Source organism: Oncorhynchus mykiss, chromosome 5 (assembly GCF_057628025.1).
Source record: "Oncorhynchus mykiss isolate SJ-2025 chromosome 5, ASM5762802v1, whole genome shotgun sequence".
Classification (NCBI taxonomy): domain Eukaryota; kingdom Metazoa; phylum Chordata; class Actinopteri; order Salmoniformes; family Salmonidae; genus Oncorhynchus; species Oncorhynchus mykiss.
The window spans coordinates 51,156,451-51,705,000 of record NC_143026.1 but is presented as its reverse complement, the minus strand read 5'-3'; the positions used below and the strand labels follow the sequence as shown (position 1 = coordinate 51,705,000).

The 548,550-nt window shown below is 42.6% G+C and overlaps 4 protein-coding genes and 1 pseudogene across 32 annotated transcripts in view; 3 read left to right on the top strand and 2 right to left on the bottom strand.

Moving 5' to 3' along the window:
• camsap2a (calmodulin regulated spectrin-associated protein family, member 2a) overlaps positions 1-43,065 on the bottom strand; it is a 78,513-nt gene extending 35,448 nt beyond the window's left edge. For 3 of the 4 annotated variants that reach the window (XM_090235130.1, XM_090235131.1, XM_090235133.1), the window contains exons 1-3: positions 42,413-43,065; positions 32,542-32,801; positions 476-640 (exon numbers count right to left, since the gene is read on the bottom strand). In XM_090235130.1, coding sequence (XP_090091256.1) covers positions 476-640; positions 32,542-32,801; positions 42,413-42,551 — 564 coding nt within the window. In that variant the 5' untranslated portion in view covers positions 42,552-43,065. Of the gene's footprint in view, positions 1-475; positions 641-26,691; positions 26,764-32,541; positions 32,802-42,412 lie in introns of all 4 variants that reach the window. The other variant, XM_090235129.1, reaches the window with a different exon arrangement.
• LOC149983505 (uncharacterized) lies at positions 24,865-25,598 on the top strand (annotated as a pseudogene).
• A 20,596-nt stretch (positions 43,066-63,661) lies between the features above and the next one.
• On the top strand, positions 63,662-116,300 carry kif14 (kinesin family member 14). Of its 2 annotated transcripts, none has more exons than XM_021603253.3 (29): positions 63,662-63,750; positions 64,047-65,239; positions 65,435-65,689; positions 66,028-66,115; positions 66,226-66,324; positions 66,467-66,519; positions 66,616-66,646; positions 67,329-67,436; positions 68,198-68,314; positions 70,489-70,607; positions 71,012-71,184; positions 71,615-71,762; positions 71,905-71,968; positions 72,400-72,584; positions 73,585-73,687; positions 73,819-73,976; positions 74,160-74,307; positions 77,151-77,442; positions 77,767-77,860; positions 78,111-78,252; positions 78,607-78,713; positions 79,776-79,879; positions 81,375-81,605; positions 98,933-99,120; positions 103,485-103,637; positions 103,926-104,045; positions 110,480-110,554; positions 113,573-113,714; positions 114,009-116,300. In XM_021603253.3, the coding sequence occupies exons 2-29, from the start codon at positions 64,161-64,163 to the stop codon at positions 114,395-114,397; spliced, it is 4,965 nt and encodes a 1,654-aa protein (XP_021458928.2). In that variant the 5' UTR covers positions 63,662-63,750; positions 64,047-64,160; the 3' UTR covers positions 114,398-116,300. The 2 variants fall into 2 exon arrangements, with proteins under 2 accessions (XP_021458928.2, XP_021458927.2); XM_021603252.3 differs by having other exon boundaries at positions 103,923-104,045.
• A 94-nt stretch (positions 116,301-116,394) lies between these two features.
• On the top strand, positions 116,395-277,315 carry LOC110523998 (adhesion G protein-coupled receptor D2). 24 transcript variants are annotated; one of them, XM_090235109.1, is made up of 26 exons: positions 116,395-116,715; positions 116,901-116,937; positions 122,122-122,146; positions 122,908-123,141; positions 126,556-127,197; positions 134,399-134,590; positions 135,969-136,015; positions 142,221-142,526; positions 142,968-143,076; positions 151,125-151,268; positions 153,726-153,831; positions 154,184-154,295; positions 155,133-155,188; positions 155,337-155,463; positions 157,326-157,429; positions 158,598-158,700; positions 158,890-159,043; positions 159,968-160,101; positions 160,627-160,742; positions 162,153-162,273; positions 184,083-184,124; positions 198,305-198,358; positions 202,637-202,832; positions 236,072-236,151; positions 246,110-246,210; positions 276,735-277,315. In XM_090235109.1, exons 1-25 carry the CDS (start codon positions 116,699-116,701, stop codon positions 246,164-246,166), a joined length of 3,315 nt encoding a protein of 1,104 aa, XP_090091235.1. In that variant the 5' UTR covers positions 116,395-116,698; the 3' UTR covers positions 246,167-246,210; positions 276,735-277,315. The 24 variants fall into 24 exon arrangements, with proteins under 24 accessions (XP_090091235.1, XP_090091234.1, XP_090091238.1 ...); XM_090235108.1 differs by having other exon boundaries at positions 246,107-246,210; XM_090235112.1 differs by lacking the exon at positions 184,083-184,124 and having other exon boundaries at positions 246,107-246,210.
• Positions 277,316-278,657: 1,342 nt separating this feature from the next.
• nr5a2 (nuclear receptor subfamily 5, group A, member 2) lies at positions 278,658-373,780 on the bottom strand. 2 transcript variants are annotated; one of them, XM_021601246.3, is made up of 8 exons: positions 373,423-373,780; positions 364,662-364,793; positions 361,973-362,091; positions 359,581-359,722; positions 354,058-354,737; positions 328,390-328,509; positions 322,615-322,762; positions 278,658-281,134 (listed from the first exon to the last, which is right to left on the bottom strand). In XM_021601246.3, exons 1-8 carry the CDS (start codon positions 373,487-373,489, stop codon positions 280,887-280,889), a joined length of 1,656 nt encoding a protein of 551 aa, XP_021456921.2. In that variant the 5' UTR covers positions 373,490-373,780; the 3' UTR covers positions 278,658-280,886.
• Between the last annotated feature and the right edge of the window lie 174,770 nt (positions 373,781-548,550).

Here is a 548,550-nt window from a genome sequence, read left to right as displayed (position 1 = left end):
AATAATGCACTATACGTTCCATTTGGGACACAGACTAACACCCCCCCTACTATTGTCACACTGCAGAGCCAGCTGCATAGGGACGGGCCCAGGGCAAGACCGCCTCCTCACAGGACAACATGCGCAGGCGGTCCCGATTCACTCCCTAGCTCTTCTCTGTTGATTCATTGTATTTGTTTATACAGGAAAAAATTATGCCAAGTATACAGTTACTAATAATATTTTGGAATTTTCAAAAACTTGAACCCTTCTCAGTAGACCTACTGATTTTCAGTGGATTTCCTGTCCTACATAGGGGAAAGAGAGAGCAGAGTAATAAGAACCAGTGCAGCACAGATTGGCTTAGCTAAGCTCAGTTCGGCTCCGTAGTGGGAAAAGGGAGCAAATGTATGGTGTCCAGCTGGTCTAGACTGTAAATGGTCCTACTGTGTGTGTGTGTGTGTGTGTGTGCATTAAATGCCATGCAGATATCTACCTTGTTGATCCAGCTGGTCATGGCGTCCTCTGTGTCGTATGGGGTGTCGGTGCCTTCGTCGTTGTGGGAAGAGTACTGGAGGACGCACGCCACCAACTTCTCCAAGCTCACAGTCTCCACCGTGTACGCCGTCATTAGTGTGTCGATCACCGCCAGGTGGGCGCTCTGAAAGGGGACACAATAAACAGAAATTGAGCTCATTATGTACCGTGGAGTCATGGACCTCCTTCTAATCTGGTTACTCATGTAGCTTCCTTATTCCCTCTGCACTTGTCAAATTGGCTAACTGTTACCATGGCCCTAGACTTTTTTGGGGGGGCCAGGCACAGAAACACAAAGCAGCAAGGTAAAACCTACACAAAGCATCAGTGTAAAACCCCAACTACCAGTGTGAAACCCCATATTAGAAAAACCCTATAAGAGTTTGGAATATGGTGGAATCTATAGAAGACCAGGCCTATCAGAAGGGTGTGGCCATCTATTGCCATCTTGATAAGACCTATCCAGATCTATCCAATCTACGAGGGGGCACAACAAGGATAGAGGGAAGGGAGTAGGTTATGCGAATGGAATTGAACCATGGAGTGCTATTCCTCCTCCACATATTGCCTGGCATATCTGTCTCCAGTTGGCCGCTCCCCAGTGGCTGCTGCCCTGGAAACAGTTGGGTCCGTCCCTTGTTGTGCGACCCAATTAAATTTGTGTTCACGCACACTGACAGGGAGAGAGAGAGGGGCCTACACCAAGCCTACAGCCTGAGTCAGGAGTTTAGAGTGTGTCTCTGTCTCAACCACAGACTGAAATAGAACAGTAATATAATGTACCTCTAAGGTCTCAACATCCCACTATATAATATTAATATCATCATTCCTATTCATATTGGTTCTAGGAAATATAGGATGCTGGTGACACGTTTAGAGTACATAATAAAGCTGTTGAAGACTTAAAGAAAGATGAACTACTATAATAAACACAAATTAAGAGGCACTACTTGCCCTGAGACATGGCTGTGTAGACTCATTAGAAGCCATATGCTGCCATGTTTTAGGGCAATGGCTACAGCAGGAGAATGTGGCGTATAGTACCCCGTCCCTACAGGCACTCCAAATGTCCGTTCAGCTCAAGGGCTTGACTGGCTCTGATTATAGCCATGTGCAGAGGCCTTCAGTGGAGTACAAACCCGTCAGAAACACACACGCTAAAAGCAGAAGCCGCCCACGCCAAGCCAACAATGGATTCCCCAATGAATACACAGAGGCAATATGAAAAGTGACTCACCCCCCTCCTCCTCCCCGTCATACTGGTGTCCATGTGTACAGCTCTGGCTAAAAGTAGTGTACGTTCGGACTCTGTCATACAAGAGCAGTATCCTGAAAGCCCTATAATGACAAAGACACTGGCTACCCTGCAATTATGTTATTTTAAGTCCCTCTGCACTGTAGCCAGGTCATGGTAGCGTGCTAGGGATATGGGACCAAATACAACACTTTTGACAAATGTATTTTCAGAATCTTTAGGGGTGAGACATGTCAATAATTTTGACCCCTACCTTTTTGAGAATATTTTGTATTACTTGTTTTAAAAAAATCTCTTTCTCAGAGCAAATTTTCCTCTTTTTTTTGCACAAAATATAGCTCAGTACACAGTCATTATTTCTCATCTTTATCAAGTGTCAATATTTTCAAACCCCTCTGTATACTATCTGGGATGATGCATTACACCATGTGGAAGCCAAATGAAACCACTCAGCGGCAAAGAGACTTGAGTCATGGGTTAGGATTGTGTTCATTAGGCACCAAACAGAAGAAAATAGACTGAAATAGGGAGGGGCTACTTGAATTTGTCCAATAAGAAACACTCATTTTTGTTTCCCATTGCAAAACATTTTCCGTTGTGTGCCCTAATGGAGATGTGGCATACTCAATTCGGCTTCATTTCATGTTGGAAAAGTTTCTGTATAATGTATACCAGTGAATTTCCATATAAGGCCTAAATAGGGTTTGGGATAGTGGGGTAGGATTAGTCTGAGCCATATAGATTACGATTGAATCTAAACTGTTGGCTATGTAATCCCATTTCTCAGCGGCCATATGAAACACATCCCCCTAATGTTTAAGGTGAGTTTTGGGGGTAGGGTTACCTTATCCCATATCTATGATTAAGGGCAATTCCTGCTAACGCTAGCATTTCTATATACTAACCTGCAAGCATTTCTATACGCAATCAGCACATGCTAACGCTAGTAGCCTTGCGGTAGCCTGCGCTCGCATCTGTAGCAGTTTGTTACTGACTCTGACACCCAGTGAGTGTACTGGCTAGCTATATAATTACACACCACTCCAACCTAGCAAACCAAACACCATTGGAGGACTTTAACCCCAACAGCATTTAATAACATACAGTGAAGACACTTTGCAACGCCCTCAATTTAGCCATCTAAACAGAAGGGCAACAACACACTACTCTTCACACACACCCCTCATTACCTAAGAGAGCACAGCGCAGTGAGAAATGAATCTGGCATGTCAAAACAAATTAACATCCCAGACCGGCCTCATCTGGAAAGGCCAAAGGAGCAATGTCATTTTTCAAAGGGCTTTTTCCCTTTGGTGCATCCAGTGGAAGGATATTGATTTTGATCTGCTTTGTCCCCTGCTGCTGAGACAAAATGACAACAATAAAGATCTTATTATGTTGTAGAGAGTGTCTGGGATTGCTTGGGGGAATGTTGCTATCCGGTATGAATGGGATCATAAAAACACCTGCGGTACTACCAAGGGTGGTATTACTATGTGTGCATCCAAAATGGGACCCTATTCCCTATAGTGCACTCCTTTCCACTTAAAAGTAGTGCAATATGTAGGGGGGTAAGGTGCTATTTCAGACAGAGTCTATGACTCTTGCCCATTGAGATCAAGGGCAAGATTGTTTGAGTGACAGCCGAGCTGTTTACCTATGCTTTTAAGTGTTTACTTGGTAATACTGACACGTCACTACGAGCGTTACTGTTATGTGGACCCGTGACCCACAAGTCTCCTTGATCACAGCTGCTATGAAAACTGATATACAGTATATCCGGTAGTGATCTCATAGTAGGCTACATAAACCTATCTATCGTATTAAACAAACATACAGTGCCTTGCGAAAGTATTCGGCCCCCTTGAACTTTGCGACCTTTTGCCACATTTCAGGCTTCAAACATAAAGATATAAAACTATATTTTTGTGAAGAATCAACAACAAGTGGGACACAATCATGAATTGGAACGACATTTATTGGATATTTCAAACTTTTTTAACAAATCAAAAACTGAAAAATTGGGCGTGCAAAATTATTCAGCCCCTTTACTTTCAGTGCAGCAAACTCTCTCCAGAAGTTCAGTGAGGATCTCTGAATGATCCAATGTTGACCTAAATGACTAATGATGATAAATACAATCCACCTGTGTGTAATCAAGTCTCCGTATAAATGCACCTGCACTGTGATAGTCTCAGAGGTCCGTTAAAAGCGCAGAGAGCATCATGAAGAACAAGGAACACACCAGGCAGGTCCGAGATACTGTTGTGAAGAAGTTTAAAGCCGGATTTGGATACAAAAAGATTTCCCAAGCTTTAAACATCCCAAGGAGCACTGTGCAAGCGATAATATTGAAATGGAAGGAGTATCAGACCACTGCAAATCTACCAAGACCTGGCCGTCCCTCTAAACTTTCAGCTCATACAAGGAGAAGACTGATCAGAGATGCAGCCAAGAGGCCCATGATCACTGTGGATGAACTGCAGAGATCTACAGCTGAGGTGGGAGACTCTGTCCATAGGACAACAATCAGTCGTATATTGCACAAATCTGGCCTTTATGGAAGAGTGGCAAGAAGAAAGCCATTTCTTAAAGATATCCATAAAAAGTGTCGTTTAAAGTTTGCCACAAGCCACCTGGGAGACACACCAAACATGTGGAAGAAGGTGCTCTGGTCAGATGAAACCAAAATTGAACTTTTTGGCAACAATGCAAAATGTTATGTTTGGCGTAAAAGCAACACAGCTGAACACACCATCCCCACTGTCAAACATGGTGGTGGCAGCATCATGGTTTGGGCCTGCTTTTCTTCAGCGGGGACAGGGAAGATGGTTAAAATTGATGGGAAGATGAATGGAGCCAAATACAGGACCATTCTGGAAGAAAACCTGATGGAGTCTGCAAAAGACCTGAGACTGGGACGGAGATTTGTCTTCCAACAAGACAATGATCCAAAACATAAAGCAAAATCTACAATGGAATGGTTCAAAAATAAACATATCCAGGTGTTAGAATGGCCAAGTCAAAGTCCAGACCTGAATCCAATCGAGAATCTGTGGAAAGAACTGAAAACTGCTGTTCACAAATGCTCTCCATCCAACCTCACTGAGCTCGAGCTGTTTTGCAAGGAGGAATGGGAAAGAATTTCAGTCTCTCGATGTGCAAAACTGATAGAGACATACCCCAAGCGACTTACAGCTGTAATCGCAGCAAAAGGTGGCGCTACAAAGTATTAACTTAAGGGGGCTGAATAATTTTGCACGCCCAATGTTTCAGTTTTTTATTTGTTAGAAAAGTTTGAAATATCCAATAAATGTCGTTCCACTTCATGATTGTGTCCCACTTGTTGTTGATTCTTCACAAAAAAATACAGTTTTATATCTTTATGTTTGAAGCCTGAAATGTGGCAAAAGGTCGCAAAGTTCAAGGGGGCCGAATACTTTCGCAAGGCACTGTAATGGAAAGCATATTGGGTCGTTCCATTTGATTTCAATCACTTTTTGACCGCACCCCTTTTGATTTAAACAAAACTTTCAATACATATTTGCCAATGGTAGATGTGGTCAGAAAGTGACTTTTTTGACCTGAGTGCTATAACATTTAGGGAGATAGAAGTGCTCAAAGTTGACCCGTTTCGCATACCCCACCATACCATGAGACATCCATGTCTTCATCACTAGAAAATAGTTGATCACTAGTTGATTTTAATATAATTTAAAAGCTTACAAACAGGGTTGTCAAACTATTTTGTGTCTCAATCCACCGCATCCGCTTGTGTCGGTGGCCGAGCTACAAAATGTTTGTAGCGTCCGAATGGTTTGGCCTACAAACTTTTACACTCCATGGGAAGGGGAGACTCTCTGTTTTACTCTACGACCCTCACAAGTAATACAGGATTGATCTGAAGTCGGGTATGCTGATGTGCCAACTTCTGTCTATAGCTTCATAATCGCAGTTTTGCTCTACACACGGGACTCATCTGACACACGGGACTCATCTGAAAGTAGCCCATACAAACTAATGGAAGTATGGAGTTAGTTTTGTGCCAACAAAAATAAGGGGTTAAATATGTGTCCAAAAAACTACAATATTTCCTGAGCTGTCTTATATCTCCTAAACATTGGACAGACACTTTACAACCTTATTATTTTTTAATTTTATTTATGAATGTGTTATTCAATTAGTTTTTCTGAGCTATAGTAGTAAAGGCCAAATTCAATATTTTATCAATATAATTTTTTTTGATACCCAAAGGGGTCCTAAAATTCTAAATAAAATAGCTAAATGATCGTATGACTATCTTAAAACAATTCCAGATGTTAACTTAGCACTATCCCAATTTTGGAGGTATTAAGGCCCGCAACAAACTAAAATTGCAGTGGAAAATGAATGTTTCTTATTTGACCAAGTCTAGATTTTACATCCAAGTTTCAGTCCATTTTTCTATTGTTTGGTGTCTACTGAACATGACCCAGATGTGTACTTTTCTGCAGAGACAACCCTCTATTGAAATCAGCTTAAACTGAGCACAAATGAGGGACAAATATGTACAGTCTCAGTCTCTTATGTAATCTGGGTGATACACAACAATGTTTAATTGTTTGATCAAACATTTGTTGCGTAAGAGGCTTGACCTGATTGTAACCTCCATTGGGAGAGCTGTAACCTGCTTGTGGAACATTAAGCTAGGGCCTTACACATCAAGCACTGACTGGCTCTCAAAGCACACTGTACCAGGATGAGGAAACAGTATCACAGTATGTACTGTACATAATATTGTCATTTAGCAAACGCTTTATCTATGGTGCTTGCGGTGTTGCAAGCACCATGCTCCAACCAGAGCCAAATATATATTTATATATTGGCTTCAACCAATTGAGCCATTGGAACCCACATTGTGCCAGTGCTTTCCAAACAGCGGGTAGCAGCCTGTCCCCCTTGAGCTGCTCCTAAACACTGAGTGGTTACTTACTAGAAACATGGTTCAGTCTATTTGGGGACTCACCAGGAAATGTTAAAGTTTAGGTGATTCACGAGGCAAAAAAGTTTGGGCATCCTATGCAATGCGTGCAGAAAGCTGGCACTGACACTAAAACAGATCTATAATGCAGTGTGGGGATTCAATATTAACAACCAAAACTGATATAATATTGAAATAAGGACTGGTTTTAGAGCAGTCAAAAAATTACTTGTCCATGTCCAAAGGCTCTCTCTCTGCCTGACGGGTTCCTAAAAATGGAATCCGTCCCATTCCAGGTAACCGTGGCAATAGCCTCACGCCATCTCGACTCGACACAGAATAGCACTCAACGTTGGATGTCTGCAGGACATCAGTATGGTAGGAAAAAGCTGTGCTATAGAAGGGGTTGTTTGTTTAGCAACTTAACCGATGAGTGTGCAATTATGGGGCAAAACAGACAGGGTTGGCTTAGACTGCTGACATCGTGAACTATCTCTAATGTTTATTGAAAACATACAAATTGATTTGCACAATGAGCACTTGTTGTCTCAAATACATTGCTACAGTTGTTGGTTAGCTACAGCTAGTATATTTGAGCCATATTATCATAGACGTGACATCAGTAAAAGCACCTCAAAATGAGACATGGTATGAAGAACAAGATAAAACAAGCCACATATGATTCCCCACGTCAGCTTCTTGTCATCGTATCTAGATATCTGGACATCCAGAATCACAACAACAGTCAGCCTTCTGCCCCATTGAAGCGCGCATGATGTTGTCAACTAACCCGTCTATTGGAAGGATTGAAACTGCTAGTTTGAGAGTGGAAGAGGTTCGAACTGCTCAATACAATTTTATTTATAAATATATAGAGGAAAACAATATTATTCAATACAGCATCCCAATAATTAACTGTGAGAATCAAGAGTCTCACGAGTGGCAATACACTTCCCATAGAAAATATTATAAAGAGCACTGAACATCAATTTAATTTTGGAAGAATTCCAAATTACAAACTCCTTGTAGTATATAGATCTCTTTCGCTCTCTTTTTCCCTTTGAAATAGATGGAATGGATCCTTTGAGAGAGTGCCCAGATGCAGGCAGACACACATGCTCGTGTACACACACACACACACACACACACACACACACACACACACACACACACACACACACACACACACACACACACACACACACACACACACACACACACACACACACACACACACACACACACACACGCACACACGCACACTCTGCAGGAAATAGGCCCACTGTGAGAGACAGGAGAAGACCAGCGGGCAGGATTGTTCCTTTCTAGTGTATACGAGAAGACAAGGTCTTCAGTGAGGGTTTTATAACCATTTGGGTAACATGGTTCATCTGTGCATCTCAAGAACACATTTGGCTACTGAGCTAAAGCCTTTCAGCTTTGGGAACCAACATCACACAAGAATAGTTGACCAAACATCCTAAATTACAGTTGGAAGGTCCACAGTGCCAAAGTGAACCGAAAGGAGAACAGTGTGTGTTATCTAAAAGCATGCTGTTCAACGAGTCCCAACCTTTTCATGTCCATCCTTTGTAATAAGATACATTTGAGGAAATCTTCCCTGATCTAGCAAAAATCCTCTACTCTGATTTCAATAGAGTGACGTGAAAATTAGATTTTTCCATAATCTCCTCATTAGGTACTACAACCAGCTTAGCCTACTGCGGTATTACTATGAATCAAACAAAAGCTTTAACAATGAAAGACTATAGTTCTCTCTAGGTACCAACAGATCATGAAGGAAGAAATTGTCAGATACTACATTACAGTAACATGATGTTAGCTACTGGAATTCTGTCTTTGAAATTCCAGGTAATTATGCATTTTACCACTTCCTTCTTCAGCATGAGGATTTTTAGAGAGAGACAGTTAGGTATATCAAACAGCTACTATCAGGATTTTCCATTATGACAGCACAAGTCAAGTTCCATTCCGGTCTTGGTGCCACACTACAACCAAACCTTCATCTCCGGTGCCATACTCTTTATGTTATCTGGCTCTGAAACCTGGGCATCGTTCGTTAGCCATAAATGAAAATCTTGAAAAAGACAGGTTCTATTGAACAAGTTCAGGTATCCATGCTTCCCACTTGAAAACGTTTCCTTCCATTTGGTGTTTATTGTGACAAAAAAAGACTCCTTTCACTCAGGGGCGACGCCACGGCAGGGCCTGGCAGGACATTGGCCCTGACAGTTTTAATCCAGGCCCAGCCAATCAGCTATAGAAGCGACAGGTGCACTTGGTTTCTCTGCCATGTAGGCGAAGTGTTCCCATTTTGAACCATTTTATTTGTCTGAAGATACAAACTATGCCTACTCGGCCTACTCGGCGGGCCCAGAGCGCTAAATCAGGTGCACTTGTAGGCATACCACTGGTCAATATGATAGCTAGATCACCGTGTCTAAAGCAGCTTCCACAAGCCTACAGCAAAGTTGATACTGTCTGTAGACAGTATCATGGTTTTGAAATGGTAAGATTTCAAAACCATGCCTAGAGAGTAGCCATTAAAAAGTCCATGCAACTTCTTATGTGACTTGTTCAGTGGCGATTTTAGCATGTAAATCTTGGTGGGGTAAAACATTTATAAAAATGAGATGCATGCCTGCAACGCCACTACACAACAGAATACATTGATTGCACTATAACGGTGACAAACGGTGCCCTACATAATGTTGTCACAACAGCAGAGCTTTATTTCCAGCACCATGGAGTGAATCCTTACCACCGCTGCACCTGAATCCTGCACCACCGCTGTCTGTCAGTGAAACAATTCATTCAGTTAATTTACTGCCTTTAAACCATATGGCTGAATTGCTCAAACAGATGTGGTTTCTACTGACAATTGAGATGTACAGACTATGGCATAACGACAAACGGATTACGACAAGCGGATAAGAGTCAATCCGTAATTTCGATAGACATTCCTGACCGAGCTAGGACGGTCGTAGTCAACATACCTATTTGTTCAGCACTTTTGAAATGTACAGCAACAGAATTCTGAACATAGGCGTTCTTACAGTATTCTCCATGTACACCAAATCAGAACTGTAGGATAAATAAAAGGGACATATAAGCAGACAATGAAAGCTCTTACAATATTCAATGATTACTATTCTCTAAAACAGGCTATAGGCTACATGTGCGCCACCAAGTCGGAACAGGACGCTAAGTTATGAAGGGGAAAGTTATCAAATAATTAGGGTGAGTGTTGGGTGGTCCTTTGCTTGGGGTGATGTAAGTTTCCTTCAACAATCAGTCTTCCAGATAAATGACACAGACACAAGAACCTTGGTATAAAACTCTTTAGTAATAAAATGCAATTGCAGACAGAGATTCACATACATAATACCTGTAACGGTTTTCTGTGTGAGAAGGAGAGTCGGACCAAAATGCAGCGTGTAGATTGCGATCCATGTTTTAATAACCAAACATAAAACACGAATCAACACAAACACTACAAAATAAAGAACGTAATGAAAACCTAAACAGCCCTATCTGGTGAAAACACATAGACAGGAACAATCACCCACAAACACACAGTGAAACCCAGGCTACCTAAATATGGTTCCCAATCAGAGACAATGACGAACACCTGCCTCTGATTGAGAACCATATCAGGCCGAACATAGAACTGGACAAACTAGACATGTAACAGAATGCCCACTCAGATCACACCCTGACCAACCAAAACATAGAAACATACAAAGCAAACTATGGTCAGGGTGTGACAGTACCCCCCCCCCCCCCCAAGGTGCGGACTCCGGCCGCAAAACCTGAACCTATAGCGGAGGGTCTGGGTGGGCATCTGTCCGCAGTGGCGGCTCTGGCGCTGGACGTGGACCCCACTCCATAATAGTCTTAGTCCACCTCCTTAGCGTCCCTAGATAGGTTACCCTCCTTAATGACAGCTCGGGACAGAGGGGCAGCTCGGGACAGAGGGGCAGCTCGGGACAGAGGGGCAGCTCGGGACAGAGGGGCAGCTCAGCACTGAGAGGAAGCTCAGCACTGAGAGGAAGCCCGGGCAGGTAGTTGGATCTAGCAGATCCTGGCTGACTGGCAGATCCTGGCCGACTGGCGGATCCTGGCCGACTGGCAGTTCTGGCAGATCCCGGCTGACTGGCGGATCTGGAAGAGTCTGGTTGACTGGCAGATCTGGAAGAGTCTGGCTGACTGGCAGATCTGGAAGAGTCTGGCTGACTGGCAGATCTGGAAGAGTCTGGTTGACTGGCAGATCTGGAAGAGTCTGGTTGACTGGCAGATCTGGAAGAGTCTGGTTGACTGGCAGATCTGGAAGAGTCTGGTTGACTGGCAGATCTGGAAGAGTCTGGTTGACTGGCAGATCTGGCTGCTCCATGCTGACTGGCTGCTCCATGCTGACTGGCTGCTCCATGCTGACTGGCTGCTCCATGCTGACTGGCTGCTCCATGCTGACTGGCGGCCCTGGCTGCTCCATGCTGACTGGCGGCTCTGGCTGCTCCATGCTGACTGGCGGCTCTGGCTGCTCCATGCTAACTGGCGGCTCTGGCTGCTCCATGCTAACTGGCGGCTCTGGCTGCTCCATGCTAACTGGCGGCTCTGGCTGCTCCTTGCAGACTGGCAGCTCTGGCGGCTCCTTGCAGACTGGCAGCTCTATGCAGACTGGCAGCTCCTTGCAGACTGGCAGCTCCTTGCAGACTGGCAGCTCTGAACAGGCGGGAAACTCCGGCAGCGCTGTAGAGGAGGAAGGCTCTAACAGCGCTAGACAGGCGGGAGACTCCGGCAGCGCTGGAGAGGAGGAAGGCTCCGGCAGCGCTGGACAGGCGAGGCGCACTGTAGGCCTGATGCGTGGTGCTGGCACTGGTGGTACTGGGCCGAGGACACGCACAGGAAGCCTGGTGCGGGGAGCTGCTACCGGAGGGCTGGGGTGTGGAGGTGGTACTGGAAAGACCGGACCGTGCAGGCGCACTGGAGCTCTTGAGCACCGAGCCTGCCCAACCTTACCTGGTTGAATGCTCACGGTCGCCCTGCCAGTGCGGCGAGGTGGAATAGCCCGCACTGGGCTATGCAGGCGAACCGGAGACACCGAGCGCAAGGCTGGTGCCATGTAAGCCGGCCCAAGGAGACGCACTGGAGACCAGATGCGCAGAGCCAGCTTCATGGCATTAGGCTCGACGCTCAATCTAGCCCGGCCGACACACGGAGCTGGAATATACCGCACCGGGCTATGCACCGGCACTGGAGACACCGTGCGCACCACTGCATAACACGGTGCCTGTCCGGTCTCTCTAGCCCCCCGGTAAAGCACAGGGAGTTTGCGCAGGTCTCCTACCTGGCGTAGCCATACTCCCTGTTAGCCCCCCCCCCCCAAGAAATGTTTGGGGCTGCCTCTCAGGCTTCCATCCGCGTCGCCGTGCTGCCTCCTCATACCAGCGCCTCTCTGCTTTCGCCGCGTCCAGTTCCTCTTTGGGGCGGCGATATTCTCCAGGCTGTGCCCAGGGTCCTTTACCGTCCAAATCCATTTTTCTAAGTAATGCAGCCTCTCCCACTGCTGTACCTGCCTCTGTTCCTTCTCCTGCTGCTGCTGCCTGTTGACACGCCACTTGGTCCAGTTGTGGTGGGTGATTCTGTAACGGTTTTCTGTGTGAGAAGGAGAGTCGGACCAAAATGCAGCGTGTAGATTGCGATCCATGTTTTAATAACCAAACGTAAAACACGAATCAATACAAACACTACAAAATAAAGACCGTAATGAACGTAACGAAAACCTAAACAGCCCTATCTGGTGAAAACACATAGACAGGAACAATCACCCACAAACACACAGTGAAACCCAGGCTACCTAAATATGGTTCCCAATCAGAGACAATGACGAACACCTGCCTCTGATTGAGAACCATATCAGGCCGAACATAGAACTGGACAAACTAGACATGTAACATAGAATGCCCACTCAGATCACACCCTGACCAACCAAAACATAGAAACATACAAAGCAAACTATGGTCAGGGTGTGACAATACCTCAGTAGTCTATAGTAAAGATATGTGTGGCAAAACAGGAGACAACACTCTTTATACTAGTTGGTGTAGACAATCTACCATCAATCATACCCTAATATTCTTGCATTGGATTAGATACAAAGTATCTAAAATGAGAAAAACATGTCTAGACTGTGGTTTCTCACTTTACTATCTTGGCCTTGAGGCTGCGTGACTACACCTGACCCCCAGGGTAACCCCCAACACCCCCCCCCCCCCCCTTTGAGACTACCTAGTCTCATATAACCATGTACAGAAATCGACGTTAGACATCTGGAAATTTTAACCATTCGCATATAGGTAATATAGTAATCATCCTCTGGGTCAGTGGCATCATAGTATTCATCATAGGAGGCAGGTAAAGCCAATACCTTTAAACCAGGCATGGTCTGTCTCTGCCATTGGTCTACTCATTGAACCAAACAACTCTCTCATGGATTTGGGTTTAGACAAAACAACAACAAAATATTAACACTGCAGTCCCGTTTGGAGCCACTTTTCAACCTAAGTCTCGAACAAACTTTACCCATGTGTTGACAGGGCAGGCTTCACCCACACAAACAAGTAGTGTGGATAGAGCCAACATAGTCAACCACCAATGACCACTTGCTGTCGTCTTCCCTCTCTTATACCCCCTAAGGGTTTGTTTATTTACAACATAACCTTGCTGATCATGTAAAATAGTTGGTTCTTCAGGGATTTGTTATTGCCCTTCATCTTTTTCAAGTCTTTGGTCTCGACTTACATCTGCTTCTGCATTTAGCTTCAGGCTGCGTCTGGCTTCATCCTCTCCTGTGGGCTGAACACCTTCTGGCAATGGGACAGGTGGTGCCAGCCGGACCTTTCCTGAACTGCCGTTGATGTTGCCATGGTTACCTTGAATGGCCCCCTCCATCTTGGCTGGTTCCATTTTCTCTTGTGCACCCGGATTTTGACCCAGTCTCCAACCTCCACAGGCAGGCAGTTGGGGTCCTCAACTGGTACCTCCTCCTGAGCTTTCCTAGTGTGAGAGTGGAGAGATCTGACAATAGTAGTTAGCTCTTTCATGTACTCCAAGTGTTCTACTTCAGCTAGAGTGAGGTCTATTTGTGTGTCAGTCATGGGTCTGTGTGCGGGAACATTCATGGGTCTTCTTTTCAACATTTCATGTGGTGTAACACCCCAGGCCTTTATTAACACTACTGCACATTTTCATTAACACCAGCGGTAAACAATCCAACCAAGATTTCTTGGTGGAGTGGCATGCCTTAGCTAACCCTTGTTTAATGGATTGGTTAGCTCTCTCGGTAACCCCATTACTCTGGGGGTGGTAGATGGACAAAAACATCTGGTCCACTCCCATCATTATGGCTACCTGCTTCACTACATCACCAGTGAAGTGGGTACCATTGTCTGCAGATAAAACCTCTGGAACACCAAATCTAGGTATTATCTCCCACACTAGTGGCTTTGCTACTGTCTTAGCATCACAGTATGTGGTGGGAAATGCCTCCACTCACCTGGTGAACCTGTCAATAAGGACTAAACAGTACCTTGTCCTTTCTTTTCTTTCTGCAAGATCTATAAAATCCATGGCAAGATGGACAAATGGTTCTCTTGGCGTAGGGAAATTACCTAGTTTCAGAGGTGCTCCTTTGGCAATGTTAAATTGTATGCACGTAGCACATCGAAACAGAAACTGTTTCACATGCTGAGTCAAATTTGGACAAAACCAATCCTAAGAAATTGCCTCTATCATATCCCCCCTTCACAAATGGGCCATACCATGGGCCACTTGGTAAACAGAGGCGATAAGACAAGTGTGTCTCCAAATTTTTGAAACAGGGTCAAGCTGTTGCCATACCAAATGAAAACCAACATCCAAAGCCTGTTTAGACGCCAAATCATCAGTGTCTTTCCCAACAGTAGCAGAGAAGAACATGGAGTGGCTATGAGATTTGGAGGCAGCCAATTTAGCAGCCTCATCTGCCATGGCGTTACCCATACTCACAAAATCTTTCCCCCCAGTGTGAGCAGCAACCTTCACAATAGCTAAAGCAGAGGGCAGCACCATAGCCTCCAAATGATCTAAAACCATAGTTCTATTATGAATAGGAATTACACAAGCATTGTGAAAACCCCTACTCCTCCAGACAAAGGAGAGACAAATCCCTATCGCATAAGCAGAATCAGAAAAAATTGTACCCCTTTTCCCTTCTCCCATTTTACAGGCAGTTTTTGTGGCAAAAGTTCAGCCTGTTGAGCTGAGAAAGTATCTGGTAATGGTTGTTGTATGTGAGTGGTTCTATCAACTGTCACAATACCAAACCCTGCAAGTTTCTTCCCTGTATTTTGATCTATATATGCAGAAACGTCAACAAAAAGCTCCAAGTCAGCATCAGTCAGGCCAGTGTCAGAGAGGTCAGGCCCAGCCTTCATTGGTGTGGGATCCACTGTCTCTGCACTGTCTTTGGTTGAATCTGTCATGGTGTCCTGTGATTTTGTTTTAATCAGGTTCTATGTAATGTGGACTGAGTGACTTATCTGTATGGTACTGTATAAAAACCCAGTTCTATCCCCGTATACAGGTAGTAGAACGTAACATAGGATGATATACCCAACACAGTTCTATTTCCTCTAACCCCTCTTCTTTAGTTTCACTACATTTATTCACTAACCACGCTCCTGTAAATGGTTCCACATATGTGTGGTAAATAACCACAATTGGTTGCTGTTTTCTCAATGACATTCAATCCAGCATTGAAAAAAGGCGCTAGTTTAAGTTTGTTCTAGTCCTACCTGAAAGAGTCTGACCACAAGTCAGAAAACACTATGATGACACACCCAATGCGTTCAATGGATCCTTTGTAACTGAAAGTAATGATATTATATTACTGAGTTTGGGTAATCCAAACGTACGTTACTGATTACAATTTTGGACAGGTAACTAGTAACTGTAACAGATTACATTTAGAAAGTAAGCTGCCCAACCCTGACTGCTGTGTATTAGTAACCGTTACACTCACTGAACAAATATCCCCACAGCATTCCCCATTTATTCCAGTATGCACAAATATTTTATAAACCTGAATTTAAATGGAAGTTTCAATATACACATCGCAGATAAGGACAACAGCTGCATCTAAGAATGTAACACCACCATCTCAAAAACAGCACAATGTCACTAACTACTTTGTAATGATGTATGGCTAGCAGACAACATTCAAGTCTTAATAGAGAAGACCTACTTATACCTAACCGTACATACCCTGTCATACATATCCTAGCAGCACCCCTTATAGCACAGATAGAGCAACAGAGAAACCATATACAGTGGTTCCCCCTTTAAAAGTTGCGAGCTTACACCGCTTAGAAGTACCCAGCGTCACAGCTTCATTGCTCCAGACCACCACAAGGGGGAGTTAGAGCACTCATTATGCATTTGGGCCCCAAGGTTGACCAACCATATTGAGTGGTTCCAATGACGAATTTGACATGAGCCACACCTCCTTGGTGACTTTCCACAGCAAATATGGCTGACAAAACATTACGGGGAAGCAAATGTAAGTAGTTATAACGTCATATCGAGTCAAGCAAAACATTTACAATTGAGAGGAATATGTTAGTTAATGTAGAGACAAATGATTGTGCATATTTTTTGGTCATAAAGTCAATTTACGAAAATCGCTATTTAGCAAAAAACAATTCTGTCATATCCAATACCAGGTATTGGCCTGACGAGACGGCTGAGGGAGCCTGATGAGCCGGCCGAGTCTGATGAGGCGCTAATGCGCCTCAATAATGAGTAGTCTGATGACCTCAAGTGCCGGAGCGGGAGTATACGTGAAAAACTATGCCAAACACAGCTTAATTACCCGATCGGTTCATTACACAATGCTACTACTTAATATCTAAGTTATTCAATTCTTCCAAATACACACAAATAGCTTGCATTGATTATTCATAAGAAATACAGAATGACTTTACACCTAGATATAGTGGAGAGTTCTTCTCTCTGTAAATACAGCTTCACTAAGGTGTAGGGGTCTGGGTTGGCTGACCAAAGTTTAAAAGAGGAATTGCTAGCTAGTTCGCTGTGTACATGTGCTAGTAGCGTCCATTGTGCAGGTAGTGTCCACCCGCTCTGAGACCAAGAAGTAGTTGTATCCCTTGCTCTGTGAGGGCTATGGTTTTTGTGGAGCGATATTTGTAATGCAGGTTTGTGAGTGTGAAGTGTTGTTGTGCAGAGGGTCCCAGGTTCCTGCTAAGTGAGGGAGAGGGACGGAACCTACTCTGTTACAAATGTATATCCTTAGTTAAACTTTCACAAACAACCAAACTACAGCTATAATCACAGACCACCTAGGAAAATAAGGGTCTTCCTAACTAAACCAAAAAAAACTTTCCTTCCCATATCAGCAAAACCGTTAGGAATGGTTACAGTAGAGCTGCTAATTCATTATTATTCTTTGCAAACACAGCAAACCAAAAAGCCTTGACAGAGAGCAGAAAAACTTCTGGACCCAGCCTCAGCAACTTCTCCCATGTAGAGCTTAGCATCCATCCTTTCATCCCTAGACAGAATTGTCAAGCTCTGCCCCATTGTCTTTCCCACTGCTAACTCTCCTTCAACATGGCATGAGGAATGCTGAGTTACAATTCAAATAAAGTAAGCTCTTTCAAAATATTCTGAGTGCGGGCCTACTGTATCTTTGGTGTATCTAATTGTAGACTTGAGTCTGTCCTATGGACACCGTAGAACTGGTTTAACGCACAAAGTAAAAAACCCTTTCGGAGAGTCCAATGGTTTTGAAATCATACAAAGAGATATTGTGACAATATAAATAATGTACTAGAGTATGTCCAAAAGCAGAACACGTTGCTCAAATGTAGCAATGACCTTGATCTACAGCTGTTGGTCATCATATGACGTGTAGGCTATAATGCACGTCATTACAGTAACATGCTAGATTTAGACCGGACATGAGTGTGTTTGTGTATGTGTGTGTGTGTGTGTGTGTGTGTGTGTGTACCATAAGTGTGTGAGTGGCAGGAAATGTACAATATGTGTGTACCATAAGTGTGTATGAGCATCAGAGTACCGTTGAAGTTTACATACACCTTAGCCAAATACATTTAAACTCAGTTTTTCACAATTCCTGACAAAATTTAGGTCAGTCAGGATCACCACTTTATTTTAAGAATGTGAAATGTTAGAATAATAGTAGAGAGAAGTATTTATTTCAGTTTTTATTTCTTTCATTACATTCCCAGTGGGTCAGAAGTTTACATACACTCAATTATTATTTGGTAACATTGCCTTTAAATTGTTTAACTTCGGTCAAACGTTACAGGTAGCCTTCCACAAGCTTCCCACAATAAGTTGGGTGAATTTTGGCCCATTCCACCTGAGAGCTGGTGTAACTGAATCAGGTTTCTAGGCCTCCTTGCTCGCACACGCTTTTTCTATAGGATGATGTCAGGGCTTTGTGATGGCCACTCCAATACCTTGACTTTGTTGTCCTTAAGCCATTTTGCCACAACTTTGGAAGTTTGCTTGGGTTCATTGTCCATTTGGAAGACCCATTTGCGACCAAGCTTTAACTTCCTGACTGATGTCTTATGATGTTGCTTCAATATATCCACATAATTTTCCTCCCTCATGAAGCCATCTATTTTGTGAAGTGCACCAGTCCCTCCTGCAGCAAAGCACCCCCACAACATGATGCTGCCACCCCCGTGCTTCACGGTTGGGATGGTGTTCTTCGGCTTGCAAGCCTCCCCCTTTTCCCTCCAAACATAACGATGGTCATTATAGCCAAACAGTTCTATTTTCTTTCATCAGACCAGAGGACTTTTTCTCCAAAAAGTACTTTATTTGTGCCCATGTGCAGTTGCAAACCGTAGTCTGGCTTTTGTATGGCGGTTTTGGAGCAGTGGTTTCTTCCTTGCTGAGCGGCCTTTCAGGTGATGACGGTTTAGGACTTGTTTGACTGTGGATATAGATACTTTTGTACCTGTTTCCTCCAGCATCTTCACAAGATCCTTTGCTGTTGTTCTGGAATTGTTGATTTGCACTTAACGCACCGAAGTACGTTCATCTCTAGGAGACAGAACGCATCTCCTTCCTGAGCGGTATGATGGCTGTGTGGTCCCATGGTGTTTATACTTGCATACTATTGTTTGTACAGATGAACGTGGTACTTTCAGGCGTTTGGAAATTGCTCCCAAGGATGAACCAGACTTGTGGAGGTCTGCAACTTTTTTTCTGAGATCTTGGCTGATTTATTTTGATTTTCCCACGATGTCAAGCAAAGTGGCACGGAGTTCGAAAGTAGGCCTTGAAATACATCCACAGTTGCACCTCCAATTGACTCAAATTATGTCAATTAGCCTATCAGAAGATTCTAAAGCCATGACATAATTTTCTGTAATTGTTCAAGCTGTTTAAAGGCACAGTCAACTTAATCTATGTAAACTTCTGACCCACTGGAATTGTGATACAGTGAATTATAAGTGAAATAATCTGTCTGTAAACAATTGTTGGAAAAATTACTTGTGTCATGCACAAAGTAGATGTCCTAACTGACTTGCCAAAACTATAGTTTGTTAACAAGAAATTTGTGGAGTGGTTAAAAAATGAATTTTTATGACTCGAACCTAAGTGTATGGAAACTTCCGACTTCAACTGTATGTGTGTGTATACCATAAGTGAGTAACACAGCATGTGGGTGTGTGGGTGGGAGGCAGCTGCAATTTGTAGTGAGTGTCTTCAGATGTGTGAGTCCATCAGGGAATCAAAGAAAGGAGTGAGCGACAGAATCAAAGAAAGGAGGGAGCGACGGAGCGAGAGAGAGGAGGGAGAGAGAGAGCTGCATTGCAGAGAATTTCTGTTTGCCAGACGAGCAGAACATACAGTCAAATCTGTTTAACGTGCAATATCCCATTACATAAGAGATCACAGCATCACCCAGCAGATAAAGACAACAGCTGCATCTACAAATGTAACACCACCTCTCAGAAACAACACAATGTCACTAACTACTTTGTGATGTATGGGTATAGTACACAAAACACAAGTCCTACAAAGAACATCTATTTGATGCAATAACTAGCTGACACAATACACAACCAAGTAAACTGGATTACAAATATATTTGGCTCTTTCTTTATTCCTCTGTTGTATAAAAAAACTGTCCCCTGGGTAAAAAAATTGGAAAACTATCCCTTTAAAAATATTTTCACACTTGTGGTGACAGATCCTTGCCATCAGCTCTCCACACAGACAATCTTTAAATAGACTCTTACTTAAATAACAGATGCTGCTCAATCTCCTGAGTTGACATTTCAATGCTGCAGCCACACACCTTTGCAATCTATACACATTACAATGTCTCCACAGTACGCACCGGTAGACAACAATACAGGTCAGTCAGTCTTTCGGACTGCTGTGGATTGATGTGTTCCACTATTCAATCAGTAGAGATTGGGGATTTCCGCGTGACTACCATTTCAGAATTGCTTATTTGTTCTGAACAGTCTTGAGGCGTTGTGTCTTGGTCCCCTGAACTTTCTTGGGACGTTGTGTCACGGTCCCCTGAAGGTGTTGTCTAGTTGCCGGTTTCTCCCTGGGATGTCGCAGAGGACGTTTTAGCACGTTCTTGGGACGTTGTGTCATGGTCCCCTGGAAGTTTTTGTCTATTTCCCAGTTTGCCCCTGGGACATCCCTGAAGACGTTTTTAGGACGTTCCTGAGACGCTGTGTCATGGCCACCTGGACATTCTTGGGACGTTGTGTCATGGTCCCCTGTAGGTTTTTGTCACGTGATGGTTCCAGGTGTCCCAAACCCTTATACAGTACCTTCATAAAGTATTTACACCCCTTTACTTTTTCAAAATGTTGTTGTGTTATAAGGTGGGATTAAAATGGATTTAATTGTCATTTTCTAACAACAGTCTACACATAATACTCTGTAATGTCAAAGTAGAAGAAAAATTCTAAAATTTGTAAAAAGAAAGAAAAATAAAACACTAATATATATGTAAACATGTGTTTGAATCACCTTTGGCAGTGATTACAGCTACGAGTGCTTCTGGTAAGTCTAAGAGCTTTGCACACCTTTGCACAACAATATTTGTTAATTATTATTTTTTAAATTCTTCAAGCTCTGTCAAGTTGGTTGTTGATCATTGCTAGACAGCCATTTTCAAGTCTTGCCATAGATTTTCAAGCTGATTTAAGTCAAAACTGTACTAGGCCACTCAGGAACATTCAATGTCATCTTGGTAAGCTACTCCAATGTATATTTGGCATTGTGTTTTAGGTTATTGCCCTGCTGAAAGGTGAATTTGTCTCCCAGTGTCTGTTGGAAAGCAGACTGAACCAGGTTTTCCTATGCTTAGCTGTCACGATCGTCCTCCTCTTCGTCTGAAGAGGAGAGGCGAGAAGGATCAGAGGACCAATATGCGGCGTGGTAAGTGTCCATGGTGAATCTTTAATAAAGAAAGACTGAACACTATGCAAAAGAGTAACGAAAACAATAAACCAAATACGACCGTGAAGCTACAAAATGAGACCTGTGCTGACACAAGCCACTAACATAGACAATCACCCACAAACAAACAGTGCAACCCAGGCTACCTAAGTATGATTCTCAATCAGAGACAACTAATGACACCTGCCTCTGATTGAGAACCATACTAGGCCGAAAACATAGAACTGCCCCAAAACATAGAAAAACAAACATAGACTGCCCACCCAACTCACGCCCTGACCATACTACATAAATACAAAACAGAAATAAAGGTCAGAACGTGACAGTACCCCCCCCCAAAGGTGCGGACTCCGGCCGCAAAACCTTGACCTATAGGGGAGGGTCTGGGTGGGCGTCTGTCCGCGGTGGCGGCTCTGGCGCGGGACGCGGACCCCACCTCATCATTGTCTTAGTCCGCCTTATTGTCCGCCTCCGTGGCTTTCTCAGCATGACCACCCCTCTCAATGACCCCACTGGACAGAGGGGCAGCTCGGGACAGAGGGACAGCTGCTCGGGACAGAGAGGCAGCTGCTCGGACAGAGAGGCAGCTGCTCGGGACAGAGGGGCAGCTGCTCGGGACAGAGGGGCAGCTGCTCGGGACAGAGGGGCAGCTGCTCGGGACAGAGGGGCAGCTGCTCGGGACAGAGGGGCTCTGGGCAGAGGGGCTCCGGCAGCGGCGCCGGACAGGCGGGGGGCTCCGGCAGCGGCGCCGGGCAGGCGGGGGGCTCCGGCAGAGGCGCCGGGCAGGCGGGGGGCTCCGGCAGAGGCGCCGGACAGGCGGGAGGCTCCGGCAGAGGCGCCGGACAGGCGGGAGGCTCCGGCAGAGGCGCCGGACAGGCGGGAGGCTCCGGCAGAGGCGCCGGACAGGCGGGAGGCTCCGGCAGAGGCGCCGGACAGGCGGGAGGCTCCGGCAGAGGCGCCGGACAGGCGGGAGACTCCGGCAGAGGCGCCGGACAGGCGGGAGACTCCGGCAGAGGCGCCGGACAGGCGGGAGACTCCGGCAGAGTCGCCGGACAGGCGGGAGACTCCGGCAGCGGCGCCGGACAGACAGGACCACCTGCAGGGAGGAGACAGAGAGACAGCCTGGTGCGTGGGGCTGCCACAGGAACCACCAGGCTGGGAAGACCTTCAGGAGGCTTGGGGTTAAGAGGAGGCACCTGAAAGACCGGGCTGTGGGGGAGCACTGGAGCTCTGGTGCGCAACCTTGGCACCACTTCCCCAGGCTGGATAACCACTCTAGCCCGGACCGTCCAGAGTGCAGGCACAGGTTGAACCGGGCTGTGGGTAAGCACGGGAGATCTAGTGCTTACTACACGCACCTCTCCCTTCGGCTCCATTCCCACATTCGCCCGGCACGAGCGGAGCGCAGGCAGAGGACGCACTGCACCCTCCCAGCGCCCCGGAGACACAGCACGCAGAGCCGGCGCAGGATACCCTGGGCCAAAACTGCGTACCGGCTATGGACACGTACTGGCGACACCGTGCGCTTAACCGCATAACACGGTGCCTGCCCAGTATCTTGCTGCTTATAATAAGCACGAGGAGTGAGCGCAGGTCTGCTACCTGGCTTAGCTCCACCCCTCGTGTGCCCCCCCCCAAAAAAAATTTGGGGCTGTCTCTCGTACCTGTCGCACTGCCGTGCTGCCTTCGCCAACCTCATTCTCCTGTAACCTTCCTTGCACTGCTCCATCGAATCCCAGGCGGGTTCCGGCACTCTCCCTGGGTCGATGGCCCATCTGTCTATCTCCTCCCAAGTTGTGTAGTCCTGTGAAGCCGGCCGCTGTTGTTGTTGCTGCCGCTGCTGCTGCTGCTGTCGTCGCTGTTTTCTACCACGCCGCTTGGTCCTTGGTTGGTGGGTGATTCTGTCACGATCGTCCTCCTCTTCGTCTGAAGAGGAGAGGCGAGAAGGATCAGAGGACCAATATGCGGCGTGGTAAGTGTCCATGGTGAATCTTTAATAAAGAAAGACTGAACACTATGCAAAAGAGTAACGAAAACAATAAACCAAATACGACCGTGAAGCTACAAAATGAGACCTGTGCTGACACAAGCCACTAACATAGACAATCACCCACAAACAAACAGTGCAACCCAGGCTACCTAAGTATGATTCTCAATCAGAGACAACTAATGACACCTGCCTCTGATTGAGAACCATACTAGGCCGAAAACATAGAACTGCCCCAAAACATAGAAAAACAAACATAGACTGCCCACCCAACTCACGCCCTGACCATACTACATAAATACAAAACAGAAATAAAGGTCAGAACGTGACATTAGCTCTATTCCATTTATTCTTATCCTAAAAAACAATACCGAAACTAATTTCACATGTATAACAACAGATGAAATAAACAAAGTAAAGTATGATGGGGGGGAAAGGGGGAGAATGTTTGAGGTGGTGAGAGTGGGAAAGCGAATGATTCATCATTATGTAATCACCGATTGTGAATGAAGAACAGGGCCATTTTATTGTATTGGTGTATTCTAATTATAATCTCAAAATGGTATGTACCCTGTATCAGTCCACCAAATCCAAGCAGTCTTATCAGTCTGCTCTGGCCTACTTGGCGTACACAGTGAGAGAGTGCAAAATGTACAATGACAAGAAGACCAAGACGAATGGATGAACAGGAATGAAAACAACTCAGATGGTGGGGAAGAAATAAAAAATGAGGATTATTCTACTGATTCTGAACCTACAACTGAGGCCTAAGCGCAAAAAAGCCAGAACGGTAAGCATTGAGCAGGGGCTTGAGCCACCACCAAACGAAACAGTGACAGGAGAGTGGAAGGGACAGCACCGTATGGATCCGATAGAACAAACCGGTGCTAATGCTACAAAATGTCATCACTGAGAGAGCAGGCCCTACATCTCAAGCAAAAAACAACATCAGGATCATCAGCAACGCACTCACCAGCTTTTGTTGTTTATGTGACATGGACATCAGGGACTGTACTGTGGATGAGTCGCACAGGGAGCAAGGAGATACTGCCTGTTGATGAGATGGAAGCATTCATGTCAATCCTGTATGTCCGTAGAGCATTTGGTGGAAAGAGCATGTATATGGAGAGCTTCTGGTCAGACATGTAAGGGATACCTTTCTTTTTTTCTTTTTTTTGTGTGAATTTTACCTCCTTTTTTCTCCCCAATTTCGTGATATCCAATTGTTAGTAGCTACTATCTTGTCTCATCACTACAACTCCCGTACGGGCTCAAGAGAGACGAAGGTCGAAAGTCATGTGTCCTCCGAAACACAACCCAACCAAGCCACACTGCTTCTTAACACAGCACGCATTCAACCCGGAAGCCAGCCGCACCAATGTGTCGGAGGAAACACCGTGCACTGCGCCCGGCCCGCCACAGGAGTCGCTGGTGCGCGATGAGACAAGGATATCCCTACCGGCCAAACCCTCCCTAACCCGGACGATGCTAGGCCAATTGTGCGTCACCCCATGGACCTCCCGGTCGCGGCCGGTTGCGACAGAGCCTGGGTGCGAACCCAGAGTCTCTGCTGGCACAGCCCTTAACCACTGCGCCAACCAGGAGGCGGGGGATACCTTTCTTTGGAGAACCCATGTCACGGGATCACTTCAGAGAGATCATGTGTTACCGTTTTGATGACAAATAAACGAGAATGCGACGCCTGGAAACAGACACACTTGCCATGGTATCCGACATTTGGAACACGTTTGTACAGAACAGCATTGCATGTTACAAACCAGGAGAGAACATCACTGTTGATGAGCAATTGTTCCCAACATAAGCTTGTTGCGGAAATAATTGGAGACCCGACAAGCTTGGAATGAAGTTTTGGTTAGCCGCTGACGTCGACACCAAGTACATGCTGAACGGCATTCCATACTGTATCTGGGAAAAAAATCCACATCGGGCAGCAGGTGAGCGAGTGTCGTAGAATGTGGTGATGAGGCTTGTGTTGGAAAGGTGAGAAATGTCACCATGGACAATTTCTTTACTTCATCGTCATTGGCAAACAAGTAGCTTGCAAATAAAACAAGCCTATTCGACACCATGAACAAAGCCAGATGAGAGCTCCCTCTGCGCAAAATAAGGCACCTGCACAGCCGTTGTACTCCACAACGGTGCTGAAGAATAACAAGACAACACTCACACTACACCAATGCAAGGCAAGAAAGAGTGTTTCTGTCATGAACACCATAGATCCGGCAGTTGGCATCGACGGGGACACAATAAAGAGAAAACCGGATATTATTACCACTTCAAACAAACTGAGGTATGTCAATATTACATAATACGCATTACAAGCTTATACAATTCGTTATCAAATAAAATTTTATTGGTCACATACACGTGTTTATCTGATGTTATTGCGGGTGTAGTGAAATGCTTGTGCTTCTAGTTTCAACAGTGCAGCAATATCTAACAAGTAATATCTAACAATTTCACAACATATACCCAATACACACAAATCTAAGTAAAGGAATGGAATTAAGAATATATAAATATATGGACGAGCAATGTCAGAAAGGCATAGACTAAGATACAGTAGAATAGCATAGAATACAATATATACATATGAGATGTCGTGACGTGACTTTCATTAATGTGATGACAGTTATTTATCAAATCAACTAATTGTTACCCAATTAAATTAATAATGTAGGAATTTGGGGCACCACGGAAGAAGTTGTTTAACCTGTCTAGGACTGGGGTTCCGCTCGCCAACAGCCAATGAAATTGCAGGGCGCCAAATACAAATCAACAGAAATCTCATAAATCAAATGTCTCAAACATACAAGTATTAGGCACCATTTTCTCGTTAATCCAGCCACAGTGTCTGATTTCAAAAATGCTTTACAGCAAAAGCTTCACAAACGATTATGTTAGGTCACCACCAAGCCACAGAAAAACCCAGCCATTTTTCCAGCCAAAGAGAGGAGTCACAAAAAGCACAAATAGAGATAAAAATTAATCACTAACCTTTGATGATCTTCATCAGATGACACTCATAGGACTTCATGTTACACAATACATGTATGTTTTGTTCGCTAAAGTGCATATTTATATATTTTTTTAAATACATTTTACATACATTTCACATTGGCGCGTTACGTTCAGTAGTTCTAAAAACATGCGGTGATTGTGCAGAGAGCCACATGAATTCACAGAAATACTCATTATAAATGATGATGAAAATTCAAGTGTTATGCATGGAAATTCAGATACACTTCTCCTTAATGCAACCGCTGTGTCAGATTTCAAAACAACTTTACGGAAAAAGCATAATCTGAGTACAGCGCTCAGAGCCCAAACCAGACAAAATAAATATCTGCCATGTTGCGCAGTCAACATTAGTCAAAAATAGCATTATAAATATTCACTTACCTTTCTTTCACAGGTATTCCTCTTATCCAGATGGGATAGGGCAGTGTGATGGCGATTGCATCGTCTGTGGATCTATTGGGGCGGTAAGCAAATTGAAGTGGGTCTAGGGTGACAGGTAAGGTGCAAGAGATATGATCCTTGACTAGTCTCTCAAAGCACTTTGTGATGACAGAAGTGAGTGCTACAGGGCGATAGTATAACTATGATCTTCTGTATATAACACGTGTTGTTTTTGCTATGAGAAAATAATCATAATGGCCTGTTGCTTTGTTCTACAACATGCTTGATTTGGCTGCAATCAAAGCAAACGTGTTGTTCAAGAAATGCATGAACTACACCCTTGCCCATTAGAGACTTCATCATGAGTCTGGCATACATACGGGTTACGTGAGAGACATATTAGGGCCAAGGCAGCAGCAAAGATTCCACGCAAGCCTTTGTGCGAGCCAAATTGTGCACAGCTCCCGAGGAGGAGACAGTGCCAGGTGGCCAAATGCACAAAAAACCAAACCCAAGACACCGTTAAATGAAATCCAACTGATGCCATTATGTGAAAAACGCACACCATATAAGCACGAGCTGACAATTATTGACTGCTGTCATATCAACACTTACAGTATATTCATTATAATTCCATTATTGCTTTTGTGCTGATTTTCACTACATACTGTATCAAGCACACTTAGTGCTTATAATGATGTTTAGGTCACTGTTTTCATCATTTGACCACAGATTTTGCTGACAGTGCATCTTTGTACTTGGAGTATTTTTAAAAAAAAATAGCGTTATAAAAATAAGCTGTTACCATGTTCCAAAACATATGGTTTCTATTTCATAGTTGAATCAAAGGCACTCCACTAATAAAATTGATTGAACAGTTGATTTTATTTTATTTTACATATATCCTACAGCAACAAACTAATTTGATATTAAAGAAAGAAATGGTATTCTAATGCTACCTACTGCATAATACCTAACACCTTCATGAACACAACCAAATTATTATTTTAGCAATAGCATATATGAAATGTATACACTGTCAGAATGTTGTGGGGAAATCCTTCACGGAGCCTTCACCGTGCTATTCCACTTTAAGAGCGCGTCAGCAGTCAGAAAGGAGAAAATAAAGACAGCACTTCCGGCTCTCTGTGGGGGGTAGCTCTTGGTTGGTGTGGCAGTTTGATAGTGTGTGCAATGTTGCAGAAGTCTTGTTATTTTCAGTGTGCTTAGGTTGTAAAGTGTTTAATTCGATCATCGGTGTTACCGCTCTAGGTCGTGGTTGTTATATTTTGGGACCGCACCGGTTATTGATCGTATGGATTAGTAGCAACATTGTTGCAAATCCTCTAATGTTGATGACTAGGTTCTTTCTTGTAAATTGTTTATATGAAGTTGCTGTTAAATAGCTCTGCCATGTATTATTGTATGAGGTATTTTTGGTTGGGTTACCCCTGTGCTGTGACGTGTTTTATATGGTGTGTCTTGTCTTTTCTCTCCACTGGAAGAGGTGTCTCTGTGCTCACTGGACAAATGGAACAACAATGGACACACACCAACCATAGTTTGACAATGCAGGAGAATGCCATTCGCAGTGAAAGTGTGGAGGCTCATCAGAAAGATGCGCAGCTGAGGTTGGCTCACCTCCCCCGTCAAAGGAAAACCAACAACAAACTGTTCAGAGACAGAAATATTTACAAGATTCTCTGAAGCAGGATGTTCAAGGGAAAATGCTAAGTTTCAAAACATTCATAGAGGAGTCAGCCTCTGTTGTGAAGGGAGTGTGTTATCATCTCAAATAAGTTATGGAGGACATGAAGAACTCTCTCACAGGGAAACTACGATTTTTGATTGAACAGACTCAAAAGGAGATCTTATAATTAGATGGAAAAAGCACAGGCCACAGATCTTCAACAGGAGGAGCTGCACCAGGAGGTAATGCAGTGCTTTTCCCTTGTGGACAAATCATCTGCACCTCCCTCTGGGTTTACCTCTGCCACTGGCTCTGCCATTAAGGGAATAGGAACAGGTAGTACTACAAACCCCCCTTTGAAGATACTGTTAAACAGAACTCCCATTTCCCAAAGACCCCTTTCCACTGTCATGCCTCCTCTGGAGAGCTCTCTCTCTATCAAACTACTTTTACCCACTTTTGGCAGCCTAGAAGAGGATGTTGATCCACTGTCTCCCACCAGTGTAATGATTTCCTTTCTATCCGGCCCCTTACTGACTTGGAGATTCTTGACACACTCCGCAGTGTTCTCCATGGTACAGCAAGAGACTGGTGGGAGATAGCCCGTGAACATGTGTCAACCTGGGAGTAGTTAAAAATATATATTTCTCCTAGCCTTCCTCTCAGAGGACTATGAGGATGAACTGGCGGACCTGGTTTGTAACAGAGTCCAGGGTGAAGCAGAGCCAATACGGGACTTTGCCTTCTCCTATCGAGTTCTATGTAGGAAATGGAAGACTGACATTACCGAGCAGGAGATGGTCAAACTTAATCTTAAAAACATGGTTCCCAGCCTTGCCAGTCAACTTCGGGAATGTGTGCAGAATGTGGATGATCTGGTGCATCTTGGACTCAGTTTGAGAAGGACTGGGCACCACCTCCAAACTCCAAACTTTGTTCCCTTATCCCGGTAACCCAATAACTCTCCTGGGGCTAAAACGTCTCAGCCGTTTGTGCCCAAGATCCAAGACAAAAGTCCAGTGATGTGCTGGAGGTGTATAGTCCAACATCCTCCAGGTTCTTGCCTCCTCTATGGCCAGCGTCAGGATTCAGGAAAAGGTCAGAAGACTGACAGTCTAGACAGGCGTGTTGGCTAGCATACAATTGGGTCGGCCTTAATGCCCACCATGAAGCCTTCAGACCGCACAACTATCTATCTTTTTCCTATTCCGCAACTATTGGTTCCTCTGACTGTTAGGAACTGGAGAGGGAAGGCCATAATCGACTTACACCATGATGCAAGAGCCCCTGTGGCGAATCATGACATTACATCACGAGGAGCTTAGAACCTGGGAGGAAGGACCATTGTACTTGGCCAATGGAGAACCTACCACTCCCTTGGGTTGGATTGATATGAAAATACAGCTGCACGATGAGATTATTAACCTTCCTGTGGCTATACTTGCAGATCTGAGCCTTGCATTTACTGTAGTCCTTGGACTTCATGTTCTTCAGTGGACTGACCATCTCGATGTCCAAACCATCCTATCGGCTGAGTTCTGACCATTCCCTAAAAAAAAACAAGCCATGAGGTCGAAGGAATTGTCTGTAGAGCTCCAAGACAGGACTGTGGCGAGGCACAGACCTGGGGAAGGGTACCAAAAAATGTCTGCACCATTGAAGGTCCTCAAAAACACAGTGGCCTCCATAATTCTTAAAAGGAAGAAGTTTGGAACCACCAAGACTCTTCCTAGAGCTGGCCGACCGGACAAACTGAGCAATCGGGGGAGAAGGGCCTTGGTCGGGGAGGTGACCAAGAACCAGATGGTCACTCTGAAAGAGCTCTAGAGTTTCTCTGTGGAGATGGGAGAACCTTCCAGAAGGACAACCATCTCTACAGCACTCCACCAATCAGGCCTTTATGATAGAGTGGCCAGACGGAAGCCACTCCTCAGTAAAAGGCACATGACAACCCGCTTGAAGTTTGCCAAAATGTACCTAAAGACTCTCAGACCATGACAAACACATTTCTCTGGTCTGATGAAACCAGATTGATCTATTTTGCCTGAAACCAAGCGTCACGTCTGGAGGAAACCTAGCACGAGAAACTGTTTGAAAAACCCAGCAGTGTTGCAGTTCTTGACACAAGCCGGTGCGCCTGGCACCTACTACCATACCCCATTCAGTGACACTTAAATATTTTGTCTTGCCCATTCACACTCTAAAATGGCACACATACACAATCCATGTCTCAATTGTCTCAAGGCTTAAAAATCCTTCTTTAACCTGTCTTCTCCCCTTCATGTACGCTGATTGAAATGGATTTAACAAGTGACATCAATAAGGGATCATAGCTTTTACCTGGATTCACCTGGTCAGTCTGTGATGGAAAGAGCAGGTGTCCTCAATGTTTCAACGTCCCAAGAACCCATATTTGACATTTGTATCTAAAAGCATAATTGAGACATAATCTCATTCCATCTCAATAGGGCTGCCTGCCTAGCCTAGTCACTTCTGTAGTGCCTCGACAAAGCAGCCTAGCCTAGTCACTTCTGTAGTGCCTCAACAAAGCAGCCTCGCCTAGTCACTTCTGTAGTGCCTCGACAAAGCAGCCTAGCCTAGTCACTTCTGTAGTGCCTCGACAAAGCAGCCTAGCCTAGTCACTTCTGTAGTGCCTTGACAAAGCAGCCTAGCCTAGTCACTTCTGTAGTGCCTCACAAAGCAGCCTAGCCTAGTCACTTCTGTAGTGCCTCGACAAAGCAGCCTAGCCTAGTCACCTCTGTAGTGCCTCGACAAAGCAGCCTAGCCTAGTCACTTCTGTAGTACCTCGACAAAGCAGCCTAGCCTAGTCACTTCTGTAGTGCCTCGACAAAGCAGCCTAGCCTAGTCACTTCTGTAGTGCCTCGACAAAGCAGCCTAGCCTACTCACTTCTGTAGTGCCTCGACAAAGCAGCCTAGCCTAGTCACTTCTGTAGTGCCTCGACAAAGCATCACAATATGAAGCAACATAGAATCTGAATCACAAATGGCACCTTCCCAAAATAGTGCACTACTTTTGACCTGAACCTTAGAGAGAGAACTGAGGGAGAAAGTGGGAGAAAGATACCGAAAGATAAAACAGGGGAATACAGAGAAAGAGCATTAGAGAGAATATGGGTGGATGAACAAAAAGACAGCCACAGTACTGGTGACAGGGAGAAAAACACTGACAATCAGACAGGGTTAAAATTCCATATAGACTCTGGGGAGGACTGTAAAAATAGTGGGTCTGGATTTGAAATGATAAGGGGGATGCCCACATTCCCATTCTAATGATTATGATGGTGTACTGATTCATTATGGAAGGGAACCCCTGTCAATTAAACCCTGTAGATTGAGACAACACACTGAGAAAACAGAGGCTATAGAGATGTACAAAGAGACAAAAGGGAGAGTGGAAGATAGAAAAAGACGCGCGCGCACCCGTGCACACACTTTTCTTTCCCTTACATGCTGACCCCACCGAGTGAGTGCGCCATCGCACATGTTGATTTTTGTCCACCCACACCACATGATCAGGACATGCAGGTTGAAATATCAAAACGAACTCTGAACCAAATATATTAGTTTGGGGACAGGTCGAAAAGCATTAAACATTTATGGCAATTTAGCTAGCTAGCTAGCTAGCTTGCTGTTGCTAGCTAATATGTCCTGGGATATAAACATTGTGTTGTTATTTTACCGCCACCGACTGGACTGTGGACATCAGTTCCTCTTTCAATCACCCACATGGGTACATGCTCCTAAAATCCAATGAGGAGATGGGAGAGGCGTGACTTGCAGTGCGTCAAATGTCACAAATAGAACCAAGTTCTATTTTAGCGCATGGCTACGCAGACGGTTGTTGACGCGCGTGAGCAGTGTGGGCGCAACGCGGGCGGTGTGGTCAGCATGTTAGGGCGCTTTTTAGTCATTCAGTTCCTCTTATGTTTGTTGTGTAGTAAATCTTTTTATTTATTTTTTCCTGTAAAAGCACATTGTGTTGCATTCCATGTCTGAAATGTGCTGTATAAATAAAGCTTGATTTGATTTGATCTGATGTGAAAGAAATCCACAGTAGCTGTACCCACAACCAAAACAAAGGTGGCCACCTAGCCATTATCCCCCACCCCCAAACCATCAATCAAACCCCTCTTTCTTACCATCTGTATGGGCCTCTTGCGGAGGTCACGCTCTGTGACCAGCCTCTCCTGGTCTGTGATATAGAGGCCCTTCTGAGCCAGGGCCTGGATGACATCATCGTGGCCAACCAGGGGCTTGGCGGCGTCACTCTTCAGGATGAGGCTCCCGGCTCTACAGTAGAGATCAGCAGACAGCAGCAGGTTGGCCACTGGAGGCTTCAGGTGCTCCTGATCATACTGGTCTGTGTAGAAGGGCTCCTTCAGGTCGGCCGGCACACTGTCTGCATAGGAGAGAGAGGGAGAACGGTTCAAAACGATGAATATGAATACGCAGTTTGTACCAAAGTCAATTTTAATTCATTAACACTTAACAGTATGTGAGAGAGAAAGTAAGGAATGATAGAGGGGAGGAGCTTCAGTTTAAAAGCATGCAGGCCTAAACACAGTGGAAGGTCAGCCTACACCACCTCATATTACCTCCTACTGCATTTTTGTCACATTCCTGATATGATGAGAATCAATCAATTAGTGAATCTAGAAGATCAGCACGTTTGAAAGGGTTATTTGAAGGTTTGATATTTCACTACATGACTGATGGTAACTCAGTGTTTAACTCTGGCAAGTCTACTTCATTCTTTCCTCATCCAAAGACATGGGCGTGATCTCCATAGGATGGAGCACACGGTGCGTTACCATGGAAACTACAGTAGGAGAGGAACCCGATCGATTCATGTGCACTCCATATCTCTCTAGCTCCCAGGGAGCTTCCCTCAGTCTGCTTTATCAAAGAGAGAGAGACGGATAACATAAGAGAGTGTGTGCGCATTTGTGGGGGCGGGCGCACACGAGCTGACAGATACGAGTGGGCCTGATTTCAATAATTCAGCTCCTTATTGTCAGGCTTACAGGATGTTGAGAAAATGGGGAAGGTATAAAAACCAGAGAGACTGAGATTGCTCAAACAGCTACGAAATTAACCAGATTTTCACACCGCTCAAGTGGCTGCACATTAGAACAAACAAAGTGTGGTTAAAAGGAGATTGACCCCCACCCTGTAATGCTACATGGGGTAACGCTCCCACACACACAGACACATGCATACACACACAGACCGATCTCCGGATATGCAACACACCCATATCAGAAGGAGCAGATGGGTGTTCGTTATGACGAGGGTGTGTAAAGCCACGGTGACAGAGGCTTTCGCAGCTTCACACTGCTCATCCCACCCTCACACCACTCAGCGAATCATTTCAGACAGGCCAAGTCAGCAGCTAATAACAGAAACACGTTATCTGATCAAAGACAAGGTCACCAAAGGGTCCTAGAGGTATACATTTCTATTAACCGCAGATCTAGGATCAGATTACCCTATCAATAATCCTCACCTAAACCATTATGTGGATGAAGAATACATCTGAACTGGTATCAGTGGTTACATTTGGGGCAACTTTGACCTACGCCTTGAGGAGAACGCAACTGAACAAAGGAATAATTGGAGGGATGGTGGGCGTGGCTCCGACAGAGGTGAGGACAGGGCCATGTTCAGTACAAAAACGTTTTGGAACGTTGCAGATAGAAATGCTATGAATAGAGCCAACGTAATTCTTTATTCTAGATGTCAGAGGCATTTTTGTTGTTCTAGATAGCATATTTATGCTGAGCACACCCCAGGTTAGGTTTAGTGACTGGGCTAGAGCTCTTCGAGACGATTACACAATAATGCACCCCTTGATCAAAGACTCTACATTGACAAGGGATAACCTACTCCTCTCTCACTGGGCTTGCCCTTCAAAGAAGACCCAGATAAGATAGTAAACAGTAGCATTCACAAAGAGGCAAAGAAAAACACCAAAAGGAAATCCATACCTGTCAATAGGTCAATTTTAAGCAAGTCGGAATCAAGTATCAAGTCACTGAGGACGACTTCGAGTCGAGTCCCAAATCTAACAGGTTACGTTTGAGTCAAGTTCTCAGGTCTCTCGCCTCTCTAACCTTGGTTGGTACAATGCAATTAGTGAGGAGGAGAACTGCCTTATTATGTTCCACACAGGTTACCATTGCAATCAAACTAAGTACAACACCAAAATCTGAGAGAGAAAAAAATCCTATTCCAAACTCCAGATTAGTTTCAATATGTGTGTGTGTGTTCGTGTGTGTGTGTTAATGTGTTTAATTGCTTATGTGCCTGAAAGTATTCTGAGCCTTGAGCAGTGTTCCCTGGGATCTGAAGACCAGCTCTGCCTCTCTACCTCTGGGAACGAAAGAGACCGTATTTATGGAATCATCCCATTTCATTCAGACCTAATTGAAAATACATGGAGGATCTGGTTAGAAGTTCATGTACTGTATTCTCTAATATTAGAGCAGCAAAACATAATCTGCTCACTGGCAACTACAGTAGAATATTCTGTCTGCAGCTTGAATCAAATTGCATCACTCTTGGTCAGAACATTTGGGAAAACTAGTTAAAAGGATGTGCCACTAAAAATACATAATAAGGTTGTATATTAAGTGGTACATTCCTTTATGAGGAAATGTTTGACTGTTCTTTTATGCTAGATGTAGATCTTCAGATGTTGATCTTTATGAATACCAGCTAGATAATATTATCATTTGGTTAGTTAAAGACCCAGTGCAGTCCAAAACTAATTATATATAAATATATATACACACACACACACACACTACATGACATTCAAGTATGTGGAAACCTGCACTTCGAACATCTCATTCCAAAATCATGGGGATTAATATGGAGTTGGTCCCCCCTTTGCTGCGATAACAGCCTCCACTCTTCTGGAAAGGCTTTCCACTATATGTTGGAACATTGCCGCGGTGACTTGCTTCCATTCAGCCACAAGAGCATTAGTGAGGTCGGGCACTGATGTTGGGTGATTAGGCCCAGCTCGCAGTCGGCGTTCCAATTCACCCCAAAGGTGTTTGATGGGGTTGAGGTCAGGGCTCTGTTCAGGCCAGTCAAGTTCTTCCACACCGATCACAAAAAAACATTTCTTATGGACCTCGCCTTCTGCATGGGGGCATTGTCATGCTGAAACAGGAAAAGGCTATCCCCAAACTGTTGCCACAAAGTTGGAAGCACAGAATCGTCTTGAATGTCATTGTATGCTGTAGCGTTAAGATTTCCCTTCACTGGAACTAAGGGGACTAGCCTGAACCATGGAAAAACAGCCACAGACCATTATTCCTCCTCCACCAATCTTTACAGTTGGCACTATGCATTAGGGCAGGTAGTGTTCTACTAGCATCTGCCAAACCTAGATTCATCCGTCAGATTGCCAGATTGTGAAGCGTGATTCATCACTCCAGAGAACCCGTTTCCACTGCTCAAGAGTCCAATGGAGGCTAGTTTTACACCACTCCAGCCAACGCTTGGCATTGTGCATGGGAATCTTAGGCTTGTGTGCGGCTGCTTGGTCATGGAATGCCATTTCATGAAGCTCCTGACGAAAAATTATTGTGCTGATTTTGATTTATTGTGCTGATTTTGCTTCCAGAGGCAGTTTGTAACTCGGTAGTGAGTGTTGCAACTGAGGAAAGAGGATTTTTACACGCTACATGCTTCAGAACTCGGCAGTCCCGTTCTGTGAGCTTGTGTGGCTTACCACTTCATGGCTGAGCCGTTGTTGCTCCTAGACGTTTCCACTTCACAATAACACTTACAGTTGGCCGAGGCAGCTCTTACAGGGCAGAAATTTGACGAACTGACTTGTTGGAAAGGTGGCATCTTATGATGGTGCCACATTGAAAGTCACTGAGATCTTCAGTAAGTCCATTCTACTGCCAATGTTTGTGTATGGAGATTGCACGGCTGTGTGCTCGATTTTACATACAGTTGAAGTCGGAAGTTTACATACACCTTAGTCAAATACATTGAAAGTCAATTTTTCACAATTCCTGACATTTAATCCTAGTAAAAATTCCCTGTTTTAGGTCAGTTAGGATCACCACTTTATTTTAAGAATGTAAAATGTCAGAATAATAGTAGAGAGAATTATTTATTTCAGCTTTTATTTCTTTCATCACATTCCCAGTGGGTCAGAAGTTTACATACACTCAATTAGTATTTGGTAGCATTGCCTTTAAATTGTTTAACTTGGGTCAAACATTTTGGGTAGCCTTCCACAAGCTTCCCACAATAAGTTGGGTGAATTTTGGCCCATTCCTCCTCTCAGAGCTGGTGTAACTGAGTCAGGTTTCTAGGCCTCCGTGCTCGCACACGCTTTTTCAGTTCTACCCACAAATGTTCTATAGGATGAGGTCAGGGCTTTGTGATGGCCACTCCAATACCTTGACTTTGTTGTCCTTAAGACGTTTTGCCACAACTTTGGAAGTATGCTTGGGGTCAATGTCCATTTGGAAGACCCATTTGCGACCAAGCTGTAACTTGAGATGTTGCCTCAATATATCCACATAATTTTCCTTCCTCATGATGCCATCTATTTTGTGAAGTGCACCAGTCCCTCCTGCAGCAAAAGTACCCCCACAACATGATGCTGCCACCCCCATGCTTCATGGTTGGGATGGTGCTCATCGGCTTGCAAGCCTCCCCCTTTTTCCTCCAAACATAACGATGGTCATTATGGCCAAACAGTTCTATTTTCTTTCATCAGACCAGAGGACATACGATCTTTGTCCCCATGTGCAGTCGCAAACCGTAGTTTGGCTTTTTTATGTAGGTTTTGGAGCAGTGGCTTTTTCCTTGCTGAGTGGCCTTTCAGGTTATGTCGATATAGGACTTGTTTGACTGTGGATATAGATACTGGAGGAAACAGGTACAAAAGTATCTTCACAAGGTCCTTTGCTGTTGATTTGCACTTTTCGCCCCAAAGTACGTTCATCTCTAGGAGACAGAACATGTCTCCTTCCTGAGCGGTATGACGGCTGCGTGGTCCCATGGTGTTTATACTTGCGTACTATTGTTTGTACAGATGAACGTGGTACCTTCATGCATTTGGAAATTGCTCCCAAGGATGAACCAGACTTGTGGAGGTCTTCAATTGTTTTTCTGAGGTCTTGGCTGATTTCTTTTGATTTTCACATGAGGTCAAGCAAAGAGGCACTGAGTTTGAAGGTAGGCCTTGAAATACATCCACAGGTACACCTCCAATTGACTCAAATGATGTCAATTAGCCTATCAGAAGCTTCTAAAGCCATGACATCATTTTCTGGAATTTTCCAAGCTGTTTAAAGGCACAGTCAACTTAGTGTATGTAAACTTCTGACCCACTGGAATTGTGATACATTGAATTATAAGTGAAATAATCTGTCTGTAAACAATTGTTGGAAAAATTACCTGTGTCATGCACAAAGTAGATGTCCTATCCGACTTGCCAAAACTATAGTTTGTTAACAAGAAATTTGTGGAGTGGTTGAAAAACAAATTTTAATGACTCCAACCTAAGTGTATGTAAACTTCCGAATTCCAACTGTACCTGTCAGCAACGGGTATGGCTGAAATTGCTGAATCCACTCATTTGAACGGGTTCCACATACTTTTGTGTATATATAGTATATATTTCTAAACTGTGGTTGGAATAATACGGTGACATCACCAGGCATTAAATTAGTTAATAGACCAATAAGAAAGAGAGTTCCAAACCTCTCCGCCAATAAGAGCTGGTTTTCAGTTTTCCCTTCCCCACTCAGACCACTCCCAGACAGTCATAGCAAAATACTTGCTATAGAAATTACTCTTTGCTAAGAAGCTATTTTAGTCTATTTTTCATCATTTTAATTGAAAACAATCACAGTTAATTGTTACCCAGAAATTATTTGCTATTGAGATAAAAAAAATAAAAAAAAATGTCTGCATTGGACCTTTAAAGGAATACAAAACAGATGTCTTGTTGAGGTTCAGTGCTAGTTTCAAAGCACATTGGTTTTAGAAGGGCTTATACTCCACGCAAGTCTCCCAAAAGCAGACATCTGGATGTATTTGTTCCAGATTTCATGTCATGATTATTCTAAAGATCTAATTTAACTGTACTATATATAAGAATACGAATATGTATATAGTGTGTAAATAGTATTTTTGTTGTCGCTTGGTATCTTTCCTATTCATAACTATTATTGTATTTTTGATTTTGAGTATAATGTAATGTCTTAATGTTGTTCTTGTCTATTACTTTCTGTACTTTTTCATGTATTTGTACGTTGTATGTGGACCCCAGGAAGAGTAGCTGCTGCATGTGCAGTAGCTAATGGGGATCCTAATGAACTAAACCTTAAAGCTTTACACGCAACCTAGCAAGGCTCAAACCACGCCCACCTGAGAATACAGCTCTGTTCAGCTTTCATTTGGCCTAGAAGTGGATAATCCACATGTTAACTACTTGTCACTTCACTGATTGATTTCAAATAGAAACAGACTATATTCATACGATTAATTGTGCAAACCACCTTTTCTCTTGGACTTTACTATCGGGGAAAAGTGTGACACGATGTCTCAAAAGGATGGGGATATAATTGGAAATCGTAGACATGGGACTAAAAGGTTTTATCAAAGTTGATTTAAAGATGGGGATTAAATGCACTGACACGGCAACTACGTGAAAAGAGAGAAGATAAAACGGTCTAGTAAGTGTTCCCCTTCGTTGAATATAACATTCTCTTGTTTGATTAGATTAAAGTAAACAGTCACCACTCAGAAAAGAAAGCCAACACGAAAAATCCATATATCTAAATCAATTGAACAATTTTTTTTATCTTTCCCCTATTCTCAAATAAATATGCATTGGTTAATTCTAAAGTGATATATGTTTATGTTAATATGGTCATAACACTGACATGACCCATATATTTACACCTGTTGTGACATATATTGTGTTATTTTATGGCTGGTTATGACACCTACATGATACTATCAAAACCCACATTTATTCAAATGTGTTTTTTCCCTGCCAAGAAGTTTCCTTTCATTTGAAAGTTTGTTTTTCTTAAATCCTTTGTTGTTGTTGTAATTCATTATTTTACAGTCATGTTTTTTTCTATCATATTTTATAACTTGTAGAAAATGCACTTTCTGACACCACGAAGAAGCAAAATGACCACCATATAAGCCAGATAGGCCTATCACGTACATGCCCTTAAGTCAGTCATCAGTCAAAAGAGCATTGGGGTAGGTGCATGTCTGACATCAATGTGTAAGCAATTACAATGATAATTGAATTTGGAACATTTCAGAAAATGTTATATAACATAAACATACTGTTGAGAAGTAGGCTATGGTGTAATGGAATGTTTTGCCTTTGCTTGTGTGGTAGGTTTTTTGGGTGTTGACACTCTAATGTATCTGGGGCGGCAGGTAGCCTAGCGGTTAGAGCATTGGGCCAGTAACCGAAAGGTTGCTGGATCGACTCCCCGAGCTGACAAGGTAAAAATCTGTTGTTCTGCCCCTGAACAAGGCAGTTAATTGTAAATAAGAATTTGTTCTTAACTGACTTGCGTAAATAAAGGTTACATTTTTTTTTTAAATGTACATGTACATTTCAGAAAATGTTTTACAGAAATGAAAAAACATTTCTGTAAAACATTTTCTGAAATGTACATGTACATTTAAAAAAAAAATGTAACCTTTATTTACGCAAGTCAGTATAAGAAGGTTTTGTGGGTTTTGACACTTATGTAGGAGTCAAAATCTGACATAAAATACCGTAATATATCTCACAACAGGTCTAAATATGTGTCATGACAGTGTTATGACCAGGTTATATCAGGTGTTATGACATTATGACATGGTTATGACAGTGTGTTACCAATTAGTTGTTATTTTCAACCAGTCTCAACATCAACGAAGCGACTCCGGGATGCTGGCCTTCTAGGCAAAGTTGCAAAGAAAAAGCCATATCTCACTGGACAAAAAAAGAAAAGATTATGATGGGGAAAAGAACACAGACACTGGACAGAGGAACTCTGCCCAGCACCCGGAGTCGCCTCTTCACTGTTGACGTTGAGACTGGTGTTTTGCGGATACTATTTAATAAAGCTGCCAGTTGAGGACTTGTGAGGCATCTGTTTCTCAAACTAGACACTCTAATGCACTTGTCCTCTTGCTCAGTTGTGCACCGGGACCTCCCACTCCTCTTTCTATTCTTTCTGTTCTGTGAAGGAAGTAGTACACAGCATTGTACGAGAACTTCAGTTTCTTGGCAATTTCTCGCATGGAATAGCTTTCATTTCTCAGAACAAGAATAGACTGACGAGTTGCAGAAAGTTCTTTGTTTCTGGCCATTTTGAGCATGTAATCGAACCCACAAATGCTGATGCTCCAGATACTCTAATTGAGGTAAAACAGTAAATCTGGTCATAGATTATGCATGTATGAACTACACATTGAATCATCCAGCCTAAAACAGGAGGTTTAAATAAAATGTACTGTCACCAACGTACCAGAAGATGTCTTTAAAACACAATTATATAATTGTCTAGCATCAGTGAGCTGATGTGTACTGTACTACTTTGTTACCTCTATCGAAGTAATCTCTGCATCCGCTATATGCCCTTCAATTTAGTAAGCAGTCGGCTTGAGTACACTGAGTACAGCACAATCCTGAGCCTCTGGCAAACTGCTGGCTATTACCAAAAACAAAACAAAACAAAACCAAGGATCAAAACAGCTCAAATAAGTATACGATAGGAATTACTTTTATATCAGAACATGTGCTGTTATAACTTCTTTCAAAAGTCAGGTATTGTCCCCTAGACTACCAGGCTTATAGCAATACCACATGCCTTGGAATGAAACTCAAGGTGCAGTAACTAAAATGCATCGCAAAGACCCCTAGGGCCACTTTCCCAGACACAGATTAAGCCTTGCCTAAAATGCACTTTCAGTGCAGAATCTCCTACTATTGAACATGCCTTTTAGTCCAGGGCTACTCTCAATTTGTGTCCGGGATACCAGCCCCTAAGCAGGCTACAACTTGACCGGCTCAAAGCTACATTCCACATTATTGAGCTGGGCCTTGCCGCACAGATGAGTCAGAAGCTCTCTATTATTTTCTTCAGTGACCATTGGTTTAAATGGTTTAAAGCAACGTACTGAGGTGGAAAACATTTGGGCTGCGATGATTCACATCAGTCTGTCTGCCCCCCTAAAGATTGACAGAGGTTTGGGTTCTGGTTGGAGTTTATATAACAAATAACTTATTTGGGCATACCTACACATTAATAAAACTGTTGTCTTTATTGAAGAACCAATTGGTCATCCAAACGTGACTCATATTACTCTTCTAATACTTTGAACTATGTGAAACAGTACTATTTCATTACTATTATGTAATATGAGCCACATTTGCCAACTGTAAGCTTACTGATAACCATGGTACAACAATAACCATGTGATAATGAATGTAACTCCATTATCCCCATCTAGATTTGATTTTATGGAGTGGGCCTGTCATACTCAGGGTCACAGCTCTCAAGCAGGAGACATCCACAATCTGTTGAGATTGATGAGATCATTTGTGGCATCCCTTCACAACTTAATGTTTACAGTCCACTGCAACTGAACTAGATAGGAAATTATCATGCAACAGTTATTTTTCTTAGCATAGGTCTCTTTGGGAATTATATATGTGTGTTTGTTATGGAAGGATATTCTCCTCTTGGGTACTCTAAATAAAGTGATTCAACATATATTTATATAAATACTACATACACATCCATTGTACAACAATGTACATACACATATTGTAATATACATACAATAATTGTACAGTAATATATTGCAAGCTTGAATGGTCTGTGTGTGATGTTATGTATAGCTGAGCGATAATATCGCAGGGAAGAATAGCCAAATTGTTGACCAATGTGTTTGAAAAACAATTCAAAGGTAATTATTGACAAAATACATTTTTAAACCACCTACCTGTCACAAATGCTTTGGCCACCAGCCATGTGAGGCTACAGCAGATTTTTGCTCGTGAAAAATCATAACGATCAAAATACTTTATTGCGGGAACAATAAAGGTATTTTTTAATTCCTTTGCGTCCGTCACTTCACCCATTATAACACCCTGAGTGTCAATACCAGCCGTCGGAAACCCAAAGCTTACTATGTAGCAATATAAGTCGATGACATCCCACCAAAGGAATTTAATGCACCAAACTTGACTTGATTTGCAGCCTTCAATGCCTACGTCAATTTACAATTCGTTGGAGGAGACATGGATAATTGACTGCAAGCCATCGGTAAGGTATCGTCTAACTCCTTTGAGTCAATATGAATCGTGGAAGCAGTGCCTCTCCTTGTATTTTTCATCCATACCGCTGCTACCATTTGAAATGGAGCTCGCTGAATAGCTGTCAACCAATTTCTGAATCTCAAAGAGAAATACGCATATTTTCTTCAGATAGAGAGGAAAAAACATTCCCATTATTCAGTCTTTGTTCTTTCACCTTCCTTTACATGTTCCCCTTTGGATAGCTTTTTTTCTCCACTATTCAATCTCTGCTTTTCTTCGCTTGTTACGGTTTTCCTGCCGCACTGTGGCTATAAAAGAGCTGCACTATTGCGCGTGCGCATACCACTCAGCCACTTCTGCACCACATGCAAAAGAGGAAAGCATGCCTTTACTACAGAGTGTAAATAAAACAGAATGTACGCATGCATAGTTTGAATTGTTTGGATAAAATGCTGTGTCTGCGTATATGTAGAATGCACCCTTGGAATATAACAATTTTAACTTTCAGCAATGAGATGGATTATTTAAGTGTGTCTTAGTCAGGAGTTATTCTCATAAATAGATGGTTGTAGTCCTAATATTCACCATAGATAAGAGGCTTGTTGAATTCGACATTGACTAACTGAAATCATGTTGTACAGCTTTATGTCAACATGTCAATTTGCTTCGGACATGTTTGTAAATTCAATTTTTTTTTTTTTAAGCTACAAATCCAACATGCAGAAGCCTACTTGTTTCCTGTCATGAGAATATTTGGCATGAACTACATTACCCAGGATGCACTTAACTGGAGACGTCATCAACATTAGTCTGCGTTCTGAGTTGGTGGAGAGTGGACAAGATACAGTACATCAGGTATTCCCAAACTGGGTTACCGCAATACCGTCGGGGGTACGCCAAATAAAAATGTGGTTCACATTTATTTTTTTTTAGACCAGGAAATTATAGGGTTCATTTATTTTTATTTGTTCACATTTCAAACAGTCCATTTATATTTTCCAACGGGGCTATACATGTGGTTGAGTTTTTTTTGTCGCCTGAGTAGCCTCGTTTCAATGCCAAAATTAAACCATCTAACTTAAACTCACCCCATTCCGTACAAATGTGCCCATCCGCAACATTCAAACGAGGCTACAAAGAAAACTAATGGGACTCTAGAGACTGTGTTGACTTCAAAATCGGGGGTGTGAATTACGTTTCAATTTAAGCGTTGATCGACATGGTAATGGCTCTATAAGATTGGAGAAAAGTTGAAAAAAACAGACCCTCCGTTACATCGTGACGTGTCATGCCGTAACGTACAGCAAGCATAAAGCAACTATTTATGTCTTACAATCTCTCTCCACCAGGTGTAGCACTTCTCTCATCCTTTAAAAACAAGAAATGGACAGTGACGGGGGTAAGGGGGGAAAGCTAGTAATTTTTTGCATCATCATTGCAGGCGATCATCATTCTCAAAGCTGCTGTTAACTTCTAAGATCACTTTAGCACCGCCCTAAAAACCCGATTCAACTGCGACACAAACCTTTAAATAGGTATGCAATGACACATTATATAAACTCTTTATAGTGTTTTATTTACATTTTAGATGCGATAAGGTGATAAGTTGGACAGATCGAGTGAAAAAAAAAAGCTATTTTCCCACACAACATCTCTCCTTCTCACTATCACGCATTAGTTTTGCTTTCCCACCCGCCATTTTTAAAAAGACCCGACGGGGCTCATTGTCTTCTTGAATTATGCAGAAACGGGCAGCGTTTAGGTTTCAAAGGATTCTCTTTGAAAGGGGAGAGATTGTGCTTTACAATGGTATTGACATTACAGTTGATCTGGAAGTATTACGTTTTTGGGGCGCTAAAATAAGGGCAATTGTACGGACCAAGGCGATGTACAAGTTTACGTTAGTGTTCAGCGAAATAACAACACAATGTCAAATACAGGTAACCTAGTCAAATAATTAACAACCAATCACATTAACCGTTACTCTCTCGCAAGAATTCCACTAACGGTCCGAATGTAGCCAAACGTAGCTGCTGCTCATTCTGTTTGCTCGAAAATTGATAAATAGTTGGGTTTTTTTAAAGGTAAGGCCTGCGTCCATAGAGACACATGCCAGCTCTACTGGTAGAACTGCCACTACTAGCAGTACTACACCTGCACCTGTTGATGACACAAATTGTTCTGCTTCCATGAGCACATCCAATGCTAGAATCAGTAATTCTGCATTTGTTGTTAGCCCAGCTAGCATGGACACTTGATAGTTGGGAATATGATGCAGCTGAAGAGCTACTGCCCCCTTACCCGGGAAAGCACCAAACAACAGACACGGACATTGGACCATCGAAGAGGTGCAAGTATGATGAGAACTACTTTGATTTGGAGTTCACTTATATTGGGAGTAGTGCCTTTCCTCAGCCACAGTGTGTTATATGTGCAAAAGTACAATCTCACAACTCGATTAAACCTTCACTCTTGTGCAGACATTTAGAAACAAAACATTCCAATTTGAAAAATTAGCCACAGGAGTTTTTTGAGCGAGAATTAAGACGACTTTCAAGTAGTAAGACATGTATAAAAGCAACAGATACAATTAATAAGAACGGTCTAGAAGCATCTTATATGGTGAGTTAACGAGTGGCAAGGACAGGCAAGCCCCATACTATTGTGGAGGACTTAATTCTTCCTGCTTCCGTGGATATGGCTACGATAATGCTGGGGGAAATGGCCCAAAAACTCAGATAATGCCTTCATCAGACAACACTGTTTCATGACGCGTCAGTGACATGGCAGGAGATGTTTTGAAACAATTACTGCTTTGCATACAAGCCAGTAAATTCTATCCATTACAGATGGATGAGTCAACAAATGTGGCAGGCCTGGCACATCTCCTGATGTACAGTTGAAGTCAGAAGTTTACATATACCTTAGCCAAAAACATTTAAACTCAGTTTTTCACAATTCCTGACATTTAATCATTTAATCCTATCCACCACTTTATTTTAAGAATGTGAAATGTCGGAATAATAGTAGAGAGAATGATTTAGTTCAGCTTTTATTTATTTCATCACATTCCCAGTGGGTCAGAAGTTTGCATACACTCAATTATTATTTGGTAGCATTGCCTTTGGGTCAAACATTTTGGGTAGCCTTCCACAAGCTTCCCAAAATAAGTTGGGTGAATTTTGGCCCATTCCTCCTGACAGAGCTGGTGTAATTGAGTCAGGTTTGTTGGCCTCCTTGCTCGCACACGTTTTTTCAGTTCTGCCCAGAAGTTTTCTATAGGATGAGGTCAGGGCTTTGTGATGGCCACTCCAATACCTTGACTTTGTTGTCCATAAGCCGTTTTGCCACATCTTTGGAAGTATGCTTGGGGTCATTGTCCATTTGGCAAACCCATTTGCGACCAAGCTTTAACTGATGTCTTGAGATGTTGCTTCAATATATCCACATAATTTTCCTTCCTCATGATGCCATCTATTTTGTGAAGTGCACCAGTCCCTCCTTCAGCAAAGCACCCCTACAACATGATGTCGCCTCCCCCGTGCTTCACGGTTGGGATGGTGTTCTTCGGCTTGCAAGCCTCCCTCTTTTTCCTCCAAACATAAGGATGGTTATTATGGCCAAACAGTTCTATTTTTGCTCCACCAGATTATTCCAAAAAGTACGATCTTTGTCCCCATGTGCAGTTGCAAACCGTAGTCTGGCTTTTTTTATGGCGGTTTTGGAGCTGAGGCTTCTTCCTTGCTGAGCGGCCTTTCAGGTTATGTCAATATAGGACTTGTTTGACTGTGGATATAGATACTTTTGTACCTGTTTCCTCCAGCATCTTCACAAGGTCCTTTGCTGTTGTTCTGGGATTGATTTACACTTTTCGCACCAAAGTACGATCATCTCTAGGAGACAGAACGCATCTCCTTCCTGAGTATGATGGCTGCGTGGTCCCATGGTGTTTATACTTGCGTACTATTGTTTGTACAGATGAACGTGGTACTTTCAGGCATTTGGAAATTGTGGAGGTCTACAAAACAGCGATCAAATTACAGAAAATGTACATGACCAATTACCATCAGTAGCCTACAGAGTAATATGAGAAGAAGGCAATTGCTGAATTTATGTAGATATTCTAAACTAAGTGGTTTGATATCTTTTAAATGTAGTAGCAGGTCCATGTAGAATAATCTACCCTTTACCATAGAAGTTATGGTTATGCTAATATAACAATGTGCACAATGTGCACCTTTCATTGTTGTTATCAGCCGATGCAGATACTGTGCCTATCAGCATTTTGTCAGGTGGTAATGGGGCTACCTTGACAAACATGTCAGTGGTCATATCTTCCTGTGTCGTGTCCCATATACAACAGGAGTTCCCTGATCCTGTTTCAGAATACACAGGGTTTCTCCCTCCCCATATTGACTGCCAAAAAAGACAATAAAAGTAAACGTTATCTAGTAAAATGTTAATGCTGAGTGCCAGTTCTCTCTCCATTCAGAGTCATCAGTATCAAGCATGTCTGTCGGTCTAGACTTCATCACATCATCTAGAAAGTCTCCATGTGCTGGCTCCATACATGTTTTTGTGAACACATACAGTACCCACAGTCACTGTTCTATTACCAATAGCAGTTAGGATAGGTAATATCTGACACACAAACAAGTACTACGTTGAAGTTTGAAAAGGTCAGACTAAATCTACCTAATTCTGTTTTCCCCATCCACGACAGTTGATGAGAGGCAAGAGATGGTGAGGTAAGGGTCTTTGCCATAGCCCCATTTATGGGCATAGCAGCTGTAACGCTTGTCGTCTAGGGAAGGAGAGGAGGACCAAGGTGCAGCGTGGTAAGTGTTAATATTATTTAATGAAATATGCAACACTAGACAAAACAACACTAAACACTAAACAGGAAACAACCACTCACAAAACACAATGGAAAACAAGCTACCTAAATATGGTTCTCAATCAGGGACAACGATAGACAGCTGCCTCTGGTTGAGAACCATACCAGGCCAAACACAGAAATAGAAAATCATAGACAAACTAACATAGACAACCCACCCAACTCACGCCCTGACCATACTAAAACAAGCCACGGGTCCCGAATGGACGGGAGATTCCGGCAGCGCCAGACAGGCGGGAGACTCCGGCAGCGCCAGACAGGCGGGAGACTCCGGCAGCGCCAGACAGGTGGGAGACTCCGGCAGCTCTTGGCTGACTGACGGCTCTGGCAGCTCCTGGTTGACTGACGGCTCTGGCCGCTCCTGGCTGACTGACGGCTCTGGCAGCTCCTGGCTGACTGACGGCTCTGGCAGCTCCTGGCTGACTGATGGCTCAGGACAGACTGGCGGCTCTGGCAGCTCAGGACAGACTGGCGGCTCTGGCAGCTCAGGACAGACTGGCGGCTCTGGCAGCTCAGGACAGACTGGCGGCTCTGGCAGCTCAGGACAGACTGGCGGCTCTGGCAGCTCAGGACAGACTGGCGGCTCTGGCAGCTCAGGACAGACTGGCGGCTCTGGCAGCTCAGGACAGACGGGAGACTCTGGCAGCGCTGGGCAGGAGGAAGGCTCTGGCAGCGTTGGACAGGCGGGAGCACCTGTAGGGAGAAGACGGAGATGTACACCGGCCCTAGGAAACGCACTGGAGACCAGATGCGCTGAGCTGGCTTCATGGCACCTGGCTAGATGCCCACTCTAGCCCGACCGATACGAGGCGCTGCAATGTACCGCACCGGGCTATACACACGCACCAGGGACACCGTGCGCTTCACAGCAGAACACGGTGCCTGCCCGGTCCCTCTCGCTCTCCGGTAAGCACGGGGAGTTGGCTCAGGTCTCCTACCTGACTTAACCACACTCCCCGTGTGCCCCCGCCCAATAATTTTTGGGGGCTCTCGGGCTTCCAACCACGCCGCCGTGCTGCCTCCTCATACCACCGCCTCTAAGCTTTCGCTGCCTCCAGCTCAGCCTTGGGGCGGTGATATTCTCCAGCCTGTGCCCATAGTCCCTTGGCGTCCAGAATCTCCTCCCATGTCCAGGAGTCCTGCGATTCCGGCCGCTGCTGCTACTGCTCGTTACCACGCTGCTTGGTCCTTTCTTGGTGGGTGGTTCTGTAACGCTTGTCGTCTGGGGAAGGAGAGGAGGACCAAGGTGCAGCGTGGTAAGTGTTCATATTATTTAATGAAATATGCAACACTAGACAAAACAACAAACACGACAAACAAACAGTCCTGAAAGGTGAAACAAAAACACTAAACAGGAAACAACCACCCACAAAACACAATGGAAAACAGGCTATCTAAATATGGTTCTCAATCAGGGACAACGATAGACAGCTGCCTCTGATTTAGAACCATACCATCCTTCTCAGAGGCAGCTGTCAATCGTTGTCCCTGATTGAGAACCATATTTAGGTAGCCTGTTTTCTATTGTGTTTCGTGGGTGATTGTTTTCTGTTTTGTGTTGTGTGTCTGCACCAGCCAGAACTGTTTTCGGGTAATTTCTCTTTGTTATTTTTGTTATTTCCGTGTTCATTCTAATAAATATGGACACATACCACACTGCACCTTGGTCCTCACCTTCTTCCACCAACAATGGCGGTTACATGTATTTGGCGCCCTGCAATTTCATTGGCTGTTGGCGAGGTAACCCCAGTCCTACACAGGTTAAAAGGCCTTTGAACGCATTGTGGGAAATTAAACAATGGAGCCCCATTTCAATGAAGGGAAGCGAAGTGTGCGGAGCTTGGAAAAAAGGGGCATGATTTGTTTACATAATTGTAATCCAAACCAAATCTTCATATACTCATTGTGACGCACTGAGGTGACCAACATTATCGTATTTACACTTTGTAGTCACTTTTGATACTAGAATAAATGTTTGACTCATATCAATGCCACATAGGCCGTTTTTCAAAGGGATAAGTAGGTTTTTAGGGGCTCTTAAAAAAAGCTTTACAATTTTGTATCTGCAGCCAAGAATGGGGCAACGAAAACGTTTGGTCGGAGACCGAGTCATTGGCCAGGCCCACTACCAGCCCCCCCACACTAACTTTGCCAAACCGGCTGAAAAAAAGAAGTACTTCTGGAAAAAGCACCTAGGCTAAACTTTGAAAATCCAAAGGCACAGCTGTTAACTCAATTTGATCCACTCCCTCACTCTGTCCCCCTTGAAGCAACAGTAATGAGTAATTCATAAGCACAGGCCTATTTATGTTCTGTGGCTTAGCTACCATCTTAAATTATAGGCTACCGGTATGCTGCTACCCATGAGAAAGGAAGTCTACAGCCTTTCAAAAACTTAGGCAAAAGCTGAACTTTGTACAGTAAAAACATGATAATATTGTCTCGATTAAATCTACACGCAAAGTACATTTACCTCTTGAATTTATAATGCTTTATCTGTGAAAACAAGTAGAGAGTGATTCCATGCCAGTAAGGCCCAAAAATATTTTGGGTATCTCAGATTGTTCTAGCAATTGGGAGAAAGGATGTTAGATATGCTTTTTACATTTGTAACATATAGCTTTTTTTATCTTGGTGAAAGTGGCATTTTTTTGCCGTTTTTAGACCTATACAGTACATGCAAGTATATGCATTGAAGTTACGATAAATGTTATGAGCACAACCAACACAGTGAATGGGACAATGGATTCAAAGGCAACTCTCTCTGCTGGTGATTTGCTGAATGAGCAATCCTAAAATCCTGAATATGCAGACATTTGAATTCATAAATTCAACTGTTAAAATTGCATTGACCCCCAAACTGTGTACCAGTAATATTATATCAGCATTGTTTAGCTGAAGAAAAATAGGTATTCCTCTTACCAACATCATTCCGGCATACAGTATCAGTCAAAAGTTTGGACACACCTACTCATTCAAGGGTTTCTTTATTTTACTATTTTCTACATTGTAGAATAATAGTGAAGACATCAAAACTATGAAATAACACATATGGAATCATGTAGTAACCAAAAAAGTGTATTTTAGTATTTTAGTAACCAAAATTAGATTTTAGATTCTTTAAAGGAGCCACCCTTTGCCTTGATGACAGCTTTGCACACTCTTTGCATTCTCTCAACCAGCTTCACCTGGAATGCTTTTCCAACAGTCTTGAAGGAGTTCCAATATATGCTGAGCACTTGTTGGCTGCATTTCCTTCACTCTGCGGTCCAACTCATCCCAAACCATCTCAATTGGGTTGAGGTTGGGTAATTGTGGAGGCCAGGTCATCTGATGCAGCACTCCATCACCCTCATTGATCAAATAGCCCTTACACAGCCTGAAGGTGTGTTTTGGGCCATTGGGCCAAATGATAGCCCCACTAAGCGAGCGGTATTACTGCAGAATGCTGGGGTAGCCATGCTGGTTTAGTGTGCTTAGAAATCTAAACAAATCACTGACAGTGTCACCAGCAAAGCACCCCCACACATCACGCCTCCTCCTCCACGCATCACGGTGGGAACCACACATGCGGAGATCATCCGTTCACCTCATCTGCGTCTAACAAAGACACAGCGGTTGGAACCAAATATCTCAAATTTTGACTCATCAGACCAAAGGACAAATTTCCACTGGTCTAACCAATACTCTTCATAATTGTAATGCTTCTGGTATTTTTGCAAATGTCATAAGGGATCACTGTGCTATTGTGCCTGTGTGAGAGATGGTAAAATTCCTAAGCATTCACCACGTGTCATTACGAAAAGAAACTGGAAGCGGTTTCATATTCAAGGTTTTTGACATGATGTATCTAGCATAGAATGGAATTAATCCCTGATGTTGTAACTAGACTTTTCTTCCTTCCACATTGCATTCCAGGATGTATGCAATAGACATGTCCCTTTAAAAAAATCAGGATTAAGGGCAGAGAGAACCCTTTGTTTACTGAGCAACTTACTAAAATCATAAGGGAACGAAATGCTAAAGCAAGAGGGTCTGGTTCGGTTGATGATTGGATGGCTTTTAACCGTCTTCAAAATATAAGTGTGGCTATGATCCGTAAATTGAGAAAAAAGAAGAAACCCGCACACCGCTCTTGATAGTATCACTGCTCTCCAATAAGCTTTACGCATTGGCCTCACGGCCTTCGTCAAAGCTCTGACGAAGGCTGTGAGGCCGATGTGTAAAGCCTATTGGAGAGCGGTGATACTATCAAGAGCGGTGTGCGGGTTTCTTATTTTTTCTCATTTTATTCAACTGTTACCATGCACCTGCCAAAAAGATAGCTCAGATGTGTGAGAGCCTTTTGAATTAGGATCCGTGAATTGAAAGCAGACCACTACCCGAAATCTACTACGGATAATTTAAATTATCCATCAACATTATGGCAATTAGTGAAAGGTTGGGAGTGCAAAAAAGATACACAGCTTCCCAAACAATTGTTGGTAGACACACAGATTGTAACTGAGAAAACCTGCATTCTGAAAGCCTTAAATCAGCATTTTCTATATGCAGACAGTTTATTTGAAAAGGTCAAAAGGTATAATTGAGCCCCCTATAAATTTACCTGACACCCCTGTGCACTCCTTCGCCAGGTTCTCCTTTTCATCCTTCTCTGTTTCAGAATTGGGTAAAGCCCTGAAAGAAATTGATAGAAAAAATCCCCTGGCCTAGACCCCCGCTTCCTACGCCTAGCTGTAAACATCATTGCTCCACCCTTAACATGTATTTTGAACCTCAAGCTTAATATTAATTTCCCCAAGTTATGGAAATCTGCTTTTGTACTGCCTCTCCTGAAAGGTGGAGATCCTTCGCTACTTGACAACTATCGACCCATATCAAAATTGTCTGTACTGTCTAAGGTACTGGAGTCCTTAGTTAGTAGGGAGCTGAAGGCCTACCTCCAAGAAAACATCATCTTAAATGGAACGCAATCAGGTTTTAGATCTGGCCACAGCACTGTTTCAGCAACATTGAAGGTTTTTAATGACATCCATTGTGCTCTTGACAAGAAGTTACATTGTGTGTCTGTCTTTATTGATTTGTCGAAGGCATTTGACACTGTGGACCATGCTGTGTTAGTGCAAAGGTTAAAATGTTGTGGAATTACTGGTCATGCTCTAAATTGGTTTATAAATTACCTATCAAATCGTACACAATGTGTAATGGCAGATGGTTGTGAATCTGAGTCCATAGAGTTGTGCTAAGGTGTTCCGCAAGGTTCTATTTTGGGCCCATTGTTGTTCATTTTGTATATCAACAACATTGGGAATCATATTGAAACAGCGGATGTTCATTTTTATGCAGATGATACTGTTCTTTATTCAAGTGGTAGTAGTTTATCTTTAGGGAAAATTCCCAAAGAGCATTTAACATCATACAACATAATCTGTATGATTTAAAGCTGGTTCTGAATTTGGGTAAGAAAAAATGCATGGTATTTTCAAATACCTGTTTGAGAGAATGCCAAGAGTGTGCAAAGCTGTCATCAAGACAAAGTGTGGCTACTTTGAAGAATCTCAAATATAAAATATACACTTTTTTGGTTACTACATGATTTCATAGTTTTGATCTCATCACTGTTATTCTACAATGTAGAAAATAGTAAAAAGGAAAAAAAAGCCCTTGAATTGAGTTGATGTCCAAACTTTTGACTGGTACTGTATATCATGATAACTCTATTTTTTTTTTTTTATGAAGGAGTGGGCCTTTAATATTATTTAGGCTGGTATTATGATGACTCTTGTATTTAGTTTGCAGGCTGACACCACGCTGAAGATGGGCTTCCAGAAGCAGGTCCTGGAGGTTCTGGAGCATGTCCCAGAGGGGCAACAGACCCTGTTGATGTCTGCCACAATCCCCAAGGGCACAGAGGCGGCCCGACTGACCCAGTACCCGGTCTGCATCGCTACTGTGGACCAGAACCAGGCCTGCGCCAACATTTGCCAGATTGGCATTTGTTTACATCCTTGTTAGGGAGCTATTCTTCTTTGCCAAGATAATCCATCCACCTGAGAGGTGTGGCATATCAAGAAGCTGATTAAACAGCATGAATATTACACAGGTGCACCTTGTGCTGGAGTCAATAAAAGGCCACTAAAATGTGCAGTTTTGTCACACAATGTGTCAAGTTGTGTCAAGTTGTGTCACAGATGTGTCAAGTTGAGGGAGTGTGAAATTGGCATGTTGACTGCAGGAATGTCCAACAGAGCTGTTGCCAGAGAAATGGATGCTAAGTTCTCAACGTAAAACGTTGTTTTAGAGAATTTGGTAGTACGTACAACCGGCCTCACAACCGCAGACCACATGCATGGTGTCGTGTGGGCGAGTGGTTTGCTGATGTGAACATTTTCTTTTGTATTTTTTTTTTTTACCTTTATTTAACTAGGCAAGTCAGTTAAGAACAAATTCTTATTTTCAATGACGGCCAAGGAACAGTGGGTTAACTGCCTGTTCAGGGGCAGAACGACAGATTTGTACCTTGTCAGCTCAGGGATTTGAACTTGCAACCTTCCGGTTACTAGTCCAACGCTCTAACCATTAGGCTACCCTGCCGCCCCATTGTGAACAGTGTCCCATGGTGGGGTTATGCCTGCCCATAGTTGCTAGAGCGCGATGGGACAAGGATAACCTGGCGCAACAAACCCTCCTCTAAACAGAACGATGCTGGGCCAATAGTGCGCTGCCTCATGGGTTTCCCGGGCGCAATGGGACAAGGACAACCCGACCTGCCAAACCCTCCACTAAACCGGACGACGCTGGGCCAATTGTACGCCGCCTCATGGGTCTCCCGGTCGCAGCCGGCTGCGACACAGCCTAGGATTGAACCAGGATCTGTAGTGACGCAGCTAGCACTGCGATGCAGTGTCCTAGACCGCTGCGGCACTCGAGAGGTCCCCAGGCCTTGTACACAGATAATTGCTAACATTAGCCAAAGCAAGCTAGCTAGCACTGATTGTGCAACCCTTAGTAACAGTACAGATTAAGATGAAAAATGATCAGGCCTACTGTACCTCATACTGTAGAAACTAGTCTAGGTTGGAACTGTCATTGTTAAAATACAAGTAATAATTTATATTCTGAACTGGAATAAACTTATTGAAGCAAGATGCTTTTTGAGGCAAACACACTCACCCAGTTCTGGGTTGCTCATCTACAGCAGGAAGCAAACTCCTGCCTGGCTGAGAAAGCAGAAGATGTTCTGATCCAGTTTGGCACCACATACAGTGCCTTGCGAAAGTATTCGGCCCCCTTGAACTTTGCGACCTTTTGCCACATTTCAGGCTTCAAACATAAAGATATAAAACTGTATTTTTTTGTGAAGAATCAACAACAAGTGGGACACAATCATGAAGTGGAACGACATTTATTGGATATTTCAAACTTTTTTAACAAATCAAAATCTGAAAAATTGGGCGTGCAAAATTATTCAGCCCCTTTACTTTCAGTGCAGCAAACTCTCTCCAGAAGTTCAGTGAGGATCTCTGAATGATCCAATGTTGACCTAAATGACTAATGATGATAAATACAATCCACCTGTGTGTAATCAAGTCTCCGTATAAATGCACCTGCACTGTGATAGTCTCAGAGGTCCGTTAAAAGCGCAGAGAGCATCATGAAGAACAAGGAACACACCAGGCAGGTCCGAGATACTGTTGTGAAGAAGTTTAAAGCCGGATTTGGATACAAAAAGATTTCCCAAGCTTTAAACATCCCAAGGAGCACTGTGCAAGCGATAATATTGAAATGGAAGGAGTATCAGACCACTGCAAATCTACCAAGACCTGGCCGTCCCTCTAAACTTTCAGCTCATACAAGGAGAAGACTGATCAGAGATGCAGCCAAGAGGCCCATGATCACTGTGGATGAACTGCAGAGATCTACAGCTGAGGTGGGAGACTCTGTCCATAGGACAACAATCAGTCGTATATTGCACAAATCTGGCCTTTATGGAAGAGTGGCAAGAAGAAAGCCATTTCTTAAAGATATCCATAAAAAGTGTCGTTTAAAGTTTGCCACAAGCCACCTGGGAGACACACCAAACATGTGGAAGAAGGTGCTCTGGTCAGATGAAACCAAAATTGAACTTTTTGGCAACAATGCAAAATGTTATGTTTGGCGTAAAAGCAACACAGCTGAACACACCATCCCCACTGTCAAACATGGTGGTGGCAGCATCATGGGTTGGGCCTGCTTTTCTTCAGCAGGGACAGGGAAGATGGTTAAAATTGATGGGAAGATGGATGGAGCCAAATACAGGACCAGTCTGGAAGAAAACCTGATGGAGTCTGCAAAAGACCTGAGACTGGGACGGAGATTTGTCTTCCAACAAGACAATGATCCAAGACATAAAGCAAAATCTACAATGGAATGGTTCAAAAATAAACATATCCAGGTGTTAGAATGGCCAAGTCAAAGTCCAGACCTGAATCCAATCGAGAATCTGTGGAAAGAACTGAAAACTGCTGTTCACAAATGCTCTCAATCCAACCTCACTGAGCTTGAGCTGTTTTGCAAGGAGGAATGGGAAAATAATTCCATCTCTCGATGTGCAAAACTGATAGAGACATACCCCAAGCGACTTACAGCTGTAATCGCAGCAAAAGGTGGCGCTACAAAGTATTAACTTAAGGGGGCTGAATAATTTTGCACGCCCAATTTTTCAGTTTTTGATTTGTTAAAAAAGTTTGAAATATCCAATAAATGTCGTTCCACTTCATGATGTGTCCCACTTGTTGTTGATTCTTCACAAAAAAATACAGTTTTATATCTTTATGTTTGAAGCCTGAAATGTGGCAAAAGGTCGCAAAGTTCAAGGGGGCCGAATACTTTCGCAAGGCACTGTATCTAAGCGAGTCAGGGTTCTTAACTCTGACATACTTAAAAAACAAGTACAGAAGCAGTCTCAATGCTGAACCTGACCTCAATGTTGCACTGTCAAAAACTGTGCCCAAAATAGACATGCTTGTTGAAAACTTCAACCAGCCACACACCTCTCATTAGGACTATGTGTGTGTGTGTTTTCTGGTCTACATCTGTGTGATGTGATCAATCAGTTTATTCCAGTTCAGAATAAAACATATGTATTGTATTTTAACAGCAACAGTTCCAACCTAGACAGATATGTAAGAGTGTTTCTAATGGGGGAAAATAAACATGAATAGATATTTATACGGATATTTAATTACATTGTTATTTGGTTTTGTCTATATTGCATTTGTTTTAGGTATAAGGGCAATGAAATGTACCAATATTTACATATAGTTGCATGTTTTCCTAAGCTTGGGTCCCAGGAAAACACAGAATTTCTAATTTGGTCCCAGGCTGAAAAAGTTTAAGAACCACTGGATTAGGGCCTAATGAATTTATTTCAAATGAACTATTTATATGAACTGTAACTCAATAAAGTCTTTGAAATTGTTGCATGTTGTGTTTATATATTTGTTCAGTATATATGAAAACTGTTTGTTTTTTATTCAGTGTACTGGGTAATGTTCATTGGTCACTAAACAGAAGAAAATAGACTGAAACAGGGAGGTGCGTGTCTGCAAAATGATTTATAATGTTTTCCGTTGCGTGCCCTCATGAACCCAACCCTGGTGTAGATTTTTTTTAATGTTCATTTAAGTTTCCGGTTTGGTCAGTAATTTCTGTATATAGTCATAAAGCAGACACTCTCAGAATGGAGTGTTTTTAAGTCTGAAAAATGGTCATTCCTGCTGTGTGAGGACTGAGATGGCGCCGGAGGGGAGGGCTGCCGTCTTATCGGCTCTTCACCAACCATGCTATTTTGTATGTTTTTTTACATTGTTCGTAACTTGTTTTGTACATAATGTTGCTGCTACCGTCTCTTATGCCCGAAAAGAGCTTCTGGACATCAGAACTAAGATTACTCATCTCAAATTTGACGAGGAGTTCTTCTTCAATGAGTCGGACATGAGGGATATACTACAGACACCCAACCAGGCCCAGATCCCCGTAATTCTCTGGAAAAGGAAACGTAGGTTTCGTGGAAAGAGATCAGGATGCCTTGTGAGGATCAGCCGAAGAGTGGCTAATCTTCCCTTGCCTTTCGTTCTGCTAGCTAACGTTCAATTGCAGGAAAATAAATGGGATGAACTGAAAGCACGTATATACTACCAACAGGACATTAAAAACTGTAATATCTTATGTTTCACTGAGTCGTGGCTGAACTACGACATTAAGAACATACACCTGGTGGGTTATACACTCAATCGGCAGGACAGAACAGCAGCCTCTGGTAAGACACCTATGCATATTTGTAAACAATAGCTTGTGCACGATATCGAAGGACGTCTCAAGGTTTTGCTCGCCTGAGGTAGAGTATCTCATGATAAACTGTAGACCACACTATCTACCTAGAGAGTTTTCATCTGTATTTTTTGTTGATGTCTACATACCACCACAGACCTAGACTGGCACTAAAACTGTACTCAATGAGTTGTATTCCGCCATAAGCAAACAGGAAAACGCTCATCCAGAGGTGCACTCCTAGTGGCCGGGGACTTTAATGCAGGGAAACTTAAACAGTTTTAGCTAATTTCTATCAGCATGTTAAATGTGCAACCGGAGGGAAAACAATTCTAGACCACCTTTACTCCACACACTGAGACGCGTACAAAGCTCTTCCTCGCCCTCCATTTGGCAAATCTGACCATAACTCTATCCTCCTGATTCCTGCTTACTAGTAAAAGTGAAAGCAGGAAGCACTAGTGACTCAGTCTATTAAAAAGTGGTCAAATGAAGCAGATGCTAAACTACCGGACTGTTTTGCTAATACAGACTGGAATATGTTCTGGGATTCTTCCGATGGCATTGAGGAGTACACCACATCAGTCACTGGCTTTATCAATAAATGCATTGAGGACGTCGTCCCCACAGCGACTGTACGTACATACCCCAACCAGAATCCATGGATTACAGGCAACACTCGCACTGAGCTAAAGGGTAGAGCTGCCGCTTTCAAGGAGCGGGACTCTAACCCGGAAACGTACAAGAAATTCCGCTATGCCATCCGATGAACCATCAAACAAGCAAAGAGTCAATACAGGACTAAGATCGAATCGTACTACACCGGCTCCGACGCTCCTCGTATGTGGCAGAGCTTGCAAACTATTAAAGACTATAAAGGGAAGCACAGCCGAGAGCTGCCCAGTGACACAAGCCATCCAGACAAGCTAAATAACTTCTATGCTCGCTTCGAAGCAAGTAACACTGAAACATGCATGAGAGCATCAGCTGTTCCAGATGACTATGTGATCACACTCGCCGCAGTTGATGTAAGTAAGACCATTAAACAGGTCAACATTCACATGGCCGCTGGGCCAGACAGAATAGCAGGACGTGTACTCCGAGCATGTGCTGACCAACTGGCAAGTGTCTTCACTGATATTTTCAACCTCTCTCTGTCTACGTCTGTAATACCAGCATGTTTCAAGCAGACCACCATAGTCCCTGTGTCCAAGAACACTAAGGTAACCTGCCTAAATGACAACCGACCCATAGCATTCACGTCTGTAGCTATGAAATGCTTTGAAAGGCTGGTCATGGCTCACATCAACACCATTATCCCAGAAACTCTAGACCCACTCCAATTTGCATACCGCACCAACAGATCCACAGATGATGCAATCTCTATTGCACTCCACATTGCCCTTTCCCACCTGGACAAAAGGAACACCGATGTGAGAAAGCTATTCATTGAATACAGCTCAGCGTTCAACACCATAGTGCCCTCAAAGCTCATCACTAAGCTAAGGACCCTGGGACTAAACACCTCCCTCTGCAACTGGATCCTGGACTTCCTGACTGGACGTCCCCAGATATCAACACATCCACCACGCTGATCCTCAACACGGGGGCCCCTCAGGAGTGCGTGCTCAGTCCCCTCCTGTACTCCCTGTTCACTCATGACTGCTCGGCTAGGCACAACTCCAACACCATCATTTAGTTTGCTGATGACACAACAGTGGTAGGCCTGATCAAAGACAAGGATGAGACAGCATATAGGGAGGACCGTGTGGTGCAAGGACAACAACCTCTCCCTCAACGTGATCAAGACAAAGGAGATGATTGTGGACTACAGGAAAAGGAGGACCGAGCACACCCCCATTCTCATTGACGGGGCTGTAGTGGAGCAGGTTGGGCATGACAAAACCTATTCCCCCTCAGGAGACTGAAAAGATTTGGCACGGGTCCTCAGATCCTCAAAAGGTTTTACAGCTGCAACATCGAGAGCATTGGTAACACTGGTTGCGTTACTGCCTGGTATGGGCAATTGCTCGGCCTCCGACCGCAAGGAACTACAGAGGGTAGTGCGTACATCACCGGGGCCAAGTTTCCTGCCATCCAGGCCCTCTATACCAGGCGGTGTCAAAGGGAGGCCTTAAAAATTGTCAAAGAGTCCAGCCACTCTAGTCATAGAATGTTATCTCTGCTACCGCACGGCAAGTGGTAACGGAGCGCCAACTCTAGGTCCAAGAGGCTTTCAGCTTCTACACCCAAGCCATAAGACTAATTAAAAGCTAATCAAATGGCTACCGAGACTATTTTGAATTGCCCCCCCTGCTACTGCTGCTCTACTGCTGCTCTTTAATTATTTGTTAGTCTTATCTCTTACTTTTTTGGGAGGTATTTTCTTAAAACTGCATTGTTGGTTAAGGGCTTGTAAGTCAGAATTTCACTGTAAGGTCTACTGCACCTGTTATATTCGGCGCATTTGACAAAAATTTGATTTGATTTGTAGCTCTTAAAGACTTCTCTCACTGGCCCATATTTAGAAAGCCATCACTGCAGCCCCGCCCCCCTTTCCAGAGGAAATGGGTGGGGCCTTAGCCATGACCTCGCTCCAGGAAACTAAGCAACGGTTTATACCATCTATACAAGGCAGAGAGCAGGAAGAGGCTGTGCTTTCATAAACCCATTGGAGAAATTGCAATTACTGCCCAGTAATCAGACTTTTTTTTGTTATACAGGGGGATATTGACTTGCACTCCTGCATTTTACCTGTTGTCCAACAATTCTGAAATAAAATGTAATTATCATGTTATTTTATAGGTTTAGTTTTGTAGGTTTTAGCAGACTGTCTTATCCCAAGCCACTTACATTACTTATGATGGCTTATAATAAATGCACATAGGGGTGAAACATCAGCATAAAACATCAACAAGCATAATAAATCAACTCTTCCTTAGATGTAGGAAGAAATGTTTTTGTGACCGAGATGGCCATCATATTTTGTATAACACCACTGACCTGTGTGTTTATCTTGTAGGATGGGAAACTGTACCAGCCTCCGGTGATGGTGATTATAGACTGTAAGCTGGGGGCAGACCTGCTATGTGATCCGGGAAGTAGGTCATGGGCCTCAACACGGTGGCCATCCACTCCGACAAGACCCAGTGGGAACGCAACCGCATCCTCAAGGTGAGGCCAATGGCAGCCTTTGGTTCATTAGGCACCAAACAGAAGAAAACTGACTGAAACAGGGAGTGAGTGCCTGCACTGGTCCAATAAGAAACACACATTTTCATTTTCTTTTGCAAAACATTTTAAAACATTCTCTTTTGCGTGCCCTAATGAACAAGACCCAAGGGAGGGGTATTCAGTTGAATGATCAAAGGGTTTCCCTAGATATGTTTCCCTAGGTCAATACCACACACACTATGATCTAGGATCAGTTTAGCCTTTTACAGCATAATTAATAAGATTACATGGATAGTGGGGACCTGATCCTAGATCAGCGCTCCTACCATAAGATGCTTTATGAATACGGCCCAGGTCTGGCTACTATGGCTCAAAAAGCGAAGCAAGTCAAAGCTAGTGTACTTCCATAAAGAGTATGATACCTTTAATATGTTTTGTACTCTGTTCTCAGGGTCTACTTGAAGGGCACTTTGAAGTGATGGTCCACTGGCGTACTGGGCAGGATGCGGTTGCGTTCCCACTGGGTCTTGTCGGAGTGGATGGCCACCGTGTTGAGGCCCATGACCTACTTCCCGGATCACATAGCAGGTCTGCCCCCAGCTTACAGTCTATAATCACCATCACCGGAGGCTGGTACAGTTTCCCATCCTACAAGATAAACACACAGGACAAGTATGTTCATCAGGTAGGTGAATTTGCAACTGTTGTGCATGGGAAAATCTGATGTGTTTTTGTCTTATACATTTTTGAGACAATACCTTCTTGCATCTTGGCGGGAACATCTTGCACAGAATAATTTTTTGTATAGTATAGTCTACATACTCTATAGTCTAGTATAGTGTGTGTGTTTGTGTGTGTTGCCACTTATTCGGGGGTGACAAGCCATTTTAGGTGTCACTCCTTCCTCACAGCTGAGCAGAGCAGGCAGACTGGGCCACTGGGGCACTGCCTTCACGTTGGTCAACAACATCAACAAGTGTCTGTCCCTGAAGGTGGTAAACTGGGTGAAGCCCACAGGCTCCCAGCTGCCCCCCCCAGCTCCTCATCTCCCCTCACCTCCACGAGCAGCAGAGGAAGGGAAAGCAGAAAGCCACGTAAAGTAGAGAGGATGATGTCGTTGGTCACCAAGACCAACAAAACACAACAGGAGATTAAAAAGATAGAAACAGTTTGACAGATGCACTTGTTATAGTTACTTTGTGTTTATATCTGGGTAATTTTTAAAAATAAATGAATATGAAAACTTGATTGAGTTGTCATTTGGATTTGACCCTCTTTTACATTCAATATGGTAATATACACAATATACTGTATATATACAAAGTAGGTGGACACCCCTTCAAATTAGTGGATTCGGCTTATTTCATCCACACCCGTTGTTGACAAGTGTAGAAAATCGAGCACATAGCCAAGCATACACCATAGACAAACAGTAGAATGGCCTTACTGAAGAGCTCAGTGACTTCCAACAAGGCACCGTCTCATAGGATGCCACCTTTCCAACAAGTCAGTTCATCAAATTTCTGCCCTGCTAGAGCTGCCCCAGTCAACTGTAAGTGCTGTTTATGTGAAGTGAAAACGTCTAGGAGTAACAACGGCTCAGCCGCGAAGTGGTAGGCCAAACAGAACGGGACAGCTGAGTGTTGAAGCATTTAGCGAGTAAACATTGTCTGTCCTAGGTTGCAACACTCACTACTGAGTTCCAAATTGCCTCTGGAAGCAATGTCAGCACAAGAACTGTTCAGCGGGAGCTTAATGAAATGGGTTTCCATGGCCCGAGCAGCCGCACAAGCCTAAGATCACCATGCGCAATGCCAAGCGTTGACTGGAGTGGTGTAAAGCTCGCCAGTGGTGTAAAGCTCGCATTCTCTGGAGTGATGAATCACGTTTCACCTTGGCGAATGCCAGGGGAACGCTACCTGCCCCAATGCATAGTGCCAACTGTAAAGTTTGGTGGAGGATTAAAAGTGGTCTGGGGCTGTTTTTCATGGTTCAGGCTCCTTAGTTCCAGTGAAGGGAAATGTTAACACAACATCATACAATAAAATTCTATACAATTCTGTGCTTCCAACTTTGTGGCAACAGTTTGGAGAAGGCCCTTTCCTGTTTCAGCATAACAATGCCCCTGTGCACAAAAGGAGGTCCATACAGAAATGGTTTGTCGAGATCAGTGTGGAAAAACTTGACTGGCCTGCACAGAGCCCTGACCTCAACACCCCATTGAACACATTTGGGATGAATTGGAATGCTGACTGAGAGCCAGGCCTAATCGCCCAACATCAGTGCCCGACCTTCCGAATGCTCTTGTGGCTGAATGGACGCAAGTCCTTGCAGCAATGTTACAACTTTTAGTGAAGAGTGGTGGGGACCAGCTCCATATTAATGCACATGATTTTAGAATGAGATGTTCGACAAGCAGGTGTCCACATACTTTCGATCGTGTAGTGTAGTTGTGCATTTTGTTGAGACGATGGATCTAGTCTCAAGCGTGGAAATACTGCTATCTACCTTTCAAACACAGGCTCTGCATGTATTTTGTTCTGCTGTGGACGGTGACGTAATTTGTGTCTAGCCAATAGCACACCACTGATAGGAGTTTGAAATCGACGCGGGGCAGATGTCAACCACTACAGTGAAATGGTAAACAAACTCAGAAGAAATAGTTAAATTCTTCTGTTTTGAGAAGTAGCTGGCAAATATAATTGTGAATGTCCGAATTATATTAACCTTTACTTATTAAACTGATCAGATTATCATTTTCAGCTTTTCAATGTGTTATGGACAGTTAGCTAACGTTAGCTGGCTAATTTAGCTAGCTAAGCTAACGTCGTACACCAACTAAACGACCAAATAAAACCGCATGCATTGTCTAGTCAGCTCATGTCCGAATGATCAATTTCTTAATACAACTAACGTCAACTTTAAACTTTTTGCAGGGGAAGATGTGCACTTTCATTGATTTGTCTACAGATAACGTTGGTAACATTTTTCTTTTGGAATTGACGAAAGATTGTAATACATTTATTATTATTTTTTAAATAAACTCAGCCATGTCTTTATATTCGACATCAGCGAAAAAGCACACCGCCTTTTATGACAATTTCTTGACATCAAGGGTTCCTGACACGAAAGACCAAAAAGCTGCGCGAGGAATGATCAAAGGGGACGATACGAAATTATTGACATTGGATAAAACCAAGGAGATAAACACGACCTATTTGAACTCTGCACTCTCAAAAACCGGAGGTCAGAGGAATGGCACCCCCGGTCGAGGTCGTCTCACTCTACAGAGGAAAACCGGTACGAACGGCGACACTGTGATGAGTGAAAATACAATGGAAATCACTCAGAATAGGACACCGGTACCCGAGAAAAGACTCACGTTGCAACGCAGAACCAGGACAGGTTCAATTGACAAAAGCGCAAGTAATGACACCAGCAAAGCAACAGAGAGCTCGAGACAACACTGGGTCAGCGGCACCGACTCTCATCATTACAAAGTTCTCTCTGAATCAAACCCTAGAACGCCTGTTAGTGCAGTTGTATTGCGGTCATTCAGTCTGAGGGACAGCTCATCTAGAAGTAAATCAAGAGAAGCTGTTCATCTTTTAAACACTCCTTCTAAAGGAGTCAAACTATTTGCACCAAAACAGCCAGCAGCCCCGGGTAAAGTAGATGTGACAAAACCTGAGGATCATAGCAGAACTTTTTCAACACCCACAAAAATGACTCCATTCGAGAAAATCACAGCAAAGAAGGATGCCTTTGAGAGGTTGGCTGGGAAAGAGATCCCAAAAGTGGTGGCAGTAAAAACGGTAGGCCTAGAGAGGCCGAAGACACACGCACAGGTGACTGTGGAAGCTGCAAAGCCTGTTGCAACTCCCCATACTAACAAGTTTCTGGTCAGTAGTCAAAGAGCAAACGTGACCTCCAATTTGATGCCCGGGCAGGTGAGAAAGTACTCAACCCATGGCGACCTGACCATGGCTAGGTCCTCGACTCCTGCGCCTACCTTCTCCACCGAGCTTTTACTCCCACCCAGTGCGATGCTAAAGCACGAACAGGGTACCCTGAAAATGGAGAACAGTGCCGTGACAGTTGCGGTTAGAATGAGGCCATTCAACACCAGGTATAAATATGTAGCATCTGCTTGTGATGAATTGTTAATTGAAATTGCATTCAGCCAGCTCTTAATGACATTTCTATTGTTTGGAATGAATATTGCTGTCTTTGAACTTGTATTCTACTAATTTGTTTCTACAGTTATCCATAAATAGTGACTTAAATAATGACAATGAAATATCTGCCTTTCATTCATATTCAGGGAGAAGACTGAGAAAGCATTGCAGGTGATCTTCATGGATAACCAGGAGACTCTTGTCCAACATCCAGACACCAAGCAGAGCTACTCCTTCACGTATGACTTCTCCTTCTGTTCCGTCGACAAAAGCGACCCCGGCTTTGCCAGCCAGCAGACGGTGTATGAAAAACTAGCAAAGCCACTTCTGGAGAGGGCCTTTGAGGGCTTCAACACCTGTCTGTTTGCATATGGCCAAACTGGATCTGGGAAGTCTTACACGTAAGGCTCACTCCCACAACTTGAAGAAACACTCAAATCGTATAATGTATTGGTTCTAATGCAAGGTTTCCCAAATTCGGTCCTGGGCCCCCACCTGGGTGCATGTTTTGGTATTTGCCCTAGCACTACACAGCTGAATCAAATAATCAAAGCTTGCAGATGAGTTTGTTATTTGAATCGGCTGTGTAGTGCTAGGGCAAAAACCAAAACGTGCACCCAGGGCTAAGATTAGGAAACCCTGGTCTAATGTAATGTTCCTTTGTGACGCAAGCCATGTAAACTGTGGTTGCATCCATATGTTCAATTGGACTATATGTTCTTCTGTTACTCTCCTGCAGTATGATGGGTGTTGGGGAAGAAGCAGGTGTAACACCAAGATTCTGCGAGGAGCTCTTCTCTAGGCTGTCTGTGGTTGATAATCAGGAGGTACCCTATTAGCTATTAATTCAGATAATATTCATACCAAGTTGCACATATTGTTGACTCTGTTCAGTTATCATGCAATGCATTTTTATGTGGCTGTCGATGTATTACAGGTTACATGTCATCTGGAGATGAGCTACTTTGAGGTGTACAATGAGAAAATCCATGACCTGCTCATTGCCAGGAATGAACAAAACCAAAAGAGGTGGCCTGTGAGTAGGACAAACTCCCTAAAGATAACCGATATGAATTGAAACATGACATTTCTATTGAATGGCCCTATGATATGTGTTGTTTCTCAATGCCATTTTACATCAATGAGCTTAGTAATGACCAAATGCTCTGTTTTTGTAGTTAAGGGTGAGGGAACATCCAGTCAACGGGCCTTACGTTGCTGAGCTGACAACGTGAGCAAACTTACTCTTTCCATTCTTATCTTGTTAAATGTAATGATGGATTGCTAGTCTTATGGATTCACTCACTGACTATATGTTTGCTCACAGAAACGTGGTGAGCTCCTATGCAGACATTCAGGTAAGTTGCTTTGCAGACACAATTTCTTAACACTGGGCCACGTTCAGTTGCCAAACATTGTTGAACGTTGCAGATAGAAATGCCATTAATGGCCTCCCGAGTGGCGCAGTGGTTTAAGGCACTGGGTTTGAGTCCAGGCTCTGTCGCAGCCGGCCGCGACCGGGAGACCAATGGGGCGGCACACATTTGGCCCAGCTTTGTCCGGGCTAGGGGAGGGTTTGGCCGGCAGGGATGTCCATGTACAATCGCGCACTAGCGACTCCTGTGGCGGGCCGGGCGCAGTGCACGCTTACACTGTTGCCAGTGTAAGCGGCTGGCTGCGACAGTGTAAGCGGCTGGCTTCCGGGTTAAGTGAGCCTTGTGTTCGTTTGTGTTTTGGACGACACACCGCTCTCGACCTTTGCCTCTCCCGAGTCCATACGGGAGTTGCAGCGATGAGACATGACTGTAACTACCAATTGGATACCACGAAATTGGGGAGAAAAAAGGGGTTAAAAAAACACAATAAATGCCATTAATAGAGCTGACGTGATCCCTTACTCTACATGACAGAAAGGCATGGCATATTTCTATCTGAACGTTCCAAAACGTGTCCTGCTGAACCCGTCCATGATATGTAGCGAGCTCTTACCACTTTTGAACACTGCTCAATAAATGTGTGGTGAATACACACTCTTACCAGGGTTGGCTGGAGCTTGGGAACAAGCAGCGAGCCACTGCAGCCACGGGCATGAACGACAAGAGCTCCCGATCCCACTCCGTATTTACTCTGGTTATGACACAGACCAAGGTGAACTCCCCGCCCTGTCTCTTTGTGTGTGTATGCTGTTAGCGTTACTTTGTGCATCTAAATGCATATTATCCACCCACTGTGGATATCCACCCAATTATTTGTTTCTTCTGATGACGATCTGGGTCTGTTTGTCTTGTGTCCTTTGTGTTTGTGGTTCTTCGTGTTTCTGTTTTTATGCACATTTGTTTCATTTGTGTGTCGCTCATCTCCTTTTCTGTTTGAATACACACATACAGCTAACTGCCAAAATAAAGGAAACACAAACATAAAGGGTCTTAATAAGGCAACCACAATCCAAAACAGCTTCGATGCACCTTGGCATAGATTCTACAAGTGTCTGGAACTCTATTGGAAGGATACGACATCATTCTTCCACAAGAAATTCCATAATTTGATGTTTTGTGTTTGGAGGTGGAAAACACTCAGGCGTCGCTCCAGAGACTCCCATAAGTGTGCAATTGGGTTGAGATCTGGTGACTGAGACTTCCATGGCATATGGCTTACATAATTTTCACGCTCATCAAACCATTCAGAGACTGTTCTTGCCCTGTGGCTGGAAGCATGGTCATCCTATGGGACCTTAGTAGCTAAACTAATGGCATGCCCAGCATTTTTATATATCACCCTAAGCATGATGGAATGTTAATTGCTTAATTAACACCTACTTTGTATCCCTCATTTACTCAAGTGTTTCCATTATTTTGTCAGTTACTTGTATGTTTTGTGTGTGTGTGACTGTTCTCCCTTTGTCTGTGTAGACTGAGTTTGTGGAAGGGGAAGAACATGACCACAGGATCACCAGCAGGATCAACCTGGTGGACTTGGCCGGCAGCGAACGCTGTTCCTCAGCCCAGACCAGCGGAGACCGCCTCAGGGTAAGCACTGGTAGTTGGACTTGATTTCTTCATCTCGCTCTCGCTGACTTCTTGTCCGACTCCCACCCGCTCCTGCAAGAACTGGTTCTGAACCCGACGGCCTGAACCCGAAGGTTTGAGTGAAATAGAATAGGAGAGAGGACATTTGCACTTGACTCAATATACTTTTTGATTGACTTTTATGAGCGGGACGATTTGCACACAGTAAAATAAATGTGTAATAAATATTTATTTCCAGTCAATGTCGGAGCCTAATTATAGCCTAGCTATATGTTTAGGAAGTTAATTTCCTTGAATATACAGCCTTGGGCAAAAGTTTTGAGAATGACACACATATAAATGTTCACAAGGTTTGCTGCCTCAGTTTGTATAATGGCAGTTTTCATATACTCCAGAATGTTATGAAGAGTGATCAGATGAATTGCAATTAATTGCAAAGTCCCTCTTTGCCATGCAAATGAACTGAATCCCCCCAAAACATTTCCACTGCATTTCAGCCCTGCCACAAAAGGACCAGCTGACATCATGTCAGTGATTCTCTCGTTAACACAGGTGTGAGTGTTGACATGGCTAGAGATCACTCTGTCATGCTGATTGAGTTTGAATAACAGACTGGAAGCTTCAAAAGGAGTGTAGTGCTTGGAATCATTGTTCTTCCTCTGTCAACCGTGGTTACCTGCAAGGAAACACGTGCCGTCATCATTGCTTTGCACAAAAAGGGCCTCACAGGCAAGGATATTGCTGCCAGTAAGATTGCACCGTAAAATCAACCATTTATTGCATCATCAAGAACTTCAAGGAGAGCGGTTCAAATGTTGTGAAGAAGGCTTCAGGGCGCCCAAGAAAGTCCAGCAAGCACCAGGACCGTCTCCTAAAGTTGATTCCGCTGCGGGATCGGGGCACCACCAGGACAGAGCTTGCTCAGGAATGGCAGCAGGCAGGTGTGAGTGCATCTGCACGCACAGTGAGGCGAAGACCTTTGGAGGATGGCCTGGTGTCAAGAAGGGCAGCAAAGAAGCCACTTCTCTCCAGGAAAAACATCAGGGATAGACTGATATTCTGCAGAAGGTACAGGGATTGGACTGCTGAGGACTGGGGTAAAGTCATTTTCTTTGATGAATCCCCTTTCCCATTGTTTGGGGCATCCGGAAAAAAAGCTTGTCCGGAGAAGACAAGGTGAGCGCTACCATCAGTCCTGTGTCATGCCAACAGTAAAGCATCCTGAGACCATTCATGTGTGGGGTTGCTTCTCAGCCAAGGGAGTGGGCTCACTCAAAATTTTGCCTAAGAACACCGCCATGAATAAAGAATGGTACCAACACGTCCTCCGAGAGCAACTTCTCCCAACCATCCAGGAACAGTTTGGTGACGAATAAGGCCTTTTCCAGCATGATGGAGCACCTTGCCATAAGGCAAAAGTGATAACTAAGCGGCTCGGGGAACAAAACATCGATATTTTGGGTCCATGGCCAGGAAACTCCCCAGACCTTAATCCCATTGAGAACTTGTGGTCAATCCTCAAGAGGCGGGTGGACAAACAAAACTCCACAAATTCTGACAAACTCCAAGCATTGATTATGCAAGAATGGGCTGCCATCAGTCAGGATGTGGCCCAGAAGTTAATCCGCCAGGGCAGATTGCAGAGGTCTTGAAAAAGAAGGGTCAACACTGCAAATATCGACTCTTTGCATCAACTTCATGTAATTGTCAATAAAAGCCTTTGACACTTATGTAATGCTTGTAATTATACTTCAGTATTCCATAGTAACATCTGACAAAAATATCTAAAGACACTGAAGCAGCAAACTTTGTGGAAATTCATATTTGTGTCATTCTCAACTTTTGGCCACGACTGTACAACTAGGTTGTGCTTTTCCGCCTATGCATATAGCCTTCAGGCTATTTAATTGAGACGCACATGGGCCATAGGCGCAACAACGAGAGAAAGACGATTTGCAGGCATAGACAAATGTGTTATCAATATTTATTTCCAGTCAATGTCGAAGCGTAAAATATGGCCTATCCTATATTAGGAAGTGAATTTCCTCGGAAAGACATTTCCCACTATTTGTCATTTATTTTTTGCAAAGTTCAAAACCAGTCAAATTGGAGCCAATCTGTTCTCTCTATCAAATCCATCCAGCCTAACTGTATCATATTCCCCTGTATCCCAGGAGGGTGCCAGCATCAACAAGTCGCTGCTGACCCTGGGGAAGGTGATCTCTGCCTTGTCAGAGCAGGCCCAGACCAAGAGGAAGGTCTTCACTCCCTATAGGGACTCTGTGCTCACATGGTGAGTAAGAGAAACTTCACTGACAGGCTAAAGAGTTGAATGCTTGTTATACAAACAATTGGGATGGGCTGAAATCCATTATCAAGTTAGAGATTTAATTGAAATGGAATCGACCCTTACCTTGCCACACCACAGTATTGTAAACTACAAACTTATTTCATCAAGCTTTTGAAACTAATGAGAAGGAGGAGATATTGAGGTTTAGATTCCTCAATAGAAACATTGGTAATATTTAACATGGATTAACTATGTGGGGATAAGATCATGGTTTGTGTTGTTGGCAATGCCACTACCTGTACAAGATATCCTTATGAAATTGCGAGAGGTTGGTAAAGTCAGTTTGTGAAGTAAGTAGTTTTGTCGAGAGGTAAACTGAATGTTGTTTGTGTCGCCCGTGTGTCCAGGCTGCTGAAGGAGAGCCTGGGTGGAAACTCCAAGACTGCCATGATCGCCACCCTGAGCCCGGCGGGCAGCAATGTGGAGGAGAGTTTGAGCACGCTGCGGTACGCCAAGCAGGCCCGCATGATCATCAACGTGGCCAAGGTCAACGAGGACACCAACGCCAAGCTCATAAGAGGTCAGCCTCGCTCTCCCTCACCATGCCACCACCCAACTCTGTCTTTCTCGCTCTCTTTTTCCTATCTATCCACCAGATTGAATTAGGTAGCCCGGCTCTAACCTTGCCTTCGGGACATATTTATACACTGTCACTTTACACGGGGGCTAAGTCAACTGTCATGCAGGTATTATTGAAAGGAGATAGCTGCGCCACATTTGCAAATACTTTATTTGACCACGGAAGGGGAAACAGTGCAGAGATTGAGACCATCTACCTTCTGTGGTGTATCACCATATTATGTGTATTAAAGGGTAGGTTGCAAGAATAAGTTGTCTTTTGACATCATACATGTGATTGTTATGAACAAAAGCTCATACAAAATGGCTCCTCACTTTTCTGTTTTGGTGGCAATTTAACAAACAATGTCGTTTGTGTCTTTGTTTACTAGAGCTGAAAGCTGAGGTGGAGAAGCTGCGGGCTGCTCAAATGAGCTCTCAGGGCATCGAGCCGGAGAAAATGAACCTCTTCCAGCAGGAGATCTTAGCTCTGAAGAGCCAGCTAACCCAGCAGGAGAGGGAGATGGCCGAGGCCCACAGGTGACCACCATACAACCTCCACACGCCTTAGGCACTAGTACCAGAGAGGGTCTGATCTAGGTAGCAAAATATGAAAATGGGTCCGAACAACTGTTTTAGTCTTGGTTTGTTACTTTAATCTGATTCCTTTACCTCTTGTCAGAGCGTGGAGAGAGAAGCTGGAGCAGGCAGAGAAACGCAAACGTAAGGAAACCAAAGAATTACAGGTCAGTTTTAGTTGGTTGTAAGTGGAAAATGACATTAAGCTTCATTAATAGGGTTGCAAAGGGAGGGTATATTACTCAAAACTTTTTAAGTTAAAAGTAAAGTACCAGAAATTTGCTAACTTTCATGTTTTAATTTCATCAGATGACATCTTGTGGCCTTTTTGTGTACTTCAGATTATCACAGATGTCTGTAATTATCTCTGGCCCTCGGTTATCTCTGGCCCTTATCACGTAAAATAATCAAATAATAATGAAAAAGCTGTTATCCTATATATACCAACTTAGTGAATACCATTGGTGTTTAATATGAGGGTTTCAGCAAGAATTATCCTTAATATATTTTTAACACTTTTTATTAAAAACATTGTTTATTGTACATTTTTTCAAAGTCAATTCCTTCCTATATTTGTCTGCTTCCCTCTCCCTCTCAGAAAGAGGGCATCACGTTTAAGGTGGACAACCGGCTGCCCAACCTGGTAAACCTGAACGAGGACCCGCAGCTGTCAGAGATGCTGTTATACATGATTAAGGAGGGACAGACCAAGGTCGGCCAGCACAAGTCAGAGTCCGCCCACGACATCCAGCTGTCTGGGGCCCTTATCGCAGACGACCACTGGTGAGGAGAACCGACCCACCTCTTTGGTTTTAAATAGTGTCTTTTAAAAAGGGGAAGCACCATTTAAAACATGTATTTATCTTTATTTAACCAGGTAGGCCAGTTGAGAAGTTCTCATTTACAACTGCGACCTGGCCAAGATAAAGCAAAGCAGTGCGACAAAAACAACACCACAGAGTTACACATGGGATAAACAAACGTACAGTCAATAACACAATAGAAAATCTGTATACAGTGAGTGCAAATGAAGTAAGTAGGTAAGGCAATAAATAGGCCAATAGTGGCAAAGTAATTACAATTTAGCAATTTACACTGGAGTTATATGTGCAGGTGAGGATGTGCAAGTAGAAATACTGGTATGCAAAAGAGCAGAAAAACAAATATGGGGATGAGGTAGGTAGTTGGTTGGATGGGCTATTTACAGATGGGCTGTGTACAGCTGCAGCGATCGGTAAGGTGCTCTGACAGCTGACGCTTAAAGTTAGTGAGGGGGATATGTCTCCAACTACAGTGATTTTTTTTTGTTGTTGTTGCAATTCGTTCCAGTCATTGGCAGCAGAGAACTGGAAGGAAAGGCGGCCAAAGGGAGTGTTGGCTTTGGGGATGACCAGTGAAATGTTTTATTTCACCTTTTATTTAACTAGTTGAGAACAAGTTCTCATTTACAACTGCAACCTGGCCAAGGTAAAGCAAAGCAGTGTGACAAAAACAACGTCGAGTTACACATGGGAAAAACAATCGTACCATAGCCTCATATAGCCTACTAATGAGTCCCGTCTGTCACTTGCTTATATTTTAATGTTTGTTTGACATGAAATAACTTTATTCCAGTGTAATTTTGTTGTCGTTCTTGACCTGTTGGTCCTTCTGTCTGTAGATTTTTTCTTTCTTCTCCAGGTTATTTAATAGGAAACACCTCTATTCCAGTGTCCTTTTGTTGTCATTCTTGTATGGTTTCAGTTGCGTTATGGCTAGAATTGACTAAACTGTTCCTTTCCAGTGTAATTTCCAATGTGAATGGTGAAGTCAGCATCATCCCCATAGAAAACGCCAAGACCTTTGTCAACGGGAACCTGGTATCTGAGACCACTGTCCTGCATCATGTACGTATTGTGTACACACATACGATGAATAATAAAAAGCAAAAGGTACAATATTAGAAACCTGACTGTGAGCTCAATCATGAATCACTCACGTTTTAAAAATATTTTTTATATATCTCTGTGGTTTCTAGGGTGACAGGGTGATCCTGGGCGGCGACCATTACTTCCGCTTCAACCACCCGGCAGAGGTGCAGTCTGGGAAACGCGTGTCATGCTGGACGGGCGACGGCGATGGCCATAAGGACTTTGAGTTTGCCAAAAATGAGCTGCTCTCCGGGCAAAGAGCGCAGTGAGTCGACCACAAGATTCAGAAACGGTTGCGATATGATTCCTGTCACACGTCAATGTGAATAACGGAAAGTCCCATGCGTACTGGGTGAAAATATTTTTAGATGATCACATCGATGATGCAATACTGCACTTGTTCGAAAACTTGTTAATGCAACTAGGAGGCCATTTTGTTTCTATCTAGACTGGAAGAGGAGATCGAGGAGGCCAGGCTAAAGGCCAAAGAGGAGATGATGCAGGGGATCCAGGTGGCCAAAGAGATGGCCCAGAAGGAGCTGTCTGACCAGAAGACTCAGTATGAGAACAGGATCAAAGCCCTGGAGAGAGAACTGGTACGCCAACCATGGCTTTACGCACATGTAGGACTAATGTGTGAATGAAAACACTGACAAATCTCGGCCACTGCCTTCATGTTCACATCAAACCTTATGTAAAGTACCATGGTGTCTTCACTGTCTTGTATAAAGTGAGTCATTTAGTGTAACGGTGTAATGTCAGGGCTACTGAATTGACCAATGACCAGCTAAATCAGAGTGTTGGCTACTTATCCGGCATAGTCACTCGGTGTAACATTTTGTAGTCATAGGGATACCACGGCAGGGTTTTTTCTGCATAGAAAAGTATCAGGTGGGCCGCTTAAGTGTTTTCGCGGTCCAACTCTTAATCTTTACATTTTCAAGAGGAGCACCTCAGAATTTTCCGGTTTGCGACCGCGCCGTTGGCCACGCCCAGCGCCTAAGTCCCATTTTGATCCAGAAAAAACCCTGCAACGGTGTAACATTTTGTAGTCAGTCATTCAGTGTACTGTTTTGTGGTCATCTGCTCCAATTGCTGACAGATTTGAATGCGAATGTAAAAATAATCAGCAAAAACAATATACAATTTTATTGGTCACATACACATGGTTAGCAGATGTTAATGCGAGTGTTGCGAAATGCTTGTTTTTCTAGTTCTGACAATGCGGTAATATCTAACAAGTAATCTAACAAATTCACAACAACTACCTTATACACACAATGTAAAGGGATGAATAATAATATGTACATATAAATATATGGATGAGAGATGGCCGTGCAGCATAGGCGAGAGGCAGTAGATGGTATAGAATACAGTATATACATATGAGATGAGTAATATAATATGTAAACATTATTAAAGTGACTGGTGAAACCTTTATTAAGTCCATTAATTAAAGTGGCCAGAGATTTGAGTCAGTATGTTGGCAACAGCCTCTCTGTTAGTGATGGCTGTTGAACAGTCTGATGGCCTTGAGATAGAAGTTGTTTTTCAGTCTCTCGGTCCCATCTTTGATGCACCTGTACTGACCTCGCCTTCTGGATGATTGCGGGGTGAACAGGCAGTGGCTCGGGTGGTTGTTGTCCTTGATGATCTTTCTGGCCTTTCTGTGACATCTGGTGCTGTAGAGCAGGTAGTTTGCCCCCGGTGATGCGTTGTGCAGATGGCACTACCCTCTGGAGAGCCTTGCGGTTGAGGGCGGTGCAGTTGCCGTACCAGGCGGTGATACAGCCCGACAGGATGCTCTCGATTGTGCATCTGTAAAAGTTTGAGTGTTTTAGGTGACAAGCCAAATTTCTTCAGCCTCCTGAGGTTGAAGAGGCGCTGTTGCGTCTTTTTCACCACGCTGTCTGTGTGGGTGGACCTTTTCAGTTTGTCTCTGATGTGTACGCGGAGGAACTTAACTTTCCACCTTCTCCACTACTCTACCGTCGATGTGGATGGGGGGGTGCTCCCTCTGCTGTTTCCTGAAGTCCACGATCATCTCCTTTGTTTTGTTGAGTGAGAGGTTATTTTCCTGACACCACACTCCGAGGGCCCTCGCCACCTCCCTGTAGGCCTTGTCGTTGTTGGTAATCACTGTAGTGTCATCTGCAAACTTGATGATTGAGTTGGAAGTGTGCATGGCCACACAGTCATGGGTGAACAGGGAGTACAGGAGGGGGCTAAGAACGCACACTTGTGGGCCCCCAGTGTTGAGGATCAGTGGGGTGGAGTTGTTTCCTACCTTCACCTGGGTGCGGCCCGTCAGAAAGTCCAGGACCCAGTTGCACAGGGTGGGGTCGAGGTCTCGACCCTGGGTCTAGATACCCATTTTCGCGCCGGAGATGTTTCAATCTCTAGACAAAATGCTGTACGTGATGACGTTAATGCACACAATTACTTTTGTGCTTAAATTCCCATGTACTGAACAACAAATACAAGTTAATTGGGTTTCTATTGCATTTTCAACTGTAATGATGGTTTTCCCACATGTTGCGTTACATAGCGAACAGCTTGCAGATACAATTCGAGTAGGCTGCCTACATGATGAGATTATTAAGAGTGGGATCATTTTGTATTTGTCAAACAGCAGCCAAGCATCAATCATGTCACCAGAATAAGACCCTTGATATTTAATTGAAAGGAGCATCAAGCTCCTCGTGCACTTTCACCACCCTGTGAAGTTCATCTGTAGCTTAATAACCTACATGCTTTCCTGAGTCGTAGTGGGCGGACCACAGATCATATAATCACGTGACTCAAGTTTATTTCAATATGATGGTTATTATATCAATATTTGCGCATACATTACGCCATTTCTAGCATAATACATTTTACAGACCAAAAAAGATCCCACCTTGTCGACATTTGGAAAGTTTAGACAAATTTGGTGTTTCCATCTGGCCTTGTGATTTTTTTTTTTTACCTGACCATGTACTTTACTTGATTTTAAAGGTTAGGTGGTCCTACAATGGTGTAACATTTTGTAGTCCTACAACGGTGTAACCTGAGACGTTTGCTTTTTAACAACCAAATCTCTATGCGCTTTTCCATTTCTCAAAAACAAGTGAAATTGCAAAAAAAAGTATGCTGTTTTGAAAATACAATCTGCACAGGTTCCAGATTTCTGTGGTGACTTGGTTAATAGACTATTAACTTTCAACAAATAACAGCTAGTTTTCAGTTTCCCCTACTCAGACCACTCCCAGACAGCCCTAGCAAAATTCTTGCTTGAGAAATAGTTTTTTGATAAAAAGCTATTTTTGCCCTTTTTTCATGGAAATCTATTACAGTAATGTACTTAATTGTTACACAGAAATGATTTGATACATAAAACGACTGCATTAGGCCTGTAAGACCTTTTTACTCATTGACAATGGTGCTTTCCTTCCCCCAGGAGGAGGAGAGCGAAAGGAAGCGGTGTCAAGAGATGGACCAGCAGCGGGTGGTCTCCAAGATGGAGGAGCTGCAGTTTGCCAAGGTGGAGCTGGAGCAAGAAGTGGACACGCACAAGACACGTCTCCGCCTCCACATGGAGGCCCAGGCCACACGGCAGGCCATGGCCGATCACGGTGTCCGACAGGCCAAGGTGGTGGAGGCCCTCGAGGCAGAGAAGAGGAAGATCGGCAAAGACCTTGAGGAGATGCAAAGGAAAGTGGCACAGAAAGGAAGCCAGACTCTGAAAAACGGTAAACCATTGTTGGGAATTTTTATCTTTGGGTTGTATTCACGAGGAAACGGACCGAAACTAATAGCTAGCGCTGTGTTGTAAAGATAAGTGTCGTTTCCATTACGTCACAGCATGGTTCTAGTGTTGTAGCTAGTTACAGTTCTGATGACCTGGTGTGTATTCATTAGTCCACACCATAGCAAACTGTAGAAAAACGTTTTTTTGCAAATGAAACGAGAGTTTCTATTGGACAAACTCGGGTACATCCCTCCCAGTTTGGTTCTGTTTGTTTTCGTTTTGTCCCTAGGAAATACACTAATGCTCTGTGGTCTGTTGTCTTAAGTCCCTCCACAGTGGGACGCCATGAAGTTGTCTCTGATGATCGAGGAAGCCAACAAGATCAGTGGCAAACTCATGAAGAACACAGTTTTCAGCAGGTACGAGTGGAGAGAATCTATATGAAATATTTACATGAAATAGTCCTTTGCTGCATATTGAGATCTTACTGTAGATCCATCTATCATGAAATTATCTTGTTTTATTTAATTTATTTAACCTTTATTTGGGCAGGGTGGGGTCTCATTGAGTCCAAGGTCTCTTTCTTAGAAAGCCCTGCATTATATATCAATCCTTGTCATCACTTTCTCTTCCTTTTTCGATTAATTTCAATCTTCACTTTGTTTTTAGACACGAGGGGTCTGGGAAGGAGGGCGGAGGGGGAAAGGGAGAGCTGCAGGTCCAGGTGCAGAACACCAAACTGGGCATCTCCACCTTCTGGAGTCTGGAGAAATTCCAGAGCAACCTGGCTGCCATGAGGGAACTCGACCAGGTCAGTAACAGTCATTTGAGTTATTCCTTGCTACTAATGCATATGTTGTCCATCTGAATTTAAAGAGCTGTGTTGGGTGCATTTTTATTGAAATGTGGATACTCTCTGGTTAATCTAGTTGGTAGTTATCATACCACTATCAAGTCGATTTAGACTGCATTCTCCCACCCTGTTTGTCTCGCACTCAACCAGTGGAACAGTCAGTCCGCCCTTTGTAGATTTTGCCGGTGCACACCTAATTTACAAAACGCTTGTTTATGCATGAGGGGCATCCTCCGTTCCTGTAATTTCTCATTTAAGCTGAATAAATGAGTCTGGGGTTAAACTGAGCAGTCATTTATTCTCCTTCCCCAGGGGGACAGCAGCGCCTGTAAAGATGACGACGTGTTTTACGACCCCAATGATGAGTGGGAGCAAGATATATCGGCTTCCTCAACCGCCTCCTCCTTCTCACGCAGAAGGTAATTTCTAATGTGCATCCCAAAAGGCACCCTATTCTCTATATAGTACACTACTATTGACCAGGCCCTATGGGGCTGTGGTCAACAATAGTGCACTATGTACAGAATAGCGTGCCATTTTGGGACACAAACCTAGTCTCTACTCTTTCTCTCTATTCTCCTCAATTGAACTCACATGCAAAAATGTGTCAGAACTAAGTTGAATATGATGAATGTGGAAAACCGTGTTTTTGAGCTCACTTGAGTGAACATAGAAAACTATAATTCGTTGAACATATGGAACGTGTTGGGTATTTTTTTTCTTCTACAGCGCTCGTATTGATATTTCCACTCTGTTGATTTACTACTTGGCACATCCTGGTAGTTCAATGTATAATTTTTCTTCACCTCAGTGTGAAATAACCACACAGAAACATTTCCCTAATTTTTCCCCTCGCGGCAACTTTTTTCCCCCAAGCTATTTTTTTTGTTGGCTATGTTTATGGGCCTGGTGGTGCCTGCAGTGAAGGAGAGGAGGCTAAAGGAAACGTGGAAACCATCTCGGTCTCTCTCGCTACTCACTCTCACCTGAATCCTCTGGAGTCTACCCTGAATCACTGGCAGCCACAGCTAGTGCCCTGTTTATCTCTGTTGGTCTGGCTGTGTGTGTGTCTCGGTCTCCCGTAGCCCTGCTTTTCCCAAAGTGTTCACTCCCCGTCATGGATTTTAAAAGCTTTGGATTTTCTGAAAGCCTTAGCTGGAGGGAATTCACCATTGACGGGAGTGTACAAAGTGTGGGTAATCGGGACGCTGCCCGAGAGAACACTCACATTCTGCCAACCAATGTTTGACTCTCAATTATTTTAAATGGCCTCTCCTCCTCTGCTCCTGTCTCCTCTCCTTCATCTGCACTGATATGATAACAGGATAGGTGAATGAAATGTAGCTGGTGCGTGGTGCCTATCAGACATTAATTTGATTTCACATCAGTGAAAGTTGGGGCAATGCTGTGTTAGACTGTTGAGATCCTTTCCAAGACACATTAGTCGTGTGTTTTTTGTTTTTTGTTCCCCACCATTATAGGAGCAGAAGCCTGTTGAAGAGCAGGAGGATTTCAGGGCGTCTCTACGAAATCCGAGTGCACCCTATTCAAAGCCTTCATAACAGTAACACCTCACAGTCCTCTGGTATGTGTGTTGTGTTGTGCGGTCCTGTGTGTGTAAGACACTGAAGTACTTTTAGTTTCTTTTCCAGGCTACTGTATATAGAAATGAAAGAATGATATAACATTAGGTGTCAAATAAAAATACAGTGCCTTGCAAAAGTTTTCACCCCCCTTGGCATTTTTCCTATTTTGTTGCATTACAACCTGCAATTAAAATTGATTTTATGTCATGGACATACACAAAATAGTCCAAATGGGTGAAGTAAAATGCAAAAAATTACTTGTTTAAAAAAATTCTAAAATATCAAAAACGGAAAAGTGGTGCGTGCATATGTATTCACCCCCTTTGCTATGAAGCCCCTAGCTGGTGCAACCAATTACCTTCAGAAGTCACATAATTAGTTAGATTGCGCACAGGTGGACTTTATTTAAGTGTCACATGATCTGTCACATAATCTCAGTACCTGTTCCAAAAGGCCCCAGTCTCTGCAACACCACTAATCAAGGGCTACCACCAAGCAAGGGGCACCATGAAGCTCAAGGAGCTCTCCAAACAGGTCAGGGACAAAGTTGTGGAGAAGTACAGATCAGGGTTGGGTTATAAAAAAATATCTGAAACTTTGAACAATAAGGGGTGTTTGTCAAAAGGCATGTGGGAGGCTCCCCAAACATATGGAAGAAGGTACTCTGGTCAGATGAGACTAAAATTGAGCTTTTTGGCCATCAAGGAAAACACTGTCTGGGGCAAACCCAACACCTCTCATCACCCCACCATCTTCACCGTGAAGTATGGTGGTGGCAGCATCATGCTGTGGGGATGTTTTTCATCGGCAGGGACTGGGAAACTCGTCAGAATTGACGGAATGATGGATGGCGCTAAATACAGGGAAATTCTTGAGGGAAACCTGTTTCAGTCTTCGAGATTTGATACTGGTACAGAGGTTCACCTTCCAGCAGGACAATGACCCTAAGCATACTGCTAAAGCCACACTCGAGTGGTTTAAGGGGAAACATTTAAATGACTTGGAATGGCCTAGTCAAAGCCCAGACCTCAATCCAATTGAGAATCTGTGGTATGACTTAAAGATTGCTGTACACCAGCGGAACCCATCCAACTTGAAGGAGCTGGAGCAGTTTTTCCTTGAAGAATGGACAAAAATCCCAGTGGCTATATGTGCCAAGCTTATAGAGGCATACCCCAAGAGACTTGCAGCTGTAATTGCTGCAAAAGGTATTGACTTTGGGGGATGAACAGTTATGCACGCTCATGTTTTCTGTTTTTTTGTCTTATTTCTTGTTTGTTTCACAAAACATATTTTGCATCTTCAAAATGGTATGCGTGTTGTGTAAATCAAATGATACAAACTCCCAAATATAGATTTTATTTCCAGGTTGCCAAGGGGGTGAATAATTTCGCAAGCTACTGTAGGCTTACAGTTATAGCTCTCGTAGTCCACGTGGAGTTTCCTTCATATTCCATGTAATTATATTGGCCTACTTGTCTGTCTCTATTCCAGGTCTGATCGGTGTGGCCAAAACGCCCTCGCTGCACCCCAGCTCATTAGATTCCACCCTGCCGGGGATCTGCAAAGATTTGATTGGCCAGATGGTGGGGCAGCTGCGCGGGTGTCACAGCTACGAGGAGAGCATGGCAGACAGGCTGAGCTCTGACCTCTACTGTGTGTACACAGCCGTGACGACCATCTCCGGCCTGTACGATGGCCTGGACGATGACTGTCAGGAGAGTGGTAAGTCTGCATCTCAAAATTCACAATGTTCCATTCTTCAATGTTCCATTGCTCAGTAGGTTATGTGCTTGCAACACCATGAGGTGGTTGCACCAGTTGATTGTAAGTGGTTTGTAAATCTATGTCCAATGTAAAATGTGCTCTACGCTGGACCTAAAAATGATATCTGTTGCACCACCTGGGCGTTAACACTAATACAACCTATGCCTAGGCGTTGATTCTACACCTTGTAGGGAGCAGGCGCGTGGTGTTAAATGGGAATCTTCATGCACAGAAAATCATAGCAATCTATATTTTCGAAAGGATGTGAGTCTCGTGTTCATATTTCACAAACTCCGTGGGCTTTTTGAGTTGCCTAAGCACAAGTCATTAGCAAAATAATACACTTGATTTATGCTATATTATAGCATGCCGAATGTGTCTGCTCAGATATTAGCAAACTAATAGAGGAGCTGCCTCCACTTATTTGCCCAGCCAGAGATCAAATAACCAAACAGATTCGGTGAGTCAAAATGACTTTGATTAAAAGACAAGGGCTTTGAGTCTGGGATATAGCCTGGGGTACTATGTGAGTGAAGAGAAAAATAATCACACCTTATACACTAGCTTAGGCTATAACATTCTTGCAAAATGTCCTGATAACTGTGAGACGAACAAACTAGATGAGTCCACAGGCTTGTTTCAAAGCAGCGCTATAACGCTGTCCCAATCATAGCGGTGCTGAAATGATAGTTGACCACACACGGCTATTGCTTTAGTAGAATGGCGCCGGAGAGGATGGCTGATGTTTTATGTGCTCCTAACCGACTGTGCTATTTTGTTAGTTTTTTGCATTTTTTGTAACTTATTTTGTACATAATATTGCTGCTACCGTCTCTTATGACTGAAAATAACTTCTGGACATCAGAACAGTGATTACTCACCTCAAACTGGAAGAAGCTTTTTCCTTTAACGAGTCCGATGCAAAGGATATACTGCTTTCTCGGGAACATGCCCAAATCCCTGTAATTTGTGTGAAGAAAAGACAGATAAAAAGGAGGCGAAGGTCAGGCTACCTTTTGAGAATTCGTAGGCGAGCGCGTAAACCCCCACTGCCACCCGTTCTATTGGCCAAAGTGCACTCATTGGAAAATAAAATTGATGACCTACGATCAAGATTATCCTACCGACGGGACATTAAAAACTGTAATATCTTATGTTTCACTGAGTAGTGACTAAACGATGGCGGGGAAAATAGATCTGGCGCGATTTTCCATGCACCGGCAGGACAGAGAAGCTACGTCTGGCAAGACGAGGGGTGGGGGTGTGTCTACTTGTCAATAACAGCTGGTGCGCAATGTCTAATACTAAAGAAGTCTCGAGTACCTTATGATAAGCTGTAGACCACACTATCTACCAATCGTTCTCATCTATATTATTCGTAGCCATCTATTTACCATCACAAACCGATGCTGGCACTAAGACCGCACTCAACAAACTGTATAAGGCCATAAGCAGACAAGAAAATGCTCATCCAGAAGTGGTGCTCCTAGTGGCCGGGGACTTTAATGCAGGCAAACAAATCAGAGGAACCAGAGGGAAAAAAAACTCTAGACCACCTTTACTCCACACACAGAGATGCATACAAAGCTCTACCCCGCCCTCCATTTGGCAAGTCTGACCATAATTCTATCCTCCTGATTCCTGCTTACAAGCAAAAACTAAACCAGTGACTCGCTCAATACGAAAGTGGTCAGATGTCGTGGATGCTACGCTACAGAACTGGTTTACTAGCACAGACTGGAATATGTTATGGAATTCATCCAATGGCATTGAGGAGTATACCACCTCAGTCACCGGCTTCATCAATAAGTGCATCGACGACATCGTCCCCTCAGAGACCGTACCAGAAGCCATGGAGTACAGGTAACATCCGCATCGAGCTAAAGGCTAGAGCTGCCGCTTTCAAGGAGCGTGACACTAATCCGGACACTTATAAGAAATCTCGCTATGCCCTCAGGCGAACCATCAAACAAGGAAAGCGTCAATACAGGATTAAGATTGAATCCTACTACACCGGCTCTGGCACTCCACGGATGTGTCTAGGCTTGAAAACTCTCTTATGGACCACAAAGGGAAACCCAGGCACGAGCTGCCTAGTGATTCGAGCCTACCAGACAAGCTAAATGCTCGCTTCGAGGCAAGCATCACTGAAGCATGCATGAGAGCACCAGCTGTTCTGGATGACTGTGTGGTAATGCTCTCGGTAGCTGATGTGAGCAAGACCTTTAAACAGGTCAACATTTACAAAGCCGCTGGGCCAGACGGATTACCATGACATGTACTCAAAGCATACATGGACCAACTGGCAAGTGTCTTCACTGACATTTTCAAACCCTGCCTTAGACCCACTCCAATTTGTATATCACCCCAACAGATCCACAGATGATGCAATCTTAATCGCACTCCACACTGCCCTTTCCCACCTGGACAAAGGGAACACCTATGTGACAATGCTGCTCATCGACTACAGCTCAGCGTTCAAAACCATAGTGCCCACGAAGCTCATTACTAAGCTAAGGACCCTGGGTCTAAAAACCTCCCTCTGTAACTGGATCCTGGACTTCCTGACGGGCTGCCCCATGGTGATAAGGGTAGGCAACAAGACGTCTGCCACGCTGATCCTCAACACTGGGGCCCCCTCAGAGGTGTGTACTGATCACCGACAACGATGAGACAGCCTATAGGGAGGTCAGAGGTCTGGCAGTATGGTGCCAAGGACAATAACCTCTCCCCCTAGTGTGAGCAAGACAAAGGAGCTGATCGTGGACTACAGAAAAAGGCGGGGCGAACAGGCCCCCATTAACATCAACAGGGCTGTAGTGGAGCGGGTCGAGGGTTTCAAGTTTCTTGATGTCCACATCACCAACAAACTATTATGGTCCAAACACATCAAGACAGTCGTTAAGAGGGCACGACAACACTCCCCCTCAAGTTCTACAGCTGCACCATCGAGAGCATCCTGACTGGTTGCATCACTGCCTGGTATGGCAACTGCTCGGCGTCTGACCATAAGGCGCTACAGAGGGTAGTGCGTACGGCCCAGTACATCACTGGGGCCAAGCTTCCTTCCATCCAGGACCTATATACTAGGCAGTGTCAAAGGAAAGCCCAAAAAATGGTCAGCGACTCCAGTCACCCAAGTCATAGACTGCTTTCTCTGCTACCGCATGGCAAGCGGTACTGGAGTGCCAAGTCTAGGCTCCTTAACAGCTTCTACCCCCAAGCCATAAGACTGCTGAACAATTAATCAAATGGCCACCGGACTATTTACGTTGATCTCCCCCATTTGTTTTGTACACTGCTGCTACTCGCTGTTTATTATCTATGCATAGTTACTTCACCCCTAGCTCGACTAGCCTGTACCACCACACATTGACTCTACCGGCACTCCCTGGATATAGCCTTGATAGTTTATTGTTACTTTTTTATTCTTTTTTACTTTAGTTTATTTGGTAAATATTTTCATAAGTCTTTCTTGAACAGCACTGTTGGTTATGGGCTTGTAAGTAAGCATTTCACGGTAAGGTTGTGTACACTTGTTGTATTCGGCTCGTGACAAAGTTAGACTTGAAAGTATTTAAAATGTTTGGATGACTAAGAGTTTCATTAAGCAACGATATGATAAATTGCTTTAATTGCATTTGCGTACTTTATTGCAATATTTTTGGCATTCATTTCCACAGTAATTATTGATTGATTAATCCAGATGTGGTTAAGAAAACGTACATGCGTAGCGTTGGGCTTTGCAAAGTGATGGAACATTCCTTGCGAAGTTTATATGGTAAAGGATGGTAACAGCCTAGTAATGGCCGCTGCCTAGCAACCCTCATTATGAAGCATCAAATCTCATGAACGTGCATTGCTTACGCCGGAATCAGCTATGACTAGTCATATTTTTGGTTGGTTGGTGCAATAGATGTAAATTCTGATCCCAAAGTCGGAAGCTCAACGCCCGACCAAGCATGTAAGACCAACTTTTTTACGCCCAACTGGTGCAACCGTCCCCAGGGTTGTTGGTTAAAGTATATCTCACTGTCAATGTTGAGAATAGAGGTCGACCGATTAATCGTAATGGCAGATTAATTAGGGCCGATTTCAAGTTTTCATAACAATCGGAAATCTGTCTTTTTGTGCGCCGATTTTTATTTATTTATATATATATATTTTTAATACCTTTATTTAACTAGGCAAGTCAGTTAAGAACATTCTTATTTTCAATGACGGCCTAGGAACGGTGGGTTAACTGCCTCGTTCAGGGGCGGAACGACAGATTTTCACCTTGTCAGCTCGGGGGATCCAATCTTGCAACATTACAGTTAACTAGTCCAACACAATAACGACCTGCCTCTCTCTCGTTGCACTCCACAAGGAGACCTAACTGCCTGTTACACAAATGCAGTAAGCCAAGGTAAATTGCTAGCTAGCATTAAACTTATCTTATAAAAAACAATCAATCATAATCACTAGTTAACTACACATGGTTGATGATATTACTAGATATAATCTAGCATGTCCTGCATTGCATATAATCTGACTGAGCATTCAAGTATCTAAGTATCTGACTGTGCGGTGGTAGGCAGAAGCAGGCGCATAAACGTTCATTCAAACAGCACTTTTGTGCGTTTTGCCAGCAGCTCTTTGTTGTGCGTCAAGCATTGCGCTGTTTATAACTTCAAGCCTATCAACTCCCGAGATGAGGCTGGTGTAATCGAAGTGAAATGGCTAGCTAGTTAGCGCGATCTAATAGCGTTTCAAACGTCACTCGCTCTGAGCCTTCTAGTAGTTGTTCCCCTTGCTCTGCATGGGTAACGCTGCTTCGATGGTGGCTGTTGTGTTGCTGGTTCGAGTCCAGGGAGGAGCAAGGAGAGGGACGGAAGCTATACTGTTACACTGGCAATACTAAAGTGCCTATAAGAACATCTAATAGTCAAAGGTTAATGAAATACAAATGGTATAGAGGGAAATAGTCCTATAATTCCTATAATAACTACAATCTCAAACTTCTTACCTGGGAATATTGAAGACTCATGTTAAAAGGAACCACCAGTTTTCACATGTTCTCATATTCTGAGCAAGGAACTGAAACGTTAGCTTTCTTACATGGCACATATTGCACTTTTACTTTCTTCTCCAACACTTTGTTTTTGCATTATTTAAACCAAATTGAACATGTTTCATTATTTACTTGAGACTAAGTTGATTTTATTGATGTATCATATTAAGTTAAAATAAGTGTTAATTCAGTATTGTTGTAATTGTCATTATCACAAATAAAAAAATAAAAATTGGCTTCGGCTTTTTTGGTCCTCCAATAATCGGTATCGGCGTTGAAAAATCTTAATCGGTCGCCCTCTAGTTGAGAGTAATGTAAGTTTCTCTCCCATTAATCATGAATGTGACCCTGGTCTTATACACCTATAGTAAAGTCTTTGTCAGTGCTTGGCACTCCTGAAATAACAGGTTTAAGCCCACAGTGCCTTCAGAAAGTATTCACACCTCTTTGATTTTTTAAAACATTTTGTTGTTACAAAGTGGGATTAAAATGAATATTTTTTTTTTGTCAACGATCTACACAAAATACTCAGTCAAAGTGGAAGAGAAATTATAACAGTTTTATTTTTCACAAATATCTTCATTAGATAAGTATTCACACCCCTGAGTCAATACATGTTAGAATCATCTTTGGTAGCAATTACAGCTGTGAGTCTTTCTGGGTAAGTCTCTAAAAGCTTTGCACTCCTGGATTGTACAATATTTGCAGTCTTAAATAAATAATTATTCAAGCAGCATACCACCCTGCATCCAACTGCTGGCTTGCTTCTGAAGCTAAGCAGGGTTGGTCCTGGTCAGTCCCTGGATGGGAGACCAGATGCTGCTGGATGTGGTGTTGGAGGGCCAGTAGGAGGCACCCTTTCCTCTGGTCTAAAAACAAATATCCCAATGCCTCAGGGCAGTGATTGTGGACATTGCCCTGTGTAGGGTGACGTCTTTTGGGTGGGACATTAAACGGGTGTCCTGACTCTGTGGTCACTAAAGATCCCATGGCACTTATCGTAAGAGTAGGGATGTTAACCCCGGTGTCCTGGACATCATACCATCATGGCCACCTAATCATCCCCAGCTTACAATTAGCTCATTCATTCCTCCCCCCTCCATCCCCCCTTCTCAGACAACTTTCCTGGTAAAATAAGGCTACCGTCCTGGTAGCCATTTGATGTTCAGGAGTCTTATTGCTTGGGGGTAAAATCTGTTGAAGCCTTTTGGTCCTAGACTTGGCGCTCCGGTACCGCCTGCCATGCGGTAGCAGAGAGGACAGTCTATGACTGGGGTGGCTGAGGTCTTTGACAATTTTTAGGGCCTTCTTCTGACACGGTCGGAGGCCGAGCAGTTGCCGTACCAGGCAGTGACGCAACCAGTCAGGATGCTCTCGATGTTGCAGCTGTAGAACCTTCTGAGGATCTGAGCACCCATTCCAAATCTTTTCAGTCTCCTGAGGGGGAATAGGTTTTGTGGTGCCCTCTTCACGACTGTCTTGATGTGTTTGGACCGTTCTAGTTTGTTGATGTGGACACCAAGGAACTTGAAGCTCTCAACCTGCTCCACTACAGCCCCGTCGATGAAAATGGGGGCGTGCTCGGTCCTCCTTTTCCTGTAGTCCACAATCATCTCCTTTGTCTTGATTACGTTGAGGGATAGGCTGTTATTCTCCACCACCCGGCCAGCTCTCTGAACTCCTCCCTATAGGCTGTCTCGTTGTTGTCCGTGATCACTGTTGTCGTCTGCAAACTTAATGATGGTGTTGGAGTCGTGCCTGGCCATGCAGTCGTGGGTGAACAGGGAGTACAGGAGGGGACTGATGAGGCCCATGAGGCTCCAGTGTTGAGGATCAGCGTGGCAGATGTGTTGCTACTTACTCTCACCACCTGGGGGCAGCCCGTCAGGAATGCCAGGATCCAGTTGCATTTTGAGGTGTTTTAGTCCCAGGATCCTTAGCTTAATGATGAGTTTTGAGGGTACTATGGTATTGAATGCTGAGCTATAGTCAATTAATAGTATTCTCACGTAGGTGTTCCTTTTGTCCAGGTGGGAAAGGGCAGTGTGGAGTGCAATAGAGATTGCATCATCTGTGGATCTGCTGGTGCAGTATGCAACTTGGAGTGTGTCTAGGATAAAACAGGGAACACCCCCCTATCCACATCGATGGAACAGTAGTGGAGAGGGTAGCAAGTTTTAAGTTCCTCGGCATACACATCACAGACAAACTGAATTGGTCCACTCACACAGACAGCATTGTGAAGAAGGCGCAGCAGCGCCTCTTCAACCTCAGGAGGCTGAAGAAATTTGGCTTGTCACCAAAAGCACTCACAAACTTCTACAGATGCACAATCGAGAGCATCCTGGCGGGCTGTATCACCGCCTGGTACGGCAACTGCTCCGCCCTCAACCGTAAGGCTCTCCAGAGGGTGGTGAGGTCTGCACAACGCATCACCGGGGGCAAACTACCTGCCCTCCAGGACACCTACACCACCCGATGTCACAGGAAGGCCATAAAGATCATCAAGGACATCAACCACCCGAGCCACTGCCTGTTCACCCCGCTATCATCCAGAAGGCGAGGTCAGTACAGGTGCATCAAAGCTGGGACCGAGAGACTGAAAAACAGCTTCTATCTCAAGGCCATCAGACTGTTAAACAGCCACCACTAACATTGAGTGGCTGCTGCCAACACACTGACACTGACTCAACTCCAGCCACTTTAATAATGGGAATTGATGGGAAATGATGTAAATATATCACTAGCCACTTTAAACAATGCTACCTTATATAATGTTACTTACCCTACATTATTCATCTCATAGGCATACGTATATACTGTACTCTATCATCGACTGTATCCTTATGTAATACATGTATCACTAGCCACTTTAAACTATGCCACTTTGTTTACATACTCATCTCATATGTATATACTGTACTCGATACCATCTACTGTATCTTGCCTATGCTGCTCTGTACCATCACTCATTCATATATCCTTATGTACATATTCTTTATCCCCTTACACTGTGTACAAGACAGTAGTTTTGGAATTGTTAGTTAGATTACTTTTTGGTTACTACTGCATTGTCGGAACTAGAAGCACAAGCATTTCGCTACACTCGCATTAACATCTGCGAACCATGTGTATGTGACAAATAAAATTTGATTTTTGATTTGATTTAATGTGAGCCATTACCAGCCTTTCAAAGCACTTCATGGCTATGGACGTGAGTGCAGTCATTTAGGGAGGTTACAGGGACACAGGGACTATGGTGGTCTGCTTGAAACATGTTGGTATTACAGACTCAATCAGGGACATGTTGAAAATGTCAGTGAAGACACCTGCCAGTTGGTCAGCACATGTCCGGAGCACACGTCTTGGTAATCTGTCTAGGACAGCGGTCTTGTGAATGTTGCCCCATTTAAAGGTCTTACTCACGTTGGCTACGGAGAGTGTTATCACACAGTCGTCCTGAACAGCTGATTTTGTCATGCATGCATCAGTGTTGCTTGCCTCGAAGCGAGCATAGAAGCATGCATCCCTTTGTAGTCTTTAATAGTTTGCAAGCCCTGCCTCAACCGACGAGCTTCGGAGCCGATTCAACCGTAGTCCTGTATTGGCGCTTAGCCTGTTTGATGATTAGTCAGAGGGCATAGGGGGATTTCTTATAAGCTTCCGGGTTAGAGTCCTGCTCCTTGAAAGCGGCAGCTCTATCCTTTAGCTCAGTGCGGATGTTGCCTGTAATCTATGGCTTCTAGTTGGGGTATGTACGTACAGCCTCAATGCACTTATTGATAAACCCAGTGACTGATGTGGTGTACTCCTCAATGCCATCGGAAGAATCCCAGAACATATTCCAGTCTGTATTATCAAAACAGTCCTGTAGTTTAATATCTGCTTCATTTGACCACTTTTTTATAGCCTTATTCACTTGTGCTTTCTGCATGAATTTTTGTTTGTAAGCAGGAATCGGGTGCATAGAATTATGGTCAGATTTGCCAAATGGAGGGCGCGGGAGGGGTTTGTACGTGTCTCTGTGTGGAGTAAAGGTGAACCATAATTTTTTTTTGCTTGCGCATTTAACATGCTATTAGAAATTGGCGACAACTGTTTTAAGTTTCCCTGCATTTAAGTCCCCGGCCACTAGGAGCACCGCCTCTGGGTGAGCGGTTTCCTGTTTGCTTTTTTCCTTATACAGCTGACTCCGTGCGGTCTTAGTGCCAGCTTCCCTCTGTGGTGGTAAATAAACAGCCACTCATTTTTTTTAATAAACTCTCTTGGAAAATCTAGAGACTTCCTTAGATTATGTGCACCCCTTCTCCTGTGTGCTGTTTTATCTAGCCAGTGCAGCGTATACCCCGCCAGCTTAATGTTTTCCATGTTGTCATTCAGCCACAATTCGATGAAACATAAGATATTACAGTTTTTGATGTCCCGTTGGTAGGATATTTGTGATCATACTTTCATATCATAATTGTTCAATGATTGTACGTTGGCAAGTAATATTGATGGTAATGGCAGATTTCCTACTCGCCGTTGGGGATCTTTACGTGGCACCCCGCCCTGTGTCCTTTATACCTGCGTCTCTTTCTCTTGCCAATGACAGGGATTTCGGCCTTGTCGGGTGTCTGAAGTACATCCTGTGCGTCCTGCTTGTTGAAGAAAAAATCTTTGTCTAAACCGAGGTGAGTGATCACTGTCCTGAAATCCAGAAGCTCTTTTTTTTTGCCATAAGATATGGTGGCGGAAACATTGTGTAAAGTAAGTTGCGAAAAAAAAAACCACATGCCACAAATAGTTAGGTGCCCGTAACACGTCTGCCATGTCTTCCGGCGTAATCTTGGAAAGCTCAGGACATAAAGTTAATTTCTTTAACACATTTTTTGCAGCTGTACTTTAGTTCCTTATTATAAACAGGATACATGTTTTGGAATATTTTTTTGTTGTTGTACAGGCTTCCGTCTTTTTCACCACAATTTTAGGTTAATATTGTGGACTAACTACAATGTTGTTGATCCATCCTCAGTTTTCTCCTATCACAGGCATGAAACTAACAATTTTCTACAAATCAAATTGTATATTTCACATGCTTATTAAACAGGTGTAGACTAACAGTGAAATGCTTACTTATGGGCCCTTCCCAACATTAAAAAAAATAATAAATAACACAAGGAATAAATTGAAAAGCTCTTTTTCAGTTTTTGATTTGTTAAAAAAGTTTGAAATATCCAATAAATGTCGTTCCACTTCATGATTGTGTCCCACTTGTTGTTGATTCTTCACAAAAAAATACAGTTTTATATCTTTATGTTTGAAGCCTGAAATGTGGCAAAAGGTCGCAAAGTTCAAGGGGGCCGAATACTTTCGCAAGGCACTGTATCTGGCATGATGCCAAACCAGATAGCTGGTTGCTAGTCATATGGTAATTGGCTAACTCCTTCAATTACTCTAATGTGCAACCACCTCTGTACAATAACAAAGCATATTACACTAGAAACAGTAACAAAAGTTCAGTCAATAGCGCGCCGGACCTCGGCCTAGAAGGTCGAGAGTTCGAGGCCTGCTCCCTGCCTGTTTCATTACAGTATGTTTTACAATTTGTTTACATGACGCACGAGCAAAGTAATACAGCTGACGGCATACATGAAAGACGAGGCAATTTGTGTGAGTAAATGCAAACAACTAAGTAAGTAATTCTATCAATAACAAGATTATCATCACTAGCAATATGCTTTCATCGAACTTACAAACAAATATTTTCAGAGGCTGAAGCGTGACGAGAAATAACTGCACTGAAAGACCTGCACCGTAGCGTTGTTTTTAGCAGCTTTGCGTGCTGAACGACTACTCTACTTCCTGTTTACGTACAGTCTTTCTAAGTACCAGAAAGCTCCACTAGGGGGCGATAAACACTATGGAACACAATGAAAATCCATCTTAACCACTGTAATAAAATCATCTGTTACCTTCTAACAGGAAAACGGCACACCCACCTTTTTTTATGTGCCTGTTTTGCATGTTGCATTTTATTTTGGCATATCAGTTTGCTAACAATGTAAAACAAATATTAATTGAGTAAGGCAGTTCCAAAATGCAGGTGTTTCAGCCTAGCTCAGTGCTTTCTGTGGTGGTGGGGCAGCCAACTGAAAATTCGTGGTTGGTGGTGTTCTTTAGTTGCGCTGTGATTGGCTCAGTGTTCTGTCACTCAAGGGGACACTACGTCACTGCAAAGTTTAAGGGGAAATTCAAGCCCCTTAGGTGCTGCCATATAGTTTCATTAGAAGGGCCCATCCAAGAAGGCTCAAGGGCATTGGTCATAGATGACGTCAAATCACGTTATATGTACCGAAGCTTTGATTGGACTGATCGTGTCAACATCATACTTTCAAAATCTTAGCTAACAAGTTAGCAGTCATCATCATGAATCAAGTTGACATATACTGGAAAATCATTTTCAGTCCTTGTCATATGAAGAGAAAGTATAGATAAAATGTATTGGTGCTCATTGGCCATTGGACATAAACATTACAGAAGTTGGAAATCGCAAATTCAACAATGAGTGGTTTGGAAGGAATCAGTGGCTAACTGCAAGCTTTGCAAAGCAATCACCAGCCTGCTATTCAGTGGAGAGGGTGTGTGGTCCAAGTCTGGGTTTAAGGGTGTCCTTTTCCAAGCTTAAAAGGATAAACATTCAACATGGGCCAAGCTGTCAATACAGCATGACTTCTGCCGCGTTCGAAACAACTGGGAAATCTCAGACTTCAGTGAGTTCAAGTAAACTGGGAACTCGGGGGAACGAGCTCCGACTGGGAAAATAAGTTTTGAACGATCATCCAACTCAGAATTCCAAATCGGGAACTCTTTTTAGAGCTCCGACCTGAAGATCACTGACGTCATGATTCAACCTTGTTTTTTCCCCAAGTTCCCAGTTGTCTTGAAAGCACCATAAATCCAGAGAATGACAGAATTTGATTATACATTTTGATGACAAAATCTGTGCACAAGAAGGACTTTCGCGCCACCTTCCTGTTCAAGTGAGCACAGCACAAAAATGTATGTTGTGTAATGATGTAATATGCCAAGCAATACTAAATGTATGTTGTGTATTAAGCTGTTAGTATCCCATGTTCCTCACCCTAATAATTTGCTCCCTTTTCTCCTAAAAATGTAGCCTGCTGTTTGGACTTGGTGGTGCACATTTAGCCTATTTTATAGAAATGTCAATATCGAATATTGTAAGAGCTTTCATTGTCTGCGTTTATACCCCCTTTATTTATCCTACGGTTCTGACTTGGTGTACAGGGAGAATACTGTAAGAATGGCCCATGTTTTGAATTCAAAAGTGCTGAACAAGTAGATAAATTGACTTTGTCTGTCCTTGCTCGCTCTTTAATATCTTAATCGAAATTATATGTATCAGCTATGAACATTTTCATAAGTATTCAGACCCTTTACTCGGTACTTTGTTGTAGCATTTTGGCAGCGATTATTGTCTTGGTTATGACGCTACAAACTTGGCACACCTGTATTTGGGGATCTTCTCCCGTTGTTCTCTGCAGATCCTTTCATCGCTGCACAGCTATTTTCAGGTCTCTCCAGAGATGTTCGATTGGGTTCAAGTCCAGACTCTGGCTGTGCCACTCCAAGGACATTCAGACTTTTCCTGAAGCCACTTCTGTGTTGTCTTGGCTGTGTGCTTTAGGGTTTTTGTTCTGTTGGAAGGTGAACCTTTGCCTCAGTCTGAGGCCGTAACCTGCTCCAGAGCGATTTTCATCAAGGATCTTTCTTTACTTTACTCTGTTCATCTTTCCCTCGATCCTGACTAGTCTCCCAGTCCCTGCCGCTGAAAAACATGCCCTCAGCATGATGCTGCCACCACTCTGCTTCACTGTAGGGAAGGTTTCCTCCAGGCGTGATGCTTGGCATTTAGGCCTCTAGAGTTCAATCTTGTTTTCACCAGACAAGAGAACCTTGTTTCTCATGGTCTGAGTCCTTCAGGTGCTTTTTTGGCAAACTTCAAGCATGTCATGTGCATTTTACTGAGGAGCGGTTCTGTCTGGCCACTCTACCATAAAGGCCTCATTGGTGGAGTTCCGCAGAGATGGTTGTCCTTCTGGAAGGTTCCCCAATCTCCACAGAGGAACTCTGGAGTTTTGTCGTAGTGACCATTGGGTTCTTGGTCCCCTTCCTGACCAAGGCCCTTCTCCCCAAATATCTCAGTTTGGCCGGCAGGACAGCTCTAGAAAGAGTCTTGGTGGTTCCAAACTTCTTCCATTTAAGAATGATGGAGGCCACTGTGTTCTTGGGGACCTTAAATGCTGCAGACATTTTGTTGGTACCCTTCTCAAGATCTGTGCCTCAACACGATCCTGTCTCGGACAATTCCTTCAACATCATGGCTTTGGTTTTTGCAAACGTTCCAAAAAAACTGTTTTCACTTTTGTAATTATGTGGTATTGTGTGTAGATGTTTTAAAAAAAGTTTTTTTACATTTTTTTTTATCCACTTTAGAATAACGCTGTAACGTAACAATGTGGGAAAAGGGAAGGGATCTGAATACTTTCCGAATGCACTGTATGCATAGGCTTATTGACTCCGACTTTCATTCATGTTCTTTTTGGAAGTGGAAACTATTGGACCTTAGGCTTTTAGGGGGCGGCAGGTAGCCTGATGGTTAGGGCGTTGGGCCAGTAACCGAAAGGTTGCTAGCTCGAATTCTCGAGCTGGCAAGTTAAAAATCTGTCATTCTGCCCCTGAACAAGGCAGTTAACCCACTGTTCCTAGGCCCTAATTGTTAATAGGAATTTGTTCTTAACTGACTTGCCTAGTTAAAGGTAATAATATTAAAAATAGGACATTTGGAAATAGACTTCTGTTCGTAACTTTATTTTGACTTAAAGCTTTTATGGTAGGAGGATAGGTTATTGGAGGGATTCTTACTCCCCGCACAGATTATTTATTTCTTAAATAATCTTAAACTTGTCATTAGATTGTTTTATAGGCCATTGATATTGTTTGTCCTTACTCATTATTAGTCCCCTGGCTTCCTCATGTTTTTGGGCTGTTCAATCTACTTTTGAGATGGAACTGTTAATTATTCTAATTGTTTGATCGGGAGAGAAAGCATGCATAAAACAATGAAAGCCCAAAGTCGTATTCATATTGATTGGAGAGACAAGGGAATATAGCTGTTTTTTGTTGTTTTTTTACCGCTGGACACTATAGTTAGGGAGTGTCAGTTATAAAAAAAAAAAAATGTATAGGTTTAGGCTATTTTAAGGCCCATGCATCTTACAGAAGTCGAGAAACAATATTTTATGACGGGACATTTTGCGCTGCATTGGTGGAATTCTCTGGTCTTTCTAGCCTACACTGCTCTTGCGTTCTGTAGGCTTATATAACAGGCTATTTATTGAAATGTGATTACTTGGAATGCCACTTGTATGCTGCCCTGTCGTTTGCTGCCCAACTCCATTCTGTAGGCTACTACGTGGTGCCAGTCCAGTTCAAATAGGCTAAGCCATCGTCTGTCACATCACAATGTCCTCACCATCGACAATGGCCGCCAAACATCGTCGACAGAGGATACTGGCGTAATATTTCCCAACCCTAGTCACTATACTTAGTTCAGTCGAGGGCAGGCTAAACTGAATGAACAACAGAGGCAAGTATGAACATTTTATTAAGAGTTTTGGGGAATGACTTCGTCATTGATCATTGGAGCCAGATGCTGGTATGCAGGCAGCACTATGCGGGGCAGCTGGCATTGAAACCATCCCTCTGGGAGAGAAAGGTTCCGATGACGGACCTTCAGCTGCTGGAGGTGGAGGGTCGGCGGTGAAACTTTTGCTGTAAGACGTGAGGGAACAAGAGCAAGCCGTAATTTTAAATGCATCAAAATATGTATTCCCATTGGTGAGAAGAGAGCACGTTGATTATTGCACCAGTATGCAAATTCAAATCAAATGAATTCATAAAGCCCTTTTTTTACATCGGCAGACATCAAAAAAGTGCTTTTTCAGAAACTCAGCCTAAAACCCCAAATGGCAGGCGATGCAGCTGTAGAAGCACGGTGGCTAGAAAAAAAAGAAAGGCAGGAACCAGTCCTCTTCTGGCTGTGCCGAGTGGAGATTATAAGAGTACATGGTCATTTAAGCCCAGATCGTTCTTCAAGATGTTCAAATGTTCATAGATGACCAGCAGGGTCAAATAATAATCACGGTGGTTTTAGAGGCTGCTACAGGTCAGTACCTCAGGAGTAAATGACAGTTGGGTTTTCATAGCCAAGCATTCAGAGGTCGAGAGAGAGAGGGAGTCGGAAACGGCAGGTCCGGGACAAGGTAGCACGTCCGGTGAAAGGTGAGGTTTCCATAGCCGCAGGCAGAACAGTTGAAACTGGAGCAGCAGCACGGCCAGGTGGACTGGGGACAGCCAGGAGTCATCAGGCCAGTTAGTCCTGAGGCATGGTCCTAGGGCTCAGGTCCTCCGGGAGGGGGGGATGGAGAGAGCACACATACTTAGTCACCTAGGACACCAGATATAACAGACTGACCCTAGTCCCCCGGCACATAGACTATTGCAGCGTAGATACTATGCCTCTAGGTTATTTAGCAAGTGTGATAAAGTTGCATTATTCAGTTGTGCTGATTGGCCATAGGGTAATAGGGGACTGACATTCCGCACATGGCTAATTGATAGTAAAGGAGTAGGAGTGACATGATGCTGTGCTGTTGATGAGAACATTCTAAACATCAGATATAAATTCCTGCTGTGTCCATAGAAGAGGATTGCCTGGCTACCCAACCACATTGCTATGGCCAAACACCACGCCCACAATGAGTCTGGATATGATCTCCTCACAACGACTTCTCGAATGCGAACACATTCAAACCGTTCTGATTGGTTCCACAAACCGATGGGTTGGGCCAGAGCCTGAAAACACTTGGTCAAGTGGCGTTTTGGAGATGGTAATTGGCTTTGATAGAAGCGATCATTCGCTGTTGACTTGTTTTGTACAACGTCCCTCACTTTGAAAGCAAAAATGACTTCTACGATGGCATTCTGACTGAAGGTATATAGCGATAGATAGAGCAGCGGAATTAAATTCAGTATGAGTCTTCAGGCAAAGAGAAAACAATGTAAATTATATTGTGGTTACAGAATTAAGTAATGTGAGCTATCCATTTAGATCAGCCTTCGTGATTTGTACCTCCACTACCGGTCAAAAGTTTTAAACACCTACTCATTCAAGGGTTTTTCTTTATTTTACTATTTTCTACATTGTAGAATAATAGTGAAGACATCAGAACTATGAAATAACACATATGGAATCATGTAGTAACCCAAAAAGTGTTAAACAAGTATTTTATATTTGAGATTTCAAATAGCCACCCTTTCCCTTGATGACAGCTTTGCACACTCTTGGCATTCTCTCAAGCAGCTTCACCTGGAATGCTTTTCCAACAGTCTTGAAGGAGTTCCCACATATGCTGAGCACTTGTTGGCTGCATTTCCTTCACTCTGGGGTCTGACTAATCCAATAACCATCTCAATTTGGTTGAGGTCGGGGGATTGAGCAGGTAATCTGGCCTCAAGAATCTCAAATATAAAATATATTTGGATTTGTTTTAACACTTTTTTTGGTTACTACATGATTCCATGTGTTTCATAGTTTTGTTGTCTTCACTATTATTCTACAATGTATAAAATAGTAAAAATAAAGAAACCCTTGAATGAGTAGGTGTTTTAAAACTTTTGATCGGTAGTGTACATTATCTGAATAGTCATGGCAAGGTTAAACTAAAGAACATGAATCAGACTAAATGTCCTGAGGAAAACAATCCTAATATTGGAAACAAACAGCCTTATGTTGTCACCCAGTCACATTTGTTTATTTTCCATGCTATAGCACACCATGTTGTGCATGAAGCAGGTTCATAGTAAAGGACTGTTTTTCTTTTTTGCCATGGAATATTGTCAATTATCTTGGTAGTATTTTGATACAGATATTGTGAAAAATGTACCCTTTTGCCTTCTACTTGAAAATAATGAACTTTTAAACGTATATCCAGCGTATTCACTAGGAACCAAATGGGAAGAAACAGGGAACGACCCATCTGAATTCGTCCAATAAGAAACTCTTGTTTTTGTTGCGAAAAGTTTTGCTAAGTTGGGCACCACATGACATTTTGAAAATACTAAATTGACCTATTGTAATGTATTCTTTATTCTGTCTCTGTCCCAGTGTTTGTGTTAGAGGCTGAGGCTCCGACACAGCTGGTGAAGGCCACCTCGGCCATTGAGAGAGCCGTGTTTATCACCATGCAGTGGGTGGCCAGCGTCAAACCCAGAGCCGGACCCCTCTACACCGTCGCAGAGGAGCTCAAGACCCAAGTCAAGAGAATGGGTGGTTACTTTCAGCTTCTCATCCAGGTAGACATTTCTGTCAGCACTTTTAACTTAAAAAGATCAGACAATAGAATTAACAATGTATCGCACTAGGACTGTCTTGAAAAAGAGATGTTATCTTTATGAAATTGACCTGGATAAATATAGGTTGGCTAAAGTATTACATTCCAAAAGGGACACATTGGAGCATTGAAACTATTGAACACAGTATATTCAAAACAGTAGCCGCTGTATGTGAATGTACAACATACAGATAGAACTATGCACCAAAAACATTCAATCGCACCTACAGTGCATTCGGAAAGTACTCAGACCCCTTTACATTTTCCACATTTTATTACTATACAGCATTATTCTAAAATGTGTTAAATCATTTTACCCCATAATGACAAAAGTAAAAACAGGTTTTGTAGAATTTTTTTCAAATGTATTAAAAATATTAAACTGAAATTGTATATTTACATAAGTATTCAGATCGTTTACTCAGTACTTTGTTGAAGCACCTTTGGCAGCGATTACAGCCTCGAGTCTTCTTTGGTATAACGCTTGGCACCTTTATTTGGGGAGTTTCTCCTATTCTTCTCTGCAGATCCTCTCAAGCTCTCTCAGGTTGGATTGGGAGCATCGCTGCACAGCTATTTTCAGGTCTCTCCAGAGATGTTCGATCGGGTTCAAGTCCGGGCCACTCAAGGACATTCCTGAGACTTGTGCCAAAGCCACTCCTGCGTTGTCTTGGCTGTGTGCTTAATGTCGTTGTCCAGTCTGAGGTCCTGAGCAGGTTTTCATCAAGGATCTCTTTGTACTTTGCTCTGTTCATCTTTCCCTCGATCCTGACTAGTCTCCCTGCTACTGAAAACATCCTCATACCATGATGCTGCCAACACCATGCTTCACCGTAGGGATGGTGCCAGGTTTCCTCCAGATGTGACGATTGGCATTCAGGCCAAACAGTTCGATCTTGGTTTCATCAGACCAGAGAATCTTGTTCCTCATGGTCTGAGAGGATTTAGATGCCTTTTGGCAAACTCCAAGTGGACTGTCATGTGCCTTTTTTTTGAGGAGTGGCTTCCGTCTGGCCACTCTACCACAAAGGTCTGATTGGTGGAGTTCTGTAGAAATTGTTGTCCTTCTGGAAGGTTCTCCCATCTCCACAGAGGAACTCTGGAACTTTGTCAGTGACCATCAGGTTTCCTGGTCACCTCCCTGACCAAGGTCCTTCTCCCCTGATTTCTCAGTTTGGCCGGGCAGGCAGCTCTAGGAAGAGTCTTTGTGGATCCAAACTTCTTCCATTTAAGAATGATGAAGGCCACTATGTTCATGGGGAGCTTCCATGCTGCAGACATTTTTTGGTACCCTTCCCCAGATCTGTGTCTCGACACAATCCTGCATCGGAGCTCTACAGACAATTCCTTCGACCTCTTGGCTTGGTTTTTGCTCTGACATGCACGATCAACTGTGGGACTTTGTATAGATCATGTCCAATCAATTGAATTTCCCACAGGTGGATTCCAATCAAGTTATAGAAACATCTCAAGGATGACCAATGGAAAATAGGATCCACTCCGCTACAATTTCTAAAAACCTGTCTTCGCTTTGTCATTATGTGGTTTTGTGTGTAGATTGAGGGAAAAAAATCTATATTTAATCAATTGTAGAATAGAGCTGTAACAGAATGTGGAAAAGGGATCTGAATATTTTCTGAAGGCACTGTATGTACAGTACACATACATTGTTGACTAGTTTATTGTAAGTAATGGCATAGTGAATTACAGTAAAGATATTCTAGAAATATCAGTTTTTATCCCAATTCAACTGAAAAGACACAAACGCTGCAAAAGGAAAATCTTTTTCAATCGAGTTGGGTTGACACCTCACTGGCTCATCAAAATTCACCTCGCTGATTGACGGGTTTTAGCTTTGAGCTGTTTTGACTCCTCGTATGGAAATATCAGAGCGTAGGGGAATTCTCAACCTTCAGCCTCAAGTCCAACATGAATGAATGTATATTATACAGTGCCTAATGAATGTCTACACACGCCTTGCACGGTCTTTACATTTTGCTGCCTTAAAATTGTGTTAAAGAATGCAACCAATGTACACAACCTTCTCCAGCGTTGCACAAGTCTTAGGGCAACATATAATATCCATTGTTTTTGTCAAAATTGCTCAAGGTCAGTAAATTTGGTTGGGAGTCATTGATGGACAACAATATTCAAACCGTGTCTCTGATTTTCAAGCAGGTTTAAGTCAGGATTGAGACTGGACCTTTCAGGAACACTCAAAACATATTGGAAAGCCATTCTGGTGTGTCTTTGACATAAAAACATGTGTAATTGTAATTGTCCCACGGTTAGGTATTCAGAAGGCTGAGACAGGGTTTCCTCTTACTTTTTGTCTGAGCTTTGTTCCTTTCATATTTATTTAGATCCTGACAAACTCTCTAGTCCCAGTCTCTGCAATAACATTGCATTCACTCCACATTATTGGCCTGTATGACAATGTTAAATCCACTTCAAAACATCTTCACCTTGTCTTTAACTTTGAAAATTTGGACTAGGTTGTGTAGATGGTTGGGAAAATAATCAAATATATTCCCTTTTGAGATTACATTTTAAGGCAGCAAAATGTGAAGACTGCAAGGTGTGTGAAGACCTTCACTACATTTTAGGAATTTAGCAGACAATCTTATCCAGAACGACTTACTGGAGCAATTAGGGTTAAGTGCCTCAAGGGCATATTGACAAATTTCTCCTAGTCAGCAAGGGGATTCAAACCAGAAACATTTTGGTTACTGGCGCAACCTCTTAACCGCAAGGTTACCACCCAGCCCACACTAGTCACTAGTGACGGTATACGTAGCCTTCAAAATGTATTCATACCCCTTGACTCATTACACATTTTGTTGTTGCAGCCTGAATTCAAAATTGATTAAATATATGTTTTCTCTCACCTCATCTACTGTGCACACAACCCTATAATGACAAAGTGAAAATATATTTTTAGACATTAAATGAAATGCGTATCTCATTTACATAGGTATTCACAGCCCAGAGTCAATATTTTGTAGAAGCACCATTGGCAGCAATAACAGCTGTGAGTCTTTCTGGGTAAATCTCTGAGAGCTTTCCACACCTGGATTGTGGAACATTTGCTCATTTATTATTTTCAAAATGCTTCAAGCACTATACATTTGGTTGTTGATCATTGCTAGACAACCATTTTCAGGTTTTGCTATAGATTTTCAAGTAGACTTAAGTCAAAACTGTATCTCGGCCACTCCGGAACAGCCACTGTCTTCTTGGTAAGCAACTCCAGTGTAGATTTGGCCTTGTGTTTTAAGTTATTGTCCTGCTGAAAGGTTAATTCATCTCCCAGTGTCTGGTGGAAAGTAGATTGAACAATGTTTTCCTCTAAGATTTTGCCTGTGCTTAGCTCCATTCCATAATTGTTTTTTTCCTGAAAAACTCCCCAGTCCTTAACGATTACAAGCATACCCATAACACGATGCAGCCACCACTATGCTTGAAAATATGGAGAGTGGTACTCTGTAATGCGTTCTACTGGATTTGCCCCAAATTTGCCACATTTGTTTGTAGTATTACTTTAGTGCCTTGTGCAAACAGGATGCATGTTTTGGAATATTTGTATTCTGTACAGACTTCCTTCTTTTCTCTCTCAATTAGGTTAGTATTGTGGAGTAACTACAATGTTATGTGACTTGTTAAGCACATTTTTACTCCTGAACTTATTTAGGCTTGCCATAACACAGGTTGAATAGTTATTGACTCGAGACACATCAGCTTTTCATTTTGAATTCATTTGTAACATGTTCTAAAAACGTTTTGACATGGTGGGTCAGTGACAAAATATCTTTAATACATTATAAATTCAGGCTGTAACAACAATGTGGAAAAAATCAAGGGGTGTGAGTACTTTCTGAAGGCACTGTATGTACTGCACAATCTAACATTCCTAACCAGTGGCAGCAATAAAACAAATTAAACCACCTTTTCCACCCATCTCACCCTCCTTTCACACTACTGTATGTCTTTAAACTTTACATTTTTTTTTTTTTTTTTTAAACATTTGAAAGTCATTAAGTTTTAAGCTTTTTTCCCTAGTTCATTCATGTATGTATTCAAATACAATATAACTTTGCATTCACAATTAGTGTGAGTACATTTATTTTATTGAGCAAACTCTTATCCAGAGCGACTTGCAGTTAGTGCATTAATTTTACTTTGGCTAATTAAGACAACCACATTTAAATTATTAAAGTAGTTATCAGCAAAGTCAGTGGTAGTAGGAAAAGACAAGTGCAAGTGTTTTTTATTTTATTCAAATATTATTTTGTTATTTAACATCCAATTCCCATGGGCTGTGACCAGGGCTGTGACTCTGAGATCTCGTCCATGGTGACCGAGGCCCACAGGAAGAGTGGTCAGTGTCTGGACACGGCACTGCTGGTCATCAGTCACCTGGCCGCGCTTACCGCCACCCAGCTCCATTTGACCGAGCTGGGCTCTGAGGCCACAGGCAAGGTAAATGTTACCACACTGACTGTCTTTCTCCTACTCACACTCTCACCATATACTGCCTTTCATATTGATTGAGAATGGATAAGATACTGGGCATGAAGGCTTTGTGGTGCTTTGGTGGAAATAACGAAGCCATGATGCATCCTGCCTGGATGCTTCATCTCCACTCCCCTCCTCAATTCAGAATAATGATATAACTGGATCCAATGACACATGGCTAATCACGCTGGTTTGCGGAGGGTAAAGAAAGCGTCTCTCAAAAGTTGTCTGTCGTTTCTCTTTCCCCAGCAGTCTGTGGCCCTGTCTCTTTTGGAGGGGACTTGTAAAGGGGTGCACTCTCTCCTGGAAGAGGGTCTGGCAATCTCCAACAAGATGCTCAGCGATGCGCAGCTGGCCTATCCCAGGACTCCGGTACGTAGCCACCATTTTAGTATTCATTGTCTAAATGACTTCTATAGGAATTGTTTTGATATACACTGCCGTTCAACAGTTTGGCGTCAGTTAGAAATGTCCTTGTTTTTGAAAGTAACGTCATTAACATTAAAATAACATCACATTGATCAGAAATACAGTGTAGACGTTGAATTGAATTGTAGCTGGAAACGGGTGATTAAAAAAATTACAAAAAAAGAATAATAATATCTACGTCGGCGTACAGAGGCCCATTATCAGCAACCATCACTCCTGTGTTCCAATGGCACGTTGTGTTAGCTAATACAAGTTCATAATTTTAAAAGGCTAATTGATCATTAGAAAACCCTTTTTGCAGTTATGTTAGCACAGCTGAAAACTGTTGTTAGTTTTTTTCCCCCTCCACCTTTATTTAACACCAAGTAGGACAGTTGAAAACAAGTTCTCATTTACAAGTGCGACCTGGCCAAGATAAAGCAAAGCTGTGCGACAATAAACACAGAGTTACACATGGGATAAACAAAAGTACAGTCAATAACACAATAGAAAAATCTATATACAATGTGTGCAAATGGAGTAAGGAGGTAAGGCAATAAATAGGCCATAGTAGCGAAGTAATTACAATTACTGTGATAGACTGCATTCAGTTTTCTGAGTAGAGTGTTGGAGGCTATTTTGTAAATGACATCCCCGAAGTCGAGGATCGGTAGGATAGTCAGTTTTACGAGGGTATGTTTGGCAGCATGAGTGAAGGATGCTTTGTTGCGAAATAGGAAGCAGATTCTAGATTTAATTTTGGATTGGAGATACTTAATGTCTGGAAGGAGAGTTTATAGTCTAGCCAGACAATTAGAATATGTGGACAACTACAAATGCCTAAGTCAGAACCGTCCAGAGTAGTGATGTTAGTTGGGCGGGCGGGTGCAGGCAGCGATCGGTTGAAGATCATGCATTTAGTTTTAGTAGGGTTTAAGAGCAGTTGGAGGCCATGGAAGGAGTGTTGTATGGCATTGAAGCTCGTTTGGAGGTTTGTTAACAGTGTCCAAAGAAGGGCCAGATGTATACAGAATGGTGTCGTCTGCGTAGAGGTGGATCAAGGAATCACGCGCAGCAATAGCGAGATCATTGATATATACAGAGAAAAGAGTCACCCAAGAATTGAACCCCCATAGAAACTGTCAGAGGTCCGGACAACAGGGCCTCCCGATTTGACACACTGAATCTGAGAAGTAGTTGGTGAACCAGGCGAGGCAGTCATGTAAGAAATCAAGGCTGTTGAGTCTGCCGATAAGAATATGGTGATTGACAGAGTTGAAAGCCTTGGCCAGGTCGATGAAGACGGCTTCACAGTACTGTCTTTTATCGATGGCGGTTATGATAGGACCTTGAGCGGTTAGGACCTTGAGCGTGGCTAAGGTACACCAGTGACCAGCTCGGAAACCGGATTGCACAGCGGAGAAGGTACGGTGGGATTCGAAGTGGTTTGTTAACTTGGCTTTCGAAGACTTTAGAAAGGCAGGGCAAGATGGATATATGCCAATAACAGTTTGGGTCTAGAGTGTCACCCCCTGTGAAGCAGGAGATGACCGCTGCAGCTTTTCAACCTTTAGGAATCTCGGACGATTGTCTCTAACCAGAGTAGAAAGAGTGGGAGGCCCCAATGCAAAACAGAGCAAGAGGACATGTACATTAGTGTCCTCTTGCTCAGTTGCTGGCCTTCTTGGCAGAGTTGCAAAGAATAAGCCATATCTCAGACTGGCCAATAAAAATAAAAGATTAAGATGGGCAAAAGAACAGACACTGGACAGAGGAACTCTGCCTAGAAGGCCAGCATCCTGAAGTCGCCTCTTCACTGTTGATGTTGAGACTGGTGTTTTGCGGGTACTCTTCAATGAAGCTGCCAGTTGAGGACTTGTGAGGCGTCTGTTTTAGAGGTCGACCGATTAATCGGAATGGCCAATTTAATTAGGACCGATTTTCAAGTTTTCATAACAATCGAAAATCTGTATTTTTGGAGATTTTTTTTGTTACCTTGTCAGTTCAGGGATTCAATCTTGCAACCTTAATGTTAACTATTCCAACGCTCTAACAACCTGCCTCACGAGGAGCCTGCCTGTTACACGAATGCAGTAAGAAGCCAAGGTAAGTTGCTAGCTAGCATTAAACTTATCTAAGAACAATCAATCATAATCACTAGTTAACTACACATGGTTGATGATATTACTAGTTTATCTAGCGTGTCCTGCGTTGCATATAATCGATGCGGTGCGCATTCGCGAAAAAGGACTGTCGTTGCTCCAATATGTACCTAACCATAAACATCAATGCCTTTCTTAAAATCAATACACAGAAGTATATATTTTTAAACCTGCATATTTAGCATCCCTAAGTCTAAATATTGCTGTTACATTGCACAATCTTCAATGTTATGTCATAATTACGTAAAATTCTGGCAAATTAGTTCGCAATGAGCCAGGCGGCCCAAACTGTTGCATATACCCTGACTCTGCGTGCAATGAACGCAAGAGAAGTGACACAATTTCATCTGGTTAATTTTGCCTGCTAAAATGTCAGCCTCGAAACCTTAATGACTTGGAGAAGATCTGCAAAGAGGAGTGGGACAAAATCCCTCCTGAGATGTGTGCAAACCTGGTGGCCAACTACAAGAAACGTCTGACCTCTGATTGCCAACCAGGGTTTTGCCACCAAGTACTAAGTCATGTTTTGCAGAGGGGTCAAATACTTATTTCCCTCATTAAAATGCAAATCAATTTATAACATTTTTGACATGCGTTTTTCTGGATTTTTTGTTGTTGTTATTCTGTCTCTCACTGCCCAAATAAACCTACCATTAAAATTATAGACTGATAATTTCTTTGTCAGTGGACAAACGTACAAAATCAGCAGGGGTTCAAATACTTTTTTCCCTCACTGTATATACACATGTTTTGAAAGGCCCCTGAGTCTGCAACACCACTAAGCAAGTGGCACCATGAAGACCAAGGAGCTCTCCAAACAGGTCAGGGACTAAGTTGTGGAGAAGTACAGATCAGGGTTGGGTTTAAAAAAATATATCAGATCTTTGAACATCCCACTGCGCACCATTAAATCCATTATACAAAATTGAAAGAATATGGCACCACAACAAACCTGCCAAGAGCGGGCTGCCCACCAAAACTCACGGACCAGGCAAGAAGGGCATTAATCAGAGAGGCAACAAAGAGACCAAAGCAAACCCTGAAGGAGCTGCAAAGCTCCACAGCAGAGAGTGGAGTATATGGCCATTGTACTACTTTAAGCCATACACTCCACAGAGCTGGGCTTTACAGAAGAGTGGCCAGAAAAAAATCCATTGCTTAACCTTTCTGATCTCCCCATCCCGGATCCGGGATCGTGAATACAGACTCAAGCTCATTACCATAACGCAACGTTAACTATTCATGAAAATCGCAAATGAAATGAAATAAATATGCTAGCTCTCAAGCTTAGCCTTTTGTTAACACTGTCATCTCAGATTTTCAAAATATGCTTCTCAACCATTGCAAAACAAGCATTTGTGTAACAGTATTGATGGCTAACGTAGCATTTAGCATTAGCATTCAGCTGGCAACATTTACACAAAAAAACAGAAAAGCATTCAAATAAAATCATTTACCTTTGAAGAACTTCAGATGTTTTCAATGAGGAGACTCTCAGATAGCAAATGTTCAGTTTTTCCTGAAAGATTATTTGTTTAGGACAAATCGCTCCGTTTTCTGCGTCACGTTTAGCTATGAAAAAACCCCTGTATCCAGGATTGTGTAAATCTATCAGCAAGCTCATTAGCATAACACAACGTTAACTATTTATGAAAATCGCAAATGAAATGAAATAAATATGCCATCTCTCAAGCTTAGCCTTTTGTAAACAACACTGTCATCTCAGATTTTCAAAATATGCTTCTCAACCATAGGAAAACAATCATTTGTGTAAAAGTAGCTAGCTAGCGTTAGCATTTAGCGTTAGCATTTAGCGTTAGCATTAGCGTTAGCATCCAGCACGCAACATTAACAAAAACATAAAAGCCTTCAAATAAAATCATTTACCTTTGAAGAACTTCTGATGTTTTCAATGAGGATACTCTCAGTTAGATAGCAGATGCTCAGTTTTTCCAAAAAGATTCCTTGTGTATTAGAAATAGCTCCGTTTTATACATCACATTTGGCTACCAAAAAAAATCCGAAAATTCAGTCCTCAAAACGCGAACTTTTTTCCAAATTAACTCCATAATATCGACTGAAAACATGGCAAACGTTGTTTAGAATCAATCATCAAGGTGTTTTTCACATATCTCTTCATTGATACATCGTTCTTGGACACATGCTTTCTCCCCTGAATCAAATGGTAAAGTAGAAGCAGCTGGCAATTGCGCACCGAATTCGACGCAGGACACCAGGCGGACACTTGGAAAATGTAGTCTCTTATGGTCAATCTTCCAATGATATGCCTACAAATACGTCACAATGCTGCTAAGACCTTGGGCGAACGACAGAAAGTGTAGGCTCATTCCTTGCGCAATCACAGCCATATAAGGAGACAATGGAAAACAGAGCTTCAGAAATTCTGCTAATCCCTGGTTGATGCATCATCTTGGTTTCGCCTGTAGAATGAGTTCTGGGGCACTTACAGACAAAATCGTTGCAGATTCTGAAACTTCAGAGTGTTTTCTTTCCAAAACTGTCAAGAATATGCATAGTCGAGCATCTTTTCGTGACAAAATATCGCGCTTAAAACGGGAACGTTTTTTATCCAAAAATGAAATAGCGCCCCTAGAGCTCTAACAGGTTAAAGAAAAAAAACAGCATGTGGGAGACTCCCCAAACATATTGAAAAAGGTACTCTGGTCAGATGAGACTAAAATTTAGCTTTTTGGCCATCAAGGAAAACGCTATGTCTGGCACAAACCCAACACCTCTCATCACCCCGAGAACACCCATCCCCATGTTTTTCATCGGCAGGGACTGGGAAACTGGTCAGAATTGAACGAATGATGGATGGCGCTAAATACAGGGAATTTATTGAGGGGAACCTGTTTCAATCTTCCAGAGATTTGACACTGGTACAGAAGTTCACCTTCCAACAGGACAATGACCCTAAGCATACTGCTAAAGCAACACTCGAGTGGTTTAAGGTGAAACATTTAAATGTCTTGGAATGGCCAAGTCAAAGCCCAGACCTCAATTCAATTGAAAATCTGTGGTATAACTTAAAGATTGCTGTTTATTAGCGGAACCACTCCTACTTGAAGGAGCTGGAGCAGTTTTGCCTTGAAGAATGGGCAAAAATCCCAGTGGCTTGATGTGCCAAACTTATAGAGACATACCCCAAGAGACTTGCAGCTGTAATTGCTGAAAAAGTTGGCTCTACAAAGTATTGACTTTGGGAGGGTGCATAGTTATGTACGCTCAAGTTTGAATTTTTTTTTGTGTTATTTCTTGTTTGTTTCACAACTATCTTCAAAGTGGTAGGCATGTTGTGTAAATCAAATGATACAAACCCCCCAATTAATCTATTTTAATTCCAGGTTTTAAGGCAACAAAATAGGAAAAATGCCAAGGGGGTGAATTCTTTCCCAAGCCACTGTACTTGTCCCCTTGCTCAGTTGTGCACCGGTGCCTCCCACTCCTCTTTCTATTCTGGTTGAGCCAGTTTGTGCTGTTCTTTGAAGGGAGTAGTACATAATGTTGTACGAGATCTTTAGTTTCTTGGCAATTTCTCGCATGGAATAGCCTTCGTTTGTCAGAACAAGATTAGACTGACGAGTTTCAGAAGAAAGAACTTAGTTTCTGGCCATTTTGAGCCCGTAATTGAACCCACAGAAGCTGATACTCCAGATACTCAACTAGTCTAAATGACAGTTTTATTGCTTCTTTAATCAGAATAACAGTTTTCAACTGCGCTAACATAATTGCATAAGGGTTTTCTAATGAACAATTAGCCTTTTAAAATGATGAACTTGTATTAGCTAACACAACGTGCCATTGGAACACAGGGAGTGATGGTTGCTGATAATGGGACTATGTAGATATTCCATAAAATATCTTCTGTTTCCAGCTACAATAGTCATTTACAACATTAGCAATGTCTACACTCTGATCAATTTGATGTCCTTTTAATGGACATAAAATGTGCTTTTCTTTCAAAAACAAGGACATTTCTAACTGTTGAACGGTAGAAATCCTTGAGATGGATTCTTGAGGTTTTGGCATCAGAGAAATGTTATGTTAAAAAGTTAAGTCAAGAAATTACATTTTAAAGCCATGAATGGCATCAATGATTTGCATAGGATAAATAATTTTGCAATGTTATTCTGGATTGTTTCTTTCGATTGCCTCTGTCTCTATCAAGCATCAGTCTCCAAACAAGATACCATATGGTCTATATGTTTCTGGCAGGTTTTGCAGAGCCTCAAGTCGAAGATGCTGGACCTGTCCTGTGCTCTCCAGAGCTACATCCACTGCCACATGACGGTGAGCACTGGGCGAACAATAAGAAACCCAACCAGCCCATCTATCTTTCTTGACATGGGGTTAAACTCTCCAGATAAATAGCCCCTCCCACAGCCAGCACGTTAAAAGGTGCGAATCAGCTTTTATGGCTCTTGTAAAAAACCTTGCCACCCCTGTCAGCCTTATCGCCACAGTCTCACGTTGAGCACATCGTTCAGGTAATGGATGTGTTGAATGAAGTGCCATCAGTCACCGTTAACGTGCTTGTTTGCCATTATCTGCCACTCACAAACTAGCGTCTTTGTTAGTGTCGATCATCGGCTGCGCTAGGCGATTGGGACAAAGGAGAGGACATCTTTCCCCCGGACCTCCACCCTCATTGTCTTCAAACAAAGGGATTGGATGAGCAAAACCAGACACATGTTGAATCTCTGTGGGCCTCTGGGAGAGCCATGGTTTAATTTGTTGCTACTGTATTTTCATGATAGTGAAATGCAGATGTAGCCAGGTCCATAATTATTGGCACCCTTGTTACACATTTTTTTTAATACAAATACTGTGTATGCTCAAAGAAAATGTGAAATTATATTATTTTACGCTAATGCAATTGCGTAAATAACATTTTTGTTTAACCACTAGTAAAAAAAATAAAAAATCAAAAAAAGATGAGGGTGAAAATAATTGACACTAATTTTCAAAACTCTAGAACCCTCCCCTTGCGAGCATAACGACACTGAGATGTTTTCTTAAATGTTTTATGAGATTTGAGAACATGTTGGGAGGGATCTTAGACCATTGCTCCGTACATAATCGTTCCAGATTCTTGATATACTGCTGCCAAGTTTCAGCCCCCTGGCAGAGGCAACCTTGTTTGGCTGATGCCAGCTCTCAAAGTCTTGCTGACTTGAGAGTAGGGGTCTGAATGATAGAACATTAAGAAAAAATACCTAACTCGACAATGCTGTAATGTTAGTAGGAGGAGCTACTTTATTAGCAGAGCAGCAGCTCAAATGTGAGTGCTGATGGGAGCAGGGAGGTGGTGGCATGGCAACAGTCAACTCGCACTGGTAGACTAATTTATTGCTAGTTATTTGTCATCTCATCTGATTACATAGTACCTTTTCTTGATTGCATCAAACCGAGAGAAGCTAGTTAAGATGGCCAGATACCTAACATTAGCTAGGCTAATTTAGACTACATAATGCTATCTCCAAAGACAAACATTGGCAGTACAATGGCCTTACTGAAGAGCTCAGTGACATTCAACGTGGCACCATCATAGGATGCCACCTTTCCAACAAGTCAGTTCAACAAATTTCTGCCCTGCTAGAGCTGCCACGGTCAACTGTAAGTGCTGTTATTGTGAAGTGGAAACGTCTCGGAGCAACAACGGCTCAGCCGCGAAGTGGTAGGCCACACAAGCTCACAGAAAGGGACCGCCGAGTGCTGAAGCGCGTAGTGTGTACAAATCGTCTGTCCTTGGTTGCAACACTCACTACCGAGTTACAAACTGCCTCTGGAAGCATTGTTCGCACAAGAACTGTTCGTCGGCAGCTTCATAAAATGGGTTTCCATGGCAGCGGCACACAAGCCCAAGATAGCCATGCACAATGCCAAGCGTCGGCTGGAGTGGTGTAAAGCTTGCCGCCATTTCATTCTGGAGCAGTGGAAACTGCTCTCTGGAGTGAAATCACCCTTCACCATCTGGCAGTCCGATGAATGAATCTGGGTTTGGCGGACACCAGGAAGTACCTGTAAAGTTGGGTGGAGGAGGAATAATGGTCTGTTACTGTTTTTCATGCTTCTGGCTTGGCCCTATAGTTAAAATGAAGGAAATACATAACGCTACAGCATACGATGATTCTGTGCTTCCAACTTTGGCAACAGTATGGGGAAGGCCCTTTCCTGTTTCAGCATGACAATGCCCCCGTGCACAAATCGAGGTCCATACAGAAATATTTTTTCAAGATTGGTGTGGAAGACCTTGACTGGCCTGCACAGAGCCCTGACCAACTCCATCGAACACCTTTGGGAAGAATTGGCATATGTTTTGATTTGTTTAACACTTTTTCTTTGGTATGTTACCACATGATTCTGTGTTATTTCATAGTTTTGAAACTAGCCATAGCACCGGTGCCAACGTCGTTTATCATACTTCATGGTGCTATGGTCTGTTGATGTGAAAATGTAGCTCTTTGGCCACGCACACCAGTGGTGGGTTTGGCGTAGAAAAAATGGAAGCATGTGCAGAAGAGTACCTCATGCCTACGTTAAAATACGTAGGATTTTATGGGGTTATTTTGCTTCCACTGGTCTTGTGGCCTTTGTTTAGGACAACAGCATCATGAACTTAACCAGGACATTTTAGCCAAAAACCTTTTTGCCTTTGCCAGGAGGCTGAGACTTGGCCGCAAGTGGATCTTCCAGCATGACGATAACCCCAAGCACACACCCAGACTTGAACCACATTGAAAACCTGTGGTTTGAGTTGAAGAGAGCAAGTCCATAAGCGCAGATGAAGGATATCAAGGATCTGGAAAGATTCAGTGTGGTGGAATTGTAAGATCCCTCCCAATGTGTTCTCCAATCTCTTAAAACATTTTCAAAAAAGGCAGTGTCGTTATCCTCGCAAAGGTAGGGTGCTACTGAAAACAGGTCTCAAAATTATTGGCAGCCCTATCTTACATTATTATTTTTTTATTACTTGTTAAACAAAATCTCTTTCTCTGAGCAATTGTATTAGTATAATCATTTTCAACTTTTTTGGCGCCTGCGCAGTATTTATTTTATACATGCTTTTTTGCTCATCTTTGTCAAGGGTGGTAATGATTATTGGCCTGAAATTGTCACATGTTTTGTAATTGCACTGTTGTAGTGAGACAGTATTTGATTGGAATCAACAGTAGTTATGCACAACTAGTGTATGGAGGAAGGGCTTTATTAGGGTTAGCTACAGTATGTGAGGAAAAGGGTTCATCCCCTTGGAAAGGCACCATTTTCCAATGACATCAACTGTAACGTGTGTCTGTCTGTCTACAGGATAGGGAAGAAGGCTCCAAGAAGGGAGCTGAGGACCCTGATCCCTCACTGCTCCACAGAGTGAGGAACACAGCAGCCAAGCTTTTCCAGCTCAACCAGGCAATCAAGCAGCTTCACGCTGCTCTCTCTCTCGCCCTCCGAGGTACTGACTGTCTGGCCTGTGAGAAGCAAGGCCACAGCATTGCTACAAAAACAAAATGCCTGTCATTTAACTGACCAAAATGGCTTCCTTTTTGATTTCCTCTCATTTCCCTGTCCTATTGTGACTTCAACTTTGATTGATAGATTTGAGCGATATTGTGGAACTGTAAACATATGTGTTTCTATTATCTGCCCATCATTAGTCTAATCATCCAGGAAAGCTAGGTTCTAGCCACTATAGGGACCTAAATAAGTCAAACGAGAAGTTAAATGCATGTATTTAACTCTTTACCAGGTAAAAGCAGTGACTCCAGCCTCAGTACCTGCCGAGAGGCTGTCTCCTCCTCCTCCAAGACCATCGACAAAGTCATTAACGGCCTCCCCAGGGGCGGCACAGGGCTGGCTACCACATCATCTAGTCTACAGCTGCCCTGCCTGGAGACTGTCATAGCAGCCCGGGACGAGCTCCATTCTGCCCTGCAGTCCCTGAGTACCGCCTTCAACACGCAGGGCCTTGAAGAGAAGAGGGGATCTTCTGGCTCAGAGAAGAGCACACGGGAAAGGGGTCAGGGGAATGAGGGGACCCTGGTTGCTTCCGACATGGAAAGGAACAGAGGAGCCCCTACGATTGTTTCTCTCTCTTCAGGATTGTCTTCATCTAATGACGATGCACATTGGGTTTGATGCACAGGGGGTTGATCAGCTGATCAGGTACTTGTTCAGTAGGCATGAAACTGCCGGAAATGGGAAGGTAGTACAATCTGAGCTTGTCCAATGAGGAACAAATGTTTTCGGTTTCCGTTGCAATTTTTTTTGCTACAGTGTGCTCTAATGAACATGACCCAGATGATTGATGTTAAAGGTTACAGGCTCAATGCCATTAATAGAAAGACCCAACAGAGAGAATGAATGTGCATCAAAGGTCTTTCTGTCCAATTGCACTAAAACCCCAGATGAATACACTGAACAAAAATATAATGTAAACGCAACATACAACAATTTCAAAGATTTTACTCAGTTACAGTTCATATAAGGAAAGCCGTCAATTGAAATACATTCATTAGGCCCTAATCTATGGATTTCTCATGACTGGGAATAAAGATATGCATCAGTTGATCACATACCATAAAAAAGTAGGAACGTGGATCATAAACCCAGTTAGTATCTGGTGTGACCACCATTTGCCTCATGTCATACTCTTCAATGGCTGTGCGACATTGCTCGATATTGGCGGGAACTAGAACACTTGTACAGGTCGATCCAGAGCATCCCAAACATGCTCAATGGGTGACAAGTCTGGTGAGTATGCAGGCCATGGAAGAACACAGACATTTTCAGCTTCCAGTAATTGTGCTTAAATTCTTGCGACATGGGGCCAAACATTATCATGCTGAAAGATAAGGTGAATGCGGCGGATGAATGGCATGAAAATGGGCTTCAGGATCTCGTCACGGTATCTCTGCATTCAAATTGCCATCAATAAAAAGTAATTGGGTTCGTTGTCTGTATATTATGCCTGCCCATACCATAACCCCATTGCCACAATGTGGCACTGTTCACAACGTTGGCATCAGCAAACTGCAGTCAGGTCAAGACCCCGTTGAGGACTACGAGCACAGAGGTGAGCTTCCCTGAGACCATTTCTGACAGTTAATGCAGAAATTCTTCAATTGTGAAAACACACAGTTTCATCAGCTGTCCTGGTGACTGGTCTCAGATCAACCCGCAGGTGAAGAAGCCCGATGTGGAGGTCCTGGGCTGGCATGGTTACATGTGGTCTGCCCTTGTGAGGCCGGTTGGACGTATGGCGAAATTCTCTAAAATGACAACATAGGCGGCTTATGTTAGGGACATGAACATTCCCAGGCAACAAACAGCTCTGGTGGACATCCCTGCAGTCAGCATGCCAATTGCATGCTCCTCAACTTGAGACATCTGTGGTGTTGTGTGACAAAACAGCACATTTTAGAGTGGCCTTTTATTGTCCCCTGCAAAAGTACACCTCTGTAACGATTATGCTGTTTAAACAGCTTCTTTAATATGCCACACCTGTCAGGTGGATGGATTGTCTTTGCAAAGTGGAAATGTTCACTAACAGGGATTTAAACACATTTGTACACAAATGTGCGTAACATTTCTTAGATCTTTTATTTCTGCTCATGAAACTTGGGACCAACACTTTACATTTATATTTTTGTTCAGTATACTTTATTTTGTCAGACAGGGATTTCTTCAGATTGTAAAGTACTTTGATAAAATGTGTATACTAATTGAATTGTACTGCAGTGGATTGTAAACTATTTGGGCAATATCTTCTCATTTTGGCATTTATACATGTATACATGAAAGCGCAACAATTTTCTGTATTGTATGTAGCTCACTCAATGCTGTTAGAGGTGTCCCATATCACAACTTTTTCTGAGTGGTTTCATTCATTTGATCAACTATACTTTGCACTTAAACCTTGCACAAAGTACTTGTCTTTTTTTTTTGTCTCATGACACTTTTTGTATCTCTTGGTAAAGATTTGATACCTCACAATCATGTCACAATTTGAAAGTGAGCATAATAAATGAATATTTCTGGACTTTTTTGTTTAGCTTTTTCGTCTGGTCTCCATACATGCATATTTTGGTCTCGTTTTATGCATATTGTGCAACAGCTTGTGAGTAAGTTCGTTATTTTTCCCTCAGCAGAGCTTGAAACGGCTCCCTGCTTTTATACCCACCCTTCGCGCTCTCAGGCTCTGCATCACTTCATAAAATCTGATGTCACCTAGGAGGTTCCCTCAAACTCATGAAGAGTAAATCGAATCTACTACTTTTGGGTTGCAAACAACGACCAATTTGTTTTTGCTAATTACTTTTGTTGAGAAAATGTAGCACAGGAGGATTCATTGATGAAAGTATTTTAAATCACACGACGACTTCGAAATGTCGATGGAGGTGGACTAAAGAAAACGCACGAAAACTTGAGTATTAACGGATGGTGTCCGATCTCAGGTAGGTGTAAAGTACTGTTAGTCATTTTAGCTTAAATGTTAAAGTGAGAATTCAATAATTATATTTGGACATGTAGCTTTTGCCTTTTGGTGCAACCTTTAAATTAAGTTGATTTATATTGCCTTTATCGATGGATCATTTCCCAAAACCGTACTAACAATTTCACATTGGCTTCCATTTCAAAGGATGCAGTGGTTTTGGATATTATACCCCAATTTACTTGTAAGTGCACTGTTTTCATTATTTTAGGGCATGTTTTATATTTGAAGGAATGTGTTATTGAACTTTCACACTGAATGTATGAAGGATGTTCACTCAGCCCTATTCTCCCTTAAGCCAATGTTTCTTAATAAGACCTATGTTCACTCAGTACCCACTGAACAAATTTCCATCATAATTGGAATCAATATTGAGGAATATGGGCCCGATTCAGACTTAGGAAATGTACGCCTTTCCTATGCATGCCATTCCTACACACTTCTCAGTAGTTCAGATTTACCTTATGCAGGTGTGGTTACCTTGCACATTCTGAAAACAATTGAATTAAACTGCTGAAAACCCCCCCACTTGCAGGCCAACATATTTTATTGTGGGATATTTTCAAAATGGGATTCCGTACATGTATCTAAAGTCATCCCTTTAAATTTGGTGTACTTTTAAAAATATGTGTATCAGCAAACCCACTAGAATATATGGAGAGTACGGTTCAGGGCCTGGCTTCCAAAAACTTCTTAAGTCTAAGTTCATCGTTAGAACCTTTGTAGCAACATAGTCAAATCTCCTAGCTGTAGTCAAATCTCCTAGCTGTTTCGCAAAACCATCGTTCTTAACGTCGCACTTGAAAACGCTCGTAAACTAACACTTCCTCAGACCACTTGTAGAACAGCTAAGTGTCGTTGCATGCTGACTAGACTGGGCACGCGCATGCATGTTGATTTTTGTCCACCCACACGATCAGGACACGCAGGTTGAAATATCAAAACGAACTCTGAACCAACTATATTAATTTGGGGACAGGTCAAAACGCATGTAACATTCATGGACATTTATCTAGCTAGCTAGCGTGCTATTGCTAGCTAATTGCTAGCTAATTTGGGTTATTTTATTTGACCTAAATTGCACAATGATGTGCCAAATCGGTGATTAATGTATTTTTATTGGTCATTCGAATAAGCCGCCTTAATATTTGCTGCCGTAGGTGGTAATTTCACTAGGAGCTGACCCATCTTCATTATTGTGAATTTTTTTTAAATGTTAAGGTAAGACTTGACTGGAGAAAGCTGATCAGAGAGCAGCGCTCCCTTTCTTTCGAATCAGTATTGAAACCTACTCCAACGATGCATTTAGCGACCGTTCTCTCTGCCTGGTGTTTTGGGAAACGCATGCTACGTCTTTCGGCTGTTGTAGGAAAGATGCATCGTTGGGGAAACCGGGCCCAGAATATTAAGGATCAGTGAAAGAAAGCCATGTAAATACACACCTTCGTCTCCTTTCCAACACCAATTAGTAGATTTAAAAATAGTCTGATCTTGTATATTTTTTAGGGTTAGTAAGTTATTTATGAAAAAAAATAGAATTGGTTTGGAGATCCTTAAGGTGCAAAATATATTGGTGAAACAAAGATTGTGGTTTGATTCATCCTGAAAGTTACCTTATTCAATTGTTCAATCCATGAAATATTGGAAGGTGAGAAAAGTGTACAATAGGGGTTGAACAGTAGTCCTATAAATCTACCCTAGTAATCCTCACTAATCGTGGAACTATGATGGCAACGGTCCATTCATTAGAACTGCTCCAGGTTTTAAATGGCTATGTATGGTCTGCGTAGGATAATGGAATGGTGCAAAATGTAAGGACTCTAATAAGGAAGTCAGCGACAGTATGTGGGTATAACTGACGATTGATACCAATAGTGGCAAATATTTAACACAATACAAATTGTAAAAAGTACAATGACAAGTTGCTCGACCTTATTTCATCATGCACTAAGGTGGTGAAATTTTGAGGGAAGTAAGGTCAGAATATGACGCATCTGTAGACACACCTCTGCCACACCTTAATTTCTCGAATAGCGGGTGAATAGCATGCTCATGCAATTCTCATGCTTAAGATCAAGTTCAGAATACGCGTAGAGCGTAAAGTGCATAAAAAGGGAATCGTTCCATTTAAGCATGCTTAATTCGGGTCGTAATTACACTAAAATAGATTTGAAAGTCTATGTTTGAGACAAAATATGTCACCAATTACTGTTCCAAAATGATTTGTAAAAAAATCGTGGTGCTCTAAAACATGTGCAAATTCCCATAGGAACACAGCCATTTTAAAAACGCAATGTGTCATGCCTTAATTCCTTGTTTTACCGGAATGATATAGGGTACCAGTCAAAAGTTTGGACACACCTACTCATTCCAGGGTTTTTCTTTATTTTTACTATACTCTATATTGTAGAATAATAGTGAAGACATCCAAACTATTAAATAACACATGTAATCATGTAGTAACCAAAAAAGTGTTCAACAAATCAAAATATATTTTAAATGAGATTCTTCAAAGTAGCCACCCTTTGCCTTGATGACAGCTTTGCAAACTCTTGGCATTCTCTCAACCAGCTTCATGAGGTAGTCACCTGGAATGCATTTCAATTAACAGGTGTGCCTTGTTAATATGTGGAATTTCTTTCCTTAATGCATTTGAGCCATCATTTGTGTTGTGACATGGTAGGGTTGGCATACAGAATTAGAGGTCGACCAATTAAGATTTTTCAACGCCGATACCGATTATTGGAGGACCAAAAGAAGCCGATACCGATTTATCGGCCAATTTTTATATATATATTTGTAATAATGACAATTACAACAATACTGAATGAACACTTTTATTTTAACTTAATCTAATACATCAATAACATATATTTAGTCTCAAATAATGAAACATGTTCAATTTGGTTTAAATAATGCAAAAACAATGTGTTGGAGAAGAAAGTAAAAGTGCAATATTTGCCATGTAAAAAAGCTAACGTTTAAGTTTCTTGCTCAGAACATGAAAACATATGAAAGCTGGTGGTTCCTTTTAACATGAGTCAATATTCCCAGGTAAGAAGTTTTAGGTTGTAGTTATTATAGGACTATTTCTCTCTATACCATTTGTATTTCATATACCTTTGACTATTGGATGATCTAATAGGTACTTTAGTATTGCCAGCCTAATCTCGGGAGTTGATAGGCTTGAAGTCATCAACAGCGTAATGCTTTTACGCATTATGAAGAGCTGCTGGCAAATGCAGCCGAAACTGCTGCATATACCCTGACTCTGCTTGCACAGAACACAAGAGAAGTGACACAATTTCCCTAGTTATAAGAAATTAATGTTAGCAGGCAATATTAACCAAAAATGCAGGTTTACATTTTAAGTGTGTTTTTATTTTAAGAAAGGCATTGATGTTTATGGTTAGGTACACATTGGTGCAACAACAGTGCTTTTTTCGCGAATGATCTTGTTAATTCATTGTTAATTCATCAGCCTACTTCACCGTTTGGCGAAGTAGGCTGTGATTCGATGATAAATTAACAGGCACCTCATCGATTATATGCAACACAGGACAAGCTAGATAAACTAGTAATATCATCAACTATGTGTAGTTAACTATTGATTATGCTAAGATTGATTGTTTTTTATAAGATAAGTTTAATGCTAGCTAGCAACTTACCTCCTTGCTGCACTCACTGTGGTGGTCAGTCTGCCACGCAGTCTCCTCGTGGAGTGCAATGTAATCGGCCATAATCGTGTCCAAAAATGCAGATTACCGATTGTTATGAAAACTTGAAATCGGTCCTAATTAATCGGCCATTCCTATTAATCGGTCGACCTCTAGACAGAATACAGCCCTATTTTGTAAAAGACCAAGTCCATATTAGAGCAAGAACAGCTCAATTAAGAAAAGAGAAACGGCAGTCCATCATTACTTTAAGACATGAAGGCCAGTCTCTACATGAAAGCTGAAGTCTCTACCTATCCATTGTCCGTAGCTTATGCCTGCCCATACAATAACCCCATCGCCACCATGGGGCACTCTGTTCACAACATTGTGCACTCGCCCACACAATACCATACACGTGATCTGTTGTTGTGAGGCCGGTTGGAGGTACCGCCAAATTATCTAAAATGACTTTGGAGGCGGCTTATGGTAGAGAAATGGACATTCAATTCTCTGGCAATTGCTCTGGTGGACATTCCTGCAGTCCGCATGCCAATTTCACGGTCCCTCAAAACTTAAGACACCGGTGGCATTGTGTAGTGACAAAACAGCACATTTTAGAGTGGCCTTTTACTGTCCCCAGCACAAGTATGTCTGTTTAGTGATCATGCTGTTTAATAAGCTTCTTGAAATGCCACACCTGTCAGGTGGATGGATTATCTTGGCAAAGGACAAATTCTCACTAACAGGGATGTAAATACATTTCAGCACAATTTGAGAGAAATAAGCTTTTGTTCATATGTACAATTTCTGGGATCATTTATTTCAGCTCATGAAACAATGCAACATTCCAACATGTACAGTAGCTTACTGTGTTCTGCAGGTTAACATCTAACCAGTGATGTAAAAATATCTCCAGTTTTTGAGTTGTGGTAGTTTCAAAAGTGCAACCCCCCCACCCCCACCCCTTTAAAACTGTGTTTTGACATTGAGGTGTTTATCAAAATCTTGGCAACAGGAAGCAGCTACAGCATCATTTTCAACATTAACTTTCAATGGTATTGTACTTAATTGTGTAAAAACTAATGAATGAGTCCAAAAACATGCACTGATTGAATTATTTTGATTATATACCAGAAATCACCAAAATGTGTTTGTCCTGTCTAGTATTGAATCATTGGTGACTGGAAGTTGAAAAATATCTCTTCCTTTCATTTGGGTTGCCGACCCCAGGTTTAGAAGATATAACTAAGGGAACATGGGGCTGAGGGAACATGGGGCTGAGGGAACATGGGGCTGAGGGAACATAGGGCTGAGGGAACTGAGGGAGCATAGGGCTGTGGGAACTGAGGGAGCATAGGGCTGTGGGAACTGAGGGAGCATAGGGTTGTGGGAACTGAGGGAGCATAGGGCTGTGGGAACTGAGGGAGCATAGGGCTGTGGGAACGTAGACATGGTCAGGCTACTCAGACCATAAATACGCTAGTGTACACCATACGCTGTTTTAAAACAGCTAAATGGACATATTTTCATTATCATAGGCTACTTCACAAGCACAAATATTATTCTTACTACAACATGTGTTTATATACCTATTTATAGTAGGGGTCCCCAGTATTCCACTAGTTACACTTGATAGCGATTTAGATAAGACATCAAATGTCAGGAATCAAATGATAATACATTAACCTAGGTTTTGTTTTATTCCGTAGATTTGGTTTCACCACTGTACATCAGGTAAGTAGTCTTTAATCTGTTGACATGTAAGTGATATATTCTGAGTTAAAGCTGGTAGTAACATTACATAACAGCCACTATGAACTGTAACTTACAAGGCATGTATGACAAAGTTATATAACCTATAGTTATTATTTGAGTTCTCGTACAATTGTAAGAGCTCATGACTTCACCGCACTTAATCGGGGTTGAACCATATTGTTGGTTAAGGGCTTGTAAGTAAGCATTTCACGGTAAGGTCTACACCTGTTGTATTCGGTGCATGTGACAAATACAATTTGAGCATGTGGTCTCAGTTATAATGTACGTCCAGCAGTTGCCATTTTCCTGTCCTTAATCTCCCACTATGCTGAGATAATGTAAAATGGGTATTGTTGAACAGTGGCCCAACAAAGCCATAGTGCAACGACAGGCACTATAACTCCCTGTATTCCCTAGCAGTGCATACGATTTCCTAGATAGTGAGCTCCGTTGTTAACCAAAGTCATGTTCATTTGGGCACACTGTAACAAAATGTTAGAAAACCTATTGCAATGGGGGGGGGGTAGCTTTTTTTTTGGACAAGTTCAGATAGTGCCTCCTCGTTTCCGACAGCCTTCCATTTTGTGAAAACGGACTTGAACGGTAAGGGACTACCTGGACCTGTTCGATGAGAAAAGCTTATTTTCAGATTTTTTGGGCAAAAGGCTTCAAAACCTTTGGTACCCTAATGAACATGATCTCGCTCCTCTCCTCAACCACTCTTTGTGTTCTCTGGGCAGATACAGCTTTGACGTTGGAGAGCAGGACCCTGTTCACATACGACGAGTCCTACTACGAGTACGTACCTGACAGGCTACCGTGGAATGGGGCCGGACGCCTCTGTAGCCAGCGCTCGGGGGCCTTAGCCACAGTATCCAACACCTTCGAGAACCGAGAGCTCACCACCTTCTTAAAGTCCCTGAACATAACCCACCCCGTGTGGATTGGCAGGAAAGTCATGACACACTTAAAGAGTGAGTTCAGTCACTATGCCATTGCCATATTTGACAGCTTTAAGATTTCAGCACCTTATCTGTATTTTTTATTTATTTTTTATTTCACCTTTATTTCACCTTTATTTAACCAGGTAGGCTAGTTGAGAACAAGTTCTCATTTGCAAGATAAAGCATAGCAATTAGACACATACAACAACACAGAGTTACACATGGATTAAACAAAACATACAGTCAATAATACAGTATAAAAAAAGAAAACAAAAAGTCTACATACAGTGAGTGCAAATGAGGTAAGATAAGGGAGTTAAGGCAATAAATAGGCCATGGTGGCGAAGTAATTACAATATAGCAATTAAAAACTGGTATGGTAGATATGCAGAAGATGAATGTGCAAGTAGAGATACTGGGATGCAAAGGAGCAAGAAAAATAAATAAATACAGTATGGGGATGAGGTAGATAGATGGGCTGTTTACAGATGGGCTATGTACAGTATGCTACCCACGACTGCGTGGCCACGCACGCCTCCAACTCAATCATCAAGTTTGCGGACGACACAACAGTGGTAGGCTTGATTACCAACAACGGCGAGACGGCCTACAGGGAGGAGGTGAGGGCCCTCGGAGTGTGGTGTCAGGAAAATAACCTCACACTCAACGTCAACAAAACTAAGGAGATGATTGTGGACTTCAGGAAACAGCAGAGGGAACACCCCCTATCCACATCGATGGCACAGTAGTGGAGAGGGTAGTAAGTTTTAAGTTCCTCTGCGTACACATCACAGACAAACTGAATTGGTCCACCCACACAGACAGCATCATGAAGAAGGCGCAGCAAGGACAACAACCACCCGAGCCACTGCCTGTTCACCCCGCTATCATCCAGAAGGCGAGGTCAGTACAGGTGCATCAAAGCTGGGACCGAGAGACTGAAAAACAGCTTCTATCTCAAGGCCATCAGACCACTAACATTGAGTGGCTGCTGCCAACACACTGACTCAACTCCAGCCACTTTAATGATGGGAATTGATGTAAAATATATCACTAGCCACTTTAAACAATGCTACTTAATATAATGTTTACATACCCTACATTATTCATCTCATATGTATACGTATATACTGTACTCTATATCATCTACTGCATCTTTAGGTAATACATGTATCACTAGCCACTTTAAACTATGCCACTTTGTTTACATACTCATCTCATATGTATATACTGTACTCGATACCATCTACTGCATCTTGCCTATGCCGCTCTGTACCATCACTCATTCATATATCTTTATGTACATATTCTTTATCCCTTTACACTTGTGTGTATAAGGTAGTAGTTTTGGAATTGTTAGTCAGATTACTCGTTGGTTATTACTGCATTGTCGGAACTAGAAGCACAAGCATTTCGCTACACTCGCATTAACATCTGCTAACCATGTGTATGTGACAAATACATTTGATTTGATTTGATTGTCTCACAGTAGGGTCTTTGTTAGAGGTCGACCGATTATGATTTTTTAACGCCGATACCGATTATTAGAGGACCAAAAAAAGCGGATACCGGATAATCGATTTTTATATATATATTTGTAATAATGACAATTACAACAATACTGAATGAACAATGAACACTTTTATTTTAACTTAACATAATACATCAATAAAATCAATTTAGTCTCAAATAATTAATGAAACCTTCAATTTGGTTTAAATAATGCAAAAACAAAGTGTTGGAAAAAAATGAAAAGTGCAATATGTGCCATGTAAGAAAGCTAACGTTTAAGTTCCTTGCTCAGAACACGAGAACATATGAAAGCTGGTGGTTCCTTTTAACATGAGTCTTCAATATTCCCAGGTAAGAAGTTTTAGGTTGTAGTTATTATAGGACTATTTCTCTCTATACCATTTGTATTTCATGTACCCTTGACTATTGGATGATCTAATAGGTACCTTAGTATTGCCAGCCTAATCTCGGGAGTTGATAGGCTTGAAGTCATAAACAGCGTAATGCTTTTACGCATTGTGAAGAGCTGCTGGCAAACTCAGTAAAGTGCTGTTTGAATTAATGCTTACGAGCCTGCTGCTGCCTACCACCGCTCAGTCAGACTGCTCTATCGAATCATAGACTTAATTATAATATAATAACACACAGAAATACGAGCCTTCGGTCATTAATATGGTCAAATCCGGAAACTATAATTTCGAAAACTAAACGTTTATTCTTTCAGTGAAATACGGAACCGTTACGTATTTTATCTAATGGGTGGCATCCATAAGTCTAAATATTGCTGTTACATTTCACAACCTTCAATGTTATGTCATAATTACATACAATTCTGGCAAGTTAGTTCGCAACGAGCCAGGCGGCCCAAACTGTTGCATATACCCTGACTCTGCATGCAATGAACGCAAGAGAAGTGACAAAATTTCCCTAGTTTAATATTGCCTGCTAGCATGAATTTCTTTTAACTAAATATGCAGGTTTAAAAAAATACACTTCTGTCTATTGATTTTAAGAAAGGCATTGATGTTTATGGTTAGGTACAGTCGTGCAACGATTGTGCTTTTTTCGCAAATGCGCTTTTGTTAAATCATCCCCCGTTTGGTGAAGTTGGCTGTCTTTGTTAGGAAGAAATAGTCTTCACAGAGTTCGCAACGAGCCAGGCGGCCCAAACTGCTGCATATACCCTGACTCTGTTGCACAGAACGCAAGAGAAGTGACACATTTTCCCTAGTTAAAAGAAATTCATGTTAGCAGGCAATATTAACTAAATATGCAGGTTTAAAAATATATACTTGTGTATTGATTTTAAGAAAGGCGTTGATGTTAATGGTTAGTACACATTGGTGCAACGACAGCGCTTTTTTCGAGAGTGCGCTTGTTAATTCATCACCCGTTTGGCGAAGTAGCGTGTGATTCAATGTTAAATTAACAGGCACCGCAACGATTATTTGCAACGCAGGACAAGCTAGATAAACTAGTAATATCGTCAACCATGTGTAGTTAACTAGTGATTATGTTAAGATTGATTGTTTTTTATAAGATATGTTTAATGCTAGCTAGCACCTTACCTTGGCTCCTAGCTGCACTCGCATAACAGGTAGTCAGCCTGTCACGCAGTCACTTCGTGGAATGCAATGTAATCGGCCATAATCTGTGTCCAAAAATGCAGATTACCGATTGTTGTGACATTGAAATCGGCCCTAGTTAATTGGCCATTCTGATTAATCGGTCGACCTCTAGTCTTTGTGCAGACATTTTAAATTGGACTGACGGCAGCGCCGTTGGCCTTACTATCCTGCAGTCTAGTGAATAAGTTTTTGCAACCTAAATATGACTACAATTGGAGTTGCGTAATATCGTTCCGTCCCTTTTATGTCTGTGTCCAAGTTGTATAATGAACGTGACTGTTCTCTCTCTGTCCACCACTCAAAGGTTCCACCGAGACCCTTATCCTGGAGTTTGACGGGAGATCCGACGTGAAGAACGCGCGCCTCCTGCACAAGTTCCCCGCCATGTGCGAAGTGACCGTTTGCACCCGTGTCCGCTTCGATCCGGCCTGCTACGGATTTTCCACTGTCTTCTCTTATTCCATCCAGTCATTCATTAATGAGTTCCAGCTCCGCGCCAGGCTGATCCAGGGCCAGCCCGTCCAGCTGGCTCTGTTGGTCCATGGCATGCACGGGCCCTACCAGGAGGCCTTCCACCATGATGGCTCCTGGCACTCACTGTGCGTGAGCTGGTCGCGCCACGGTGGACGCTGGGCCCTGTTTGCCAACGGCCGCCCGGTCAACCGGGGCGACAGCCTGTACAGCGCAGGTGACGTGGGCCCTGATGGCCACTTCATCCTGGGCCAGGAGCAGGACTCGTTCGGGGGCTCGTTCAAGAGTGCAGAGTCCTTCTCGGGTAGTCTCACGCAGCTGCACATTTGGGAGCGGATGTTGAACGACAGCGAAATCCACACCATGGAAAAAGAGTGCTCTCCCGCCTCATCTGGGCTGGTATTCAAGTGGAGCGCCACAGTCCTGGAAGTGGAGTCCTCCCTGAAGAGGCTCTGGGGAGACTCGCCGTGCCAAGGTAAGAACCACGTGGGCGGACATGCTTGATTTAAAGCGGACTACCCCTGGAGCTAGGCTGGGCTGTCCCAGCATTTATTCTCTCATTCTCTCTCTCCCTCTCTCTCTCTCTCTCTCTCCCTCCCTCTCTCCCTCTCTCCCTCTCTCCCTCTCTCTCCCTCTCTCCTCTTACCTGTTATGAGTTCCAGAGCCTGCATGTCTCTGTCCGGCAGCTCCCTCTTCCTTCATGAATAGGGGAGCAGATTGGCAAGTTGTAATTGGCAAACTCAGCCCAGTACTGGTTGTAAATATTTCATGTGCGTGGTAATGAATCCCACCCTTCAAAACAAACTCTCCTTTCTGACATCGTTGTCTCAGCTGCCTGGGCTCTGGTTATGTAGACCGTAGGGAATAGTGTCCCAAATGGCACCCTATTCCATACATAGTGCACTACTTTTGACCAGAGCTGGTCAAAAGTAGTGCCCTATATAGGGAATAGGGTGCCATTTGGCATGCAACAAAGGAGAACACACAGGCAGATGTTATATCTCCATATATATCAGACCCAGACGGTACAACCTCCTTCCGTTCCTTATCGGACCATTTAAGAATGTTGACTCATTCTGACATCATGTGAAACCCAGCACATTAGGAGTGCACTTGCTTTCTCTTTCTATCAGCTTTTTTTACTTCCTAAAAGCATTGCATATCCATTGCACAGCCAGAAGAGGGTGGGGCCTCCCCTCTGAGCCTAGTTCCTCTCTAGGGGACTTTAACAAACCTAACGCAAATGGCCTTATGGTTAGGGTGTCCACCCTGAGTATGGAAGGTTGTGACTGAAAAATGAGACCTGATGCGTCTCTGCTTGGCACTCAGCATTTAGGAGATAGATTGGGGGTAAGGCCCTGCGATAGACTAGTGTCCTGTTCCACGGGGTGTACATCAAGCTGCCTCACGCTACAGAAACAGGAGATAGGCACCTTCCCTATGAGCCGTTTCGACTCGCACAAGCCAAGGCTCTTGCAAGACTACTTACTTACTAATTCAATGGTAAATCTAAGCGTTGGCGGTAGAGCTATAAGTCCGGGGGTGTGTCAAATATTTTAGCTATTTTCACAGCTGGAATTATGAGTGAAATAATTGATGATGGCGCGAAAGGGCTGGATTTTGATTAATAAACAAGTTGTAGGTGTGACAAGGGCTTGGCCACTGACTGGCCAATCAACGCATTCCATGGCTTTATACTGCATGCGATTGTCTCAAGTTCTGTATGTTATTGATTGTCTTTGCGTTTTCAGCGTTTTCAACTCCAATTCAGCTGGGGGCATGGACTATTCTCGTCCTGGTCCATTGTGGATTGATATTACACTTCATTAAATAGTATAGGCCACAGTAACGAGTAATAGCAACAGTAAAAAATTGTGCTGAAATTTTGCTCATTTACATTTTTTTAAACAACTAATTGAATGTTAGTTGTTTAAATATTTTCATTCCATTTAGTTTTTTTTGGGTTGTTGAGTGCAATGTGCAGTTTATCTAGCGATAAATCAGATCAAGCCTGAACTGTGAGATGTAGTAGGGAGGTGTAGTTTCCAACAGGCCAATATTCTACATAGTTTAGCAAAGAAAACATGGTAATTAACTACAATGACCATAATCCATTGCGCACCTACTTGTCTGTTCTGAGATGGAGAAGAGACAGAAAGAACTCGCAATTGAAAGTCATAAAGAGCAGTTGTTCATGAGGTATCTCTACCTGAAAATACATGATCTAAGATTGATAGTTGGTATTCAGCAGTTTTAAAAGTATGTGTTTTTTACTTTGAAGAACTATTAAAAAAGTGATTTGTGTCAGACGGCATAGGCAACAGTTCTATAGAGATGAGATGATGACTTGGAATTAAATAATAGTCTTCAAATAGGCCTAAAGCAAATGTAATATACAAAACAATTAAAATATTTGATTAAAGTAATGTGAATACATTATGGTTAATAAGTGATAAGCAGTAATGGCAGTCATTTTATTAAAAGTTTTTCTGTAGGGGGGTGAAACTGAAACAGCACTCCTAAAAGCTTAGTACTAGTAAAATAAAAATGAACATCCAGTGTTTGCTCAATAGCCTATGTTTGGAGTGTTGGCAGTCAATATTGTTGTAATTGGCTTTAAAAGCCTAGCATACATACAGTGCCTTGCGAAAGTATTCGGCCCCCTTGAACTTTGCGACCTTTTGCCACATTTCAGGCTTCAAACATAAAGATATAAAACTGTATTTTTTTGTGAAGAATCAACAACAAGTGGGACACAATCATGAAGTGGAACGACATTTATTGGATATTTCAAACATTTTTAACAAATCAAAAACTGAAAAATTGGGCGTGCAAAATTATTCAGCCCCCTTAAGTTAATACTTTGTAGCGCCACGTTTTGCTGCGATTACAGCTGTAAGTCGCTTGGGGTATGTCTCTATCAGTTTTGCACATCGAGAGACTGACATTTTTTCCCATTCCTCCTTGCAAAACAGCTCGAACTCAGTGAGGTTGGATGGAGAGCATTTGTGAACAGCAGTTTTCAGTTCTTTCCACAGATTCTCGATTGGATTCAGGTCTGGACTTTGACTTGGCCATTCTAACACCTGGATATGTTTATTTTTGAACCATTCCATTGTAGATTTTGCTTTATGTTTTGGATCATTGTCTTGTTGGAAGACAAATCTCCGTCCCAGTCTCAAGTCTTTTGCAGACTCCATCAGGTTTTCTTCCAGAAGGGTCCTGTAATTTGGCTCCATCCATCTTCCCATCAATTTTAACCATCTTCCCTGTCCCTGCTGAAGAAAAGCAGGCCCAAACCATGATGCTGCCACCACCATGTTTGACAGTGGGGATGGTGTGTTCAGCTGTGTTGCTTTTACGCCAAACATAATGTTTTGCATTGTTGCCAAAAAGTTCAATTTTGGTTTCATCTGACCAGAGCACCTTCTTCCACATGTTTGGTGTGTCTCCCAGGTGGTTTGTGGCAAACTTTAAACAACACTTGTTATGGATATCTTTAAGAAATGGCTTTCTTCTTGCCACTCTTCCATAAAGGCCAGATTTGTGCATGGACAGAGTCTCCCACCTCAGATGTAGATCTCTGCAGTTCATCCAGAGTGATCATGGGCCTCTTGGCTGCATCTCTGATCAGTCTTCTCCTTGTATGAGCTGAAAGTTTAGAGGGACGGCCAGGTCTTGGTAGATTTGCAGTGGTCTGATACTCCTTCCATTTCAATATTATTGCTTGCACAGTGCTCATTGGGATGTTTAAAGCTTGGGAAATCTTTTTGTATCCAAATCCGGCTTTAAACTTCTTCACAACAGTATCTCGGACCTGCCTGGTGTGTTCCTTGTTCTTCATGATGCTCTCTGCGCTTTTAACGGACCTCTGAGACTATCACAGTGCAGGTGCATTTATACGGAGACTTGATTACACACAGGTGGATTGTATTTATCATCATTAGTCATTTAGGTCAACATTGGATCATTCAGAGATCCTCACTGAACTTCTGGAGAGAATTTGCTGCACTGAAAGTAAAGGGGCTGAATAATTTTGCACGCCCAATCTTTCAGTTTTTGATTTGTTAAAAAAGTTTGAAATATCCAATAAATGTCGTTCCACTTCATGATTGTGTCCCACTTGTTGTTGATTCTTCACAAAAAAATTACAGTTTTATATCTTTATGTTTGAAGCCTGAAATGTGGCAAAAGGTCGCAAAGTTCAAGGGGGCCGAATACTTTCGCAAGGTACTGTATCTTTACTCATTGCACTTCTCCTAAAATAAAAATACTAGGCTCCCGTAAAATGTATTGTATGTGTGAGGCAGGTTCTCAATAAGCAAAATATAGCCTAGGCCTACCATTGATACTGCATTATAGCAATGAATCATTTAAATTAAGCGGAGCCAGTTCAGAAAATAAACCTGAGAGCCCCTCCTCAGGCTGACGCATCAGCTGAGATGGCATCTACTGTGTTAGAGGCTAGTATCAATCACGCCTACCTTAGTTGGCGGTCTATTTAAGCTGACCGGGTCTGCTCACTCATCCTGCTGCCACTTACTGTTACTATGTGCTGGCTTCTTGTTCCCACCATCACCCCAGCCTCTACCTGTTAGGTTCTGTGTTCCTGCCGGGGGGATTGGTATAGCTTACCGCACTCACTGCCTGTAGGCTATTTTATATTGATGCTTTGCTTGGACAGTGAGCTACCCTGATGGAGCAGAGCCTATATCGCCAAGACTTGCACTATCCATTGCTTAATAAATGATTAAACATATTTCTACCTGGCGTTTTCTTTCTGAAATAAGTTTGTATGAGTGCGTCTTTGGTAACCGGATGAGATGCTCTCTTTGGAGATGGGTATGGATACTTGAAGAAGCTAAATTAAGTATGCAGGTAGGCGCATACAGTGCATTCGGAAAGTATTTGACCTTTGACCTTTTCCACATTTTGTCAACATTACAATCTTATTCTAAAATGGATATCATTAAAAAAAAAATCTTCATCAATCTTCACACAATACCCAATAATGGCAAAGCGAAAACAGGTTTGTAGAAATGTTAGCAAATGTATTAAAAAAAAATAAAAAATAAAAAAATATATATATATATATATCTTAACGAAACTATTCAGACCCTTTGTTATGAGACTCGAAATGGAGCTCAGGTGCATCCTGTTTCAATTGATCATCCTTTCGATGTTTCTACAACTTGATTCGAGTCCACCTGTGGTAAATTCAATTGATTGGACATGATTTGGAAAGGCGCACACCTGTTTAATATAAGGCCCCACAGTTGACAGGGTATGTCGTGTCTGTTGACTTATATCTCCCTCACTAACTTTAAGCATCAAATCAAATGTTATTTGTCACATACACATGGTTAGCAGATTTGAATGTGAGTGTAGTGAAATGCTTGTCAGAGCAGCTTACTGATCACTGCACCTGTACACAGCCCATCTGTAAATAGCCCACCCAACTACCTCATCCCATATTGTTATTTTTTTTTGCTCTTTTGCACCCTAGTATCTCTACTTGCACATCATCATCTGTACATCTGTCACTCCGGTGTTAATGCTAAATTGTAATTATTTCACCACTATGGTATATTTATTACCTTACTTCCCTAATCTTACTACATTTGCACACACTGTATATAGATTGTTCTATTGTGTTTGTTTATCCTATGTGAAACTCTGTGTTGTTTTTGTCGCACTGCTTTGCTTTATCTTTGCCAGGTCGCAGTTGTAAATGAGAACTTGTTCTCAACTGGTTAAATAAAGGTGAAAAAAAATTAATGTCAGAGCAAAAACCAAGCCATGAGGTCGAAGGAGTTGTCCGTAGAGCTCCGAGACAGGATTGTTTCGAGGCACAGATCTGGGGAAGGGTACCAAAACATTTCTGCAGCATTGAAGGCCCCCAAGAACACAGTGGCCTCCATCATTCTTAATTGGGAGAAGTTTGGAACCACCTAGACTTCCAAGAGCTGGCCGCCCGGCCAAACTGGGCAATCAGGCGAGAAGGGACTTGGTCAGGAAGGGGACCAGTGCTCCAGAATTCCTCTGTGGAGATGGAGGAGGACCTACCAGAAGGACAACCAGTGGCAGGGACTGGGAGACTAGTCAGGATCGAGGGAAAGATGAACAGAGTAAAGTACAGAAATATCCTTGATGAAAACCTGCTCCAGAGCGCTTAGGACCTCAGACTGAGGCAAAGGTTCACCTTCCAACAGGACAACAACCCTAAGCACACAGCCAAGACAACACAGGAGCAGCTTTGAGACAAGTCTCTGCATGTCCTTGAGTGGCCCAGCCAGAGCTCGGATTTGAACCCAATCAAACATCTCTGGAGAGACCTGAAAATAGCTGTGCAGCAACGCTCCCTGTCCAACTTAACAGAGCTTGAGAGAATTTGCAAAGAAGAATGGGAGAAACTCCCCAAATACAGGTGTGCCAAGATTGTAGCGTTATACCCAAGAAGACTCAAGGCTGTAATCGCTGCCAAAGGTGTTTCAACAAAGTACTGAGTAAAGGGTCTAAAAATTTATGTAAATGTGATATTTCAGTTGTTTTTTTCCCGTAAATTTGCTCAAATGTATTAAAACCAGTTTTTATGCTTTGTCATTATGGGGTATTGTGTGTAGGTTGATGAGGGGAATAAAACAATTTAATCGTTTTTAGAATAAGGCTGTAACGTAACGAAATGTGTGGCAAGTAAAGGGGTCTGAATACTTTCCGAATACACCATATGTTTATATGTTTAAGGATGTGCAGTATATTTTCTGTTCAAGGCACATTGACTAAACAACTTTATGGATATGCTGCTTTGCAAGGCAAGGATAAAACAGAAAACACGTTGCTGTTTAACCAGCCTTAGTAGCCTAGGCCTAGGTTAAGGGTAGCGGAGGGCTTGATACGAAATGGGAAACAAGAAATCAGTTTTTTTTAAACAACAACCATATTTCTACACAGGGTGGGGTCAGAAGCATGATATCATATATCTCTTCTTGTTCCATGGCACTGTGTGCACACGTAGGCCTAAGAAGACTCACCTGTGCGATGCTGCTAAACCAGCCTTGATTAAGAGGACATGTCTTTTCCATGGGCACTGTGTGTCCACAGTGGATGGGTGGGTGGATTCCGCTCTCAAAATGCATGCCATTGTCAAATGCGTTACCATTAAGACCTGCTTTTTGTGGGTCTTATCTTCCCATTAGCGCTGGGAAGATTGTTACTTTTGCGCTTGTTTTTAAGGACATACCTAAAATATTGCCACACCTCCCACCTCAACGCAAGCAAGTTGATTTTAGACAGGTAAATTGCCCAGCCTGGAGTTAGACACTTGTCTTCCTTCTACTAAGTTTTTCCCGGACAATGTGCTACTGCTTTTGCTTGCTGTTTGGGGCTAAGGACAGGTTTTAGGGCTGTATTCCAGAATTCCCGGTTGGAGGATTTCGTATCTTGGTCAATCCTTCCTGATTCTAGGAATCCTCCAACCTGGATATCTGGAAAACCTGAGAATTTTTGGAAAGTTACTGTAAGTTTGCAACCCTCGACAATTTAATGTAAAGCACTTGTGACATATAATTATTCTAAAAGGTCTTTAAAAAATGCATTTGATTGATTGATGTACAATGGAATCAATGGATCTTATCTTTTTTGCTCCCTGTTTTTTTCTGTTATTTCTTCCTTACTAGCTAACAGCAGTGATTTGGCTGACGAGTTCCTGTACTCCCTGTTGGATTCAGATGTGGTGCCATATCACAACTTATCTGAGGTGGTGGATGCACCTCAGGCTGGAGAGTGTGTCACCTTTGACCCCTTGAGTGGAGGCTGGGGCTTAGACGTTTGTGTCAGTCAGAGAGGTGCCATCTGCCAGTTTGAGAAAGGTGATCGCGCACTGATAACAGTTAAATGTCATCGAAACATGATCTAATTATTTCTAAGCACACACAAATCAATCAAAGGGGGAGTGCATGTTTTTTTGGGGGGATTAAACAACAACATCCTATGTAAAATAAGATACAACTTTTAAAAGTTAAGCGTCACCTGTCTCAAATAGACTCTTGTTATGTTATGGTGCCAATGTAATAAAAAACTCAATGGCCCTGCTTGGGTACTTTCAAAATTAAACTTAGGATGTGTTCAGAAAGGTGATGTGTTTAGAACGTTATATAAATGGGATTAATAGAGCTAGCAGGATTCCCTATTCTACATGTCAAATATTTGTTTTACACATTACATTTATATCTGGACATTCGATAACGTTGCAGCCATTCAAACAGACCCAAGTCATTCCATCCTTTAGGTAATCACTAATCTATAATTGGTTAAGTTACGTCTACCTCCGTAGATACCTTGCTTTCACCTATCCAGTCACCTTAAAGGGGCAATCCAGGATTCGAACAACAAAGCGGTCAGCCCGCCACTTCTTTTGGTAAACAAGAGTGATGAGGCTGGAGAAATGTAATTGATAGACAGAGCTATGGACTGACCACCCATGAGATCAAAATTATAGTGTTAGCCATGTTTTGATTTCAAATTTTAGGACCTGTTTTGGTATCAAAAAAAGTACATAAAACAATTAATTGATGAAACATTAAATTCGGCCTTACTGCTATTAGCCCATAGAAACACATTGAATAAAAGATTCATACATGACAAAACAGATCAACAGTCAATAAAAGAAAGTGTCTGTCCTATATCTGAGAGATATAATAAATATCAGGATTTTAGGCATCCTAGAGCAAAATGTGTTCGTGAGAGTCTCACGTTTCAGTATTAGTGTGTAGCCCAATCTGTACAGACTTTAGAGACAGAAGTTGGCAGATGGGCGGAACCGACTTCAGATGAGTCCCGTGACTCTTGTGGGGGTAGTAGAGCAAAACGGAGAACACCATCGTGTTTGGGAGAGTCTCATCTGTCTATAGAGTAGTAATACATTCGGACGCTACAGATGTTTTTGTGAGAAGACCGATTTTCGGGATGTCACATGGTCTGACAAACACCACTGTAGACACGCCACCTTCCACCGTAGATGCGGAAGGCCGCCATTGGTGGATGAAGTGATTTGAGACGCTGCCCATGCAAAAAAAAACACTATATCTCTAGCTTAAACAAAATTATTTTGATGGGGATTTTTGTATTATGCTAATTATATTTCCACTGGGGCACGGACATCAACTCTGGGCGGTTGTGTATGTTTTATTCAGTATATCCCGAGATATCTCATACTAACATTGTTTTGTTTACTTTTTTTTATTCTAGAGGTGTTGGACATCTTCGGCTTTCCCAAGACAGCATTTTTCATTAAGGTGAGCAAAGATGCGCTCGACCAACCCTGTAAATTGGAAGGTTCACCCAGCTGTAGCCTATTAGTTTCACGCCATTCAAATGCAGCTTTATCAGTCTGGATTCTGCGTCCAACAACCGCAAGCCAATGGCAGAATTAATATGCATCTCCCCTGGGTCATTTAGGGTTGCGTCCCAAATGGCACCCAATTCCCTATGTAGTGCACTGCTTTTTACCAGGGTCCTTAGGGCTCTGCTTAAAAGTAGTGCACTATAAAGGGCATTTGGAACACAACCTTAAGCCTGTGTCACACCAAAGGTTTTCTGTTATATTGACAAGATAGTTGAGTGACTGCTCCAACAATGGAAATGCATGTCCTCAAAGATGGAAGGCAGGGGGGAGGTGGTGAGATCAGCTGTGTGGTGACCATTCTAGCCAGTGTGAACAACTATACTCCGATATAGTTGTTTATATGAGTGCATCCATTTATATCAATGCATTTATAACACAACCATTACGAAACTTATTTTCGATCAAATAAGCCTCACGTACCAAATTAGGAATGACATTTTTTGTTGTTGACCAAATTTGACACTCATTGACCTCCATTAAAAAAAATCCTCACTTATCCTCGTCTTATTTAGGTAGACAGATTTTGGATTGAGTAAACCCCCTTGCTTTGCAGCTTCCTCTGGTCACACAAAGCTATTTGGACACAATTTTTGTTTCAGATGCAAGTGACATCTTCTCTAGCAACTTTGCTGATACATGAAGCAATTCAAAGGCAATTGAAATTTTATGCAACATCCAATCCTGTCATACATTGAAGCTCCCGAGTGGCGCAGCGGTCTAAGGCACTGCGTCTCAGTGCTAGAGGCATCACTACAGACACCCTAGTTCGAATTCAGGCTGTATCACAACTGGCCGTGAAAAATAACCGGGACCTAAGATGCATATCGGGAGAGTGGAAGACGCGTAGTCGCATTTCATTCACCCACTTTCATTATGCGACCTAAGACGTCTTGGTCAGAGCATACGGCGTTAGAATTGATTTGCGATCCCAGAAATTTGTCGTGGATCTCAAATCGTGGCAAAATCGCAGTTAAAAATCATGTAATGTATTATACATTACACGATGGCGTCACACTGAGCAACCCAGATCCAACTTCGTTAGAAGCAACATACAGTGCCTCCAGAAAGTAGTCATACCATAGATCTACACACAAGACCCCATAATGACAAAGTGAAAACATGTTTTGAGAATTGTTTGCTAATTTATTGAAAATGAAGTATAGAAATATCCAATTTACTTAAGTATTCACACCCCTGAGTCAATACTTTGTAGAAGCAGCTTTGGCGGTTTATAGCTCTGAGTTGTCTTGGGTGTGTCTGTATCAGCTCTGCAAACCCGGATTTGAGGATTTCCTCCCATTCCTCCTTGCAGATTTTCTCAAGCTTTGTTAAACCATTACGTCTAAGCCGGGGAGGGTTCTACTAAGCCATGTGGAATTGTTTTAAGAAGGTACCAAAATGATCCATACCAAGGATCATTTTGCTATTTGATTTTGAATTGTAAGACCCCTTGAAGTATCAAAAAATATATAAACAAATTATTTAATGAACATTTTTATTTGACCTTTACCGCTATTAGCCCATACAAACACATTGAATAACAGATTCACTACATGGAACAACAGATAGTCCCCCCCCAAAAAAAGTGTGTTTACATGTGTTTAACCCCTTATTTTTGGAACTAAACAGTCTCCATAAATACTTCCATAAATGTTTTCATTTGGTACCAGGGGACCTTCAGACTAGTCTTGTGATGCCTGTGGGCATCCTAGAGCAAAACAACTGACATGTACGTGTTCTTTAGAGTATCACCTTTCTACAGATGGGTTATATTAGTGTAGCCCAAACTGTTCGAACACTACAGACAGAAGTTGGCAGATCGGCTGTACCGACTTCAGACGAGTTCGAAGACGTTTGTGGGGCTCGTAGACCAAAACATTCGGACACTACAGACAATTTAGTAAGAAGACCGATTTTCGGGATGTTTCATGGTCGGACAAACACCGCTCTAGCTCTATGCTAATTAGATTTCCACTGGGGCACGGACATCGATTCTAGGGGGTTAATTTAGATGGGGAGCGGTGGTGAACAGCAATCTTCAAGTCTATCCACAGATTTTCTATGGGATTCAAGTCTGGGCTTTGACTGGGCCACTCAAGGACTGTCACATTCTTGTTCTGAAGCCATTCCAGCATTCCTTTTAACAAACTCCAGGCGTGCGTGCGGTCATTATCGTGGAAAATACATAATTAGTCATTCTATCCCATGTTTTACTGTTTAAAGAATTATCTTGTTATATGCTGGTGTTTTTCTAACCTGATACAACCTTGTCTTTGTGGGACTTAGTCATAAGACTGGGCGTATAGCTAAGGTCAGCTTGGGTGCGGCCGCAGCATGTGACACCCCGTGGGTTTACTATCTACAGAAAGTCACATGTATGGAAACTTGCAGAAAGGAGCACATTAAAGTGTTTTGCAGTTGTGAATGTGCTAACTAATTACCTTTTACACACTATCTGTTGACTGCCACGTATACAGAAAGAGGTTGTATGTATTTCCTCTATAAAAGCAGAGACCGGGCTATGTTTGTTAAGCTTTCAACTCTGAACCGTTCTTGGTGATGTTGATTTTTGCAAATCTTATGATAGTGTTGTTTGAAAGAATCTGGTCTCTCTTCCCTTTGATTATATATTCCACAATATCACGTGCCTTTTTCTCAGGAGTGGCTTCAGTCTGGCCACTCCAATAAAGCCCAGATTGGTGAAGTGTTGTAGAGACTGTTGTCCTTCTGGCAGGTTCTCCCATATCAGCCAAGGAACTCTCTGTAGTTCTGTCAGAGTCCTTCTTGCCCGGTTGTTCAGTTTGGTCAGACAGCCAGCTCTAGGCAGAGTGTGGGTATTTCCATATTTTTTTCAATTTCACAATGCTGGAGACCACTGTGCACTTGGAAACGTTCAACACTCAAGAAATGTTTTTTTTTTACCATTCCCCAAATAAATGCCTCATAACAATTCTATCTCAGAGATCTGCAGACAGTTCCTTGGAGTAGCTGCTCTGACATGCACTGTCAACTGTGGAACCTTTCCACTGGGGCACGGACATCGATTCTAGGGGGTTAATTTAGATGGGGAGCGGTGGTGAACAGCAGGTGTGTTTCTTTTTAAATCATGTCCAAACAATTGAATTGGCCACAGGTGGACTCCAATCAAGTTGTAGCGACATCTCAAGGATGATCAAAGGAAATTGGATGCACCTGAGCTCAACTTGGAGCGTCATAGCAAAGGGGTGTGAATACGTACAGTACCAGTCAAAAGTTAGGACACACATACTCATTCAAGGGTTTTTCTTTATTTTTTACTATTTTCTACATTGTAGAATAATAGTGAAGACATCAAAATGGTGAAATATGGAATCATATAGTAACCAAAAAAAGTGTAAACAAATCAAAATATATTTTATAGTTGAGATTCTTCAAAGTAGCCACCCTTTGCCTTGATGACAGCTTTGCACACTCTTGGCATTCTCTCAACCAGCTTCATGAGAAATCACTCTTAAATGAAAGAAGTTTGTGGAGATGGAAGAACCTTCCAGAAGGACAACCATCTCTGCAGCACTCCACCAATCAGGCCTTTATGGTAGAGTGGCCAGACTGAAGCCACTCCTCAGGAAGTGACACATGACAACCCGCTTGGAGTTTGTTAAAAGGCACCTAAAGAACTCTCAGAACTTGACAAACAAGATTCTCTGGTCTGATGAAACCAAGATTGAACTCTTTGGCTTGAACGCCAAGCATCACGTCTGGAGGAAACCTGGCGCCATCCCTACGGTGGAGCGTTATGTTGTGGGGATGTTTTTCAGGGAGACTTGTCAGGATTGAGGGAAAGATGAACAGAGCAAAGTTCAGAGAGATCCTTGATGAAAACATGCTCCAATGCGCTAAGGACCTCAGACTGTTGCTAAGGTTCACCATTCAACAGGACATTGACCCTAAGCACACAGCCAAGACAACGCAGGAGTGGCTTCGGGTCTATGAAGCCGGGTCTTTATATTCATGAAGTCTATGAATATCATTGAGTGGCCCAGCCAGAGCCCGGACTTGAACCTGATCAAACATCCCTGGAGATACCTGAAAATAGCTGTGCAGCGACACTCCCCATCCAACCTGACAGAGCTTGAGAGAATCTGCAGAGAAGAATGTGCCAAGCTAGTAGCGTCATACCCAAGAAGACTTGAGGCTGTAATCGCTGCCGAAGGTGCTTCAACAAAGTACTGAGTAAAGGGTCTGAAAACTTGTGTAAATGTGATATTTAATTTTTGTCTTAAAATCTGTTTTTGCTTTGTCGTTATGGGTATTGAGTGTAGATTGATGAGGTGGAAAAAATATTTAATCTATTTTAGAATAAGGCTGTAACGTAACGAAAAAGTCAAAGGGTCTGAATTAGAGGTCGACCGATTATGATTTTTCAACGCCGATACCGATTATTGGAGGACCAAAAAACCCGATACCGATTAATCGGCCGATTCCTTTATTTTTTTATTTGTAATAATGACAATTACAACAATACTCAATGAACACTTATTCTAACTTAATATAATACATCAATACAATCAATTAAGCCTCAAAAAAATAATGAAACATGTTCGATTTGGTTTAAATAATGCAAAAACAAAGTGTTGGAGAAGAAAGTAATATGTGCCATGTAAAAATGTGTGCCATGTAAAATATGTGCCATGTAAAAAAGCTAACGTTTAAGTTCCTTGCTCAGAACATGAGAACATATGAAAGTTGGTGGTTCCTTTTAACTTGAGACTTCAATATTCCAAGATAAGAGGTTTTAGGTTGTAGTTAATATAGTATATATAGGACTATTTCTCTCTATACCATTTGTATTTCATATACCTTTGACTATTGGATGTTCTTATAGGCACTATAGTATTGCCAGTGTAACAGTATAGCTTCCGTCCCCCTCCTCGCCCCTACCTGGGCTCGAACCAGGAACACATCGACAACAGCCACACTCGAAGCATCGTTACCCATCGCTCCACAAAAGCCACGGCCCTTGCAGCGCAAGTGGAATAACTACTCCAAATCTAAAAGCAAGTGACGTTTGAAACAGTATTAGCGCACACCCAGCTAACTAGCTAGCCATTTCACATTGGTTACACCAGCCATTAGGCTGATAGGCTTGAAGTCATAAACAGCGCTGTGCTTGAGAAGAGCTGCTGGCAAAACGCACAAAAGTGCTGTTTGAATGAATGATTACGGGCCTGCTGCTGCTCAGTCAGACTGCTCTATCAACTCAGACTTAATTATAACATAATAACACACAGAAATACGAGCCTTTGGTCATTAATATGATCGAATCCGGGAAACTATCATTTCGAAAACAAAACCTTTATTATTTCAGTGAAATACGGAACAGTTCGGTATTTTATCTAACGGGTGGCATCCCTAAGTCTAAATATTCTTGTTACATTGCACAACCTTCAATGTATGTCATAATTACGTAACATTCTGGCAAATTAGTTCGCAATGAGCCAGGCAGCCCAAACTGTTGCATATACCCTGACTCTGCGTGCAATGAACGCAAGATAAATGACACAATTTCACCTGGTTAATATTGCCTGCTAAACTGGATTAGTAGTTATAACTAGTGATTATGATTGATTGTTTTTTATAAGATAAGTTTAATGCTAGCTAGCAATTTACCTTGGCTTCTACTGCATTCGTGTAACAGGCAGGCTACTCGTGGAGTGCAATGGTTAGAGCGTTGGACTAGTTAACTGTGCTGTTGCAAGATTGGAACCCCTGAGCTGAACAAGGCAGTTAACCCACAGTTCCTAGGCAGTCATTGAAAATAAGAATGTGTTCTTAACTGACTTGCCTAGTTAAATAAAAGGTATAAAAATACAAATAAAAAAAATGAATAATAATCGGAATTCGGCGCCCAAAAATACCGATTTCCGATTGTTATGAAAACTTGAAATCGGCCCTAATTAATCGGCCATTCCGATGAATCGGTCGACCTCTAGTCTGAATACTTTCCAAATGCACTGTAAATAATCCCAATAGACATTCCCATTCAAGTCAAAGTTCGCTAATGTTCTAATAGTTATTCTATTTCTATGGTTCAAACCACCATGTTTTTCACCAAGGTGATTGAGGACATGAGCATGAACGCGTCGTCTGAGAAAGACTTGGTGTCGCTGAGCGGACTGACTACCGTGCTGGTCAGGGTCCTGGAGGCCAGTCCGGACATCCTCACGTCCACTGATGTCCTCTACCTCACCGAGCTGATGAAATTGGAGGCCACCACCACCACCCAGGAGGTCAACCATGCCCAGGGGGGCCTAGACTCTGCCGAGGCCATGGTGTCCATTGCCACCAACTACCTGAAACTGGCCAGTCTCATCCTGGACTCTAAGAGGGCCACCCGGTGGCTAGGTCGGCCGGAGGACGTTGTACGTTTTCAGTGTTCACACGTTTATATAATGTATTACACCAGCAAACAGAACTGGTTGCAATTACGTATTTAATGATTTCATGGTCAGGTTGTATACTGGTCTTAATATTTTTTTTGTCACACTTTTGTCTTAACTCTACAATGAATGTGAAGTTTTGATTTATTGTGTAATTTTTATATGTTCTATAAGGAACTGGTTCTATAAGGAAGTTGTAATCTGACCACAAAACAACAGGAATATTATGTATTTTTCATGACTTCTTGATCTTGTCGTGAAAAAATATATCATTACCTGATTGTAACAGAGACCAGTCGTTGTATTCTGGTTACATGACCAGTTTTCAACCAGAAAATCCCATATCAGTAATATGTTGTTTTTTTCACACAAATGCAAAAAAAAAAAATAAAAAATTTTTTTTTTTTTTTTTTTTCCATACAGACTGTGGGACCATTCACTGTGGTGGAGAGCATTGATAAACTGACTGGAGCTTTAGCAGATGTGCTATCTGCCGAGTGGAAAAGCTTCACACTCTCCACGGAAAACATAGGTAAGGATATTGTTTGCATCCGTTTTTTTATAGTGTTGCTAAACATCTTTGAAATGAGGTCTTATTAAGAATAAAATTAACATAAGAACTGATAAGAACGGATAAGAACTGGAAATAGAACTGGGAACTTCAGATAGACGCGAACCAACTAGAGAATAGAGGTGAAATGACAAAGAAAAGGGAGTTCACTTTACAGTGGTATCTGATGGCTCAGTCTGGGAGTATAGTGTTTGAATCAAATCAAATTATATTCGTCACAGGCCGAGAGAAAGAAAATGAGAATTATTAGAAAAATTATAACATGTAATAATAAATACCCAATGAGTAATGATAACTTGGCTACGAGGTAATTGAGGTAGATATGTACATATAACTAGGAATGAAGTGAATAGGCAACAGGATAGTTAATAAACAGTAGCAGCAGTGTTTGTGAAGAATAAAAAAAAGTTTGTGCAAAAAGGGTCAATACAGATAGTCCCGGGTAGCTATAAGGTTAACTATTTAACTAACTATTTAACAGGTTTCTGCAAAAAAAGAAACGTCTTCTCACTGTCAACTGCGTTTATTTTCAGCAAACTTAACATGTGTAAATATTTGTATGAACACAACAAGATTCAACAACTGAGACATAAACTGAACAAGTTCTTCAGACATGTGACAAACAGAAATTGAATAATGTGTAGCTCAACAAAGGGGGGGGGGGGGGGTCAAAATCAAAGTCACTGTCAGTATCTGGTGTGGCCACCAGCTGCATTAAGTACTGCAGTGCATCTCCTCCTCATGGACTGCACCAGATTTGCCAGTTCTTGCTGTGAGATGTTACCCAACTCTTCCACCAAGGCACCTGCAAGTTCCCGGACATTTCTGGGGGGAATGGCCCTAGCCCTCACCCTCCGATCCAACAGGTCCCAGACGTTTGTTTAAATTATGTTTAATGTTTAAATTATGTATTTAATATAGACAAGAAAAATACAATAATGTGTGTGTTATTAGTTTAAGCACACTGTGTTTGTTTATTGTTGTGACTTAGATGAAGATCAGTTCAAATTGTATGTACAATATCTGCAGAAATCCAGGAAATTCCAAAGGGTTCACATGCTTTTTCTTGCCGCTGTACTGCACCAGGTAACTTTGATTATTAACCTCATCAAACCACGTCCCCTGCGCGCACGCCTGTTAGCTAAACTATGTGGAGATATGGCATCAGAGCATGACAATGTTCTATTGCACACTGAGGCTTGGTGGTTATTGAGGGAGAGTGTTGGAAAGATATTTCGCATTGAGAGAGGAACTGTTGTCATTCAAAATGGATGTAACCCCCCCCCAAAAAAAACAGACTTGGTTGACTTTTTGTGTAATGAAAAAAAAATGTGTTTCCTTGACTATGTAACAGACATATTTGGAGAACTGAACACAAGCATGCAGGGGAAATACAAAAACATTCTACTGACGAGTGACCGAATCAGTGGATTCAGAGGGAAGAATTCCTATTGGAGAGAGTATTTCCAAAGCGAACCATGCCCCCTTCCCTAGGCTGTGCATGTTTCTAACGAACAACAGCATCAGTAAGTGTCCCACACGAGTGATGACTGCTCACTTCCGATGCTTGGAAGAGAACTTTGGGACCTACTTCCCAATCCGTTTAACTGTGATCCTGGCTCAGTTGACATGCCGGTAAGTGAAAATGAACAGCTGATCGAGCTGTCATGTGACCGAATGCATTCACTGGTCACTGTGGAGGAGTTTTGGTTCCTGACTCAAAGGGAATACCCTGCCGTCTCCCTCTGAGCATTAATGCTGCGTTCAAAACAACTGGGAACTCCGACAGGGATATATATTTTTGAACAGTCATCCAACTCGAATTTCCAACTCGGGACCTTGGACCTCTTTCTAGAGCTCCGACATTCTGACCTAAACATCACTGGCATCATGATTTGACCTCGTATTTTTCAGAGCCTTCTGGGAAGGCTTTCCCCTAGATGTTGGAACATTGCTGCAGGGACTTGCTTCCATTCAGCCACGAGCATTAGTGAGGTCGAGCACAGATGTTGGGCAATTAGGCCTGGCTCGCAGTCGGCGTTCCAATTCATGCCAAAGGTGTTCGATGGGGTTGAGGTCAGGGCTCTGTGCAGGCCAGTCAAGTTCTTGCACACCGATCTCGACAAACCGTTTCTGTATGGACCTTGCTTTGTGCACCAAGGCATTGTCATGCTGAAACGGGAATGGGCCTTCCCCAATCTGTTCCCACAAAGTTGGAAGCACAGACTCTTCTAGAATGTCATTGTATGCTGTCGTGTTAAGATTTCCCTTCACTGGAACTAAGGGGCCTAGCCCGAACCATGAAAAACAGCCCCAGAAATTATTCCTCATCCACCAAACTTTACCGTTGGCACTATGCATTGGGGCAGGTAGCGTTCTCCTGGCATCCGCCAAACCCAGATTTGTCCGTTGGACTGCTAGATGGTGATGCATGATTCATCACTCCAGAGGACATGTTTCCACTGCTCCAGCGTGAATGTGTGCGAGATGCTCGGCCACGGAAAACCATTTCATGAAGCTCCCGACGAACAGTTATTGTGCTGATGTTGCTTCCAATGGCAGTTTGGAACTCGGTTGTAAGTGTTGCAGCTGAGGACAGACAATTTTTATATTTTTATGAGCTTCAGCACTCGGCGGTCTCGTTCTGTGGGATTGTGTGGCTTACCACTTTGCGGCTGAGCCGTTGTTATGGCTAGACATTTCCACTTCACAATAACAGCACTTACAGTTGACCAGGGCAGCTCAAGCATGGCAGAAATTTGACAAACTGACTTGTTGCAAAGGTGGGCTCTTCCGTAAGACCATTGTACTGCCAATGTTTGTCTATGGAGATTGCATGGCTGTGTGCTCGATTTTATACACATGTTAGCAACAGGTGAATTTGAAAGGGTGTCCACATACTTTTGGGCATGCTTGTTAATGAAGTTTGTGACTGGTGTGGTAAGTTCCTCAATGCCATCAAATGAATCCCGGAACATATTCCAGTCTGTGCTAGCAAAACAGTCCTGTAGCTTAGCATCCACTTCATCGGACCACTTCCACATTGGTACTTCCTGTTTGATTTTTTGCTTGTAAGCAGGAATCAGGATGATAGTATTATTTGGCAGATTTGCCAAATGGTGGGTGAGGGAGAGCTTTGCATGTGTTTCTGTGTGTGGAGTGATGGTGATCTAGAGTTTTTTTTATTCTAGTTGCACAGGTGACATGCTTGAAGAAATGAGATAAGATGGATATCAGTTTCCCTGCATTAAAATCACCAGTCACTAGGAGCGCCACTTCTGGATGAGCATTTTCCTATTTGCGTTTGGCCCTTTTACAGCTCATTTAGTGCGGTCTTTGTGCCAGCGTCAGTTTGTGTTGGTAAATAGACAGCTATGGAAAGTATAGATAAACTCTCTTGACACGTACCAACAAATGGGTGTGATCATTCTATTGTGGTCCCTAGGGTTGCAAAGTGTCGGAAACTTTCTGGTAAATTACCGGAATATTTCCATGGGAAGTTAAGCCCTGGAATTTGGGGAATTATTCTTAAATTCATCAAAAAGTTAGCTTATAACAGTGAACCTTTTTTGTGGGATACACATGAGGCAATTCTAGGTCTTGTGGCATATTTTGGTTAAACTATCCCCGATTCAATGGTATTGCAACCATCTGCATGCACAGTGCATTATTCCATCACATGTGCAGTGCACTCTTCCATCACATGTACAGCTGATTCTCAAGATATTGCACACTAACATGCTGGCCAGACCGGACACGTCATGTGCGCGAGCGAGCAAAATACATTTTAGAAATCCAGTTATTAAATTATTTCACCCACACTGCTCGCGCGCGACAACGAGCGTCTGTGATGCCAAGGGCTAAATAGAACTCCTTTCTATTTCTGACGCAGATCACGCTTGCAAGTCCTGTGCATTTCAGGTAAAATAACAACTCAATGTTTATATCCCAGGACATATTAGCTAGCAACAGAAAGCTAGCTAAATAGGACAAATTAGCTAGCAAGTGCAAGCTAACTAGCTAAATTGCCATACATGTTTAATGCTTTTCGACCTGTCCCCAAATGAATGTCATTGGTTCAGAGTTTGTTTTGATATTTTAACCTGCGTGTCGTGATCGCGTTTGGTGTAGGGGGACAAAATAAATGTATGCACGATAGAGCACGATGGCGCACGCGCGCATCCGGTTTGGGTTCCGTGTAATGAGATGCTATTGAGCCCACACTACTACACTGTCTGAGCCAAGGACTACATGCTTTCTGGTAAGTTTTGATTACAATACTGGGTGGGGTGAATATATTTTATATGACATTTTATATTTTTTTGTTTAAATCATTTCTAAAGTAACAATTTCTGCTAGTTAGTTTTTGTTACCATGTGGGTTTTAGCTTGCTTGAGCCTAACTGAGGAGTGTTAATTCACCTGTTTACATACATGTTTCATTTTAAAACATCTTATTGCTTAACTATTTATCTGTACATGGAATTGTATTTGTTTTTTTTACAATTTTTTTCTAATCTTTACAGGAATGTCACGGGCACTAACTGATGTGTGGAGACATTTCACTGCAGCTAATGTAGAAGGAAAAGCTGTGTACATTTGCAAATACTGTGCCAAATCATATGTGAAGAATGCATCAATGATGCAGAATCATCTGGCCAAGTGCATAAAGTTCCCTCAGCACTCACAACAAGCAACCTCTGACAAAAGTCCCTCTACTTCTATTCGAGGTGATAATGCTGAATCAGACACCTTATTGATAGCAACAGCTCATGGTCCTCCTGGAACCAGAAGTTATTTTGACTCAATGGAGGAACGTAATCAGAGAAATGCTGATGGATGTCTTGCTCGAGTTGTGTATGCAACTGGTTCACCTCTGATAAACTACATCATCTCCACCCCTCAAACCAGTATTCTACAAGAGCACAGACACAAGGGACAACAGACACACCGGTCTCTACATTGCAGATAAGCTGAAGGCAGCCATCAATGACCTTGGCCCACAGAAGGTATTTGCAGCGGTGACAGACAATCATGGAAACATGAAGGCTGCTTGGTCTAGTGGAGGAGTCCTTCGCTCACATCACACCCATTGTCTGTGCTGCTTATGCATTGAATATGCTCCTCAAGGACATCATGGCACTGAAAACAATAGATACACTCTACAAGAAAGCCAAGGAAATGGTTAGGTATGTGAAGGGTCATCAAGTTATAGCAGCAATCTACCTCACCAAGCGAAGTGAGAAGAATAAGAGCACCACATTGAAGCTGCCAAGCAACACTCATTGGGGTGGTGTTGTCATCATGTTTGACAGTCTCCTGGAGGGGAAGGAGTCTCTCAAAGAAATGGTCATGTACAGTGGGGCAAAAAAGTATTTAGTCATACACCAATTGTGCAAGTTCTCCCGCTTAAAAAGATGAGAGGCCTGTAATTTTCATCAAAGGTACACTTCAACAATGACAGACAAAATGAGAAATGAAAATCCAGAAAATCACATTGTAGGATTTTCCATTTATTTATTTGCAAATTATGGTGGAAAATAAGTATTTGGTCAATAACAAAAGTTTATCTCAATACTTTATTATATACCCTTTGTTGGCAATGACAGATGTCAAACGTTTTCTGTAAGTCTTCACAAGGTTTTCACACACTGTTGCTGGTATTTTGGCCCATTCCGCCATGCAGATCTCCTATAGAGCAGTGATGTTTTGGGGCTGTTGCTGGGCAACACGGACTTTCAACTCCCTCCAAAGATTTTCTATGGGGTTGAGATCTGGAGACTGGCTAGGCCACTCCAGGACCTTGAAATGCTTCTTACGAAGCCACTCCTTCGTTGCCCGGGCGGTGTGTTTGGGATCATTGTCATGCTGAAAGACCCAGCCACGTTTCATCTTCAATGTCCTTGCTGATGGAAGGAGGTTTTCACTCAAAATCTCACAATACATGGCCCCATTCATTCTTTCCTTTACACGGATCAGTCGTCCTCGTCCCTTTGCAGAAAAACACCCCCAAAGCATAATGTTTCCACCCCCATGCTTCACAGTAGGTATGGTCTTCTTTGGATGCAACTCAGCATTCTTTGTCCTCCAAACACGACGAGTTGAGTTTTTACCAAAAAGTTATATTTTGGTTTCATCTGACCATATGACATTCTCCCAATCTTCTTCTGGATAATCCAAATGCTCTCTAGCAAACTTCAGACGGGCCTGGACATGTACCGGCTTAAGCAGGGGGACACGTCTGGCACTGCAGGATTTGAGTCCCTGGCGGCGTAGCATGTTACTGATGGTAGGATTTGTTACTTTGGTCCCAGCTCTCTGCAGGTCATTCACTAGGTCCCCCTGTGTGGTTCTGGGATTTTTGCTCACCGTTCTTGTGATCATTTTGACCCCACGGGGTGAGATCTTGCGTGGAGCCCCAGATCGGGGGAGATTATCAGCGGTCTTGTATGTCTTCCATTTCCTAATAATTGCTCCCACAGTTGATTTCTTCAAACCAAGCTGCTTACCTATTGCAGATTCAGTCTTCCCAGCCTGGTGCAGGTCTACAATTTTGTTTCTGGTGTCCTTTGACAGCTCTTTGGTCTTGGCCATAGTGGAGTTTGGGGTGTGACTGTTTGAGGTTGTGGACAGGTGTCTTTTATACTGATAACAAGTTCAAACAGGTGCCATTAATACAGGTAACGAGTGGAGGACAGAGGAGCCTCTTAAAGAAGAAGATACAGGTCTGTGAGAGCCATAAATCTTGCTTGTTTGTAGGTGACCAAATACTTATTTTCCACCATAATTTGCAAATAAATTCATTAAAAATCCTACAATGTGATTTTCTGGATTTTTCCCCCCATCTTGTCTACAAGTGTTCATATTTAGCTAACTCTCGGCTGACAGAAACCCGAATATGAAATCAGCCAATAGCAATTACTATTTACAATTCATCATATCACGGGTGAGCTCAGAGTACTGATCGAAATAATTGAGTAAAACACTTTATAAAAATCAAAAGTAATCCGATGAAGGGTTGTGTGTGCGTGCCAACATGTTTTTTTTTTTTTTGCGTCAACCAAAGATAAGGTTTTTTATTTTTATTTAACCTTTATTTAACTAGGCAAGTCAGTTAAGAGCAAATTCTTATTTACAATGACTGCCTTCCCCGGCCAAACCCGGAGGACGCTGTGCCAATTGTGCGGTACCCTATTGGAATCCTAAATCCAGGCCGGATGTGATGTAGCCTGGATTCGAACCAGGGACTGCAGTGACGTCTCTCTTCTGAGATGCAATGCCTTCTGGAGACGAGATGAGTTTGGTCGTTTTTGAAGGGGGTGTGTCATCTACTTCACCTCATTATATAACATCTTTGGTCTAACAGACACCCAGAATGCATTGTATAATGTCAACAAACATTGCGCAACACATAGCTGGCAAATAGCTTAGCCTTATCTCATCGTAATCAGTACAACATTCAAAAAAGTTTTTTACACACATCATAGGTGTCCATTAAAATCTATGCAATTATCGGAAAGTATTATTTTTCACCAGTACTGTGAATAAAACTGTTAATACTTTATGCTCCATACATACATACTGTATGCTACAGTAGAAACGTCAAAACGATAGAATACCTCATGAAGCTGGTTGAGAGAATGCCAAAAGTTTGCAAAGCTGTCATGAAGGCAAAGGGTGGCTACTTTGAAGAATCTAAAATCTAAAATAGATTTTGAGTCGTTTTAACAGTTTTTTTTGGTTACTGCATGAGTCCATATGTGTTATTTCATAGTTTTCATATTTTCTTCAATGTAGAAAATAGTACAAATAAAGAAAAACCCTTGAACGAGTAGGTGTGTCCAAACTTTTGACTGGTACTGTATATTTTTGATACCTCAAATAGCTAAATTATCCTTGGTATGATCATCTTAAAACAATTCCATATTTTAGCACGAGTCCAATTTGTCTGTAATGTTCCTGTATTACTTTATAGGAGTCCAATTTCCCTGTATGTCCTTTTGTTCCCAGATGTGCACGTGGAGGCACGGACGCTGTCCCAGATGAGCTGCAGCTGTGTGTTTAAACCATCAGTGTTTGGCGGCCACAGTAGAGGTAGTGGCCAGGACGAGCTGCTCATCCCCGACACGGAGGTCCAGAGACTACATGACTTGGGTAACACTCATTCATGCGGATGAACACACACACGGACACTCACACTAAGGTTTAACTCTAGAACCACTAAAGAACGTTGCCTATAGCCTATTTTTGTTTCCCTTACAATAAAAACATTACAGTGTAAGCCATTTGATCAACTTTATTTGTAGATTCAATTAGTAATAGTTATAGTAATTAATAAAGTCCAGTTACAGCTTCTTTTGACAAAGTAGAAGTTAAAACTATAATAATAATATAACCAACCAGGTACACAGGTGAAATTATTTGCCATATTCCTAAACAAAAGCATCAGTACATGAACAATTGTGAAGGATGAATTGCATTAATTAATATTTGTGGAAATACTGTATATTCATGACAAGATATAAGAACACGCATTTTTTGATTGTATCGGACACTTGCGTGCCTTTACGCATTAATCAATCTCGTCTTCTCTTTATGCTTTGTTTCCAAAGTCAGCACAGAGCTTCGAGGCTTTGTGTGAGCAAGCCCCACAAACAAATCGGTTACACTGCACACAGTTTTCATGGGCCTTGTTTTGTGTGCCCCTGCTGCAGGTGTCGCATAACCTCTCTGTAGCGGTTGTGTGGCATGGTCTCTCCCAAAACAAGTCCACCCTAAAACTATCAGAACAAAATTCCTCTACATCCATGCTCTTTCCGCGTGCAATAAATGCTTACAGTTCATCATTAGACATGTCCCACGTACTGTTTCCTTTTTTGTGCACATGAGCAACAGTACAATCTCTGATGCACTGCGACATCTGCATGTCACATAAACTCATCACTCTTTTCTACCCAAACCGTGCCATCCCTCCCAGACTCCTGTCTCACCGTGGCAGTTGGGATCACTGTCTCAGTTGGCTCTGTTCTGGTTTTTCTGCGGCGAGACTCAAGATCAGAATCAGATGAAGACTCTTCATCAGCAAGGTTGATTTCAATCTCAATATCTGATCCTCCATCAGGCTCCAAATCTAAATTCTGCAGTATTTGCAGTGCTGTCAAAACGTGAAAGAGAATGGTAATCAAACCCGCAAGGCGTGCGGTCAAATTATTAACATGAGTGCCAACGCTGATAAATAGGCATAACACAAACTCGTTATTACACTATTGTTGTTCTAAATGAAACCAACCTCTTCACCCTCATCATTCAGTTAGGCCTAATTTAAATCAGATTGTGAAGTAACTTGCACAATGATTGCCCATTCCATCCATTGTCATTCATTCTGTGGGCTGGCATCGTTTGCTTCGCTGTATAGAGTCAAGGATATGTTTAGCGTTATTCTAAAGGCCTACTGCAACATGTAACATGTTCTCATTTCCCTTACAATACATTTGATTAGTAATAGAGTTATAGTAAATAAAAGAGTCCCATAACAGCTTATTTTTACAAAGTAAAATGTAAAGTTGAAGTCGGAAGTTTACATACAACTGCCCCAAAACATCACTGCTCTAGAGGAGATCTGCATGGAGGAATGGGCCAAAATACCAGCAACAGTGTGTGAAAACCTTGTGAAGACTTACAGAAAACGTTTGACCTCTGTCATTGCCAACAAAGGGTATATAACAAAGTATTGAGATAAACTTTTGTTATTGACCAAATACTTATTTTCCACCATAATTTGCAAATAAATTCATGAAAAATTCTACAATGTGATTTTCTGGATTTTTTTTCTCATTTTGTCTGTCATAGTTGAAGTGTACCTACGATGAAAATTACAGGCCTCTCTCATCTATTTAAGTGGGAGAACTTGCACAATTGGTGTATGACTAAATACTTTTTTGCCCCACTGTACTTTATTGCTAGAAAAGGCCTACCATAGATTTTTAGGCTAACGAATGATAATGAATGAATAATAAGTAAATTGTTAGCTTTTATGTAAAATATAGCCTACCTTAGAATGGCACATGATTCGCGGCGGGTTTAGATTTGCGGGCAATTGATCAACCGTAGTGCTATCCTCTACAGCAAATCTCTTTGATTAGCGGAAAATCAAATGTTCCCTCTGATAAAATCACCACAGTAAGCAAAGTAAAAACAGCCACAACCTTCCCAAATTCTCCCGATAGCAATGAACAAGGAGAGAGAAAAGGACCAAGGTGCATCGTTCAGTCAAAGCTAGGCTACAGCGAATGTCATTTTCACTAGACCGTATTAACCCCATAATATTTTACTAGTCGGCCAACAATGCTTCATAGGCCTGTTAAAACTAGGCTACATCATCAAAATAGTGTGGTGACTTCAAGAGCACTTTGAGTTGGTTAAATTGCGACAAATACAACAAGATATCGTTAGATTAATGTGTATATTTCTCCATTTATAGTGGTATAGTCAGATTTTTTTCCACTGGTCTTCCGGTTTGAACAAGAATAGCGGGAGACTCATTTAACTAACACTCGCATCAGTGTTGTATTTTATGATGACGTTTATTTTATCACCCATTTTGTTTGGCAGGTCACAAGGAAGTGATGTTCATCCATACGTACTACAGCCATCTCATGGAAATCCAGTCTAGGATGGAGCAGGACACTTCTCCAGAAGACCAGAGTGAAAACACAGGGTCTGGTTTCCTTACACCTCCAATTTGACCTAGTAGAGAATGTCATCCAATACAAGGAATGACCATATGACCTTTGGCTTTGACATAATTATGGTAAACGTTTCAGAACCTCCAGATCTTTTGGGGAATTAAAATGCTACACCAACATACAGCATGGAGAATTCAAAGGGAATACATTATTGGATTATATCTGAATACAATCTTTATCTACTAGAAAAATGTAAAAAGAAACTACACTTTATACTTCTAGTAGTCTGATCTTAATCGGATAAGATCTGATTTCGGTTGCCAACAAGCTCACATGAAAGGAAAGGCCTAAAGGTTACATCTACTCTATTATTGCTCTCCGCAGTGTCCTCCCTGGTCGCTTGGCCACTGCAGTCATCTCAGCCACGGTTCGAGACCCCTCCAAGGCCCAGAACATCCCAGTGGCCATCCACTATACTTTGTCCTCCTCGCACGTGGTAAGATCAATGGCTGCATTCCAAATGGCACTCTATTTATTTTATAGTGCACCCTATTACCTTTAGAGTCCTATGTGCCCATGTCAAAATTACTGCTCTATAGGGAATAGGGTGCCATTTGGGACATACACATTACTATATATGAAGGGGATAAAGCCCACTGCTACACACTAGATTACTGCCTGCATCCTGATTCACACTATAGTGCCAACCTGAACCATAGAGTACTTACTGGCTTGGATATTTTCATTTCACATTGTCCTTTCCAGCTCTGCTCCAGCAACTACGGTGATGAGTAATCAGGCCAGCCAGTGCGGCTTGGCTTGGTTCGGCTCAGTAGTGTGAAATGTTATGTCCTGCAACAACAACAAAAATATTTCCTGCAATTCTTATGATGAACCGAATTCCAATCCGTACAATATGTTACGATTTTGTAAGTATGGGTGTGTGGTGTAATGTTGATGTGTATATATTGTGTCTAGTGGGTGGTTCTCCTCCTACAATTTTTCTTAGGCGAGGTTGCCAGATTCTCAAGAACCCCAGAATCTTTGGGTTTCACTAACAAATGGTGCAATTCAAACCAATCTTGGTCATTTTTACAGTGGTTGGGAACAGGGTGAAGTAATGGTTGAGGGAAACATAACGTTGTTATAGAAACTCTACAATACAGTACATGTCATTGATTTGACATCTATTCACAAAGTAAAGAGTTGGCCCAGGTCTTTCTAGTAAGTTCCCTGGCCTGATTCCGTGTTGCTTTTGGCGTGTCCTGTCGAAGGGTGCGAGGAGAGAGACTGAGAGAGAAAGAGGGTGAGAAACATCTGTTTCTTGTTCTAGGTGGAGTATTCGCAGCGAGTCATGCCTGTTTGCGTGTTTTGGAATTTCACCCTAATGTAAGTATGACCACACAGTGCAGCTAAGTCAGACGTCCCTAGAGTACATGTCAGTAGCGATAAGTCATAACATAACGTTGCGTAGTGTTTGTATGTGTGCGTGCGTGCGTGTTTGTGTCATATTGATTTCTGGGTTTTTGTGCCACAGGACTGGGAATTCTAACGGCTGGTCCAGCGAAGGTTGCAGAGTGACTCACACGAGCTCTGATGTCACTTCCTGCTATTGTAACCACACCACCAACTTCGCTGTCCTGATGAATTACATGGAGTCCAAGGTATAGCATGGTCGTTCCACCAATTACATGCCATTTGAGTAGTGTAACTTGGTGAGGAAAAAAAACAAACATTTTAACATTCTGTCATAAAGAGTACGTTCAACTTTATAAAAAACATGTTTTACCATCTCAAGAGGTTAATTAAAAATTAAAAATAGTGCGTAACTGCCAAATAAAGTAACAGGGTTGACTGTAACAATATTGACCGTAACAGTGTTGAAGATGTAATCTTAAATCAGCCATAAATCACCTTTTGAAATGCAGAATGGAAGCTTGTTGTGTGAATCAGGGAAGGGGAATTGAATGCAAGCTTCACAGTATTTTTGTTATTGTTAAAACATTTCTAGCCTGTCGATCTATGGGTAATAGGGTTGATGTGTTACGCTCAACCCACTCAGTTTTCCACCACAAAACACCAGAAATTTGTCAAAAAGGGTAGATTTGACTATGAGATGTTCAATGTTTCTTTAGAAAAAATATAATTTAAAAGGAACAGTTTCAGTTCAATTTATGTAACAGGGTTGACTTTTTTTTGTTCTCTTGAAATTAATATTAATATTAATACACTGAACAAAAATGTAAACGTAACCTGTAAAGTGTTGGTTTCATATCCTTGTTAGTGAGCATTTCTCCTTAGCCAAAATAATCCATCCACCTGACAGGTGTGGTATATCAAGAGGCTGGTTAAACAGCATGATCATTACACAGTTGCACCTTGTGCTGGGTACAATAAAAGGCCTCTTTAAAATGTGCTGTTTTGTCGAACAACACAATGCCATAGATGTTAGACGTTTTGAGAGAGCATGCTGACTGCAGGAATGTCCACCAGAGCTGTTGCCAGATAATTGAATGTTAATTTTAATATCATAAACTGCCTCCAACGTAGTTTTAGTGAATTTGGCTGTACGTCCAAGCGGCCTCAAAACCACAAAACACGTGTAGCCACGCCAGCCCAGGACCTCCATATCCAGCTTCTTCACTTGTGGAATCGTGGGTGGAGAGGGGGTGCTGAGGAGTATTTCTCTCTGTAATAAAGCCCTTTTGTGGGGAAAAACTAATTCTGATTGGCTGGGCCTGGCTCCCCAGTTGGTGGGCCTGGCTGCCAAGTGGGTGGACCTATGCCCACCCATGGCTGCACCAATGCGTGTTGCATTTATATTTTTGTTCAGTATAAATAATAATCTGCAGAAATGACGTCAAAGCAACAACATACACTACAGTACCAGTCAAAAGTTTGGACACACCTACTCATTCAAGGGTTTTTCTTTATTTTTACTATTTTCTACATTGTAGAATAATAGTGAATACGTAAAAACTATGAAATAACACATATGGAATCATGTAGTAAAGAAAAAACTGTTAAACAAATCAAAACAGGTTTTATATTTGAGATTCTTCAAAGTAGCCACCCTTTTCCTTGATGAGAGCTTTGCACACTTTGTGGTAGTGGTATGTTTCAGTTCTGATATTGCATCAAATAATTTTATACACATGCACGCACAACTCCAGCAACTGGTGGATTTGTAGCCAGGTCAGCGTAGTTCAGCTCTGCTCTGCTTAGTAGGGTTATTTGTTGTGTTAAGTATTCCTCAAATCAAGCTCATCTAACGTCAGTCACTTGCACTTATTGCCATCAGACTGTTGCAAACTTGTATTGTGCCACATTGCCCAGTAGATGTCACTGTTAGTATGGAGAACCATAGGCCTCAGGCCATGTAGGAGTTAATCAGCTATAATATAGACTTGTTCCTAGTGATCAGTACTCAGTGGATGATAACAAGACTTATGTGTTGACTGTGTTTTGACTGGCTTGTCCTACTGTGTGTATGCGTGTGTGTGCTTTTCTCCCTTTCTCTCCCCAGTGGACTCAGGAGGAGGAGGATATTTTGACGAAGCTGACGTTTATCGGCTCTGGGGCCTCTCTGTGCGCGCTGGTGTTGACCTTGATGCTGTTCACCGTGCTGGAGTGAGTGTTTTATTAGCCAGTCGCCAAGCTGCTACTTTTGAAAAAACACCACCACTGTGAAACTGGGAAGAATTTGAACCAACATGGCCTCATTGGAGACATTTGGCCTCTCTAACTTAGCTTCACCCTCCAAAGCCAGCATGGCCCATTTCTTAGTCAGCACTCACTGGAATATGATATTTTAGCCATGCAAAAGCAAACAACAACATTTACTTAAAGACAGTAAGAGAAAACAAACATTGTAAGCAAGCCCCTTTAAAAGCAATAAATTAGTAGCTACATTCACAATTAAACCTGATTTAACAGCAGAACTCCTCAACAGTAAGTTGCCACATCCAGGGTTTGGGTTTCTAACTCCATTTGAATTGATTAAATTCAGGAGATTCATTGAAGACATTTCTCATTATTTCCAATGAAGAGTTGTCTGAGTTGAAATGGAATCGACCCCAACCCTGGTCAAACCAGTCATCAACATACCATTGGAATCATAGAGATACAATTACTAGAATTGGGTTTTCCCATTCAAGTCAATGTAATTTGTTTCAAGTAAAATTGTCATGATCTCAAGGACTTTGTCCCTTCTAGTAATTATATTTCTATGGTCGGAATCCTGCCTAGTCATCACTGATGCTCTGTTTTAGATGTTTTTAACAGTGCTAATGTAGTAATTAGTAGTGTATGGGTTTGAGCACACTGAAGGTTTATGGTGGCATTAAAGGACAGCAAATTAACTCATCAATGGAGATCCAAATCAGCATGGGAATTGGAATAGCCGATTGGTCAATCGGCTGGGGTTGGAAATAGCGGGAATAGGCGACTTGACAAGGAGATTTATGAGCCAGTTACACCTAAATCATCCCAGACACACCCGATGGCACACAGATGAAAACAAGAGATGGCTGGTTATTCGCCAATACTTCATTTGAATAACAACAAAATGACAGACCCACACTTGGTTTGCTATAAAGCTGAGGATGGGGTTGGATAAATCACAGAGTGAGCCTTTAAAGCCTTTCTATTTGCTGCTATTACTTTCTTTCTCAGACATTTTGAAAGTATACATGTGAAATGTGTAATTATTGCAAAGATACTTGATTGGGGTTTTATTGTTATGCCGTCCTGTTAAAATATAAATGTTTTCAACACTAAATCTTTTGATTCTGTCCAGCATTCCCAAATCGGACAGGACGTCTATCCACAAGAACCTGTTCATTGCGCTAACCTGTGCCCAGATAGTCCTTCTCTGCGGTGGCTCAGCTGTCAACAACAAGGTAGGCTAACAATCTTGGCTAACTGTGGGGCAAAAATAATTCACTTTACAGTTAGTTAGCTACGGCACCTCTCTTTGCTAGGAAACCGCTACCCCTGAAACGGATAGGGTGGCTCCACATTTTGTGACGTATCCTCTTACAAAGCGTATTGGTCTGGCGTGTTGTTTATCTGACCCTTGACCCTGTCAGGTGGCCTGCACCCTGGTGGCGGCCCTGCTGCACCTTTTCTTCATGGCTGCCTTCAGCTGGATGCTGGTGGAAGGACTGCTGCTCTGGAGCAAAGTGGTGGCGGTCAACCTGAGCGAGGACCAACACATGAAGTACTACTACCTCATTGGCTGGGGTATGACACAGAAGAACAAGATAGAAGAAGATTTCTCTTATTAGTCCATTGAGCAACAATGTCTTTTCCATATCCCATTCTCCCCAGTAGACATACTGTACACATACACTACATATACTGTACAGTCAGGTCCACAATTATTGGTACCCTTGATAAATATGAGCAAAAAAAGACTGTATAAAATACATTTTTCAAATACTGAGCTATATTGTATGGGGAAATTGTATTATTTTATACTAATACAATTTATTTATTTATATATATTTATTTTCAGATCCTTCCTATCCTTCATCTGCTGTTATGGACTGCCCTCTTCAGTTCAAACCACAGGTTTTCAGTGGGGTTCAAGTCCGGAGACTTAATGTTGATTTTGTGGTAAATTAACCATTTCCTTGTGGATTTTGATTAATACTTGGGCTAATTGTCTTGCTGGAAAATCCACTTGTGGCCATGTGTCAGCCTCCTGGCAGAGGCAACTAGGTGTTTGGCTAAAATGTCATTGAATTGAAGAGGGCAGCCCATAAGAGCAGACAAAGGATATCAAGGATCTGGAAAGATTCTGTATGGAGGAATAGTCTTAAGATCCCTCCCAACGTGTTCTCCAATCTCATGAAAACATTGGTGTCATTATCCTCGCAAGGGGAGGGTGCTGGAGTATTAAAAACGGGTGCAAATCATTTTGTCCCCCATCGTTTGAGATTTTACTTGTTAAACAAAATATCTTTCTCTGAGCAGTTGTAATAGTTTAAAATAATATAATTTCCCATTTGTTTTAGCATACAATATAGCTCAGTATTTGTATTATTTATTTTATAGAGAAAATAATTATGTACCTGACTGTACATACACACACATACAGTGCATATACACACACACTGAACTGATCTCTCTTGCTCTAGCTCTCATTCCCTCCCTCCCTACCAGGTCTGCCAGTGCTGATAGTCACCATCACCCTGGCCTCTGCCTCAGGGAAGTACTCTGCTGATGGCCACTGTTGGCTCAGTGTGCAGAACGGGGTCATCTGGGGCTTCGCAGGCCCTGTCATTTTCATAATTATGGTGAGAACACACGCAAATTTTTTTTGCTCGCATTGCATTGTCTGAAAGCATTGAAAATACACTGAAAACATCCCAAATACATAATATATACAGCTAAAATCTACAATGCCATGTAAAAACAAGTTGACATTAAGGTTAAATAAATTGTTCTTTCTCAATTTCCCAAATTTTGCTAACCGTTACGTTAGACAAAATCAAGAAGTCGTCATGAAAAATCTTGAATTACAGCTCACTTTGAGAAAATCCTGCGAGTTATTTAAAGTTGAAGATGTTTAAAGTTGAATATTTTTATTGTTTGCCAGCCCTAATTATTACCCCCCCCCCCCAAAAAATTCTACCAATTTAACTCTAACAGATGACAAAACAATGTCTTAGATACAGTAGGCCTTCTGAATACAAACAGTACCTCTCACATGACTTGCATGTTTTAACCAATTATGTACTGCATTTACCCTGTTGAAGTGTATGTGAATATATTGTATGTCTCTGTCTTACCGACAGTGTGTGTGTGTGTCGTCTCATCAGGTGAACATCATGGTTCTGATGCGGGTGGTGGTCATCACCATCTCCACAGCCAAGAGGAGGTCCATCATGCTGGCAATGGATAGCAGTCCTGTGGAGCAGGCCTACGAGCAGATCAGGTATGCACCACACAGGGGCGTAATTTCATTACAGTTACTGCCACTGGAATGGACTACTACTAGGTGGTAGACAATACTAATGTAGTTGTTCTATGTCTTTGCAGAAGTTCCATGGTTTGAGGTTGGTTTTGTAATCTAGTTAGAATTAGTTTTTAACATTGTGCATAAAGCCGGCAGGTATAATACTTTTATTTCTTGTTATAAGCATGTATGAGGCATTATAATCTCTTACACAAATAACTCTATGTATATAATGACTCTATGCATTTTTTGGTCTTACAAAACATTGTGGACATCCGCTCTTTCCATGTCATGGACTGACCAGGTGAATCCAGATGAAAGCTATAATCCCTTAGTGAGGTCACTTGTTAAATCCACTTCAATCAGTGTAGATAAAGGAGAGTAGACAATTGAAACATGGATTGTGTATGTGTGCCATTCAGAAGGTGAATGGCTAAGACAAAAGATCTAAGTGCCTTTGAACGGGGTATGGTAGTAGGTTCAAGGCGCTCAATAGTTTCCCGTGTATATCAAGAACAAGGACATCCAGCCAACTTGACACAATAGTGGGAAGCATTGGAGTCCAAATGGACCAGCATCCCTGTGAAACGCTTTCGACACCTTGTAGAGTCCAATTCCCCAACGAATTGAGGCTGTTCTGAGGGCAAAAGTGGGGCGGTGCAACTCAAAATTAGCAAGGTGTTCCTAATGTTTGATATACCCAGTGTACATATTAACTGAATTGCAAGATATTAACTACACTGCAAGAGGTGAGGTAAAGTGTGTTGGTATTTTTCCCTTTGTTGTTTCCTTTACCCTTTGTATTGGATACAGTGTGTGAAATTTGAGTGTAATTATTAATTCACTGAAGTGCTGTTTACAATCTATCAGTGGAAATCATTTGAACGTGTAAATGTTTTTCCTGCAACTCAGCTGCGCTGGTCACAATAACAACTCTGTGGAGGAGGAATATCAATGTTGGTGTTGAGCGTCAGCCGGCCTGCCCGATGGCAGCCAGAGTGGAAACTTAAACACATTCCTCCGCTAAATAAACTAGAGCCCTCTCCAGCCCCACAGCTGGTGCGGTTTAGCGGTCACCTGAACTGGAAGGTAATTTCATCCTAAACAGAATTAGGGAGCGATTTAGTGTGGAAATTGTCACAATATGAGACTAACCAGCCGCCCCTGTTGTGCTTGGGTCGACCCTCCTGCCAACCTGCCCTATTTGGCCCAGTAGGGAGCCAACCACGTCCAACCAAGCCCATAGCGTTGCGCACTGATCCGATCCAGAATGGACGGGGAGTTTCAGTGTGAGGTGCCTGGATTGGGTGGGTAATGGGGAAACTGTCTGCTAGCATGGTGCCCAGTCCTTCAATTTGTGTCGATTGGCTTGTGGTTGCTTTCTCTCAGGGCTGCAGTGAAAGCGGTGCTGGTGCTACTGCCAATCCTGGGCCTGACCTGGCTCTGTGGCGTCCTGGTGCCCTTCTCCATAGTCATGGCCTACATCTTCATCTTTCTCAACTCACTGCAGGTACTGGCCACATACTTTCACTTATCTAAAAAAAACATATCACTCTTTCTGTTGTTAAATTTTTTTTCACCCATTCTGTCTCTGTGTGTTCTCTCTCTTCCTCTCACTCTTTCATTCATTCTTTGTCTCTCTGTTGTCCTCTTTCTCTCTCTTCCTCTCCCTCAATTCGGTGTTATACACATATGACCGTATACGGATGTGTAGATTATTTGCTATAGGCCTATTTCATTGGAGGCCTACCCAGTAGAGGGACATACTGATTTGTAGATGTTGATTGGAGAATTAACAAGGATTGCAAGACCACTAACCACCAATAGAGATGGAAGTGGCTCAAGTTTCAGTTGAGACCGTTGTTCTTTGAAAGGCCTCTAGGTTTTGCTGTGAGTGAATGAGATGCTGTATTAGAACCAAGCTCAGAGATTAAAAAAGGGACACAATCAGTATTTGTGGCAAATAGGGACTCTCATTTTACCATAAAAAACATCCCCATCGTTTTTTAAATGTTTTTTTTTTTTTATCAGAAAGCATTTTACTATTATGCATTCTCGTGATTCTCTTATTCTGACTGAAAAAGAGCAACAAACTCTCAAGGTTTCAGTTTGTGTTTGTTGGAGACAAGGTTGACTTTGACAGGAAATGAGTAGCATTCTGCTTGTGTTAAACAGGTGCTTCTGTTTTTCAGTGAAAGTTACAAAATGGTTTCATGAGCTACTACAGAATTTACAGGCTGGCATCTTGATTGTCAATTGTGTTCATGTTTAAATTGTTTATTTTTTCAGCTACAAAAAAACATGTTTTTGTTATTTTATTTAAGTATTTTATTTACAGTGAACAATGTACATAATTTCAGTCAAATTCACCACTTCGTATCATGTTTTTGATATTGGATTCAGTAGTCATGTAAATAAAATATTTTTTTAAACAGTGAAATAAGGTATTTTTCTAATTACATTTCATAAATATGACACATACAACATTCTGAAAACATGAATACGTATTTTCTTATGTTTTATCTCAGCAGTGTACCCAGGAGTTAGCTTTCATTTTTACTTCCGACCCATAATTAACATCAACTTGAGAAATATCGGTTTTCACATGAAAACATTAATTCCAGTGTAACTTAATTATCTTGCTTGCCTGTGAAAATAGGACAGAGAGAGGGAGAATAATGTAACGCTCAGAATGCGGTCTACCCTGGTGTGCAGTACTCGCACTACTCACATCCTGCTTGGCAATTTGTAGTCATCTTTAATCAGTTGTATCTTTAATTGAGCCGTATATTTAACAAGAAATCAATAGAGATTTAGCCCGAGTCAGATCATTAAGAAAGCCCTCTCTCTTTCTAACTATAAATAGTTATGTTTCTCCCACATCTAATTACATTTTTTATCATAACAATAATTAATGCAGGCTATCTTAGTAGTCGGGGTGGAGTAACATAGATTTGATGGACGGCTTCCACTTTAACAGTAAAGTAGAAACATAGAAACAACTTTTCCTCATAGTTTTTCCTCTGAGCCCTGCTATAAGCAATAGAGCAAACTGAATGAAGAAATGATTTCGGGTCCTTAAAAGCTTCCGTTACCTCACTAACATACAACATGACTCATTTAACATCATATTATCCACGTGATCGCATAGCAGACTAGTTATAATATTTTTATGTCTATATTCGTGATGTAATTGGAGCATTACCAAGACAACATATACAGTTGAATTGCTCAGATACAGGTAACAAATGTACAACTTTCTGGTCAGGACAGTGCTTTTAACTGCCTGTGTAATGTTAAAATAGGCATGTTTGCGGTTTAGATTCAGTGTTAGCGGTCATCATGCCTTGAGGAAATCATCCTACACATAATCACTGTCTGTATTTATCGCACCAAAAGTCTCAGCCCATGTTTATCGTGTCAATCTTAAATAAGGCAACAAATAGCACTAACCTGCACCTTTTTGTAATTCACCAGTCAAGTACAGGTTTTTTTATGTGACCGTGTGAGTGAGTACCTTTTACTTCTATCAATGCTAAATAATGAAATGAAACTAAATAAATGAAATGGCCATCCAAATGGGACTATATACATTTTTCAAATGACTGCTTATTGTGTGGGGTCAGACTGGTCAACAACCCTCGCCTGAGGAGGAATTAATGAAGTGACGGGGCACTCCGTGTCAGTTGGTGTGGCGATTGGGGCCCTATAATAGCCAGCTGCTCCTGAATTCCGTAATCGGCCCTGCTTTAAAGGCTTTGACTGTAGAGAATAGGGCCAGACCACCCCTGCTATGCAGAAAACTAGTCCCCCGTTGCTAACCGTGACCTGGCATTCAGCATATTGTCCCTTATTAGATATACCTTGTTATTCGGTATACAGGCCTAATCACTTATTAGATTATTGCTCTTCAGCTAGAGTGTCACTCATGTATTGCATAATTTCTCAAGTATGTCTTTCAAGTATATTATTCAGTATTTTGGGAGTGTTAAAGCTGAAAATGTCAGATCACTATATACTAGATATTTGCTCCGCATGCTTTGAATTCTTATCAAAGAAATACAGCTTCAGAGGGTGGACATCCGGTGAAACAATAAGTATCACACACATTTTTGAAAGTATTAATTGCTTTGTTGGGAATTTGCGCATCCAGCTGGAATGCCAGCTATTGATGTAAGCTGTTTGGAATCCGAGGCTAGAGTTGAGTCTTTGATTCGATTGTCGCCATCGCTGTGTTTTTAGTCTTTTAGGAAGTATCGCATTTGTTTGATGGCGAGGAAGTCAACACAATTTCGGTGAGTCACAGAGACGGTTCTCAGCACTAGGCCCAGCGCAGAGGAAACATCCTGAGTGCTTTCTGTGATCTTCTAATTGTACTGAGAGTCTTTTCGGCCCGGTCTTTTCCACTGGAACATGAAGAAAATAGACGTCCCCTGTGTACAATTTAAAATGGATTCATCTGTTTTCCTGATGATTTCCAGGCCCATGTGGTGCCCCCTTTCCTCTCTTCTCTCTCTTGCATAGCTCTCTCTCTCTCGTAATGCAAGCAAGGCTCAGGCTTTGGAGCAAAATCTTGGGAGCCAAAACATTTATCTTGTTTTTGCAAGTTTCTCAATGTATCTTCCACGTTTTTTCACCCACTTTTTGTGATACATTTTAATTTGGTGTCATCTGTGACTTCTTGATGCATCACGTAGGCCTATACTGATCTCCAGTTCTGCTGGAGATGTATCTAACTACAGTATATCCTCGTTCAAATGACATTGATTTCTTGGCGAGGAAAAACCTACTTGAACATTCTGAAATTCTAATGGCCGCCCATAAAGATGATGAAATGCAGGAAATACATAATAATGCACGCAAAACCTCAAGTGATTCCGGCATGTGATAAAAAGGGGACGTTTTAAGGACGTTTTTTTTATTTGTGGCTATTGTATTTTCAGTGGGGTGGCCAAAGCAACGTAACGCTTAAGCTGCTTGCCTTTACTGTTAAATCAATAAAACAGATAATGTTGACAAGCCTTTTTCATCGCACTCCTCCCCCCTATTGGGTGCTTGACAAGATTGTTTGAGTATTTACAGTGTTGTTGTTCTCTTTTCTTCTTTTTTTTTGCAGACATTAACCGACCATGATAAACAAACGAGCAAACACGATCATGCATTTTCTTACACACCAAAAGCTCACAGACCTTTTTTCTTTTCTTTTTCCCACTGATACACACTGGGAGTGTGTGCGTGCGTTTGTGTGCATGCGCGCATATATGTGTGTATCTTTGTGTGGTTTTATACCCTAGCATTTCCTCATATATCATTTGTGTTGTTGTTTTTGACTCATTTGATGTTTTGCATTAAGAGCAACAGCACATGGTTTGGTAGATTCTAAATTTGCTCCATTTTGAGTAAGCACCCATTGGTTCCGATTGTATTTACTATACCATGTAATTGGTCCTTGGTATATATTATAATATACTGAACAAAAACATAAATGCAACATGCCACAATTTCAGATATTGTTTTTATTTTATCAGTTCATATAAGGAAATCAGTCAATTTAAATAAATGAATTACGCCCTAATCTATGGATTTCACATGACTGGGAATAAAGATATGCATCTGTTGGTCATTGATACCTTCAAAAAAGGAAGGCGCAGGGATCAGAAAACCAGTCAGTATCTGGTGTGACCACCATTTGCCTCATGCAGCAAGACACATCTCCTTCGCATAGAGTTGATCAGGCTGTTGATTGTGGCCTGTGGAATGTTGTCCCACTCCTCTTCAATGGCTGTGCGAAGTTGTTGGATATTGGTGGGAACTGGAACACGCTGTCATGCATGTCGATCCAGAGCATCCCAAACATGCTCAGTGGGTGACATGTCTGGTGAGTATGCAGGCCATGGAAGAACTGGGACATTTTCAGCTTATACGAATTGTGTACAGATCCTTGCGACATGCTAAAACATGAGGTGAATGCCGCGGATGAATGGCACAACAATGGGCCTGAGGATCTCATCACGGTATCTCTGCGCATTAAAATTGCCATCGATAAAATGCAATTGTGTTCATTGTCCGTAGCTTATGCCTGCCCATACCATAACCCCACCGCCACCATGGGGCAATCTATTCACAACGTTGACATCAGCAAACCACTCGCCCACACAACGCCATACACGTGGTCTGCGGTTGTGAGGCCGGTTGGACATACTGCCAAATTCTCTTAACCGACATTGGAGGTGTTTTATTGTAGAGAAATGAACATTCAGTTCTCTGGCAACAGCTTCCTCAAGACTTGAGACATCTGTGGCATTGTGAAGGGTGACAAAACTGTGCATTTTAAAGTGGCCTTTTATTGACCCCCAGCACAAGGTTCACCTGTGTAATGATCATGCTGTTTAATCAGCTTCTTGATATGCCACACTTGTCAGGTGGATGGATTATCTTGGCAAAGGAGAAATGCTCACTAACTGGGATGTGAACACATTTGTGGACAACATTTTAGAGAAATAAGCTTTTTGTGTGTATGGAACATTTCTAGGATATTTTATTTCAGCTCATGAAACATGGGACAAAATCTTTAAATGTTGCATTTGTATTTTTGTTCACTGTACATTTACATTTTAGAGTGATACATTATATCGAATAGTTTCATCGATATTTCATTATGTCCAATTCATCTGAATTAAGATGCCAGGAGAACGCTACCTGCCCGAATGCAGAGTGCCAATGATAACATTTGGTGGAGGAGTAATGGTCTGGGGCTGTTTTTCATGGTTCGAGCTAGGCCCCTTAGTTCCAGTGAAGAGAAATCTTAATGCTACAGCATACAATGACATTGTAGACAATTCTGTGCTTCCAACTTTGTTGGTTTGGGGAAGGCCCTTTCCTGTTTCAGCATGGCAATGCCCCTGTGCACAAAGCGAGGTCCATACAGAAATGGTTTGTCAAGATCGGTGCGGAAGAACTTGACTGGCCTGCACAGAGCCCTGACCTCAACCCCATTGAACACCTTTGGGATGAATTGGAACGCTGACTGCGAGCCAGGCCTAATCGCCTAACATCCGTTCCTGACCTCACTAATGCTCTTGTGGCTGAATGGAAGCAAGTCCCTGCAGCAATGTTACAACATTTAGTGTAAAGCCTTCCGAGAAGAGTGGAGGCTGTTATAGCAGCAAAGGGGGGACCAACTCCATATGAATGCCAAAGATTTTGGAATGAGATGTTTGGTGAGCAGGTGTCCACATACTTTTGGTCATGTTGTGTATATCCCTAGAATATGAGAGGATTTTAACTCCTTCCCGGCCGTCTTTATGAACTTGTGGACCATAAATACCACCATGCCTCATCTGTTCTCTTATCAAGCTGGAAATAAATAGCATGGAGGGGGGCTTCACTTGGCCATAAATCGCCGACCCTCCGTCATCCAATCTCCGTGCAATGTCATTCAATAGCTCCCTGCTATCCATTACCTGGGCATAATGGGCTCCTGGCCATGCATTGTCCGTTGTATTATTAGCCCATAACTTCTAACTATCAATAACTTTTGAGTGCAGTGGGAGCGAGAGATTGGGGGAGGAAGGGTGAGAGTGAGAAAACAAATGGGCTGGGGCTTGGAAGTTGGAACTTTGTGAGTTTGCTCATTGTTAATAAGTGTAGAGGAAGCTACAATATTAGTTATAGAATAGTTGCTTTTAAAGTTGTTGGTGTTTAAGGTTTTGTTTTTGTGCAGCAGAGGTTATAAGGCATTTAAAATGTCTGTTTTTGAACCACCAGAGGGCAGTGTAATTTCAGTCCTTCAAGTTCTTACTATTAAAGTGGGGAAAATATGATGAAATCAGTAACTGTTTTTACTTGTGCACTTTCTTGTCAAGCTTTTTAATTAGAAGTTGCTGATGATGACAATAGCTTTTACTTTTCCTTTGAAATTAATAGTCAGTGCCTGGATAGAAATGTAATTCCAAATGCATTCAACAGCACTTCAGAAACGGTTTACTTTTTTAATCATGTTTAATGCTGAAGGAATAGATTTGATAAGCTAATCTAATGATGAGATGCAATTGATTCGTTGTGAAATTAAGTTTTAGCATGTTTAAAGAGGCTACTTTCTGATATTTGAGATAATAGATATTTCCCAATCTTAACATCAGTGCCTAAACCTAACATCTTATTTTTCGGATTAAAATATGTTGTATTCCCTGGGCATTCTGTCAAAATTATATTTAATTTAATATGTGGTGTCATATATAATATATTGTCATTTGTCATGATGAGATTTCTGAATACCCATATGGTGTCGAAAGAACCAATATAATTTGTGCTTTACCATGACATGACTGTTGCTCAGTCAAAGATGACACCCAGTCAATTCATCAATACTGGTTCTATACACATTGGCTGTCCGAATGGCATTTTAGAAGCGAATGGAACAAATTACATTAAAAAAAAATAGGAATTTTAGCCAACAGGCAGTCCAATTCGGATAATTTTTTAACCAGTTGGTCTTTTGTCCAATCAGATCAGCTCTGAAAAAGATCTGATGTGACTAGACAAAAGACCAATTAGTGGAAAAAATATCAGAATTGGCTGCCTGCATAATCACAGTCTTAGTAGTCAGGAATCAGGGATTTGGGCTTTTTGGAAGGACTTTTAATTTTTTTTTGTGTGTGTGTGAGAGAGAGTGTCTACCTGGGCCAAAGACATAGTCATAAGAGCATAGCGTTTTTAGACACTCAAGATGTTCTAACTAAAACTCAGTTCAAGAATGTTTCTCTATTTGTTGAATGTGACTTTTTTCACGTTTTCCTTTGACGGGTTGTTTTGACATTATTTTGACTGATTGTTTGACTCATTGTGGCTGTTTTGCCAGGCCCTTTGAGCTAAGCCTTTGACTGGGGTAATTGTAGGCAGTGATGATAACTTTCCCTTCTGCCCGACTTCTAAGGCTGTCGAAAAAGACTTGACACTTTAAATAAGTGTTAAGGCTTTATGAACCCTTTAAAAGGCATATAATGATTTTTCAGAAATCATTCATAAGCAAATGTCATGATATAGTCTATTAAGTGAGGCAAAAGGGTCATAATGCCACAATTGGCAAAGCACCAGGTGGATTGAGCTTTTTTATCATCCCTTATGTAGTATAACTTTGCTTATTAATTATATTTAGTGCTTATGAAGCCTCTGAATGCCTCCTGAAAGAACTGGACATTTCTTGTGGCCTTGTTACTCAGTGGGCCCTAGGCCTGTATCTCTAGGAGTTACGCTTGTGCAGGATCGGGGTAAGTTCCGTCTTAAATTCTGCCCACTTTTCCGATATTAACTCAAAATGCATCATCACAATGGAACATTGCTCATGATTTTCTAGTCACGGACTGAATTTTGTGTCATCCTCTGAATTCTGCCCTTGACATGAACTTGAACTACAACTCATAAACAAGATATTTCTAATAATTTTCTAGTCATGAAGTGAATTTGGTGTCATGTCTCTGAATTGAGTGGATTCAAATGGATTCAATTGAGTTGACCCCCCAGTCCACTGGCTGGTGATTGTCTCTGATTAATGGTGGTTGTGGCCCAGGAGGAGATCAGGGGGCCGTTTACACTCCTTTCAGCTGTCGCAGCTGTGTGTCATGCTTCAGTTTCCCCCCCCACACTAGCAATCCCCGGCGGAATTTTTTGGCCATGCGTACGCTCACTCGTGTGGATGCCAAGATACCTCCATCGGGGGCGCCCTGGGAGTGGGCCTGGGTCATGTTCTCTGTGTGTGTGTGTGTGTGTGTGTGTGTGTGTGTGTGTGTCTCCAACTCCCGTCACCTCCCCGTTTCCCACCTCAGACAAAGGGGAGACTGGTTATTTTAAATCCCAGCGCACGACAGGGAACAAAAACAGGAGTCCAGCTTTCCAGGCAGTTGTCCAGTCAGTCAACTCACATGAACTCTCCAGCCTCTCCGGGGCAGTGTCTCACACACACACACACACACCTTTCCTCTGTCTCCCCTGCGTAGACACACACACAGGGTTGGGTAGGTTACTTTTTAAATGTGATCCGTTACAGTTACCGGTCCAAAAGTTTAGATGACCTAACCCAGTAACGTAATCTGATTACTTTCAGTTACTTTTGAATAACTTTCCCCTTAAGGGGCATTAGAATTCATGTGTCAAACCTATTCCACAGAGGGCCGAGTGTCCTTAATTGATGAATTAAGGTCACAAATTAGTAAGGAACTCCACTCACCTGGTTGTCTAGGTCTTAATTGAAAATTGAAAACCCGCAGACACTCGGCCCGCCGTGGAATGAGTTTGACACCCCTGCATTAGAAGAAGACAAAAATTATTAATCAAATGCCTTTGGTGTGTTATCACAGTGGTCTCTGACTTGTGGTCAGACTCGCTCAGGTGGAACAAACTTTAACTTGCGCCTTTTTTCAATGCTGAATTGAATGTCATTGAGAAAACAGAAAGGTATCATAATGTTTTTGTTTTTTTGCAAACATCCTTTCTGAATATAAAAGTAATTGTCTACGGTAATAAACTAGATCTACATCTAGTTAAATAAAGGTAAAATAAAAAAATAATTAAACACAGACACACACACACTCGCACTGTTCCCGAGTGGCGCAGCGGTCTAAGGCACTGCATCTCAGTGATAGAGGCATCACTACAGACAACCTGGTTCGATTCCAGGCAGTATCACAACCGGCTGTGATTAGGAGTCCCATAGGGCGGCGCACAATTTGCCCAGTGTCGTCCGGGTTCTGCTGATGTAGGCCGTCATTGTAAATAAGAATTTGTTCTTAACTGACTTGCCTAGTTAAACAAAGGATGAATTTAAAAACACACACACAGCCCAATGGTCAGATTACCAGGGAAATGTTTTTCATGTTGAATTGTTTGAGACGGCAGCAGGCAGGAACACTATCCCCCTAGGAATCCAGTGCCTTTGTAAAGTTCAAAGACACAGCCCCTACTCAGTGTGGCGATATCTCGCATCAAATGCTAACTTAAATAATGCTAATATTTTCTGTTTTCTCACAACTGTACTTTTTCAGGGTAAACTAAAACCTTTGGTAACACTTTTCATGATAGCTTTCATGAATAAGAATTAATAATGCATTTGATAAACTATTGATGAATATGTAGTTCTGGGCCCAGATGATAGTAATTTTTTTTATTTATAAGTAGTTGAATAGGTATACATTCATTAGACACTCTGTAGCAACAGGTGATAGGGTATCACTATGTAGCAACAAGTACTAGGGAACTTGTAGTGTCAAATACATAGAAGCACATTAATAACAGGGCATGCGTATATCAGTCCAATAAATGTATTCATAAATGTGTTCATAAATCCCCCAAAAAATACAGGGTGCCTGAGAGGACAGGGTAAAGGGCACGGAGGAAAAAGTCAATTGCTTGCTTTTTTATTTATCCAGGTGAGTCAGTTAATAACAAATTCTTATTTACCGGCACAAAACAATGTTAAACAAGATTTCAAGGTCAGTGTTGTCTCTTACTATGAATTCCTAAGAAGATGGCATTTTTAATTAGGTCATAGTGTGCTTTTTTAGGTAATATATTTTTGGGGCATTTGCCTCAAACTTGTTCTTGTTATTTTTTCATGTCTCATTTCATGTAACTTAACTTTGGAAGTAGATAAGTGTTGTACACTGTCTAAGGAGAACACTGACACATTTCATATTGCATTTCCGTAACTTCTTATGGAAATAAATGAATGTTTTATGAATGAATGTTAGCAATAAAATATCAACTCCTTAAAACCCTTGTCAAAGTCTCACAAATACAATTGAAAAATGATATTTGGGTTAATTCCATAAAAATATTTTTTAAGTCCAATAGACCAGCAGCGCATAAGTGAGCAATGTGTGGTATTTAAGAATAAAAGAAGGGCCTCATTTTGAACCAAACACCATCCGAGCGAAAACCCAAAAACCTGACTATATCGGTGCTGCTGGGAAAATAAGCCGGGAAGAATGATATGCTTCCTGTCAAAAGGAGAGAGAATTCTAAATTACTGCCGTTACTCACGACACCACCACCTCAAAAAATACCCTTTCTTGTATTAAGCCCACTAGCATTTATTTGCTTTAGAATTTACCTGCCAGCTCAATTTAGTAATAGCCTATGTCATATGAAAGCAAACCATAGTGCAAGCCCATGACCCGAAACACATGATCAGCTGACTCTCACTTCATGACCCTTTTTATAATAACACAACACCCCCCCTTCCCCCTTCCTCTGCCCTCCCCCTGCCAACCACCCACCTAGCAGTGTCAGGAACCACTCCGACGACTCCAACACTGAAATAACACATTCAGAACAATGACCATTCTATTTATAAGTTCAACCACTTCTTTGCCTTCTCCGACCTGTTGTGAGCTCACAGTTCACACAGACGTGCTCGTCTGGCTGTGACAGCAAGATGGGGTAGGTTTGGTGGATTAGTTAGTTAGAAAGGGGAGCCCTCAGCCCGACCACATCGCAGTCATATATTTTAAATGGGTTTGAATCTATCTAAGTGCTGCAGACTGTTTGGCCTGCTTTGATGCCTACTTTGCAGATAATTAGTGAGAACTGGGTCAGCATGGGGCAAGGCAGCAGCATCTTTTAAATATTTTGTAGGGCTGAGTGGGGTGGGGGGGGGTAAAGGCCGTCAAATACACATGCCAATTTGCAAGTGAGCTATTCGCTTATTTTCTCGCATGTGAATTAAACCAAAATAAACACCAATGTATTATTCAGGGGCCTTGACTTTGTAAATCATTATTCCTTTTCGAAAGAAAGCTTAATTGTATGTCACAGCTATTATTGAACAGAGAAAGGAAAATTCAGTCTGTCGGTTTATCTAAGAATTTACGCTGAAAAGGGATGCTATGCATTTAGATTTTTTTCCCGCATAAAGATTACCCAGGGAACTACCTGGCTATTTCAAACGTTACAGCATTGTTGTTTCAATGTTACAGCAGCATTGTGTAAAGCAAATATGGCATGGAGTCGCAGACAGAGAGAACAACGGCAGCCAAGGGGATGTCACTCAGCCTCAGCCCCTTTGGCCTTTTGCCCTTCCTCCCATGGCCGTGCTGTGCTTTCTCACACACACAGGACAGGGTGAGCCACACACACAACCCGGCATCTTGTGTCATTTCCTCCGCGCGCCGCCGAGCCTCCTGGCCCTAATGAGTGTTTACAACGACATGCTGATTCCTATTAATCTGGTTATTGTCGACTGGAGGGAGGGAAGAAGGGAGGGGTGGAAGGAGGTAGGGAAGGAAGGAGAAGGGAGGAGGTAGGGTTTGTGTTAGAATGGGCCCATGCCGCTGAAGGTGGGAAAAAGAGTGCGCTCTCTCTCTCTCTCTCTCTGACAGATCGGGGCACCACCACCTCCCTTTGCTCCGACGTTACACTGAGCAGATGTGGTTCCCCAGTTGTTATTCCTAGTAATTATCCTCATTAAGTGAAAGCATGTGCCAATCAAATGTCTTTGAGAAGGGCCCCGGCCGGGGCAGAAAATCGCCCTAACACCATCTCAAAAACGTCAAGCCTGTGTCATTTGGACTCATTAGTAGGCTAGATTAAAGAGGTTAGTTGACCAGGAGTTGAGAAAGTCGCGCGGAACGAGAGGCTGAGGCAGCGACGTTATTGCGGCTCGTTTCACTTTCCTGTGGTTGATAATTTTTATGATTATCACTTTTAACACTTTGCGATGCTCAATCACATGAAAAGGCCGAAAAGCCATATGGGCCTTTTTTAATCCCTTTTTTAAAATGTAAGACCTCTTAGATAACTACTCCTTAAAAGCAGAGAAATAAATATACACAAAAAAACAATTCCAAATTCAATTAGTTGTATTGTAATAAGTTCTAGTATAAATTATATTTTACGAAATTGTTGAATCATTTCTTCTACAGTAGGAAGAGGGGAATATTTTATGGCATCTTAAATAGGGACACAAAAACACAGAGCCATACAAATAGAAAGAGAAAAAAGACAAGACAAGTTCCCCTCCAAAAACAAGATATATGAAGTCTTCATGTCGATGAACTACCATTCGTTTTCACTTTGAAGTCCCGCGATCCGTAGTAAATTGTGATTGCATGTGACAGACTCCGGGTCCCCTGCTTTATCATGATGGATACTCCGGCAAAGTGCCTGAACTGCCGCTGGCTCCACACGTCACCGCAGTTGGCATATGCCATTAACCCCAGCTCGCCTCACCTCAGGTGGGGAAGAAGAAGAGAGGAAACACGTCCCTAGGATCCAGGAATTGGGATAATAATTCTCTCCCTCGCTAGTGCAACTTTCTCTGAGTTTGCATATCAGCGCGTTTTATTTATTTTTGTTAGTGTGATTTTGCTCCGGTGTGTTGTGTGGTGTTTCTAATGCACACAGAAGCTTGTTTGTGTGTATCCACCAGTTACTACACAGTCCTTTCCTTTCAGACTACCAAAAAAGTGGAGTTTTTGGGGAAGTTTTAAGTTTGCCATTAATGAATGGAATGACATGTAGTAAGAAGTAGCTTTAGCTGTTGCAAATAGTATCTGCTACAAAGGGTAGCTACCGTCTAGTCCAAATAGACACTGTTATTATGATTTTAATATAATAAGCCCAGCACAATGCCTGAAAAATACAGTCAATACACTGTGCTTACATAGGAGACTGACAAAGAGAAATAGTAAGTTGGCCTTCTTCGCTCCCCTTTTTTCATGCCGTGAAATTTAAGGTATCCTGCAAAGTATCACATTTTCTGCATTCAGTAGGTGTAAGTGTAGTGATGATGGTAGAAGCGTGCCTGATTCTATCCACAGTCAGTTGGACTATTCTCTCTCAGTTCAGAGCCGAGAGCGTGTGTTTGAGTGTTTGTGTATGAGGGAGATTCCCAGCCCAACCCAAACTCCAGCTGCTCACTGCTTCTCAGAGATGTAAGTTCGTTTTCCACCTCCACCCCACCCCCGTTAGTGGAAAATGTGTAATTAAAATATGCCCCAAGATTGACAGTGGGGTCTCATGCAATTTGACAGGGGGGCGCCCAAAAATGTCTGTTGGATATCTAAGTATTGTTAATTAAACAGCTTTCTGGCACTCAGGCTTCTCTTTCCTTTGCCAGTTCAAAGAGTTTGGTTTGACCCATGTGTTAAAAGTTTGTATCAGTTTTCTGCGCGTATGTTTTCCTTGGCGCTGGGAACATGCAATGCCAAATTGTCTTGTTTAAAAGTGTGTTTGTTTACAGTTCGTTCTTTCGCCCTTATTTTCTCCCACATGTGTACACTAGAATAAATCCGGGTATACGGTTACACACTCAGTTGGATTCGAATCGTATTGTAACAGGCAGATTGGTGTAAACGTTCCAGAATTAAGTTAACACACCAGACAAAATCAGTACATTAGTGAATGGAAAAGCTGCCACTCGAGTGGCTTCGGTCGGTGTACTTAAACAAGAACAAGTACAATAAGAAGTACAATAGTGCTCTCATCCGTTACCGAAGGAGGTTCATCAATAACATTTGGCCCTCTGATGTAAAATCAATACAACACACACCGACACAATGTTAGACCGATGGCAAATGTTGTGACATCTGTCATCGACTGGCTATAAAGATATGTCACCGGGATAGTTTTTTTTCACCTTTCCCTCCCTCTCTCTCGTAGTTGTTAGGGTGTAATGGAAAAAATAAATTAATGTTATTATGAATGAGGCATGGTCAGCCTTGCCAAACTCAATTAATATTAGAGAAACAATGTGAGAAAGAACATTGTGATTAGATCTTTCAATTTTCCACGGGATGCTTTGCTGGCAGTTTGAAAATGGGGTGGGATGCTCAGGGGGGGAAAGAGTTTTGTTCAGCGCTCGCTCAATACATGTTTTCCCTGACCTTCCAAAACTAGCCCTTCTGAATGGACAACTCTCTCCTGAAAACCAGAACATTATTTGGTGTTTTGGGTCCTCTGTGAAATGTTAAGTATTTTTTTAGGCTACTTTGAATTTTTCAACAACCTTGACATTTTGTTATGGATTCTTTAATTCGCGGGGTTCTCAAAGTGGGGTCCGCGGCCAGATACCAAAATAAAAAAGTGTATGGGTGGCTCACAGGGATATTCATCCTGCCATGTAGTGCCGAAGTCATAGAAACTCCTTGAAAAACTCCTTGTATGCTATTTTTTTTTATCTCACTTGAGTTGTGTTCATATATGAATTTGCTATTACAAAGTGGTCCCGGCCCCAAAAACTTTGAGAACCCTTGCTTTAAATCTTTAAATCTGCTAAGTGTTTTCATGTTGAAATGAGTAGAATTGCTTTAGTATACATTTTGTATTATGTGTGATCCATTTAATATGGTGCATTTATTCCAAATGTATTTTGAATTCATTGATAACTTATTCAATTTTGGCAAATATCAGTTTAGAATATTAATCCAATACCAAATGATCAATAGAGAAACAGATGAAGTTAGATAAGCGTACCATATGTTTAATACAAAAGGATGGTACTGTACATGATATACCTGTGATGTGTATGTGTGTGCACGAGTGTGTACAAAGCGCTTGTGCCTGTGTGTGTGTCACAATTTGCCATGGGTTTGTTTCTTGCTGTATACCTCGTCGTGCCAGTGGTAGCAAGCAACATCTGTTTCGGCTTGTTGTTCCTCTTGGCTGCTTTTCAATTGGATTTCCTCAAGCAGGTCCAAAAGCTGTCACCTCTGCTAGGCTCTGCTAGCTATCAGCACTGGCCCCTATATTAAGTAGGTGTTTCAGGGCTAAGCTAATAACTCTCCCTCCTCTCCTGAGTGATCACAGTCAGCACTGCCCCTCTCTGGGCTCAGTTTACCCCCTGCTCCACAGGGGTGGCTGGCCTGGGGGTCCCCCGTTCACTCTGACACTGTGTGTGTGGTGGTGGTGTGTGGGGGGGGGGATGACCACACGTGTGTGTGTGTGCGTGTACAACCTGTACGTTAGGGCTAGCAAAATTACAGTAGAACCGTGTAGCCCACGGTTATGGATGACAACATTCATGAAAATCAAATAACTGTTAAAACTGTTTAAAAAAATATATTTACAGCTGACTGAAGACGGGACGCATATTCATGCAGTTGAGTCCGTTTCTGCGGTGACATGGACTCTTTTTGCTCCTTGCTGAAACAAGCAAGGTGTTGTAGCAAACAAATCTTCGGTTGCCTGGACAATGCCCCCCTCCCTGCAGCAGAAGCACAGATAGAAATAGGATAAATAGAACGTACTTGAAGCCTAACCCTGGCAATTGACCCTTTACTAAGACCCACCCCCCTTGGTTACTGTTGCAACCTCAGAAAACATTCCCCATTCAACCACTTGCAATATCTTCTCTCAATGATTTCAAACTGTGTTTCTAATACACAATGAAATTAAACACAGACTACCGCTTGCTAATCAGGAAACTCTTGGGTAAATTGTGGTGGACTGTCATTACAATTGCTTCATGGGACCCTGATAAAATTATATTTGTAGTGTAGCTACAGTAGCCACAGAAAGGCTCAGAATTCACTCAGCATGCAGTTAAAGCTATAACCAAATTGCATCCTGCTGTCGTAACAGATAGGAGTTGTATTCATAACATTGCTAACTTAGCTAGCTAACATACATTTTGAAAAAACAAGTTAAATTAGGTGACTAGCTAGCGTTAGCAACATTTGGCAGATGATACTGGGAGCTAGCTAACCAGCTGAGCTATCAAACAATGTAACAATTTTGGATAAAAAGATACTCCCAACAGATATCAGGAATCACAGTAGCAAGTACTCCCGGTGCACTGTTAAATGATTTAGCCATTAACAACAACAAAAAATCGGAACAAAACTCTGCTTCTGCCATAGCCTTCACTTGCTTTCATGCGATTTAAACGTGAGCTTGTCCTAGTTGTCGGACTCGATGACAGTCCATTGGAGCGCTGCGATTGTTGCCCAAAAATCTGGAGCGAGGCTTACCGAAAGGTCAATTTTACTTGTAAACTCATGGGTACACCCACAATGGCTGGCTGGTATTGTGATACAATAATTTCCAAGGTAATGTAGAATGTTCATTCAAATGGTGTTAACAGCTGGCTCATGAAATGAAATATTTTTTGTTGTTTAATCAACAAATTGTTGTTTAATCACAGCACATATTGATGGGTACACTTCCTGCTTTTACTTGGCTACCAGTCCACCCATTATGCCATCATTGACTTGAATGGGGACACCCGTTCTATTCATTCTATTTCTATGGCTGCACATGCAGTCCTTAGCTTTTTTTGGTTGTTGCTATTCCATCGGTTATTTTGGTGACCGTGGTCATTTGGCTGGCCAATAACCGTCATCCAAAATTCCACGACAGTCACAGCCCTAGCATGAGTGCATTGTGTTGTTTTGCCCCCACTTGACTTCCTGTGAAAGCTTACCACTGTCCTCTCTCCTACATCAGATCTACAGCATGGTGCAGGCTCTGACACAATTTATTTCCTCGGGCCATTATCACTTAAATTGTTTTAAGTACATCACTTTTATACATATGGTATAAACAATATAAAGGCTTGCCCATTCAAATAAGGATTTCGTAGAATCAAGGCTTTAATCTGGAAATAGTTTTTTATGTCCTGTCCCTAGTGCAACCTGGCACTGTGTTGATGGCTGAATATGTTCCGCCATCATTATAAAAGCAACTGAGTGCATATTTAACATGGCTTTTGGCCCAGAATGAAATCCAACCAACATATGTGAGTGATGTGGAAATGCCTCACCCAAGGAATATTTTATTTGTTTTAGAATACTGTAGTTTATGTAATCCCTAAATGTCTGTTAGTGTGTGTGTGTGTGTGTGTGTGTGTGTGTGTGTGTGTGTGTGTGTGTGTGGGTGTGGGTGTGTGTGTCTCTGTGTGTGTGTGGACTAAGGATTGTTTTTTTTCTGAATGTAACAATCACCCTAGGCAAACCACTGTTAGTCTGCTGTTGTCATCCAAAATGTGACTGCAGAAATTCATCAAATAAAATGTTTGGTATGTCGTTGAGATCCATTTATTTTAGCCCAAACCTTAAAGCTTTTAAGTATTGTCTTAATTATATTATTTTCAGACTGTTGAAAAAGGGGTTCAAGTAGAAAAATATGGATTTTTTTGCAGTCGTTCATTTGGTTATATCCACAAAATTAATAATAGTATTGGATATGTAATATTTTTCCCGAATATGCTTAATGCGCTAGATTTGAACTCAAGTTTTATCTTCAAGCCTTTTTGATCAGGAGAGTTGGTAGTTGGCTCTCTTTCTGACAGAGCGGCTGCCTGCCTGCATCCCAGCTGGACGAAATACAGAGAAGTTTGATCTAAATGTGAGGACCTGCAAAGCATCAACTTCGAGGGCTCGGGGCTTTGACGGACAGCTTTATTTGACAGGCCGTGAGCGGTTAAAGTGAAAGTTATGTATACAAGTTAATTAAACTGTTTTTGTGTAGAGGGGTCATAGACATTAGCAGGTACCCTCCGCAAAAAGTGTGAACTTTTTTTTCACACCGTGTTTTAACCTCTTCTGTCTCTCATTTAACGTAATGACTGCCATGTGTGGTGGAATTTTCCAACCTCTGCCAAGCTACGGACAGGGCTGTCGCTTGTTTTTGAAAAGATTTCATGTACAAATTGTACTTTTGTAATGTATCATTTGTTGCTAAAGCATTGCTTTTTGACAGAGCACCAATGGTTGAAATGTTATGTTGGACTGACATTAACATTGTAGATGACTGAGTTTGTTTCGTTATTGAGCTATTTTGAGACTTGGATGATATCTCTGAGTTTCTGTAGCTCAGAATGTCTGCCCAAAGGACTTGTAAGTAGTCTAGCTTTTGTGAAGCTCTCGAGAGTGTTTTGCTCTGAAGTTGAACAATTTTATAAATCAAATTATGATCACTACATACAATACTAACAGCCAAAAGAAAGTTGTTTTGAAACCTATAGTTGGTTGTATTTAAATGGGAACTTTTGTTTCCTCACTTCATCTAGATCATTTGAATATAATTGTCAAACAACCCTGTGACAACTGTCCTTGATCAGTCTGATGGCACTTTCAATCAAAAAAGATATTTTCCAAGAGGCCACAAAAAAGAGGAGGTGGTCATCTGAAAATATTCACACAAAATAATCGGGAACAATAACATCATTAGAAGGACTTCACGATAACCTTAAGGGAACATTCCATAATGCCCAGGAAACTGTTTGAGCTCATCAGGCGGTGGCTTAAACCTGATGGAAGGGCTCCACACCTTGCTGACTTCTCTCCCATCGTCAGGCAGCTATGGTGGCCATGTCCATTTGGTACAGAAGTGGTGTCAGGAGCCGTTATATATATTTTGCTGCGGGAAGTAGAAAGCTACCCGCCACTCCCCTTGCCGAGACACTGGCTTCCCTTAATCATAGTTTTCATTTCAGTACATTTAGATTTCGGTTCCCAAGGACAATGTCATCAATAAAACAGCCTTTTGTGAGATTTTTACCTGCTGCTACCTAACTTTCCACATTAGGGAGGGGCCACTGTAAAAAGAGGAGGTGGTCATCTGTAAACATTTATAATAATTTGTTATGTAGGCTAGGGGCTTGAGCCCAGCAGGGAGGTAAGGGAGAAGCATGAAGGCACACATCCTTAAAGTGGGGCAGGAGGACTCCTAAATGAAAAGTCAAGTGAATTTCTGTATCTTGTCACAAAGTAATGAGGAGCTAGGGCCCTTCTTCATTGCGACGTACAAGACATTCACTCTCAATCTGAGGGGGAACTGTTAACTGATGTATGGCCTGAAATTGGAGAGGAATTTATCTGTGCTCAACGCAGGGCTGTCGTGACGGGAGGGTGAAGGGAAGGGAACATGCTTGGATGGACTCGACTCGTCACGAGGGTTTTTGCAGTAGTGCTGTTTCACTGTCTCTTCTAGCTGCCAGTGCAAGTATTTCTTACACAAGTTTGGTATCCCACTTTGCCGACTCAAAGTCCTAAGCCAGGGCACGTATTCAAATGCTGATATAAGATCAGGTCTTCCACCACCTCCATATAATCTTATATCTCATTGGGATCTAAAAGGCGAAAATTATCCTATATCAGCACATCTACTGAGCCTTTATGAATATGGGCCCAGGTGTGAGAGTCTACTTTGTTATCAAAGTTATCTATTTGTTCTGACTGCAGTGTTTGAGAGTAATTTATCTGGTTTTGACCCCTTCTAATGAGTTGTGTGCTGCTGTGATTTTGACTGCCTACTTCTCTAGCTAGCACACATAGTATTTCCCCACTGTTTATTCAAATTGCGTATTCTTTTTTGTCTTCCGATGCACCACATTACAGTTCTCAAGGGTGATATATGTTTTTGCAAACACAATGTTTGTTGGCTTTAACTTTTTAAACATACAATTGTTCCCTAATTAGTTTGGTCGTAATTAATTCAGCCATTTTGTTTGATGTATTTGTAGCAATACTTTGAAAGCAACTAAGCCAATCCTTTGCATACATTTGTACCATTTTACTGCAGAGTTCAAAAGAAACCGGGCTCTGTTTGGAAAAGCGCACAATGCATTTAAATATTACGCTCCAGTTTTACAATGTTTGTTTTTAACTGAAAAATTCATGAATTAACATTTTAAACAATCCATCATTATTGTTTTGATGCCACTTATTTTTAACTCAATTATATTCTAATTGATCATTTTTCGTAATGTGCGAGAGATGTTTTCCCACTTTGTTTGCTACACAACAAAATATTAATTGCAAATAAAAGAAATGATCAAAAACATGATAATTAATTTGTAACATTAAGGAGGAAATTGCAATTCTAATGCAATACAATGTGTTATGTGTTGCAAATTACCTCCTACTGTCTCTAGGTATTGTTTTTTTGGTGTGTGTGTTGGGTAAATTTTCAGCACTGCACTTCGATACAGAGTTTTAAGGGCAACCTTTTGTGTCTTAACTATAACCACACCGTTATAAAAACAAGCGTATGTAAAGGACAATATTGACAAGTACACCTTTCTTATAATATATTTTTTAATACTTTTGAGTTTTAGAGTCAGGTAATGAAATAGTTAGATTGACAGTGACACCTCCTGGTGCATCCATTTTGTTTTGTGTGGCCTTTGGAGTGGCTGGATAAAGAGGACATATGTCCTAAGATGGCACCAGACAGACAGAGGCCAGTTCCTTGGGGACATCAGCAGGACCAAAGGAGTTGGGCGATAAGCCCAGTTTGGAGGTGCCATCGTATAGGCCATCAAGCCTGTCACCGCGAATGGGGCCCCCAAATCATGTTGTCAATGGTGATGCATCGAGATCTTGCTCTGGCAAATTGGATGTTCCAAACTCGCACTTGATTGATGCCCCGACCACGTCGCCTATTCAAGAGGTGTCATCTAACCGCTGAAAGATCAGAAATGAGAAAAGAAGCAAGAAAGAAAAAAGGACAATATGTTATTTTGTTATGTAAATTGATAAAAGTTTGTACTGTGAAGAGTCTGCCCTCGTCTGACATTAGGCCCAAACTCGGGACAGCCTTGGAATTGATAGGAAATTTTTCCCTTTCATTTTTTAAAATCTTTTGGGTGGCGACTGCATTCCGCAGTCCTCCTTTGTGAATCATGTCTCTTCACTGTGCCTATTACGGTTGGAGGACTGCATTATGGGGTGAAGGTGAATTTACAGCTTGTATTTTCAATAAAGACAACAATGGGTTAATGAAAAATGTGCCCTTTATGTGCCCAAGGGCATTCCATTCTTGCGTGCCCAGTACTAGCCGCAGAGTTTTGTGAACCTGAAATATTTTCCTTTATTTGCCTTTTCTTTCATTCTTTTGCTCGCCTCCTCCACTGATTATTCTCGATAAACTCCTACATGTGTGTGTGCTTTTGTGTGGCTGTCTGTTTGTGTATGTGTTTGTCTGAGTGTGTCTGCGTGCCTCTATCTACCAGGGAACACAAATTGAACATGGCCACTTGAGGGTGAAATACTTCTGTTCCGTAAAAGCCAGAGGAAACCTTGGGTTTCAGGTTTTGATCGGCTCGAAGATGAACACCGCACAGCAGAGATGCTTGTCTCGCAGAAGTGCCCCAGTTTAAAGAAGATCTCCACTCCCTTAAGTCCTCCAAACCCACTCTGTAGGGCTCGCTAGAAACAAAACAGCCTTAAGCTCAGTCCACTTTTCCCTCCACAGAGAGAAATATGTGTAAATACGTTGAAATACTGTAGGTATAGAAATACATTATGTTATTCATGACGCAAGATAATAAAAGAGAAAGCAACTTTTTTCTCTCTTTTTTTCTCTCTTTGTGTGTGTGTGTAGGGCCTGTTCATCTTCCTGATATATGGGGTGTACAACACAGAGGTAAGTCTGCATTGTGTCTCAAGGCTGTCGCAGTGAATGAGAGAAATGACACGTTTCTGATGGGCTCGCTCGGTTTAAAAGGGGGGGGCGACGGATTGAAGGAAGGGGATTAGGGAGCAGGGGGAGGCTTTCCACATGAGCGTCCCACTGCCCTTCATGCTTGAGCTAACTTATATGCATCCAGCCACCGCCATTAAACACTGACACGGCCGGTACTCAGCGTAGTCATTCCTCACCCACATTGGCTAATATTTCACTGCCTCTTTAAGTTTTTAAACTCACGGTCCTCAATTTAGCATCCTGACAATAGGGCTACTCCGCCACTGGAGGACTAGAGGGACTGGAGGATCTAGCGCTTTGTCGATGGGGGAAAAACAATATGCAGCTTGAGGAATGGGAGGGAGTGGCGAGGTATCATATTGAGATGGTTGGTTATTACCATTTAGATTTACATTGGGATACAAAAAGGGGGATAAAAAAGGGGGGGAATCTGACTTTATGGAAGAGGTTCAATTGAATGAATCGCTCTTGGTCAAATAGTTCTTTTTTTTCTATTGCCATGTAAATAGGGCGGGAGTTGAATGTGCTTAAGCAAATAACACACATTATAGTCGAGCTGAAGTGGAGCGGGATTATTTCTGAAGTCCAATTGCTCATTTCAAGATGTTAACCTTGCTCTGCCTAGAGATGCTTTTACATTCAGCAAGACTGAATGGAAATTGATTTCTTCTCACTGAGGAGATTCAAATGTTTGAATTTAAGCTGACTTCTGATTTGCTTTTGACCAAAGTTAATGGCCTGCAATTACTTGGATATGCTATCACAATACAGTAAGTAGCCTGTTGTTGTCCTTCACAGTGACATATTTGTTTTCACAAGAAAAATACTTCCCGAAAGATACCTCCCGAAAAACCAAAACAATTACTGACCAAGATTTTTTAATTTTTTAAATACATCCAAATTTACCGTCATCTTTATTGGGCCAAAATAGCATTATTCAAAAATTGTCACACAGGAATAATCATTTTCATTACTTTAGAGAAGTCACCCAGTTTTAAGGTGTGTATGTAGGTATGCATGTATTTACTGTATGTATGTATATATGTATGTATACATACATACATACATACATACATACAGTTGAAGTCGGAAGTTTACATACACCTTAGCCAAATACATTTAAACTCAGTTTTTCACAATACCTGACAATTAATCCTAAACTTCTGGCCCATGCCATGTTGCCAGGAACTTACTTTCGGCCGTGTGGATTAATTCCAACACCCTGTCTCCCACCTGGAATTTTCGGGGCTGGGTTCCCCGATTGTAGACCTGGACTTGGGCTGGTTGGGCCTTCTCCATATGTTCCCTTACCACTGGCCATATGGCTGTCATCCGCTCCCTCGTCGTCTCCACGTGCTCTACCACGCTGCGTAAGGTGGTCGGCTGGGCTTCCCCCACACCTCCTTGGCAAGGTCCAGTAGGCTGCGTGGCCTCCTCCCGTAGAGGAGTTCGAAAGGGGAAAACCCAGTGGAGGACTGGGGTACTTCTCGGATTGAGAACATTAGGTGGGGTAGTATCTGGTCCCAGTTCTTCCCGTCCTGCTCGATGACCTTCCGCAGCATTTGTTTGAGCTTTTTATTGAACTGCTTGACGAGCCCATCCGTCTGCGGGTGAAAGATGGAGGTCCGGATCTACTTGATCTGCAGGAGAGCACACAAATCTTTCATTAGGTGGGACATAAACTCAGTACCTTCGTCTGTCAGGATCTCGTTTGGGATGCCCACCTGGCTAAAGAGGTAGAACAGCTCCCGGGCGATTCCCTTGGATACCGCCGCCCGTAGGGGAATGGCCTCGGGATCACCAGGATGTACCGGTGTCCTCGTGCTGTTTTTACCAGGGGTCCCACTATGTCCATGGCGATGCGTTCAAATGGCACAGAGATGATCGGTAGGGTTTCGGAAGTGTGCTTTTGCTGCAGTGAGTTGACACTCCGGGCAGCCGCAAACAGTAGTCTTCCACGGCCCTCCTCACCCCGGGCCAGTGGAACCGGGCGGCGATCCGTTCCCGGGTCTTCTCCATTCCCAGGTGCGCCCCCAACAGGTGGGTGTGGGCCAGCTGAAGAACGGTTCCCACATACCGTCGTCGGGGCACCAACAATAACTCTCAAAGTTCCCCCTGTTGGCGCGACACCTGATACAAAGGGTTATTCTTGATTTGGAAATGGGGGTATCGCCAGTCACTCACCCCCGGGAGTAGCTGTCCATCCACCACTATCACTTGGGCTTGCGGCGGCTTTCAAGATCAGATCCTCACACTGGGCCGTCCCGAATTGTCCGCTCAGTTGGCCCCCAGCGGGTGTCTCGATTAGCCCCTCGAAATCGAGGAGGGGGAGGCTGGGCTCCCCCTCCAGTGGTTCCCCAGGGGGGTCGGGTTCTGGTGCCACGTCCGACTCCAGACCCGTAGATACAGGTTGGTCATCCGGTTGCTTCCGGGCCGCACAGGCGATGAGTCGTCCCCGCTCTCTTCTTCGACTGGCTCGTATCTTTTTCTTCAGCTCATGCCCCCATAGGGCTGCGAACAGCGGACAATCCCGTCCCACTAGGAAAGGTACCAGCAACTCTGGTTCTGCACACACCATCATCTGGCAGCTCCCTTGTGGCGTCATGATTTTGGTCCATATGGTTGGATACCGCTTTGTGTCACCAAGAACACAGGAAATGGACATCTCCCTACCATTTTCGGTCTCCTGGTTCAGCAGGCTCGTGGTTACGAGTGTAACCATACTTCCGGAGTGTAATAGAGCTTCCATGTCGTTTCCGTCAACCTTCACCGGGACCATGGGTGCTGTTGATTCGTGGTGCAGGAGGTGACATAGTTCACGGCGTGACCCACCTCGTCTCCGGGGCTTACTGATGGCATTGACTCCTCTCGAGCCTGGCAATTCCAGGCAAAGTGCCCCCAGGTGCCACACTCAAAACACCTCCTTTGGTCTCCATCTACCTGGGGTCGTCGGTGGCGGATCAGCCCTACCCCAGCCGTCTCTCCACGGGTTAGCGGTCCTTTGGACCTGCCGACTGTCGGTTCGGGGTACACAGCGGTGGGGCTGTCCTCCCGTCCCCTCAAACGGGTCGCCGACTCGGCCTGGCTCCCGCTCAGCAGGGCTTGAGTGTTCTGATAAGTCTCCACTGCTTCCAGGAGGCCCTCCAAGGTCTGGAGCGCGCATAGACTCGCTGCCCTCTTCATATCATGGGGAAGCACCCATAAGAAGCGACCCGGGACCACTTTGTCGAGGATAGAGAGGGTGGATACGTCGGGTAGGAGCCATGCCCTGGTGATGTGCAGTAGGTCGCTCATCTGGGCTCGGGGGGATGCGTTGGGTACGAACCTCCAGTCGTGGAACAGTTGAGCCCGATGGGCCAGGCTGTACCCGTAGAGGCTGAGTATCTCCAGTTTGAGTCCGTTGTAGTTCGTTGTTCGTTGTTCAGGTCCCAATACACCTTTTGGGCATTCCCAGAGAGGAACGGGGCCAGCAGACTTGCCCACTTCGGCCTTGGCCATCCTTCCCGTAGTGCTGTCTGTTCAAACGTATGTTTCGATGTCATCGTCTTCCGTTAGTTTGATTAAAAACTGGTTGGGATGTGATTAAGGAGACGCTCCTCCTTGCAGCTTCCTGATTTCCTCAACGAGGTGGACGTTTTGTAGTCGCTGTTTCTCCAGCGTTTGTTCCTGAACTGCCTGTTGTGCTTGTTGGGCCCGGACGAACTGAGCTATCAACTCGTCCATGCTGATGCTGTGTAAACATCAACCCTGATCTGACCACGTTATCAGAATGCCTGCATTCTCCACCACTTGTGGCAGACCAGGGAGACCTGGCATGTCCAGCAGAGGGAGCCATCGCCTCGTGATGTAGACTCCGTCTGCCACCAGGCCTCAACGAGTCTCCCCCTGGTGGCTGACCTGCTGTACGCCACAGTACATACATTCATACACATATATATACATACAGTACCAGTCAAAAGTTTGGAGACACCTACTCATTGCAGGGTTTTCTTTATTTTTCCATTGTAGAATAATAGTGAAGACATAACTATGAAAGAACACATATTGAATCATGTAGTAACAAAAAAAAGTGTTAAACAAATCCAAATATATTTAAATTTGAGATTCTTCAAAGTAGCCACCCTTTGCCTCGATGACAGCTTTGCACTCTTGGCATTCTCTTAACCAGCTTCATGAGATAGTCACCTGGAATGCATTTAAATTAACAGGTGTGCCTTCTTTAAAGTTAATTTGTGGAATTACTTTCCTTCTTAATGCATTTGAGCCAATCAGTTGTGTTGTGACAAGGTAGGGATGGTACACAGCCCTATTTGGTAAAAGACCAAGTCCATATTATGTCAAGAACAGCTCAAATAAGCAAAGAGAAACAACAGTCCATCATTACTTTAGGACATGAAGGTCAGTCAATGCGGAACATTTCAAGAACTTTGAAAGTGTTTTCAAGTGCAGTCGCAAAAATCATCAAGCACTATGATGAAACTGGCTCTCATGAGGACTGCCACAGGAAAGGAAGACCCAGAGTTACCTCTGGTGCAGAGGATAAGTTCATTAGAGTTACCAGCCTCAGAAATTACATCCCAAATAAATGCTTCAGAGTTCAAGTAACAGACACATCTCAACATCAACTGTTCAGAGGAGATTGTGTGAATCAGGCCTTCATGGTCAAATTGATGCAAAGAAACCACTACTAAAGGACACCAATAAGAAGAAAATACGTTATTTTATTTTATCATTCTTGGCCCAAGCAAGAAAATACTTATTTGGGCCAAGAAACACGAGGAATGGACATTAAGACCGGTAGGAATCTGTCCTTTGGTCAAATCCTTTGGTCCAAATATGTGTTTTTGGTTCCAACCGCCGTGTCTTTGTGAGATGTGGAGTAGGTGAACAGATGATTTCTGTATGTGTAGTTCCCACCGTGAAGCACGGAGGAGGAAGTGTGGGGGTGATTTGCTGGTGACACTGGCTGTGATTTATTTAGAATTCAAAAGACACCGCATATCTGCAACTATATGCCATCCCATCTGGTTTGCGCTTAGTACGACTATCCTTTGTTTTTCAACAGGACAATGACCCAATACACCTCCAAGCTGTGTAAGGACTATTTGACTTAGAAGGAGGGTGATGGGGTGCTTCATCAGATGACATAGGCCTCCACAATCACCCGATCTCAACCCAATTGAGATTGTTTGGGATGAGTTGGACCGCAGAGTGAAGGAAAAGCAGCCAACAAGTGCTCAGCATATGTGGGAACTCCTTCAAGACTGTTGGGAAAGCATTCCAGGTGAAGCTGGTTGAGAGAATGCCAAGCGTGTGCAAAGCTGTCATCAAGGCAAAGGGTGGCTACTTTTGGTTACTACATGATTCCATATATGTTATTTCATAGTTTTGATGTCTTCAATATTATTCTACAATGTAGAAAATAGTAAAAATAAAGAAAAACCCTTGAATGAGTAGGTGTCCAAACTTTTGACTGGTACTGTGTATATATATATATATATATATATATATATATATATATATATATATATATATATATATATATATATATATATACACACACACATACCTTAGAACTGGGTGACTTCTATCAATGCAGCAAGGATGCATAAAAAATATAATCTTCTGATGCTATGACTTAGTGGGCAAGGTCATTGTCACTGGGGCACAGTACAATGTCCCCTCTTCCTCTCCATCACCCCCCTCTCCATCCCCGTCTTTCCGCCCCCCTCCCTCCATCACAGGAGTCCACGCAGTACGTGACTGCAAGAGTCAGGACACCTCTCCTCCCTTATTTTTTTTTATCATTCTGCTCTACAGAGAGGTGTGAAGAGGTGTCCCTGAGTCATAGCACTGCATTGACATAGCAGACGCATTGGCCTGACCCCCCACATTGTAAAATAAATCATTGTCACATTCTTGCTTAAGTGGCTTTTTTAGTGTGCAGGAATCAATTTTCTTACTTCAAGTTCTCCTTGACCTCTGGGTCTTCACAATTTGTGAGCAACCCATTTACACGTTCTGCTTTTCAAAAGGGGTTTTGTAAATACTAAACGTAATAATCTTCCCTTTTTTTTTTTATCTCCCTCTTTTCTTTTTTGCTTTTCTCGCGCTCTGGCCTTTTTTTGTGCTTTTTTGACGCTGCTTAAAGGTGTGACAGAAAACACTGGCAGCTTCACGTTTCGCCCTCTGACACCCAAAGGAAATTTGTGTCTAATAAAAAAAAAATGCAAAAAGCTGAATAGAACGATCAAAGTTTGTGTGTGTGTGTGTGTGTCTGACTAGGGGTAAATCAGATCATTAAGGAGCGGAAAGGAGAGGCCAGAGTGAGACGTTCTGTTCTGTCTTCTCTCATTTAAGCAAACCAGTCCAGATCACCAGGGAAGGTAACATCCAATGACCTCCCTTTGGATTAAATTATCGCATATGTGACAAAACAGAGAGAGAAAGTTTTGTTTATTAGGATCCCACTTAGCTACTGCACATGCAGCAGCTACTCTTCCTGGGGTCCACATAAAACGTACAAATACATGACGAAGTACAGAACAGTAATAGACAAGAACAACGTAACATATTATAAGGGACAACAAAAATACTATTTACACACTATTCACATATTCATATTCTTATATACAGTACAGTTAAATTAGATCTTTAGAAAGAGAAGAGGTGCTGTGATGCAACCATTTTTTTTAAAAATCTGTTTTTTAAAGCTAAACTTGCTTTTTACCTGAGTGTAACCTCTGGTGGCAGAGAATTCCATGATGACATGGCTCTATACATAACTGAGCGATCCATTCAATCTGTCTTTGGTTTATGCACCGTGAAGAAATCCATAGTGTGGTGTCTGGTGGGGTATGTACAGTGCTTTCAGAAAGTATTCACACCACCTGGCTTTTTCCATGTTTTGTTGTGTTACAGCCTGAATTTAAAATGTATTACATTGTGATTGGTGTCACTGGTCTGCACACAATACCCCATAAGGTCAATGTGGAATTATGTTTATAGAATTCTTTACAAATGAATTAAAATGCAAAGCTGAAATGTCTTCAGTCAATAGGTATTCAACCCCTTTGTTATGGCATGCCTGAATAAGTTCAGGAGTAAACGTTTGCTTAACAAGTCACATGAAAGTTGCATGGACTCACTCTGTGTGCAATAATAGTGTTAACCATGATTTTTGAATGACTACCTCATCTCTGTACCCCACACATACAATTATCTGTAAGGTCTCTCAGTCGAGTAGTGAATTTCAACCACAAAGACCAGGGAGGTTTTTTAATGCCTCACAAAGAAGGGCACCTATTTGTAGATGGGTAAAAATAAATAAAGGCTGACATTGAATATCCTTTTGAGCATGGTGAAGTTATTACAGTGTAATTACACTTTGGATGGTGTACTGTAGCAATACACCCGGACACTGCAAAGATACAGGCATCCTTCCTAACTTGCCGGAAAGGAAGGAAACCGCTCAGGGATTTCGCCATGAGGCCAATGGTGACTTTAAAACAGCTACAGAGTTTAATGGCTGTGATAGGAGAATATTTAGGATGGATCAACAACATTATAGTTACTCCACAATAATAACCTAATTGACAGAGTGAAAAGAAGGAAGCCTATACAGAATACAAAATATTGCAAAACATGCATCCTGTTTGCAATAAGGCACTAAAGTTAAAGTGCAAATAAATGTGGCAAAGAAATTACCTTTATGTCCTGAATACAAAGTGTTTATGTTTGGGGCAAATCCAACACAACTCATCACTGAATACCACTCTTCATATTTTCAAGCATGTTGGTGGCTGTATCATGTTATGGGTATGCTTGTCATTGGCGAGGACTATGGAGTTTTTTTAGGATAAAAAGAAATGGAACGGTCCTCCCGGGTTAAGGACGCTGTACTGCAGCGCCAGCTGTGCCACCAGAGAATCTGGGTTCGCGCCCAGGCTCTGTCGTAACCGGCCGCGACCGTGAGGTCCGTGGGGCGACCCACAATTGGCCTAGCGTCGTCCAGGTTAGGGAGGGTTTGGCCGGTAGGGAAATCCTTGTCTCATTGCGCACCAGCAACTCCTATGACGGGCCGGGCGCAGTGCGCGCTAACCAAGGTTGCCAGGTGCACGGTGTTTCCTCCGACACAATGGCGCGGCTGGCTTCCGGGTTGGATGGCGCTGTGTTAAGAAGCAGTGCGGCTTGGTTGGGTTGTGTGTCGGAGGACGCATGACTTTCAACCTTCGTCTCTCCCGAGCCCGTAAGGGAGTTGTAGCGATGAGACAAGATAGTAGCTACTAAAACAATTGGATACCACGAAATTGGGGAGAAAAAGGGGTAAAAATTCAACAACAAAAAAGAAAGGAGCCACAGGCAGGAAAACCTGGTTTAGTCTTCTTTTCAACAGACACTGGGAGATACAGTGCCTTGCGAAAGTATTTGGACCTTTTGCCACATTTCAGGCTTCAAACATAAAGATATAAAACTGTATTTTTATGTGAAGAATCAACAACAAGTGGGACACAATCATGAAGTGGAACTACATTTATTGGATATTTCAAACTTTTTTAACAAATCAAAAACTGAAAAATTGGGCGTGCAAAATTATTCAGCCCCCTTAAGTTAATACTTTGTAGCGCCACCTTTTGCTGCGATTACAGCTGTAAGTCGCTTGGGGTATGTCTCTATCAGTTTTGCACATCGAGAGACTGAATTTTTTTCCCATTCCTCCTTGCAAAACAGCTCGAGCTCAGTCAGGTTGGATGGAGAACATTTGTGAACAGCAGTTTTCAGTTCTTTCCACAGATTCTCGATTTTATTCAGGTCTGGACATTGACTTGGCCATTCTAACACCTGGATATGTTTATTTTTGAACCATTCCATTGTAGATGTTGCTTTATGTTTTGGATCATTGTCTTGTTGGAAGACAAATCTCCGTCCCAGTCTCAGGTCTTTTGCAGACTCCATCAGGTTTTCTTCCAGAATGGTCCTGTATTTGGCTCCATCCATCTTCCCATCAATTTTAACCATCTTCCCTGTCCCTGCTGAAGAAAATCAGGCCCAAACCATGATGCTGCCACCACCATGTTTGACAGTGGGGATGGTGTGTTCAGCTGTGTTGCTTTTACGCCAAACATAACGTTTTGCATTGTTGCCAAAAAGTTCAATTTTGGTTTCATCTGACCAGAGCACCTTCTTCCACATGTTTGGTGTGTCTCCCAGGTGGCTTGTGGCAAACTTTAAACAACAGTTTTTATGGATATCTTTAAGAAATGGCTTTCTTCTTGCCACTCTTCCATAAAGGCCAGATTTGTGCAATATACGACTGATTGTTGTCCTATGGACAGAGTCTCCCACCTCAGCTGTAGATCTCTGCAGTTCATCCAGAGTGATCATGGGCCTCTTGGCTGCATCTCTGATCAGTCTTCTCCTTGTATGAGCTGAAAGTTTAGAGGGACGGCCAGGTCTTGGTAGATTTGCAGTGGTCTGGTACTCCTTCCATTTCAATATCATCGCTTGCACAGTGCTCCTTGGGATGTTTAAAGCTTGGGGAAATCTTTTTGTATCCAAATCCGGCTTTAAACTTCTTCACAACAGTATCTCAGACCTGCCTGGTGTGTTCCTTGTTCTTCATGATGCTCTCTGCGCTTTTAACGGAACTCTGAGACTATCACAGTGCAGGTGCATTCATACAGAGACTTGATTACACACAGGTGGATTGTATTTATCATCATTAGTCATTTAGGTCAACATTGGATCATTCAGAGATCCTCACTGAACTTCTGGAGAGAGTTTGCTGCACTGAAAGTAAAGGGGCTGAATAATTTTGCACGCCCAATTTTTCAGTTTTTGATTTGTTAAAAAAGTTTGAAATATCCAATAAATGTTGTTCCACTTCATGATTGTGTCCCACTTGTTGATTCTTCACAAAAAAATACAGTTTTATATCTTTATGTTTGAAGCCTGAAATGTGGCAAAAGGTCGCAAAGTTCAAGGGGGCCGAATACTTTCGCAAGGCACTGTATATTCACCTTTCAGCAGGACAATAACCTAAACACAAGGCCAAATATTGCTTACCAAAAATAAATAGAATTTTCCTGATTGGCCTAGTTACAGTTTTGATTTCAATTGGCTTGAAAATCTATGGCAAGGCTTTAAAATGTTAACAACCAACTTGACCAAGCTTGAATATTGTTTTTATGTCCAAATATTGTACAATCCAGGTGTGCAAAGCACAAATGTTTCTTAACATTTTCTCCTCAACCCTCAACAAGGAAAGACTACCATGCATGTTGTTGATGTTAGTTCCCTGCATACAGTTAATGGCAAGGCCTTTCTGCACCTGACCATATTACCGGACAGTAATCAAGATGGGAGAAGATCAAAGCCTGATCAACTAGTACAGTGGATCTTTCTGTCAAAAACGCAGGACATCTTTTTATAACAGACATACTGCACCTCTCCCCATCTCCACAACAACTTTGTGAGTATGACTTTGTCAAACTGACCATCAAATGTTACTGCGACGAGTTCAGCTTCTTCAACTTGTTCAATGGTCACATCCTTTATGCACAACTCCAGTTGAGGCTTAGGTCGAAGTTAATGCTCTGAACCAAATACAATGTCTTTGGTTTTAGATGTATTTAACTCCTTGCTAAGAGTCTCAGTGAGCTCACTCTCTGTAGGTGCTGATGTGTGGAGTGTGCAATGATCAGCATACGTAGTCATTTGAGCTTATCTGATTTTAGAGAAGCTTCCATTGAAAAATACTCTCCTGAGTTCTATTGGATAAGTAACTCTCCAACCATTTGATGGCAGGTGATGTCAAGCCATAACAAGTGATTTTTTTTCAATAACAAATTAGATCCAACTATCATCTTATCATCATGTCTTTTAGACAATCATCAGTCATCTGAGTCAGTGCAGTACAAGTTGAGCGCCCTTTGTTCAAACAAGTACAATGAGAGAGGAAGACATAAAGAGGAGAGAGCACGTGTATGAATTTGACTGTTGTAGGTGTTGACATTCATCTTCTCTTCTTCCGATAAGTGGAGAGTTGCCAGATGGTATCCCCTTAGATCAGGGGCACTCAAATACTATTTGAGAACGTCCAGTCACACAAATTTCCCATGTGGCAAAGGCCTGGATGGATATTGTAATTTATTTATTCATTTTAATAGGTTGGGACCTGCGGTCCATTGGTCTTGTTACGTTCATTTTCTTTTCGCAACATTGGTGTTGGCAAAGAATTACATATAGAATCAGGGATATGTGTGGGATCTCTATGCGTGTACACACCAGTGGATTATATTGAACCTTCTTATATCACTGTATAGGAGTAGGTAACACAATTGAATCATGTTCAGTAATTAACTATTTATTATAAAGTGTTACTCAGCATTATTCTTTGAGAACAGTGATAGATCGTATGTATTTGTTCTATGTTATTTGATTCAAATGGTCCCTTAAATCTAAATATCAATATGAACAATTACATCAATGAGTAGTGTGCGTTTTATTGTCAATTAGAGTTACATGTTACACAGATTGCAATGAATAGATTGCAATGAAAGTTGAAAAGATTCAATCAAATTCTAATTTATTGAAAGTTACCAAAATTTTCTAAAATGTACTGTGCATTTTAATGCAAAGCTGGAAAATACTCTTGTTGTTTGCAGGTTTCATAATTAGGAAAACACAATGTTACATATATCATACCCACTGATATTACACTCCATTGCAACATATATTAAATTACTTGATTGAATGATTACATCATTTATCCCAATTCACTTTTTCTCCTTGGTCAGCTCTTCATCCTCCTCTTTGATTACTTTTCATTTCAATCAACTCTAAGGATGTCGGCAGGTGTGTGTACATGCACGTCTTTCATGTGCTAATAGTTTTTCTCCCATTTACAACGGAGACTCGCGGTTACATCCCTGCAAAATCTTCAGGCAACAGAAATCCTTAACCGCATAACAATCGTCTAAAACAATGCCCTTCCCTTCATTGTCAAATTATTAGTTAAGTCAATGTCACTTAATTGCCTCTCGCCTTTTCTTTTATGCTATCGAAATAACCTGGATTTCCCCTTTAACAGCGGTTGGTAAACATTATCTAAACGCATCTCAAACGCATTTCAAATGCTCGGCAGGTCAATATCACGTAATTTCCCCAGCTTTGATATGAACAAAAACAAAAGGATTCCCCCTGAATATCGCTGTGTAAACATTATCTAAACTCATCTCAAACGCTCGCCGCTCCTCATCCCGTCAGGATTAATAGGGGTGTGGAATATGACACTGCTCTGTTGATTCTGCCTGTCAGGAGCCTTCTGCTCTCTTCATTATGGGCCCGCTCAGCGATTGTGTGTATGCAAAACATCCCCCTGCCACACACACATAGACAGACACACACACACTATTTTTAGTGTGTGTATTTCAGTGTAGCGTCATAAATTATGACATGCCGCAGCCTAATGAAGCCATAAGAAATAATGCATATTCACTAATGGAGCGGGCTGCCCCTGAGTGCGCCGGAGCCCGTTACAAATTTACAGTGTATGGTGACAGCTACCAGCCTCATTGAAGAAAACGTCATTGGACGGAAATGCTTCACAGTGACAGTAGTAAACAGGATCGATAGAATACAGATCAGTAAAGCCTGAACTTGTGTCTTTTGTTGTTGTTATAAGCATGCATGAGCCTTTAAAATGTATTGTAAGGCTTATGATATTTGATTGTCTCTCCATGTAGGACCTGACTCAAAATAGTTTTAGTCAAGTTGATAACGAGACATAAGGGGTCATACATGCTTATGCTAAGTCTTACGATGCATAATAACAGCATTGGGATGCATTACTCCTGCAGGCTTAACATAAAGTCATAAAACAGTTTTAAATGTAGCCAATTTGTAGGAAGAGGTATGATGAAATGAATCGCACAAAATATATTATGAATAAAAAATGTCATTTTAAAGCATTCCATTGGAAACCTTAAACACATTCTAGTAATGTTAATAGCCAGCTTTAGGGAAATATCTATCAGTAATTCAGTTGATGACTTTCAAGTGAATCCTTGCCTTGCTATTGTTACTTTAGTAGCTCCATTTTCATGTAAACCAAATTCTACTGAAACAATAAATATATATACAAAAAATAGCCTACAATGTAATATGCATTCATACTGTAAATATACCCTGCCCAAAACCTTTAACCACCAAAAAAAGAGATGTAATCTATGTGTGCAACAAACAGCACTATTGGATACTGTTCCACACTGCAAATGTAATCTGTTCTGCTAGTGCAACCCTTTCCCTCCTATAGCTCCATTTGTTGGTTCCCCTTGCCATGTGACAGATGATAGCTTAAAGTAGTCTCCTTAGTTTGCTGGCGCTATGTGTCACTTTCAGGTTCCATTACCCCTGACAAACTGGAACATTTCTGTTTTCCCCTCTCCGGTGCTGCTCATCGGCCTAAAAAAATGTGCTGCGTGCTTTGTGTGTTTCTCTCTCTGTCTCGCTCTCGCTCTCTCTCTCTCTCTCTCTCTCTCTCTCTCCACTTTGTTCTTTATTTTGAATTTGCTTCCAGATGCAGGGGGATGCCTTTGAATGATTTTTTGTTTTGTTTTTGTAAGTGTTGTATTGTCCCCAAGTCAAGAACAGACTATGGGAGACGTACAGTACTACATAGAGCCATGGCTACATGGAACTCTATTCCACATCAGGTAACTGATGCAAGCAGTAGAATCAGATTTGGGAAAAAAACTGACAAAAATACACCTTATGGAACAGTAGGGACTGTGAAGAGACACACACACATGATAAGACACGCACTCGTACACATGGAATTTGTATTGTAGATATTTGATTGTAGAGTAGTGGCCTGAGAGAACACCTATATGTGTTGTGAAAAGTGTTATGTAATGTAATATTTTAAATGGTATATAACTGCCTTAATGTTCCTGTACCCCAGGAAGAGTAGGTGCTGCCAAAGCAGCAGCTAATGGGGATCCTTAATAAATACAAATACAGCATGGTATGTTCTGTGTCAAACTCTCTTATTGCCCTGTCTCCCTCTCTCGCGCTCTCTCTCTCTCTCTCGCTCTTTCTTGTATCTCTCTTTGCTGCAGGTTCGGAGCACAGTTAAAAGGATCAAGGAGAGAAGAAAAGCGCTACGTTTTTCAGTATGTAACCTAGCATCCCTTTTACGTGTGTGTGTGTGTGTGTGTACAGATTCACATAGTTCACCACATAGTTCATACATAGTTCACCATAGTACACACACCATGTTCTTTTCCACATCAATGCTGCAATGTCAGTGAGAAGTAGCCGCTGAGCAATGCTTTTTGTACCGCTGGCAGAAAGCCCCATGTTAGAAGCCCTTATACATCAAACACGCACCTCTGTAATAGCCCCTATGCCGCACGCCGGCCCAGCACCTTCATCCCGACCAATGTCACCCGCACCACCGGGGTTACAAGTTTCTAATCCTGGACGAGCTGTCCCCTGACATTAAAGTGTCAGGCCACTATTTATACTGTTCCCTCCTGCTCCCTGCAATCACTTAGCTCCGGCAAAGCGCTTTAAAACTAGTTAATAGCCCCCCTCCACACATACACACACCAACCAAAGCCCCCCACCCCCCTTCACACACAACAACTGTCCCCTCTCCTCTACCCCCTTCTGCAACTCGTCCCTTATGAGTGATCACATTAACTCCTCTCCCGGGTTGTCACGCTTTATGGCTCAGAGCAGTTTGTTCCCCAGTCCAGTCCCCCCACCCTTCAACCATCAGGTAATTGAGAAGGGAATCAGACCATTTTTAAAGGCAGATTGATTTTAGAATATCGCCCCTTCTTCCTTTTTGACCCCGTTACAGTTCCTGACACTGTGAAGATTGTGACTAGTAAAAAAAAAAAATGGCTCGGGAGGGGGGGGGGCAAACACACCCCAGGGTAGCTGATATACCGTGCAGCTGTATTATCAGTGTGGGGGTGCTCCTTTTAGTGCTCTCTGGCAATTTTCCAATCTCAAAGTCCGCCATCCAGTTTGCCCATGCAGCGGATGTTTTTTAGCTAATGCTATTTTGCCCCATAAATCCCGCTGAAATACAGTATCTACCTGTCTGTCTGGAGATGGGAGACATTTGGCTCTAGATGACCGAACATGCCCTATATCTCCCCAGTTGTAAAATATAGGATTCAGTATCGTCTCTGGTGGAAGGTACGAATACAGTTCTTTGCAGCATACCGTTACTGCATATGGTACTTCAGAAGATAAATGAGACATACAAAATAGTTTTATCTAAAAGTATTTTTATGAATGTTTCATAAGGTTGATGTAAAATGATTGTGTGACGCATAACCAGATATACTGGAATGAAGCACGCTGTTCGTTTCAGCTCTGTTTTCTAAATGGCCATTAGTCCATAGATTTCTCAGAATGCACATCAAAGCAAATATTGAAATAAAAAAATAAAAAAAGAGGATACACAGCGCAGCGTTGTTGTTCACATCTCTTAAATGATCCGGCGCCGCATTCATGTCAGCATAGGTATAGTGCAGCGAAGCAAAAAATGACCCCCAATCATTACATCTAATGACATTCTGTCATTGTTAATTTAATAATCCTATTGACCGCTGTTCAGCAGCCCCAAAATGCAGTAGGTTGTGCAAACAGCCCTTTTAGACCTCCGGGAGTCCCCCCTTCAAGTTAATTTATACACAAGCTCTAGACCAATGTTGCCTGCCTGCTTGATACCAACTGCCTGGTGACCCTCATGACCCCACACTTGTACACACACTGCCAGATTGCTTTGTGAAATAAAGCTGTCAGTTGCACCACCCAAATAAAAAACAACCCCTTTTCAATACTTGGAGTTCCGTGGCTTTGACAGCACTGAAATATCGATATTGGAAGTGGATTAGTAAAAAAATAAGTCTTCTTAATTCAAGTTTTGACAAGATATAGGAAGCCGGGGGCGAACAGTGTGGGTGCGTGTGTGTTTCCTGGAGATCTACATTGAGTAGGGGTTGTAAAGGGAGCGGCAGGCATAACTTTGAGAGTTTGTTCAGAGATCTGTGATGCTAGGCATTCCTTCATGACAGACATATGTAATACAAGAGGCCGAGCCCATGGAAGTGCCCTGGTGCTCTCTGAAGTCTGTTTAATAGCTGTGCAAACAAATGGGATTCAATGATTGGAGTTTATTTTGGTCTCTTAGAGAGATTCCCTGTTTTAAATGTGTTCAAATTGTGAAATGTGTCGCCCATAGAGATGGATAGAGAGTGCACTTGCCACAAAACACTTTGATTGCATGCACAATGCCATGGAGGGATTTCACCATTTTAACTGGGTGGTCAACTGGTCTGCACATGGTCTTCTTTCTTAAATGGGTTTGTTTATAGTTTGTAAGGTTTCCATCCAGGTCAGTAGGAGAATCTGCCAATGAATTACAAGGAGCAGAAGGAGGAAGTAATGTCAGGTTGTCGGCTAGGACAGCTTTCCATTCTAAAGCCCATAGACCTTTTGTCTGTTGGCGGCACTCCCCTCCTCTAAGCGCGCCTCCAAATCAAAACCCCAAACGAGAACAAAGAAGAAACTGAGCGGGGAAAACTTGTGCACTCAATGAGAAGAATCGAGCCCGAAAACAAGATATTTGATCAACTGAATGCTTTCAAAAGGATGAAATATTATTACCCTTGAATATAATTTTTTTCCTACATTTTTTTGTTAATACATTTATTCTATTTATTTTCAGCACACATTTTGTTCTTTTTTTGCTTAAAATATAAGTATTATTTTTGTTTACAGTTTTTATTCTTCCTCAGTCAATCATTACAGTGAGGGGGGAAATTATTTGATCCCCTGCTGATTTTGTACGTTTGCCCACTGACAAAGAAATGATCAGTCTATAATTTTAATGGTAGGTTTATTTGAACAGTGAGAGACAGAATAACAACAAAAAAATCCATAAAAACGCATGTCAAAAATGTAATAAATTGATTTGCATTTTAATGAGGGAAATAAGTATTTGACCCCCTCTCAATCAGAAAGATTTCTGGCTCCCAGGTGTCTTTTTTACAGGTAACGAGCTGAGATTAGGAGCACACTCTTAAAGGGAGTGATCCTAATCTCAGTTTGTTACCTGTATAAAAGACACCTGTCCACAGAAGCAATCAATCAATCAGATTCCAAACTCTCCACCATGGCCAAGACCAAAGAGCTCTCCAAGGATGTCAGGGACAAGATTGTAGACCTACACAAGGCTGGAATGGGCTACAAGACCATCGCCAAGCAGCTTGGTGAGAAGGTGACAACAGTTGGTGCGATTCGCAAATGGAAGAAACACAAAAGAACTGTCAATTTCCCTTGGCCTGGGGCTCCATGCAAGATCTCACCTCGTGGAGTTGCAATGATCATGAGAACGGTGAGGAATCAGCCCAGAACTACACGGGAGGATCTTGTCAATGATCTCAAGGCAGCTGGGACCAAAGTCACCAAGAAAACAATTGGTAACACACTTCTCAGGGAAGGACTGAAATCCTGCAGCACCCGCGAGGTCCCCTGCTCAAGAAAGTACATATACATGCCCGTCTGAAGTTTGCCAGTGAACATCTTAATGATTCAGAGGACAACTGGGTGAAGTGTTGTGGTCAGATGAGACCAAAATGGAGCTCTTTGGCATCAACTCAACTCACCGTGTTTGGAGGAGGAGGAATGCTGCCTATGACCCCAAGAACACCATCCCCACCGTCAAACATGGAGATGGAAACATTATGCTTTCAGGGTGTTTTTCTGCTAAGGGGACAGGACAACTTCACCGCATTAAAGGGTCGATGGACAGGGCCATGTACCGTCAAATCATGGGTGAAAACCTCCTTCCCTCAGCCAGGGCATTGAAAATGGGTCGTGGATGGGTATTCCAGCATGACAATGACCCAAAACACACGGCTCAAGAAGAAGCATATTAAGGTCTTGGAGTGGCCTAGCCAGTCTCCAGACCTTAATCCCATAAAAAAGCTGTGGAGGGAGCTGAAGGTTCGAGTTGCCAAATGTCAGCCTCGAAACTTTAATGACTTGGAGAAGATCTGCAAAGAGGAGTGGGACAAAATCCCTCCTGAGATGTGTGCAAACCTGGTGGCCAACTACAAGAAACATCTGACCTCTGTGATTGCCAACAAGGGTTTTGCCACCAAGTACTAAGTCATGTTTTGCAGAGGGGTCAAATACTTATTTCCCTCATTCAAATGCAAATCAATTTATAACATTTTTGACATGCGTTTTTCTGGATTTTTTTGTTGTTATTCTGTCTCTCACTGTTCAAATAAACCTACCATTAAAATTATAGACTGATCATTTATTGGTCAGTGGGCATACTTACAAAATCAGCAGGGGATCAAATACGTTTTTCCCACACTGTAAGTCCTTGACTCCTTACTCTTCTCCCTGTGCCCCTCCAGAACTGTGCCAGCTCCAGACCCTCCAGCTCATTGACCAGCTCCCGGCCCGCCAGCTCCCCCACGCCCTCCCCCCAGGGCCCCCAAGGTCCCAGCCTGGACGAAGGGGGGGATAAGACCTGCTCCGGCCAGCCCAGCCCACTCCCCAACCTTACCTACCCCCACACCCCAGGCCCTGTGGAGGAGAACGCCAACAGAGGTGAGCCACAAGCTCCCTCACCCACAGTTCCGATGACAGTACTACCTACAGAGGTGAATCGATGACTTCCTCCTTTTCTGACCCTCATCCTGAATGCTGCATTTCACTCCGAAAACAAGATCTCAGGCTGTATATTGCGTACCATAGTCTGAAAGCTGAATGAAAGGGGGGGAAAGACAGCTGAAAGAATATGCTCCAGCTTTTCACAAAAATAATCTAAATTGTCCCAAAAATATTTAGACACTCATTCTTCACTTCAAAAACATATTACCCTGTTGTGGGAGTGTGGCCAAGTGTAGTTTGTAGTTGTGCAGACTCCCATGGACATATTGCCCACAGTGGCATGGGTACGAATCTCACCCCAGTCTGTACTTTCTTGCTGTCTTCCCCTCTACAACCTGTACCCTGCCTACCTTCCAACTGTCTAAGTAAATTACGAAAAGAAGGACAGAGCTCTTGTCCTCCTTTTTGTAAATTAAATACAAAATAAGAATATTACTCAAATGTTGTACAACTTTGATCATGATCACAATCATGAAATTCAGGAACAAAAATAAAACAAATAACCTTTGCTGATTTTTCTAAACCAATAATAGTTCCTCTTAGAGGATTTTGAGTAACCTATGTAATTAGGACTGAGAAATATGGAACTTTATTCAATCGAAACCTGAAACCGGATCTTGGTTTCAACAAGAGTTTGGAGTCATTTAATCAACAAAAAAAGTGTTTTTATATGACATAACATGTCAATTCAACCTCACATTTATTCAAACCATCTTCCTCGAGAACAATCTCATCCTAGTCTTACTGCGGAAACATGTGTATTGGCTTTGATTGAACAGCGAATCTGCGATGCATTAGGTTGTGAACGAGGAGCGGTGCTTGGCACAGAGAGTGAACCCAGACGTGATAGCTCCTCTGTAGGACTCAAACACTGTCCAGACTGCACAGACTGAACAGCTTTAATGCAGTTCCCTGACCCGTGTATCACTGAGTGGAGTCAATGTAATTGAAGGGGAGGAAAACACACATGATAACACACAACACAGCCATGCATGCACGCAATCACATATGCACGCGTGCACACACAAAGCATTTACGCACATGCACACACACCTATAGACACACAAACACAACACAGACACACACACACAGCAGAGGAAAGTTTCAAAGCAGTGAAAAAAGGATGGTGGCATCTCCTTAGTAAGTGACTCAAATACAGAGTCAAGCTGCTATATCTTCTCATTTCTTTAAAGCTGCAATCTGGTATTCAAACAACTGCTCAGCCTGACACTTTTTTGGTAAACTGGTGAGGGATGGGTTCAAGGACTGACCATCCATGGAGATCAAAATTATGTTTTAACCATGTTTTGAAGCTATACATTGTTTACACACAATGGAGTAAAATTTGCTCATATTTGGGGTTCTGACAGAGAAAAAGAGTCTAACTAAGCTCATGAGGCATTTCTATGTTATATTTAAGCAATAAGGCCGGGGGGGGGGGGGGGGGGGGTGTGGTATATGGCCAATATACCATGGCTAAGGGCTGTTCTTATGCACGACGCAACACGGAGTGCTAGGACACAGCCCTTAGCCAGCCGTGTTATATTGGTCATATATCACAAACCCCTGAGGTGCCTCATTGCTATTTTAAACTGGTTACAAACATAATTAGAGCAGACCAAACTGAAATACATAAATATCTAATTTACATACAAAACCAGTCAAAAGGGTTTTTCTTTATTTTTACTATTTTCTACGTTGTAGAATAATAGTGAAGACATCAACACGATGAAATAACATATATGGAATCATGTAGTAACCAAAAAAGTATTAAACAAATCAAAATATATTTGATATTTGATTTTCTTCAAAGTAGCCACCCTTTGCCTTGATGACAGCTTTGCAGACTCTTGGCAACCAGCTTCATGAAGAATTGTTTTCCAATAGTCTTGAAGGAGTTCCCACATATGCTGAGCACTTATTGGCTGCTTATCCTTCACTCTGCGGTCCATCCCAAACCATCTCAATTGGGTTGAGGTCAGGTGATTGTGGAGGCCAGGTAATCTGATGTAGCACTCCCATCACTCTCCTTGGTCAAATAGCCCGTAACCAGCCTGGAGGAGTGTTTTGGGTCAATGTCCTGTTGAAAAACAAATGATAGTCCCACTAAGCGCAAACTGGATGGGATGGCGTATCGCTGCAGAATCCTGTGGTAGCTATGCTGGTTGAGTGTGCCTTGAATTCTAAATAAATCACTGACAGTGTCACCAGCAAAGCACCCCACACCATCACATCTCATCCTCCATACTTCACGGTGGGAATCACATATGCAGAGATCATCCGTTCACCCTACAAAGACATGGCTGTTGGAGACAAAAATCTCGTATTTGGACTCGTCAGACCAAAGGACAGATTTCCTCCAGTCTAATGTCCATTGCTTGTGTTTCTTGGCCCAAACAAGTCTCTTCTTATTATTGTTGTCCTTTAATAGTGGTTTCTTTGCAGCAATTCGACCATTAAGGCCTGATTCACGCAGTATCCTCTGAACAGTTGATGTTGAGATGTGTCTGTTACCTGAACTTTGTGAAGCATCTATTTGGGCTGCAATCTGAGGTGGTGTTAACTCTAATGTACTTATCCTCTGCAGCAGAAGTAACTCTGGGTCTTCCTTTCCTGTGGTGGTCCTCATGAGATCCAGTTTCATCATAGCGTTTGATGGACTGCACTTAAAGAAATTTTCCGTATTGACTGACCTTTATGTCGTAAAGTAATGATGGACTGTCGTTTCTCTTTGCTTATTTGAGCTGTTCTTGCCATAATGTGGACTTGGTCTTTTACCAAATAGGGCTATCTTCTGTATACCACACCTACCTTGTCACAACTCAACTGATTGGCTCAAACGTATTAAGAAAGAAAGAAATTCCTCAAATGAACTTTTAACTAGGCACTAATTGAGATGCATTCCAGGTGACTACCTCATGAAGCTGGTTGAGAGAATGCCAAGAGTGTGCAAAGCTGTCATCAAGTCAAAGTGTGGCTACTTTGAAGAATCTGAAATTTAAAATATATTTTGATTTGTTTAACACTTTTTTTGTGACTACATATGTGTTATTTCATAGTTTTGATGTCTTCACTATTATTCTACAATGTAGAAAATAGTAAAAATAAGGAAAATGAGTAGGTGTGTCTGAATGTTTGACTGGTACTGTAAGTATTCACACCTTTGAATCAATACTTTGTAGAAGTATTTTTGCACTGATTACAGCTGTGAGTCTTTCTGGGTAAATGTTTTCACTCCTGGATTGTGCAACATTTTCCCTTTGTTCTTGAGACAATTCTTCAAGCTCTGTTAAATTGGTTGTTGTAAGTCAAAACTGTAACGAGGCCACTTTGGAACATTCACTGTGTCACGCCCTGATCTGTTTCACATGTCCTTGGGATTGTCTCCACCCCCTCCAGGTGTCGCTTATTTTCCCCAGTGTATTTATCCCTGTGTTTCCTGTCTCTCTGTGCCAGTTCGTCTTGTATGTTTCCAAGTCAACCAGCATTTTTTCCTGTTCTCCTGCTTTTTGCATTCTCCTTTTTCTAGTCCTCCTGGTTTTGACCCTTGCCTGTTTCTGGACTTTGTACCCATGACCATGGGTTAAAGGCTATTATGGAGCAAATCAGGGAGTTAGCTCAGACTGTCTACCACCTCTGGAAAACCCCAATCATCCAGTAATTTTTTTCCTGTCTGTGGTGAGTTTGTACAGCCTATCCCGACTCCCTGTGAACCCCTCGTACCTCCTCCAGAGCGATATTCGGGGAATCCTGGTACCTGCCAGGGTTTTCTTTCTCTGCTCGCTTATTTTTGAGCTACAGCCTTCTTTGTTTTCTTCAGACCGATCAAATGTTGGGAAGGGCGCTCTCCTGGGCTACAGCAGTTTGGGAGCAACAATCTGCCATTTGCGGTCATTTGGAGGAATTCATGGCAGAGGTGAGTTTGAGTCTCCGGTTTAAAGGAGAAAGGTGGCCAGAAAACGTCTTGACTTACGTCAAAACTCCATAGTGTGGCAGACTACGCGGTGGACTTTCGCACGTTGGCTACCGAGAGTGCCTGGAATCCGGAGTCTCTTTTCGATACTTTTCTGCACGGATTATCTGAGGAGGTAAAGGGTGAGCTAGCTGCTCGGGAACTGCCGGTGGACCTCGACTCTCTTATCGCCTTAACCATTCAAATTGAAGGACACTTAAGGGAACGCAAGTGAGAGGAGGTCTGGTCTCGGGCACACTCGTGCTCCCGCTATGGTGTGTTCACCTCCTATGGAATCTGGAAGTTTCCAAAGGCAGGCAGCTCTTCCGAGAGGAGTTGAGAGAGTCCCCAGAGCTCTCTCGTGAATCTACGATGGGTGATTTGGATATTCCTGAGCCTATGCAGTTGGGACGAACTAGGCTATCAGTTTGGGAGCGCTCACGGGGGATGAATAATAACAGTTGTCTGTACTGTGGAGGGGCAGGACATTTGCCCTATTAGGAAACCCGTGTCTCTAATGGGTACCAGTACTATGGTGAGTCAGACTGGGAGTTCTTTAACTCCCATCACCCGCACACCCCTTTTTGCTCTTGTGCTGTGGGGAGACCAATCTAAGTCTCTCCGAGTACTCATTGGCTCTGGGGCTGATGAATGTCTTATGGATGCCACGATAGCATCGGAGCTTGGTATTCCCACTCAGCCGCTCTCTGTGCCCATGGATGCTAGGACACTGGACGTCCACTCTATAGGGGAAGTCACCCATAGTACTGTGCCCGTTCAATTACGGGTTTCTTGTAACCTCAGTGAGACCATGCAGTTCCTCCTCATTGCATCTCCCCATGTTCCGGTTGTTTTGGGATTTTCCAGGCTACAAAACACAATCCTGTGTTGGAGTCCTTTTTGCCATTCCCACTGCCTTCAAGCAGCACAGCCTTCCCCAAGTCATCCTCCTCAGGATGTTAGCAAGACTGTGGATGTCTCTGCTTTTCCTACTGAATACCATGACCTCCTGGAAGTGTTCAGTAAGGCACGTGCTACTTCCCTTGCACCATCCTTATGATTGTGCCATTGATCTTCTCCCAGGCACTACACCACCTCGGGTCAGCTGTATTCTCTGTCCGGACCAGAGACCAAGGCTATGGAGGAGTACATAGAGGAGTCTCTGGCAACTCTGGCTGTCTGTCCTTCTGCATCTCCTGCCGGCGCATGGTTTTTCTTTGTGGAGGACAAGACCCTGCGCCCATGCATTGACTACCGGGGACTTAACGATATCACGGTCAAATCGTTACCCCCTACCTCCCCTCGGCATTTGAACCTCTCCAGGGGGCTACCATGTTTTCCAAGTTGGACATATGGATTGCCTACCACCTGGTTCGGATACGCGAGGGGGATGAGTGGAAGACAGCCTTCAATACAGCCAGTGGACATTATGAGTGTCAGGTCATGCCATTTGGACTCACCAACGCTGTCTTCCAGGCTTTGGTCAATGATGTGCTTCGGGACATGCTAAACCGGGTTGTGTTCCTCTACCTGGACGACATCCTGTTTTTTTTCCCAATCTGCCCAAGAACATGTACTCCACGTCAGACAGGTCCTTCAGCGCCTCCTGGAGAACCAATTGTTTGTGAAAGCAGAGAAGTGTGATTTCCACCGCTCTACAATCACCTTTCTGGGATATGTCATTGCTGAGGGCAATGTTTAGATGGATCCTGGAAAGGGGAAAACAGTGGTGGATTGGCCTCAACCAACGTACAGGGTGCAGTTGCAACGGTTTCTTGGGTTTGCATACTTCTACCGCCGTTTCATTCGGGATTACAGCACCCTGGCAGCCCCCCTCTCAGCACTCCCCCAAGTTACCGTTCAAATGGTCTCCAGCTATCGACAAAGCCTTTGTGGAGCCTGAAGCCTCGGTTAACAACAGCACTCATCCATCCGGACCCCTCGCGCCAATTTGTGGTGGAAGTGGATGCTTCGGATGTTGGAGTGGAGGTCATCCTGACCCAGCGATCTGCCCAGGACCAGAAGCTTCGTCCCATCGTCTCAATCCTGCTGAGAGGAACTACGATGTTGGCAACCGAGAACCCATGGCGGTAAATATGGTGTTGGAGGAGTGGAGGCACTGGCTGGAAGGAGCAGAACAGCCATTCCTGTTCTGGACCGACCATAAAAACGTGGAATATCTCCATTCAGCCAAGCGCTTCAACTCAAGGCAGGCCTGGTGTGCCCTCCTGTTTTACCAGATTCAACTTTTACCATTTCCTACCATACTGGGTCTAAAAATGTGAAGCCTGATGCTCTCTCCCGCCTATATAGTTCCTCTGCCACACCCTCGACTTCCAAAACCATTCTCCCTACCTCATGCCTTGCTGCCACTGTGGATTGGGGTATTGAAGACCTGGTTTGTGAGGCGCAACGCTCCCAACCTGGACCTGAAGGGGGCCCGGCTAACCGTCTGTTTGTCCCTAGTCTGGTCCCGGGTCCTGGAATAGGCTCATTCCTCCAGGCTGACCTGTCATCCAGCGTCCCGTTGTACACTAGCCTTCCTTCGACAACGCTTCTGGTGGCCCACTGGTCCCTAACGTCTCTGCCTTCGTCACTGCATGCACTGTGTGTGCTCAAAATAAGACTCCATGGCAAGCTCCTTCTGGCCTCCTGCAGCCACTACTGGTTCCTCATCGACACTGGTATTATATATCTCTGGACTTTGTCATTGGGCTCCCTCTGTCTGATGGCAGTCGACCGTTTCTCCAAGGCCGCCCATTTCATCCCTCTTCCCAAACTACCTTCAGCCAAGGAGACGGCCCAGCATGTCTTCCGGATCCATGGATCCTGTCCACGACCATTCTCTTGACTACCCGTTTGGATTAATAAACATTGTAAGACTCCAACCATCTGCCTCCTGTGTCTGCATTTGGGTCTCGCCTTGTGCCTTGATACACTGTCTTTGTAAGCAACTCAAGTGTAGATTTGGCAATGTGTTTTTATTTTGAATTTCAACCTTTATTTAACTAAGCAAGTCTTATTTTCAATGACAACCCACTGTTCCCCTGTAGGCCAACTGCCTTGTTCAGGGGCAGAACAATAGATTTTTTTTACCTTGTCTGCTCAGCGATTCGATCCAGCAACCTTTTGGTTACTTGCCTAACAGTCTAACCACTAGGCTACTAGGATATTGTGTTTTAAGTTAAGGTGAATTAATCTTCCAGTGTCTGGTGGAAAGCAGAGTGAACCAGGTTTTCCTCTAGGATTATGCCCAGTCCTTAATGATTTCAAACACACCCATAACATGATACAGCCACCATTACACGTGAAAATATGGAGTGGTACTCAGTAATGCATTGTATTTGATTCGCCCCAAAAATACTACTTTGTATTGAGGACAAAAAGTGAATTGCTTTGCCACACTTTTTGCTGTGTTAATTTAGTGCCTTGTTACTAACAGGATGCATGTTTTGGAATATTTTTATTCTGTACAGGCTGCCTTTTTCTCCTCTGTCAATTCGGTTAGTATTGTGGAGTAACTACAATGTTGATTCGTCCTCAGTTTTCTAGAATGCCTCAGCAGTTTCCTTCCTCTCCGGCAACTGAGTTAGGAAGGATGCCTATACCTTTGTCGTGACTGGGTGTAGTTATACTAAACAAAAATATAAACGCCACGTGCAACAATTTTAAAGGTTTTACTGAGTTACAGTTCATATGAGGAAATCAGTCAATTTAAATAAATTCATTAGGCCCTAATCTATTGATTTCACATGGCTGGGAATACAGATATGCATCTGTTGGTCACAGATTTTTTTTTTAATTGACCTTACAATGGGCCTCAGGATCTCATGGTATTTCTTTGCATTGAAATTGCCATCGATAAAATGCAATTGTTTGTTGTCCGTAGCGAATGCCTGCTCTTACCATAACACCAACGGCACTCTTTTCATAGCAAACCGCTCACCGCACAACACTATACACGTGGAGGCAGCTTATGGTAGAGAAATGAACATTTTCTGGCATCAGCTCTGGTGGCCATTCTTGCAGTCAGCATGCCAATTGCACGCTCCCTCAACTTGAGACATCTGTTGCATTGTGTTGTGACAAAACTGCATATTTTAGAGTGGCCTTTTATTGTCCACAGGTGCACCTGTGTAATGCTGTTTAATCAGCTTATTGATATGCCACACCTCAGGTGGACGGATTATCTTGGCAAAGAAGAAATCCTCACTAATAGGGATGTTAACCAATGTCTAAACTATTATTGCACACGGTGAGCCCATGCAACTTACAGTATTATGTGACTTGTCCATCAATTACAGCAAGCGAGGGGGCCCACAAAACGCAGCCGAGGCCAATTTTATTTAATTATTTGTGAAGCACAAACATAAATATTGATTGTCAGCCGTTATTATCCAGCTAATTTCCTGTGCGGCACCACCTCCCATATCAATGTGCTCCGCTCTGCATGATTGAGCGTCTAGTGAGCTTTGCGCTAGCATTGCACTCTACTGCTCTGCTTTACTCTACTGTTTGCATATGTAAAGCTCAGCGGAGCCTCAGCGCTCGCACAACCACTCTAACTAATCGTCTTGACGAGCCCGCCCATAATCCAACGCAACATGAGCAATGATTGAATATTTGTTTTTAATACCGGGCCACTTTCTTTAATCGTCGGCGGGTAGTGGGTAGGGCACCCCCCTGACCGCCAAGGGAGCAGTGGAACTAGATAGTGTGAGGAGGACACAGAGAGAGAGAGAGGGAGAGAAAGAGAGGGTGATGAAGGATGGAGTTTAATGAATGAAAAGAGAGATAGATAGAGAGCGAGTGAGGAGAGATGAGGTTGATTGTGTGCATTGTCTGTGGGTGTTGTTGTATTGTGCATATAGTACGTACGCGCTGAGCTCTAAGGAAGTGTAAAGTGCGGCGCTCTATAACTCTATTTAACAGAATGAACATTACCCAATACCAAGACATTTTATCCAAAAACCTGCTTGGGCTCTACCAGGAGGCTGACACAAGTGGATCTTCCAGTAAGACAATAACCCGAAGAACTAATCAAAATCCACAAAGGAATGGTTAATGGATCACAAAATAAAAGTCTCAGTCTCTGGACTTGAACCCCATTGAAAACCTGTGGTTTGAACTGAAAAGTGCAGTCCACAAGTGCAGACGAAGGATATCAAGGATCTGGAAAGATTCTATTTGAAGGAATAGTCTAAGATCCTCCCAACGTGTCCTCCAATCCCATAAAACATTTTAGAAAAATGCTGTGTCGTTATCCTCACGTAATTGTTGGCATCCATGAAAAAAATAAAACGAATACTGAGCAATATTGTATGCTAAAAAATGTTTTTATTATGTTATACTAATACAGTTGCTCAGAGAAAGAGATTTTGTTTAACAAGTAATACAAAAAAATATTGTACAGAGGCACTGTTGACATGTTTCAGGGCTTTCACAAGCAACTTAGAAATATAATATAATTCTATAAGTTCTAATAGAAAATGTTTTTGTAAAATAATAGTGTTAAGTAAATATTAACAAGGGTTATAATGGTCAGATTTTCTCCTTTTAGCATCTGTTGTTCCCCTTTAAATTGTGCACCACATTTTTGGAAAGCTGTTTGACTTATAATACTCAATGTTGTCGTTTCAGCTCCCCCTTATTTTAATGGACTTACTGAAAGTCAGTGTTTCTTAGAGCAACTATAAAAACCCGAAATAACAACTGTGAAAGTGATGAAACAAAAGTGAATTCCTTTCTACAGAAATATTGAAGATTTGTGCGTTGTCCCTGGCCAATAATAAATCAAATACAGTAAGTCAAGGGTATGCTTCCCTAATGGCCCCCTATTTCCTATATAGTGTAATAGTGTTAACCAGGGCCCATAGGTCTCTGGTCAAAAGTAGTGCACTATATAGGGAATAGGGTGCCATTTGGGTATGCAACTTAAGTGAAGTTGTCAGTGCGCAGCCTGCCAGGATTCTTTCCACATAGCACTCTAGTAAAAAGTAGTACACTATATTGGGTGTAGGGGGCCATTTGGGACTCAGCCCAAGTCAAGTTGTCAGTGCGCAGCCTGCGATGATCTGATCCCTTGTGCTGTCTGTCGTCTCTGGGTACAGGCCCATCTCCTGTAGGTGAAGGAGGAACCATATGGTTGTACTGCTAACATCTGACTCGCCCCCTCTTAACATGTGTTTCTCAGCATCAGCTGCAATTAGGGGCCTACCATTGCGTCTAAATAAAGGGGCTCGTCTCTCTATCGCATGCAGCCGCAGATTACCCCCAGAGCTCCCCACCAACACCAATGTGGTGCATGGGGATGGGGGGATGACTTTTCTTCCTCCATCTCTCTTTCATTCCCTCCCTCCTGGCCCGCTGCTTGTCACACACGTTTAGCCTGATTCATTGACACGCCACAGGATCTGGGGCCTCCCAAAACGCCCCAGAGACAATGACAGCATCACCTTCTCTCCTTCAAACTCATCTGTAGTACACCTTTTTAGTCCTCGTTCACCTTGTTCAATCAAAAGCTGCATGTGGAGGTATCCGGGAAATTTCTGTTTGTGTGACCATTTGCACAATATTGATGTTGTGAAGCTAAAAGGAACACCAGAGCGCTCTCTCGCTGTTTTTCTGCCTCACTGTGGGAATTTCAATATACTGTTTTCTGTTTTGTCTGCTGTGTTCCAGCAAGGTTAGTTTGTGGAAGTCACCCTATCACAGAAATAAGAGAGTGTATTGAAGTGTACTACCAATTTTTATTAGTCAGGTTTTACTAATTTGATTTATACTGTAGCTCTTGAAAGACGACGACTTGAAACGTCATTGACGCTTTTCCGCGTTTATCTGTGTAAAAACAGAAATGCTCTGTTTTCAATTACTGATTCCAGTTGGATAAACAGCTGGGCACATCTATTCAGGTATATGCTCCTATTTTCTTAAGGAATGAGTCTTTACATTGGGGATTGGCATCACATCGATAATTGCACGAGCAGAATTACAGACACCAGCAAACCCTGGTGCGGCGAGAGGGAGGTGTACTCTCCATGGTGGCTTTATGGTTTACGTCTCGCTGATGCAAAGTGATGTGTACTAATTCTACATCTGGTCAAACAAAACAGGCCCCAGAAGTTCAGCCAATGCAAAAATCACTTCCCTTTTTCTCGTCCTTTCCTTCTTTCCTCCTGCCCTCTCTTTATTCAAGCCATTTATGCATCTTTATTCATTTTTCTCCCATCCACAATGATTGACAAATAACTGGGGGTGACCTTGAAGGTTGTATGCGTTGAGCTTTAGCTTGCTCAGCCTTTGTTTAGTGGATCTGTGCCGCTGTATCAGGGCCTTGTCATTTGGACTGAGGCTTTGAGGACTTGATTGTAGCCTACAGTCTAAATACCCAAACAAACTGCTGGGGCCAAAATGTGCTATTGGTTTGCTGTGTATTTACATTCCTTCCTTCTTCTCACTCTGTCTTTCTACATCTCTCTCTCTCTCTTCTGTGTTTCGCTTTCTCTCTCATCTCGCTCTTGTCTCTCTCGCTATCTCTCCCGTCTTTTCCTCTCTCTGTCTCTTCTCACTCCCTTCTCCGCTCCCTCTTTTCTCTGAATGGCACATGCAGGATCTCTGGCCTAGAGTCATATGTTTACATAAAAACCAGTTTTGGGGAAGAAATTAAGTTTTGAGATTTCAATTTAGGAAATCCATATTCTTAATTTATTTTTTGCTTGGGGCCGTATTATGTGAAATCTGTAATTCATTCTGAGGTAAACTTTAACTCTGGCACCCACATGTTCTTGCGCTCATGCTCTGGCACTTCATATTTATCAGACACACACACAGTCAATGAACAAAGGAAAAGCTGAAATATTGAACGTGTGTTGTCGCTCTTAGGGCGCTTTAAGTGTGAATGTTTATGCATATGCACTCGACTGTTTCAAAGCGTGCCAGGTTCCAAATGTGTTTTCCTACTCGTTTCGCATACGGCTTGCTTGAGCAAAGTCGAGGACAGAAATCTATTCATAATTCAAAGAAACAACAACGGCGAGTTGAAAGCTATAACAAATTGGAGGGAAAAGTTGAATTTGTATCTTCTTAGGAGGCTGACTCCATAATACATACTGCTCCCACTGTGTGGTAATGGGATATATGATGGATGGCCAACCAGCAAAGACTCCCATTCCTTCTCTTTGCTATTCATCTGTTTATCTATTTATTCATTTCTTCCGTCATCCAGTGAGACCCAGACTAACTGTGGATTGGGCCCTGGAGGGTCTCTGGAGGGTTCGCCGTAAGTGGCCTAAAAGGGATATTTCACCCAAATTACACAATAACATATTGGTTTCTGTACTCTGTTAGCAGTCTATGCAGTAAGAGGTCAGCAATCCATACTTTGGTTTTGTGTACCTGGCCACTGTCTTCAAATGTGCCACTTTGTAATTTGGGTGAACTATCCCTTTAACATGGTTGTTAATCAAAAGAAGGATTGATACTACAATTTACTATAGATCCTTTAGGGCATTTGGTGTTGATTGATGTCATTGGTGGCACAAGGTGCAGTGTGGCTTTGGCTTCATCAAAGCAGATTTGATGTGGTTGCTGTGAGCCCATAAGTTAAAGGTACAACTGTCTCCACTCATATATTGTGCCAAACAACACCCCTTGGCTGTGGTATATACTGTACTGTATTCACGATATACCATGCCTCCTCAGGCCTTATTATTGCTAAAGTACCACATACAACTTTAATACTTTGTTGAATCACATACATTAACAATCAATGTCTGGACATTGTACCTGTTTTGTAGATTATGCACTCTAAAAAAAGGTACATTAGAAGAGTATACTGTACATACACCACTACAACCAGACCAGTTGTTTCTCAAGATGTCGCTCTAGCTAGCCAACCTCGACCTAAAGTGAAGTGAAATTCCTGATTTTTACCTGGATTATGTTGGAGAGGCTTCCATTAAATAACACCCTCTGTTTTCTGTTGGACAGGTAACTCTTTATCCACAATATAGCATGGGGTGTGAAGCCATAACACATTTTTTTTTCTCCAGAAGCAGACTATGATCGATAATGTCGAAAGCCATCTTGAAGTCTTACAAAACAGCCCCCACAATCTTTTCATCATCAGCCCATCATCAGTCTTTTGTGTAAGTGCTGTGCTTGTTGAATGTCCTTGCTTATAAGCGTGCTGAAAGTCTGTTGTCCATTTGTTCAATGTAAAATAGCAACTTTTTTTCCCAAAAGTTTAGGAAGGGTTGGTAACAGGCTGATTGGTTGGCTATTTGAGCCAGTAAAGGGGATTTACTATTCTTGCATAGCGGAATGACTTTTGCTTCCCTCCAGGCCTGAGGGCACACACTTTCTAATAGGCTTTGATTGAAGATATGCCAAATAGGAGTGGCAATATCGTCCTCTATTATCCTCAGTAATTTTCCATCCAAGTTGTCAGAACCCGGTGGCTTATCATTGTTGATAGACAACAATACTTTTTTCACCTCTTCCACACTCACTTTACGGATTTAAAAATTACAATGCTTGTCTCTCATAATTTGTTCAGTTATACCGTACTTGGATGTGTAGTGTCAGCGTTTGTTGCTGGCATGTTTGCTAATCTTGACAATGAAATAATCATTACAGTAGATGGCAACATCAGTGGGTTTTGTGCTGAATGAGCCATCTGATTCAATGAATGAGTTTGTCTTTTTGCCCAAAATTTCATTTTCGGTGCTCCAAAGCTTTTTACTATTATTCTTTATATAATTAATCTTTCTTTCACAGTGTAGTTTCGTCTTCTTTTTATTCAGTTTAGTCACACGATTTCTCAATTTGCAGTACGTTTTCGAATTGGTTGTGTCAAGTGCAGCAGCTACTGTAGTTGCACCTCATTACACACATACAGAGCAGCAAATATTATTTAAATCATCAACAGAGGAATTACTGCAAAACTTATTGTATGATCTCTTATACACCATGTTAGGCCAAGCCTTAACTTTGGTTTTCCTAGATATGGCTACTATATTATGATCACTACATCCATTGGATTTGCATACTGCTTTAAAGCACATTTCTGCAGCATCAGTAAAAGTTGTGATAAATACATGTTGATGATTTCATTGCTGTGCTGTTTGTAACTACCCTTGTAGGTTGACTGATAACCTGAACAAGTTTGAAGCTTTTTCTTGAGTGGGCAGCTTGATAAAAGCCAGTCAATATTGAAATCACACAGAAAATATACAAATATATATATATACAAATATCCTGCTCTGTCCATGTCTGATCTGTGTAAACGTTTTGACCAAACCCTCTGGTCTGCCACAGTATGTACAGTCGGAAGTTCACCACAGTATGTACAGTCGGAAGTTTACCACAGTATGTACAGTCGGAAGTTTACCACAGAATGTACAGTCGGAAGTTTACATACACTTAGGTTGGAGTCATTAAAACCCGTTTTTCAACCACTCCACAAATTTCTTGTTAACAAACTATAGTTTTGGCAAGTCGGTTAGGACATCTACTTTGTGCATGGCACAAGTCATCTTTCCAACATTTGTTTACAGACAGATTAATTCACTTATAATTCACTGTATCACAATTCCAGTGGGTCATAAGTTTACATACACTAAGTTGACTGTGCCTTTAAACAGCTTGGGAAATTCCAGAAAATGATGTCATGGTTTTAGAAGCTTCTGATAGGCTAATTGACTTTGGTGCGAAAAGTGCAAATCAATCCCAGAACAACAGCAAAGGACCTTGTGAAGATGCTGGAGGAAACCGGTACAAAAGTATCTATATCCACATAACCTGAAAGGCCGCTCAGCAAGGAAGAAGCCACTGCTCCAAAACCGCTATAAAAAAGCCATACTACGTTTTGCAACTGCATATGGGGACAAAGATCATACTTTTTGGAGAAATGTCCTCTGGTATGATGAAACAAAAATAGAACTGTTTGGCCATAATGACCATTGTTATGTTTGGAGGAAAAGGGGGGGGGCTTGCAAGCCGAAGAACGCCATCCCAAACGTGAAGCATGGGGGTGGCAACATCATGTTGTGGGGGTGCTTTGCTGTAGGAGGGACTGGTGCACATCACAAAATAAATGGCATCGTGAGGAAGGACAATTATGTGGATATATTGACGCAACATCTCAAGACATTAGCCAGGAATTTAAAGCATGGTCGCAAATGGGTCTTTCAAGCATACTTCCAAAGTTGAGGCAAAATGGCTTAAGGACAACAAAGTCAAGGTATTGGAGTGGCCATCACAACGCCCTGACCTTAATCCTATCAAATCTGTGGGCAGAACTGAAAAGGCGTGTACGAGCAAGGAGGCCTACAAACCTGACTCAGTTACACCAGCTCTGTCAGGAGGAATGGGCCAAAATTCACCCAACTTATTGTGGGAAGCTTGTGGAAGGCCGCCTGAAACATTTGACCCAAATTTAAACAATTTAAAGGCAATGCTACCAAATACTAATTGAGTGTATGTAAACTTCTGACCCACTGGGAATGTGATGAAATAAAAGCTGAAATAAGTTACTCTCTCTACTATTATTCTGACAAATAAAGTGGTGATCCTAACTGACCTAAGACAGGGAATTTTTACTAGGATTGAATGTCAGGAATTGTGAAAAACTGAGTTTAAATGTGTTTGGCTAAGGTGTATGTAAACTTCCGACTTCAACTGTACCTCTCTGTTGATATCACGTACATTATCAAGCATTTCACACGTTATCCAGATACTGATTGTTAGCACTTGGTGGTCTATAGCGGTTTCCCACAATAATGGGCAGATGAACCTGAATCCATATTACTTCCACCGTTTTTTAACATGAGATCATCTATACGCTTTACAGGAATGTGTTTCTGAATATACACCACCCACATTGACATTTCTGTCTTTTTTGTAGATGTTATAACCATGGATTGCTACCACTGTATCATCAAAGGTATTATCTAAGTGAGTTTCAGAGATAGTCAGAACATGAATGTCATCTGTCAAGTTATTGATTTCATGAACCTTGTTTCTTAGGCTACATATGTTAGTGTGGAATATTTGTATCACTTATTAGATGCTTGATTGTTTTTATTGCTTTACTGGGAAGCTTATCAGAATTGGACATGCTCATGTTATTTATGTTTGAGGTGATAGTGCAGGATGAACCGACCACAGTGGACTTCCTACTAGGGCACACCGCCTGAGTGCTAACAGTATAACTCTGGTTCATAGGCACAATAGTTGTAGGCTCAACAGAGGCCAAAATCTCCAGGTCTCGACTCATCTTCAACCTTATTTTTGCTCCCAATCAAGGGCGTTGCTCAGGGACCTGTGTTGTCCCCCACTCCCTTTCCACTCCCCTGGGGGTGACCTCTCACGTCCCGCCCGCACCGCTGCTTGTACAGGCCCCTGGGATATGGAGGGGTGAGGGGGGGGGGGGGGGGGGTGCAGGTATAGCATAGAGGCAAGGTGACAGCACTCTAAACCAATGGCGCATCAAGACACTTCTTCCCCGGGCAGCAGGACCGTAGATCAGAACAGGGAGGATGGCGGAGCGACTGAGGGTGACAGGGGAATAACATCCCTTTCTCCTCAATCGACAGGGACCATAACTCCTGCTTCTCCAGGGACAGATTGAGAAAGGCAATAGCCAGGGGCTGTGAAGCACGGATGCTTAGGAGAATTGAAAGTTAAAGAAGCAGCGGTTGGGACTTTTTGTTATTTTTTTTTTTTTGTCCCTTTTTTTATGTATATATAAAAAAAATCCTTATAAAACTATCGAACAATAAATCCTGTGCGTTCTTGCATCCCCCCCAAAAATAAAAAACATTATTTTATATACACTGATTGTACAAAACATTAAGAACACCTCCCTAATATTGAGTTGCACCTCCCCTTTCGCCTTCAGAACAGCCTCACTTCGTCGGGGCATGGACTCTACAAGATGTTGAAAGCGTTCCACTAGGGATGCTGGCCTGTGTTGATTCCAATGCTTCCCACAGTTGTGTCAAGTTGGTTGGATGCTCTTTCTTGATGCACATGGGAAACTGTTGAGCGTGAAAAATCCAACAGCATTGCAGTTCTTGTATGTTTCAAAGTATTTTTTGCTACTTTTTGATATCTACCCTGACTCTTAGATTATGTAGAGCAAGACCAGGATATTTGAACCAAACAGAGTTTCCTTCTGAAGCTTCATTTCCTAGTCCAGGCTTAGTGGTGTTGAAAATGTGATGCATTACATTTTCTGATTGTTATACTGCTTGGTGTGTTGTAGTGTATTGTATATTGTAGAGTACTGTGATGAGCTGGTACTAATGATAGTGCACTGTTATGAATCATTGTGTTACATGGTCTTGTGTCTCTCAGAGCCTGTATGGTTACTGCTGCATCAGGTCTGAGCTGTCTCACTCACACCATCTCTCCTTCTTCCTCTCTCTATCTATATCTCTCTCTCTCTCCCTTCCTCACTCTCTCTCTCTTCCCCTGTCTTTCCTCCCGTCTCCTTCTCTTCCTCACCCCCCATCCCCGTCCTCTTCCCCCTATCTCTCTCTATCCTGCCTGAGGCGAGAGCCTCCTCCTTCTCCATGCATGGCCACTTTCCCCTGGGGAACAGCTTTTATTGACTGATCAATTTCACAGTAGCTTATTGAATGCCTTTTAATGGTTTCTTTATTTTCAATTACAATACACTGTGTCTCGACTGACGACGTGGCAACCGACAACGACCCAATGTACTCACCAGAGAGCAGCGAAATTTTGAACCCCCATTTTGAGAAATTACGAATGTTTTATGTGTTCGTTGTAATGTGTTAATGGGATAATATTGTCCTAAACTGTGTGGGGCGAAAAAGATTGACTGGTTGAATATCATTAGTCAAGATATTATACCAATAGTGATAATAAAGAAACACTACACAACAGAAAACCTCAGTCAAATCACATTAAATGAATTAATATTTGTGCTGGTTGACATTTAGGCCTAATACATTCCACCATAGAGTAGCTTGGTGACCCAGTATGGTCACTGACTAGACGAGGAGAAGGGTACATTTCAATGTGCGTTGGAGATTAATCGGCAGTATATAAAAAAAAATGGGATTATTTCATTCAGGCACTGTCATCAAGTTGATGAAGGCAAACACCGATAGGTCTGGTAAATACAGTGGATGAAAAATAAAAACTGCTAGAGTGTTAAGGTGTGTGTATATTGGATGGCGGGGATTGTGTTTGTGCGTGCCTGCCAGCCGACCAGGTTACCAGGCACCTGCTCCACTGAAGGTGAAAGAAGTGCTCACTTGAGCTCATTGAAAAGTAGATGTGACAGTAAATTTTTCAGCCTCCCGAGATGGGAGATCTTGTTATAGCAGTCAGGATGGGGGTCAGGGCAGTGGCTGTTGATGATTGAGGAAAAGAGAAGTAAATTCATTCTGCTTCAGGCACTTTGTCAAGTGCCAGTAGCTTACCGTTGAGAGCCACTCACCCATCACTGTGTTACGGCCCCAGAGGTCACCCTCCCGTCGTAAATCAGAGTCGCCTCGCCTCGGCTGCTAAACCTATTGCCTGCTCTCCTATTGCCGCTCCCCCTGCTCCTAGTGAAATAAAAAAGGAAGATCAGCCAAGCCCATGTTGCTGCTGCTGTATTGAAGAACATAACAGGGGCATGTATGTAAGGAGATGACTGGGACTGGGAAATAACTCTCTGGGAGCACTCCTCCACGCCACATGTTGCTTCTGTTTCATAAAAGCCACCTCTCTTTTTTCGCTCTCAATTCAATTCAATGGGCTTTATTGGCATAGAAAAAAAACATGTTTACATTGCGAAAGCAAGTCTCTCTGTCTCTTTCTCTCGGTACATATCGATCCTCACGTATCAAGTCATTAAAAAGTGTATTTTCTCCGTTTTTTCTTCTTCTTTCTATTGTTTATGAGAATGAGGCAATTAATTGGTCTGTTTAAGTTGGAGCAACCCGTTCCTGGTGGTTTATGATGTGTATAGAGTTTTTGCCGCCATTGCATGGCTGCAGTTGCATTGCCATCAGTGACAATGTTTTTGATTACTCCTGACAAACCTCCTTGGAGTGTTAATTAAAAATGGCAGCAGATGCGCAGGTGTGGGAGATCATTAGGAGACACAGGGCCCCCTTGTTCACACACACGCACACTTGTCTCGCCACACCCCAGCCCAGCGTGCACACGATTGCACACACACAGGCCTCCACAGCTCAGAGGAGAAGTTATCAGGAAAGGGGAGAAGAGAAAAGGAGCAGAGAGGAAAGGAGCAAGGGAGAGGGGTGGAGAGGATATTTTTATTTTTTATTTTTTTTATTTCACCTTTATTTAACCAGGTAGGCTAGTTGAGAACAAGTTCTCATTTGCAACTGCGACCTGGCCAAGATAAGGCATAGCAGTGTGAACAGACAACACAGAGTTACACATGGAGTAAACAATTAACAAGTCAATAAAACAGTAGAAAAAAGGGGAGTCTATATATACATTGTGTGCAAAAGGCATGAGAAGGTAGGCAAATAATTACAATTATGCAGATTAACACTGGAGTGATAAATGATCAGATGGTTATGTACAGGTAGAGATATTGGTGTGCAAAAGAGCAGAAAAATAAATAAATAAAAACAGTATGGGGATGAGGTAGGTGAAAATGGGTGGGCTATTTATATAGAAGGACGGACGGAAGATGAGAGAAAAGAGGAGAAGGACGGAGAAGAGGAGAGGAAACAGCGCTAACACTGTAATCTGCCAGACAACAGAACCAAACCAGAAGCATATCCAAAACCAACTCAACCAGCAGGTGCCTTAATAACATACAACCGTCAATCCTACACACCTACAAACTGTTCTAGGATCAGCATTAGTCAGCCATATCCAGTATCTCTCACTTTGGGTTTCCATGTCTGAGTGATGGCGCTAAATGCCCTAACAACAGCTGCAAGCAGCACGAAAGCTATCGGCAGCGTGTTTCTGAATCTCCCCTAAAGTGCGAAAGGTCTGATGATACTCAAACATGCCGTGTTAGTTTTTCTGGTGAAACGTAAGCTCCAGTCTACAGAAGGATTCCTTCATTTTTCAGTCTTTGCTCGCACTGCCATCACGGCCCAGAGCTTTGGACCCAGCCGGGACTCAGGGCTGGCCTCACGCAACTCTACATACAGACCTTCACAGGGTGCCTCCAAACCAAACATCAAATGTACAAACGCAAACCCCCAAAGGCTCTCTTTCTTTCAACCTGTTAATTGATATATTATGAAATTATTGAAATCTTGTGTGGCCATGTGCAAACATTTTTCTGGGATGGTGGGAAAGAGAGAAAGAGAGAGGAAAAGGGATCCAGTGTGTGTGTGCACTGCTGTTTTTAATATTCCTTCTTATTAGGGTGTGATTATCCTCCCACGCCTGGCTTCTCTCACATGATGACTGGAAGAGGAGCGGGGAGACCAGGAGAGAGGACTCTGAAAACCTGCGTTTTCACTTCTAACTTTACACTTTCATTTCAGCTTTTTCCTCAGTGAATCAGCCTTTTTTCTTAAAGTAACTGTGAATTCTGACGGCCAAATGACAAAGACAGTTGATTTAAAAAGTATTTATAGAAAAATTGTGTCCGTAAAATAGCTATTTAAATATATGGATACTAGCCTACAATGGATGTTCAGGGTTTGTTTAAATATTAGGCAATTTTGAGCATTACTGCTCTTGCATCCCTTGAGAAGAGTCATTGGTGTATTTGTTGATGGTATCATGCCAAACATTGTCGACGACCTCTGAAGACTCCCACCGTTTAACAGGCGCTAACATCAGCCGTAAGCAAACGGTTAGCCTTTTCCAGCATCTCTCTCCCAGGATGTTTATGCCTTTATGTTCGCCTCCTCTTCACGCATACACACACACTCGCGTCCAAAGGCCTCTCCAGTCAGCCGATGCGCTTCTGCCGCTGCTCCTCACCGCCTTCAACATACTCTGGCACAGTTTTGCTAACCTCTCAAATAGAAAATTCCACCCTTTGATGCAAATCGCCAGAGCAGGCTGGATACATGCCACTGAGGATGCTGGCGACCGTGCTATGATCTGACAGAATATTCCGTGCACCAAGAGAAGAAAAAAAATGGAAAGGAAAGGACGACAAACGGAGAGAAACAGGATGTAGGGAAGAGGAGAAGAAGAAGAAGGAAAAAAAAGGCAGCGAGAAATTGTGCAGAGCAGGTCTCCGGGGGCCCGACCAAGCACTTTGTATCGTACATATATCACCTGTCAACCACGGGCTCTAAAGAGACACACAGAAACACAATGGAACTGACAGATGGTCCAAAACAAACCAAACCTGGTTTGATGCTATTAAAAGGTGTTTACCTCGGCCAGACGGCTGCCTGTGTGTGTGTGTGTGCGTACGTGTCTGTCTGTGTGTGTGTGCGTGTGTGTGTACAGTATGTGTGAGAAGGTGTTTGTGTTTGTTCTGTTCATGTGTGTGTGCTGTTTCTTAGCTCCCAGCATTTCATCCAGCTCACTGTTATGTTAGCAGCTCCCAGGCGGCAGTTCTAAGGCCGAATAGTGCAGTGTGTGTGTGCTTGTGTGTGTAGGAGCTGTACCACAATTAAGATTAAACAAAAGACACAACATAGTGAAACATTCTCACTGAATACTATGGTTGTTGTTGGACACCAGCTAAACTCTCTTTAAGTACTGACTGATCAAACCCCCCCAAGCGAAGGGTAAGAGAGAATATCCCCCTTCCCTATCCCCCCTTCTTCATCCCATCCTCCCCTCTAAAGAGGTCTGACACCTTAGAATGATGAACCCCTTAAATGCACTGACCTTTCTCATGTGGACTTCACCCCCCTCACACTTTCTCCATGTAGATGAGACAGAGACAGATTAAGATATTTCTGATGGGGAGCGATTTGAGCGCAACACGCTAAATTAATTCTGGTGGAAGCCAGCCCACCTCCTGTTACTGACACAGGGCCACTTTGAGACCATGACAACTATGAGAGAGGAGAGGAGTTGACAGGCCATGGGTGTGTAGGTGTGTGTGGAAGTGTGATTACTTTGCAAGAATAACGTGTTACATTTACTGTATCAGATGCAGTCTCAGTTGCAGTTATAATATTCCTATTCAAAGGCTTTTTTTGGGTGGCTTAAGACAGCATCCAATTATATGTGATGATGGACTTTGGGCTCATTTGGGCTTCTGAATTTTCTCCATAATTACAGTGCCTTGCGAAAGTATTCGGCCCCCTTGAACTTTGCGACCTTTTGCCACATTTCAGGCTTCAAACATAAAGATATAAAACTGTATTTTTTTGTGAAGAATCAACAACAAGTGGGACACAATCATGAAGTGGAACGACATTTATTGGATATTTCAAACTTTTTTAACAAATCAAAAACTGAAAAATTGGGCGTGCAAAATTATTCAGCCCCTTTACATTCAGTGCAGTAAACTCTCTCCAGAAGTTCAGTGAGGATCTCTGAATGATCCAATGTTGACCTAAATGACTAATGATGATAAATACAATCCACCTGTGTGTAATCAAGTCTCCGTATAAATGCACCTGCACTGTGATAGTCTCAGAGGTCCGTTAAAAGCGCAGAGAGCATCATGAAGAACAAGGAACACATCAGGCAGGTCCGAGATACTGTTGTGAAGAAGTTTAAAGCCGGATTTGGATACAAAAAGATTTCCCAAGCTTTAAACATCCCAAGGAGCACTGTGCAAGCGATAATATTGAAATGGAAGGAGTATCAGACCACTGCAAATCTACCAAGACCTGGCCGTCCCTCTAAACTTTCAGCTCATACAAGGAGAAGACTGATCAGAGATGCAGCCAAGAGGCCCATGATCACTCTGGATGAACTGCAGAGATCTACAGCTGAGGTGGGAGACTCTGTCCATAGGACAACAATCAGTCGTATATTTCACAAATCTGGCCTTTATGGAAGAGTGGCAAGAAGAAAGCCATTTCTTAAAGATATTCATAAAAAGTGTTGTTTAAAGTTTGCCACAAGCCACCTGGGAGACACACCAAACATGTGGAAGAAGGTGCTCTGGTCAGATGAAACCAAAATTGAACTTTTTGGCAACAATGCAAAACCTTATGTTTGGCGTAAAAGCAACACAGCTCATCACCCTGAACACACCATCCCAACTGTCAAACATGGCGGTGGCAGCATCATGGTTTGGGCCTGCTTTTCTTCAGCAGGGACAGGGAAGATGGTTAAAATTGATGGGAAGATGGATGGAGCCAAATACAGGACCATTCTGGAAGAAAACCTGATGGAGTCTGCAAAAGACCTGAGACTGGGACGGAGATTTGTCTTCCAACAAGACAATGATCCAAAACATAAAGCAAAATCTACAATGGAATGGTTCAAAAATAAACATATCCAGGTGTTAGAATGGCCAAGTCAAAGTCCAGACCTGAATCCAATCGAGAATCTGTGGAAAGAACTGAAAACTGCTGTTCACAAATGCTCTCCATCCAACCTCACTGAGCTCGAGCTGTTTTGCAAGGAGGAATGGGAAAAAATATCAGTCTCTCGATGTGCAAAACTGATAGAGACATACCCCAAGCGACTTACAGCTGTAATCGCAGCAAAAGGTGGCGCTACAAAGTATTAACTTAAGGGGGCTGAATAATTTTGCACGCCCAATTTTTCAGTTTTTGATTTGTTAAAAAAGTTTGAAATATCCAATAAATGTCGTTCCACTTCATGATTGTGTCCCACTTGTTGTTGATTCTTCACAAACAAATACAGTTTTATATCTTTATGTTTGAAGCCTGAAATGTGGCAAAAGGTCGCAAAGTTCAAGGGGGCCGAATACTTTCGCAAGGCACTGTACAAGAGCATAATTAGTCATTCAGAGTTGACAGCCTCGTGTGTGTGTGTGTGTGTATGTTTAATTTAAGAAATAATGAATGATTACTTTGTACCATTACATAGTTTATTTGTCACGTTCTGACCTTAGTTCTTTTGTTATGTCTTTGTTTTAATTGGTCAGGGCAGGGGTTGGGTGGGCGGGGTATGTTCTTTTTCTATGATTTGGTATTTCTGTCTTTGGCCTGGTATGGTTCTCAAATCAGAGGCAGCTGTCAATCGTTGTCCCTGATTGAGAACCATACTTAACCACCCACCACCAAAGGACCAAGCAGCGTGGTGAGGAGCAGCAGAGCTATCTGGAGAAATGGACATGGGAGGAGATACTGGAAGGCAAGGGACCCTGGGCACAGGCTGGAGAGTCGTCGTCCACAGGAGGACCTGGAGGCAGCTAAGGCTGAGCGGAAACACTACGAGGAGTTGGCACGGAGACAGCCCCAAAAATGTATTGGGGGGCACACGAGGAGTTTGGCAGAGTCAGGAGTCAGACCTGAGCCAACTCCCCTTGTTTATCGTAAGGAGCCAAGAATGGAACCAGAGCTGGTCAGGGCGAAATTGGAGGTGAGCGACGGAAGCGAAGCAGAGACAGTGAAGGAGTTAATGGGGAGATTGGAGGAGAGAGTAATGAGGGAGTTGCTGTGTTGGTGCATGAGGCACGACATCCGCCCGACGGAGCGTGTCTGGGATTTGATGTCACCTGAATCAGCTCTCCATACTCCTGAGGTGTGTGCTAGCCGTCTGGTGAAGACTGTGCCAGCCCCACGCACCAGGCCTCCTGTGCGCCTCCCTAGCCCTGCACGTCCTGTGCCAGCTCCGCGCTACAGCTCTCCAAGATGTGCTTACCGTGGCGGGTGTCATACTGGTCAGGCACTGTGTTATGCGGTGGAGCGCGCAGTGTCCACAGTACTAAGAACCCGTGCGCTACATCCCAGCTCCCCGCATCTGCCGGGCTAGGGTGAGGATCCAGCCAGGGCGGATGGTGCCAGCCCTGCTCTCCAGACCTCCAGTGCGTCTCCTCGGGCCAGGATATCCTGCGTCGGCTCTGCACATTGTGTCTCCCGTGTGTCTGCACAGCCCAGTGCATCCTGTGCCTGCGCCCCGCACGTGCCGGGTTAAAGTCACCAGCCAGGACGGGTTATGCAGGCCCTTAGTTCGAGACCTCCAGTGCGCCACCACGGCCCGGTCTATCCTGTGCCTCCGAGGACCAGGCTGTCTCTCCGTCTCCTCCCTACAGGTGCTCCCGACTGCTCAGCGCTGCCAGAGTCTCCCGCCTGTCCTGAGTTGCCAGAGTCTCCCGCCTGTCCTGAGTTGCCAGAGTCTCCCGCCTGTCCTGAGCTGCCAGAGTCTCCCGCCTGTCCTGAGCTGCCAGAGTCTCCCGCCAGAGCCGCCGGTTACTCCGGTGCTGCCAGAATCGCCCTTCCCTCCGGTGCTGCCGGAATCTCCCATCCATTCGGGACCCGTTGCTAGGGTCCCCAGTCCGAGGTTGGCGGCGAGGGTCGCCACGGAGGCGGGTAAAGAGGCGGGCAAAGACTATGGTGGAGTGGGGTCCACGTCCCGCGCCAGAGCCACCACCGCGGACAGACGCCCACCCAGACCCTCCCCTATAGGTTCAGTTTTTGCGGCCGGAGTCCGCACCTTTGAGAGGGGGTATTGTCACGTTCTGACCTTAGTTATTCTGTTATGTCTTTGTTTTAGTTGGTCAGGGCGTGAGTTGGGTGGGTGGTCTATGTTCTTTTTCTATGCTTTGGTATTTCTGTGTTTGGCCTGGTATGGTTCTCAAGTCAGAGGCAGCTGTCAATCGTTGTCCCTGATTGAGAACCATACTTAGGCAGCCTGTTTTCACCCTTGAGTTGTGGGTGATTATTTTCTGTGTCTGTGTGTTCCACACGGAACTGTTTTGGTTTTTGTTATTTCACGTTGTTAGTTTGTATTTTTCAGTGTTCTATTAAAAGAATCATGAACACGTACCACCTCCGATCCTTCCTACTTACTCCTCGTCAGAGGAGGAAGAAGACCGTTACATTATTAGGCATGGCATATTATAGTATCCTGATATTGGGAACACCTTCCTAATATGGAGTTGCACCCCTTTCTGCCCTCAGAACAGTCTTAATTCGTCAGGGCATGGACTCTACAATGTGTCCTAAGTGTTCCACAGGGATGCTGGCACATGTGGAATCCAATGCATCCCACAGTTGTTTCAAGCATACCACCCTGCGTACCACTGCTGGCTTGCTTCTGAAGCTAAGCAGGGTTGGTTCTGGTCAGTCCTCGGATGGGAGACCAGATGCTGCTGGAAGTGGTGTTGGAGGGCCAGTAGGAGGCACTCTTTCCACTGGTCTAAAAAATATCCCAATGCCCCAGGGCAGTGATTGGGGACACTGCCCTGTGTAGGGTGCCGTCTCTCAGATGGGACGTTAAACGGGTGTCCTGACTCTCTGAGGTCATTAAAGATCCCATGGCACTTATCGTAAGAGTAGGGGTGTTAACCCCGGTGTCCTGGCTAAATTCCCAATCTGACCCTCAAACCATCACGGTCACCTAATAATCCCCAGTTTACAATTGGCTCATTCATCCCCCTCCTCTCCCCTGTAACTATTCCCCAGGTCGTTGCTGCAAATGAGAACGTGTTCTCAGTCAACTTACCTGGTAAAATAACGGATAAATAAAATAAAATAAATAAAAGTTGTCTGGATGTCCTTTGGGTGGTGGAGCATTGTTGATACACATGGGAAACTGTTGAGCGTGAAAAACCCACCAGGGTGGTGGACCATTGTTGATGCACACTGGAAACTGTTGAGCATGAAAAACCCAGCAGCGTTGCAGTTCTTGAAACACTCAAACTGGTGCGCTTGGCACCTAATACCATACTACTTTGAAGGCGCTTAAATATTTTGTCTTGCCCAATCACCCTCTGAATGGCACACATACACAATCCATGACTAAAGGCTTAAAAATCCTTCTTTAACCTGTCTCCTCCCCCTCATCTACACTGATTGAAGTGGATTGTACAGGTGACATCAATAATTTATTTAACCAGGAAAACCCATTGAGACCCAGAGTCTCGTTTTCAAGGGAGACCTGGCCTAGAAGGCAGCAACAATCATTACATTACATAATTAAAACATACAACAATACAAGTCAACAACATGATCCAGCCTATAAAAAAAAAGCATTTACACTCTTCTGTAACAGAGTCGGGGATCATAGCTTTCTCCTGGATTCACCTGGTTAGTCTATGTCATGTTTTGTACACTCAAATCAAATCAATCAAATCAAATTTTATTTGTCACATACACATGGTTAGCAGATGTTAATGCGAGTGTAGCGAAATGCTTGTGCTTCTAGTTCCGACAATGCAGTAATAACCAACAAGTAATCTAACTAACAATTCCAAAACTACTGTCTTGTACACAGTGTAAGGGGATAAAGAATATGTACATAAGGATATATGAATGAGTGATGGTACAGAGCAGCATAGGCAAGATACAGTAGATGGTATCGAGTACAGTATGTACAAATGAGATGAGTATGTAAACAAAGTGGCATAGTTTAAAGTGGCTAGTGATACATGTATTACATAAGGATACAGTCGATGATATAGAGTACAGTATATACGTATGCATATGAGATGAATAATGTAGGGTAAGTAACATTATATAAGGTAGCATTGTTTAAAGTGGCTAGTGATATATTTACATCATTTCCCATCAATTCCCATTATTAAAGTGGCTGGAGTTGAGTCAGTGTCAGTGTGTTGGCAGCAGCCACTCAATGTTAGTGGTGGCTGTTTAACAGTCTGATGGCCTTGAGATAGAAGCTGTTTTTCAGTCTCTCGGTCCCAGCTTTGATGCACCTGTACTGACCTCGCCTTCTGGATGATAGCGGGGTGAACAGGCAGTGGCTCGGGTGGTTGATGTCCTTGATGATCTTTATGGCCTTCCTGTGACATCGGGTGGTGTAGGTGTCCTGGAGGGCAGGTAGTTTGCCCCCGGTGATGCGTTGTGCAGACCTCACCACCCTCTGGAGAGCCTTACGGTTGAGGGCGGAGCAGTTGCCGTACCAGGCGGTGATACAGCCCGCCAGGATGCTCTCGATTGTGCATCTGTAGAAGTTTGTGAGTGCTTTTGGTGACAAGCCAAATTTCTTCAGCCTCCTGAGGTTGAAGAGGCGCTGCTGCGCCTTCTTCACAATGCTGTCTGTGTGAGTGGACCAATTCAGTTTGTCTGTGATGTGTATGCCGAGGAACTTAAAACTTGCTACCCTCTCCACTACTGTTCCATCGATGTGGATAGGGGGGTGTTCCCTCTGCTGTTTCCTGAAGTCCACAATCATCTCCTTAGTTTTGTTGACGTTGAGTGTGAGGTTATTTTCCTGACACCACACTCCGAGGGCCCTCACCTCCTCCCTGTAGGCCGTCTCGTCGTTGTTGGTAATCAAGCCTACCACTGTTGTGTCGTCCGCAAACTTGATGATTGAGTTGGAGGCGTGCGTGGCCACGCAGTCGTGGGTGAACAGGGAGTACAGGAGAGGGCTCAGAACGCACCCTTGTGGGGCCCCAGTGTTGAGGATCAGCGGGGAGGAGATGTTGTTGCCTACCCTCACCACCTGGGGGCGGCCCGTCAGGAAGTCCAGTACCCAGTTGCACAGGGCGGGGTCGAGACCCAGGGTCTCGAGCTTGATGACGAGCTTGGAGGGTACTATGGTGTTGAATGCCGAGCTGTAGTCAATGAACAGCATTCTCACATAGGTATTCCTCTTGTCCAGATGGGTTAGGGCGGTGTGCAGTGTGGTTGAGATTGCATCGTCTGTGGACCTATTTGGGCGGTAAGCAAATTGGAGTGGGTCTAGGGTGTCAGGTAGGGTGGAGGTGATATGGTCCTTGACTAGTCTCTCAAAGCACTTCATGATGACGGAAGTGAGTGCTACGGGGCGGTAGTCGTTTAGCTCAGTTACCTTAGCTTTCTTGGGAACAGGAACAATGGTGGCCCTCTTGAAGCATGTGGGAACAGCAGACTGGTATAGGGATTGATTGAATATGTCCGTAAACACACCGGCCAGCTGGTCTGCGCATGCTCTGAGGGCGCGGCTGGGGATGCCGTCTGGGCCTGCAGCCTTGCGAGGGTTAACACGTTTAAATGTCTTACTCACCTCGGCTGCAGTGAAGGAGAGACCGCATGTTTTCGTTGCCGGCCGTGTCAGTGGCACTGTATTGTCCTCAAAGCGGGCAAAAAAGTTGTTTAGTCTGCCTGGGAGCAGGACATCCTGGTCCGTGACTGGGCTGGATTTCTTCCTGTAGTCCGTGATTGACTGTAGACCCTGCCACATGCCTCTTGTGTCTGAGCCGTTGAATTGAGATTCTACTTTGTCTCTGTACTGACGCTTAGCTTGTTTGATAGCCTTGCGGGGGGAATAGCTGCACTGTTTGTATTCGGTCATGTTACCAGACACCTTCCCCTGATTAAAAGCAGTGGTTCGCGCTTTCAGTTTCATGCGAATGCTGCCATCAATCCACGGTTTCTGGTTAGGGAATGTTTTAATCGTTGCTATGGGAACGACATCTTCAACGCACGTTCTAATGAACTCACACACCGAATCAGCGTATTCGTCAATGTTGTTGTCTGACGCAATACGAAACATGTCCCAGTCCACGTGGTGGAAGCAGTCTTGGAGTGTGGAGTCAGCTTGGTCGGACCAGCGTTGGACAGACCTCAGCGTGGGAGCCTCTTGTTTTAGTTTCTGTCTGTAGGCAGGGATCAACAAAATGGAGTCGTGGTCAGCTTTTCCGAAAGGGGGGCGGGGCAGGGCCTTATATGCGTCGCGGAAGTTAGAGTAACAATGATCCAAGGTCTTTCCACCCCTGGTTGCGCAATCGATATGCTGATAAAATTTAGGGAGTCTTGTTTTCAGATTAGCCTTGTTAAAATCCCCAGCTACAATGAATGCAGCCTCCGGATGAATGGTTTCCAGTTTGCAAAGAGTTAAATAAAGTTCGTTCAGAGCCATCGATGTGTCTGCTTGGGGGGGGATGTATACGGCTGTGATTATAATCGAAGAGAATTCTCTTGGTAGATAATGCGGTCTACATTTGATTGTGAGGAATTCTAAATCAGGTGAACAGAAGGATTTGAGTTCCTGTATGTTTCTTTCATCACACCATGTCACGTTAGTCATAAGGCATACGCCGCCGCCCCTCTTCTTACCAGAAAGTTGTTTGTTTCTGTCTGCGCGATGTGTGGAGAAACCCGTTGGCTGCACCGCTTCGGATAGAGTCTCTCCAGTGAGCCACGTTTCCGTGAAGCAAAGAACGTTACAGTCTCTGATGTCCCTCTGGAATGCTACCCTTGCTCGGATTTCATCAACCTTGTTGTCAAGAGACTGGACATTGGCAAGAAGAATGCTAGGGAGTGGTGCACGATGTGCCCGTCTCCGGAGTCTGACCAGAAGACCGCCTCGTTTCCCTCTTTTTCGGAGTTGTTTTTTTTTTGGGTCGCTGCATGGAATCCACTCAGTTGTCCTGTTTGTAAGGCAGAACACAGGATCCGCGTCGCGAAAAACATATTCTTGGTAGTACTGATGGTGAGTTGATGCTGATCTTATATTCAGTAGTTCTTCTCGACTGTATGTAATGAAACCTAAGATGAGCTGGGGTACTAATGTAAGAAATAACACGTAAAAAAACTAAAAACTGCATAGTTTCCTAGGAACGCGAAGCGAGGCGGCCATCTCTGTCGGCGCCGGAAGTATGTGTGTGCATTACTGTTTCAGCTGTCCATGCTCTGATTGGCTCCAATGACCGCCATTGGGTCATCCCTTGTGTTTGGTTTGTTCCATTCTGATTGGTCAGTTTAGAATTGATCAGTCAGACATTTGAGTCCGAGATAAAACATTATTAGTTGCAGACAACCTTTTGACATCTCAGTTTACACAAAACACACTGGAATAAGCTATCTATGAAAACTTTTGAGTACATGATTAAAAAAACACTGACAAAAGCATAGTCTAAAACTACTGGTCCTGAGTTGTGTATCATGTATATTGTATCTTATTTTTGCTTGGATATGTCTGTTAATACATTCGATTCCCTGCATTCTGTAATTCACAGATTATTGTGGTTGACAATTATTTTCCACAATTTCAGATGTGCTGTTCACTTAGGATTATCTGTACCGTATATCCTGTAAAATATATTACCTTTTGGCAATTTTTGCAAATATTTTTAAATAGGAAAGAATCTCCTTATTAGAAAAGCCTCTACTTCACACATATTTTCTTCCCCAAACAGTCCAAGTGGTTCCATGTTTAGTATGTTTGTAAAGCGGTGTGAACAGAGATGTGGGACCGCAGAGGCCTCCCTCGTGGTGAAACTATGCCTGTTGATTTAGCATGCTACGGTTCCCATGGCATTACAGTGAAAAGTACAGGAGTATTATACAAGTATGACATTCCACAATTGTGTGTGTGTGTGGCTCCAAATTGCTTCAAAAATAGTTTTTATGGAAGCACATGAACCAAAATATCCAGGGATGAATAATAATGTGCAAACTGAATTGAAGAGAAGTTGTTACTTTGTGTCGCTTCAGTTGAGGTCATTGGCAGTCCAAATAGTATAGATAAGAGAGTGTGTGCTGAAATAGAAGTGAGCCGGAATCGAACCCTGTTGTGGTGTTTCAGAGGCAGCGGCTTAGACCACTAGACCACCCCAGGCCATTCAGACAAGATCCTTATCTGAGGTGACCATTGTGGTCAACAGTGATCATTTCCTTATAAATACACTTTCCTGTTGGTAATTTAATTCAATCTTGGAATGAAATGTCCCAACCACATGTTGGGACATTTCCCTATAAAATCTGCGTTGCCATGAACGCGTATAGAATCACAGAATCCAGACATTAAAACAGAATTCAACAATATTCCAAAATGTATTGAACTTAGTAGGTAAAGTACTAAATGCATTGAACTGGTTAGATTAAATTGCTCAAGATTTTCACAACTCCTGAACATTATGTATCAGTGATTCGTATTTCCCTTCAACTTCCTGAATAGTGAGTGCGCGTTTGTCTACCTCTGTGTAGCCATTAACGATGATGCTAGTGTAATGACAACCGTCTTCTGGGAGATGGAAAGGTTTTTCCAAAATGATATTATGATTATTTGCATCAATCCAGTGTCCACTCTGCAATCACATGAGCGCTACAGAAACATTGCAAATCAAACAATAGTATCTGGCTGGGGTGATTACAGCCCCCCAAATTTTAAAAATTATCCCAGAACCTCAAAAGTGGTCTCCTGATGTGGTTTAAAGTATTATTGTGGACAAAATCAAATGTGGTTGTTTTTCTCTCTATTTTTTTGTTGTTGTTTGAAAAACTAAAACCTGAAAAAAACAAATGGAATTTGGAGGGGATAAAACTAAACAGATTTTATAGGGCCCTAATAATTTAACCCTCGATGTACTTTAAATTCAACATTCAATTTACCTCAATCAATCACCCAACTACCTCGTACCCCAGTACACTGACTCAGTACTCCTGTATATCGCCTCGTCATTTTATTTTGTATCTATTCATACATTTTCTCACTTTTTAACTGCATTGTTGGAGTAAGCGTTTAATGGTAAAGTCTACAATAATTGTATTTGGCGCATGCGACAAATAACATTTGATTTGATTTGATTTAAAGCTATTTCTTGATCAATGAAAAGTGAACACGGTAACTGTCCAAATGCATTTCTGTTTTAACGGGCAACATTTTTGTTGTATTACAATATTGTTAAATAACAAGGATGTGAAAATGACAATCACAGTGTTATCATTGAAATGATCTATGTCGAGACAAATTAATGAAATTGTGTTAATTTAGAAACGGTTTATAGTATAAAACAAATTGGGATGTCTTCATTACTTATTTACTGTTCTATTACTTTTTTTCAGCGTAGAACAGGGGTAGGCAACACGGGTCCTCGAGCGCCGCAGGCACTTCATGTTTTTGGTTGAACTAACCTGGGAGACCAGGTGTATTCGATTCAGGCAATCACTGAATCAGGTGTGGTGCCTAGTTGGAACAAAATCGTGCAGTACCTGCGGCACTCCAGGAACAGGGTTGCCTACCCCTGGCGTAGACTGAAAGAACAATTATTGGGAGCGGCCACATTTTTTATAATTTTTATTTGATCTTATCTTTTCACTTATCAAATCACTGTGTTAATTGTAATATTCCAATATATTAGATAACACACCTGTACACACAGGTGTACCAGACAAACTGACAGTGGTGTGTGTGTGTGTGTGTGTGTGTGTGTGTGTGTGTGTGTGTGTGTGTGTGTGTGTGTGTGTGTTTCCTTCAGGTCAGCTGTCCATTCCTTGTGTCCCAAAGAGCCTAAAGGATTCCCACAGTCATGCTACAGGTGCCTTGATCCCCAGAATGGTAATAACACATACACGTACACACATACACATTTAGTGCATTCGGAAATTATTCAGACCCCTTCACTTTTTCCACATTTTGTTACGTTACAGCCTTATTCTAAAATGTATAAAAATATGTGTTTCACTCATCAATCTACACACAATACCCCATAATGGCAAAGCAAAAACAGGTTTATAGACATGTTTGTTAAAAAAAACAAAAAAAATGTATTTACATAACAATTCAGACCCTTTGCTATGAGACTCGGAATTGAGCTCCGGTGCATCCTGTTTCCATTGATCATCCTTGAGATGATTCTACAACATGATTGGAGTCCACCTGTGGTAAATTCCATTGATTGGACATGATTTGGAAAGGTATAAGGTCTGTCTATAAGGTCCCACAGTTGACAGTGCATGTCAGAGCAAAAACAAGTCATGAGAAGGAATTGTCTATAGAACTCTGAGACAGGATTGTGTCGAGGCACAGCATTGAAGGTCCTAAAGAACATAGTGGCTTTCATAATTCTTAAATGGAGTAGGATTGGAACCACCAAGACTCTTCCTAGAGCTGGCCGCCCGGCCAAACTGAGCAATCGGGGGAGAAGGGCCTTGGTCAGCGAGGTGACCAAGAACCCGATGGTCACTCTGACAGAGCTCCAGAGTTCCTCTGTGGAGATGGGAACCTTTCAGAAGGACAACATCTCTGTAGCACTCCACTAATCAGGTCTTTATGGTAGAGCGGCCAGACAGAAACCCATTTTCTATTTGGCCTGAATGTCAAGCATCATGTCTGGAGGAAACATGGTACCATCCCTACGATGAAGCATGTTGGTGGCAGCATCATGCTGTGGGGATGTTTTTCAGGGACTGGGAAACTAGTCAGGATCGAGGGAAAGATGAACGGAACAAAGTGCAGAGAGATCATTGATGAAAACCTGCTCCAGAGCGTTCAGGACCTCAGACTGGGGCATAGGTTCACCTTCAGACAGGACAACAACCCTAAGCACACAGCCTAGGCAACGCAGGAGTGGCTTCGGGGAAGTCTCTGAATGTCCTTGAGTGGCCCAGCCAAATCAAATCAACGTTTATTTGTCACGTGCGCCGAAAACATCAGGTGTAGACGACCTTACAGTGAAATGCTTACTTGCAGGCTCTAACCAATAGTGCCCGGACTTGAACCCGATCGAACATCTCTGGAGAGACCTGAAAATAGCTGTGCAGCGACGCTCCCCGTCCAACTTGACAGAGCTTGAGAGGATCTGCACAGAAGTAGTGTCATACCAAAGAACACTCGAGGCTGTAATCGCTGCCAAAGGTGCAATGTACTGAAAAAATATGAAGTACTGGATAAAATACCTGAATACTTATGTAAATATGATATTTCAGTCATTTTTTTGTGCGTGTGAAAGTTGCTACATTTTCTACAAGCCTGTTTTTGTTTGTCATTATGGGGTATTGTGTGTAGATGGATAAGAAAACAAATGAACCCATTTTAGAATAAGGCTGTAATGTAACAAAATGTGGAAAAAGTCCAGGGGTCTGTACACTTTCCGAATGCACGGTACATACACACCACTGTTAGATCTGTCACTCCCTCCTCTGGGCCTTTTGGGCTTTCTAACAGGCTAAACACTGGAGGTCAGGCTGTGGCATTTGACCTGTGAACCCAAGACAAAACAGCTTGAGCTCCAGGCCAGGGGATTACTATAGAGCGCTACTGTATTCACGGCAGCCCAGTAATGTTTTAGTCTCCCCCTCGGCCCCTTTCCTTCCCTCCTGTCCTCCCCTACTAATTCCCCTCAACCTCCCCCAATGTCTCCCCGTTCTCTCGCTCCCTTTCCTTCCCTCCTGCCTGTCCTCCCCTACTCAATCCCCACCACTTTTACCATATTTCAGGGCCTCCCCATGTCTGCCTCTCCCTCTCTCTGTCTCCCCCTTCTTTTTCCCCTGGTCTCTGACTCTACTAGTAGGTTTCCCGTGTCCTCCCCCTTTCTCCCTCCACCTGTCTTCCTCTGTTTACTGTCTCCCCCTTTCCCTCCCTTCTCTCTGCTGTTGTCTGATCCTACCGGAGGTCCTCAGTCATCACAGCAAGCCTCTGTGCTGGAGGTCAGTGTGAGGCCTAATGTAAGGTGAATAACTTGGGGCTGAGTAGCTAAGACCCAACTAGTGTATGTACAGAGCAGTACAGGGGACATATGTATCAAGCGTCTCAGAGTAGTAGTGCTGATCTAGGATCAGGTCCACTCTGTCCATATAATCGTATTCCTTGTGATCTAAAAGGCATAACTGATCATAAATCAGCACTCCTACTCTGAGAATCTTGATACTTATGGCCCCAGAGAACTGACATTGACTTTTGGTCCTCAGTACTGAAGCAAGCGAGTTGTTTTAACTTCCCTTTTAAGTTCTGACTGACTGGGGCAAGGATCACCAAGTAGATTCAGCCGCAGGCCAATTTTTTTCTTCAGTGGATGGTCGGGGGGACGGAACATAGTTACAAATCATTTGTAGACTGCAAATAGACCACAAGAAGCCCAAACAGATATAACATTTGACGAAAACACAATCATTTCAAACCTTTCTTACGTTTGTATACGATCAGATATCTCTATTATGCGTGGGAATACGGGAACATATTTCCAAAATTCCAATAACTTGGAGATGATTTCTCTGTGTTTTTACAATCTTTTATGTCCAACAATGAAAATTCACAACAACATAAAAAAATCTATATTAAAAAAAATATATATATATGATTTTTTTTGCTCAGAAAACTTGGGAGGCCAAATAAAACTACCCACTGGCCGCCAGTTGGGGAACCTTGGACTAGGACATGCCGTGTGGGACGCCTCATGCACACTGGTTGCCTCCTAAATGGCACCATATGCAAGGCATAGGGAATCGGGTGCCCATTTCAGCAGACACTGATGTAATGTTGTGAAAACAGATCAAACAAATGAAACTACAAACAATGAGGCAAAAGTGGCAGTTTGATTTGAATATAGATTGTGATAGTTACAGGGAGGAATAAAGATGACAGAGCCCACATCAGACATACTGTACCCCTGTACTATAGGCCCCCTGGTGGACAGTGGTGGGAGTAGTCACATCACTGTCAGTAGTCACATCACTGTCTTTCATCCCTTGCTCCAGTGTGTTTGCGTGTGTGTCCTGTGGATAGTGGTGTGTGTATTTCTAGCTGATTGTGCAGTGTAGGTGTGTGTATGGCCAGGGCAGCGTAGAAACAGTTACTGTCCCATTTCTGATATGATCATGCTTGACTTTAGCCCCTTTGCTCTGTTTGGTTTGGTTTTCATTTGGGTGGTCCACTCGATCCATGTGAAGTGTGTATGGCTGTTTGAACTTGTCTGTTTCTCTGTGGGGCCTGGCGTGACCTGAAACCTAATACTTAAGTACACACAATTAAGTTCACACCAGAGGTTACATGGGGAAATAGGCCCTTTCCCAGAGGTGTGAATCAGTTCAACCTGTATACAAGAGCCAGAGGCTTCTCACCACTCATGGTTCAAGGTTAAGAATTTATTTGGTTGGAAAAGAGGCGGGTCTGAGACCTGGTTGGCTGTCCCCGTGGAGATGGTGCCTTGACAAGAATAATTATCCAATCGGATATCCTGTTCTAGGATTTGTTCTGATCAGCTGTGGTGAAAATATCCCACTGTGCAGTAATGTCCAGAGTGTTTTCATAGTTTACAGTGTCAAGAGTGGGTAAAGTAACTGCCACAATAAAGGAAACACGAATGTAAAGTTGGGCCACCACGAGCCACCAGAACAGCTTCAATGCACCTTGGCATAGATTCTACACGTGTCTAGAACTCTATTGGAGGGTTGCAATACCTTTCTTCCACGGGAAATTCCATAATTTGGTATTTTGTCGATGGAAGATACTCAGGCACTGCTCCTGAATCTCTTGTTTGAGATATGGTGACTGAGACACAGACAAACAAACACACACAAACCCCCATATGGTCCTTTGAGACCACTCTTTCAAAGTCATTTACTCTAGTATGGTACATAAAATAATGGGCGACTGGGCATCTCTCTAAGCATGATGGGAGGATAATTGCTAAATTAACTCATGAACTACACCTGTGTAGAAGCACCTGCTTTCAATCTACTTTGTAACCCTCGTTTACTCTAGTGTTTCCTTTACTTTGGCAGTTACTTTCATATACAGGGCATTCCAAAAGTATTCAGACCTTTTTCCACATTTTGTTACATTACAGCCTAATACTGAAATGTATTAAATACACACAATACCCCGTAATGACAACTGAAAAACAGTTTTTTAGATATTTCTGCAAATGTATTAAATATAAAAAACGGAAATATCACATTTAGACCCTTTACTCAGTACTTTGTTGTCTTTTTGGGTATGACGCTACAATCTTGGCACACCTGTATTTGGGGAGTTTCCCATTGTTCTCTGCAGATTCTCTCAAGCTCTGTCAGGTTGGATGGGGAGCGTCACTGCACAGCTATTTTCAGGTCTCTCCAGAGATGTTCGATCAGGTTCAAGTCCGGACTCTGGCTGGGCTACTCAAGGACATTCAGAGATTTCCCCAAAGCCACTCCTGCTTTGTCTTGGCTGTGTGCTTAGGGTCGTTGTCCTGTTGGAAAGTGAACCTATGCCCCAGTCTGAGGTCCTGAGTGCTCTGGAGCAGGTTTTCATCAAGGATCTTTATGTACTTTGCTCCATTCATCTTTCCCTTGATCCTGACTAGTCTCCCAGTCCTTCCACTGAAAAACATCCCCACAGCATGATGCTGCCACCACCAAGCTTCACCGTAGGAATGGGGCCAGCTTTCCTCCAGACGTGACGCTTGGAATTCAGGCCAAATAGTTCAATCTTGGTTTCATCAGACCACAGAATCTTGTTTCTCATGGTCTGAGAGTCCTTTAGGTCCCTTTTGGCAAACTCCAAGCGGGCTTTCATGTGCATTTTACTGAGTAGTGGCTTCGGTCTGGCCACTCTACCGTAAAGGCCTGATTGGTGGAGTGCTGCAGAGATGGTTGTCTTTTTGGAAGATTCTTCCATCTCCACAGAGGAACTCTAGAGCTCTGTCAAAGTGACCATCAGGTTCTTAGTCACCTCCTTGACCAAGGCCCTTCTCCCCCGATTGCTCAGGTTAGCCGGGCTGTCAGCTCTAGAAAGAATCTTGGTGGGTCCAAACTTCTTCCATTTAAGAATTATGGAGGCCACTGTGTTCTTGGCAACCTTCAACGCTGCAGAAATATTTTGGATCTGTGCCTCGACACAATCCTGTCTCTGAGCTCTATGGACAATTATTTTGACCTCATGGCTTGGTTTTCACTCTGACGTACTGTCAACTGTGTGACCTTATATAGACAGGTGTGTGCCTTTCCAAATCATGTTCAATCAATTTAATTAATTAACTTATTTTTTGCTTTGTCACTCTGGGGTGTGTGTAAATTGTTGAAGAAAAAAACATGATTTAATCCAGTTTAGAATAAGGCTGTAACGTATCAACATTTGTTAAAAGGGAAGGCATCTGAATACTTTCTGAATGTACTGTAAATGCACAGACAAACGCATGCGTGCGTGCATGTGCGCACACACAACCACATAAATCCTGCTTTGATATGGTGCACCTCACATAGAATTAATTGGCCATTTATTTATTTTTGGTGCGTCCTTCTTCCACACGTCACGTGATTACAATCTTCCCGATGTACGCTCGTGCAATGTCATGCAGTAATGCTGTATTATGTCATGTGACTTCCCCCCCAACCGTTTTGGGACAGTATGAGGTGTCTTCAAAAAGACAAACATAATAAATAAATATGATTATGTACACTACATGACCAAAAGTATGTGGACATCTGCTTGTCGAACATCTCATTCCAAAATCATGGACATTAATATGGAGTTGATAACCCCTTTGCTGCTATAACAGCCTCCACTCTTCTGGAAAGGCTTTCAAATAGATGTTGGTACATTGCTGCAGGGACTTGCTTCTATTGAGCCACGAGCATTAGTGAGGTCGGGCACTGATGTTGGGTGATTAGGCCTGTTTCGCAGTCTGCGTACCAATTCATCTCAAAGGTGTTCGATGGGGTTGAGGTCAGGGCTCTGTGCAGGCCAGTCAAGTTCTTCCACACCCATCTCGACAAACCATTTCTGTATGGACCATGCTTTGTGCGCAGGGCACTGCTGAAACAGGAAAGGGCATTCCCCAAACTGTTGCCACAAAGTCGGAAGCACAGAATTGTCTAGAATGTCATTGTATGTTGTAGCGTTAAAATTTCCCTTCACTGGAACTAAGAGGCCTAGCCTAAACCATGAAAAACAGCACCAGGCCGTTATTCCTCCTCCACCAAACTTCACATTTGGCACTCTGCATTTGGGCAGGTAGCGTTCTGCTAGCATCCGCCAAACCCAGATTCGTCTGTCGGACTGCCAGATGGTGAAGCGTGACTCATAACTCCAGAGAATGCGTTTCCACTGCTCCAGAGTCCAATGGTGGCAAGATTTACACCACTCCAGCTAACGCATGGCATTGCGCATGGTGATCTTAAGCTTGTGTGTGGCTACTCGGCCATGGAAACCCATTTCATGAAGCTCCAGACGAACAGTTATTGTGCTGACGTTGCTTCCATAGGCAGTTTGGAACTCGGTAGTGAGTCTTGCAACCGATGACAGATTATTTTTATACGCTACAGCACTCAGCGGTCCCGTTCTGTGAGCTTGCGTGGCCTACCACTTCGCGGCTGAGCCGTTGTTGCTCCTAGACGTTTCCACTTCACAATAACAGCACTTACAGTTGACCGTGGCAACTCTAGCAGGGCAGAAATTGACGAACTGACTTGTTGGAAAGGTGGCATCCTATGACGGTACCACTTTGAATGTCACTGAGCTCTTCAGTAAGGCCATTCTACTGCTGATGTTTGTCTATGGAGATTGCATGGCTGTGTGCTCGATTTGATACACCTGTCAGCAACGGGTGTGGCTGAAATAGCCAAATCCACTAATTTGAAGGGGTTTTCATATACTTTTGTATATATAGTGTATGTATATATTAGCCTTAAACATGATTGTTAACTACAAGTTGTTTAAGGCTACAAGATATGGCATTCCTCCTAGAATCAGTACACCCATTCCCCAAAAAAGTCTAATAAAATAAATATGATTGATTTGTCAATATAATCTAACACATTAGCCTAACTGTAAGTCTCTCTGGATAAAAGTGTCTGTCTGCTAACTGACAAATGTTTTATGTAAATTGTATTCAGAAAGTATTCACACCCACTTGACTTTTTCCTCATTTGTTGTTTTTCAGCCTTAATTTAAAATGGATTAAATAAACACTTTGGATGGTGTATCAATACACAGAGTCACTACAAAGATACAGGAGTCCTTCCTAACTCAGTTTCTGGAGAGGGAGGTAACCGCTCAGGGATTTCACCATGAGTCCAATGGTGACTGTAAAACAGAAGAAAACTGAGGATGGATCAACAACATCGTAGTTACGTAGTTACTCCACAATACTAATGTAATTGACAGAGTGAAAAGAAAGAAGCCTGTAAAGAACAAAAATATTCCACACAAATATTCCAAAACATAATCCTGTTTGCAAGGCACTAAAGTAATAGTGCAAAAAATATGGCAAAGCAATTCAGTGTTATGGTTGGGGCAAATCCAATACAACGTATTACTGATTACCACTCTCCATATTTTCAATTAGTGGTGGCTGCATCATGTTATGGGTATGCTTGTAATCGTTAAGGACTGGGTAGTTTTTCAGGATAAACATAAATGTAATGGAGCTAAGCACAGGCAAAATCCTAGCTTTTCCAGTCTGCTTTCCACCAGACACTGTGAGATGAATTGACCTTTTGGCAGGACAATAACCTGAAACACAAGACCAAATCTACAATCTACACTGGAGTTGCTTACCAAGAAGACAGTGAATGTTCCTGAGTGGTAGAGTTATAGTTTTGACTTAAATCTGCTTGAAAATCTGTGGCAAGACCTGAAAATGGTCAGCAACCAATTTGACAGAGCTTGAAGAATTTTGAAAAGAATAATGGGCAAATGTTGTACAATCCAGGTGTGGAATGCTCTTAGAGACTAACCTACAATGACTTACAGCTGTAAATGATGCCAAAGGTGTTTCTACATCTGCATTGCTTGTTGTTTGGGGTTTTAGACTGGGATTCTCTATAAGCACTTTTTTTGATGGTAAAAGGGCTTATAAATCATTTTGATTGATACTAACATGTATTGTCCCAGTGTTGAATACTTATCAAATCAAGATATATTAATATTTAATTTTTCATAAATGATTTTACAAATGTTCACATTTTTCTTCCCGTTTGACATTACAATGTATTTTGTGTAGATCGTTGACAAAAATGTAAATCAAATTGATTTTAATCCCACTTTGTAACACAACAAAATGTGGAAAAAGTCAAGGGGGTGAATACTTTCTGAAGGCACTGTGTAGACCTTTTTTAAGAACCTGTAAGCTACCGTTTTTAATTTGAACTATAGTACATGGACTCGTATCTGCAGTGAGCCAACATTACTTTTATTTTTCTCTACGGTGGCTCTTCTTTTTGTCCAGCTTCTGTGCACAGTTGTATGTGTGTTTGCGTAAATATCTCTACTCTCACTGATATCGTTGTCCCTATCAAACCTGTACGCTGACGTACCTCCCCCTGCCTGTCTGTTAATTGGACAAGTGGTCCGACACTGAGCAGCGGCCTTTCTGTGAGGCATCACACGCGATAGGGACCCCCTTGGCAGCCCAGGTGGCCCCTCCATTCAGACACAGCCAGGGGCCGGGTCCCACAGGGCCTCCCTGGCCCCCCACTTGTCAGTCACGAGGGCAGCTTGTCAATCACTAGGGGAGTGCTTGAGCTTCCTGCTTTAGCCCGGGTGCTGTGACACATCCTGGCAGGGGGTGACTGGTGTCAGCCTGTCAACTGGAGGGGGGCTGTTGGAGCACACACACTCTCTCCCTCTGTTCTCTAAGGCTGGTGACTCCGCAGCAGAGGCAGGGCCCTAGTTCCTGTTTTACCTCACACACCTGCAGGCTGCCGTTAGTGCAGTCGGCGCTGCCGTCTCAGAGGTCACACGTGCCATAATCCAACCTCATTAAGAGCCCTCTAAGAGCCGGGGGAAAGAACGTACAATTGCCTATCACCAGATAACTCACCGCTGAGTGTGAAGGTAGCCATTTTTCACATGCAGCCATATTTAAGACTCAAACGCACCCCTGTGACCTCAGGGTTTCAACAGCAATTAAAACCGTCTTTTCACGTCTTTAGTGCCACACTGGCTCTGGTACAGGGCTCGTGCTCCCTACTGTAACTCCCACTCTGCCAACTGACAGACCCATGCATGTACACACACACACACTCCACACACATCTACGCCCATCTTCAAAGAAGAGTTCAGGCTGTGTGTGTTTGTGTGTTTGCTGTAGCTAAATGAACTAACAAATTGTAGCTAAATTAGCAAATTGTAGCTAACAAACTAGCTAAATGAACTAACTGTAGTTTAGTTTTATTTTGATAGGTGGGCATGGCTGGAACATTCCAACCATTGTCTGGTCTCTGTCAGGCCCTGTCTATTGTAGATACGCCACTATAAGGTTATTTTCGATACCAAAATATTTAGCCGTAGGGACAACAACCAAAAACAGAAAGCCGTTGAGGTGAAGTGCAGACAGACTCATCTTTCTCACCCTTAATTAAACCTCTGTAGCCGGGGCCATTGTTTAACTCCAACAATTGTCATTGAATTAAAAGTGTCGTGTCTTTTGTTCTGGCGATGTGTGCTGCTGTCAGGGGTCCTGCAGTTAATGTGCCATCACCACGCCTCATATCCGCATTAGACACCGCCGCTGATGTTATTTCCTCTGTGTGTGTGTGTGTGTGTGTGTGTCTCTCTCTCTCTCTCTCTCTCTGTCCTACATATCCCTCAGCAGGAGAGGAAGAGTGGAAGAGCATTACGGTGCGAGACGGTCATGTCATCCAACATCTGAGAAACCTGGGGCTCAGTGATACTTATGCACACACACACACTCAAGTACATATCGTATACATATACGCACGCACGCACGCTCGCTCGCACAGACACAAACACTTATAATTGAGAGACCTACGTCCCGTTTTCTTGCAGTTGCCTAATAGGAATGGAGATTTTTTTTAGATGTTTTATTGCGTCACTACAGTTGGATTCAGATGTTTTATTGCAAATTAAAAAGCTGAAAGAGTTACCTCTACCTTTTCTGTGAATGAGCAGTGTTTGCTTTTTGGATTTGGGTGTGGCACTCTAGTGAGTAAGGCTTCAGTGAATGGGTGTTGGTCAGGCAGATAGTATGACAGACAGGAAAGGATCATCCCGGGGTCACCACAACAATTATCACTTAGTGTCCACAAGGTAGAGAGGGTCACAGTGCCTTCAGAAAGTATTCACACCTATTGACTTTTTCAAGATGTTGTTGTGTTACAGCCTGAATTTAAAATGGATTAAATTGAGATTGTTTTTTGTCATTGGCCTACACACAATACCCCATCATGTCAAATTGGAATTATGTTTTTATTTTATTTATGTACAAATTAATAAACAATGAAAAGCTGAAATATCTTCAGTTGGTAAGAATTCAACTTTGTCATGGCAAGCCTAAATAAATTGAGGAGTGAAAATTTGCTTAACCAGTCACATAATAAATTGCATGTACTCTTCTTGTATGCAATAATAGTGTTTAGCATAATATTTTTTAACAACTAACTTGACAGAGCTTGAAGAGTTTTTAAAATAATCATGTGAAAATATTGAACAATCCAGGTGTGCAAAGTTCTTAGATTTACCCAGAAAGACTCACAGCTGTAATCACTGCCAAGGGTGATTCTAACATGTTGACTCAGGGTATTGAATACTTATCTAATCAAGATATATTACCTTACAAAGTACAAACAATATAAAAAATTTAAATTAAATCCATTTTAATCCCACTTTGTAACACAACAAAATGTGGAAAAGTAAAGGGGTGTGAATAGTTTCTGAAGGTACTGTAGCACTCTCTCTCTTTCTGACACAAACAGTTCTCTCTTTCTCACACACATACACATACCCTTACAGCCCCTCTCCTCTCTCTCTCTCTGGCACATACACAGACAACAACAACATCCCTCCCCCCCGTCTCTCTCGTACACACTAACACACACTAGTGATATGTCCACTGAGGTGACATTTCCGGGCGGGGGGGGGGGGACAGAGGATGACACTCGTGTCCACCCCTGCTTGAGAGGAAGTGGATATCAGAACACAACAGGAAAGACCGAAAAGAAAAACAAGCTGACATCTTTTTGGACATTAAATCACTTCCTTTAGGGCCCTGCGACTGACCCCTTAAGCAGGTTTACCGCCGAGCATCCTCTTGCTGGGCTGGGGATCGATCGTTGTGTGAGTGCTGTCTTACTCTTTCTTTTTTGGGGGGGTAGATCAGCTTCAATATTGCAAATAGATTGTGGCTCCTATCAGTGTTATTGTCTGCATCATTTCAAATTCTCCATGTATTTTTTTGTAAATATATATATAGAATGTTAAATATATATATTTTTCCATATACACTGCTTTCGGAAAGTATTCAGACGCCTGGACTTTTTCCACATTTTGTTGCGTTACAGCCTTATTCTAAAATTGATCAAATATTTTTTCCCCTCCTCAATCTACACATAATAACCAATAATGACAGCGAAACAGGTTTTTGGAGATTATACCTTATTTACATTTTGAAAAACATGTTTTTGCTTTGTCATTATGGGGTATTGTGTACAGTGCCTTGCGAAAGTATTCGGCCCCCTTGAACTTTGCGACCTTTTGCCACATTTCAGGCTTCAAACATAAAGATATAAAACTGTATTTTTTTGTGAAGAATCAACAACAAGTGGGACACAATCATGAAGTGGAACGACATTTATTGGATATTTCAAACTTTTTTAACAAATCAAAAACTGAAAAATTGGGCGTGCAAAATTATTCAGCCCCCTTAAGTTAATACTTTGTAGCGCCACCTTTTGCTGCGATTACAGCTGTAAGTCGCTTGGGGTATGTCTCTATCAGTTTTGCACATCGAGAGACTAACATTTTTTCCCATTCCTCCTTGCAAAACAGCTCGAGCTCAGTGAGGTTAGATGGAGAGCATTTGTGAACAGCAGTTTTCAGTTCTTTCCACAGATTCTCGATTGGATTCAGGTCTGGACTTTGACTTGGCCATTCTAACACCTGGATATGTTTATTTTTGAACCATTCCATTGTAGATTTTGCTTTATGTTTTGGATTATTGTCTTGTTGGAAGACAAATCTCCGTCCCAGTCTCAGGTTATTTGCAGACTCCATCAGGTTTTCTTCCAGAATGGTCCTGTATTTGGCTCCATCCATCTTCCCATCAATTTTAACCATCTTCCCTGTCCCTGCTGAAGAAAATCAGGCCCAAACCATGATGCTGCCACCACCATGTTTGACAGTGGGGATGGTGTGTTCAGCTGTGTTGCTTTTACGCCAAACATAACGTTTTGCATTGTTGCCAAAAAGTTCAATTTTGGTTTCATCTGACCAGAGCACCTTCTTCCACATGTTTGGTGTGTCTCCCAGGTGGCTTGTGGCAAACTTTAAACAACACTTTTTATGGATATCTTTAAGAAATGGCTTTCTTCTTGCCACTCTTCCATAAAGGCCAGATTTGTGCAATATACGACTGATTGTTGTCCTATGGACAGAGTCTCCCACCTCAGCTGTAGATCTCTGCAGTTCATCCAGACTGATCATGGGCCTCTTGGCTGCATCTCTGATCAGTCTTCTCCTTGTATGAGCTGAAAGTTTAGAGGGACGGCCAGATCTTGGTAGATTTGCAGTGTTCTGATACTCCTTCCATTTCAATATTATCGCTTGCACAGTGCTCCTTGGGATGTTTAAAGCTTGGGAAATCTTTTTGTATCCAAATCCGGCTTTAAACTTCTTCACAACAGTATCTCGGACCTGCCTGGTGTGTTCCTTGTTCTTCATGATGCTCTCTGCGCTTTTAACGGACCTCTGAGACTATCACAGTGCAGGTGCATTTATACGGAGACTTGATTACACACAGGTGGATTGTATTTATCAGCATTAGTCATTTAGGTCAACATTGGATCATTCAGAAATCCTCACTGAACTTCTGGAGAGAATTTGCTGCACTGAAAGTAAAGGGGCTGAATAATTTTGCACGCCCAATTTTTCAGTTTTTGATTTGTTAAAAAAGTTTGAAATATCCAATAAATGTCGTTCCACTTCATGATTGTGTCCCACTTGTTGTTGATTCTTCACAAAAAAATACAGTTTTATATCTTTATGTTTGAAGCCTGAAATGTGGCAAAAGGTCGCAAAGTTCAAGGGGGCCTAATACTTTCGCAAGGCACTGTATATTGATGAGGAATTTATTTTATTTAAAAATAAGCCTTTCTGAATACTTTCTGAATTCACTGTATTTTCCTTCTTTATTACCCTACCACCCCTCCCCTAATTGGAGTAAACTATTAGACAACAATACTTAGGCTTGCACTTCGACCTTATACATACTACATACATTTCACGGGAATTATATTTTGCATGATCTTGTTTTTAGTCCCAGCCTTCAGCTCCCCTTAACCCCTCCCATCTATCTCTGAAGACCATCCAGTTTTGATTTCTAGCTGCCGTATATTTTTCTACTATGCTGTGATGTTTCAAAAAAGTTATATATTTCTATTCTCATAGTTTCTACATAGTTTCTACATCAACATGTTTGCTATTGATGTCGTTTTGTATATCCGTTCATAAACCATGTGACATGGAATCGGTACATCAAAAATATCCTCCCAACTATTTTGCGACCTGTGTGGCTCAGCTGTACATTTTTTCGTCCTTAAATTAAACTAGTATACTTTTTGTAGGTATCACAATTTTCTTTATCCAATTTTGGTCTTTAATGCAGGGCCAACAGACAAGTTCCTTACCTTTCCTCCATTTTTGGGGTAATGCTGCAATCAGTTGCATGTTTGACAAAACTCCATCAGTCCTATTTATGATATCATTTACAAAGATTATACTGTTTAAAAAAAATAATAATAATTAAAGTATTTTTTTAATCAATTACTATATTTGAGTTGAACCATAATATTTGTTTAGGCTTTTCTTGTGGATTAAACTCAAATTAAAATCAGCTTTCTATTGCTTTTTAAAAAATAGATATTTTGGAGATTGTTTCATTTTCAAATAACTGAAAGTCAGAGGTAATCTGAATGATAGGAAAAATACCATTCTTGAACATGGCATTCTTACTATTCTGCTAGAGAACCAGTTTATTATTTTTTTTAAAGTTTTTAAGTTTTTAAGTTTTTTATCCGATAAAAAAATATGGTGCACACATAAATTGGTTTTAATCCAGAGAGGTTAGGATAATGATCTAGATCCTCTATGAAGCTGTGCAGGGATCCAAATAGTGGATTATAAGAAAACAATAGTCAGCGTACAATGACACCTTTGTTTTTAAGCCCTGGATTTCTAGCCCCTTGATATTATTTTTGGATCTGATTTTAATAGCTAACATGGTCATAATAAATGCATATGCCGACAGTGGACAACCTTGTTTTACTCCTGGTGACAATTTAATACTTTCTGAGAAGTAGACATTATTTACTATACATAACTTTTAACTCATTGTATAAGAGATTCTCCAAAATTAAAATAGTCCACGCATTTGTATATAAATTCCAGTCGTACTTTATCAAAGGCGTTTTTAAAGTCAGCTATGAATACCAGGCCTAGTTTCACAGATTTTTCATAATCTTCTATTGTATTATTATCTCCAATGTATCATCCATGTCAAAATATAATAATAAAATAACTGTCTGATTAGGATGAATAATATCCAACAATACCTTTTTAATTCTATGCGCTATGCATTTTGTTAGAATTTTGGCATCACTACACTGAAGTGTAAGGAGTCTCCAGTTTTTTAGGTGGACTGGATCTTTATATGGATCTTTATATTTACCATCTTGGTCCTGTTTCAGTAATAGTGAAATCAGACCTTCTTGCTCAGTATCTGATAGTTTACCATTTTTATTGAAGTCGTTAAAACATGTTATTAACGGAACTTTGACAAACATCGAAAAATATTTGATGAACCTCAACTGGTATGCCATCCATCCCTGGAGTTCTCCCAGACTTGAAGGCATTAATTGCATTTAGAAGTTCCTCCTCTGCATTTAGGCCTTCACATTAGTATTTAGCTGTTAATTTTACACTATTAATAGAAAAAAATCCTTACAATTAACCTCTGTTAGTGGAAATGAATGAGACTGAAATGAAAACAAATGGTCAAGGTACTTAGCCTCTCCTTTCATAATATCGTTTGGTGAATCATGAATGACCGTAATTTCTAACAAGTTTCTGTAAATTATTTTTGGTAGCATTTCTATGTTGAAGATAAAACAATATTTGGTTAATTTTTTTCCCTTATTCCATCCAGTTCGCTTTATTTTTATAATATATTACACTTGATCTTTATTTATTTCTTTCTTTCTTTCTTGAATAAGTTCCTCCGTTTCTGTTAGTTTTTATTGCTATCTGTCTGTACTGTTAGTTCCTCTATTTCCTTTTTTAGGATGAACTCTTTTTGACCTAAATTGTTTTTGTTTTAAAGATTAATATTGAATTGTATGTCCTCTAAAGGCACATTTAAAAGTGTCCCATACAATAAGGGGATTTGCTGTACCTATGTTATGTAGGAAAAAGTTGTACATTCTTCTGTCTTGGTTAGAACAAGTTGTTATCCAGTAGGCTTTGAGATTCAATGTCCAATATCCTAGTCCTTGTGGAAATTCTGTAATGTGTAAACCAATTATTTGATGGTCCGACCACATTCTGTCCCCTATCAACACTCTTTAAACTTTTGGTACCAGCGTAAACAACATAAGAAAGTAGTCAAGATGACTAGCTCGAGTGAGCCTCCGTCATGTATATCTCACTAGGTCAGGATATATAAACCTCCGTACATCCAATAGTTCCATTATATCCATAATATTCGTAATTTCCTTAACTTCTTATGGCTGGGGGCAGTATTGAGTAGCTTGGATGAATAAGGTGCCCAGAGTAAACTGCCTGCTACTCAGTCCCAGAAGCTAAGATATGCATATTATCAGTAGATTTGGATAGAAAACACTCTGACGTTTCTAAAACTGTTTGAATGATGTCTGTGAGTATAACAGAACTCAAGGCAAAAACCTGAGAAAAAATCCAACCAGGAAGTGGGAAATCTGAGGTTTGTAGGTTTTCAACGCCTATCGAAGATACAGTGGGATATTGGTCATATCCTAAGGCTGCCACTAGATGTCAACAGTCTTTAGAACCTTGTTTGAGGCTTCTACTGTGAAGTGGGGGCGAATGAGAGGGGAATGAGTCAGAGGTCTGCCAGAGAGCCACGAGCTCAGTCTCGCGCACTCACGTGATAGTTAACTCTGTTCCATTGCATTTCTACAGACAAAGGAATTCTCCGGGTTGGAACGTTATTGAAGATTTATGTTAAAAACATCCTAAAGATTGATTCTATACTTCGTTTGACATGTTTCTACGACCTGTAATATAACTTTTTTGACTTTTCGTCTGTACTTTCTGCTGGATTTGTTTACCAAACGCGCTACCAAAAGGAGGTATTTGGACATAAATAATGAACTTTATCGAACAAATCAAACATTTATTGTGGAACTGGGATTCCTGGGAGTGCATTCTGATGAAGATCATCAAACGTATGTGAATATTTATAATGCTATTTCTGACTTCTGTTGACTACACAACATGGCGGATATCTGTTTGGCTTGTTTTGGTCTCTGAGCGCCATACTCAGATTATAGCATGGTTTGCTTTTTCGGTAAAGCGTTTTTTAAATCTGACACAGCGGTTGCATTAAGGAGAAGTTTATCTAAAGTTCCATGTATAACACTTGTATTTTCATCAACATTTATGATGAGTATTTCTGTAAATTCAAGTGGCTCTCTGCAAAATCACCGGATGTTTTGGAACTACTGAACATAACGCGCCAATGTACACTGAGATTGTTTTATATAAATATGAACTTTATCGAACAAAACATACATGTATTGTGTAACATGAAGTCCTATAAGTGTCATCTGATGAAGATCATCAAAGGTTAGTGACATTTATCTCTATTTCTGCTTTTTGTGACTCCTCTCTTTGTCTGGAAAAATGGCTGTGTCTTTCTGTGAATAAGCACTCACCTAACATAATCGTTTGTGGTGCTTTCGCCGTAAAGCCTATTTGAAATCGGACACTGGTGGAATTAACAAGAAGTGTATCTTTAAAATGGTATAAAATACTTGTATGTTTGAGGAATTTTAATTATGAGATTTCTGTTGTTTGAATTTGGCGCCCTCACTTTCACTGGCTGTTGTCATATCGATCCCGTTAGCGGGATTTCAGCCATAAGAAGTTTTAAGTGCATGAGGGTGATAGTTTGTAGTGTGATCTCCTTTACGGTCCATTGAGGTATTTAAATCTGTATTATAATCTCCCACCATAATAATTGAGTCTGTTTCACTCTTTGTGAAGTATCAAAAGAGCTACAGTTAGTCAATAATATATGTTCCCCGTTGCGTTAGCTTGCATACTCCAAAGTAACTGTACTACAGGTTCACTAAACATTGTGTTAAACCAATTTATGGTGTTAGCTGGGGTTGCTCTTTCAGGTCTCTCAGGTCTCAGACAAGGTCTCTCATCATGCGAGCCTGGTTCACTGAACCACCTCAGTTACAGTTGTAAGGAGAGGGATAATGAGTGTATTCTTAGCACCAATAAGAGACCCGACCAAAATAGGGTGAAAAGTCAGCTTTATTTATCTTAGTAATTGTTTGGGTGGTAGAAAGACTATCTATCTTTACTACCGTCAAGGTTGTGAGGCAGTTTCAAAACATAATTTGAGTTCGATAATATGCCTTATATTTCTCTCATAAGAAGATTTGTATTACATATTAAGTGTATTCATTTAATTTATTTTGTTAAATTTATTTGACAGGGAGGCCGTTCCACCAATTCAGTGCCTTTTGAGAGTGTATCTCTCAGAGGTGGATCAGGGAATCGCCCGCAGCATGAGAAACATCATTGATATATACAGAGAAAAGAGTCGGCCCGAGAATTGAACCCTGTGGCACCCCCATAGAGACTGCCAGAGGACCGGACAGCATGCCCTCAGATTTGACACACTGAACTCTGTCTGCAAAGTAATTGGTGAACCAGGCAAGGCAGTCATCCGAAAAACCGAGGCTACTGAGTCTGCCGATAAGAATACGGTGATTGACAGAGTCGAAAGCCTTGGCAAGGTCTATGAAGACGGCTGCACAGTACTGTCTTTTATCGATGGCGGTTATGATATCGTTTAGTACCTTGAGCGTGGCTGAGGTACACCCGTGACCGGCTCGGAAACCAGATTGCACAGCGGAGAAGGTACGGTGGGATTCGAGATGGTCAGTGACCTGTTTGTTGACTTGGCTTTCGAAGACCTTAGATAGGCAGGGCAGGATGGATATAGGTCTGTAACAGTTTGGGTCCAGGGTGTTGCCCCCTTTGAAGAGGGGGATGACTGCGGCAGCTTTCCAATCCTTCGGGATCTCAGACGATATGAAAGAGAGGTTGAACAGGCTGGTAATAGGGGTTGCGACAATGGCGGCGGATAGTTTCAGGAATAGAGGGTCCAGATTGTCAAGCCCAGCTGATTTGTACGGGTCCAGGTTTTGCAGCTCTTTCAGAACATCTGCTATCTGGATTTGGGTAAAGGAGAACCTGGAGAGGCTTGGGCGAGTAGCTGCGGGGGGGGGGGGGCTTTTGGCCGAGGTTGGAGTAGCCAGGCGGAAGGCATGGCCAGCCGTTGAGAAATGCTTGTTGAAGTTTTCGATAATCATGGATTTATCGGTGGTGACCGTGTTACCTAGCCTCAGTGCAGTGGGCAGCTGGGAGGAGGTGCTCTTGTTCTCCATGGACTTCACAGTGTCCCAGAACTTTTTGGAGTTGGAGCTACAGGATGCAAACTTCTGCCTGAAGAAGTTGGCTTTAGCTTTCCTGACTGACTGTGTGTATTGGTTCCTGACTTCCCTGAACAGTTGCATATCGCGGGGACTATTCAATGTTATTGCAGTCCGCCACAGGATGTTTTTGTGCTGGTCGAGGGCAGTCAGGTCTGGAGTGAACCAGGGGCTATATCTGTTCTTAGTTCTGCATTTTTTGAACGGAGCATGCTTATCTAAAATGGTGAGGAAGTTACTTTTAAAGAAAGACCAGGCATCCTCAACTGACGGGATGAGGTCAATGTCCTTCCAGGATACCCGGGCCAGGTCGATTAGAAAGGCCTGCGCACAGAAGTGTTTTAGGGAGCGTTTGACAGTGATGAGGGGTGGTCGTTTGACTGCGGCTCCGTAGCGGATACAGGCAATGAGGCAGTGATCGCTGAGATCCTGGTTGAAGACAGCGGAGGTGTATTTGGAGGGCCAGTTGGTCAGGATGACGTCTATGAGGGTGCCCTTGTTTACAGAGTTAGGGTTGTACCTGGTGGGTTCCTTGATGATTTGAGTGAGATTGAGGGCATCTAGCTTAGATTGTAGGACTGTAGGGTGTTAAGCATATCCCAGTTTAGGTCACCTAACAGAACAAACTCTGAAGCTAGATGGGGGGCAATCAATTCACAAATGGTGTCCAGGGCACAGCTGGGAGCTGAGGGGGGTCGGTAGCAGGCGGCAACAGTGAGAGACTTATTTCTGGAGAGAGTAATTTTCAAAATTAGTAGTTCGAACTGTTTGGGTATGGACCTGGAAAGTATGACATTACTTTGCAGGCTATCTTTGCAGTAGACTGCAACTCCTCCCCCTTTGGCAGTTCTATCTTGACGGAAGATGTTATAGTTGGGTATGGAAATCTCAGAATTTTTGGTGGCCTTCCTGAGCCAGGATTCAGACACGGCAAGGACATCAGGGTTAGCAGAGTGTGCTAGAGCAGTGAGTAAGACAAACTTAGGGAGGAGGCTTCTGATGTTGACATGCATGAAACCAAGGCTTTTTCGATCACAGAAGTCAACAAATGAGGGTGCCTGGGGACATGCAGGGCCTGGGTTTACCTCCACATCACCCGCGGAACAGAGAAGGAGTAGTATGAGGGTGCGGCTGAAGGCTATCAAAACTGGTCGCCTAGGGCGTTGGGGACAGAGAATAAGAGGAGCAGGTTTCTGGGCATGGTAGAATATATTCAGGGCATAATGCGCAAACAGGGGTATGGTGGGGTGCGGGTACAGCGGAGGTAAGCCCAGGCACTGGGTGATGATGAGAGAGGTTGTATCTCTGGACATGCTGGTTGTAATGGGTGAGGTCACCGCATGTGTGGGGGGTGGGACAAAGGAGGTATCAGGAGTATAAAGAGTGGAACTAGGGGCTCCATTGTAAACTAAAACAATGATAACTAACCTGCACAACAGTATACAAGGCATATTGACATTTGAGAGAGACATACAGCGAGGCATACAGTAATCACAGGTGTTGAATTGGGAGAGCTAGCTAAAACAGTAGGTGAGACAACAGCTAATCAGCTAGCACAACAACAGCAGGTAGAATGGCGATTGACTAGGCAGAGGGGGGGTCGGATTAACTACACACAGAGCCTGAGTGCGGCTGGGGCCGACAGATAAAACATAAACAAGCAGAATGGATTACCGTGATTAATGGACAGTCCAGCATGCATCAGCTATGTAGCCAAGTGATCAGTGTCCAGGGGGCAGCAGTGGATGGGGCAGGGAAGCTGGACTGGCGAGTGTTATCCAGGTTAGAAAACTAACAATGACTAAATAGCTTGTAGCCAGTTAGCTGGTTAGCTTCTGGAGGTTCTTGAGTGTGTTCTAAAAATTTAAAAATAATAGCGGTTCCGTATCACATTGGGTGAGGCAGGTTACCGGAAGGTATAAACAAATTAAAAATCGAAAAGGGATAGAAAGTAAATATGGGTTCAGTGAGTGTTTGGGACGCGGCGATTCAGACGGTTAGCAGGCCTGTGCTAACAAGCTAACAGTTAGTAGGCCGGTGCTAAACACGGTAGCAGTTAGCGGACCGGGCTAAACAAGCTAGCAGTTAGCAGGCCGAATTTGCAAGCAAGGAGATAGCAAAGGCTAGTGAGTTAGCCTTTGGGGGACGTCGCGATGGGGTGAGTCTGTTTATTCCTCTTCATGCAGTGACATCGAGGTCGTGGGTCCGGATATTGTAGCCCAGGAGCTCTGGCCGGGCTAGCTTCAAGCTAAGTCGGTGGAAACACTAGCCAGGAGTAATCATCCGGGGTTGCGGTTAGCTAGATAGCTAGTTGTGAGGAACCAGCTCAAAATCTTCCGTGTGCGGTGGGAATCCGGGGATGAAAAATAAAAATAAAAAAATAGGTCCGTTATGCTCTGGTTAGAGTCGCGTTGTTCGAACTGGCGAGAGCTTTCCGAGCTAAAGGTTAGCTGATGACCGGTTAGCTGAAGACCGCTAGCAATGTTTTGCTGACTGAATAGCTGGTAGTTAGTTGGCTAGCTTCAGTTGAGGGGTTCCAGATCCGAAGTAAATATAAATACTTTAGGAAAAATAGCTACGTTGGGTGAGGCGGGTTGCAGGAGAGTATTTAGAAGAAGTTGAGGTTCAGCAAAATGTTTTAAAAGATATGTGAAGAAAAAACATCCCCACCTATGGTGAAGCATGGTGGAGGAAGCATCCTGCTGTGGGGATGTTTTTCAGCGGCAGGGACTGGGATTCTAGTCAGGACTGAGGACTTTGTTAGATACTACTGCACTGTTGGAGCTAGGAACACAAGCATTTTGCTACACCCGCAATAACATCTGTTAAGTATGTGTATGTGACCTATACAATTTGATTTGTAAGACAAACGGAGCAAAAGTACAGAGATTTCCTTGATGAAAACCTGCTCCAGATTTCTCAAGACCTCAGATTGGGGCGAAGGTTCACTTTCCAACAGGACAACAACACTAAACACACAGCCAAGACAATGCAGGAGTGGCTTCGGAACAAGTCTCTGAATGTCCTTGAGTGGCCCAGCCAGAGCCCGGACTTGAACACGATCTGACATCTCTGGAGAGACCTAAAAATAGCTGTGACGCTCCCCATCCACCTGACAGAGCTTGAGAGGATCTGCAGAGAAGGTCGCAAAATAGTTGAGATTTTCCACACCAATTCCATGTCACATGGTTTATGAACTGATATACAAAACAACATCAGATTCAAATCTTCAAAGTTTTTCAATTTAAATTATTATACAAAATTCTTGCAACCAATAGAATGTTATATATATGGGGTATCCCCCATATCCCAGCTCTGCAGATTTTGCTGCGAAGAGTAAGAATCATTAGATCTTGTTTTGGTAGCTTGTTTTCGGTCGCAAGTTCAGGAATGGCTGAACAATTGCAATAATTGCTTAGAGCTAACTCTGGTTGTTTTGAAAAGTCATAGTCAATCGATCAATAATATAATAATACCATAGCAAACGTGTGTATCTTTAATTTACAATTTGTAGAAACTATGAGAATAGAAAGCATCAGAACTTTTTTGAAACATCACAGCATAGTAGAAAAATATACGGCAGCTAGAAATCAAAACTGGATGGTCTTCAGAGATAGATGGGAGGGGTTAAGGGGAGCTGAAGGCTGGGACTAAAAACAAGATCATGCAAAATATAATTCCCGTGAAATGTATGTAGTATGTATAAGCTGGAAGTGCAAACCTAAGTATTGTTGTCTATAAGTTTACTCCATTTAGTGGAGGGGTGGTAGGGTAATAAAGAAGGAAAATACAGTGAATTCAGAAAGTATTCAGACAGGCTTATTTTTAAATAAAATAAATTCCTCATCAATCTACACACAATACCCCATAATGACAAAGCAAAGACATGTTTCTCGAAATGTAAACAAGATATTTATGTTTAAAAAATGCTATACATTTGCAAAAAATTCAACACACTTGTTTTGGCTTTGTCACAATTTTCTTCATCCAATTTTGGTCTTTAATGGCAGACAAGTTCTTTGCTTTCCCCGCTTCCACTTGTCTCTTCCATTTTTGCGGTAATGCTGCAATTAGTTTGTTGTAATTCTGGGTAGAGCAGGCATTTCCATATATTTTTGTTAGCTGGATGTCTGACATAACTCCACTGGTCCTATTTATGATATAATTTACAAAGATTATACTTTTTTTAAAACATTTAAATATATACACTACCGTTCAAAAGATTGGGGTCACTTAGAAATGTCCTTGTTTTTGAAAAAAATATCAGCAACCATCACTCCTGTGTTCCAATGGCACGTTGTGTTAGCTAATCCAAGTTACTGGCCTTCTAGGCAGAGTAGCAAAGAAAAAGCCATATCTCAGACTGGCAAATAAAAATATAAGCCTAAAATGGGCAAAATACCACAGACACTGGACAGAGGAACTCTGCCTAGAAGGCCATCATTTCGGAATCGCCTCTTCACTGTTGACGTTGAGACTGGTGTTTTGCGGGTACTATTTAATGAAGCTGCCAGTTGAGTACTTGTGAGGCGTCTGTTTCTCAAACTAGACACTCTAATGTACTTGTCCTCTTGCTCAGTTGTGCACCGGGGCCTCCCACTCCTCTTTCTATTCTGGTTAGATTCAGTTTGCGCTGTTCTGTAAAGGGAATAGTGCACAGCGTTGTACGAGATCTTCAGTTTCTTGGCAATTTCTCGCATGGTATAGCTTTCATTTCTCAGAACAAGAATAGACTGCCGAGTTTCAGAAGAAAGTTATTTGTTTCTGGCCATTTTGAGCCTGTAATCGAACCTACAAATGTGGATGTTCCAGATACTCAACTAGTCTAAAGAAGGCCAGCTGTATTGCTTCCTTAATCAGGACAACAGTTTTCAGCTGTGCTAACATAATTGCAAAAGGGTTTTCTAATGACCAATTATCCTTTTAAAATTATAAAGTTGGATTTGCTACGTGCCATTGGAACACAGAAGTGATGGTTGATGGTTGCTGATAATGGGCCTATGTACGCCTATGTACATATTCCATAAAAAATCTGCAATAGTAATTTACAACATGAACAATGTCTACACTGTATTTCTGATCAATTTGATGTTATTTTAATGGACAAAACATGTGCTTTTCTTTAAAAAGCAAGGACATTTCTAAGTGACCCCAAAATTTTGAACAGTAGTGTATGTTTTTTTTAATCAATTAGTATATTTGAGTTTAACCACAAAATTTGTTGTATTATTTGTTATGTTTTTTTCTAGTGGATTAAACTGAAATTGCAACCAACTTTCAATGGCTTGTTTAAAAAACAGCAATATTTTGGGGATTATTTAATTTTCAAATAACCAAAGGGAGAGGTTGTAATCTGATTAAAGGGAAGGCCATTCTTGAACAGGAGATGAGACATTTTTACTAATCTGCTAAAGAAACAGTTTGGGTTTAAGTATCATTTTTGTATGACTGACGTCTTTAGTGAGAGGTCTAATGCTTTAATATTTAATCATTTCTGCCCTCCGAATTCATATTAATTATATACAATTGGGTTGGAGTCATTAACTCGTTTTTCAACCACTCCACAAATTTCTTGTTAACAGCTCCAGTCCGGAGCTGCCAGAGTCGCCCTCCAGTCCGGAGCTGCCAGAGTCGCCCTCCAGTCCGGAGCTGCCAGAGTCGCCCTCCAGTCCGGAGCTGCCAGAGTCGCCCTCCAGTCCGGAGCTGCCAGAGTCGCCCTCCCTTCCGGGGCTGCCAGAGTCGCCCTCCAGTCCGGAGCTGCCAGAGTCGCCCTCCAGTCCGGAGCTGCCAGAGTCGCCCTCCAGTTCGGAGCTGCCAGAGTCGCCCTCCCTTCCGGGGCTGCCAGAGTCGCCCTCCAGTCCGGAGCTGCCAGAGTCGCCCTCCAGTCCGGAGCTGCCAGAGTCGCCCTCCAGTCCGGAGCTGCCAGAGACGCCCTCCAGTCCGGAGCTGCCAGAGTCGCCCTCCAGTCCGGAGCTGCCAGAGTCGCCCTCCCTTCCGGGGCTGCCAGAGTCGCCCTCCAGTCCGGAGCTGCCAGAGTCGCCCTCCAGTCCGGAGCTGCCAGAGTCGCCCTCCAGTCCGGAGCTGCCAGAGTCGCCCTCCCTTCCGGGGCTGCCAGAGTCGCCCTCCAGTCCGGAGCTGCCAGAGTCGCCTTCCAGTCCGGAGCTGCCAGAGTCGCCCTCCAGTTCGGAGCTGCCAGAGTCGCCCTCCCTTCCGGGGCTGCCAGAGTCGCCCTCCAGTCCGGAGCTGCCAGAGTCGCCCTCCAGTCCGGGGGGCTGACAGATTAGCCCTCCAGCCTGGAGCTCCCAGAGTCGCCCTCCAGTCCGGGGGGCTCCCAGAGTCGCCCTTCAGCCTGGAGCTCCCAGAGCCGCCCTCCAGCCCGGGGCCCGCTGCGAGGGTCCCCCGTCCTGGGTCGGTGGCGAGGGTCCCCGCTCTAGAGGCGCCAAGTGGAGGCCCCAAGTGGGCCAAGCCTGAGGTGGAGCGGCGTCCACGTCCCGCACCAGAGCCGTCACCGCGGATAGATGCCCACCCAGACCCTCCCCTATAGGTTTAGCTTTTGCGGCCGGAGTCCGCACCTTTGGGGGGGGTACTGTCATGCCTTAGAGATCCTTTTTATGTCTCTATTTTGGTTTGGTCAGGGCGTGAGTTGGAGTGGGTATTCTATGTTTTGTGTTCTATGTTTTTCTCTTTCTTTGTGTTTGGCCGGGTATGGTTCTCAATCAGGGACAGCTGTCTATCGTTGTCTCTGATTGGGAACCATACTTAGGTACCCTTTTTCCCACCTGTGTTTGTGGGAAGTTGACTCTGTTTGAGCACTTTGCTTTTGAGCTTCACGGTTTGTTTTTGTAGTGTTTAGTGTTTTGTTTGGTGTCATTTTGATTAAATTAATGAAAATGTATGCTCACTACGCTGCACCTTGGTCCTCTCCTTTGAATAACCGTGACAATATCCACAGTAAAACGCGTCTTATATCAACATAAACTGAAAGGCCGCTCAGCAAGGAAGAAGCCACTGCTCCAAAACCATAAAAAAGCCAGACCACAGTTTGCAACTGCACATGGGGACAAAGATCGTACTTCTTGAAGAAATGTCCTCTGGTCTGATGGAACAGTAAAAACCCAAGTTAAACAATTTAAAGGCAATGTTACCACATACTAATTGAGTGTATGTAAAAAGCGTCGCCCTCCTGAGACGTCTTTCAACGTCTTGTGCTCACTGACCTGCCTTTGATCTTTATCTGAGGAAAAGGCAAGTCCTTAACGGTGACTTGAGCAGGAACAACGTTGCCATTTCAAACAAAGCTAGAGAAACGGAAGATCAAGTGCCAGACACAATGCCTGACATCATGACAACCGACCATTCACCTTTGTAGTATATTGTAAGTGTTTATCATATCAGACATTTTCTTGCACATTGTTTTTCTCAATGGAAACTCCATTTATTAATAAATGTCATGAAAGCGTATTTGAGTACAACCGAGCAAGTTGTCAACTCACACACATTGACAAACACAGCTCTCTCTTCGTAGCATTGGTCTATACATTGTTGCCGTCCACCCAAACACCCAGCCGTCAAAAATATGACTTCCTTCCCGTGGGCATTTTCCTGTTTATGTGTGGGTCAGGAGAGAGAGATAGTGTCTTCCAGTCCCTTCTGACCTAACCTTAAGGTCAGCACGTCTTGCATACATGTAATCATCACAAGTACACACGTTGACGCCCTCTGTCCCAAAACAAAGACATTGAAGGAAACTCACATAATGTTTATTTTCTGGTTTACCATATTGTACCAGACGAGGCTGGGATTGTCAGCGAAACACCAAAATGTCTCAATTGCATGCATAAGCTATTGTACTGTAAAAGGTTGTTTGTTTTATTCCTGCTGATTTCCCTAAAAGAGGTGACTGCTGTGAATGTTTCATTTAAAAGCTTGTGTTTCCGCACAGTACAGCACTGCTGGGTTGGAGCGTGTGCGTGCGTAGAAAGTAGCTCGCCACTCCCAACCTCAGAGAAGATGTTCCCCTGCTATATTTATTATTTATGACTTTACCAATTCAAATGGACATTTATATCAGCCACTGTGTTACTTGGCTTCTTGGGTTAGACTGAGGGAAAATTCTGATATTGGTAATGTAGAGGAAGCACTTGATGTGTTATGGAGCTTTTTTACTCTATGAATGGAAGGTTTCATTCTTCCCTTCTGTTAGCTATGATTGTGATACTCCCTCTGAATAATACAGGAAGATTCAGAGGCATGTCTGTCTATAGCAGCCAATCACCTGAGACTTTGCTGCTCTCGCTCAATCATGAACTGGCACTCAGGATTTCATAATATTAACACAGTAAGAAAAGATGGAGAGAAAGCAGGGAGCACTAATGACAGCCTGCAGGTGTGTGCATGTGTATGCGTGCGTGCGTGTCACCACGTGCGTGCGTATGTGTGGGCCCAAACATGAGTGTGTGTTTATGTGGACAGAGAGAGGTACAGACAAACCTTCATTTTTTTGTGCCTAGTGCACACATAAAAACGTTTCAGATGTTCAAAAATCAAAGAACTATTGCGCAGGAAAAATGTTGACGGTCGGGTGCTTCACAAATTCTGGCCCGCTGTACAGCAACATAATAAACTAAAGCCCTGATAATTGGGAACAAGGTCAGAATGACTGCTAAGGTTTGATCCATAAATGAAATAATTACATTTGTAACCTAGCCTAAAAAACTAACAATACACATGTCCAAGATGCCTGATTAACTTGACATCAATAGAGTAGCCACATACATCCCACAGTCCCTGGTGCAGACATTCAGAAATAGAAAGATGGTATTTAGTATTTAGTTTAAAAACTGACAAATGCCAAACGAACAAGAAACGCTTTTCAATGAGAAAACAGAAATCCACTTTAAAAAATAAAAAATCTATACAATATTCATTTTAAGGAGAACAAAAACTAGTTAGCCTATATTTGAACACCACCACAGCAGCTTCGCTATTTGGCATCTTCCCAATTAAGTAGCCTAGTTTTGTTGTTTGGCATCTTGAAGAGAACTAAGGGCATATTACTCTCAGCCCACCTCTTTTAATGCATTGTGGAAAAGTGTGCATCGAATTCTACTAGATGACGAACCGAAATGAGCTGAAAATTCACATACTATTTAAAAAAAAATTGCACACTGAGAATGCGTCATGTGCGATGGCATTGTCTCCCGCTATTCGTTGATATCTACAGTTGAAGTCGGAAGTTTACATACACCTTAGCCAAATACATTTAAACTCAGTTTTTCACCATTCCTGACATTCAATCCTAGTAAAAATTCCCTGTCTTAGGTCATTTAGGATCACCACTTTATTTTAAGAATGTGAAATGTCAGAATAATAGTAGAGAGAATGATTTATTTCAGCTTTTATTTATTTCATCACATTCCCAGTGGGTCAGAAGTTTTCATACACTCAATTAGTATTTGGTAGCATTGCCTTTAAATTGTTTAACTTGGGTCAAACATTTTGGGTAACCTTCCACAAGCTTCCCACAATAAGTTGGGTGAATTTCAGCCCATTCCTCCTGACAGAGCTGGTGTAACTGAGTCAGGTTTGTAGGCCTCTTTGCTTGCATACGCTTTTTCAGTTCTGCCCACACATTTTCTATAGGATGAGTTCAGGGCTTTGTGATGGCCACTCCAATACCTTGACTTTGTTGTCCTTAAGCCATTTTGCCACAACTTTGGAAGTATGCTTGGGGTCATTGTCCATTTGGAAGACCTATTTGCGACCAAGCTTTGACTGATGCCTTGAGATGTTGCTTCAATATATCCACATAATTTTTCGTTCTCATGATGCCATCTATTTTCTGAAATGCACCAGTCCCTCCTGCAGCAAAGCACCCCCACAACATGATGCTTCCACCCCCGTGCTTCACATTTGGGATGGCATTCTTCGGCTTGCAAGCCTCCCCCTTTTTCCTCCAACCATAGCAATGGTCATTATGGCCAAACAGTTCTATTTTTGTTTCATCAGACCAGAGGACATTTCTTCAAGAAGTACGGTCTTTGTCCCCATGTGCAGTTGCAAACCGTAGTATGGCTTTTTTATGGCAGTTTTGGAGCAGTGGCTTCATCGTGACTGAGCGGCCTTTCAGGTTATGTCGATATAGGACTCGTTTTACTGTGGATATAGATACGTTTGAACCTGTTTCCTCCAGCAACTTCACATGGTCCTTTGCTGATGTTCTGGGATTGATTTGCACTTTTCACACCAGAGTACGTTCATCTCTAGGGGACAGAACACGTCTCCATCCTGAACGGTATGACGTCCCATGGTGTTTATACTTGCGTACTGTTGTTTGTACAGATGAACGTGGTACCTTCAGGTGTTTGGAAATTGCTCCCAAGGATGAACCAGACTTGTGGAGGTCTACCATTTTTTTCTGAGGTCTTGGCTGATTTCTTTTGATTTTCCCATGAGGTCAAGCAAAGAGGCACTGAGTTTGAAGGTATGCCTTGAAATACATCCACAGGTACACCTCCAATTGACTGAAATTATGTCAACTAGCCTATCAGAAGCTTCAAAAGCAATAACATCATTTTCTGGAATTTTCCAAGCTGTTTAAAGGCATAGTCAACTTAGTGTATGTACACTTTTGACCCACTGGAATTGTGATACAGTGAATTATAAGTGAAATAATCTGTCTGTAAACAATTTTTGGAAAAACTACTTGTGTCATGCACAAAGTAGATGTCCTAACCAACTTGTCAAAACTATAGTTTGTTAACAAGAAATGTGTGGAGTGGTTGAAAAACTGATGACTCCAACCTAAGTGTATGTAAACTTCCGACTTCAACTGTAATGATCAGCTGTTGTCAAAGCCAAAATTAGTATGACATCAGAGCATTTAAAGTATATGTACTGAACAAAAATATAAACGCAACATGTTACACACAACAAGTGTTGGGCCTATGTATCATGAGCTGAAATCAAAGATCCCAGAAATGTTCCATACTTACAAAAAGCGTATTTCTCTTAACATTTTGTGCACAAATTTGTTTAGATCCCTGTTAGTGAGCATCCATCCACCTGACAGTTGTGATATCAAGAAGCTGATTAAACAGCATGATCATTACACATGTGCACCTTGTGCTGGGGACAGTAAGTCCACTCTCAAATGTACAGTTTTGTCACACAACACAATGGCATAGATGTCTCAAGTTTTGAGGGAGTGTACAATTGGCATACTGACTGCAGGAGCTGTTTGACACTATGTCCAACCGGCCTCACAACAGCAGACCCAGGTGTATGGCGTTGTGTGGGCGATCGGTTTGCTGATGTCAAACACAGTTGCATTTTATCAATGGCAATTTGAATGCACAGAGATACTGTGATGAGTACCTGAGGCCCATTGTGAGACCCATTTCTTTAACAGTGTATGTGACCAACAGATGCATATCTGTATTCCCAGTCATGTAAAATCCATAGATTAGGGCATAATGCATTTATTTCAATTGACTGATTTCCTTATAGAAACTGTAACTCAGTAAAATATTTTAAATGGTTTCATATTGCTTTTATATTTTTGTTCAGTATATTTTTTAAATGTTGCATACTATTAAACTTTATTTTTTCGCATGCTCAAACAGCTTACTATTTAGGATACAAATCAATATCTCCCTCTACTCTCACCACCCACCCACCCTACTCTCTTTCTCTCTCTCTCTCTCTCTCTCTCTCTCTCTCTCTCTCTCTCTCACGCTCTCTCTCGGGAGCCCCTCTGGCCCTGAGCCAGTCTCTGGTTGCACGTGATATTGATCTGATCTACCTGCTAGTCTCGGTGGTACTGCCTCAGGCCTACTCCAGCCTCTACACCGCTCTATACCGCATTGGTTCAGCGCTAACATTCATACTTGACTTGGAAAGATGGCTGGAATGGAATGGAGAATCAGTGTCTAATATCATAGCCAGTCCTCAGAGAGACTGGGTTGAATGGCAGTCAATTGGAGGTGTTTTAGCAGAACATGCTCTTGCCATCAATCTTGTATCGATCTCTGTGTTGAAGACACAATGGAAAGGTATCTGTCAGTATGCGTTTCAATCAGTGTTCTGCTCTCCCTTATATCACATTTTGTGAGTGTAGTGTGAGGACATCCCCAGTATTTCAGACACAGACACACACACCCTCTTTCACACACACCCTCAGCGTCATTGTTATGTCAGGAGTAGCGTGCTTGATCCTCCACAGGTCAACGACAGCTTGACAGGCTGTCGTTGTCTGAAGGTGACGCGAAGCAGCTCCCTGCCGACACACTCAACCAACCTCTCCTCTCCCCTCTTCCTCCTCTTTTCTTTATTTTCCCCTTTCCTCTCTTCCCTTCCCCTCCTTTCTTCCCTCATCTTTTATCCTCTCCTCTCCATCGTGACCCTAACAGATGCAGAGCCCTATTCCCCGGGCTCCCTCCCCCCCCCACAGCCAGTTCCTTGTGATGAGTCCACAGGTCCTGTGATGTGCTTTCTCTGTGTAAGTGTGTGGTTTTCCTGGGCCTCTGATGGTGTACGGCTGCCGCCAGGGGCCTGAATCCAGGGCTCTTACTGTGGCTCTTTCTTGGGGCCTCTTGGGACCTTGCAGCAGCCAAAATAAACAATGTTTCCCATTACAACTACCTATCTGCTGCTGCTAGGAACAGCTGTTTGTATCTGAGTGCCCGCCAAACATTGTTCTGTGTCGCGAGAGAGACATGGGAAGAAAGGAAGGAAGAGCGAAGGAGCGAGGGAATGAAAGGAGAGATATTGTTGTTGGAGTTTGTGTTGTGGCAGTTTGTCTTTGTCCTTAAGGTGTCTCTGTGTTGGTTGGTGCCTCGCACACACGCAGGCACGAATCAAAGGTACGTACGTACACAAACACACCCACCCAGACACATAAACACACACAAGGCATACCTCCCATTCCCATCTTCCCCCCAGATTGGGAGGTTGTGCACGTTTTTGTTTGTCACACAAAGTGTCAAACACGCTTCTCTCCTGACTCAAGGACAAACAATATTTAGGTGCTGTGGTGGTTGTGGCTTAAAATAACCCACTTCAAAGTACCAGACCAGACAATGTTAATTTGTTTTACCTTTATTTATACAGGCAAGTGCATTAAGAATAGATTCTAATTTTTAATACATACAGTGCCTTGCGAAAGTATTCGGCCCCCTTGAACTTTGCGACCTTTTGCCACATTTCAGGCTTCAAACATAAAGATATAAAACTGTATTTTTTTGTGAAGAATCAACAACAAGTGGGACACAATCATGAAGTGGAACGACATTTATTGGATATTTAAAACTTTTTTAACAAATCAAAAACTGAAAAATTGGGCGTGCAAAATTATTCAGCCCCCTTAAGTTAATACTTTGTAGCGCCACCTTTTAATGCGATTACAGCTGTAAGTCGCTTGGGGTATGTCTCTATCAGTTTTGCACATCGAGAGACTGACATTTTTTTCCCATTCCTCCTTGCAAAACAGCTCGAGCTCAGTGAGGTTGGATGGAGAGCATTTGTGAACAGCAGTTTTCAGTTCTTTCCACAGATTCTCGATTGGATTCAGGTCTGGACTTTGACTTGGCCATTCTAACACCTGGATATGTTTATTTTTGAACCATTCCATTGTAGATTTTGCTTTATGTTTTGGATCATTGTCTTGTTGGAAGACAAATCTCCGTCCCAGTCTCAGGTCTTTTGCAGACTCCATCAGGTTTTCTTCCAGAATGGTCCTGTATTTGGCTCCATCCATCTTCCCATCAATTTTAACCATCTTCCCTGTCCCTGCTGAAGAAAAGCAGGCCCAAACCATGATGCTGCCACCACAATGTTTGACAGTAGGGATGGTGTGTTCAGCTGTGTTGCTTTTACGCCAAACATAACGTTTTGCATTGTTGCCAAAAAGTTCCATTTTGGTTTCATCTGACCAGAGCACCTTCTTCCACATGTTTGGTGTGTCTCCCAGGTGGCTTGTGGCAAACTTTAAACGACACGTTTTATGGATATCTTTAAGAAATGGCTTTCTTCTTGCCACACTTCCATAAAGGCCAGATTTGTGCAATATACGACTGATTGTTGTCCTATGGACAGAGTCTCCCACCTCAGCTGTAGATCTCTGCAGTTCATCCAGAGTGATCATGGGCCTCTTGGCTGCATCTCTGATCAGTCTTCTCCTTGTATGAGCTGAAAGTTTAGAGGGACGGCCAGGTCTTGGTAGATTTGCAGTGGTCTGATACTCCTTCCATTTCAATATTATCGCTTGCACAGTGCTCCTTGGGATGTTTAAAGCTTGGGAAATCTTTTTGTATCCAAATCCGGCTTTAAACTTCTTCACAGCAGTATCTCGGACCTGCCTGGTGTGTTCCTTGTTCTTCATGATGCTCTCTGCGCTTTTAACGGACCTCTGAGACTATCACAGTGCAGGTGCCTTTATACGGAGCCTTGATTACACACAGGTGGATTGTATTTATCATCATTAGTCATTTAGGTCAACATTGGATCATTCAGAGATCCTCACTGAACTTCTGGAGAGAGTTTGCTGCACTGAAAGTAAAGGGGCTGAATAATTTTGCACGGCCAATTTTTCAGTTTTTGATTTGTTAAAAAAGTTTGAAATATCCAATAAATGTCGTTCCACTTCATGATTGTGTCCCACTTGTTGTTGATTCTTCACAAAAAAATACAGTTTTATATCTTTATGTTTGAAGCCTGAAATGTGGCAAAAGGTCGCAAAGTTCAAGGGGGCCGAATACTTTCGCAAGGCACTGTACCTGTCAAGAGGCGACCACAGCAACGACTTTACATTTGGAGCTCAACAATGTCACTTTTGTCCAAAATGGCGGCTTAATTGACAGCATGTAGATGGAGTCCAGACCCCTCCTGTTGACTTCTGACTCAACAATGTCACTTCTCCTCAAAATGGTGGTATAGTTGACTGAATGTAGATGGAATCCAGACCCCTCCAGTTGACTTGTGTGAGTGGTTGCGTTGCTTTAGTTTCTCACAGCAGGATTATGTGTATGGTGTTTGACTTGGGGTGTGAACCCTTCTGCTCCCCTGCTCTGTGTTAATTCTCCAGCTCAACATCAGCCAGTCCCCATTCAATCTGCAGTAAGCCTGGTTCCAGATCAGTTTGGGCCTTATAGACGACTCCTTGTTTAATTGTCATGCAAAAAGGGCTGGGACCAGGCTACGTTGGAATGGTTTCTCCAGCAGGTTTCTGTCTATGGAGTTTGTTTGCATTGGAGTTAGCCTGGTCCTAGATCAGTTTGTGCTCTATAGCTAACTATTATGGTTGTTCTCATTCTAAACATAACAAACAGATCTAGGACCAGGCTACGTTGGGAGTGGTTTCTCAACCAGGTTTCTCCTGTATTGCGTTTGGTTGTGTTAGGAAAATCTGGTCCCAGGTCAGTATGTGCCTTATAACCGACTCCTATGGTCTGTGTCATTCTAAACATAGGGGAGAATAGGGTATTGTGAAACATTTCTTACATTCAGCATCACTACGCCAAGGGAAATATAGTATTCTTACTAACAAATATCTCTACATATATTCCAGGGTGTGGTGTCTCCCTGGAAATAATCAGAATTCATGTAAACATAACAGTTTTTAAAACATAGCTTGTCCAAAAAAAGTAGTCTCTTGGTGCAACTTATCCCCGGTATGGGGTAAATTGAGCACAAGGACTGGGTAAGTTTATGGTGTCCTGTGACAGTGGGTGTTGGTGCTGGTAGGTTCATGTTTAATTCATGGAATGGGGATATGATATAGGTATTGAATAGATATAGATCTCTGTTCAATATCACTTACCCTTCCATTTTTTGACCAGTTGTCTGGGACAGGGATGTTGTTTTGATGTGCCAATTCGCAGAGGTTGGGACCAAGTCACTATTATTTTAATCACAAGCAAGTCACAAGGTCCGAGTCTCAAGTAGAATGGGTCAGGTCAAGTCCAAGTCGTACGTTCTAAAAGCAAGTTGAGTGGAGTCAAGTCACACTTTTTTTTTTCAAATCAGATCTCAGGTCAAGTAAAAAAAAATCTATACATGCAATGGCTTGTTCAACTTCAAAGCTTTGTCTATTTATTGAGGCTACCAGACAGTCATTTTCATAATTATGTCTACAACACATTTTGATTATGTAATAATTCATCTTTACAACAAATTCCGGATTTCGTAAGTAAACAATACATTTCAAGCAATTTTGACATACCAAAAGACCAGTAAGCCTATGCTAGTAATTGTTGCTTAAGGCCCCGTTGCTGGTGAGCATGCAAAGTAAACAGCTAATATTCCTGATTAACCATTATTTTTTTGAGCTGCATATTTAATTATGGTAATCCTCTCTCTCCCTACAATTAGACATTTGCGCTGCCCCAGATCCTACAGCAAATATGTACATCAAATCATCAATCTGTTCACGAGCTCAGTGGTTCCCAAACTTTTTGAACCAAGACCCCCAAAAAGGAGTGGTTCAAAGCTTGTGACACCCCGGCGCACGTGCATGCCCTTGCGAACGCGCACAATCGGTGCTCAAATGTAGTCTGTCATTACAGCCATAAACGTGATGCACTTCCAAAACGCAAGATACAGAAATATACTGCGTTTTACACCTGCGTTTTTAGCTGAAAGTCATTCATATTAGCAAGTATGGATATCATGTCACATTATCACGTCTCTGGAGTACAGAGTAAGTAGGTTCATGTAGTCTACCTGTGTGCAGCGGAGGTTGAGGTTGCAGGATCGGATGGAAAGCATGATCAGTCTGTATAGACTTTTGCTTATTCACAAATATTGTATTTCATTTGCCAGAATATGTTACATCTTCATACCGTAAGTATTAAAGGTAGTGCGACGTTACAGCTAGCTTTAGACATATAGCCAATATCCACCACCGAGGTAAACAATTGTAACCCACCCAAACTAGGCATATCTGAAATATGAAAATGATTAATGAAATCACCAGGCAGGGATGCGCCCGTAACAGATTGCTAAACGGTATTTTATATGGATAATATAAACGTAGGTGGGCTACTCTGTTTTTGCCAGGCTCAATTTGAGAAAATTAAACGACTGCTTTCCGGTCAATAATCTGGATGCTCTGCCAATGTTGATGACTGGTCATTGGTCAACACTCGAGATGCTTGGAGATACTTTTGAAACAAGAACTTGGTGCAATTCTGTAGGCCTATGTTAGTGACCAGATCAAATATGCAAAAATATACATACAAATGGAAGGCTATATGTAACCTATTAAAATATGTATTAAATGATAACTTCTTCCAAAATATTTGGTCACATGGTTCTTTTTGTGTATGGTTTCCTAGAAACAATTGGTGGTTTAACTAACCCTTTTGCACAACTTACCCCACTCTCCCCTACAAACAGATCTATGATCAGGCTCTGTTGGGAGTGGTTTATCTACAATCTCTAGCAGGTATGTGTTGGAGTTAGCCTGGCCCCAGATCAGTTTGTGCCGTGTAGCCAACTCCTATGTTCATTGTCATGCCAAACATATAGACTGATCTGCCACATCTAGGTCTGTGTATTGGGTTTGATTTAAGGTGCAGTGTGTTTTAGTGTGAACCGTGCTTGGCCTGCTCGCTCTCTCTCCGCTCCCCTCCCCTCCCCTCCCCTGCCTGCTGGTCTGTGTTATTTCCTCAGCCCTCCATCAGTGGGTCACAATTCAAGGCTGCAGGGAGCCACAGGAGACAGAGGCCTGCTCAGGCCAGAGCTGCAGCACTGGGTTCCCTCAAAGTTCACTTCCCCCACCAGGGGTGGTAGGTGGGTGTGTTTGTGTGCCTCTTTGTGTGGGTGGGTGGTATGGTGTGGGGGGATATGTGTGTGTGTACATACGCGCTATAGGATGGGAAAGGGAGATGCGTGTTTCTAGTGTCAGTGAGTCAATCAGCAAGTTTTTCTGTGCTGAAACTGGTTACCTCCATTCATATGACATGTCATGTTATTTTTTTGTGTCTGTGATAATGTGTGTGTCCAGTGTGACTGTTTGTTTCCCTTTTTCTCTGTGCGTGTGTGTGTTAGTGTACGTGTATGTGTCTGTGGGTTTGCATGTTTGTGTGTGTGTGCATTCGTGTTTTTGTTTGTGTGTGTGTCTGTGTTTCACTCTCCAATAAGCTGGCAGATGTGACCTTGAGTGGCATCCCCATGCTGATTCATCAAATGTTGTCTTCACAGCACAGTCTATTTTCACCTGACAAAGGCACATTTCCCAACTAAACAGGGGCTCTTAGTTAAAAATGGCTATGATGGCTCAATGTCCTTCCACACACAATGCATCTGAAATGATCAGTGTAAGGATTAACCTGTTTAGGTTAATCAATCTCCTCAGTAGAGTTACAGCTCTGTTCTAATGTTGTAATGGTATGGTTTGATGTCTATATTTGATGCACTAAATCAATGTATTTTCAAGAGTCTCCTCGATTTTTAATTAGTGTGGAAAAAAATCTATTGGGGCAGTGTGTGTTGAAAAGTGTTGATTCGATATAAAAAGGAGTTCAACAACATGAGTTGTTGAAAGCATGAATGTTAAGATGTCACAGTTTTCAATTTGTCACTTATTTCATCGTTACATATATTTTTCTTCTCGCGGCACTCTTCTCGCCATTGGCGAAGCAAAGGTCAGATTCCCACCACGGCCGGTATTGTCCACAGGCACTTGTCTGAGGCCTGGTGTGATTAATTATTGGTGCCTACATGTGAAGAGTTTCATGTCTCTTACAAAGGAGTGAGGCAAACGAGGAGAAAACTAGTTTTCGGAAAGACTTTGACTTTGGCCATTTGAATTCGATGTTCTATCCGTCTCTAACTCTAAATGGATTTCTGAAGTGCTCATTGGCTGGGGCTTTCAATTGAATGTAACCTTGAGTTATTTTTCATGTCGGATTTAAGTGCCGGTATGACATGAACAGGACTGAATGCATGCTCCTCAATTTTCTGAAATTGAAAAATCTCCATCCGATACTACGCCATTGTCCAGGCAATTAATGGAATGGTGAAAGAGAGGTTCAGGTGCTTAAAAAAAAAAAGCCTGTATCCGTTTTTCCTTTCCCTTTATTCGACTTAATGACTAATAAGTATAATAAGAAAAACACAGCTTAATGCTGTAGTGTTCCTACTTAATGCTTATTTATGTATTATGCATGCATATAAATGAATAGGCCGTGTCCTTCGGTCCATTCCATTTCAAAACCCGCCATATTTGCTTCTTAAGGTGAAGGTTTTGCATAACAATCAGCGCAATCCTATTCAAACGTTGGCCTATTAATTTAAGTCGTACCTTTTTTTTGTGTGTGTCTAAAGGGCTGCTAACAATAAGCCGCAGTCGGTGTTTCTCGTAAACTTGGCTAATTGGTCCTCAGATGAGTTCTGACATTTTTGGCCTCTTTCTGGTATTCAATGAGATTTGCTTTTAAACATTAAAGCCTCTACCAGATATACTGTATCTGGTGGTTTTCTGGTACAGTATATGTAACTCAGAAAATGCTTCTGACATGATTGTTCACTTAGAGGAGCAGTACTGTAATGCTGTTTTACATTGCTGCCTGCAACTTTGTTTTGGAGGTGGGGGGGGGTTCATGGGTGCTGATTGGTGTTAATCGAATGACAGTTTTTTGACGTTTGCTTTGAGACACGATTTTGTATCTGACTTGTAATGCTACGACAGAGTGCAGCTTTTAAGGGGCAATCTGCAGTTGAAACAATAGAAGGTCTCCCTGCAACTGTTTCGGTAGAAAGCTTAGGCTGAAGAAATGCAACCACTCTCAAATTCCTAGACAGAGCTATGGATGAGGAGGAGTGACCATCCATGACATCAAAATAACAAGCTTATATTTTGGGTTCTGATGGGGTACAACTATTGAACTAAGCTCATGAGGCATTTCTAAGTTATATTCTTCAAGAATCAATGGTTACATTATCATTAATTTATGGATGTAGCAACTGCAGATGGCCCCTTTAAGGCACTTTTCTCGCAAAGATATCCAATTGTACTAAAAGTAATGTATTTATCTAACGTGTGAATTCTCTGTCATCAACAGAACACTGTGAGAAACTCATGCCACCACTATACTATGCGCTAACACATCCACTAAACTGCATATGTACCAACTAGTAGACCATGCCACTGTGGGGCTTTTTCATGGCAGGGCAGAGTGCGATATACCACGCGGGTGGCGTAACACAGCGAGAACGGAGCCCTCCTGTTAACGTTGTGACTTGGCTGCCCTGTGGGCCTCCAGGGTAGATAGAGGAGGCTGGGGAAAGCAGGACCAGGTGACTGCTCTGGATTTTTCACCCCTCCCTGTCTAATTCAAATGTCTCTCTTCTGTTTGAGTGGCGTCATCTCTCGCTCTTTGGAGGAAGTCCAAGTCCTTTCTCCTTGCGGCCCCTTCTGGTTGAACATATGAGAAGAACTAGCCAACGTGCATGATGTGGTGCCATAATCTTAAGTGGTTGAGCATAGATACAACTCCGGGGTGTTTCGACATTGAGGGTGGGAGGGACACTTGTTAGAAACTGACAGTGGTGTGTGTGCGTGTTAGAGAGAGGGAAGTTGTTTCTTTTTGTTGCTTTTGGCTATCTACTCATTTGTTTATTTTTTCCTGTCTTAGAGTTGGCGCTTAGAGTTTTTGCTACTGCTACCTTCAGGGATGCGAGTAGCATACATTTGTGAGTCTTTTTACCTGAGGCTGCCCTTGTTAGTGCCTGTGTATAAATGTATATACATTATTTATAAAAATTCACAGGGAGTGAAAAAAGGTTTAATACATTTACAGACAGTAGAGAGAACAAGCACTGCAAGCAAAGCTGGGAGTTAGTTAGTTTGCATAGTAGTAAGGGGGGGTAGTAGACAGGTGCTTTTTGACCAGCATGTGCAATTTCATTGTACTAATGATAATAATAATAATAATATTACTATAACCACAGCTACTAATAAATATTTCATGTGTATATTTGATTGGGACGGATAGAATTGAATAGCGACGCATGGAATCGTCAGTCAGATTGCACTGCAATGTATGACGTGCTAATACAACATGGGTCATTTTAATAATGACAATAGTATAATTTAGTGAATGTTATTAATGTATCTTTATGTGTATACAAAGATATGTAAATTTCTGCGTAAGGGGTACTTTTTTTTTAAACTGTGTCTTAAAGGGAAAATCCACTCAAACTATCTTTTGGTATTTTTTTAATTAGTCTACTGTTGATACAGTCACAAAATGTTTTGCATGTCAGAAGTCAAGTTTTTATGATATTGGACTTTCAAGAAGCAAAGCCTCACCGGCCACATCATCAAGTTGACGCAAAGTGCATCTTGTAAAATGGCACAAAAAAAATAAGGCCGTATCAACAGTGGAAGAAAAAAAAAAAAAAAAAAGTGGATTTTTTTGGTGTGGATTTTCCCTTTAACCACACACATACACACACACTCACACCACTCACTGTGCCTTCTTCCTCTTTTGACAGGACAACCCTCCCAAAGCCATGGAGGCCATGCTAGGTGGATGTAGCCTTCACGTACCCATGATGGACGTCGAGCTCACGTCTTGTTTCTCCCTCCCCGAAACCCTAACCCCCAGAAAACCTACAGCCTTGTATATTTAGACGAACCCATCTGTGGCCCTCATTATCGCTCTGTCATTTTGCTGTTGTTTTTCTTCTTTGTCTGCTTGTCTCTTGAGGTGGTGTTAATTTTTATATATTTTTTGAGATTCCACATGGTCTCTGTACAGTATGTCATTTAATTTGGTACTTTTTGTAATGTTTTGTTGAACGACGTACGTGTTGTTAATTAGGTAACAAACGATAATAGAATTCAAGGCCGTATAAATGCATATATCGAAAGAATAGGGCAGCACTTTCTTTTACCAAGTAGTATGGAATAGTGATTTCAATGTCTCCACCCAAAAATGTGTTTAAAATAAACATACAGTACTCTTCACTGTTAAGATAATCATTTTCACTGTACATAAAGGTGCATATTTGCTTAAAATGACCGGGAATGCAACTAAAAACCTCCCCATTAAATGAACCATGTTGCATTCTGATTGAATTAATATTACTCTGTGTAAAAATGAATGAACGGTAGAGTCACCTGCAGGAAGTGACAGCAAAGCGGTGTTGGCATATAATTATTTATTGAAATATGAAGAAAAAGTCCATCAGCTTTGAAAGAAACTCCCCAGAACAGGAAGTGGCAGGACATAGTGTCAGTATGGGGGGGTATGGTATGTGAGTGTGTTTCTGAGTGTGAGAGAGAGAGTGTTTGAGGACTTCCAAGGCAGCTGTAGAACTTTACCAGAACACACAGAATGAGATGGGGGACTGATAGAGATTGTCATTAAATACACACACTTAAGTACGGTAGTGGATTCATGCCAAAATAAAAACGTTTTTTTGTGACTATTTTTCGATATCAGTGGGGTTTTTTCACCATAGTGCATCGCATTTCGTAATAACGTCTATCGCAACAACATTTGTATTTGTTTTGGCATGAATTTGCTTCCATAGCTAAGCAGGGGACGAGAATAGAAAGTACAATACTTTATGGGGTTTAAAGCCAAAAATTTAGCCAAAATAGCTTTTTTCCGTCTTTAATAAAACGCACTGTTCAGAATGGATACTGAATCAATTATTTAACCAACCACTAACATTTACAAAAGCAGAAATGTATGTACTGAAGATACAAAAAATATTTTTGAATCACAGACGAATGTGAAGTGGATGATGTGATGGTTTTGAAGTGTACATTATAAGGGAAGGAACGAGCACAGGTTCAATGCTGTAAAAAATAATTGTGATTCAACACAATCCATAACGCTGAAGAGCAGCGCTGTAGCGCAATTGAAATTTGAAGGTTCCGATTCAGCTGACATATGCAGCGTTTACCGTGAATGCAGTCTCCGCGAATGCGGGAATAATGCCTTTACATTTCTATTGCGCTGTAGCGCAGGTCTTCAGCGCTACTGATTGAATCGAGCCCTTGATCCGTTTTGACATAGATGACTTACAAAATGTAGACAGGCGGACTGATATATATATATATATATATATATATGTGTGTGTGTGTGTGTATGTATGTATGTATATATATATATATATATATATATATATATATATATATATATATATATATCGCAAATGTTTGGGGCCTTATTTGTGTAAGACAACAATGTAATTCCACAAAAGGACATTACAGAATGGCAAACTTCTGGATGGCTGTGGGGGGGGGACGACTGTTTGTTCATTCAGTTATAACACATCACAGGTAACCACAGCTCACGGGACAGATGCAGTCTTTGGTATCAAACAAACAGGGCTGAAATGTGAAGCTAGTTGAAATTCAATGACAAGAAACAACTGATGCAAGGACAGTAACAATCACACCCATTAACTTAAATACAATACTTATATTTTTTTCCAATTTACAGCTCAGAATCCCATAGACATGTAATAAAAAAAAAAAAATGATATTGATAATTTCTAAGATAATTGTTTTGTTCCTGAACTGCATCAATACATTTAAAAAAAACATGCAACAGTAAACAAATATATTTGGCCTTGTCACCTTGCGCTTATAACACACAAGAACAAAACCCAGGGCTGGATTCAATCTGTATCGCCAAAGTATTGCGGAAGTTCTGCGTTAAAATTGAAAGGTCATTTCAGATTGAGCCTACATATGCAGCATTTACCGTGACCGCTGGAACGTTGCCTTTAATTTCATTTGTGCTATGAAGCGGATCTTCAGCCCTACGAATTGAATAGAGCCCCAAGACGCAATAAATTATTTTCATTTTTAAGCGTAACCAGTGACATACATTGAAAGCTAGAACATCGAAAAACAATTCTAAATAAAGCAAGTGTCTGAAACTGAACTCTAACACAATATGCACATTTTTTGAATGCCAACAGAAAAACTGTTAGAAATTAAATGTTTTAAGTGAGATTCCTTTTTGATTTTAGTGTCTCACGACATAATTAAGTACTGGTCAAAGAAACAAAGAAAAAAGTTCAACACTGTACACGCCAAAGAAAGCAAACCAGAGGAATCAATTTTGTGTTTTTAGTTTTTTTTAGGAAATCATTGCTTTGCAATTTGCCTTGTCACAGTTATCTCCCACAGGACCGCTTGAATGTAAACACCACTTGAATTATTCTTGTTTTTATTTTTTTACAGTAATACTTTATATATATATTTGTACATATTTTCATTCACATCTGCACGGTTAGCTAGCATCGTAATGAAATAAGGCAAGACTCACAATAACTGTGACATCACAAATGTATAATACTGATACTTAAGGTTTTGTTACTTTTTTTGTTTGATGTTGTTCTGCAGCAGGCTTTGGTCTGTTCGGACAAAAGGCAGCGTTTCTCAAATCTAAAGTCATGCTTTCTTTCCAGTTCTAACGAAAGGGATACATATTTTTGGGGGAGGATCACACTCCATATCTGTCTATGCAACCATAAAATAGCCATGTAGAACATTCAAATAACTTATCTATGGTGTGTAAAACACATTTTACTGAGGTAAATGGTAAACATTGTTGATATGAGATCCTCTTGGGGTGGTTACAGGGTGGATTACAAAGAGGAGCCTCAGAATGACCAAGAGGAGGAAAAAACTAATGTTTTCAAAAATAGTTTTTTTGTTCTCTTCTTTTGTTCTGTCATGTTTTAATTAATTTTGTTCATCTGTTTTTTGGTGACTGGGGTTGCACTCGAGTCTCTGTCAGGTTCTGACATTTTCACCAGTTCTTCGTTGCCGTTCTTCGTTGCCGTTCTTCGTTGCCGGCCTGTTAGCCATGCAGCTTCTTTGAAGCCGGCTAAAGAGACTCTTGTCCAGCTGACAGTGCTCTGGTCTGGCCAATGCAGTCAGCTAATACAGTACCAACACTGAAAAGCATGGGCCAGTCTAAAGAGAGCGAACCACCCACACGCCTTTGGCCAAAGTCACTGCTCTCTTCTGAAACCCTCACCACAGATATCATAGGGTGGCTGGCACTCTTCATTGCTCAAAACCCTTCAACAGTATGGGAGGTGCAGAATACTAATGGTTTGCTTGTTTGTTACTTTAGTTACAGTCTGCTAGTCCTTGTATCACCTTGATGGTTTGTGTTTTTATTAAAAGCAGAAAAAAATGATCTCCCATGTACAGAGTCCAATGTACAGTTTACACCGTCTCTCACAGCTTTACCCAGGGCCCCAGACACACCTGTCTTAGAGTAAAGGGATGTGTGTGTGTATATGTAATATGCGTATTGTGTGAATTTGAACGTGTGTGTGTGTGTGTGTGTGTGTGTGTGTGTGTGTGTGTGTGTGTGTGTGTGTGTGTGTGTGTGTGTGTGTGTGTGTGTGTGTGTGTGTGTGTGTGTGTGTGTGTGCATACACAGCATTTGTAAGTGGGTGTCAGTTTCTGCATGTGTTTTTTCCTGTTTGTGTGCCAGGATGGTTGATCATTACGATGAAGGAAAAGGACTGATGCTTCCCGCCCCAGAATCACAAAGTCTAGCTCTAACATGGGCAGAGTTTGTTCTGAGTCGGGTAAGGGCTGGAGTCTCAACAAACAAAACTGCAAAAACTAGTTCAGGGTCCAGCATCCCGCCTGCAGTCTCATCAGGCTCTCTTGGCGTGTAGCATCTCGATGAGCAGGTTGTTGCAGGGCACGTCTCCATTCAGGTGCTTGTAGTACAGGTACTCCTCGGCCTGGAGGCTGATGGCTCGGATCTCAGGCAGCCGCAGGAGCAGCTGACCAAACTTGTCTGTCTGCTGCGGGTAGTTGCACATGACATAGTCCAGCAGTGCAGCGTTCACCTGCTCCTGGACGCTTTCCACCAGGTGGAAGTTCTCCAGGTTCTTCACGTCTGGAAAGAGAGAGGGGGGAACAGGAAATGGAGGTTAGCATTTGAAGGAAACCGAAATGGTCAATATCAACACACCGGTTTGCGTATATTGAACATTTCTCAGATGCTGGGTATAAAAACCTTCATATATCACATGTTGAGGATACCTGTACACTAATTTTAGGCCCTGAAAAGTACACCATATGTACACCTTCTCTTAATGACATGATTGAAGAGGCTAACATTCCAACAATGGAAAGTCATGGAAAGCAACCAAGAAACTAAACTGAACAAAAATATATAAATGCAACATGTTAAGTGTTGGTCCCATGTTTCATGAGCTGAAATAAAATATCCCAGGTGCTGAGGAGTATTTATGTCTGTAAAAAAGCCCTTTTGTCGGAAAAATTCTGATTGGATGGATCTGGCACCCAAGTGGGTGGGCCTATGCCCTCACAGGCCCACCCATGACTGCGCCCCTGCCCAGTCATGTGAAATCCATAGATCACGGCCTAATGAATTTATTTCAATTGACTTATTTCCTTTCATGAACTGTAACTCAGCAGAACGTCTTTTTTTGTTACATGTTGCGTTTATATTTTTGTTCAGTATAAATGGACGATACATATTTACATTTAGTTCACATAACATATATTAGATTTACATTTTCAAAACTTAGCAGATGCTCTGATCTAAAGCCTGAAACAAGTGGGTAACGTGGTACTCTAGATGCTTTATCCAAGACAGATTAAAAAGATGCCAAATTCTCCCCCTTCTATATTTCTTTGCTCCGTATTCTCTCAAGAGAATAAAATCGAAAGAGAATCAAATAAGAAAAAAAATCCTCTCCTCTGAGAAATTCTCCCCAGGAGTATATGAATTATGTAGGGCAGCATTACAGCGATGGAAGACTCTTTAAAATGAGTCCTTCCCCATTTAAAACTAAGCATCTAGACTACTTTACTGGCGTGTACTTTACACTTTTGTGTGGACATGGCTACATTTTGAATTGAAATCAAACTGTAAAGAAAGCTTATGTCCAGTGACACATTTTCGTGCTGGCATTTGAAAATATTGAAAGAATTTAAAGTTTTTACTATTAAAGTTTTATATATGTACTGTTTCGTACAGTAGCGGCTTTTCCATGTGGGCTATAGAGCTTGGATTCTGTGATGGATCAGAAATAAATACAGTATGGCCACCTGGCTAAATGAATGTCAGTACACTACATAGTAATGTATGCACACCTAATGAATAGGTGTCACAGGGCTATATTTAATCAAATACAGAGAGAGGTGTGTGCATGGTTGTTTATGTGTGTGCGCAGTGGCTATCTGTGTGTGATCTTTTATTCATCTTTGACCCCAGGTTGAGTGGGCTCTGGGAGCCCCTGTGCTTGTGGAATGAGACGGGTGTCCCCATGTCTGGCTGACACACACACTTAGAACAGACCTCCCACCCGCCTAGCCAACTCTAAGAACCTGACATGATCAGCCTCCTCGCTACCGACACACACAGGCTCCATTGCTGTGAACACTGAGACACACGCACGCACCCCCAAGACACATTCGGGCTGTGAAGCGGAGAGAGAGAGGAGGAGGAGATACATCAGCGCCTAATGAGGTCTAAAGAATGAGAAGTCATTCAAGGCACCTCACTCATTCTATGATGCTTTACAATGTGTGTGTGTGTGCCTGTGTGTGTGTACCTGTGTTTGTGTGTGTGTGAGAGTGTGTGTTCACCCTGACCCCAGTGTGACACGTAGAGGCTAAATAAGGCCAAGAGAAGGGCAGGCTCTGCCAGTGACAAATGACCCTCCAAACAGATATTTGCTTTTTCCTGCCTGCTGCCACTCTGTGGTCTGTCTGTCTGACAACACATCAGCCTCATCAACATCTCCCAAATGAGCTCCAACCAATTGACCCGGTCAATATAAAAGAGGGCTGTGACTTATGGTGTTAATGTTAGGACATACATCACTCCGAGTGAGTCTGACACATGTCATGTTCATTAGGACACACCTTAGCAAAACATTTGTCAACAGGAAACTAAAACCTAAGGTTACTTTTACAACCCCAGTTCTCTGATAATATGAGTGAGATGTATCACATATGGGGATCGCCTGGATCACCAATATTCTCGGAAGGACCTATCAAAAGTGTCTGTTGGAGACAGACAGGTACAGTGGTGAATAAGGAGAGACCCTCATCTCCTTATAAGGAGCCACACTCCAACCCTCTGGTCATTCTCACTTACTTACTGACTTTATTGTCCCCATGGGGAAATTTTGTTGCAGTCTCATGTACAATTTTAAAGTGGCATTTAACAAATTAACAATACAAATTAACAATACAATTTTCATGACAGTTACATATCAATAAAAAGAGACTAGCCTGCTGGCCTTACTGGGTCTATAGGAACATTAGCCCGAGCTTTTCAGGAGGGATATCATACCTGGCACAAATTATTGTCTAGTTCTGTCTTTCCTGCCGAGGGGCGCCCTATACCTGCGCCCAGAAGGGAGTAGTCCAAAGTCTGGGTACAGGGGGTGGCTTGAGTCTAAAATGATTTTGTGAGCCTTGCGGAGGGCCCTGACCATAAAGATCTCATCCAGGCATGTCTGTTTGACTCTCTTCCTTGTGCTCTTGTGCGCAGGGGAATGTGGTGATACATCTCACTCGAAAGTACTTTAAGTTCTCTTTCAAATACTTTTTGATGTATCACATATGGGGATATGGCCAACTCCCGTACTGCAAAACATGTTCTCCAAAGCCAGGGTAGTCAGAACCAAGAAGGTGCAACATCAGAACCAAGAAGGTGCAGAAACAACCTGTCGGGAAAAACATCATAACAAAGTGAGGGGAAGCCCAATACGTGGCACACAACATCTCAGTTTAATGAGATACAGTACATAACCAAAAGTATGTGGACACCAGCTTGTCGAACATCTCATTCCAAAATTAATGGCCAATAATATAGAGTTGGTCCCCCCTTTGCTGCTATAACAGCCTCCACTATTCTGGGAAGGCTTTCCACTAGATTGTTGGAACATTGTTGCAGGGGCTAGCTTCCATTTAGCCACAAGAGCATTAGTGAGGTAGGGCTCTGATGTTGGGAAAACTAGGCCTGGCTCACATTCGGCGTTCCAATTAATCCCAAAGGTGTTCAACGGGGTTGAGATCAGGGCTCTGTGCAGGCCAGGCTAGTTCTTCCACACCGATCTCGACAAACCATTTCTGTATGGATATTTCTTTGTGCAAAGGGGCAATATTATGCTAAAACAGGAAAGGGCCTTCTCCAAACTGTTGCCACAAAGTCGGAAGCACAGAATTGTATGCTGTAGCGTTAAGATTTCCCTTCACTGGAACTCGGGTGAGCACGAACCATGGAAAACAGTCCCAGACCATTATTTCTCCTCCACCAAACTTTACAGTTGGTACTATGCATTGGGGCAGGTAGCGTTCTCCTGGCATCTGCCAAATGCAGATTCGTACGTCAGACTGCCAGATGGTAAAGAGAGATTCATCACTCCAGAGAACGTGTTTCCACTGCTCCAGAGTCCAATGGCAGCGAGCTTTACACCACTCCAGCCGAAGCTTGGCATTGCGCATGGTGATCTTATGCCTTCTGTGCAGCTGCTCGGAGATGGAAAACCATTTCATGAAGCTCCCGACGAACAGTTGTTGTGCTGACATTGCTTCCAGAAGCAGTTTGGAACTCGGTAGTGAGTGTTGCAACTGAGGACAGACGATTTTTACGCACTACATGCTTCAGCACTCAGCTATCCTGTTTTGTGAGCTTGTGTGGCCTACCACTTTGCTGCTGAGCCGTTGTTGCTCATAAACGTTTCTACTTCACAATAACAGCACTTACAGTTGACTGGGGCAGCTCTAGCAGGGCAGAAATTTGACGAACTGACTTGTTTGAAAGGTGGCATCCTATGAAGATGCCACGTTGAAAGTCACTGAGCTCTTCAGTAGGCCATTCTACTGCCAATGTTTGTCTATGGAGATTGCATGGCTGTGTGCTCAGTTTTATAAATCTGTCAGCAACGGGTGTGGCTGAAATAGCCGAATCCACATACTTTGCATATATAGTGTATATCCCAAAACCAGAGCCCAAGTGGTAAACGCCTCTGTAGATAAAGGCCCTTTCAGGCCCCTCCGAAGACTATTATAATTGCCATCATAAATCAATATAATAGTCCCCATAATCTGTTAGGATATCGTCGGAGAAGAGCCCATCATCTTTTGAGGGTAGTTGCTTAATGAGTGACGCGCATAACACCCTTACATGACCAATCCAAGTAGATGCGCAACCCATGTACAATGACGGGTACGCACTTCTGGGGAAAGACACAGACGAAAAGCCATAGGCTCCAAAGTGCAACAATGAGAAAAAGTTGACCTGGGCACAAGGATGGGTTAAGGTACATTTATCTGAAAAAACCCTGGGCAGACTGCGGGTGTTAACAGTGGCTGGTAGAGCACAGTCCACACACTCACTTAAGGATGCCAAGGGCAGTAGCAAAGAAAATTATGGAGAAATATTACACCTCCACGCTTATCAGTGGCTAGTAGCTGCTGTGAAAGTATCTTGAACACAATAAACATGTCCCAGGACAAGCTAAGACTTAGAGACTGAGTGTAAGCGATGTGCCCTCCTAGGAACAACATTACATGAATAAACTGTACTACTGTAGGGGCCTTGGCAGGCCAAAAAAAGAGTCTACAGGACTTTAACAATGACGAAACCTTCTCTCTGTCAAAAAAGCTTCGCAAGGAGCATAAGACCATGGAAAACAGAGTGTAGGCAAGAACAATCTATTTAGTCATACCAATTACCAAGAAAAACGCAACAACTGTAACACAGAGAGCGTGCATAAGCTCTTCCAAGAGTCCCAGGCCCTATTCACTTGCTCTGTGCAGACGGAAAAGTGAGGGTAGCCAACATAGGAGGAAAATAATACGGCATCACCCTATTTTCATTGGTGTGTCAGCTCTCCCACCCCCATGGCTCTCACAGGGTCGTAGCTTCTACCAGGATGCAGCAAGTCAGTCCGCATAGATGCGGGAAGTGGGCTCTCTCGGGAAGTCAGGCAATATAGCCGGAGGAAGAAGGAAACAACTGCCGAGCAGTAATCCTAATCATTTGGCATAGGTGCCTGAGAAATGGAACAAACAGAGCAGTTGGTTCAGTGCAGTTAGAAAGCACTAGTTGGACCACTGGTGTTTAAAATGTATATTTTTTATCTATTTAGTTGTGCTGTTGCATTTGTATCGTTGTTTCATGTCCGATGTGTTGGTCCAATGGTGTTGTTACATATAATTTGAGCTGCGTGCACCATGAGCAAATTCATTATATCATTTCACTTTTCCTGTAAGAACCATGATGCACACATTCTGATTAGGCTTTGCTGTAGCGCAGACTCTGACTCTGAGTTTTTGTATTTATTATGGAACCCCATTAGCTGCTGCCTTAGGTTTTACAGTCATGCTTATTAGTAACTGGAATAAGCATTTCATAAATGTGTCAAGTGCAGCGTATGGTTGGTCCTCATGACATACCACAGACCAGTAAATATTCTTTACATCTTCAACATAGGAATCCCTACAAAACGTATTATATGATCTCTTATACACTACAATTAGGCCCAGCCTTTGGAACTTTGGTTTTCCTAGATATGGCTACTATATTATGATCACTACATCCAATGGATTTGGATACTACTTTAGAGCATTAGTAAAGATGTGATCAATAGATGTGGATGATTTCATTCCTGTGCTATAGGAATATACCCTGGTAGGTGGACTGAGAACCTGAACCAGGTTGCAGGCACTGGTTCAGTTTTAAGCTTTTTCTTGAGTGAACAGCCAGTCAATATTTAGGTCATCCAGAAAATATACCTCTCAGTTGATATCACATACATTTTCAAACATTTCACACATACAGTGCCTTGCGAAAGTATTCGGCCCCCTTGAACTTTGCGACCTTTTGCCATATTTCAGGCTTCAAACATAAAGATATAAAACTGTATTTTTTTGTGAAGAATCAACAACAAGTGGGACACAATCATGAAGTGGAACGACATTTATTGGATATTTCAAACTTTTTTAACAAATCAAAAACTGAAAAATTAATAATCAAGTCTCCGTATAAATGCACCTGCACTGTGATAGTCTCAGAGGTCCGTTAAAAGCGCAGAGAGCATCATGAAGAACAAGGAACACACCAGGCAGGTCCGAGATACTGTTGTGAAGAAGTTTAAAGCCGGATTTGGATACAAAAAGATTTCCCAAGCTTTAAACATCCCAAGGAGCACTGTGCAAGCGATACTATTGAAATGGAAGGAGTATCAGACCACTGCAAATCTACCAAGACCTGGCCGTCCCTCTAAACTTTCAGCTCATACAAGGAGAAGACTGATCAGAGATGCAGCCAAGAGGCCCATGATCACTCTGGATGAACTGCAGAGATCTACAGCTGAGGTGGGAGACTCTGTCCATAGGACAACAATCAGTCGTATATTGCACAAATCTGGCCTTTATGGAAGAGTGGCAAGAAGAAAGCCATTTCTTAAAGATATCCATAAAAAGTGTTGTTTAAAGTTTGCCACAAGCCACTTGGGAGACACACCAAACATGTGGAAGAAGGTGCTCTGGTCAGATGAAACCAAAATTGAACTTTTTGGCAACAATGCAAAACGTTATGTTTGGCGTAAAAGCAACACAACTCATCACCCTGAACACACCATACCCACTGTCAAACATGGTGGTGGCAGCATCATGGTTTGGGCCTGCTTTTCTTCAGCAGGGACAGGGAAGATGGTTAAAATTGATGGGAAGATGGATGGAGCCAAATACTGGACCATTCTGGAAGAAAACCTGATGTAGTCTGCAAAAGACCTGAGACTGGGACGGAGATTTGTCTTCCAACAAGACAATAATCCAAAACATAAATCAAAATCTACAATGGAATGGTTCAAAAATAAACATATCCAGGTGTTAGAATGGCCAAGTCAAAGTCCAGACCTGAATCCAATCGAGAATCTGTGGAAAGAACTGAAAACTGGAATGGGAAAACATTTTAGTCTCTCGATGTGCAAAACTGATAGAGACATACCCCAAGCGACTTACAGCTGTAATCGCAGCAAAAGGTGGCGCTACAAAGTATTAACTTAAGGGGGCTGAATAATTTTGCACGCCCAATTTTTCTGTTTTTGATTTGTTAAAAAAGTTTGAAATATCCAATAAATGTCGTTCCACTTCATGATTGTGTCCCACTTGTTGTTGATTCTTCACAAAAAAATACAGTTGTATATCTTTATGTTTGAAGCCTGAAATGTGGCAAAAGGTCGCAAAGTTCAAGGGGGGCGAATACTTTCGCAAGGCACTGTATTTCATGGTGACAGCGCTTCAAACAACAGCGCCAAAAACAAGTTTGGCAGAGGAAATGCAGAATGGTCAGTTAATGTGTTTGCTTAGAGCACACATGTTATTCCTCATACTTTTCTGTAGTATGTAGCCTACTCACTGTGGTTGTTGTTCAAAAGGCCACTAGTAAACAGAACGACAATTTAGTAGCCTAGTTCTTCATGCAGGCTACAGATTTGTATAAATGTAAAACCCTTTAAAAAGGCAAGATTCTCAAGGTAGACTATAGTAGAATGATTTTTGTTCAAAATGTGTGGTCTTTGTTTCTATTCATCAACTTTGCCCTACACAATAACAGAATATGCAGGCTGTATATGAGTAACTTGCGAGAAAAAAAGTGTTTGAAAGAAATGTTGGAGACCCCTGCTCTAGCCCAAACTGTTCAAATATGACCCATACTACCGGAGCTATATTTTATTCTTTATGCTGCAGATCCGAAGCCTTCATAGCTGCTAAAAAAAATCTAATTTGATAATGATCAATTAATCATTCATTAACAATATTATATTTATGTGAACATAATCAATGACCAAATTTAAATACAAAACTTCAGTTTGCATTTTCAAGTTGATAGTTCTTGTTCAATGCCCTACCAGCTAACACTACCATATTGAGAAAGACATTTGTTAAAAGATAATTACATTATTGCATCGCATTATTTATGACAAATCCTTATTTGGTAAAACAATATTATTCCTGTCATGCAACAAGATCTCACAGTCTCACTGCAGAATTAGACATTCATCCACGTTCCCCAAACATCAAATTTCAAAGCTGCTCCAAACGTCTAATTTCAAGTGTGAAATGGCCTGGTTCAGGGGCCTAGCCTGAGTCTTGCCAGACTGCTGCATTGCCGAGGAAATCAGTTCAGCTGTTGCCCCCTCCCAGCTGTGAGACTGGGACGAGAGGCAGGAAGTAATGACTTTTGCTTTCTTTTTCATTTTTAAATGTTTTATTTAACCTTTATTTCTATGTTGAGTATGTTACACCTCTGCCACATGGCAGGGACAGTGGGCCCGAACAACTCCTTGGGTGTCACTGGGGCACCCAGGAGGTAAACCTTTCTTGAAAAAAAAATTGTTAATTTGTCTCATTTAACTCTCTTTTCCAGATCGACTTACAGTTAGTGCATTCAACTTAAGATAGCTAGGTGGGACAACCACATATCAGTCATAGTAAGTACATTTTCCTCAATAAAGTAGCTACAAGCAAAGTCAGTGCTAGTAGGGGAGAAAAAATTTAAGTGTGAGTGTTAGTTCCCGAAAGGCAAGGGGTAAGGAGTAGGTGTGAGGTGGGGGTGTTGTGGGATTATTTAAAATACTCTTTCAAGAGGTAGGTTTTCGGGAAGATGGGCAGGGATTCTTTGTCCTAGCTTCAGGGGGAAGCTGGTTCCACCATTGGGGTGCCAGGACAGAGAGGAGCTTTGACTGGACTGAGCAGGAGCTACCCTCCCATATGGGTGGGAGGGCCAAGGGACCAAAGGTGGTAGAACGAAGTACTCAGGTTGGGGTGTAGGTTTGAACCTAGCCTGAAGGTAGGGAGGGGCAGTTCCTCTTGCTGATCCGTAGGCAAGTACCATGGTCTTGTAGTGGAGGCAAGCTTTGACTGGAAGCCAGTGGAGCATGCATAGGTGCGGGGTGACATGGGAGAACTTGGGAAGGTTGAACACCAGGCAGGGTGCAGCGTTATGGATAAGCTGCAGGGGTTTGATGGCACAAACTGAGAGCCCACCCAACAGCGAGTTGTAGTAGTCCAGACAGGAGATGACAAATGCCTGGATTAGGACTTGCACCACTTCCTGTGTGAGGTAAGGTCGTACTCTACGGATGCTGTAGAGCATGAACCTGCAGGGAAAGTCACTGCTTTGATGTTTGCAGAAAACGACAGGGTGTTGTCCAGGGTCATGCCAAGGTTATTTGCACTCTGGAAGGGGGACACTGTGGAGTTGTCAAACTTGATGGAGAGGTCTTGGAGCGGGCAGGCCTTCCCCAGGAGGAAGAGCAGCTCCGTCTTGTCGAGATTGAGCTTGAGGTGGTGAGCCGACATCCAAGCTGAGATATCGGCCAGGCACGCAGAGATGCATGTCACCACCTGGCTGTCAGAAGGGGGAAAGGAGAAAAGTTGTTGAGTGCCATCTGCATAGCAATGATAGGACAGACCATGTGGGGATATGACAGAGCCGAGTAAATTGAGAGAAGAGGAAAGGTCCTGGAACCGAGCCATGGGGGACACCAGTAGTGAGAGTACGTGTTGCAGACACAGATCCTCTCCACATCACCTGGTAGGAGCAGCCTGCCAGGTAGGATGCAATCCAAGAGTGTGCAGAGCCTGAGACGCTCAGCCCTGAGAGGTTGGAGAGGAGGATCTGATGGTTCACGGTGTCAAAGGCGGGGGATAGGTCTAGGAGAATGACAACAGAGGAGAGAGAGTAAGCTTTGGCAGTGTGGAGAGGAGAGCAGTATCGGATGAGTGACCCGTCTTGAAGCCTGACTGGTTAGGGTCAACAAGATCGTTCTGGGAGAGATAGCGAGAAAGTTGGTCAGAGACAGCATGCTCAAGTGTTTTGGAAAGAAAAGTCCTGTAGTTTTTGACGTCAGAGGGGTCGAGTGTTGGTTTCTTGAAGAGGGGTGTGAGGAATGGGAGGTCTCCAGAGATGTTCAGGAGAAGCTGAGCGGCCAGACCTCACTAGTCGTAGGATTTTATCCGGAGGGAGACGGAAAAAGAGGACAAGGTGTAGGGTAGTTCTGTGTGAGTGGGATCAGTGGACTCAATAGGCTGAGTGAATGAGGAGTGGATGTTGTCAACCTTCTTTTCAAAGTGGTTGACAAAACCGTACGCAGAGAGGGAGGAGGGAAGGGGGTGGAGGATTAAGGAGGGAGGAGAAGGTGGACAGTTTCCTTGAGTTAGAAGGATTTAGCAGAAGGGAGAGATGATAGGATAGAAGAGGAGAGCGTAGTGGGAGAGAGAGAGAGCAAAGATTGCGATGGCACATTATTATCTGGGAAGGGGCTGAGTGAGCAGGGTTGGAAAAGAGGGAGACAGACAAGGAAATAACGTAGTGATCAGACACCTGGACGGGGGTTGCAGTGCGATTAGTAGGCGAACAGCCTCTATTAAAGATGAGGTCAAGCGTATTGCCTGCCTTGTGAGTGCGCGGGGACTTTGGAAAGGGTGAGGTCAAAAAGAAACAAAGAGGGGAAACAAAGTGGTGGAAAGAAATTAATCAAAGGCAGACGTCGGGAGGTTGAAGTCACCCAGTACGATGAGCGGTAAGCCGCTGCCAGGAAATTTGCTTATCAAGGTGTCAAGCTCGTTGAGGATCACTCCAAGGGCACATGGTGGGTGATGATGACAATTTTAAACTTGAGTGGACAAGTGACAGTGACCGCATGGAATTCAAATGAGGAGATGGGCAGATGAGTGAGGGAGAAAATAAAGAATCTCCACTTAAGAGGAAAACTGTGCCACCACTGCAATAACCAGATGCTTTTGGTCTATGAGAAAACACGTAGTCAGATGAAGAGAGAGCAGCTGGAGTAGAAGTTTTTTCCGAGTCTCAATAGCTAGCAATCAAAAGATGGATATCGTGCTCCCCACGATACCAGCTAACCTGGAGTCCAATCAATGAGATGAGATTGGAAATGTTGGTTAGAGCTGCCCTGCCCTATAAAAAACACTCACAACATTTGAGTTTGCTATTCACAAGAAGCATTGCCTGATGTGAACCTGCCTCGAACAAATGAGATCTCAGAAGACCTAAGATTAAGAATTGTTGACTTGCATAAAACTGAAAAGGGTTACAAAAGTATCTCTAAAAGCTTTGGTGTTCATCAGTCCACGGAAAGACAAATTGTCTATAAATGGAGAAAGTTCAGCACTGTTGCTACTCTCCCTAGGAGTGGCCATCCTGCAAAGATGACTGCACAGTGCAGAATGCTCAATGAGGTTAAGAAGAATCCTAGAGTGTCAGCTAAAGACTTACAGAAATCTCTGGAACACGCTAACATCTCTTTTGATGAGTCTACGATATTTAAAACACTAAACAAGAATGGTGTTCATGGGAGGACACCACGAAAGAAGCCACTGCTGTCAAAAAAAACATTGCTGCACGTCTGAAGTATTCAAAAAGAGCACCTGGATGTTCCACAGCGCTACAGGCAAAATAGTCTGTGGACAGATTAAACTAAAGTTGAGTTGTTTGGATGGAACACACAACACTATGTGTGGAGAAAAAAAGGCACAGCACACCAACATTAAAACCTCATCCCAACTGTAAAGTATGGTGGAGGGAGCATAATGGTTTGGGGCTGCTTTACTGCCTCTGGGCCTGGACAGCTTGCTATCATTGATGGAAAAATGAATTCCCAAGATTATCAAGACATTTTGCAGGAGAATGTAAGGCTACCTGTCCGCCAATTGAAGCTCAACAGAAGTTGGGTGATGCAACAGGACAACGACCCAAAACACAGAAGTAAATCAACAACAGAATGAAATACGTCTTCTGGAGTGGCCCAGTCAGTCCTGACCTCAACCTGATTGAGATGCTGTGGCATGACCTCAAGAGAGCAGTTCACACCAGACATCCCAAGAATATTGCTGAACTGTAAAGAGGAATGGTCTAAAATGCCTCCTGACCGTTGTGCAGGTCTGATCTGCAACTACAGAAAACGTTTAGTTGAGGTTATTGCTGCCAAAGGAGGGTGAACCATCAATTAAATCCAAGGGTTCACATACTTTGCACACCCTAAACTGTGAATAATTACACAGTCTGTTCAATAAAGATGTGAAAACAAATAATTGTTTGTGTGTTATTAGTTTAAGCAGACTGTGTTTGTCTATTGTGACTTAGATGAAGATCAGATCAAATTTTATGACCAATTTATGCAGAAATCCAGGTAATTCCAAACGGTTCACATACTTTTTTCGTGCAACTGGAGACTGAGAAGTAGAAAATAAATTTCTACATAAGGCAAAAACCTTTCCGTCAACCTCTCGACAGGGTCTGAAGACCTACGCTCAGCAGCGATGTCCTTCACGGTTCACTTGTGAGCAGTTAAGCAGGAAAACAGGGATCCAGTTGTCGGGAGAGCTGGAGAGTAAATGTTCTTTATGAGGAAGAGAAGTGAGAATGACCAGAGGGTGAGAGAGTGGCTCCTTATTAGGAGGTGAGGGGGCTCACCTCATTCGTCGCTCTACCGGTCTGTCTCCAACAGACGCTTTTGATAGGTCCTTCTGAGAGTATTGGTGATACTGGTGAATCCCCCATATGTGATACATCAAAACAAGTGTTTGAGAGAGAACAAGGGGTTGTTATTGGACAAGTCCAGATGTTTCAATCTATTCTCTTCCATTTGGTGCCTAATAAACACAACACATGTTTCCTTGATGAGGACATAGCAATACTGACAATAGCTATACGGACTATTTTGGATATATGTAGAAAATGTACAATCTATATTGACAATATGATGTGTCATTGTCTGTTTATCGATTACATTTTCTTCTGTCCATTGATAAAATGTGATTTCATTGATTTAGAGGAGACATGGGTTAGCTGCGATCACTGGCAAAACAAGACACATGATATGTTGCCATGGTTTCATGGTAAGACTTTTCTCGGTGTGTGTGCGTGCGTGTTTGTGTTTGTGGGGTGTGTGTGTGTATGTGTGTGTGAGACCCAAAACTACAGAGATGAACAGCCCAATGTCTCTGTCATGCTAATTAGAGAAAGATGAGGCAAAAAAAGGCACATTTTAATTGCTAATTATTATCAGGCTCCTTTTGAAAAAATAATGAAAGGGGCTCAAAAAGCACACTGATGTTCGATGACAATAGCATGATCTCTTTTCCCCTGCAAACAAAAACACAGGTTTGCCGCAAAAGGAATTATCCCCATTTTCGATAGTAATTTATCGGCAGCGAAAAAGAGGGTTTGATGATGCTATGGCGATAAAGGGAGTAGGGTGATGGAATTGTATGGTTGAGTCATTCTGATTAACACTAGCCCAAATGTCAGGTTGGAGCTAAGTACCACCGTAAGTATCTCCTCCTACTCTACTCCTCCTCTCCTCAATCCCTCCATTGAGTCACTAAGGGACTAATTATCAACTTTTTTTCACATGAAACAGGCTCAGTGTGCTCCAGCGCCGTGCACAGCACTCAGATGGAAACCCTGAGGTCCCGTGGAATATATTGTTTCGTTTGACTTGCAATCCACGCTGGAGCCCGACGACCCCACACTACACTACACACACACGCACGCACGCACGCACGCACACACACACACACACACACACACACACACACACACACACACACACACACACACACACACACACACACACACACACACACACACACACACACTGTACAGCCTCTCAATATGCCGCAATGCCTTTTAATTACATTGGATCAGCTCTGCCTGGATTCATTCAGAATGGGGGGGTACATTTCTGCTGTAGTTTTATTTACCAAATATATATATATATATATATATATATATATATCATTATTATTATTATTTATTTTTTTCACCTTTATTTTACCAGGTAGGCCAGTTGAGGACCTGGCCAAGATAAAGCAAAGCAGTGTACCAAAAAATCACAGAGTTAAACATGGGATAAACAAACGTACAGTCAATAACACAATAAAAAATCTATATACAGTGTGTGCAAATGTAGTAAGATTAGGGAGGTAAGGCAATAAATAGGCCATAGTGGCGAAATAATGACAATTTAGCAATTAACACTGGAGTGATATATGCGCAGAAGAGAGGGGAGATACTGGGGTGCAAAGGAGCAAAAAAAAAAAATAACAATATGGGGATGAGGTAGTTGGGTGGGCTATTTACAGATGGGCTGTGGACAAGTGCAATGACCGGTAAACTGTTCTCACAGCTGATGCTTAAAGTTAGTGAGGGAGATATAAGACTCCAGCTTCAGTCATTTTTGCAATTCATTCAAGTCATTGGCGGCAGAAAACTGGAAGAAAAGGCAGCCAAAGAAGGAGTTGGCTTTGGGGATGACCAGTGAAATATACCTGCCGAGCGCATGCTACGGGTGGGTGCTGCTATGGTGACCAGTGAGCTGAGATAGTGCAGGCATTTACCTAGCAAAGTCTTATAGATGACCTGGAGCCAGTGGGTTTGGCGATAAATATGAAGCGAGGGTCAGCCAACGAGAGCATACAGGTCACAGTGGTGGTTAGTATATGGGGCTTTAGTGACAAAACGGATGGCACTGTGATAGACTACATCCAATTTGCCGAGTAGAGTGTTGGAGGCTATTTTGTAAATTACATCGCCGAAGTCAAGGATCGGTAGAATAGTCAGTTTTACGAGGGTATGTTTGGCAGCATGAGTGAAGGATGCTTTGTTGCGAAATAGGAAGCCAATTCTAGATTTAATTTTGGATTAAAGATGCTTAATGAGAGTCTGGAAGGAGAGTTTACAGTCTAACCAGACACCTAGGTACAGTGCCTTGCGAAAGTATTCGGCCCCCTTGAACTTTGCGACCTTTTGCCACATTTCAGGCTTCAAACATAAAGATATAAAACTGTATTTTTTTGTGAAGAATCAACAACAAGTGGGACACAATCATGAAGTGGAACGACATTTATTGGATATTTCAAACTTTTCTAACAAATCAAAAACTGAAAAATTGGGCGTGCAAAATTATTCAGCCCCCTTAAGTTAATACTTTGTAACGCCACCTTTTGCTGCGATTACAGCTGTAAGTCGCTTGGGGTATGTCTCTATCAGTTTTGCACATCGAGAGACTGAAATTCTTTCCCATTCCTCCTTGCAAAACAGCTCGAGCTCAGTGAGGTTGGATGGAGAGCATTTGTGAACAGCAGTTTTCAGTTCTTTCCACAGATTCTCGATTGGATTCAGGTCTGGACTTTGACTTGGCCATTCTAACACCTGGATATGTTTATTTTTGAACCATTCCATTGTAGATTTTGCTTTATGTTTTGGATCATTGTCTTGTTGGAAGACAAATCTCCGTCCCAGTCTCAGATCTTTTGCAGACTCCATCTGGTTTTCTTCCAGAATGGTCCTGTATTTGGCTACATTCATCTTCCCATCAATTTTAACCATCTTCCCTGTCCCTGCTGAAGAAAAGCAGGCCCAAACCATGATGCTGCCACCACCATGTTTGACAGTGGGGATGGTGTGTTCATCTGTGTTGCTTTTACGCCAAACATAACATTTTGCATTGTTGCCAAAAAGTTCAATTTTGGTTTCATCTGACCAGAGCACCTTCTTCCACATGTTTGGTGTGTCTCCCAGGTGGCTTGTGGCAAACTTTAAACAACACTTGTTATGGATATCTTTAAGAAATGGCTTTCTTCTTGCCACTCTTCCATAAAGGCCAGATTTGTGCAATATACGACTGATTGTTGTCCTATGGACAGAGTCTCCCACCTCAGCTGTAGATCTCTGCAGTTCATCCAGAGTGATCATGGGCCTCTTGGCTGCATCTCTGATCAGTCTTCTCCTTGTATGAGCTGAAAGTTTAGAGGGACGGCCAGGTCTTGGTAGATTTGCAGTGGTCTGATACTCCTTCCATTTCAATATTATCGCTTGCACAGTGCTCCTTGGGATGTTTAAAGCTTGGGAAATATTTTTGTATCCAAATCCGGCTTTAAACTTCTTCACAACAGTATCTCGGACCTGCCTGGTGTGTTCCTTGTTCTTCATGATGCTCTCTGCCCTTTCAAACGGACCTCTGAGACTATCACAGTGCAGGTGCATTTATACGGAGACTTGATTACACACAGGTGGATTGTATTTATCATCATTAGTCATTTAGGTCAACATTGGATCATTCAGAGATCCTCACTGAACTTCTGGAGAGAGTTTGCTGCACTGAAAGTAAAGGGGCTGAATAATTTTGCACGCCCAATTTTTCAGTTTTTGATTTGTTAAAAAAGTTTGAAATATCCAATAAATGTCGTTCCACTTCATGATTGTGTCCCACTTGTTGTTGATTCTTCACAAAAAAATACAGTTTTATATCTTTATGTTTGAAGCCTGAAATGTGGCAAAAGGTCGCAAAGTTCAAGGGGGCCGAATACTTTCGCAAGGCACTGTAACTTCCCTGAAAAGTTGCATATCATTGCGGGGGCTATTCGATGCTAATGCAGTACGCCACAGGATGTTTTTGTGCTGGTCAAGGGCAGTCAAATCTGGAGTGAACCAAGGGCTATATCTGTTCTTAGTTCTACATTTTTTGAATGGGGCATGCTTATTTAAGATGGTGAGGAAAGCACTTTTAAAGAATAACCAGGCATCCTCTACTGACAGAATGAGGGCAATATCCTTCCAGGATACCTGGGCCAGGTCGATTAGAAAGGCCTGCTCGCTGAAGTGTTTTAGGGAGCGTTTGACAGTGATGAGGGGTGGTCGTTTGACCGTGGACCCGTTACAGACACAGGAAATGGGGCAGTAATTGCTGAGATCCTAGTTGAAAACAGCAGAGGTGCATTTAGAGGGCAGGTTGGTCAGGATGATATCTATGAGGGTGCTCGTGTTTACGTATTTAGGGTTGTAACTGGTAGGTTCCTTGATAATTTGTGTGAGATTGAGGGCATCTAGCTTAGATCCTAGGACAGCCGGGGTGTTAAGCATATCCCAGTTTAGGTCATCTAACAGTACAAACTCTGAAGATAAAAATGGTGTCCAGGGCACAGCTGGGGGATGAGGGAGGTCGATAACAAGCGAGAGAGAGACTTATTGTGAGAGGCTTATTTCCGGAAGGTAGAAGCTCGAACTGTTTAGGCACAGACCTGGATAGCATGACAGAACTCTGCAGGCTATCTCTGCAGTAGATTGCAACTCCACACCCTTTGGCAGTTCTATCTTGGCGGAAAATGTTGTAGTTGGAGATGGAAATTTCTGAATTTTTGGTGGCCTTCCTAAGCCAGGATTCAGACACGGCTAGGAGATCAGGGTTGGCGGAGTGTGCTGAAGCAGTGAATAAAACAAACTTAGGGAGGAGGCTTCTTAACATGCATGAAACCAAGGCTTTTATGGTTACAGTCAACAAATGATAGCGCCTGGGGAATAGGAGTGGAACTGGGGGCTTCAGGGCCTGGGTTAACCTCTACATCACCAGAGGAACAAAGGAGGAGTAGGATAAGGGTACGGCTAAAGGCTATAAGAACTGGTCGTCTATTGCGTTGGGGAAAGAGAATAAAAGGAGCAGTTTTCTGGGCGTGGTAGAATAGGGCATAATGTACAGACAATGGTATGGTAGGATGTGAGTACAGTGGAGGTAAACCTAGGCGTTGAGTGACGATGAGAGAGGTTTCGTCTCTGGAGGCAACAGTTAAGCCAGGTTAGGTCTCTGCATGTGTGTGGGGTGGGACAAAATTGCTATCTAAGGCATGTTGTGCGGGACTGAGGGCTCTACAGTAAAATAAAACAATACGAACAGGGCAGATCATATGAATGTAACAATAAAGGACAGAAGAACAGGGCAGATCAAGAGAGAAACAGTAATGACTCTAGTAATCAACTCATGCATCACAAGCAAATATGATACTCACTACCTAATCATTAATTCTTTAGTCACAAAAATGACTGTCAATAGCTAACTTGTAACAGTGGCGTGTGTCTAACTAAACACGTGAGTGAACAATGAGCCAATCCGTTAAGAGCCATTCAGGGGGCGGGACTTTGGCTAGATCGTCCAATCCCTGTTAGGGTTTACATGACCTCTCTATACAGAGATTGTTTTACTACTAGTAGGCTATCACCGCATTGACACAAAGGCCAGAAAGTAGTGCTGGGGAGTGTAGGATATGATATATCACTGTATTATCCCCCTATCTCAGTCTGTCCGCTATCTCCCAAGCCACTGCCATCAATCTCCCCTTTATTCATCATTAACCTGCTCACCTGACTTTCAGGAAGGTTCCAATCAGGCTGGTGGGGCAGTCCTGTCAGGGAACCCAGTGACCCCATCATTGATGTGGGGAGAGGTAGGCCCTGGGAATGCCACACCTGTGGATGGGTTGGTTGAGTGAGGGGAGGGGGAGTATGTGTGTGTTGGAGGGCGGTGGGGGGGGGGGGGGGGGGGGGTTTGTGTGTGTGTGTGTGTGTGTGTGTGTGTGTGTGTGTGTGTGTGTGTGTGTGTGTGTGTGTGTGTGTGTGTGTGTGTGTGTGTGTGTGTGTGTGTGTGTGTGTGTGTGTGTGTGGAGCTGATGCTGGAAACAGGGCAGTAAGAGGGCAGTAAGAGGGGGGCAATGGCCGCCCGGTCAACTCTATGGGCCAGTTTGTTAATACTTCTACTGCTGAGTCACTAGGTGAGTAGTTAAGTGATAATGCCAGAGAAACTGGTGTTTGAAGAATATTGGCCAGTCGTTCGCTCTCAATGTTCCATTGCCATACTGGCTGGAAATGTACTTATCCCTTGCTAGCTAGCTAGTCAATTACGGCTAATTTACAGTCACGTCAAAAAGTGAAGCCAGAATAACAGTAAAGTAGCTGCATTTGCATTTGTTTAAGCTGTTTTCTAGTGACATTTATTTGGATACATCCATAACAATGAGCTAATGAGGTGTGATTTTGCCTGGCATAAAAAATGTGCTCACTTGAACAGACGAGCTAGCCAACAACACAGCTTTTTTCAATTGACATTTCTTAGTATATATCCATAAAAAATTATGCCAGCTGATTCATGATTTCAACTGGCTGAGAAATGCTTAACTATCCATTCAAGTACATATTACCTCAATTAGCCCGACTAACCAGTGCCCCCCGCACATTGGCTACCCCGGACTATTTGCGTTGTGTTTATTTTTTTACATTTCTTTACTAATCTATTGTTTACCTAATACCATTTTTTTTACTTAAAAATTTTACTGTTGGTTAGGGCTTGTAAGTAAGCATTTCACTGTAAGGTGTTATATTCGGCGCATGTGACAAATAACCTTTGATTTGGTTTGATATGTCTCATCCGACTCCAGACACATTCATTACTATGGGACAGCTAGAGATCGAATTTGAATATTGAAACAATGTTGCAAATGTCGGAGAGACAGAAAGCAAGGTTTAAACAAATCTCCGCTGTTGAAAACTAAATGTTTGTCTAAAAGAAATGTGAGATAATGTCTAGATGCTTTTTATGTGGAGATCAAGTTTTTAAACTTCTTGGCTTGGCTGATGAGACAGTAGATTGCGCAGTTAGATCCAACAGAGTAAATAGGCATTTTAACGTCATAGATTTAGACAGTGTTAACATGTGGAACAGACACCGTCTGGAATGTGTTTTTAATTAGACCCACCCATTGTATAATACTGTACACACACCCTATGTTTGTACCCACTGAATGGAAGTGTTGAGACAGTTGAGACATTTTTTGTTGAAATTTGTGAATTTCTTTTGATGTTCTTTCTCTATTTCATACGTACATACACACACAAATACGCATTAACACACACCCACTCACTGAAACACACATTCCCACTCATTGAAACACACAAACACTGTCTTTCAACGCGAATACCACACGTCCTACTCAGACCTCATCAATACTCAACTGACGTGTGTGTTATACCAGAGATTCTACTTCCTTTCACAGCACCATGTTCCCTATCTATTTCTATCTACTGAATGCATTTCCCTGATCCCTGGAGCTCTACACTTCCTTGTTTCCTCCAATTCCCACTGGGATAATTCCCTCAGTTTCCACATCTAAGACTAAAACAGGGAAAACTGGAGCAGTGTGCCTCTTGACATTAATAGGTTATTTGAAGGAATTCACCGTAGAGTAGCTAAGCTAACGGCTAGCTAAGCTAATGGCTCGCTAGCGCCATGCATTCTGTAGTAACGTCTATACGTAAGTACAGGGGGATTAATAGGCCATCGCGATTGGGCCATTATCAAACTGAGATGCATTTCGATCTGCAATAAAGATTTAAGGGTGTGTATGGCTGTCTGGCTATTATATTTGCTTCTTTTACAGTGAAATGGCTGGAGAGGAGCAGGCAGAGGATTTGAAGAGAGAAGGAGAGGAAGGGAAAGGAAAGGAAAGGAGAAGTGAGGGGTTGAAAGAGACATTTGGGAAAGCACTCGAGAAAGCACTTTCTAAAACACTATACTGGTCCTCAAAATGACACCAATACCCAATTCAATCCCACTCCAACCACACACAACCAGACAGTGATGCATTTTTTTTCTTCTACTGTGTTATTGACTTGTTTATTGTTTATTCCATGTGTAACTCTGTGTTGTTGTCTGTTCACACTGCTATGCTTTATCTTGGCCAGGTCGCAGTTGTAAATGAGAACTTGTTCTCAACTAGCCTACCTGGTTAAATAAAGGTGAAATAAAATAAAAATAAATAAAATTAGCATCAATGATGCATAAATGATGCATTAGCATTACGTCACAACACTTCCTTGTTCTTTCGAGTGGGGGGGATGTGTGATTGGCCTGTTGATGAGCCAGTGGGGACAGGCTTTTATGTGTCAGAATAAGGCATGAAGGCTCAATTTGCTCGCCCCTCGTCAACCTCGAAGACCGCCGGGACCTGCGCCGGGCGGCTATGAAAGAGAATTAAACAGGAACGGCGTCCATTCGGGGATATATTAAGTAAAATCCGACTTAAAACCGGCGCCAGTTGTTGTTACTAAGCAGGTAGTCGAGGAGGCAGGTCCCGTCGCCCAAGGACGGGTCGGTTGGTTGGCGAGCTCGTCAGGTGCTCCGAAGACGCAGAGAGGACAGGAAAAGCGCCTTAGGTCTGATTAAATAAACAAGAGAGACAAGGCTCGCCGGTGGATCACACTTGTCTTGTTACTTATGCTAGCTGAAATGCACTAGGGTCTGATCCTAAGGTGAAGGGAAATGCATTTACATCCATTGATTCTGTCTGTAGCATGACGATGTCGGCGTTTTTAAGTGCCAGGGCAGTGGAGGACATTCAGAGGCAGAGGGGTTATATCCACAAGAATAATCACGAGAACATCGTGAAATCGTGAAAATGGTCACAGGCGAGAGCTTTTTCACAATGGTGACTAATCTAGTATGTCAAACCAAACAAACAGAAGATTGCACAGTGTGTTTGGTATAAGTGCACACACACCTGCAATTTGCATTGGTGGATTCTTAATTAATCTCCCTCTGTCTTTCTCCCTCTGTCTCTCTCTCTCTCCGTTTCCACTACAGGTCAAGGCGTCATGCTTTTTTTTACCAGTTCATGACTGGGGTGAAATTCTATCCAAAGCACACTGCAGTAACAGTGTTGTAAAGTGGCTATACAGAGGCAGGTAGGGCACACCACTGTGAAAGCAGACACTAAAGGGGTTGTATTAGCCATGAGTAGGTGACTGTGTTTTGGTTAATCATGACCTGGATTTTTACCTTTATTACAGAAATTAGAATTGGCCCAAAAATGAAAGCAATTGTCTGAGGATGGTGACATAAGAACGTGACATGATTAACCAAAACGCAGGGCCCATGAGCCCCTTTCCTCACCCCTTCTGGCCTCCTTTGCCACTTTTTAAAGCCCCCCTCCAGGCGGAACCAAATGCCTTTCAATGAGTTGACCTCAAAGGGCACAGTCACACTCCCAGGCCTGTGCTCTCTCACCTATCTAATGCCATCAGAATTCAATGAGCGGTTAACCCCTAGAGCTAACACAGCTAGCTAGCACTTCATGTTTTTTTTTTTTTAGCACTTCATGGCTAGAGTTAATATACAGTGAGTCATTCTGAAAAGAAGCACGTGCTAGGCAGTTTGGAGCGATGGAATTGACAGAAGCATACGACATTTGAAAAGAAAGAAAGAATAAAAGTAGGTCAAATAAATGTACTAAAGGTGTTGTAAATTTGGTTGTCTCTCTGATGTAACCTGTGTTTTGTCTGTCTTTAAAGCTTTGAGGAGTTCATATGAACAACAAACAACAGACTGGTCAGCTCCTCTCCTTTACCCTTCTCCATATTTTCCCTCTCCTCCCCTTCTCTTTTGCCGATGGGTAGTTGGTTCTGGTGATGGTACTGCTGGCGCTGGTGAGGGGAGTAACTGGTTTGCATTCAGCATGTACTTTTACGGCCCTGCTAATTACATGCATGCGAGAGTGAGCGGGGGCACGTCAAAACCTCCTTGTTTATGATAAAGTGACAGAAAATCATTGGGGGGTCAAGTATCCCCCTCTCCTTCTAAACTCCTGGAGCAGTAGAAATCCCGCCCAGAGTGGAAACCTCGACACCTAATGAGACCATTAAAGCCGAGCTCCCATCAATATATTTCTTTCATTCTTTTTCGGACAAAATTTGAATTGATAATTCAACAAGAGTGCCGGGGGATGTATATTTTCTGTGTGAAGGACAGTTAATCCATAGTGTCATTTTTTCCCTCGTTTTTTTTCTCACTCCCTCTATCTAAACACCTTCCATTCCCGTCTTCTTCCTGCCTCCCCTGTTTGATGATGGAACAGACAGAGTGCTGACTACAGAATTGGGTTTTTATCTTCATCACCCCTTTAATCTCTCTCTCTCTCTCTGTGATTTTACTCCTCTGTCAGTGTAAATTGGCGGTTCATTTATTTGGCTATGTTAGCAGCTGTCGTAACATGGCAATAAGTAACATGGCATCCCACTGGACACACACTGTTTTTGTGTTGCCTGTCAAAGTCGGCTTGATTTACAAGAGCATTGCTTCATTGAATCTTTCTCATGTACCAAAGGGTGGAAATAATAATGAAACAGAATAAACGGGAGGAGAAAGAACACAATATTGAGGCAATCAGTTGCATCCGTCTAATGCTTCGTTATCGATTGGTTGTCGGAAGCTGCATTGAAGGGGAAAAGACTCGCAAAGCTGTCTGAAATAATTTCCCCGATCAGAACAGTTTCGCACTGGTGATATGCAATAGCGAAGACAGTGGGTTGAAAGAATCTCTATCAGGAGTTAGGGTTCAGAAAGAGGGCATAACAGTGCTGACAACTTGGCAGAGGAAACTCTCTTATTTATATATCCTATAACACTGGCCACAGTATTGAAGTGAACACTCCTACACTTCTAAAGAATGCCTGGGATCACAAATGCCTGTGGACACCAATGACATCCATGGCAGGTGCCACCACAGCATGTGTGGTCGATTTTAATAACAGAGAGATATGAATGAGAGGATGAGGAAGAGGCAAGTGGGAGAAATACAACAAAGAAAGTGGTAGACTCAGGACTCGAGCCCCCCACATAGAGGGGCAATGTGTTAGTTCGGAGTCGGCAACTCTAGCACTAGACCAGACTCCTGGCGGGCACCTGGCACCCCCATTAAAATGATATAAAGTTGCATTATTCCGTCGATGGACACATGTCATGGCTTTTGTCCTCCCCGCGACCTCTAACCTTACCAACAGTCAACCATTTTGACAACCAAGGGTGTCCATTTTGGCTCTCACTGTGTTTTGATTGATTGATACCCCCTTTGTCTAAATGCGTCTCTCCCTCTTGGCCCTCCTGGCCCTTGTTTCCAACACTTGCCCCGGCCTGCAGGTTTAGGTTACACTCACCGAAGAGTGATGTGGAGATTTTATCCACGGGGGGGTGAAAAGACAGTGAGCTCCACAGACGGCTTTGTTACTTTAAATACACTAGCACAAGCGGGGCAAGGCAGGAGGAGGTGTGTGTGTAAGTATGCACAAGTGTGTGTGTATGTGTGTGTGCGTGTGCATCTGTGCGCAAGTGTGTGCGTCCAGAGAAAAAGAGACACGACTAGAGCACCTGTCGGATCATCTGTGCTTAAACCATTTAATCACTGTCTCCAGTTACCGCTGGTCCTTCTCTGTTCTCTGCCGGGATCCTATAACCACATTGTGAGAGGGATCCGTCATGACCAGCACAAAGAGCAAAGGGAAGCAGTATCCGGCCACCTGACTGCCATAGCTCACATCACATTGGCCACATGGATGCCCTTATACACAATCACCAAGGGTGGGCACTCACTGGGCAGGCCATGGTGGCACACGCCAGCTGGCAGGGACTTGATGCCAGGGTGCCGATTTGTGATGCACCAAGGGACGTTAGGAAAAGTCCTTAAATAAACAACTTATTTTACATCACGGCTTTTGTCGCTTACAATAGGCAGTCCGAATTTCAGTCTACAAGAGTCAGTATGCGTTTTTGTAATAATGATCATGATGCGATAGTTCTCGTATGCTGTTGTACTCTACTTCTTTACATAATATTAGCACTCATCTATCTTCATATGCAACCTTCTTTTCATGTTTCGGAGAGAGACTTTTTTACTGTCAAATTATGACAGTCAAATTACGCTAATCACTATTCAAACAATTCATAATGTACAATAATAAATAATGCACAAATAATATCAGCTAATATTTGCTCAAATGTAAATGGCTACTCACATTTATCGGGCTTGACAAATGATTGACAGACTTGCCTCTCTATTCAACCAGATCCACTTTAGCTGACATCCGCCTAGTGTTTTGTTTTGGCATAATACCTAAATTGGACATTGCCACTGGTTGCACAAGTTCGAACACTGGAATGTGAGATGCAATCTACACCTCAGTGAGGATCAGGATTTCAATTTGAGAGCGGGGTGGGGGTGTGGCAAGTGGGGCGGGTGTGGCTTCGTGACAATGATCACAAGAGCAGCTGCTGACCGACTTGACATCTCCAACACAGTTTCACCTTCAACACCGCCAAAAACATCTGCTATGCGGCTGTCTGATATCGCCCGGTTAACACTTGATCTGATTGGTCTATTTCATTGGCAATGTGGTTTTTGTGCATTAGACCTGGGTTACGCTACAGCAGCCCCTGAGGCCACGGCTGCCTTTGGCCTGACTGTTGCAGTGTGTGAGAGATTGTGTCTGTGTACGTTTGTGTTTGTGTGCGTATGTGTGCAGAATACGTGTGTGCATGCCTCTGTGCATGTGTGTGTGCATGCATGCCTGTGTGTGTGTGTGTGTGTGTGTGTGCGTACATACTCGTGTGTGTGTGTGTGTGACAGAGACAGCTTTATAGATGGCCACGGCACAGAAATCCCTGGGAGGGATCGATGGAGAAATGACAGCTCTTTATGGAGGGCTTGTGTAACTCCTTATCTGTGTTTGTGTGCAATGTTTAAATAAGGCCTGGCTGGCTTACTGATCAATACGGATTCTGACCGTGGCAGTTGCTCTTTCTCTCTCCTTACATCGGCCATGCTGCCTGACACTATACTCCTGGGAGAAGAGATATGCCGTAAAATACAAAGTTTATATACCAGTTCTCCCACAAGTATATAAATATATCCACAAGATCATCAGGCGCTTGACCTGAGATAATTTCATTAATTTAAATAAAAATAGGTAATATTATCTGCTTCCAATGGGGTAAGAAATTCTGACTAGATAATGTGAGATGATAAGTGTACCGGTTTCATGAATGTACGAGGCTTTTTCCAAGATAATCACATTTTTGTTTTAAAAAAGTAGGTTTGAATTATTTGCTTCAAGTGGGTAAAAAATTCTGACTAGGTAACATAAGATAATGTAAAACAATAAAATTAAAACAAAAATCATTGTTTCAAAATAGCTAGCATTGTACAATTTTGTTATTATTTACATTTATTTTGCCCCCTGCTCTCCACTGGGCCCTGGGTAGCCTGTCCTCTCCTCCATGCCCTGGCAGGCCTCAGCCGATGGAGAGCAGAAGCTAGCGCATTGGCTATAATAGCGCTGCTGCTGCACCCATTGTGAAACATTAGCATCGTAGCGGATACCATGTACTGTACATAATGATAACCTCAAGCTGGGGCTACAGGGACCTCCAGTCATGTAAACTATTCTGATGCTGCTCTATAGGGCCCCCCTCCTCCCTACACACATGCACACAAACACACACGCGCTAGGCGTTGGACGGCTTGTGTGTGTAATGAACTTAAGTCCATTGATCGGGAATGAGAGGCGTTGCGAGCGGTCTGCTTGTCCCAGCAGGACCTGCGCAGCGCTCATAAATGTTTGAGTGGGCCCACGCTCTGCTCCTTATGCACTACTGTTCCTGTTTAGGTATCCGCTTCAAATTAATCCGCTTCAATTCAGGTGATGGACAGCTCGGGGTTAGGAGGAGTGATTATTTCAATATTTCTCCCTAATTTTTTGTTAGAGGCAGGGTGGGTTTGAAGAAAATTTGGTGTGGAAAAGTTACACATAAACACTTAAATATGGCCAAATGCCTTGCGAACAAGCACCTGGGAGTGAAAAAATGCTGGCCTTAAAATATCCAGCATTGCAAATATGTTTGTATGTTTATTTGTTTCCCTGCAATGTTGGTCTCTCATGTTCTCATGCAAATGTGCATCCTGTGAACAGAGGCCCAGGAGGCCCAAATGGCCCCAGCAGAAGAATAGGTATTATAATATATAGATATTATGATAGCATTGTCTATCGATGATGATTGACAGTCGATGGTGACAACATCGTGATGTGACAGACGATGGTTGAGCGCAGGGGTAGGCAACCCTGGTCCTGGAGTGCCGCAGGCACTTCATGTTTTTGATTTAACCGACCTGGAAGACCAGGTGTGTTTAATTTAGGCAATCATTGAACTGATCAATTAACTCAGTTTGGCAGGTGTGGTGCCCAGTTGGAACAAAATGCTGCAGTACCTGCGGCACTTCAGGAACAGGGTTGCCTACCCATGGTTTAGACTATTTGAACTTGACTGGCACCGTGCAGTAAAGAACAAAGTTCTATCTCTAAAAAAGTTGTTTGAATAGCCTAAAAGTAAAAGGTAGCGAGGGTACTAATAATGAGAGAGAGCAGACAATATCAATACACTATGACAAGTTTCTTATTAAGAAAGAAATTATCCATGCAGACCGGGAAAATCCTTCCATGAAAAGTTGAAAACCAATAACCATCCTTCTACTAGGCCTATCATAAATGCTTTAAGACAAGTTACAGTTATGAACAGTTGCTTATTTCCAAAATATTCTAGCCTAAGGTGTGCTCTAAAGTTGCCGCTTTTAAAAATAACAATAATGAAAGTCTATAGGACAAGAGAGTTTTTTAGAATAAAAAGGACACGTAATAGAGCTAATCACGGGCAGAATCCTAGAGGAAAACCTGGTTCACACTGCTTTCCAACAGACACTGGGAGATGACTTCACCTTTAAGCAGGACAATAACCTAAAACACAAGGCCAGATCTATACTGGGGTTGCTGACCAAAAAGACATCACTGTCTGACCACATGTTCCTGTGGTCAGAGTTACAGTTTTGACTTAAACCTGCTTGAAAATCTATGGCAAGACCTGAAAATGGTTGTTTAGCAATGATCAACAACCAATTTGACAGAGCTTGAAGAATTTTGAAAAGAATAATGGGAAAATGTTGCACAATCTAGGTGTGGAAATCTCTCAGAAAGACTCGCAGCTGTAATCGCTGCCAAAGGTGCTTCTACAAAGTACTGCCTCAGGGGTGTGAATACTTATGTAAATTAGATAATAATCACAATAGGACAAAGGTTGACATCGGCCAACCATAGTGCACATATCACTTAAGAAGCATCTGACTTGTCGGGAGCATGTTCTAGGGGCTAGCTGTAATGCAAGGGTCTAACCGGGAGGCAAACACAGCCTTATGCAGCCCTGGTAATAAAAGTTGAGCATTGATTTTCTGTAGCTGCTTGTAACTGTTAATGTTGATACATCAATAGCCGCGCAAGGAAAGCACCGGAGCTTAATGGGAGGGCCGAGAATGTTGGAGATATGGCAGAGGTGTCTGCCACTAAATCACGGAATCTATCCCGACGATCGATAAGACAGTAACTACAAGTGTCCCTCTGCTTTCCTAATGTTTTATAATAAACTGACAGGCTTGTAATAAGGCCTAGGATAGAGGGAGCGCAACGGTTTCTCCCTGCACCAACATCAATAGCTCATTCGCGCTTAAATCACACCCGGCGGAAAGAAGAGGAGGAAAGAAGGAGAGGGAAGAAGGGTAGAGGATATTTTTTCATAAGAAAACTTTACAGGGCATCTGTCTGCTCAGTGTGGCCCACTAAAGCTGGACAGTGTGTTGATGAAAGCAGACAAAGATTACAGGACATTCGCTGTAGTACTCTCTGCCTGTCGTCTGTAGTGTGAGTTAAGATTGCATTAAATTCTACTGAATCCGAACAGACATTATGGTTGCGTTGGATAGGCCTCCAGTTCTCATCAGTTTTTTAGTGGATGGGATTGTATAGTCCAGTCTACACACTAAAGTAGCAGTTCCTGAAACTGTTAGGAAGTTGATGTAGCAATGTTATTGTCTGTTTGTGTCTGGGGTTGGAAGCAAAATTATTTTCCAATCTTTTCGTTCTAAACAGAACCATATTTTTTTCCGTTCCGTTCCACTGTTCTGACCAGCAAAAAAAGTTCTGACCCGGTTCGAACCAAAGAAAGTATTGTTCCTTCCTGTTCCTTTATAAACCTCTGAAATCTACATTGTTTTACATTTAGCTCAACATTAAATGACTTCACCAATGGATAGAGCAGCTTGCTATGGAGCAGGCAAACTATGTACAGTGCATTCGGAAAGCATTCAGACCTCTTGAATTTTTTCACATTTGGTTACATTACAGCCTTATTCTTAAATGGATTAAATTGTTGTTTTTCTTAAAAAATCTACACACAATACCACAAATGTATTAAAAATAAAAAACTGAAATATCACATTCACTTTTTACAAATATGGGGAGCATTGCTGCACAGCTATTTTCAGGTCTCTCCAGAGATATTCGATTGGGTTCAAGTCCGAGCTCTGGCTGGGCCACTCAAGGACATTCAGAGACTTGTCCAGAAGCTACTCCTGCGTTGTCTTAGCTGTGTGCTTAGGTTGATGTCCTGTTGGAAGGTGAACCTTCACCCCAGTCTGAGATCCTGAGCGCTCTGGAGCAGATTTTCATCAAGGATCTCACTGTACTTTTCTCCGTTCATCTTTCCCTCGATCCTGACTAGTCTCCCAGTCCCTGCTGCTGAAAAACATCCTCATAGCATGATACCGCCATGCTTCACCGTAGAGATGGTGCCATGTTTATTGAGTCCTTTAGGTGCCTTTTGGCAAACTCCAAGCAGGCTGTCATGTGGCTTTTACTGAGAAGTGGCTCCGTCTGGCCACTCTACTTTAAAGGCCTGATTGGTGAGTGCTGCAGAGATGGTTCTCCTTCTGGAAGCTTCTCCCATCTCCACAGAGGAACTCTGGAGCTCATTTGGGATCTTGGTCACCTCCCTGACCAAGGTCCTTCTCCCCCGTTTGCTCAGATTGGCCAGGCGGTCAGCTCTAGGAAGAGTCTTGGTGTTTCCAAACTTCTTCAATTTAAGAATGATGGAGGCCACTGTGTTCTTGGGGACTTTCAATGCTGCAGAAATGTTTTGGTACCCTTCCCCAGACCTGTGCCTCGACACAATCATGTCTCAGAACTCTACGGGCAATTCCTTCGACTTCATGGCTTGGTTTTTGCTCTGACATGTACATTCAACTGTGGGACCTTATATAAACAGATGTGTGCCTTTCTAAATAATGTCCAATCAATTGAATTTACCACAGGTGGACTCCAATCAAGTTGTAAAAACATCTCAAGAATGATCAATGGAAACAGGATGCACCTGAGTTTAATTTCAAGTCTCATAGCAAAGGGTCTGAATACTAAATAAGGTATTTCTGTTTTTTATTTTTATTACATTTGGAAGAATATCTAAAAACCTGTTTTTGCTTTGCAAATATGGGGTAATGTGTATAGATTGACAAGGAAAATGTTTTATTTAATTCATTTTAGAATAAGGCTGTAAGGTAACAAAATGTTGAGGTGTCTGAATACTTTCCAAATTGATTGGACAGACAAGTGTGGTGTAGGGTTTGAGATGTGACTGAAATTTTGCGGGTGAGAAGAGCACTGGGCATGAAGCACTGGGCATCTTGTTGTTATGACATGCATTATCTGAATTCGGACCAAAGAATTATACCTACGGAGGAGTGGCTTCTATGAAGGAACTTTGAATACCTTTGAACATCGGAGAGTTGGCTTAACTAACGTTGGACCAGAACTAGGCCTTGATCATGACTCTCAGTTCCATTACATTACACATAATGCCACGTAGCATTTTCCTGAACTAGACCAGAGGTAGCTAAGTTAGCTAGCTAACAGGCTTGTGTGTACAGAGCGGCACCAGAATTAAAATACAAATTTTTGTAGTTAGTAAATCCAATGTGAAACGTGATAACTATCGTATCCTTACCTATCATTGAAAAAGTAAAAAATCTGAATCATTTCTGAATAATTTCTGAATCATGCTTGTAACGAAAGTAGCTATAGTAGACTATGCTTCGGAGGGAGTAGTACGGGCAGGTAGCTTACACACACACATTGGCAAAGATTTTCAGCTGGTAGGCAGACACTTGAATATGTTTTTAAGTGACAAAGTGAGGGCTTTGCATAGGCGCTTTTTGTGGGACTGGAAAAAAACTCCCAGAATGTAAAAAACGTTATTAACCTGTTCCCATGCTTTTAAAATAATGGTTCTGTTCCAGAACAGTATAGATCACTTTTGTTCTCAGTTCTGGTTCTGTTCCTCTAAAATGTTGGTTATTTTACCGTTTTTGGTAGTGTTCCCTGAACCGGTTCCAACCTCTGGTTTGGTTATCATACAGTATCTTCACTACATTTAATGGAAAGGAGTGTTTAAAACAGGCTGTACCTGTATTCATTCCCAGGAAATTTGCATAATCTAAAAATCGAATGCATAATGTATTTTGCTAACACACTGAACTAGGCTCCATTATTTCTCTCAGGACCCCCTTGTAACACAATTATGATGTGTGTGTTTTTTTTATTACCATTATCACACCTTTATCAGCAGAAAGTGCTAGGGTCCAGCGTTTTACAAAGTACAGGTAACTGCCAAAATAAAGGAAACACTTGAGTAAATGAGCAATGGAAAGTACTGTATATTGAAAGCAGGTGCTTCCACACAGGTGTGGTTCCTGAGTTAATTAAACAATTAACATCCCATTATGTTTAGGCTGCACCTAGGGGTCTCAAAGGAGCATAGGGGGTTTAAAGGGTGTGTGTGTGCATCCCTTCAATAGAGTTCCAGACACTTGTGGAATCTATGCCAAGGCGCATTGAATCTGTCCTGGCGGCTGGTGGTAGCCCAATGTCCTATTGAGATATGTTATGTTGGTGTTTCCTTTATTTTGGCAGTTAACTGTAGGAGCCGAGTATGGAAATCGAGGCGGAATCGGGGCTTAATTTCCAGAACGTTCTGAATGTTAGGCAAAAGGGAGAGAATGTAAGGCAAGAGCTACAATTTCGCCCCAAACTCCTTTTTAATCAACAACAGCCTGAATCTGAATCAGTAATGGCCATTAATAGTGGCAACATGGTGCTTTTACAGCTTGATAAAGTCTGAAAGCCTTTTAGAAGGTCTCAATACTGAGCTTGCTTTTCAAAGTGTGAGCCCGACAACGAACAACCGTGGGTTTGCTTTTTTACAAAGAGAGAGGGATGAAAATCAAGAAATACTAGATTCATTGCTTAGGGGGTTGCTGCTACCTTGTACTGTTAAAATAAAGGAAAATGTCAGGACACTCAACTAGAAGCCAATTGAGGCTTTTGCGGTGACTAAGTTCAAGCGTATGTCAAGAAAGCATTTTTATGCAACAGTCTCAAGTTGCTCTGGATAAGTGTCTGCTAAATAAAAAATTTAACAAAGAAAAGTACCAAAACTGAAGAGAAGTGAGAAGATATTGAGGGAATATGTTTGAGAAGTAAGCACACACACCCAATCGTGGTTTATATGGGTATTGATCACGTTAACGCCACACGCGACTTCACCGCCTCCAAATGTTAATCAATCCTGACTGAATTCCAAATGATTTGATTCGTTTCAGGAAATGAATATTTGCGGGGCATTATGTGAGCCCGGGTTATGCATGCATTAGTGAACTCCCCAACTCATTGGCCGGGATCAGAGCATTGATTGGGGAAGCAGAGGAGCAAGGCTTGCAGCTTAATTAGGACATACCTGTCTGGGAATTACATGTTTTCTTCTCGCTTTCAGGGAGCAGTGTATGTGTGTGTGCCTGCATGCGTGTGTGTGAGAGAGAGAGAGAGAGAGAGAGAGTGAGAGAGAGAGAGAGAGCGAGAGAGAGAGAAAATGAGTTTTTTCTTTCAACAGGGTTTACCACGTTTGTGTTGTTTCAGCAGATTGGTGTCTGACCTCGTGGAACCCAGAGCGAGAGGCTTCACGTGACGTGCTAAACATGTTAATGAGAGATGCTAGCTAGCGCAGGGGAGAGGGCGGAAGGGTGGAGGGGATGAAAGGAAGGGAGGGAGAGAGGGATAGAGGGGAGGTGGGATGGGTGGAAGGTTTGAGACACAGGCTATTCCAGAACTGATTTCAGATCAGATCTATTCAAATGTCTGAAGAGAGAAGGAAACTGTGGTGTAATACCTTTTTTGTACTATTGGTTAGAGCCTGTAAGTAAGCATTTCACTGTAAGGTCTATTACACCTGTTGTATTCGGCGCACGTGACAAATCAACTTTGATTTGATTTGACTGTATGTTTAAAGTTCCATTGAAAATGATTCAGCATTTCCCATTTGTTTTATTTTTAGGTGGGAGGATCCCCAAATCAACAGCAAAGGCTGCCAACATCCCCCAAAAACGTCAGCTCTTTCGCAAGGGTGCAAAGGAGACTATCTAAATGGGAAGGGACCCGCCTACATATACTAGTAAGGGGAAACACTCCTCGTAAGACTTGAATGGAACACAATCAGTCATCTGAGTAACCTTTACTCCTATAGTTTTTTCTGGTTCTTTTAGAAAAGAAGCAGAAAAAAGGCCAGATAGTAGTAGTGTTATTTAGTGCTCTGCCCACAAATCTGGCCCCCGTTGGGAGCACTTACCAGCGCAGCCTGGCTATCCCTGGCTTTCCTCGCCTCTGACAAGTTATGACTGGGGCGGCCTCACACAATTACACATGACAGAGGCTGACCTCGAGCCGTGGGGTCACTGCAGAGCTCCCCTAACTGCACTCTTATGCCACTATTGCCGCATCTGGCATGTAACACAAACACACACACAGATATATACACACACATATACACACACATATGCACAAGCACGTATGCAAGCAAAACATGCACGCACATGTGCGCACACACACAGACACATACGCACGTTGTTTTGCACATGCACTCAAGCACGCACACTAGCCGTGCTTACACCTTGTATTAACGTGGTTGTCGTCATCCGATCACAATCTGATCAAGATTTGTTGCGTCTAATAAAATGTGTCTCTTATTTGCCCACTTCATCCATATTGTGACCAGATTCCCTGGCCCCTCCCTGTATGCAAATGAATCCAACCTGCCTTGGACCTCCTGTTATGACACAAGCTGTATAAACTGACAGAAAACAGCACACTTTTATAGTCAACAGTCTTACACTCTCATCATTACAGCTTACTTTTGTTATCCAACGATTTAAGACTTGACGTAATAGGCTACTGTCCCAATAACCTCGACCTGTCCACAGATGTACACATAAATATTAGGAGAATCCATAAAAATTTCACCACACAAATGAGCTGAGGATTTGTGTCCAAAATACAATTATTACACTTAGGCCTTATGCACACAGTAAGAACAGAAACAGGTTACGTTACAGAGTCGGCTACAAAGTGCATCTCTGAATGGTGCAATACATTATCCAAACAGGCCTGGAAAGGGTTTACATACACTACACGGACAAAACTATGTGGACATCCCTTCAAATGAGTGGATTTGGCTATTTCAGCCACACTTGTTGCTGACAGGTGTATAAAATAAAGCACACAGCCATGCAATGCAAACATTGGCAGTAGAATGGCCCGTACTGAAGAGCTCAGTGACTTTCAATGTGGCACCTTCATAGGATGCTGCTCTGGTCAACTGTAAGTGCTATTATGGTGAAGTGAAAATGTCTAGGAGCAACAACGGCTCAGCCGCGAAGAGGTAGGCAACACAAGCTCACAGAACGGGATTGCCAAGTGCTGAAGTGCGTAGCTCGTAAAAATTGTCTGTCCTCGATTGCAAGACTCACTACCTCGTTCCAAACTGCCTCTGGAAGCAATGTCAGCACAATAACTGTTCATCTGGAGCTTCATGAAATGGGTTTCCATGGCCAAGCAGCTGCACACAAGCCAAAGATCCCCATGCACAATGCCAAGCGTCAGCTGGAGTGGTGTAAAGCTCAACGCCATTGGACTCTGGAACAGTGGAAACGTGTTCTCTGGAGTGATGAATCACGCATCCCCATCGGGCAGTCCGACGGACGAATCTGGGTCTGGCGGATGTCAGGAGAAGGCTAACTGCCCGAATGCATAGTGCCAACTGTAAAGTTTGGTGGAGAATAAATAATAGTCTGGGGCTGTTTTTCATGGTTTGTGCTAGGCCCCTTAGTTCCAGTGAAGGGAAAACTTAATTATACAGCATACAATGACATTCTAGACGATTTTGTGCTTCCAACATTGTGGTAACAGTTTGTCGTAACAGAAACCTTTCCTGTTTCAGCATAACAATGCCCCCGTGCACAAAGCGTGGTCCATACAGAAATGGTTTGTCCAGTTCAGTGTGGAAGAACTTGACTGGCCTGCAAAGAGCCCTGACCTCAACTCCATCGAACACCTTTGGGATGAATTGGAACGCCGACTCCGAGCCAGCCCAACATCAGTCCCCGACCTCACTAATGTTCTTGTGGCTGAATGGGAGCAAGTCCCTGCAGCAAATTTCCAACATCTAGAGGAAAGCCTTCCCAGAAGAGTGGAGGCTGTTATAGCAGCAAAAGGGGGATCAACTCCATATTGATGCCAATGATTTTGGAATGAGATGTTCAATGAGCAGTGTACACATACTTTTGGTCATGTAGTGGATGTTGTCTTTATATTATTGTACATTTGTATTGAAAGAGGCATGCTAGGAGAACGACCGTGGTTTAGGTAAGTGATCATGCCCGAGAAGCTGGTGTTTGGAGGATATATTGGTACGGATGTCGTTAGGCCTGAGATGAAGTCGAGGCAAACCATACCTTGACATCGAGGGCATTATCCCTTTTATACAACAAGTTATCAACATATTCAAACAATGATTTACATATTTTCATAAAAAACTTTATTTTGATGAATTTATTCATACTATTTCAACCTTCCACAAGATATAGTCCCGACACAAATCAAGGGTTCCTACCCAACCCAGCTGGTCGTTCGTTCATCCTCTATCTATGGACGGGACCCAGTCGTTCATTATAAATGTTCTATTGCCATACTGGCTGGCAACGTTCTTATCCCTTGCTAGCTAGCCAACTACAGCTAACTTACAATCACGTCAAAAACAGTGTGGCAGAAAAACAACAAAGTAGCTGCATTTGCAATTGTTTAAGCTGTTTTCAAGTCACATTTATTTGGATACGTCCATAACAATGAGCTAATGAGGCGCGACTTCACCTGGCATAGAACATGTGCTCTCTCATCAGGATACTGTTGTTCAGACGAGCTAGCCAACAACACAGCTAACACAATCACTTCAAACTGAAGCTGGAACGACTGTAAACTAGCTGCACTTTGTTTCGTTTTACTTGTTTTCTATTGATATTTCTTTGTATGTATCCATAAAAATTATGCTGATTCATGATTTCGACTGGTTGAGAAAATCTGCCTGCCTGTCTGTCTCATCCCGACAAGTTCATAACTACTATGTGACAGCTGGAGATCGAATTTGAATATTGAAACAATGTTGCAAATGTCGGAGAGACAGACAGGAAGGTTAATGCAAATCTCTGCATGTACGCACGCGCACACACACACACACACACACACACACACACACACACACACACACACACACACACACACACACACACACACACACACACACACACACACACACACACACACACACACACACACACACACACACACACACACCACACTTTTTCTTGACACCCCACCACCCACCAAGACAAGTGACTCTTCCCAGGTCAAAAACGATGGTCTATCCTCCTCTTTATCGACAGCCAGTTTTACAAAGAGTCCGGCGGCGAGCGACATTGACTGATCACGCTGGAGTCGGCACGCTGATAGAAAGCGCAGGAGTTGGAGCAATTGGGCTAGGCTCATGTCAGGCCAGGGGAAATGTACCTTTGATTTCCTTTAAAGGGCTTCATTTGTAAAGGGCTTAAGAGAGGGCTGCGTTTAGGAGAAAAGGCCTGTCCAGGATTGATGTCTGTATGTTCATCGGAGCTGCATTTGACCTTGTGTGGCGAGTTTGTGGAGCAGTGTGTGTGTGTGTGTGTGTGTGTGTGTGTGTGTGTGTGTGCTTGCATGCGTGCGTGTGCGTGTCAAATCAAATCCATATCTAATTTACTTGTCACATACACAGTTTACAGCAGGTATAAAAGGTGCAAGCAAAATGCTTATGTGCTGGATCCCTCAACAATGCGGTACATTAATCAATAATCAATAATAACGGTGAAAATTCAAGTCAAAAATAACAAGTAGTAGAATGAATAGAAGCGGTAGTGTGCATATGTGGGTGTGTGCGTGGTTAACCTGTCTCACACACACTCGGCCTTGGACTGACTGGTGCTTTTACCTCACATCGATCTCTACCTTTCGGTGATCAGAATTCTACCAGGCATCTCTGAAATAGAGAGCCCCTGACAAAAAAAGCCTTTAAAAGATGTCTATGCATTGAAATTCAATTCAATCTAAATCTGATTAAAGACATTGTATATGCTTGAATATACTTGGATTGAGTAATACTAATCTAAACTAGAGAATTGACTGTCAATAAAAGGAATAAAAGGTTAGAGTGACACCAACTACTGTATATTATAAACTGGGTGGTTCAAGCCCTGAATGCTGATTGGCTGAAAGCTGATTGGCTAAACACATTTCTATTCACAGTTCTAATTATGTTGGTAACCAGTTTATAATAGCAATAAGGCACCTTGGGGGGTTTGTGGTATATAGCCAATATACCACAGCTTATGGCTGTATCCAGGCACTCCACATTGGAGTATACAACATATACCACATCTCCTCGGGCCTTATTGCCTAATTAACTTGTTACTATGTAAGCAGTGCACATATGTCAAAACACGAATGCACCCATGCATTTGATAGCTAGTCCAAATTTGATGGTCAAAATGTAGCTGGTTAAAATATGTGATGTGCAGCTGGCAAAAAAAAGGGTGCTCCACTTGATAGCTTATTGGTACAAGTGATGGTCACCTATCTATGTAAACACACACACACACACACACACACACACACACACACACACACACACACACACACACACACACCCATAGTAGAAGCAACTTGTGATCCTGTAAAGAACCAGTATTCACAAAACATCTCAGAGTAGGAGTGCTGATCTAGGATCAGGTCCCTCCCTCTCTGTCCATGTAATCTTAGTCATTATGATCTAAAAGGAAAAACTGATCCGACAGTAGATCAGCACTCTTACTCTGAAATGCTTTAGGAATACGGGCCCAGGTAGCAAGTATAGGAGTAATAGAGAGAGAGTGTTTCACCTCATGTTGCCTTCTGCATTCACCCAGCACGGCACAGGAGTAGTTTCATGCCTCATTTCATTAACTCCCTATTAATTGGCTCCTCAGCTGGAGTTGATGAACTCTAGTACACACAGTATACAAACACACAGAGACACGCACACACTGTACAGTAAAACTAACACTTACAGACACGCGTGCATTCACATGTATATAAAAACACACACACACTCCTCTCGACTGTGGGATGATATTAATCAGAGCACTTCTAATCTCCTGGCTTAATGTTGGTTTCCCGCTTTCTCTCCGTAGCGAACCGTCTAGCGTTCACAGGGGCCCAGGCAGCGCAGAGAACACGCACTGCCGGGGGCGATACACATCCCTCAGGTGAGCCTTTCATTATGGATGATGTTTCCGCCAAATTATTTAGACCATCAACCCCCCAGACCCCCCATCACACCCTCCCAGCCTCCCCTCTCACCCGCCCCTCTGCCACAAACACCCAATAACACAAACATTAATCTCACTAGCTCTGAGCACGGCAAGTCGGCCAGGAGGAAAGCATTTCATTAAGGGGCTTGTGCGAGGGTTGGGGAAGTAAAGCCCTTTTCCAGGTGGGACTGAAGCGTGGGGAGGAAAGGGGGAGAAGTGGAGGAGTGCAGAGGGGTTGGGGGAGGGTCTGCGTTTATTCAAAGGCTTGCTGTTCACTTAGCGATTCCAGGTGGTCAACATAAGCCCCTCGTAAATTGGAGGCGAGAACATGCACACGCGCGCACAAACAAACCCGCACACAGACGCGCACACACACTCACACACACCTATGTACTAAGTTCAGATGTGGAAATGCAAGTGATATGATAATACTTGTTGACAAACAGCCGAGTACATTACAATTCCAGCAATCTTCCTGGCAGTAACCATCAACCCTGGAAGTCTGTCTTTGATAGGAGAAACCAGTGTCCACCGTGGGGCTAGCCTGAGCATATTACCTTGACTTCAAATGACTTCATTAATGAATGATGGTAAACTACGGGAGTGAGGAGGCATAACTTACGAACGGGAAATGGTGAGGAAAGTCCCATGGCTGACCAACAAACACACATACAGAGAATATGAGAATATTGAACCTTTCTTAGAGGTGTGTGGTGTGTTTGTCTGTGATTGTCTCCGTGTGTGTGTGGGGGGGGGGGGGGTGTATTGTGTGTGTGTATGTGTCTGACCGCTCCTGTCTCAGCTTCCAGTATTTATGCTGCAATAGTTTATGTGTCGGGGGGCTAGGGTCAGTCTGTTATATCTGGAGTATTTCTCCTGTCTCATCCGGTGTCCTGTGTGAATTTAAGTATGCTCCCTTTAATTCTCTCTCTCTCTCTTTTCTCTCTTTTCTCTCTCTCTTCTCTCGGAGGACCTGAGCCCTAGGACCATGCCTCAGGACTACCTGGCCTGATGACTCCTTGTTGTCCCCAGTCCACCTGGTCATGCTGCTGCTCCAGTTTCAACTGTTCTGCCTGCGGCTATGGAACCCTGACCTGTTCACTGGACGTGCTACCTTGTCCGGGACCTGCTGTTTTGGACTCTCTCTCTACCGCACCTGCTGTCTCTAACTCTGAATGATTGGCTATGAAAAGCCAATTGACATTTACTCCTGAGGTGCTGTCCTGTTGCACCCTCTACAACCACTGTGATTATTATTATTTGACCCTGCTGGTCATCTATGAACATTTGAACATCTTGGCCATGTTCTGTTATAATCTCCACCCGGCACAGCCAGAAGACGACTGGCCACCCCTCAGAGCCTGGTTCCTCTCTAGGTTTTCTTCCTAGGTTCTGGCCTTTCTAGGGAGTTTTTTCTAGCCACCGTGCTTCTACATCTGCATTGCTTGCTGTTTGGGGTTTTAGGCTGGTTTTCTGTGCAGCACTTTGTGACATCGGCTGAAGTAAAAAGGGCTTTATTTGATCAACATTTGATTGATTGATTGATCCTGCAGCTGCCACAGTACCATGACCACACCACAACCTGCCATCAGGACAGACCACTGCATCCGCAACCTGTGCGACTGACCAAATGGCCAATCGGTTGCAGATAGGGTAAGTGTGTGTGTGCATGCCTGCATCTATGTGTGTGTGTTTATATGCATGGCTGGACTACCACATTTGGGGCTACCGGGCACCGATCACCTTTTGTAGAATTAACATTTTTTTGGGGAAAACAGCTAACTTCCCGGTTGAAAAAGCTAACATTTAAGGTTGAAAAAATGTGCAGTTTTATAATGCTTTCGACTAGGCTGGTCACTCGAAACATACGTCAATTTCAGACATTTTAAAAGGTCCTGTTGTCGTCGATATAATCCGTCCTTGGCGCTCACCAATTTTTTTTTTTAGAATTGTGGTACAGCACTCAAACTGAAAATGTTTTGAGCCAGAGCACACTGCTTAGACCACTGCGTCAAAGCAGTTCATAATGCTTTAGCAAGCAGGGAGAGTAGTTAATGCATTTCTTGTATTATTATTTAGTTTTATGCTTTCCCCAAACCATAGCCCTAACTTTAACAGCTCGAGAATTAATACCTGAACTTAATCTTTTGAGTTGTTTTTGTTTTAACCCTGTAACCATGCGGAATGAAACCTATAACCATGCTGAATTAATGAGTCAAAAATCGACGTTCATCCAATTACGTCAGTTCCTGAAGTGAAACTATGAGATCAGATTGATTCTACACATTTTGTCACGAGGCTAAGAGAAAATGTTGCTGTTTAAAAGCTAATTTCCTGATATTCTACATGTTTTGCCATGGGTCAGAGAGAAAAATGTGCTTTATAGCTAACATCACGCTATTGCTCACATTTTGCCATGAGGCTGAAAGAACATTTAGCAATTTTAAAACAAAATGTTCAACTATTCCTCACATTTTGCCATTAGCCCAAGAGAGAATTGAGCAGTTTTAAAGCTAATTTTCCTACAATTCTACACATTGTAACTGGGTTGTGGGCCCCCTGGAGGTTGGGTGCCCCAGGGCACGTGCCCTGTGTGGCCGTTCGGTGACCCTGCCCTGTTTCTATGTGGCATTCATGACCAGTGTGTTGTAGTCTCGTTATCACCTCCCCCCCCACATCTCTGGCCCCATCTCTCTCCCAAGGTCATCCATACCTCACCTTACCCCTTCTCCCACCCCATCCCTTATCGTAAGACTCCCCATCCCTCACAAACTACCCTTTCCCTCCTCTTCCTACCTCACCCATCCTCCCTCCCCCTCACCTATAATCCCTTCCCCAATATCCCTCCCCTCCCCCCTTCTCACTTCTAATCCATACCCCTATATATCCCTCCCCTCCCCCACCCAGTCTCCCTTCTTCCCATCCCTGGGACTCGCCCACACGGAAACAACCCTCTTTCCCCCCGACCCGTTCAGCCTCCACCCTCTCCTCCCTCAGCCACCTTCTCCTCTCTCACCCAGCATCCCTTACCCGGCCTCCCCTCCCCTACCCAGCCTCCTCCAGCCTAGTACTCACCCAAGCTGAACAGCACCAGGAACTTGAGGCAGACAAACTCCCTCTGGTCCAGCTGCAGAGAGCGCAGCTTGCCCACCAGCTCCTGGGCGTGGCTCATCAGGTTGTTGAGAGTGGCTCCGGCTTGGGAGGCAATTACAACGTAATCCACCTGCAGGAGAGAGGGGGGGGGGGGGGGAGCACACACAAGCTGTTAGACACTGTGGGGTACACACTAGGCCTCATAGGACACACATATACGGTATCCGTATATATAATTTGATCACTCGTTTGTTGCCGAGAAATCTCCTTGATCTTGTGCAATTCAATAGCATTCCCATAGAATATAACACACTCCTTTACAGTGTGTGCTGAAGTTGAGGTGAGAGAAAGGTCTTGTCTGCGATGAAAGAATACTTTGAAGTCTCGTAGAATGATTTAACTCTTTTTGTTTATAAAGCCCTCCTGCATAAACTTCTGCCGTACCTTACTTAATTGTTAACTTATATGGTGTTTTGTATAACAACATGTATTTTAATGCGTGTATGGATGTGTAGTTGTGTATTTTAATGTGTAGTTTAATGTGTATATTGTATCTTGATGTGTATTGTTGTGCTAAACAGGGCTCATCTGGAAAAGAGACCTTGGTCTCAGCATTGTCAGTTTTAGAATGGGTGGCCAGTAATAAACTAGTCCTTAACATCTCTAAAACTAAGAGCATTGTATTTGATACAAATCATACCCTAAGTTCTAGACCTCAGCTGAATCTGGTAATGAATGCCGTGGCTGTTGAGCAAGTTGAGACTAAATTACTTGGTGTTACCTTAGATTGTAAACTGTCATGGTAAAAACATATAGATTCAATGGTTGTAAAGATTTGGAGAGGTCTGTCCGTGATGAAGAGATGCTCTGCTTTTTTGACACCACACGACGCAAGACGTGCAGGCTCTAGTTTTATCTTATCTTGATTACTGTCCAGTCATATGGTCAAGTGCTGCAAAGAAGGACCTAGTTAGGCTGCAGCTGGCCCGGAACAGAGCAGCACGTTTTGCTCTTCATTGTAATCAGAGGGCTAATATCAATAATATGTATGCCAGTCTCTCTTGGCTAAGAGTTGAGGAAAGACTTGTTTTTATAAGAAATTGTTTGCATAGTCAACTTACACACAGCACTAATACACACCCTTACCCCACCAGACCAGGGGTCTTTTCACAGTCCCCAGGTCCAGAACAAATTCAAGGAAATGTACAGTATTATACAGAGCCATGACTGCATGGTACTCCCTTCTATCTCATATAGCGCACGTGGACAGAAAACCTGGTTTCCAAAAACAAATAAAGAAACACTGCATGGGACAACATCTCTCCCCCATGTGACTTACTTGTTGTGTGTATGTACTGACATGTATGTGTGACTGAGAGATGCACACTCACACACACTACATGTTCATGTATTTAAATGCATGTAAAGTATTTTGTCTGTAATGTCTTTTTCTACCTTTATTTAACTAGGCAAGTCAGTTACGATCAAATTCTTATTTTCAATGGCCTAGTGGATTAACTGCCCGTTCAGGGGCAGAACGACAGATTTTTACCCTGTCAGCTTGGGGGTTTTGAACTTGCAACCTTCCGGTTACTAGTCCAGCGCTCTAACCACTAGGCTACCCTGCCGCCCCGGGTCATGTGGGGTCAAGTGTCGTACCCCAGTAAGACTAGATGTCGTCACTGGCGTCGGCTAATTGGAATCCTAATCAAGTTAAATAAAATTGGCTCCCTGTCAACATAAAGGTTAAATAAAACATGGAAATACCTTGACCGGTTTTTGAAAGTAAAACCATTTTGTAGTTCACTGGCACCTTAGATAATGCCTATCTATACAACAGTATGCCTTATACAGTATATGTGTATGAAATTTCCCTTTGGTCAATCTGACAGTGTAAGATCCCATCTCAATATGGGTGCAGTTAGCTTACCGTTCTTACACAATAAGACAAACAATAAAATAAACAAGCAGGTAGACCCCTATAACTGTGTATCCATAGAAATGAGGAAGAATACAGTGTATGCCTTATAACAATACAGGGCGCTATGTGTCTAACAACAACAGCTAGATGCATCCTCCCCATCAGCATACAGTAGGCTGGCTATCAGGAGAGTTTCTCTCTCTCTCTTATGGAGGCTTATCACTCTCACTGAACCTGAAAATATATATATTTATATATATATATTTCTCTCTCTCTCTCTCTCTCTCTCAAGCCTTTCTCATTCTCTCTCTCTCTCTCTCTTTCTCTCCCTCTCTCTCTCTCTCTCTCTCTCTCTCTCTCTCTCTCAAGCCTTTCTCATTTTCTCCCTCTTTCTCACTCTCCCCGCACTGTAGCCCAGCACACTGTAGATTGCTAGCACAGCAGGGAGAGAGATACAGGGAGCGAGGGAAAGAGGAGTGAGAAAGAGAGGGAGGGAGAGGGCCGAAGGGCCGGGGCTGACTGCTGAATCATAATCACCCGCCGATAAACAAGGGGGGGACACCCCCCTCTCTCCTCCCTCTCGCCTTCCCCCTCCTCTCCCCTCCTCTGCGTCTGGACGCGGGGTTTGGAGGCGGGGGCCGAGAGGGGCGAGGGGTGAGAGCGTGTGGGCCCCCCCGGATATCCCCCAGGACCCCCCCACCCCTCCTCATGCTCTGGCCCCGGCACTGGCCCCATTGGCCCACCGCGAGCACTTTCAGGTGCACTTAATATCTGCAGCAGCAGCAAATTTGTCTGGGAGGCAAGTCCATAGCTGCCACTCACAGTAAGCAGGCCATATTAAATTTTTATATTTATTGACAATTCATTACCATAATTGACTGAGCCAGGGTTTCTCGAGGAAGGTAGGCGGCTGCCTCCTAGGCTCGGGGAGGGGTCCCCGCGAGCTGCATTTGCAATTAAAACGGCCCAGATCGGAATTTATTTATTGTGTAAATAATGATGAGTAGAATTTTTTTAAGCATTGGGCTGGGAGGATTCCGAGATGTGCGGCAGCTTTTTTTCCCTACTTCTCGTCGCCTCTCCATCTCTCCTTTTCTCTATATCTCTCTCTCCATATCGCTCAGCATCTCTCTCTCTCCCTCCCTCTCTTCTCTCCCTCTCTCTTCTCTCCCCTTCTCTCCCCTTCTCTCCCTCTGTCCTTTTTTGAGGTGGTGAAAATTAAGAGTCAGTGAAATGTCAACGCCCCCCCTAAAGTGTCAATTAATTTACATAAAATCAACTGTGCATGAAATAACTTCAATGAAGGATTGGGCTCTTGATGGCATTGGGTTATCGTTTCCTAGCCTTAAGTAAAAAAAAAAATAAAAAAAACAATACACTTATCTATCATCTCTATGTCTGCATATTATAAAGATTCATTGGTCAACCTGTCATTAATACATCAAACAAAGGCAAACAAAATTAACATGGTTTGCCAAATGACAAACGAGCATAAAAATGGGAAAAGACGGCTAATATGGTTGGGTGACTCATATAGCACAGTAAGTTGGGTCATATAATAACAAAAATGTCTAAAGTTAAATTGCACAGAAAGTTGGATTAAAGTGTCTGCTAAATTACCACATTCTCCTAATAATACTATGGCTCAAAGAAGACGAGTTAGTTTAAAAAGACAATGCCACTGAAAAGTAGTGTAAACCTGCCGAATAAATGAGTTCAGAGAATATTTTTTAGCAATGCTTTAACATTTGCCTTTCATGTGCAAGTGCCATTGATATCAAGTAATATCAAAGACTTATCTTGCGAGACCTTGCTTGTACATTCATACTCTACTGAACTGCCATACAGCCATAACCCTGTGTTTTCACATGACACCGGCAGTCATGTCTTGTGTTTGAGCCAAGGACAGTTCAGGTCAGTACAAGACAGGCCAAAGAGCTGTATAAATTAGACGTGAATGTTGTGTGATTATATATTGTATCTGTTGCTACATCAGATTCCTCCGAAGGTCAGTGTACTGTGACTAAGGCTACCAGCTGACAGATAGGAGAGTGGAGGGCGGTGAGGGATCTGTATTCAAAGGGGGAAGAGGGGAGGAAGGGAGGGAGAAGAGGGGAGGAAGGGAGGGGGAATACGGAAGGAAGGGACAGTAGTATGTTCTGAAGCCCGTCCTCCCGGGGTGTCATGTGTTGCTCGCATTTCTCCTTTAATCCCCCATGGTGCACTTGGACCATTCCGACGACTGCTGGCAAAACGGCCAAGACACAAATGCTCACGCAACGAGGTAACAGCGTGGAAGTGGTCGGCACGCCCAAACAGGTCACGGTGCCCTGGCCTGACCCAATTGCCCTCCCAAAGATCCTCAAAATATTTTTGCAGTAACGCCAACCCGTGATCAACCCAACCCCTTATCTGAGAGATATCGCAAGAGGCTGTTGAGTTCTGCCAATAGTAACCTTATCCATGTGTTTTTGGTGGAGGTGTTGCTGGTAGTGATGGTGGTTGTGGTGGTGGGCCCTGGCTTTAAAGCAGTGTTGCTGTCACCTCTGGCTTCATGGAGAATAATAGGAGATAATGAACGGTTTGAGAGGAACTCCCCTCCTGTCTCCCACACCGGCCCCCCAACACCAGCTGTTCATTAACCAAAATATGCAAACGAGACCTGGTCCTCACCTCCCCTGACTCTTCCCCCTCCTCCTCCTCCACCTCCTCCTCCTTCTTCACTGGCTCAGCCCTGCTCACAGCCAACCTTCACTAATCAAACACAGAGCAGCAAAGACACTGCTGGGAGTACGAGCCACCGCTCGGCACTCTGCACTGGACGTGGGAGGGGGATGGGGGGGGGGGCAGTGACTCAGGGCACTCTGTGTGTGGGTTGGTGTATGTGTGGGTATATGTGGTCTGATAAAATAGCAGTGATATGAAAACTCCCCCTCTCTTGCGCTTTCTCTCTTTCTGTTTCTCTGTCTCTCTCCCTACATGAACTCACACACAACAACTTCAACTTTCTGACCACTAATTATTGGAGTTCATCGGGAGAACCACTCTTGTGTCCCTCCTCTCACAACATCTTCTTTTCCAAATCACGTCAGTAAAGCTCATCTACAGTAAGTCTGTAACTGTAAACAAAGGTAAAAACAACACTCCCTAACTCCACTCAGACCCTCCTTGCTTCGCCTCAATAGTAATGCCCCCATCTATTGTTGGAGAACATTTTGTTGAAGAGCAACGTTTTGGAAACACCGCCCCATCAATAATTAAGCGTGCTCGTCTTGCTGACAGGCGTGCCGGGCGTTCAGAGCCATATTCATAACGAGCAATTTCATTCCTCTTTCTCTCTCTCTTTATCTCCCTCTCTCTGTCTCTCGCTCTCTCTCTGCCAGTGGAGAAAAAGACTGAGGAATCACAGGTCCACTCTGTGTTGAGAGCCTCGTCAGGAGCCTCAGGCATCGGCCCTTGCCGGCTCCTCGGGGGCCCCGCAAAGGTAAATCATCATAGGCTTTTTTTTCTACAGCTATGACTCTACCGGCATGCTTAACCAAGCGCTTTATTTATTCGCTGTTTGGAGTCTTTGCTTGATGCAAAATAATAAAAAATAAATAAATTGAAAATGTTTAATTGATTATTCTGGTCACATTAGCTTATACCTATAAGCGTAATCTATTTTTAATGGAGCGGTGACTGCGCGGGGGCCGGCTTGGTCGATAGTGCTTTAAAGGGTGTTGATGTGCTTGTGCTGAGTGGCTGATGAGGTCTATGGGGAGGGTGTGGAGAGAAGGGGAGGGGCATGTGGGGCAGGAAGGGGTAGGTGGAATTGGGGGAGTCAGGTGACTTACCTGCTGGCCGGTGACCAATAGGATGGAGCCTTCCTTGGCGTGCATCACCTGACGGAAGATGTGGTCGAGGATGAGGAGCTCGCTCCAACAGTTCTGGAGGAGCTTCATTTGGTCATCCACCTGATTGTGACAAAAAGGTAGAGAAATAGAAGATGAGGTCAGTTGTTGATGCTAATGCTAATGTATGTGCGTAGCTCATGCTATGCTAATGTGTCATGCTACATATATTTTCCCTCTGAATAAAAAGGATACATAACGATGAATAAAAAACCGCATCTTGACAAAAGGTTAAAGATTTACGATGCTGCATTATTCTCTTGGTGAAAAGTTTTTGGGTGAAGCTTTACCACTTTTATGGTTTGACAAGTAGACACATCTTGGGGTAGATTGACTCGTATTGATTACTATTCCACAGGTGGAGGAAGACAACTTCACACGATACTGTAGTTTCACATAGCCTCCCCCTTCCCCGTCTGAACACAACCACACCACTACTTTCTCATGTGAACTTAGCAACACCACGCTCTCTCAAAAAGCCCAGGAACGTCCCTGTTTGACAGCATTACTGGTTAGCTGTTTGCCCTGGAATACCAGTGGCTGAGGGATTTCTCCATTCCCAGTGATTAAGTTGTGAGTTTCTACGCAACACTGCGGCCGTGACTCCCATTCCGGTGACTGACGCAGGCCAAAGGGGAGTCTGATACACTGCAACAACCATCCATTGTGAACTCCTGCAACTTCCCAGGGCTCACTATATTAATCATTACACACTGTAGCCACACACATAGAAAGGCCACATTCAGAAGAGAAAGAATGAGGAAAAAGACAGGGAGAACCTCTCACACCCCTCCTTTTTTCCCCCGACAAAAAAAGTGTCACATTCGATATTATTTATCTGACTTGCGGAATGATGTGGCTTCGCAAAATTCTTCGGTATGTGTTGTTCTGGTGAAATGTGCTTTGCCTGAGTCTGAGAAAATCCTTGGGTTGACAGTTACAATCTGTGACGCTGCACTCGAAAACGTCAATGAGAATTGGAGAAGAATGCATAAATCGATGATGTAAACTACCTCACTAACAGGTATGGTACAATTGACGGAGAAAGGAATGCTATTATCCATACTGGAACTTTTACTTTGTTATATATTTTTTTATTAACCCCTCTTCAGAGGACAAATATATTTTTGTTTTTCCACAGATTTTGTGCTACATATACACTACCGGTCAAAAGTTTTAGAACACTTACTCATTCAAGAAGTTGTCTTTATTTTTACTATTTTCTACATTGTAGAATAATAGTGAAGACATCAACACTATGAAATAACACATATGGAATCATGTAGTAACCACAAAAGGGTTAAACAAATTAAAATATATTTTAGATTTGAGATTATTCAAATAGCCACCCTTTGCCTTGATGACAGCTTTGCACACTCTTGGCATTCTCTCAACCAGCTTCATGAGGTAGTCATCTGGAATGCAGTTCAATTAACAGGTGTGCCTTGTTCAAAGTTAATTCGTGTAATTTATTTCCTTCTTAATGCGTTTGAGCCAATCAGTTGTGTTGTGACAATGTAAGGAAGATAGCCCCATTTGGTAAAAGACTAAGTCCATATTATGGCAAGAACAGCTCAAATAAGCAAAGAGAAACAACACTCCGTCATTACTTTAAGACATGAAGGTTAGTCCATATGGACATTTTGAAGAACTTTGAAAGTTTCTTCAAGTGCAGTTGCAAAAACCATCAAGCGCTATGCTGCAACTGGCTCTCATGAGGAGCACCACAGGATTGGAAGACCCAGAGTTACCTCTGCTGCAGAGGATGAGTTCATTAGAGTTACCAGCCTCAGAAATTGCAGCCCAAATAAATGCTTCACAGAGTTCAAGTAACAGACACATCTCAGCATCAGCTGTTCAGAAGAGACTGTGTGAATCAGGCCTTCATGGTCGAATTGCTGCAATGAAACCACTACTAAAGGACACCAATAATAAGAAGAGACTTGCTTGGACCAAGAAACACAAGCAATGGACATTAGACCGGTGGAAGTTTGTCCTCCAAATTGGAGATTTTTGGTGTCTTTGTGAGACACGGTGTGGGTGAACGGATGATCTCTGCATGTGTATTTCCAATTGTAAAGCATGGAGGAGGAGGTGTGACGGTGTGGGGGTGCTTTGCTGGTGACACTGTCTTTAGAATTCAAGGCACACTTAACCAGCATGGCTACCACAGCATTCTGCAGCGATACGCCATCCCATCTGGTTTGGGCTTAGTGGGCCTATAATTTGTTTTCCAATAGGACAATGACCCAAACACCTCCAGACTGTGTAAGGGCTATTTTACTAAGAAGGAGAGTGATGGAGTGCTGCATCAGATGACCTGGCCTCCACAATCCCTCGACCTCAACCAAATTGAGATGGTTTGGGATGAGTCGGACCGAAGAATGAAGGAAAAGCAGCCAACAAGTGCTCAGCATATGTGGGAACTCCTTCAAGACTGTTGGAAAATGCATTCCAGGTGAAACTGATTGAAAGAATGCCAAGAGTGTGCAAAGCTTCATCAAGGCAGAGGGTGGCTATTTGTTTAACACTTTTTTGGTTGCTACATGATTCCCTATGTACAGTATTAGTTCATAGTGTTGTAGTCTTCACTATTTTCTACAATGTAGAAAAGAGTAAACATTTTGACCCTTGAATGAGTAGGTGTTCTAAAATGTTTGACCGGTAGTGTATGTACATTTTACATATGCATTTTACATACACATTTTACATACCTGGTACTTTTACGTATATAAAGCAGTCACATAACAATAATACATTACCAAACATAAGCTCTTTAATCCCAACCCTCAGCCGCTCTCAGCCCATCCCACTTATCACCATAGACCACCCTAGTTTGGTTTCCATGTGCCCATATATTTTTCAATAGTGCTGTGATGTTTTATATATACTTTTTAACCTTTCTAATCATATAATACAGATTGTGAGCTAAAGATGAAAACCTTTCCTACGAGTATTATTATATTATTTATTGTAACTTTGTAAAAGAGGCCATTTGTTTCAATCGAAGCGCTGTGATATCACTGAGCTAACAGATGTCTACTGTACGTGAAATGCTTTATTACTTTGAATGACAGTGTGGTAGTTTCAGCACAACTGTTGTTGGCGTTGATTGTTTTGACTGCATAGGGGTTGTTTATTCTCCACCTAGTCATAACAATGGCAGTATCACTGAGCGTTCGCTTGGTGGTGCCGGGTCATGGAACTTCATAGTCGAGACTCAAACCGGGTCTGTCTGTGTCTCAAACCCAGGAACGCTGACATGATTTGTCTCATTCCTCTTTTTATCAAAATGAAATACAACAAAGCCGCTGTGACCATTACCACAACTTCTGAAAGTTGGTTGAACTCCCTTTCTTTCCTCTTTTTTTCTCTCATCCCTCCTTTCTGTGGGGTGGGTGACCAGAGGCGACATGCGAGAGCAAAATTCAAATGCCATCATTAAAACCATCAGAAAGCGAGGGAGGGCGTGAGGGAGGCGATGGTGAACGAGTGTCCTCCTTACTGTACTTTAACCCCCCCACACTCCCCCCATCCCTGTCTTCGTCTCAAAGCCTCAGCATTAGTAGTAAAATACCCTCTCAGAGAGAGAGTGAGATTGGACGAGAGAGAGATAGAGGGAGCGAGAGAGTCTAAGAGAGAGGTGGTGGAGTGGGATGTGCAGCTAGACCTCGCTCTTCAAAGCAGGCCTGTCAAGGGCCCCGGCGAGCGTCGGGGTCCTCATCAAAGGGAGCCGTCCTCACGCTGCCTGCCTGGCAGCATCACTCCCGACAGAGCTGGGTCATCAAAAGGGGACAAGGGGAGATGAGGGGAACACGAGGTGGGAGCAGGAGACACCCGCACAGCAACCGAGACAGGACGAGCACAGTGAGGCGGGGAGAGAGATTGCCGACCCTTTAAGTGCCAGTGACACTGGCTGTTTTCCTGACAAGATTTTCCTTTGCACTGTCACATGGTTGAACACGACAGGCCCTGGATTTCACAAATCCATCTGTCTCTCCACTGAGATACTTGGTGGTCTGACAAAAGGGAGGGGATTGTTTGACTATCCATGCCTTTTATGTATTCTGTTCACAGTATGATTGCTTGTGAACAGGAATATATTGTGAACGTGTTGTAAATAAAAAAAAGTATGCAGCCAAAGCCAAGCCAACAGAACAGAATGTGATCTTAGACAATGAGGTTTATTGAGTAAATGGTCTAATAAAGTTTCAATTGATGTTAGGCCTATAGTTCACTGAACTATATGGGAGCAATAAAACTGTCTGGTTAATAATTACCATACCAAGTAGTCATGGAAACTGTGGATAACATGGACGATAGGCAGTTAGTTGCTAACCACGATCAATGTACTACTTCATTAAAAAGATTCCAACCTTTCCTGATGACCAAACCCTTACAATTGAGACTTCTTGGTGTTATCTAGTAATTTTACGTTAGTAGAATCAAGCTTCATTCCACTGCAGAAAACAGACATCAGAGTTACATCATCAATACTAAACTATTACTAAAAGTAGTATATTTAAATACCGGTTTCATTGTGAACAATTTTTCAATTTGAGCACCATTATTTCTATATAGCCTACACTTTCTCACTCTGAACTTCTAACGCAAGTGAGGTGGGTGTGGCTTCATGACAATGATCACAAGAGCAGCTGCTCACTGATTTAATGGCTCCAATGCAGTTGCACCTCTGACACCGCCAAAACATCCGCTATGCGGGTATCTGCTATCGCCGGTAAACACTTGATCTGATTTCATTTAGGCCTTAAACAACCTATCGCTTTCTATGGTCTGACTTGAACCCGCCAAGCAATAAGTGATCTATCCTTGAAATCATGAAACAGTCATGACAAAGGCTTTAGCATGTTAGCTTTGGGTTTGGCATTGATAGTGGTTGAATAGCCCCCTTAAGAAGAGTATTATACCTCTGATAGGCCCAAACTGTGTTCAAACACACATTTAAGGCTATTTTCAAGGTGTTCTTTCTCTATACTTTAATATCATCACTCCTTTTTTCTTATTTTCAAAAAGGAACTTCTCTCAGTGCTTGTAATGAAAAATACATATTCTCCCAGAAACCAATTTAACACCTTCATGACCATTGAGGCGAGGACATCAATGTCCAGATCAATCGCTTTGCTCATAGCTTTTGTTCAAAACCACAAGTGCAGATTAATGTTTTCTACTTCACACACACAGAGAGAGAGAGAGAGAGAGAGAGAGAGAGAGAGAGAGAGAGAGAATAAGAGAATAAGAGGGGGAGTGAGATAGAGAAAGAATAAGAGGGGGGTGAGATAGAGAAAGATTAAGAGGGGGAGTGAGATAGAGAAAGAATAAGAGGGGGAGTGAGATAGAGAAAGAAAAAAAGGGGGAGTGAGATAGAGAAAGAATAAGAGCGGGAGTGAGATAGAGAAAGAATAAGAGGGGGAGTGAGATAGAGAAAGAATAAGAGGGGAGTGAGATAGAGAAAGAATAAGAGGGGGAGTGAGATAGAGAAAGAATAAGAGGGGGAGTGAGATAGAGAAAGAATAAGAGGGGGAGTGAGATAGAGAAAGAATAAGAGGGGAGTGAGATAGAGAGAGAATAAGAGGGGGAGTGAGATAGAGAAAGAATAAGAGGGGGAGTGAGATAGAGAGAGAATAAGAGGGGGAGTGAGATAGAGAGAGAGAGGACTTAAGGGTTTTGAGAAAATAAAATACAGTGATTAAGAAAAGAACATTTCCCCCATTTTTCGGGAATGTAAATTCATTGGGAATGGTGTTTTTGGAGAACCCAACAGTAATATGTATTCATCTTCCCCTGCTAAGAAGAGGTCACTGATAATGTTGATAATGGTCTGGAGTCAAAACTGGCAAATGTGTCAAAGCGTGTTATTTTTTATTTTTTCCTTCACCCTTTTTTTGGGTTGTTTTTGGTCGAGTGCCACAAGCATTGTTAAGCGTGGTGGGTATCGCGGCCTAACGAGGGTACACAGCTGGATCTGATTTTAATAAGTAGCTCCATTTTTGATGTGGCCTAATGAACAGATTAATAGAATCTCCTTCAGTGCTCCTTAATGAACAGAGTGAATTGCATTATTTTTGCCCACGAACGCAGCGACTTCACATCCAAAATTACATTTACATAAAGCAAGATGCGCATCTGATTTCGCTCTCTTTCTCACTACTTCTCTCTGTCCTTTTTTCCCTCCTACTAGCTGGATGTGTATCAATGTTCTCTCTGAGAACTACAGGTGAGGTTTGAAGTTCACTTCAATGAGGGGACTCTCGAGCATGGCATCGTTTGAGTTCTCTTCTGTTGGCATCTGTTCGTCTGGTGGCGAACAGGCCTTGTGTATGGTACTATTCACTTGGGGATAGGAATTAATCACCTAGAGTAGGTTCCACTCTTCTCAGGCTGTTACTCAGCCTGCTTCACTTCAAAACACATTCTAACCTAGACATACAGTACTTAGGTGTAGGTGTTTAGATTTGGGTTTCGTTTGTAAAGCATTTTTGTTAACCATGGAGAAAGCCATTCCCAAATGTAATATAATCGATAGTGACTGTAAGGGAGAGGGGGATACCTAGTCAGTTGTACTACTGAATGCATTCACCTGAAATGTGTCTTGATATTTACAAGAAAAATCTGTAAGTAATGTGACACCTCGTTTGGCACAATAACGCTTTAAAACAATATAAAAGAAACAACACACAAAAGAGTGGTTTAATAATTATATAATTGTAATGTCCTTTCTAGTAATTATTTTCCTATGGTAATAATGAAAGGGCAAAATAGCCTAAGTGAGTGAGTAAATCCCTGGGATGTGCTAAGTATGTGACCTAGGGGGAGCCAGCCAGCTAGTTTCTCCTGAGAGAGAGGGCCTATTTAATCTCTCCTATCTATGATCCTGTGGAAATATCCCAGTCTGTTTATCATGGCACAGCCTCTGTTTGGGCCTCGGCCTCTCCCCTGCTGTGGCTAATGGTGATAAGCATGCTGGGAAAATCCTTGGGCCTTATGTGGGCCGCATGTATGAAGTGGGTGCGATGACACAGAAATGCTTTTCAGCTAGAAAGGGAATTTATATATACAGTATAGACAGTATATACAGTATATATACAAAAGTATGTGGACAGCCCTTCAAATTAGTGGATTCGGCTATTTTAGCCACACCCGTTGTTGACAGGTGTATAAAATCGAGCACATAGCCATACAATCTCCATAGTCAAACATTGGCAGTATAATGGCCTTATTGAAGAGCTCAGTGACATTCAACGTGGCACCGTCATAGGTTGCCACCTTTCCAACAGTTCGTCATATTTCTGCCCTGCTAGGGCTGCTCCGGTCAACTGTAAGTGCTGTTATTGTGAAGTGAAACTGTCTAGAAGCAACAACGGCGAAGTGGTAGGCCACACAGAATGGGATCGATGAGTGCTGAAGCACGCAGCGCGTAAAAATCATCTGTCCTCAGTTGCAACACTCCCTACCGAACTAACTCTGAGGCTAGTGTTTGCAGCCTTCTAAAGTAGGACAGTTTTATTGCTTCTTTAATCAGGGCAACAGTTTTCAGCTGTGCTGACATAATTGCAAAAGGGTTTTCTAATGATCAATTAGCCTTTTAAAATGATAAACTTGGATTAGCTAACACAACGTGCCATTGGAACACAGGAGTGATGGTTGCTGATAATGGTCCTCTGTACACCTATGTAGATGTTCCATTAAAAATCAGTCGTTTCCAGCTGCAATAGTCATTTACAACATGAATAATGTTTACATGGTATTTCTGATACATTTGCTGTTATTTTAATGGACAAAAAATAGCTTTCTTTCAAAACAAGGACATTTCTAAGTGACCTGAAACTTTTGAACGGTATGTTTTGATTTCCACATACACCAGATGGGTGGAGTGAAATGTGTTGTTTTACAGGGTCAGCCATACTGTGGTAGTGCAATGCCCCTGGAGCAAATTAGGGTTAAAGGGACATTTACAAAAAAAATCCACTTCATATTCATCATCTCCAGCACCACTCCATCAATGTGAAAATGGCACATTTCTCTGTTTTGTGGAAGAAAAGATTGAGGAAGATACTTTTTCCAATGACATCATCACCATGTGATTCTAACCAATTATGAGTAGGCGTTGCCGACTAATTGTCTACTAATTGGTTGATGATATCATTGGAAACGCTTATCTTCATTTTTATACGACAGAACACTTATCTTCATCTATCTTTTTTTACTATAAAACATAGAAAAACGCAATTTTCACATATGTTGATGTTGGGATGGTGCTGGATCTGATGAAGTTGACATTTGTTCTGTTCCGTACAGTCAGTTTGTATCTGAAGCATTCTGTGAAGTTGATTCTCAGTCATTGGCAACTGCTTCTGATTCTATGTCTGTCTGTCTGTCTGTCCATTCTAGTCTTGGTGCCAGACCAGTCAGTCTAGTGTGGAATAGAGGGGGGCTAATGGTAGGTAGAACACATATGCTTGAACTTTTTTCTCCGTCTTGCACCTGTTTAGATGTTAGATCTAGATTTTATATCAAGTAACTTGGCCAATGTATGCAGGCCTATCCCCTGACCACACAGAAACCCTATACAGATATTATGTCTCTAAACAGCAATAGAAATACCAATGTCCAAACTAAGCCTATACAATGGGCCAGAGAAATGATAACTCATCCTCCCTCAGACTGTTTTTTTTTCATCTGTTTTAGCCTTCACAAAATATCAACAGAGGAGCATTTTCTCTATACCATGGAAAACCGCAGAACATTCATATTGAAGTGGACATTTTACAAGGCAAAGAGTTAAGTATAAATATATGCATAGATACTGTATATAAATAAATAAATATACAGATGAAGTCGGAAGTTTACATACACTTAGGTTGGAGTCATTAAAACTTGTTTTTCAACCACTCCACAAATTTCTTGTTAACAAACTATAGTTTTGGCAAGTCGGTTAGGACATCTACTTTGTGCATGACACAAGTAATTGTGCATGACACAATTCCAACAATTGTTTACAGACAGATTATTTCACAATTCCAGTGGGTCAGAAGTTTACATACACTAAGTTGACTGTGCCTTTAAACAGCTTGGAAAATTCCAGAAAATGAAGTCATGGCTTTAGAAGCTTCTGGTAGGCTAATTGACAAAATTTGAGTCAATTGGAGGTGTACCTGTGGATATATTTCAAGGCCTACCTTCAAACTCAGTGCCTCTTTGCTTTACATCATGGGGAAATCAAAAGAAATAAGCCAAGACCTCAGAAAAACAGTCTGGTTCATCCTTGGGAGCAATTTCCAAACACCTGAAAGTACCACGTTCATCTGTACAAACAATAGTACGCAAGTATACACACCATGGGACCAAGCAGCCGTCATACCGCTCAGGAAGGAGATGTCTTCTGTCTCCTAGAGACGAACGAACTTTGGTGCGAAAAGTGCAAATCAATCCCAGAACAACAGCAAAGGACCTTGTGAAGATGCTGGAGGAAACATGTACAAAAGTATCTATATCCACAGTTAAACGAGTCCTATATCAACGTAACCTGAAAGGCCGCTCAGCAAGGAAGAATCCTCAGCTCCAAAACCACCATAAAAAAGCCAGACTACAATTTGCAACTGCATATGGGGACAAATATCATACTATTTTGGAGAAATGTCCTCTGGTCTGATGAAACAAAAATAGAACTGTTTGGCCATAATGACCATCGTTGCGTTTGGAGGAAAAAGGGGGAGGCTTGCAAGCCGAAGAACATCATCCCAACCGTAAAGCACGGAGGTGGCAGCATCATGTTGTGGGGGTGCTTTGCTGCAGGAGGGACTGGTGCACTTCACAAAATAGATGGCATCATAAGGTAGGAAAGTAATGTGGATATATTGAAGCAACATCTCAAGACATCAGTTAAAGCTTGGTTGCAAATGGTTCTTCCAAATGGACAATGACCCCAAGCATACTTCCAAAGGTGTGGAAAATGGCTTAAGGACAACAAAGTCAAGGTATTGGAGTGGCCATCACAAAGCCCTGACCTCAGTCCTAGAGAACATTTGTGGGAAGAACTGAAAAAGCGTGTGCGGGCAAGGAGGCCTACAAACCTGATTCAGTTACAACAGTTCTGTCAGGAGGAATGGGCCAAAATTCACCCAACTTATTGTGGGAAGCCAAAACATTTGACGCAAGTTAAACAATTTAAAGGCAATGCTACCAAATACTAATTGAGTGATAGTAAACTTCTGACCGACTGGGAATGTGATTAAAGAAATAAAAGCTGAAATAAATAATTCTCTCTACTATTATTCTGACATTTCACATTCTTAAAATAAAGTGGTGATCCTAACTGACCTAAGACAGGGAATTTTTACTAGGATTAAATGTCCGGAATTGTGAAAATCTGAGTTTAAATGTATTTGGCTAAGTTGTGTGTAAACTTCCGACTTCAACAGTATATATATATATATATATATATATATATATATATATATGGCTTCTGATTGGTTACTTGGGGTAGAGCAGACCGTCTGCCTTTGTGAGAGGCCGGGAAGAGGGGAGGGAGCGTGTGTGTGTGTGTCTCACAGAGAGTCGTATTGTGATCGATACTGCTGAGGCACGGAGATTGATAAGTTCCCATAGTGACCGCATTAACAGACTCAGGAGGCTGTCCCCTGACCTATAGAACATACTTTGTTCGATTAGCCTCCCACCGCAACCCCTTCCTCCCCTCCTGTCCCAACGCCTCCCACCCCAAACCCTTCCTCCCCTCCTATCCCATGCCCAATGGCAAAGGAAAATATTTAAAGTGGCGCTAACCCTGCTCTAATAAGGTCCTTCCTGTGCGCTCCTCACCTCATTACGCCTCAGCACTGATACGGATCCACTGGAGAAATTAGAGATGCATCTCTGATGGAGGGATATCTGTCATTTTTTTCTATTGTTAGCCATTTTTTTCTATTGTTAGCCATGTTAGTAGACATTGTTTACGTACTATATCTTTTGGGTTATGATGGGGAACTAAGTTCATGAGACATTTGTAAGTTGTATTCTTCAAGAATCAATGGGTATATATTATGCATGTATAAGTCCAAAAGTGGGTGTAGCAACTAAGGATTATAGCATTAAAGAGGGAAAACTGAACTTTTGTCAGAAAGGGGCACACCTCCCCACACCAATAGGCAAACGCATAAAACGAAGGCCCAAAACTTGTGTTTTCTGTGGTTTAATGAATTAAGAAATCATAATAGAGTATGAATCATACTGCCAACAATCAAGCCCACATTTTGCGTAAACAATTAGCAACTAAACTTACATAGTGTGTCTTTAATGAGCTACAGTCAAAGTTTCCACATATCCAAAATAGACACTGAATTAATTGGATACATGACGGACAGCAGTTGTCCACACTAGCTGCTCTAGCTACATACAAACAGTTAAAAGAGCGAACTATGAGAACAGTTGGCCAACACAGAGAAGAGGTAAACACAAAGTCTCTTTGGTGTGTGTTGTTGGGAGTGTCTTGTTGTTTTCAAGGTCACTAAAGAAAGTAACAAACCCTTCCTCTCAGATTTCAGACAGGGATTTGCAGAACAAATCAGGTATCCCAACTTATGTATTCCTTTTCCCCCGATGAATAAGCATATGAAAGATATAAAAAATCAATAAGGCAAGAGAGAAACTGACCAGAGAGACGCTAGTCATGAATTTCAATAGACATATTTATATGGTGTACTTATTGTTGACTAGTTTGAGGTTCGCCATACTCCTTAAATTCTACCAGTGGGGTACACTGGAGTCAACTGGATAGCCCTAAAATAGATAAAAGGTAGTCCTTTATAATAACTCCATGTAACAAAGCACTTATAATGGATTAGTAAATAGTTTATTCATAGTTTATTAATCATTACTCCCACATTTGTAAATGTTAGTAACCTAGTTACTACATTTAAAATATTAAATAATGATTAATAAGATCATTCATACAATGTTTAATATAGGTCTTTATAAACCATTTACTAATCATTAGTTAAGACTTTCTGCGCAGCCTCATCTAAAGTGTGGGCTATTTATATATATTTTATCAATGTTTTGAGTGACCAGTCTAATTTCTCACAAAAAGATGGACATGCCATTGGTAGACATTCCTGCTGTACCTGATGCTCCTTAAGGTCTCAAAATGGTTGAGTGAAATAATGTTACTCTATGCTGAGTAAAATAACGTTCTTAGTCCAAAAATGCTAACAAAACGCTAAGAGTTTCTTTGCAATCACTTTTCTACCAAAATAAATGTTATCACGTTATCATTACAGTTTCTGTATATCATGTTGTCGTTTTTACTGCAGTACACCGTACGTATGTATGGACCATAGTGTATTTTGTGTTCTATTCATGTTATTCATGTTTTCAAGTACTGGTGACAAATAATGCATTCCGATTCTTGTATAGATTGTAATGGACACATATGATGTGTGTAAAATGCTTTTTGGAAGGTTGTACTGATCATGATGAGGATGTGTGGCACCATGTTTGTTGATCATGTCTGGTTGTCACGTAAATCGTACGCGTCAAAGGGCTAATGATTAGTAAATGGTTTATAAGGACCTATATTATGTAATGATTAATAAATAATAAATACATGATTTACTAATACAATATAAATGCTTTATTTTGTGGAGTTATTATAAAACACTACCAAATAAAATCTAGACATCTTTGATTGCTGGGAAATCCTGTCAGGATATGATAACATATAATCAAATGTACAGCATTGAGTAGAGATGCATTTTAGGAATAGCAAACTGTTTGTAGCCTGACCTCAGATCTGGTGGCATGCCACAGCTATACAACACAAACAGATCTGGGACCAGGCTAGGGAAACACAAGGCAAAATCACACACAAATGTGGTTATGAGAAAGAAACACAGTTGGTACAGCTGCTTCATTTCTGGATTTGAAATAGTCAGTTAAGTGCATGGAGTAGACCATCTATGAGTACCGTTGTTGATATGTTCATAATACGTTTTTTAAAAATGGCAGGAGTTTGCTGCATGGTATCTTGAGGGCTTAACGCTAAGAAGCTATCAACTAATGATCAAAAACAGAGAGGCGTAATCAATTATTCGAATTAACATTAGGCTCCTAATATAGATGACGCCAGGGGAGCAGGAGCTCCCAAAGGTAACCCTCCATGAGACACACACACTTCCACACACACATATATACACACACACTCCTTAACCCCCTGCCCCACAAACACACTCCGAATCCTTCCCCGACACCCACCAACCAAACTCCCTCCAAACTGAAATACAGTGAGAAAATAATGACTTCCAAATGTGAAATGAGTTTGTGCTCTGTAAGTCTAAGGCGCTGGGTAGTATTGATCTATTCCACAGTGTTCAATCTAGCAGGCAATACTCTGCATTAAGCCTGGGCAGCCGATCCCTGAGTGATCTGTGGTGGGCTCATTTGATTTTCATTCCATGCCTTGTTTGACTTGATTCTGCGATTTATGGCTATAGGCTACTTTATGGTAAGGAGGGCTGTCGATATTGTGTGTGTAGGGTGGGTGGGGGGGTGTAGGGTGTGTGTGTGTGTGTGTGTGTGTGTGTGTGTGTGTGTGTGTGTGTGTGTGTGTGTGTGTGTGTGTGTGTGTGTGTGTGTGTGTGTGTGTGTATGTACAGCGCCTTGCAAAAGTATTCATCCACATTGGAGTTTTCATATTTTGTTGCATTACAACCTGTAATTTAAATTGATTTTTATTTGGATTTCATTTAATGGGCATATACAAAATAGTCAAAATTGGTGAAGTTACATTTTTTAAATAACTATTAAAAAAAATAATAATAACATGGAAAAGTGGTGCGTGCATATTTATTCCCCCCTTTTCTGTGAAGCCCCTAAATAAGATCTAGTGCAACCAATTACCTTCAGAAGTCACATAATTAGTTAAATAAAGTCCACCTGTGTGCAATCTAAGTGTCACATGATCTGTCACATTATCTCAGTATATATACACCTGTTCTGAAAGGCCCCAGAGTCTGCAACACCACTAAGCAAGGGGCACCACCAAGCAAGCGGCACCATGAAGACCAAGGAGCTCTACAAACAGGTCAGGGACAAAGTTGTGGAGAAGTACAGATCAGGGTTTGGTTATAAAAAATTATCCGAAACTTTGAACATCCCACGGAGCACCGTTAAATCCATTATTAAAAAATGGAAAGAATATGGCACCACAACAAACCTGCCAAGAGAGGGCCGCCCACCAAAACTCACGGAACAGGCAAGGAGGGAATTAATCAGAGAGGCAACAAAGAGACCAAAGATAACCCTGAAGGAGCTCCAAAGCTCCACAGTGGAGATTGGAGTATCTGTCCATAGGACCACTTTAAGCCGTACACTCAACAGAGCTGGGCTTTACGGAAGAGTAGCCATAAAAAAGCCATTGCTTAAAGAGAAAAATAAGCAAACACGTTTGGTGTTCGCCAAAAAGGCATGTGGGAGACTCCCCAAACATATGGAAGAAGGTACTCTGGTTAGATGAGACTAAAATTGAGCTTTTTGGCCATCATGGAAAAACACTATGTCTGGCACAACCCCAACACCTCAAATCACCCCGAGAACACCATCCCCACAGTGAATCATGGTGGAGGCAGCATCATGCTGCGGGGATGTTTTTCATCAGCAGGGACTGGGAAACTGGACAGAATTGAAGGAATGATGGATGGTGCTAAATACAGGGAAATTCTTGAGGGAAACCTGTTTCAGTCTTCCAGAGATTTGAGACTGGGACGGAGGTTCACCTTCAAGCAGGACAATGACACTAAGCATACTGCTAAAGCCACACTCGAGTGGTTTAAGGGGAAACATTGAAATGTCTTTGAATGGCCTAGTCAAAGCCCAGACCTCAATCCAATTGAGAATCTGTGGTATGACTTAAAGATTGCTGTACACCAGCGGAACCCATCCAACTTGAAGGAGCTGGAGCAGTTTTGCCTTGAAGAATGGGCAAAAATCCCAGTGGCTATATGTGCCAAGCTTATAGAGACATACCCCAAGAGACTTGCAGCTGTAATTGCTGCAAAAGGTGTCTCTACAAAGTATTGACTTTGGGGGGGTGAATAGTTATGCATGCTCAAGTTTTCCGTTTTTTTTTGTCTTATTTCTTGTTTGTTCTATAGTAAAACATATTTTGCATATTCAAAGTGGTAGGCATGTTGTGTAAATCAAATGATACAAATCCCCCCAAAATCCATTTTAATTCCAGGTTGTAAGGCAACAAAATAGGAAAAATGCCAAGGGGGTGAATACTTTCGCAAGCCACTGTATGTATGTATGTGTGTGTGTGTCTGTGTGTGTGTGTGTGTGTGTGTGTGTGTGTGTGTGTGTGTGTGTGTGTGTGTGTGTGTGTGTGTGTGTGTGTGTGTGTGTGTGTGTGTGTGTGTGTATGTACAGTATATGAGTGTTTGTATGGGAAATGACACACGTACATGGATATAGACTAGCCTTTATAATGCAGTCCAGTGGAGATACACTTGCCCGGCCTCGTTGAGTAGACAAGAGTGTTTTAAAATGCACAGACAGATGCTTCTCTCAGTCTGAAGAGGAGACATACATTCCCATTAGCACTAACAGACTGTCTGGCTCTGGCACTTCACAGCTGGGGCCACTCAGAAACCCACTTTGATTGGGGCTTTGATATGAAATTAACATCTGAATTAAACAAATTGATCTATGGATGTGTGATCTAAACACAAACAATTAGTGAGATGTAATTGAATGACTAGGCTGTGAAAGGTTGTCTCTCTTGTGGATAGTGAAAAGCCTTCTTTATCAACAGACCATTGTGACGAATGTATCAGGGAGAGTGTGTGTGTTTGTGTGTATCACGCTTACATAACTCTTTTGAGAGACTGAAGGCCGCTACAGTTCTGTCTGTGTGTGTCTGTGTGTGTGTGTGTGTGTGTACCTACGTTCACGTGTGTGTACCTCTGAAACAATCTGTCTATCTATTCACCTCTCTCAATTGAATGCCCCTGTCGACACCCCTAGCAGGGTGGGTTCTGGGGCAGTTAAAACGTGCTGGGCCTTGAGTCCATTCGGAATATTTTGTTTTTATTTTTCATTGTTTCAGTGATCGTAAAAAAGTTCCCTTTTATCCCCCTTTAAGTGTGCAATCTAAAAGGAACGCAGTCATAATATCTATTATTAGACTATACGCTTATTTAATATGTATGGATAATTTAGTTCTGCACCATGCCAGGTGCTGAGTTAAGGAGAGAGAGAGCGCGAGAGAGCGAGAGAGAAAGAGAGCGCGAGAGAGAGAGCGAGAGAGAGAGAAAGTAAAAAAAGACAGAGAGAAAGAAAGAAAATGAAAGAAAGAAAAAGAAAGAAACACGATTACGAACAGGTGTTTTTCTCCTACTATTGCGGTCCGTGATGCAAAATACATTTTATAGGTGCATGGTGGGCCTCGTGAATTTCTCGCCCGTCGTAACTGACGCTCACGTCTAGCGTTACCCCCTCCAGAACCCACATGTCATTCATCAGAGTACAAATCTAATCACCCCTACGTTGGTTAAACATAAGTTCCCCCGAACCCCCCCCCCCTGTTGTAAGCCTGCATTCTCTCTATCCTTTCATCCTATTGCTTATCTATTGTCTTTGGTCTCTCTCTCTCTCCCTCTCTCTCTTTCTCTGTTTCTCTCTCTCAGCGAGACGCCTCTGTCCACTGTGTCCAGAATAGCCGCCCGTAAATAAGCAGCAAAAATAGACGTAGAGAACAACTGTTGACAGGTTGTGTGACGAGGGTGGCAGACCTCAGCCAGCCAGCCAACCTCCAGCCAGCACCCCAAATTACAAGCAGATAATTAAGGCTGGGGCTAACAATGGAGAGCGAGACCCGCAATAAGCCTGAATCATGATTGTAGGAGAGAGACAAGGCCCTGTTGTAGTCGGACATATTAAGATACATGAGATGTATCTTTAGATGGAAAACAAGTGGATGGAAAACATGTGAGGGATAGATACATCAGTAACACTTCATAATAACTTTCATGATTAAGCATTGATAAATGATTTATAGATAGTGTAAGTACAATTAAAAATGTGTATATAATTATTCATAAGCATTTTATAAACATGTATCTAAGCAATTACAAGTGCTTTTTCATTAACATTATTATTAAGTTTATAAATCACTTGAAGTGACCACATGGCTTTGTGTAGTGAGTTTAGTTTGGAGATGGCAGGGTCCGGTCAACATGAGTCCAGAGAGGCCACACCTTAGCCCCTTTGACCTAAAGGAAACTCAGGGAGTAAATACTAGCGCTTGGTGTGTATATGTATTGTCTGTGACAACACATTACCAGCAGACCTGCAGATAACAATGCTTTACTGGAAGCCACTTGTTTTCTCTCAGCTCTTGTGAACTCTTGAGCAATATGTTGTTGTTAAGTTTTTTGATGGAAGACACTGGAAAGTGGACTCCCTCCGTATGCGCTATTGTTTTTAATGTCGGCTCATAACAATAGTGAGGGTGGAGAAGTCTAAGAGTTTGTTCGATGGAGACACCGCCCGAGTTAGCGTTAGCATCAGAGCCGTTGAGTTGATTTGTTAGCAGGCTAGCCGGCTAAATCAACTCCCATTATCCATTTTGTTTTCCCATTTCACCACCACTCGCTCGCCCGCTGATTTTGCACGCCTAGTCGTGGGCGGCGTCGTGGAACTGCACAGGAGTAGTGTGGGCCCCCGCGCTAACAGCATTGCCGAGCGTCCACAGACTCCACACCTTAATCAGCACCATGGCCTGCCACTAAAAAGGCTCTTACTCTGATCGTCCAGATTATTTTTTCCCCTTCTTCCTTTGCATATTTCTTTGCCAGTCTAAGAGGAAGAGAACGAAAGGAAGGAGGAGGGGGGGAAACGGCAAGCGCGGAAGAGAAGAGTCTGAGGCGGATGAGTCTATCAGTTTCTTCTCCAGGAACTTGTAGTTCATGCCAGCCTTTTATCCACCATCAAAGCAACAAGTGGATGAGCAGACTCAGCGAATCCTCGAAGCTCTCCCCGATGTCTCGTTCTCCGCCCGTCTGTGGGGATAGCCAGCCCTAAATCTTTCCTTTTAACAAGTGCCTCCGCTTCCTTCCGGTCCCGGGGAGAGTCTCAGGAGACTACCGGGGCTCTAGGATGCAACGTTCTGGACTTGTCCAGACTTGTCTTCTAGGCCGGGGATATTGCTGTCCAGGGACCAAGGGAGGACCGACAATGGGAAGTAATGGTCGAACAAGACAGACAGGGGGAAAGAACGGTCCAGAGTGGTTGTCAATGGTCAAATGGGGCTGAAGCGACTCTAAAGCGACTAGGCATGAAAAAACAGACATGGTTTAGCAGTAAATAAATGGAGTGAGTGATCTGTCAAATGTCAATGTAATTTTATGTATATCCTGGATTCTTGTAGTAGCTCAAGACTTAAAATGGTTCCATTTTGAGAACCTTGCTTGCCAGATGTCTATATGCTCTCTGTCTAAAATCCATCATATTATCTGACACTATATTAAAAAAAGGAACATTTCGGCATATATCGGAATTATCGGAAAGCTAAAATACGCAGCTTTTTTTGCCCGTTGTTCAGTCATTTATGAATGAAAAGAGGCTTTTATGACCTCCCTCGCGCTCCATCCTGCCCTGATCAACCAGATTTTGTTACCACTAAAATAGCAACTTAAAAAAACAGGCTGCCAGCAGACTTCAGCCTGGGACAGAGACAAGAGAGAGAGGGGGTGGGGAGGGTGGGACAGAGACAAGAGAGAGGGGAGGGTGGACAGAGAGAGAGGGAGAGAGAGGGGGGCAGAGTGAGTGAGCAAGAGTGAAGTTTGGTGAGAGAGAGTGGGAAGCAAGAGAGAGAGAGAGAGAGAGAGAGAGAGAGAGAGAGAGAGAGAGGGGGGGGAGCATGAGCAAGTGAGCAAAAAAAATATGTACAGGAGCAGGCCCTTACAAAAACTCACACGCCATCTCCAATTGTGGCTGCCTGGCGGGGCACGGCGGGGGGATATCATCTATCAGTGGACAAATGCAGGGACTGAGAATGCTGCTCCTCAAATGAAATAATATATCTTTGAAAACCTATGCCTGCACCAGGCCCAGGGCCCATATATCAAGCCTGAGCGTCTGGTGGATCCGGTCCAGGCCCATTAACCTTCCACCTGTTTCCCCCCCTGTCCTTCACCATGCACCCTTGCCCTTGGTATGCCTCTCCCCGGGCCTTGTTCATCTTACCCCTCCTCCCTCCTTTCTTCTTCTCCATCACTCTCTTCCTCTTTTTGACTCTTTCTCTCTCACTGGGGCACTAATGTAAAGTGAGAGAGAGAGAGAGAGAGAGAGAGAGAGAGAGAGAGAGAGAAAGAGAGACAGGGGGCTAGCCTGTGGAATAATTCAAATGCAATGGACCAGGGACACAGTTACAAATCTCTGCCAGCTGGGACGCCAGCGGCGCGCACGCAGTTTGTCAGAGCTGACCTCAGTGACAAGAGCGCGACGAGAGGGAGAGTGGGGGGTGGGAAGTATGGCTTGGGGATGGCAGTGGGGTGGCGGGGGTTTGGGTGAGGGGGTGTAGATATAAATCCGACCCCCCTTCACCTCCATCCCGCCTTTCACCCCTCGAGTTCACAGATCACGCCTAAAACGCCTTATTAATTTCCCCCGGTTATGGGGCGTAAAAAAACACAATCAGGGTGTGTGTGTGTCCCGCCAGCACCTTAAAATTGGATCGCTCAGAGAGAGGTTGCAGTGGGAGGGGAGAGAGGAGGGGTCGAATGCGGGGAGGTTGTAGAAAAAAGGCTGCAATTTCACAAAAGTAAATTCATGTAATATGTATGGCCGGTGAAATTATGCGGCTGTGTGGGAAAGCATCAGATCAGTACATTATACACTCAGATAAATCTATAAATTGAGAATATTCAGGTACGTTATAAAACCCCTGGGATTCTGACTGTCGTCCTGAGAGATTGACTGACGTACACGCTATAAAAAATGCATGTACACAAACACACTGCACATACACACACACATCTACGCCCTATAGACTATAGAGGGACGTATGAATGGCAGTACACGGAGTAAGCACTGTAAATAATTCCATTGCTGATCTATATTTTTCAATTGGAGAAATGTTTTTTTTTGCGATTCTATCTTTCTTCTTTCATAGGCCTTACATAGCTTAGAGTCAATGTTGCTGTTCCTTACATTTTTTGTGAATACATCTTTACTCACTGGTTGATTGAATCAATGTTGATTCCAAGTTATAAACAATTCAAATCTATGCGATAACATGGAATCAACGTGGAAAACTGATTGGATTTGCAAAAAGTAATCAACGTAAGGGAATTTTGTCTTTGTTTCACTCAACTTTTAATCTAAATCCAATGACATGGTGACATGTTTTGTTGATTTCATGTTGAATTCACGTTAGTTGACAAATCTACCCAATGTAAATCAAAACTAGATGTTGAAATGACATCTGTGCCCAGTTGACTGAATTAATTGGAGAGATCATGTAGGTATATCTCCAGTACCCAAAACAAAACCATTTAACAATTTAATTCAACCACAAAAAATAATATGTCTACGTAATACTGTGTTAAAACTGCAATATGTGTTTGACTGAATGAAGCATTTAAGTCAAAGACAAGCAGTGAAGTCAAGAGGCAGACTGAGGCTTCTCTGCTCTCCTATCCTATACTTTCCTCTCCACCCCTCTCCTCTCCTCCGTTCTCCTCTCCTTCGCTCTCCCCTCCCACCCCCCCCCCCACCCCCCCCCCCCCCCCCCCCCCCCCCCCACCTCTCCTCTCCTGTCCTCTCCTGTCATCTCCAGCTGCTAATCCAATAAGGACCTGGGCAGCACAGCTGGGTATGGGCCCAGAAACAAGGCCCTAATACAGTCCCCCCTCACTTAATGGCAGGTCTGGTATTGTCATCGTCATTACCTCGGAGGAGAGGAACCCCAAAGCCCAAGCTGTCCCAGAACAACCGTGAAAGGACTAAAATAAATATTGCCGCCACATGTCAAAGCGTCATGGGCTTTACCCGGTTTAGTTTTATCAGGTTGACGGACTAAATCTACTTGTTATGTTACAGTGCGTGTGTGTGTTTGTGTGTACGTGCATGTGCGCGTGTCGGGTCCATTTTAACTGCAGAATAAACAAGTAAGTTGTCTTGTCACAACACAATTATTCTGTGGTGGAATAATAGAGTAATAATAGTGGGGTTATAAAGTATCAGAGGATAAAAACAAAACTAAAAGCAGGGAGGAATAATAGAAACATAATAGAAACAGATGAATCAATAACCACAATTGGAGACTTAATTCGGTCCCATTGTGTTGGTGGAAGCTAGAGGAAAAGCGCGGCTCACGCATCCTATCCCTGGAACAATGGTGGAGAGGCCCAGAAGCCGAGGTGGTTCTCTCCATGGACCCCGGTATGAATCATTCCTCAGCTCATGGGCAGAGCGGCTAATGACACACACACACACACACACACACACACACACACACACACACACACACACACACACACACTCATGCACATACAGACAACCTGACACACACACATGCCTGCACATACAGACACAGACAAACTGACATACACACAGAAACACATTTACAAAGCCACACATAGAGTAAACACACACACACAGAGACAGACATACGCATGCATGCACACATGCACCACACATGCACGCGCACGCACACACACACACGTGCAGCATGAGTAAGTCTGATCGTACCTGTGAACCCAATGGCAGCCCGGCCCTGAGAAGAGACACACTAATAGTCTGGGTAATGATTGGTTGGAAAAAGCTCTTAAGGCGGAGGGACTGCGCTTGTGTGTGTGTGTGTGGGTGTGTGTGTGTGTGTGTGTGTGTGTGTGTGTGTCAACCAAACTTAACCTTGGCTCAGATCTGGTCTAGAAGGGGCATCAATAACAATCCCAATAACGACCCCACTAGAAATTATGCCCTCGGAGAAAGAGGTTGATAAAACGTTGATGAAATGTAAACATGTCAATTAGTCATTTATTACCATTGCATTCCACAGGTTGGTGTGATTGGGTGTTTATTAAATGGTGCCTGGCATAAAGGCTTGCCAGGATATGGGAGGAGTGCCACAGACACATGCCAACCCTGCGGTACCACCCCCTCAGTGACATCTAGCCACACTGAGCCACACATCTGTTTCCCTCTGTGCCCAGAGCGAGCCCAGCAATAATGGGAAGGGACGCTACTCCTAAAACACACACACACTCACAAGCACACACACACACATGCACACTTGCAATCAAAATGACACTCACATGCAAAAAGACACCCCTCCCAAAACTCCATACTTTTCCCCTCTCATATTACCATTTATTACAGTAATAACCAAACCAGGACACCTGGCTTAAAAAAGTCAAAATGTGAAACGAGTTAAGACTGAGGTAGGTAGGGATGGAACCAAAAAAAGATACATAAAAGTACAGTTAAAGATCCAATCCAAAGGTGTGAGAATTGTGAAACGATTCTTGGCCAAGTGTCTTTCTTCTCCGGCTGCTCAGCTGCAGAGCAACACAATGGGGCTCCTCTCTTCAGTGATATCTAATGGCTAAATATTTATGACTCCTGTAACCAGGTCCAACTTATGGAAAATAAATCTTTAAACACTTTTGGCAGAAGCTTCTCGCCACTCGGCTCCATTACCATATCAATTATTTTGTTCTTACCAAGCTAATAATAGGGGCCTGTAGATGGAGGGGTATTTATAGTGCCCTCGGAGCCGGGGTCTCAGACCAGCTTTTATTCCATGAGTATTTCCTGTGTTTATCGCCCGCTCTCTGTCCTCATTTTGAAATTATTTATATATTAGATGTAGCAGTCTACAGAGGTCACCAGTAGTAAGTAGTATTTGAATGTCTCTCTGAGATATGGCGAAGTGCAGAAATGCACATGGACACACGCATACACACATTTTATGATTCGGACACTGACGATCACAGATTGAGTCAAATCACCTGAAAATCTGTCTGAAAACAGCACTTTTAAATCATTGAATTAGTATGAAAACACTACATACAGTACAAGTAAATGTAGACATTTATCTTCCTACAGCAGCATGTGTGGTTCAGCGTGTTGAAAAGGCCAAAATGCAGGGGGGCAACATCCCACAAAGCCTCTCTGTCTACTGTATCAGTAGCTGCCTTAGCTTAGCAGAGCTCCAATTTGCCAGCACTTGTGGAAACAGTGCAGGGCTTACACAGGGCTTTTCTCTCATCACCAACACTAAGTTTTCTGCTCAACAATAGCTGTACAACTATCTGCTAATTACAAACAAGAGGGGGTGGGGTCTAGTGTACAGGGAAAGCTGTTAGTGCCTGCCTGCTAGCACACTATTTTTCAGCCCTGCTAGGCAAGCGCCTTTAGTCTAAACTCGAGTAGCTAGATGAGGTAGCGTAAAAAAACGCCCCCCCTAATTATTCAGTAACTTCAGCGAATCAGTGAATTAACCCCCCACCCCGCCCCTCTGTGACCTCGCCTGCTACCGCGTGTCCCCGTACCACTACAGAAGGGGCGGCGGAACACAGGAATATTGGTGCAGGAATTAGCCCCCAAATTTACCGTGGGTCGTTCTCCACCATTTTAAAACACCTGAGGCTCTGTTCCAATTGAGTCCATGAGTAATATGGACAGTCATTAGCTTGGACATAATGATATTTCATTCTGAAGTGAACGAGGGGCGACATCTACAAGTGGATATAGGTAATTGAATTCGAATGGAGAGTTTAGAGAGGTATGCTGCTCCACACACTGCACAATGATCATTCAGCGGCTTAAATGGGCAAAAAAAAAAAACATGGACAACCACGCCCAACTCTCCTGTCCATATACTCAGTGAAGTACTGTACAATAAAACATTTTTATTTTATGCTAATTCAGATACAGAAAATGTCAATAGGGAATGGCCGCGTGATAAATGTCAACATGTGTTTTCGAGAGCTCTTGCCCCTAATACAGAATTGGATTGTGTTGAATATTACATTTCTATTTCCCTCCCCTAAAAATTCAGAGGACTGTAATGGGGGCCCTAGTACATGAATATGCAGTCATGCCTTTGGCTACCGAGTAAACAGACAAAAGAGTGAGATAAGAGAGGTGGCAGAGAAAGAGAATTAAAGAAAAACAGGTGATCCACACAGACTCATCAGAGCTTTTTCATATTGCTCTCCGCATATTAACCTTCTCTACTGAACGAATAAACCTCGGAGCAAACGAAACCACGCTTGGAAACATTTCCCGTTCCTCTCAGGGACTGAAAATGTTTGGAATAATCTGTTTTTTACAGGAAGACTCGTCGTTGGCCATCTAGGGTTGTTTTGGTAAGCAGCTGTTAGTGATTGGTTGACAAAACATGACAAAGTATGTCAACCAAACTTGACTTTGGCTCCAAACTGGCCAGGAAAACTGTCTGCTGCAGTATCCTCACTGAAAGCAGGGCTTTCGGAAACAGAGTTCGACAACACATCAATGAAATTTAAATACTTCAATTAGGCATGCATTACTACTAAATGGGTTGATTGGGTGAGAATATCAATATCCTAATTCATTCATTAATGAAATGCATTATCATTAATAGTAATAGTAATTAATAGACTGTATTTTTCAAGTATTTTCCATTTACCTCTGCCGCTGTGATGATGCATGCATTTGTGGGCCTGTGATCATATTTTATTTTGTATTTCAATATTTTCATACAGTCCCTGCCTACTTGGATCTCAAAAATGATACAGGGAAAAAGGGCACATCAAATCCAAAATTCAAATCCAAACCAAGAGCAGGGGATCTCGCTGCTTTGAATGAAAAGAGCCTGAAGGCGGCCAGTCAAAGTTTTCCTAACCCATACCCGAAATGTGTCACAGTGTGTAAATAGGGCAGGCTACTGAATTTTGATCAGGATGAGAGATAGACGGCTAAAGCTACACCGCAGCCTTCCCTCTCAGCTTCGTACACATTGCATTAGTGTCGAGCAGACACATAAAAGGGAAAGATTAAAGGCGGGCGAAGATAAAATATTACGGGGGGTTTGACGAGGAGTGAGATCACAGGGGTGTGTGTGTGTGTGTGTGTGGGGGGGGGAAACTGTCAATTGTGGATTACAACATTGGGTTGAAACATTGAACGTTTGGACAAAACGCAGGATGCATTATGCAAAGCCACACAAATAGGGTAGGTATAACGATCATATTGTCTATTGATCAGAAAATATATCAAGATATAATACATATGACCGAGTTTGATATGTGTAATATGCATGACTTGTTGTATATTGTAGTTAGCTAACCAACATATCTCATTTAATTCACATCATCAGTAGTTTAGCAACCACTAAAAATGATGTATGTGAAACATTGTGAAAATATAGAAAACCAATGTACTGTAATATACAATACTGATGTACTGTATATGTGTTTGACTAGTGTTTGTCTATATGCATGTTAAACCTTCTGAAAGATACACATGAACAATTAAAACAGACATACAGTATACAGTGTGTGTGTAAAATTCAACATGGTGTCTGTGTGTAGTGTTCCCACGTACCTTGAGCTCGCGGAAGAAGATGCTGCTCCGGGCCCACTCCACGATGGAGAACAGCGTCTGGTCGGCCATCTTGCACATTAGGCCGAACGTGTTGAGTTTCTCGTGCTTCCCCCGGCTGGCCTGCTCCTGCTGCAGATAGGTCAGGATCTTGGCCTGCACCTGGGGCTCGTCAGGCTCGCACTTCAGCAGCTCCACTATGAGGTGAGGGAAGCTGGGCGGCGAACCCGTCTGGTACGCGTCCATATACGGGTTGTATCCCATGATGGACTCGGGCGAGCTGGTGTACGGGTCCGGGTACTCGGACTTGATGGTGCGGGTGCTCTGGAAGTGGCCGTAGGCTGCCTGGTAGCCCTGGAGGGAACCGGCATGGGGGGGCATGGCCATGCTTATGGGTGACGTGACGAAGGGGCTGCGGTCGTAGTCTGTGTGGGGCAGGGCGGCGTGGTGCGGGTGACCATGGTGGCTGAGCGGCAGGCCCTTGGAAGCTGCCTGGTGGATGTTCTGGATAGCCGAGGAGATGGTGAGGTCGGTGGGCACCGCCTGCATCACCTGGGTCATGGCCTCGATCTTCAGGCCGTTGGCACGGATCAGTGCCTTTTTCTGCTGCTTGAGTGCCCGGTCGCGCTTGTACATGGGGCCAAACTTGTTGCGGCCGCCACGCATGCGGTCAGCCCTAACAGCTGACGGAGACAGACAAGACAGGAGAGGAAGGACAGGAGAAGAGAAGAGGACGTTAGTGACATGATAACATCCACATGTGTTTCCATTTATTTTAGCAGGTAAGGTGACGAGGAGCACATTCTCCTGGCGGGTGTTGAAGGGGGAAGGAGAGAAAAAGATATTAGCAATATTGCTAAACTGATCAAATAAAAAGTCATTGGAGTCTACTTAAGCCAGTGTTCTGAAACTTCCAATCCGCGGGCCACAAATAGGCAGCTCATGAGCCAGGAGTTTGTGACCTCTGAGCAAATGTCATTCATGACCCCCATGTGTTCATAACAAGAACCCACACCAAACTATTAGCATTGATGGATCATAGAGATATCTACAATGGCCATTTAACACAGAGCTCCCGTTTCATCTTATGCATAGAAGGAAAAAAAAACGATCAACAACTACTAAACTTTGTGTTGACCTTTGCACTGGAGAACTCGGATGTCTCAGAGCAGGGAAATACAGCCTTGTCATAACATGTTACCTTTCACAAGCATGGCACGCTTTGTCACTCAGCTTGACAGGTTGTAAACACTAGTTACTGAAACAATAACTTTTATTAACCTATGTAATCCTGATACGCACCAGACAACAAGGCTGTTAGTAATTTCTCCAAGCATATATCGTCAGTCCAAATGAGAAGAGTGACAACATCAACATTATTTATGCCTACACTTATTCAAAACACTGAAAAGTGTTAACACTGAAAATGATTTAACCTCGTTCAAAACACTGAAAAGTGTTTGCACTGAAAATGATTTACCCTCATTGAAAACACTGGAAAGTGTTAGCACTGAAAATGACACTCATTCAAAACACTGAAAAGTGTTAACACTGAAAATCAAACCAGAGTACAAACATGACAAATATGGTACATTTCCTAATGATCCCAAAACATCATATGAAAACCCCAGCAGAATCCCGAATGATCCCAAGATTCCGAGGATCACAGCTTCATTCAGGCTAATGAATGAGACTGTCTCCATGGTGCACGGCGGACCATGTATGATCTGCACCATGCATGCCAAGGGGGGAGACTGTCTCTCTGCCTCTCTCTCTCGGGTGCCCCCCTGTTAATTATTTATGGTTAATTATTTATCTCTTATGCCCAAGCTGTGGTGGAGTGGAGCAGGCAGCAGACTGGCTACGCTGGGCTCGGTGGGAGAGTGAACCAGGCGGGACCACACCATTCACCCCCCATCCGCCCACCCCCATTCCATCCCTACAATACTGGGTCAGGGCGGACACACCGTTGGGCACTCAGGCCACTAATATCTAATATCTCTAGTAGGGAGTATGTATTGAAATACATAAAGTGATTAGAAGGGGGCTGGACCAACAGCTGCCTTGGGAGTAGTTTTAATGGTCTCTGTCACAGCAGTGTCTGTCACAGTGGCGGTGATCTGAGAAAGGGGCCAAGAGGGGCTTAGAGGGGAGAGCACAGGGGCCGCAGACACACAGTACAGAGGGTATCATACAATGATGCAGCACTGATAAGAGAGAGAGGTAAGGTCAAGCACATAGGGTCCGTAGACACTGGCACCTAAGAAGAAGAGCCTGCCACTGGCTAAGTGACACACACCAAACAAATATATACTGTATATATGGGCCCTGGTCAAAAGTAGTGCACTATAAAGGAAAACATTTTGGAACGTGGATCCCGTGTATCCATTATACATTATTGTAGCGCCTTTAACTATTAATGACTCAGAGCAACAGGGTAATTAATAAGCTGAAAATTAATAGTCGGCCCGTTTGGGGAAAACACAATTAGGTCTGAACCTGGGACTCACATCATGAATACTGGAGCATTTTTGATAGCAGTTTTTTTCTCTCTTTCACCCTCCTTGTGTCTAATTAAACAAGGTTATTTACATGCATGTTGTACAGATTAATCTGGGATGGAGTTTGGGAGAGGATGGGGCTTTAGCTGGGGGATTGGGGGTTAGGGCTAGCTGAGGTTGGGATTGGGGTTTGATACTGGGGAGAATACTGTACTGTATAAGGCAAGAGCTGAGGTACAATGATGGGGCTGTGGTATAAGTTTAGAGTATAGGACTGTAGTATAAGGCTGGGGCTTAGGTACAAACACACAGACACACACTCTACACTCCATCCCGGGCCCGGCCCGCCACGGCACAAAGGGCTCTGCTTATGGTCTGATTTATGAGTGTTTAATATACAGGAATATTAAGTGAGCGTAGGTGAGGATCCCTGTCGGGCAGCAGCATATTAATGGCTCCCCTGGCCAGGTTCTGACACCCTGTTTGTCATGTCTGCCCGGTTCCTACTCTGGATGTGCGCTACCCCACGCACACACATGAATACCTATGATACCTATGCATAAGTAATGGGACAGGAGTCTGGCTTCCGTTTCTTCGGCAGGTAGAAAGGGAAACAAGACAGGGCAGGGAGAAAGGGAGGAGAAAAAAAGGAGGACGGAGGGAAAACACAAACACACAGGAGACAATTCCGTTTATCTGTGTGGAAATATTAGGATTCGGGCAGGGGTTCAATCAAACCTGCACTGCGGGGAAAAAAAGTGATGTTTTTCCTTAACAGCGATATTGCATGTTACAGTGAGAATCTAAAACTTTAAAAAAACTTCAGACTGAATTGCTGGTGGACGGCACCATTGAAAGACATAGGATAAAACAACGTAGCTCAATCTACACCAGAGATCGACAAGTCACGTATACGTTTTGTTTCAATGGCTGAATAGTACTTACTAAAGTATATGCTTAAATAAATATATGTTTTTTTAGGCCTAGAAGCATGAGATTTTTCAGCAGTGTGCTAGTAGTGCATGCATTGTGCGGGTGGTTGAATCCTACTCTTGATACCTGGGACAGGCATCTTGCTAGGCTCTTGGATGACAGTAGCTATTTACTGACAATTTAGCTTTGCGCAAATAAAACAGGAATAAAGAATTCCCACCATACTTAACAAAGTAAATTATCCAAATTAGATGAATTACGGATATTAGTAAGTATGGTACATTTTAACACTAATATGTTTTAAAACATGTTTTAACACTCAGAAATGTTAACTCATATTAACACTCATCAATGTTAAAATACCAGTGCCAATGCACCTTTTCAAGGGAAAAGAAGAGTGTAATCTGTACATTGCTCATTCACACTCAACAGGAAAGACACAACAACAGGAAAAGTGAATCTGAAATCAGATCATGAGCCCAGACTGCACATTAGGCCAAAGGTAAACTATTTATCATGGCATAAATACACAACAAAAGGATATCTCACGGCGGCATAATGACTCCTTTTCCTCCAGGATAGATAGTCGTTGCCATGCTTTTATCAGTCCAGATAACAGGGACTGAATCTCTCTATGGCAGACATGTCAGACTCAGGATACTGTCTGTGTCACTCAGATATGACTGCCTGTATTTTCACCATTATTTACAGCCCCAGCCCAACACTGTACTGGATATTGACTAGGTCTATTGACTTATCGGTAGACAGGAACAACTTCCAACAAGCAAAACAAACCCCAAAATTATCCTACCTTTAAAAATAGATTTAACTGCAATTCTACCATTTTTTCTTTTCAAAAATCAGCCCAAAATGAAGGACTTGAACGGGTCTAGCTGTAAACACCTTTTTTTGGTGCGTCTGAATATATTTATAATATATTTATGTGTTTACTGGAAAGCTGTGTCTGGAAGATCAGGATTCTAGCTCGGTGCTCTTTACAGGTTGTGGCAACTCTCCACACTGCCTCCCTGCCTGTCCACCCGCCTGCCTGGCTCTGCCCCTGGGCTGAAGTAGACAGAGCGCTGCAGGGCCCCTCCGCCCAGCTGCTGGCATATGAAAACAAATCACATCGTAGTAAGCTGTAAAATGACAGGCGTGGAAATTCTGCCCCGCGGCCATTCACAATTAATAGTAATTAAAACCACACTCCTGCGGGCTAAGAGGAAAAGACTCCAAAAAAAGAACTGTTATCTTAAAAAACGCTTAAAAGTACACGTGAATATGGGATGGTTTTATGAAGATTGTGGTTCAACGAGGAAAGGTTTAGGCTAAAGACTGAGGGCCCAGTAGATATGAGTGTCAGGGGTAAATCAAGCCAATGTTGCCTTTCACTTCTCGCCCCTCTGTGTACCTGCAGGACATGTTTGGATTATTTCTACAGAGTAGGTTGAATTTGGGCCACATGATTTATACAGGGTCAGATATTTGTTCATCCCCCTAATCCTAACCTGGTAAAAGTTAGGATTGGGGTAGGAGTATCTCATCCTCGATCTGTGGTTTAGGGCAACTTCTACATCAACCTATGTCTATACAACAACAGTAGAAACCTTTGAAAACCTTAGGTGATACCAATTCAAACGTGTTTGTTTTTTCTTTGCCCCAAAACTTCCACATAACAGTTTTGTTTGAATATGGCCGTAGCGTTCAAATTAACTCTAGAGAGATCAAAGATAGTGGACTGGAGAATTTCCACATCTTTACTGATTGCCCATGCTAAATTCCCACTCCAATAAGTGTGGTCTGTGCACCAGACTCTGAACTCAAATTGTATTTGTTTTCTTTCAAATACTTTAGCTGGGTGTGACTGAACTCGCCTGGCGCAATGGAACCGATGGAGTAGTCCCAAAAGTGCAAAACCCAAACATTTGGCACTCTGCACGATTCGATCAAAGTCCTCAAACTTTTTGAAAGACAAACAAATACTACTTGAACACAAGTCTGTCATGCACCAACATAAATCAAACCCTGACCCTAACTATACTATGACCTTGTCTTACTGTTTCATAATCTCATTAACAAGAGCTGTCCTTACCTTCCAGCTTCATGCCGACGGTAAGGCACTTCTGGAAGCGGCAGTAAGGGCAGCGTTTTCTTTGTGTCTTGTCGATGGCGCAGCTCTGGTTCTCTATACATGTGTACCGCTTGTTGTTCTGAACAGTGCGCTTGAAGAAGCCCTGTGGAAAGGCAAGAACTAAGATGTCAACACTTATGACCCCAACGTTTGTAATTGCCCTATTCACACACACACATACTAGAGCGTGCCGCACACACACACACACACACACACACATAATGGGAAGCAATCACAGGCATAAACACAGTGATGTGAACACTAGGAATCACAGAATCACAGAATGGAGGCACAGAAAAAACAAACTACCAAACTATATTCACACAAAACAAATATACTTGATAAACGGACTATGTATACACATAATTGCAGCCATAAATACAAATAAATGATCCCAAACAGACACACAAACACACACAAATAAAATATGTATTGATACCAGCTCCTGTTCATGACAATGATATGGGAATTGGGCTTCAGTGTTCAATGTCTGGTACTGAATTAAACTACACTGAATAATGAACATGCTGATATCAAATGTTTACACTGAAGAAAGCTTAAAACCCTAACAAAGCAGCAAACCCCAAATCTGATATAGCCTACTTGGTATAACACATACTAATTCTTATTCTTATGCAATTAACATACTAACATCACCTAGTACTTTTCAGTGCTAATGCTGAATTTTTACTCACATGAAAGTCATAATTTTCCTCATACATAAATATGTACTTTGGGTAAGTGATGAGACGGATGCATGAATACGACTCCAATGTTACTTATAGTTGAATTGGTGTTTGATGAAAAGTATAGAATATACTTATGTTCTCATTGTGAGTTTAAACAGAGTGTTAATACAATATTATGAGTAACATCATCAAATAGGTGTTCAGTATTTTCATGAAGCAACCTGTTGCAATTCCAGCCATATATACATTGGTATTCACACTTACACGGCCCTATGAAGACTTCAGAATTGACTTGTAAAATCTCCTCTATCTATCTCTCAATTTAATTATTTAAAAATATGAGTGTTAGAGTAAAAAATCCAATAAATTATATCCATAATTTACAGTTCCGGGATTACACCGTTCTACCTGCACTATTGAATTCATTTTCAGAAGCAGCAGGAAAAATCTAATGGGGAAAAGGTATTAACGTATTCCCGATCCATACCAGCAGGAGAATCCCCTAAACCTGCCCATTTAAAAGTAAAATGATCAATATTTCACCAAATTCCAAACATAGATTTAATGTACAATCGCGATGCAGGGTCGTGACATGAAAATAAAACCGCACTAGACTCGAAACTAGACACAGTGGAGAGACAGTCTACTCACTTCGGCCAGACAAACAAGCATCAACGTAATAACCCCCCCCCCCCCCCCCCCAAAAAAAAAAAAAATACCGCGCGTTCTATAAACAACGTAAGCCACAAAATAGAGCGTGGATACCAACAACTGAATTTGCGTAAAGCCGCAAGATTTCAACGTCCAGGTTGTCCCAACTTCTCATTTGTGTTTTGTGTACAGTATGTGGCCTATGTTGAATTTGTGTGTCTGTACACTGTATCTGTGTCTTTATCCAAGTCTAGACTTTTCCCACAGCTTCTGTGTCTAACAGCGGTTATGGGAATATGGGAAGAGCCTAACGCAACCCAGTTAAAATGTACAGTATTTCACACATTTTCAAGTCAGTGATTGTGTGTGCGTGAGCGTGCATGCATCCTGCTTGCCTGCGTGTGTGTCATACTTTGTGTGCGTTTAGACATGAGTCCTGATACCACCCTTCTCAGACCCACGGCAGTGTGGTAGACTGGCGAGAAACGATAAAAACGCTCCAAACCCAATCTTTTTCCAGTCCAAAACACACAGCTTCCGTTGAAATAACTACACAGTACAAAAAAATGACACTCCAAATATGTTCCTAAAACCCAGACAGATCCCATTTAGAACTGTGCCGGTAGACATTTGCTACAGTTTATCGCAAATACAAGATGATTTCGCTGAAGACACTCATTTGAGATCTCATTTTAAGCAATGTTGCTATTGAAGGTATCCTCAAGAAAACATGTAACATCTCATGGTCAGAAAACGGATGAAATCTATAACACCTGTTTTAAATTATGCCAGCGTAGGCAGAAATATGTACCGCATACACAGAACGGCTAGCTATACACAAATTGACATTAGAGATGAACATTTTAGAAAATACGACTAAAATAGGCTACTTGAAACTTCATCGGACAAACAAATGTAGGAGTTAGCTGCTTATAGGCTATGTTCAAGAGAAGCACAGATGGACAATCTGATGAAAGGGTAGAAAAGGGGTAGAGAAAAAAACAAGCACAAACCTTGCAGCTTTCGCAGGTGAGCAGCCCATAGTGGTATCCAGAAACCTTGTCGCCACAAACCGGACACATCTCATCCAAGTCTTCGTCATACGAGTAGTCCATCATTTTATAGTGGGGGGCTGCAATAGATAAAATACACACATGAGCACACAAAGAAGACTGTTTCGTTTGAAAGACCATCTCTGCCTAATGCAGTCATCTTTAACGCATACATCTGAATAACTTCACAATGAGCTTAGGTTCTGCAATATTTTTGGCGACATCCATAAAATGTTCAATATAATTTTTATTTGTATTTTAAAGCTTTTAAACAAAAAAGGGCATTTCACAAAACTATCATTTTTGAAGGAATAATGTTATTTGATGGAGCTGAAAGAAAATATACCTCTGTATCCCTCTTTGCAGCACTCACTCTTGCTCACCAGTCGCAGACAGGGCAAACATATGAAACTGAGCTTCATAAATATTCATGATTTTAAGTTGTGAATTCATCCGGGAAATGGTAAAATAGAGTAAGGGATTCGAGGAGAAAATGTTACCGCCCACAGACAAATGAAGACATACAGTGTAACCTTTTGCTCTAACAGGCGAAATAAAAATACAAAACTGATACTGAAATTGAACTTACAAATGCGCTCATTAAATCGCTATTGTTCCTATCTGCTGTGGCCTGTATGTGTAGGCCTACATTTGTATTGACTTTCCATAAGCCACTGCTTTAGCCCACATTTTACGTGCATGAATGCCGAAGGCAATAGTTGCATTGATGAGAGGATATATGACAATGCTAAGCAAACTGCTGAACTGACATTTACAATGGTTACAAAATGTTTTATTGTTCTTATAAAAAGTGGCAAACATCAAACAGAAAAATCCCAATGAATTCCAGAGCAGACTGGAAAACTGGCAAATTATTTCCCGACATTAGACTCTATATAAAATAATGTAGGCTAACTTTCAATTGCAATTGCATCTTTCTGCCTGTGCCTGCTGATTTCTTTCTCCATTGACCATTTGATCTCGCAGCGTTTATAAGCGGTGAATATTAAGTTGAAAGAGGCAACAAGTCCTCTTGTGTTTTGAAAGTTCTGCAGTGCACTTTAAAAAAAACTTTTCATAGAAATTAACTGATAATGTAGCCTATTACTTACTATATTACAAACATATCTGCCTGCACGAAAAATCCCTTCGATAGGAAAGTGTCAGGCCTCGTATTTTGATGACAGAAGAGCAGAACCCATGGATAGCCCAAGTTGTATGCGAACTCTGAGCCGTTTGGATTTTTGCTAAATTCAGACAGCTTTTCTGTAACCTACGGATATCACCTAAGCTATCGAATCTTACTTAGGGTCTCTTAAGCACGTGCAGCCTCAAAACTATATCCAGTTAAAATGTAGATTTTTAAAATATATGTTTAAATGAATTGGAGAGAGGCATTTGCTTGTGCACTCACACAGAGAAACTACCCGTGCAAAGTGAAACAGAATGTCACAAAGAAATTCTAGCCCTTTATTCCTTGAGGTTGGTGTTCCTTTATCAGGTGTTAAAAAAAAAGTCAAAGCCACATGAGACTTGATTTTAAATAAAATGTAAATGTGCAATTGGCAAAATGAAAGGGATTTACAGATATTAATTCGATAGGCCTGCAGAGAAGTCCTTTTTCGATGAGAATTTTTAATTATTTTATTTCCATATCTTATTCAACTTTGGGAAATTCAAGCAAGCACTAGTCTAGAATTGTGAGAAATAACACCAAAACTAAATTGCCAAAACGGGTTATAGGTGATAGTTTGTAAACTAAACAAAAATGTATCCAAGTAAAATGTATCTAACTCAACTGGGTATTTTTCAATCATTACATAGGCCTACTTTTGTCCGAATTTTTGTTTTGTTTTAGGACTATTGCTACTCTGACACAAAGACTAGACTATATGATTTGCAAGCTCGCATTTGCATTCTGGAGTAAAGATTCTACATGTATGACCCTTTTTTATATCAACTTTTGCCTTTTGACAGAAACGTGACGTTAACTAAAATATTTTATTCAGAATAAAACAGTTATTTTAATATCACTGACATAATTTTGCATGGTACTGAAATCGAGGTTTAAAAGATAATAGCCCAGAGTTAGTGACATTTTGGGAATTCCAATTTTTCAGGATTCAACAACTGCTGGCGAATCAGATCATGCATATTACGCAAATTGTAGACATCGGTGAACTTTCGGGTGGTTTACTCATTAGCCTAGTAAAATATCATCAGATGACGTTGGCTATATGATAGATAAACTGTGGCGTTTAATTTCGTAATATGTCGGAATAAAAAACAATGAATTAAACCGAATGATATCTGACAGTCAGTATTGGGATTTTAATGAATTAATAGAGTGCACAAAACAATAATTTGGCATGTACTATTTGGATCGAATTTGGGTAGGGTGAATTCGCAAGTGCAACATCTTGACGGTCCCTGCATACACCCTGATATTGTTGCACAATGCATGATCAGCAAATACGTGAACTATGAGAGAGGCAAGCGCGAGAGGCAAGACGAGTTTGTTGTCTTATTCTGTCTAACACTGCCAGGTCTTTCGCCTGGTATTGTGCACAAATGACACGACTTGCGATTGTGATAAGGCACAAGGGACATGCGGTCTACAATATTGCGTACATCGATCTCAGTCTCTTACCTTGCATATTCCTTTGCATGTGCCCCTGTTCTCCATGCGATCGAACGAGTCCCAAAGATTCCGTGTCGGCTTTGGGCAGCATGACAGCTCCGCTGGGCTGAGCGGGAGACTCAGCTCCGTCCGGTGGACCACCTGGACGGGAGAAGGTCACCACAAGTTCTCTCTCACACACACACCAGAGAAAAGTGACTTCCCAAATCCCGCGCGCTCACTGTGTGGCTCAACTGCAGCCGGCTCAGGTTAAACTGACATCATATGTCTAGGCTACATACCCAGTGGGTAGCCTGCAACGGCGAGCCCAATGTAAATTAATTCTGAATAGCGCTCTTGCGTAAATTGCAATACGGAGCAATGCCGCTGAACCTAGAATATGAGCATGGTTTCGCCGCGAAGTTGAGGAGTGGAGCGCACCGATTTCCAGTTCTCTCTCTCTCTAGCTCTGTCTGTGATGAAAATAACAAATCTACCCGGGCAACGATACATCTATCTATACGCTGGCCTTTTTGACCAGGGTCTTGAAAGTGTAGTTCGCGAACTGTAAGGAACTTTCGGGCTAGATGGCAAAGACTGTCACGCCGGCCCCTCCTTCGCGTAAGGTTGGACTCCGTCTATCTGTGATGTAGTGGGATGTGAAGTTCGGTCCTATCCTTGCTGCTTTGTTTACTCCACACTGACACCGCTGCCTCGCGCCAATCAGGGGCTCAAGGGCTCTGACATCACACCGTTAGCTCCAATCGCGTGCGGAGATAGGCAACATCACTTCTAACCGGTTTTCCACACACTGTCTAAATCACAGCTGTTTATACAGTTTATGATGGACTTAATAAAAGCAGTGGGATAACAAGGAAATAAACGAAGGTGAATGTTAAAATAAAACGAGCTTAGACACAGAGGAGCGGAAGACAAATAGCCTACACAATGAGGTACAGTATGATAATAGTAACGAGTTATAACGTATTCGTTCTAATTAGGGTTTTTATAAGGAACAGGTAGCGGATAAATTACGGGGAAACTTTGCACGCAAACGTGCCATTTTACTGAAACCTAATGCCATGTTCGTTTTACGCTTGGATGTATGAATTCTAAAATATTGTCTATATCCATCCGATGCAATTGTGACAAAACCATACATTTGACCCAAATGTTCCTTGTTTTAGGCTAATATCCCAAAACATATTGCCATGTCTTTGGCAAAATATTTGCATTTTAAAAAGTAGCAAAGTTATAATATGCTATATTGCTAAAGGCGAAATGTATTTGCGTTTTTTAAATAGGCTACCAAACGTTCTCAATTACTTGTATAAATGATCTAATTTCTCTCCTTAATATTTACAGAAATCAATACAGGACGGGAAATATCAATTAATGTAGGCTTACACTCTAAACCCCAATTGTGCTGGGGACAATAAAGGCCACTCTAAAATGTGCAGTTTTGTTACACAACACAATGCCACAGTTGTCTCAAGTTTTGAGGGAGTGTGCAATTGGCATGCTGACTGCAGGAATGTCCACCAAAACTGTTGCCAGATAATTGAATGTTAATTTCTCTACCATAAGCCGCCTCCAATTTAATTTGAGAGAATGTGGCAGTACATCCAACCGGACTAAATACCGCAGACCACGCGTAACCATGCGAGCCCAGGACCTCCACATCCGGCTTCTTCACCTGCGGAATGTCTTAAGACTAGCCACCCGGACAGATGATGAAACTGAGTATTTCTGTCTGTAATTAAGCCCTTTTGTGGGGGAAAACAAATTCTGATTGACTGGGCCTGGCTCCCCAGTGGGTGGGCCTATGTTCTCCCAGGTCCACCCATGGCTGCACCCCTGCCCAGTCATGTGAAATCCATAGATTAGGGCATCATTTATTTATTTCAATTGACTGATTTCCTTATATGAACTGTAACTCAGTAAAATCTTGAAATTGTTGCATGTTGCTTTTATATTTTTGTTCAATATATAAATAGCTCTCTAAAATATGCAATGACTGGCATGATGAGGAAAACTGATTATGCACTACCCAATTTCAAAATTGCACCTTATGCATTCTACTGTTACAACTTGCAAGAGTAAGTTGATGTGACTTCTCATTTAGTTACTGTAATACTTACTTTTCATTTAATTAGTTCCAGTGGCATGTATTCATGAATGCCAAGGGAAGCCAGACCCCCCCACACACATTTTTAAATAAATAAATAAACATACAAAATAATTTATCTTTTAATTTATATTTTACAGTGCCCATTTGTCTCTGTATGTGTAGCCCATCTATACTGTCTGGTTAAAAAGAGAATGACATTGTTGCCACCCATAGCATTGAATGCGAGGGAAGCCAGTGAGCACTTGATACAAAAAGTATAAAATAATAACCAATCAGCGTTGAGCTAAACTGAGTGATCTCAGCTGTGAATGGTCCTGGCGCACCAAAAAAAAGTGTCAATGGAAGCCCGTTTGAATTTGGCTTCACACCAATCACATTTCATTAGAAGCCAAATGTCATTGACAGAAAACTTGAATTGTTGCATCTCGTTGTCATTGTCCTCCGGTGGCTAGATAGCTAGCTAAAATCATCCCTTTTCTAAATTAACCATGGATGGAAATAGGGATTTGGACTTGTGGACTTGTAGGTTTACTTAATTCTCCGTACTGGCCAATGATTATAACGGCTATTCTGATCCAACCATAAATTCATACATTGTGCACCTGGCTTGAGAGTATGAACATTCAACATGTAGCTAGATGTAGTAACGTTAGGCTAATGTTAACTAGCTGGCCTGGTTCATCATTGCCCATGAAAGGAAGTTAGGCTAGTGAGCAAGGATTTTAGTCAGGTAGGACAACAAAAACTAAAAGCGGATCTGACAGAGTCATAGACCTGTTTAGGCAACATGAAAGAGGAGGATGGCATTGGCGTTTCTCTACAAGTAGGGTGAGTCAACTATGTTTTTTCTACTTGCACGCATGCATGCACACACACGGAAATAAGTACAATGGTAAGCCACATCATATTTAGCTTACATTGATTGGATTATATAGTTTTTTGGTATATTTTAGTTGTCAATATATTAGACTAAGCATAGGTGATTAGACTATGTTGAGAAAAAAGAAGGAACCCGCACACTGCTCTTGATAGTATCACTGCTCTTTCATAAGCTTTACGTATCAGCCTCACGGCCTTTGTCAGAGCTTTATGTTATGTAACTGTTTGTTACATGCAATATGTTTTGTGGACTTCACAGGACAGATGATGCTCTCCGGTTTTGTGATGAAACAAAGGTTTGTTTGAATTTACTTTGCCACTGTGTCTTCTTATTGCCTCGGCTTTAGGCCTATATATCACGGTGCCAAGGCATATGAACTAACCGGTTATAGAGCAAACAACACAATTATCACAACACATAGGTTGTAATATGGCTTTTTTCCCTGGCTTGGCTTCCCCAGTGATTTTACCCACATACGGCTACTGCTGAGTTCAACTTACTAGAAGGATGACTTGCGGTTTAAAGTGTAGGCATAACGAGGAGAGGCAACATTAGCGACATGGACCATTGAATTAAAACCAGAAAAGGAAAATCAAGATTTGTGTGTGTTAAAATAGGCAAATAAGACATTAGGGTATTTTCACACGCATGTATGCACACACAAACACACACACATTTTTATTTTAAGGTTTGGCTCTGCGGAAACCAACATAATTCAGTCTTATTGAAAAATTATGCACAGCGGTCCTAGAACCAAATATTACATATCAAAGGTCAACTCGAGACACACTGTATCTGAGAGGTCCTAAGGCACCCTGTGCACGCACGCACGCACGCACGCACGCACTTACACACACACACACACACACACACACACACACACACACACACACACACACACACACACACACACACACACACACACACACACACACACACACACACACACACACACACACACACACACACACACAGCTGCTTGGAGTAACCCTGGATTTTAAACTGTCATGGTCAAAACAGGTTGATGCTACAGGAGCTAAGATGGGGAGAAGTCTGAACATAATAAAATGCCGCACTGCCTTTTTAACAACACTCACTATCAACAAGGCAGTTCCTACAGGCTCTAGTTCTGTTGCACCTGGACTACTGTTCAGTCATGTGGTCAGGTGCCACAAAGAGGGACATTGGAAAATTACAATTGGCTAAGAACAGAACAGCATGGCTGGCCCTTAAATATACATGGAGAGACATGCCACCAGAGGTCTCTTCACAATCCTAAAGTCCAGAACAGACTATGGGAGATGCACAGTACTACATAGAGCCATGGGTACATGGAACTCTATTTCAAATAAAATAAAATAAATGTTATTGGTCCCATACACATGGTTAGCAGATGTTATTGCGAGTGTAGCGAAATGCTTGTGCTTCTAGTTCCGACAGTGCAGTAATATCTAACAAGTAATCTAACAATTCCACAACAACTACCTAATACAAACAAATCTAAGTAAAGAGATGGAATAAGAACATATACACTACCGTTCAAAAGTTTGGGGTCACTTAGAAATGTCCTTGTTTTGAAAGAAAAGTGCATTTTTTGTCTATTAAAATAACATACAATTGATCAGAAATACAGTGTAGACATTGTTAATGTTGTAAATGACTATTGTAGCTGGAAATAGCAGATTTTTAATGGAATATCTACATAGGCATAGAGAGACCCATTATCAGCAACCATCACTCCTGTGTTCCATTGGCACACTGTGTTAGCTAATCCAAGTTTATAATTTTAAAAGGATAATTGGTCATTAGAAAACCCTTTTGCAATTATGCTGAAAACTGTTGTCCTGATTAAAGAAGCAATACAACTGGCCTTCTTTAGACGAGTTGTGTATCTGGAGCATCAACATTTGTGGGTTCGATTACAGGCTCAAAATGGCTAGAAACAAAGAAACTCTTCTGAAACTCGTCCGTCTATTCTTGTTCTGAGAAATGAAGGCTATTCCATGCGAGAAATTGCCAAGAAACTGAAGATCTCGTACAAAGCTGTGTACTACTCCCTTCACAGAACAGCGCAAACTGGCTCTAACCAGAATAGAAAGAGGAGTGGGAGGCACTGGTGCACAACTGAGCAAGAGGACATTAGAGTGTCTAAAAGGCCAGCATCTCGGAGTTGCCTCTCCATTGTTGACGTTGAGACTGGTGTTTTGCAGGTACTATTTAATGAAGCTGCCAGTTGAGGACTTGTGAGGCATTCAGCTACAATAGTCATTTACAACTTTAACAATGTCTGCACTGTATTTCTGATCAATTTGATGTTATTTTAATGGACAAAAAAAGTGATTTTCTTTCAAAAACAAGGACATTTCTGTGACCACAAACTTTTGAACGGTAGAATACATGTAAATATATGGACGACTGAGTGGCATAGGCAAGATGCAATAGATGTTATAAAAATACAGTATATACATATGGGATGAGTAATGCAAGATATGTAAACATTATTAAAGTGGCATAATTAAAGTGACTAGTGATCTATTTATTAAAGTGCCCAATGATTTCAAGTTTGTAGGTATGTAGGCAGGAGCCTCTCTGTGCTAGGGACAGCTGTTTAACAGTCTGATGGCCTTTGAGATAGAAGCTATTTTTCAGTATCTCGTTCCCAGCTTTTATGCACCTGTACTGACCTTACCTTCTGGATGGTAGCGAGGTGAACAGCAGTGGCTTAGGTGGTTGTTGCCCTTGATGATCTTCTTGGCCTTCCTGGGACAACGGGTGCTGCAGGTGTCCTGGAGGACAGGTAGTTTGCTCCCGGTGATGCATTGTGTAGACCGCTCCATCCTCTGGAGAGTCCTGCGGTTGTGGGCGGTGCAGTTTCCTTAACAGGCGGTGATACAGCCTGACAGGATGCTCTCAATTGTGCATCTGTAAAAGTTTGTGAGTGTTTAAGGTGACAAGCCAAATTTCTTCAGCCTCCTTAGGTTGAAGAGACGCTGTTGCGGCTTCTTCACCACACTGTCTGTGTGGGTGGACCATTTCAGTTTGTCTGTGATATGTACTTAAAAGGAGATGATTCTGGACTTCAGGAAACAGCAGATGGAGCACCCCCCTATCCACATCGACGGGACAGCCGTGGAGAAGGTGGAATGTTTTGTTTTGTTGACATTGAGTGAGAGGTTGTTTTCCTGACACCACACCACACTCTGAGACCCAGGGCCTCAAGCTTAATGATGAGCTTGGAGGGTAGTATGGTGTTGAATGCTGAACTGTAGTCAATGAACAGCATTCGTACATAGGTATTCCTCTTTGAACTAAGAACAGATGGGATAGGGCAGTGTGATGGCGATTGCATTGTCTGTGGACCTATTGGGGTGGTATGCAAATTGAAGTGGGTCTAGGGTGGCAGGTAAGGTGGAGGTGGTATGATCCTTGACTAGTCTCTCAAAGCACTTCATGATGACAGAAGTGAGTGCTAGTGATAGTTAGAGTTGCAGTGATCCAGTGTATTGCCAGCACGAGTGCTACAATCAACATGCTGATAGAATTTAGGCAGCCTTGTTCTCAAATTAGCTATTTTTTTAAAAATCCCCAGCTACAATAAATGCAGCCTACGGATAAATGCCCTATCCCATATATATATATATATATATATATATATATATATATATATATATGGTTTCCAGTTTGCGTAGAGTCCAGTGAAGTTCCTTGAGGGGCCATCATGGTATCATGGTAAGATTTAAAATACACGTTATGGAACAGCGGGGACTGTGAAGAGACACATACACAGGCACAGACACATGTACACCTGATAAGACACGCACTCTACACATGGATGTTGTATTGTAAATATGTGATAGTGGAGTAGTGGCCTAAGGGAACACACTAAATGTATTGGGTAAAGTGTTATGAAATGTAATGTAATATTTTAAATTGTAAATAACTGTCTTGACCTCAGGTGATTGTTTTGTGTGCCAGGTGGGTGAAAGGTAATTTGTAAAACACACACACACACACACACACACACACACACACACACACACACACACACACACACACACACACACACACACACACACACACACACACACACACACACTGATTTCATTATACCCTATCCATTAGACATAATCTTTTAATTCAAATGTAATTCTCTTTTCTTACATAAACTACAAATTAATAATTATTTCCAAACTATCAAATAGGCAATACTACTAATAGTAGGTGTTTTATCATTCTAAATAACATGAATTTTGTTGAATTTCTCATGCATATTGTTCATGCGGTGTAAAGGGGTTACTATGAATTTTGAATTTGACAGTAGCTTACAGGAAGCTTGATGGCAAGCAACATTCTGTATTTCATGTTACAGTACACTTACTGTAATATAAATACGGTATCAAAGCAAGTACTGTGTAATGACACAGTACAATACCATAACATTGACTGGATTATACTTTTAAAAAGAAATGTTACCGTAATCGAAATTAATTAATGAATAGATGAATTTCATAGTATTTTACTGTAATTACAAAGGATTGGTGCAAGCAGGTTGGCTTCTAGGTAAAGTGTTCACACATTACAGTATGTTAATGTATATTTGATGTTTTATATCACTTGCACTTCTAGAGGCCTTAACAAAGGCTTCCAAGCTGGCAGCATCTACATGGTAAAATAGACCACAAGGACATGGCAAACTGCTCAACCATTTAAAGTTCAAGTCTTGCTGCCACTCCAATTTGTCCCCTATACAAATTGATGGGGCACTATAACTAAATTGGTAAATTGGTATGTTAATGAGCCAGAAACAACAATGCCATGCACCCGCTAGTGGTCAAAATGTTTTTGGCACTGCAAAGATATAGAATGGTGCTGTATTATGTGGGGTGGAATTACAGTACTATTCGAAATACAGCAATTATTTCCCCGCCCACTACATTTCCCCACATTGCACTAATTGCATTAATTGCATTAATTTACAGTAAGCTGCAGTAAAACGTTTCAGAGTATTTTACGGTTGATAATACCCCAAATTACCATATAATTTAAAGTCTTGATAATTTCCGAGCATAAGGCTACTCTGCAATTATTTCATCTAGAGAATTAACATTTAAACCGAACACTTGTACGTCTACAAGCACATCAAAATGTCAGAGCAAAGTTGTAAAACACAATAGCCTCATATAACACTTTGACTGTAAAGTGTTGGGCAACTCGTTTCAGTCAGATTGCTGGAATGCGTTTGGCTGTTATGTTTGCGATTAGAATGCACCAATTATTTACTTTTAAAATCTACTAAACTTTGAATACTAATCAATGTTGAAAAGCTCATGATCTTCTCTGATATTTTCCTGAAACAAATGCAAGCTGTAGCGTATCGATGATGATGCCCCGACTTGTTGCAATCGAGACCACACGTTGAAGCTACCTCATTTGCAACATCTGCTAAATTCAGTTCCTGAAATTAACATTCCTTACCTTTAACACAAATTACTATTTTATGCATATAAAAACGTGGCATTACATTGTGTGAACATTTGCATTGTGTTTTTGTAGCAAAAAAGAACAGTACATTGTATATAAGCCTAAGAGGGAAAATGTCATGGCTGTTATTCAACAACGCAAATCAAAATGGACAATCAAAAGGTTAATTGAAACATCAAAAGTCGAATAAAAAAGTCTAATAAAAGAATGAGGTATAGAGGGGCCTCTTGAATCATGGCACACTGCACCATAAACTGCACACAGAGCCATGTTACAACTACAAATTAGTCCCTACTCACCTGCACCAGTCAGGTCCTCTGTAGAGTTGCACTGGTCGCTCTCACTCTCAGGGCTGGAAGAAGACATGCTAGAGTCCCAATCCACAGCTCCAGAGAGTAAACATCTAACTCCTAACAACAGTGATCGACACTCGTAACCTCTTTCATTCTGTGAGAATTCATTGGGACAATCAGAGCAATGAAGATGGCTGAGACTTTAGGGGTTAAAAAGATTTTAAAAAGTTAGTGTACACTTGCTCTGAAGTCAAGTGAACTCGCCCTGGTGAACCTCTCTCTCTTTTTCTCTCTCTCTCTCCCTCTCCCTCTCGCTCTCTCTCTCTCCCTCCCTCTCTCTCTCCCTCCCTCCCTCCCCACTTTCAAACATCCCCCTTATACGCACACACAAATAGCCTGCCTCCCCCACCCCCCATCCAATCCATGTAGTGACCTGCGTTAAACTAGAGCGGCATCCTATCTCTGAAGCACTAATCAACAGTATTCAAACTGCTGGGCTGGGATTGGTCCTGGGGTGGTCAGGTGGTTGATAAGGGCTGGTTATAAAGTGACACAGATATGGGGTCACTGGCAGATCTTTGCTGGAATGATTAACGAGAGAGAGAGAGAGAGAGAGAGAGAGAGAGAGAGAGAGAGAGAGAGAGAGAGAGAGAGAGAGAGAGAGAGAGAGAGAGAGAGAGAGAGAGAGACTTTGAACTAATTCCCCTCCACATTAGTTTTACATCTATGTTCAGAAGTTTGGCTCTTTTACACTAAAATCACCCTTCCTTATCATGCCTAGTCTTTTTATTCGCTGAAGAGATGAATGTGTAACTTCAACTGTAATGTAATCCATGCATTGATGTCAATGCAAGAGTCAAATTGCACTCAAATTGTATTTATATCGGCTCTTTCATGAATGTGGCATGAGTTGTCTCTAAATGAAAGATGAAATACAACTCATTCTTACAAAGGTCGCACCTACTAAACCATGCCTCCAGTTTTCTGATTTAACCCGCTGGGTCAAATCTTAATAACCCAGCATTAACAGCTCTTTTTAAAGAAAACCACCCTACTAAGTGACCCAACACCTGCAACAAAGCAGTTGGATCAACCAAACAACCAATTTTATAAAGTGTGGCCATAACTCAACAGCACACACCACTAGTTCAAATCTGTGCTTTGATTAAAACTACACACAGGGCAGGGATGGGCAAAAATGACAAATTATAATTACAAAACACAATGACAAAATGCAATAAAGATCAAAATATCAAATAATCTACAAAATACTTGAATTTTGAAATGTATTTTTATAAAAATCAGTAACGGTTACAGAAACATTTTACTTGTTATGACTGTGATATGTTATTGTTTATCTACTTTAGTTGAATGCACTTGCTGTAAGTTACTTTGGATAAGAGTGTCTGCTAAATGACCAAAATGTAAAATGTATATGTGAAAATGAACATACCAAAATGATCTGCAAAGCACACTAGGTATTATTATAATACTTTTTTTCCCCGGGTCAGAGCTCATTAGAATAATACTCAGCATGCTTTGCAATTGTTAATGTTTCCACATACATTTGTATTTTGTTCATTTAGTAGACGCTCTTATCAATGCAGGGTGATACCAATGCAGGCTGAAAGAGGGACGCGAAATGGTAAACCGCCATAGAAAATGCTATAGAAAAGTGTTTTGTATTTTGAATATACAAATTACAGCTCTCTAAAGTATTTTGAAACAAAATACATTGGAGTGTAGTGGGCTGGTCCATCTTTAGGCCAGTGGGACTCTTAAGAAATGTTATAATGATTTTTTTGTGCAGAATTATCATCATTTGGCTATTGGTCTGCTGTCCCATTTCACACCGGCCCAAAATAGTTTAGTGGACTGGCCCATTTTGCACTGGTGGGCTGGTGTATCAGGTCATCAGTCTGTCACAAGAGACTATATGGGATGACATGAAATATGGAATATAGACTGAAATGAAATGAAATATAGACTGGCTGAAGTGCCAAATATATGCTATATGCTTTTAACCTCAGCATTTTCCACATTTTTCACCATCATTGTAAAGCCCTAGTTATGTTCTTTCTTTGACAAAGTCATTTCTGGAGATGTTTATCAATTCCATGTGATTAGTGATACATTTTAAGGTCAACCCTGTTACATGAACTGAACTCTCATTTTAATATGAAACTCTTCCTTTTGAAGTAAGTTCTTCAAAATAAATATTGAACATATAATAGTCAAATCATAGTGTAAAAGCAGGTGAGCTGGTTTTGACTCTTTTTGGCCATTTTCTGGGGTTTTGTGGTTGAAAACTGTGCACGTTGAGCATAACTCTTCAACCCTGTTACCCATAGATAGATAAGCTAGAAATGTTCTAACAATTAAAACAATTTTGGGGGAACTTGCATTCAATTGCCCCACCTTGTTACTATCATCAAGCTTCCATTCCCTCTGTCAGAAGGGGATTTATGGCTGATTTAAGATGAAAACCTCAACCCTGTTACAGTCAACCCTGTTAATTAAATGGCACTTTATTGGCACTTACTTTGAATTCGCAGAGGTCTTGCTTGAAGTCGAGGCGGTGATTTTAAGCATGAAGGACTGAAAACACAGATGGACTTTTCGGAAGGGGTGGGGCTAGTGTGCGAGCTTTGGCATAGACTTTGACGGGGGGTAGAGACTTATCTGCTGTTCCCGTCAACAGCTTCACCCCCAGCATCAAACCAAGTAGCTAGCTAGGCAATGCAACATTTGTCTCTGGGCTCTGAAATTATTCAAGATACAAATGAAAGATGGGGATGAAAAACCCAAACTTTCTCTTGGGACACATTACTTTCCTATCTGGCAGGGGGCAACACGTGTTTATACCAAATCCTGAAGCAGGTTCCATTGACCTTCCCGATCTGATAAGGAACTCATTATAATGACCTGAGCTCAGTCCAACAACACACTGCCCAGCATCATTAAAGTCTAATCAACTGCTCCTAGCGCCTCATATCCAGGAAACCAGATCACTCCGCTTGTTCTCTTCATCCGCTGGACAATATAAACATTCAGTTGCTTCCAAAAATACAGTCCAAGATCGGCATCCATTGTGTCGTTCTCAGTTGTAAATACTGTATCAGGAGGTGAGTGGACAACGTATTGTAGTGAAGTCAGGGGGTAGTTCTGACCGGGGCTTGAACCCCAGCCTTGCAACTGTCAACCCAACATGTTGGCTGATAGGCCAAGACATGAGATCCTCTTGATGAGTTCAGAAGGTGTTTTTTCAAGTTTATTCGTATTTTTTATTTAAAGACGTCCTCCTCCAGTAAATTTGGACATTTTCCTGTTGTATAAATACAGTAAAGTACACACACTAAATAAAGGGTAAAAATATATATATTTTGAGTAAAATAGTGTTTTTTAGACACAACTGCAAACTTCAAGGAGTGGGGCATTCAAGGAGTTCATTCCTCCCCCCTTGCTTGAGGAATGAAAGAAGAGCAATAGAGAACAAAAGAGGAAAGGCCCACCCCCCCACTTGTGCAATGTCATGACTTACTTGGACCACCTATTAAGATGTGCCTTCTGTTAAAGATGTCCTCAGGTGACTTTTACAGTTGAAAAGCGATATCCCAAGTGTCAATACAGTACACACAAAAGGGTTAAAAAAAAATGTGTTGTTGAGAAAATAGTGTTTTTTAGACACAACTGCAAACTTCAAGGAGTAGGGCATTCAAGGTGTTGGTCTGACGGGAATCCATGAGGACATCGTCCTCCCACCCTTGCTTGAGGAACAATAGAAAACAAAAGAGGAAAGACCCACCCCCCCACACTTGTGCTATGTCAATACTTAATAGGTGGACAACCTATTAAGTACTGTCTTTTGTGAAGTAAATCAGGTGTTAAATAAGGTGAAAATGAGGGAGGTCGATGACATCAGAGGACACCACCAGACCAACTCTGAATGGCCTACTCCATGAAGTTTGCACGTGTGTCTAAAAAATATGGTTTTGATCAAAAAAAAAAAAAAATTCAATTTTTTTTTTATTACATTTAAAAAAAATGTAACCTTTATTTAACTAGTTAAGAATAAAATGTTATTTAGAATGATGGCCTACCACTGCCAAACCCTAACCCGGACAAAGCTGGGCCAATTATGTGCCACCCTATGGGACCCCCAATCACGGGTGGTTAAAAATAATATAATGTGTACATTACTGTATTTTTACTTTGGATATCGTTTTTCAACAGGAAAAGTTCAAAAATAGCTGGAGGGCGTCTTTAACCATCCTTTAACAAGGCAACTCAATTGATAACCTGTTCTTACAATACAATTGTTGTGTTTGGAGGTGGAGTAAAATGGAGCTTCCGCAAAAAATCGGAAACATTGTCTTCAATATACCCAAGATATAATATACTAAACATATACCCAACTCTTGCTCGTTTTACACAACACATCTGATTAGCAGTTATAAACATTGATTCTATTTAAAATCACTCTTGTCCTATAGGGGGTCTATTCTCCATTCTATGGTCACCTGCATTCATTGTGGTAAGAGTGGCTGTAAAATCAGTCGTTTCTGACCAGGCGAGATGTTAAGTCTGTCAACAACATGACGTTTACATTGAAGGTCAAGAGATAAACCCTTGTGGGACAAGTGGCCAAACAAAGGCTGGCCTATTGACTGAAGAAAGGCCCCCTGTGACCCGAAGTTGCTTAGTTGCCGCTGGTAGAACTGACCCCTCGCTCCGTGTCCTGACTATCATAAGTGGACGTCTGCTGATAACACCAGAAGAGCTAACACAGTAAGAGCGCTTTACTTATCTAGAAGATTTACATCACACACACACACTCAAGCAAGCAGACACTTACACACACAAACATCTGCATGCACACGCTCAAATTCAGGAAAGCCTGCAAACACACACACACGCCCGCCCGCCCACACACACACACAGAGAGAGCATTCTGGGAAGACGTGCAGTAAGTTGTGTTTGGAGCGAGTAATAGAGCGAGTAGTTACACTCGTCTGTGAGCTATTTTATCTTCATTTATTGTCACACCCTGATTTGGTTCACCTGTCCTTGTGATTGTCTCCACCCTCTCCAGGTGTTGCTTATTATCCCCAGTGTATTTATCCCTGTGCCACGGTTGCCATGGCGCCGACAGAGATGGCCGCCTCGCTTCATGTTCCTAGGAAACTATGCAGTTTTTTGTTTTTTTTACGTGTTATTTCTTACATTAGTACCCCAGGTCATCTTAGGTTTCATTACATACAGTCGAGAAGAACTACTGAATATAAGATCAGCGTCAACTCACCATCAGTACAACCAAGAATATGATTTTCGCAAAGCGGATCCTGTGTTCTGCCTTTCAACCAGGACAACGGAATGGATCCCAGCCGGCGACCCAAAAAAACGACTCCGTAAAAGAGGGAAACGAGGCGGTCTTCTGGTCAGACTCCGGAGACGGGCACATCGTGCACCACTCCCTAGCATTCTTCTCGCCAATGTCCAGTCTCTTGACAACAAGGTTGATGAAATCCGAGCAAGGGTAGCATTCCAGAGGGACATCAGAGACTGTAACGTTCTTTGCTTCACGGAAACATGGCTCACTGGAGAGACGCTATCGGAGGCGGTGCAGCCAGCGGGTTTCTCCACGCATCGCGCCGACAGAAACAAACATCTTTCTGGTAAGAAGAGGGGCGGGGGCGTATGCCTTATGGCTAACGAGACGTGGTGTGATCACAGAAACATACAGGAACTCAAATCCTTCTGTTCACCTGATTTAGAATTCCTCACAATCAAATGTCGACCGCATTATCAACCAAGAGAATTCTCTTCGATTATAATCACAGCCGTATATATTCCCCCCCAAGCAGACACATCGATGGCTCTGAACGAACTTTATTTGACTCTTTGCAAACTGGAATCCATACATCCTGAGGCTGAATTCATTCTAGCTGGGGATTTTAACAAGGCTAATCTGAAAACAAGACTCCCTAAATTGTATCAACATATCGATTGCGCAACCAGGGCTGGAAAAACCTTGGATCATTGTTATTCTAACTTCCGCGACGCATATAAGGCCCTGCCCCGCCCTCCTTTCGGAAAAGCTGACCACGACTCCGTTTTGCTGATCCCTGCCTACAGACAGAAACTAAAACAAGAAGCTCCCACGCTGAGGTCTGTCCAACGCTGGTCCGACCAAGCTGATTCCACACTCCAAGACTGCTTCTATCACGTGGACTGGGATATGTTTCGTATTGCGTCAGATAACAACATTGACGAATACGCTGATTCGGTGTGCGAGTTCATTAGAACGTGCGTTGAAGATGTCGTTCCCATAGCAACGATTAAAACATTCCCTAACCAGAAACCGTGGATTGATGGCAGCATTCGCGTGAAACTGAAAGCGTGAACCACTGCTTTTAATCAGGGCAAGGTGACTGGTAACATGACCGAATACAAACAGTGCAGCTATTCCCTCCGCAAGGCTATCAAACAAGCTAAGCGTCAGTATAGAGACAAAGTAGAATCTCAATTCAACGGCTCAGACACAAGAGGTATGTGGCAGGGTCTACAGTCAATCACGGACTACAAGAAGAAAACCAGCCCAGTCACGGACCAGGATGTCTTGCTCCCAGGCAGACTAAATAACTTTTTTGCCCGCTTTGAGGACAATACAGTGCCACTGACACGGCCTGCAACGAAAACATGCGGACTCTCCTTCACTGCAGCCAAGGTGAGTAAAACATTTAAACGTGTTAACCCTCGCAAGGCTGCAGGCCCAGACGGCATCCCCAGCCGCGCCCTTAGAGCATGCGCAGACCAGCTGGCCGGTGTGTTTACGGACATATTCAATCAATCCCTATACCAGTCTGCTGTTCCCATATGCTTCAAGAGGGCCACCATTGTTCCTGTTCCCAAGAAAGCTAAGGTAACTGAGCTAAACGACTACCGCCCCGTAGCACTCACTTCCGTCATCATGAAGTGCTTTGAGAAACTAGTCAAGGACCATATCACCTCCACCCTACCTGACACACTAGACCCACTCCAACTTGCTTACCGCCCAAATAGGTCCACAGACGATGCAATCTCAACCACACTGCACACTGCTCTAACCCATCTGGACAAGAGGAATACCTATGTGAGAATGCTGTTCATCGACTACAGCTCGGTATTCAACACCATAGTACCCTCCAAGCTCGTCATCAAGCTCGAGACCCTGGGTCTCGACCATGCCCTGTGCAACTGGGTACTGGACTTCCTGACGGGCCGCCCCCAGGTGGTGAGGGTAGGCAACAACATCTCCACCCCGCTGATCCTCAACACTGGGGCCCCACAAGGGTGCGTTCTGAGCCCTCTCCTGTACTCCCTGTTCACCCACGACTGCGTGGCCACGCACGCCTCCAACTCAATCATCAAGTTTGCGGACGACACAACAGTGGTAGGCTTGATTACCAACAACGACGAGACGGCCTACAGGGAGGAGGTGAGGGCCCTCGGAGTGTGGTGTCAGGAAAATAACCTCACACTCAACGTCAACAAAACTAAGGAGATGATTGTGGACTTCAGGAAACAGCAGAGGGAACACCCCCCTGTCCACATCGATGGAACAGTAGTGGAGAGGGTAGTAAGTTTTAAGTTCCTCGGCATACACATCACAGACAAACTGAATTGGTCCACTCACACAGACAGCATCGTGAAGAAGGTTCAGGAGGCTGAAGAAATTTGGCTCGTCACCAAAAGCACTCACAAACTTCTACAGATGCACAATCGAGAGCATCCTGGTGGGCTGTATCACTGCTTGGTACGGCAACTGCTCCGCCCACAACCGTAAGGCTCTCCAGAGGGTAGTGAGGTCTGCACAACGCATCACCGGGGGCAAACTACCTGCCCTCCAGGACACCTACACCACCCGATGTTACAGGAAGGCCATAAAGATCATCAAGGACAACAACCACCCGAGCCACTGCCTGTTCATCCCGCTATCATCCAGAAGGCGAGGTCAGTACAGGTGCATCAAAGCTGGGACCGAGAGACTGAAAAACAGCTTCTATCTCAAGGCCATCAGACTGTTAAACAGCCACCACTAACATTGAGTGGCTGCTGCCAACACACTGACTCAACTCCAGCCACTTTAATAATGGGAATTGATGGGAAATGATGTAAAATATATCACTAGCCACTTTAAACAATGCTACCTAATATAATGTTTATATACCCTACATTATTCATCTCATATGTATACGTATATACTGTACTCTATATCATCTACTGCATCCTTATGTAATACATGAATCACTAGCCACTTTAACTATGCCACTTTGTTTACATACTCATCTCATATGTATATACTGTACTCGATACCATCTACTGTATCTTGCCTATGCTGCTCTGTACCATCACTCATCCATATATCTTTATGTACATATTCTTTATCCCCTTACACTGTGTATAAGACAGTAGTTTTGGAATTGTTAGTTAGATTACTTGTTGGTTATTACTGCATTGTCGGAACTAGAAGCACAAGCATTTTGCTACACTCGCATTAACATCTGCTAACCATGTGTATGTGACAAATAACATTTGATTTTTGATTTGATTTGATTTGTGTTTCCTGTCTCTCTGTGCCAGTTTGTCATGTTTGCCAAGTCAATCAGCGGTTTTCCTTGCACCTATTTTTCCCAGTCTCTGTTTGCTTCTCGTCCTCCTGGTTTCGACCCTTGCCTGTCCCTACTCCGAACCCGACAGCCTGACCAACCTGCCTATCCCCTTGTACTGTTTTTGGACTCGGACCTGGTTTCTGACCCATGCCTTTGCTAATGAGCTCAGTGACCATTGTCCCATTGCCTGCTTTAGAGATACTAAACTACCTAAATCATGTCCACGCATTATTACAAAGAGGCATTTTTTTAAACTTTCAATTAGAAACATTTCCTGTATGGTGTTGTATGATTGGTAGGGTGTGTCTTCTATCTCTAATTTCAGATCAGGTCCTTAAATGTTTTACCTCTCGGTTTAGCCTGCTCCATAAGAGATTAAGAGTTAAGGACAGATCTAACCCATGATTCACAAATGAATTGTCAGAAAATGTTCATGAAAGAAACGTAGCTTTGGCTAAGACATTTGAGAAATATATGTTTGTGTATCTGAGAGTGGTGGAAATCCAGCAAAATTCTTGAAAGTGATCAAATCACCCCCTCATTGCCCCAGCAGGTTATGACAGCCTCTGGTCCCATTACAGACACAAATTACATTTGTGGTGCTTTTAATTACCATTATGCTTCAGCTGGTTATCTATTTTAAAAATGGTTTCTGAAAAAAAAGTCCCATTAGAGGGAGTCCTTTATTCACCTCTAACAGAGAATTATGCACTTTCAGGCACTCAGGCACTTTTTTTTTTACCATTGTATGTTGCTAACCAGGTTCCCAGCCAACGTTTTTATGCGAGTACATGTCAGATAATGGAAACAGAATTTTTTTCTGTCAACTTTCCAAATATTGACAAAACAAAATATGACAGACAATGTGGGATCTTTTTGTGTCCGTAAAGTGAATTATGTGAGAAATGTCGGTAGAAACGCTTTTATGGACAAACATTGATACAATAACCATCAAATCAAAGTAAACTTGCAGTCACACAATAACATGTTGTGTGATCCTCCCACTATGACTGCAGTTTATTACGCTACAGATTAAATAAATTATGATAAACTTCACAGGGTGGGGAAAGTGCAAGGTGATGAGCTTGATCCTCCTTTCCAATAAATATTGAGGGTCTTATTCTGTTGACTTGATCATCGACGCTTGGTTGCCTTTTGACAAAAAATGATCTTGCTCTTTTGTCCATAATAATGTCATCATGTAGGCCAGTGTTTCCCAACCCTGATCCTCGAGTACCCCCAACAATACACATTTTTATTGTACTTGGGAATGATGAGGAGGGATGATAACAAAGTAAAAGTGAGAAATAAGGCAGAGGGGGAAAGTAAGAGAGAGGCAGATAGGGAAAGATATGAATGAAGAGAGAGAAAGAGACGGTGGAAATGACAGAGAGAAATAGAGAAATAGAGAGATAGAGACCCTGGAAAGCACAGGGATGTGTGCCACGGTCACGACAGTCATGACTCATGCACAGTATTGGGGAGTAAAGCTTACTACAAGCTCTACGCAGACGCAAGGTTCAGAGTGTTGCAATGTCATTTTTTTTGTCACCAAAGGGGTGGCTCATTGCAATACGCTCTGGCATTGAACTTTGAGACACACCATATAATTTATTCCGTAGCCGTGGGGGCAGTGTAGGTGCTTGAAACCTTGATCTGATCTATAGGCTATATAGGCTATTCATCAAAGTAGCCTATTTTGCATTGATAACCAAATATAATCTCAGTGACTGTTCATAAAGTAAACCAAACAACAATAATCCACAAAAAAAAAGGTATCTTGTTTAAAAGTAATAACTAGTGATTACAGGCTATTATGAAATGGTAGAATCTGCTTTGGCCAACTAGCTAGCCATGTGCTTTGTTCTCTGTGACCAGAACATGATCAGCTAAACTATTTTTTAGCTGATATGGGAATGGATACATAAGCAGTAAATCTGATTATTTTACAAAAAGGCTAGCTAGCCAACTATGTATTTTGTTAGCCAGGCTGCCAGCTAGCCACTAATAGTAAGGGAAGGTGACTCTTCCTTGCTTTCACAAAATGAAAAGACCCCCCAAAAGTAACGCTGCTACCACCCCCTTGTGAATGGGAATGGGACCTGCGAGGATACCATGTTAGCGAAAAGTGTCCATTCACGTACGTAGATCAACAGAGTGAAGTTTGTAATAACCTCCATGGATAAACTGTAATCCAGGACCATTACCAGCTAAAATATTGTAATCAGATTACAGATATTTTTGAAAACGAGACGACAACTTCTATGATGACTTTTAAATTCAGAAAGGATGATTGCGGACAACTTTCTGTTTTCACAATGACATTCAAATCAGCATTGAAAAAAGTTGCACGTACATTTGTTCCGCCTGAGCGAGTCCACTATGATGACATGCATTCGGTGGATCGCGAGAAAAGAGCAGGAATAGGTTTTTGTAGGCTACAGTTCAAACTAAACCGTCCAATAGTGCGATTAATGTCGGCATCCGAAGATTATCCAATTTGAATACACGCTTGGAGGTAAGGACAACAGCAGTGGTGTAGCCTATGGGCGATACGGATATCACTTATTAGTTATATCTACATAGCGCACTGCTGCTCTCTCATGAGCTATTTGCGATATACGTATTGTGGTTGTGGATGGCTGTTCACAAATGTATATGTGTATTTTAACCCAATAATGGTTGAATTGAAGAAGTTTAAACTGCCTATCAATCTTTGTTTTTGCAACAAGTGGGCAAAAATGTTCTCTTGTAACATAGTGCATTGTGCAGATCCCAGCCTTTTAAAGTTTTTAGGGAGTTCGTCCCTTCTAAACTCCTCCGCGGTAATGTGCTCTATACTGTCAAAGACACGTTTAATTTAAGATAACCACGAGTGGGGCTTTTATTCTCAATCTAATTCGTGCTGACTCCAAATGTTTATTTCCATAGGGCTAACGGACACATGTTCAAACTCGCACACATTTGATGGACAGCCTAAACACCTGCAAATTATTGAGATATCAAAGTGTCAAACAAAAACTAAAATGTAAACAATAGGCCTATTGCAAATGCAGCATATGGCATTCATTTTTCACATGCAAATAGCACTTTTCAGTAGTGCTCAAAGCATGCCATTCCATCAGAGCAGCATTTTTTTTATTTTTAATTGAAGCAATGAGTCCAATCAGTCCTCCATGACAACAAAATCCTAAACAACAGAGGAGGCTAATAAATATTTTGTTTTTGGGTTATGCTCAGGTAAAACAATATGGCAAATCTATATTTCCTTATTTCCGTGTCCGATTCATGAAGATCAAGGGGTATTCAATTAATTGTAATGTATTAAAAACCGAAGTCTATCAGATGATAAACTTTGGTTTTTAATATATAATAAAGATATAGCCTAATCATATTATTATCTGTAGTGGAAAGCAGTGGGTTAGAAGAAACCTACATGACCAACCCTTTAAGTTAAATGCAACATCCATTTATGACCAGCTATATGAACTATAACATTCATTTATCCTGCAATAGATGTCGTTCAATTGGTAATATTCATTTTTGTCTTCTAATGCCTCTTAAGGGGAAAGAAATCGAAAGTAACTGAAAGTAATTTCATTATGTTACTGAGTTTGGGTAAATCCAAAAGTTATGTTACTGATTACAATTTTGGACAGGTAACTAGTAACTAACGGATTATGGTTAGAAAGTAACCTACCCAACCCTGCTCATGTCTGGTAGGTCGCTTCTCAACACGCATACCCTCTCAGACACCTAGGAGGCATCCCAAATAACACCCTATTCTCTATTTAGTATACTACTTTTCAAAAGTAACGGAATATATATGGAATAGGGTGCCATTTGGGACGCAAATTACAGTACACACATGTTTATCACTGGTGTAGTCTACATTCCCGTGCCCCTGCACTTCTACAGTAGTTCCCCCACTCCCCGCATGTACAGTAGACATTCATATCCTACTGGCAAAATGCCCTCATCATATTTCTGTATATATTATGTTGTGTCCTATTCTAATTAAATTCCATATGTTTTCCTCCGACTCATAGAGATGCCGACTCCTCCACGGCATGCAAACTAGAACGCAGTGAGAAAAAAAACTAAAACACTGTTAGAACCATTAGCAGGTCAAGCAACGGTCATTGTTCATTGCTTCCTTATATGATTATTTTTTTCAAGAGGTCGAAGGAACAATAGCAGCAACTTGCTAGCTGCTGTCAGGTGTGCGACTAGGGGCGGCTAGGACTCGAACCATAACAAGGCGGGGTTACTGTATGTTTTGCGCCTCAGTGAAAACAAGAACAACACAGCCAGACCTGGATTTAAATATTATTCGAAATCATGTCAAATACTTTATCTGTGCTAGATTGAGCATCCCTGGCTTAATGGACCAATAGAATAGTCCCAAAACGGCAAACCCCACCAATCTGGCACTCCAGGCAGGCTAATGCAAAGTACTTTAAAGATTCCAAATAATATTTGAACCCAGGTTTGTCTGTGTAAAAGCCCACAAAAAACCCTCACAGCACTTATCCATTTGGATAAGCTTGTCCTTGTCCCACGATGGGACAAGGACAACCCGGCCGGCCAAACCCCCCCCCCCCCTAACGCGGACGACGCTGGGCCAATTGTGCGCCGCCTGGAATTTAACCAGGAGCTGCACTGCCCTTTTTTGTCAATTCTCCCGCTACTCCATTTTCATATCAGGCGACCCCCATGTTTGGGAACCTCAGTATTAGTGTGTGTGAGGGAGGATTTCAACAAATATGTTTAGATATATATGTTTATATTGCCATGGATATTTAGGTTAGATTTTTTTTATTTTACTAGGCAAGTCAGTTAAGAACAAATTCTTATTTTCAATGACGGCCTAGGAACAGTGGGTTAACTGCCTGTTCAGGGGCAGAACGACAGATTTGTACCTTGTCAGCTCGGGGGTTTGAACTTGCAACCTTCCGGTTCCTAGTCCAACACTCTAACCACTAGGCTACCCTGCCACACCAATGATTGATTGGAGGCTCAAAGGGAAATATGGTGTTGTTATAACGCATTATATTAAATTACAGACAGATTACAGATACAGTGATTTTGGTGATATATTATTCTATGAACGTAATAATTATTTTAAGGAACTCAAGTATTAATACAAAAATAGGATTTTCTACAGCTACGGTGCTTTCGGAAAGTATTCAGACCCTTTGACTTTTCCACATTTTGTTCAGTTACAGCCCTATTCTAAAATGGATTTAATAAAAATCCTCAAGCGAAAACAGGTTTTTAGAAATGTTTGCTAATTTAAAATTTAGAAAATACTGAAATATCACAATTACATAAGTATTCAGACCCTTTGCTATGAGACTCGAAATTGAGCTCAGGTGCATCTTGTTTCCATTGATCGTCCTTGAGACGTTTCTACAACTTGATTGCAGTCCAGCTGTGGTAGATTCAATTGATTGGACATGATTTGGAAAGGTGCACATCTGTCTATATAAGGTCCCACTGCTGGTTGTGCATGTCAGAGGTCGAAGGACTTGTCCGTATAGCTCCTTGACAGGATTGTGTCGAGGCATAGATCCGGGGAAGGGTACCAAAACATTTCTGCAGTATTGAATGTCCCCAAGAACACAGTGACCTCCATCATTCTTAAATGGAAGAAGTTTTGAACCCCAAGAGTCATCCAAGAGCTGGCCGCGTGGCAAAACTAGGCAATCGGGGGAGAATGGCCTTGGTCAGGGAGGTGAACAAGAAACCGATGGTTACTCTGACAGTGCTCTTGAGTTCCTCTGTGGAGATGGGAGAACCTTCCAGAAGGACAACCATCTCTGCAGCACTCCACCAGGCTTTTATGGTAGAGTGGGCAGACGGAAGCCACTCCTCAGTAAAAGGCATTTGACAGCCCGCTTGGAGTTTGCCAAAAGGCACCTAAAGACTCTCAGACCATGAGAAACAAGATTCTCTGGTCTGATGAAAACAAGATTCAACTCTTTGGCCCGAATGCCAAGCGTCACGTCTGGAGGAAACCTGGCACCATCCCTACGGTGAATCATGGTGTTGGCAGCTACATGCTGTGTTTTATTTTTTCAGGGACTGAGAGACCAGTTAGGATCGAGGGAAAGATGAACAGAACAAAGTACAGAAAGATCCTTGATGAAAACATGCTCCAAAGCACTGAGGGCTTCAGACTGGGGTGAAGGTTCACCTACCAACAGGTCAACGACCCTAAGCACACAGCCAAGACAACACAGGAGTGGATTCGGGACAAGTCTCTGAATGTCCTTGAGTGTCCCAGCCAGAGCCTATACTTGAACCCGATCGAACATCTCTGGAGATACCTGAAAATAGCTGTGCAGCAACACTACCCATCCAACCTGACAGAGCTTGAGAGTATCTGCAGAGAAGAATGGGAGAAACTCCCCAAATACAGGTGTGCCAAGCTTGTAGAGTCATACCCAAGAAGACTCGAGGTTGTAATTGTTGCCAAAGGTGTTTCAACAAAGTACTGATTAAACGGTCTGAATACTTATATATTAAAAACATATTTTTTTTAAATTAGAAAAACACATTTAATAATCTATTTTTTGCTTTGTCATTATGGTGTGTGTGTTGATTTATGAGGGGAAAACAACTATTTGATTAATTTTAGAATAAGGCTGTAACCTAACAAAATGTGGAAAAAGTCAAAGTGTCTGAATACTTTCCGAAGGTACTGTATATAACTTAGCATTCTTTCTTTCATCCAGTTGACCTCAGGTGATTGTTTTGTGTACCAGGTAGGTGAAAGGTAATTTGTGAAACACACACACACACATACACACACACACACACACACACACACACACACACACACACACACACACACACACACACACAGTCTTGTACAACTAACCTTGTTTGGACACACAATTCAGTCCCATCTAAAATCCTATTTTCCCTAACACCTAACCCTAACCTGTAATATTACCCTAACCTTAACCCTAACATTAACCGAAAAACCTAGCCTTAAACCTAATCCTAAACCTAGCTCCTAACCCTTAATGAAATTTTAACCCTAACACTAATTCTAACCTTAACCCTAAACCCCCTAGAAATAGCATTTGACTTCGTGGGGACTAACAAAATATCCCCAGTTGGTCCAATTTTTGTTTGTTTACTATTCTTGTGAGGACTTCTGGTTGTTAAACACACACACACACACACACACACACACACACACACACACACACACACACACACACACACACACACACACACACATCCCAGGCCAGAGTGTGTGTGTGTGTTGGTGAGCAGTCAGTTGTAACAGAGTGATCCCGTCCCCTCTCTGTGACCCAGGTCACCACATTCACTGCTATCTACACTCTACTCCTGAACCCAATGGAGCGGACCTTTTTTATTTCACCACCGGCCCTCGCAAAGGTATCATCTAACACCACACTAATGACACAGAACAGTTAAGAGGCTGCTTAGAGACTCTCAAAGCCTCTTAACCACCAATCTTCAGAGCACAAGCATTAAGATATCGTCCTTATTAACCATTGATGAGATAAAATGCCCCCCCTCCCACCCTCATTTGATGTGCAAACACCTCTGAATCAATGTGATACCTTTCAATTAGGTCCTACATTAACAGCAGCGTCAACTGCGGGCCATAATAAAGGTTCATCGCAGCGAGTCAATCTATCAATGTAGACAGGTGAGGTGAGGAGGTCGAAAGATGCGGTTTACGGCTCTAAGAGACTGAAATAGCTCTCAGACTAAAGAGGGACTTAAAGAACCATTGTTTTCTTCAGATAAACTCCCAGGGTGGATATCTGTCAGACAGCGTGCACACAAACTCAGCGAGGTTTGACTAGTTCTTTCCGCTAAATACTGTTGTTTGCACACCTCTCCATAAGAGACAGCGGCAGACACACACACACACACACCCCATGGTTGTAAGCTGCCCCATGTACTCATCTCTTGTTGTGTGTACTTCCTTACTTCCTTCTGTCATCGAGACTTAGCTTTGCGCCGGTTAACCAAGTACTAATGGAGGGCAAATTCTGGGCCTAACCATTAACAGTGTAATTGTGTTTGGACAGGTCAATACAAGGGAATGGCATTTATGGCTGGGCCCCCCATTTTAATGTGGTTCAGATAAGGAGGAACATATGGAAATAAGGTAGATGTACACTGTAACAGAAAACTGTAAATTAAATTAAACTGTCATTTTTTGTATTATCAACAGTAAAATACTTTGAAATGTTTTACTGCAGCATACTGTAAATTATGGTGCATTGTGCATAAATGTTTTGGGTGAGATATAATTTCTGCATTTCGAATGGTACTGTAATTCCACCCCACAGAATACAGTACTGTATCTTTGGAGCACCAAAACATATTTTGACCGCTAGTGGATGCATGGTATTGTTGTTTCTGGCTCATAAAATGTATTTTGAGGCGTGCCTTGTAAAAGGCCATATTTGTTGCACCCGTGAGTGAGAATGCTGTACCAATTTAACTTCTATACGTTTACAGTGCCTCATCAATTTAAAATGTGTAGGGGACAATTTGGCGTGTCATTAAGTCTTAGACTTTAAATGGTTGAGCATTTTGCCATGTCCTTTTGGCCTGTTTTGACCTGTACTCGCTGCCTTTGTTAAGGCTTTTAGAAGTGCGGGTGATATAAAACGGCATTCATTAATATGTAGTAATAGGGAAACAATGCTTCCTGTAGCATTGAGGTTTTCCAGCCAATTGTGTCTCAAATAGGTTCCACCCTCGAGGCTTTAATCAAATTATTATAGATGATGTCCCACACTCTATACCGCATGCGCAGCGTAGCCTTTTTCTCTTATACCAAACCAATCAGGTGTTTTTTTTTTACAAAACACCTGATTGACCATTGATCATGTGCTTCTGATAAAGTGATACAGGCATAGGCACACTGCTTAGCGATTTCAACGCACGCCTCGGAGCTCCAGTATCAAACGTAACATCAATTTGAATATGCTGTAATGTTTGTACATCCCTTGTAATTACAGTAAATAGTGTGAAAATACACACCCTCAACAAATTTCATTAATTCAGCCATTAATTCATTAATTCATTTCAATTGCGGTAGCATTGACTTTTAATGTTTTTTTTTACAGTATAATACAGTAAATTTTACAGTATTGTACTGTCATGACACAGTACTTGATTTGATACCTTATTTATATTACAGTAGGTGTGCTGTAATTTCAAATACAGCATTTCACTTGCCACCGAGCTGCCAGTAAGTTACTGTCAAAATCATGGTAACCTGTTTTCTGTGTAAGGTTGATGCTATCTTACCTGTTTTTGATGATAAACAATGAATGGACATGCCCCCCCCCCCCCTCCTGACATTGCTTGTTCTGACATTGGTAGTTCTGAAAGGTTCAATCTCTTGTTTCTTATTTTTTTCCCTTGGGATTATTTGTATGTGACAAATAAACTGATTTGATCTTAAACATGACATTATAGCTTCATAGAGCACTTATCAATTTGAACCTCTAAAATGTTTTTCAATCACATAATTTGTGCAACCCCATAGATATACAGTGATATTATGTTATTGCAGAGCAAGATATGAACGGTGTGTGTGTGTGTATTATGGCCATGTGCTAAATACAGTTTGCATAACGTATAATGGCACTCTAACTCACAAGCCGATCATTAACCCATTAGACCAACAGGTCACGAAAGGTGAAATCCTAGTGACCAGGGAGAATTCTCACTCCCATGTGAGTGTTTGAGCACTTACAGTAAAGCATAACACACACACACATGCAACACACGCACATACATGCATATACACACTTCCGCGCAAGCATGCACTCATGCACAGACTCACACACACACACACACACACACACTTCTTCTTTGTGAGAGATCTCCAATGCCAATCCCCTTCACTCTGTGCATCATGCTTCTGAATAAAGCATTGCAGACAAGAACAGACAGCTCCTTCTACCATTGGCATTAAAGGGCCATTCTTAAACGTGATGCCTTAGACACCATGCCATTAAAATGTCATGAAGGTTGAATGGCTCCTGTTTGTTTTGGCCCAGATCAATCTGCGTTGTGCAAAGGCTCACTCAAGTCTATTCCTTCCTTCTCTTCATGGCACTGAACCCAACCTTTAGAAAAAGTTTTGGAAGTTATTCCAATATAGAAGATTCTTCTTTGATTAAGCGACAGCAAAACGATATCATCTATTTCAACTTCATCAAATCAATGTTGTAGATTTAACTCTGAAAGTGTAAAGTGTAAAACATTTTCAGTTCACATGAGTCCCACTGAACTGTTCTTAAAATAACTATTTTGAAAGTGTTAAAGATTTTTCTCTGTTGCAGTGTTCCCCATTTTACTCTTAAAGTGTTCAAAGTAACTCATGTTTGCATAGCTCTACTGTAGAGTAATTAACAACACCTAAAGTGTCAAACATAACATTTGATTTAGAGTAAATTGGACTCACATTGCTTAGTGCTGACGCTGTTACACTTTCTTCGGTGTAAGAAATTAACAACTGTAGTGTTACAGTAAATCATTTTGGGGTGACGTTTTAACACTGTATGTTGTAAAGTCTAATTAGCATATTTCCCAGGGTATGTTTTCTTTTTGAGTAAATTGTAGAGTTAACACCCATGACTGTATTTGTTAGTGACAAAGACATGGCTGTTTAAATTATTTCCTTTTCAAGGCCCATTGCTTCCACCCCTGCGAGTTTCTTGTCGAATGTTATCATTGACAATATCTATGACACTATATCATAAGGCCTTACTTATTGGCCTAGTTTTACCCTAACACAGTGGTGTTAGGAAACTCCTGGTTTACAGGCCAAATCAGGAATACAAGTCACGTTATGCTGGCTTGCAAAGTGATGTGTAATTCCTTGGTACAGATCTAAATTTACTGGGGGGAGGGGGTGGTCCAACTCAAAGTGTCAGAAAAAAAATGCACCCCCCTCCCCAATGTTAAAACTATTTTCACATGACCCTCCTATTGTACTGTAAAATTAATTGAACACCCTCCCTCCTCATAGAATTAACTAAAAATAATGTTTACCACCACAAATAACAATAACTGTGTTTATAAACGTGGATATCGACTTTGTCACTTCAGCATGCTTTTGTGGCACAGTTGATGCCACACAGGGCTACGGACCAGAAGGTTGAGGGTTTGCTGACCACCTGTTTTATTATACTACGATTTATTACACTACAATTACACAGAACCAGCTGTAGACAATAATCAGATAGGGGGAAATCAGATTTTCAACATTTTGATGCCATATTTATAATTATATAAAATATATGCAATTTTCCACCAACAGGTTTCTGTGCCAAATTGCCTGTAGTCGGTATGCGTTGCATATTGTTTGTGTGGTGCACACAAACAATATGCAACGCATACCGACTACAGGCAATTTAATATAATGGTTTGCGTTTTCAACATCCCAATTAATAGACTATTTCAATTTTGACAAACAGAAAATACATCCCTCCCTAAGTTGTAGGCTTGCCCAGTATCAATGGCTTGGTTTGACAATCTCAAATCAAATCAAAGTTTATTTGTCACGTGCGCCAAATACAACAGGTGTAGTTACAGTGAAATGCTTACTTACAGGCTCTAACCAATAGTGCAAAAAAGGTATTAGGTGAACAATAGGTAAGTAAAGAAATAAAACAACAGTAAAAAGACAGGCTATATACAGAAGCGAGGCTACATACAGACACCGGTTAGTCAGGCTGATTTGAGGTGGTATGTACATGTAGATATGGTTAAAGTGACTATGCATATATGATGAACAGAGAGTAGCAGTAGCATAAAAGAGGGGTTGGCGGGTGATGGGTGGTGGGACACAATGCAGATAGCCCGGTTAGCCAATGTGCGGGAGCACTGGTTGGTCGGCCCAATTGAGGTAGTATGTACATGAATGTATAGTTAAAGTGAATATGCATATATGATAAACAGAGAGTAGCAGCAGCGTAAAAAATAGGGGTTGGGGGGGGGGGGGGGTACACAATGCAAATAGTCCTGGTAGCCATTTGATTACCTGTTCAGGAGTCTTATGGCTTGGGGGTAAAAACTGTTGAGAAGCCTTTTTGTCCTAGACTTGGCACTCCGGTACCGCTTACCATGCGGTAGTAGAGAGAACAGTCTATGACTGGGGTGGCTGGGGTCTTTGACAATTTTTAGTGCCTTCCTCTGACACCCCCTGTTGTCGAGATTCTGGATGTCAGGCAGCTTAGCCCCAGTGATGTACTGGGCTGCACACACTACCCTCCGATGTTGCAACTGTAGAACCTTTTGAGGATCTCAGGACCCATGCCAAATCTTTTTAGTTTCCTGAGGGGGAATAGGCTTTGTCGTGCCCTCTTCATGACTGTCTTGGTGTGTTTGGACCATTCTAGTTTGTTGTTGATGTGGACACCAAGGAACTTGAAGCTCTCAACCTGCTCCACTACAGCCCTGTCTCGTCGTTGTTGGTGATCAGGCCTACCACTGTTGTGTCGTCTGCAAACTTAATGATAGTGTTGGAGTCGTGCCTGGCCATGCAGTCATGGGTGAACAGGAAGTGCAGGAGGGGACTGAGCATGCACCCCTGGGAGCTCCAGTGTTGAGGATCAGCGTGGAAGATGTGTTGCTACCTACCCTCACCACCATCTCTGAATTTCAATAAACTTTTTGGTGTTATGTAACAGATGTCTCTTTTCATTCATCGATTGGCAATTTGGATTGATTGATTTATTTCATTTGTCAGTAAAAAGAATACATATATACATAAATATTTGTTTTTAAGTGACCGGGATGGCACAATAAAGTCGGGGACTTATTTCCATTGTGGTTCCATTCCATTTTTAATAAATCTAAATGACAATTAGATACTGTAGATACAAATTTCAGAGATAGAGACAAAAAGATGTTCAACCTCCAGATGAGTATGAGGGGGGAGATTGAGTGAAATTCTTACAAGCTTGTTTGGCTGTTAGCTTATTCTTTAGATGTTTGGGGCTCCTGGTGAACAATGATGTGCAGGCATAATCAAGTGGACTAGCGCACTTGCGTAGTCTTTAGGGTGTCTTTAGCTAGATTTCCATCCAATTGGCAACAGATTTACTTGTGAATGTTCTAAAATCTTCATAAAAACAATGTGCCATTTCAGATTCCTTTTGGAAAATGTAACACCGGACAACATGACAGGGAAGATTTTAATTTACTGGACATTTGTGAAATTTTAAGGACATCCATATGCATTCAGGTCCAACCTGGAGCAGCCAGCGCCATTAATAAACAAGGGATGTTGGGCAAATAAGCCACATTGACGTGTCCTTAAATAAATATATACAGTAGAGGTATTTGATACACTGCCGATTTTGCAGGTTTCCCTACTTACAAAGCATGTAGAGGTCTGTAATTTTTATCATAGGTACACTTCAACTGTGAGAGACGGAATCTAAAACAAAAACCCAGAAAATCACATTGTATGATTTTTAAGTAATTCATTTGCATTTTATTGCATGACATAAGTATTTGATACATCAGAAAAGCAGAACTTAATATTTGGTACAGAAACCTTTGTTTGCAATTACAGAGATCATACGTTTCCTGTAGTTCTTGACCAGGTTTGCACACACTGCAGCAGGGATTTTGGCCCACTCCTCCATACAGACCTTCTCCAGATCCTTCAGGTTTCGGGGCTGTCGCTGGGCAATACGGACTTTCAGCTCCCTCCAAAGATTTTCTATTGGGTTCAGGTCTGGAGACTGGCTAGGCTACTCCAGGACCTACCTTGAGATGCTTCTTACGGAGCCACTTCTTAGTTGCCCTGGCTGTGTGTTTCGGGTTGTTGTCATGCTGGAAGACCCAGCCACGACCCATCTTCAATGCTCTTACTGAGGGAAGGAGGTTGTTGGCCAAGATCTCACGATACATGGCCCCATCCATCCTCCCCTCAATACGGTGCAGTCGTCCTGTCCCCTTTGCAGAAAAGCATCCCCAAAGAATGATGTTTCCACCTCCATGCTTCACGGTTGGGATGGTGTTGTTGGGGTTGTACTCATCCTTCTTTTTCCTCCAAACACGGCGAGTGGAGTTTAGACCAAAAAGCTCTATTTTTGTCTCATCAGACCACATGACCTTCTCCCATTCCTCCTCTGGATCATCCAGATGGTCATTGGCTAACTTCAGACGGGCCTGGACATGCGCTGGCTTGAGCAGGGGGACCTTGCGTGCGCTGCAGGATTTTAATCCATGACTGCGTAGTGTGTTACTAATGGTTTTCTTTGAGACTGTGGTCCCAGCTCTCTTCAGGTCATTGACCAGGTCCTGCCGTGTAGTTCTGGGCTGATCCCTCACCTTCCTCATGATCATTGATGCCCCACGAGGTGAGATCTTGCATGGAGCCCCAGACCGAGGGTGATTGACCGTCATCTTGAACTTCTTCCATTTTCTAATAATTGCGCCAACAGTTGTTGCCTTCTCACCAAGCTGCTTGCCCATTGTCCTGTAGCCCATCCCAGCCTTGTGCAGGTCTACAATTTTATCCCTGATGTCCTTACACAGCTCTCTGGTTTTGGCCGTTGTGGAGAGGTTGGAGTCTGTTTGATTGAGTGTGTGGACAGGTGTCTTTTATTCAGGTAAGGAGTTCAAACATGTGCAGTTAATACAGGTAATGAGTGGAGAACAGGAGGGCTTCTTCAAGAAAAACTAACAGGTCTGTGAGAGCTGGAATTCTTACTGGTTGGTAGGTGATCAAATACTTATGTCATGCAATAAAATGCAAATTCATTACTTAAAAATCATACAATGTGATATGTAGCCTATACAGTGCCTTGCGAAAGTATTCAGCCCCCTTGAACTTTGCGACCTTTTGCCACATTTCAGGCTTCAAACATAAAGATATAAAACTGTATTTTTTTGTGAAGAATCAACAACAAGTGGGACACAATCATGAAGTGGAACGACATTTATTGGATATTTCAAACTTTTTTAACAAATCAAAAACTGAAAAATTGGGCGTGCAAAATTATTCAGCCCCCTTAAGTTATTACTTTGTAACGCCACCTTTTGCTGCGATTACAGCTGTAAGTCGCTTGGGGTATGTCTCAGTATCAGTTTTGCACATCGAGAGACTGACATTTTTTCCCATTCCTCCTTGCAAAACAGCTCGAGCTCAGTGAGGTTGGATGGAGAGCATTTGTGAACAGCAGTTTTCAGTTCTTTCCACAGATTCTCAATTGGATTCAGGTCTGGACTTTGACTTGGCCATTCTAACACCTGGATATGTTTATTTTTGAACCATTCCATTGTAGATTTTGCTTTATGTTTTGGATCATTGTCTTGTTGGAAGACAAATCTCCGTCCCAGTCTCAGGTTATTTGCAGACTCCATCAGGTTTTCTTCCAGAATGGTCCTGTATTTGGCTCCATCCATCTTCCCATCAATTTTAACCATCTTCCCTGTCCCTGCTGAAGAAAATCAGGCTCAAACCATGATGCTGCCACCACCATGTTTGACAGTGGGGATGGTGTGTTCAGCTGTGTTGCTTTTACACCAAACATAATGTTTTGCATTGTTGCCAAAAAGTTCAATTTTGGTTTCATCTGAACAGCGCACCTTCTTCCACATGTTTGGTGTGTCTCCCAGGTGGCTTGTGGCAAACTTTAAACGACAATTTTTATGGATATCTTTAAGAAATGGCTTTCTTCTTGCCACTCTTCCATAAAGGCCAGATTTGTGCAATATACGACTGATTGTTGTCCTATGGACAGAGTCTCCCACCTCAGCTGTAGATCTCTGCAGTTCATCCAGAGTGATCATGGGCCTCTTGGCTGCATCTCTGATCAGTCTTCTCCTTGTATGAGCTGAAAGTTTAGAGGGACGGCCAGGTCTTGGTAGATTTGCAGTGGTCTGATACTCCTTCCATTTCAATATTATCGCTTGCACAGTGCTCCTTGGGATGTTTAAAGCTTGGGAAATATTTTTGCATCCAAATCCTGCTTTAAACTTCTTCACAACAGTATCTCGGACCTGCCTGGTGTGTTCCTTGTTCTTCATGATGCTCTCTGCACTTTTAACGGACCTCTGAGACTATCACAGTGCAGGTGCATTTATACGGAGACTTGATTACACACAGGTGGATTGTATTTATCATCATTAGTCATTTAGGTCAACATTGGATCATTCAGAGATCCTCACTGAACTTCTGGAGAGAGTTTGCTGCACTGAAAGTAAAGGGGCAGAATAATTTTGCACGCCCAATTTTTCAGTTTTTGATTTGTTAAAAAAGTTTAAAATATCCAATAAATGTCGGTCCACTTCATGATTGTGTCCCACTTGTTGTTGATTCTTCACAAAAAAATATCTTTAATAATAATAATCTTTATGTTTGAAGCCTAAAATGTGGCAAAAGGTCGCAAAGTTCAAGGGGGCCGAATACTTTCGCAAGGCACTGTATAAAGGAAGAGAAGCTCAGGCCTAACCCCAGAGAAATAGAGATATGCCAGTGGCATGCTATGACACTGACATGCATTTCTTTGTCAGATGGCTACTGCAACGAGTGCTGACATGCAACTACAGTGCCTTGCGAAAGTATGCAGACCCCCCCCCCCCCCCCCCGGCTTAGACAGGGCTTAGACTGTAATGGGTTAATTTCACTCGTACAGAGTGAATTTAACTCCTGAATCAAAGACAGAAATGTTACACTGAAAAGTCAACACTGGCCAATTTGCTGTGCAAAATGTAGTTGTTCTTTATGCTGACATGGGGAATGGAGGTGGGTGCATGTGGGGTTTGGGGGATCTAGAGTTAAATTGGGCTAGAAGGAACCCTTCGTCGTTCTGACAGACTTGGCCTGAGAGGGTGGCGAGGGGTTTGTACTGTATATTTTCCGAGCAAGGCAGCTAGCTGTGTGTGTGTGCATGTGTGTGTGTGTGTGTGTGTGTGCAGGGTTTGTGTGATGGTGGGTGATCTAAGTGTGTGTGTGTGTGTGTGTGTGTGTGTGTGTGTGTGTTTGAGGACCACCCATAGGCTGCTCCTCTCGGTGAAGCCTGGGTATGGCCTAATTGAGGGCCCTGTGTGAGAGGTGGTTTTGTGGTGGGGACACCTGTGAACTCAGATGTGGGCTGTCACCAAAACCTCAAGACGGACTTTGCTTCGGCACGGTGAAATGGCTTCCAGCTTCCTCAGACAGAAGGAAATCTCTGACATCTGTTTCTTATGCTGGTTAAAGTACAATGTAAAAAGAGAACGAAATCTAAATACTGTTTAAACTCCTGTAAAAATGTGACCTATTCCGAAATAAAAAGGGCAAAAAAATGTCCCCATGCAAAAATGTTATCCGGTTTTGAAGCTTTCGAGGGGAGAGGATTTGGTGTTGGAATCCATTCCTGCCCCACATACAGGCCCTGTGGATGAAATATATCGGTGAAGCTCTTTACTGGATAGCCAACTGGATATAAATGGTGGTTCAATCTCTCTCGGCAGTGGTCTCGAGGCGTTATCGGGGGTTTGAGGCGTTTTACCTCATGCAGACACCAATAAATCTGTCACCCCGAGAAGATCCGTCTCTCGCCTGCTGGAGGGAACAAATTGTGTCTTTCGGGGGAGGGAGCGAGGAGAGTGGGGTGAGGAGTGGGGGTGAGAGAAGTGACCTGTCAGCCTTCCCCATTCATCATCCGGACAAAATGGCTCCCGCATCTTTTCCGCTGACCAGGGAGAACATCCTGTCGTAAGCAAGTTTAGGAAAGACGTTGAAACCTCCGTCTCCAATCCTTTCCCCCTCATCAATATTCCCAAAGATTTGCAAAAAAAAAAAAACTGTGATGTTTTTGGCCCCAAAATCAAAATGTTTCTGTCTTTTTCTCACACTGTGTATTCTCCTGAGTAGTAACAGTGGCCAGGGAATCTGCTTACATGCAATTGGTATTTGAGAAGAAAAAAAACAGTGGAAAGTTTGTGTATGAAGTTATTGAAGTGAATTTGGACCAACAGGGGGGATCGTGTGTGGTATTTATAGAATGTGGTGCTGAGGCTACTCAAAACCATTTTTATAACAGGCCCTGATCGGGAGATGTATGGCCGAATGTAGCTATATAAAAGTTGGCTTGTAACAGACCACATTAATAAAGTACCTCCAAGTTAAAATGGTCAAATGTGGGGCTTTAGCAGCCAACAACCTGACAAAGAACTCCCCTCGAGACTACGGTTGGCATTTGAAGAGTTTGGCAGGATTCTGAGGGACACGCATAGGGTGTCTCACACACATGTACACACATACACAAACTCACAAGCACACACACACACAATCACTCACATTTCAAAGTGTCATTCATAAACTGGCATGTAGAGCATAACAAAATTCAGATTTCATTGTGAAACCTGGATTAAAAACATTTAAATGAAACAGCAATGTTTGGCAGACAGGCTTAAAGAAATCACCAGAATAATTCAACAACTTAACTAGGGAGGTGTTTGCTTATTTTCTCTTGGTTTCTGCATGACAGCACAATAGAAAATGTCAGTTTCTGTTTAGTCAAAGGGGTTCCAACTGCACTATCACATTTCCTATCATAAAAAAAAGCAGGATATGACAAGTAAACTAATCCAAAAATCCAAAACGGGCCACTTTGAATCCCCCTGGGAATACACATTTGTTTGCCTTCAATGAGTCTCATCTCATTCACCATATACACACACGTGCACGCAGACTTACACGCAACCCCCCCAAATGCAGACACTCATCGATTACTATTTTTGAGTCAGCGTAATAATTCATGCTATAAAATATTCACGGTTCGGCTAAGTCCATCTGCTGTGGCCATAATAATGTAGAGTGTACTTTGTTTTCAATAAGACAAGTAGACTAATGTGCATATTGAGCTATTACAAAGCTCAATATCAGAAGCACTATTGCTACTACTACAACAATCACTACTACTAACTATACAGTACGATTCCTAAGTACTGATGCGGCCAAATATATTGGCACCCATGCACAATTCACAAATTCTTCTAATAATAAGTTGAAATATTTGGTGTTCACACGTGTATTTGTTTGATTTACAACAGCACGGGACCCAATAAAATAAAACAAATCAAAACGTCAAAGTTCAATTATTATTAAGCTAAATTATTATTAACAATACAAATGAATTTGGTTGGGGGCCAGTGATTCACGTTTATATGTAATTGATCTTAGCTGTGATAAGTTGCAGGTGCCTACAGGGGACCAGTTTTGAAAAGAGAAAACAGAACATTCTGCTCCATTGCACCCCATTGTAAAGTGCAAGGGTGCCAATATTTTTGACCGCATCTCCTTTGCTACTACAGACAATAACAATAGCACTATTCAAATCACCGTGGCCAAAGTTGATGTTCAATTATTATAAAAATAACATGCAGTACCAGCACAATACTATCTTTACTCCAGTACTAGCATCTTTACTCCATTTAAATATTTATTTAACATTTTCCCCATCCCGTTCACACCACTATGCAATGGAAGGCAGATGAAGATGTGGCTTTCCACACGGTGTGGAGTCATGCATTCAATCCTCCCTCGCATGATGATGAATGGGCCATCCACCAATGGCTGTCAATAAGACCATATACAGGAAATAAACAGAACCTTTTTTCAATGGCAGGTATCTTGGCAGATAAATCATAGTAACAGCCAATAATAAATGGATCATGCTTCTATGTTTTTAAACCCAGTGGAAGCTGTATTGAATGGGGAACCTTGTGTGTGGGAGAAAATAGACCTTTATTGATCAGAAACAACAGAGGAGGAGGGGAGGGGGGGGGGAACGTCTGACATCCAGGAAAATGATGTTCTCACCAGATTTTTTTATAGACTCCCCAGCGCAGTAAATTCAAATGGTAGGGCTCGGTTTAAATAGATGGCGCGATAATGATGCCATTAGACAAAATATACTGTGGTGTGTGTGTGTGTGTGTGTGTGTGCTCATTTCACTAAGCCACTCACCTCTTTGAGAGGATGGCAGATGATTATAACTGCCTTCATATTTCAGGGCGATCTTTCAGAATGAGAAAAGTAGAATCAAAAATCCATTCAGTGTGTCAAAATGCTCTTGAAAAAGCAGGCAAGCATATCTCTATTTCTATTTCACAGTATACAATTTAAAATGAAACTGAAATCGAAATGTTTCAAAAAACATCTCCATCCGCCCATATTCATTTCCAGAATTGTGGTGATTGAAATAACAAAAAATGTAAAAATGTATTTGCTCAGTCTTACATGCCAGATGCAAATTCCGAAAAGGATTTCTCTCTTTTTTTTCATCTCGTTCTCACTCCGGTCCTGCACGAAACATCAAGTTACAGACTGGGTACAGGACCAATTTAAACACTCCGGGTCTGCAGCTGAACGCTGGCTGCAGCGGTGTGGTCTCCAAAATACTTTGTCTGTGGCCAGACAATTAAGGATTAAGGTGTGGCGATAGGAAGAATGTGGAAACTAGATCTGTGCGGCCAGGGAGAGCCCACACCCTTACTGCTGCTGGAGATTGGGCTTCCTGCAGATGCCACATGCACCCCGAGACACAAGCCTGCCAAACAGTCAGTCGGCCAGCCAGGCAGCCGGGCCTTATAGCTTTGCTCTATTGTTCAGCTCCCTTTAGGCAGACCTACAGGGCCAGGGGCGATGGGGGAGAGAGAGTATCCCAGTACATACCCCCTTCCCCTCCATCTCCACCCCAGCACCCCCCACCTCTGTAACCTGTGGGACACCAATGGGAACCTATCCGTCAAAGCAGATGACATTCGACTCTTCCTGTCGGGAGGCCTTGTTTTGCACTGTACGCCACCCTATAGAGACAGATTTGTGTCTGACAACATATATTTCATTAGGACATACTGTCGCAGTGTCTATTTCCACTGTTCGGAGGAGGAAAATCTAGAATTGTGCATTCTCTTAGGACATAAGACTTGATTTGGTTTAATGTATTAAAAATAAAAGGGGAATTAGTGATTTGATGATAGTATGTGAAAACTGGCAGGCATATGACGGATTTAAAGACAGGAAGTGGAGCAAGAGGTTGAGCTGAACTAGACCTCAAAAGTTCACGCACACGACATGCATCCTCTACACCAAATCTGTTTTTGTGTTTTCAGGGTTTCAGGGATTATCAGATTAATATTTCAGTATCATTTCAGTTCAATATAATTTCAATTTAATTTCAGTATAATTTCAGTATCTCATCAGACATTTGAATATCCTCTACATGAGGACAAACTAACTAAAAAGAGAAAAGATATTAAACTGACTATACTGAGAAAATGTAAGAATATATGGTTGTATTCTATCATGTGGCCAGTAATCTTTTACAGACAAATCCTCTGTGTCGACTAACTTATGATCCATGTAAACTATTTACTCCATTTATTATGCAATTAAATCAATTATCATGGATGAGAGGGGATCAAATCTCCAAGAAATCATTGCAACAACTGGCCAATATTACTGCCTGGATGGCGAATGGAGAGATTGGGAGAGACAGATAGAGCCATTCCTCAAAATAAGTGAAGTGGCTTGACTAGCGCTGAGATAGACCTAGTGATAATGGCCCTGTTTACCTTGACTTCCAACAGGCTCCAGATCAGTGCAGGTAGGTATCACTCTCACTGGCAAGCAGTCCGTCTGTCCACGTGTCCATGTGTCTGTGTCCATCTGTCCATGTGTGTGGTGTGGAGCAGCTGCAGGTGGCTGTGGTGATGGGTGTGAAGGCTGAAGAGAGAAGGAGAAGAGAACCAGGGCAGCCGTCAGAACTCATTTTTCTTAGCGGTTATGTGAATTGCTAAATGCAATGCTTAATATCCCTATTCAATCTTAAACTGGTAAGAAAATATTGCTGGAAAAGTTAAAAACACAGTTACAGATTTGAGTTTCTCTGTTTTTTACCTCCAACATTGTTTCCTTGAGCCCAAACAACATCAACAAAAGAAGAAAGGTAGTTTCGTCATAACGGATTTGAGTGAATACAAATAGTATAATTTTATTGTGGATCTTGGGGGAATTTCCAGTACAGTATATCAGAGAAAATCATTATCACAACTGATAATTCCTTATAACAATTTACAATACAGCAGAACCTAAATAGCAACCACTCTCCCAAGTACTCTTCCCAGTATTTGGTCCTGAATTAAGTTGTTTAAGGGGAACACAGACAGACGCGCAGACAGACCTTGGGTATGTAGCTGCTGCTACTGTCGTGGATGAAAACTGGGGGGGATGAGAGGAAGGCATGGGGGTAAGGAATTTCCTGACGCGACTCTATCAATATGTTTAACATGTCCTCCCTGTTTTACTATCAGTCCACAGGGCTCTCCCCCTCTCCTTCCACGTCACTCCTTCCCAACATAAAACACATCATCATGTCTTCTTTTCTGCCCCAGCTTGCAAAGACGTTGACAATGCTTCAGGCGTGGTGGAGGACCAGGGAGAAGGAAGGAGGTACTACCGAGGGCTACCCTCTCACCCCGCTTTAACTTTCTAAAAAAGGCTGCCCCTTCTCCTCTGGGACACATCAGCCCCTTCTAACTCACAGAACAGCACGTCCATGTCAAGAGCGCTGTTATGCCATATGCGATTGTCACTGCTGCAATCATGAAAAGAAAGAAGGTGCAAACCTTGCAGAGACAATTATTAATGGTAAGAAAGTATTCAGTCAGTTCTATCTATCCATCCCTAGGCTTTAAAGAGAGTTCTGCCAACTTACAAATTGACATAGTTTTGTTTCAATGCGGTCTCTCCCAGTCTGACTGCATGTAAAAGCTGAGGAAACATATTTGGCCGAACTCTTTAACATCTAATCCTGTACAACAATTATTTTCTATAATATTGCAGGGACATTTTCAATTCAACTTCCGTTATCCTCCAAGAGAGGATGACTATCTCTTTCTCACATCTCAACCTATAATTCACAGCGGTTGCTACTGCCTCTTTAACCCTGTCAACCTCTTGTACAGTAGGAAGCACCTGTTTCAGTTACCAACATGTGTAGAGAAAGAGTTTTCAAATCATTGTACATATCAGTGGAGGCTGGTGAGGGGAGGATGGCTCATAGTAATGGCTGGAATGGAATGGTATCCAACTCATGGAAACCTTGTGTTTGATGTGTTTGATACCATTCCATTTATTCCATTTTAGCCATTACTATGAGCCCGCCCACTGATTTAAAGTGACACCAGCCACAACTGGTACATATACATAAAGTGCCGACATCACTCTGAGTATTTTAATGTACATTCCCCCGTCTCCGACATGTTAAAGAGCGCCCGATGATTTAAATTGATTTTTTTCCTACGGTCCAATATTTTCATATCGTAAAAGCGATTAACCATATTGATTTCCACCCAGGGTTGGTCGGTGTATGTTTCTGGGATTCCAACTGACTCGGTGGCTGGGAGTCTGGCAGAGAGAGGGGGAAAGAGGCTGTGGATTGCGACTTGCTGTCTGTGCTGCCTCAGCATCCTGGGCCAAGCTTGGATTGATATGTTTTCCTCAGGAAATATCTGTGGAGCTAGCTAGCATAGTGGAGGGAGCCCAAGCCTCCAGCGGCATCCAGTGGGAGAAGCCTTAGATCAGCCCCAAGACAAGACTCCCATCCTGGGGGAGAGAGCCTGGCGAGGCAGGCCCAACGTGGATCACCTACATAGATTATTACTGAGTGTTTCAGAGTGCTGGCGGAGTAAAGCTTATCCCGTGTGAGTAACACAGGCAGAAAAACGAATGTATAAATCCAATACAGAATAATATATCTATATATTTTCTTAATGGCTAAGATTTTTCCATAAAGTACATTATAACTTGTCCAGTGCTTGACTTGGACTGAAATAGGTGCTGGTGGTCATTTTGGGTCCTGGAATTGTTTATATTTAGGTGCTGGAACTCTGCAATGCTTTTAATTCAATATTCTATAAGAGGTCACGGAACTCAAGTCTGAATCTATCTCGTAATGGAAATAAATTAGATGTGAGCATCATCCTCCTCATCCTCAAGCCTTGAAAGCTTTAAGGTCACATATATTTTTCTCAAACATTTCTATTGCTGGTTCTGTAAAACGACTGGCATGGAAAATGTGGATTATTCCTTTCCACAGGTCTGTGGCTGATTTCAGGTGGACTCCTGTTGTTTATTAATTATTCCCACCAACATTTTTTTTTTAACTGTTGAAGTAGCAATTAATAACCAATGGCTGGACTAAACATGGAATTCTGCAGCCTGAGAAAGAGAACACATGTTCTAGTCTGCAGTCCTTAGTGTGGCTTTCTCCCTCAGGCTGCAGTCTCCCTCAGGCTTTCTCCCTTTGTTTCCTCCCCAACGGGGAAATAAACGAAAAAATTCCAGGCCATGGTGATGGACTCCAGAAGCACCGTTAAGTTGACCACACAGAGATGTGAGGGATTACTTTGAGATTTCCATGTTTCAAACGTCATCAAATACACACATGCCAAAGCGATAAACAGGACAAACAGACAAAAAAAACAATACACACAGACCCAAAATGGTTGCTATACAAAGGACTTCCCATTGTTCTTGGCGATGCATTTCGTTGTTAGAGTTTGTTTGCTTTGGTGTATATGGAGATAATTGTCTTGTGAATTGATATGGACGTTTATAGTCAGTTCTCAGAGCAATACATGCTAGACAGCTCCTTGTTGCTATCGAGGACAGGTTTTCCAGGACGGGTGGGAAAGTTGCGGGAAGTATTTAGCCTTTTTCTCAGGTGCTAGCTAAGTGGGCTAAAGCAGGTGCATGAGTCACACTCTCCATGGCTGAAACAATCCAGCTGCCTCTCTCACCCTCTTTTTTTGTTGCTAGTTCCTCTTGGTCGTCTGTCACAGGGAGAGATAGGAAGCCCAGGAACACTCTTGATCGATGTCATGGTGTGTCGTGAGGAGGAAACAACATAGCAGAGGGCATGGTTATTTTTGAGTCGTCGCACGGAAATGGGATGCATCCCTAGGAGGATGCAGATAGGCCAGAGGGAGTTGCATAGAAACCTCCCCTCATTCTCTCACACACACGCACATGCACAACACACACACATATCACTATTCAAGAAAGAAGCTACGGCAGGGGTGTGGTGTGTGTGTGTGTACATGTGTTGTCACATATATAAGCCACGTATGCAGAAAAACTATGACTGTACACACACAAACACACACCACGCACAAACAACAAAACAAGTTGAAAGAGGACGGCAGGCCAACTGAAAAATTGATAATGAGACATCAATGCTTTATTCATGCTGAATTCGGAGACAAAAGCCAAACTAGGAACGAAAAACATCAGGAGTTGATCATTGGGAAGTCCTTTGAACATGAACAATATTTCTTTGTTTTAATCGTAGGAAGAAAACACCCTATGAATCTGTAAGCAACATTTCAGAGAGTGAGTTTTCCTAAAAATAATCATCATTTTTCTCGTCTGGATGCTGTGTCGGGGTAAGAGGGCTACATGTGTGGTCTCACCTAAATCGCCAGAAGTTAATATCACAGCTGGACCCTGGCGGGCCTTGTGGCTAGTCCCGAAAGAGAAAAACGACCTCTCCCAATAATAAAAAAAGAGACAAAACCCTCAAAAGGGAAAAACGCAATTACCTTTGAGGAAAAGGCAATTATTTTTGTTTGACTAGATTTCTGAACTAAATACGAATTCTGTTTCAGGATCCTGTTTCAGGAATGACACGTCCAAACTATTATTTTTAATAAACTTATTTTAAAGGCACAATGCAGACATTTTTATATTAATATTATATTACCTTACTGTAATACATTTCCATTCAAATTAGCAAAAAACTATTTCTCAACCAATACTTTTGCTAGGACTGTCTGGGAGTGATCTGAGTGGGGAGGGGAAAACAGAAAACTTTTATTGACAGAGAGGTTTGAAACTCTCTTTGTTATTGGTCTATTAACCAATTTACCGCGTGGTGATGTCACCATGGAAAGCCAAAACTCCTGCCCATGCAAACCTGCTGATTAGAAGGTCCAGTGTAGATTATGTTTTCAACCAGCTATCAGGAAATGACACTGATAAAAAATGTTCACACTTGTACAGTGTTAGTTTCATTAGCTGCTCTACAATATTATACAAAACACTGCATTTTGACTGCATTGGGCCTTTAAAGAGGCTATATGGGGTCTTTTTAGAGGGAGTGTTTTTAGCAGAAAGACAACCCCCCACTCTGAGAAAGGATCCCCATAACCTCTTTAGTTTCTCCCTCTGTCATAAGTGGCTGCGGACCACAATGTTTTCACTGGGTGGTTGGTTGCACATCCTACTCCCCGAGTTGCTAGACCGTGGCAAAGAAGAAGCTTGTTCAACATGTTTCCCCCTTCTACTGGCCTGCCTCCTCAATACCACCCAAGTGTCGAGACAGCCCTCAACACGGGGGCTGCGTATGACATCAAACAGATGACATCACATGATTTAGATGACTTAAAGTACAGACTGCGAGTATATGTCAAACCCTCCCCGGAAAAACACATTTATATATTAGTTAATTTTGTCCTTGAACTAGAGTCTTTAAGGCTAATTTGTCTAATATTTAAGTAACATTTTACAGTGGCACCAAAATTCCCTTGTGCATGTTTGTACAGGAGTCTCATTCATACACTATTCTCTATATTTCGGTTGTCCAATAATGACTGGAGGTTGAGTTGAGTGCTGGGGGCAGGGGTGGGTTGGGGTGATTGGTTTTTCACCGGTGCAACGCAGCAGAGATTAAACATATACAGCCTCCAATGCAATCTGTCAGTGCAGTTACTACAGCGTTCATGACAATGAGGACGACCTTCACCAAATCAGAATGGATCTGTTTGAGTGGCAAACACACATGCATGCGCACACATGCACATACACACGCATGCACCCACCCACGTGAGCATGCACACACACACATGTACACCTAAGCATCAATGCAAGAGTAACAACTCTAATCGGAACAAGTGGTCCTTATGGACGCAAGCACTAACACGCACAAAGGCAACACACATGAAAAATGGTGTATACACATGTAACACAAGTAAACACACATCAATACACTCTCAGACACACACAATGACAATAATACACACAAGCACACATGCATTGTGGTTCCATTTGTTACGGTAATGGAGTGATATTAATTTGAGTGGCCTTATCCTATCATTTTAACCGTAGGTTATGATGCAGTAGTTGCCAGCTACACCACAGTTTAAAAAAGCCCTATTTATTACCCACAATACCCAGAGAGAGCCTGTGACCTCCACATCACGGCTCACATGATGGGCTCTTATTTGGATGGAGGAAGTCAATTAATTCATAAATACTTAAGCACCTTTACAGTAAGGCAGAGGGAAGAGAGGACTATTGATCGATTAAGCCTTTGGCCCCTAGGCCATAGGTTTAACGAACCTGGGCATCTCAGTCCAATCATACCATGATCAGAAAATACAGGGGGAAAATAACTTTAATGATTTTACTTTCAGTTAGATGGGAAATGTTGTGGAAAAATGTATTAATATAATAAGGAAGATGTTTCTATTCAATTACAGTAATATGTCAACAATAATTTTTATCAGATACCTGTTTGGTTAGAAAATACATGGGAAATATGAATAATTTGGAATAGTAGTGTTCTGTTAAATACCAGGTGGAATATGACTAGTATTTCATACCAGAGTACTGAGTAGTGAATACAGTAAAGACAGAGGTACTGTTCAGTGAGAAAGAGAGGTGAGGTTATGTGTGGAGTCTAGTGCTGCTGGCAAAGACATCTGGGAAATTGTGGCGGAACAGCAGAAAAAAGTGACCTCATTTTTGCGGCGCTTAGATGGGCAGGCTTACAGTGACCTAACCAGACCTCTAGTTTTAAGTCAGCACTTCAGGAAAAAGTCATTTTAAGTCTTGAGTAAAAAAAAATGCTGCTAATGTTGAATCTGTGGAAACTATAATTATTCTTGTTATTTAAAAAAAAAATGTACTTACATTTATATTTGTTTATATGTTTATAAAGTACCCGGCCGTCACCTATGCTATGTCCCCCAAGTTAGGTAGGGAAAAAAGCAATTGAAAAACAATCCAGTGGCTGTTGATTTATAAATGAGATGGAAATCCCTAGAAACTGTGTTTCCTATCAGTAGAATCTATGCACTATAGGCTATTAAGCACTCTTAACATTATGAATTACTGGCAAGCCATCAGCTAAGCAATATCGCACTGTACTAAAATATGAATGGAGCCAACCTTTGTAGCCAACACCACATCCAATACCAAGCCAAGCAGATAAATGGATACATGAAACATTTCTGAGGCTGATTTAATGGGGAGAGATATTGAGCTAAGTAATTGCAGGTGTTTAATTAATTGATCTCAAAATAAATTATAATAATGATAAATTATAATTGTAGGGTACAGTACGTAGAGTCAAAAGAGCTAAATAAAATGATGAATATGTGCATAAATAGTATTATATGCGTCTTACAATCATTCACAAACTGTTTAAATTTGTTCTTACACATAAGGCACAGATTATTAATCACAAGAATCATAATCCTTGCATTAAATTGCAGCATTTGGTAGATGTTGAAGATCTACACTCTAAAAAAGACCAGGTTGTTTGGTTAACCCAACTGCTGAGTTGCAGGTATTGGGTCCCTTATTTGGGTTGTTATTGATGCTGGGTGCTGGGCAGTGCTTCATTTGTAAATCGGAAGGTTCCGGAACACATAGTGAGCGCTAGAGGGGGGCTTTGAGGTACCGGAACACATGGTGAAAAAAAGTGCCAAACACAGTAGCAACCAAGTAGCTTATGGCAGTGAATCGGACAGTACTCATATCAAGCGAAATGCTTGCGTTTCTAGCTCCAACAGTGCAGTAATACCTAGAAATACAAAACAATACACACATAATCCAAAAGTTAAAAAAAGAAAGAAATTAAGAAATATCAGAATGAGCAATGTCAGAGTCTGGAATATATATATTATATATTAAAGTGACCAGTGTTCAATGACTCTGTGTACATAGGGCAGCAGTCGCTAAGGTACATGCTAGACTGTGTGCATGTGTGTGCTTTTGTCTGTGTGATTGAATGTGTGTGTGCGTTTGTATTTGTGTGTGTGTGTGTGTTTGTTTCTGTGTATATGTGTGTTTGTGTGTGTGCACAAGTGTTCCAGTGTGTGTGTATGTGTGTTAATATCACTCCATTATTTTAACAAATGGAACGACAATGTGTGTGTGTGTGTGTATGTTATGTGTATATGTGTGTGTGCCAGGGTATAGACAAGCAAGGGGCCATTTGTTCTGTTCACGGCCCCAGGAGCAATCAGTCCGTCAGCGAGGGTGGAGCCCAGCTAATTTACCCCCCTCCTTCCATCCCTCCGTCCCTCCCTCCCTACCTCTCTCCCTTCCGCTCCCAAGACTGATGCTTTGGGTAATAAGGCTAATCAATACACTTTGCCTCTGTCCCCAGACATTATCAGACATTTGTCATCGGAGCGTCGCCCTTTTATTAGACATCCCCATCTTGTTTACATGGTGCCCCCCCCCCCCCCCCTCCCCGTCAGATTTACCCCTGTGGTGATGAATAGACACATAGGCAGGGTGACAGGCTACACATGCACACTGGTGTTGGGATAAATTAATCAACCTCGGCAAGAACAATGACAACAACAACAACAGCCCCCTTCAACAAATAACACACGCTGTAATTTGCCTCGTTTGATTTCTCAAGGGCCCCATGGCAACTGTCGCCTTTTCTTAATTAATTAAGCAATGCAATGCAGGGTGGTGGGGGAGCGTCGCGTGAGTGGAGTTATCCGAAGTTACCTTACTGAGGAACTACTTTTGTCTAATTTTTCTGAAATCATGTATTCATCAATGAGATGAGACAAAATTTTGCAATCAAATTAAATACTAAAATGTATTTATTTTAAATAAATAAATGTATTTATTTAATTTATTAAAACAAATTGTTTTGCAATAAAGGTCTATAGTAGTCTCAACAGCAATCTGTAGGATAGCACCATGGTGTAGGCAGAGGACAGCTAGTTTCCGTCCTCCTCTCGGTACATTGACTCCAATACAAAGCCTAGGAGACTTGTGGTTCTCACCATCTTCCATAGACTTACACAGTAATTATGACAACTTCTGGAGGACGCCCTCCAACCTATCAGCTATTGCAGCATGAACGGACATGTTGTTCACCCAATCAAAGGATCAGCGAATGAATCTAGTACTGAAATCATAAGCTACAGCTAGCTAGCACTGCATTGCATATGTGTGGGGGGAGGTTTATATATATCGGTCTGCTGATACAGGACTAGTAAAGGCCCAGTGCACTACTTTTGTGAAAACATTTAAACTAAATGTATTTCAGTGTTTACCAGAGTCTGATAATTATCAGTGCAAAAAAGTTAATCTGATAATACTTGTGGAATATAAAAATACTGTCTAGGTATATGTTTTCCAGTTTCTTGAAATACTTTGCAAATGCAAATTATTTATTTGTGAAAACTAAAATGGTCTATTCATTCCTTTTTACTAGATGCTCTTATCCAGAGCAACTTAGTGAGTACATCCAAAGCAAGTAGTGAGTACATTCATTTATCGTACTGGTCCCCCACGGGAATCGAACCTATAACCCTAGCATTGCAAGTGCCATGTTCTACCAACTGAGTCACATCACATCATCACAAGCCAGTCAATGTACTCTATTCATGTATGGTGCAATATTTTTCTTCATAGTGATAGAAAGTCTACAGGTACAAGCCTAGATAACCAGCCTATGCACAATACAGTAATGTACATTTACATTAAGTGGTTTGTAAGGATGATAAATGAATACAGCACAAAAAGTGTTAGTTTTCCATGTTATTTGATCAAGAATTTTTTTAAATTTGATGTTGGTTTTGTATCTGCACCTTTTGATATAAATGATTGAGCAGAAGGTTTTGTTCTTTCTGGATTCCATTAGAATGACAATCGCAGAGAAAGGGACAGGGCAATAACTAGTCCGCTAACACTAGTGAAGGCCCCTTTTGTTAAATAAAAATAGTGACAAAAACAATTACAAGTTAGTAATATTTAGTTTTATTCAGATTTTTTCAGTTGAAATTAAGGAGAAGCGAGAGCGCTATATTTTGTATTTAGTTTTACTTTCACTTACTTAGCTAGAGAATGCAGCTAGCTAGTTAAGATGGCTATGGCTATCCAACACTGAAACTCTTCCAGGTCAAGGTAAGCTTTTGGTTTTATAATTTATTGCCACCGTGGCCCACCGGTTTAACTGCTAAACTGCTTGCTAACTGTACACTGTACTGCATGATTGTTTACTAACGTGCTAGTTCTAGTAGCTACAGTTGAAGTCAGAAGTTTACATACACTTAGGTTGGAGTCATTAAAACTAGTTTTTCAACAACTCCACAAATTTCTTGTTAACAAACTATAGTTTTGGCAAGTCAGTTAAGACATCTACTTTGTGCATTACACAAGTTATTTTTCCAACAATTTTTTACAGACAGATTATATTCACTTATTTCACTGTATAACAATTCCAATGGGTCAGAAGTTTACATACACTAAGTTGACTGTGGCTTTAAACAGCTTGGAAAATTCCAGAAAAGGATGTCATGGCTTTAGTATCTTCTGATAGGCTAATTGACATCATTTTAGTCTATTGGAGGTATACCTGTGGATGTATTTCAAGGCCTACCTTCAAACTCAGTGCCTCTATGCTTGACATCATAGGAAAATCAAAAGAAATCAGCCAAGACGTCAGAAAGAAAATTGTAGACCTCCACAAGTCTGGTTCATCCTTGGGAGCAATTACCAAACGCCTGAAGGTACCATGTTCATCTGTACAAACAATAGTACGCAAGTTTAAACACCATGGGACCATGCAGCCGTCATACCGCTCAGGAAGGAGACGCGTTCTAGAGATGAATGTACTTTAGTGTGAAAAGTGCAAATCAAACCCAGAACAACAGCAAATGACCTTGTGAAGATGCTGGAGGAAACAGGTACAGAAGTATCTATATCCACAGTAAAACGAGTCCTATATCGACATAACCTGAAAAGCCGCTCAGAAAGGAAGAAGCCACTGCTCCAAACCCGTCATAAAAAAGCCAGACTACATTTTGCAACTGCACATGGGAATAAAGATTGTACCTTTTGGAGAAATGTCCTCTGGGCTAATGAAACAAAAATATAACTGTTTGGCCATAATTACCATTGTTATGTTTGGAGGAAAAAGAGGGACGCTTGCAAGCTGAAGAACACCATCCCAACTGTGAAGCACAGGGGTGGCAGCATCATGTTGTGGGGGTGCTTTTCTGCAGGAGGGACTGGTACACTTTACAAAATAGATGGCATCTTGAGGGAGGAAACGTATGTGGATATATTATCTCAAGACATCAGTCAGGAAGTTAAAGCTTGGTCGCAAATGGGTCTTCCAAATGAACAATGACCCAAGCATACTTCCAAAGTTGTGGCAAACTGGTTAAAGGACAGCAAAGTCAAGGTATTAGAGTGGCCATCACAAAGCCCTGACCTCAATCCCATAGAAAATTTGTGGGCAGAACTGAAAAAGCGTGTGCGAGCAAGGAGAACTAGAAACCTGACTCAGTTACACCAGCTCTGTCAGGAGGAATGGGCCAAAATTCACCCAACTTAGTGTGGGAAGCTTGTGGAAGGCTACCTGAAACGTTTGACCCAAGTTAAACAATTTAAAGGCAATGCTACCAAATACTAATTAAACTTCTTAACCACTGGGAATGTGATAAAGAAATAAAAGCTGAAATAAATCATTCTCTCCGCTATTAGTCTGACAATTCACATTCTTAGAATAAGGCGGTGATCCTAACTGACCTAAGACAGGGAATTTTTCTACGATTAAATGTCAGGAATTGTGAAAAACTGAGTTTAAATGTGTTTGGCTAAGGTGTATGTATACCTCCGACTTCAACTGTATATTGACTTGATGTTAGCTAATATGGTGACAACAATTTAGGCTATGTGTAGCCATTAGTGGTTATGGCATTTTACATTTTTTTTTACTTGACTAGGCAAGTCAAAATAAGAACAAATTCTTATTTTCAATGATGGCCTAGGAACAGTGGGTTAACTGCCTTGTTCAGGGGTAAAACAACATATTTTTACCTTGTCAGCTCAGGGATTCGATCTTGCAACCTTTCAGTTACTAGTCCAACACTCTAACCACTAGGCTACCTGCCACCCCATATGAATGTCTGGGCTGGGAAGTTTTTTTTCACCTGGTCACAGATAGCTGAAGTGCACTGAAGTCCACAAACGAAGGGAAAAGGTGAGAGGAGGAGAGCGCGTCGATGCGAGAAGGAATTATCCAATGATCATGCTGTTTGTATGTGGCTGCTATGAAAGTTAACTGTGTTTGCGTGTGATCAGGGTGTATTCATTCTGCCGATTCTGTTGAAATATGTTTCTTGAATGGAAGCAAACGGAATGAAACAGGGATCAACATACCTGAAATAGAAACTCTTGTTAGCAACTGTTGGACTAATGATTACACCCTAGATCAGATAGATGAAGGCAATATTGTGCAAGGCAGTATTTTTTATTTATTTTTTATTTTACCTTTATTTATACAGGTTTTTTCTCATTTAGATATCTCTTTTCCAAGAGAGACCTGGGCCAATAGCAGCAGAGGGAACAACGTAATTAATTGAATGTATTGAATGTGTCAATGTCTGTCACCTTGATTACTCAATTGTCCCTCGACCTGTGCACCTACAGTACGTTCATATGCTAGGTTGTAGCAACCTCATGATGTGAATAGGGATAATTAGAGAATAATGTAGTAGCCTAAACCTATCGATGTTATATTGGGCTGGGTGAATGGAATATGAATGACAGTCATCCAATATGCTGTAATATGCTGTATGACCACGCCCATAAAAACATGAGCGTTCTCCCTCATCTTAAATGACACCGACATCCACTGATACACACATATCCTGTATATTACTATAATTTCATGATTAATATAATACTATAATTTCTGGTTTATTATACAATTATGGTTACATTATTAGTTGTTTCATTTTTAGACATTTTAAAACCAGATTTCCATCATTTTTTGTTAGACATATACGGTCTATTCTGAAATGGTACATGAACAGGTATCCATTGTAAATCCATACTTTTCTAGTACATACCAACTGAAACAGGACTGTAAAATAAATGTTCACAGACAGTCAGCTCATTGTTACTGATGAATAAGAAATAGGAACATAGGCCCTAAATAACTAACCTTCATATTTCTCAGCAAATGCATGAACAGGACAATGACCTATACTACTGTATACAGTACAGTCCATCACTCACATGAACAAACCTTCAAACCTAAGCAAAAACTGAAAAGACTCAAAGATTACTGAGGGCAATAGAAGTGTAGGTTACACCAGTAAATGTACCCACACCTGGGAGAGATGAAGCTTATTGTGTAGTAACCAGTTACCTGAGCATTTACATGGAGCATGACATCGGTGACACAGGTTGAGCTCAGTCACAGGTAGGTTAATTAACATGTGAAAGGGCCTTCCTTTGATGCTCTGGAACTTCTGGGTTAAGTTTCCCCTAGGTGCGGATCTAGGATCAGCTTCCACTCCCCCAATGCTAACCTTAACCATTAGTGGGGAAATACGGACCCAAGATCAGCATCTACACGCAACTTCACCCAAGAACTTCTATGATTCCCCTGTCCTGACGGAAGGCTGTGATTGGGTGTAGGGGGTGTGTCGGGGTGGTCCCACACTCTTGAGGGGGAGGTTGATAAGTTGACAGTGTCAACTGACACTACTGTTTGTCCTCTGATGATATGGCTTCCAGATGATTTAGAGGTCTCTGATGAACAGCTAATTCGTCACCCTCTGTCTTGGATTAATGATAGTTAATGGTGCCACCGGTGACTAGGCCTGGGACTGACGTCCAAGGGAGAAGATGTGTGTGTGCATGTGTGTGTGCATGTGTGTGTGTTTCTGCTCACGCACGTGTGTGTGTGTGTAACTTTCTGTCCCCTTTGTGTTTCATCAAAGGATGAACTATACAGATTTGTATATTTGTCCTCAAAATGATCTGTTATCTCATACAATACAACAATACATCCATTACTGTCTTTCAGTTGTTCTAATCCAAGTTAACGAGCGCACATGGAATTTCAATAGGAAAAAAACAATGGCTATTTTCTACAGAAAGACTAATGTGTTTGCCGCACCAGAGACCACCTATCATCGTACAATTGTTTCAAGGACTGCGTGCCTTTGTTTTTTTGTTGCTATCCTTCTCTAGGTGGACCATATTAGAAAAAAGTTGGAAGACGAGAAACAATCACATAAACTCCATCACTCTCTCCGGGTCCAACAATAACACTTCAGCTGTCTGTAGTAAACACCCCTCCTTAAAACGTGGGCTGAGACGAGTATTGCTCCTGAAACCAATACATTGCCGGAGACTGAAAAAAAAGACCAAACAAACGCTATGGTGTCACGTTCTGACCTTTATTTCCTTTGTTTTGTATTTATTTAGTATGGTCAGGGTGTGAGTTGGGTGGGCAGTCTATGTTTGTTTTTCTATGTTTTGGGGCATTTCTTTGTTTCGGCCTAGTATGGTTCTCAATCAGAGGCAGGTGTCATTAGTTGTCTCTGATTGAGAACCATACTTAGGTAGCCTGGGTTGCACTGTTTGTTTGTGGGTGATTGTCTATGTTGATTGCTTCTTTCAGCGCAGTTTGCATTAGCGTCACGGTTGTTAGTTTGTTTATTGTTTTGTATAGGGTTTTCAGTGTTCAGTGTTTTTCTGTAGTAAAATAAATGATGAACACATACCACGCCGCATTTTGGTCAGATGAAGAGGAGGACGACCGTGACATATGGAGTCAAAAAAAGCCAAAGCCTCCTCCCTTTGAAAATCGGACCGAAGAAACTATGTATTATAAATAAAGGCAATGGGTTCCTTTGAAAAAGCCTTCCTTCCTGGACCTGTCATCCAGGGGGGAAAGCACACTCCAAGCCATACTCTTAAATTCCCAAAGACCCATTCTGTCATCAAACTCCTAACTGCTGCTTTTCAAACACGTGATGTCTGGCCTCCCCCCTCCCGTCTCTCAACCACATGCCCCCCTCAACCCTTTCATCTGTGGACTTGTGGACCCATGGATGGGAACCTTAAAGTTGGCTGTGTCTGGTTAAATGGCCTAAAATGGGTAAATTATTTGAAAGGGCACTAGAAACCTAGCCATGGTGAGGGGACACCATGCATTCCCTATCTCATCTCTCCGTTGGTCCTTAGTGTTCTCTGATATTGAGACCAGGCCAGCAGATGCTTGTTAAAGACACACTGACAGACGATCGGTTGATTGGCTGAACAAATATATTTCATTCATTAGCTTCTGTATAACCCTAATCTGTGTGGTGGACATTTTGTTTATGTCTGCTTGATACTGACAGGAGAGACCAACATAAAAAGCAAAAGCAACCAAAGGACGTTAGGCACACTATGCACTGACAATTTCATACCTCATCCATAGAGCGACACTAGGACAATTTCAGCAGACGGAGGCATATGCACAAACACCCTCTCTCTCTCTCTCTCTCTCTCACACACACACACACACACACACACACACACACACACACACACACACACACACACACACACACACACACACACACACACACACACACACACACACACACACACACACACTCCCTCAACTTGTCCTCTGTACAAGTGCAAAAATATGAACTACACTAAAGGATCATACATCAAATGAAACCTGGACACAGACTGGGGCACACAATGACCCTCAGCAGCAGGGACTTTAATGACATCCACCATCTTGGCTCAGACAGGGCATCCCAATTTAAGCAGTTTCCACTGAGAGTGGGGCTTTTTCTGCACATCTGCTGAGCTGGTACAGCGAGTGGGTCAAGGGGACAGACATGGTGGTCAGCCCACTGGTCAGACACAGAATGGACCCCGGTCCCTTAGATGAATCAGAACCCCTTACTTCTTCTTTTATAATTTAATTTCACCTTTTCATTTTGTCATTTTGTTTCACTGTTTTCTGCATGGATCTAAGTCAAATAGTGGTATGAATCAAATGTTTTACTCTCAATTTGTAAGCTTGGAAGTTGTGTATGTATGTATACGTAAGGAATATATTTGGTAACACTGCATTTTACATTCCAATTTTTGCTAGTTGACCTGGTATTTGCCCCCAAAATATTTGAGTTATTATGTGTACTTTTAGGTTCTTCACAGAATTCCACACATTTGGGAATTACATAATGGTACATCATTGTGTTTGTTTCAACGAACCCTAAAGAAATATGAAATTGTTAAAACGATAAATAAATGTTTAAATAAATAATAAATAGTAAATATTTTGTTTTCTTGATCATTCATTCATTTTAGCCATATAAAAACCAGAAAAACACAAAGATATTTAAAATAATTTGCTGGGTGTGTTTCTAACAAAAATACACAAACATAAATCAAATCAAATTTTATTTGTCACATACACATGGTTAGCAGATGTTAATGCGAGTGTAGCGAAATGCTTGTGCTTCTAGTTCCGACAATGCAGTAATAACCAACAAGTAATCTAGCTAACAATTCCAAAACTACTACCTTATAGACAGACACAAGTGCTATTCTAACTTCCGCGACGTATATAAGGCCCTGCCCCACCCTCCTTTCGGAAAAGCTGACCACGACTCCATTTTGTTGATCCCTGCCTACAGACAGAAACTAAAACAAGAAGCTCCCGCGCTGAGGTCTGTTCAACGCTGGTCCGACCAATCTGATTCCACACTCCAAGACTGCTTCCATCACGTGGACTGGGATATGTTTCGTATTGCGTCAGACAACAACATTGACGAATACGCTGATTCGGTGAGCGAGTTCATTAGAACGTGCGTTGAAGATGTTGTTCCCAATAAACATAAGGGAAGAGTCTAGAGTCAGAAAGATATACATTATGTTGCTTGGGGTTAACACATGAGTCTAGACTAAAGATTAGGAAACTGCTAATAAGTCACATTTTACTACACTTTCAGAATAGAATAAGCAAAGTAGAACCATACAGGGTTCTTTGGTTTGTCCCCAAAGGGGAAACCTTTTTGGAGATGGGTAGAACCCTTTGCAGGGTTCTTCAAAGAATCCCCTGTGTGTGGTTCTACCTAGAATCCTCTATGAACGGTTCCACCAGCCTTATTCCCCTTTAAAATTGTATTATTTATGACAATACATTACATTCAGTTTATCATGAGGGCCTAGTTATACCTGCTGGGAAATATTATATATGGTTCTATGTAGAACCCTTTTTTCTAAGAGTGTACACGGGAGTCACAACTAGCAGAGATTAGCTCTGCAAAATACTGTACTTCTTATGTAAATTGTCTTTAATTCAATATTATATTATGTGAAATGTATTATCATTACTTTTAAAACATGTTTTAAAGCTATACATAATTTCATTATCTCATTTGACAACAGTAAAATAACCAATTCAGTTAAGGGTCCTATAAAAAAATCAGTGGGTATATTTCATTAATTGATGGATATGACTTTAAAATGTATCTATTTATTTGCCTTTGTCCTGCTTTTGTGCGGCCTTTGGCATTAAGTTTCTTGGCAAGACTTTACAATAACAAGGTTACCTTTATGAAGGGTTTATAAAGGGTTTATGCCATTTTTCTCATAATATGTGGCTAGACTCCTAAATAAACTTACATCTACTACACAGGTTGAATTAATATTTTGAGGGAATAATTATTAGTGACTAAAAAGCTATTTTATAGCTTCCTGTCAGAGAAACTACTAAATAACAATGTATTGTCTGGGTCAGACTAAATGTGCGAGGAAGTGAATAGTAATCAAGTGAAAGAGAAAGAAAAAGTAGTTTGTGAGAAACAGACATAAAATAATGGACAGGAAACAAAGATCAAAGCGCCGTGCCGAGCAGGTCAGTTTTTTTCATACTCGCCGGCCAGTAATAAAACACGCAGACTGGCTTCAGAGGGTTTTGTCGAGGCGGGTAATTGCTGAATGCGTTACGTCCCATCCTGAGGATCCCGTGCTACTATCCCCATGTTGTGTGTGGGAGAGAGAGAGGCAAACCTGGGTTCAAATACTGTTCTAAATCATTTCAAACACTTAATGTGTTCTTGATTGCACTTGCCTGGATTAACGGCCTAACGGAATAGTCCCAAATCGGTAACCCTCCCATCTGGCACTCCAGGCAGGCTCAAACAAACCCTCAGTATATTTGAAAGATTTCAAATAGTTTTTGAACCCAGGTCTGGTGTGAGAGAGAGAGGCGCTAGGAGGAGGGTTGATGGGAGGAAGGCAGAATTACCAGGAAAAGAGACAGGGCTTCACAGAGCTCCACTTCAGAGGCAGTGGCATCTTGTTAAACACAGAATATGTGTGTTCATGGGAACCACTTTCTCCCTCTTGATGCCCTCACACATAATGGATTGGTGTTTCTGAGGACACGATAAGAAGAAGCAGTGGCTGGGTGTGAAAATGACTTAATATGTTGACGGGTGGAGTCAGAACACAGACAGACAGGTTTCATTCATCACTTAAATATTAAGAGATGGTGGTCGAATGTCTTTACAAGCCTCCACGATATCTCTCCTGCTCATTAAATAGGACTCACCTATTACAGTTTTTTTCAATCACTTTGGTGCAATTTTCACAAGTACAGTGCATTCGGAATGTATTCAACCCCCTTCCCTTTTTCCACATTTTCTTTCTTTCTTACGCCTTATTCTAAAATTGATTCAATCTTTTTTTTCCTTCACAATCTACACAAAATACACCATAATGACAAAGAGAAAACAAGTTTTTAGAAATGTTTGCAAATGTATAAAAAATAAAAAACAACAATACCTTATTCACATAAGCATTTGCTATGCTATGCTTTGAGACTCCGGTGCATCCTGTTTCCATTGATCATCCTTTAGATGCTTCTACAACTTGATTGGAGTCCACCTGTGGTAAATTCAATTAATTTCACGTGATTTGGTGAGGCACACACCTGTCTATATAAGGTCCCACAGTTGACAGTGCATGTCAGGGCAAAAACCCTGACATGCAAGTCATGAGGTCGAAGGAATTGTCCGTAGATCTCAGAGAAAGGATTGTGTCGACACACAGATCTGGGGAAGGGTACCAAACTAATTCTGCAGGTTTGAAGGTCCCCAAGAACACAGTGGCCTCCATGATTCTTCAGTGGAAGAAATTTGAAACCACCAAGACTCTTCCAAGAACTGGCTGCCCGGCCAAACTGAGCAATTGGGGGAGAAGGGCCTTGGCTAGGGAGGTGACCAAGAACCTAATGGTCACTCTGACAGAGCTCCAGAGTTCCTCCGTGGAGATGGTAAACCTTCCAGAAGGACAACCATCTCTGCAGCACTCCTCCAATCAGGCCTTTATGGTAGAGTGGCCAGACGGAAGCCACTCTTCAGTAAAAGGCACATGACAGCCCGCATAGAGTTTGCCAAAAGGCAAAAGGACTCTCAGACCATGAGAAACAAGATTCTCTGGTCTGTTGAAACCAAGATTGAACTCTTTGGCCTGAATGCCAAGTTGTCACGTCTGGAAGAAACCTGGCACCATCCCTATGGTGAAGCATAGGGGTGGCAGCATCATGCTGTGGGGATGTTTTTCAGCGTCAGGGACTGGGAGACCAGTCAGGATTGAGGGAAAGATGAAATGAGCAAAGTACAGAGAGATCCTTGATGAAACCCTGCTCCAGAGCGCTCAGACTGGGGCAAAGTTCATCTTCCAACAGGACAATGACCCTAAGCACACCGCCAAGACAATGCAGGAGTGGCTTCGGAACAAGTCTCTGAATGTCCTTGAGTGTCCCAGCCAGAGCCCGGACTTGAACCCGATCTAACATCTCTGGAGCCACCTGAAAATAGCAGTGCGGCGATGCTCCCCATCCAACCTGACAGAGCTTGAGAGGGTCTGCAGAGAAGAATGGGAGAAACTCCCCAAATAAATGTGTGCCACGCTTGTAGAGTCATACCTAAGAAGACTTGAGGCTGTAATCGCTGCCAAAGGTGGTTCAACAAAGTACTGTGTAAAGGACCTGAATACTTATGTAAATGTGATATTTCTGTTTTTTTATTTGCAAACATTTCTAAAAACCTGTTTTTTCTTTGTCATGATGGGGTATTGAGTGTAGATTGATGTGGGAAAAATAACAATTTAATACATTTTAGAATAAGGCTGTAACCTAACAAAATGTGGAAAAAGTCAAGGGGTCTGAATACTTTCCGAATTCACTATATACAGTATGGAGACTGTTTAATGCCCAAAAATATGGGGTTAAATACATGGGGTTAAATACAAAGAAATGTTTCCTGATCTGTCTTTTTTCTCTCAGATATAAGAGAGACACTTTAGAACAAACTTTCTTTTGATATTTTTTTGATACAACTATCTGTTCCGTGTGGTGAATCTGTTTTTCAATGCTTTTGTATTGGCTAATTGCAGTAAGGCCCCCCAAAAATATTAATCAAATAATTGTTTTATATATTTTTTTGATACTTCAAGGGGTCTTACTATTCTAAATCAAACAGCTATGTGATCCTTGGTATGACCTTCTTAAAACAAATACATATACTGTAGACAAGATGAATATACAAACCAACTCACACATTATCTTTTAAAGATGACATTTCCCAGATCAGGCAATGGATGACAATCATTATTATGTTGCTTCGCTTCAACCAAACAGAAACCTTACTCTGTAAAGTCTGGAGGTATGGCTACTTATGTACTTCATAACCAAATGCTACATTTGCAAACCATGGCACAAAAGTATGTTTAAGAGAGTGGTAATCTCGTTAGTGTGGTTTTTCGGAAGCTTGGTTAATCTGTTGCTACAAAAACAGATATCTGTTCTAAACCATTTTTACATCAACTTCTCATCGAACAATCTTTCCTTCATTGGCCTAATAGTATGCAAAAACAATACGACTATGTCCAGTAATACGGGAACTGATGTCTACTCTCAAATGCACAATACTTATAATCAATATCATGTTGACCCCACTTGACTCTTTTTTAAATAGTGTTAAGCTATTCCTCAAATACTGTACATTTTCCTTAATGGACACCGGGGTCAGTGGACTTTGAACCCATCTGAATGAAAGGTTGGACATCTTCTCGCTCTCGTCCCAGGTCACGTACAGTTCTTCTTCAACTCTCACATATGTCCGATGGTGCCATTCACTTAATTCAGCCCCTGTGCTCCCAGAGACCCCCAAATACCCCCCATGGGGTCAAGCCATACAGGCTAATAGCAATATTAGGAACAGTGTGCAGGTAGGACTAGATAACATATTAATTATTGGCCATTAGTAAGGGGTTGTGTTATACAAATGTGTAAATGTCCATCTTACAGAGTTGCACTCTTAGAAAATCATGAAGAGTTCTACATAGAACCATATATAATATTTCCCAGCATGCTCTATTGCAGGTAGATTTTCAGAATAGTTTGTTTTACTGCAATATCTGCATATGCAGTACATTGATTGGTTGATACATTTTATGCTACACAAAGATAAATAGCATACAGTTTTCTAAACAAATCCAATTTGTTAGTACTTGGATGTATTGCACCTGTTACTGAGATGGTTATTCTAGTTTAAATGATTGAGGTAGTTGTAACGGTTTTCTGGTGAAAGAGAGGCGGACCAAAATGCAGCGTGGTTATTTTTGTACATCTTTAATAAAGATGAAAATACAACAATCTACAAAACGTGAAAAAAAACGAAACAGTCCTATCTGGTGCCACAAACACCAAGACAGGAACAATCACCCACAAAACCCAACACAAAACAGGCTACCTAAATATGGTTCCCAATCAGAGACAATGACTAACACCTGCCTCTGATTGAGAACCATATCAGGCCAAACATAGAAATAGACAAACCAGACACACAACATAGAATGCCCACCCAGCTCACGTCCTGACCAACACTAAAACAAGGAAAACACACAAGAACGATGGTCAGAACGTGACAGTACCCCCTGGCTGGTGGTTCTGACGGATCTTGGCTGGCTGGTGGTTCCGGCGGATCCTGGCTGGCTGGTGGTTCCGGCAGTTCTGGCGGATCCTGGCAGACTGGTGGTTCCGGCAGTTCTGGCGGATCCTGGCAGACTGGTGGTTCCTGGCGACTCAGGCGGCGCCGGGCAGACTGGCGACTCAGGCGGCGCCGGGCAGACTGGCGACTCAGGCGGCGCCGGGCAGACTGGCGACTCAGGCGGCGCCGGGCAGACTGGCGACTCAGGCGGCGCCGGGCAGACTGGCGACTCAGGCGGCGCCGGGCAGACTGGCGACTCAGGCGGCGCCGGGCAGACTGGCGACTCAGGCGGCGCCGGGCAGGCGAAGCGCACTATAGGCCTGGTGCGTGGTGCTGGCACTGGTGGTACTGGGCCGAGGACACGCACAGGAAGCCTGGTGCGGGGAGCTGACACCGGAGGGCTGGTGCGTGGAGGTGGTACTGGATAGGCCGGACCGTGCAGGCGCACTGGAGCTCTTGAGCACCGAGCCTGCCCAACCTTACCTGATTGAATGCTCCCGGTCGCCCTGCCAGTGCGGCGAGGTGGAATAGCCCGCACTGGGCTATGCATGCGAACCGGGGACACCGTGCGCAAGGCTGGTGCCATGTAAGCCAGCCCAAGGAGACGCACTGGAGACCAGATGCATAGAGCCGGCTTCATGACACTTGGCTCGATGCTTACTCTAGCCCGGCCGATACGAGGAGCTGGTATGTACCGCACTGGGCTATGCACCCGCACTGGAGACACCGTGCGCTCCACAGCATAACACGGTGCCTGCCCGGTATCTCTAGCCCCCCGGTAAGCACAGGAAGTTGGCGCAGGTCTCCTACCTGGCGTCGCCATCCTCCCTGTGTGCCGCCCCCCAATACATTTTTGGGGCTGACTCTCGGGCTTCCTTGCCAACCGTGTTCCCTCGTATCGCCGGCTCCTCTCTCCGGCTGCCTCTGCTCTCCTAAGGGCCTCCACCTGTTCCCATGGGAGGCGATCTCTTCCAGTCAGTATTTCCTCCCAAGTGTAACAACCCTTGCCGTCCAAAACGTCTTCCCATGTCCATTCCTCCTTTAGCTGCTCCTGCTGCCGCTGCCTGTCACCACGCCGCTTGGTCCTGTTGTGGTGGGTGATTCTGTAACAGTTTTCTTCTGGAGAAAGAGAGGCAGACCAAAATGCAGCATGGTTATTTACAACAATCTACAAAACAAGAACCGCGAAAAAAACGAAACAGTCCTATCTGGTGCCACAAACACGATCACCCACAAAACCCAACACAAAACAGGCTACCTAAATATGGTTCCCAATCAGAGACAATGACTAACACCTGCCTCTGATTGAGAACCATATCAGGCCAAACATAGACAAATCAGACACACAACATAGAATGCCCACCCAGCTCACGTCCTGACCAACACTAACAACACTAACGTGACAGTAGTATTAGTATTCCATCTTCCCTACACTGGCAGTCATTCTGAATAAAGGTTGTGGGTGATTTAACATTTCCACTTGTTGAATATACTAACTCTGGATACCAATAGGAATCACTTTGCGAGCCAGCATAATGTGATTTGAAGGCCTGATGTGGTGTTAGGGTATAACTAGGATTATACCTTAATGAAGACAGCCTGGCTGTCGAAACGTTGGATATTCAACTTTTGCATCTGAGCTCCTAGAGTGTGTGGCTCTCCTTTATTTTCAAGTTTTCTACTTCGCTAGCCAGCACCTCGCCTAAATAGGTGTGCGTTTCTTTTTCTTCTAGGGTATAACTAGGCCCTCAAACAAAGGCCTTATGATATAAGGCTGGTGTACACTGTGTGTACAAAACATTAGGAACACCTACTCTTTCCATGACATAGACTGACCAGGTTTATCCAGGTGAAAGCTATGATCCCTTACTGATCTCACTTCAACCGGTGTAGATGAAGGCGGGGAGACAAGTTAAAGAAGGATTTTGAAGCCTTGAGACAATTGAGACATGGATTGTGTATGTGTACCATTTGAGTGCCTTTGAATGTATAGTAGTAGGTGCCAGGCGCCTGCTGGGTTTCCCATGTGTATCAAGAATGGTCCACCACACAAAGGACATCCAGCCAACTTGATACAACTGTGGGAAGCATTGGAGTCAACACTGGTCAGCATCCCTGTGGAACGCTGGAGTCCATGCCTTGACAAATTGAGGCTGTTCTGAGGGCAAAAGGGGGTACAACTCAATATTAGGAAGGTGTTACTAATGTTTTGTCCTCTCAGTGTATGTATTGTAATAAATAGTTCAATTTTAAAGGCTAACATGGTGGATTCTACTTGTTCAGAGGGTTCTAGGAAGACCCCTCCAAAGATAAAATGGTTATTGGTATCACCCTTCACAGGCGGTTCTAAGACGAACCTTTAGCTGATCAAATGGTTCTTGGTAGAACACTCCTGAGGGTTCTAGGAAGAATCCGTCATGGAGGGTTCTGCTTAGAACCATATACAGGGGGTTCTTTGAAGAACCCTTCATAGTGGGTTCTAGATCTAATTATCTGCAAAAGGTTCTACAAAGCATCAAAAAGGATTCCCCTATGGAGACAAACCAAAGAACCCTGTTTGGTTAATCTTTTTTTTCTATGAGTGTAGATCCCCCACCCCCCCAAACCCATCGTCTTATATCACTCCTTGCTAAATAAGCACTCTAGGCCAAATGGTCAGGCAAGGTGGAGTTTGTAGAGTTCCATTGACATGCAAATAAATAAGACTTTGGAGAGGCTGTAGAGCAGTGAATCTGGTTCTGAACACAACTCATTACCCAATGACTTCCACATCCATTTGTATTGATCGTGATCTCTCAAGCTTTTCCAATAGAGCTGGGTTCATGAGTTCATTATTACAAACATTAAGGTGTAATTGGCTTTACCTATTAGAGGGAGTTATTTACACTAATCCATGTGATACATGTTAAAAACTAAACTGTGTTTGAATTATTTTGTGAGAACTTACACCTAATATATTTTGTCAGTGTTATGTTTAAAGTGGTTGCAGTCCCTCCTCTGTTTCAAGGCAAGGAAACAAATATCTAAATATGTCAAATGTATGTTAATGAAATCACACCAGTGTGCCAATCCATCGACGTACTGTATATTACAAAACTGACATACCTTGTTGATAAACTTTTGGTTAGGAATACCCAAAAATTATGCAAAAGCTTGAACAGTAGGAAAACATTAATGTGAGACTATTGCTTCTGTTCAACATTCAGACAAAATCAATATTAGGGGTAGCAATGCTTACAACAAAATGACACATTTCAGAATGTTTTATTGCAACCAACTTTTGGCACAAAGATTGCCAATATGGCTGAATTATGTATTCTGAAAAATATGACTAAAGACAGTCTATGCCATGTCACTGACCAACATCTTTTTAGAGGGGAAATACTTAGGTTGAATTAAAATGGCAAGCGGATTTTATAATTAAATCAAACTGTGTAGCTGCTGTCTTTACATCACAGGACACATTGCTTCACAATCACATCAGATACACCATATAACATCTAAACCCTAGACTCCGAGTATGAAAGCTTCTCAGAATAATCGCTCCACGATAGTTTCCATCCAAACAGAACAGACCTTTGCTCAAGGCAGGTTGATGTTTATTGTCAGATATCTTGGCCTGGAGGCAGAACTGACTGAGTGCCGTTAGCTCGGCCAGCTGCAAAGTCAAAATTGTCTATATTGTTAAAATTATATAAAAGAAAAGTGTGCTTCTTGGTTGTAATTTAAAGGTAGGGATAGACATAAGGGGTTGCAGTGCGATTAAGTATAGGTTTAAAATCTATTTTATGACTTTGTGGCTGTGCCAGCTAGTGACCACTCTGCAGAGCTGTTTCCAGGGCAATGACAATAAATTCCAACCTACTCACTAAAGCCTAACCAAGTACAGAGTCGTGTTCATTAGGCACAAAACGGAAGAAAAGTGACTTAAAAAGGGAGGGACTACTTGAACTTATCCACTAAGAAATCTTGTTTTCGTTTTCCATTACCAAATGTGGTCCCACTTTATTATTTGAAGTGCATTTTACAGAGACTTCATAAAGCATTCATATAGGCTCCATAAGCACTGCATAAAATGGGTCCAAAATAATCTATAACATTATTTCATGCTCTATAAAAGATTAATAAATGTGAACAAACAAATAGATGGTTATGTCACACAGTTATGCCACATTATGAATCTTTATAGAGCATGATATACAGTTGTAGATGATTTGTGAAGCATCTATGTAGTGCTTATGAAACCTATATGAAGGCTTTATGAAGCCTTCAGAAGATTCAGTTAAATGTTTTGCGATTGTGTGGACTGTTTCATAATGAACACTACCCAGGTCTGGGGAATCAAACACAGGCTGGTGTTTGGCTGGCCTCCTGCATGGCTCCTCTTCCGGCTGACAAGATGGAGCCATCAAAAGATCCCTGGCTTTCAGAAGAAGAAGTTTTGTGGGGCAGACAGCCAGCCCGCTGAGTAGACTTCCTCTGATGAAAAGGTCAGTGGCACCTGTAAATCTAGGGGCTGCAGAGAGCAGCTGGAGGAACTTCAGCAGTCAGGCGCCCAGGGACCCTAAACTACCCCCGCTACTACATACACACACTCACACAGATGCATATAAGCGCGCGAACACACACACACACACACACACACACACACACATTTGTCCATGCATACACACACAATCAGAAAAACAATTATACAGACATTGCACACACAAACATACATCTACACAAACAACAGGGAAATGAAGGGAGTTAGCAGAGTGAAAAGCCCACTGAGCGAGGAAACACCCAATGAGGGATGTAATACAGTGCATTCGGGAAATGTATTCCGAATGCACATTTTCCACATTTTCTTATATTACAGCCTTATTCTAAGATGGATAAAATTATCTTTCCCCCTCTTCAATCTACACACAATACGCCATAATTACAAAGCAAAAAAACAATATATATATACAAAATTACTGAAATCCCTGAAATCAGACATTTACATAAGTATTCAGACCCTTTACTCAGTACTTTGATGAAGCACTGTTGTGACTTCACTTTCATTAATCTGATGACTGTTATTTATTTAATCAACTAACTATGTTTAATTGTTACCCGATTAAATGAATCATGTAACAATTAACTCATTAGGATTTGGGGCACCACGGAAGAGGTTGTTTAAAGAGTTACCATCTCCCGAATTAAACTCGATAAGGTATACTACATCTATTTCATCGATAAACAATCATCTTATTAACTTACCTCTTATCATATCAGTCGTAAACTCATGCATCTGCAAAAACCCCAGCCGTGCTCATGATTCAGTAAAACACAAATTGGTTTAATTATTTATTTACTAGCTAACTAAATAATAACACAGAATAAACATGCACCCTTTACATGAGACAAAGGTCCCTTGCGGACTGACAAAATATGACTGCTTGTTTACCAAAAGAGGGAGGGGTATTGAGAGAGAGAGAGAGAGAGAGAGAGAGAGAGAGAGGAAGCGACAAAACCACTGCCCGTTTGGAGTAAGTTTACGTGTTAATGCCTTCATACGTTGTTCATCTCTGTCAGAACACGAGCCTCCTTGGAAAGGGGTTTGGTTGGGTATCCACATGTGTAAGTCTCTGACTGTCCACAAGAGATCACAATGTCATTCTTCTTAGTTGTCTGGTCTCCATTGGGCGTTCATTCCTCAGAACAGCTACTTAGCTGGACCAGTGATTGTCTAAGAGGGGAGTTCTCCTCTCTCCACCTCAGGTAGATAGTTAAAGTTCCAAACCACTATACATGTGCAGCTGCAGACTGGCGGTGTCCTGGTCTGGTAGGTGAGTTCATTTTCTTCACCTCGTGGTGAGGTTCAAAGTTCCAACCATTTCAGATGTGTAGTGACCGCTTCATGCTTTTCTGGTCTAAATGTTGATTTCTCTTCCAAGCATTTATGCACCCTTGGTCAAAAGGGCATTCAGTCATGCTGACAAGCTCTCTCACCTCACTTGGGGCATGGCTAGTTACTGTGCAAAGTATTATAAAAACAATTATCTTATTAGAAAACTAAAATCAGAAATGCATAACATATTGGGATGAAAACTTGACAGATTTACGGTATTTCCGTGTTTAATGACATCTCAAAATGAAAACCAATATTACATTAGTTTTCCATAGTTCCCCACTGACCATTCCCCTCATTGTGTTATACTCATATGTTAGAAATATTGTTCCGGTATTTACTTTTTGGATATGAGATTTTTGGCGGTAACATGTTTGTGAAACAAAGGCAGATTCCTTTCACCAATACTGGAGGTGTAGAGAGAGGCCCCTATTCTACTTAAATTGACAACCAGGCGTGAGCTGTCAAACCGGCCCAGCGCCCTCCTCCCCTCTTCTATGGATGAGAGAGGGTCTGGTTATTGTCAACCATTGCCAAGCTGATCTGGGCCATTGGATCCTCACAGGACAGTCATGACAGTCCCCCTCTGGTGGGTTCAACCTTGGAAGGATTCTGCAAGTTGCAACCCACCATACAAATTACAACGAGATGTCCTGGTTTGAGGATCATCGTAGCGGACCCGCTCTGGTGGTTTACCCTGGTAGGATTTCTGCAAGCTGCAGACCACCATATAGTCATTCCAGACCCGTCGTCTGGTTGTCCAGGCTGGTGGATCTAGGCCGCAACACTCACGCAATACATCATTACATTTCTTCCTAAAATGAGTGGCTTTTTGGCACTTACTGGAGGCTGTAGGGGGAACTTGTTTGAGGCTCTATCACTTCCTAAGTGTCAAAGAAAATGAAACAATGAATAAAAACAACCAAAAGTTATACAAAATATAGTTACCACACGTTAATCATCTAATTGAACTGTAGTATCCTGGTAGGATTGAAAACCAAGTATCCTGGTGGGATGTGACCTGTTCAGAATGAGTCTGAATTCATCAGATCATTTCCGTATCAATGATTGTGTGTCAGTAAGAATCGGTGCCGAACTTAAGTCATATGCCAGTGGTTTTTCTACAAGTCAATGTGTTTTACACCATTGTAGTTGCGATAGGTATGAAGGAGTCTATTTCATAGCTATGTTATCCATGGAGGAGCTATTCTCATGGCGGAAGTACTCTATAAGCACTGACGCGGTGTGCATACTTTTTTTTACAACCAGTGTGGTACACGTCAGTGAAGGTTATCCCCTCAAGGGGCTTGTCCACTCCTCTCTGTTCTGGTGGGGAAGTTTACAACTTGATGGGTCTAGGCTAGTATTCCCCCCCTTTGTGCCTCGGGACCCCCCCCACCAGCGGTTAGTGTTGGTTTCCGAGGCACAAACAAAAAGGTTGGACACTTTTGAATGAGTTGTCAGCAACCGCGTTGTTAGTAGATGTAACCTTTCAACCAAATCTTCTGGTGTTTGTGCTTCAAAATGCACAGGGGCTGTCGTGGCCTGCCATTCACCACATCGTCCGTTTGTGGCAACCGTTCCAGTACCTATGAACTGAGATAAGTATATTTTCTGCGATATCGCACAGTGTTTCACCAGTGGGAGTTATCAGGTCAGTGGCGGGACTGACGCCGTTAGTGCCATAGAAAGTGATTTCAGTCCCTCTCAAAGCGGAAAATGTATCATCGAAAGCATAGTCCACATTGATGCTTTGTTTCCTGAGACGGCTGGGGTGCTGGCGGAAGTGTCCAAAGGACAAGATAAGTTAATCTTAGCTACAGCATCGCATGACTCCAAGGAGGAGGGAAGTTGCTCACTCACAGTGACTGCTGGCTCAATATCATGAACATAATAGTCAATCAGGTTTGCTGATTGAATGTGATGAGATATTGTAATATCTGCTAGAGTCAGAGGTGTCGAAACGTATTTTTCCCAAGGGGTACTTTCGACAGATACTCCTTGTGGATGACTGTGTGGCAGCCAGTGAAAGATGAAGACAGTGTGGTCAGTGGAGACGGCACGGTTACCTGTGACCACAATTGGTTGAGTTTCCAATCCATCAGTGGGACCAAATGATCCATCAAGTCTGCTCAGAGTAGCAGGTGTTCTGTTTCGAGGCTGGTAACTTACACAGGGTGAACAAGCGACACGTCTTGGAAGTGTAGTTTCAGCATGACTCGCTTTGTGAGAGGCGAGGTAGTCTGAGTGAAACTTCGAAGTTTAGTGTCGTATCGTTTTGTTTTTAACAAACATTTAGCTGGGTTTAAAGCCCTTTTGAGATAATTTAAAAATATTTCAGAGATGAGCGATATTGTTGAGCGCAAATCAATTAGCACATCACAGGTTAAGCAGTCTTTAAGGACTGTTTCCAGGTATGGCCTCTTTGAGTTGCGTTTTGTTGTTATATTCCCCACAAAGTGGAGTGAATGTTCACAACGGCGTAATGTGTAATTTATGTTCATGGTCAAAACAGAATGACTCATCGGAGTTTGAGTGGAATTGGCTATTGCGATGTTTACCTTGTGAGTCGCAACATTTGTATTCGAGTCTATAGGCAAAGTTTCTTGATCAAGTGGGCCCTGCCCTGGATAGGGTCTCGAGTGAGAGCGGGAGTAATTTGATTGTTTACGTCCTCGCTAATGGAGTTAATTTTGGCGGACCTGTCGTCCGGCAAATTCACACCTAGTCATGGTAACTTATCTTTTTACATAAACATTTTTTGGGGGGCTTTTATACTTCTCTTAGCAGAGCTTACATAGAGCATCGGTCTACGATTTGATCATCATTGAACCTTTTGTTACCCTTGTGCCTTGACACTTTGTGTGGGTTGGGTGCAGGAACGTAGCGATCAGGTTGATTGTAGTGGTAGTCGTTTCGCTGATGATGTACTTTATAGCTATTTTGACCGCTGTAGTTTCGTGGTAGATACCTTTGTTGTGTGTCATGTCTCAACGCTCCTATCCCTGATAACGCACCCTCTAACTGGAGATGTCAGGGTTCTTAGCGTGGCTCACTTTTGGTGCCTCAAAAGCTGTGCTCGCAAGCTCGTAGTTTTAAGATTGGCAAATCAACATGGGCTGCAGGGCCCAAGTTGGGAAACATATTTGACAGAAGCATTTGTTTGAATGGTAATAGCTCTTCCATTCCTGTTTCAGTCAGTAGGCCAAAGTAAGCTGAACGTGGCCTATGATTGCATGCTTGTGGGTGTTCATTCCAAGCTTGTTTGACAGCATTAGCCAGCGAGCTGTCGTGTTTGAATGTGGCAGAACCACAGAATTGTATTTTCAAAGCCATGACAAGTTTAGTGTAGTCGTTTTGCACGTGTTGCTGTTGTAGACGCATGAACCATGTCATGTATCTATTCGATATTCGCTTCAACAGGTAAAGCCTGTCAGTACCCGTAGTGTTCGGGTAGCCATCCAAGGCGTTCTCTATGTCTACTAAGAGCGTCTCAGTGTTGTTTGGCTTCCCTGGAACGGGATCAAATTTGCGGAAGTTTTTGACGATTTTGTCAAGGTTTTGTCAATAAGTGTGCGGAGAGGGTTGCCAAAGCAGCAGCTACTCTTCCTGGGGTCCAGCAAAGTTAAGGCAGTTTATACAATTTTTTAAAATTACAATACATTCACAGATTTCACAACACACGGTGTTCCCTCAGGCTCCCACTCCACCACTACCAGATACAGTTGAAGTTGGAAGTTTACATCCACTTAGGTTGGAATCATTAAACCTTGTTTTTCAACAACTCCACAAATTTCTTGTTAGCAAATTATAGTTTTGGCAAGTCGGTTAGGACATCTACTTTGTGCATGGCACAAGTCATCTTTCCAACAATTGTTTACTGACAGATTATTTCACTGCATCACAATTCCAGTGGGTCAGAAGTTTACATACACTAAGTTTACTGTGCCTTTAAACAGCTTGGAGAATTCCAGAAAATTATGTCATGGCTTTAGAAGCTTCTGATAGGCTAATTGACATAATTTGAGCCAATGTACCTGTGGATGTATTTCAAGGCCTACCTTCAAACTTAGTGCCTCTATGCTTGACATCATGGGAAAATCAAAATAAATCAGCCAATGGTAGACCTCCACAAGTCTGGTTCATCCTTGGGAGCAATTTCCAAATGCCTGAAAGTACCACATACAATAGTATGAAAGTATAAACACCATGGGACCACGCAACCGTCATACCACTCAGGAAGGAGACGTGTTCTGTCTCCGCTCAGCAAAGAAGAAGCTGCTGCTCCAAAACCGACATAAAAAAAGCCAGACTACGGTTTGCAACTGCACATGGGGACAAAGATCATACATTTTGGAGAAATGTTCTCTGGTCTGATGAAACAAAAATAGAGCTGTTTGGCCATAATGACCATCGTTATGTTTGGAGGAAAAAGGGGGAGGCTTGCAAGCCGAAGAACACCATCCCAATCTTGAAGCACGGGGGTGGCAGCATCATGTTGTGGGGCTGCTTTGCTGCAGGAGGGACTGATGCACTTCACAAAATAGATGGCATCATGAGAACGAAAAATTATGTGGATATATTGAAGCAACATCTCAAGACATCAGTCAGGAAGTTATAGCTTGGTTGCAAATAGGTCTTCCAAATGAACAATGACCCCAAGCATACTTCCAAAGGTGTCGAAAATGGCTTCAGGTCAACAAAGTCAAGGTATTGGAGTGGCCATCACAAAGCCTTGACCTCAATCCCATAGAAAATTTGTGGGCTGTCATGCCCTGACCATAGAGAGCTGTTTATTCTCTATGTTGGTTAGGTCGGGGTGTGATTAAGGGTGGCTTATCTAGGGAAATTGTATATCTATTTTGGCCTGGTATGGTTCCCAATCAGAGGCAGCTGTTTATCATTGTCTCTGATTGGGGATCATATTTAGGTAGCCATTTCCCCATTGTGCTTTGTGGGATCTTGTCTATGTATAGTTGACTGTGAGCATTATTATAGCTTCAACTTTCATTTGTTTGCTTTGATATTTTGTTCTTTGAAGTTTTCTATTCCAAAATAATGGATGGAAACATACCACCCTGCATCTTGGTCTACTCCTTATGATGAATGTGACATGAGCAGAACTGAAAAGGCCTGTGTGAGCAAGGAGGCCTACAAACCTGACTCAGTTACACAAGCTCTGTCAGGAGGAATGTAGCCAAAATTCACCCAACTTATTGTGGGAAGCTTGTGGAAGGCTATCTGAAGTGTTTGAACGAAAATAAAGTGGTGATCCTAACTGACCTAAGACAGGGAATTTTTACTCTGATTAAATGTCAAGAATTGTGAAAAACTGAGTTTAAATGTATTTGGCTAAGGTGTATGTAAACTTCCGACTTCAACTGTATCTACAGTGTACGTATAGTGTGTCTTTTATCATACGTATGTGTGTGTATGCATGTGTCTGTGCCAATCTTCGTGTTGCTTCACAGTTCCATAAGGTGTTTTTTAATCTGTTTTTTAAATCTAAATGTACTTATTGTGTCAGTTACTTAATGTGGAATAGAGTTCCATGTAGCCATGGCTCTATGTAGTACTGTGTGCCTCCCATAGTCTGTTCTGGACTTTGGGACCTGTTGCGGCATGCCTTGTGGAGTAGGCATGGGTGTCCGAGCTGTGTGCCAGTAGTTTAGACAGACAGCTCGGTGCATTTAACATGTCAATACCTCTCATAAATAAAAGTAGTGATGAAGTCAATCTCTCCTCCACTTTCAGCCAGGAGAGACTGACATGCATATTATTAATATTAGCTCTCTGTGTACATCCAAGGGCCAGTCGTGCTGCCCTGTTCTGAGCTAATTGCAATTTTCCTAAGTCCTTTTTTGTGGCACCTGACCACACAACTGAACAGTAGTCAAGGTGCAACAAAACTAGAGCCTGTAGGACCTGCCTTGTTGATAGTGTTGTTAAGAAGGCAGAGCATTGCTTTATTATAGACAGACTCCTCCCCATCTTAGCTACTACTGCATCAATACTGTATGCTTTGACCATGACAGTTTACAATCTAGTGTTACTCCAAGCAGTTTAGTCATCTGAACTTGCTCAATTTCCACATTATTTATTGTAAGATTTAGTTGAGGTTTGGGGTTTAGTGAGTGTTTTGTTCCAAATACAATGCTTTTAGTTTTAGAAATATTTAGGGCAAACTTTTTGGTGTGGAGGCGCCATATTACTCTGTGCCAAATGGCCAAGAGGAGAAGACTGAGGGACACCTGAGAGAGGCAAAGTGTAAAATCTTCTGTCGTCCTTCACTCCTTTGTGTACCGAGCTCCGGTTGCGAGCTTGGTTGCGTAGTCACACTGTAGCGTGTGACCATTCTGGATTTCCTCCAGATGGTACCGAAGGGTTCTATTCTGCTGCATCGCAGAGTCCACTTGGGCACTTAGAGTACTTATTTTAGACACGTGAGTGTTGCACTTGCTCCGTTCTGCCTCATACTTATCTGTCATGGTTTGCAGGTAGAGGTCTTGAGTGCGGAGCGAGAGATTCAGTGATGAGATATCCTTTACTTGCTAAGAAATCATTTTTTTCATCTTTCTCACCTGGGTTTTCTCATCAATCATTTGATCAGCGACTTCAATCAGTTCCACAGTTTTTTCCTCCAACTTGGTCATCGTGTTCATTCATTGACCATCTTTGGTCTGCTGCATTGGACTAGAACATTACTGCTTTGAGTGTTGTTGATCAAAACTTTATGCATTGTTATCAAGTTGCGCACCCTGTTTGTAGATAACTTGTCAGATTTATCTAGTTTGCCTAGACTTCGTCATATTTCATTTTAGCTAAATCGAGTTGTTCCTGTAGAAGACGTTTTTGTTCCTGAGGAAGACAGGTTTGTTGAAGAGTTTGTGCTCGTTTGTCATCATAAGTATTTGCCATTTGTTTCCTGGTTCCTTGTCCCTTCATGTCTGTTTCTTGCTCGTGCTTCTGCTGTGCACTGCGGTACTGGACCGATGTCAATCTCTGATGGCGACCATACATCAGGGTTAAACCTTTACAATGCCTGCGCTTGATGGTTTATTTTGGAGGATGTTTTTTGCAATTTCTCAGGTCAGCAATCAATCTGTCCATGGGTGGGGGTTCACTAATTAGCGGGGGAATGGGGGCCATCCCCTCTGACAGCTTGCACATTAAATATATATATATAGGTATGTGATATATCACAAAAGTGAGTACACCCCTCACATTTTTGTAAATATTTGAGTATATCTTTTCATGTGACAACACTGAAGAAATGACTCTTTGCTACAATGTAAAGTAGTGAGTGTACAGCTTGTATAACAGTGTAAATTTGCTGTCCCCTCAAAATAACTCAACACACAGCCATTAATGTCTAAACCGCTGGCAACAAAAGTGAGTACACCCCTAAGTGAAAATGTCCAAATTGGGTCCAATTAGCCATTTTTCCTCCCCGGTGTCATGTGACTCATTAGTGTTACAAGGTCTCAGGTGTAAATGAGGAGCAGGTGTGTTAAATTTGGTGTCATCGCTCTCACACTCCCTCATACTGACTGGTCACTGGAAGTTCAACATGGCAAAGAACTCTCTGAGGATCTCAAAAAAATCATTGTTGCTCTACATAAAGATGGCCAGGGCTATAAGAAGATTGCCAAGACCCTGAAACTGAGCTGCAGCACGGTGGCCAAGACCATACAGCGGTTTAACTGGACAGGTTCCACTCAGAACAGGCCTCGCCATGGTCGACCAAAGAAGTTGAGTGCACGTGCTCAGCGTCATATCCAGAGGTTGTCTTTGGGAAATAGATGTATGAGTGCTGCCAGCATTGCTGCAGAGGTTGAAGTCGTGGGGGGTCAGCCAGTTTGCTGAAGACAAGCAGACTAAGGACATAGATTACTGGAACCATGTCCTGTGGTCTGATGAGACCAAGATAAACTTATTTGGTTCAGATGGTGTCAAGCATGTGTGGCAGCAACCAGGTGGGGAGTACAAAGACAAGTGTGTCTTGCCTACAGTCAAGCATGGGAGTGTCATGGTCTGGGGCTGCATGAGTGCTGCCGGCACTGGGGAGCTACAGTTCATTGAGGGAACCATGAATGCCAACATGTACTGTGACATACTGAAGCAGAGCATGATCCCCTCCCTTCGGAGACTGGGCCGCAGGGCAGTATTCCAACATGATAACGACCCCAAACACACCTCCAAGACGACCACTGCCTTGCTAAAGAAGCTGAGGGTAAAGGTGATGGACTGGCCAAGCATGTCTCCAGAAACTAACCCTATTGAGCATCTGTGGGGCATCCTCAAATGGAAGTTGGAGGAGTGCAAGGTCTCTAACATCCACCAGCTCCGTGATGTCATCATGGAGGAGTGGAAGAGGACTCCAGTGGCAACCTGTGAAGCTCTGGTGAACTCCATGCCCAAGAGGGTTAAGGCAGTGCTGGAAAATGATGGTGGCCACACAAAATATTGACACTTTGGGCCCAATTTGGACATTTTCACTTAGGGGTGTACTCACTTTTGTTGCCAGCGGTTTAGACATTAATGGCTGTGTGTTGAGTTATTTTGAGGGGACAGCAAATTTACACTGTTATACAAGCTGTACACTCACTACTTTACATTGTAGCAAAGTGTCATTTCTTCAGTGTTGTCACATGAAAAGATATACTCAAATATTTACAAAAATGTGAGGGGTGTACTGACTTTTGTGATATACTGTATGTATATATATACTTTGGGTTTTGAGTCATTGGAACTTGCAAAAACGAATGTAATCTATTTAGAGACGTTAATCAATCATCAATACTGGATCAGTAATGTGGGATTTGGGCTTCAATGAGCTTGCAAAATAAAATGTAATTGATTTAATCAATGTTAATGATTATTCATACCTGTATAGGCTATCTGGGAATTAAACTTTAATTAACCTGAAAGCGTCACTGTATCTAGGTTAATGTGGAAAAGTTTAAAATGTCTCATCGGTTGGAACAAATTAATTTGGTCCGTATCCATAGATCAACCTAGTAAAAGGTTTGTTTGGCAATTACATCAAATGAGACAATGATATCTAATCAGTTGAGATTCGTTGGATATTCTTAAAGAGTAACCAGTCGTTACAAATGTGAGAAAACGTTGGCGCTCACAATGGATCCTCCCCTCCCCCCAAAATACTGGTAATTTTTACAAGCGGGCTGTCATGTGCATTTTACTTGGTAGTGGCTTCTGTCTGGTCACTCTACCATAAAGGCCTGATTGGTAGAGTGGTGTAGAGAGTGTTGTTCTTCTGGAAGGTTCTCCCATCTCCACAGAAAAACTCTGGAGCTCTGTCAGTGTGACCATCGGGTTCTTGGTCACCTCCCTTACCAAGGCCTTTCTCCCCCATTTGCTCAGTTTGGCCAGGCGGCCAGCTCTAGGAAGAGTCTTTCTTGGTGGTTCCAAATGTGTTCCATTTAAGAATGATGGAGGCCCCTGTGTTCTTGGGGACCTTCAATGCTGCAGTCATTTTTTGGTACCCTTCACCCAGATCTGTGACTCGACACAATCCTGTCAAGGAGCTCTATGGACAATTGCTTCGACCTCATGGCTTGGTTTTTGCTCTGACATGCACTGTCAACTGTTGGACCTTATTATAGACAGGTGTGCACCTTTCCAAATCATGTCCAATCAATTTAATTTTACCACAGATGGACTCCAATCAAGTTGTAGAAACACCTCAATGATGATCAATGGAAACAGGATGCACCTGAGCTCAATTTTGAATCTCATAGCAAAGGGTCTGAATGATTATGTAAATGTATTATTTCAGGTAATTGTTTTATTAGAAATGTTTAAAAATGTCTAAAACCTGTTTTTGCTTTGTCATTATGGGGTATTGTGTGTAGATTGATCTGGATTTTTAAAAATGTCATCCATTTTAGAATAAGGCTGTAACTTAACAAAGTGTGGAAAAAGTCAAGGGGTCTGAATACTTTTCAAATGCACTGTATATGTGTGTGTGTGAGAGACATTGTTTACGACTTAGGAAAGGCAAGTTGAGTCTTCTAAAAATACAGGTTCACAGGACCATACAAATACCAAATAATTTTACATTTTCAAACCAATGTTCTTGCCACCCCAAAACTAATATTTGTGAGCTTCCAATAATTATTTGGGCACGTAGCACTGAAAATGTTTTAAATAATATGTGTTAGCTCTTATTTAAAACAATCAAAATGAGATAGCAGCAGATACACCACAAATGCTCATATTGTTTAATTCAATAGCTAACCAATACTGAAATGAAAACTCATTCTTGTGTAGGCCTACCAATTGTAGGAAAAATATCAACACTACCAATTATGTACTGTAGGCCTACATACTCTATTTCCGTGGGTCGGTGGATTTACCGATTTACTGGCCTTACCTCCTTTGTCATGTCATCGACTGGCAGCTGAGGTCTAGCACACGGCACAGAGGTCTTGCTCAAGGCTGTTTCCTTCTTTGACAGAAAATGATATTTTACTGACAGATGAGAGATTATGAATGACATAACACATCCTCTTCAAAAGCACTAATTTGTGAGAAGTTGTAGAACTATTGGAGGTGTTTCTAGTCTAGAGTCAGAGCTGTGGATTCTGCCCTTATGACATTTTGACTTTCCATTTTGTGTGTCATTCTCATAACAAAAGTCTTGAGAAGGCTCATATTGTGTTTAGTGCAGAAGACATGTGAAGGGGGCTAGGCTATAACAAATCCACTCCCAAGCATTTTGAACAGACAGTTACACTTGTTGGCTGTTACAGTTTTTCCATTTAGGTTCTCTGATATAGGCCACTTCTGAAGACATGCCTACACATTCTGAAGATGCGTCGCAGGTCAGGGAATAATGAAAATGTTCTGGTATTGGTTACAGTTCAATTCCCGCAAAAACGTGTCTTTTATGACAAACTGCAGAGACAATGCAACATGAGTGCACCCCCCTTCTTTTGAAAGAACAGCCCGCCAAGTTCAAACTGCAAGCCAAAGTAACACAATACCGCTGCTGAGCATTACAATGTCAGAATGCCGCACATTTGATTCGCAACGGGCGGTGGGTTGCGAGTGTCACAGGAGTGCATTGTTATTTTGGAAGGAGCATGTGTTTTTCTTACCACAGCTCGGATTTCTTGGCTCTCCGCTGCCTGTTGTCCAACTCGAGCGTTTACTGGGCGTAGGAGACGTGATGGATGGCGACCCAGCCAGCCGCTTCTTGCCCCCTCCACCCCCCCTCGACACATTCCCGGTCATCTTATTTATGATGTTCAAAATGAACAAGGGGGTAAGGATAGGCTATCTAGTTGTGGAACAGTATTAATTACTGTTCGCACGGCAAGTCCTCACATTTCCGTTCCTTCTTCAAGTCTAAATTAAGTTTGGCTACTACACAAAAAAATGCTGGGTTGTTGAGATACTGTATTACCCAGAAGGGTCAGACTCAGATCAGAAGACTGGGGGCGTAGCTTTCAAATAGTTATTTTTAGCCACCCATGAGAGTAAATGACATTCCTGTTTGTCTGTTCTGTTGTGTAGTTATCACATGTTGAGGTCAAACAGAGAATTTTGAAGTTTCAATGAGGTGTATGGCAGTGTATAAATTGAAAGCCTACCTAAATCCCATTGTTAAAGTAAGGTGGAGTCCCTTATCATAATATGTAATAAATAACTAGAAAAATGTGTCAAATTGGCAACATTTTGTTTGCCGAATGTAATGTATTAAAATTATGAACAGGACTGTAATTTACTCCCACAGCTGGCCAATAAGATATCAGAAAGACAAGCTCCTAATGAGCTACACCTGAAAATAACCTAAAAAAAAAATCCTGTTGTTTTTATGGTCATTTACTGGCAGCTAGTTACCTTTAAGTTATTGTAAAATAAGTAACTTAAAAGTTTTTATCCATGTTTTATTTTATTTAACCTTTTATTTAACTAGGCAAGTCAGTAAGAACAAATTCTTATTTACAATGATGGCCTACCCGGCCAAACCCTAACCCGGATGACGCTGGGCCAATTATGTGCCGCCCTACGGGACTCCCAATCACAGCCGGTTGTGATGCAGCCTGGAATTGAACCAGGGTATGTAGTGACGCCTCTAGTATATTACATTAAATTCCAAAGAAACTTTGTTTTAACAGTACTGCCAATAAGTTACTGTAAAAACAACAGGATTTTTTGTACAGTGCAGCTGCTAGGGAAACCCAGCATGCAGTGGTGAACTGTGATTATGGGACCTATGCCTCCAGAGGGACAAAACATTGTCCAGTATGTTTTATCAAACCAAAAAATCTAGAAAATAACAGAAAACGTAGTGTCACCTGACATAATATCTTCTGTAGTCGGACCATTCTAGTTCTAGTGAAGGAGGAGCAATACTTTTTGATGACATTATGAATAAATCAAATTCAGGCCAAGCTTTGGGCTGCCACACACAGAGACAAAACCGGCATGGACACAACATGACACACTGCATAAAATAACTTATGGTAGCCAACACCACTGTCACACCATCACCAATAGCGACAACAACAGCGTCACATCAAAAGGTAGATGTGGCTGATAGACAGGCAGACGCACAGCATCAAATAATGATAAAGAATAAAAAGCCCATTCACTCCAGTAGGACCCATGAAATCACACCAATACAAAAGCACAACCATTTGATGTCCAAAATGAAATTAACAAACCAGCTATTACTTCCCATTGCAAATATATTTTATCACGTTCTTCACATGAACCGATGATCTAAAGTTTAAACACAACAATGTTTCAATCATTATTTTCAAAGAGATAGCTAACAGAAATCGAGCTGCAACAAAAAACAGTGCCACTCACCAGATGATGATCATTTGTAAACAAAGTCTGAAAGGTAATCGTGAAAAGGGTAATGCTACCAAATTAGCAGCAACATCCACCTTGAAGTTGATAACAGCTGCTTCAGCCACCATAGCCATTGTCATGTCACTACTAATATTGTCACACTACTACAATTAAGTGATAATGCTCTCGAAGCCCGTGTTTGGAGGATATATTGGCACGGGTGTTGTTATGCCCGAGACGAAGTCGAGCAAACCGTGACAATATCCTCCAAACACGGGCTTCGAGGGCATTATCACTTTTATACAACGGGTTACCAACATATTCAAATAATGAGTGACATATTTTCATTAAAAACATTATGTCCACATCACCGTCAGACCATTTTATTAGTAAACTACACGCTAATGTAAAAGCATATTTTTTTTGTGATCTAATATATAATATAGTACACTAATTTGGTTGTAATCCAGACAGGTTGGAAAAGGTATCTATATCCTCTATGAGGCTGTTAAGGGATTCAAATTGTATATTTAACAGAAAGCATGAATCATCAGCGTACAATGACACCTTTGTTTTTTCCAGCTTCCGAAGGCGTAGCCAATGGCTGGCTGAGCTAGGTAGATTTCTCTACCCAGAGAAAGGCCTGCCAGCATGAAAGTAAAAAATACCCCATTTATGTTTATAATGAACTAATGTTTGGGTAATCTCAACAAAGTAATTTGTTGGGTTATTCACACAACCCAACTGGATGGGTTAAAATAAAAATCAGAGTAAAATGAATAAAGTTAAATTAACACTACTGGATTTTTTTTTACCCTCAAAGTGATACGCTCTCTGGAGTTAGTGTAACTGGAGTTGATTGGAACGGAGTACTTTTAACTCCATTAAGAGTAACCAGAGACAGGGAGTTAAAACTATGGCGTCCACGCAGATGTGGGAATGGAGTCATTGTCATATTGTTAGAATTGTTTGTTTCAATATCTGTGTTTTTCGCATGTAAATTGATTGTCTTATGCTACAGAAGGATTTTTTAAAAGTATTTAAAAAATGTAACCTTTATTTAATATGTAATATACATGTTATGTATGTTACATATTAAATACATAAAAAAATATGTTAAATACATTTTAAAAAATATGTATATATTTTTAACCTGTGAGTGGTTGGATTTATTGCAACGGTTACTGAGAAGGCTGTTCCAGTTTATATGTTATAGGTCGTCGCTAACAACAGGATTCTCCTTCCTGCTCTGACATGCATGCTGAATGTAAGTTTTGGGTGATGTAAAATGGCTGGATATTCTCCCTTTCAGGGGTGGACTGGCATTTCTGGCACATACCTATTGTTTTTTGGGCGTGCAAAATTACGTGTCTAAATAATGGGGGCCTCAAGAAAAATAATGGGCTGGTGTGTTAGAAAGGCCAAAGCCTACTTCTGGTCCCAGTCCGCCCCTGCTCCCTCTTTAATGGATAACACTAGATATTGCATGTCAATTTTGCAAACCACCATAATATGACACATTACGTAATATGTAAATCAGACTTCACAGCTTTACATCTCAAATCTCATTTGAGATGGGGTTTATAGATGACTTTATTGAGAGTATACATTACTCTAAATAATTAACTCTAGAATACTGAACACTTCAGAGTTAAAAAAGGAAGTTATTTTCAATGAATACTGTACATAGTGAAACATAATGATGTAGAGTTAAACATCAAAACTAAATTGAGCATGTGTTGGGAGAGTACATTGTTGCGAGAGTAAATTGCTCTGTTGCGAGAGTACATTTGACTCTTTTTAGACTGGGACCAAACGTTATCTGTGGAAGAGTCAAATATAATATTTTTTACTGTGAAATAAAATTAAAATGGGTTGTTTTCAACCCAGCATTTTTTTGACTGAATAGGGAGGTGTGTGGGTTCATAGAACTTCCGCCAAAGATCTACTGTTCAAGTCTACAAACATTTTCAAGGCCTATCTGAATAACTGAGTAACACGGATAATCTAGTGCCTTTAGAAAGTATTCACACCCTTTGACTTTCACATGTGTTACAAGGTGAGATTAAAATGGATAATTGGATGTATTAGGTTACGAAATTGCAGTTTGGGCAGAGTGGGTGGACACACTAAAGCTAGCCACTTAGCTAGTAGGTTATTGCCAGGGACCTCACAACACGATATGTATTGCGATTCTCACGATTCTATATGTATTGCAATTTTATTGCGGTTTGAAGTTCCAAACATATTGCTCTGTATACATTGCCTTCAGAAAGTATGTACACCCCTCAACTTTTTCCACATTTTGTTGTGTTATAAAATGTATTTGTCAATTTTTTTAAACGATCTACACAAAATACTCTATTATACATCGCTGCAACTCCCCAACGGGCTCAGGAGGCGAAGGTCTAGTCATGCGATCCCCGAAACAGGAACCGCCAAACCATGCTTCTTAACCCGGAAGCCAACCGCACCAATGTGTCGGAGGAAGACCGAGGTCAGCCTGCAGGCGCCCAGCCCCCCATAATGAGTCGCTAGAGTGCGATGAGCCAAGTACAGCCCACCAGCCAAACTCTCCCCAAACCAAGACAACGCTGGGCCAATAGGGCGCCGCCCTATGGGACTCCCGATCCCGGCCAGTTGTGACACAGCCTGGAAATGAACCCGGGTCTGTAGTGACACCTCTAGCACTGCGATGCAGTGCCTGAGACCGCTGCACCACTCAGGAGGCCAACTACTTTTTCATTTTTTATTAATGGAAAATTAAACTCTAATATACAGTATCTTGATTATATAAGTATTGAACCCCCTGAGTCAATGCATGTTAGAATTCCCTTTGGCAGCGATTACAGCTGTGAGTCTTTCTGGGTAAGTCTAAGAGCTTTGCACACCTGGATTGTACAATATTTGCACATTATTCTTTTGAAAAATCTTCAAGCTCTGTAAAGTTGGCTGTTGAGCATTGCTAGACAGCCATTTTCAAGTCTTGCCATAGATTTGTAACTAGGCCAATCAGGAACATTCAATGTTGTCTTGTTAACCAACTCCAGTGTATATTTGGCCTTGTGTTTTAGGTTATTGTCCTGCTGAAAGGTGAATTTGTCTCCCAATGCCTGTTGGAAAGCAGACCTAACCAGGTTTTCCTCTAGGATTTTGCCTGTGCTTACAGTAGCTCTATTCCATTTCATTTCCTAAAAAATAAACTCCCCAGTCCTTGACGATGACAAGCATACCCATAACATGATGCAGCCACCATCATGCTTGAAAATATAAAGACTAGTATTCAGTGATTTGTTGTGTTGGATTTGCCCCCCCAAAAACAAAAAGTTAATTTGTTTGCCACATTTTTTGCAGTTTTACTTTAGTGCCTCGTATCAAACAGGATGCATGTTTTGGAATATTTCATTCATTTATGTTAGTATGGTGGAGTAACTACAATGTTGATCAATCAGTTCTCCTATCACAGCCGTTAAAATCATTATTGCAACTTATGTATTACTTGTTAAGCACATTTTTACTCCTGAACTTATTTAGGCTTGCCATACCAAATGGGTTGATACTTAGACTCAAGACATTTCATTTTAATTAGTAAACATTTCTAAAAACATAATTCAACTTTGACATTATGGGGTATTGTGTTTAGATCAGTGGCTGTGCGAAGTTGCTGGATATTGGCGAGAACTCGAACAGACTGTCGTACACTTCGATCCATATCATCCCAATCATGCTCAATGGGTGACATGTCTGGTAAGTATGCAGGCCATGGAAGAACTGGCACATGTTCAGCTTCCAGAAATTGTGTACAGATCCTTGTGACATGGGGCAGTGCATTATGCTGAAACATGAGGTGATGTCAATGGGCCTCAGGATCTCGTAATGGTTTTTCGAATTCAAATTGCAAACTATAAAATGCAATTGGGTTCGTTGTCCGTAGCTTAAGGCTGCCCATACCATAACCCCACCGCCACCATGGGGCACTCTGTTCACAATGCTGGCATCAGCAAACCACTCACCCACACGGCGCCATACCCACTGTCTGCCATTTGCCTGGTACAGTTGAAACCACGATTCATCTGTGAAGAGCACACTTCTCCAGCATGCCAGTGGCCATCGAAGGTGAGCATTTTCCCACTGAAGTCAATTCAGACGCCGAACTGCAGTCAGGTCAAGACTCTGGTGAGGACGACGAGCACGCAGATGAGCTTCACTGAGATGGTTTCTGACAGTTTGTGTAGAAATTCTTCAGTTGTGCAAATCCACAGTTTCATTAGCTATTCGGGTGGCTGGTCTCAGACGAACCCGCAGATGAAGAAGCCAGATGTGGAGGTCCTGGGCTGGCATGGTTGCACGTGGTCTGTGGTTATGAAGCCGGTTGGACTTACTGCCAAATTCTCTAAAATTATGTTGGAGGCTGCTTATGGTAGAGAAATTAACACTAAATTATCTGGGAACAACTGGAGTCAGCATGCCAATTGCAAGCTCCCTCAAAACGTGATACATCTATGGCATTGTTTTGTGTGACAAAACTGCACATTTTAGAGTGGCCTTTTATTGCCCCTAAGCACAAGGTGCACGTGTGTAATGATCCTGCTGTTTAATCAGTTTCTTGATATGTCACACCTGTCAGTGGATGGATTATCTTGACAAATGAGTAATGCTCACTAACTGGGATGTAAACAAATTGGTGCACTACATTTGAGAGAAATAAGCTTTTTGTGAATATGGAAAATTTCTGGGATCTTTAATTTCAGCTCCTGAAACATGGGACCAACACTTTACATGTTGCGTTTATATTTTTGTTCAGTATATATGGAGTAGACAGTGCAATTAATTACTATCTGACATCATAAAATGGTAAGGCCCACTTAGATATAGTGTAAAAGTCAAAATTGCAACAAAACTGGCAAAATAAATAAAAAAAATTGAATTTATAATTGAATTAAAAGCATTCTAGGGTCTGATGTTCATTTGTTAGGTCAATATTTTCAGTGCCTTGCCTCATGATAACGACCATTGTTTTGCCAACAGTTGAGGGGAATATTAGGCCTAGTCATAATAAATCATTATGCTATAATCATATACCTCACCAACTCTTATATGATTTATATGATCAATATTGAGTTTTAATTTGGTATTCTATCTTTTTTTCTTGACTCTTCTCAATGCATGCTTTCGATCTGAGATCTAACAAAATGCAATAGAAGGGTAATGGCTCTGATCATAGTTCACGCTACTATTTTAAATTGGAAGTTATTTAATTACGACATGTCATGAAAGATTTCCAATATGAAGAAGGTGTTCATGGGAGTTTGGCGTTCACGGGAATCAATATAAAACAATACAAAATGTTTTATATTGACGGACATTGATACTGGTTGCAGACATTAAGGCTTATGAATATGCATGAACTGCTCAGAGCATAACTATCAAACGCATATTAATTCTCGAGATGTGTGTCTAGAGATCACATTTTCCAACATCAATCCAAATATGCAAATGGTTGCAGTTTTAAGTGTAGTCACTGGACACCGACTACTGATGTGCATTTTGATATTTCATTCAAATACTGGATGAGAAAAACAGAACAACGCTAAAACAAATAAAAAACACCCACAATGCCTTGATGTAAACTCGCCTGAGATTGTGGATAATTACTCTGTGGAGGGCCTTACCTGCATGCATCTCCCAGCTTCCTAGCACCCCCCCCCCCCCCCCACACACACACACACAAACACACACACAAGGGACGTATATGCCCGGCCTCGCGTCCACAGGGGACAAATCGTGAACTAATTTCTGACCCTCGTTGCGGAGGAGTTAATTGCCCTCCTGAGTTAGCGTTTTCAGGGTAAAGGTGTTACCCTTGATGTATCAGCACACTAGCCACCGGTGACTGATTCTTTCAACTCTGACGTGTTCCTTGCATATCCTATATCTCATTAAATCTCCGGATGGGAAGAAAAAACACAGGCACACACACACACACACACACACACACACACACACACACACACACACGCGAGTCCTCATGCACACACACACACACACACACACACACACACGTATTCAAACGCAGGCACACACGCGCCCTCATGCATGCATGCATACAGTGGGGTAAAAAAGTATTTAGTCAGCCACCAATTGTGCAAGTTCTCCCACTTAAAAAGATGAGAGAGGCCTGTAATTATTATTATTTTTTTTTAGCAAATTATGGTGGAAAATAAGTATTTGGTCACCTACAAACAAGCAAGATTTCTGGCTCTCATAGACCTGTAACTTCTTCTTTAAGAGGCTTCTCTGTCCTCCACTCGTTACCTGTGTTAATGGCACCTGTTTGAACTTGTTATCAGTATAAAAGACACCTGTCCACAACCTCAAACAGTCACACTCCAAACTTCATTATGGCCAAGACCAAAGAGCTTTCAAAGGACACCAGAAACAAAATTGTAAATCTGCACCAGGCTGGGAAGACTGAATCTGCAATAGGTAAGCAGCTTGGTTTGAAGAAATCAACTGTAGGAGCAATTATTAGGAAATGGAAGACATACAAGACCACTGATAATCTCCCTCGATCTGGGGCTCCATGGGGTCAAAATGATCAACAAGAACGGTGAGCAAAATCCCAGAACCACACGGGGGGACCTAGTGAATGACCTGCAGAGAGCTGGGACCAAAGTAACAAAGCCTACCATCAGTAACACACTACGCCGCCAGGGACTCAAATCCTGCAGTGCCAGACGTGTCCCCCTGCTTAAGCCAGTACATGTCCAGGCCCGTCTGAAGTTTGCTAGAGAGCATTTGGATGATCCAGAAGAAGAATGGGAGAATGTCATATGGTCAGATGAAACCAAAATATAATTTTTTGGTAAAAACTTAACTCGTCGTGTTTGGAGGACAAAGAATGCTGAGTTGCATCCAAAGAACGCCATACCTACTGTGAAGCATGGGGGTGGAAACATCAAACTTTGGAAGTATGCTTGGGGTCATTGTCCATTTGGAAGACCCATTTGCGACCAAGCTTTAACTTCCTTACTGATGTCTTGAGATGTTGCTTCAATATATCCACATATTTGTCCTTCCTTCCTCCATCTATTTTGTGAAGTGCACCAGTCCCTCCTGCAGCAAAGCACCCCCACAACATGATGCTGCCACCCCCGTGCTTCACTGTTGGGATGGTGTTCTTCAGCTTGCAAGCCTCCCCCTTTTTCCTCCAAACGTAACGATGGTCATTATGGCCAAACAGTTATATTTTTGTTTCACCAGACTAGAGGACATTTCTCCAAAAGTACAATCTTTGTCCCATGTGCAGTTGCAACCGTAGTCTGGCTTTTTTATGGCGGTTTTGGAGTTGTGGCTTCTTCCTTGCTGAGCGGCCTTTCAGGTTATGACGATATAGGACTCGTTTTACTGTGGATATAGATACTTTCGTACCTGTTTCCTCCAGCATCTTCACACCTTTGCTGTTGTTCTGGGATTGATTTGCACTTTTTCAACCAAAGTACATTCATCTCTAGGAGACTCAGTCTCCTTCCTGAGTGGTATGACGGTTGCATGGTGTTTATTCTTGCGTACTGTTGTTTGTATAGATGAACGTGGTACCTTCAGGCGTTTGGAAATTGCTCCCAAGGGTGAACAATACTTTTTTTTTTTTCTGAGGTCTTGGCTGATTTCTTTTGATTTTCCCATGATGTCAAGCAAAGAGGCACTGAGTTTGAAGGTAGGCCTAGGAATACTTACACAGGTACACCACCAATTGACTCAAATGATGTCAATTTGTCAATTAGCCTATCAGAAGCTTTTAAAGCCATGACATAATTTTCTGGAATTTTCCAAGCTGTTTAAAGGCAGTCAACTGTATGTACACTTCTGACCCACTGGAATTGTTATACAATTATAAGTGAAATAATCTGTCTGTAAACAATTATTGGAAGAATTACTTGTGTCATACACAAAGTTGATGTCCTAACTGACTTGCCCAAATTTTAGTTTGTTAACAAGAAATTTGTGGAGTGGTTGAAAAACAAGTTTAATAACTCCAACCTAAGTGTATATAAACTTCCGACTTTAACTGTATGCACGCACGCACGCACGCACGCACGCACGCACGCACGCACGCACGCACACACACACACACACACACACACACACACACACACACACACACACACACACACACACACACACACACACACACACACACACACACACACAGGCATTGTCTTTCCGTGTTGGGGTTCAAAGACACACCAACTAAGTGGTAGTTAATACTGTTTTGGAGAGTATGTGTCCCCCCCAAATTACACACTTTTCCCTATAAAGATCCCGTGGGCCCTGGTAAAAAGTAGTGCACTATATAGGAAATAGGATGCCATTTTGGGTTGCAACCTCTGAATGCTCTAATATTGTCAAGAGTGGACTGTTGCTTTCAGTGCTTTGAAGTCAGAGAGGAGATTTGGTGGGAGACCTGACTCCTATCCATATTAAAAGAGAGCTTCCGGGCAGAGCCAGACCATGTTGTGTCTGTGTGTGTGTGTCCATGACGGTGTGTCTGTCTGTCTCAAGTGTGTCGACCAGTTGATGCATTCACCAACTGAAATCATAGTATTTTCTTTGCAGAAACCAATAACAGTTCAGTTCATGACAGGATCAAATATCATGAAGCACTCCATGTGTGACTTCAAATCTTCGACATATTCAATTTGGAGCATCTAACTTCAGACCACTATGTGGAGAAATAGAGAGCAACACACACACACACGCACGTACAGAGAGAGGAACACACACAGAGAGAAACACTCTCAGCGGCACAGTACACACTGTCTGAAGTAATCACAAAACAGACGCTACCCAATGTATATTCAAGAGCTATGGCTACATTCTTCGAACATCAAAAGTATTGTTAGCGTGTATGTGTGTCTGTTGCTCTCTGTTTCTCCACATACTGTGCATGTCTATCTGGGTAAACATCTTGATTAGGGCACCTCATTTCACCCCAAAATTTTAGATCCAAGTTGCACCCGCTGACAAAAAGCTCTGACTGTCATCCCTTTGAAAATGATAATGAGGCTTACTTTTAAAACATCTCAACTGTTTACCGAATTTGTTTCCCAGGACGAAAGTCAAATATTAACCGATTTTCCTACCTGCAGCTCTTTAAAAGCGCCAGGATTCATTTGGAGTTTTTATATTGGTATCCAGTGCATTCGGAAAGTGTTCAGACCCCTTGACTTTCATAGCCTTATCCTAAAATTGATTAAATAGTTATTTTCCTTCATCAATCTATACACAATACCCCATAATGACAAATCCAAAACAGTATTATTATTATTTTTTTTACATTTCTGCAAATGTATTAAAAATAAAAAATGAAAATCACATTTACATAAGTATTCAGAACTTTTACTCAGTACATTGTTGAAGCACCTTTGGCAGCGATTACAGCCTAGGCTCTAGCTGGCCAACTCAAGGACATTGAGACTTGTCCCGAAGCCACTCCTGCGTTGTCTTGGCTGTGTGCTTAAGGTCGTTGTCCTGTTGGAAGGTGAACCTTTGCCCCAGTCTGAGGTCCTGAGTACTTTGGAGCAGGTTTTTACCAAGGATTTCTCTTTTCTTTGCTCTCTTCATCTTTCCCTCTATCCTGACTAGTCTCCCAGTCCCTGCCGGTGAAAAAAAATCCCCACAGCATGATGCTGCCACCACCATGCTTCATCGTAGGGTTGGTGCCAGGTTTCCTCCAGATGTGACCTTGGCATTCAAAGAGGCCAAAGAGTTCAATCTTGGTTTCATCAGACTAGAGAATCTTGTCTCTCATGGTCTGAGAGTCCTTTAGGTGCTCTTTGGCAAACTCCAAGAGTGCTGTCATGTGCCTTTTACTATGTAGTGGCTTCCGTCTGGTCACTCTACCATGAAGGCCTGATTGGTGGAGTGCTGCAGAGATGGCTATCCTTCTGGAAGGTTCTGCCATCTCCACAGAGGAACTCTAGAGCTCTGTCAGAGTTACCATCGGGTTCTTGGTCACCTCCTTGACCAGGAGGCCTTCTCCCCCAATTGCTCAGTTCTAGGAATAGTCTTGGTGGTTCAAAACTTCTTCAATTTAAGAATGCTGGAGGCCACACTGTTCTTGGGGACCTTCAAAGCGGCAGAAATGTTTTAGTGCCCTTCCCCAGATCTGTGCATCGACACAACCCTGTTTGGGAGCTCTAAAGACAATTCCTTTGACCTCATGGCTTGGTTTTTGCTCTGACATGCACTGTCAACTGTGAGACCTTATAGACAGGCGTGCGCCTTTCCAAATCATGTCCAATCAATTGAATTTACCACATATGGACTCCAATCAAGTTGTAGAAACATCTCAAGGATGATCAATGGAAACAGGAAGCGCCTGCGCTCAATTTCGAGTCTCAAAGCAAAGGGTCTGAATACTTAGCTAAATAAGGTATTATTATTTTGAAAAAATTATAAAAAGCTGTTTTCTATTTTCCATTATGGGGTATCGTGTGTAGATTGATGATTAACAAAAATGTATTTAATACATTTTAGAATAAGCCTTTAATGTAACAAAATGTGCAAAAAGTAAAGGGGTCTGAATACTTTCCGAATGCACTGCATGTCTAAGATTTAGAGGAATGGGTGCAAAGAGCCTGAGAAAACATTATTCAGTCAAGTATACCTTCAACACTAAGAAATCTATACCGCTGATAGTTTGTACTGTACTCTGAAATATGGAATCAATTCCTTTCCCATTTTGGTGAATTTTACTGTAATTTGATGAGAGTGAGGCTACATACTGTAAGAGTGTACAAACCACTAAATAGGGTTTTGAGTTTGAAAAAAGTGAGGCAATTTTCAAATATTGAAGGATGACAATCTCATTCAGCATTTATTCTAACCCTGAATGTTTTCATTGTCCGATATAATTAATTTTAGGCAAGTAATTAAACCCATAGTTGCTCATAAAAAAGTATTTTGTACCCACCGGAAACGTATTATTACTCAAACATTTAGCCTTGATAGATTTTAGTGCTCCCTTTTCTCTGACTCTCTTTCTTTCTCTCATTATTTCCAACACTCACTCACTCTCTCTCACACACACACTCTCTGTCAGGGTGTTACTCACAGGTCATCAGAGGTGTGTGTGTGACCTCAGCACAGCACCACCAAAAAAAACCACAGCAAAACACTTGTATAGAACTATAAACCAGTAGTAGTGTATCTGGAATCCAAGTTCAGAGGCATAAATATAACATTGTCTAAGAAATGTACGTTTTTTAAACGTTGTGGTCTACATAAAGTAGATAGTATATTTCCTAGGTAGATTGAATCTTTATCAGGGTTGGGATCGATTCCATTTAAATTGAGACTATTCAGGAAGAAACTGAAATTCCAATTTGACTTCCAATTTTCTTCATTGCTTTTCAATAATGTGTTGAATTTTAGCATCATATCTGCTCTTTGTCCAGTAAGAAATCAGTGGTGTCTGTGTCTTGGTAAAATGCCTCATCACAGCATAAGTGTTAAAGGCTAAAAGGTGACTTATGTTTAGAAACAGTGACAGGCAGTTTGAGAGACAAACACACTACTGAAATAAGGTACTTTAAATACACTAAGCATGTCTAACAACTTGTTTGTGACATAAATAACAATACTTTCAACACAGAACCTTTTGATATATTACTCCACCCCCCCAGTTAAATTGTGTGGAAATTATTTAGACTGTTAGTGAAACAGTGTGTTGGGGGAAAAACGTTGCAAGCACTGCCATCTAGTGAAAGATTTATGTTTTGAAATTCTTCCCTGCAACAAATGAAAATTAATTCACGTTTTGTCCATCAAACTCAGAGGTAGACTATTTCATTGTTAAATAAAGTGTGATGATGTGCATAATTTAATCAAATACTATTCATCTTGGTCAGTAGAGGTATTTCCCACAAATATAGGCTATTGATGTTCTTGGTTTAGAATTCTCTAGCAATATCGGCAGAATTTTACCCACTTCTACACAAATAAAACACCTGATTAAATCAGACATTTTTCAAATCCAATGACTTCAACCAATTAGGTGGTTTAATTTCAAGGAGTGCATACATCCCAGACAGACAGAACTATAAACACCCACACAAATGTGTCTTTCCTCAAATATAAACCTCCGTGGTGACCACACAGGTGTAGTGCTTTTTAAGATTATTTATTTGATTACATTTAAAATGCAGCAGGGAACAGGGTTTTTTGGTTTAATCAGTGGGGGCATATGTCCCCCCCTGCACACACACTTAGACCCTTCTTACCCCATCCCCTCAACCCACACTCCCTTTTCCTCTTTTCCTCCCTCCACCTCCAAAAAAGAAAGAGGGATATGCTGAGGGTCTAAAAGTGTCCCATCTCTCAGTGGCTGAGCACTCCACAATGGTCATGCGTGCCTCGTAAATCTAGCCCCTCCCCTCCCAGCTCTGCGTTGCAACCGGGCTCCCGGCTCAGTGTTTTGGAACCGACGGACAGCAGATTGCCCCCCTACACCATTATGTGCTAATAAGACACCTCCACCACATTCCTCAGCCAGCCAGCCACCTCTGAGACACCCGCTCCAAATTAGAAAAGTGACATGGCTGACCTGGCGATGGGGGTCACCACCAGGTCACCATCCACTCACTCCCTCCCTCCTTCGATCTTCTTTGTACCGTTCCTTCTTTCCTCTGTCCTGTACTGTTCTTCTGTGCTAAGTGTCCCTACTATGGGCTCATCATTTGCTGTAATTTCAGATGAGAAAAGCTTATAGTATGTGGAGAGACAGAGATTTGCAGACATTTGTGGTTGTCATTGTGTGAACTGTGCACTGTGAATGGACAAATGTACATTGTACACACATATAGGCAGAGTATGTGTGCTTGGACAATGTGCTTATGTGTGTGTGTGTGTGTGTTTTCACTCACTAGCATGTATGCCCAGACAGCGGGACACATAAACAGACCTCCGGCTCCTCTCATCTTTAACCCATTTTTCCCCTCCATCAGACAGCCCCCCACCCCCCTCCCTTTTCCCCATTCACCCAAAAGAGTATGTTCAGTCAGTCCCCAGGAGGGGCCCGGCCACCCATAGGGGCCCCATTAGGCCAGGGAGACACTGGCAGGTCAAATCACTTTATGGTGGCTGGGTGAGTAACTATCATTTACTGTAATGCGGGCCCTGTCACAGTGAAGGAGCGGGAAGGTTAAGAGCAGTAGCGTCGCCAGCCAGGGTTCATCCGACTCCATGGTCACTAGTCTGAAACCACCGCCACTTCGTTCCCCCACCACAACTCATTACAAACCTCAGACCTATAGGCCTCAGACATTTTTCAGCCAGCAAAATTTGCTTCTGTGAAAACAATAATATAGCTCATAAGAATACCTTGCTGTTGGTAGTCAATGTGTGAGTGACACTTTATATGAACTATGTCAGCACCCACGTGGAAATCTAACTAGCAAAATTCCCCCTAAAGTCAGTTGAAGCTAGAGATATGTTTGTTTGCATTTTATTAGTCTAAATCCACCGCATCAACTGATGTGTGTTTGTCAGACCATGGAACTGTTGTTATCTGTTATTTTTTTATTTTTTTTATTTCACCTTTATTTAACCAGGTAGCATTTGTATCGGCTAAAAGCAGTAAGGCGCACATTTTTTTTCATCAAGTTATTAAATATATTCTTGGGATGCTTCAAAGGGGTCGTAAAATGACAAATCAATAGCTAAAATTATCCCTGGTATGACCTTCTTAAAACAATTCTATATAGCTTAGTAGAATCCCACACCACATGATGTTCATTGGACATTCTATTTTAAGCCTAGCTAGGTACATGCCAGCTACCAGTGAAGTTACAACAGGACAGCTGAGCATCCACCGTAAGCGCAAGTAATGCTTCCGACAGGACATTGGTCTGAAGTCATGGCAAGTCATATTAGTAAATATACTGTGTCTTTCATAAGTATTCACCCCCTTGCATTTTTTAGCATTTCATTGTTACTCCAACATTTCTGTCATTGATCTAGACAGGTGTTGGTCATCACGACACGCGGCACTTTGGGGTGGAACCACCTGTCTCAATAAATTACGTATATATAAAATTGTATTTAACTAGGCAAGTCAGTTAAGAACAAATTCTTATTTACAATGACAGCCTACCTCAGCCAAACCCGGACGATACTGGGCCAATTGTACGCCGCCCTATGGGACTCCCAATTACAGCCGGTTGTGATACAGCCTGGAATCAAACCAGGGTCTGTAGTGACACCTCTAGCACCGAGATGCAGTGCCTTAGACCGATGGACCAACCCTGGATTGCTGATGCTATGTCTTGAGGCTTTGAAGCCATATGGCACTCCCCAGTAGGCACAGTCCTCCATAGGAATGAATGAATGTAATTCTATAGTATTTCAATTAAATGTTAAGGACAAAATTACATGGATTTAAGTAATTTTGTTGTTGTAATGGGGACAGTAACAGTAGTAATCTCAAAATTATAATTTAAGGAAAATGATATATTTAGCATTTTCGTTTAGCTCACATGTAATTTAAAAGTATGCATCATTTAAAAGTCAGTCTGTAAGAGAATAAATGTTACAAAAACGAATGTAGAAAATAAAATGCATGTCTACAGCTTCTAAAATATTTTTTTAACAATAGTGAGGGAGTGCCAAGATGGAGACACAGCACCCCCTATTAGTCATCTAGTGTATATATAAATTGGTCTCCACAAAAGGAGCTGATTGGCTGACACTGCCATTCTAAAATGGCTGCTGTGGCTTCTGCTACCTAGCATGAGGACGAAAAGGACAGTTATCCAGAAAAACAAGGAGTTGTTCAATCTTATTGGTGTAACAGTTGGGATAATTCGGAGTACAATGTATTTTTCATTCCTGGATTGAGGTACACTTTCCGAGCCACGTCACATCAGCTCTGCGGTGTTTTAATATACACAGGAATGTCCAACCCTAGTGCAGCTGTAGGCAAGCGGGTCGGATCTGCTGGCTACTTAAATGCATATTTTTTTATTATTTAAAAAAAAAACTTCACACGAAGGAGAATGGAATTGTCGCTGTTTTCATAATTGTGTGTATCACTTTGGCAAAATTGACCCTGCTATTCATGCCATTAAAGCAGATTGAATGGAAATGTATTTGAATTTAAAGAGAGACTGTAAAACTTTTAATCTATCCATGGCAACTTCATTACTTTATACACAGTATGCTATAGCCTACAATGCATTTCTTAAGAATTAATTATCTTGAATTTTCTACTTCAAAAAGGTTTGGTGCATGAAACCGGCAGAACATTTGATTATTAAAGTAATCGCTAGTAATGTTATTTACTAAGTGACACTGTTCATTTTCTTATTACACATTTTGTGTTACTCAAAATGCTTAAACATATGTTTTCACCTGTTTACACAAAATACCCCATAATGACAAAGTGAAAACATGTTTAAATGTTTTTTGGTACATTTATTGAAAACGGTTTAGCTGCGGTTTAGCTGGTACAATGATTCCCTACATACTGAGCGCTTGAATTTTAGCAACCAGGAAATGGTGGCACGATTTCTGCATATTGCACCTTTAATTGGACACAAATTAAAACAAAATAACACAAACCAGCAGACACACTGCCCTCGATTATATGAGTTGGACAGCCTAGCTCTTATTACTCACGATGTTGCCACAGTTAGTGATAAATGGTTCATTGTATACATTTTTTCCCTAGAGTGAAGAACATGTAATGAGGATAGAAATTGTATTAAATAGAGGCAACTCGCCCTGTGGTTGGCATATCAATGGATGTGATAAGTTTGATTCAATGCACCCCCCCCCCCCCCCCCACACACACACATACTTTGTCCCTTTTGGTAAATGAGTGTACAGATGAACTCATCTCAAACTATTGTCCGCTTGTTTGCTTCTCTTTGATTTTTATTTTTGCTCTGTATGAGCTAAGAACAAAGGCATATTGGCATTGTCACCTTCCTCCTTTTCTTCCTCCTCCTCCTCTGGCTCCTCCACTCCATCCTCCTGTGAAGAGGAGAGGGATAAAATACTAAACAAGGAAAATAATAAGAAGAGATAGAAGAGAAAGGAAAGAGAGCATAGAAGAGAACATTCCGCCATAGAAGTAAATTAAACAAATATAGGCTATAGAAATCATTTTCCTTTGCAATCTGTGACTACAAAAAAAAAAACGTTATTTATGAATGTAACTTTTTGCGATTTTGGACCAAACTGTGAGATGTTGACTGTTTATGTTAATATTTAGTGTACTGAGAATTCATGCAATATATATATACACTGCTCAAATAAATAAAGGGAACACTTAAACAACACAATGTAACTCTAAGTCAATCACACTTCTGTGAAATCAAACTGTCCACTTAGGAAGCAACACTGATTGACAATAAATTTCACATGCTGTTGTGCAAATGGAATAGACAACAGGTGGAAATTATAGGCAATTAGCAAGACACCCCCAATAAAGGAGTGGTTCTGCAGGTGGTGACCACAGACCACTTCTCAGTTCCTATACTTCCTGGCTGATGTTTTGGTCACTTTTGAATGCTGGCGGTGCTTTCACTCTAGTGATAGCATGAGACGGAGTCTACAACCCACACAAGTGGCTCAGGTAGTGCAGCTCATCCAGGATGGCACATCAATGCGAGCTGTGGCAAGAAGGTTTGCTGTGTCTGTCAACGTAATGTCCAGAGCATTGAGGCGCTACCAGGAGACAGGCAGTACATCAGGAGACGTGGAGGAGGCCGTAGGAGGGCAACAACCCAGCAGCAGGACCGCTACCTCCGCCTTTGTGCAAGGGGGAGCAGGAGGAGGACTGCCAGAGCCCTGCAAAATTACCTCCAGCAGGCCACAAATGTGCATGTGTCTGCTCAAACCGTCAGAAACAGACTCCATGAGGGTGGTATGAGGGCCCGACGTCCACAGGTGGGGGTTGTGCTTACAGCCCAACACCGTGCAGGACGTTTGGCATTTGCCAGATAACACCAAGATTGGCAAATTCGCCACTGGTGCCCTGTGCTCTTCACAGATGAAAGCAGGTTCACACTGAGCACATGTGACAGACGTGACAGAGTCTGGAGACGCCGTGGAGAGCGTTCTGCCGCCTGCAACATCCTCCAGCATGAACGGTTTGGCGGTGGGTCAGTCATGGTGTGGGGTGGCATTTCTTTGGGGGGCCGCACAGCCCTCCATGTGCTCGCCAGAGGTAGCCTGACTGCCATTAGGTACCGAGATGAGATACTCAGACCCCTTGTGAGACCATATGCTGGTGCGGTTGGCCCTGGGTTCCTCCTAATGCAAGACAATGCTAGACCTCATGTGGCTGGAGTGTGTCAGCAGTTCCTGCAAGAGGAAGGCATTGATGCTATGGACTGGCCTGCCCGTTCCCCAGACCTGAATCCAATTGAGCACATCTGGGACATCCTGTCTCGCTCTATCCACCAACGCCACGTTGCACCACAGACTGTCCAGGAGTTGGCGGATGCTTTAGTCCAGGTCTGGGGGGAGATCCCTCAGGAGACCATCCGCCACCTCATCAGGAGCATGCCCAGGCGTTGTAGAGAGGTCATACAGGCACGTGGAGGCCACACACACTACTGAGCCTCATTTTGACTTGTTTTAAGGACATTACATCAAAGTTGGATCAGCCTGTAGTGTGGTTTTCCACTTTAATTTTGAGTGTGATTCCAAATCCAGACCTCAATGGGTTGATAAATTTGATTTCCATTGATAATTTGTGTGATTTTGTTGTCAGCACATTCAACTATGTAAAGAAAAAAGTATTTAATAAGAATATTTCATTCATTCAGATCTAGGATGTGTTATTTCAGTGTTCCCTTTATTTTTTTGAGCATTCAAAATTTTAGACACACCTACTCATTCAAGGTTTTTTCTTTATTTTTACTATTATCTACTTTGTGGAACTATGTAATAACACATATGGAATCATGTAGTAACCAAAAAAAGGTGTTAAACAAATCTAAATATATTTTATATTTTAGATTCTTCAAAGTAGCCACCCTTTGCACATGGCATTCTCTCAACCAGCTTAACTTGGAATGCTTTTCCAACAGTCTTGAAGGAGTTCCCACATATGCGGAGCCCTTGTTGGCTGCTTTTCCTTCACTCTGCGGTCCAACTCACACCAAACCATCTCAATTGGGTTGAGGTTGGTTGATTGTGGAGGTCAAGTCATCTGATGCAGCACTCCATCACTCTCCTTCTCTGTCAAATAGCCCATGCACAGCCTAGAGGTGTGTTGTGTCGTTGTTCTGTTGAAAAACAAATGATAGTCCCACTAAGCGCAAGCCAGATGGGATGGCATATTGCTGCAGAAGGCTGTGGTAGCCATGCTGGTTAAGTGTGCCTGGAATTCTAAATAAATTACCAACAATGTCACCAGCAAAGCACATCCATATGTCACACCTCCTCCTCCATGCTTCATGGTGGGAACCACACATGCGGAGATCATCTTTTCACCTACTTTACGTCTCACAAAGACGCGGTGGTTGGAACAAAAATCTCAAATTTGGCCTCGTATGACCAAAGGAGAGGTTTCCACCAGTCTAATGTCCATTGCTTGTGTTTCTTGGCCCAAGTAAGTCTCTTCTTCTTCTTCTTCAACTATGAAGGTCTGATTCATCTCCTCTGAACAGTTGATGTTGAGATGTGTCTGTTACTTGAACTCTGTGAAGCATTTATTTGGGCTGCTATTTCTGAGGCTGGTGACTCTAATGAACTTATCCTCTGCAGCAGTGGTAACTCTGCATATTCCTTTCTGTGGCAGTCCTCATGAGAGCCAGTTTCATCATAGCTCTTGATGGTTTTTGCGACTGCACTTTCAAAGTTCTTGAAATTTTCCATATCGACTGAATTTCATGTCTGGACTGTCGTTTCTATTTTCTTATTTGAGCTGTTCTTGCCGTAATATGGACTTCATCTTTTACCAAATAGGGATATCTTCTGTTTACCACCCCTACCTTGTCACAACACTGATTAGCTCAAGAAGGAAAGAAATTCCACAAATCTGTTAATTGAAATGCATTCCAGGTAACTACCTCATGACGCTGGTTGAGAGAATGTCAAGAATGTGCAAAGCTGTCATCAACATTTGTTTTGTTACTACATGATTCCATATGTGTTATTTTATAGTTTTGATGTCTTCACTATTATTCTATAATGTAGAAAATAGTAAAAATTAAGAAAAACCCTTGAATGAGTAGGTGTCTCCAAACTTTTGGCTGGTTGGAGAAGTAATAACAAAAATGGATTGCTTGTGGGGTCAATTTTACCCTATGCATTTCAGCCCGAGATCCTGAAGAGGCAATTGCCTCCTCATTAAGAAATGTGAAATACTGTAATTCATTTTCTAGTTTGAATTCACCAGCCCTGGCTCTCTGTCTCTCGTTCTCTCTCTCTCTCATTTTCCTCATGTTCTCTCTGTGAGTCACTCGGAAGATCTCAATTGCATACTCCTCTCATCTCCTTCTCAAAACCCATTGGAGGAGAAGGTCAGAGGAGGAGGCACTCTGGCTTTCTCATCCAATGGGTTTTGAAAAGGAGAGAGGAGAAAGAATGCCAGGCATATGCAATTCAGATCTTCCCACTGTCCAGATTGTAAACTGTTCAGTGGTTGAAAGATCAGTGGATGTTCAAAGCACCCATTTTAGTTGAACCCTTTTGAACAAACAGATAATGTGGGTCAGACCTGGGTTAATAAGGATCAGCGCTTAAAAAAAACTGCCTGTAGCGCAGGCCCTGAAGCAAGGATATGCATTTTCTTGGTACCATTTGAAAGGGAACACTTTGGACTTTGTGGAAATGTGAAAGGAATGTAGGAGAATATAATAGAATAAATCTGGTAAAAGACAATACAAAGAAAAAAACAACCGTTCTTTTGTATTTTTTTGTACCATCATCTTTAAAATGCAAGGGAAAGGCCATAATGTATTTTTCCAGCCCAGGTTCAATTTAGATTTTGGCCACTAGATGGCAGCAGTGTATGTGCAATGTTTTAGACTAATCAATGAACCATTGTATTTCTGTTAAAAATGTTGTATCAAGACTGAAAACATGTGCCTAATGTGTTTATTAATAACTTTTCATGTTCAAAATTATGCACTCTCCTCAAACAATAGCATGCTATTCTTTCACTGTAATAGCTATTGAAAATTGGATGGTGCAGTTAGATTAACAAGAATGTAAGCTGTCTGCCAATATCAGATATGTCTATGTCCTGGGAAATATTCTTGTTACTTACAACCTCATGCTAATTGCATTAGACTGTACTTCTTCTTTTACCATTGCATGTTTTAGGATATGTTTAGCCATTGGTGGAGCATCAGGCACTGTCTACTAATGTGGCCAGCTTTTGGGAAGTAACATGTCATTTATAAATGTTGTAAAGTATATATAGTCCACACTTTCATAAATCATCAACTGAGGTATTAGTAAGTGCATGCACTCACATTTATAAATGACCTCATTAAAAATGAATAATAATACCATTCATTACCAACATAATTACATGTATAAATATGTATGTAAATGTAATAATAAAAGTATTCACAGTATTGTGATTATGATTAGGAATTAGTATTATGATGACTGTGTAGTGCATTCACTCACATTCATCTCATTGACATAAATCCTTTTTTATTATCATTCTACAATGAATGCCTACATAAACTAAATTGGTTGAAAATGGAAGTTGGTTTGAGCTGTTTGTGGTTGAGTTGCTAGGTTTGCCTGTAGACTCCACCCTACACAGCATCCTACACATCGTACGTAAATTCTAAGGTGGTAAAATGCAACACTAATCTTAGATCAGTGTCTTGGAGAGTTACTGTACTGAGTATGCTGCTGGCTTTTGTTCCAACCCAGTTGTTGTAATACACCTGTGGTGCGTTCATTTCTCTTGAATGTTTGCTACGTTGCGAAATGGTTTCTACTGAATGATACATTTCCCCAAAACATTCTTGTACGTTCTTGAGCAAACTTTGAGGTACATTTGTTCCCATTTGGTGGGTGTGGCGAGGTGTGGCTTGAAGCAATGAGTGATGGGTCACCAGGTGCACATGGGCCTTTTTAGGTGACCAGGTGCACATGGGCCTTTTTAGGTCACCAGGTGCACAACGTCCATTTTGGGTCACCAGCTGCACATGGGCCTTTTTAGGTGACCAGGTGCACATGGGCCTTTTTAATGGGCAGTGGCCATGCTGACAGTGTTCCACAACTTAACCCCTCCCCATTTTTCAACTTTTCGTTCAGTACGGCATCGTTTCCGTTAAACACATCCCTGACTCGGTGAAGGTTCAGATGAAATGCTAATTAGTAGAATCAGATTGGAGCAAAAGGCCGTGTTCGAGAGCATCAAAACCATGATCTACAGTGTCATGGTAAATTGTGTGTAACTGACTGATTTACAAATGATATTGAGTAGTTATTTATGATGCAAGGTGATTTGTAGTTTGCTGCAATGGCAAAGGTGCCCAAAGATTGCAGATGGACAGTTCTCTCAATTTGGGTTGGCCACCCATCCCTGGCCTATATAGGATCCACAATATCCTTCTGCCATGGGCTCATGCTGAGGCCACAAAGCTGCTATAACATGACTTTGATCACTAGATGGAAGCATTTCTCTCTGCCTAGTGCCTACACCAGCCAGTCACCACCCTGCTGAAGGAAACCCTCTAGGCCTAGCAGGTCTAAAATACCCCCACCACGGATGCGTCCCAAATGGCACCCTATCTCCTAAATAAAGTACCAATTGTGATCAGGGCCGGGTCACAAGTAGTGCACTAAAAAGGGAATAGGGTGCCATTTGGTATATATTCCCTATCCTCAACATTTACATTTTGTCGCGCCTACTCTCGCTCTTCCCCCCTGGCGCTCGAGGGCGCCAGGCTCCCCAGCAATTGGGCACTCCTACCACCATCATTACACACACCTGCCTTCCCCCCATCACTCGCATCAGCGTATTTTTGGACTCACCTGGACTCAATCACCTGTTTATTACTTCCCCTATATTTGTCAGTTCCCCATCTCTGTTCTCCGCTGCTGCATTGACTGTAATTTGTGGTGTATCTGTGTGCTGACGTTGTCAACACCCCGTACTTGCTTCTCGTCTCCGGCGTTGGTCCTTACAGAATGAATGGAGGAACTGGCTGGAGGAGGCGGAACACCCTTTCATCGCGTGGACCGACCACAAGAACCTGGAGTATCTCCACACAGCCAACCGCCTCCACTCCAGGCAAGCCAGATGGGCCCTGCTGTTCACATGGTTTGGTTAAATAGTTATGGGACTTTTGACTGGGTTTCAAGCCTAAATATGTTGTTTATATTACTTCAGGGAATTTGAGCTACTATTACGTTTGCAGGCTTGTTTATTGTTAGAGGTACGCTAGCGTTAGTGATACCGAGGCAGGGATAAGCTACTCACTGGCTGGCCGCCTAATTGCCAGCTAGCTGATAGCTTTACAGTTGTGTATGTGCTTACATGTGTAGATATAATATTTTTTGGGGGGAGGGTGAACTCAGAAGGATGGTGATTGTTTAACTACTTGTCCCTATTTTATATTTGAGGGATGATAGTTATCATCTGGTAAAGGTTTTCAGTTATTCATCATAGCTTGATGTCTTTTTTCCTGTGCTGCTTGGGTGAGTTTGTGGTCATCAAATCAAATGCATTTATATAGCCCTTCGTACATCAGCTGATATCTCAAAGTGCTGTACAGAAACCCAGCCTAAAACCACAAACAGCAAGCAATGCAGGTGTAGAAGCACAGTGGCTAGGAAAAACTCCCTAGAAAGGCCAAAACCTAGGAAGAAACCTAGAGAGGAACCAGGCTATGAGGGGTGGCAAGTCCTCTTCTGGCTGTGCCAGGTGGAGATTATAACAGAACATGGCCAAGATGTTCAATTGTTCATAAATTACCAGCATGGTCAAATAATAATAATCACAGTAGGTGCAGCAAGTGTGCAGCAAGTCAGCACCTCAGGAGTAAATCAGGTCATCACTTTTGCCTGCCGCACGGCACAGGTTTCAGGGCGCCTTGGGGAATGCGGATTGGTTGACATTTGAGTGTGCAGGTAGGCTCTGTTGGTGACTATGAACGCATCCTTTGTTTTTTGTTGTTGTTGTTGAGACATGCTCAACTGGGGCTAAATAGTCCGGTCATTATTGTTGCCGATGTTTGTCGCTTTGATTCAAATTGTATTTCGTTACTCGACTAACTATATTTTAATGTTACAAGGAACAGTCAATGCACTTCTAATGCCATATACATATCATTTACAATTAACCTCATTTGGGCGACGCTATGCATAGCAGGTACATCTAGTTGAAAGACTAGCGTCTAAGGGTACGTGTTCTTTAACTACCTCAGTTGGAGAGGGGGTTGAGTCGGTTTGTGGTATGGTCAGAGTGTTAGCTCCCGAGATGTTTACTATTTTATACTTTCATAATTTCATTTTGTACAAGTTGTTTACACAACTCAATTTAGTTTCTATATTTTCCCCTATTTTTTTTTCTTTAAAGATGTCGGCACCTTTACCCATTTATGACACTTAACATTAGGGGTACTAAATGCCCAGTCAAGCGAAAACACATTCTGAGTTATCTAAAGCAGCATAAGGTTGATATAGCTCTTCTTCAGGAGACCCACCTGACTGACTCTTGACATGATACACTGAAGAGAGAGTTGGTGGGTCAAGTGTACTATTCATCTTTCACCTCTCAGGCAAGAGGGGTGGCCATACTCATTAATAAGCATTGCCCCTTTCAGCTACAATCTCAGATGAAAGACAAAGATTAAAGACAGTAGATTTGTGATCATTCAAGGTTTCATTAACACTGAGCCCACTACTATTGTGAACGTGTATCGGGCCTAACCATGATGATCCTACGTTTTACCAAGACATCTTTTTGAAGTTGATGTGGTGTCCCAGGAGGTCTAACTCAGGGGTTGGTAATAGAGGGGAGGTACGTGCTGTGACGTTGGCGCCCTCTGCTGGGAGTACACGGGCTGGGCACCCCAACATGGATTGCTCCCAAGTAGAGGTAATTAGGGGAAAGTGCCAACCAGCTGTGGAGGCCACATAAAAGGAGCACTTGTGGCACACCTCGAGGAAGAACAGAGAGAGACTGACACAGAGCAGAAGCTGAGCAGAAGGACTGAGCCACACCTATGTGATTTTGTTGTTGTATTTATTTTATTGCCCAGTGTTTGCTGACAGTGCCCATCATCAGAGATAATAATGGCAGGGTAGTTTTACTTGGTACTGGACCCTTCCAGTGATAGCTCTTCCTCTAATAGTATCAACCTCATGCAGGCAGCAAACATTTTAAAAGCTGAAATTAAAGATTTGGTAGACGTATGGAGATTTCACAACCAAAAGGTTAAAGAATATTCATTTTACTCCCCTGTCCATAACAGTTACTCTAGAATTGACGTATTTCTTATTCCTGCAGGCAAGGGAAGTTTAACTACTGGGTGTAAGTACTTGCCAAGATCATTCTAACCTGCTGGCTTCAGTACCAGTCAGTAAAACATAACCACCCTCAAGAAGGTGAAGGTTTGGCACATACTTACTAAATAATCCCACATTTGTAACATTTCTGAACACTCATATCGACATATTTTGTAGCACCAATAACAACTCTGCCTCCCCCCTAATTTTATGGGAAGCTCTCCTTGCATATCTGAGGGGGCAAATAAAAATATCCTTTAGTTCAGGTGCTCGTAAAATGTATAAGACTCAAGTAGGTTCGTTGGAGAAAGAAATTAGAGCTCTGTAAAATGAACATAGTATGTAACATTTGAAGACTCAACTCTACAAAGATTTCACTCACAGCGATTGGAATATAACACCCTGACGGCCACAAAGCGGAAAAATCTCAGGAGAACAAAACAATACTACTATGAACATGGAGATAAAGCAGGAAAGTTGCTTGCTTGGCAGATAAGACGAGAGGAAGCTAGCAAAGTTATTAGCTCTATTAAGCAGCCCAATAACACCGTTGTTCACAGTCCTGAGGAAATCAATCTAGTCTTTAGGGAGTTTTATGAAACATTGTACAAGTATGAAGGGGATGCCACAATGCACGAGTTTTTGAACAAACTCAATTTACAAACTTTAACTGAGATTACACCCGACGAAATTAGGGAATCAATTTTCAACCCTGCTGGGGGAAAATCAACAGGGTTAGACGGATTCCCTATTGAATTCTAGCGATCCTTTTAACTCAAACTAATTGAGCCTCTTTGCAATATGTTTAATTATGCCATAGAGACAGAAAAGCTCCCAGACACACTTGAACAGGCACTGATCACAGTTTGTTAAAACGCGGGAAAGATCCTCTGCTTTGTGGGTCGTATAGACAAATATCTTTATTGAACACTTCATATAAGATTCTTACAAAACTCATAGCTCTTAGACTAGATAAGGTTCTTCCTGGCTTGGTTGATATGGACCAAACAGGCTTTGTAAGAAACCGCTCAACTGATAATATCAGAAGATTACTTCATATTGTGCATTATGTAGAGAATGACCAATAACCTGTAGTGGCGGCTTCATTAGATACGGAAAAAGCTTTTGACCACATAAAATGGAACTACTTGTTTGAAGTTTTACAGAGGATGAATATTGGACCAAAGTATGTAGGTCTGATTAGATTACTGTCTGCTGGCTCAGATCCTGACTAATGGAAATGTTTCCTCACAGTTCTCTCTATCACGTGGCACAAGACAAGGTTGTCCCACTAGTCCTCTCATTTTTTCTTTGGCCATAGAGCCACTGGCAGAAGCTTTTAGATCTCATCCATCCATTGATGGTGTTCGTATAGGTGGGCGTGCTATATGCTGTATTCTGTATACTATATGCATACTATATACTATATACTATTTGCTTTACCTCACTAAACCATAAATTTCACTCCGAGCATTAGTTGACACCCTGAAAGAATATGGGACCTTTTCAGGATATAAAATAAACCTATCAAAGAGTATAATTATGCCTTCTAACATGGCAGCTATGCAGAACCCAGTCTTAGACCAGCCATTTTCTTGGAGACCTCAGAAAAGGACATATCTTGGATTGCAAATTCCTTCTGAAATGATTATCAAATGAACTATACTCCACTTCTCAAAAAGGTTGGGAAAGAATTGGATAGATAATGGGATTCACGAATTTCTCTTATTGGGCAGGTCAATTCTGTAAAGATGAATATACTACTAAAATTCTTGTACCTTTTTCAAACCTTGCGTTTTCCTATTCCCAAAGATTTTTTCAAACATCTCATTTTCAGTTACCTCAAACTCATTTCTTCAAGTACCTACAGGTTAAGCACTATATTGCCACTCAGCAGGGAGCTAGGATTCAGCCCATGAGTAAACCTATAACTGATCAAATGTGGCTTGAGAGGAAAGGGGTAAAAGGTTTAATTTCTTACGTGTACTCCAGTCTTCAAGCTCTGTTGGGGAACAATGAAGCTCTGAAGACTTGCATGAAGTGGCATAATGACCTTAGTCTCATTTTTGAGGATGAGAAATGGGGAAAGCTCTTTTTAGATGCTCAGCGTCTTTCATTTATCACAAGGCACAAGTTGATGCAATTCAATATTTTACATAGAGTCTACTTTACACAAGAGAAACTGATAATATCAATTCTAAATATTGAACATTTTGCCCTAGGTGTAAAACGGGGGTGGGCACACTTATGCACATGATTTTGTCCTGCCGTGAACTAGGCAATTATTGGAAAGACATTCAGATCTTATCACAGGTCACTAACATGACGGTTCCACTAGATCCTTCCCTTACTCTTCTTGGAGATGACTCTGTTCTACCAGTTAATACTAGTAGCAAAACCAGATTAATTAAATTGCCAGTCATTGCAGCAAATAAATGCACAGTTATTATATGGAAGAGTGGCTAAAAGAACTAACTTCCTATATTCCATCTGAAAAAATAATGTACAATTTACGTAATAAACCCTTTGAATTTACTGATGTCTGTGGGGACTTTCAGAAGTTTCTGGAGTCATCACCTGAGCTGCCTCATTAGTATTTTCTTCATCAATGTATTATTATTATTTGTTTTTGCGTTGAATCATTTATTGAATAATTGATTTTCTAGCATTCCAAACAAATCCAATTTATTTATAAAGCCCTTCTTATGTCATCCCGATATCTCAAAGTGCTGTACAGAAAACCAGCCTAAAAACACCATAGAAAGGCCAGAACCTAGGAAGAAACCTAGAGAGGAACTAGGCTATGAGGGTGGCCAGTCCTCTTTTGGCTGCGCCGAGTGGAGATTATAACAGAACATGGACAAGATGTTCAAATGTTCATAGATGACCAACATGGTCAAATAATAATAATCACAGTGTTTGTCGAGGGTGCAACAAGTCAGCACCTCAGGAGTACATGTCAGCTGGCTTTTCATAGCCGATCATTCAGAGTATCTCTACCGCTCCTGCGGTGTCTAGAGAGTTGAAAACAGTAGGTCTGGGACAGGTAGCACGTCTGGTGAACAGGTCAGGGTTCCATAGCCGCAGGCAGAACAGTTGAAACTGGAGCAGCAGCACGGCCAGGAGAATTGTGGACAGCAAGGAGTCATCAGGCCAGGTAGTCCCGAGGTATGGTCCTTGGGCTCAGGTCCTCAGAGAGAGAGAAAGAAAGAAAGAATTAAAGAGAGCATACTTAAATTCACACAGGACACCGGATAAGACAGGATAAATACTCCAGACATAACAGACTGACCCTAGCCCCCCGACACATAAACTACTGCAGCATAAATAGAGGCTGAGACAGGATGGGTCGGGAGACACTGTGGCCCCGTCCGACGTTACTCCCGGACAGGGCCAAACAGGCAGGATATAACCCCACCCACTATGCCAAAGAACAGCCCCCACAGCCCCGCATTGAATGTGAAGTTTATTCTGTTTCTTTTGTAGCTGTTAATCATTGAAGCTAATACCGGTAGAGGGGAGGGAAGGGGATGTTTATGTGTTGGGGACGGAAGGGTTTTGCATGATGTGCTCCCATGTATCATGCTGTTTTGTGTAGGTGGAAGGAATAACGGGGCATTATCTGTGTCATATTTTGCTGATTATTAAATTGTAAAATATGCCAATAAATATATTTTAAAAATAAATAAAAGATGGGTGTGAACATTTTGTGTCATGAATAGTGCTTGTGCCCATAGAAATAGACGTGGCGTGCAGGGGATGTTGCCCAATGCTGGAATGGGGGCCTGAGTTTGGGAACCCCTGATTTAGCAGACACTCTTATCCAGAGCAACAGTTAGAACATTTGTCTTAAGAAAGCTAGGTGGGACAACCACATGTATCAGGATGTGTAGCTGTATACCAATGTAGCTGAATACCAATGTAAATATAACAGGTTAGTACAGAATCACATGACCATTCTTATTCAATATTGTTGGTAAAGCTTTAAGATGTTGGCACTCTGGACGGTGACACAAAATCTGGGTTTTGAGGCACACTGATTAGAAACCATTTATGAAACAGACAGGTCCAAAGTAGGCCTATAGCAATATGTGCCAAAACAAATAGTGTCTGGCAACTTGGTGGAATTAGCCAAGGAATATGTTAGGCATACAACGTGTCAAGTATTTTGGTAATGGTATAGTCAGTGTTGAAGGAGTCAGTGTATGGACTGGAGTCAATAGATTTGTGTTCCATTCAGGAAGCTGTGTACTCAATCGATTTTTATTACTTCCTACAGACTGTGCACTCAATTGCATGTGCAAGCACATCCACTTGCACACACCACATTTGAGGATTTCATTTGGATGGCTGAAATGCATTACTGTATGACAGCTGCATCAAATGAACCAGTCTCACACTGTACTCTCTGTTTTTCACTGGAGGGCGATGTGTAGCTCAAAATCATCCTACAGTTTGGAGAGCAGGTATTGTGTTCCAACATTTCTGTTTTCTGATCATTTTAATTATGAAATACAATATTTGATGTCTTCAGAGTTTAGCTACAAATTCAACACTGCCAAAATGTCAAACGACATCAATATCAATCAATCAATCAAATTGTATTTGTCACATGTGCCGAATACAACGGGTGTACACTCCAAAAGGGTTATTTTCGGAGGGTTAGGGTTCTATCAAGAACTGTTTTGATCAGAAGAACCCTTTTAGGAAGAAGGGAATCTTTGATGATTCTTTGGAAGGCAAGAATGATGTGACAGAAGATCCCACCATAACAGGACCAAGCAGCGTACCCAGGAGGAGAGGGATCCTGGACTTGGGAGGAAATCATGGCAGGACAGGATAGCCTTCCTTGGCGGCAGATGCAAGGAGATAAGGGAGGACAGTGACAACGCCGGGGTTCGCGGCCACAAAGAAAGCACAAAAAACAGCCGAAAATATTTGGGGGGGGGCACAAGGGGTGGTCGGCGGAGCCGAGGAGTGAACCAGAGCCAGTCTGGGAGAAGAGGGAGAAACTGGAGGAGAGTGAACGGAGAGAATCAGAGACCGTCAGTGAGTTGAGGGAGAATTTGGAGGAGAGAGAAATGAGAGACTTGTTGAGTTGGTGGAAGATGCACGACATTTGCCCTAAGGAGCGTGTTATCAGTTTAATGCCACCTGAGTCAGCTCTCCGTACTCGTCCTGAGGAGCGTGCTATCACGATCCGGAACCTCCTGCGACGGTCTACAATCCGGAACCTCCTACGACGGTCTACAATCCGGAACCTCCTACGACGGTCCACAGTCTGGAACATCCTGCGCCGATATCCAGTCCAAACACTGCGTCCATTCCAGCGTCATGGCAGGAGCCCTCCTCTGCGCCGGTGTCCAGTCCAGACACGGCGTCTAGTCCCGCTCTAAGGCCGGAGACTACCTTTGCGCCGATGCCCAGTCCAGGCACGGCGTCCAGTCCTGCTCCATTGCCGGAGTCTTCTTCTGTGCCTTGCCCAGTCCAGACACGGCGCCCAGTCCCGCTCCATGGCAGGAGTCTTCCCCTGCGCCGGTGCCCAGTCCAGGCACGGTGTTCAGTCCTGTTCCATGGCCAGAGCCTTCTTCTGTGCCGGTGCCCAGTCCAGGCACGGCGTCCAGTCCCGCTCCAAGGCTGGAGCCTTCCTCTGCGCCGGAGCTCAGTCCAGGCACGGCGGCCAACCCATTTCCATGGCTGGAGCCCTCTTTTGCACCGATGTCCAGGCATGGCGTTCAGCCCAGCGGGTTGGCTGGATCCAGGGTCTGAACGAGTTCTTCGGCCCACACCAGAGCCACCCCCGATGTTGGTAGATGAGCTGGTTCTTCGTCCCGCACCAGAGCCGCCACCGATGCTGACGGATCCACAAACTGAGTGGGTACTTCGCCCCGCACCGGAGCCGCCACCGACGCTAGATGCCCACCCGGACCCTCCCCTATAGAGTCAGGTTTTGCAGCCGGAGTCCGCACCTTTGGGGGGGGGGGGGGGGGGGGGGGGGGTACTGTCACGCCCTGACCATGGAAAGCCTTTTTTATTCTCTATTTTGGTTAAGGTCGGGGTGTGAATAGGGTGGGTAATCTAGGCTGTGTATTTATATCTTGGCCTGTTATGGTTCCCAATCAGAGGCAGCTGTTTATCGTTGTCTCTGATTGGGGATCATATTTAGGAAGCCATTTCCTCACTGTGTGTTGTGGGATCTTGTTATGTGTAGTTAACTGTGAGCACTCCATTGTCTTCACGTTTCGTTCATTCTTTATTGTTTTTGTGCGTTTCAATTAATAAACATGTGGAAATATCATATCATATCACGCTGCACCTTGGTACGATAATTCTTACGACGAACGTGACAGGATTGAATGTCAGGAATTATGAAAAACTGAGTTTTAATGTATTTGGCTAAGGTGTATGTAAACTTCCGACTTTAGCTGAATATAGTATTGTTATTGAGTATAGATAGTGTCAGTGCAGGTAGTCCGGAAAATCATTTAATTTACTATGTAGCAGTCGAATGGCTATTTAGCAGTCTTATGGCTGATGAGATAGCAAAAGCACAAGCTGCCCAGCCCGGTGGAGATAACAAGGAGATTCCTGCTAAAATATTATTTGAGGATGACCTCTTCATTCACAACAAATGTTCAATTTTTTTTAATGTCTTCCCCAAAAATCTCTAATTGTAAATCACTCTGGATTAGAGTGTCTGCTAAATGACTAAAATGTAAAAATGTAAATGTAATCCCAGGCATTCAGTGTATTGTTTTCACTGTGTATGCCCTTTCTGAAGTAGTACCGGTACCATCGCTTTACATGACCACTGCTGAGTTTTGGGACAAACCAACACGTTCTCCCATCCTAAAATAAACCTTCTGTCTCAAGCCCAATGAAATGGGTCTGAAAAACATGGGTCTGAAATCTAAGCCACAGCCCACACTGGAGGGAGAGAGATAAAAGAGAGAGAGAGGCCATTCACAGCCAAAATACTCTGAATGCCTGGGATTTCTGTGGTAGACATATAAATAGTCATCTTTGTTTCGGAAAATGTGTTATGAATGAAGAGGTTGAGAGAACAAGAGAGAGAGCGAAAGAGAGGGAGAGAAGGAGAGGGCATAAGTGAAAAAGAGAAAGAAAAAAGAAGAGGAAGAGAGGAGACAAAAGAAAAGGGACAATAACACAACACCATCATTTATGATTTTACACACAAACAAACTGGACAAAAAAAACCTTATACGGCAGTCCCAGGCAGGCAGGGAATTGAAGTAGCCACAATGAATGGTCCCAGATATTGGCATAGCCATTGGTTTTCTCAGAGAGGCACAGACCCATGAATGGCCTGGCTGTCATTTTGTGGTTATTGAGTAATGTTTTCACGTGACCCTTGAGACAGGCCCAGACACTCTTTATCATGCTAATGTTTTTCAATTTCCCCCACAAAGAGCATACATATCTCACACAAAAGATGTCTCAGACAGGCCCACAGCACACACACACGCACACACACACTCACACACACACACCCCTCACAGCTGGTCCTTCTCCATATGAGCGGCTCTCCATTGGTACACACACACACAAAAACAGCACAATGAGGAAATTCACCCCCCCAGTCCGTCCCTCTCTATACACACTCTACTCTCTCTTCATACACTCCCCAAGTCCCCCAAATATCAAGTAACCTTGTTCTCCTACTATCTCAACTGCCCGACTGTCCCTTCCACCCCCAAATGACTGCCCTCAGTTAATCAACAAAGCAACCAAGGACCTCAATGAGAAGTCTAGACTGCGTTACAAATGCCACGCGATTCCCTATATATAGCACTTATCACCTATGGGCCCTGGTCAAAAGTAGTGCACTATAGAGGGAATATGGTGTATTTTGGGATACAGCCCCTGCCTTCTATTCCCTTAAACAAGCAACAAGCATGCTCTCTCTTTTATATGCACAGACAAGGATATATTCATCAGCTGCGTAGTTACTTGATTTCCTTTAATAGGGCCTATTCAGAAATAGGGCTACCCTTCCCTGTTTTTATTTCGATTCATATTATTATTTTTTTATTATGCACTGCAGAACTATCCAGTTGTAAAATCAGTTTTACTGTGTCACTGTACTAACATTGAAAATGAATATTGAGCACAGTACATTTTTATAAAAGTTGTACATTTGATACATATGTATTAATGAAATGAATGTGACTGTGACTATGAGAAATGTCCTACAGAGCGATGGCAGTCCTTCACAGCTATTGCCCTTTGTTGCCTGAATGAACATACAACAGACACTCGCGCCCCCCCGCACACACACACATAACCCCCTCCCTTCCTACCTCCCGGAGTACCAATCAAAATCAATGAATGTAGGACCCGTTTAAGGGGCATTATGGCACACGTTAAAATCTCATTAACGGGACAGCTGCACTTCACCACCACATGCTGATGATTGTAGTGTTTTGTAGCTGTGGGCCTGCTAGTGTGTAAAGGGCTATTACACCAGAGGAAGCTAGTGAAAGGAGCTATAGGAGGACGGGGCTCATTGGAATGGCTGGAATGGAATACATGAAACGGCTTCAAAGATGTGGTTTCCATAACTTTGATCCGTTTGACTCCGTTCCATTAACTCCATTCCAGTCATTACAATGAGCTGTCCTCCTATAGCTCCTCCCACCAGCCTCCTCTGGCTGTTGGGTCACACCATTGTCAGCCATAAAGCATCTTCTTTAAAGGGCACCCTGTTAGTTTCAGCTTATTCACTCTCTACTATGCTACTATTGTGTGCTATGCTTTCCAATAGCTGCCCATTTGTTATTGCAGTAATGCTCGGATATGATAGCAGGGAAAGGTTGCAAAAAATGTACCACTTCACAGCTTGTCTAGGATAGTTCACCCAATCCCTTTTACAGGCATTTTCCTGACATATGAATTTCAATGGGAGACCTTTCCCTCGGCATAGAGCGCTCTTGCTGACAGGAGTATTGGCCTATGTATGACCACAATTTAAATTTGGCAGTGCAGACATTTACAGATGTTAGCTCTGTAAGCCTACACATACCAGAATATTTTTGGCGCTATGGTGTTCCATTTGCAAAAGAGTGTAAAAAAGTGCCATTGTTTACACTGAAACCCCACCATACAGTTAATCCAGTGTAGCTGTGAGTTGCGAGTGAAGAATTTAGCAGGGACTATTTTTGAACTGGGAAGAAACCCAAAGCCCGTACTTACGGGGTTCATCTGAGGCAAGATGGAGGGCTGCCATACAACACTCAGCAGATGTGACCGAATCCACTCTTCTTTCTCTATCTCTCCTATTCGCTCTCCTCTCTTCCTCCTTAGGCTGCTCAATGTGGCGTCTCCTCCTTAAACACACGCACACACACGCACACGCACACACACACACACACACACACACACACACACACACACACACACACACACACACACACACACACACACACACTTTCCATCGTGAGAGTCCTCCATATGAATATTTACTATACTGAACTGTCAGAACCACAGGAAGAATATACCACAGTATATGAATATCTGTTGTTTCAGGTGGTAGGTTGACAAAAATATTTCAAATCAGAAGAAGAAAAAGGCGTATGCTCTACAACGATATTTTAGCTTCAATCCAAAGGCAATATAATTTTTTTCCCTTTGGCTATAATTCATCTAGTACTGATTTGCACCTGCTTTTTAATCCCATATAAGAAAATGTAATATCACCATTTGTTGGTGTGCATATTTCATTAAATCCAGGGGTGGAAGTAAAGAATTTACATATACTCTTGTTACTGTAATTTAGTAGCTTTTCCGAGTACTTTTTCAAAGTCAGTAATTTACCTTTTCCTTAATTATGTTTTGAATTAAGTATTGTAAAAAAAATGCTATCTGTTACAGTACAATTTTGTAGGCTGCCCATAATAGTATGTAGATCATGAGGGCATGGAAAGATTGCATGTAATCGTGCTCACTGTAAATGTAAGATATCTAGTTAGGTATGAGTTCTAAAACGTTATGGATGGCTTTAGCAGCTAGTATAGCTATCTATCTAATGGTATAACTTACGTACGTTAGTGCTAGCTTAGTTGTCTAACAAGTTGTCTAGTTGTCTAACAAGCTATTCTTGCAGCTATGTTAGCTACATGGCTAACCACCACCTGATGATGATAGCTGTTATGGTTAGCACGTCAATGTCACTATGTGTGGTGGTGGCTAGCTAGCTAGTCATGTACAGTGCATTCAGAAAGCATTGGACCCCTTCACTTTTTTCACATTTTGTTATGTTATAGGCTTAATCTAAAATTGATTAAATACATGTTTTTCCTCATCAATATACACACACAATACCCCATAATGACAAAAAGGAAAACTTATTAAAAATAAAACGTATTCAGACCCTTTGCTATTAGACTCGATATTGAGCTCAGGTGCATCCTGTTTTCATTGATCATTCTTGAGATGTTTCTACAACTTGATTTTGACTCCACTTGTCGTAAATTCAATTGATTGGACATGATTTGGAAAGGCACACACATGTCTATAAGGTCCCACAGTTGAGTGCGCATGTCAGAGCAAAAAAACCAAGCCACGAGGTCGAGGGAATTGTCCGTAGAGCTCTGAGACAGGATTGTGTTGAGGCACAGATCTGAGGAAGGGTACCAAAACATTTCTGCACAATGGCCTCCATCATTCTTAAATGGAAGAAGTTTGGAACCACCAAGACTCTTCCTAGAGTTGGCCGCCCAGCCAAATTGAGCAATCAGGGGAGAAGGGCCTTGGTCAGGGAGGTGACCAAGAAATGAATGGTTACTCTGACAAAGCTCCAGAGTTCCTCTGTGGACTATCTCTACAGCATTCCACCAAACAGGCCTTTACGGTAGAGTGGCCAGACGGAAGCCAGTCAGTAAAAGGCACATGACAGCCCTCTTGGAGTTTGCCAAAAGGCAACCAAAAGACTCTCAGACCATGAGAAACAAGAGTCTCTGGTCTGATGAAACCAAGATTGAACTCTTCGGCCTGAATGCCAAGTGTCACTTCTGGAGGAAACCTGGAATTATCCCTACGGTGAAGCATGGTGGTGGCAGCATCATGCATCATGGGGATGTTTTCAGCGGCAGGGACTGGAGACTAGTCAGGATCGGTGCAAAGGTGAAAGAAACAAAGTACATAGAGATCCTTGATGAAAACCTGCTCCAGAGCACTCAGGACCTCAGACTGGGGCGAAGGTTCACATTCCAACAGGACATTGACCCTAAGCACAAAGCCAAGACAATGCAGGAGTGGCTTCGGGACAAATCTCTGAATGTCCTTGAGTGGCCCAGCCAGAGCCCGGACTTGAAACCGATCAAACATCTCTGGAAATAGCTGTGCAGCAACGCTCCCCATCTAACCTGACAGAGCTTGAGAGGATCTGCAGAGAGGAATGGGAGAAACTCCCCAAATACAGGTGGGCCAAGTTTATTCATACCCAAGAAGACTCAAGGCTGTAATCACTGCCAAAGGTGCTTCAACAAAGTACTGAGTCTGAAGGGTCTGAATAGTTATGTAAATGTGATACAGTTTTTTTTAAATGTATACATTTGCAAAAAATGTCATTATGGGGTGTTGTGTGTAGATTGATGGAAAAAAAACCAATTAAATACATTTTAGAAGAAGGCTGTAACGTAACAAAATATGGAAAAAGTCAAGTGGTCTGAATACTTTCCGAAGGCACTGTGTAGTGTATCCATCCTCACTTTTCAATGAAAAGCAGTCCAACACAGCTAAAAAGACGATCACAGGTGGCATGGGCAGGCAGGCCCGTGTTCAGATTGAGGGACAGCTTCTTTATGTATGAAAAGGAATGGGGCAAGTCCATCTCATCTGACACACAGGCAAGGCACCCACATAACCTAATGCACTTTATACATCAGTGGAGGTTCCTCAGTGGAGGTTCCTCAGAGGAGGAAGGGGAGGACCATCTAATCAGTGACTTGCATAAAAATAAAGAGTGTAATATTACAAAAGTTATCCTTTTTAGGTAAAACTGTCATGTATTGTCATGTTGTGTCTTGTTTCTGTCCTTTCTCTTCACCCTGTCTCCCTCTGCTGGTCGTTTTAGGTTACCTTTTCTCCCCCTCTTTCCCCCAGCTGTTCCTTGTCTCCTCCTAACTACCTCGTCACCCCTTTTCCCACCTGTTCCCTTTTTCCCTCTGATTAGTCCTCTATATATCTCTCTGTTTTTGTTTCTGTCTTTGTCGGATTCTTGTTTGTGTTATTCATGCCTGAACCAGACTATCGTCATGTTTGCTGCAACCTTGTCCTGTCCTGTCGGAATCTGCCGGTCCATCTGAGCCTACGTATGTTTTGTTATTAAAGAAGCTCTGTTTACGTTAGTTCGCTTTTGGGTCCTCATTCACGCCCCTTAACAGAAGAATCCGACCAAGAATGGACCCAGCGACTTCGGATCCTCTCCACTCAGCCGTCGAGATCCAGGGAGCGATGCTAGGCAGACACGGAATTGTCTGCTGCTCGACATGCCGTTGAGACCCTGGCCACCCAAGTCTCCAACCTCACAGAACAGGTTCACCATCTCCGCCTCGATCCACCGGCCACTTCCAGGGCTTTCGAATCTCCGGAGCCCAGAATCAATAACCCGCCGTGTTACTCTGGGGAGCCCACTGAATGCCGCTCGTTCCTCACCCAGTGTGATATTGTGTTTTCTCTCCAGCCCAACACTTACTCCAGGAGCACTGCTCGTGTCGCCTACGTCATATCTCTCCTTACTGGACGGGCTCGTGAGTGGGGCACGGCAATCTGGGAGGCAAGGGCTGAGTGTACTAACCAGTATCAGGACTTTAAGGAGGAGATGATACGGGTTTTTGATCGATCTGTTTTTGGGGAGGAGGCTTCCAGGGTCCTGTCTTCCCTATGTCAAGGTAATCGATCCATAACAGACTACTCTATTGAGTTTCGCACTCTTGCTGCCTCCAGGGGCTGGAACGAGCCGGCTTTGCTCGCTCGTTTTCTGGAGGGTCTCCGCGCAGAGGTAAAGGATGAGATTCTCTCCCGGGAGGTTCCTTCCAGCGTGGATTCCTTGATTGAACTCGCTATTCGCATTGAGCGACGGGTTGATCTTCGTCACCGAGCTCGTGGAAAGGAGCTCGCGTTCTCCGTTGCCCCCCTCTCCGCATCACTACCATCTTCCTCTGCCGGCTCGGGTGCTGAGCCTATGCAGCTGGGAGGTATCCGCATCTCGACTAAGGAGAGGGAACGGAGAATCACCAACCGCCTCTGTCTCTATTGCGGTTCTGCTGGTCATTTTGTCACTTCATGTCCAGTAAAAGCCAGAGCTCATCAGTAAGCGGAGGGCTACTGGTGAGCGCTACTACTCCTGTCTCTCCTTCAAGATCCTGCACTACCTTGTCGGTCCATCTACGCTGGACCGGTTCGTCAGCTTCCTGCAGTGCCTTAATAGACTTAATAGACTCTGTTTTATGGACGAGACCTGGGCTCGGGAACATGACATTCCTCTCAGACAGTTAAGGGAGTCCACGGCCTTGTTCGCCCTGGATGGTAGTCCTCTCCCCAGGATTCAGCGTGAGACGCTACCTTTAACCCTCACTGTTTCTGGTAATCATAGCGAAACCATTTCTTTTTTAATTTTTCGTTCACCTTTTACACCTGTTGTTTTGGGCCATCCCTGGCTAGTTTGTCATAATCCTTCCATTAATTGGTCTAGTAATTCTATCCTCTCCTGGAACGTCTCTTGTCATGTGAAATGTTTAATGTCTGCTATCCCTCCTGTTTCCTCTGTCTCTTCTTCACAGGAGGAGCCTGGTGATTTGACAGGGGTGCCGGAGGAATATCACGATCTGCGCACGGTGTTCAGTCGGTCCAGGGCCACCTCTCTTCCTCCACACCGGTCGTATGATTGTAGTATTGATCTCCTTCCGGGAACCACTCCCCCCCGGGGTAGACTATACTCTCTGTCGGCTCCCGAACGTAAGGCTCTCGAGGATTATTTGTCTGTAGCTCTTGCCGCCGGTACCATAGTCCCCTCCTCCTCTCCCGCCGGAGCGGGGTTTTTTTTGTTAAGAAGGACGGGTCCCTGCGCCCCTGCATAGATTATCGAGGGCTGAATGACATAACAGTGAAGAATCGTTATCCGCTTCCTCTTATGTCTTCAGCCTTCGAGATCCTGCAGGGAGCCAGGTTTTTCACTAAGTTGGACCTTCGTAACGCTTACCATCTCGTGCGCATCAGGGAGGGGGACGAGTGGAAGACGGTGTTTAACACTCCGTTAGGGCACTTTGAATACCGGGTTCTTCCTTTCGGCCTCGCTAACGCTCCAGCTGTCTTTCAGGCATTAGTCAATGATGTCCTGAGAGACATGCTGAACATCTTTGTTTTCGTTTACCTTGACGATATCCTGATTTTTTCACCGTCACTCCAGATTCATGTTCAGCACGTTCGACGTGTCCTCCAGCGCCTTTTAGAGAATTGTCTTTTTGTGAAGGCTGAGAAGTGCTCTTTTCATGCCTCCTCCGTCACATTTCTTGGTTCTGTTATTTCCGCTGAAGGCATTAAGATGGATCCCGCTAAGGTCCAAGCTGTCATTGATTGGCCCGTCCCTAAGTCACGCGTCGAGCTGCAGCGCTTTCTCGGCTTCGCAAACTTCTATCGTCGTTTCATCCGTAATTTCGGTCAGGTGGCAGCTCCTCTCACAGCCCTTACTTCTGTCAAGACGTGCTTTAAGTGGTCCGTTTCCGCCCAGGGAGCTTTTGATCTCCTCAAGAATCGTTTTACATCCGCACCTATCCTTGTTACACCTGACGTCACTAGACAGTTCGTTGTCGAGGTTGACGCGTCAGAGGTGGGCGTGGGAGCCATTCTTTCTCAGCGCTCCCTCTCTGACGACAAGGTCCACCCTTGCGCGTATTTTTCTCATCGCCTGTCGCCGTCGGAACGTAACTATGATGTGGGAAACCGCGAACTGCTCGCCATCCGCTTAGCCCTAGGCGAATGGCGACAGTAGTTGGAGGGGGCGACCGTTCCTTTTGTCGTTTGGACTGACCATAGGAACCTTGAGTACATCCGTTCTGCCAAACGACTTAATGCGCTGGGCGCTGTTTTTCGCTCGTTTCGAGTTCGTGATTTCTTATCGTCCGGGCTCTAAGAACACCAAGCCTGATGCTTTATCTCGTCTCTTCAGTTCTTCAGTAGCCTCCACTGACCCCGAGGGGATTCTCCCTGAGGGGCGTGTTGTCGGGTTGACTGTCTGGGGAATTGAGAGGCAGGTAAAGCAAGCACTCACTCAAACTCCGTCGCCGCGCGCTTGTCCTAGGAACCTTCTTTTCGTTCCCGTTCCTACTCGTCTGGCCGTTCTTCAGTGGGCTCACTCTGCCAAGTTAGCCGGCCACCCTGGCGTTCGGGGTACGCTTGCTTCCATTCGCCAGCGTTTTTGGTGGCCCACCCGGGAGCATGACACGCGTCGCTTCGTGGCTGCTTGTTCGGTCTGCGCGCAGACTAAGTCCGGTAACTCCCCTCCTGCCGGCCGTCTCAGGCCGCTTCCCATTCCCTCTCGACCGTGGTCTCACATCGCCTTAGATTTTGTCACCGGACTGCCTTCGTCAGCGGGGAAGACTGTTATTCTTACGGTTGTCGACAGGTTCTCTAAGGCGGCTCATTTTATTCCCCTTGCTAAGCTTCCTTCTGCTAAAGAGACGGCACAAATCATCATCGAGAATGTTTTCAGAATTCATGGCCTTCCGTCAGACGTCGTTTCGGACAGAGGTCCGCAATTCACGTCTCAATTTTGGAGGGAGTTTTGCCGTTTGATTGGGGCTTCCGTCAGTCTCTCTTCCGGCTTTCACCCCCAGTCTAACGGTCAAGCAGAACGGGCCAATCAGACTATTGGTCGCATCTTACGCAGTCTTTCTTTTCGCAACCCTGCGTCTTGGTCAGAACAGCTCCCCTGGGCAGAATACGCCCACAACTCGCTTCCTTCGTCTGCGACCGGGCTATCTCCTTTTCAGAGTAGCCTCGGGTACCAGCCTCCGCTGTTCTCATCTCAGTTCGCCGAGTCCAGCGTCCCCTCCGCTCAGGCTTTTGTCCAACGTTGCGAGCGCACCTGGAAGAGGGTCAGGTCTGCACTTTGCCGTTATAGGGCGCAGACTGTGAGAGCTGCTAATAAGCGTAGAACTAAGAGTCCTAGATATTGTCGCGGTCAGAGAGTTTGGCTCTCCACTCAGAACCTTCCCCTTAAGACAGCTTCTCGCAAGTTGACCCCGCGGTTCATTGGTCCGTTCCGTATTTCTCAGATCATTAATCCTGTCGCAGTGCGACTTCTTCTTCCGCGATATCTTCGTTGCGTCCACCCGGTCTTCCATGTCTCCTGTGTCAAGCCCGTTCTTCGCGCCCCCGCTCGTCTTCCCCCCCCCCCCCATCCTTGTCGAGGGCGCACCCATCTACAGGGTCCGTAGGATTTTGGACATGCGTCCTCGGGGCCGTGGTCATCAGTACCTAGTAGATTGGGAGGGGTACGGTCCTGAGGAGAGGAGTTGGGTTCCCTCTCGGGACGTGCTGGACCGTGCGCTGATCGATGATTTCCTCCGTTGCCGCCAGGTTTCCTCCTCGAGTGCGCCAGGAGGCGCTCGGTGAGTGGGGGGGTACTGTCATGTATTGTCATGTTGTGTCTTGTTTCTGTCCTTTCTCTTCACCCTGTCTCCCTCTGCTGGTCGTTTTAGGTTACCTTTTCTCTCCCTCTTTCCCCCAGCTGTTCCTTGTCTCCTCCTAACTACCTCGTCACCCCTTTTCCCACCTGTTCCCTTTTTCCCTCTGATTAGTCCTCTATATCTCTCTCTGTTTTTGTTTCTGTCTTTGTCGGATTCTTGTTTGTGTTATTCATGCCTGAACCAGACTATCGTCATGTTTGCTGCAACCTTGTCCTGTCCTGTCGGAATCTGCCGGTCCATCTGAGCCTACGTATGTTTTGTTATTAAAGAAGCTCTGTTTACGTTAGTTCGCTTTTGGGTCCTCATTCACGCCCCTTAACAAAAACTATACTAAATATATTCAGGTCACCAAATAATTGTTTAAAACACACTGTTTTGCATTGAAGGTCTACAGTAGCCTCAGCAGCACTCTGTCAGCTAGCACCATGGTCTAGCGGGAGGACAGCCAGTTTCCGTCCTCCTCTGAGTACATTAACTTCAATACAAATCATAGGAGGTTCTCACCCGTCTTCCATAGACTTACATAGTAATTATGACAACTTCCGGAGGATGTCATCCAACCTATCAGAGCTCTTGCAGCATTAACTGACATGTTGTCCACCAAATCAAAAGATCTGAGAATAAATCTAGTACTAAAATCTTTAGCAACAGCTAGCTAGCACTGCAGTGCATAATATGTGGTGTGTAGTTGGCTCAGAGAGAGAAAGAAAATAGTTGAACCGTTTTGAAGCAATTAACCCTTTGACCCATACGATCACATATTTGTGATCATTGTTGACCGGTCCCTGCAGTGTACCATCACAAATATGTGATTGGAACAGTAGCAACAGAACGTATGCTGCAACAAACAAAAGCATCTAAACAATGTTTTGCACTATTGGGAAATAAAGCTCTTCACAACTTTATTCCTCAACTACACCTTTTATTGTAAAAGATCAATACGAACTTCCTCATCCAAACATCACACGGAACAAATCCACAGCCAAACTCATTCCTAAATCAATCTAAATAACAGGTTGTGCTGGCAAAAAAACTAGACATAAGTTAGCGCCCTAACAGTTAGACTTGTTTACAATGTACAACATCTCTGGTGAGCACAAGGGAGAAATGTAATATTGTTACGAAAAGAGATGCGTGTCAGAACTTGGAATCGGCCTCTTTCTAGAGCTCCGACCTTACAGTTGTCTCCCAGTTGTCTTGAAAGCACCATAAATCAGTTGAGTGAGCTATCCCTTGTTATAACTTAAGCCTGACAGATGCTTACGTGACAACCAGAATGCATTGTATGATGTCAACAAACATGGCGCCACACAGCTGGTATAAAGCTTAGCATTAGCTCATCATAATCAGTACAACCTTCACAATTTTTTTTACACACATCATATGTGTCCATTTCTATCTATGCAAGAATCAGAATGCATGATTTTTCACCAGTACTAGAAAATGTGAATAAAACAGAAAATACAGTATGCTACAGTATAAACAATAACACGATATACAGACAATAAGGCACTTACTTTGACAGGAATGCACACATGCCCAATGTCCAAGTAGGAAGGAAAACAACAATGAAGGCAATGCGGGCGCCAGCCAGAAAATGTGCCGGGGGAGAAAGTTTGTGAAAGGCCTGTTCTGACTAGAGATGCGCAATATCTTCATACTTGATCTGGGGGAAACACTGGAAAGTGCTTGGGCTCTCGTTGAAGAGAGAAGTTTTTTCTGGCTCAGTAAAGCCTCAAACATAAATTGTCCGCAAAATGTAAATGGGATACTTCTTACATGAGTTAATGAGGAGGCGGAACACACCTCAATTCAAATTGTTGTTAATAAAAACAAAAAAGAATTACAAATTGACAAGTTGAAACAGAGCCTACAAATAATTAGCAGGCAGCGTGGCTTGGTTTGAGGGCAGCACAGGTTAACTGTCCTGTTTCGTATCAATCACATTTAGGAAAAAGTGAGCACATTCTTCGCTTGCTGAATGATACACCCTATGATGGCTTCCGGTGTCCTGCTTTGGGCATTTCGCGACGGTTCTATGTTACGCTGATTGCACTATATGTTTTTGTGGGTGTAGATATGGTTATCCTTGTTGGATAGAGCCATTTGATGTCTTTCAGCAATGTTCCTATTGGTGTATTCATTGCTAAATATACAAGCAGAAACATTTTTTCCAGTCTCTGAAAGACTACAGCTTTAGTTGGGCAGTGCTTCATGTTCTGGCCCCCACCCCTCCCTCAAGAGAGGCTTTTTTGAAAAGGAGGCGGACACTAACAACAATCCTTTGGGCAAAACTGAAAGAACTGACCAGACACAACGGCTTCAAGTGACTCCTGGCACCTACTATGTTATTATGCGCCACACATCGCATGTGGCTTATTAGCAAACATGTGTAACATCAGCAACTGTAAATAATTTTACTAGCTAGCTACTGTAATGTAACAAAATGTATGAGGGTTGACATTGTTTATGATTATGACCATGGATGCATTTCAATCTCACAAAATTATAGGTATGATGTAAAATAGAATTCCAAACAGATGTAAATAACAAGTATTGTATATCTAGCAAGCACTCTAAGTTTACTAGCAAACAGTAAGGATAAACATTAATTCAACAATTTACTGTTGTAAATCTCTAAAACGGAAGCTGGTTTTACAATACAGACATTTGCATAAACATGCCTGATACACATGGCTGTAGGTAGATACAGTGCCTTGCGAAAGTATTCGGCCCCCTTGAACTTTGCGACCTTTTGCCACATTTCAGGCTTCAAACATAAAGATATAAAACTGTATTTTTTTGTGGAGAATCAACAACAAGTGGGACACAATCATGAAGTGGAACGACATTTATTGGATATTTCAAACCTTTCTAACAAATAAAAAACTGAAAAATTGGGCGTGCAAAATTATTTCAAGTCTTCTCACTCATTGATCGAGACAGGTCTCTGTCATCATGACATGCAACATGTATAATCTAGTAAAAATAAAGAAAAACCCTTGAATGAGTAGGTGTTCTAAAACTTTTGACCAGTAGTGTATGTATATATTTAGACATTGTAGTCGTTGTTATCACCACTACGTTGTTGGTTGAAATTTCAACACAGAGCATAAATACACATTTTCCTAACAGGCATAGGGTTAGGGTTAGGGTTAACAGTTTAATTTACCTGGGACGTTCTCTCATTTGTCATCATGCAGATATGGGGAGCTACTGTAGAGTCGCAGGCAGCCAGGCAGCAGCCCTGTTGATGCAAACCATCTCCAATATTTGTATGTACAGTACAAACAAGCTTATGAATGGGCAGCTATTTGGCCTGTTCATGTTTATCCTATTAACTGTAAGCAAGCCAAAACAAGCCACGACACCAAAACTAAATGAAGACTAACAAACAAATGCAAATAAACTGCAAGGTGCGAACTGACATCTTCATAGCTGAAACATATGAATAGTCAATAAACTGCCATCCTCAGTGCACCCTTACAATAAACCCCAGCTTGGATAGTTGGAAGTATGGACCACTTCCAAGCGTAGACATAGAATGAGTAGATTGTATTTCTATGGTTCAAATGCCTGAAAATGTACTATACTGTAGAAGATTGGATCAATGGAATTCAATTTGTCATGGTCGTTGTAAGGAGGAGACCAAGGCGCAGCGTGGTAAGCGTACATTCTTCTATATTAAAGAACGAAACACTGAACAAACTAACAAAATGATTCGTGAAGCTAATATGGATAGTTCAGACAGGCAACTAAACACAGAACAAGAACCCACAAAATACCCACGGAATATGGCTACCTAAATATGGTCCCCAATCAGAGACAACGATAGACAGCGGCCTCTGAATGGGCACGAATTCAGGACACCATAGACCTACATATACCTAGACTTAAAAAACCCCTAGATATACAAAAACCCTAGACAATACAAAAACTAACATACCCACCCTAGTCACACCTGACCTGACGAAAATAATTAAGAAAACAAAGATAACTAAGGTCAGGGCATGACAGTACCCCCCCCCCCCCCTCCCCCACCAAAGGTGCGGACTCCCGACCGCAAACCTGAACTTATAGGGGAAGGTCCGGGTGGGCATCTACCCTCGGTGGCTGCTCTGGTTCTGGATGCCACCCCCTTCTTTACACTGGTCCCTCCGCCTTCATAGAGCTCGACCCTGGATTATCGCTGGAGTCTCTGGACTGCGAATCATCCCCGGAGGCCCCTGACCGGGGACCGTCGCTGGAGACCCTGGGTTGGGGACCTTCGCTGGAGACCCCTGGCTGGGGACCATCGCTGGAGAATCCAAACGCTCGTGCAGGTCCAGCCGAACGTCGGACAAAAAGTTCAAAAAGTTATATTACAGGTCTTAGAAACATTTCAAACTAAGTATTGGATCAATCTTTAGGATGTTTTTATCATAAATCTTCAATAACGTTCCAACCGGAGAATTCCATTGTCTGTAGAAAAGCCATGGAATGCAGGTCGCTCTCATGTGAAATTCGCATGACCAGGACCTGGCTCTCTGCCAGACCACTGACTCAAAGAGCTCTCATCCGGCTCCACATCACAGTAGAAGCCTCATTCAAGTTTCTAAAGACGGTTGACATCTAGTGGAAGCCTTAGGAAGTGCAACATAACCAATCCCACTGTGTATTCAATAGGGGCTAGGTTGAAAATCGACCAACCTCAGATTTCCCACTTCCTGTTTGGATTTCTTTTCAGGTTTTTGCCTGCCATATGAGTTCTGTTATACTCATAGACATCATTCAAACAGTTTTAGAAACTTCAGAGTGTTTTCTATCCAATACTAATAATAATATGCATATATTAGCAACTGGGACTGAGGAGCAGGCCGTTTACTCTGGGCACCTCTGGGCACCTTTCAACCAAGCTACTCAATACTGCCCCTGCAGCCATAAGAAGTTAACTGACTTGCCTAGTTAAATAAAATAAAGAAATGCTGATCCCCAGTTATTTACGATGTTGAAATTAATGTATTTTAGCGTGGGACTCTCGAGGAGTGGATGCCCTCCTTCAAGTTTCGCTCTGAGGGGTTGAGGGGATGAGATGCAGTGAGGGAACGATTGAGAAATATTCAAAATTCAAATCCCTCTCATAGATTAGAAAGCCGTCTAACAAGCCTCCCTGCAACTTTGGAAGTCTGAGGGTTTTGACACTCGTCAGAAACGGGAGGTAATCCACTTGGAATTTACAAATGATTAGAAATAGAGTGACGGTAGAGAGGGGACACAAACTTGCCTTGCGTGTCATCGGGCGCCGATTATTCATAAACAGCACATGCAAATTAGGTGGCATTTTAAAAGCCCGCACGTTGGGTTGCCAGGCTTTGATTTTGTAATTGTTTAAGATGAATGGAGAGGGGCTTATATTTTCACAGCCCATCAACACTGCAAATATTGTTTTGGATAATTTGCAATGGGATTTAATGATCTAGGCTATATAGTTTCCAAAGGATGAGATTAATCACTATACAGTTACAGTATACTGTTTACTATACACTCAGAAATAAAGGTTTAGATTTGTTCTTAAAGGGGTACAAACACTTTACACTATAGTGGTACCCTGTAAGGTATGTCCTTTGTACCTTTAGTTATAGGAACATAATTGTACCTTAAAAAGAGCCAATAGTGTACCTTAAGGGACAAGATAGTACAGGTACAAAAGCGTACCTTTAGAAAAGGTACAAATGTGTCTTTTTAAGGTACCACCATAAAAAAAATATTGTTTGTTCCTTTTGAGTGGCAAAAAAAGTACCCCTAAAAAGGATTTTGGGTGTTTTAACACTTTATGGGGTATAGCCTTAGTTGCATATTTCACGACTGTGTTTGCTAGTGACAGAGACATGGTTGTTGAATGCAATGGCTTTCAGTCCAGTAGTTTTTATCAAGTGAGTGTTGATTATTTTATCATAGAAATTAAACTCTGGTTTTTCCTCATTACGCACAACCATGTGTGGTGGAGATTTATTTGGAGTTGTGTCCCTCTCTCTACCCTCTCTGGTGTCTTTTCATTTGACGGACTAGTGGACACTGCTAGTAACATTGGCTCGAGCACGGCTGGTGCAGTTCCCCAAGTCCACGGACTACTCCGACACCGGAAGGCCTGGGGAAGAAGGAACGGTAACAGTGGCTTGAATGTGGCCCGACCTGACTCCTTAGTCCATGGACTACCCCGACACCTGAAGGGCTGGGGATGAATGAAAGGTAACAGTTTCTTGACCGCGGCCTGACCTAACTCCCCAGTACACGGACCACTCTGGACTCCACCCCCCAGCATCCAGAACCAGCACCGGCTTAGCTGCTTGAGAAGATGATGGACTGCAGGCCTCGAGGTGAGTAGAAGCTCTGTAATGGCTAGCCTTTACTGCTTCTACCCCTCCAGCCCTCCTCCCCTGCTTCTTTTGGTGCCACCAACCTCCTGTGGCCTTCACTACTCACAGCACCTCCCATTATTTTACCAAGTCAGTTTACCAAGCCACCAGGCAGTCAGTCGGGAGGCATATCAAGACCTTTGAACAGCCAAGAACCATCCAACAACACAAAAGACCCGCTAGATGCCCTCATCCACCTCTGCAACGGAATGATCAAACGCGGGCCGGAACCCCCGAAACAACTCATCACCATGACCCTGATAATATACCTAGAAAAGAAAGACACACTCTAGATGATTGTACATGGTTGTCTCCCGACGAGTGAATTCATCCATAAATGGCACAAAGTACGTACAGAGATTTGCCCCCACAGATGCACTTACACTGAACACACCTACCAACTGTTTGTGAGTGCACTGTGGCCTGGAGGGTTTGGGCCCTGTGTGTTCCCTCTGTCCTCCAGCCTCTAGAATCCAGCCTTACCGCCGCATTGCTCCTCCTCCAGCACCAGCCCAGGCCAATGGACATACCCTCCATCACCACTCCCTCCTGCTCCCTCACCATCCCTTTCCCCATTCCTCCCTCTACACTTATCCCTCTCACAGAACCAGAACCAGGAACCATTCATCGCCACACCAGAAGAGGCGTGGTGGAAGGGACAAATATCTAGACCTATGCCCAGAGCAAGCAGGCTACAAAAGAGTACCATCATCAACCTCCAGGTTCTGAGATTCCAAGTGCATCTCTCCTCAGGTTGTCCTTCCTCCCCTCTGCATCTTCCAGCACCAGATCCAGTCACAGAACCAGAACAAGAGGCGGTGACAGCTGTGTAGGCGACATGACAACTGGGCAGAGTTCCGAATCATCGACAGGATCATGTGACAAAAGCATTAGTTTTGATTGGCTGTTGCGTGCAACTAGTTGCACAAAGTTTAAATGTTTCAACTGGATGCAGCCAAGTTGCAGATGAGTTGCTTATTAGTTAAAGGGGTGTGTTTCACAAAGAAATCAAAAAGCAACTCTGAGTACCTCCCCGACCCTTCACCAAATGTGGACATTTTCGGGGCCGTCTGGTTGGTCCAGAAACCGATGGATTGGGCGAGAACACACATGGGTAAAGCGGCAGTTAGAAAATTCGTCATTGGCTTTGATACTCTTATTTTTTAGAGTCGATCCATTTGCTGATGACTTCGTTCTGTCACTATAAACGACTTCAATGTATGTTGCTAACGACAGAGCAGTGGAATAATTTAGTATGAGTTGTCGTTCTAGTTACCTATAGAGCTGTGGGAAACTGTAATTGCCCAACCCTGATCCAAACAATTGAAACAGGAACAACCATCTCAGTAAATCAAACTACGAACAGATTGGATTAGTTTTGTTATGCATTTTATTTACAGTGCATTCAGAAAATATTCAGACCCCTTGACCTTTTCCACATTTTGTTACATTATTCCAGCCTTATTCTAAAATGTATTAAACTGTTTTCCCCCATCATCAATCTACACACAATACCCCATAATTACAAAGCAAAAACAGGTTTTTCATTTTTTTTGCACATTTATTAAAAATACAAAACTAAGATGTCACATTTACATAAGTATTCAGACCCTTTACTCAGTACTTTGTTGAAGCACCTTTGTCAGCGATTACAGCCTCGATCCTTCTTGGGTATGGCGCTACAAGCTTGGCACACCTGTATTTGGCGAGATTCTAAATAGATTAAATAAAACATTTCCCCCATCAATCTACAAACAATACCCTATATTGACAAAGACAAAACAGGTTTTAGACATTTTTGATCATTTATAAAAAAAGGAAAAAACTGAAATACTGTACCTTATTTACATAAAGCATTCAGACCCTTTGCAAACTACCTTCCATCCAGGACACCTACAGCACCCGATAACACAGGGAGGCCAAAATTATCATCAAGGACAACAACCACCTGAGTTCACCCTGCTATGATCCAGAAGGCGAGGTCAGTACAGGTGCATCAAAGATGGAACCGAGAGACTGAACATAAGCTTTTATCTCAAGGCCATCAGACTGTTAAATAGCCATCACGAGCACATTAGAGGCTGCTGCACAGGATTGTGTTGAGGCACAGATCTGGGGAAGGGTACAAAAAAAATTCTGCAGCATTGAAGGTCCCCAAGAACACAGTGGCCTCCATCATTCTCTTATTTTATTTCATTATTATTTTTTGGTACTTTTTCTCCCCTTTTTGATGATATCCAATTTGTAGTTACAGTCTTGTCCCGTTGCTGCAACTCCTGTACAGTCTCGGGAGTGATGAGGTCGAGAGCCATAAGTCCTCAGAAACAGGACCCCGCCAAGCCGCACTGCTTCTTGACACACTGCTCGCTTAACACGGAAGCCAGCCGCTCCAATACGTCGACCTGCCACAAGGAGTCGCTAAAGCACGACGGGACAAGGACCTTCAAGCCGGCCAAACCCTCCCCTAACCCGGATGACGCTGGTCCAATTGTGCACCACATCATGTGTCTCCCAGTAGCGGTCGGTTGCTACACAGTCTGGGATCGAACCCGGGTCTCTAGTGACACCTTAGACCGCTGCGCTATCATTCCTAAATGGAAGAAATTTGGATCCACCAATACTCTTCCTAAAGATGGCAGCCCAGCCAAAAGGAGCAATCCGGGGAGAAGGACCTTGGTCAGAGAGGTGACCAAGAACCCCAAGGTCACTCTGACAGAGCTCCAGAGTTCATCTGTGTTGATGGGAGAACCTTCCAGAAGGACAACCATCTCTGCAGCACTCCACCAATCAGGCCTTTATGGTAAAGCGCCCAGACGGAAGCAACTTCTCAGTAAAAGGCACAACAGCCCGCTTAGAGTTTCCCTAAGGCACCAAAAGGACTCTCAGAACATGAGAAACAAGATTATCTGGTCTGATGAAACCGAGATTGATCTCTTTGGCTTGAATGCCAAGCGTCACGTCTGGGGGAAACATGGTGCCATCCCTACGGTGAAGCATGGTGGAGGCAGCATCATGCTGTGGGGATGTTTTCAGCGGCAGGGACTGGGAACCCAATTGAACATCGGGTTCAAGCTAATTAGCTTTTTGAGGATCTGGTGACCCATGCCAAATATTTTCAGTCACCTGAGAGGGAAAAGGTGTTGTCGTGACCCCTTCACAACTATCTTGGTGTGTTTGTACCATGATAGTTTGTTGGTGATGTGTACACGAAGGAACTTGAAACTCTTGACCCCCTCCACTACAGCCCTATCAATGTTAATGGAGGCCTGTTTAGCCCTCCTTTTCCTGTAGTCCATGACCGTCTCCTTTGTCTTGTTCACATTGAGGAAGAGGTTGTAGTCCTGACACCTGACGCCAGTTCTCTGACCTCTTCTTTGTCGGTGATCAGGCCTACCACTGTTGTGTCGTTAGCAAACGTAATGATGGTGTTGGAGTTGTTTTGTTGTTTGTTGTGTCAATTTTTGTTTTATATTTCACTTCATAGACCCGATGCCAAGGTATTGGGACATCAAAAATCTGTTCCCAACTGATTTTAATTTTATACAATATTGCTGTCAAACCTTTCGACTTTAATTGAAACTGATACATTTTTGGATTTACAATAATCATTTTAAGCCATTTAGGACTTTTTTATGGGTGGCAGACCGACTAATTCTTTAATTTCTTCTTTAAGTAATTGTCTCTTCCAATTTTGTGGCTGAGCCATGATGTTGGTTATAATTTTGTATTGAGCACACACCTCCATACACTGTTGTTAGTTGTTTATGTGACATCACTTTACCGTTATTGTTTACAACATCCTTCATAAATATATACTGTTGGTTGCATATTTCATGAGCTGCAAGAAAAGATCCCAGAAATGTTCCATATGCACAAAAAGCTTTTTTCTCTCAAATTCTGTGCACACATTTATTTACATCCCTGAATTTCTCCTTTGCCAAAATAATCCACCCACCTGAGAGGTGTGGCATATTAAGAACAGATGTTTCAAGTTTTGAGTGCAATTGGCATGTTGACTGCAGGAATGTCCACCTGAGCTGTTGCTAGAGAACTGAATGTTCATTTCTCTAACATAAAACATTGTTTTAGAGAATTTGCAGTACGTCAAACCGGCCTCACAACCGCAGACGACGGGTACCCAGGCCAGCCCAGGACCTCCACATCCAGCTTCTTCACTTCACCACCCTGATGAAATTGTGGGTTTGCACAACCGAATCATTTATGAACAAACTGTCTGAAACCGTCTCAGGGAAGCTCATCTATGTGCTCGTCATTCTCATCAGGGTCTTGACCTGACAGCAGTTCGGTTTCATAGCCGACTTTAGTGGCCTAACACTCACCCTCGATGGCCACTAGCACATTGGAGAAGTGTGCTCTTCACGGCTGAATCACAGTTTCAGTTGTGAAGAGATGGCAGACAGTGCACACAATGAAAACAAACAAATATTACATCATCATGAAGAACTCTGAACGATTTATCATTGAAGAGGTTGAAATCAAATTAAACTGGACAAATTGTAAATAATGGCGTTGTGTGGGCTACTGGTTTGCTGATGTAAATGTTGTGAACAGAGTGCCCCATGGTGGCGGTGGGATTATTGTGGGGTTATGGAATGGGCAGGAATAAACTATGGACAACGTGCAAAATAGCATTTTATTGATGGCAATTTGAATGTACAGAGATACCGAGATTACCTCCTGAGGCACATTGTCATGCCATTAATCTGCCGCTATCACCTTATGTTTCAGCATGATAATGCTGGATTTGTACACAATTCCTGGAAGGTATAAAATGGCCCAGTTTTTTTATGGCCTGCAGGAGGCAAATGGTGGTCCCACCAGATACTGATTGGTTTTCTGATCTACTCCCCTACATTTTTTTTAAAGGTATCTGTGACCAACATATTCATATCTTTATTCCCAATTATGTTAAATCCATAGATTAGGGCCTAATGAATTCATTTCAATTGACTGATTTCCTAATATGAACTGCAACTCAGTAAAATTAATGAAATTGTTGCATGTAGCATTTATATTTTTGTTCAGTATAAATAGTATGTGCAAAAATGAATAATTCCAAAGAATGCTGAGTATTACCCTAAAAAAAGGCCAATAATAACACCCAGTGTGCTTTACAGTTAATTTTGGTATGTTCATTTTCACATATGCATTTACATTTTGGTCATTTATCCAGAGTGACTTACAATGAGTGCATTCAAACAACAACATATCATCGTCATAGCAAGTAAAACGTTTCTGTAACCGTTACTGAGCATGTTGTTGCTGTTCATGTTGGCTGCTTGCAAATGTATTTCTATATGTCTGTGCCCCTGTGAAAATCGAATTAGCATAATCAATTAGCATAATAAAAAAGCAACCTGTTGTTTTGCATGGGTTGCATCTCAGTCCACCGCATCCGCCAATGGCAGCCTTGCGCATCTGTAGTGGAAGGTGGCTGAGCTACAGTGGTCTTTGTCAGACATGAAACATCCGAGAATGTCTGTAGTGTCCGAATGGTTTGGCCTGGAATACAAACATAACCATTCTTTTGCTCTATGAACCCCACAAACGTCACAGGGCTTGCCTGAAGTCAGTAACGCTCATCTGTCAACTTCTGCCTGTAGCATCTGAACAGTTTGGGCTACATACTAATATGACCCCTCTATGGGAAGGTGGCCATCCTAACTGAGCTGCCGGAGAGGAAGGAAATTGCTCAGGGATTTCAACAAATGGTGACACTTACGTAGTTTAATAGCTGTGATTGGAGAAAACTGAGGATGGATCAACAATGTTGTAGTTACTCCACAATACTAACCTAAATGACAGAGTGAAAAGAAGGAAGCCTGTACAGACGTGTATTCTGCTTGCAACATGGCAGTATTACAGCAAAAAATGTGTCAAAGGAATAACTTTTTGTCCTGAATTCAAAGTGTTAGTTTTGTGGCAAATCCAACAAAACACATCACTGAGTACCACTCTCCATATTTTCAAGCATGGTGGTGGCTGCATCATGTTATTTTCTTCGGGATCGTTGTCCCTTCCACGGGACGGTTGAGCTAATATAGGACATAGACATATCTGATATTGGCAGAAAGCCTACATTCTTGTTAATTTAACTGCACTGTCCAATTTACAATAGATATTACAATGAAATGTATGTGTTGTTGCCTGGGCAAAGTTAAGCAAGCCTCAGAATTTGACATTAGTTTGCACATACAGTATGGCAATATACCTTCCCCCTCTCTCTTCAATGTCTCTCTCCTCCATCCCTCCCTCCATTATTTCTCTACTTTCAGTTCCCTGTTCATGTCTTTTGCCTCTTGCTGTCTGTCTAATTTCCCTCTATCACACCCCTCTGTAACCTTGACTCTCCATCTCCCTGTATTTCTCTCTACATTTCTTTCCCTCTCTCCCCCCTCTCTTCCTCCTCAATCTCACCCCACACTCGCTCTGGTTGCTTTTGTTTTACTTGCAGTACTTCTTACTTGTCCCTTCTCTTTCTCACCACATATTTATCTATTTCCTCCTTCCCCCCTCTCTAGTTTCCCCATCTTACAACCTCTCTTTCCCTTGCCACTCCCCCCCCCCCTCCATTCTCTCTTTTGGCATGTGTCTCTGAGCCTGCATGTATGCTGCTGGCTGCTCCCCTATTGGGCTGGGGACAGCTTCGTCCTCCTCCTCTTCTTCCTCCTCCACACATGGCCCGCTGGCCTCGGAGTGATCCTTATGTAATTGCCAACTGTCTCCAATCATTAGGGGCAGCCTTTAAAAGAGACATGCTCCGCCGACAGCTGTGTCCCCTCGCCTTTGCCTGCCTTTCAGATTGCATTTGCTTTAAAGGCACAACATGGTTATATTTATACTGAACAAAGATATAAACGCAAATGTAAAATGTTGGCCTCATGTGAAATAAAAGATCCCAGAAATGTTCCATGCGCACAAAAAGCTGATTTCTCTCAAATTTCATGCACAAATTTGTTTACATCCCTGTTTGTGAGCATTTCTCCTTTACCAAGTTAGTCTATCCACCTGGTAGGTGTGGCATATCAAGAAGCTGATAAAACAACATGATCATTACACAAGTGCACCTTGTGCTGGGGACAATAAAAGGACACTCAGTGCAGTTTTGTCACATAACACAATGCCACAGATGATTCAAGTCTTGAGGGAGCATGCAATTGTCATGCTGACTGCAGGAATGTCCACCAGAGATGTTGCCAGAGAATTTAATGCTAATTTCTCTACCATAAGCCTCCTCAAACGTCATCTTAGAGAATTTGGCAGTAGATCCAACCAGCCTCACAATCACAGACCATATGTAACCACACCAGCCCAGGACCTCCACATCAGGCTCTTTCACCTGCGTGTTCGTCTCAGACCAGCCACCCATACAGCTGATGAAACTGTGTTTTTACACAACCAAATAATTTTTTAAAACCGTCTCAGGGAAGATCATCTGCATGCTCGTCCTCACCAGGGTCTTGATCTGACTTCAGTGGGCAAATGCTTACCGTCGATGGCCACTGGCGCACTGGAGAAGTGTGCTCTTCATGGATGAATCCTGGTTTTAACTGTACCGGGCAGATGGCAGACAGTGTGTATGGTGTTGTGTGTGCGAGTGGTTTGCTGATTGAACAGTGTTCCCCATGGTGGCTGTGGGGTTATGGTATCAGCATGCATAGGCTACGGACAACTAACACAATTGTATGTTAACGATGGCAATTTGAAAGCACAAAGATACCTTAATGAGATCCTGAGACCCATTGTCGTGACATTCATCCGCCGCCATCACCTCATGTTTCAGAATGATAATGCATGGCTCCATGTTGCAAGGATCTGTACACCATTTTTGGAAGCTGAAAATGTCCCTGTTCTTCCATGCCCTGCATACTTACCAGACATGTCACCCATTTGAGCAAGTTTGAGATGCTCTGGATCGATGTGTATGACAGCGTGTTCCAGTTCCTTTGCATTGAAGAGGAGTGGGACAACATTCCACAGGCAACAATCAACAGCCTGATCAACTCTGCGAAGGAGATGGGTCGCGCTGCATGATGCAAATGGGTGTCACACCAGAAAAGTACTGGTTTTCTGATCCATGCTCCTACCTTTTTTTTAAGGTATCTGTGACCCAACAGATGCATATTTGTCTTCCCAGTCATCTGAAATCCATAGATTAGGGCCTAATTTATTTATTTCAATTGACTGATTTCCTCATATGAACTGTAACTCTGTCAACTCTTTGAAATTGTTGCAATGTTGCATTTATATTTCTGATCAGAAAATATACAATGCGAGCACACCAGCTGTGGCCAGGCAGGGTCCTCCTCCATCCTATCCCATCATATCCTATCCTCTAAATATCTGGTAAACATGAAGCATCCTGAAGTATGCATGAAGATGATTTTCCGTGTATTATCATATTGAGAAGCATTGTTTTGCATGCGCAGACCAGCTGGCCGGTGTGTTTACGGACATATTCAATCAATCCCTATACCAGTCTGCTGTTCCCACATGCTTCAAGAGGGCCACCATTGTTCCTGTTCCCAAGAAAGCTAAGGTAACTGTGCTAAACGACTACCGCCCCGTAGCACTCACTTCCGTCATCATGAAGTGCTTTGAGAGACTAGTCAAGGACCATATCACCTCCACCCTACCTGACACCCTAGACCCACTCCAATTTGCTTACCGCCCAAATAGGTCCACAGACGATGCAATCTCAACCACACTGCATACTGCCCTAACCCATCTGGACAAGAGGAATACCTATGTGAGAATGCTGTTCATCGACTACAGCTCGGCATTCAACACCATAGTGCCCTCCAAGCTCGTCATCAAGCTCGAGACCCTGGGTCTCGACCCCGCCCTGTGCAACTGGGTACTGGACTTCCTGACGGGCCTCCCCCAGGTGGTGAGGGTAGGCAACAACATCTCCTCCCCGCTGATCCTCAACACTGGGGCCCCACAAGGGTGCGTTCTGAGCCCTCTCCTGTACTCCCTGTTCACCCACGACTGCGTGGCCACGCACGCCTCCAACTCAATCATCAAGTTTGCGGACAGTGGTAGGCTTGATTACCAACAACGACGAGACGGCCTACAGGGAGGAGGTGAGGGCCCTCGGAGTGTGGTGTCAGGAAAATAACCTCACACTCAACGTCAACAAAACTAAGGAGATGATTGTGGACTTCAGGAAACAGCAGAGGGAACACCCCCCTATCCATATCGATGGAACAGAATTGGAGAGGGTAGCAAGTTTTAAGTTCCTCGGCATTGTGACGGCCCTGAATTATTCTGAACCGTCTCAGTGCTTCTCCTTCCAATAGGGTGCTTTCCCTTTAATTCCCAATTAAATAGCCAGCATCAGCTGCGCAAAAAGGGGGTTGTGATGGAGACGTGACTGAGGATGTGTTCCCGAAGCTTCTCTATTCCTGTTGTTTTGTTGCTGTTAAACGTGTTTTTTGTAGCCTGAGTTTACCCAGGATCGGATCCACTCTTTGCGTCCGTGGACTACACCTCTCCATTCTTCGTGGCCTTTCTCCGCTGGAGATCTATTGGCGGATTGTCTGACTGACCGACTGACTACGACCTTTTTTGTATATGGTATTTCATTTGTTTTGATATGATGTATACGGTGATGATTTATGTAGTTAGATGTAGTTGAGGACTTAGTAAGAGCTGATACGCTTTAAAGTTCTGTGGTAAAATTGTTATATTGATTGTATGATTTAATACTGGGTTTACGCTACATGGAATGAACTGACAAACATTGCGTGACAAAAGTCACTTGAGTTCACTGAACTCCTTTACCGGGCTGGACTCTTTTTAGGCCCGAGGTACAGGACATTTCTGGAGGAACCAGAACTCATTGTGTTATATTATTATTTGTGTGTAATCCATTGATGTTGCTAATACAACCCACGCAAAAGAATAGTTGTTTTTGAAGTTCTTTTCAATGTTTTAAGGGTTTATGAAAAGTTGATTTCCCTCCTGACGTTTACATAAGTCCTTTGTATTGGTGTAGACTTGACGGACCAGATGGGACTCATTCCCTCCCAAACTAAAAGGAGAAACCAATGTTTTCTCTGGTAGGCACAACCTACCTGGCACCCCTATAAATATAACCTCAAGTCAAAACCATTACATAAAAAATGGCACCCCAGATGGGACAGCTCAACATTGAGAACTAACCAAAGCAAATATTTTGTGTGGAATTAAAACAATGGATTCACCCCAAGATAATGTGCTCATCCATTTCCTACCTGTCAATGGGAATACACAGGGCCATTCTGACCATCAAGCTGACAACACAAATCATAATGGGAATGGAGATAATGGAGTTGATTTGGGCCAGAGCCCTGGGAATCTGAATGCTCGGTCTGGACCACAGGCCACAGGAGGTCTAACCAGTTACTCACTTATTGACATGGATCTGTGTGAAAGTACTGAGCCAGCCCTCCATCTGACACCCAACCTTCCTCCATTGTCTGGTTTATCTCCAGAGGTTGTAGTTTTACAACTTCAAGGTGACATCCTTGATATTCGTCGGACTCAACAACATCTCCAAACTCTTATCCACCATAAATTCAAATGTCTGAGGGAAGAGCAACAACAGAGTGCCATGGAATTCAGAAACTCACTGAGCACTCTAACCCACACGCTGACAGAGCTCAGTGAGAGTGGAAGACGGGAAATTACTGGTGCCATGGACAGGCAGTTTGACTACCAACGAAACCAACTCACTGCCACTCTCCAATGGCGCCTGCAACATCATCACACTGAGGTCCTCAAGGACGTTAATTCTGTTTTTTCTCCCATGGTTAACACTGTAGACCACTTGCAAACAGAGCTCTCTAATTGTGTTAAAATGTTGGATGACGTGTCTGTGGACATGGCCTCCATTAGGCACAACTCCTTACACAGAGTTTCTCTAGTGTCCACTTCTGTTCAGACCACTGAGGGCCAAGCTGGCACCTCTGAAGAGCCAAGACAAGGCCATGCTACAGCCACCCCTTGCAGGATGCAATCCACCATGCATCCTGGTGTTCATTTTCATTGTCCGATAACGCCCTCCCCCTCTACTTCCTCAATCCCTCCTAGCTCGTTTGTTCATGGTGAATTGAGTAGACGTCATGTGGGGGCGATGCCCATTAAATTGCAATTTCCCACCTTTGGGAAAAAAGATGACAGTCCGGATCCGCTAATGTACCTAGAAAGATGTCGTGACTTTCTTGCCCTCAATCCCCTGGCTGACCAAGAACTCCTTGCCACATTGAGGAATGTGTTGCATGGGACAGCTCGAGACTGGTGGGATGTGGCACGTCTCACCACTACCTCCTGGGCTGACTTTGAGGCCAAGTTTTCCTCTGCATTTCTGTCTGAGGACTACACAGATGAGCTGGCAGACAGAGTCAGGAATCGAGTGCAAAGCGAGAAAGAGGGTATCTGTGACTTTGCATACGGTTACCACTCCCTATGCAGAAGGTGGAAACCTGGCATTGAGGAGGAAGAGGTCATTAAATTGATTTTGAAGAACATCAACCCACTACTAGCCAGTCAACTCCGAGAACGAGTCACCACTGTCGATGGACTGGTTCGCTTGGGACAGCAGTTTGAGAAGGACAGAGAATGCCAATCGCAATATGACCAGAGAAAGAAACAGACACCCAAACAGTTACCCAAGACAGACCATCAACAACAGCCAGAATCTCAAGCCATGACCCCTCTCATGTTCTGTTGGAGATGTAGCCAAAAGGGACATTCTTCAGCTACATGTCCAAGACCGCATCAAGAAAACCCTTCCAGAAACCACAAATCACAACAGGCCAACACACCTAACTCTCTTCGCAGGAATGACCATCCTTCTCTGGGTGCTTTAACCAGAGCTGAAATCCCAAGAGTCACTGCCTACGCCCCCCCATCGACATCCCCTTCCTTTCAGTTCATACCGCACCAACTGGTGTTACCCCTGTCCATAGGCCCATGGACAGGAAGAGCCATCCTGGACACCGGGTCATCCTACACACTGCTCAATGAGAAACTGTGGAAGGAGGTTAAAGGTCCGCAATACAACTTGAAGCCGTGGACAGAAGGTCCACTCTATCTGGCTGATGGTGAGGCTAAACGACCACTTGGATGGAGTGAGGTAGAGTTCCGCCTGTGTAACCGCTCCTATATGATTCCTTCGGTTATCCTACAAACCAAGAACCTTGCTTTTCCTGTCGTGTTGGGAATTGATTTCATGTACTTCAGTGGTGTCCAGATTGATATCGCACACAATTGCTACTGGTTTCCATACAATCCGAGCAAGAAGCATTTCTTCCAATCAGAAGCTACGAAGTTACATGATTGGGGTTCAAATGTAGCAGTCTTCTCTGCCGTTGCTCCGTTACCACTAACCCTTGATAATTCTTCTGACAATCTCATTTTACAGGCTGTAAGAAGAGCTCAGCTGGAACATCCAGAGGAGTTAAGGCTGTTGGAACAGCTGCAGAATAATGCTGATGTATGTACTTCAAGGCTAGGACGCACCGGGCTCCTGAAGCACAAAATATTCCTTACACAGGAAATGCCGATCAAGCAAAAGCCATATCGTTTGTCCCCAGCGAAGCTAATCATCCAAAAGGGACTCATTAATGATATGTTAACACAAGATATAATAGAACGTTCCTCCTCTCCTTGGGCTGCTCCTGTTGTCCTCATCCCAAAAAGGACTGGTGGTCTTAGATTTTGTGTGGACTATAGGAAGACCAACAATGTTTCCCAGACTGATGCCTATCCTCTTCCTACCATCCACGAGATCCTGGAGTCATTGTCTGGCGCTGTTGTGTTCACTACCCTTGACCTCAATAGTGGTTATTGGCAAGTTGAGATGGACCAGGAAAGCAAGGACAAGACTGCTTTTGTCTGTGCTGAGGGCTTGTTTTCCTTTAAGGTGATGCCTTTTGGATTAAAGAATGCACCTGCCACTTTCCAAAGACTGATGGAGATTGCGTTAGGTGAGCTCAAAGGGAAGATCTGTTTCGTCTACCTGGACGATATAATTATCTACTCCCAGAACAGAGAACAACACTTTCAAGATCTTCAAGCAGTGTTGGACAAGCTAAGAGAAGCTGGTCTGACCGTGAATATGAAGAAGAGCAACTTCTGCCAAACTTCCCTGAAGTTCCTTGGCCATATTGTGTCTTTCGACGGCATTCATGTGGATCCTGAAAAGACCAAGGCGGTAAAAGATTTTCCTGTGCCAACCACACTCAAGGCCCTTCAACGGTTCCTTGGGATGGCTGGATGGTACCATCGGTTTGTGTCGAACTTCTCCCAGGTGGCAGAACCCCTCAACGCGTTGAAGCGAAAAGGAGTGAAATTCCTATGGACGGCAGAGTGCCAGACATCCTTTGAAACCCTGAAACGACACCTCGTCACACCTCCCATTTTAGGTCATCCCAACTTTGATTCCCCTTTTGTTGTTTACACTGATGCAAGTGATGTTGGACTTGGTGCTGTCCTAGTCCAACAGACTGGACTTGGCACTGAAGAAGTGCTAGCGTTCGCCAGTCGGACATTGAATGGAGCAGAACGGAACTAATCCACAACCGAGCAAGAGTGCCTTGCAGTTGTCTGGGCTTTGGAAAAGTGGAGGTACTACCTGGAGGGAAGACACTTCACTGTGGTCACTGACCATTCCTCCCTTGTGTGGGTGTTCAAGACCAACAAACCAAGCACCAGACTCATAAGATGGGCTCTACGGTTGCAAGAGTTCACCTTTGCAGTAGACTACAGGAAAGGAAAATACAACACTGTTCCAGATGCCTTATCCAGGGCTCCTGCTTGTGATAACGGTGGCCCTCATTTTACATGTGCTACTGTCCTGTCAAGCAGTCGAGACTCACCCAAAACAGACTTTCCCATCTCTGATGAGACCATATGGAAAGCCCAACAGGATGATCCAGAAGTACAGGCTTTGTACCAGACTATCCTGGAAGATGGAGAAAAGATGGTCAATCCTACCACAAAGCTGACCATCATGGAAGACAAAGTCTACCGTGTTGTACAACTACCTCACAGAACCCTCTACCAATTGTACATACCTGAAACTCTACGCCTACAACTGCTTCAACATTTCCATGAAGACCCATTAGCTGGTCATTTGGGCAGGTTCAAAACCTACAAGCGGTTGCAAGCATTACTGTACTGGCCACATCTGAGCATGGATGTGAAGTCACACATCCGAAACTGTCAGGTTTGTCAAATGTACAAACCAGAAGGTAGAGAGCCTGCTGGCAAGTTGCAGCAAACGGTGGTTACCCGACCTTGGGAAATGCTAGGAGTGGATTTGATGGGTCCATTTCCTAGAAGCTCCAATCAGAATGTGTACATGCTTGTTTTTGTTGATTATTATTCAAAGTGGGTGGAACTCTTTTCCCTGCGTCAGGCCACAGCAAGGACCGTCTCTAACATCCTTACGAAAGAGATCCTGACTCGCTGGGGAGTGCCTGATTACATCCTGTCTGATCGAGGTTCCCAATTTGTCTCTGATCTCTTTGAGGAGACCTGCCAAAGATGGAACCTGAGACAGAAGTTGACCACGGCCTATCACCCACAGACCAATCTCACTGAGAGAGTAAATCGAACCTTGAAGACAATGATTGCTTCCTATGTAGGGACCCAGCACAAACACTGGGACAAGCACCTTCACGAGTTTCGATTTGCCCTGAATTCTGCTGTGCAAGAGTCCACTGGAGTCACACCTGCAGAGCTGAACCTAAGTCGTCCCCTCCGAGGACCCTTGGATATGGTGCTACAGCCCCAGCAGCTTACTCCAGACGCTGCTTGCTATGACCAGGTAGTCCATCTCCATGGCTTGAGAGCTCTTGTCTCAAAGAACATGACCCAGGCTCGACTCAAGCAGAAGAGAAATTATGATAAGAACAGACGAGACATGCAGTTTCAGCTTCGTGATCGGGTGTGGCTTCGCTCTCATCCTTACTCGAAAGCTGAACAATTCTTCTCTACCAAGCTCGCTCCTAAATGGCAAGGACCATATAGGATTGTGGAGCAGATGGGCCCTTTGAACTACCGAGTGGTGAAAGAGGACACAGGTGAAGATATGTGCGTTGTCCATGTCTCACGCCTTAAGGCCTGTTACCCCTCGGCTGAGGAATTGGAGGCGATTGAGCGCCGCAAGATCTTGGATATCTTTGAAGAGGAAAGTGAGGAGACTTTTCTCGGATTCCCAGACCCAGAAGTCTCACACCTTAAGGCCTGTGACCCCTCAGCTGAGGAGCGTGAGCTTCAAAAAGTCATGAAAATGTTTGTAGAGGAAAGTGATGAGGAGACCTTTCTCGGTTTCCCCGAACAAGATGTGCCTTCCAGGGCAATGGTCGGCTTTTTCCAGGGGAGGGGGTGTGTGACGGCCCTGAATTATTCTGAACCGTCTCAGTGCTTCTCCTTCCAATAGGGTGCTTTCCCTTTAATTCCCAATTAAATAGCCAGCATCAGCTGCGCAAAAAGGGGGTTGTGATGGAGACGTGACTGAGGATGTGTTCCCGAAGCTTCTCTATTCCTGTTGTTTTGTTGCTGTTAAACGTGTTTTTTGTAGCCTGAGTTTACCCAGGATCGGATCCACTCTTTGCGTCCGTGGACTACACCTCTCCATTCTTCGTGGCCTTTCTCCGCTGGAGATCTATTGGCGGATTGTCTGACTGACCGACTGACTACCACCTTTTTTGTATACGGTATTTCATTTGTTTTGATATGATGTATACGGTGATGATTTATGTAGTTAGATGTAGTTGAGGACTTAGTAAGAGCTGATACGCTTTAAAGTTCTGTGGTAAAATTGTTATATTGATTGTATGATTTAATACTGGGTTTACGCTACACGGAATGAACGGACAAACATTGCGTGACAAAAGTCACTTGAGTTCACTGAACTCCTTTACCGGGCTGGACTCTTTTTAGGCCCGAGGTACAGGACATTTCTGGAGGAACCAGAACTCATTGTGTTATATTATTATGTGTGTGTAATCCATTGATGTTGCTAATACAACCCACGCAAAAGAATAGTTGTTTTTGAAGTTCTTTTCAATGTTTTAAGGGTTTATGAAAAGTTGATTTCCCTCCTGACGTTTACATAAGTCCTTTGTATTGGTGTAGACTTGACGGACCAGATGGGACTCATTCCCTCCCAAACTAAAAGGAGAAACCAATGTTTTCTCTGGTAGGCACAACCTACCTGGCACCCCTATAAATATAACCTCAAGTCAAAACCGTTACAGCATACACATCACAGACAAACTGAATTGGTCCACTCACACAGACAGCATTGTGAAGAAGGCGCAGCAGCGCCTCTTCAACCTCAGGAGGCTGAAGAAATTCGACTTGTCACCAAAAGCACTCACAAACTTCTACAGATGCACAATCGAGAGCATCCTGGCAGGCTGTATCACCACCTGGTATGGCAACTGCACCGCCCTCAACCGTAAGGCTCTCCAGAGGGTAGTGAGGTCTGCACAACGCATCACCGGGGGCAAACTACCTGCCCTCCAGGACACCTATACCACCCTATGTCACAGGAAGGCCATAAAGATCATCAAGGACATCAACCACCCGAGCCACTGCCTGTTCACCCCGCTATCATCCAGAAGGCGAGGTCAGTACAGGTGCATCAAAGCTGGGACCGAGAGACTGAAAAACAGCTTCTATCTCAAGGCCATCAGACTGTTAAACAGCCACCACTAACATTGAGTGGCTGCTGCCAACACACTGACACTGACTCAACTCCAGCCACTTTAATAAGGGAATTGATGGGAAATTATGTAAATATATCACTAGCCACTTTAAACAATGCTACCTTATATAATGTTACTTACCCTACATTATTCATCTCATATGCATACGTATATACTGTACTCTATATCATCGACTGTATCCTTATGTAATACATGTATCACTAGCCACTTTAACTATGCCACTTTGTTTACATACTCATCTCATATGTATATACTGTACTCGATACCATCTACTGTATCTTGCCTATGCTGCTCTGTACCATCACTCATTCATATGACTGCCTCCCCCTCCTCTCATCTCTCTCTCTCTCCTTCCTCATTCTAAAACGATGTGCCCAATATCCTCTTCAGAATTAATTTAATAAGTCATAACAAGGCACTTAGTTCCTAGAACTGCAAGACCATTGAGACCAATGGGGGTCAAAAAATGCTTTTGGTTCAATCGACTTCCAGTTTGATATGCCAGGTCATGACGTTCCCCCCAAGCACAAATATGTAAATTATGGGAAAATTAAACCTTTTCAACCCTTCAAAACAGACCCCTATTACTCCCAATTAAGTCACTTCCCGTAGTCCGACAGACAGACAGACAGACAGACAGACAGACAGACAGACAGACAGAAAGAAATAAACAGTTTCAAGTTAGTCAAAAACAAATTAACCAATATTCTCTTCAATATTAATTCAACAATTCATGACAAGGTTCATCATTTCTAGAACTACAAGACCATTGTATCCAATGGAGGTCAAAAATGCTTTTCGGTCGATTGATTTCAGATTTAATATGCCGGGCCCCGGTCACAAATATATACAATTTGGGAAGATTACACTTTATATGACCTTAGTGTTCAATACTTTGTATTTATGTATTTTTTTTTTTTTGAGGGCAGTTCACATGTGAATACAAACTGAAATAGTGTGTTTTAATCAGTTATTTGGTGACGTGATTATATTTAATATACTAATACTTTAATATTAACTTTTTTAAAGTTTTACCATTTACATTTTTATTAAATTCACTGAGGAGGATGGTCCTCCCCTTTCTCATCTGAGGAGCCTCCACTGATAAGGTTCGGGTTATGGCTTGAGCTGAGATGTGGACTAGGGTTGAATGGCAGGAACCTGGTTACCGAGATTTACTGGGATTTTCTGCCCCAAAACCACTTCCTTTCTCAAAATAAATAACTTCAAGAAACCGGTAAATTATAAGACATTTTTTATGTGAACAGAATGGCGTGATATAGAACTGTTAAATTATATGTGATGTCTAAATCTGGCTTCTCTATGGCCTCGGCATGATGAATCATCAATGCTCATGGTGGGGACAGACAGCCCATCTCAGTATGGAGCACAGTTCACAATGTATGTAGATAGGTAGGCCTGCATTAGCTGCAGAATAGTCAATGCTACTGTAATATAAAGACCAAATGCGCATCTAATTTATCCATCTCCATCTGGCCTTCGGGGTCACCTTCGTTTTTTTTTTGTAAGGATTTTTTTTTTTTTTTTGCAGCTGCAGAGTTTTAAAACAGCCTGTCACTCAAATATAGTTACTTTAAATCAGTGCATGCTGAAGCACTCTCTCACAGTCATTCTCTCTCTCCATCAACACCATTCAAATTGCATCCAAAATAAATAGATAATCCTGTTCAAGATTTATATATAGCTCTATAGATTTCCTAACCTACAGTGGCTTGCAAAAGTATTCACCCCCCTTGGCATTTTTCCTATTTTGATGTTTTTTAACCTGGAATTAAAATAGATTTGTATAATTTGATTTACACGACAAGCCTAATAGATGATGCAAAATATGTTTTATTCTGAAACATACAAGAAATAAGACAAAAAAAAATACTTGAATGTGCATAACTATTCACCCCCCAAAGTCAATACTTCGTAGAGTCACCTTTTGCAGCAATTACAGATGCAAGTCTCTTGGGGTATGTCTCTCTAAGCTTGGCACATATAGCCACTGTGATTTTTGCTCATTTTTCAAGGCAAAACTGCCCCAGCTCCTTCAAGTTGGATGGGTTCCGCTGGCAATCTTTAAATCATACCACAGATTCTCAATTGTATTGAGGTCTAAGCTTTGACTAGGCCATTCCAAGACATTTAAATGTTTCCCCTTAAACCACTCGAGTGTTGAATTAGCAGTATACTTAGGGTCATTGTCCTGCTGGAAGGTGAACCTCCTTCTCAGTCTTAAATCTCTGGAATACTGAAGCAGGTTTCCCTCAAGAATTTCCCACAGCATGATGTTGCCACCACCATGCTTAATGGTGGGGATGGTGTTCTCATGGTGATGAGATGTGTTGGGTTTGTGCCAGACATAGCGTTTTCCTTGATGGCCAAAAAGCTACATTTTAGTCTCCTCTAACCAGAGTACATTCTTCCATATGTTTGGGGACACTCCCACATGCCTTTTGGCAAACACCAAAAGTCTTTGCTTATTTTTTTCTTTAAGCTCTGGCCTTTTTATGGCCACTCTTCCGTAAAGCCCAGCTGGAGTGTATGGCTTAAAGTGGTCCTACGGACAGATGCTCCAATCTCTGCTGTGGAGGTCTGCAGCTCCTTCAGGGTTATCTTCAGTCTCTTTGTTGCCTCTTGGATTAATGCCCTCCTTGCATGGTCCATGAGTTTTGGTGGGCGGTCCTCTCTTGGCAGGTTTGATGTGGTGCCATATTCTTTCCATTTTTTAATAATGGATTTAATGGTGCTCTGTGGATGTTCAAAGTTTGGAGAGCTCCTTGATCTTCATGGTGCCGCTTGCTTGGTGGTGCCCCTTGCTTAGTGGTGTTGCAGACTCTGGGGCCATTCAGAACAGGTGTATATACAGTTCAAGTCGGAAGTTTACATACACTTAGGTTGGAGTCAATAAAACTTGTTTTTCAACCACTCCACAAACTTCTGTTAACAAACTATAGTTTTGGCAAGTTGATTAGGACATCTACTTTGTGCAAGACACAAGTCATTTTTTCAACAAGTTATTTCACTTATAATTCACTGTATCACAATTCTAGTGGGTCAGAAGATTATGTACACTAAGTTGACTGTGCCTTTAAACAGCTTGTAAAATTCAAGAAAATGATGTCATGGCTTTAGAAGCTTCTGATAGGCTAATTGACATAATTTGAGTCAATTGTAGGTGTACCTGTGGATGTATTTCAAGGCCTACCTTCAAACTCAGTGCCTCTTTGCTTGACATCATGGGAAAATCAAAAGAAATCAGCCAAGACATCAGAAAAATCATTGTAGACCTCCACAAGTCTGGATCATCCTTGGGAGCAATTTCCAAATGCCTGAAGGACCCACGTTCATCTGTACAAACACTTGTACTCAAGTATAAACACCATGGGACCACGCAACCGTTATACCGCTCAGGAAGGAGACGTGTTCTGTCAACTAGAGATTAACGTACTTTGGTGAGAAAAGTGCAAATCAATCCCAGAACAACAGCAAAGGACCTTGTGGAAATGCTGGAGGAAACAGGTACTAAAGTATTTATATCCACAGTAAAACAAGTCCTATATCGATATAACCTGAAAAGCCACTCAGCAAGGAAGAAGCCACTGCTCCAAAACCGCCATAAAAAAAGCCAGACTATGGTTTGCAACTGCACATGGCGACAAATATCGTTCTTTTAGGAGAAATGTCCTCTGGTCTGATGTAACAAAAATATAACAGTTTGGCCATAATGACCATTGTTATGTTTGGAGGAAAATGGGGAGGCTTGCAAGTTGAAGAACACCATCCCAGCCGTGAAGCATGAGGGTGGCAGCATCATGTTGTGGTTGTGCTTTGCTGTAGGAGGGACTGGTGGACTTCACAAACTAGATGGCATCATGAGGGGGGACAATGATGTGGAAATATTGAAGCAACATCTCAAGACATCAGGAAGTTAAAGCTTGGTCACAAATGGGTCTTCCAAATGGACAATGACCCCAAGCATACTTCCAAAGTTGTGGCAACATGGCTTAAGGACAACAAAGTCAAGGTATTGTAGTGGCCATCACAAAGCCCTGACCTCAATCCCATGTAACATTTGTGGACAGAGACCTACAAACCTGACTCAGTTACACCAGCTCTGTCAGGAGGAATGGGCCAAAATTCACCCAACTTATTGTGGGAAGCTTGTGGAAGGCTGCCCGAAGCGTTTGACAAAAATAAAACAATTTCATGGCACCGCTACAAAGTACTAATTGAGTGTATTGTAAACTTCTGACCCACTGGGAATGTGATGAAAGAAATAAAAACTGAAATAAATCTTTCTAAATTCTCTCTACTATTATTCTGTCACACCCTGGTCGAAGTATTTTGTGTTTATCTTTATTTATTTGGTCAGGCCAGGGTGTGGCATGGGTTTTTGTAGGTGATGTGTATGTATGGGGATTGTAGCTAGTGGGGTGTTCTAGCTAAGTCTATGGCTGTCTGAAGTGGTTCTCAATCAGAGGCAGGTGTTTATCGTTGTCTCTGATTGGGAACCATATTTAGGCAGCCATATTCTTTGAGTTGGTCGTGGGTGATTGTCCTTAGTGTCCTGATGTCATTGTTCTGTGTTAGGTTACACAAGTATAGGCTGTTTCGGTTTTCGTTAAGTTTATTGTTTTGATAGTGTTTGTGTTTAGTGTGTTACTTCATTAAACATGGATTGCAATAGACACGCTGCGTTTTGGTCCGACTCTCCTTCTCACCAAGAAAACCGTTACATATTCTGACATTTCACATTCTTTAAATAAAGTGGTGATCCTAACTGACCTAAAACAAGGAATATTTACTCTGATTAAATGTCAGAAATTGTGAAGAACTGAGTTTAATGTATTTGGCTAAGGTGTATGTAAACTTCTGACTTCAACTGTGTTCTAAGATCATGTGACAGATCATGTGACACTTAGATTTTTCATTTATTTTTTATTTCACCTTTATTTAACCAGGTAGACCTGTTGAGAACAAGTTCTAATTTACAACTGTGACCTGGCTTGCACACAGGTGGACTTTAACTAATTATGTGACTTCTGAAGGTAATTGGTTGCACCAAATCTTATTTAGGGGCTTCATAGCAAAGGGAGTGAATACATTCACCGATGAATACATTTGCAAAGCACTATGCATCTTTCAGGTAATACATTCAATGCAGTATTAGCCTTATATTTAGCTAATTAATGATGGTTTATGTATAATAAGCTTCAAACTTCTGTTTCTTGCGGAATACCTGTGCTCCACTGGCCTCTCTACTTAAGAAACGTTCCTTAGCTTTTGGAGTCCCTTGCAGGAAAATATAGAACAGAATAGCTTGCTGGACATCATTTGTTCATAATTTCTTATACCAATAGATTAAGAGGGAGGCAAGCAATTGTTTGCTGAATGTTAAATACAGCAGCCAATAGATACAGCAGCCAGTAGTTTGAAAGAAGAGTAAATGTGCGATGGCAGTAGGCTATAGCAGTTATTTATTCAGACCCATAAGCATACAATCTTTGTGAAGAGAAGTGAAAGCCTTCTGCATCTATTTCTAGTCCTATTTTACTCAAGGTTGTCATTCAAATGATGAAGATTAGGACAACAAAACATATTTAATTTTACTGTTAAAAAAACTTCTTAGGGCTGAAATCCTGTTAATGGGATCGATATGACAACAGCCAGTGAAAATGCAGGGCTGTAACGGTTTTCTTCCTGGGAAGGAGAGGAGGACCAAAATGCAGCGTGGTTATGGTTGAACATCTTTAATAAAGATGATAACGTGAACAATATACATATACAAAATAAGAAAACGTGGAAAAACCGAAACAGTCCTAACTGGTGCAAAACACAGAGACGGGAAACAATCACCCACAAAATACCCAAAGAATATGGCTGCCTAAATATGGTTCCCAATCAGAGACAACAATAAACACCTGCCTCTGATTGAGAATCACTCTAGGCAACCATAGACTTACCTAGAATACTACACTGAACACAACCCCATCAATCTACAAAACCCCTAGACAAGACAAACACATAATCACCCATGTCACACCCTGGCCTAACCACAATAATAAAGAAAATACTAAGGCCAGGGCGTGACAAGGGCGCCAAATTCAAAACAACATAAATCTCATAATTAAAATTCCTCAAACATACATGTATTTTATACAATTTTAAAGGTAATCTTGTTGTTAATCCCACCACAGTGTCTGATTTCAAATAGGCTCTACTGCTAAAAGCATCACAAACGATTATGTTAGGTCAGAGCCAAGTCAAAAACACACAGACATTTTTCCAGCCAAAGAGTGGAGTCGCAAAAAGCAGAAATAGAGATGTAATTAATCACTAACCTTTGATGATCATCATCAGATGACACATAGGACTTCATGTTACACAATACATGTATGTTTTGTTCGGTAAAGTTCATATTCATATAAAAAAATCTCAGTATATATTGGGTGCGTTATGTTCAGTAGTGCCAAAAACATCAATTTGCAGAGAGCCACATCAATTTACAGAAATACTCATCATAAATGTTGATAAATACAAGTGTTATACATGGAATTAAAGATATACTTCTCCTTAAAACCTGTTAAGGATATGGCAGACATACGCCCCCTTTGGAGAGATTGGGTACCCCTAGTAAACTGGAAAAAAAATCTGTCAAAAATTGCTAATATATGCAAATAAAAATTATTATTGGATAGAAAACACTCTAAAGATTCTAAAACCGTTGGAATTATGTCTGTAAGTATAGCAGAACTCACAGGGCAGGCATTCTTCCAAACTAGTTTTTGTGGCCATGAAAGTTGGAGCAACTTTGACGTCATGGCCCCCACCCTTCCCAACGAGCTATGATTCTGGGGACACTTTCTTTCTCTTCCGCTAGATGTCCTCTTTCATTAGAGCTTCAAATCGTTCAAATCCCGCGAGAATTGACCCTATGGGAGTGAAATTAGTGCGTGCCACGAGAGAATAGGCTGTGCGTATGGGCGCGAATTGGTCCCAGCCATTCCTTTGTTTCCAGCACTCAAGAGAAGGGCAGACGATGGCCGATTGAATTGAAGTTTGTTTTGCACGTCTAAAACATCATAAAGCTTGCTTCTGCACTTAGTTTGACCTGTTTAGTCGACATATAATGTGTAATTTTGAAGTTTTGATGCGCAACTTATCCGGACCAGAGGACGTTTTGGGTGCATTTCAGCTGATGTTATTAGCAGTAGCTAATACAAAGACGCAAGACTTGAAACCAAACGATGTATTGGGTAAGTATGAAGCCTTCCAGAACATTCTGAACGAAGACCATCGAAGGTAAGGGAATATTTATGCTTAAATCTGTGTTTCTGTTGACTCCAACATTACGTGGAAATGTAGCTTGGAACTGAGCGCTGTCTCAGCATATGGAATAGTGTGCGATTTCTGTAACGTTAAAAATAAATCTAACACAGCGGTTGCATAAAGAAGCAGTGTATCTTTCTAACTATATGTAGAACATGTATATTTAGTCAAAGTTTATGATGTCTATTTACGTTATCTTGCCGCGCTACATAGATTTCCTGCGGGCATTTTTGAGTAATTTCTGAAGGTGAACTCACTGTGAATGGACATTTATGGATATAAATGGCATATTATTGAAAAAAAAAATATGTACTGTGTAATATGTCATATTACTGTCATCTGATGAAGATTTTCAAAAGGTTAGTGAGCGATTTATTTTTTAATCCTGCGTTTGTTGATTGCATGTTTTGGCTATTGAAATGAGCTGTGTCTGGTGGTGGTTTTACATATATATGTGCTATGTTTTCGCCGTAAAACATTTTAGAAATCTGACTTGCTGGCTAGATGAACAAGGTGTTTATCTTTCATTTGAGCTATTGGACTTGTTAATGTGTGGAGGTTAAATATTTTTAAGAATATTTTTGCGTTCCATGCGCCACCGTTTCAGCTGAACGTGGGAGGGTTGATCCCCAATTGGGAACCAGTATCGTAGACAGGTTAATGCAACCGCTGTGTCATATTTTAAAAAAGCTTTACGGAAAAAGCAAACCATGCTATAATCTGAGAACGACGCCCAGAGAACAAATACATATATTGTTGGAGTCACTTACCTTTGATGATCTTCATCAGAATGCACTCACAGGGTTCCCAGTTCCACGATAAATGTTTGATTTGTTCGATAATGTCCATAATTTATGTCCAAATAGCTACTTTTGTTAGCGCATTGGTAAACAAATCAAAACTCACGAAGCGCGTTCACTAGTAGCAGACGAAATGTCAAACAGTTCCGTTACAGACCATAGAAACTTGTCAAACAATGTATGGAATCAATCTTTAGGATGTTTTTAACATAAATCTTCAATAATATTCCCACCGGAGAATTCCTTTGTCTTCAGAAAAGCAAAGGAACCTCTCATGTGAAATGCGTGTCACCAGCGCGTGACTGCTGCCAAACCTCTGACTCAATCCCCTCTCATTCGGCCCCATTTCACAGTAGAAGCATCAAACAAGTTGCTAAAGACGGTTGACATCTAGTGGAAGCCTTAGGAAGTGCAAGATGACCAATATCCCACTGTAACTTCAATAGGGGCTGAGCTGAAAATCGACCAACCTCAGATTTCCCACTTCCTGGTTGGATTTTTTCTCAGGTTTTTGCCTGCCATATGAGTTCTGTTATACTCACAGACATAATTCAAACAGTTTTAGAAACTTCAGAGTGTTTTCTATCCAAACATACGAATACTATGCATATATTAGCAACTGGGACTGAGGAGCAGGCAGTTTACTCTGGGCACCTTATTCATCCAAGCTACTCAATATTGCCCCCCAGCCATAAGAAGTTAAAGCGAGGAAGGAATGAAGCAACAATAAAGAGAGAAAGAGGAGGTAGGCTAATAACATTAGGGGAAATATTATAAAAGGTACATGTATATACAGTATGCATCAGCCTGCTAATTATACAAATAGGCCCTATTATATTTCAAAATTAAAATCAAATTCGCTAGCCTACACTTTGTAGGCCGCATGTCATACACCGGAATCTCATGTTCTGTTCCTGCTTTACCATGGTTTGAACGATGTGTGTAATTCCAGTCCACATTATACAATACACTACAGTTTACACAACAAAACTATTAGCCTTTTGGAGCTAGTTTCATGTATTTCCCCAAGACCGCATATATCTAGATACATGTATGGGTTTTTATGTTTTTCTGTCATGGGTAATGTTCATTACCCTATATCATCACATCAAATCAAATTGTATTAGTCACATGCACCGAATACAACAGGTTCACCTTACAGTGAAATGCTTACTTACGAGCCCCTAACCAATAGTGCAGTTTCAAAACAATACGGATAAGAATAAGAGATAAAAGTTACAAGTAATTAAAGAGCAGCAGTAAAAATTAAATATATATACAGGGGGGTGCCGGAGTCAATGCGCAGGGGCACCGGTTAGTTGAGGTAGTATGTACATGTAGGTAGAGTTATTAAAGTGACTATGCATAGATGACAACAGAGAGTGGCAATGATGTGGAAAGGGAGGAGGGGAGGGGAGGGGAGGGGAGGGGAGGGGAGGGGGAGTAATGCAAATAATCTGGGTAGTCATTTGACTAGATGTTCAGGAGTCTTATGGCTCGGGTGTAGAAGCTGTTTAGAAGCCTCTTGGACCTAGACTTGGCACTCCAGTACCACTTACTGTGGGGTAGCAGAGAGAACAGTCTGTGACTAGAGTGGCTGGAGTCTTTGGACAATTTTTAGGGCCTTCCTCTGACACCTCCTGGTATAGAGGTCCTGGATGGCAGGAAACTTGGCCCTGGTGATGTTTCCTGGCAGTACGCACTACCCTCTGCAGTTGCCTTACCAGGCAGTGATGCATCCAGGCAGGATGCTCTTGATGGTGCAGCTGTAGAACCCATGCCAAATCTTTTCAGTCTCCTGGGGGGTATAGGTTTTGTCATGCCTGCTTCACGACTGTCTTGGTATGTTTGGACCATGTTATTTGTTGGGGATGTGGACGCCAAGGAACTTGAAGCTCTCAACCTGCTTCACTGCAGTCCCGTCGATGAGAATGGGGGCATGCGTGGTGCTCTTTTTCCTGTAGTCCACAATCATCTCCTTTGTCTTGATCACATTGAGGGAGAGGTTGTTGTCGGTGATCAGGCCTACCACTGTTGTGTCATCGGCAAATTTAATGATTGTGTTCGAGTCGTGCCTGGCCGTGCTGTCATGAGTGAACAGGGAGTACAGGAGGGGGCTGAGCATGCACCCCTGAGGGGCCCCTGTGTTGAGGATCAGTGTGGCGGATGTGTTGTTACCTACCCTTACCACCTGAGGGCGGCCCATCAGGAAGTCCAGGATCCAGTTGCAGAGGGAGGTGTTTAGTCCCAGGGTCCTTAGTTTACCGATGAGCTTTGAGGGCACTATGATGTTGAATGCTGAGCTGTAGTCAATGAATAGCATTCTCACATAGGTGTTCCTTTTGTCCAGGTGGGAAAGGGCAGTGTGGGGTACAATAGAGATTGCATCATCTGTGGATCTGTTGGGGCGTTATGCAAATTGGAGTGGGTCTAGGGTTTCTGGGATGATGGTGTTGATGTGAACCATGACCAGCCTTTCAAAGCACTTCACATCAACAGATGTCCTCTATTGATGCTTTGCCTGTTTGATGGTTCGTCGGAGGGCATAGCGGGATTTCTTATAAGCTTCCGGGTTAGAGTACTGCTCCTTGAAAGCGGCAGCTCTATCCTTTAGCTCAGTGCGAATGCTGCTTGTAATCCATGGCTTCTGGTTGGTATGCACGTACGGTTACTGTGGGGACGATGTCATCGATGCACTTATTGATGAAGCCAGTGACATATGTGGTGTACTCCTCAATGCCATTGGAGGAATCCCGGAACATATCCCAGTCTGTATTAGCAAAACAGTCCTGTAGCCTAGCATCTGCTTAATTTGACAATTTTTTATTGATCTAGTCACTGGTGCTTCCTGCTTTAAGTTTTGCTTGTAAGCAGGAACCAGTAGGATGGAATTATGGTCAGATATTCCAAATGGAAGTCGAGGGAGAGCTTTGTATGCTTCTCTGTGTGTGGAGTATACAGTGGGGAGAACAAGTATTTGATACACTGCCGATTTAACAGGTTTTCCTACAACTACAGACCTCTACATGCTTTGTAAGTAGGGAAAACCTGCAAAATCGGCAGTGTATCAAATACTTGTTCTCCCCACTGTAGTTATTTTCCTTCTGGTTGCACATTTAGCATGCTGATAGAAATTTGGTAAAACTGATTTGTTTCCCTGCATGAATGTCCCCGGCTACTAGGAGTGCCACCTCTGGGTGAGAGTTTTGTTCTTTGCTTAGGGCAGAATACAGCTCATTCAATGCTATCTTAGTGCCAACCTCTGACTGAGGTGGTGTGTAAAACAGCTACGAAGAATACAGATGAGAACTCTCTCGGTAGGTAGTGTGGTCTACAGCTTATCATGATATACTCAACCTCAGGCGATCAATAGCTTGAGACTTCCTTAGATATTGTGCACCAGCTGTTATTTACAAAAATACATAGTCCGCCGCCCCTTGTCTTACCAGATACCGCTCTTCTATCCTGCCGGTACATCGTATAACCAGCCAGCTGTATGATGATATTGTCGTTGTTTAGCCACAACTCCGTGAAGCATAAGATGTTACAGTTTTTCATTTCCCGTTGGTAGTTTAATCTTCCCCGTAACCCGTCGATTTTATTGTCCCAAGATTGCATGTTTGCTAGCAATCTTTGGACAATAGGGAAGTGGGGGTGTATTCAATCTTCTCCTATTTCTCAGAAGGCAGCCTGCTCTCCGGCCTCTCTTTCTCCGCCTCCTCTTCACGCAGATCACGGGGGCTGTTCCGGAGGGAGCCGTATAACCCCCGCCTCGGGCTTGTCAGAGTCGTGAAAAAAGAAAAAGGATTCTGCTAGTCCGTGGTGAGTAATCACAGTCCTGATGTCCAGAAGTTATTTTTGGTCATAAGAGATGGTAGTGGCAACATTATGTACAAAATGAGTAAAAAAAAAAGTTACAAACAACGCAGATAAACAAACAAAATGTCACGACTTCCACCGAAGGTGGCTCCTCTCCCTGTTCGGGCGGCGCTCGGCGGGCGTCGTCGCCGGCCTACTAGCTGCCACCGATCCCTTTTCTTTTTTGTTTGGTTTGGTCTGTCTTGTGTTCACCTGTGTCTAGTTTAGGCTAATCAGTGGGGTATTTAATCTCGCCCTACCCACTAGGTTTTGTGCTGGATTGTTTGTGTTACTGTCGTTGGCTTGGGTTGCGTTTTTCCCTGTTAAGCAGGTTTATTTCACGGGACTGTTTTTCCCGCACGTTAGTTTAGTAGAGGAGTGTGTACCTCCGTTTTCGACTAGAATGCGTTCCTGTTTTCTAGTGGCTGCTTTTGTGGTCATGTACCTTTTTTGTTGGTGGACCAGTAAATAAAATGCCGTTATTGAAATTCTTGCTCTCCTGCGCCTGACTCCACACCCACCTCTCCTAGGGAGAAACTGACACAAAAAAACACAATCGGTTGGGGGCACGTAAAACGTCTGCCTTCTGCTCTGGCACCATCTTATGTTCTTTACAGTATTGGATAACACCACACTCTTTTGGGCTTGGGCTCATTAAATATCTTCAATGTAGGGCTCATAAAATGTATTTAATGTATGGCTCCACAGGCTCAGGTAGCATCAGGTTTGAAGCTCTAATTAAATCCTGACATAGGCCTATTTCTATGCTTTATAATGCTTTTGAATGACATTTCCGGTTACCCGGAAGAAACGTGATTTAATCTCATGATGGAATATTTGTAAAATACACAACCCTAATGTGGACATGAAACTAGGGTCAGGTTTAGGGTTGAGTTTAGAGTTTGTCTGCCTGCCTGCCTGACTCCCATGTCTGTCTGTGAGTTTATACACTGAGTGTATAAAACACCTGTTCTTTCCCTGACAGACTGAACAGGTGAATCCAGGTAAAAGCTATGATCCCTTATTGATGTCACCTGTTATATCCACTTCAATTAGTGTTGATGAAAGGGAGAAGACAGGTTAAAGAAGGAATTTTAAACCTTGAGACAATTGAGACATGGATTCTGTGTGTGTCATTCAGAGGGTGAATGGGCAAGACAAATTATTTAAGTGCCTTTGAACAGAGTATGGTAGCAGGTGCCAGGTGCACTGGTTTAAGTGTGTCAAGAACTGCAATGCTGCCAGGTTTTCCTGTGTGTATCAAGAATGGTCCAACACCCAAAGGACATCCAGCCAACTTGACACAACTGTGGGAAGCATTGGAGTCAATATGGGCCAGCATCCCTGTGGAACACTTTTGACCCCTTGTAGAGTCCATGCCCTGACGAATTGAAGCAACTCTGAAGGCAATATTAGGAAGGTGTTCCTAATGTTTTGTCCACTTAGTATCTGTCTGTCTGTCTGCCTGCCTGCCTGTCAGTCTGTGAGTGTTTATGTCTGTCTGTCTGAATCGTTCACCAATTTACCCATTGCATCTACAGTATATCCAACTTTTGCCTTCAATGGGATGTATTGATTTATGCGCCAATACCCTTGATGCATATGTATGAGTCAATATCCTGTCTGTGTACGTGGTTGTCAATTGTACTGCAGGAATGGAACATAAATCGCAGCGGATAGATGTTGTGGTGGCAGCTGCAGAGAAGTACATGGGTGTATGAGATTTTACTGAAGAAGAGTTACAAGATGTTTTGAACGATAGTGTCCCGTCCTCCTTTATTACGATCAGATAGGGCCAACATAGAGGAATAGTGGTGATGTTCAAATAATGGGTGCAGGGTTAGATGGTAGGGCATTGTTATTCACAAAGTGTAATAAATTCATACTACAAAATAGTAGGCTGATACACATCCAACACAGTAGATGGCAGCATGCAACTATAACATTTGTTTGCGGACCACCATAATACCGAAGAAGAGAGAGAGAGAGAGAGAGAGAGAGAGAGAGAGAGAGAGAGAGAGAGAGAGAGAGAGAGAGAGAGAGAGAGAGAGAGAGAGAGAGAGAGAGAGAGAGAGAGAGAGATCTGATGCCTTTCCCTGTGTGTCCATATTGTGATGCTTATCTTTCCCCATTGAAAGCAATGTATTCACTTAGGCAACAACACTGTGAAACTCATCTTTACCCACTGACTGCAAATATTGACATAAGATTACATTTGTTGAAACATAATTTTCACGTTGACTCCTATGTATTTACATAATTATCAACTCTGTGACACTCGTCTTTTCCCACTGACTGCAAATATTGACATAAGATTAAATTGTTTTACACGTATTTTTTCCCATTGACTGCTATGTATTGACATTAGCATCAACCCTGTGACACTCATCTTCTCCCATTGACCGCAATTCATTGAGAAAAACGTCAACCCTGTGACAAATGTTTTACCATTGACTGCAATGTATGGCGATAAACATTAACCCTGTGACACTCATATTTTCCTATTGACTGGAATGTAATTGAGGAAAACATCAGCTTCTGTGACATTTTAAATATTTGCAAAAAACGTGCCAGGATGAAGTTTTCAGGCTGATAATGGGATGAACATATGTATTATTGATTGAGAGAGGGAGAATAACATGTTCCAAATAATTTCACTACTTTATGTGTGAAATGTTGTTTTTCTCTGGTGGGATGCTAGCTTCCCTTAGGGGCCCTTGCTGGTGTAAAGGGAGGGCCCAGACATAATGAGGGTTTACACTTCAGGGTTCAATTATGACAGGGCTCCTATTCTCCGGATGAGACAGTGGAATTAGCCTAAGACAAAAAGAGGTGTAAGGAGGCCCTCTCACTTTCACCACAGGGGCAAGTGGGGGCCGATGGAGGGAGGAGGAAGTACGGCCTGGTTTGAATGATGAAGGAGATCAATATTCCACAGTGGATGTCCCGAACAGGGCCCATTTGGTCCGCAGGAATTAGTCACACCTTATAAAGAAGGATATTTTCTCTGATCATTTGCATTATTATTCTTTGGAGAGAGCTGTCTGACAATTATTTTTGATACAGCAGCCTGAATTTGTACCCCTTCTTGATAAAAATAGAATGTTTCACAAATTTTAAATGATTTGTTTGAATATCTTATTTGTTACATCTTGTCAATTTTTTTACAGTATTTTAAAGATACACTCATAAACAATGAATACACCCTTTCAGGTAATATGACCTTAGTTTAAATGCATAGTTCAGTGATTTTACAGTCTATGGACAAGGAGGGATATCAATCCAGACTGGTAAGGTAAGATAAGGAATTACATTTCCATTTTAGTCATTATCCAGAGTGACTTACAGCTAGTGCATTCATAGGTGAGACAACCACATATCACAGTCGTAGCGAGTAAATAAATCCTCAATAAAGAAGTTATCAGCAAAGTCAGTGCTAGTAGGAAAAGACAAGTGCACAGTTTTTTGGGCGGGGGGGGGGGGGGGGGGGGGGGATAAGACTGAAATATCCTACTCTTAAAAGAGGTAAGGTTTCAGACATTTTCAGAAGATTCTGTCCTAGCATCAGGGTGAAGCTGGCTCCACCATTGGGGTACCAGGACAGAGAAAAGCTTTGACTGGGCTGAGCTGGAGATTACCTCCTGTAGATGTGGGAAGGTGAAGAGACTAGAGGTGGCAGAATGGAGTGCTCGAGTTGGGATGTAGAGTTTGAGCATAGCCTGAAGGTAGGGAGGGGTAGTTCCCCTTGCTGCTCCGTAGGCACACCATTGTCTTGTAGTGGAATCAGATATGTAAATATGTGAAACTATGAACTATCCACTTTCTAGCTACTACTGAACTATCCCTTTAAGAGGGTCCATGTACCAACTATTGATTGTGGTGGTTGATTCACAACCTTTGTTTAGTAGTCGGAGCATAAGAAAATATGCTGCATATGTTTTGTGGCACACCTGCTTTTGTATGACTTCATTGGAGGTCAGACTTTCTGCAATGCCTGTGTTGTGTTTTTGATGATGCAGAATGCTCATGCTAGGCTCATGCCTAGGCTCATGCTAGAGCCTAGCCTGAAGCTAAGCTCAGCTGTGGTCGGGAACAGGATGCAGTGGAAATCTGAAAATGTGGGGTTATGGGGTCGAGGCTACCCACCTGTCTCCGAAATGCGACTGGTTGTATTTGAGTGGGGACACTGATGCAAAACAACAGCATGATGTTTTGCATCAGGGGTTATGGGGTTCGATTTTGAGTGTGTTTGGCATTCTGCAGAACCACTGACTTCGAACTTTAGCTTCCATTAGTGACTCATGAAATGACAAATCAATTGTTTTGTGAAGGTTCTACCCAGGTTTGAGCCCTAGAACCAGTAATTAGATGTGTGTTAATCTTTGACCAATTAAGCAAAGGTTTAAAGACTTATCTTCCAGGAAATATTTGTAAAAATTGATAATTGTTTTCAAAAAACATGATTGAGTCCATTTAAAATTGAGGCATTCAATATGATGAAGGAAATTGTATCTTCCATGTCCTTGAGTTTCAGAAAGGTGCCTCACAAAACATGTATTAATACAACATAAATGATTCATCCATTTTGAATTTGGAGTGTTAACAGCATCCTCTTCTTCTGCACCTCATGTAGCCAAACAAAGACTTTAACAATGTGGCTGGGATGATTCTCATGCAAAATGGGGAGGCCCTCTTTGAGCTCCATGTGGAGGGGTGGTGCGTAATTACAGGCAAGGTGTCTCAATAGCATCGTAATTAGGGGCAACGCCCAGCGCAGAAAGGGACTGTTGGTTCTAAACATGAGAATTTTATGGCTATGAGGTTTCTATCCACTACTCCTCCTCATTCCACAATGGAAGTGGGCCTACAACAGAACCTCTTACTGCGGTTGTGTGTTTGAGTAGGCACCTTGAGGAACCTCCCACATTTTTTTTCTCTGCTCTCCCCGAATGGGAGGAAGTGAGGCGTAGAGATCACTGTCCCTAAACTACAGGAAGTTGTAGTCTATTCAGTGACCCCCTCTGGCCGCAGAGGAGAGTTTAATCAAAGATTATCTAATATATATTGACAAGATGGTCAAATGACCACTCTAACAATGGAAATACATTTCCGCAAAGGCAAATGGTAGGCAGGTGAAGGCGAGATCAGGTGGGAACATTCTAGACAATGATCTTTTGTAGAAAACATCAATAAACTCGTAACAACCTAAGCATTATGAAACTTCTATTCAATCAGATAAGCCTCATCTATAAAAATAGCAGTTTACTTTTTTTTCTTGTTTGTATTTTTAACAAATTTTTCTCCCCAATTTTGTGATATCCAATTGCAATGCAATTTTGATCTTGTCTCATAGCTGTAACTCCCCAACAGTCTCGGGAGATGCGAAGGTTGAGTCATGCGTCATCTGAAACATAACCCACCAAACTACTCCTCTTAACACCCACCCGTTTAACCCGGAAGCTAGCCACACCAATGTGTCGGAGGAAAACCTGTACAACTGTATTGACGACCTGCAGGTGCCCGGCCAGCCACGATGAGTCACTAGAGCGTGTGCCTTAGACCCCGGCGCCACACGGGAGGCCCAGCAGTTAACGTTTATCTTGACAAAATTCGTCACTCTCTCATTGCCCCCCATACAAAAACTCATCACTTGGTCTGCTTAATGCTATAAACGACCGTCTCGTTTCGCCTCTTCCTCTCTGGTTTAATCAGTGTTGGCTCTGTTGCGGTTGGAGTGGGAAGGTGTATTGGAGAGGAAGCATGAGAAGTTGTAGGGGTGTTAGACTAGTCATGGTTAGATATGAAAGCCAAACACACTCCTACGAGGAGGAGGAATAGGAGGAGTGCAAGTGATTTTTGGAATCCGCATTTGAAATCCTGTCATTTTAACACCATAGCTTGGGATTTTTTCTCGACTTTTATATTGTGTTTAAAATGTTTCTCTTGACTGAATAGATGAAAGGCTGTTGTTGACAAATATCTGATACTCAAGAGTAACTAAAACATGAATGACACAGTGGTCAATTTTTTTCTACGTCATTCATTCATTTGACCACTAAATTCATTAGAGCACTTGAAAACAAATCATTTCTGTGCGTCTACCCATTGAATTTCTAATGCAGAAAATAATGAACCCTTTTTGCCTCAGACAACTGCAGTAATGTAACAAATAGTTGTAATGAGTACCGTCCTACTTGTTCAACCCATGTCACGTGACCCGGGTGCTTTAGGGCTTGTGCAATTCGACATCATCCACACAACTCCTGCTCACAACTCCTGCTTATCCATCTCTGTGACACTCAATCTCTTCAGAGCCCAGCTGCCTTAATCACAACTGTCTGTGTGAGTCAGTGGTGTGCTCATGAACCCACACACAAACATATAAAAACAAACAGTTATCTTCTCAAAAGGAATAAATAACAGTTAGAAGAATTTGCCTGAAGGCAAACCTTCCTTCCCCCTTTCCCTCTGTGGTACAGTAATAGTGTGGGCCAAGTTATGTGGTTGTCGTGTTCAATCGGTGATGTCACTTGCTCTGAGACCTTGAAGTGGTTGTATCCCTTGCTCTGCAAGGGCTGTGGATTTTGTGGAGTGATAGGTAATAAAGCTTTGTGGGTGACAGTTGTTGTGTTCAGAGGGTCCCTGGTTCAAAACCCAGGTTGGGGCAAGGAAAGGGAAAGAGGCATCACTGTTACATTTGCCTAGGCAAAGAGCTCTTATGTTCTTGATTGCGATATGCAAATTGGTGTGGGTCTAGGGTTTCTGGGATAATGGTTTTGATGTTACCCATGACCAGCCTTTCAAAGCACTTCATGGCTACAAACGTGAGTGCTACGGGTATTTAGTCATTTAGGCAGGTTACCTTGGTGTTCTTGGACACAGGGACTATGGTGGTCTGCTTGAAACATGTTGGTATTACAGACTCGGTCAGGGACAAGTTGATAATGTCAGTGAAGACACTTGCCAGTTGGTCAGCACATGCTTGACAACCCTGTGACACTCATCTTCTACTATTGACTGCAATGTATTGACATAAGCACCAAGCCTGTGACACTTATCTTTTCCTATTGACTGTAGTTTATTGAAATACTATTCAATTGGTTGATGCTTATCTTATCCCATTGACTGCAATTTATTGACAAAAACGTCAACCCTGTAACACAATTTTTTCCCCTTTGACTGCAATGTATTGAGGAAAACGTCCGTGACATTTGACCTTTTTGCAAAAACGTGCCAGTGTAACCAACTTCACATAGCCCCCCAGAAGAAAGACACCCGGACACCCACACTTCAGGTTGACTTGGTTTTTATCTGCAGTAAAAGATATCAAACAGTGATGACAGGCATTGACAAGATGGTCACAGCCACACTGTGTTCACTGGTTAGGTAGGACACAATATATATTTTAGACAGGAGCAACTGTAATGATACATTCCCTCAATGTGAAATTATATTAATCCATAAATACAGAGCACAAGTACAACCCTTTTCATATAAACCCTTTAAGGTAGTAAGAAAATAAACGTTCACTCAATATTTAGATAAATCATCTGCTAGCAAATCACCTGCTAGCAATAGCTAGCGTGACATTACATTGCATTGACTGACGGTGCTAGTCAGCTCGTCATTAACATGGCTGGCTAAGCCAGCAAAAACTTGGTTAACTTGCCGAAATAGGCCTTAAATACATTAACGGTAAGATATCTATATATATACATAGTCACATCCACTATTGAATATAAATCCGTTTTCCAAAGACACTAATGTGGTAAACAGTTTTAAACAGTTTTTTTATGTACAAAGGAAGGAGACACGAACCTGCTCTCAGAATATCTCTCTGACAGAAGAGCAGGCAGACCAACTTTCCAAATAGGGGAGAAGCACTCGAAACCCACTAGTTGTTCTTTCAAGGAGAATAATACAATGGACCTCTCGTATTGCCGATCTTCCTACAATGGCAGCAAATATTTTGATGAATTCGATAACACATAATGAAAGGAAAAATTATTTATATCACACCTTTTCCTGAAGTGAATGGTTTCACCCACTACTCTTCCCCCAAACTAAGGTGTTCTTTGATATCTACATTGCGGGTGAGGCTGATGGAAACTCTACATTTTCACTTTGTCACACCATGATGAAGTTTTCAGGATGACAATGGGATAAACATTCACCCCCCCTCGAACTGCCACATTTCTTTGTATTTAGCACAATTTAAATTCACCTGAGATACAGTTGAAGTCGGAAGTTTACATACACTTAGGTTGGAGTCATTAAAACTTGTTTTTCAACCACTCCACAAATTTCTTGTTAACAAACTATAGTTTTGGCAAGTCGGTTAGGACATCTACTTTGTGCATGACACAAGTAATTTTCCAACAATTGTTTACAGACAGATTGTTTCACTTATAATTCACTGTATCACAATTCCAGTGGGTCAGAAGTTCACATACACTAAGTTGACTGTGCCTTTAAACAGCTTGGAAAATTCCATAAAATGATGTCATGGCTTTAGAAGCTTCTGAAAGGCTAATTGACATAATTTGAGTCAATTGGAGGTGTGTACCTGTGGACGTATTTCAAGGCCTACCAGTGCATCTTTGCTTGACATCATGGGAAAATCAAAAGAAATCAGCCAAGACCTCAGGAAAAAATGGTAGACCTCAACAAGTCTGGATCATCCTTGGGAGCCATTTCCAAACGCCTGAAGGTACCACGTTCATCTGTACAAACAATTGTACACAAGTATAAACACCATGGGACCATGCAGCCGTCATACCGCTCAGGAAGGAGAGGCGTTCTAGAGCTCCTAGAGCTGAACGTACTTTGGTGCGAAAAAATTTAATCAATCTCAGAACAACAGCAAAGGACCTAATGAAGATGCTGGAGGGAACAGGTACAAAAGTATCTATATCCACAGTTAAACAAATCAAATCAAATGTATTTATATAGCCCTTCGTACATCAGCTGATATCTCAAAGTGCTGTACAGAAACCCAGCCTAAAACCCCAAACAGCAAGCAATGCAGGTGTAGAAGCACGGTGGCTAGGAAAAACTCCCTAGAAAGGCCAAAACCTAGGAAGAAACCTAGAGAGGAATCAGGCTATGTGGAGTGGCCAGTCCTCTTATGGCTGTGCCGGGTGGAGATTATAACAGAACATGGCCAAGATGTTCAAATGTTCATAAATGACCAGCATGGTCCAATAATAATAAGGCAGAACAGTTGAAACTGGAGCAGCAGCACGGCCAGGTGGACTGGGGACAGCAAGGAGTCATCATGTCAGGTAGGCGCCAACCCAGACAGGATGATCACATCAGTGACTCAACCCACTCAGGTGACGCACCCCTCCCAGGGACGGTATGAGAGAGCCCCAGTAAGCCAGTGACTCAGCCCCTGTAATAGGGTTAGAGGCAGAGAATCCCAGTGGAAAGAGGGGAACCGGCCAGGCAGAGACAGCAAGGGCGGTTCGTTGCTCCAGAGCTTTTCCGTTCACCTTCCCACTCCTGGGCCAGACTACACTCAATCATATGACCCACTGAAGAGACGAGTCTTCAGTAAAGACTTAAAGGTTGAGACCGCGTTTGCGTCTCTGACATGGGTAGGCAGACCGTTCCATAAAAATGGAGCTCTATAGGAGAAAGCCCTGCCTCCAGCTGTTTGCTTAGAAATTCTAGGGACAATTAGGAGGCCTGCGTCTTGTGACCGAAGCATACGTGTAGGTATGTACGGCAGGACCAAATCAGAGAGATAGGTAGGAGCAAGCCCATGTAATGCTTTGTAGGTTAGCAGTAAAACCTTGAAATCAGCCCTTGCTTTGACAGGAAGCCAGTGTAGGGAGGCTAGCACTGGAGTAATATGATCACATTTTTTGGTTCTAGTCAGGATTCTAGCAGCCGTATTTAGCACTAACTGAAGTTTATTTAGTGCTTTATTCGGGTAGCCGGAAAGTAGAGCATTGCAGTAGTCTAACCTAGAAGTTAGCATGGATTAATTTTTCTGCATCATTTTTGGACAGAAAGTTTCTGATTTTTGCAATGTTACGTAGATGGAAAAAAGCTGTCCTTGAAATGGTCTTGAGATCAGGGTCCAGAGTAATGCCGAGATCCTTCACAGTTTTATTTGAGACGACTGTACAACCATCATGTTTAATTGTCAGTTTCAACAGAAGATCTCTTTGTGTCTTGGGACCTAGAACAAGCATCTCTGTTTTGTCCGAGTTTAAAAGTAGAAAGTTTGCAGCCATCCACTTCCTTATGTCTGAAACACATGCTTCTAGCAAGGGCAATTTTGGGGCTTCACCATGTTTCATTGAAATGTACAGCTGTGTGTCATCCGCATAGCAGTGAAAGTTAACATTATGTTTTCGAATGACATCCCCAAGAGGTAAAATATATAGTGAAATCAATAGTGGTCCTAAAACGGAACCTTAAGGAACACCGAAATTTACAGTTTATTTGTCAGAGGACAAACCATTCACAGAGACAAACTGATATCTTTCCGACAAATAAGATCTAAACCAGGCCAGAACTTGTCCGTGTAGACCAATTTGGGTTTCCAATCTCTCCAAAAGAATGTGGTGATCGATGGCATCAAAAGCAGCACTAAGGTCTAGGAGCACGAGGACAGATGCAGAGCCTCAGTCTGATGCCATTAAAAGGTCATTTACCACCTTCACAAGTGCAGTCTCAGTGCTATGATGGGGTCTAAAACCAGACTGAAGCATTTCGTATACATTGTTTGTCTTCAGGAAGGCAGTGAGTTGTAGCGCAACAGCCTTTTCTAACATTTTTGAGAGGAATGGAAGATTCGATATAGGCCGATTAGTTTTTTATATTTTCTGGGTCAAGGTTTGGCTTTTTCAAGAGAGGCTTTATTACTGCCACTTTTAGTGAGTTTGGTACACATCCGGTGGATAGAGAGCCGTTTATTATGTTCAACATAGGAGGGCCAAGCACAGGAAGCAGCTCTTTCAGTAGTTTAGTTGGAATAGGGTCCAGTATGCAGCTTGAAGGTTTAGAGGCCATGATTATTTTCATCATTGTGTCAAGAGATATAGTACTAAAACACTTGAGCGTCTCTCTTGATCCTAGGTCCTGGCAGAGTTGTGCAGACTCAGGACAACTGAGCTTTGAAGGAATACGCAGATTTAAAGAGGAGTCCGTAATTTGCTTTCTAATAATCATGATCTTTTCCTCAAAGAAGTTCATGAATTTATCACTGCTAAAGTGAAAGCCATCCTCTCTTGGGAATGCTGCTTTTTAGTTAGCTTTGCGACAGTATCAAAAAGGAATTTCGGATTGTTCTTATTTTCCTCAGTTAAGTTAGAAAAATAGGATGATCGAGCAGCAGTAAGGGCTCTTCAGTACTGCACGGTACTGTCTTTCCAAGCTAGTCGGAAGACTTCCAGTTTGGTGTGGCGCCATTTCCGTTCCAATTTTCTATATCGAGTCCTTTATCGACATAACCTGAAAAGTCGCTCAGCAAGGAAGAAGCCACTGCCATAAAACCGCCATAAAGAAGCCAGACTATGATTTGCAACTGCACATGGGGACAAAGACCGTACTTTTTGGAGAAATGTCCTCTGGTCTGATGAAACAAAAATAAAACTGTTTGGCCATAATGACCATTCTTATGTTTGGAGGAAAAAGGGGGAGGCTTGCAAGCAGACAAGCACCATTCCAACTGTGAAGGGGAATGTTTTGGGGTTACATTGCTGCAGGGGGGACTCGTGCACTTCACAATATAGATGGCATCACGAGAAAGGAAAATTATGTGGGATATATTGAAGCAATATCTCAAGACATCAGTCAGGAAGTTGAAGCCGGGTAGCAAATGGGTCTTCCAAATGGACAATGACCCCAAGCATACTTCCAAAGTTGTGGCAAAATGGCTGAAGGACAACAAAGTCAAGGTATTGGAGTTGCCATCACAAAGCCCTGACCTCAATCCCATGTAACATTTGTGGACAGAGACCTACAAACCTGACTCAGTTACACCAGCTCTGTCAGGAGGAATGGGCCAAAATTCACATAACGTATTGTGGGAAGCTTGTGGAAGTCTACCTGAAACGTTTGACCCAAGTTAAACAATTTGAAGGCAATGCTACCAAATACTAATTGAGTGTATGTAATCTTCCGACCCACCTGGGATTGTGATGATAGAAATAAAAGCTGAAATATATACTTCTCGAAACTATTATTCTGACATTTGACATTCTTAAAATAAAGTGTTCATCCTAACTGACTTAGACAGGGAATCTATACTAGGATTAAATGTCAGGTATTGTGAAAAACTGAGTTTTTCTATATGTATTATATATTGAGAGAGGGAGAATAATGTGCTCCAAATAATTTCCCATTTATGTGTTGTTTTTCTCTGGTGGGATGCTAGCTGCCCTTAGGGGCCCTTGCTGGTGTGAGGGGAGGGCCCGGACATAATGAGGGGTCATGCTTCAGAGGCCCATTGTGAGAGGGCTCCTTTTCTCCAGATTAGACAATGGAATTAGCCTGAGACAAAAAGAGGTGTAAGGAAGCCTTCTCACTTGGTTCACAATGTCATCTACTTTCACCACAGGGGCATGTGGGGGCCCGTGGTGGGAGGAGGAGGTAGGGCCTGGTTTGAACACTGAAGGAGATCAATATTCCACAGTGGATGTCTCGAAGAGGACCCCCTTTGGACCGCAGGAATTAGTCACACATTATGGAGAAGGATATTTTCTCTGATAATTTGTATTCTTATTCTTTGAAGAGAGCTGTCTGACAATTCATATTGATACAGCAGCCTGAATTTGTACCCCCTCTTGAGGAAAATAGAATGTTCTTGAACTACTACGTTGAACTATGTTTTCACTTATTTGAAAATATTTGTTAACTGAATATCTTATTTGTACATCCAGTCCAATCTTTTCAGTGTTTTGGGGTGGCAGGAAGCCTAGTGGTTAGAGCATTGGACTAGTAACCGAAAGGTTGCAAGATCAAATCCTGAGCTGACAAGGTTCAATTCTGTCGTTCTACCCCTGAACAAGGCACTTAACCCACTGTTCCTAGGCTGTCATTGAAAATAAGAATTTGTTCTTAACTGACTTGCAAAGTTAAATGAAAGTCAAATTAAAAAAGTATTATTTTATTTTATTTAAATATACACTGCTAAACAATGAATACACCCTTTCATGTAATATGACCCAAGTTTAAAGGGCTAGTTCAGTGATTTTACAAAAAATATTTGTTTCCACTTCTTGGAAGAAGTCTATGGACAAAGAGTGATCTCATCCCAGACTGGTAAGGTAAGGTGAGATAAGGAATTACATTTACATTTGAGTCATTTAGCAGATGTTACTTAAAGGATTTGCATTCATGTTAAGATAGTTAGGAGAGACAACCAAATATCACAGGGTTACCAGGACAGTTAAACGCTTTGACTGGGCTGAGCGGGAAATGACCTCCTGTAGAAGTAGGATGGCCAAGAGACCAGAGGTGGCAGAATGGAGTGCTCGGGTTGAGATGTAGAATTTGAGCATAGCCTGAAGGTAGGGAGGGACAGTTCCCCTTGCTGCTCTGTAGACAAGCACTATAGTCTTGTAGCACAGGAGGTTGGTGGCACTTTAATTGGGGAGGATGGGCTCGTGGTAATGGCTGGAGTGGAATAGATGGAATGATATCAAATACAGTGCATTTGGAACATATTCAGACCCCTTGACTCTTTCCACGTTTAGTTACACTACAGCCTTATTTTTAAATGGATTAAATCTTTTTTTTCCCTCATCAATCTACATGGGGGGGACTATCTGTTGTTCCATGTAGTGAATTGGTTATTCAATGTATTTGTATGCGGTAAAAGCAGTAAGGCCAAATACAATTTTTTATCAACATCTTTTGGGGGAAACTTCAGGGGGTTTTTAAAATTCAAAATAAAGTAGCAAAGTAATCCTCGGTACACGACCTTAAAACAATTCCATATAGTTCAGTAGAACCCCTCCCCCAGCATAGACAGGGTTTAAACTGTAATGGATTAACCCTTGTATGGTGTTCGGGTCTTTGGGACCTATTTTTAATGTTTACTAAAATAAATAAAACATTAAACCTGAGACTCATTGGCCTTGACTAATTTTCTGTGAAATGTAAAATAAGAAATGTTCATTTAGTGCACACTGAACCCCCTTATATTACATATGTGGTGTTCGGGCCCACTGGATCCGAGGGTAATAAAAGTGTGGAAAAGTGTGATTGTGGGTGAAAACAAATAAAATTTAAACAAAAAGGTTTGCTGTTTGCCTTCACTCTGTCTTCTTCGTCCCTGGGTCTGCTGTTTCAACATAGCACCAAGAACCCTTCTGTCTCCCTACCTGTCTGTCTGTCTCCCACTTTTCTCGCAATCTTTACCCTTTGTAGTGTGTGAAACTACACAATGTCTTGCGGGAAACTGTTATTACAATACATCATTTCGATACATTGTAAAAAACAAAAATCCGTATTTTCCCACCCAGCCAGGTGCAAATTGGGAGAGGGACACAACAAATAAACAGCTTTGCTTGTGTGGCTCCTTACCACAATCAATCAGTATGGAAAAATTATCTCTGCTTAGAGGGCCTTAGAAATAATTTTTGCAGAGAGAGAATCTAGTGGGGAAGGAGCGTCTTCCACTTTGGAAGATTAAGAATTTTCCGAATATGAAGATCATGTCAGTGAGTTGGAAGAAAAGGATGAGATTGACCCTCAGCCAGACCCAGGACCAGCCCGTCAGCAACCAGCTCATCAGCAGCCTGCAGGAGGAGAAATATGGATGTCAAAAAATTGTGAAATTTAATTGTCTTCTTGCCAAAGGAATGAACCACCCCGCACGGCTGCCAATGTGATGAGGATGCATCCAGGTTCGACGCGGATGGTGGTTACTCATGTTCAGGACATAAAGTCTTCTTTTGAACTATTTATTCCAGACACCATCCAGAAAATAAATCTGCACTGCACTAATTTGGTGTGTTTTTGGAAAGAGATGGAAGGAGATGGACGAAACTCATTTACATGCATGCTTTGGGGTTCTTATCCTTGCTGGTGTTTTCAGATCCAAATGAGGAATCCACAGAATCCCTGTGGGATGCAGAAAATGGCAGAGAACTTCTCCGTGCAACAACGTCTCTGGAAAACTTCCACATTATTTCCAGGATTATTCACTTCGACAACCGAGACACCAGACCCACTCGGAGAGAAGCTAGTTGCAATCAGTGGGTCGACCACCCTCCCCTGTATTACAACCCAGGGTCCAATGTTACTGTCGATGAGCAGCTTATGCCATTTAGGAGCCGCTGCCCCATCAGGCAGTACATACCATAGAATATGTCATGTGCAAAGAAAAAAAATCAAGAATAAGTGAAAATGTTTTGGTAATCCCAACAACCCAACTAGCTGGGTAAAAATAGCCCAGCGTGTGTTCTGTCAAATATTTACAGAGTGCTGGGTTACCAATTAACCCAAATTGGGTTGTTTTAACCCAGCATTTTTTAGCGTGTCAGGGTTTCAGTTAACATGCATTAAATATCTATCAACTAAAATGTATGAAAACATGTTTTTTAACATGTTTCTTATTCTTGCCGTTACCAGAGCTCATCATTTGTGATATATGAACATAATTGGCTGTGCCAATTATTCTATGAATCATGTATTTGAAACCTAGCAAGTCAGCTGAAAGGAATGAGTAAACCTCCATTAAGATGTATTAAATCAATGGCTTGTCACTGTCAGGGCAAAACAAAACTCAGATCAAACGAGGCTGTGCCACCTACACAAGGCATAAAATACCATGTCCATTTCTGCCTTGTGCTGAGGTGACTTTTGATATTTTTAGCTATTAAATACCACTAGCACTCTATCAATGCTCTAAGTACTGAGAATGTGTGTGACTGACCAGGGTTCAAATCAGTGTTTCCTGCATGTCACAAGACTGTATTAGTACTCTGAGCTAAAGCCTAGGCATTAAGCCTAACTATGCAAGCCTCTAGGTTACTCATCAGACAAGGTTATTCATCAGGTGAGCATGGTTTCGATGTACCTCCATTACACATACTTAAAGGAAAGGGCATTTTGAAAGGTCATTGCAGTCAAGCAGAATGACTTTGATGAAGAAATGTCAATGCTGTCTATCAGTGGTTGGATGTGATTGGATCTGGCATCAGCCTGGCAATACAGTGTGGTTTTCTTTGCCTACTGTATAATGCCATTTACCAAAGAGAGACATGTAATATTTGTTGTATATACAGTGAGGGAAAAAAGTATTTGATCCCCTGCTGATTTTGTACGTTTGCCCACTGACAAAGAAATGATCAGTCTATAATTTTAATGGTAGGTTTATTTGAACAGTGAGATACAGAATAACAACAAAAAATCCAGAAAAACGCATGTCAAAAATGTTAGAAATTGATTTGCATTTTAATGAGGGAAATATGTGTTTGACCCCCTCTCAATCAGAAAGATTTATGGCTCCCAGGTGTCTTTTATACAGGTAACGAGGTGATATTAGGAGCACACTCTTAAAGGGAGTGCTCCTAATCTCAGTTTGTTACCAGTATAAAAGAGACCTGTCCACAGAAGCAATCTGTGTTCCAAACTCTCCACCAAGGCCAAGACCAAAGAGCTCTCCAAGGATGTCAGGGACAAGATTGTAGACCTACACAAGGCTGGAATGGGCTACAAGACCATCGCCAAGCAACTTGGTGAGAAGGTGAGAACAGATGGTGCGATTATTTCGCAAATGGAAGGAACACAAAAGAACTGTCAATCTCCCTCGGCCTGGGGCTCCATGCTCGATCTCACCTTGTGGAGTTGCAATGATCATGAGAACAGTGAGGAATCAGCCCAGAACTACACGGGAGGATCTTGTCAATGATCTCAAGGCAGCTGGGACCATAGTCACCAAGAAAACAATTGGGAACACACTACGCCGTAAAGGACTGAAATCCTGCAGCGCCCGCAAGGTCCCCCTGCTCAAGAAAGCACACATATCCATGCCCATCTGAAGTTTGCCAATGAACATCTGAATTATTCAAAGGACAACTGGGTGAAAGTTTTGTGGTCCGATGAGACCAAAATAGAGCCCTTTGGCATCAACTCAACTCGCCTTGTTTGGAGGAGGAGGAATGCTGCCTATGACACCAAGAACACCATCCCCACCGTCAAACTTGGAGGTGGATACATAGTGATTTGGGGGTGTTTTTCTGCTAAGGAGACAGGACAACTTCACTGCATCAAAGGGACGATGGACCGGGCCATGTACTGTCAAATCTTTCCCCAGCCAGGGCATTGAAAATTGGTCGTGGATGGGTATCCCAGCATGACAATGACCCAAAACACACGGCCAAGGCAACAAAGGAGTGGCTCAAGAAGAAGCACATTAAGGTCCTGGAGTGGCCTAGCCAGTCTCCAGACCTTAATCCCATAGAAAATCTGTGGAGGGAGCTGAAGTTTCGAGTTGCCAAACGTCAGCCTCAAAACCTTTATGACTTGGAGAAGATCTGCAAAGAGGAGTGGGACAAAATCCCCCCTGAGATGTGTGCAAACCTGGTGGCCAACTGCAAGAAACATCTGACCTCTGTGATTGCCAACAAGGGTTTTGCCACCAAGTACTAAGTCATGTTTTGTAGAGGGGTCAAATACTTATTTCCCGTTTTTCTGGATTTTTTTGTTGTTAGTCTGTCTCTCACTGTTCAAATAAACCTATAATTAAAATTATAGACTGATAATTTCTTTGTCAGTGGCAAACGTACAAAATCAGCAGGGGATCAAATACTTTTTGCCCTCACTGTATGCTACAACTATATACATTTGATCTAAACACCGTGCATAGACAACATTGTGTATGTGTGATCATTAAATGCAGGGATTTATACGTATCTTCATTTGAAATCCTGCACATATTTTGTGGTATCTATTCAGTAGCAAAAAAAGGAGAGCAATATCATGTTTTTTAATGCAAAATACTTATGCCAGGTCTGATTTGTGTTTTACTCTTCTCGCAAAAATGTGTTGACAGTATGAAAATCCTTGAGTCAAGGCAACTCATTATCACTGAGGGATTTCTCAATGTATTTTAACATGTTGCCATCTCCATCCCGCCTTAAAAAAAGAAGGAATATAATATTGATGTCTAATTGTATAAAATAAAAAAAAATTGCACAGGTGCTAACAGTTACTAGGCTAATCATACCTAAGGAGTACTACATGAGAGATCCAAAATAAACAAAAACACAAGCACTTTACAGTTGAATCTTTCAGTGTGCATACACTACATGATGTTTTTCAGCATAAATCTGTGGGGATAAATGACAAAGTCTAAAGTTGAAGAGTGGCTAGTTTGAGGCTGCATTGCCTCACGCTCGAGTGAGCATGTAGACCATACGCCATGGATGCGCGGTACACCCGAAGGGAGGAGAGCCGAGCTATACACACATCAAGCAGGCTTCACTGCATTCTTGTGACACTGCCTCTGCCTGGGAGAGTTCAATTCAGCCTGCAATGTACCCAACTGAATAAAAACAGCCCTCATATCGGCACGAATAGCTGCATTTATGAATCTGCTGGGAAGATGAGACGGAGAAGAAACAACACATTTGTGTGTATTAACTTTCTTTTTAGATTGAACATAATCTATGATAATGCATTGTATACACTTCTTGTCATTGTTTTTAGCTAATTATAGATTGCACTGGGTAGCAGAATAGTTACAATGTTCTATTTCTTAAATTTCAGATTACTCTGAAAAAAATAATGATTATCAGAGCAGAAGCTGTGTATGAAATGACATATTACCCTAACCCTTATTCTAAACCTAACCCTAAACATAACCTTAGCAAGCAGTTGCATATCAACAGATAATTTGTTAATAGTAGGACCATCTTTAGAGCATCTACAGATGGAAAATCTGGGCTATCCAAATTAAGTGTAGAAAAACAGCATATTTAGTGATGGGAAACTGAGGCTTTTTGAACGCTTCTGACCTTTCACCAAATTGTACACAAAAATTGTGCATTATTTGGAGATTAATTCATGGTTTACAATGCACATTAGTGACATATGTTGGTCAGCAATAAATAGCAGTGTGTGATTATCAGATAAACTTCAACAAAAATAAAAGATCCCCAAAATGTGCACAAAAAGGTTATTTCCCTAAAATGTTGTGCACAATTTTGTTTTCATCCCTGTTTGTGAGCATTTCTCTTTTGCCAAGATAGTCCATCCACCTGACAGGTGTGGAATATAAAGAAGCTGATTAAACAGCATGATAATTACACAGGTGCACCTTGTGCAGTGGAAAATAAAAGACCACTATAAATTGTGCAGTAATGTCCAACAGAGCTGTTGCCAGAGAATTGAATGTACATTCCTCTACCATAAGCTGCCTCCAACATAATTTTAGAGAATTTGGCAGTAAGTCTAACCGGCCTCCCAACAGCAGACCGCGTGTAACCATGCCAGCCCAGGACCTCCACATCTGGTTTCTTCACCTGCAGGATCGTCTGAGATCAGCCACTTGGACAGCTGATGAAACTGTGGATTTGCACAACCTAATTGTTTTTGCACAAACTGTCAGAAACCTTCTCAGGGAAGCTCATCTGCATCCTCACTAGGGTCATGACTTGATTACAGTTCGGTGTAGTAACCGCGTTCAGTGGGAAATTGTTCACCTTTGATGGCCACTGGCACACTGGAGAAGTGTGCTCTTTACGGATGAATCCTGGTTTCAACTGTACCGGACAGATGGCAGACAGCGTGTGTGGCATTGTGTGGGCAAACGGTTTGCTGATGTCAACGTTGTGAACAGAGTGCCCCATGGTGGCCATGGGGTTATGGTATGGGCAGGCATAAGCTATGGACAATGAACACAAGTGCATTTTATCGATGGCAATTTGAATGCACAGAGATACCATGACGAGATTTCTTTGCACTTTTTTTGCAGACATTTACTGACACTGGCCATATCCAACGGGTGTTGTACACACGTCACGTAATGTTAGCTAACGAGCCAGCTAATGTCAGCTAGTTAAACAACAATGAACAAAGTGCCAACAATGCTCTGACTAGAAAAGCAAACAGCTCTGGGAAACGAAAATTAACGTCTGCTAGGGAGCTAGCCAGCTAAAGTTAGCTAGCTAGTTAACAGTAAACTTTAGCTTAAGACGACTACAGTTGAAGTCGGAAGTTTACATACACCTTAGCCAAATACATTTAAACTCAGTTTTTCACAACTCCTGACATTTAAACCAGTGGTCTTAGGTCTGTTAGGATCACCACTTTATTTTAAGAATGTGAAATGTCAGAATAATAGTAGAGAGAATTATTTATTTCAGCTTTTATTTCTATCATCACATTCCCAGTGGGTCAGAAGTTTACATACACTCAATTAGCATTTGGTAGCATTGCCTTCAAATTGTTTAACTTGTGTCAAACATTTCGGGTAGCCTTCTACAAGCTTCCCACAATAAGTTGGGTGAATTTGGCCCATTCCTCCTGACAGAGCTGGTGTAACTGAGTCAGGTTTGTCGGCCTTTTCAGTTCTGACCACACATTTTCTATGGGTTTGAGGTCTGGGCTTTGCGATGGCCACTCCAATACCTTGACTTTGTAGTCCTTAAGCCATTTTGCCACAACTTTGGAAGTATGCTTGAGGTCATTGTCCATTTGGAAGACCCATTTGCGACCAAGCTTTAACTTGCTTTAACTTGTCTTGAGATGTTGCTTCAATATATCCACATGATTGTCCTTCGTCATGTTGCAATCAATTTTGTGAAGTGCACCAGCACCCCCACAACATGATGCTGCCACCTCCGTGCTTCACAGTTGGGATGGTGTTCTTCAGCTTGCAAGCCTCCCCCTTTTTCCTCCTAAGATAACGATGGTCATTATGGCCAAACAGTTAAATTTCCCAAAAAACTACAATCTATGTCCCCATGTGCAGTTGCAAACTGTAGTCTGGCTTTTGTTATGGCTGTTTTGGAGCAATGGCTTCTTCCTTGCTGAGCGGCCTTTCAGGTTATGTCGATATAGGACTCGTTTAACTGTGGATATAGATACTTTTGTACCTGTTTCCTCCAGCATCTTCACAAGGTCCTTTGCTGTTGTTCTGGGATTGATTTGCACTATTCTCCCCAAAGTAGGTTAATCTCTAGGAGACAGAACGCGTCTCCTTCCTGAGCGGTATGACGGCTCCGTGGTCCAATGGTGTTTATACTTGCGTACTACTGTTTGTACAGATGAACATGGTACCTTCAGGTGTTTGGAAATGGCTCCCAATGATGAGCAAGACTTGGGGAGGTCTACCATTTTTTCTGAGGTCTTGGCTGATTTCTTTTGATTTTCCCATGATGTCAAGCAAGCATGATGTCTTTTGTCCACACGCGGAGACCTCATCTGGTTTAACTGGTGCCTCCAGAGACGCAACTGCTCTCATCGTCACTCAATGCCTAGGTTTACCTCCCCTGTACTCACATCCTACCATCCCCCTGTCTTTATATTATGCCCTGATTCTACCATGCCCAGAAATCTGCTCCTTTAATTCTCTGTTTCCAACGCACTAGATTACCTTTTCTTCTAGCCTTTAGCCGTACCCTTATCCTAATCCTCCTTTGTTCCTCGGGTGATGTAGAGGTTAACCCAGGCCCTGTTGTCCCCAGCACCACATCTATTCCCCAGGCGCTCTCATTGGTTGACTTCTGTAACCGTAAAAGCCTTGGTTTCATGCATGATAACATCACAAGACTCCTACTTAAGTTTGTTTTATTCACTGCGTCAACCCTGATGTCTTAGCCGTGTCTGACTCCTGGCTTAGGAAGGTCACCAAAAATTCTGAAATTTCCATCCCCAACTACAACATTTTCCAACAAGATAGAACTGCCAAAGGGGGCGGAGTTGCAATCTACTACAGATATAGCCTGCAGAGTTCTGTCATACTATCCAGATCTGTGCCAAAACAATTTGAGCTTCTACTTTTAAAAATCCAACTTTCCAGAAATAAGTCTCTCACCGTTGCCGCTTGTGCACTGGACACCATATGTGGATTAACTGCCCCCCATCTAAGATAGATGCCCTCAATCTCACACAAATGATCAAGGAACCTACCAGGTACAACCCTAAATCTGTAACCATGGGCACCCTCTTAGATATCACCCTGACCAACTTGCCCTCTAAATACACCTATGCTGTCTTCAACCAGGATCTCAGCGATCACTGCCTCATTGCCTGAGTCCACAATGGGTCCGTGGTCAAACGACCACCCCTCATCACTGTCAAATGCTCCCTAAAACACTTCAGCGAGCAGGCCTTTCTAATCGGCCTGGCCCGGGTATCCTGGAAGGAAATTGCCCTCATCCTGTCAGTAGAGGATGCCTGGTTGCTCTTTAAAAGTGCTTTCCTCACCACCTTCAATAAGCATGCCCCATTCAAAAAATTTAGAACTAAGAACAGATATAGCCTTGGTTCCCCCCAGACTTGACTGCCCTCGACCTGCACAAAAACATCCTGTGGCATACTGCATCGCATCGATTAGCCCCCGTGATATGCAACTTTTCAGGGAAGTCAGGAACCAATATACTCAGTCAGTTAGGAAAGCTAAGGCTAGGTTTTTCAAATAGAAATTTGCATCCTGTAGCACTAATTCCCAAAGGTTTTGGGACACTGTAAAGTCTGTGGAGAATAAGAGCACCTCCTCCCAGCTGCCCACTGCACTGAGGCTAGGAAACACTGTAACCACCGATAAATCTACAATAATAATTTCAATAAGCATTTTTCTACGACTGGCTAAGCTTTCCACCTGGCTACCCCTACCCCGGTCAACAGCTCTGTACCACCTGCAGAAACTTGCCCAAACCTCCCCCCACTTCTCCTTCACCCAAATCCAGACAGCTGATGCTCTGAAAGAGCTGCAAAATATGGATCCCTACAAATCTACTGGGCTTGACAATCTGGACCCTCTCTTTATAAAATTATCAGCCGAAAATGTTGCAAACCCTATTACTAACCTGTTCAAACTTTCTTTCGTACCTTCTGAGATCCCTAAAGATTGGAAAGCTGCCGCGGTAATCCCCCCTTTAAAAGGGGGAGACACGCTAGACCCAAACTGTTCTAGACATGTATCCATCCTGCACTGCCTTTCTAAAATCTTCGAAAGCCAAGTTAACAAACAGATCACCAACCATTTCAAATCCCACTGTTCCTTCTCCACTATGCAATCTGGTTTTCAAGCTGGTCATGGGTGCACCTCAGCCACCCTCAAGGTCCTAAACAATATAACCTCCATCGATAAAAGACAGTACTGTGCAGCAGTCTTCATCGACCTGGCCAAGGCTTTCGACTCTGTCAATCACTGCATTCTTATTGGCAGACTCAATAGCCTTGGGTTCTCAAATGATTGCCTCGCCTGGTTCACCAGCTACTTCTCAGAGTTCATTGTGTCAAATCGGAAGGCCTGTTGTCCGGACCTCTGGTAGTCTCTATGGGGGTGCCACAGTGTTCAGTTCTCGGGCTGTCATTTACAAAATAGCCTCCAGCACTCTACTCAGCAAATTGGATGTAGTCTATCACAGTGCCATCCGTTTTGTCACCAAAGCCCCATATACTACCCACCACTGCGACCTGTATGCTCTCGTTGGCAGGCCCTCGCTACATATTTGTCGCCAAACCCACTGGCTCCAGCTCATCTATAAGTCTTTGCTAGGTAATGCCTCTCCTTATCTCAGCTCACTGGTCACCATTGCAGGGTAGCCTAGTGGTTAGAGCGTTGGAAGGAAGGTTGCAAGTTCAAACCCCCGAGCTGACAAGGTACAAATCTGTCGTCCTGCCCCTGAACAGGCAGTTAACCCACTGTTCCTAGGCCGTCATTAAAAATAAGAATTTGTTCTTAACTGACTTGCCTAGTTAAATAAAGGTATAAAAAAATAATAATTACAACATCCATCTGTTGCACGCGCTCCAACAGGTATATGTCACTGGTCATCCACAAAGCCAACACCTACTTTGTTCACCTTTCCTTCCAGTTCTCTGCTGCCAATGACTGGAACAAATTGCAAAAATCACTGAAGCTGGAGACTTATATCTCCCCCTGTAACTTTAAGCATCAGCTGTCAGAGCAGCTTACCGATCACTATACCTGTACACAGTCCATCTTTAAATAGCACAATCAACAACCTCATCCCCACCCGTATCTCTACTTGCACATCATCATCTGCACATCTATCACTCCAGTGTTAATGCTAAATTGTAATTATTTTGCCTCTATGGCCTATTTATTCCCTTACCTCCCTAATCTTACTACATTTGCATTCAATGTACATAGACTTTTCTATTATGTTATTGACTGTACCCTTGTTTATCCGATGTGTAACTCTGTGATTGTCACATCCTGACCATAGTTTGCTTTGTATGTTTCTATGTTTTGGTTGGTCAGGATGTGATCTGAGTGGGCATTCTATGTTGGATGTCTTGTTTGTCTATTTCTATGTCTGGCCTGATATGGTTCTCAATCAGAGGCAGGTGTTAGTCATTGTCTCTGATTGGGAACCATATTTAGGTAGCCTGGGTTTCACTGTGTGTTTGTGGGTGATTGTTCCTGTCTCAGTGTTTGTTGTCACCAGATAGGCTGTTTAGGTTTTCTCGTTACATTTATTGTTTTTCTTAGTTTATTCATGTATAGTGTCTTTATAAATTAAAGAACCATGAATAGAAACCACGCTGCATTGTGGTCCGCCTCTCCTTCACCTAAAGAAAGCCGTTACAGAATCACCCACCACAACAGGACCAAGCGGCGTGGTAACGGGCAGGAGCAGCGTAATAAGGACTTCTGGACTTGGGAGGAAATCCTCGACGGGAGAGGACCCTGGGCAAATCCAGGGGAGTGTCGCCGGCCCAAGGTGCAGCAGGAGAAACGGCAGCAGGAGCAGCGAGAGGAATGGACATGGGAGGATGAATTGGACGGAAAAGGACCCTGGGCACAGCCTGGAGAATATATCGCCGCCCCAAAGAAGAACTGGAGGCGGCGAAAGCGGAGAGGCGCTGGTATAAGGAGGCAGCACGGCGACGCGGATGGAAGCCCGAGAGTCAGCCTCAAAAATGTATTGGGGGGGGCTCACAGGGAGTATGGCGAGGCCAGGTAGGAGACCTACGCCAACTTCCTGTGCTTACCGGGGGGCTAGAGAGACCGGGCAGGCACCGTGCTATGCTGTGGAGCGCACGGTGTCCCCAGTGCGGGTGCATAGCCCGGTGCGGTACATTCCAGCTCCGCGTATCAGGGCGACCGGGAGTATTCAACCAGGTAAGGTTGGGCAGGCTCGGTGCTCAAGAGCTCCAGTGCGCCTGCACGGTCCGGTCTATCCAGTACCACCTCCACGCATCAGCCCTCCGGTGGCAGCTCCCTGCACCAGGCTTCCTGTGCGTGTTCTCGGCCCAGTACCACCAGTGCCGGGCACCACGCATCAGGCCTACAGTGCGCCTCGCCTGTTCAGCGCAGTCAGAGCCTTCCTCCTCTACAGCGCTGCCGGAGTCTCCCGCCTGTTCAGCGCAGTCGGAGCCTTCCTCCTCTCCAGAGCTGTCAGAGTCTCCCGCCTGTTTAGCACTGCCAGAGCCTTCCGCCTCTACAGCGCTGCCGGAGTCTCCCGCTTGCAAGGAGCTGCCAGTCTGCAAGGAGCTGCCAGTCTGCAAGGAGCTGCCAGTCTGCAAGGAGCTGCCAGTCTGCAGGATGCCGCCAGAGCTGCCAGTCTGCAGGATGCCGCCAGAGCTGCCAGTCTGCAAGAAGCCGCAAGAGCTGCCAGTCTGAAAGAAGCCGCCAGAGCTGCCAGTCTGCAAGAAGCCGCCAGAGCTGCCAGTCTGCAGGATGCCGCCAGAGCTGCCAGTCTGCAAGAAGCCGCCAGAGCTGCCAGTCTGTAAGAAGCCGCCAGAGCTGCCAGTCTGCATGGAGCAGCCAGAGCCGCCAGTCAGCATGGAGCAGCCAGAGCCGCCAGTCAGCATGGAGCGGCCAGAACCGCCAGTCAGCATGGAGCGGCCAGAGCCGCCAGTCAGCATGGAGCGGCCAGAGCCGCCAGTCAGCATGGAGCGGCCAGAGCCGCCAGTCAGCATGGAACGGCCAGAGCCGCCAGTCAGCATGGAGCGGCCAGAGCCGCCAGTCAGCATGGAGCGGCCAGAGCCGCCAGTCAGCATGGAGCGGCCAGAGCCGCCAGTCAGCATGGAGCGGCCAGAGCCGCCAGTCAGCATGGAGCGGCCAGAGCCGCCAGTCAGCATGGAGCGGCCAGAGCCGCCAGTCAGCATGGAGCGGCCAGAGTCGCCAGTCAGCATGGAGCAGCCAGTCAGCATGGAGCAGCCAGAGCAGCCAGTCAGCATGGAGCAGCCAGAGCTGCCAGTCAGCCAGGATCTTCCAGATCCGCCATTCAGCCAGGATCCGCCAGTCAGCCAGGATCTGCCAGAACTGCCAGCCAGCCAGGATCTGCCAGAGCCAACTACCTGCCTGGGCTTCCTCTCAGTGCCGAGCTTCCTCTCAGTGCCGAGCTTCCTCTCAGTGCCGAGCTTCCTCTCAGTCCCGAGCTACCCCTCAGTCCCGAGCTACCCCTCAGTCCCGAGCTACCCCTCTGTCCCGAGCTACCTCTGTCCCGAGCTGCCCCTCTGTCCCGAGCTGTCCCTCAGTCCTGTGTCATTAAGTAGGGTCGCCGTGGCTAGGAGGCAAGGTGGGGGACTAAGACTACGGTGAAGTGGGGGCCACGTCCAGCACCAGAGCCGCCACCGCGGACAGATGCCCACCCAGACCCTCCCCAATAGGTTCAGGTTTTGCGGCCGGAGTCCGCTCCTTGGGGGGGGGGGGGGGGGGGGTGGTGGTACTGTCACACCCTGACCATAGTTTGCTTTGTATGTTTCTATGTTTTGGTTGGTCAGGGTGTGATCTGAGTGGTCATTCTATGTTGGATGTCTTGTTTGTCTATTTCTATGTCTGGCCTGATATGGTTCTCAATCAGAGGCAGGTGTTAGTCATTGTCTCTGATTGGGAACCATATTTAGGTAGCCTGTCACTGTCACTGTGTGTTTGTGGGTGATTGTTCAAGTCAGTGTTTGTTGTCACCAGATAGGCTGTTTAGGTTTTCTCATTACGTTTATTGTTTTTGTTAGTTTATTCATGTATAGTGTCTTTATAAATGAAAGAACCATGAATAGAAACCACGCTGCATTTTGGTCCGCCTCTCCTTCACCTAAAGAAAGCCGTTACAGTGATGATGTTTTTGTCACACTGCTTTGCTTTATCTTGGCCAGGTCGCAGTTGTAAATGAGAACTTGTTCTCAACTGGCCTACCTGGTTAAATAAAGGTGAATATATATATATACACAGTGCCTTGCGAAAGTATTCGGCCCCCTTGAACTTTGCGACCTTTTGCCACATTTCAGGCTTCAAACATAAAGATATAAAACTGTATTTTTTTGTGAAGAATCAACAACAAGTGGGACACAATCATGAAGTGGAACGACATTTATTGGATATTTCAAACTTTTTTAACAAATCAAAAACTGAAAAATTGGGCGTGCAAAATTATTCAGCCCCTTTACTTTCAGTGCAGCAAACTCTCTCCAGATGTTCAGTGAGGATCTCTGAATGATCCAATGTTGACCTAAATGACTAATGATGATAAATACAATCCACCTGTGTGTAATCAAGTCTCCGTATAAATGCACCTGCACTGTGATAGTCTCAGAGGTCCGTTAAAAGCACAGAGAGCATCATGAAGAACAAGGAACACACCAGGCAGGTCCGAGATACTGTTGTGAAGAAGTTTAAAGCCGGATTTGGATACAAAAAGATTTCCCAAGCTTTAAACATCCCAAGGAGCACTGTGCAAGCGATAATATTGAAATGGAAGGAGTACTGAACTGCAGAGATCTACAGCTGAGGTGGGAGAATCTGTCCATAGGACAACAATCAGTCGTATATTGCACAAATCTGGCCTTTATGGAAGAGTGGCAAGAAGAAAGCCATTTCTTAAAGATATCCATAAAAAGTGTTGTTTAAAGTTTGCCACAAGCCACCTGGGAGACACACCAAACATGTGGAAGAAGGTGCTCTGGTCAGATGAAACCAAAATTGAACTTTTTGGCAACAATGCAAAACGTTATGTTTGGCGTAAAAGCAACACAGCTGAACACACCATCCCCACTGTCAAGCATGGTGGTGGCAGCATCATGGTTTGGGCCTGCTTTTCTTCAGCAGGGACAGGGAAGATGGTAAAAATTGATGGGAAGATGGATGGAGCCAAATACAGGA

Coding starts and splice junctions, on each gene's coding strand:
- LOC110523998 (XM_021603243.3), top strand. Junction 155,464..157,325: donor TGAATTACATGGAGTCCAAG/GTATAGCATGGT, acceptor TTCTCTCCCCAG/TGGACTCAGGAGGAGGAGGA. Junction 157,430..158,597: donor ATGCTGTTCACCGTGCTGGA/GTGAGTGTTTTA, acceptor GATTCTGTCCAG/CATTCCCAAATCGGACAGGA.
- kif14 (XM_021603252.3), top strand. CDS start 64,161: ATGTCTTTATATTCGACATCAGCGAAAAAGCACACCGCCTTTTATGAC. Junction 73,688..73,818: donor AGACCACTGTCCTGCATCAT/GTACGTATTGTG, acceptor TGTGGTTTCTAG/GGTGACAGGGTGATCCTGGG. Junction 79,880..81,374: donor TAACACCTCACAGTCCTCTG/GTATGTGTGTTG, acceptor TCTCTATTCCAG/GTCTGATCGGTGTGGCCAAA.
- nr5a2 (XM_021601246.3), bottom strand. CDS start 373,489: ATGTCTTCTTCCAGCCCTGAGAGTGAGAGCGACCAGTGCAACTCTACA. Junction 354,738..359,580: donor CGTCGGCATGAAGCTGGAAG/GTAAGGACAGCT, acceptor TGTCTCCGTCAG/CTGTTAGGGCTGACCGCATG. Junction 322,763..328,389: donor TATTGGTCACCGGCCAGCAG/GTAAGTCACCTG, acceptor TCTCTCCTGCAG/GTGGATTACGTTGTAATTGC.